Raw genomic sequence first — 508,568 nt, 5'->3', positions numbered from 1 at the left:
TTTCGTTAACCCGTGATATGAATAGGTCGATAGGGCCTGTTACTTGTGCTACCTCCTGTGCGTGTTTGGATTTAGGTTTTGAGGCACTTCTAGTTTTTGGCGGCATGCTTGTTTGTTGCTGGGTCGTCGATGAAAGAGGGATGGCCCGGTCCGGTCTCTATCGGGCACTAACGGGCAACAACGGGCCCGCCCTTGGCCCGGGCTTCGCCCCGGGCTGCGTCCCGCGCAGCGGGTGCCGCAAGAAGTTATAGCGCTTCGCTGGGGGCGGGGCACTGGAAGGGGGCGCGGCTCTCGCAGGAAGAGGACCAGCTGAGGATGGTGAATGCTGGTCCTCGCAGTCCTGGGGCCGGCGCCTCGTCCTCCTCTGCGGCCTCGCACTCCCGGTCGCGCAGCGGGGCTTCAGATGGAAAGCTGGGCTACTCCTGTAGCGGGAATCAACAGCTGGAGCAAAGAGAGAGTCCTTTGGCAGTGAGTCTTTCTCCACGAGTGGCACCCGCGCAGCGGGTGCCGCGAGAAGTTATAGCGCTTCGCTGGGGGCGGGGCACTGGAAGGGGGCGCGGCTCTCGCAGGAAGAGGACCAGCTGAGGATGGTGAATGCTGGTCCTCGCAGTCCTGGGGCCGGCGCCTCGTCCTCCTCTGCGGCCTCGCACTCCCGGTCGCGCAGCGGGGCTTCAGATGGAAAGCTGGGCTACTCCTGTAGCGGGAATCAACAGCTGGAGCAAAGAGAGAGTCCTTTGGCAGTGAGTCTTTCTCCACGAGTGGCACCCGCGCAGCGGGTGCCGCGAGAAGTTATAGCGCTTCGCTGGGGGCGGGGCACTGGAAGGGGGCGCGGCTCTCGCAGGAAGAGGACCAGCTGAGGATGGTGAATGCTGGTCCTCGCAGTCCTGGGGCCGGCGCCTCGTCCTCCTCTGCGGCCTCGCACTCCCGGTCGCGCAGCGGGGCTTCAGATGGAAAGCTGGGCTACTCCTGTAGCGGGAATCAACAGCTGGAGCAAAGAGAGAGTCCTTTGGCAGTGAGTCTTTCTCCACGAGTGGCACCCGCGCAGCGGGTGCCGCGAGAAGTTATAGCGCTTCGCTGGGGGCGGGGCACTGGAAGGGGGCGCGGCTCTCGCAGGAAGAGGACCAGCTGAGGATGGTGAATGCTGGTCCTCGCAGTCCTGGGGCCGGCGCCTCGTCCTCCTCTGCGGCCTCGCACTCCCGGTCGCGCAGCGGGGCTTCAGATGGAAAGCTGGGCTACTCCTGTAGCGGGAATCAACAGCTGGAGCAAAGAGAGAGTCCTTTGGCAGTGAGTCTTTCTCCACGAGTGGCACCCGCGCAGCGGGTGCCGCGAGAAGTTATAGCGCTTCGCTGGGGGCGGGGCACTGGAAGGGGGCGCGGCTCTCGCAGGAAGAGGACCAGCTGAGGATGGTGAATGCTGGTCCTCGCAGTCCTGGGGCCGGCGCCTCGTCCTCCTCTGCGGCCTCGCACTCCCGGTCGCGCAGCGGGGCTTCAGATGGAAAGCTGGGCTACTCCTGTAGCGGGAATCAACAGCTGGAGCAAAGAGAGAGTCCTTTGGCAGTGAGTCTTTCTCCACGAGTGGCACCCGCGCAGCGGGTGCCGCGAGAAGTTATAGCGCTTCGCTGGGGGCGGGGCACTGGAAGGGGGCGCGGCTCTCGCAGGAAGAGGACCAGCTGAGGATGGTGAATGCTGGTCCTCGCAGTCCTGGGGCCGGCGCCTCGTCCTCCTCTGCGGCCTCGCACTCCCGGTCGCGCAGCGGGGCTTCAGATGGAAAGCTGGGCTACTCCTGTAGCGGGAATCAACAGCTGGAGCAAAGAGAGAGTCCTTTGGCAGTGAGTCTTTCTCCACGAGTGGCACCCGCGCAGCGGGTGCCGCGAGAAGTTATAGCGCTTCGCTGGGGGCGGGGCACTGGAAGGGGGCGCGGCTCTCGCAGGAAGAGGACCAGCTGAGGATGGTGAATGCTGGTCCTCGCAGTCCTGGGGCCGGCGCCTCGTCCTCCTCTGCGGCCTCGCACTCCCGGTCGCGCAGCGGGGCTTCAGATGGAAAGCTGGGCTACTCCTGTAGCGGGAATCAACAGCTGGAGCAAAGAGAGAGTCCTTTGGCAGTGAGTCTTTCTCCACGAGTGGCACCCGCGCAGCGGGTGCCGCGAGAAGTTATAGCGCTTCGCTGGGGGCGGGGCACTGGAAGGGGGCGCGGCTCTCGCAGGAAGAGGACCAGCTGAGGATGGTGAATGCTGGTCCTCGCAGTCCTGGGGCCGGCGCCTCGTCCTCCTCTGCGGCCTCGCACTCCCGGTCGCGCAGCGGGGCTTCAGATGGAAAGCTGGGCTACTCCTGTAGCGGGAATCAACAGCTGGAGCAAAGAGAGAGTCCTTTGGCAGTGAGTCTTTCTCCATTGAGTCATCAAAGTGTGGGAACACACGCTATATGGAGTTCTCTGGCTGAAGAAGCGACCAAATCTTCAGTAGCCACAGCTAAAATAGCAGCAGTTACACGCCCTAAAACTTGCATTGATAATGTTATCTTGGGTGCTGTAAATGCATTTAAAATCAGCACCCCTTTACCTAGGGATTTTCCATCTAAATACTCATCACTAAAATGACCAGAAAGTTTTTTTTTTAACTATTCCTGGAGTTTGGCGATCACGCGATTCCCAACAGCAACCGCAGACAGGCTTTAATTGTTGCCACACAAGAAGGTGTAGTTTCAGCTCATTCAGGAGTGGCAGCCAGTATTTTGCTCTCACAGCAACGCTACTATTGGCACAGCTTATACCAACAGACAACAAAATATGTCATGTGTTGCGAAATCTGTCACCACAGACACATCTCTTCATTTCTAACAAGCGGTTTGGCTGTTTATCTTGATCATTGTGGTTCACTGATTTCACATTTATCTTGGTTGTAGTGGATTCTTGCTCTAGATTCCTCTGGGTTTGTTCACAGTGCTCGTCTGGCGCTTAAACTGTTATTAAAGACTTGCAAGCCTTCTTCGAGACATATGCATGCAGTGCTTTCCATTCAGACCAGGGTCTGGCTTTCGCCTCCAAGTCGTACTGAGATTCTATGATGTCTATGGGTGTACAGGTGTATTATTCTTCTCCACATTGACCAGAGGGCAATCTGTTGTAGAAAGAATGAACCGTGACTTCACCGTCGCCGATAATTTGACAGTACCTGTTTCCAACTGTCTTCTGCGATGGATGCTATTTATATGGCTCCACTGTTGGGAGTCCTTCGGAATTGTATTTTCAGGTCCTACTGCTGAGTCTCAGCCTCCAGCTTTCCAACTGAGTACCTTCGGGCAGGGGCGGCTGCTTTCTTAGGGTGTCGGGGTGACACCCTTCCCATTTTCTTCATCATTGTACTAGTCATTGTATTGCTCTCCTTAACACTAATTTTTAGACGTGCACTTTTAAAATTAGTATTAAAAATGGCAATACAATATCAGCTCCTGGCTGGTTGTTGCTCTATGACTCTTGCTTTAGCGAGGGCCAGGCAGCCACAAACGATTTACAAGGACATGCACTAGTGCGCGGCTTCATGTACGTCATTTTAGCAAGCTAAGGGCTTACATGCAACTAGCCCGGGCCTGCCGTTTTAAGTGTCTTCAGGGACCTTCCCTTGATGACGCACAAGTGTGTCACTTTTTTCCGGCATCCCTGGGCGCTTTGAGCTTAAGCCCTGTACAGCTCAGGCGCCGGCGGTATGCCAATCATGCTGCTTCTGTGACGTAACCTTCCTCACTGCGCATGATTGAGGTCTGTTGGAGCGTATGTTTTAAACTACTGAAGCTACTGCATCTGCAACTAGTTTACTGCTTGCTGACTTGTCTGATACCCTCAAATATGATTTCTTGGACTCTGTTGCACAACTCCTTAATTCAGAAACTAACCTCCTTGGCAACTTCAGTTCTTGATTATGCCACCTGTTCCCTATTTCAGAGTCTTAATTCATCACGTTGAATGTCTAGGTCTGAAGCAGACCAGCTGAAAACGAGGAAGTATTATCAACTAACACGGTCTGAGCACCAAGCCCTTAGAACGCGATGTGTGTCCTGCATATAGATAAACAGTTTTGCTCCCCCCAACAAATCTGCTGGCAGCGGTCATGGATAGTTTGCTCCAAGAAAAGCACATCCATTCCTGCCTACAGGTTCCCGTTTGATTACAGATTCTGGCATGTAGATGGTGGCGGGGATGGGAGCCCGTATCTTAAGGGGTCTGAGGCAGGTAGACTGTATCACAATCTTAAAGCACAGGTACTGCTAAAGGTGATGATCCCCCCCCCCTCAAAGGTGTGAATATGTCAGTAATTGTTGAAGTATGTTGAAAAGGTGCATGTTTTAACTGGTAGAGTACTATTGAAAGGGGCGCCGACTTCCAATCATAACATATAGTATTTTTTTAACACTCTGAAGTAGTGTAACAATGTAATGCATTAAAGTGAAATGCTTCTGCGTGTTAAATAAATACTGGATTTATTTAACATGCCAAAACAATTACTTTAAGTGCATTAGAGTGACATTTATTAGAAGTAATCGCTTCTAAACAAGTCATTTGTGCCCTGAACCACACTTTCAGGATGACATGCCAGTGAAGAACTAGAGAGATGATTGATCATTTTCATTTTATATGTGGCCCCGGTTGCGATCAGAGTTCGGACAACATTGTGGTTTATTAGAAACTGCTAAAACAGTTTTAGTACAGCTAGAAATATTTCTTTTAACTTCAAAGTTCTCTATCAATCACGGCTTCACCGCTCGATCGTAAGCAACTGGTATATTTCACTGTGCCTCTATCTTTTATTATCACATTTGATTTGATGTGATGATAAAGGGGGACAGTGAAATAAGGCAATTGCCTAGGATTACACAATGTAATGATAAAAGGGCACTGAGGCAGAGTCAAATAAAGCAATTGCCTAGAAAGACAATTAGGTTAAGCAAGGCAGCCGGGATTGATGTCATATTTCCTGGTTTACACAGTGCAATTCGGCCACAAGATGGATATTTTCAAATATATAACATTCATGACCCCTATCTCACAAATGACTATTCAGGTAATAAATGGAGAGACAAGTCAGTTATCATGTGCACCTTATATGTCACCTAGATTGTTATCAAACATGAAGCAACAGTATAGTCTCTAGTACAAGATCTACAAGAGAGATTTTTCAATAGTGCACATCTTGAACTGAAGTGTGTCAAAGTACTCTCAAATGTGATGATAAAGGACAAGGAGGCAGATGTAGAAATAAGTCAATTCTCTGGGATCACACAATTTGTACAAGTGGGAACAATGGGATTGGCCCAGGTTTCCCGATTTCACATTGAGGAATTCTGCCATTAGATGCGTTTCTTTGTCTTCTTCACGTTTCACCATAAAGGGGACGATCCCAAACACTCTTGCCTGGTGATCACACCCTTGGGTAGGTCAAATTAGATGTACAAACTAGAAATTGTATGTAATAGTTAATGAATTTTCCTTTAGAAATCATTGTAACAACATTTATTGTCAGTTTGTTATAAAAATCGTACTAGAAACTGAATCATTTTACACCAAGTTTTATACTTTATTGGGGTCTGAACACCGCTTGGAAATGTCCAGCTCATTCGCTAAGCTCACACGTCAAATATAATTAATTGGTCTACGCCTCACCACTTTCAAACTACACCAGCCACCACTGCGTGAGCACTTCTCTAACAAAACCGTGCTGCCTCGTTGGTTCTGCAATTGCGGTGTAAGTGCAGCCTCTGAGGAAGAGCTACGCACCTGACCTACAGGTGACGTCCTACAATGGGAGTTATTTTACAACCATCATAGGTTGAGGCAGCAGGGCTGTGGATATTACACCATTCCATGCATAGGGAGCACAATGTTTGACATTAAACAGTGAGGAACAGAAAGTGTTGCTGAATGTTTGTCTACAGTACACAGTCAGGATTTTACCACCTGCCACGCTGTGGCGCTGCTAACATTCCACTGTTTGAACACATCTTACTAAGGGGCAGGAATTAGCAGGACAGAGGAGAGAATGCTGGACGGCAGATGCGTAATCCCTCATTTATACAATTTGTTTATCTTTTTAATACATTTTGTCAAGGCATTTAGATGTGGAGCATCATACACTTACAATAGAATAATTGTTGTCAATGATTGTTATATTTGAACAAGAAAACTCAAACTCTGAAAGAAAAAGTATTACTTTCAAGATTTCAAAAACATCTTGATGTTTTTGAACATTCTAAATGTAGGAGTTTTTGATTTAGTCCTTGGAAAGGTCAAAGACATGTCATTCCTGGCTGCACTCCATATTTCTTAGATGAGGCAGCAGAACTGGCTGAAAAGGCTATCAGCGGGGCACTACCCAGGACCGGAGGGGCCTAGTCAGAGCAGTGTCATAGCACTAGAGTGCACTTTATACTGTGAAGTATTTTATTTGTCATGTTTCTAGTGGTACAACTTCCCACTCTAAACACTGACACTATTTGAAGTGAGAGTGACTCTGCACTTCAAAGAGTATTAGTGTTTATAGAGCGAGAAAGCAGATTGGTGCAGAAAATGTTTCTCACTCTGAAGCTACCGGCCTGCCACACGTGATGCACCTCTGAGAAGCATACACACAGAGCCAGCACTGGGTCTAGCTTCCATAACAAAAGAAATGTTTCTGACGCTAAGCCATGCTGGCACACAGTGTGTATATTGCTCAGAGGTGCGTGGCACTGGCAGGGCCTAGCTTCAGAAATATTTCTATCTACATGTGGTTATATGACAGCCCTTTATTAATGTAATAACTGCACTTTCACAGTTGCAGTATTACCTTTCTTGCTTCTCAAATTTGCTTGAAAATGCACAATTTACCCACTCTTTTTTCAAAATTTTCCTCAGGGGAGAACCCCCCCCGAGCCCTTCTTAAGTTCAGGCTTGCTCGCTCACCACGGTGCACTGACACAGAAAGTTTACACCCCACCACTTTCAAATGTCACCAGCCACCACTGCCTCCAGGTACTATATGGATCTATAGGATTTTTTCATCAGACAATTCTTTTGTTTTGCACCCACCTCAAGCACAGATTTGCATTTTTATTTCATGGTTAAAACGCACTTATCTAGTCCCACCTTGGATATATTTTGTTCAGTTCATGTGGATTGGATTTCAGACTGTTTTTTTCCTGTTAACTAATAGCCATTACCTCCCGGAAATTTCTGCTACAGAACTGATCAACTTTGTGTTGCCCCCCCCCCATTCTTCATCCCACAAACTGAAAAGAGACTGGTCCCTCGTTAACATTTTAGCTGTTCCAACGACTGATGGAAATGTTTCGGATAACGTTCTTTTCAACATAGTCCGCCCTAAGGAGATTCTGTAGATACCATATGTCTTCAAAGTTTCTATAGTTGGTGTAATAGTGCCTAAGGTTACATTTGGATGATTGGGATGTTGATACCATAAATTCTATACTTTCAGAACTTGAGTGCTTACTGTTTTCGAATCAGAGAACCTATACATCTCAATTCTGCCAACTAGTTCTGTCATCACTATGGACATCATTTTGTGCATAGAGCTGGTGGTCAGTGCCCACTTTTTAGGTTTCGCTGGGGAACGGAGCGTAAGCTCCGCCTCCAGAGAAATCTCTAGTCTTCAGTAAGGGACTCTTGGAATACGCCCTCTGTCCCATTGGCTAGCTCCATAAATGGAGGCTAGCCATTGGAACAGAGAGGCGTCTGTCATGGCTGGACCAGATTCGGGGGCGTTCCCGAGAATTTTTGGCTTTTGGCTACGTCATGCGACGTCAGCCAAAAGCCGGGAACGCCCCCGAATCTGGTCCGGCCGGGCCGTGCTTGCTGCTGTCCTGCCTTACTCTGTGTCCCTCCTCCCGCCGTCCCCCCTCCCCCCTCCTCGCTGTCCTGTGCACGTTTCCCGTTTTTCGACCACGGCCGCCGGAGGAAGCCCTGGTGAGTGCGTGTTAAATCTTGCCTTCCCACCCCCTCCTCCCCCTCCCCGTGTGTCCGTTCCGCCCCCTCCCCGTGTGAAAGGGATTTGTTTCTGGAGCTCGGCTCTGGTCCATTCCTGCCCCCCTCCCGCTTCCCGCCCCCCCCCTCCCGCTCGGAAGTGCGTGTGCAGTTGCTCATCTTGCCTTCCCGCCCCCTCCTCCCCCTCCCCGTGTGTCCGTTCCGCCCCCCTCCCCGTGTGAAAGGGATTTGTTTCTGGAGCTCGGCTCGGGTCCATTCCTGCCCCCCTCCCGCTTCCCGCCCCCCCCCTGTCCTGTGCCCGTTCCCGCCACCCTCCCTCCCTGTGCTCGTGGTGCTTGTTATATCCATGAAAGACGTGCCTGCAGTAGCTTCACTAGCGTCTTACTATCCAATTGTACGAGCTTCTGGGCTGATTGACGGCAACACACTGGGCCTTCGTGCTGTGACTCCCCCTCCTGGGACTTCTAAGGCAGAGAGATGCAGGTAAGTGCGAATCGATTCTTTTTATGTTTGGTGCATGCTTGTATATTTGAATTTTTGGGAAGGAGTGTTGTGAATGATGTGTGTGTGTGCACGTGTGTAAATGTATGGGTGTGAATGAGTGTATGTGTGCGTGTGTGTCCCGTCCACCCTCCTCTCTGCTAAAACCCTCCCTGGTCCCTGATCTAAATACTGGCTAGGGAGTGTAGTAGGGAAGACTGTTGCCCTAGGCTGTTGTAGAATCCTATTTGGACCTGAAAGCAAGCGGTGTGCTTGACACTTCAAGGCACTAGTCCATAGCTGCACGCCTTCGAGCGGAATTCAGGACGGCGCCTGTCTATTGGGATAGGAATTTACATGAATAATTCTGTCTCACTGACTCCGCCTCTCATCATTCACTACATGCCTGCTTACAAGCTGCAGCGACTCAGCCTCTCATCATTCATACACACCTGCTTACAAGCTGCAGCGACTCAGCCTCTCATCATTCACTACACACAACGCACAACTTGCACTACGCTCAGCGGTGCGTGTTTGCTGCTTTAATGAAGTTAGTAACGTATGATTTGTGTTGTGCGCACAACTGTTTATTTCACACATCGCTCCCCGCGCTAAAGTGTTGCTGGTTTCTTAGCGACACTTTTTTTGTTATTTGGTTTAGAATAATGCCAGCGGTGTAACTCCCACGCAGGTTTATCGATTTTATCATGATATTTGACATTTCTTTCCTCTGAATTGTTAATTGTGTTGTGTACTTTCTGTGCTGCTGTATGCGGACGTTTGGCCGGACAAACAGCACACTTGCCGTGTCTGTGTTGTCCTTATGCCTCTTGTGCGGCACGCGCTGATGCCCTTGCAACTTTGAATGAGAGCATATCTCTGGCACTTAACAGTAGGAAACGGGAAGTATGGTACAGGATGTGGCGTTGTGGCCCGAGCTATCGCCGCGGGAGCCAGGATCGAATTAGAGAGGGGGGGGGGGGGGGGGGGGGTGACCTTGTGTTATGTAACTTATGCTCTCCGATACCTGCGGGTCGAGCTCGCGCTATGTGCCTTCTCTGCTGCATGCCATCGCTGAACACTTGTTGCCCTCTCTGCCATTTCTGTTCACAAACTGCCCCCGTTCATACACTGCCTCTCTTCTGGGCCCCATCTGAAGACTTAATGCTGTCTCCACTCGCAACCACTTCTGCTCACACACTGCCCTCACAGCTCCCTGTCCCTTCTCCTCACACACTACCCCTTCTCCTGTGCTCCTTTTTGTCTCTGATCAATCACTGCCCTCGCAGCTTCTTGACCCTTTAGTTCACACACTGCCCTGCCCCTCGCTTCCTTAGCTCCAGGCTATATTTCAAAAACATTAAAACCAGCATGGCATTTAGATGTGGGAAAAGTATTTTCCATTCATAAATATCACACCATTATTCAGCTAGGGTGACAGATTTTCCAATGTTGTGAATATTAGTTATAGCCTAGGTTTGGATAATTTTAGCATGATCTACCTACCCCCCACAAATAGACGAATACTTGCAAACATGTAGGCTTGTATATTTTTAGATTTCTTCAGCATGTGGGCTTGCACACAGTGCATTAACACAGGGTTACTCTAGTGAGAGATACAGGTGACTTTCTTGGGTGAATGGAAGACGCTTGTCTCTAACAGAGGCGTAGGTGAAGCGCTTTTCCCTGGGGAACCATATTCTTTCTATGGAAAAAGAACAATTGTTACATTTACAATTTCACATGATATTCTCTTGTTTTCCACCTCCTGGAAAGTCTGCACGAGTGAGTTGTGCAGGTTTGAGCTTTAAAGAAATCTATGATGGATTTTATGGAGCGATTTACGGAATTTGTGGTGGGAGAAATAATCCACTAATTTGCCATATGGGTGAAAGCTGACCATTTTTCAAATCACTGACATGCAAAGCAAAATTACGGTATAAAAAATGCATAAATTGACTGCAAGTCAACCTTGAGAAGCAGGCAGAATTCAGGTGTTTTGGGCAGCTCATGTATTTTATTGTGGGTCTTCCTGGCAGCAGGATCATGGAGATTCACGCAAACAGCACATCTTTTACAAACTGCCCACAGAATAGGCACTTGTTTGCAGTCTCAGACCTTAATTTGTACCTATGGCAGGCATACAAATATCAGCACGGTGTGATCCGGAAAAAATGTCTGGCCTTAACCACTTTTCCTATTCTTTGTATAGTGTCAATAAATATTGCTGTGCTCCTGCCCTTGCTGTTCATGCTTTGCCTGTTACTGAAGCTCGTTGAAACATTTTCAGTATACTAAAGTCCAATGCCTGATGGGAATGAAATAATGTACTCCAGTGAAACTGATGGACAAGGTTTTAATTTAGTATTACATGTGGCTCAAGCAGTAACCAAATTGGTAATGGAGTGGACCATTTTGTAACATTTAAAAACAGAGCAACACAGTGATTGTATGGCACAGGTGACTACTTAAGGTATTGATTGCTGTACTTTTCAGTCCACATTTACAATGTTAAAAACACAAGTTCCGCAATACGAAATGCTGCTACATGAAAAGCCAGCACTGCCTGAAGGCAGGGAATCTCACAATAGGCCATGTGATAACTTTGTTAAAAGTATTAAAAACAAGTTTCAGTTTGTGACTTTAGGCCTTTATTCTTGAAAGCAATCAATTATCGAAGTGGGAAACAGGCATAGATTAAAATTCTAGTGTAAGTCTTGATAAAACATTACTTCCTAATGCACTGAGACCCTCTTGGGTTCTGACTAATGTTATATAGCGCATCCTGCAACTCCCACCGCTCATGTACTTACGCTGCAGAGAAGCAGCAACTGACCGACTCCGAGCAGAATACAGCAATCATTTTTTTTTTTTGTAAATATCTTTTTATTGCAGCAATGATAGATAAGTATACAGTACAATTTATGCCATTCCCCTTGATGCTCAGTGTGAGCTCCGCTCCCACTCCCCAGTATCACACAGCCATTCAGCTCGCACCCCGGAGGTCGAGCGGCAAAGTCGCAGGTACATAGGAAACTGCGCTGGAGCATTCTGTGCGTGGCTACAGCCAACAAGTGGATGGGAAACGGCAGCGCTGCTTTTCGGACCTAACACTCCCTCTCCCCTGTCCCAAGTCCAGTTGAAGCCAAGAGCTTCTGTGCAACTCCCGTGAACATACCCCCCTCCCCTTCCCCTAACCCCCCTCAACTTTTCCTACCCCGCCTTCCCCGTCCAGTATTCCCCCCCCCAACTCTCCCTGCCCCCTACCCAGCCCCCCCACCCCCCCAGGCGTGCCAGAGTATCACCTAATTGAACTCTCAACCTTGTCACCAAGATCAGACCCGAAGCATGGTACCAGGATTCGTCTGCAATCATCCGTAAATCATCTCGATGGAACGCAAGGGCAGTGCAATAGCCGAGCGGGTCTATGCCGCCCCCCCGTCAGGCGGGCGTCCCTCTGGAGCCGGGCTATGTACTGGGGATTCCTCCTCCTCCACGTCCAGGAGCGTGAGATCTAGGACCAGCCCCTCCCACGCCCTGGCTCTCTCCAGTGCCAAGTCATTGTCTATCCTGAGCGCAGCTCGCAGGCGAAGCTCACCCTCACATCTAGCCCATTTAAGCAGTTCAGCCTTCCAGCGCTCTACTACGGGGCCCCGGGACGCCTTCCACTGGGACGTAATGGCCCGCTTCGCCAGGAGAAGCCCCAAGTCCAGGAACTTGCTAGTGACTTTGTTCTTTGATGTGTGTGGGAACCAATGTAGTATGCAATGTGCCATGGTGAGTTGCAGGTCCCTCTCCGTCACCTCCCTCAGAACCTCCACCACCTCCCCCCAGAAGGGCCCCAGCTCGGGACAGGACCAGAACATGTGTCGGAAGTCTGCGGGATCCGCCGGGCAGCGCGGACAGGACGCTGGGTGAGCCGGGAAGTACTTATGTAATTTATCAGGGGTCAGATACACCCTATGTAGGACATAAAAGTGCACCAGCTGGAACCTTGCGTTGCGCGTGCCGTTCCGGGCCCCCTCCAGTATACCATTCCAGGCCTCTTCGGGGATCTCAGTCGCCAGGTCGGCCTCCCATTTCGTCTTCAGGGTCAGCAGCGGAGCGGTGGATTCCGAGACCATGCGTCGAGTCAGGCACGCGACCGCTTTGACCGTCCCTGCCATCATCACGACGTACTGACATCCCAGGGACAATGGTGGCTCCGAAATGCCCGCCCCCCAGTGTTTGCGGATCGCTGCCGTTAAAGCCGCATGAAGAAGGAAGTCCCCACCCGCCAGTTCGAAGCGGTCCTGCAGGAGGTCGAAGGGCAACATCACACCATTTTCGTACAGGTCACCTATGGATGACAGCCCCTGCTGGTCCCAGCCGCTCAGCCCGCGCCACGAGCCTCCGTGCGGAAGCGCCCCGCAGAGTCTAAGCGGGATCTCTGGTGCGTAAGGAACCGTAACACCGCATCTCCGGCGATATCTGTTCCAGCATTTCCGGGCCGTCGCAAACTCCTGGGTGAGGTGGAAATCCCCCATCGGAAGTCCCAGGACAATCCGGGACAACAGAATACAGCAATCATGTATGAAGTTTCGTTCCTTAGCAGTTCCCAAGCCTTTAATGTGCTTTCAACTGCTGCAAAGTGGAGCTAATCAGCTGAAATATTGATTGGGCCCCACAGAAGTTGGCGCCCATGTTCAGGGCATGCACACATTTATCTTTACACATGACCAGGTGACTCCGGGCCTTTATTGGGGTTACTTGAATGGGTGTATTTCTATGCAGTTCTTGTTTTGGGCTGCTGTATAACCACCATGTGTTTCTGTTCTGTATACTGCTGGAGTATGCTGTTCTGTTTGCGAGGGTTTACCTTCTCTGAGTGAGTTCTGATGTACATACTGTAGTTCTTCATACAGACTTCATCTTTGTAAACCGCTTGAACCCACTCTTATGTTTTAGCATTTGCGCTTTTGGCATAGCAAGCTGTTTGGTATACCTTATTTGCTGTTTTGTCGTTGATTTCTCCCTGCTCTGTGTCACTTTTTTCTTCTTTACACAGCAGACTGCTAAATGTCATCGTACGACGACATTGTAGATCTTGTGTGAATGGTAATAGATTTTACTGCATATTTGTGGCTTGGTGAGCACCAAGCTTCGGTGCTATGAGCATAAAAAAAATCATTACTAGAACACCATGGTTTGTAGTAGTATGAGTGGAGGAAGTGTTTGCGTTCATGCTTTTGTACATGTACGCACACGTTAGTGACGCCATGAGTTGTTGTGGTGCCAGGGTATGTACCTGTGGAGTTACATGTTCAGTCTGGGCATCCACTTTTTTGTTTTGACGTAGCAATTATATTTATTCCCCATGTTTACATGCTTTTTACTAAACTCATTTTCCGGCAAACCCAGCAAGCCTGTCTGTGAACACCCTCAATAAGACAGTGGTAGTACTCTTCGGAAAGGACTCTCCACTCTGTCCCCAGCCTGCTTATCTGAACTTGGACCCATCCCGTGCTGCTAGGCCAGGAACCTGGGAATCATTGTAGTCAACAAACCAATGTCCAGTCACCGGATTACCTCTTCCTACTTCCACAAGACTTCCCTCAACACCCGTATCCAAATCTTCAGATGCTTTCCTTCTACACCCAGGCACCCAACCAGATTACCATCCAGGCGCTCAACAGCAATCTAGTCTAAAGAAACACGCTGTATGTCAGATTCTCCACCCAGCTGACCAAACTGCTCCAGATCATTCAGAATGCAGCAGCCAGGCTCACTCAACCACACTCCACTCGCCTCAATGACCTCAGCTGGCTTTCCATGCACACTAGTGCACTGTTCAAATTACACACACATATAAAGCACTGCATAATCTAGACTCCTCTTACCTGAATAGCCACAGCAGCTTCCACACCGCCTCTAGACACATCTGCTCAGACAACCTTCTACTTGTTGCGGTCTCGCATCCGACGAGCTAGAATCGGCGGTCCGCCCTTCTGGTACCTGGCTCCTAAAGCCTGGAACAAACTCCCACCTTCATATTAGGGCTGCTAGCTCAGTCCTTGAATTCAGGAAGAAACTGAAAACATGAATCTTCACGTAGGCCCTGTTAGACCTGGCACCATTGGCCTGGGTCTTCCATCCATTTTTGTTGTTGCCCCATGTATTTTTGCTGGTATTAGATGCTTTGGGCACTGTGCCACTGCTATTCAGTGCCACAGTGAAAGTGCTCCCTATTGTAAGTTGATGTACTAATCGGTGGTTCCATGTTTGGCTATTTGGTTTACTTGTAAGACCCCAATCTAGTGCGCTGAGTGCCCAGGGTGTGTAAATCCAAATGCTGCTGGTGGGCTTGCAGCACTGGTTGTGTCACCCACGGAAGCAGCCTTGTAAAATGTGTCTAAGGTCTGCCATTGCAGAGCCTTCGTGCAGGCTGGTACTGTCATGCTGACTGGGCAAGTGCACCCACTTGCCAGTCCCTAAACCTTCCCTTTTCTTCATATCAGTCACCCATATGGTAGGCCCAAGGGCAGGGTGCATTGTAAGTATAAGGTAGGACAAGCCCTGATGTGTGTGGCATGTGTGTGTGGCTCTGTGTGTGTGGCTCGGTGTGTGTGGCTCTGGGTGTGTGTGTGTGGCTCTGGGTGTGTGTGTGTGGCTCTGGGTGTGTGTGTGTGTGGCTCTGGGTGTGTGTGTGGCTCTGGGTGTGTGTGTGTGTGGCTCTGGGTGGGTGTGTGTGTGTGGCCCTGGGTATGTGTGGCTCTGTGTGTGTGGCTCTGGGTGTGGCTCGGTGTGTGTGTGTGGCTCTGGGTGTGGCTCGGTGTGTGTGTGTGTGGCTCTGGGTGTGTGTGGCTCTGGGTGTGTGTGTGTGTGGCTCTGGGTGTGTGTGTGTGTGGCTCTGGGTGTGTGGCTCTGGGTGGGGGTGTGTGTGTGTGTGGCTCTGGGTGTGGGTGTGTGTGTGGCTCTGGGTGGGTATGTGTGGCTCTGTGTGTGTGTGTGTGTGTGTGTGGCTGGCTCTGGGTGTGGGTGTGTGTGTGTGTGTGTGTGTGTGTGTGGTAGTAATTGCTGTCTGCTGAGCTCGTCAGTAGGGTACAATAGGTTTCACATTTGCGACAGATTAAGCTAATGGCAATGTAAATGACAATGCCACTAATTTATCTGTTTTCAAAACCAACACATAAATACAAAATTTGTCATTTACAATGCCAATAGCTCTAACTTTTCCAAAGGCGAAACCATTGCATTGTAAATGCTTGTTATAATTACATACAATGGGAATATTGTCCAACTCCCCCATAAGCGAGTTTCAAAAGAAAAAGACAATTACACATATTTTACAGGATATACTTCAGATTCTGCATCATATTATTTAAAATTATTACCTACCCAACCCCAAAAGAAATATAAGCTCACCCAGACTAAGCTCATACATGCAGCTTTATCTGTCGATCAGTTGGCCCTAAAAGGCTATGATTTCTGGAAGGACATTGATTTAAAGTAGATCTAGGGAACTAAATCTTGGGAGATTCAGGGTACGGAAACATTGTTTCAAGTCTACTTAATTCCCACCCAAATGATTTTCCTGATCGAAATGATAAAGCAAACCACATATCTGAGACCGGCAAAAAGTAAAGAAATGAACACCCTGGGAACTCCCTCTATTGCTCGCTTTGAACATTGGCAGAGTTTTACAAATTATACGGAAGAACAGTTCAATAGCATAGTGTAGAATGGAACATTTAATTCCTCATTCTCAAGTCCTGACATGGTTGTGTGGCCAGTAGACACAAATGGTTGCCAGACTCCTTTTTTATTTAATTCCACACCTGGATTCAAATTAAACAGATCTGCTCCCCGATATGCTCAGTAAACACATTCCAGAATTAATATCACCTATTCAGTAGGAAGGTTATGTCAACCATGGTTGGAACATTTCACACTGTCTGCAGTGAAGCAACATCTTTCTCTCTTGATGGGAAGACATTTATTTATCAGATTTTCTTTTAGGCCCCAAATCCCCATGTTCTAAAAGATTTATATATGCTACATGTAATGAAATTTGAAAATCATCATAGATGGAAGGTGCGGCACGTTTGAGACAAACTGATCAAGATAATTTGGATAAAGTGTTTGCTGTTGTGGATTATAGTATTAATACGTTATCTCACATTTACAATTTAAACAACATGGTGTTGTCGGTTACTGATACTGTGCAAAGTGATATGTTAACACTATCATGGGCAAAGTCAGCTTCAATATTTTATGCAGTTTAGCTGAATGCTTCAAACACTTAAAAATGGGCGCATTCCATGGCATTACTTAAATCGGTCAGATTTAAGTTTGTCTTTTTATTGAACACAAACAATTGATGGCAATGAAAGATGCAACCTACAAAATTTAGAAAGATTAGAACTTCCATTCACTATAGCTGAAACTCTGTCAGATGTGTGGTTAATACATGGAGGTATTTCTCTGCCAACCTCAACATTTGAATTCACAGCTTGCATGAAACATTTCCCTGTAGGTAGATCTGAACCCCTTGGGAGCAGCTTTGAATTATGGTCACTTCCTTTTACAGATCGTTGTGAAGGTATCAACAGGGAAGTTTTTATTACTGGGGAAGAATGTGACAGTCAGACATTCACTTGTTTGTAAACATGTTAAAATCCAGGGCACGTGTAATATTTCAGCGCACAATTTGGCCTGTTATTTAAAAGGTATCCAAGGTCCTGCAATTCTCCCCATTATCACGGCACTCTCTAACAGGAGTTACTCAATGCTTAGCAATCAAGTTTGTTGCAGAACGCGAGCTGGAAACCCGTATATTTTATCAGTTTCCCAGTTAGTCACTTGTTGCAACAATGTCTTATTTCCCCTTCTGCATGGGATAGCAGATAGCTCGTTGTGGCTTTCTATTTCAAATTTGAAATCAGTCTTCAATAAGCTAAGCAAACTTAAAGCATTATTGTTCCATCAAGAAGTAGCTCTCACATCTGCTCGCGAAACCTTCTGATTGCAGGTGGCTAGAACTTCCAGTACAATACAGTCATTATTGAATACAAACCCATCCCTGCATTTTGGAGAATTAGTACATAAAATATTTAATGCCTCTAGTATGGTGGGTCTTGTACACTTCTTTAACATTATAGGCTCTGGCCTAGTTAGTTCACTCTAGATTCTCTTTGGAGTAATCCCAGCTTTTATCCACGCCATCTTTTCCAGTGTTTTCGGAGGATTCACATTGATGCAGTTCCTCATTTGCAGCACTCTCATCCTGTTACTGCTCTTCTGTAATGGATGCTCCTTTTGCAGCCCGTCTGGAACTATATCTACTCCAACACTACAGTGAGCGTATGCTTCTGATCTTTGGAATATTTCTACTGCAAGAACTCGTGTTAAACTGTCTCTGGTGCCCCACTGAATATTTGCCTGGTTTTGCAGACGCCTGCTGCCTTAGACATTGGACTGCTGAGGAGTCCCTTAGTGACCCATTTTTAGGGCTGTCCTCTAGGTTTGTGACTTCTAGACAATGTGAGGTTTGAGCCACTACTCTTCGAGGAACCATGTTCATTAACACATGAGTAACAGGAAATTGGCTCTACAAACACTGTTGCAAGTTGCCATGTGACTGTCTCAGCATCAGCGGAGACTGAGTATCATGTTTGTTCTTTGAAGCTTGTGACTTGGGCTGTTGACCAATCATCATATGCTGAATCAGACTCCTTTATGGAGTACTTGGCCTTTGGGTTGGCAAGTGGCACAATGGATTCCTCTGAAACACCAAGATTTGACTATTACTCTAAATTGTCATTGCAGCCATCTTCTTTAGAGTACCTTATTTTCAGACTATGATTTGGGTTTGTTTACCTTCCAATTAGTATTTTATTTCATGCCATTATCCGGATTAAAATGAGGGTGTTGGGCGTTTCCTGCACATCTCATTGTCACTTTCCCTATGCTAGCCTAGTTGTACACATTATAGGCAGAGTTTCTTTTGCACACATTACTACATCACGCTTGCCTTTGTGCCATGCTGTATTTTCACACAGCCTGAACTGCCAAGCCAGGCTCTACCTGGACCAGAAACAAGCATCTGAGGACCGGTTTCAGGGTTTCACCCCTCTTCAGCCAGGATAGCTTGATTCCAGTGGCACAGTGAGCCCAGGACCCACCATCTGGGCGTACCTGGTGCTCTTAGAGCGAGAAAGCAAAAGAGACACAGTTGATGGACGGAATGCAGAACAAATCAAAACATGGACCACCCCCCCGCCCCCCGAGTCAAGAGATCTGGGTTAAATCCATCAATCTTTTGCTCACCATGCCACCCCAGTTTAGACCTGGCCATATGTAAATCAGTCTAGACCCTGTGCCTCCTGGGAACAGTGCAGCCCGGTCCTAGGATGCTTGTTTCCAGTCCAGGGAGGACCTGGCTTGGCAGTTCGGGATGGACTGTACCCACGAGGCACAGGGTCAAGACTGTCGAAGTGGTGAGCCTTTATTTTGACTGAAGATAAAACTCCTAGCAATGTCTACAAAAGGGGCCAAAGTGCTGGGGATACTGCCTCGTGAGTGTGTGGAAAAACACATGAGTAAACAGTTTCTCTTCTTTCTTTAAAGTGCTCGAGGGCAAAGCCTGCCTTCTCACCAAAGAGTCAAACCTGTTGAAAGGCATATTCACGAATGACACCTGAACGTCACCGAAAACGTCAGTGGATCTCATCCACGCTAACCACTCTGTCGCGTCCAGTCCTGAGCGGATGACAAACTTGGCTGCATCCTGGCCATTCTTAAGGGTCTGAGCTATATTGGCTCTGAATTTTTCTGGCACTGCAGGTGCCATAAAGCGTGGCAGTATCATCCCAGCAAGCAGCATGTGTTGCCTGACCTAAAGGCAAGGTAAGAAGACGAAAACAATTCTCTTGCCAACAGCTTCATTCTCTGCAACCCGGTTTGACGGGATGCTTGTTTCCAGTACAGGGAGGACCTGGCTTGGCAGTTCCGGCTGGACTGTACCCATTAGGCACAGGGTCAAGACTGATTTGCATATGGCTGGGTTCAAACTGGAACGGCATGGTGAGCAAAAAAAACAGATGGATTTAGGCCCAGATCTCTTTACTGGGGTGAATGTATGACATTGTTCTGCATACTGTCCATTAACCGTTGGTTTTGCATTTTTCACCCCGAGTGGGAAGGGTATGCCCAGACATCGGTCCTGTGCTCTCCATGCCACAGCAATCAAGCTATCCTGGCTGAAGAGGGGTGAAACCCCGAAACCAGTCCTAGGATGCTTGTTTTCAGTCCAGGGAGGAACTGGCTTGGCAGTTCCGGCTGGACTGTACCCATGAGGCACACGGTCAAGACTGATTTGCATATGGCAGAGTTCAAACGAACGGCATGGTGAGCAAAAACAAAAACGATGGATTTAGGCCCAGATCTCTGTACTGGGGTGAATGTATGACATTGTTCTGCATTCTGCCCATCAACTGTTGTTTTTGCATTTAGGGTGAATGAAGGCTTACAAATCCCAACATGGAGCTGTGTGTCTCCCCATATCAAATATGTAGTCGATGCAAGGGTCGGCTTCCGGTATGGTTTGAACTATGAAAAATTAGGAGGAGACATACTTAAGAATTCAAGTTAAAAAGGGAGAAAAACACCAAAAAGCAAACCAAAACCAGAACCATTGGCTCAGAGACCCTGGTCTACAGAAGCGTGGAAAAACTATAGGAACAAATGTCAATGGTACCACTGATGCCTTGTGTGATAAGTTGACATCACTTTGTGTCCTCGAGGCCCAGCTTATGACCTTTTTGTTTAGCATCCCCTTATTGTCAGTGGCTGACTACTGCAGAAAAAGCACCCAGATCCGGTTTGACACCCAGAGAAAGTCTCACAAAATTTACCAATGATGCCAAGCATCTATCAACCCAACTCTGACTCAGTCCCTCCCCAAATTACAGACTAACAAAAGTAGAATCTGGTAGTTACAACCTGCTTTTTCCAATTATTCACAGTAGTAAATTGATACTTGTATAGCGCACTACTCACCCGCAAGGGTCTCAAGGCCCTTGTACGAATACCGCTGTGGAACCCATCCTGGTTTCCCTGTGCGGGGTCCACTCCTGGGCACCCCCAAGGTGGAGACCAGGCATCCTTAGCGTTGTGGGGGCCGTTGTGGAGATTAAGCAAGCTATTGCCCAGAGTTGCAGAGTGGGACTCCATGGTTGGAATAGGCACAGAGGCGGGAATTATCAGGTCCGTGGAATTTTTTGAGCCAAGACCCGCCGAGGCGGGGAATTGAACCCTGGTCCCAGGCTAGACCTCTGCATCAGGGTCTGCCGCTCTAATCATTGAGCCACACTTCTCCACACACTCAGGGATAGAAACATCCTGCTGCAGGCACCAATCCTTTAACAATATTTTGTGGGACACCATTATGCCAAAGTAGCAAACTAACCAGACTCTTTAGTCACAACTAACAGTTATAGCATCAGTTAGTTTGAGATACATCTAAAAGTGTCTAGTGGGGGGGATACAAGAGAACACACTGGCCAAAACAGATCAAGATTATAGCAAGTCCATAGTTAGAGCATGCACAATAATTTGCTCAGTAGTATTTTCACAGACCTTAATTTGCACAATTCTTAGCTCCTTATTCAAAGTACTCAGTTGTAAGACTCTGCTTTCAATCTGCACAATCCACTTGCCTCAACCAATTTAGAAACGTAACGGGCATCTTCAGACCACTTTTATCGTTACCCCTGTACTGGCTAATCTATCTTTTTGGCCTTCATACCATCTATCCCCTGCATGTGGTCTTCCCCCAGTCATTTTTGCTCCTCTTCACAATTATACATTTCTGTATCACCAATTTTCACTTTCACATCAAACGTACACAACCTAATTTCCTTTCCTACAAGCCAGTCACTAATCTTGTCCAAAACAGTTCTCTGTTAAACAAGACGTTGCTTAGTCTGCAGACCCTTCCAGTTCCATCTCTAATCAGGTTACTCTTTGCTAACCCATTCTAATAGTGCTCCCAGCCCATTTTAAAGCATGGTCAGCGCTTTCGAACAAGTCATTTTAATTTACGGTAGAATAAAATATATCCACTTGGATCAGTGACCTTTCACACGAGATCATTCTTTAATTTCATATTCCTGGTCCACTCAAAACAGAGATATTTGTCAAATTTTTAATAATTAAAAGCTAACAGCGCTATACATATAAACACATATTTACAAGTAAAACAATTTAAAGTGCCTCATTTTAAAGCAATACAATAGTTCAGAAATATACAGATGTCCAAAAAGGTTTAGTCTTTCAATTGTTGCACATATTTCATTGTACCACTGTGTGGAATTTCCTTCTATAATATAAAAACATAATTTAAGATATTGTCTACACGTTGGTGGTCCACGTAGAACTTAAGTTACTAAACAACGCCAAATTCATCAGGCCCGCAACTGTGATAGTGTCTAATACAGCAACTTTTTTTTAGTTCAAAACTGCTAAAGACTCTATGGTACAGAGGGGTGTAGTTGAATATCCAAGATTGTAACAAATATCTGTTTTCACATGATGAGCAGATCGAAGCCTGGTTAACACAGAACAAACATTCTGCGCACAGTCGATTTGGAAGTTTAAGGCAACGCCTCCTCTGACATTTTGATAATGCAAACACAACAAATTGAGCAACCATGCAAGTTATGCAGCAGCGTCAAAGCAAACCTGCAGACTCCAAGGTGAAGCATCTTGAAATGGCTGAGAAATACAATCAGCCCCAAAGGATCTTGGTATATTCTTGGATATTACCCTGGTATCCACAGCTCAAAGTGCCAGTTATTGTGCTCTAAGCGATGACAGGAGGGTGTGTTACTGAAACGCTCAACTTCACTTGCGCCTCTTAGAGAAAATGCTGGTGTTGTGTTATCCCAGTGGTTAATACTGTATTTGATTGATGGCCAGCTCTGTCAGTAATGCCAAGACCCGGGTGAGATGATCGCTACACAGGAACTGAAAGAGAGGACAAAATGTTAGGAGAAAGAATCATGCAGCCTTGGAAAGAAATGCTAAGTTAAGGCAGCTACTACTGTAGATGTAAAGACTTGCTAATCGCCATCGTTCATTGAATGGCATGCAAATAAGGGGGCACACAACGTTGACTTTTGTATTAAACACCAAGTATGCTGAACCTAAGACTTTAAATAAGTTAATTTGCCTGCAAGAAACATTATTTAACCTCCAGACTTGCACTGACCCGTATAACAAAAAGAAAAAAATGATTGTACCTTAACGAGTTTTTTACTCACTATTTTTATTGCATTTGTGTAAATCAAATTTCGGCGTTTTCAGCCAAGTTTAATGATGAATACAACCTTGTGTTTTTTAATTTGTCTCTTGCACTTTATGATTACACTAGAATCAAAATGAAGTATCATTGGTTGACTAAAAGCCCACAACGTCCCTTAGTTTCATCAAGGACCCTCTCCAATTTTTTTGTTCATAACTTTTTATTGAATCAAGGTATGACAATCAAGAAGAATAGCATACATAGATGAAAGCAAAATACTCATGAGGTGGGATAGACAAACACAGTAAGTACAAAATAGGATAGCATAATCACAGTTCTACAGTGTTCAGGACTTGTGTGACAGCAGCGTCCCTAGATTGCAGGGGCTCACATAACCCTCCTCTATAGTCATTCCAGCTCTCCCAGATCTGGGTCCATTTGGTGGGACACCCCCTGGCTTCAAATACGTTTTTTTCAGTGATCATGCACCAGTCCATGTCTTTGCCCCAATCAACAAGTCGTGGCGGGTCCCCTGCCCTCCCAATTAGCACAATATTCCACTTAACAACCATCAATTCCAAAGTTACCCAGATACGCTCCATGGAGTTCAGGTCTGTCAGGCCCCAGGAATTACGGATGGCCAGCTTAATATCTGCCCCAACATTTCTTCCATGCATCCCACCACATCCGCCCAGTATCGTTGAACAGACGGACAATCCCAGAGGTTATGGCTGAAAGTGCCCTCCTGCCCACAGTGCCTAGGGCAGCCACCCTCTGTACAATAGCCCATCTCAACCAGTAGCGGCCCAGACAAGTAGGATCTGTGCAGAAGCTTTAACTGCACTAATCTGAGTCTAGAGGAAATGGCCACCTCGAGGAGAGGCAGTCGCCGCTAGCCACTCCTAGTCATCAAGTCCTGCTACGTCATGGCCCCATTTTGCCCGCAGCCGGACTAGTGGGTCTGCAGTATTGTTAATCAATTTTTTTTGTAAATGGCCTTCTCGACCCTCTCCAATTTTAAGACTATGTTATAAAGTCACCTCCTCTGGGGTCATTAAATTTCTCAGAATTAGAAGGTATGGCCTGGGGACAGTCCGAGGGTGATTGTCCATATTATGGGGTGTTTCCGCTGCTTTTTCAGGAATGTTCCACTACTGGAAATGCACAAAACTGGTTCAAGCTTCCTCTAGCCTTTGCACTTAGATACTCAAGATGACAATTTTTCAGTTCTCGTGGCATTGAACCGCGCGAAGCGCGATCTTGCCAGAGACCTATTGTTAGGGATTCTGCTTTCCAGGAGAGGGGACAGGAGCTGGCCGCGCGCTCGGAATTGAGCGGGCCACGCGAACGCGCTCGCTATGGCCAGCTCCTGTCTCCTTTCCTGGAAAGCCGTACCACACAGCCACACCTCCCCCTGCACGCATGCGCACACACAGACACACACACGAGCGCAACTACACACACACACACACACAGACCTCCGCCGCACACACACAGACACACACACGAGCGCACCTACACGCACGCACAGAGACCCCCCCCCCACATACACACACACACACACACACACACACACCCACACACACCCCCCTCCCCCTACAACTAAGTACCTGTACCAGTTCTGAGGCTACAGCCCTTGGCCCAGGCTGTCGTTGCCTCCTCTGACGGCCACCTCCTGCAGTAAAGGGTTAAGTTCAGTCCCGCACACCGTCTCCAGACCTCCCTGCAGGTGCCCTCTCTTTGCCGGGACCCGGGAGCCGCTAGGGCGCCCGCCGCTTCTCGTTCACCCTGTCAAGTCTTCCCTTGCTGTGGTCACAGCCGACGCTCAAGAGGAATATACGACCCTTCCTTTTATTCTCAACTCATCTACCCAAGGTCTCCACTACCTCCACATGCTGTAGGATACTTTCACTTTCCTTCCTGTGTACAACGTGTTGACTCTGTAACACCGCCTCTTTCCTCTCCAATTGGCTACATAGCGCGAGCTCCTGCCCCTCTCGTCATCACTGGTGCCCTTGTCTGATTTGTTGAGTACTTTAAGGCCGCCCACTTCCTTTATCGCTCATTGGCTGGTCATGTCTTTCCCCTTTGATATTCCTGCCCTTTTATTGACTCCCTGTGAAGTCGGTCTCCTCCCTGACAGGTGGGTTTAGGGGTAAAATAGTTGCAGTGTATGCCTGCTGAAACAGGTATCCAGCTCTAGCTCTTGCTCACACGGCAACACTGCTGTCAATGCTAAATTTGCCACTGAGGAGGCGTCAGACAAGGTAATTGGAGCGTGGCTGTGCCAAACTCTAGCTCACTATTGAAACTCACACTTACCTGGCTACCATGTGGTGTTTTGGACTCCATGGGACTAAGCAACCCGGTGTTTGATGAGCCATCCCACAGTATTGTGACTGATCCGACCTCTTTTGTTGTTGTTTGTGTTGGGCCTCTTTTTTGTGTTTTTCGAAGACTGTTAACATTATCTTATGATAACGTTACTCATTGTTTGAGAAGTGCTGGTCATGTATTCAAGAGTTTTGACTTGGCCAACAGTCCTCTGCCAGGCACCTGCCCGAATGAGTTGGAGAACAACTGGCAATGCTGCCACTATCTATAGTATTTTTCCAGGGGGGGGGGGGGGGGGGGGGGGGGGTGGAGGGGGGCTACAATTTAGGTGTCTGTTGTGTCCAGTGATGCCCTGGTTCCTTACTGGTGATCTCCATTACCCTTTGTCAATTTCGTACTCAATCATAGTCATTGCTACTTGCATGTCAACATTGGGAAAGCATAAAGAGGGATATTTAAACAAAAATATTGGGGTAGGGGTGATTTATTTTCCGCATGCCCCGTGCGTGAGGTGCATCATCAGAGCTGTGTGAATAAGAACTGCGTCAGCCCGGTGCGCAAGGTGCATCATCAGAGCTGTGTGAATAATAACAGCTGTGAGCCCGTGCGTGAGGTGCATCATCAGAGCTGTGTGAATAACAACTGTGAGCCTGTGCGTGAGGTGCATCATCAGAGCTGTGTGAATAATAACTGCGTCAGCCCCGTGCGTGAGGTGCATCATCAGAGTTGTGTGAATAATAACAGCTGTGAGCAACAGCATACTCTTGCACACACTCTCACTGCTCCCCAATTCAAAGTTTGCTAAAAAATTTATGCAACGCACTGTCATACACAATGCCAATAACTAAAACTTTAATGCTGCGAGACCTATTGCATTGTAAATGCTTGGTTTTTTTTTTTGGAGTGATATGTGCACGAGCCATCGAACAAATCAGATGATGTTACTGGGAATCTTATTTGGAGTCATATTTACTCAGATTGCATGATAACTTAAGTAGAAAAGAATTTGCCAAAGGTTTGATGAGGATTTATTTTAGGAGGTACCTGAAGCGGTTTCAAATCATTAGACCGCAACTGTTTGTAAGCAACGAGCATGTACTCAATGGAGATGCAATCCATAAGATTCAGATGATTAAGTTAAAGCTTTACTACTTCTTCTATCCCCTATCCCCCATCCCCACTTAACAGAAGGACAGCATACAACAATTACTTTACAACGACCAATTCGCCTAATAGTGACATCTCTTCAGTGTGACTTTACCTTGCTGCACAAATTTAACACCTGGCACCCTGATTTTGGTTATGTAACTTTAGTTAAAACAAATACACCTGAAAAATGTGAAGGCATAAATCATATATGCAGATGCGCTTGGTAGAATAGGCTATTTCTTACCACTGTTAAGGTAGCAGAGGGATATCCTGATTAACCTCAGGCTTCGCCTCGCGTGAGTAAAGGCATCTTCCCAAGCCCAACAGCATCAAACAGCAGATTGCATTCTGTACAGTTATATATGTGTACACACACACACACACAACACACACACACACACAACACACACACACACACACACACACACTAGAGCCAAGTGCTGCATTTTACACTTTGCATTTATTTGGCACTTGGAAACACAGGGTCATGAAGGAAGATCGTGTGAAAAGGGTAACCCAGATGAATACAAAAACTAAAGCAATAATACTGATTAAATGGAATATGTTCGTTTTTAACTTGGGCAGCACCTGGAGGGGAAAAAAAGTAGTTTTCCCTACTTGTATACATAAAGTGTAGCCCTTTTAAATGTGCACGGACCAATTTCAAATGTTTATTTTTTCCGTTAAGTGGTTTAATAATTATTGTTGTGGGCCCATTGTATGCACAATCATGAGCTTAATAGGCACAGAGCGTGACCTGGGTTCTGTGAGTTCTGCATCATTCCTGTGTACGGCTGGGTGTTTTGCATAAATTGGTTTAACTGCGAAGGCCCGACACTGATGTTACAAAGGGAAGACCTCCGGTTAAACACCAAGACCAAAGTGTGTAGTCATTAGTAGTATTGCATTTATCCGATGCAGTAATCGTGGTATTATAATCTCTGCAGAGTCGGCATGGACAATGGTAATTAAATGATAGACACATTTTAAAGGACAGCTGTTTCAGAGTTCTTTCATGTCCATGCATCACGTGCCATGTTCTAACATCATACAAGGGGAGCTCAAAATGGCGCCCAGTTTGTGTGAAGGCGGCCAGTGCCTGGGCGAAACGAATTACATTGGCTTAAGTATTAGAATAAACTGTGGTTTAAAGATCTGGTTCCCTGTGCTGTGTCAGAGCCGGTTTTACCCATGAACAGGTCGTTGAAGTGTGAACATCCTCAATTTGTCCTTCTGCAGGAAGGCGCAGAGGGGAGGCGTGGAAGATCTAAAACAGGGCAAAGTCCTCAGATCTTCTTTAGCCCTAGCAAATAGTGGGCATAACATCCATTTCAGTTTTCTCAGGGCTTGACCCTCTCCATGGCTGCTTTTTTCAAAAGAGCTTTGTCTTGCTGTAGCAAAATGGAACTCCAAAAGCCACTCTGATGTAATTTGGAATAGGCATTTTAACAGAAAGGAATGGCAGGGGGTAGCTTCTTTGGACTAAACGCAAAACCCACCTTTTGGATATTATTGTTTGCTACTGGTGAAGAAAAGGAGTGAACCAGCCTCCCTATTGTCATTAAGCCACTAAGGGTAAACTTAAGCGACTAGGAGGCTGCTGCCATAGGGGCTGGGAACAGGAAAGTTTGTTGCACATGTTTGTCAGAGAAATGCCTGATAAATTTCCTATGCGGAAAGGGCTGGCAATTCACTTGTCGAGGTGGTGAGCCTTGATTTTGACTGAAGATGAAACTCCTAGCAATGTCTACAAAAGGGGCCCAAGTGCTGGGGATACTGCCGTGTGTGTGGAAAAGTGCTCGAGGGCAGAGCCTGCCTTCTCACCAAAGAGTCAAACCTGTTGAAAGGCATATTCACGAATGACACCTGAACGTCACCGAAAACCGCAGTGAATCTCATCCAAGCTAACGCTAACCACTGCCATGTCCAGTCCTGAGCGGATGACAAACTTGGCTGCATCCTGGCCATTCTGAATGGTCTGTGCTACATTGGCTCTGAATTCTTCTGGCACTGCAGGTGCCATAATGCGTGGCAGTATCATCCCAGCAAGCAGCAGGTGTTGACTGACCTAAAGGCAAGGCAAGAAGACAAAAACAATACTCTTGCCAACATATCTTCATTCTCTGCAACTGCCGGTTTGATGGGATTACGGAGAAGGAAATGTTAACCGCTAGTGGAGTCCTGTTCTCTCCAGAGTAGGATGCTGCATGAGAAAGACAATGTCACCAGGGGCTGACCTATAAAGATGTGCCACTTCTGTTTACTGGTGCACAAAAGCAGGGATTGAACAAGTGCCCATGAGTGTCAGTTAGAGCCTTGTTAAGTGGCAATGGAGGTTCTGGCGAGGATCGTCGGATTGGAGAACCTTTATAAAGGATGTTAGTCTTTACTTTGACTGAAAGCAGGAGTGAATTTGGGCTTCGCTGCCCTTCTAATCAGCATGGTGAAGGAGGCAGGCTATTCCGTTGAAGGACCTAGAAAGCTGGAGGTAGGGGGCCATACAACTAACCACGTCAGGGGAGGTATCTGGCACACAGGTCCCTTGTAGGTCCATATAAAATTGTTATTGTCACATTGTGGGGAATATACATCTCCACCATCAACAGCTGGTTGCCTCTGGTCAGATTCCTATCCAAAGAATTGATGACGTTTTGGAAGACAGCATCTAGGCAAAGGCAGGGTCTTGTCAGAGTTTGAATGAATGGAGTTCAGGCACTGAACTCATGTGTGGTGGAGTTAGAGACAGATTTGGCTCAGTTGGACAGAGCTCCGGCCTCAACATCCTCCGTTGGTGTGGGTGCTAAGTACAGCGTAGCAAGTCTGGTGTAAATCATGTTGTCTATGTAGAATTACCACTGGAGTCCGAACTGAACCCGAAGCAGTTTTGGGAGGCACAGCCAGCCCAGAGGAAAGACTCGCCAGCAGTAATGTAAATGTAAATGTAAATGTGTGTGTTTCGATTTATATAGCGCACTTTAACCCAGGGGCCTCAAGGCGCTTGCTTAGGGAACCAGTCCTGGTATTCCCCTGTGAGATACCCCGGCCGGGTATCCACAAGGTGAAAGCCAGGCATCCCGCCGCGAGGGGCCGTAGTGGAGATTAAGCAAGCTATTGCCCAGAGTCGCAGAGTGTGACCCCGTGAGTCAAGTAGGCACCAGAGCGAGAATTGTCGACTACGTGGAATTTTTGAGCCCGAGACCCGCCGAGGCGGGGAATGGAACCCTGGTCCACGGCCGACCTCAGCTTCTGGGTCTGCCGCCTCTAACCACTGAGCCACGCTTCTCCAGTAATCCAGAGGGAGCCAGTAGAGTGTTGAAAACCCAACCTTGTAGATGCCTTGCAGTGAATCACAAAACAACATGGAGTGGGCAATTTTAGATCGAGGCGGTCTACCATTTTCAGTAATGAACGCTTCTTCTCCAGAAGACTGGAAAACATAAAACAAGCATTGGCAAAACCAATGAGTGACATTGACCTCTACCCTTCTGGCAATTATTATGTTTTGTAAAGGCTTTAGCTAAACTTTATTTGGCTATATACCAGGCCCTCAACGTAAAAACCAAAACAAAAAACAAATGCACACTATTATAGTACTCCCTGGCACTGAAGGGTGTTTTGAGGTGTTCCTTGTGAAACAAATGCATGTGATAACTTGGAGCGAAGTCATGCAATGGCTGAAACAGGCAGATACATTGCCACTTAATGCTTGCTGGAGTGGGTGGAAGACTAATGTAAAATCTAAAGGTCTTTGCTAACACAGGTCTGAGAAGGTCAGTCTGGCATGGACCTAGAGCCTCTTGCCTTTAAGAAAGAAAGGAATAGGGCAGGCAAGAATGAAGGTAAGGCATAAAAGGAAACCAGGCATAAGGAAAAGAAAAGCAAAAAGGAAAGAAGGACAGCAAGCAAAAGAAAGAAGGAAAACAAAAAGCAAAGAAATATGAGAATGGAGGAAAGGGAAAAATTATGAAAAGCAAGAATGAAAAGAGAAAGTAAGAAAAGGGATAGAGGGAGCAGAAAGGACAGAAAGGAGTGAAAAAAGTAAATCGTGGATAACGTAATACTGAAAAGTTTCAAACAGACACAATATGGTACGTTGTGATATAGCAGCAGTGAGAAAAGCCAAACACTCCAGAATTAGCAGGAGATGGGATCCGATAAAGATGGAATACGCTTCAGAAGCGTCCTGCTACCAAAGGCTCTAGGCACAAATGCCACACAAAGTATAAAGCAAAAACAAAAACACTGCACTGAAAGGAACTAGCTTGTGTGCAGACGTGCTCCTTGTGGAAGAGCAAAATGCAGTCACTCAAAGTGAGGTTAACTACCATCTTCTCATAGATCTTTTCTTTGCTTCAAGATGTACTTCGTCCACACATTATAGATCCCTCTCCCTGCCTAGATAATTTCCTTTTTGATCCTATACTTCCTCATAAATTTTCTATTGATTTTACAGCTGCTTTTATTTATAAACCGCTTTCTGTACAAGACTCAGAGGGGGCGAAAACCAAACATGAACTTGATTGGGAGCAGGACCTTCAGACCCCTTTCCAAATCTCTTCATGAAATATTATATGGCACAAGATACGTTATACTTCTCGTTCAACCAGCACCACTCAGACCATGTTTTTCTTTTATAATAGATTGTTTCTAACGCCTATTTTTATTAAAAATGAAACTCTTACCCAACAACAATTGTTGGTTATGCGATTTCCACAACGGGGATTTTCTCCACAAGTTTTTTCATGTGAAAAACTCTACTTTTTTGGCATCTTGGGAGGCATAAAATGTATGTTATTCTTAGTCTCACCACCCTTTCACATATTAAACTTTTTAACTGGTAGCTGCTCAGACATATGGTCAGGCAACATATCATGGGTAGGTTAGTGGATCTTCTCGTGGCGGTTGCCTTTCAGGTGATTACTTCCAATTAGAAAATGGCATGGTGGAACTTGATTTGCCATAATCATAGATTAAATACTTCATACTCTTCCTCATTAGACCAAGGGAGATTTGATCTGGCTTCCCTTGACTTCACATCTGTTTCTCTTTTTTTATGTCTCGCATAGCGTTGCAGCACATGCGCTGCTCGCCCGGCGAGTTTTATTGTTAATGGGGACTTTCAGAAGCGGGCTTGAAGCCCCGCCACTCATTTCCATTGGCTGGCGTCACCATTCATGCTAACCGGTGGCCTGGCATTGGGAATGAACTTTATGGGTCTCCCCATGGCTTTTTGTTCCAGCCCACCCGGACTAGCTCGTCTGCTTTTCTTCTGTCGTAAAGCTTTTTCTTATCTTTATGGGGCCATGTGTTTCTAATTAGAAACACATGGCCCCATAAAGACAAGAGATGGATGCTTGTTAAGACTGGTCATTCGCTACCTCAGCAAAAACACAAAAGTATTTACGAGCAAACCTGAAAACAGATGAGGCAAGTTTCTGTCCTGAAGAGATAACCGCGGGCCTCTGATTCCTTGCAGGGCTAGCCCGCAGCAGATGTCACCATGAAAGCCTGGGTTCGTGGAGGAAGCAGGGTGTTAAAACTTGAATTCCCTGTCTGCCAGCAGAGGGTGTCGGTGTGAGGAAGCTCTCCCCGGCATGGAGCCAGTCAGCTTGACTGGCACTGAGGGTCTGCTCGTTCGTGTTCCAGGTTGGCTTCCTTCCCACGGATGCTGCAGTTCGAGTGGACCCAGATGAGTCTGCTGCTGGGCGGTTCTCGCAGTATAACTCGCTGGCTGCTGTAGAGGTGGTCATGGATGCTTGAAGTCGCAGATTTCCCACTCGCCAGTCTCAAGGTGAAGCTTGGTAGAATCTACGGACTTTCGATGTTTTTGTGGGATTTGTACAGGTGGCGTGCCAGCTTCTCTCACTAGTATGAATCTATGGAGATTCTAAAGAACGAGGCTTCAAAGTCCTTGTGCCCGTCTAGTGAAGGGTGAAATCGGCAGAGCACTGTCTCTTCGGCCAGTGAATAAAAAGGTGCTATCTATAAACAATATTCCATTAAAATGTTCAGCAAAGGAGACTTTTTGGGGGATTTTTTCTGCATTTTCCTCCAGGAAGTAAAATAATATTCCCAACAGATGAACTTATCCACCAAGACCTGTGGCATCCCCTTAGTCGTTCGCCCTTCTCAGGCAGATTTACATCCTCACTCTTGTTTATAGTGTAGAAATTCCAAAAATCAGCGAAAGCGAGCACTGTATGAGAAACTGAATTAGAACCAGCTAAAGCAAAGCTCTAGTCCGTGTTGTAAGAGTCTACTCTGGCTAATAAAACTGCTTCTTTATATACAGTGTTTACTGCCCGGGCCACCACTGTACCGCAAAATAAATTTACAAGCGGCGTACAAAAACTAATTTATTTTATGAAAATTGTACAATTATATTTAAAACAAAAATAGGGCTGTTGAATAATTCAGAACAGGATAGTTACTTCGTTTCATGAATTCAAAATTGTCAAAGCACATTCCATAAAACTTCCTGTCCTGCCATCAGTTTTATTACACGCTTGGATAACTAGACAGTATATTTGGAGGGAGGATGAGCACTATTCGGTGTTATGGATCAATAATACTCAAAGGGTTTCTGAGGACACGATATGACAAGGTCAATTATTGTACATGTCTCCAGGACCTCAAAACAGCTTTGCTCGACAATAATGCAGGCCATAATCAGCACTTTTATATTACATATTATAGGCACAGTTAACTTATAAAGTAGCTGTAGATAACTTTTATCGAGGGGGGAAAGGTCTACTAAAATCGGTAGGTTAATAACCCAACTTATTTGTTTTCTTGTATTGAAAAATAGAAAAATGGTAAATTAGGTTTTATCAAATGCTGGGACATTAGCAAAGACGCGTTGACTTGTGAAGCGCTTCTCTGTAGTTTTGGCAGGTTGTGTAGCAACTCTCTGCATTGTTGCGCTAACAAAGAGGGGTTTTCACAGAGAGAATGTTGATTAAAGCACTATTTAAATGCATTGTAATGCTTATTGACTAACTAGCTGGCAAGATGGGAGTCGGACCCAAGGAACCTGAGGGCAGTACGCCGAATTAAAATAAAACATGAATTTATCCGATGGATATGATGCAACATTGTTCAATTGTATAGTGTTATCGATGTGAAATATGGGTTTTGGAACGCTTGAGTGTGCGTGGGCACATGTTTTTAAATTGTTTGTGTATTCTTATGGTACGGAACTATCGCCTGAAGGTGCAGGAAGCACTTTGTGTCGAAAACCTGCTGATTCCATGAATATCGACATATTACTACAAAGGAAAGAAGAATAAAATATAGACTGCTTGGGTATAGAAGCAGGGTCAAATGTGTGGCAATCAGTCAGAATTGGCAAAATGTAGGTGCCCCCAACCCAGAGACCTCTGCTGAAAGCACAAGCTAATTAAGTGTCGTTATAATGCATTTTCCAGAGAACCTATTTAGTGAATGCTTCCACAAGTTTCTCACAGGGATCTGTTTTGCATTATTGGACCTCTATGCTCCTGGCTTGGGGGTGCGCAGAGCCTGGAAGGCTCGTGGATTTTGCCTTGAAGCGCGGTGCAAGATATCGCTGTGACGTATGGAGCCACTGAATATCCGTTTAAAGGCAGACTGCAGGCTCCAGACCACGCACACAGCTTTCATTTTCCTGGTATCAATCCATCATTGTGAAGAGAGTTAAGTTGTTCTGTGTGCTTCCTCAGCGCCCACGTTGTACCGACGCCCCCACAGAATACCCCACCACTACATATTACAGAAACACATCTGCCCCCTTTCAGCAACAGAAAGGGGACGGCACGGGGTCAGACCGCATACAAAAGCAGACAAGCCTCCTGAACAAAAACACACAATAATAGACCTTATTAAGCTGTCATCAGTAGGGAAGTATTGGCTAACAGATCCCCGCCTTTAGTGGCCTTGGGAAAAATGGTTTTGGAAAACTAAATAAACAAGCATTTGCAATGCTATAGGTCTCGCAGTCACGAGAGTTAAAGCTAGTGGCATTGTAGATAACAATGCCTTTTATTGGTTTTTAAAAAGAAAACAAAAATAAAAGGCATTGTTATTTGCAATGTCAATAGCTCAAACTCGCGTCAATGTGAGACCTATTGCATTGCAAATGCTTGTTCTACAAATGTAAAAGATGTTGAAGTTACCAAACCTCCTTTAATTCAATTATTCTGGCTTCCCCAATTCGCTTCTTAACTGATTTATCCTCCAATGTAGTTCACTGTACACTTCTTGCTTTCACATTTACATACCATCTAGTATCTTCCTTATGTAGCCATATTTTATTTAAATTATCTTCTCCCTCCCCCTTTCTTTTCAATAAAATATTTTTTTAATAAAATGCTATCTATATTACAGTGCAACATTGTCTTTTTTGTTTCCATTGAAATGTGCTATATTCTAGAACATTGTATTAATTTGTTGTGTATATTTTAACTTTATCATTATGGTAATTGATTTCCTTAGGACAGGTCTCAGTAATAACGCTTCTTCACATGCTACCTTTCCTTCAGGTTATTTTTTAGTAAAGCATTTTTAAACTTGCCAGTGGCTTAAGTAGGCTGTTACACTGCCCAAAACTATAGGCTGTAGTAGGCAGAAGCAAAATGGGAATGATACCAATAGATGAAGAGCAATGGCTGAAATGCCCTATATGTACGTAGATAATACATATTTTAGTAAAATCAAAAGGTTTTATCAAACGACATACCTAAAAAGATTGAATATCAAAATCATAGAAATATCTGAACTCACTGTACCAGAACCTCCCCCCTTTTCCCCCATCACACCACAACCCACCAAAAGGGTATAGCAACAGTTTTGAAAGTGCCTGTGGTTAATGCACCTGCTAGATCTACAGGCAACATGCAGGCTGCGAGCTCGAGATGCGGCAGGGCGGGAACAAAGTTTCATCCAACCAGTGTTGATAAATTAAACATGACAAACTAGTGACGAGCGGCAACATATGATATTTAACGGTCTGACACCACACAGCCCACCTGTGTAAGATAATAAAGCTAGTTTTAAAAAGTAAGCGTTGTTTTTGCAGCAACAGATGTACAGAGTGCATAATTTAACAACTCTCTGGACGATTCTAAGGCATACAAAACAAAAAATTAGCCACAACACAAACCTAAAATATCCCAGACTGAGAAGGCCCACATCTTCCCATCTTTAATAAAATGGGGGGGGGGGAAAAGGGAGGGGAAAAATGTTCCTCCTAAACGTGGAGACCTGGCATGTCTGAGATGCAGCATGATATTAAGTTTACGACAGGCTCACTTCTTTAGGTTGAGCCTAGCGGGAGCGCCCATGCACTGCTCGCTCTAGTAGAGTATGGGAGAGAAGCAGCACCCACTCTCCTCCCATTTTTCTCATTGGCTTGTGTCATTGTCTTTTGTAAATGCGGCCTTCGGATTAGTTAATAGGCCTGTAAGTCCCTCCGTAGTACGTCCTGCCTGTCATTTGAAACCTCCCATGGCTACTGGCCCCTTTACTTCGGTTGTTACACAGGACCCGTTTTTAGTCTGTAAGAACTATTTATTTTGAGTTTCTCTTACTGCAGGCTGGACACACGCTGCTTCAGCTGAAACCGCTTGTATTTTTTAAGCAGCACCACCAAGACCTCCAGCACCACCAAGACCTCCAGCATCACCGATACCACCACCAACATAACCAATACCACCACTAACACCACCATAGCGTCTCTCACTCGCTAGTAATAGCAGGGGCACTGTACGAGGACAGAGCGGCAGCCGAGTCCATCCCTTCCTCCCTCCATGCCTGCCATAAAGCACAGCCCGACCTGCACCAGGAGGTGAAGCCAGGGCCCTATTTCAGCTGGAGTGTTTTTTTATTAGGCCAAAGTCAGCAAGGATATTACGCAATACCACACTGCACACTCAAATCATGGAGGGCAGGAAAAAAAGTCCACTCCCTTCGTTTCTTCCTCCTGAGCCGCAACACTGTAATCATAGAGTGAAAGCTGTTGAAGTGCTTTGTTAGTGTTTATAGCTCGGATCCTATGTAAATCTCACTTCACAATTTGTGTCTGCACTTTTATCTATACTACTATTATAAAGAGAGCCCCAAAACCTTTTAGACGGGTAAGCTCAAGAAGTACAGCACCAATCCCAATACAGCATTGGAAAGGGCAGTTGCAGCGGCTATACATCTGCCCACCATATACATTACGAAGGTAAAAGAACCTTAGGGGTAAAGTAGTCTCTTGTGGGCGTCGGCGTTGTCCGAGGGGCCTGGCCAAAAAAATAAAAATAAATGGGCGAGGCATTCACGTGGCGTGGCATTCACGGGGCACGCCATTCACGCAGCATTACTACTAACCTTCACAGTACTCGCTTTTGGGCCTAACCGTTCTTACAGGGGCGTCGCCAAACCCCAATGTGCATCGCATATACGGAGCTTCGCATTTAGAACAATGTGCGCCCCATTCACGGAGCTTCGCATTCAGGCGGCATTTCACACACTTAATGATTTCAATGTAGTCTGGGGCTCAGGCGGGGCCTCAAGGCAGTCAGCCTACCAGCGGGGAGCAGCATTCACGGAGCTTCGCATTCAGGCTCCATTTGCCACAAGCGGACAAACAAATTGCACAGAAATTACCTACTTCACAAGACAGGTAATAGACGATGTGCAAGATCAATGTTAAACAACGCATACAAATCCCTTATGGATGCATAACTATTGTGCCATTTTAGCCATTTAAACGTCAGCATTACCCACTTTTAAACACTGCTATATTTCATCCCCGGACAACGTCGGGACGGGCTGCTAGTATTACATATTTTAGGCACAGTTAACTTGTAAAGTAACTTTAGATAACTTTGCGTCTGTCATTTACAACACTTACACAGCTTTTTCACTGCACTATTTATCACTACTTTGAAGACGTCGCAGGCCGTTCTCCTCCTCCGATATTTACAATCTAACAAGCAGTCAAGAAGGTCCTTTACTGCAATGCAATAGGTCTAGCATTTGCGAGTTTAAACTATTAGTATTGTAAACTACATGCCTTTTATTTAGGTTTTAAACCCCAAAATAAACGAGCATTTGCAATCCAATAGGTCTCGCATTATTAAAGTTTGAACTATTGTCATTGCTCAATAATGCAACACCAATAGCTCAAACGTTAATAATGCGAGAGCTATTGCACTATAAATGCTCAGAGTGGACAAACAAATAGCGAGCAAGATGGCGGGAGAGAGTGAAAAAGCAATGTAGGAAGAGAGAAAAGAGACGTGGGATAGGAAAAGTGAAAGTGATGAAAAGGCCAAAGTAAACAGAGAGCCCCTATTAAACAGAACACACAGATAGATAAAACATTGGGTAGATGTTTACAAGCCACATTATCTTGAGAAGTATAATATCTGCAGTATTATGGAGCACGAAAACTGTAGAGATCACGAATGTGACAGAAAAGAGAAGGTTCATGTGCACTTGGAGGCAAGATTGTTTATCTTTGGAAGGGGAGGAGAGATCAGCCTGGAGTGAGATAAGAAATACAGGAGGGGTCTCCAAGGTTTATAAAGCGTCAACCAAACAAAATGAGCAAGCAGCACCACAGAGGAGCCAGCCATACAAGGAAAATATGTTTCAAAAGTACATCACATTTACAGACGGAGTACAAAGAGTTTACTGAAGGAACTTGCATTTGTCTCCTTGTCACAGAGATAGGTGTTGTAAAGACTGGCAAACGATGGCCTAGGAAATCTACCTACCCTATCTGGTAAATAAGCGCGGATGATGGGGAGGGTGGGGAGAGGGGTGTCAGCAGCATGGTGAAGTGGCAAGTGGGTGGGGAAATAAGCAACACTGGCAACACGTAAACATATATAAAAGTACCTGAACTGCTATGACCTAAACTCCCATAACTGCAGTATTTCAGGTTAGACCCCCGACTGATAAGGAGACAACCCGTCAGCGGCAAAATTCCCAGACAGCACAAAGGCAGGTGGTTGACGAACGATAAACGCGGGCTGTGAATAGGCACAGGTGGAAGCAGAGTAACTGATAGAGCCCCGCCCTCTCCCTCATTACGGAGAAAAATCGAAGAGGGGGGAGGGGGTCTGCACTGGAGTTGCCACCAAGACTTGCGGACTGCGGTTCCTACCCAGGAAATGAGGGAAACGAGAATGACTCACTGCATGGAGGCCTGGAGAGTGGTCTACGCAGCAAGAGGCTGCCCCCAAAAGTTGGACCGAATATGGGGAAGGTGAAGACAACACTCAGGATTGACATACCTTTTTTAAAAACATAACATTTTTTAAAAACTATTGCTGAGCTTTTACTTGCATTTTGCTCGCTACTTCCTGGTCCACCACAGCTTCTGTGCTGATTGTTGTGGAGGGAGGTTGAAGCGACACCACTTCCTGGTTCCTGGCTGTTCCATCCTGGCCAGCCATCTTGGGGAGGTTGACGGGCTAGTCTCCACCCTCACCTAATCTAGAAGACCTCTCCCTACCTAGCGCAGCAGTGACGCGCAGCGGTAGCGCCGTATACGCGCCGAAGAGGCGCCAAAGAGTAGCCAGTCTGCGCCAGTCAGCGGCACGGAAGCGGACGGGGCCGGACGGCTATTTTCTTTATCCTCTACCTGAGCTAGTGGCAATATGTGCCTTAGTATGCTCATGTATACCAGCCCCGAGCTTCGTTCTCTCCGCCCACCGTGTGGTCGTTGCCATCATGTATTCCCAGGAGGGCGGGCTCTGAAGAAAGGGTGTAACACATGTGGTTGGCGCCTTCCTGATCGGAAATCACTTACGCAGGTTAGCCCACCGATCCAGCATCAATGTTTACTACTGAATACCAGATCCTTACCTGGCCACGCTCTAGACATTTGGAATATGCTACAGGATTCAAAGGTATCCTGTTTATTCCTAACGGAAACTTGGTTGTCTGAATCTTCTTCCCCCGATTTGGCAAATGCCGTACCCTCCGCCTACAATATTTATAGAAAAGACAGGCCATCTGGTAGAGGTGGTGGAGTGGCTATCATAGTTAATAAGAACATAGCATGTCGCACGTTCCCTGTAGATAATATACAGGGCAGTGAAGCCCTTGGCTTCACTCTTCAGCTCTCATCTTCCCAGGCTTGTACTGGTATCCTTGTTTACAGACCACCAGGCTCGGTGGGGCCGTTTTTAGAAGAACTGCAGGCAGCCCTATCGACCCCATGCCTTAGGTCCAATCATTGCTTTCTATTAGGTGACTTAAATATTCATATGGACAACAGCTCAGATCCGGACACTCAAAAACTGTTAGATATTACTTCCGTGCTTGGCCTATCTCCTTATGTGGCAGGACCGTCTCATAATAAAGGCCACACGTTGGACCAGATCTTCTCTACTCTTCCTATCTGTGTTGACCCTCCCATGCCAGTTTTGTGGTCAGATCATTTTCTCATCACTTTTTCCATCCCTGTCATGGCTTCATCACGGTCCAAACCTGTTGGGTCGTTAAAGCATCTCTCTAAATCTTTCCATCTTCTTACTAGAGAGATGCTATCAAATGCTTTAACTAACTTCCCTTGCCCCACCTCTGACAATGTAGAGGATTACACTGCTCTCTTTCATAACTGGCTCACAGATCATCTAGAGAGCTTGGTTCCGTCCAAGAAACAAAATTCTGCCGATAAGAGAACATCTGCCCCTTGGTTTACCCCTCATTTAAAAAAAGCACGACAAGATCTTAAGAAAGCAGAAAGAGCATGGAGGCGATCTTATGATCATACTGAGAGGCTAAATTTCAAGACGCTGACTCGAGCCTACCATAAATCCATTTGGGAAGGTAAAAAATCCTATCTGGAATCTAGAATAAATGAAGCGGAGCATTCTTGCAAGGAAATTTTCAGGGTGGTAAAAGATTTCACTTCTCCTTCTGCTTATACTCCGACCCATGCTCACTCTGAAGCTTGGCTGAAGGAATTGGCTGTCTATTTTGTACAGAAAATTACCACTATTCAAGAATCTCTCCAGGCCACTTTTCAGCAGCATACGATGAGTCTGGGGTGTCCCTTGCCAGACCATGGTCCCTTCCTGTGTGATTTTCCCCCATTAGATCATGAGAGTTCTCTTGATATCTTGGCAAGTCTTAAATCCGGATCTCCACAGGATCCTTGCCCTGCCAAGTGTCTAGCAAATATGGCACCTGTTCTAAATGACCTGGTAAATCCCATCTTGAATCTGTCGCTCTCTTCCGGGGTAGTTCCCAAAGCTTGGAAGAGCGCCATGATCCTGCCACTCATTAAAAAACCAGCGCTCGACCCTTCAGTCCATGCGAATTATAGACCCATCTCCCTACTCCCTGGTCTGGCGAAAGTGACTGAGAGGTTTGTTCACAGATCTATTCCTAATTTCATCGAGGAAAAGGGTCTGTTGCATAGCACTCAATCTGGCTTCCGTGCAAATTTCAGCACGGAGACCGCGCTCCTTGAAGTCACAGATGCCATCAGGGAGGAGTTGGATGTTGGAAAAAAAGTGGTACTGATTATGCTAGACCTGTCGGCGGCTTTCGACACCGTTCCCCACGCACTTCTTCTTTCCAGACTCTGGGACTTTGGTCTGCGGGGAACGGTGTGGAATTGGCTTAAATCCTTCTTAGCCGACCGCCGGCAGACAATCTGGGCGCCTCCCTACTCCGCCGAAATGTCACCGCTTGAAGTGGGGGTTCCTCAAGGTTCCATCCTGAGCCCCCTCCTTTTTAACATCTTTATGGCCCCCTTGGCGGTGACGGCGGAGTCTTTCGGCGCCCGGATTGTCACCTATGCTGATGACACCCAGCTCCTCTTTGTAAGCAACAAGGATGGCCTGTTTGACGGTGCCCAGGTCAAGGGCTGTTTGAGCGCTGTTTTTGAGTGGTTTGGACGTCATGGGCTGAAGTGCAACTCCGACAAGTCGGAGTTGCTCTTCTTTGGCTGTACCTCTGAGCCTGATTGTAAACCCTGGTGGCCGCAAGATATGTTTCCTCCCACTAGTTCGTCTTTGAAAGCCAAACATTTGGGAGTTATGATTGACAACGAGCTATCTTTCAGGCCGCATATTTCATCTCTTACTGGGAAATGTTTCGGCATCCTTCGGATGCTTCGTAAATTCCTCCCTCTAGTCTCTATCCAGCACAGAAAAATCATTGTCCAGGCACTGATTGGCTCTAGGCTGGATTATGCTAATGTTTTGTTTCTGGGACTTCCCAAATATCTGGTCAGGCGTCTGCAAATCGCCCAGAATTCTGCAGCCCGGGCCATCTTTGGTCTTCCAAGAAAAGCCAGAGCCACTGATCTTCTCTCAACACTACACTGGCTTCCAATTGCTAAAAGGATTCCGTTTAAAACTTTGACCATGACTTTCAAGGCCCTACATGGCATAGGCCCCAAATATATTTCCAAACGATTGTCCTGGTATAATCCCCCAGATCTTCGTCCCTATCAAAAATTAGTGTTCCCATTATCAAGCGTGCTAGAGCAGGAGGACGGTCTTTTCGCTACTTAGCTCCTCATGCTTGGAATGACCTCCCAATCTCTTTGAGACAGACCTCGAGCCTTCTGTCCTTCCGAAAGGCCCTTAAGACATGGCTTTTCCCTTAATTTGATGCTGCTTCCTGTGTCTGCACGTCCTCTCAGTGTTATGTTCTCCCTTCTTCGGTTGGGTTTCCTTCGATAAAGCGCCGGGATACTCCGTGGAGTGGCCGTGCACTCTAGAAGTATAAAAATAACATAACATAACATAGGACAGTGGAGAATGACCGAATAACTCTCCGGCGAGAGATGGAATCCGTACTGCAGACCCGGTCCCCAGAAATCTGTGGAGGCAACACCCTCTTGTCAGTGGCTGGATCATATGTGGCCCGGAGGGGATGAGATTTGGGTAGGCAGCTGCCACTACTGGAACTTGTCCTCTGGGAGGAAGCATACAAAGATGGATGGGTTGATGGTCACATCCTTGTGGCATTTAGTTTGAATTTTTTTGCAAAAATGTAAAGTAAAACAAAAAACACATTAACGATACACACTGCTTGTAAGCAACTTGCTGCGTACAGTGTAGAGCAGGCTTCTCCAAACTGTAGCTCATGATTGCTGGTAGCTCTCCAGCTACCTGCAAGTAACTCCTGTGTGCAGTTTAGCCTAAGTCAGAAACTTTGGCTGGCTGAATGAATACATTGGACACCAAAATTCAAAAGTATGTAATTGAGACTAATATGTATGTATCTTGGAGAAAAATGTTTAATTTTCCAAAACTAATATTTGACTGATAAATCAGGTAGAATTGTGGGACAAGTATTAGTTTTATTAACCTAATGCCAGAAGCCTTGCAGCTATAGTCACAATGTATTAGCCTCATGTTAAACTCAGTAGTACCCATGTAAAGGCATGCCAAATTATTGTTTACATTACTGCAAGTAACACTGCCCGGTGGACAGGAGGTGTTCACTGCTGACAATGTGTAATGTGGCCACTAAGTAATATTGTCTGATTGGTCACTATCACAATATCATTAAACACAACTAGTTCTTATTAAAGAAGAGGTTGCAGGACCCCTCAGATACAGAAGTTCCAGCTCTGCGACCTCATACTATCTGTATGGAAGGATACTGCTCTCCACTACACATCACTGCGAGGGCAAGCATAATAACAGGATCCCAAAAGCTGCGCTCTACCCCATACAATGCAACATGAGTGCAAAACCTTTTTACATGTCTGGCGTCTCTTACGCTTGTATGTGTGGAATTGCAGGCATGCGGTCTATGCCATTAAAATAATGAGTGACCATGTAGTAGACACAGTATGCACAGGGTGGGAGGGAGCTGGGGGGGGGGGGGGGTTCAAGGGGCGCATTTCGGCAGAGCCCAGGAGGAGAGTGGCGTCCACCCAGCCTCGGGGGATATGGCGCTGGCTGGGTAAGGGTGTTCTTGCAAAATACGGGGGTAATGTGTTAAGTCACACGGCACTGGAAAGGGGGAAATAAGGTTGGGTGCAGGGGCAAGAATTGTGAAGGGAGACTGTTTTTTCGGATGGCTGGAGGCTCACTTTGGGAGGGTGCCGGTTATAAAGGGGGAATCGGGAGCACATGCGTTATTAAAGAAGGCAATAGTGGGGAAAGATTGGGATCGCAGGGGGAGGCGACGGGCCGGTGGCGATTACTATGGGGGTTAAGGACACATGGGGTGGGTGGGCGGTCTGACTGAGGAGGGGGTAATTGCAGTAAGAAAGGCGGGGAGTCCCGGGGGTTGTTGACGCAGGTGGGGTAGCCTTCAAGGGGGTAGGGCAGGGAGTGTAAAGTGAGGCTGGCACACGTGTGATGCAGCTCGGGGAAATGCTAGTCTGCGGGTGAGGTGAAAGTGCCAGACTCTGCACTACAAAGTGTGCAGGAGGCCTTCTTCAGCAAACTACAAGCATGCTTCACTCGTAAAGTGCGTCTGTGGCCTCCGTGCACCGCCATGGGTGCAAACTTTGTGCAGGGTGATGGGTGGACACGTTATGTAGAGGTGATGTGTGTGCCCTCGCACGGACTTTGTATGCAACAATTTGCACAAAAGTGCTGACGGAGTCCTTTATTAAAAGTGCTGGATGTGCTCTTTGTGCAAGGTGTAAGCCCTTTGTAAAAAAGTGCTGGATGTGGTTGTGCTGCCTTTGTGCAACAGGTTGGAGGCGAACGTTGTGCAGGGGGCTGCTTAAGCCCTTTGTGCAGGGTGCCAATTGAGCCCCTTGGTTTGCGGTTCGAGGCCCAGACAGTGTCCTCTGCCTTTCGGTTGTCTGAGGCCAGTGGGATCAGGGGCAGTGCGGTGTCGGCCGCGGTGCCTGCGGGTGCTCTGGGTGGGCAGAATAGGGTGCGTTAGGGTGGGCTATGCTGGTCGGGCATGGCCATGCGTGAGTGCTGGGAGATGGCTGTTTGGGCGATACGGATAGATGCGCCTTCCTGAAGGCTGCTTCGAGAGCCGGCTCCTGCAGGTTGCTTCCCCATGAAATGGATCCAAAGAAAAAAAACAGACTCTTGCGAATGGTGCACGCGCCACTGCGAGCCACGGCCTATTGGTGTCTATTACGCGCACCAAGCTCGTAATAGACACCAATGGGCCATGGGAGGAGCAATGCGCCCACCTCAGGCCAATTGCGTGCAGTCTTAGAATAAGACGCACGCAAATGCCAATGGGAGAGCTGAAAAGGAAACGCACACGCACGAGCTTGTGCAATTTCTAGGTCAGCTCAGATGCCCTGTTTTTCACTTACAAAATGTCTTGCGCTGCGCAGTGCACCGCTAAGCGCCAGCCCTAATAAAAGGCAGTTCTTTGCAATGCCAATAGCACAAACTCGCATGAATGTGAGACCTAATGCATTGCAAATGTTGGTTTTCCTCAAGGGCACTTACCCACAGCCGAATTAAGTCCGACTTGAATAGAACCCCCTTTACTCTGGACATCTATATTGTAGTTTTATTCAATGGGTTGCTGGCCGAGCACACAGAAGGCACTTTCCCTCTCCACCTCAGCCCTGTTTCAGAGGACAACAGCGGTGCCCTCCCTGTACGTCTTCTATCACCAAGCCGAATTCTCAGGCAGTTGCAGTCCTACTGAGAGCTAAACAGCAGCAGAGACAAATGTCAGCGTTATCAGAATGGCAAACGTCACCACCACCAACAAGCAGGTAGCCGCTTCAACATCACTAGCTAGTGGGTATTCTAGGTGCTCCACTTGCTACTGCAGCCTCCCGGACCTCTCCGCAGATGGAGCTTAGCACCTTCCTCATGCTCTCAGCTTCTTCCCACAGTATGGAATGACCATACATCTGAAGGAGGAGTGGGTACTCGGTTGGCCCTGAGCCAGCCACGGGACTGCCAATGAAGGGAACGGATGTATGAGCAAACATGGTCAAACTTTAATAGCGAACAGGACAACAGCAAAACTGGGCATCCACCAGTTGTTGCGTACTATATTGGAAAATAAATTGTGTGCATGGTTGCGGCTAGACAGAGGACAGTGACTTCATGAGAGAATCAAAGTAAAAAGATTAAGCTTTTCTCAAGATGGATGTGAGCTCAGCGTGGAACACAAAAACGTCCTTTAAGAAGGGAGAGTAAAAGGGAGAGGAAGAATAATACTACAATGTTTGTATATTTTTTATATAGCACTACATAGAGCATTCCTGCATCTTTAAGTCTTGTAAATATTGTGTTACGATTACCCATTTCATGGTACTCAATTTACAGAACTTGTAAGAAGAGAAAAGCAATTCAGTCTTGCTGTATTTCAAAAACTCAAGACTTCCATATCTCCCCAGTTCTCAAAGGCGAACGTATTGCCTACAGATCTAGGGGGAAAGTAAAAGAGCGAGAATAATTGCTTCCCGGGAGTCGAGATCTGTGTAATAATTAACGTTCACATTGCCATATCTGCTGAGAATGGCTGAAGGTTTCTAACTCCCGGTATTTAGAAGAAACAACCGCCTGTGACTGAGGACACTGGATACAAAACGTTAATTACACAGATCCCAACTCCCGGGAAGCAATTTGCTGGCTATCCCCAGATAATGAACAATTCCTTTGATGCTATTATCGTTTATCCTCGTCATCCATTTGCCTCATAACTGGAGTATGAAGAAACTTCATAGACATCTTTTATTTTCATGTCCAGCAAGTTCATTCCTATACTACCCCCAGTGCCAATAAACTGTAGATAACGGACAGGAACAGATCTAGTGACTCCTAGATATCACCCCCATCCGTTGACAGCTACAACATATATGTTCTTCGCTTTCATCTACCTGCATTTGAAGATATCAAGAAACCCTAAATATCCACTGACCCGTCACATCCTAGCCAAGATTTAGGTTTGAGTTCGCACAAATTTTTAGCAATAGACGGTAACCTGAAGAAGGTTCAAGAGCCGAAACGCGCGTTGTGACATCTACCGCTTTGCCTTCAACATTTTGTTCAGTCTCATGTCTATTGGTTATGTATATTTTTTTTAGTATGTTTTTAACTGACTTTTGTTATATTGAAAAACAACTATAAGAAAAGAAAACAGAAGAGAAAAACACAAAAAGAATATAAAATATGTAAATCTCAAAAGAATTGATAAATATATATAATATATACCAATAAAATCAAATGAGAATATTTCATTGTTTGAGATTATCTATATATAGTTGGACTTTCCATTCTCAATCTCATTTGTAAGCTATATCAACCACGATCTCTACAGAAACATTTTGATTTTGTCACATCCTTAACTCGGATGATCAGATTTAACCAGAAATAAGGGAGAGTATACTTCGGAATGATAAAGAGCTTAGGACCTCAGAGTTGGACTTATTCTGGGTGAAAATTACTGCGTTCCGCGAAAGGGAGAGTAAGAGAGGAAGAGCAAGCGAGAGACAACTGTGACTGAGTATATTTAGTAGTTTACAAAAAAAGGAATATTGATCCGAAAACAGTTTCTGAATGGGGTCCCAGGGGGATCACGGCACGAGCCGGTGTCCCCCTGGGGAATTTCACGCGGTTGAACAGTCCACACAGCGCGTGAGGGCTCTAGTGCAAGTGATGGGCGGGGCTTATTAGCGTTCGGTATAGCGGGCAGCGGTTGAGGGAAACTGCGATTTCAGTGAGGAGATAGGAAGGCGTTTTTCTGACACAAGCCTTTCAATTTCTTCCTCATTTTCTGTCAGGTTTTGTAGGATTTCTTCATGATGGCAGAGTCTGTGGCTGTTAGAGGCGCTTCGCATGATCTATGATGCGGGTCGTGAGGACTTACTGCAGCCTGGTGTTGCAACAGTTTTAGCCGCGGAAGGGAGACGCCCGAAGCGGATGGCAGCCCAAGGAGTTTCAGAGGTGGTGGCAGCTTGTTTACCTACGAAGAGCCGGTCACAAGTGACTGACGGTCGTGCTGAGGTGGTGCCATTGACGCTGCAACATAGTTGTGTGGCGGTTCGAAGCGGAGGCAGCAGGTCACAGGCTACCAGATGTCACTAGCTCCCTGAGAGGAATTCAGGTCAGTTGGGGGCGGCATCTTCTCACCACGTGGGACGTGCTAGGAGGAGAGTCCAGGGCAGGGGTGGTACTGCCTATAGAAGCTCACTGCAGTACGTTCCCTGTCAAACAGGGGGATGTGGGGCAGCGGGGGGGGGGGGTTATGACAATGGGGTGAATGTCCATTTGGTTTCGTTGGCATCTCCGTCAGCAGCTAAGAGCACACACCAGTGGCAAGGTGGTCATAAACATTTCTAATTTTGAAGGAATGTCTTCCATCAGTATTGCGTCTCCTGTGTCTTTTGAGGGACGCTCTGCTGTTTTGGTTGATTATTCCAGTGACAGTGGTGATGACAGTGATGGGGTGCAAATTTGTCAGATGGAATGCACAATAGCCTGAACAATAACGTTGCTCAGGTGCTGGGTACTGCAGGGGAGGGTGCTGTTCGTGAGATGTTGTTGGCTCCGGTCCCTAGAGGCCCGCCTGGGGAGAATGTCAACTTATACTTACAAGACAATATGAACACCTCATCTTTTGATTCAACAGAGTCAGATTTTGAGGAGGTTCAGGATTTGGATGACGTTGACTTACTGTCTCAATATATACCCTGCATCACGTTCTGAACCTGCTGGTTATTCTTCAGGATTTTAAACTATTTTTCCGGGATCTCGTTCTCCTTCTTTCTCAGATTTCTTTGGCCTCTGCATTAGGACCGCGTCGAGGGCAATGGGTTTGGGTGGATCATGTCACTCCTTATTCTGCAACTGGCAGGGCCACGCAGGTTTGGGATGGTGGCAAGTTGGTAGAGGCTTCGGGCACGAGCGGCTGGAAGTATTCATCATACAAGGTCCCACAGATGGTGGTTGACATTTTCAAGTACAAGGCTGCGAAGCAGGGTGCAGCTGTTGGTAAGGGTGTTGCTACACAGAGCGGATTTTGCTGTGACCAATTGGGATTGTTATGATGGCGGGGAGGGAGACGGGGAAATGCAGAGTGGTAGTAATACGGATTTGGTCATACCTGATGACTATGCTGGTCATGGTTTGGTGGCTGAAAATATACATGAAGGTTTTCTGTTTGATAATATGTTGTTGGATTCAAGAGCTATAGGTCAAGAACAAGTGGCGTCAAAAAAGGGGTCGTGGTCAACTGTTGTTGCTAGTATTTTACAGAGGTCACGAGCGGACAAGACAGCAGAGCAGGAACGGCTACAAGGGCAGCAACGGCGAGAAGATCCAAAAGGAGTTCCAGAAGCAGGCTACTCAATTGACATCAGGTAGGTCTCAGTGGTGGTCTTTGTGACTTCAACAGGTAAACCCAGTGTACGTTCATTGGGGGTGGGCGATGACTCAGTGAAGGGAGCAGGGGAAGACGGTGGGAAAATCTGCAGAACTGGGGAGAGTGGGTACAGGTGCTGTGGAATCGAATAAGGCGACACTCACTGATAAACAGGTTTTGGTTGGGTCAGAATCCTCATCTGGGCAAGATTCAGGTGCCATTCACCCCATACATAACAAACTACCATGCATGGGTTTGGCCATGCCCCTGGGAACGCATTTGGCTGGGAAAACTAAGAGAATCTGGGACCATGAATTTGTGGATGTCTACAATCTCCTTCAGAGGGATATTCAAGCAAAGGAGGGGTCCAAAGAGGAGGAGTGGGAACTTTCAAGGCGTCCCAGGGTTCCCAAAAATATAGAGAATTGGACGGCGGCATTTTTAATCTATGCAAGCGTATATTGTGAGAAAAATCAGGACAGGGCTGTGGCCATGTTTAAATACATGGACATTATACGCAAAGCACAATTACATTTCGGGCGTTCACATGGCTCAGCTATGATGAAGAGTTCAGGGCTAGACTAAGTCTTTTTCATAAGCCTTCGGCGGAAGTTGATCAGGAACTGTGGCTACAGTGGAGGTCCTCGACTCGACCGCCCGCGACGACTCATACTGCAAGCGGGCTTTCAATTACTTATCTCCCTTTCTGCCTCGCCCCGCCCAATTTGGGGTGGGCGAGCTGGGTAGAGGACAACTGCCAGCTACGGGAGCCTCCTGGAACTTTAATCGAGGTTGCTGCATCAGACAATTTTGCAGGTTTAAGCACGAATGTTCGCAGTGCGGGGGAAACATGCCATCATACAGTGTTTTGCCAACCAAAGGTTTGGGGATCAAGGAAAATCACCAAGAGGTAAGGGAGCATTTCCACAGTTTATTCCAAAGGGCTCATACGCCAATTAAGCTATCGGTCATGACACTGGTTGGAAGGGTATCCTGACGCGGAATCCGCTTCAAAACTCTGTTGGGGCTTTAAAGAGGGTTTTAAGATAGGTTACCAGGGTCGACGTTACAATAGATGGTCTGACAATTTAAAATCGGCTAAGGACTTGCCTCAACTGGTTCAGAGAAAATTGGGTTTGGAGATACAGGAGGGCAGGATAGCAGGCCCCTTTAAGCACTGTCCTTTGAAGACTTTGATGATATTTCTGTTAGGTTTGGTTCCCCAAAAATTGGCAGGTGAATTTAGACTAATTCATCATTTATCTGTTAATGACTTCATTTCCCCGACAGACTCTAATGTGTCATATACATCTGTCGATGAAGCACTGAGGATGGTACGCATAGCTGGGAGCGGTGCGGAACTTGCTAAATGGGATATCCAGTCAGCGTTTAGTTTACTGCCCATTCACCCGTCGGACTTTGAGCTGTTGGGCATGTTTTTCAATGATTATTTTTACATAGATAAGAGTCCTCCCAATGGGTTGTTTAGTGCCATGTGCACTTTTTGTAAATGTTAAATACTTTTCTTCAGTGGTGTTTTTTCAGAAAAAAGTGGTCACAAACCGGTATGTCACTATTTAGATGATTGCTTGTTCATTCATTTTTCAGGATTTAGCTGAGGAGTTCGGAGTTCTGTTGGCTCCAGGGAAAACTGAGGGTCCAGGTACCAAACTTACATTCTTAGGTATTGAAATTGACACAGAACTTATGATGGCTAGGTTGCCAGCGTCTAAGTTGAGTGAGATTAGGTCCTTTTATTGGAGATCATTGGCAAGGAAAAAATTCAGCTCAGGCAGGTTCAGAGTTTATTGGGCTACGGATTTCGCTTGCGGCGTGGTTGGTGCTGGCAGGACCTTTTGTAGGTGTTTGGGGATGGCGATGTCTGGGGTATTTCTTCCTCATCACAGGATTAGGCTCACCAAGCAGATGAAGGAGGACTTGCTAATTTGGCTGCAATTTTTGAAGGATTTTAATGGAGTCTCCTTATATTTTGTGGAGGATGATACCATCTGGCATTTTCAAATCTTTTCAGACGCTTCTGGAGCACACGGTTTTGGCATTTTTTTGGGAGGGTCGTTGGTGTGCAGAAAAATAGCCTCCACATTGGCTACAACAGGGCCGAAGTATAGCCTTTCTTGAATTGTTTACCCTCACAGTGGCTGTTATAGGTTTGAGGGGGGGGGGAGGGGTTTAAGGACAGGAGTGTTCTTTTTCATATTGACAATATGGCTGCTGTGGAGCTAATTAACAAGCAAAAGGCAAAAAGATGTGCGTGTATTACACCTGTTGCGGTTTTTCATGCTGTCGGTTCTGATTAAAGGGAGTGACACATTCCAGGTGTTAATAACTCAATTGCTGATGCTCGGTCTCGATTCAATTGGCAGAAATTTTGCATTTTGGCACTGGGGGCGGACGGCTGCAAAACTTCGATCCCGAAAGACATCTGGGCGCTGGGGGAATGAGATTAGTTGATCATGTGGAAAAATCTATAGCCCCTTCTATTAGACGCAGTTATCGTCAGGCCTGGATGGAGTTTTTAAGTTATGTTAAGTTACACAAAACTGATCTTTCTACAGAGGGTACCAAAAATGTCATGTTACGGTTTATTTTGAATTTGGTCAATTTTGGTTTTATCTCATACAACAATCTCTGGAAAATTGGCTGGCATTTCTTTTTATAGTCAGTTGTGGTGGGGACAGGAGTTTACGGGGGATGCTTTATTAAGTAGGGTCTGGGGCGCGAACGTTCTTTTTCTTCCGAGATAGATAGAATATCTATCTATCGATATCTATCTATCTATCGATATCTATCTATCTATCGATATCTATCTATCTATCGATATCTATCTATCTATCGATATCTATCTATCTATCGATATCTATCTATCTATCGATATCTATCTATCTATCGATATCTATCTATCTATCGATATCTATCTATCTATCGAGGTCTACAGATAGAGGTCTACAGATAGAGGTCTACAGATAGAGGTCTACAGATAGAGGTCTACAGATAGAGGTCTACAGATAGAGGTCTACAGATAGAGGTCTACAGATAGAGGTCTACAGATAGAGGTCTACAGATAGAGGTCTACAGATAGAGGTCTACAGATAGAGGTCTACAGATAGAGGTCTACAGATAGAGGTCTACAGATAGAGGTCTACAGATAGAGGTCTACAGATAGAGGTCTACAGATAGAGGTCTACAGATAGAGGTCTACAGATAGAGGTCTACAGATAGAGGTCTACAGATAGAGGTCTACAGATAGAGGTCTACAGATAGAGGTCTACAGATAGAGGTCTACAGATAGAGGTCTACAGATAGAGGTCTACAGATAGAGGTCTACAGATAGAGGTCTACAGATAGAGGTCTACAGATAGAGGTCTACAGATAGAGGTCTACAGATAGAGGTCTACAGATAGATGTCTATATGGCTACCCCGGATTTTCAACTTTTGCTAGACCAAATATTCATGCTAGAACTCTGTAAACTTTACCCCTGCTAACTTGTAGCAAGTGCATGCACGTCTTCTTTAAACATGGTCAAACTGGCATATAATTAATTCTTATATTTAACTTCCATATAAGTCACTAGTATATGGTATAAAGAGCACCCAGGGCCTGTAAGCTAAATGTCCTTAGTGGACTGCAGCACCTATTCAGCTGTCCACTAGTGTATGTGCAAAGCAGGGCTTGTGACTTTCCAGTGTAGCCTGACTGTAGCAGTGTAAAAACTGCAATTTGACCGGTCAAAATAAACCCTTTGGGCATGTCAAAACCACCCTTTTAAATATCAATAAGCATTCATTCCTATTTGGCCATGTCACTCACAAGGCATAGTACATGTTAAAGACATGAAGAAATGTAATGGTAACATGTTATTACAGTACTAGCACCTAAAAGCTTTTCTCCACTGTGACAAGTCTAACTTACCTACGTAGAAAACAAGAGTGCAAATTTTACATCCCAATACTGTATCTCGAGTACGGGTCTAGTTAGAATAATAATTAAATGACTATTTAATAGTTAAACAAATATCAATGGTGAAGTTGGAAGTTTAATAAATAAAGTAACTTTTAGAAAGTTAACTTTTCCCTGCCTTTAGTTCCTGAAGGCCAAATTTGCATTTGCCTTCCCACTTCAGTCAGTCAGTAATAAGCAATTGAATAGGTGTGAAAAAAGGTGTGAAGTGACTCACAGGAGCAAACAATAGGATGACCTTAACAAGGAGAGATGACTTCTCTGAACCTCACAGAATATGCAGGGAGCATCCTTTTTGACATTACAGTATAAAGTCCAGCTTGAATGTCAAATACTGTTTTACAGTTCTGCTGGTTTCACATACAACACTGGGGCACACTTGAAAAAGAGAAACAGGATGCCTACGCAATTCTTGCATATCCAATGTATGGTTGCTGAATGACCTGCTTTGTACCACCGCCTTGAGTATCTGGGTTTGTGGGTACAGTGACCACCTCAAACTGGATTTTAGTTTTAGATGTGGGAGGACACAAGGATTACCCAAAGTGCGTAGCCTAAGCCCATAGAACGTTTAGTTGGTCAGGGTATGCATAAGAGTGAGTGCCACCAACTAGCTAGTGCCAGATATACATATGTTATCTCCAAGAACCCACTTCAGAACAATCCTGGACGTAAGAAAGCTCAGAACAGGACTGAACCTGTTGTGTTCAATCGAGGAAGATACCTGGAGGACTGGACTGGCCCCCTCTTGTACCCAGGACAAAGAACTGGACTCCAAGAGTCATAAGGCTGACCTCCTGTTAAAGCCACAGACACACAACAAGCCAAGAGAGGCCTTTTACTGCAATATCCAGTTGATGAGTGGCAACTGGATGTGGCCCTGCTGCAGCCTCTGTCTGATACCCTGTAAGTCTCCAAGTGTTTCCCCTGAGGTCCTGGTGGCTTTAGAAGTGTACTCCTATGGTGGATTAGGACTTAAAGGACAAAATTAAGACGGTCAAATCTTTGACCAGCACAAACTGGTCGGTGTTATTCGACCAGCACTTCATCACGGTTAGCGCCTAGGTCAAGGTCTATGGCGACCACTGACTATCATTAGCACTCGAGCATTGTGGCACTATTCCTGCTTAAAAGAAATTATGTCTCCAGGTTTTGAATGGCTGTCATTTTGTTTACTGAATTTTACTCTATTTTTCCAATTCGGTTTCAGATTTTTATTGTTTTGCATTTTGACTTTATTACTTTACACATTGTCCCAAGTTAAGCCCGACTGCTCTATGTTCTATGCCATAGCTATCAAAGGGGGAGAGCGTCTGTTAACATTGTAACTTTGAGGTTTCACTCCAACAAGGTTGGTATTACTCCGAGGTTTGTAGCAATCCAGCCCAAATGACAATTCAAGTTCTTACAATAGGTAGATTAGGTTCCTCTGATACATCGGAATATATATGAAAGAAAATATCCTTTTTTTCGCTAAGCTGTCACCATCACCAAGGACGTCCTGCAAGCTGCCATTTGCTGTACAGCATAATAAAACATCAACTCTATCTGCACTTATGCTAACAGAGGTTGCTAACATCAGTGCCTCACTGCCTGCATATAGCCTCAACTAATAATATATATATTCACTGAAAAAACCATAGGTTATAGACCATATATAGTTAGGGATTAGCATTTACACAACCTTAATTTACTCACACAAAACCATTGAAATTTGCATATATAGTTAGTTGCACTAACTATATATCGCGCACCCGCAATCCACTGCTGCTGATGATGTCACATATTACATCATTCATGACATGGTCAGTGACATCACTGATGACATACCAATTGACATCACTGATGACATCACTGATGACATCACTGATGACATCACTGATGACATCACTGATGACATCATCTAGTGTCTGTTTTTGTAAAGTTTAAATATGTTTTACATATTGAAGAATGAGTGGATGTATGGAAGACAGTGTGTGTGTGACTGGCTGGGAGGGGTGTGACTCTGCGCATATCAATGTGTACTTGTATCAGTGATTGTATAAGAGAGTAAGTATGTGTTAGTATATGTGTGAAAAAGTATGGTGTTCTGTGTTTAACTGTATAGATGAGGAAATCGAAGTGTGATTGATTCTTACAGGACTGACTAGGTGTGTGAGTAACTCCATGGATGAGTGGCAGTGTGTGAGTGTCTGCATAGGTGTATGAGTGCATATGATAGTGTTGTAATAATGAGTGACTGTATGTATGAGTGATTGTATGGGTGAATGAGTGAATGTGTGTGTAGACGTAGGAATCAGTGAGTGCGTATGTAGCAACTGGTATTGGTGTGTCATGAGGTCATCAGTGATGTCATTTGAGATGTCATCAGTGATGTCATTTGAGATGTCATCAGTGATGTCACTGACCATGTAATGAATGATGTAATATGTGACATCAGCAGTGGATTGCGGGTGCGCGATATATAGTTAGTGCAACTAACTATATATGCGAATTTCAATGGTTTTGTGTGAGTAAATTAAGGTTTTGTAAATGCTAATCCCCAACTGTATATGGTCTATAACCTATGGTTTTTTCAGTGAATTTTCAAGGTTTTGTAAATGCTAATTCCTAACTATATATGGTCTATAACCTATGGTTTTTCAGTGAATTTCATTTTTAATTATTGCATATATCAAAAACTGTTAAGTGTATTATTCTTTTAAATGAAAAATATATTTTATATGTTTGTAATATAATTTTTTGATGCATGTGCCAAACCCTAACCTCTTAATAGTGCACTGTGGTTGAATTGATTTTGGGACTATGACTGGGGTTGGTCTGGAAATGCTTTTAAAGGACACCTTTCATCAATTGATGACACTTTTTCCCCAAACTGCCTTGGTATATTCCAATATATGCCAATGACAGAAATGGAAGTGGTCCAACCAATTTTTTTCCACAATTTGAGAAAGCACGGAAACATGTGAATAAATCTGTTTCTGCTTACATGAGAGAATTTACAATGGGTTTAATATACAACAATAACTTGCGTTACAACATGCAAGACATCTACAGAGGAGATGGTGTGCACTTCTCCGATGAGGGGAATAGAATATTCCTCCTGAATTTAAAACTGTGCATTGGAACCTACTTGTAAGTACCTTAATTAGCCACAGAACCCAATAGCTCTTTTCATTGCTTCCCTACCTCTGATCATTCAAAAATTTATCTTTTTCTAACTTTTTTTTTATTCACCAAAGTATGCTCCCCGGTTCGCTTACCGGTGCGCGTACCGGGCGCATCCCATGCGATTTATTTTTATTTTTTGCCTATATCAGCGTCCTAAGCCCCCCTCAGAAAACCTAGAGGGTCAGGAAGTGTCTACCGTGCCCCCTTCTACCCATTCCGAACATTATTTGTCCTCCATCTTGTGTCTCAATTCTACCGATACACAAAATGGAGGACTCCCGTAACGCTGCCGGTTCGCGTACCGGGGCGCGCACCGGTGAGCGCTCGCTAAAAAAAGGTGGGAAAGTAATTTACAGAAAAACCACTAGAGACTTTCATCAAATATAGAATAGGCCCTACTACATAACAGTCCCTACCATTTACCCAAATTTGATGGAATTCCATTGAGAGAATTATGCTGTAGGCCTGACTAAATATTCTGAGGTAAATAACCTAACCAAACACACTTATGAAGTGTTAGAATTGATAACCAATTAAAATGCTACTTTCATTATCTTCTATTATTTCATGACATTTGATTGGTTATGTACCTGAATATATATATAAAGAAAGAGAGAAACACAGCCATTTTGACTACTACTTCCTGAAGTACATTTCAAGTGCATTTCAACTGACAACTTAAACTTCTTTTTGAAAGGTAAGATGTTATTTTAAAAACTGAAGTATGTTGTGCACTTTAAGTTAATTAGGAAAACATTTTCTGAAAGTTATATACTATCCCTCTGTAATAGTTATAGATTGAGATAGACTTCTCTGTTATAGTTATGGATGGAGTAAGGCTTGTCTTGCATAATTATGAATTTACTTAGGCTTCATCACATACACTTTTTTATATTTTTACTTCCACTCTGATACCATACACTGCCCAAAGATAAAATCACTGTTAAAAAAACCAAACTACCTGTCTGAACTTAAACCCAACAGTGCCCTATCTCTACTGACATATTTTTTTAAATTCAAATTGCAGCACAAAAATGGAAGGAGAGCAAAAAAATACCATCAAAATTGTTCTGGAAAGCAACAAAGATACAGATATTGAACCCAATGACTCAGAATTCATGTATGAACCAAGGGACTTTGAACTTCTTCAATGTGTAGAATCAGTAGATTTCCTGATTGAAAATGAGGACATTTCTGACAATCAAATATTAGAAGTTCTTTTCAATTTTGAAAACGAATCTGAGAAATAAATTTATATTTAATAATAATTCAAAAATTGTTTGACATTATTCATTTTTATATGTATTTTTTAAACTAGTACCAAATAGATTATAATGTAAAGTCAGACTTTAAATATACTGTGCAACTTTTTTGTGTAACATACTAAGTTTGCTCATAGTTACTTCCTTTCTCCCACTATTTTATCTCCAATGTGTACTAAACATCTCTTTATCATCTCCTGCCTCCATGTTGTTTCTGCTTTCCTGACAGACTATGCTATGAATTCCATATACCACAATAACTTCTGAAACAACATGCAAGATATCTACAAAGGAAACAGTGTATTTTTATTGTTAAACTCTGCATTGGTACCTACATGTTGGTACTTAAATAAAATAAAAAAAAAAAGATCAATATACATACATTATTTGAACATTCTTTCATTCTATTTTCCCTATATTACGCTCCCCGGACCGCTTCCCGGTGCGCGTACCGAGCGCTCCCCCCGCAAAAAAACGATAATAAAACTTATTTTTTTTTGCCCCGCGGGGCCCTTTTAAAGCCCCCTCATCAAACCTAGGGGTCAGGGAGGATGTACTCTGCCCCCTTATGCTCATTTCCCCCTTTTTTTTGCCACCTCTTGTGCCTCGATCCTACCGAGACACCAGATGGCGGCCGCTCTGGACTGTTTAGAATGTTCAGTCACCAGGGAGTCAATCCGCTTCTCCTCGCGAAGTTCCGTTACGCGCCAGGTACGCGAACCAGGACGCTAACCGGGACGCTGTCACAGATATATCCGTTTTTTTAAACTGTAATTTCTCAAAATCCACTGGAGCACATATATTAAGACATAGCAAAGGCACGTCGGGCAAACCATATCTACAATTTTGCAAAGTTTCGTGTAAATCCATTCAGCCGTTCGAGTTAAAGCTGATTCCAACCGCCCTATGGAAAAATGAATGGGAAAAACGCGTTTTGGGACACCCGTAACGAAACCCCCCCAAATTTTCAGGGGCTGCCCAGAAACAAAATGTGCAATTTTCCTGAAAATTTCAGCCAATTCCGTCCACAAACACCAAAGTTATTCGACATAGAATTTTCAGAAATCCCATAGGAAAAAAATCCTAACTATATATACCTACTGGCGATCGCCAGTAAACCTCCAAGCTTTCAGAAGCGCGACTCCACAAGGGATTGGGTTCAACAGAGCCTTTATTTAGGAAGCAATTATATGGCCGATTTACTTCAAGTCCCTGGTGTGTTTCGGTGCCGCAGGCATTTTAATCATAGGGCGGGGCAAGTCGGAAGTACGGTGTTAGGCTGCCACATTTATTACCCTTAAGCACCCGCTCTCTGGTGAACAGCATGCTGGGAGTGGAAGTCCCGATTCTTCCCCTCTGGAAGCTATATTATATATATATATATATATATATATATATATATATATATATATATATATATATATATATATATATATATATATATATATTTACACACATCTCCTACTGGCGGTCGCCAGTAGGTATATATAGTTAGGACCTAGTTTCCATAGGAAATCCGCAACATTCTATTGGGAATAACTTTGGCGCCGGTTGATCAATCTATGTGAATTTCTCAAAGAAGATGGCGCATTACGCTCCGCTCCTTCCCTGAAAGTTTCGGGGGGATTCGTGAAGCGGGGGCCGAGAATAAAGGGGGGTCCCAAAATGTGTTTTCCCCATGCAATTTTCTATAGGACCTTTAGACATGGCTACAGCCCAAACGGCTGAACGGAATTATAAGAAATTGGGCAAAATGGTAGTCTGATTCGCAGATCACGCTTTTGCTTAAATGGTGTAAATCCCTCCAGTAGTTGCTGAGAAAATTCAAGTTGAAATCAATTATATATCTATAAGCGCGCACAGTGCGAGCACCGTGCGCGCACCGTGCGAGCACCCCGCGATTTTTCAAAAAAAAAATATTTTTAGGGGCCTTGGGGGTCCTTGTGGGACCCCCTGAGCAGGCCTAGAGGGTCAGGGTGCTTCTACCCTGCCCCCTTTTTGAGTTCTACACATTTGTTTTCCTGCTTTCCTGTGCCTTAGTCTACTGAGGCACAAGATGGCTGCCAACTGTTTCTGTTTTGGAGTGTTGATAGACAGTAGCAGCCAATCAGCATGCCTTCCAGAGAAAGTTGCATGCTCATTGGCTGTCAACACTACAAACCAGGAAGTGTTGGCATCCATCTTGTGCTAGGGAGACCGAGGCACAAAAGAAGCAGAGCTCACAGCCCACACAGCCCTCACAGCCCCCACAGCTCCCACAGCCCCCACAGCTCCCACAGCTCCCACAGCCCCCACAGCTCCCACAGCTCTGGCAAAGATACCAGCAGAGAACAAGCACTGGCAAAGACAATAACGGCAGCAAACAAACACTGGCAAAGACAATAACGGCAGGAAAAAAAAAAGGCAAAGACAATAACGTCAGCAAAAAAAAAAACACGGACAAAGGCAATACCAGCAGCGAACCAACACTGGCAAAGATAATACAATAAGGGGGGCAGGGGCACAAAAAACGGCACAATCAGGGGACAGAAGGCAAGAAAAAAACGGCACAATTAGTGGGCAGAAGGCAACAAATACGGCACAATCAGGGAGCAGAAGGCCCGACAAACGGCACAATCAGTGGGCAGAAGGCAAGAAAAAACTGCACAATTAGTGGGCAGAAGGCAACAAATACGGCACAATCAGGGAGCAGAAGGCAAAAAATACAGCACAATTAGGGTGCAGAAGGCAAGAAATATGGCACAATCAGGGTGCATGAGGCAGGAAATACGGCATAATCAGGGGGGCAGAAGCCAAGAAATATGGCACAATCAGGGGGGCAGAAGGCAAGAAATACGGCCCAATCAGAGAGCATCTTGCTCCGGTCCAAAAATCGGATCCCTAGGGCTGCTCAGGTGGTCCCACAAGGATATTAACATATTTAAACGTTATCCGCTAATAGAATTTGCATTTTCAAAACCTTGCAAATTCACTGAAAAAACCATAGGTTTCAGGCCATATTCAGGTAGGAATTGGCATTTAAAAAACCTTTGAAATTCACTGAAAAAACCATAGGTTTTAGGCCTTATATAGTTAGGAATTAGCATTTAAAAAACCTTGAAAATTCACTGAAAAAACCATAGGTTTCAGGCCCTATATAGTTAGGAATTAACATATAAAAAACCACTGAAATTGCTCCTATATAGTTAGTTGAACTAACTATATATTTCGCGCATTCGCAATCCATTGCTGATGATGTCACATATTACATCATTCATGACATGGTCAGTGACATCACTGATGACATCACTGATGACATCTCAAATGACATCACTGATGACATCATTCAGTGTCTGTGTGTTTTTGTAAAGTTTAAATATGTTTTACATATTGAAGAATGAGTGGATGTATAAGAGTATGGATGAAGGATTTGATTGTATAAGTGAGTAAGTATGTGTTAGTATATCTGTGAAAATGTAAGCTGTTCTGTGTTTAACTGTATAGATGAAGAAATCAAAGTGTGATTGATTCTTTACAGGACTGACTAGGTGTGTGAGCAACTCAATGGATGAGTGGCAGTGTGTGAGTGTCTGCATAAGTGTATGAGTGCATATGATAGTGTTGTAATAATGAGTGACTGTATGTACGAGTGATTGTATGGCTGAATGAGTTAATGTGTGTAGACGTAGGAATCAGTGAGTGCGTATGTAGTAACTGGTATTCGTGTGTCAATGGTTTCAAAAATGATATTCTGTATTTAACACTAGGTGTAACAGAGGTTATATTAGAGTGTAAGGAGGAGCATTGTATTATCACATGAAGTATATCATCAGTGGTGTGATCATTGATGTCAAATTAGATGTCATCAGTGATGTCATCAGTGATGTCATTTGAGATGTCATCAGTGATGTCACTGACCATGTCATGAATGATGTAATATGTGACATCATCAGCAGTGGATTGCGAATGCGCAAAATATATAGTTAGTTCAACTAACTATATAGGAGCAATTTCAGTGGTTTTTAGGTCTCGCCTGTCGATGCGCATGCGCATCGAGCAAGGCGAGAGTATTGCGAGTTATCCACTCTTTATCTACACTGCAAGGAATCGTGGCGATTCCTTGCAGTGCCCGTGACTTTTAAGGTCAATGCGCATGCGCACTAAGCTTATGCGCATGCGCATTGACCTTAAAAGTCACGGGCGCGTGCATGTCCGTCTTTGTTTACCCGCTCCGCCCCCTCCCGCCGTGTCGCCTTGCCTACTCTCTTCCACAGCCTCCCCCAGCTCCGCCCCCTCACTACTTGATTGCACGGCCGCTAGGCCGTGCCTCCCCTACTCTCCTCCCCCCTCCTCCTCTCCTCCCTTGTTGACTTTCCTGTATGAGAAACCGAGCCGCAGTCTCCACGCCTATGTCTTGTGCTTTTCAACTTCCTGTTCTCATTGTTATCGCACAATGAGGCACCCTGAGCCGTGAGCACCGCTTCTACATCAGAACCCTTACACGCTGCTCCAAACTCCCCTCTCCGCCCCCTCCCCCGTTCCGCCCCCTCCCCTTCCCGCCGTGTCGCATTTCTCCTCCCCCCTCCCCTCTCTTCCCTCCGGCTTGTTTGTTGATTTGACCCGCTCCGCCCCCTCCCCTTCCCGCCGTGTCGCATTTCTCCTCCCCCCCTCCCCTCTCTTCCCTCCGGCTTCTTTTTTTTGTTTATTTTAGCCGCCGTGTCTCCGATCCTTTCGCTTGTTTTTTTTTAGATAGACAAAGAGCAGCGTATTATCTCTGGCCTCACTTCCTAGCGTCCGTGTGTGCTCACTGTTCAGCTCTGGTATACGGGGGCCCGAGCAGCGGCCCGCACCACGTCCTCTGCTGTGCTCTGTTAGTAAGGGGATCCTCCCCAAAGTGTGTACTCGCTGCCTCTGCCCCTCCCCAAGTGTCGAGGCTGCTGAGTCCAGTCCAAAGGCGCCACGATTTCTCTCCGGCCTGTAAGCTCCCTCATGCAACTCAGGTGAGCCATGACCTTCGGTCATCTAGCCCGGTGGCCTCACATGCTGCCATTCGCTCCAAGATAGCAGAACGGGGATTAGACAGAGGCGGAGGTGCAACACAATAGGACTGCACTGCACCAGGCTACCATCCTGGGAGAGCCAGCCTGAAGCAGGACGTCGCCGCCAGTGCGCTCCTTCGTTGGATATGGCCACCGCTGGGTCTGCTCAGGCTGTTTTGCCGCTGCATAGAGTTTTCTCGCCAGATGCCAGCAGTCAGTCCCTCACCCCCAACCCCTCAACCCCAACCCCTCACCATCACTCACCCTCACTCACCCTCACTCACCCTCACCCTCACCCACACTCACCCTCACCCTCACCCACCCTCACTCACCCTCACTCACCCTCACCCTCACTCACCCTCACTCACCCTCAACCCTCACTCACTCACCCTCAACCACACACTCACTCACCCTCAACCACACACTCACTCACCCTCAACCACACCCACACTCACCCACACTCACCCACACTCACCCACACTCACCCTCACTCACCCACACTCACCCTCACCCTCACTCACCCACACTCACCCACACTCACTCACCCACACTCACCCACACTCACCCACACTCACCCACACTCACCCACACTCACCCACACTCACCCACACTCACCCACACTCACCCACACTCACCCACACTCACCCACACTCACCCACACTCACCCACACTCACCCACACTCACCCACACTCACCCACACTCACCCTCACTCACCCTCACTCACCCTCACTCACCCTCACTCACCCTCACTCACCCTCACTCACCCTCACTCACCCTCACTCACCCTCACTCACCCTCACTCACTCACCCTCACTCACCCTCACTCACTCACCCTCACTCACCCACACTCACCCACACTCACCCACACTCACCCACACTCACCCACACTCACCCACACTCACCCACACTCACCCACACTCACCCACACTCACCCACACTCACCCACTCACCCACTCACCCACACTCACCCACACTCACCCTCACTCACCCTCACTCACACTCACCCACACTCATCCACACTCACCCACACTCATCCACACTCATCCACACTCACCCACACTCACCCCCAACCCCTCACTCACTCACCCTCAACCCCTCACTCACTCACCCTCAACCCCTCACTCACTCACCCTCAACCCCTCACTCACTCACCCTCAACCCCTCACTCACTCACCCTCAACCCCTCACTCACTCACCCTCAACCCCTCACTCACTCACCCTCAACCCCTCACTCACTCACCCTCAACCCCTCACTCACTCACCCTCAACCCTCACTCACCCTCAACCCCTCACTCACTCACCCTCAACCCCTCACTCACTCACCCTCAACCACACACTCACTCACCCACACTCACCCACACTCACCCACACTCACCCACACTCACCCACACTCACCCACACTCACCCACACTCACTCACCCTCACTCACCCTCACTCACCCTCACTCACTCACCCACACTCACCCACACTCACCCACACTCACCCACACTCACCCACACTCACCCACACTCACCCACACTCACCCACACTCACCCACACTCACCCACACTCACCCACACTCACCCACACTCACCCACACTCACCCACACTCACCCACACTCACCCACACTCACCCACACTCACCCACACTCACCCACACTCACCCACACTCACCCCCAACCCCTCACTCACTCACCCTCAACCCCTCACTCACTCACCCTCAACCCCTCACTCACTCACCCTCAACCCCTCACTCACTCACCCTCAACCCCTCACTCACTCACCCTCAACCCCTCACTCACTCACCCTCAACCCCTCACTCACTCACCCTCAACCCCTCACTCACTCACCCTCAACCCCTCACTCACTCACCCTCAACCCCTCACTCACTCACCCACTCACCCTCACCCCCTCACCCTCACTCACCCTCACCCACCCTCAACCCCTCACCCTCACTCTCACCCACCCACCCTCACCCACCCTCACCCACACTCACCCACACTCACCCACCCACACTCACCCTCAACCCCTCACTCACTCACCCTCAACCCCTCACTCACTCACCCTCAACCCCTCACTCAATCACCCTCACTCACCCTCAACCCCTCACTCAATCACCCTCACTCACCCTCAACCCCTCACTCAATCACCCTCACTCACCCTCAACCCCTCACCCTCACTCACCCTCAACCTCACCCTCACCCTCACCCTCACTCTCACTCACCCTCAACCCCTCACTCACCCTCACTCTCACTCACCCTCAACCCCTCACTCACCCTCACTCTCACTCACCCTCAACCCCTCACTCACCCTCACTCTCACTCACCCTCACTCACCCTCAACCCCTCACCCTCACTCACCCTCAACCCCTCACCTCACTCACCCTCAACCCCTCACCTCACTCACCCTCAACCCCTCACTCACCCTCACCCTCACTCACCCTCAACCCCTCACCCTCACACAGTGCAATAGGTCTCGGAGCATTTGAGTTAGAGCTTTTAGAAATGTTTATGGCTTTTTTTTTTAATTCTTTAGCATTGGCTACAGGAAACAAAAATGCTAAAGATTTACAAAAAAACCCATAAACAATTCTAAAAGCACTAACTCTAATGCTGCGAGACCTATTGCATTTCCAATGCTTGTTTATATGTTAATTCCCAACTATATAGGGCCTGAAACCTATGATTTTTTCAGTGAATATATATATATATATATATATATATATATATATATCTTTTGAGTTATTAAACATTGCTTCCCATCCTCCACAATACAAGTGGAATTTTAGACTCTACTCACCCGTCATCTGGCATTGAGACTGTCGACAATTTACGATGAGCAAATTGTTAATGATTGTGGACTTACAGACCTAATGAGGACTGCTATCTCTTTGTTCCTTCAGTTTGTTAGCTCCAGGAGATGCATGTGTGTATTTGATTATGTAGTTGTTGTATATTGGAATGTGGCTAATTGAGAAGTTCACAGTGGGCTATCAATATTTTACAATGTATTGCCAGGGCACCTGGGAATGCATGGGCTGGCCACTGAAGACCTGGAATTAATAATGTAATGTGATAATTCTGAAGTCAATGTCAAGCAAAGCTGTTGTGCTTAACAACAAGAGTGGTGGTGGGTATTGGACTGCAAAGGCCCACACTCTGGTAAAGTATTGTTCTTAAGACACTAGAGTTAGGAAAAAACAAATGTTTATGGTTGAATTTTTTTTAATCAAACAGGTCTATTCTATTTATTTGCTGGAAATCATAAAAAATGTGGGTTACCTCTGCCTCTACAGAAGATTAAAATTGTTTTTATGTCCAAGTCCCTTGGTATGGTTTCCCTGAGGCAAGCATACTGAAACTATGTGATTAACAATGCCTTCACCAAAAAGGTCTACTTATAACCTACCTTCCAACCAGCATGCTTACCTTAACGTTTCCATCACAGTGAACTGAAGCCACAGAAGTGGAGATTTTCACCAACTGTGTGGCAGACAGATGGATCTTGAAGTGTCGGAAGAAATGTGAATACAAACAGTTCAAGAACAATTGCACCTCCTCCTCTGTGACCTCATCCCGATTCTTATGAATATCGTCCCACAAGGCTCGAGCATCTTCTGGATGTATTGCATAGGAAATGTCAAGGCTTTGCGGATGGATAGGCACAGAAAACAAGAGTTCCGTTGGGGCTAGATGACTGTGCACGTCATAGCCCGTCCACATGGCAGCCATCCACGAGAGGTCCCGTGAGCTGATGGCCAAGTCACTAATGCAGCAGTCAAAGGTCTTCTGGAACCAGCTACCAACTAAAGCAGTGAAAGTCTCAGTGCCGTTCACCAAAAATAAAGGAAGGCATGTAAAAGGTTCTGGTAAAAAGTCCAACACTTCTTCATCCCCAAAAGTACAACAGAACCAGCCTGTCCATACCACTTTATCTTCGGAGTTTGAAGCTGCAAACGGTGGCTTTGACATTAGCTTTAAAAAAGTATAAGAATGCAGAAGTTAATGAACGCTGAAAATAGGATGCAATAAACCTGGTGTCTTTACAACATTTGTTTCCCCCATACACCCAGGAATGCAAACGTTTGCAGAGTATGAGCAACTCACTTGAAAGAGAGATCAAACACATTGCTAAGGACAGAAAGGCACTTACAGAAGCTGGCAACCGAATAGGAGCCAACTAGAAATCTATGCTTGGCCGACCCATTATTTTAAATATAATGTCATGGAACTGGAGACTGCAGTGATTGCTCCCTGAAAGCTTAAAACAGATCATTTCTAGTAGATGCCCACTAAAACTAAATGTTTCCATAAAGCAGAACGTCAAACAAAGCCAAGATGCAGGCACAACCGTAACTAAAGGTCAGTTGTAGGACAAGATATCAGACACTGAAACACTCTCAACCCACTGACAGACGGGATAACCAACTTGTTCTTCATAACAATCCCCAAAACTAAGTAGCACATCTTAAATTATATATTTACCATAGGATAGAGTAATTGGCAAGGACACATGGAGACCTATAGGTTGCATTACTTAGACACCAAAGACCACAATCATAGTTAGGACTCCCTTCCATATCCCATTACTCCCCCTTTTACCAAGGTTCTTAACATTTTAGTTTTTGAAAAATGCTATCAGCATTTTCGCATGGTATCCAGACATTTTTACATTTGTCATTTCAACTGTCATATATACTGTCTCTGAACTTCTGATACATCCTTATTTCTATATCGCAGCATTATTTTCCTTTGAGCTCTCGTTATGAATATATATATATATATATATATATATATATATATATATATATATATATATATATATATATATATCACATGCTGTTTGTTCAGTTCTAAACAAGGATTCATGATGCCAAAATCTCAACCACAGGTACCCAGAAACGCTTGACCTTACTGAAACCATTGCTTGTAACTCAGTCCTGTTAGAGTGTGATCGTTACTCAGGCCAGAGTCCTTACTCAACTGAATGGATCAACTAACAATATCCAGGTGGCTGCAAGACACAGCATTTGGCAATATACAAGACAAAAGGTATCAGCTGCATCACCAAAGCCAGACACAGCTACATCCTGAATTATTGCATCAACGCTCATGAGTAGAATCCATTAAAAAAGGTTTCATACTCACAAGATCAAATTAAATTATTGTAGAAGTGGTTGGAGCACAGGAAGACTGCTATAAATTAAATGTGATTTAAGCTACCATGCATTGGGAAGCAGGATTTTAGTTAAAGGCCTGGTTTGGGGGGACTGAAATTAAAAATGAGGAAAAGAAAGAACTTGTATATCTAAACTGCAGCACCCTCTGATGCAATCTGCAAAAAGATGTGCCTTTGAAGCAGTTAGTAGTAAACACATGACCTCAGCCCCCTTCCCCCTGTGGAAAGGAAACACTTGCTCTATAGCACCATTAACTGCTACCACAAGTACCTGCACCAACTCAAGACACAATCCGATCACCTCTCGGTTCAAAGGGGTTTTTGTGTCCAACCTGGTCTCCTTTTAAGGGATTTGTTAGAGACAAAGACACCTGGCGTTTAGACCCAGGAAACAGTTAATGAATAGCTCCCATCTTCCCTTTTCAGGTAAGCTCGTCATTTTCCAACCAGACATACCTCACACTATAAAGACTAAATAAATACATCTCAATCTTAGCCATGTGTCCTTAGACAGCCCATCACCAAAGCAATTCTCCCAATCATGCCACTCAACACTATACTTTAACACACTTAACACTAAAATGCACCCAGACAAACAGCAGATAAAGAGGCTCTGCTTAAGTACAAGAATCTGAATACTCTCCTCTCAAACATATCACCAGATTGCCCCCAATATTTTGAAGAAATAATCCCAGATGGATACACAATATTCTACACATCTCACGTGTGGCTCAGATATGATTCACAGAAGCAAGAAGTGTTACCATCATCACAAAATCCTTAACCAGCATCAAAAGTCTATACATCTACCTACAACTTCAACCTTCACACTTCATCTTAAGCATTTTATACAAGTGATCAAGTTTTAACCAATACTCGTTGAATGATCTCATTTTGCAGTTCTCCCTCTCGATGTTGGCAATGCACTGCAGATGGGACAGCACAGTCCTAAACATAAGGGTTCCAGAGAAGACACCCTGCCAATCAGGATATGTACATTGGGAAACTGAACTGCCAGTCACATTGGCCTGTACTGCACTGAACTAACGCCATTTGGCTGACCTATGCCCCTATCGCTTGTTGCACCAGACTAAAGGGTTTGGGTTGCGTTTTCATTTTTATTTTGTCCTTGAGACACGTAGGCCCAAACCACTGCAGCACAAAACCTTTGGCTGCCAGATTATAGTACCACATTATGGAGCAGTGAAGGACACCGTCTGCAATTAAGGTAATATTTGTGTCCATATGTTAAAGCTGTTCGAACTTGTATTTATGGTCCATTCATAAAAAGCCTTCATTATTAGGGTGCGTACTCTAAGTAAATGTTATAAGTTCAGACTTTACTACTGACAGTGGTGCCAGTATGAAAAGGAGTACACGTTTGCAAAGTTTAACAATATGAGGCTATGTATAATGGTTATGGGACCATGCCCATGTGTGTTAACTCAAGACTGTGGTCTATGGTGTAGTGGTTGGTGGGCACAGGTAGTAATTAACCTTGAGAGGTGGTGTTCCACAGGGTGATTGGGTTTGAAGTTTAGGATACATGGCAGTTTACACGTTACTGTTGGCTGTAAAGCCATAATGCAGAAGGGTGTGTTGTGCTACAAGGTGATGGTAGTAGTCTGATCCAGTGTGGGTGTATGATGAATATCAGATCAGGCTTTAAGAAGTCTAGGCACTGATAAGTATTGACTTGGCAAAGCACTTAGTGGCTTATGAAAAGGCAAATTACAAATGTTAAGGAGGTACAATAGAAAAAGCTAGGAGATGAAATGAGATGGTGCTACCTGGATTTCAAACTATGGTGTTCAGTTTAGGTCATTAGGCATGATTAAACTAAACCGATTGGTGTCTGCTAATAAACTCAAGAATGTAATACCAAAGAAAAAACAAACATTTAGACTAAAGGGACCATTTAAGTCATGTAGGACCAAGCAAATGATTAGACGGGAAATAGACAGATGGCACATTCAAATGGTGTTTGGCATGTAGCGCAAAAGATGAAATGTAAAAATGTTGACTTTGTTTCATTTTGTTGCTATCAGTATTATAGTCTGCCAGAAAAGAAAATTATAAAGTAAAAAAAAAAAAAAACACACAGTAAATCGGGCATATACGAATCTCAAGTATATGCGGGCAAGGAGAGTTACATCAAGCTATACATTGCTATAATCTTCACATACTGCAGTAGAGCTCTTAATAGCAGTCGACACCCAAAGCGGTTATATTTTTTACATCAGTACTCAGCTTTACCTGGATTAGAATAGCACCCGGGTCACGTTCTCTGCCTTTGAGACCCAAGAGGGTAGACAGAGCCACCTTCACAACGAGATCCAAGCCCATCTGCACAGCCATCCCTTTCTGCTTTTCTGCTGCAATGAAGACAGAAAGCTGCCGGGAATAGTCCTTGAGACGTGCGTGAGAGAAACAGTACATTGGAGTCACACTATACAACTTCCACTGTTTCCGCAGGAGTGGTGCTATTTTTTGTGGATCGGGGCTTTCCTAGGTGGGAAGAAAAGAAAACAATATGTTTTGACTTCAGCAGCAAGAGTACATTTAATATGGGTTAACAAAGCAACCTGTAGCAGAAATCAGGTACATGTTTTAGTTCTCATTTTCTCCCTCCAGCAAAGAGGATACTTTTGGAAGGGTACTTCACGGTCAGTCTTCTATTTATCCTAGCTGAGTTAGACAAATCTTAATTTATTTACCACAACAATTTAGTTTCGGGTGGCAATGTAGGCCGTGTCTGAGCTTCTCATAAGTGAATGTCGATCAGTGCAGAAAGAATGCATAAATAACTAACAATACAATCACTAAAAAAGCCAACCGTTTTGTTACGTCATATAGCAAAAACTAAGTTTAGGAATTAAGAACAATGGTTAGAGCAAAGAAAGCAGCAATACAAGAAAACAAACAAAAATCACTCACTATGGCTGAAGCTGCAAGTAGGATGGAGTGGATAAAAAACAGATTTGGTAACTGCATGTTACTCAAAAAGCGGTTCGTTAAAAAAAAAAAAGGAGCCAATAGGAAGCAGCAGGTCAGGGACACCAATGATTCAAACAGGGCTTCTTGGGTCCACCAGTGTTTCATTTGACTTTAGCAGTGCATCAATGGTGAGGGGTGTGTGTGAGGTGTCTGGTGTGTGTGTGCAAGGTCTGTGGTTTCTCTCAAAATGAGCAAGATTGTTAAGTAAGTGCTGTTTCTGTAGGTTTAATGTTTGGTAGCCATTAATAAATCCAAAATAATACTGGTGGAAACTGGGACATTGAGTTTGCACTGTCGGCCCCAACTCAGAGGAAGAAAGAAGTGGGTTTTTTGTATAGGAAGCTGATTGAGGCAGAGGAAATTCGAGCTCCACCATTACATCAAGTATGGAGACTTTCCATCTTAGAGGCACCCTCAGCCGATCTATATAATTTCTCCCTTCAATATTTATAGATTTGTTAAATCAGCTCCCCTTAAAAAGAATCACTTATGTTATAAACAGGCTTTATTACACTCCCCCCCCCCCCCCCCCCCAAAAAAAGCAAAATTTGTCAACCCACCCCCTGTATGCCCCAGATGTGACACGCCAGAGGCCGATGATATCCATGTTTTTTATGAGTGTCCTAGGATTGGCTCTTTTTGGGCCACCATTGAGAAGACATTGGAGAGTATCTTCAAGATGAAACATAGTTTTAATGTTGCAAGGGTCTTCTTTGGTCTGGACATTGATCTCTTAAATGGGCTAAGGGATACACAGGTGGCGTTATTTTTCACGCTTATTCTAATTGCACGTAGGGAAATTTGTAAAGTCTGAAAGCATGTCACCCCCACCTACACGAAAAATTGCTTCAATCTGTACTAAGAATAGCACGCTTAGAAACCAGCACAGCACACAATAGGAATAGCGCAGTATGGCAACCTTTGATGGAATGGGCCAAGGAAATGAGGCTGGTAAGAAACCCGGAAATTGTCCAATGATTACACCTGGCCCCGGAATAAAGGGGTAGCCGGATCGGCCCTGGGTACAGCAAGAACTTCAACCCGGGGCGCCCAGGATGGATAGCGGGTTGCGAGTGTTCATTTGTACGTGCCAAGATGAGATGAGGACAAAAATAAATAAATAAATCCAAAGTAATGTGGCCATTTAAGTGCCACGGTGCAACGTTTTTTAGAAAGACACAGCCCACTCCAGTCAAGGATTCTGGCAATAGCAAGTTGCATAAAACTGGAATGAATGCTTGGGGGAAATTTACAGTGCCATCTAAAGATTCAGCAACAAATGTGTTAATTTAATTAGTGAAAGACTAAAAGGGAGAAGCCAAACAAACACAGAAAAAGGACACGAGTGTAAACAAGGGAGTTAAAAGATACACTGGTGAACCCAATGATCACAAAGAAAACAGAAAAGACAGTATGTGCAGCAGCAGCACAAACTCAAAAATTACACACCAGTAATTCAGAGGAATAGTTGAAGGCTACAACTGGCAGTCGAGAACCAACAAAGACAACAGGGTAGAAGGTTACACTGGAGTGTATCAGGTGGGGACATCAGTGCCACCTCCATGGACTGGAGTGCATGCAGCCTAGTGGCTTTCAACACCAAGAACCTCTGAATAAATTGCTGCACAAAAGATTTCTATCAAGTGTTGGTTGGCCGGGTGCACTGCTGCCTCTGCATTTTATGAAATGACCTATTAAACTGTATACAAATAATTCTTAGGATAATTAAGGGAAAACGCATTGGCAAACCCAATATATCTTGCCTAAATTAGATTTATTGGCTTTGCTAATGATTTTTGCTTTGTTGCAAATGCCTAAAAGTAATGTAAAAAAGCTGTATGACAGCCAGCGTTGTCCACGTTATAGCGCTTTCCCCCTAGTTATGCAGAGTAGAAGTTAGCGCTACTTAATAATACGGCTAAAAAAACGGGGAAAAAACAAAAAACACACATTGACGAAGCCCATTGATCTCGCAACGGCTGAAGTGTTGGTGTTATAGAATGGAGAATGCCCTTGCCAAGGTGTTGGTGTGTACAGATTTAGAAGCATTTTAGGACCATATCCGTTGAATGAAACATAAGTTTTAGGTAGTCGCAAATTCCAACAGGTTACAGCTTTTATTACACGGATGCTTTAGGCTGTGGGTTACTTTGGGTGCAATGCTTACAAAAGAACAAAAAAAAGCACTCCTGACCGATTGTCTAGTAGTAAAATATAGAAACAATATGTATTCAGTGGGTTGCCTAGAGCTTTTAGACCCTGTGGCACTGCACCTGCTTTACTGTTCAAATCATGACCTTAGTGCCTGCAAGGTAAATGCACTTCTGACTTTGTTTAGTAGTAAAATATAGCAATGATCAGTATTCATTGAGTTTCCTAGACCGTTTGGCCCCTGTACCATTCAAATCTGGACCCTAGTTCCAGCAAGTACAAAAGAATAAATAGTTTATATTCAGTAACGTATTTGTTCGGAAAAAAGCACAGTTGCAGATGGAATACGTAATTGTTGTGCAGCCAAACATAAAACACAGAAGCTTTCATAAACAGTGCCTTCAAACTTACCTGCTGGGGTGTGGAATTTAATACAAATATCTACTTGTCCATGGGGAAGGTTGATTCATAAATCTACTAGTCCTGTAACAAAATCCACTTGCCCCATTGATGCCATATAGTGCGACGAAAAATGATGGCAGCAATCTCATTATAGGAGTGCTCTGATAGAGCCTCTTTGATTATGCCTGGGCTCCTACCATAGTAGTGTTTGAATACTTGCAACCCCCTATGTTGCCACTTTTCCGCAGATCTACATACTGGGGCTGAAGGTGGTGGTAAGCAATAGTTCCAGGGTTAGAATGCCCTGTTGAGTCTGTGCAACCCTACTAACTTGCATGTTGTAAGGGTTTCTCACCTTACAAAGCAGTTTGTGGCAGTCATTTTTTTCCAAGTGATCTTCCCAGGCTGCCCTCTATTTATTTATTTATTTTTATTTTTAAAGTTTTATATAGCGCGAACAAGATCTTTGCAGATATCAGAGCGCTTTACAGAAACAGTAGGTAGGATAAACAAGACTCTTGAATCAATATGAGATTCCGTAGACAGTGAGTTGCAAAAATAGGGTATCAATCATACAAGAGTATACAGAGTAATAACAATCAAGAAACAATAATAATATGGAAGCAGTACAATGTCTAAACGGATAAGATTATAGCACCCCAGAGGGTGAGTAAACACAATGTTGAAAGCAGAGTAGTAGTCAGTAGTGGGTGCGTTGCAGGTTATTGAGGCACTCAAGTCCTAGTGTACAACCCAATAAACAAGTTGAAAATCAATAGTATAGCATCTGTGCAACGAATTAGATCCAGAAGCAGACAAACAATGGACTAACATAGATAAGTATTCAGACAGCTGATAGTGTAAGAGCCAAATACTGTCATTGTTCCAGTATCAATAGTGTTCAGGTGTATTTAGCCATAAGGATGGCCTTCACCTCTTTCTTGAAGAGAATAGTGGACGGGATAAGCCTGGTTTCTGGCGGGAGTGCATTCCAGATCCTAGGTGCCATTCCAGAGAAGGAGTGTTTGTATGTTTTTTCCTTCCGGAATCTCCGTGGTTTCAGGAGGAGAGTGTTTGTGCTTCTGTTGGATCTTGAGCCTCCTGATATGGTCAGCTTGTGAGAGAGGTAGTTGGGTGCCTTGTGGTGTACGGCCGAGTGTGTCATACAGGCAATTTTCAACTGAATTCTGGCTTCAATAGGCAGCCAGTTCAGGGCTTTTAAGTCAGGGGATATATGCAAATGTTTTCTTGAGCCAGTGATGAGTCTCGCGGCCGCGTTCAGGGAGGCTCTTAGGGGAGCCGTTGTTGTCAGGGGGAGCCCGCTGAGAGCCACAATTCCGTAGTCTATGCGAGGAATGACTAAGGCTTGTACCACAGTTTGGAAGTCCTTGGGTGGTAGGAAGGGTTTGAGTTCTCAGAGTGTTGATTTGGAAGTTGGCTCCTTTAGTTGCTATGCTAATATGCTGCTGCATGTCGAGATTGCAGTCCAGTGTGATGCCAAGGGATTTCGCTGAGTCCACGATGGTGGGCTGGACATTGAGTGCGGTTAGATGATTGAGCCAGGTTTGGGTGATGGCCTTTTTCGCAGGAGGAGAGATCAGAAGGAACTCAGTTTTCAGGGCATTTAGTTTGAGGTGATTGTCGGCCAGCCAAGCTTGGGTGTTTCTTAGTGTGGCATTCAACAGTTTGATGTCTTCAGGGGATTGAAGCTTGAGGTAGAGCTGAGTGTCATCGGTGTACATATGGAAATGTACCTTAGAAGATTGAAGCAGGGTGGTGAGTGGTTCCATGACGAGGTTGAACAATGTGGGGGATAGGGAGGAACCTTGCGGGACGCCCAGTGTTACTGGCACAGGCGAGGACAGTGCGTTGTTGCTCTTGAACCTCTGAGACCGGTTGTGCAGAAAGGACGTGAACCATTTGAGAACCGTCCCAGATATGCCCATTCTGGTATTTAGGAGCTCCAGTAGATTCTCGTGTTTGACCGTATCAAATGCTGAAGAGAGGTCAAGAAGGATGAGGAGGCAAGACTCATTGTGATCAAGGATTTGGAGGGCATCGTCCATTATGTGTGTCATGGCCTTTTCCGTGCTATGCTTTGCTCTGAATCCGGATTGGGGAGAGTTGAGGAGGTCAAACTGCTCAATGTGTTTTGTCAGTTGGAGTTGTACGCATTTTTTTAACAGTTTTGCTAGAGTGGTGATAGGACGATAGTTGTTTATGTCGGCCGGGTCAGCTGTGGGTTTCTTGAGTATAGGCGTGACTTGCCCAATCTTGAGGGAGTCTGGGATGAGCCCTTGTTGCAGAGAACAGTTGATGATTTTAGTCCAGAGTGGGAGGAACAGGGGGGTGAGGACTTTAACAGCATTGGCAGGTAGGGGGTCTGTGTGATGATTGGCGGGTTTCAAGGTGACCAGCAGCTTGTGAATTGATTCTTCGGAATAGGTGTCGAAGGACGTCCATGAAGCGTTGTTTTTAGCATGAGTGTTAGTTATGCATATGGAGCCGGAGAATCGACTTACATCATTGATGAGATCGCTTCTTATAATGTTGTTCTTTTGCTTGAAGAAAGCAGAGAAGTCTTCGCAACTTGGGATAGCCTTTGTTAAGTTGTTGGGTTGTGGAGGTTGCGTTTTGGTTGGGTTTTGACTAACTCGAACAGTTTTTTTGGACGGTTTTTAGCTTGATCCAGCTGTTGGCTAAAGAATACTAATTTCGTGCGTTTGATTTTTCTGAAGTAAGCGTTTCTCTTACTCTTAAGCGTTCTAAGGTTCAGTGCTGAGGGGTCCGATCTCCACGAGCGCATCACACGTCTGTCTTCATTGAGTCTGCCATCGTACCATGGGTTCGAGTTCTTGGTGGAGACTCTTCAGTTGCAAGGGTGCGGCTTCATTGATTATTGTAGACATGGAGTCTAGGTAGAGGTTGGTCAATGAATGCACATCAGAGACGTCCGTCGGGGGAAGAAGGAGACTGCCTGTGTGGGCAGGCAAGGACTTTGGGTTGAGGTTCTTCAGGTCCCTCTTCCAAATCTTGGTTTTGGCAGGTTGCGCCGGGTTAAGTTTGACCTTTTCGTTGATGAAGAAGGCGATGATGTGGTGGTCTGACCAGTCACATGGTTCGATTGCGACTAGTTGGGTAGAGTCTTCTTTGGCGATAAGGTCAATGATAGAGCCTTTTTCATGTGTCGGTCCTTTGCAGATTTGGGTGAGGTCAAGCGCGTCGAGGAAAGTCTTAAGGCTCTTCACCACAGTGTCTTTCTGGTCATTCCAGTGGAGGTTGAAGTCTCCCAAGTAAATTTGATTGAGCTGTCGACCGGCGTTGGTGGATATCGTGTCCATTAGTTGTTGGGAGAAGGTGAAGTTGTCACCGGGTGGGTGGTAGATAACATGAAGGGAGCACACAGGTTTGCCCTCACTAGTAATATCAAGACAGATGAGTTCGCAGGAGGAGAGGGAGGGGGAGGGGCCTTCAGTGACAGCTAGGTTGCTCCTGTAGATGCATGCGATTCCCCCGCCCGTCTTGCCATTCCTGTCGAGTCTAATAATGAGATAGTTGGGGGGGGGGGGACTAGTATGTCCATTATAGGTGTGGATGCTTCAGTTAGCCACGTTTCAGTCAGAATGGCTAGATCAATGCCCCTTGATAAGATGAGCTCCGCGATGCCAGAGCAGTGTCTCCGGGCCGATCTGCAGTTGAGCAGGATACACTTTAGTCTAGGGGTGAGGAGGGTGGGAGAATGTTCTAAGGAGAGGGGGATATTTTTGAGATTACAGGGGACAGAACTTCTGTCGCTCAGTGTGGGTGGCCTGAGGGGATTTGTGAGAATCGTGGGTATGGGGAGGTGTGTTGTGGGTGAGCGTTTTGTGGGACCTGGGCCATAAGAGCAGAGTAGATTGTGTAAGTCTCGGCCCGAGAGGGTGTTTAGGGTGCGACGGGGACGGCCGGTGGCCTTGCGATCAGGGATAGAGGGCCAGCGCGGGGCGAGAAGGGTGGAACGGTTTGAGGGGCGAATGGAGTCCTTGTTGGGCGGTGAAGTGTAGGGTAGTGGGTGCCTGGGGTGTGTGAGAAGAAGTTCTTTGATGGTGTGGAGCTCTTCCTTGACTTGTAGGAGGGTGGAGATGATCATGTCCAGTGTTGGATTGGGGATGGAATTGGAAGTGAGAGCAGTGGGTGAGTGTTTGAGTCAGGTAATGGCGTGGGAACTGTATCGAATGGGACGGGATGTGCGCGCGATGGAGCAGGGCTCTGCGGTCCGAGTAGGTGGGGTAGCGTTCGAAGGATGAGAGAGTTTGTGAACCGGGGGCGGGGATGAGGACAGGGGGCGGTTGATAGCGTGGGTGATGGCGCTTGTGGAAGGCGGTGTAGGTGAGTCGAGGGATGAATGTAGGCTGGAGAAGGAAGGAGTGACAATAGGGGGGTGAGGGCTAAGAATGGGAGGGGATAAAGGATAAGGGGTTAGGTTGAGGGAGGTGGTGTGTTCCGTGAGTCTGGCCGATGGGGTGGGGTAGTGGGGAGTGAGAGTGGGGGGAGAAGAGAGGGTGAGGGTTGGTCATGTTGCGGGCGCGGGAGGTATGTTCAAGGTGGTGGAGGTGGGTTCTGCGCGACTTGTGTGAGGTGTGGGGTGGGGAGTAAGGAGGGTGGGGTATTGGGGATGTGTGCAGGGGGGTGATAATCGCCAATGCATGAGGGGTGAGGGGAGGTGAGATCAGATGGGTGATTGATTACAGCAGCATCTGCGACGTTCGCAGAGGTTGTGTGGTGGGGATAACGGGAGTGAGCGAAGGGGGGTGATCTTCGCTAGTGCATGGGGGAATTTGGGAAATATGAACGGGTGGTATGGAATGGGAAGTATGATCAGGAGGGTGACTGATTACCGCGGATTGGGGAGGGGAGAGCTGTGAGATGTTCCTCAGCTGTGATGGGGTGCGGCTGGTGTATATGGGGGAGAGGTCTAGGTCTGTGATTGAGAGGTGTGGGGCAGCTACAGTAGGTCGGTGGGTGACTAAGGTGCAGGGGGTAGAGGGGGGGGGGGAGATCTATGTCTGTGATTAAGAAGTGTGGGGTAGCTACAGAAGGTGGGTGGGTAATTAAGGTGCTGGGGGTAGAGGAGAGGTGCGTGTCGTTTTGGGGCTGAGCTATGTTAGCTGGGGTGTGATTGGAGGCTGTGCGGTTAGGGATGAGAGGACTGGGGGTGCTGTGAGTGGGGGACCGTGGATTGGAGAGGTGCTGTTTGAAGGTGGGGAACATGTTGTCTAGTAGTTCCAGGTTCCTGTCTGTGGATTGAATTAGGACAGTCCCGTTATTGTAGATAGGGATGGTGGTTCTGCCTGGGAAGAGTTGAGATGGTGTGATGGAGAGTGTTAAGCCATGAGCGGATTTCCTGGTAGTGGAGACGGTGAGTAAGGTGCAGAACACTTTTCTCCATTGGACTCTTCGTGTGGTGTGGAAGATGATGTCAATATTCATGGATCCATTCACCGGTGAGAAATAGGTGTCGACAAAGGGGGTTTCAGGGTGGGTCCTAAGGAAGTTATGTTTAAAGCGCTTAGCGGCTTTTTTGTTGGGTAATGGTGGGTAGATGATTTTATATGTGTGTTTGCCGATGAGATCCATGTTGGGTAGAGGTAGGCGTAGGAGGGTGTACAATAATGATAACAGGAGCAAAAAACAAGTGCAAACAACAAATTACATGTACCGATAGTGACAATGGTGAGCAGACTGAGTATATGAGGTAGCAGTCAGAATCAAGAATGACATTAGTGAGCAATCAAAATATATGAGGTAGCAATCGGTACGACCCAAGAGAAAGTGAACTGGGTGCAGGTTACACAAGTGTATAAAATACAAGTAAAAATATAATAGTGATATACGAGGTAGCATTTACATTAGTGAGCAATCAAAGTACATGAGGTAGCAATCGGTGCGTCAAAGAGAAAGTGAACTGGGTGCAGGTTATAAGGTGTACAAGCTACAAGTAAAAATATAATATAGATAAAACATTGTCTAAACATTAACAGAGGCAAAAACATTGTCTCTAACACAAGAGGTAGTGGATACACATAGGTATGAGCCCAAATAAAGAGGTAGCAGACTGTGTGTTACACGGGAAAGTGAACAGAGCGCCAGTTACAGAAATGTCTAACATACCGGTAAAGGTATAATACTGCAAAAATGTCAAAAAAGACAGGTAGAGGTATAATACTGCAGGAGAGAACAGACATTCTGTCAATAGTGAACATAATACAAGTAAAAATATAGTGTTGCCATACAAGAAGGTAGACACTCTATCAAGGAAGTGGTGTAAACACATGGGTGTAAACCCAAGCTAGCCACCCGAGAGAGAGACTGGGCAAAGATGGCCGCCCCATATGGGGATAAGAGACAGTAGTCCTCTTTTTATTTTTGTAGCTTTGTGAGCAGGGAGGGCAGTTTCATTTTCAAGCTAGCCCAGTTCCTGAGTTGCTGTGAGGGAGTCTTATCTTGAAGGGGCCTCGTGGGCATCTGAAGGCACAGGAGGTGATTTATTGCCTTTCTTTTTAGAACCCCGCCATTTTGAACAAAGGGTTTTGCAAAAGTACAAGCGATGATCAAAAGAAATACCTTTTTTTTGTCGAGGAGCCTGTGAGTTAGATCTCGCGGGTCCTCTGCGAGAAATTGTGAACCACTTGTTTCAGCATCGGGAATGGGAGGGGAGGGAAGGAAGGGAGGTGTGGGTCCACTGCCGCCCGGGACCTCCGCGGGGTTTGCAGGTTTCCTGGTGAATTAACCAGCGTCCCCGAGCCCCTCAACAGCCCTCAAGACCGTAGGAATCCTCTGATGTGGGGCGGGGGGTAATTGTGACTGTAGGAACCGGAGAGCTGCTCCCAAGGTCCCGGCGGCAGCCGGTGGGGGGACCGCAGGGGGTCACATCCACAGAGGAGGTATCCCCGCTCTTGCCTGCAGGGCGCTCTGAGCCCTAGTGCTGCAACCCCTTCCGTCACACCTGACGGCGCTATGTGTTTCCCTCTGGTCTCGCTGTTAGTCTAGGGACTCCACTCCGGTGGTTCCCTGGGCAGAGTCTCCACCCTCCCTCTCACCTCCAGCTTCCGAGGGTCCGATGTAGAGAGGGACAGGCTCAGCCGAGTGAACCTCACCGCGGACCTGCAGCAGGATTCCGGACTACACCGCTGTGCCGGTGGGGGTGCCTCCAGGCGTGCCAGGCGCCTCAGACTGCCAAAGCCTCCATCTCCGACGCCGCTTTCACAGCCTTTGAGTAGAGTAATACCTTATATACATCATTACACAAATGGCAGTGCTTAGGAAGACCTACTCAGCAGTCCCTTCCTTACAACAAGCATTTGCAATGCAATAGGTCTCGCATTAGGAAAGTTTGAGCTATTGGTATTGTAAATGACACATTTTTTATTTATGTGTTGGTTTTGAAAATAGCGAAATTAATAGCTTTGTCATTTACAATGCCAATAGTTTTAACTTCCGCAAATGTGACACCTATAGCATTTTTTAATGCAATATTTGTTGTATTTACGTGACTTAGATGTATTGATATTACAAATAAAAATGGCTTTTAATTTTTAAAATAATTAATACTTTAATAAAAATTATTAAAATGTATAATGGCAATAGCCTTTCTAAATAACTTTTGTGAAGATTATGTTCATTGTATTTTGTTGTGACGAAAATCTAAGAATAGAAGTGAAATATTAACATCTTTTTGTGACATTTGTAATAAAGCTTGAAACATTGAGAGAACATATTTGAACCAGTTGTTGAATGGTTGCACAGATTGATGCTGTGGTGGCGCTGAGTGATGTTGTGGTGGCGACAAGTGATGCTGTGGCGTTCAGTGATGCTATGGTAGCGCATAGTGATGTTGTGGTGCCCCTGAGTGATGCTGTGGTGATGTGATAGATAGAGTGAGGGAGATAGATAGAGGGACGGTGATCGATAGAGGGAGGGCAATAGATAAAGTGAGGGAGATAGAGTGAGTGCATTTATGTTGCATTCAGTGGAGTGTAAGTATGAGGTGTTTAATTATATGGCACGGAGTGGTATTATGTGGAGTGTATTTACGTTGCATTGAGAAGAGTAATTATGTGGCGTGTAATTATGTGGCACTGAGTGGTATTTGGAGTGTATGTTGCATTGAGTGCAGTGTAATTATTTAGCATATAATTATATGGCACTGAGTGGTATTGTTTGGAGTGTATGCTTCATTGGGTCCAGTGTAATTATGTAGCATATAATTCTGTGGTATTGTGTGGAGTGTGTGTTGCATTCAGTAGAGTGTAATTATGTGGTGTGTAATTATCTGGCACCGAGTGGTATTTGGAGTGTATGTTGCATTGAGTGCTGTGTAATTATGTTGCATATAATTATGTAAAAAACACAGTTGATGGACAGAATACAGAACAATGTCTTACATTCACCCCAGTACAAAGATCTGGGCCTAAATCCATCGTTTTTTTGCACTCCACACCATCCTAGGTCAGACAATTGCCATATGCAAATCAGCCTTGACCCTGTGCCTCATGGGAACAGTCCAGCCCGAACTACCAAGCCATGTCTTTCCTAGACCGGAATCAAGCATCCAAGGACCGGTTTCTGGCTATCAGCCTTCTTCAGCCTGGATAGCTTGACTCCAGTGATGTGGAGTGCCTGGGACTCACGTCTGACCATACCCAGCCCACTCGGGGTGAAAATTGCAAACGATGGATTTAGGCCCTGATCTTTGTACTGGGGTGAATGTAAGACATTGTTCTGCATTCTGTCCATCAACTGTGTTTTTTGCAATTTTCACTCTACGAGACCTAAAAATCGTTATGGAATGTTTAATAAGAGCCTTGCCTCTATCCTACTCATTTCAGTGTCTGAATCTGCACTCTGCAGCCACAAGAACGGAGACAACAGTCTTCCAAAGGCTGGGGAAGCCGTCCTCATCCTCCACAAGGGGCTTTCAAAGAAGGATCCCACTGGCTTCAGTACTCTGAGACAGACAGACTGACAACATATTGCACAGACAATAATGCTGAGACAGTCTCAGCAACATAGATAAAAGTCACAATCTCAAAACAAGGTAAGCTGCCATCACTGTCAGGACAGGGACAGTAGTCCTCTGCCTTTTAAGAGTGCCTGTTTGGTGTACCATCCAGGTCACAGGACCCCATTCAAGGACAAGTCTCAGGCTCTGGGGTTGCAGCTAGAGCATGAAATTGGGCTAAACTTCAAGCTAGACGATACACCTACACTCTGGCACTCAAGGAAGAGGAACAGGTCTATAAACCAAGAAAAGAATATTCTCATCCCAACAGTATGCCAGAATACTCTGCCTCCCAATTGATTTGGCATTTAAATGATGCTAGTAATTCTAAAGGCAACTCTAAAGATCCAACATCTCGGATCCCAAGCGGCTTCAGACAAATTAAAACAAACCCTCACAGACCTCTTTAAAGGAGGACTAGAATAAGAATACGATAGGCTGAGATTTGTCATTGTAAAACTGCTGAACTAATAAGGTTTTCAGAACAGGATGAATTTCTCCTCTAAGTATATCTATAATATATATATCAATCAATATCAAAGCTCGCTCTCCACTCGACATCAGAGCACTCTTCGGCGGGTGCGGCCAGCGGTAGTGGAAACCCGGTAACATAACGCTCAAATTTTGCTGCACTTCAGCAAAAATAAGCAGCACTCACACGGGGGAAAAGTCTTGGCAAAACTTCTTTAATGCGCTGTGAACAGATGCGTTTCGGTGTCAAGCCTTCGTCAGTGTTAGTAACATACGGAAATGAGGGCATTGATAACGTTTTTTTGTCACAGGCTAAATAATAAACAACACTGAAAACGGACATTGTAACTTCGCAGAATTCTACCAAGAACTATTTGGCCCGCTAGTATGTTTAAGCTATATTCTAGCAAAATAAACATTACGGGCTCTGCTGAGTTACTTGTTGAAGCCGTGAACCTGCACCGATCCCTACTTACTTATCAGTAGAGAATATCACCCACCCCCCATGATAGTTATCCTGTACAGTTCACATCTACTTAAAACCCATCAAGAACTTCGTACGATAGAGGATAGGGTAGTACATGCATTAATCCCAAGTCTAAACCCTGGTAAGTGGGGTGGCAGTGTATCACGACGTGTATCGGCAATTGTCCCTATTCAGACAAGATAGCAGTGTGAAGACAGAGCCAAGCCCAAGTTACACAACCTCACGGCATTTCATTATCGCATTGCAAGGTATATACCTTACTATCCAATACTAAACAGCCTATTCTAGAACCCATATATTTACAGTTCACTACAATCAATTCATAACCGAAAACAATTTTTCAAATTTTAGATTTTCAAAGTTACAAAATTTAAAATTCATATAAATTTTCTAAATCAGAGAACAGTACTTCATAAACACACACCATGTGCTCTACGCCAGATATACAGTACATACATGTGCATTGTCAGCCGTCTACACAGTCCTATGTAGACCAGGACGTAAAGATGTATCTCTATACATGTGTGTGCAAGTGTACGGAGCTAGCTGAAGTGTCCAAATATTGGCAAATCCGATTTCACCCTCTGCTTGCCTAAATGGACTGCTATTTCTTCCCCGCTGTTCATTCCTCTGGGAGATTTCGACATAAGGTCAATGATGTACCTACATTCTAGGCGACGCAATTTTCGTAGCCTATCACCCCCTCTGATATTAATGGGGACAAAATCCAGTCCAAAATATTGAAGTTTGCTCCTGTCTTTTTGGTGACATTCGGCAAAATGTCTTGCGACAAGGTATGCAGGGTCAGCTTTGTCTATGGCTCGAAGATGTTCCAAGATCCTACTTTTGAGCAGATGTATGGTGCTCCCCACGTAACGTAGCCCACATGGGCAGCCCAAACAGACAGGAAATTGGGTGCTACATTTAATGAATTTATCAATTGTTTTGGTCTTTCCTGTGTCCAGCAGATTATACGACAGAACCCGTTTACTTCCTACGCAGGCTTTACATCTGCTGCAGCGAAAGAAGTCCTTCATTTCTCTCAGAGTCCCTGTTCTGGGTGTAACTTTCTCCAGATGACTTCTGACTAACATATCTCGAAGAGATCTAGCCTTACTGAATGTGACTAATGGGAATGCTGGTTTATCCTCCCTAATGGTTGCATCTGTTTTTAAGATATGCCAGTTCTTCCGTAACATTTTCTTAAGATTATATCTGTATAATATATATTACAAGAGTCTCACCTCCAGCTGGCTGTGTTGTGGGATTCTCCTTTTTGAGGGACCCTTATGGAAGGGAGTGTTTCTACGAGCCGAGGTGAAGCCTCGATGGGGAAAGCCAGTGTTTGCAAAGTGGACTTCACGACGGGCGGTGGTTGTGCCTGCAGCGGTGGAATCCCCAACATCAGGAGTTTGCATAACCTGTGGACAAAAAAGAAAGTAACCACAATTTAAGTTAAAGTGGACAAAAAAAATTACAAGTTACCAGAGAACACGGTGCATACATCAACACATATCTAGCGATATGGTTTATTTTAATACACTGGGATGGACACGCTTAATTAAGTCAAACCTTCCTAAACACCAAGGAGCCACATTTCTTCAATTATAGCACAAAGTACAGCTTCCTACACTTGATCATTTCTTATTTCACCCCTCAATACTTCACCATTCGAGCTTATGCTGGCCTTTCATATTCACTATTACAAGGATTCCTTTAATTTCCCTATTTGGATTGTTAATCTTTGCAAAAACCTGTTTATCTCCATTTCAGCGTACAAATACAATTACATATGTTCTCTGTCAGAACTCTGTTCAGAGGGCTATGGGGCAAGCAGGAGTTACTGGGCCCAACCATGTGAGTGGAGGCGTTTACTCCTGATGTTCCAGGCAGATCTACTATGGATCGTGAGCAACTGGGCCAAGTACCCCGCCAGCACTTGACTCTTGGTGGTAGCACTGGTAGAGCTGTCCAAGGTTTCTTGGGGGCATAGGTAGACACAGGGGAGTGAACACACGCTCACAACTCAAAATACGAGTAGCAGCAGCTATAAATAATTAGCCAATCAAATACTTGTTTTTATGGAAAAAGGAGTATTTATATACGACCACAAAGTAAAAGATGACATTCACAAACAACAAGCCCAATCCCCGTTGGACAGAGCTCCTGTGTTTAATAGGCCCGTCACCGAGTCCCATTTCACTCAAGCTAGTGGTAGTGGCTATTATCCATTCACTTTAGGAGACATTCAGGTTAAGCCCCACTAGGAGTCAGATTTTCAGCAGACCCACTCAGACTCTATATTTAAAGTCAGAAGTGTTCCAGCGCTGAAGGGATATCTGGCAAACTAGTTCCCCTAGGGACCGAAAAGCAATCTTACCTGCAGCAGCATGGTTGGAGCATGTGACGGGGGTGGGGGGGGGGGGGGGACGAGGGAGACGGGGGGTGTGTGCGAGGGAGACGGGGGGGGGTGCGAGGGAGACGGGGGGGTGCGAGGGAGACGGGGGGGTGCGAGGGAGACGGGGGGGTGCGAGGGAGACGGGGGGGGGTGCGAGGGAGACGGGGGGGGTGCGAGGGAGACGGGGGGGTGCGAGGGAGACGGGGGGTGCGAGGGAGACGGGGGGGGGTGCGAGGGAGACGGGGGGGGGGTGCGAGGGAGACGGGGGGGGGTGCGAGGGAGACGGGGGGGGGGTGCGAGGGAGACGGGGGGGGGTGCGAGGGAGACGGGGGGGGGTGCGAGGGAGACGGGGGGGGGTGCGAGGGAGACGGGGGGGGGTGCGAGGGAGACGGGGGGGGGTGCGAGGGAGACGGGGGGGGGTGCGAGGGAGACGGGGGGGTGCGAGGGAGACAGGGGGGGTGCGAGGGAGACGGGGGGGGGTGCGAGGGAGACGGGGGGGGTGCGAGGGAGACGGGGGGGGGTGCGAGGGAGACGGGGGGGGGTGCGAGGGAGACGGGGGGTGCGAGGGAGACGGGGGGGTGCGAGGGAGACGGGGGGGTGCGAGGGAGACGGGGGGGTGCGAGGGAGACGGGGGGGAGACGGGGGGGGTGCGAGGGAGACGGGGGGGTGCGAGGGAGACGGGGGGGTGCGAGGGAGACGGGGGGGTGCGAGGGAGACGGGGGGTGCGAGGGAGACGGGGGGTGCGAGGGAGACGGGGGGTGCGAGGGAGACGGGGGGTGCGAGGGAGACGGGGGTGCGAGGGAGACGGGGGGTGCGAGGGAGACGGGGGGTGCGAGGGAGACGGGGGTGCGAGGGAGACGGGGGTGCGAGGGAGACGGGGGTGCGAGGGAGACGGGGGTGCGAGGGAGACGGGGGTGCGAGGGAGACGGGGGTGCGAGGGAGACGGGGGTGCGAGGGAGACGGGGGTGCGAGGGAGACGGGGGTGCGAGGGAGACGGGGGTGCGAGGGAGACGGGGGTGCGAGGGAGACGGGGGTGCGAGGGTGAGGGACAGGCATTGGACAGTGAGGGACACAAGCACGGAGCACTGAGAGGAGCAGGCACGGGACAGTGAAGGACACTGGTTTGGGGCAGTGTGGGTCATGCTCTTTTAGTACTGAGACCCACTCATGGTGCATTTGGAAACATACTCGCACTCACAAGAACTGCCAGTGAGCACATCCTTTAGCAACTGAAAATGATTTACATCTCATTAGTTTCTATTTCTTCGGGCTCACACAGTCACAAAATAGGTCCCTTAATTCTTAAGCACCTACGAGCTCAAGGCAAATCACTGAACTAAGTCGTTTTGGTAGAAAATTAGAAATACTAAATATTAGGTGTAGAAGTTCTATCTTGCAGTTTTTACTGCTGACTCATAATTTCTTTTGAACTTCAGACAACCCCAATTTGATTGGACAGCAAGGCCCTAGTTACTTTTCAAGCAGAGGACAGGCTAATGTACCACCATTTTGGGTCTTTCTTAAACTCTTTGACGCAATTTATGCAGCAGAGATCCACATTGATCCAGATGAGAATGGCACAGGGGTTTGGGAGCTAAGCAAGCTGGAATCAATCTCGGATCGGCCTTCCAGATGGATCGATGAGGGGAGAACAGTTTCTAAGATTTCAAACCCGTACAAAGAACATTGGCGCTTCTTTTCCTTTAATTTGACAAGAAACAATAAGAATAGGCAATAACACGCATTGGCAAAGTTAGTAGGGTTCACCTTTAGCTTTGCAAACGTATTAGCTTTTCCAATGCCTTTGTTTGACAATGCCATTCAGCAACAGGAATACCAAAAAATGGTTATTGCTGATGCTGAACAGGGTTTGCAAATTTGAAAAAGTGCAATGGTGCACATGCGCACGTGTCACCAAGCATGCATGCCTCCTGTTGGTCGGGCGAGCCCAGCATTATCAACCATGTGTCTTGATAAAGTAGCCACTTTGTTTTTTGTTTACTATTCCAAAATGGCACACTTATTTTGAAACCGTGAACATGAAAAAACATGGAAAAAAAGCATTTTTGCTAGAAAGGTGCAGTCCACCAAAAGACTGCTGGGTCCAAAAAATGAGACAGCGAAAGATGAGCAACAGTGGAATGGATGTAATGAGAGACGGGATCAGTAGGGGGCAGTAACAGAGGAGCTTCAATGGTGAAATGTAAAATATTTTTTAAAAAATTAAAACAAGTTTAAATGCAGTTAAAGGGTGCAATTTTTAAAAATGTGTGCGTTTTTGTTGGGGAAAGACAGGCTTATTTTTAGGACCTGCAATACAAACAGAGGGCATACACAATTTGAACTGGGGTGCAGTGTAGGGCACCGGTTGAAGCTGAGCAGAGGAAAGGCAGCGCTGGGAGGGGGGGCTGGGTAACCATGCCAGAATTCAGATTCACAAGCAAATGGTCCTGTTTATGACCTGCGAAGCGCGTGAAGTGGCTGGTGGCAAATGGAATCAAAGCAACGGAGTTGCTTTGATGATCTTGTTTGTCTTGCTTTGTGGGAGGGGTAGGGGGAGCGAAGTCCTGTGCACACGCCTGGCTCACACGAACTGTACGCGATCCGCAGTGGGTAGACTTTTTAGGTCTCCTTACTATAAATCTCACCTACCATCCCTCCGGGATGGAATAGACGAGACCTAAAAACAAGCATTTACAACGCAACGGTCTCTGCTTTGCCAAAGTTAGAGCTATTGGCATTGTAAATGACAATTTTTGTTTATCTGTTGTTCTTTCACTTAAAGGCAATGGCGATCTCAGTTTGTGTGTGGATCTTCGCAGTCTGAATAAAAAGATCTGGACAGACAGACATCCATTGCCAAAAATTCATGAACATATTTCCACACTTTCGGGTGCTTGTGTTTTTTCCACTTTAGATCTCGCAAGCGCTTATCATCAAGTTGTATTGCATGATGAGTAAGAATTTAACAGCTTTCATAACACATGTTATGTATCATTATTTGCGTATGCTATTTGGTCTTGCTAGTGCTGCATCCGTTTTTCAAAGGCTAATGAAAGAAATGCTTGAAGGTTGTAGAGGAGCAATTGCTTTTCAGGATGATATTTTAGTTTATGGGAAAGATGTTCTGGAACATGATAATTAGAAAGCGGTTTTGAATAATATACACTCTAAAGGTTTAACACTCAGGTTTTCTAAATGTAAATTCAGACAAGACAGAGTTGAATATTTGGGGCATGAAATATCTAATGAAGGTATTAAACCTAAATTTGATCACATATCTAGCATTTCCAAAGCCCCGGCTCCTACTAATAAAGAACAGTTATTTTCTTTTTTAGGTTTAACAGAATATTTCAGCAAATTTGTTCAGAATTATGCATCCAAAGTATCTTCATTGCGATTATTGCTTTAAAAAAAATGCAAAATTTGTGTAGGAGGATGAACAAAAACAATTTGATGGGTTGAAATAAGAAATTTGTTCTGTTCCATTTTTTAAACCATTTACCGTAGCTGTAGATGTTAGTAATACAGGTTTAGGTGCTGTCCTGGCGAGGAAAACATTGTATCTTATGCATCTAGAACTTTACGAGGTGCTGATTATAACTATTCTACGATTGCTTGCTTGTACATGGGTTGGCAACATTTTCGGCAATTTTTGTGGGGCACGAAGTTTCTACTTAGAACAGATCATAAACCCTTAGTGAACATGTTAGCTGCAGGTGGTGGTAGGGTGTGGACTGCTCGTTTGGCCAGATTAGCAGCTAAACTACAAGAATATCAGTGTAGTGTAGAGTACATTCCTGGATGATCAAATGTACATGCAGATTGCATGTCCAGGTTATCTTTATCTCAGCCACAAGATGAATCTGATTTTATTGAAGAATGTGATGTAGCCTATACTATGCAAGATATAAATGGGTGGGATGCTGAAGTTATTTCGGAAGAAGCATGGGTGAAAGTTATGTCTGAAGATAAAACTTTATGTGTTGTGGAGAACTACTTAAAGAGTGGTTGGCCAGAGGAAAGGAAATTAACAGGTGATATTAGTTCATTTTTCAAAATCAAGGACAAACTTATGTGTTCACATAAAATCATTACCAGAGGAGATAAAATTGTTCCTCTGTGCAAGGTCAGGGAGAATCATTAGGATTGCTCATGAAGGTCACATGGGTATGTGTACTACTAAAAGGCGTTTACGTGAATTTTATTGATGGCCTTGTATTGATAGTATGGTTGATAAGATGGGTCAGGGAATGTGTGCCGTGTTTAAATAGTGATAAATCGGTTAAACCATTATCAGCGGATGATTCTCCTATTGAATATTCGCAGGGTCCATGGAGAAAATTACTAATGGATATAATTGGACCTTTAAGTCTCTCATTCTAAGGAAGTATATGGTTTGGTTTTAATAGACTATTTCTCGAAATGGCCTGAAATTAAAATTGTGGAAAAAATTAATTTGGTTCAGGTGATAGATTTTCTTAATAATGTGTTTAGCCGCGAGGGTTTACCTTCTGAAATAATTTAAGACAATGGCACGCAATTCATTAGTAGAGAAATGTAATTGTTTTTTAAAGAACAAGGCATTACTCACAAGAGAGTCTCTAATTATAATCCCCAGGACAATGGTCAAGTTGAGCACTTTAACAGGGTTATTAAAGAATCTATTCAATTAGCAGTGAATAGTGGTTATCTACCTTTATGCGATGTGCAAATCAGCCCAATATGGGATGGATTTTCTGCCAATTGAAAGCGAACATTTGGCCTACGGCCTTCATCTTTGGCCAGATAAGTTTGCTTTTGTGTTTGCAGAATTCTGTACAGGCCAACTGAAGGGACAGTCATACATTTCTGCTCCCTTTCATCAACATACCTGTAAACACAGGTAATTCTTCATGCTCTGCCGCAGTAAGCAATAAAAATATTGTGACGCCTTAAGTTGCAGAGAGAGCAAACAGAAGAGCTAGTGCAGTATCATGCACAATGAGACAAAGCTTTTTTTATTTATCACGGTAAGAACAGAGAGTAGTGCAAACAACAGGAAGTAAAGGATATTGTTTCAGCCTGCACCACAATCATGACAAGGTATGATGACGTACGTTAAGTGCACAGGGCGGGGCAGAAATTAAACAACCAGGCTAACAAGCACAATCGGTCTAGTCTAGTGAAACAACAAAGTGCTGCTCGAAGTCGCAGTGAGAGTTCCAAGGCGTGCTGAACCCTTTTTAACTTATCCCCGGACCTGCTGGGTGCATCGTTGGAGGCGCAGAACACTGAGTGGGACTTAGAGTCCCAGGAGTGCTTGCGGCGTCCTGAGGAGCCGCACCTGGAGACTCGTCCAGCCCCATTCCGCCTCTTGGGTGCCACGTCCTCTCCAATCCCCACAAGTGTAAGCCTCGCAACGCGTATCGCGGGACGCGCGCGGGCGAAGACCGTGCCAAGAGCGGGCCAGTTTTAGCCCGTTCGAGCACAGGAGAGACCGCACCGGGCCATCCATCTGAGCTCTATTAAGCGGGATAAATAATTTGAACTAAGCTGTCCTGTTGGTCTGCCTGTAACACAAGAACCCTCTACTATGGCCATGATGGAGACCTGGAGCAAAGCAACGGCGGTGTCTGTCATGACTAAAGGTACTTTGGATAAATATTTGGTCAAAACTAATTGTAAAGCAGGTAACGATATGTCCACCTTGGAAGCAAAGTCAATCACTGGCACTGATACTATAGGCCTCTCTACATCACCAACTTTAATTACTCCCTCCCAGGAATCACTGGAGGCTACTCATCTATCGCTACTGGATAGCATAGACCAAACCATTGAGTCTGTCCTTTTACAGCTCAGGTCTTCGTCACACTCCCAGCGTGACTCCCATCTTTCCGCCACAGAACTACCCTGAACCTATCACCTAAACCAGTTTCACCTACACGAACAGGGTCTGAATTGAACTTAAGACAAGCAAGGGGCATTGAAGAAGGAGCAGTTCCGAAACGGAAAATATCCAGACAATCTAAGGGGGTGAAAAGGGCAAGAACAGACAAAGCTAATCATTTAGTAGCAACTCCAGACTCAATGGAAGGATCCCCTCATTTAATTGACAATGTTTCTATGTCCCCACTATGTCATACACAAGTGTCGCCACCAGGGACAGGGGTCCCATTTGTCTTCGGCGAAAACTCAAGGGCTGATGGGTACCATTCCATATCACTTATTACTAATCTAATGGAGAGACTTTTAGAACCCCTGAATAGGAGACTTGATTGCATTGATAATCGGTTATTAGCAATTGAAACATTTATGGGGGATATGAAGGACGAATTAAAAGCCAAAGGGACTAGTTCCAGTGCATTAGATCCCCCAGCAAATCCAGTGGCCGCTCCAGCAATAGGACCTCCTACCGCACCCATATCAACAACTGCTCCCCCAGCCCATCCCCCCTCCTGTCCTATTCCTTCCACCTCTGTACCTATCACACTCCCAAGACAAACCCCCCCAGTACCACAAGTGCGGAAATCTAAATTGCCACCACCAACCTCCTCCCCAAGGCGAGGCAGAACACAGAGTAACGCAAATGTAACAAGTGTACAAAATGTTCAGCCCCCGACTAGTTCACATTCAGTTAACCTCCCCCCAGAAGCTGCTGTTCATACTGCAATTCTGGCTGGAGTCCCAGAACTTACCACCAACATGACGGAACCATTTGATTCCCTTAGAAATAAGGTGATTAGTTGGCTGAACATCCATAGACCATTGCCACCAAATTTGAGGGGGGATATCTTAATGGTCAGGCGGGTTTCAAGGGTGGGGCATGCCAGAAAGGAGATCAAGGGGGATTGCATCTTGGTCACTTTTAAGAGCTCCCAGATCGTCCAACATATCACCAATTCGCTAGGGGGCTCGGGAACTACTAGTATCCAACTGCTACCACTTTCCTTTTTCTACCCGCCAAGAAATAACAACAATGGTCATTGGGGGGGTGATGAAGGTTGGACTAGGGTGGGTTTTGCTATTGATGGGACAAGGGAGCAGGTATCTCTGCGATCATGTTCGCAGATGATACCTTCCTGCTCGCAAAGACACCCATGGGTATACAGAAAGTCCTGGATGCCTTTGTTGCCTTCTGCTATGACAGGGGCCTGGAAATAAATAAAACCAAAACAAAGTATACGATTTTTAACCCACCGAGAACGTCTCGCCCTAACCCTATCATAGAAGGTGTCCGTTTGGAGAGAGTCTCAACATTCGAATACCTGGGCCTAACTCTGAATGAGGATATGACATGGGTACACCACCAGACCTAATCCCAACTAAAGCGGTCTCAAAAAATAGGCGGGATTTTTAAACTTCTCAAACAAACCACCTTTAAACCTGTATCTCCTCCTCTTGAAATTTTTAAGTTGCAAGCACGGGGTGCAGTGATCTACGGGGGTGAGTTATGGGGACATTGCTGCCACCCAGACATTATTACCACTGAAAACAAGTTTATCAGGCAGCTGGCATCTCTACCACCCGGCACGCCCCTTCTCCCCACTAGATTAGATTTGGGACTCAGATCAATAAAGGAGGAACTAGGTCTAAAACCTCTTACCTTTTGGAGACGACTTTGGGCGACGCCCGAATTGGCCAGTTACAGGAATGAATTGACTGAACTCTTACAACTACCAAACATCTGGAATATCCCATGGCTAAAATATATTAGGCAAGAGTTCGATAGATTGGGGTATCCCCAAGTTTGGAAGAACCCTGCAGAAGTGTGTAGTGGGCTACCCCGGCGGGAATTGGTGAAAACATATCAAAACAATTTGTCTGATCACCAATCTAACCCCAAAATAGGGTCACAGACTATGTCATTCCTTGAGCAAAAGGAGAACTATAAATTTGAGCCTATCTTGGACATAATCAGCCCGAGCGCTCACAGGAAGCTATACCTCCAATGGAGATATGACTCCCTACCGCTCAGAGGTCTAACAGCACGTTGGTACCATGACGCCCCTGCAAACTGTCCACTGTGCGATGCCGAACTAGAGTCGGACGTACACATGGTCTTCTTCTGCCCCTCCTATAGGACCCCTAGGAAGAAGTGGATTATTCCCATTTGCAAAAATCTGGGCATTAGACAGAACCACCAATCATATCGGATATTAAAAACTGATTTGTCGCCATGTATTGTGTTTGGGGTCACGAAATTTTTGGCTTCAATGTGGAACATCAGGAGGAAATGTCTGGAACAATGAACTACTTTGAGTGGTGTAACCTGGTAGGGGGCAATGAGTTCCTGTTGTATTAAAGGGATAGCTAAAGGGATACGCCCATCCCATGATGTTTAGTAATGTGTGTTATACTTTCTCCTATTTTAAATTTCTCATAGTAATTGATGTTTTAACATTCTTAACTCCATGCACGCTAGCGGAATTCCGCTCCTGCGCTGAGTTTTTGTAAATCGCACTTTACGTGACGAGCTGGGCTCGTCATCAGCGTGCGAGGAGGCTACGCCATGACGAGCCCAGCTCGTCATCAGCGTGGAAGGGGTTAAAGTTGTATTTTATTGTGTATCTTTTATGACAGTCATATGTCGAAATAAAGATTTAAATGAAATGAAACAACAAACTGACATCAGAGGACAAAAGACACGAGAGGGACTTCATGAGAATTTTTAACTGTTGCGTTTGCAATTAACACACCTACAGTAAGTACAGCTCTTTTATTCCACTTCCAGTTTACTCTCCAACAGGGCACATAGTTGTTCTTTATCTGCATATCAATGTACTCTCTATTAAGCCTCTGATGCATCCTGTGTATTCTGCAATGCATTTTCTTCTAGAGCTCTGCTCCTTGCTGATCAGCCAGCCTGTAATGCCATTTAGAATGTTGAGAGTGTTTGTGCTTGGATGAGAACAGTTGAGTGGGCTGAGGAGCAGCGATGCTGCTCCTGGTTGGGCTCACTTAACATCTTATCTGGGACTGACTATAATTGAGTCTCAATAAACCTCTTCTTATAACTTTTACTACTGGATTACTTGGCCACATGCACTTCACTTCGTTTACAACAGGGAGAGATGCCAGTCTAGGTTTTAAAACTAATCGTATGTGCTCTACATTGGACTGCTCCTGTCTTAGTGTACACCTTCCTTTCTCAGGCGCAGCTCTGCAGATTTTGGGTGAAGATCAGGACTGACTTAGAAAGTGAGAGTACTCTTCCTCTCGAATTAAAGTTATGATACTCAGTGCCTGCACATTTAGAGAACCATTCAAAAGTGGGACAGGGACAAAAATTGAAGGGTAGAGTAAGAAAGAGCCTTAGTATTCGAATGCACCGACGGCTGAATGCGGAATTAAAAACATGCTCCTCTTCAAGTAAGTAGTGCTTATAGGGAGATAACTACACTAAAGATGTGTCAACGGTTCCAAGTCATGAGAGTGCCAATCGTACAGGGCCGAATTTTCATTGAACTTCGTTAAGTATTACAGGGTTTTTATGTGCATACGGTTAAGTGAAACAACACGTCCAAGTAAGCTTTGTATAACAGTCTTAAAACTACTTTAGTGAAACTATTGCCAGGGTAAATTGCTCAGCCATAAAAGATGCAACACAGAAACGGTCTCTCACCTCTGCTGGGCCAGAGCCGCTCCGCCTTCGCCGCCGCCGGCCAGCACCGGACATCTTTAGATACCACCGGCTCGGCGGCTCTTGGGCGCCAACGGGAGCGCGACGCCCTCTGAACTCAGCTCAATACAACGATTTGAACCCAATCTCCCCTAGACACTAGACCGCGCGCGTTGGACCAATGGTGGACTGTTTAGGCAAAAGGATTTCAAGCATCCTATTGCAAGCCAGGACTGGTGCGGAAGCTCCGCCCTCCTTCTCCGATTGGACTTCGAAGCACTCACTCTTCTAAAGCAGCACTTCAGACAACGTTTGTAGCTTTTTTGACCCTAAGCACGCCCAAGATCGAGTGTCACGCTGAGAACACTTTATCGGAAGTCTTTTCTAGCAGGCTTGAGGAATTGAGTTGATTCAAAATTGTCGAACATTTTTAACAATTTAATTGTAGTTTTAGTGCATATATAGTTCTACACGTTCATAAAATAGCTTGCACACTTTTCTTTCAGAAAATAAATACATAGATCGTTCCGTGAATTTCTTAAAGGTCTACATATAATTTCACTTCTAATAGATGCACATTCCTTCTTCTAATTGCCACTTTCTTTAATATGCTGGGGGCGGGGCTTAAGAAAGAAGCTACAATGTATGGCTTCTGTTTTGGATTGAAGGATTGGTGCATCGACTTTCTCGTTCTGCAGTGGATTGTTTCTGTCTTAGCGTGCAACATTCTCAGGTGTGCAGCTGTCTGAGAAGGGAAGAGGTGAGGCGAAGCATGAAATGGAATACTTTTATGTCGAGGGGCTGGAAGGGGATACTGTGAGAGGTAGTAGCACGACCATATGCTGCATGTGTGTATAGAAAACGTAGTTTCTGGATGTGTAATGTTTTTAAGTGTCTATTTTGTGCATGTTATCCCTCTTTTCGGTGCAATTCAGGAAGTCAGTACATTTCCCCTTTTATGTGTTAGTCTCCTTGTTCGTTGTTAAAGATGTTGCCATTAATTGGTCTGTGCGCAGTTATCCCTATGTTTCTCTCACGTTAGATAGCACTGTATGGATCCCATGAGCATGCTACCCCTTGGTTGAAAAGCGGCTGCGTAACGTCCATGCAATGAAGCTACCTGATGACACACATTTACTCTTTTTATTAGAAATATTGTAAGGGAGCTACTCGCTAAGCTTTGAAGTGTGTTCTTTTAAAAGGCAATTATTAAAGTGCTTCCTGATAACACCCGTTTATTCTTTTTGAGATGTACTGTAAAGGAGCTATCAGCTAAGCTGTGAAGTGTGTGCTTTTATAAGACAGTTCTAAAAATAAATAAACCTGCACTACATACAGTCTGGGTATTTCCAAAATCTATATTTTGGAAGTACTTTTTTTTAACTTAAACCTTTTTGTGCATTTAGTAACAGCCTGTCTTATACTGTGTGCAATGCAAGTTTGAAATAATGACTTTTATGTTCACAGGGCTTTCGGTTTCAGTCTTGGACCTTGTATCACTAAACATACACAGGTCACTGTTCAACCAGGATTCAATTCTGTGGCTCTTTGGTGTTGTGCATTAACTAATAGAGGTTTCATAATGTACAATAGTGCTTTTCCCACTGATTAACATAACTTGCATGTCATTTACATTTAAGCTGTGGCTATGATATATGTAGTTACTTGGAGGTGAAAAAAAGAAAAAAGGTACAGAATATTCTTTTCAGCCATTCCTTGGACCACACCTCCACCCATCCCACCCCGTTATGCTAAGCATCACAGTTCCCATTGTTTATTTAAATGCTCTTCGATCACTGGTATGCACCCAGAGGGTCTTAACTGTGGCGTTCTCTCCAGCCAGGGAGCATGTAACTGAAATATGCTGCATGTGGAGATCTGCAATATGCTTCTTTATTCTCCAACATATAACCACACACTGCGTCACAACTTTTAGAACCACACCTTAACAACTCACAGCAGATTACATAATTCCTGTTTAGAGTCCATCCAAAACTGCAAGGGTCCTAGCACACATAATCTAAAGACCCTACATCTCCCCCTTTGTTAAATAAAAAGGCGAGACAGCATTAGAATCAAATTCCGCAATGTGTCATTGAGGCTCTTGTTCTGGCTGGCCAGGTCGGGTGGTATGAGGGTAGGTGAGGGGTACCTAGATCTGGCACCAATGGCATTGGATCATATGCTTGATCCGCACTAGTAGGTGGGGTCACCTCACTCGTGATATCGGGAGCTGACGAACCTTGAGACTCTGTATGAAAGGATCGCCTACTTGCGTTCAAACTTTAAGTGCAATCCATATCAACACCATGTTTCACTCAGCAATCTGTAATGTCAAGTATATGATGTGTTACCAACAAATGCCCTTGTTGTTAATGTACATCTTCATCATATATGTCACGATGCACCATCTATCACCAAACCATAGTACTGTAAATGTAAATGTAAGGTCCATTTATACCGCGCTAGCAATCGCTCCAGGGAGCATCTCGGCGCCATTAAAGGGTCAACCAGGTGAAAAAAGTTGCCTTACTGCTTAAGGAGACTGAGACCGGAGTCATACTAGTGCTCTGGCCATTGAGTCTGGAAGGTTGTAAATCCAGGTTTTCAGTTGTTTACGGAAATCAGATTCCTTGTCCAGGGCTCTTAATGGGGTGGGGAGCGCATTCCATGCCTTGGCACCCAATACCGCTAAGGATTTACCCCCGCGGGTCTTGAGTCTGAAACCTGGAATGGTCAAGAGATTAGCATTTGAAGACCGTAGTGTGCGGTTTGGACAGTATTTGACAAATTTTTTTCTCGGGTACATTGGGCCTGAATTATGCACCGCGCGAAAGGTGATTGTCAATACTTTGTGGAGGACCCTTTTGGTTATCGGCAGCCAGTGTAGTACATTGAGGGCTTTAGTTGCTGAAGATTTTCTTGGCCATTTCAGAACAAGCCTTGCCGCCGCATGCTGTACCATCTGGAGTTTATGGGTAACCACCTTATTGGTACCAGCATACAGGCTGTTGCAGTAGTCAATGCGGGATGTGACTAATGCAATCGTGACAGTTTTCCTAGCTTCGAGGGGCAGTAGGTCAAAGAACTTTCTGAGCATTTTTATTACCCCGAAGCAGGTGCCTGCCACTTTTGCCGCCTGATGTTTGAAAGATAAGTCGGCGTCAAACTGTACCCCAAGGTTACGAGCCGAGGAGGTAGTGTGAGGTGGTATTTCAGCATTCTCGGGCCACCACAGTCTGGGGATGAATTCGTTATTTGGGCCTATGGGCATGATCTCAGTCTTGCCTGTGTTACATTTTAAGTGGTTTTTCCGCATCCACTCAAAGGTGGCCGTCAGGCAACACTTAAGTTTTTCTTCCCAGACCTGGTTTTCTTTGTCCATGACCAGGATCAGTTGAGTATCGTCGGCATATGCTATTACATCTATGCCGTAGGACGATATCAGCTGTATCAGGGGTGCAGTATAGACATTAAACAATGTCGGGCTCAGACTAGAACCTTGAGGTACTCCCGTTGCCAGTGGCTTCTCACTGGAACGATAATCCCCCAAGGTCACCACTTGTCGCCTGTCACTAAGAAAGTTTCTTATCCACTCTAAGGCAATACCTTTGTTGCCAGATGTTATTAGCCGGTCTATTAAGATAGCATGTGAGACCGTGTCGAAGGCCGCCGACAGATCTAATAGTATCAGGACGGCCTTCTTGCCTTGGTCTAAAGCTGAGCGGATGGTTTCAGTGGTGAACAGGAGAGCCGATTCGGTGGAATGCTGAGTCCTAAAGCCAGCTTGATTAGGGTGCCATGCCTCATTCTCTTCCAAGAAGTGTGTCAGCTGTTTGTTCACTGTGGACTCAGTGATTTTGCACAATGCTGGGAGTAGTGAAATCGGACGTAGATTAGATAGTGTGGTGGGGTCGGGGAGTTGTTTTTTTTGTAGGGGTTTTACAGCTGCCAATTTCCACTCAGGGGGGACGTAAGCAGTGGACAGAGAGTTGTTGACGATAGTGTTTATGTCCGAGTTAACAATATCAGCAATAAGATGAAGGAGTCCTATAGGGCATGGGTCGAACGGTGATCCTGACTTAGTAGCTAGGATAGCCCGTTTTGACTCCTCCAGGCTGATTGTACGGAAAGCCGTAAGCTGAGGGACTTCCTGCCTAATATTTTCGTCCTCATGAATGTGTTCGAGGGTGGGAACCTCAAAGTCCTTCGTCAGACCCTTAACCTTTCCCTCAAAGAAGTCTGCGATGGAATCACAAAGTGATTGTGAAGGAGGGATGTCCTGCAAGAGACATTTAGGTTTACTGAAGTCTTTAACGATATTAAAGATTGTTTTCTGTTTACTATTAGCTGTTGCTATAGCTGATGTATAGTACTTTGTTTTGGCTTGTTTGATTAGTGCGTGGTATGCTTTCTTGGTCTTTTTATATTTACAGCGTTCTGTGCTTAGGTAGTTTTTCCGCCAGCTACGTTCGGCCCGTCTAAGTTCACCCTGTTTATTTTTGAGCTCTAGATCAAACCAGGGGGCGGATCTCTTTTTATTTCCGGGTTTACGCTTACGTCTACCCTGTCCAGTCATGTTTTTTAGTTCCGTCATCCATTCCCTAAAGGTGTTTAAATTTGGGGGTCCTATTGACTTGGGTTTGCACTCTGTGGCTGTAGATATTAATTCGGGGTGCTTCATGGTGGCTTTCTAATCCTCTTGTGTGGGCTGATTATTTTTACCAATATGCTTATTGTTGGCATTTGATTCTGGTATGATTGAGAAAGATATCAGTACGTGGTCAGTCCATGTTTGGGGTTTCAGCAGACCTATTGATAAGGTATCTGAGTTGGTGGCAATACAATCGATCGTGTGTCCCGCCTCATGGGTGGCTGGGGTATCACATATTTTAAGGCCCAGCACTTCCATGGTTTCCCTAAAGGAGGCAGTGGATGCCTCAGTTATGGACTCCAGATGAATGTTCACATCCCCCAGCAGGGTAAAGTTTGAGTATCTGAGTATCAATGGACTTAACGCTTCTCCCAGGCTTCCCAAAAAGTCAGTACTAGTGCCGGGATATATTTTTGAATATTGTTATGCAGTCTTCAATACCAAATATATATATACGTCAAATAAACCTAGCATAGCAGTTATAACAAGTATGTCAAAGGGGTCCCGTTCTTCCTGTTTTGTTCACCTGGCTGACCTTCCTGATTGCGAAGAGGGTGTTGGAGAGACCTTTCACGGCCCCCGCTTCGCGAGCGCCGTTCACCGGACATCGGGGCTGATTCCTTTGACTTTGCTGAATCTGTGGGACTGCGAGGCCCAGCAGGCCATTTGCTACACACCTGCTGCCTCTTCCCACATTTGACCCGCCCCCCACCTGCCTCCTTATCTTTCCTGCACGGCTCCCGCTCCTCGGGTCCCGTTCTTCCTGTTTTGTTCACCTGGCTGACCTTCCTGATTGCGAAGAGGGTGTTGGAGAGACCTTTCACGGCCCCCGCTTCGCGGGCGCCGTTCACCGGACATCGGGGCTGATTCCTTTGACTTTGCTGAATCTGTGGGACTGCGAGGCCCAGCAGGCCACTTGCTACACACCTGCTGCCTCTTCCCACATTTGACACGCCCCCGCCTGCCTCCTTATCTTTCCTGCACGGCTCCCGCTCCTCGGGTCCCGTTCTTCCTGTTTTGTTCACCTGGCTGATCTTCCTGATTGCGAAGAGGGTGTTGGAGAGACCTTTCACGGCCCCCGCTTTGCGGGCGCCGTTCACCGGACATCGGGGCTGATTCCTTTGACTTTGCTGAATCTGTGGGACTGCGAGGCCCAGCAGGCCACTTGCTACACACCTGCTACCTCTTCCCACATTTGACACGCCCCGCCTGCCTCCTTATCTTTCCTGCACGGCTCCCGCTCCTCGGGTCCCGTTCTTCCTGTTTTGTTCACCTGGCTGACCTTCCTGATTGCGAAGAGGGTGTTGGAGAGACCTTTCACAGCCCCCGCTTCGCGAGCGCCGTTCACCGGACATCGGGGCTGATTCCTTTGACTTTGCTGAATCTGTGGGACTGCGAGGCCCAGCAGGCCACTTGCTACACACCTGCTGCCTCTTCCCACATTTGACACGCCCCCGCCTGCCTCCTTATCTTTCCTGCACGGTTCCCGCTCCTCGGGTCCCGTTCTTCCTGTTTTGTTCACCTGGCTGACCTTCCTGATTGCGAATAGGGTGTTGGAGAGACCTTTCGCCGTTCACCGGACATCGGGGCTGATTCTTTTGACTTTGCTGAATCTGTGGGACTGCGAGGCCCAGCAGGCCACTTGCTACACACCTGCTGCCTCTTCCCACATTTGACACGCCCCCGCCTGCCTCCTTATCTTTCCTGCACGGCTCCCGCTCCTCGGGTCCCGTTCTTCCTGTTTTGTTCACCTGGCTGACCTTCCTGATTGCGAATAGGGTGTTGGAGAGACCTTTCGCCGTTCACCGGACATCGGGGCTGATTCTTTTGACTTTGCTGAATCTGTGGGACTGCGAGGCCCAGCAGGCCACTTGCTACACACCTGCTGCCTCTTCCCACATTTGACACGCCCCCGCCTGCCTCCTTATCTTTCCTGCACGGCTCCCGCTCCTCGGGTCCCGTTCTTCCTGTTTTGTTCATCTGGCTGACCTTCCTGATTGCGAAGAGGGTGTTGGAGAGACCTTTCACGGCCCCCGCTTCGCGGGCGCCGTTCATCGGACATCGGGGCTGATTCCTTTGACTTTGCTGAATCTGTGGGACTGCGAGGCCCAGCAGGCCACTTGCTACACACCTGCTGCCTCTTCCCACATTTGACACGCCCCCGCCTGCCTCCTTATCTTTCCTGCACGGCTCCCACTCCTCGGGTCCCGTTCTTCCTGTTTTGTTCACCTGGCTGGCCTTCCTGATTGCGAAGAGGGTGTTGGAGAGACCTTTCACAGCCCCCGCTTCGCGAGCGCCGTTCACCGGACATCGGGGCTGATTCCTTTGACTTTGCTGAATCTGTGGGACTGCGAGGCCCAGCAGGCCACTTGCTACACACCTGCTGCCTCTTCCCACATTTGACACGCCCCCGCCTGCCTCCTTATCTTTCCTGCACGGCTCCCACTCCTCGGGTCCCGTTCTTCCTGTTTTGTTCACCTGGCTGGCCTTCCTGATTGCGAAGAGGGTGTTGGAGAGACCTTTCACAGCCCCCGCTTCGCGAGCGCCGTTCACCGGACATCGGGGCTGATTCCTTTGACTTTGCTGAATCTGTGGGACTGCGAGGCCCAGCAGGCCACTTGCTACACACCTGCTGCCTCTTCCCACATTTGACACGCCCCCGCCTGCCTCCTTATAATTCCATCATCATCATCTTCCCGCGACGCGGGATTGCGCGCGGGCTAAGCCCGGGCAAAGGGCGGGCCCTCTGAGGCCCTCGTAGGCCAGAGTAGGCTGGGCTGGGCCAACTCTCTTTCGCCTACTTTGTACTGGATTTTTGGTCCTTGATACAGGTATCGGATATGGCATCACCGGCTATGGAGGGAACTACTGTGAAGGCGGTGGGAGCCAGAAATGGGACTTTGGACAATTATTTTTCTCGGGCACCGGTTGATGGGGATAAGGAAACCTCTCTGGCGGAGCGCAGGGCTGAGCGCCGCCGCTCTATTGAGAACTTGAAAAATAGGCCCTTTACCAATATTATTCCTCATCCTGTCACCCAAGAGGGAGGCTCTTTTAACATTAGTGAGGAGCTATTATCCCAGGAAGGCGTCCCTCTTTTACTGCGGGATTGTATTCCCAACCCCTGTTTACCTACTGATCAGGTTCCTAGTGTCACCCCCCTCCCCAGTCTCAGCTGTACGGCTGTTGACCTAACTACTCAGACCCCCCCAGCAGTTAAGCCAAGGAAAATAAAGCTGAAGCAAGTAGTTGTGGCAGAGATGCATGGCCTACCTCCAAACAAGCGAAGAAGGAAGTTGAGGTGAGGGCAGGGTAAAACCAAAATCCCCCACTCCGATTTCGGGTAAGCCTCTAAGCCCCCTCCCATCCCTGATGGGATAATAGTGGATGTGCATAAAGCTCCTCCTGTTAAGGGTACTAACATCACTGACCATGTCAATGCCCCCGGGGATATTCCATCTAATGCATCACCCCCCGTTACCTCTATAGGGAACCTGGAATTTTTACTTAGGTCACTGCTCCTGCCCATCCGTGAGAGCATAAAGAAAGTAGAGATTAGACTCACTATCTTGGAGGCAGCCATAAGTAATATAAAAACCTCGGCTATTATCCAAGGTAGACCCTCTGAGTCTAACCCCCCTCCCAATCCCCCTCCTAACTTTCAAACACTTCCAGCTAACTTAGGACCTCCCTTGGTGACTACTGCTGCTCCCCTTCCGCAACCTCTTATGGCCAACTTAGCCCCGACACAATATAGCAAACCTAACATCCCATCTTTGCAACCAGTAGGCCCAGTTCCCCCCATGACAACCTCCAATGGGGCTATATCCAATGACAGTATTGCTCCCCCACCCCCTGAGAAGCCTGCCCCCAGACCACATAGACCCGATCTGCCCCCTGAGGCTAACCGCTTCATGGTAGTTATGGCTGGTGTCCCCCTCTTGAAGCGGGCGAAGGTGAGAACTTTCACTCACATACAAGTAAAGTCATTAAATGGTTGAACTGGAATAGACCCCTCCCGGCCTATTTTAACAATGACATTATCATGGTGAGAAGGGTACCCTGGCTGGGTAAAACTAGAAAATCTATAACTGGGGATTGTATTATGGTGAGCTTTCGAGATCCTAGGACTGTTCTACACATATGTGCTGGGTCTAATAGATCACTCGACTCCACCATTCAGACTCTGTCAGTGTCTTTTTTCTTCCCCCCTACGCATATGCACCATGACCAAGTCCAAGGTAATTGGACTAGGGTTGAACGGAGGGGTAGATATCGTGGGTATGTAGCAAGACCGGTTTTTCGACCCCCGGAGACACCCTTCTATGATTATAACCGATTTAACTGTCTTAACGAACTGGATGGTGCTGACTGACTGCCCCCAGCCTTAGATTCCACCCCTTTCATTCCCGGCAATGGTCTAGTTGTAACATCAGGCACCAGTTCTTCTTTCATTCCCACCCCTGTAATGCCTCCTATTATTGTCCCGGTGTACTTACCCTTTCAGGGAATAGGAACCATCAATAATAATCTAGTTGCAGATATGGGCCAATGCTCAGTAGCCGTAACATCTTCCATCTCCACACTGGTGCACATACCCTCGCAGGGAGCTAAATCACCTGTCCCTGCCGTTTCTCCTGCTACGATGGTTCCCCTAGTTGCCAACAAGCCCTCAATTTCCAATGTACCCGCGACTATTAAACCTTCCCCCTGTTTCCCTTGTTTTAAATTTGCTAGTTGGAATGTTGCAGGTTGGAGTCGGCAAACGTCGTCCTTAGGATGGAGTGAAATCCTTTCTGATTTTGACGTTTTATGTTACAAGAGACTTGGGTAACCACTGATATTGACCTTGATGGATTTGTGTCATATAACAACCCGGCACAAAGGTCTAATATGGGTAGGGCTAAAGGGGGGTTAGTAATTTTACTTTCTGTAAATTTCCCAGTTTGTATGAAATCACACCAGTCTGTGGGTCACCATTCTCAAATTTTAATCTTAGAACATGTAAGGGGCCATGTAATTATGCTGATTAACCACTACAACAACTTGTTTGATGCTTCTAATACTACTGTTGTGGAGGAGTTGGGTTCAGCCGTGAGTAACATCCGAAAGGGCATTCACAAACCTATGGATATCATCTGGGGAGGGGATTTTAATATTCGTACCTGTCCTTATTCATTTACCAGAATTTGTGGATACGATGGGGATAATGGGGAAAACCGGGCACACTTTATTCATTCACCCTATGGTGATTCCCTTAATTCTTTTATGTTAAATATGGACCTTATGATTCACCCCCCGGCTGCAGATGCTGATGGTAGGTAACTCTGTCCCAACCTTTGTAGGATTGAATTCGGCCTCTGTTATTGACCACTTATTGGTTTCTACACATCTTGTTCCTTTCTGTACGGTACCCATTGTTGCCGACCTTGGAAGTAGCGACCATAATGCTATTACCATGTCGATTTCTGTCTGGGGGTTACCAGCTAACTCACACCGTTTGATAATTGAAGATGTTACCCCCTGTAGACAGAAGGGTATCCGTATTAAGTGGTGTTTGGACAACTCCGAGAAGTTGCAGCTTAAAATCATAGAAGCTGGGTTTGCTGCAATATATAAATGTTTGGATCCAGAGGCTCCCCGTGAGTGCATTATAGTCGATTTTGTGGAGTTAGGCACAGTTATAAAAAGATGTTTTACTATCACCAAAGCCCAAATCAAGAAGGAAAATGTGGGTTGGTTTGATAGCATGTGCACCAAATCTCTGCGGGAACTTAAGCTGGCACTCGCTAAACAACCTAGAGACAGGGAGGATATTATATCCCTTAGATTGGCATACAAAAACAATCTTATACGCAGGAAACGATAGCTAAGGGAACAAGCTTGGGATGCCCTTAATCAAGCATCCATATTGCATGATAGTAGGCTCTTTTGGTCCACGGTTAATAGTCCCTTTCTCGTAAAAGAAGACTTCCCCATATTGTCAGCCCAGGTTAGTGAAGCGAACTGGGTTGCACAGTTTTCTGGAATTTTTAACCCGACTAGGGAGGATTGCGCCAGTTTTTCAACCCCAATGTTTGAAACAAAGTTACCCTTGGACATCACACTACAAGAGTTTGTTACTGCTATTAGTCAGAGTAAAGGGGGAAAGGCACCGGGACCTGACGGGGTCCCGGTTGACCTGTATAAATCCAACCCGACACTTTGGAGCCCACTCCTAACACAGGTGTTTAACGCCTCAGTCCTGGAGAGTACACCACCTACCTGGTGCAAATCCATAATTCTACCCATCTACAAGAAAGGAGATAGAGGAGAGGCCAAGAACTACCGCCCTATCTCCCTTCTGGATTCCTCCCTTAAGTTTATGAGTAGGGTTCTCCTGATGCGGTTGGAGGAATGGGCGGAGGAAAACAAAATTCTGGCCGAGTCCCAATACGGTTTCCGCAAAGGCCTGGGGACAACAGAGCACTGCATCAATCTTGACCTCCTCATTGGAAAGTATACGAAAGCGAAACAGGGCTCTCTATTTCTCTGTTTCGCTGATCTTTCGAGTGCCTTTGACTTAGTGGACCATAATTTGTTATGGTCCACTTTATTGGGTATGGGAGCTCCCCCAGCAATTATATACTTCCTGGCCAGACTCTACAATAAGTTATCGGCTCAGATCCGTTATGGCCAGGCAGGTGAATGCACTGGGAAAATTAAGGTTAAGTCAGGCATAAGACAAGGCTGTGTGCTGGCCCCTCTGCTTTTTTCCCTTTTTATAAATTCTATCGAGTCTGAATTGAAGAGGGTACAGGCTGACTCTCCGCAGGTTGGTGGCCACCCTGTGCCAGTCCTGCTATATGCCGACGACATGGTTTTACTCTCGCGTACTCCGAATGGGCTCCAAAAATTAATAAACTATATTTATGATTTCATTAAGGAGAGAAAACTGAAAATTAACAACTCCAAGACTTACATTATGGCCTGTGGTAAACGGATGAAACTTTTAAAGTGGTTCCATTTTAATAATCATAAAATCGAGGTGGCAGACAGATTTTGTTACCTTGGAGTAACTTTTAATAACAAAGGGACTTGGGCACCTGAGATTTTAAACGTGAATGCTAGGATGGCCAATAGCTCCTCCGGAGTTTTTCGCTTTGCATCTAAGCTAGGTAGTCGCCGCATACCAGACATGTTAAATATCTATAGGCACAGATGTGTATCTATTGCTCTATATGGTTCTGGTATATGAGGCTATTGACAGCAGAGGGAACTACAAGTCACCGAGAATCGGTTCCTTAAAAGACTCCTTTGTTTACCCTCCTCGGCATCCAATGAATTGTGCCATAGCGAGGTGGGCATGAACCATCTAACAGACCTAATGGGAATGAGACCTTTAATGGTCTGGAGGTCAATATGGGTCAAAGATGACACTGAATTCACCAGGCAGATTATTCTAGATTGTCTTAATTCGGACAACGCCCGCAAGATTCCCTGGCTAAACTACGTTTCATCTTCCTATAGTGATATTTTTAACCTAGACATTGTTAATGACCCCAATAGTGCTGTTACTGTACCAAAAAAGGAACTCAAAGATGTCTTTATTGGGACCAAATCTAACTTGCGCAGGGCGAAATGCAGCTCTATGTCAACTCATGTATTTTATTATTCTAATATGTTGGAAGACAGGGGCATGCCTATGTACCTTAAATCTATTACCAAGCAATCGCATCAGTTTGTTCTCACGAGGTTGAGACTTGGTATTGTACATAATCTAGTGGCCTTTCCAGTGATGAAAACACATAGCCAATCCCCCTGCCCCTGTGATGGTCTATCCAGGCAAAGCACTTTGCACTTTATGCTTATTTGCCCTCTTTATATGCACCTTTGTCGTTATTATCTCAGACCTGTTTTTAGAAAATACTCAGTGTATACTACAGCCCAAGCATTGAAACTGTTATTTGCACTTGATTCCATAGATATCTGTTTTTTTACTGCTACCTTTTTACTCAAAGCTGTTTCACATAGGAAAAGTCTGGTGTTTTAATATCTTTTAAGTCCCAATATTGATGAGTTGTTGTCTCCACTGAAATGTTTGTACCCTGTGTTTTATTTATTGTATGCTTTTGTGATTGTTTTTAATAATCGAATAAAGCTTTGAAATTGAAAAAATTGATTGAAGTATGTCAAAGTGCGCCATCTATTGCATAGCAGTAGTACTCAATTAGCAAAGCACCCACACTAGTTAAATAAAATGACCTGGAAATATGTGTACAAATATACTAAGGGGCAAACCGAACGTAAAACGCTGGCTAAATAAGCCCGATACCTCGGCACTGCAAGCAGTATAACTATAAAAATCATACCTTTAGCGAACCAAATAGCAGGGGTGTGGAATGTAATAAAATATCTACTTGTTCATGAGACAGGTAGCTTCATAAATCTACTTGTCCTGCACAAAATCCACTTGTCCCTTTGGTGCCATCATGTAGTGCACTGTCAAAAATTGGCAGCACTCATTATATAAGAGCTCGGATAATGGCCTCTCTGGTTATGTCAGGCTCATAGTATAGAAGGATTTGAATACTAGTGATTTCCTTATTTTGCCACTTTTCTGCAGATCTACCCATTTAGCCCTTCATTCACCCACTGATATCTAGCATTTCACCTTTACTTTGGCTTCCACGCATTCTTTCATCAGCCTTTCACCATTCTGTTTGTCAATTCATCCATCTGCCCATCCATATCCAAATCTACCCATCCATCCCCAAACATATCCGTCCATCTCTGCCATCTGTTCATCCTTTCGCTCACCCATTCTTCCACTCATCCATCCTTTTACTTACTGATCCACCCACCCTGCAACCCATCTATCTTTTCACCCTTTCCTTCATCAACACATCCATCGTCCATCCACCATTCTATCATCCATCCTTTCACTCATTCATCCATATAGGAAGCCACACTTACACTCATGCTCCCTCATCTATCTACCCTTTCACCCACACATCCATCCTTTCAATCACTCACCCCTACACGTTAATTATGGGCCTTTGTCTGCCGAGCTGCAGACAGAAGAGGCTCATCAAGAGCTCCACCCCCACTGTATCTGCAAAAGCGAGCGGTTCACGACTCCCTTGGGGCCCAACCTATCCTTCCAGCTCCAAATCTATCATTCAAGCTCATCCATCCCTCCTTCCTTCCATTCATACAGCCATCCTTCCTTTCGCTTATCCATCCATCCACGTTCAGCCCCTCTATCCACCCTTTCACTCATATCCATCCACTCTTTCACTCATCCCTCCCTCCCTCCATCCAGCCATCCTTTTGCTCTTCCATCTTTCACCCCTCCATCCTCCTTTCCACTCCTATCCATCAACCTTTTCACTCATCCCTCCATCCATCCTTTTGCTCTTCTGTCTTTTACCCCATCCGTCCTCCTTTTTACTCATATCCATCATCCCTTTCACTCATCCCTCCATCTACCGTTTCACTCAACTATCCACCCATCAATCTATCCATCCTTCCACCCATCAATCTATCCATCCGTCCACCCAGCCATCCATCCATCCAGCCATCCACCCACTCAGTCAGCCATCCACCCACTCCATCAGCCATTCATCCACTCTTTCTCTCAACCATCAAACTACTCTTTCACTCATCCATCAATCTACCCTTTTTTTTCAATTTTTTTTTGATTCAAAGCATTAAACAGTGGGCATAGAAAAATCAACACATGCTTACCGAAATAGTGGGTCATCGTGGAATCAAATTCACTGGCACTTCAGGTATACAATACATTCATAACAATTTGATAGCCCTCCCCCTCCTCGATACGCCCTCCCTCCCCCATCACTCAGAATCGCTGTCACTGCCTAATTGCGGTGGCTCACATATGAAACCCCTGTACTCATTCCATGCCCCCCAGATTTTAGCCCACTTTTTCGGACATTTTCTATTCAGATACACTGCTCTTTCAGCCACCATCGCAGAGTCCAGATCAGAGCACCACTCCCTAAGCGCCAGCACCTGTGCCGTCCCCCAGAACCTGGCTATATTCCTTTTAGCGCACATGATACTCAGCGTGGCCCAGTCTTGCATGGAGTGAGTAAGATCGTTTGGATCCCAAATATTCAATAAGCCACATCTCGGCCCTGGGGCCAGCGACTCTTTAACCACCTGCGGTACAGTCCGCATAACCTTCACCCAGTAATCGGCAATCCGTGGGCAGTCCCATATGGTATGAAAGAGCGTACCCTCCTCCCCGCACCCTCGGAGACAATACTGATGTGTGGCTTTCTTCATCTTCTAAAGGGAGACCCTAGTGTAATAAACACAATGTAAAATGTTTAACGGTACCAATCTGAGCCGAGCTGGAATAGCCACTTCCCGCGGCGAGGAGAGCACCGTCTTCCAGTCCGACTCATCGAACTCACCCGCCTCAGCAGTCCACGCGGTCCGCAATTTCAGGGTGGGGTCAGGCAGGTTATTAACAAGCTTACGATATACGAAGGAAGTAGCCTTTTTGGGCATAAGTTCCGTTAAGAGCCTATCTTCCAATGGGGTACATTCCGGCAGCTCCTCACCAGGCTGGAATAGTGCAATCTACCCTTTTATTCAAGCATCCATCCTTTAACTCATCCATCCACTTTCACCCCATCTATTCTCTCACCATTTCACTCATCCATCAATTCTTTCACTCATCCATCCTTGCATCCATCCTTTCACGGATCCATCCACTTTTACCCCATCCATCAAATCATTCACCATTGCACTCATGCATTCATCCATTCTTTAACTCATCCATTCCTAAATACATCCTTTCACTCATTCATCCATGTATATATCCATCCACCATTTCATGTTAATTATGAACCTTTGTCTGGACCTGCAGAAAGAAGAGGCCCATTAGGAACTCCACAGCTGCTGTAGCTGCTACAGCGGCGTGTTAAGATACCCTGGTGCACGCAAAAAGTGAGATGAGAGGCACAGTGCACGGAGAGAAATGAGGGTGCACCTGAGGATTGCATCAATTCCCCATGGGCAAACGTATTAACCTTAATGTAAGCCGTGGATGCGGTAAAATATGAGAGGCCAAGGGGAGTGGGTCAGGACAGGCAGAGTGGGGTGGGGTTAGCAAATACAGGCACTGGGTGAAACATAAGGTGTACTGGCAAAGCAAAGTGTAAAGGAGGGTTTTGCAGGGGCTGCATGAGAAGGGAAAGCATGAGCTTTACTGTGGGCCCCCGGAGGGTGAGGAGGGATCTTGGGGCCGATTTGAGGCTCAATGGTGAAGCACAGAATAAAAGGCAGGAGGGTCACAAGGTTAAAGTCCGAGTAGGAGCCATGAGGCCCTTAAGGCAGCCTCTTACATTCCAGTGATGTCTGTGTTCTGGAGCTGCGTCTTGTGAGAAAATGAAAGGACCAGGGGAGGGCCTGGAAGCCACACAAGAGCCTCGGGGAGAAAGCAAAAAGACTCTTACCTGACCGTGCTGTGGGTGTTTTATATGGAGCTGCAACTTTGAGCTCTGCTCCACCATGTTGTTGTTCTGCTCTGGGGAAATTAAAGTGCAGGCCCCAGCTTTTGCATTGACCCTTTCACTGCCAATAAACTGCTCAGAGCTCCTTGTTAACTGGCTGTGATCAAAAGAGTTGAACAGGTGTGTATTGGATTACCGTAAGACTGTCTACTTGTCCTTGGGACAAGTTAGAAATTAAAACCTCTTGCCCTTGTAAGAAATCTAGATGTCTCGGGCCTCGGGAGATAGGAATTCCCCACCCCTGAAATAGGCTTTACCAAAAGACACACTCGTACAACGTACCAATAGGTAGAGTCCTCCTGTCATCTACAGAACTCCCGGCGCCATCTTCCACTTCCAATTTCTAGTTAACCGGGACCGGAATTAAGGTTACTCGTAAGTGGCTGCCATCTTGCAGTGTATAAACATCGAGTAAAGACAATCTTACTTCCCAGTTAACTAGAAATTGGGAGTGGAAGATGCTACTATTTCATTCGTTTCAGCCCTGATGTAGTCCTGTTGTAATATAACGGACGAAACACGAGTTGGCTTGAAGCTGTTGTTGACCAATAATATGTACAGATGAAATACTTAAGGAACAAGCGAACATATGTCTGAATAAAAGACATTTGAGATTCACATACAATACTATACGTGTCATTGAACTGCGGAGTGCTTGGAGCATATTCTGTAATTTATTTAAGAAGAAGATTTTTGGTCTTCTTACGTTTTGAGGCGGATTAGATGGCTCTCCCTCCTCCTGAAGCACCAAACACATACATTTGTATTGTTTATGGACAACTGTTGACCCAATTGGAGTGTGCGCCATTTACCCAGCCACTGGTTCTAAATTATTGTGTTCGATGTTTATGCTTACTTTTCATGATCGATGCTGATCAATTGCATGTTATTCCTGCTTCTTTATCAGCAGCTTGTCGATCGTCGCTGCGATTTGCGTTTTCTCTAAACTAAATGTCTCTCTCAACATGCTTCTTCTGAAAGAGTCTGAGAGAAAACAGTCTTTTGGCCATACACACAGGTTCTGGCAGGCTATTCGAATGTGCTCCTCTGGAGGCAGACCTCCCCCAGGATTTTGCGGCTTTGTCTGGCAAATTGTGCAGCCAAAAGAAGCAAAATTTACAGCCCAGTACCTCAAGATTTGCAGTATTTATGTGGTGGGCCAAAAATGTGTATTCCACAAAGATACCGAAAGCCTTTGCTCTGTCACTGCCGGAGACTGTGCTGTGTCACAGTCTGTAACGTTGCAGGGCCTCCATCAGCACCGCACCGGGAACTGCAGGATGTCTTATGCCAAAGAGAGTAGATTAAAATATGGTACCTTTTGGCATCAGACAACCTGTGCATGCCGAACAGCAGGGGTGGTGGGGAGGTGAGGGGTTATTGGGAGATGAGCGGGTCGAGGGAGAGAAGTGCAGTGGAGGGTAGAAGAGCCTTTCAAGGGACTGCAGCGTGCACAGGGGGCAGACAAACGTGTGAGGCAGACTGCAGGCTAATCGCACATGAGGGGGCTCTGTGCATTTCAAAGACAGGCGACAGAGGAATTTATCACCTCTGCTGCCTTCTGCTTTCCCTCTCTTTACTGGCTCAGCTGCAGCACAGAGCCAGTAAGGAGAGGGTGAACGCCAACGTTTTTTGAAAAACCTATTTTGCAAGCACCTTTATGTAAATATGCAGTGTTTTTTTTACAAAAGTGCTGATTTTGCATTTTTTTTCCTGCAAAGTGCGAAATCCTCGCAGGGGGTGTAGGGCCTTCAACTTCTTCGATGACCAAGTATGGGTTGTAGCGTAGCTTTGACTTCACATACGCCACCTGCAGAATGCTTTGCATCGACTCTCACATGGCACTCACAGGCCGTTTGCTGTACCGTTACAAACTGTCAAGGAGAGCAGCTTTATTTCTTTTGGGCATGTATCCCATCCTTGTTCGCCAGTTGTAGCTTTCTCTTCATCCCGGTAGCATGCAAATGAAATGTGCCGCACACGGAGACCTGCAATATGTGTGTTTATTCTCCAAAATATAACCACACACTGCACACATTGCATCATAACTTTTATAACCACACCTAACACCTCCCCAGCAGATTACATCATTCCTGTTTGGTTGTATGATGGAGTCACACATGGCTAAACCTCGCTTGCCACTACCATGCAGCCCAAACCATAAATTCATCTTAACCACGCATTCCTTTACCACGCATGCTTTTTCCATGCAATTTCATTGCAAAGGCAGGTATGGTAGGGGGTATGCATGGTTAGCTTTGCCACTACTCCAACCAGCATTGAAAACGACCCCTTTACCTGCCCTAAAACCCTGCCTAATAAGATGCACTAACCCGAACCCAACCCCCATGGTGTCCCTAAAACTACTCCAAACCCTTCCACTGTCCCCTTCGTAAACCCCCCACCCCCTTCTCCCCCCCCCCCAACCCAGCCGTTAAAACTACCCCAACCCGGATCTACTCCCTGAGCTTAAAAAACCTGCCCCATTCCCAGAAGTAACCCTACCCTCCTCCCTCCGAAAGTGACACTCCCTCTCCCCTCAAAAGCGACCCCCAGACCCTGCCCCAGCCCCACTTACCTGTACGCATCCGGAGCTTCCTGTTCCATCGCTTTTCCCCAAGTCCCCGCCCATCCTGAACACTAGTGCATCTGCCTTAACCGCAGATATGCGTGGTTAAGGCGATATGTTACTCAATCAACTGCTCGTGCTTGAAATCCCTGTGGGAAACAGAAAGCAAGCTTTCGAGTGTATAACCCCACTTTCTGATACAAGCCTGGTGAAAGGTCAAATGTGTCAGGTTAACTTCTTCAAACTTCGTGCAAAACTTTAGATTTGGCATAACGAAACAAGCGCAGCTTGTCTGTCTTAAATCCCCTCAGCAAGTACAGAACATCTTTCATATTCAGAGGAATCAGGAACCCAACATAAGGACGTCCCAATTAAAGTATAGTATTGTATCTAATTGGCTTGCACGGTGCTCTGAACTATTTTATGACAATGCTAATAACTTCATCAGTACCTCTAAATTTCACTCCTGGTTTGAAATGTGGCAGGTATAAGGGGGGAAATTGAGAACCAGACACGGTCCACCATTGTGTATTCTTTTGCAGTGCTTTGTATGCAGGCGACATGGGCTGTACTGCCTGTACACCTTAATGGTGGTAAAATATTGCATCTGGCAGCTACCCCATCTCCCTGTAGTCACCTTGGGGAGGGGGGGGGGGCATGACGATACGAATTTCCACCACAGTTAACGTTAAACCCTTCCTTTACAAAGCTGATCCATAATTTTACCAGGTACCTGGCCTTGACTTTGTGGACAGCCAATAGTTCAGCATTGTGAATTTCTACAATAACATTCCAAAAGCTGATAGAGGTTATGTTTTGTGAAAGCTGGATTTTGACCTGGACTCCTTTAAACCAAAAGGAGGCTATGAGTTTTTTTTGGGGGGGTGGGGCAATATTATTAATCATCTGATGATGAAATTTAATGTGAGCTTTGCTAATGAGCACAGCAATATGAAAAATGTTTCCCCTTATACTTTGGTGGGTATGGGTGAGGTCTCGAGTATAGATTTTATACTACTATCTGCCAACTTAACCTGTATGGTAGGGGACCATCCGTCACACAATCTAGCTATGAGTGAACATCTTCCCCCAAAGTATAATTTTAGCTATTTCTAACTGGCACATAGTGATTTTGTCCAACAAGATGAGTTACCAAAATAACAAGCATTTACAATGCAATAGGTCTCGCAGCATTAAAGTTTGAGTTATTGGCATTGTGTATGACAATGCCAATAGTTATAACTTTTGCAAATGTAACGCAATATGTGTTGTACTTACGTGACTTAGATTTATTGATATTACCAATAATAATGGCTGTTAATATTTTTAATAATTAATACTTAAATAAAAGTTATTGCAATTGAGTCGGTGGAAAGGTGAAGTGGGGCGTGTCCCCGAGTGATGTTGTGATGTAAATGACAATGCCTTAACATTGTCTTCACTGGAGTTTAATCCAGTGTGCCTTCACACATAAGAGGCAGTATTTGTTTCTTCAGTAATGAACCATTACCTCAGAAGCTACTGCGGTTTCTGTGCACACCTTAGGGACAGGGAGCTCGAACCAGGGCGTACTGCAGCTTACGCAACTCCTGACAATGGCCCAGACACCCCTCCCACTGCACTTCCTCATTCCCCTGCAGCCACGAACTTCTCTGCCAATTGGGGGACACCAGAGTCGCCGTTCTTTGGCTTTCTGTTTTCAAAGTAGTCAGACAGACTGTCATCACAAGTCCTGGTGCACTATCGCCAGCTCTGCCCGGCCCGCTCCTTTTGTACTCTGCCAGGTCACTCCCGGGATATTAGTGCCCGCTCTGACCGCACTGTGCCGGTCCGGGCTTACCTTACCTTACGTCAGAATCCACAGTTCAAAGAACTCTCTCCGTGTCCCCAAGTAGCCCGGCTCACTGTCTTGACAACTTGCACCCACTAACCCGGCGTCACGGCGTGTTTGAAACATTTCCCAGAGCAACCGGCTCATGCTAGGGAGCAACTGCTGCCTTTATCCACGTGATGCAAGTGCACTGGCTAAAACGAAACCAGTGGTGGCGGGGCAGGCCACAGCAAAGCAACTTCCACGCACAGCAGATAGCCCAAGGGAACACAAACCCAAAACACACAGCATTATTTTCAAATCTCAGTGTCGGAGGGGTGGTCGCTAAGCCTCACCTAGCAGTCTCTGGGCAGCTGAGACCTCGGGTGGCTGCGGTCTCCTCTCTGGGCTCCGGCAGAGGTCGGCTTCTTGTTTTGGCCTCCTCCGCCCCAGGCTGGAGGCGGGCTCCGAGTTGCTGGCGGGTGTGGTGAAGCAGCTGTCATCCTGCGGGTGACCCCAGCCCTCGTGGTCCGCTATTTGCTGGTCCGCCCGCTCTGGAGTCTGTTGTTCGTCCTCTTCCCCGGGCGGGCTCTGCACGGGGGCGGGGCCTGGTGGCGGAGTCCCGCCCTACACGGACTCCGAGGAAAGCCGGTCCTAAAGCTACTGCCGCTGCGGGCCCTGACGATGAGAGAACCCTAAACCGCAACTCCCCCCGCTCCGCTCCCCACCCCGCAGATAATTAGAACAAGCACGGAACTGTACCACAGAGGAGCCGGCACGCGCACCAGAGGAGCGGGGGCAAGGGAGCGAGAAGACACGCTGAGATGAGGTAGGAGATGTGTGTGTGTAAGCGCCGGGGGTTCTGTGTGTGCGTGTGTGTATGCTCGGCGGGGGGGGGGGGGTGTTTCTGTATGTGTGTGTATGCGCGGCGGGGGGGGTTGGGCTGTATGTGTGTTTTGCATATGTTGTGAAGAGCCTGCCGGAATCGGAGCGCGTGTTCATGCGCGCGACCTGATCCGATTCCGGCAGGCTGCGTGCGCGTAACAGTCTCTTGTCCCCTTTGGGTAGTCCTTGAAAGCAAAAGGGACTGAAACGATTACAATAGACTCGCTCTGCGGCAGCAGAGGCTTTCGCCCCTGCAATCGCAGGCGCGAGACCTGAAAATGGTACTCGGATCAGATGGGAGTTTGTTAATGCTGAGACGTTTTTGTTTCCGCTGGTTAAAGGAAATCGCACCTCATTCAATATCTTTTATTTTTTTTGTAAATGTTTTTTATTGAAGTTTTGTTCATAACATAGGCTTTAGCCTGTACCCTGTTTCAAGGAACAATCATAGAGACTGGATAGGAAACAAATAAAACAAAAAGAAAGACTAAAAATACAAAGCAGAAAGACTCCCAACGTAGCAGCCCCGCATCTGCAGTAATGATATACATATTAGCATTCCTCCCCTTACATACCTGGCCCACCCCTCTTATTAAACTCCATGATATTCTAGCGAGTTGCACATTCCCATTTGTGGACAGCAGATAGCTTACACATGGTGCCCAAAAGTCTCTTGGTCTCAATGACGATGGCAATTTCTCTGCATATGTCTCCAGCTTAACTTTACAATACACTAACTCTTATAGCCAATCCACATGTCTTGGTGTCCTCTTCCCTCCCCAGCATATGGACATCCTACGCTTGGCCAACAATAAGGATACAGTCACTAGTTTGTGTGTGGTGTGTGGAATGGCCTTAATAAGGCCCAGAAGGCATACAGTGGGAGAGCATTGTATTCATATCTCCACCATTTTGGATACGGCCTGTGTTACCTGTGTCCAGTAATGTGCTAATGGGCCACAATTCCACACTAAATGTTGAAAGCCTGCTTCCGCTGCCCCACACCACACACATGCCGATTCTGACCGCTGCCCAAATTTGAGGAGTTGTAGAGGGGAATAGTATGCCTGTTGCATACACTTAAAATGGATTGTTTTGAGATTACCATGAGATACCTCATTCGATACCTGTTTAGATGCAGAGGCCGAGGTGGTTGACATAAAGAGTGCATTAATTACTCTATCTGATGCATTGAAAGCAGCATTATGTAGGTCAACTACATGTTTAGAGAAGAGGATGGTTCGATGCAACATGCTCCAGATCCCAAAAATAACTAATGATCTCTCTAAACAAAAAACCTAGGTCAGCCCCTGAAGTTGCACACTGTAGGAAGCCTATAAGAAGACAATTGCACACTTAAATTCAAGGCTTGGGAAGATTTACAGGAAGCCAGGATCAAGAATGTTTAGAAAGTCTTTTGGAGTGTTAGAAACCAATCATATTTTAAAGAACCTGAAGAACCTATGATTCGAGTAGCCATACCTGGTCATGACTGGGCCTCGTTCTTTGTATCTATTTTATTAGGGATGGATAGGGAGGTGAGAGGAAGTCATCCTGTGCAGCAAATGTACACGTCTTCCCCAAGTGCTACCCCTCCTTGGAAGAAGTGACGGAGGCTATACGATACAGTCCTAAGAGGGGAAGGCCCCAGGCCCGATGGGGTCCCCTTAGATCTACTCAAGAGTAATCTTGATTTATGGGCTCCAATGTTAACTAACGTTTTAGGGCTGTAAGCCTCTGTGATAAAATTGCATCTTGGTCCTACTTGTTGATTGCCTCCATCTTTAAGAAAGGGAATATAGAGGATCCTATCTGTTACCACCCAATCTTTCTCTTGGACTCTACGATAAAGGTCTTATGCAATATCTTAGTCTCCAGCTTTCAGGATTGGGCTAAGGAGACAGGCACATTTTTGGACATTCAGTGTGGGTTCAGGAGAGGAATGGGGACCGAGGACCAATGTCTCAACCTCTATATCTTGTTGGAGAAGTACACAGTTGCAAAGCAAGTATCCCTGTTCTAGTGTTTTTATGTGTTTGTCCAACGCCTTTGATTGTGTATCCCACACCAAATTGTGGGATATAATGGAAGATCTGGGCGCTGGCAGACCAATTATTAACGCCATAAGGGAAATCCATAGTGATTCCAAAGTTTTAGTTAGGTTTGTGTTAGGGGGTGAATGTTTTGAGACGTTTGGAGTAAGGCAAGTGTGTGTCCTTGCGCTTTTCCTCTTCCCTCTTTATATCAATCATCTGGAGATAGAGTTGTTGTTCAAGCTACATGCTAACCCACTACAACACACGAACAACTTCAGCTATCTAGGGGTAACCTTTAACTGTAGAGGCTTGTGGATTCCTCAGCTGGAAGTTAGAAACAATCCGCTAACGAGGAGTATTAATGCCTTTTTAGGTCTTGCCTAGGCAGTGCTTTTGCTGTTTTTTCGAGACATGCTGTATCTAGGATATGGGCTTGAGAAAACACTGATCTTTTTAATTGATTCCTGTTCTTTAAAAATGCTGGCTTTTCATTGGTGAATGTACTTGGTGGTCCTTTCTTTTGGAATTTTGTATCCTCCCACAAGGACTGGCCCTTTTTACATGTGTACTTACTGTTCAGGTTATTTATACTTGGAGAGAATTTTTTTTTTTTAGTTGGCCTGCCTCTTTGCTCCTTAACTGTTCTGTTTACTGGTGCAGTGAAACTTCTGTTGGTTCAGTTGCTTGCTATCCCTTTATCTCCCCTGTCCCCCCCACAACACTGCTTTGGTTGTTTCATATCTCTTAGTCTTCCTGTGCATCCACCTAACCACTCCCACAACACTGCTGGCAGATTCAACCACTGCTCCGAGGCCACTGCTGTTTTGCTCCTGTTTTTTGTTACTTTACCAACACTTTTATTTATATAGCGCACCTAGCCATGGGCTCTGGGAAATTAAACAATCGTCCCATATCACAGCATGTTGAGCCTAAAAAGCAGTCTCAAACCGAGATACCAGCCAACCAGTCGGCAGCTCTCGCCACTACCCCATATCCTTTGCTTAGCCATGTTACAGGGTGACAAGAGGTCCCTTGGGACCTCTTTTGGCCACATATAGTACTGCCCCCTGTAACTTGGCTAGGAAAAAAGCATTGGCACCTACAATGACAATGACTCCAACAAATGCGAGACCTATTGCATTTCCACTGCTTGTTCTCCTTTGCAGCCAAACATTGGAAACAGACTGATTGCACATATGTTGATCATCTACTGGGCAAAATGTACCAACATGGCATTTTATGGGGCAGGGATATGGAGTGTACAGACGGCCCCATCTCTACAGGCAACTGAAAACAAATTAGTTTGCTGTTTATTATCTCTCCCACTGAGTACTTCCACCTTTATTTATCATGCAGAGTTGGGGTTATCATGTCTTGAGGGCACTCTAAGGACAAGCCCAATAATGTTATGGCATAGGGCCTGGACCAATGAGGCTATATCATCGAATAGAATGATAATTGAGGATTTCTTGTCATTGACCCAAGGATTAGAGATTCCCTGGTTGAGGGGAATTAGGGACACAGACATGGCCTTGGGCAGGCAGGATTTGTTTGAATATCCATCTACTTCCCTAATCTCTGTGGGTAAAAAGTCGATCAGGGTTACGTGGTACACCTATTGGGAAGATAAGAGGTGGGTAAAGGCAATTGAGTCCTCCACTGTTATTTATATATGCAGCTAAATCCACTCTGAGATATCCAGCCATTTTTGTTATTAGACGCACAGCACTATCAGATCTTTACTCTATGTAGGTTCTGGCTGATACTATTTCATAGGTTAGCCACTTTTCATCAGTGCAATGACTGAACACATAATCTTTTACGCTGTCCATACAATCAGAAATCAGCACAGAGTACTCTACACATAACGTGTTTTTTACTTTTTTTCTAATTGAAGATCCCGCACCATCAAGCCCCTCTTGATAAAACATTCCCTGCTTCATTGCACAGAAGCTCTGCACATTTTGCAATCCTTAGCCTCGGATTAAATTGTGTTGACTGTGTATACGGCTGGTGATTAAGGCTAGAAGATTTCTTAGGTGAGCTCCTAAGTTGGATGGATGCCATTCTAGGTTGTGCACTTAGTGATCTTTGTCTTTAAGAAATTTTAAATATGCTAATGGGAGGGGGGTTTAAACTGCTTATATTCTGATTTGCCTGTTTTAAATGTACTGTGGATCTTATTTGGTATTTGCTGGTATAATATCATATGATTAGGCATGCCAATGTAAAAGCAAGTTGTTGTAGCATGTTTTTATTATGAACTTGTGATTTACAGTGTATGTATTATTATACTTTTATGGTTCATATTTGTTATGACCGATTAAAGTTTATTGTACTGAACTGGCCTGCCCAAAACCACATGTGAAACCAATCAACAGTTCTGACTTTTTAGCCAACTGCACATTGCGGTCTATTGGCTCATGAATAAAACACATTGTGATGCCCAGCTGCAGTATAGCTGAGCCATTGCAAAATTGTTGATGGACCATTATATGCAGCCATAGCGTATACAGCCTCGTAATCTACTTTCTTACCACAGATTCCATCAACTCACAGAATGCTGACACCAGACTCAGAAACGGCCTTTGGAATCCAAATACTCCAGTAGAAACAAAAATTGGACTCCCAGTCAACCAAAGCCATGTCCAAGCTCCACCTGTTCCCAGCCTCTTCTCATTGTGTTTGCAAACAGCTCTTTAAAGCACTTAAGGATCACCGAATATTCATCTGCTTTTTATTATAAGCCATGTACATTTCTCTAAATTTAGATCCTAGTCATCGTGATTTTTTCTGTGGGGAAAATTTACAGGTTGGTTTGAACAAGTACATGAATGAAATACTTTGGGTGTGTGGGACCATTTCTTCACACTAGTTGACACACACAGTAGACTTGCCTGTTGCGCAATGGAAATATTTGGTAGGATGAACTTGTTTTTTAAGGACACGGGTAACACTTCTCTATAGTGCTGCTGGAGGTTTAATGTAACATATTGCAATTCTTAGCAGGGCTACATATTTTAAGTCTGAATAGTTAGGTATTTCTCATCACGCCTGCTATGCCTTTTATAGGACTGTTCCTGCCCTTCACAATTCTTCCGGACACCTTCGGTGAGACAGTTCCAGCTCTTCCTATTAGAAATGCCATGTTATAATGGGACAGTTTAGGTATGGCTAAGGAGGACTGCTGGACATTTACAGGCTGTTACCAACACCCTCAACAGGACTACTGTAATTTGAATCTGGCAATACTGTTGCATTTCCAAAGGGAAGCTTTACATGTAATGGGACATTACCTGAGCTTCCCAGCATGGCTGATATGCCTATTAAACTGAGAGTGTCTGAACGTATCAACAGGAATTCCTGCTGGTAGCACAGGTGGGCCTGCAGCTAGGAGCTGTAAAGAGAAGCCGAGATAATGATTTGCTCTCAAATTTGAAGTCTGGATAGTTCATGATCCTGCTTTCACAAAGCAGAACTTGGGCAAAATCAACACATTTAAGCACAGCCCCTGGAAACATGTGCCTTATTGCACTGGGAAATGGAGTAGCACAAAGTCTGTAGTGCAAAATGCTATTGTTACTGTATTTATATAGCACTTAATATCCCTGACAAGGCATTGAAGCACATAACGGTGGGTAGCATGCTACCTTAGAACCCAGAGTTAGTGGTTACCCCAGTGTTCATTTTTTTTTATTGTTGTGAGGATTGTGGTGTATTGTATGGTAGTGCAACCTTACTGTGTAATACACTTGCAAAACTGTCTTGGGCCCAGTCAGGCTCGCTTGTAAAAACCTTAAGCTCAACCCTGGGTAGCTGTGGCATCCCTCAGCAAGGCTTCAATAAAGGAACTAGTGTAAAGCATTTAGAAGTATCAGCCAAAGAAATAAAGTCACACAATACAAAAGAAATCGGACACCAATTTATAAACATTGATTATATTATGAATTTTTAGACACCAAGGTGAGTAAAATCCACCAGAGGGTTCCGGAGATATAGATTTTTAAGTGAAATGAAAACTCTGCTTTTTAGTCCAAAGTACAAACATACATTGGTAACAGTAAAGTTTAGAAACTTTATTGAAAAGTTTGAAAGAATTGTATTTGGCTACTCCGGACCGAGTAGATCAACCATTTCCGACAGAGAGAGGATCGGGGGGGGGGCAATAAGCAGTATTTGGACAGTTACCTGCTCACCTAAGCAGTCTGAAGTCCAGTTCCACTTTTTACATCAAGACTGCTGTAGACTTCAATAGAGTGGTCCTGAAGCTGGAGATATAGGATGCTGAAAGAGGCTCTGGGTGCTTTGCGGTTGAGGGGGTTTCCTTGTGGTTATTCCTCGGCCCATGGATAAGGTGGGTGACTTTGACCACAGGGATCAGTGTCCCTCAAAGTCCTCTTTGAGCCAGTAGAAGGCCAGCTGCGGCTGGGCCACCGATCTCTGCACACAGCTGGTCCCGGGTAAAATTTATTTTCCTTAAAAGTGACATTAAATTCGATTTAAGCATCAAGTCGGGTTTTAGCGCCATGAAACCGTGTGGTGTACATGCGCTTAAGTGATTTTAACATAAAATAACAATGCCATGAATAATTTGGTACTTTGATGTACCCATTTTTGAAGTCTTATTTAGAAGTTAATAATGGGCTTGCTGTTGCGGAGTGAAAGTTGCTGACACGCGGGACACTTTTCATCTTGGCGCCAACAGGGAATGCACGCTTGAATTGTTGCGGGTTCCTTTTACCGGGGAGAATCTGAGTACTACACATTAAATCCACATTGCCCGACACGGGAGTTTAGAATCATATAATATACAGGGACTCCCCATCCCCGGGGATTGCTTAACTACAACGTAATTTTCTAAACCATATATGATCGATTGATACCGCGTGTTAAGATCCATAGCACTGCACATTTATGACTATACTATAACTATTAATTTGAGAAGATATCTCGCTGGACGAATATCTTTTTTGAGTGGAAAGGAGGCTGAGTACCCCTTACTATAATCCTAACGATTTTTAATGATTGAGAACTATTGGGAAACTGTCATTACAACTGTCCTGTTGAAGGTGGTCTAATTTCTCATTCACCACCGAAACGCGTCGATGCACAAGGAGTAATACTGGGTCAAGAAATTGAGGAAAATTCTGTATCATTGTTTGAATTTAGTCCTCAACCTGTACCTCCTTTTTTATTGGAATGTTTGACTGATTTATTTTATAGAAGTCTTGTCCTGTATGTTTCCCATTTTTTAACAAAATATAGTGTATATGAATAAACTGTCTAGATTTACTTTTACTATAGTGTTTTCACTGGCTTTTAATATTGTTTGCATTGCTTCCTTGTTGTTCATCTGTTCTGATATGGTGTATTTTTATATGTTTTGTGTGTAAGAACTAGTCGTTCTATGTTAATTCGCTCAAAGGGAATTACATTTTGACTTATTTAGAAGTTAGCCTGACTGTGTTAGCCAGTGGGGCTACTAACTTTTCCACAACAACAATTACAATTTGTACGTTTTGCTGTTTGGACATATTAAGAGTATTTGTCCTACTTAATAATACTTTCTGCATTAGTGCTCTATTTGTCTTCCTTAAGGGAAACCTATATATATTGTTAAGGGAGGTGGGGTCTTTTCCGTTTGTTTAAATGGCAAAGTCAAACCAGCAGTTTTAAAATTTCTCTTCCAGGCTGCAGTGTGAGGCTGGGAGCCATTTAGTAACTTGTCACACGCAGGATGGCACAATCCGTGCTGTAGCCCCGGGTAAACGCTGCCTTACATGCCCTGGGTATCGTTGGTACCATGTACTAGGAACAGGAACTTATAAGTAAGTCAGCTTATGCAAAATGAGGGTAGCCAATTCAACATACACTTTGCAGTGCGTTAGAATACCCCACTGAGGTCTGGTTGGCAGACCTCAGTGCACTCTCAGAGTGGAAAAACCAGCAGCATCAGTCCAAATCTTTTGGGGGGAGCATGCAAAAAGTGGCATTTACTTACAATTGGTCGTTATTTGGATTAGTTTTGTGCTCTCAATTGTGGTATATTAAATGAATAGGAGTTGAGTGTGTAAGTTCATGCAATCTGTTGATGGGACAAATAGGCTAGAGGAGAGCATTTATTTTTGGGTTGCAGGGATTTGGCTTCGAAGAAGCAGAGGTTGTGATCTATGAAATACGGTGTAGGCAATTTGCAGCAATATAATAATGAGTAAAAAGGCAGACAGGTATGTGACTTAGAGTAGGCTGTCCTCAGAGAGAGGAGACCTTCTAAGGAGGGTAAAGAGAAGGGCATACAATGGAAAGAAGGAGAGACCTCCATCTTTTAATGTTAAATTCAGGTCAAATATTCCTACAGTGTTTTGGTAACATAGCGGGAGGAGGCGTTTTTTGAACCGGCATGCAATTTAACAATCTAAAACTATAAGGAAACATTATTTGCGTGCGACATAACGTAGTGTAACTTTTGTCTAGCACTACTACCACTATATGAGTCTATTTAAATTCATATCCACACAAATAGTATGCTACTCAGTTGTGTAAAAACTGTGTAGCTAAATGCCTGCCCTGCAACGAAAACTGCAATGTAAATTCACACAAAGCAGGCCATTGGCTGAAGTTGTCACACATGGTTGCACATTCTCTAACCAAACAGTAACTGCCTACCCAACCATTTTTATGCAAGGCCGAAGTCTCAAAATAAATATAGTACAAAATAAATCTTTTGAGCTGAAAATGTAATGTGCAAGCCTGCAATTTATTCCGACTGCTTTTATTTATTCTTACAAAAGCATTTCATATTCTCATTTAGAAAATTATCATATAGATATACAATTTTATGCATGATACATTCCTAAGATATATCCCCGCCGTGAAAGCACCCTCTCCCTCACTTTTGCAAAAGGGTTACTTTAAAAATGCTAGAGGCATACTACATTCACTAGTCTACACGTTCATGCCATCAGTCGCACCTCATTTGCAGCCAACAAATCACCGCACATAAAAACAATATGGGGACTGGAAAAACCTGGGCATTATAAATTGACCACAATAGTTGTTATGGCAACAGTTTTTCACAAATACATCTCTTACGTAATCAATACTTTATTTTAAAGCAGGGATGTGGAATTCCTATAGCCCAACGCCCTGGACATATTGTTTGGGGTCAAGGGCAACAAGTTTTCAGGGGTATTTTGTCCTTGGGACAAGTAGGCCCAACCTACTACAGCACAAACGCTTTGGCTGTCAGGTTACAGTACCACATTATGGATCAGGGAAAGGTATTGCCTGCAGTTGAGGTAATATTTGTGTCCATGTGTTAATGCTGTTCAAACTTGTATTCATGGCTCTTTAATACAAAGCTTTCATTATTAGGGTGAGCACTCCAAGTAAATGTTGTAAGCTCAGACTGCACTACTGACAGTGGTTCTAGTGTAAAAATGTGTATAACCGTTTTCAATATTTAGCAATATGAGGCTATGTATAATGCACCCATAATGCTCTCTGATTAGGTGCAAATATTTGCATAAGCTTAATGATTCTTTGCTTTAAAAATAAAATGTTCACAAAACAAATGCAACAACATTTCGCTAAACTGTCAAACCGTAGGTTCCATTTCTTTGCAGCATCATTTAGTAAAGTGTGTTGATGTATGCTAGTATTACCACAAAATATTCATAATGGAAAAGTAGTTTAATCAGTTTTAATAAAATTATGGGAAACAAAAATAATCGAGCATTGGTAAAGCCATTAGGTCTGAAATTGTTGGTCAGCTTTTTGGTTTTGTTAATGCGTGACTTGTTTTGGCATGGATTTTGTCAAACCTTATTGGTATGGGAGCTGCCGGGCCCGCACCATTATAACAAACATTGGTAAAAGCAAAAATTATTTTGGTCTCAAAAACCACAGATTACCACAGTAGTTCCTGGCACTGAACAAATCTACTGTGGCGATATGCTCCTTGGGAAAGAACAGACCTAATGGCTTTACCAATGCTTGTTTATTTTTGTTTCCCATAATTGTATTAAAACTGGTGAAACTGATTTTCCATTATGAATATTTTGTGGTAATACTAGCATACATCAACACACTTTACTAAATGATGCTGCAAAGAAATGGAACCTACGGTTTGACAGTTTAGCGAAATGTTGTTGCATTTGTTTTGTGAACCTTTGATTTTTAAAGCAAAGAATCATTAAGCTTCTGTAAATATTTGCACCTAATCAGAGAGCATTCATATTGCTAAATATTGAAAACGGTTATACACATTTTTACACTAGAACCACTGTCAGTAGTGCAGTCTGAGCTTACAACATTTACTTGGAGTGCTCACCCTAATAATGAAAGCTTTGTATTATTGAGCCATGAATACAAGTTTGAACAGCATTAACACATGGACACAAATATTACCTCAACTGCAGGCAATACCTTTCCCTGATCCATAATGTGGAACTGTAACCTGACAGCCAAAGCGTTTGTGCTGTAGGAGGTTGGGCCTACTTGTCCCAAGGACAAAATACCCCTGAAAACGTGTTGCCCTTGACCCCAAACAATTTGTCCAGGGCGTCGGGCTATAGGAATTCCACATCCCTGTTTTAAAAGTGGCATTTCTAAAATAGCCATGTAAACTCCAACTACACTAGTAAGCAGGATTTAGCACTACCATTCTAAACATACCAAACATGGCAACACTATGTTATATTATGTTATGTTAAGGAGAGATTTATATAGCGCTCAGCTACTCCGTGGAGTGTCCCGACGCTTAAAACCCTCGGCAGTACAAGAGACTGGGAGCAAAAGAGTACCTACTGAACAAAGAGTAGAGTTTTGAGATCCTTCCTTAAAGCTAAAAGATTCCCATTGGTCCTGAGAGACAGAGGCAAGGCGTTCCATAACTGAGGAGCCAGGCGCTTGAAAAAGCGTCCGCCGCACCGGGTACGCCGAATCGCTGGTACAGCAGCCAAGGCCAGAGTGGAAGACCTAAGTGCTCTAGATGGCTGGTAAAACATCATCCTTTTCCGGATGTACTCGGCACCTGTGCCACTACTACTTTCAGATCAGGAATTACCACTTAAAAATATGAAAGGGAATTCCCATGCTAGCCTATGAGATGAGTAGGCCTCACAGCAGTGAAAAACAAAATAGGCTGTTTGTCACTACCAGGACATGCCACACAATAAAGGCACATGTCCTACCTTTTACTTACACAGCACCCTGCCTGTAGGGCTACCGAGGACCTACCATAGGGGTGACCTGTGTGTAATAAAAGGGGATTAAAGGCCTTGGCAAGTAGTTTTAAATGCCAAGTCAAAGTGGCAGTAAACTGCCCACGCAGGCCCCGCAGTGGCAGGCATGAGATAGGTTTGAAGTGCTACTTCTGTTGGTGGCACACACCCTGCTGCAGGCAGGCTAGTAGCATTTAATTTACAGGCCAATCATACCATGTTTTAGAGGAGAGAGCACATGCACTTCAGCACTGGGCAGCAGTGGTAAAGTGCCCCAGAGTCCTAAAGCCAACAAGAAGGAGGTTAGAAAAATAGGCAGAGGAAGGCAAAAAGTTTGGGGATAACCCTGCAAAAAGGGCCAGGTTCAACAAAGTGTGACAACCTTCAATTCAGGAATTAATTATTATAACTGTTATTAAACACTGGCACACCACCATCCACAGCAAATTCTTGACATTAATGCAGTGCTATTGAGAGAAGTAATGGGACTGCCTGTGAAACTGGAGACAAAATCAATTATTCTTGTGATTATCAAGTAAATAGATGGGTCGAGATACTCCAGCACATTGATTGCAATAGTTACATTAATAGATGTGATATTTCTCATTACTGGAGATCAGATAAACTTTCCTCTTTTCACAAATGGTTTGGAGGATTAGACTATTACGCCGAAGTTGAACGAGGGGATGGCCGAAAGTAGGATAATTTGGGGAGCGTTGGTGGCAGTACTTCAAGGGAGTACTACCAAGTTTTTGATTGTTGTTGAATTTTGAATTTACTTGTAGCTCCACATTGGGAGGTTTTCACGTAAAAAGTCTTGATGTAACTTCTGTAATGCCATATATGTTACCAAAGCAATAAAAAAGAAAAATAAACACTGCACAGTCTTTTTAAATTTGGCTGATACACTCAGTAAAAAAGTTCTTGTGTGTAAATGAGTGCACAACATTAAAGATCCTATTGTGCTCACAGAAACTCCAGCAAAAATGGCAACCATAACCACCTAGCTGGGGCTTCCTTCAATTATTTGTCATTTCAAATGCAATAACTACAATATTTACTATTTTCTGCAACTGCAAAGACTTTTGAAAGCAAGACCACCATACCCACTGCGATTTATTGGATGTTATGTATTTAGTCCTGTGTTCTTCTGAATTAATCTACATTGGGTGAGCTACATAAAAAGTGAAACTATAGCACATCAAAAGACGAGCATGAAGAACCACCTGGCTAATGTCACTTTAGTATAGCACAACATGGACAAGCACACCTCAGATGACCATCAATGGCATGTCATTGCACAGATAAATATCTAATTTAAGAGAGGTAACCTCTGTATACATCGTGACCATAATGCTTAGGTATAAGATAAAATCTTGAGCATTCACATTACCGTATGACCTAATTTAATCTTAAAACTGCTCGCAACAGAGGTGCCCCTGTTTAATGAAACTGTATCTTGTTGCTCATTGTTACAACGACTTAGTTGTTGCATAATTGTGATTCTTTTTTATACACTCAGGGATGTGACCCAACTCCCTGCAGCACAAACCCTTTATCTGCCAGTTTACAGTACCACATTATGGATCAGGGAAGGGCATTGTCTGCAGTTAAGGTAATATTTGCGTCCAAATGTCAGTGTTGTTCGAATTTGTATTTATAGGTCATTAATACAAAGCCTTTCTTATTGGAGTGAGCACTCTAAGGAAATGCTGTAAGCTTGGATTGCACAGTTTAACAATATGAGGCTACATACAGTGCTCCTAGGATGCTCTCTAATTAGATGCAAATATCTACAGAAGCTGGAAGACGAGATCGATGAGCCTTTGATTTCAAAATAAAATGTTCACAAAATTTTTTTTTGCCATACTACTGTGAAATTGTAGGTTATGTTCCTTTTGAAGTACCATTTTTTAAAATGGGTTGATGCATACTAGTATTTCCCAAAAATATTCATAAGGGAAAATCAGTGCAACCAGTTTCAAAAAGATTATGGGAACATGAAATTAAATAAGCATTGGCAAAGCCAAAAGGTCTGCTATTGGTGGGCAACCTTTTGGTTTTGTCAATGAATGTCTTGTTTTGATATGGCTTTTGTAACACTTTTTGGGAGCTGCCAGGACTTCCCTATTATAACAAACATTAGCATAAAGCAGTAGTATTTTTGGTCTTAAAAAGCACACATTGCCTCAGTAGTCCCTGGCACTGAACGAAATTACTTTGTGTGCCTATATGCTCATTGTGAAAGAGCGAATACAGTCTATAGATGGATAAAGAGAGAGAATTTTAATAAAAACAAAAGGTCTTTGTTAACTTTAGACAAACTAGAGGCCCAATTCTTAACGAAAGTCACAAAATTACACCCATGGTATGTCGTTTTAGTGTAGATGTACAGCTTTTATGAATTCAGTAGAATTTACAGAAGTAGGCCAGGAAATAGTTCTCCTAGAAAATATTTGTGAACTGCTTTTTAGTACAAGCAAATCTACAGGTATAGATTTGCTCATGCAAGAATCTGTTGAGCGTTTACAAGTTCACTTTCCCTGCAACCACTTTTTTTCCCAACCCTGGAAGACGTTTTGCTTCTACCATTGTCTGGAGTAATTTTTCAACCTTTCTCAGTATAGGAAAAGATTAGAAAAGAGTTGTGGAAAACCCCTAAAACATGCATTTATTATTTTTGCACACACTCAAAATGGCATTCCAACCCTGGAATTATTGCTTAACGCTATCTCCTCCACAGTATGTAGATCTGCAGAAATGTGTCAAAAAAAGAAATTGCTATAATTCCACCCCTCCTATAGTATGAGCCTTGGCATAATCAGAAAAGCTAATATCAGAGCTTTTATATAATAAGATTGCTGACATTTCTCGCTGCACTACGTGGCACCAAGGGACAAGTGGATTTGTTTTACAGGATAAGTAGATTTATGAAGAAACCTGTCCCATGGACAAGTAGATATTTGATTAAATTCCACACCCCTGGACACTGTAAACTACTATGGTAAACAGACAAAAATACTTATTCCTAAACAAATGTACTCCACAAAGGCCTTCTTCCCATACAGACAGTACGTGACATCACAGCTGACTGGTATTTAACGATCTTTTCCTTGTTTTCTATCTTGTTCATCCAATGTATATTAGTCACAATTCCATACAATTTTAGTTCAGTGGCTATATTCGCTTCCCTTGTCTTAAGATAGCACATTAATTTTTTGCCCGTCTTTCAGCACCCCAGGGGTTGTCACATTTATCTCTTGGAGTGTCTATCTTGGCTAAGGCAGTGATCCTTTATCTTGCCTTCAGAGCTTTATTTCAACCCATTGTGCATCCATTGTCCTACAGAAAGCGGTGGCTGCCACTCTCTCCCTTAAGTGCTGTTGCAATCAAGGCCCAATTTGATTGGAAACACAAGCAGTTTGTTGCTCACATTTGTCTATAGTGAGTAGTTAATCTTAACTTCTGTGCCCCTTCTTGTAAGTTGTTTTATAGATTGGAGTTGTAACATTGTCTGCTTTTATTTGCCACTTAACATGGCATGAGAATCACTACCACCTATGCACAATTTTGTATTACCCAATATTCAAACAGACCTGTTAATTTCCCTAGAGATTCTAAAACTTCCTCTGCACATTTTGAATAATATAAAGTTAAGGCACATCTGATAAATGCCTTGCAGGTAACTATAGAATATTCTAGCGCACACATATAGTTCATGTCACTTGCTGTTTATTGTTCAGAGTAATAGGAATACTATTTTCCAAGTGCTGAGTGATTCTTTTGCCGCTATTCACCACCACAGCTTGGCACTTCATTCACAAAATGTTGTTGAGTCATTTTCCTAATGTTGGTCCCTCTTGTTTCAGGCATTCTGTACCTGTTCCCAATATACAATCAACTTGAGGCCAGAGGTGAGCAATGATATTCATGTCTCCTGACTTGACTAGATGAGAAAAAACTTTACAGTGAGAACATTAATTATTAGTTGTGGTGGATGATAGATGTGAGAAATTGGATTGTTGGTTGAGGGGGATGTGAGCCCTTCTCAAGCAACAGAAACAATCCTTTTCACGGTGAATCCCAAAAGCCTCTAAATTAACTTGTGCTTAACCCACTGGTAGCTTGCCACAAAAGCAGTCAGCCTTAACTTAGAGGCAATATGTAAAGCATTTATGAAGCACTCGAACAGTAATGAAGGGAAAGCACTTCAAAACAAAAACCCCACACCAATTTGAAAGATAGAGTAAAATTTAATACATTATTCTACGCCAAACAAATAAAAATCCAATAAGTAGAATCGAAGATATGCAATTTCAAGGATATAAGGTCAGTATAGCGCCTTAAAGCACAAAGCACCACTCAGGGTTATCTGGTCGTGCAAGACTGGGTGACAGTCACAAATTCAGGCCGGCCATAATGGAGCGCAGGCCGGATACAGGGATCAGGTTAGTACAGCTAAAAATGTTACCTTCTCAAAGTCTGCCACAAAGAGTCTAGGAGGTGGAGGAGGCTGCAGGGAGAGCATCATGGAGGTTTATTGCTGTAGTACAAAGATCCTGTCAAGCGCTGTGGATTGTTGTTGCTCGAGCTTCGCGTTGGCGGTCACTGCGGGCTGTCCTGCTGTAGTGCGAAGTGCAGATCTCTCATTGCCCGTTGTCAGTGGTGGTCGCTGTAGAATCGGGTTCACTGGAGCTTCTATTTGGCAAGTGGCAAGATCTTGGCTCGAACAGACCATTTGCGGTCGCAAAGATCCCAAAGTTCCGGATTTCTCCTTTTCTTCTAGGGACGGTTCAACTGATCCCACCCCACGGGTTCATGACCTTGGAGGCACCTCTTGGGGATCGGGAACTCAATCCAGCAGAGGCCAGCAGGGCTTAGGCAAGTCTAGTTGCAGGCCCAGTGCAGCAGGTTAGCTTGGCAGTTGCACAGAGGTTTCTTTGTGCTTGTTGTGTCTCAGTAGCTCAGAACAGGAGGCCAGCTAACTAGCCCTTGGAATCACCTCGATAGCATTGGATGAAGGGAGCAAGTCCAGTCTTTTCAGACCGCAGGGAAATACAAAAACAGCATGACATCCTTCTTCTACAGTATCCACAGGTCCCATCCTACAAGATACTGTGCCAAAACATTTGTACCAAACTCCTCGATTACCCACGTCTTCTCCAGTAAGACAATGTCCACCTAATTTATAGTATAGAGCCTTTCTGAATTCAGGAGTTTAGAATGGACACAAGCAATGTTCCACAACATAATTCTCAGCCCTTTTCAACCAGGCCTCCCTGTCTACAAATAGAACTCTAAGCCAGCGGAAGACATATAAAAGCCCCTCTTTGGGGACCCACCCTGCTCCACCTGCCCTAAAAGACCTTTAAGCTCACACCCACCATGTGAATGTGTTCACTGTTCTAAAAAAAGCTCGCGGGGTGGAAAGTCAATCTAGCTCCTCCAGAGAATTGAGTGCTTCAAATGAATTCCTCTCCTCTACAGTGTAGGTTGAATTCACAGGCCTCTTAATGTTCAGTAGTATTCCTGTGCCTCACAGAAGGAACCTCCAGCCTGTAAAATCAGCCTAAATGTAATACCTGTATACGGCTTGGTGATTGAAACTGTTCATTAAAAAACTTCAATATTGAGCTGGCAGTGTGGGGTGACAAAAAAGTATTACGAAGTCCCAACTCACTTCCTTCGCTTTTGGACCAACCCAGGCGGACCTTCTGACCATTATAACCTCCCTTGAGAAATTATGCAGCCAGCCCATACCTGACCCAAGCCAAGGGGTTACTTTATTTTTCAGTGTCTTATAGTCTTCTCTTTTGGGTATGGGGGCGTTTTAGGTTTGGTAAATTCTTCAAAATTACCACATAAGGCGTACACTCTGGTGTAAGTTGGGGAAAAATGACCAGTGTCCGCAGAACGATTTCTTACCTCAGGACCTCTACCCCCCATGATTTGCATGTGAAATTGGCATCCTTACTTCCTGGGCAGTATGATGCCTGTTCCTAGTTGGAATTGCTGAACTCCAGGGGGGAAGAAGGGGTATATAGACTCAGACTGACGAGGCCAAGAAGTAATCAATACAGGCCCTGCACAAGAAACCCCCAATAGTGTAACCTCCAGCAACTGGGCAGACAAAACTGATCTCAACTTGGATATTTCCTTCTCAATCTTCCCCAAACGATCTAAAATGAGGTCAAGCTAATTGTTCAAGAACTCCAGTACCTTATTACAAATGACATCCATTATATCCTTAGTTTTGTCTCTTTCTTCCATATTTAGCCCCAGACAAATTAGGGAAGATGACAAACACGGCCTCTTAGAAATTACCCATCAGTTCTCTTTCTTGTTTCTACTTTGCTCCTGGTTTTGGCTTCCCGGCGAAGTTCATGTAATGACCCCTTCAGTGTTACATTTGACAGGGGTTGCATTGGGGTCCTAGATGAAATAGCTGTTGGCCCTGCCTCCCTAGTTTGTTTAACCAGATTGGGACTTAGGCCTGTGATAGTGGCGTCCTCGTGGCCCGTGAGTCACATGGCAGTGAAGAGGGCATAGAAGAGAGCGATAAGTGACGCTCAGCTAGTGCAATCTCCATGTTGACAACATGAACTGCTCTATGTAAGAAGCCGCCTAGGTTTGTTCTGGGAGTTCTCGGGGGTGGGTGGGAAGGGATTTGTGGGTTTATTTGGGACCTCCACCTCTTACGCTTCGGCATTTGAGGAAGTGAAATGTAATGGGGCCACAAAGTTCCGATAAGAGCAGAGGGCAAACCAAATGTAGAAAAGACAATAACCACCCTGCCTCCGGCCTACCTTCGCCCGGGCAATGCCATTGGGCAAGGAGAGACTTAATGAAGGCGCTTGACCGGCGCAATGAATGTGCTCCCTGCCTCCTCCTGCGGCTTGTAGTCCCACAGTTCTGCCACAGCCAACACCAAAGTAATGTGCAATTAGCGCTTCACGCAGCACGGGCCATGGAGAGGCTTAATGGATGCGCCCGACCGGTGCGATGAACATACTCCCCCACTTCCTCCTGGGGGCTTGTAGTCCCACATTTCTGTCGTGGCACACACCAAAGCCCTGCTATGAGCTATCTGGGGAGGAAGGATGTGTGGCCTCCCTCCGCCAAGCCTTTGTCTATGACTCTTGGGAGTGATCACACTGACTGGCAGGAGGTCAGAATCTTGTCTTGGTGGCAGCAGGTGTAAGAAAGCATGGGCTGTTCAGCCAGAACAGAGTAAAGCTGGGGGCAACCAGGGGGTAACCTCTAAGGTGCCCTCTAGGGGCTTGCCATGTCACCCAGGGCTTGGGAATCGTGGCAAGGCGGAGAAGGCACATTGTCTGATACCAAGCATGACTTATTTTAGTACCGTGACGGAGCTTCCAATCTTGAGGTTGCCCGGTTGACAGCTAATGTTATCCTATGGACCGCTAACATATATTGTGGTTTTCAGTGGAGAACACCACCCTAGAGACATATAGACTTGCACTTACTTGTCACCAACCTTAAATATAATGGACCCTACCTCTGGAGTGAGGAAGTGAAGAACCGGGTTTTAGAACCCAGCAGCGCCAGGGAAAACGCTCGAAGTCTACGGATTCCCCTGCCTCGGCAAACGGAGACACGGGACACTTCTCGATGACGTCAAAGACCAAAGTTTATTGACTGCAACCAGGAACAGAGATCTGCGAAGCACAACACGGGTGGTTCGCTAGAGACTGCACAATTTCAATGAGCGGAGCATGGTCTTTTATGCCAAAAATCACATTCCAAAGTAGCATCGATTACACACAAACTGTCCAATAAGATCGTGACATTTCAAAAGTAGCGCATGACGACAATCCCACTCTCCGTTGTCCAGCCCACCAGAAATGACAAAGCACATTCCAATATCCTGTCGGATCAGGCCGGACAAACTCATCATAAAACCTTAACCCAAATCAGTGATTATGTTGTAAAGGAAGGAGCAGAAACAGATGAGAAGTGAGATAGAAGGGTGGGTGCAGTGTACTGTAAATTCGGCAATGTCCTGCTCTTTGATCTTTATCCGACCAGCTGCTTAACAAGGAACTGGCTCAGCGAGGTCAGCCTCGGGCAAGGGAGTTAGTTCGGCCAGGTCACTCAGAAGTCAGCTAAGGTGTACGTGTCCCAAGGACTCGCTCGGCCGCAGTCATCGGCCTATGTGAGGGCAACCACACAAAATGGCTGCCGTCCACAAAATGGAACCCGAGGGTTCAAACGAAATCCCTGAATACGTAGTGTTCTCATTGATCGATTAAGACGAAAACACTCGTACACACCGCACTCGTGATTTGCGGTCCGCTGACACCAAAATCGTCTATTTCCGACTACCTTTATCGAACGGGTTAGGAACCACCGAACCTCAGACCCTCAAACTATGGAACTACAGACCCTCCTTTTGCCCTTACATAGGCAATAAACCCAAACCCATGTCAATCTGAATCTAGGTCTATCTTCATCAGATCATCGATATGTTACTGTAGCATCATCCTAGTACTTAGTACCGCTCTCTGGACAGGTCTCCTCGCACACGAAGTAGCACAAAGGCCACAAATAGCAGGAGCACACTGTACACAGAGACAGAACAGGAAAAGGATAGCTAAGACCATCCCAATGACCATCAGAATCTTCCATCCCCACGTGGATATCAATCCCCAAAACCATACCATCAACGACCAATCTCCGTTGTCTATATGTACAGAATCGGAGATCTTATGTTACTTGGAAATGGCCTGGACGACTGACGGAGCGTTGTCTGGAATGAAAACGCAGCAGCTCGATTGAATCGGTTTACATACTCCACCTCGGTCTGCAAGTAAGACGTCAAGAGCAACTCTATTCTGAAGTGTCATAAGTCTATCCGACTGGAGCTCAGCAGTCAAGTTACTAAGGGCACCGGCAGTTTCGACTATGGTGGACTCAACCACTCTCGTCAACTGACGAATGTTCCTGCTGTTAGCCATCGGTCCCCAGAACGGCAGAAAACCCTTAAAGAAATCTCCCAACTCTTGCCCTGCGGTATCTTCCTGACTGAAGACACCTCTAGCAACTCTCATCTTATGGTAATCTGCCGCAGCTGTAAAAATGGGAGGCAACAGGAAAGAAACAAAACATGTGCCCGAAAAGTCAGGGGGCAACCATGTATACGCTTTGTCGTAACAAACAAAATACGTACCCTTAGCGGCTAGAAACGCTGGAAGTCTGAGCCGTGAATACATAAGTGTCAGTGCAGACACTCTTCCCTAGCTGAGCTTTCGGATTCTTGCCATTACCCTGCAGACAATAGCGACCCTGATGGGGCACTATCCAAATCGGTGGAGAACTTTTCGCTCGCTGGTTAACACTCAGACTAACTCCATATCCAGTAACGTCCCAACCACAATATGGTTGTTTCTCATCTTTCGGAATAGTCTCAACTGCATTAGTCCCTTTAACCATGTAGACTATGCCTCTAGCTAAAGCACTATTCTTCGGATTGTCTTTCGGTGAACGTAGGGGATAGACACTATGGGCATAGATGAACATCATTCTATATGCCCAAATAGAACCATTAAGGCTGAAAGGCAAAACCAAGTACGGAATACCTTTACCAGTCGTATGGGGCATTAGGCCACAAATCCAACAATTTGTTGTGTTCATAACTAACTGGTGTTGATGCAAAAGTTGAATAAAGGATTTATTGGCAAATGCCAATCTTCTAACTACTTCATGTTCGGGCAGAGGGTGAAAAGAATGAGAAGAAATAGTGGGTGGAGGTGTAGGTTGCACAGTGGGAATAAACGTCAATTTAAAAGAGAATGTCACATAACCAATTAAAAATATCATTAAACTCAGTAGCATAAATAAGCACAATATTAAAAATCTTTTTCGTGTCATCAGTTTGTGTATCTTACTCTTAAAACTTATTGTCTCTACAGGTCTCTCCAACTCGAAGAAATCCATCCTCACTAAATATGTTGCTCGCGGTGGTAGGGTGTTCTATGCTAAGGAATGCCTCTGTCAACGAGCCACACCAAACGTATACTGACTGTCAGTGTACACATTCACTCGTTTTCCTTTTGCCAACACACATGCTCTCGTTAATGCAATCAACTCTGCTGCTTGCGCTGAATTATGTGGGATACGTGCAGCTTCAACAATCGTATGCAAAGTCGTACAGCATATGCCGCAGTCGTATCACCATTCGGCAGCTTAAAGCACGAACCATCAACCCACAAAGTACCATCACACTCTGGAAGAGGAGTATCCCTAAGGTCTATCCACCCTTTTGTTTCTTCCTCAGTTCTAAGGAAACAATCATGTTGTTCTTCAACATTATCTATCTCAGCTGAAATCGGCAACAACGTGGCTGGATTCAACATGTTGCATCTCTTAATGTGCACATGACTCGCTAACAAGGTCAATTCGTAACCCGACAACTGAGCACTAGTTAAATGCTGTGTCTTGGTACGATTCAACAAGGTATCCACTGCATGTGGAACCATCACAATCAATGTATTGTCCATAACCAAACCAGCAGACTGTCGAATCGAAACAGCCGCTGCTGCTGTAGCTCTCAAACAACTCGGCAACGCTCTAGCTACCGGATCTAAGGTCGACGAAAAATAAGCACATGGACGTTGCTTATCGCCGAACTGTTGAGTCAAAACTGATAATGCACATCCCTCTCTCTCATGGACATACAATGTGAAAGGCTTACTGTAGTCAGGGGTACCCAACACAGGAGCCGAACACCACGCATTGCGTAATTCTGAAAAGTTCTTCTGACATTAGTCAGTCCAAGGAATAGGATTTGGAGTATCCTTAACAGTAAGAGCTATCCAAGGTTTTGCTAACAAGGAAAAATTAGGGATCCACTGTCTACAGTACGACGTAATACCCAAAAACGCACGTACTTCTCTCTGTGTCGTAGGCACGTTCATTTTCGCAATAGCTTGAATTCTTTCTGGGGTCAGTTTCCTTCCCTCCTTCGATAAGAGGTGACCTAAGTAGGTTACTTCTTGTCGACAATATTGCAATTTGGAGAGAGAAACTTTGTGATGAAAATAAGACACGTGGCATAATAGCAACAAGGTAGCCTCTCTACAAATCTCTTCATTGTCAGCAGCAACTAGCAAGTCGTCAACATATTGAATAAGGGCAGCACCATCTGGTAAAACCAACAAATCAAGTTGTGTTTTCAAAGCTTGGCTATAGATCGATGGACTCCCGCAATAGCCTTGAGGAGCGCGCTTAAAGCGGAAACTTCGTCCTCCTAAAGAGAATCCAAAGATATCTCTACTCTCCACGGCAATCGGGATGCTGAAGAAAGCATTCTTCAAGTCAATCACCGAAAATCATGTGGCTGTAGCCGGGATCAAAGTCAACAAAGTGGTGATATCGGGTACAACAGGAAATTGCGGAACAACGATCTTGTTCACCTTGCGAAGATCGATCACAAACCTATATACAGGAGGCTGTGAAGAATCAGTTCCCTTCAGAACAGGCAAAACGGGAATATTGCACACATTACCTCTTGTTTCCTCAATCACACCCTTTTCGATCAGATCGTAAATGATCGCCAAAAGTGCTCGTTCACCATCACTCGAGATACGGTACTGTGGAATACGCGGTAACTTAGCATTCGCCTTCAGTGTTACAACATATGGCGGAATGTCCAAGAGGCCAACATCGTTCGGACCAGTAGCCCAAAGCGAATCGGGTAGGGAAGACAATTCAGGTGGAAGTCCATCTTTAGATATATACATCGGAGAGATCACTCTCTCTCCCAATGTAAGATGTACTCCTAACGGAGAACAATACAGCATTGCATACAATCTCTTCAACAAATCCAATCCCAACAAGTTCTCACCACAACCTGTAGTCAAAATGAGGGGTGCTTCAATTCTACGAGGTCCAACAGAAAGAGGCAACGGAGTAGAAATCGGATTTGTAACCGGGGCGCCAGAAAAACGTACAGAAACATTCTCGAAGCCAGACAAAGGTGCGCCAGGGAGTTTAGAGTGCATGATAGAACTCTTCGCAGCACCAGTATCCAACAGAAAAGGCTCTGACACACCTGATGCAATCACTTCAACATAGGGTCCACTCTGATCTACTGGAACTGAAACAACTCCCTCTCTTTGTCTATGGCTGTCCTAGCAATCATTACCGTCCACTTCCTCACCTTCGACGTAGTAATCGTCCGTATAGTACTGAGCTGTCCTACCAGACGAACCATTCTGCTAATCAAAACTATTCAGAGAATTCTGTGGAGGCAAAGAACGCCCATTCTGTCCACGACCTCTACCTCTAGGCGCTTGTTGAGCACCTCGACCTCTCACACCAGAAGCACCGTTTGTGCGCTGTAACAAAACAGGGCAACTACTCTTAAAATGGCCCTCTTCTCTACAATAAGCACACTGATTAGGCCCATACGGAAAACGTTGTTGAGAAGACTCGTTCCTTGGCGAGTTTCTCGAATATTGCTGATTCTGCTGATGATCGCGTTGATTAGTACGGGGTGGATAAGCTTGTTGTAGAAGAACTTTAGTCTTCAATTCCTTAGTCTTCTTATCCACTTTCTCTTCATCATCTTTGTGCCTATTTTCATAGTACTGGGCCGTAGCTAAAATCTGCGCTGACGTGGAAACAGCCCAAGCACTCTCAGAATCTTTCAACTTACTACACAACTCGGGAAGCAAATTATGTACGAATTTGTCGACGAACAATCTCTGGCCACCCTCAGTAGCCATGTCCTGACCACTATGGTCTACAAAAGTCTCTTCAAACCGCGTGAAAAACTCAGACATAGTCTCATCTTTCTTCTGCTTGCACGCAGACAACTTGTCCCAATTGACACGCACTTCAGGCATTAGAGTCTTCATATAAGCAATAATCCTATCAGGAAGTTCAGTAATCAAATCCTCAGGCTTAGCGCCACCTACTTGTCTATTATCGGCATCTCTAAGGTGTGCCCATGTGTCACCTAATTCATGTGCATGATCTGTGTGACGAATCTTACCCCAAATAGGCTGTGGAACAACATTCCCAAACAACATATCTATATCTGCCTAATTCATAACACACGAACCCACAGTCTGAGTCAGCTCTTTATAATATCCCGTTGGATTTTTGCACAGATCAGGCAAAGTCTGCTTAAGCACTAAGACTTCAGCACGAGCAACATTTCCATCAGTAGGTCTCCAAACTGGAGGAACCTCACGCATCGGATACTGACGCGCTGCTCTCCTAACTGTTGAATCAGGCTCAAACAGTCGCTCAGAAGGAGTGTCACTACGAAATGACAATAAAGTCGCAACTGCTTTCTGAATCTCATGAGGACCCACAATGGTCCCTTTCGCAAATTCGGAACGTATTCGGTACAACTCAGAAGGAGGTTGACCTACTTCGTCAATCCACTGTTCATGAAGGAACACGCACATCATCTCAAAGACATACCGTTGCTTTGGTGCTTCCCATTGATGGAAAACATCCATAATACCCTCAAGATCATACTGTGTAACATACGTAACCCATTTACGCGCCATGTGATCCAAAACTGTACGTTCATTAGCATCAGCCAACTGACTACGTGATTGTCTACGCTCGACAACAGGAGAGGTACCCAATGATCCCAACAAAGGAGAAAAGAAACTAGAAACTGCAGCAGTCATTCTCTGTCTAGCAGAAGGAGAAGGTGACAGAATAAGAGAAGACGGAACAATGTTAGAAGAATCCAAAGTCGGAACAGAAGGAGTATTATAGATAGGCGTAGGATTAGCAGACGAAGGGGGAGGCAAAGTTGGCTGAGGAGGCTGCGCCAAAGGAATAGTAGCCAACGGAAGAGGAGCTGGCTGTGGAGGAATCGCAGGTGGCAAAGCAACCGGAGGTTGCGCAACTACAACTGGTGGCGGTGGTGCCGTAGCATTCTGTGCATAAGGGGGTGGCAAACTCAATAGATGCGACATTAAAGGATCTTTCGCAAGATTTCTTCTCTTCCTGCTCTTTAGGTGGCAAAGCTGGGTAGCACTTATCTACCGTTAACTTCCTAACCCTAAGCATCTGTTCGCTCTCTTGCTCTTCCTCATTATCCCTAAACGCTATAGCGGCTTGCACCATTGACAAACCTCGTTCTCGTTTATTCTTCTTCGCTAATTTAATTTCTTTCTGTTTGGCTTCTTTACGCCATATGCGGAAAGAGTCAAACATTGCCGGCGGCCGGGCTTTCTTTTTGAGCAGTTTAACTTCGCGATTGTCTAAAATCTCAGTTTCAAAGCTACCATAACGGGGCCACTGTAGGACACAGTCTTTCCTCGTATATTTTACCCAGATGTCATTATAACCGATGGGGCCCACACCATGCTTTACATAGAGCTCATAGGTCGGAGTTCCAATCGGAGGAACCGGACACAAATCCTCCAACCAGGAATCCCTAGAACAACCACAACCAAATATCTTTCCAGGTCTGCTGAGACCAGGCATCTTCGCTCACTAGCCTAGCTTCAAACTTCAAGGGAAATCTCAAAAACGATAGTCTCGCGAATACACGAGTCCCTTGGCTTTGGGGCCTGCAGGTACCAAATCAAAGCGATCCTCGAAGGGATACAAAACAAACTAAGGACTGGGAGACGCTCCACTCATACTTAACTGAAATGTCGATGGCGTCCCCAGAAGACCCGTCTATCGTCTCGCTCTACAAATCGTCTATGGCTCCAAGACAGGGCGACAGTCAGGGCAGCAGTCCTTCGTAGCCGTCGGAAGGCGGGGAACCTCCCAGCAAAGACTTTCGGACCACGACGACATACAGGGGTCGATGGAGTGGCAGGCCTTCCTCCAGAACTTCCACACAAAGCTCTCCACGATCTTCGGGCTTGGACGGTACCGCTGAAGTCGCCCCACGTTGGGTGCCAACTGAAGAACTGGGTTTTAGAACCCAGCAGCGCCAGGGAAAACGCTTGAAGTCTTCGGATTCCCCTGCCTCGGCAAACAGAGACACGGGACACTTCTCGATGACGTCAAAGACCAAAGTTTATTGGCTGCAACCAAGATTAGAGATCTACGAAGCACACCACGGGTGGTTCGCTAGAGACTGCACAATTTCAATGAGCGGAGCATGGTCTTTTATGCCAAAAATCACATTCCAAAGTAGCATCGATTACACACAAACTGTCCAATAAGATCGTGACATTTCAAAAGTAGCGCATGACGACAATCCCACTCTCCGTTGTCCAGCCCACCAGAAATGACAAAGCACATTCCAATATCCTGTCGGATCAGGCAGGACAAACCCATCATAAAACCTTAACCCAAATCCGTGATTATGTCGTAAAGGAAGGAGCAGAAACAGATGAGAAGTGAGATAGAAGGGTGGGTGCAGTGTACTGTAAATTCGGCAATGTCCTGCTCTTTGATCTCTATCTGACCAGCTGCTTAACAAGGAACTGGCTCAGCGAGGTCAGTCTCGGGCAAGGGAGTTAGTTCGGCCAGGTCATTCAGAAGTCAGCTAAGGTGTACGTGTCCCAAGGACTCGCTCGGCCGCAGTCATCGGCCTATGTGAGGGCAACCACACAAAATGGCTGCCGTCCACAAAATGGAACCCGAGGGTTCAAACGAAATCCCTGAATACGTAGTGTTCTCATTGATCGATTAAGACGAAAACACTCGTACACACCGCACTCGTGATTTGCGGTCCGCTGACACCAAAATCGTCTATTTCCGACGACCTTTATCGAACGGGTTCGGAACCACCGAACCTCAGACCCTCAAACTACGGAACTAAAGAAGCCTTCTTTAGGAGTGATATATATATATATATATATCTAGGTGACTGTGCCGCACATGGTGAGGGCACAATAGAGTTCAAGCAGTTTGCGCTGCTCCTGCAGTCTGGCCGTCAGTAGGTTGCATGTGTCGCTCAGTGTGGCACAATCTCATGCTGCAGACCAGGGGATCCCTATACCACCAATGCCCTTGGTACCATGTACTAGGGATGTATAATAAGAGGGTAAAGCTTTTGCCAATTTTGTCCCAAGTCTAACATAACAGTTTTAGGAGAGAGCACAAGCACTGCGATCTGGCCAGCAGACTCCAGTACACTCTCAGAGTCATAACCATCAGCATTAGGAGCAAAAAGTGGGGGTGACAATACAAAAAGTGTCCCTTTCCTACAAATACCGAAACTGCAGGGGCTACAGCTACTTAGCAACAGTGAAGACATAGCATGTTGAATGAAACAGCAGCAAGTACTCCAGCTCAGGTATAAAATGCCTTATTTATTTTAAATCAATTATCACAAATCATCTGCCTAAAAAACATTGACTAAGTGTGAATTGTGCAAAGCTACAAAAAGTATCACCTGCCACATTTTGGTCGGCCCTAGACCTTTGTCAAAGGAACATTACAGTGGCCATTTTGTTTGATTCTTATATTTACATATATTCTCTACTTGCCCGTACTACTGTGCTACAATCTTATGGCAGACCCAGACTTCAGTAAATTCATTTATTGTTTGTCTTTATTACTATAATGCTCAGAACATACCATATATTTTATCTCAGTATGGCTCTCCAAGTAAAGCGAGAATCTTTTGCTCTGCCACACGCGTTGGACAGGTAGTACCTTTGCCACAGGAGCGCTCCCCCAAATGTTGTTACCCTCAGTCCAGGAGAAAACACAAGATATCTCAGTCAACAGGTAGTAACAATAGACGTCCCAGGGGGCTGAATGGTCTTCTGGGCGAGAGAACTGATAGGCTATGAAACAAATTCGAGTCTTTGAGCACCCCACTTCAAGATACCATAACAATAACGTCTAAGAATAAAGTAGTACACAGCCCAGTCCAAATGGTTAGAGAAACTATTGCATAAGCACAGTACCTTAAGGTAAGGTCAGCAACACCCAGAGAGATCTGGTTAACAAAACGCAAGTGAGTTGGCCCTGCCCTGCCTCTTCCTGGCAATGACTGGCCCGCCCTTGACCCGCTGTGCTGTCGGCGCTCATCCCGTGCATCGGGAGTTGATTGGCGCTCCTCTTGGGCCAGAAGAATCCTAGGACTCGGAGTCCCTCAAGCAGGCAGGCAGGCAATCAGACGCGTAAAGCATTCCAACCCTGTCCGCTGCAGAATTATACTGTCTCAAATAGTTATGCTTGGGCTGTATGTTATCACATGGATGGTAAATACACAACTCTTTGTTTAAACTGCAAGGTTGTACTTTTCAGTTGCTCGAACATTGCTCCTATTACCTCAACCAAGTTGTATATGTGGCCAGCATTTATTGCCCCATGACAACTGCAGGATAAAACCTCTGTAAAAGCCTTGGAAAAGTCTGTAAATTATCTCCCGGTATATGTGCCTAGCAGGAGAGCTTCACTTTAGGACAGTACCGACTTCCTAAAACAGAGAGAACATTTGCCCATGATGTGTCTCGTGGGTATAGACAACCCAAGAGACCAAAGCTGCTTTTTTTTTAATAAAATCTGTTTATTAGCATAGTGTTTAGAGCAGTAACATGCATACATTTTCATATATACGAGCTCAGTATTAATCCCGGTGGTACCTGCATGCGTTTGCTCAGAGCATATATAGAAACATAGTGAATTCGATTTTTCATTTTGTCGATGAACCAGAGCAAACTAACAAACCCCGTTCATACCCGATCCCACCCTCCACCCCTAGGAAATCCCACCCGACACTCTCTCAACAGGCACATAATTGAAATATCGACAAGTGGGTCATCCCCAATGCAGTGATGCGTAGTGTAAGTTGAACACACAGGTAGGGTGGGGTAGCGTGATCGATGGGTCGGGGTCACCCGTGTCCCATCGCAGTGCACCTTAGGTAGTGTTTGTGCATGGGAGAGTGAATCGGGGCATAGTGTTACCCCAAGTGGCTATTCACTTGTATCTCCTTCATCCTCGTCATTGCCAGCCTCAAATACCCCTAACGTGTCAAACCATTCCAGTGAGATCGGTGTTTTTCGGAGGTCCCTACTTTCCTCTCTCTGTAGTGCTTCACCCTCAGCCTTACCCCAACGCACCACCTCCGCCCGCCACAGGTCAGGGTTGGGCGGTTTAGATGATTTCCATCTCATCGTAAGGAGATTTTCTCCATAGTTAGAGAATTTATATCTCCACGGTCTAACATCTCTGAGGAGAGGACCTCTGACTCCTGGGCCTCTGATCTTGCTAGTTTTTTTACGAGCAAGATCCAACTTATACAGGATTCTTTTCCATCGGCTGTACCCGCGGGGCTGATTAATTTTGAGGTCAACCGATCGCCCCCGGCTTCGCCAGGCTTGACGCTGAGCGTGTTTCCACCTATATCTGCGCCCGCCTCTTTAGCACTTATGGGCAACTTGAAATCGGGCTCGCCCTTGGACCCGTGCCCTGCTAAAATTCTGGCGAAATTGGCCGAGGTGATTAATCCGTTGGCTAACCCGCTACTGAATCTCTCGCTGAGCCAGGGAGTGGTTCCGCAGGCTTGGAAGCAGGCAATGGTCATCCCGCTGCTCAAGAAGCCTGGTCTGGATCCAAAGGCCCCAGTCAACTACCGGCCTATCTCTCTGCTGCCGGCTCTCACGAAAATTGTAGAAAAGCACGTGCAGACGGTGCTGTCCAATTTTCTAGAGATGAATGAGATTCTGCATGCCACCCAGTCGGACTTCCGCCCAAATCTCAGCACGGAGACTGCGCTCCTCGAGGTCTCAGAAACCATTAAAAGGGTTCTGGATACTGGGGGCAAAGCCATGCTGGTGATGCTGGATTTGTCGGCGGCTTTTGACACCGTCCCCCATGATGGCCTTCTCACAAGACTTTGTGAGATTGGACTACGGGGGACGGTGCTCAGCTGGTTTTCCTCCTTTCTAGCCGGCCGCCGGCAAACGGTCTGGGCCTCGCCAGATTCCGCCGTGATGCCGCCTCTGGGAGTCAGGGTCCCTCAGGGTTCTATCTTGAGCCCGACCCTCTTTAATATCTTCATGACTCCTTTGGCGGCGTTGGCGGAGTCATTTGGGGCCCGGATCGTATCCTATGCAGACGACACCCAGCTCCTCTTCTCGTGCAAGAGAGGAGGAGACTTTGATGGGGAGAGTATCCGGGATTGCCTTGGGGCTGTGTTCCAATGGTTTCAACTGAACAGCCCCAAGTGCAATTCCGATAAGTCCGAGGTACTCTTCTTTGGGTGTGACACGGAGCCAGACTGGCAGGCTTGGTGGCCAACTAATATGTTCCCCCCTACTTGTTCATCCCAAATGGCTAAGAACTTGGGGGTCAAGATGGACAAGGGGTTGACTATGAAGTCCCAGATCCTGGGGGTGTCGGGCATCTGCTTCGGCCTCCTTAGGATGCTGCGGAGGTTTCTTCCCCTCTTATCGGAGGAGCACAGGAAGCTGACTGTGCAGGCCCTGATAGGCTCTAGGCTAGATTATTCAAACGTTCTGTACCTGGGCCTGCCAGAGTATCTGTTACAGCGGCTCCAAGTTGTGCAGAATGCTGCGGCGAGAGTGATTTTTGGCTTGAACAGACGTGCTAGCGCAGCGGGCTTGCTGCAGACCCTGCATTGGCTCCCAATCCGCAAGCGGATCGCCTTTAAGGCTTTGACCTTGACATACAAGGCCCTCCATGCGACGGGAGCTAAGTACCTCCAAAAGAGACTTGCCTTCTACCGTCCGGCTCGTTCTCTGAGGTCTGAATCTCTGTTTTTGGCGACTGTCCCACGAGTAAAGAGAGCGCGCCTGGGAGGTCGCTCCTTTGGACTTCTGGCGCCACAGCTGTGGAACTCTCTGCCCCTTGTACTTCGGGGAGCCACCAGCTTACTTGCTTTTAGAAAGGGCCTCAAAACCTGGTTGTTTACCAAGTAGGCCTTTTTACTTGTTGTGTTCTTTCTGTCTGTGATACTTTCTCTTTTAATGTGTTATGTTAGTATACTGCAGCCCTCCTTTTCCAAAAGCGCCGGGACACTCTTTTTGAGTAGCCGTGCGCTCTACAAAAGCCACTATAACATAACATAACAAATTATAACATCGTGATGGCACGCTTCGCCAGCAACAGGGCCAGATCTGAGAAGCGCGTCGCCACGGTTCTGGTGCGTGTTGATGGCCCCAGCCCTAGAAGTGTATGTTCCAGTGTAGGTGATCGGGGAAGAGTACCAGCCTTCTCGAGTGAGTCATGGACAGTGGTCCAGAAATACCCTAGTTTAGGGCATTGCCACAGCATATGTACCAGTGATGCGTCGTCTGCATCGCATCGGGGGCAGTTGCTCTTGGATGCAGGGAACATCACATGGAGGCGGTGCGGAGTCAGGTAGGCTCTATGTAGTAACATCAGTTGGATGAACTTGTATTTGGGGTTCCTAGCTACCTTTCTGGGGAACTGAAGTATGCGCTCCCATTCCTTGTCTCGCAGTGGCCTTCCAACATCTACTTCACATGCCGCCCGCAGTGGTGACAGTGTAAGTGCCCTCCCCGTTTTGATGCTAGCTGTGAGCCACCTGGTCAGATGGCCGCCCGTTCCCATGAGGTAGAGCATTGTGACAAGAGGGTTCGTAACAGGCTCCCGCCCGTCAGGCGACCATTTGCGTGCGATATAATGGCGGAGTCCAGCGTGCAGAAGAAAGGAGCCGCTCGGGACGCCCTGCGTGGTTCTGAAGTCTTCGAAAGATAATAGGTGCCTCTCCGAAAACAGGTCACCCACGTGTGTCACACCTGCGTCATGCCAGGGCTCCAACAAGGGCGCCGTGAGTGCCCGAGCCTAGTGGTTTGCCCAACAGTGGAACCGTGGGGGCATAAGGTGTCCCGGGGGACGTGTACTTTAATGCCTTCCGCCAGTATGTTACCGCCAGCTTGAGAAGTGGCGGGGCGTTTCTAGGTAGATCCGAGCCAGGTAGGAGCAAGATGTGCACTCTCCCCTTAGCATGGTCGTCCTTTGAAACATTAATCTCATGAAGATTGCGGTCCGCCACCCAGTAAGCTAGCCACTGCAGCTGACATGCATAATTATAAGCTCTGAAGTCCGGTAAGCCCATGCCTCCGGAGTTGGAGGGGAGCTGCAGTTTGGCCAGACCTATGCGCCTGCGGCCATGTCCCCACACAAGTTCGGTGAGTAGTGAGTCGAGAGTCTTAAATGTCGCCTCTGGGATCTGGAATGGCAGATTGGTGAAGTAGTAGATGAGACGGGAGAGCATCACCATCTTGGATATTGCCACCCTGCCGGGTATTGAGAGCGGCAACATTAGCCAGAACTGAATTTGTGACTTCAGCGTTCTGATGGCCCTCCCCAGGTTGCCGTCTATCATCATGCCCGCCTCTCTGTATATCTGTATCCCAAGGTATCGGAAGGTGGTTTCCGCCATCTGAAATTCATGAGGGGCAAAAGGCAGGGGGGCCGACCCGCCTGCGGCTGCAAAGGTGAACCCATAGGACTTAGACTCGCTGATGGTGAGGCCAGAGATCTCTCTAAAATCCTCAAAAACCTGAGAAACTGGGCTCAAGTCGCCCCTCAAATCACGGAGATATAATATAATATCATCCGCGTACGCAGATACAATGTGTTCCGTACCATGCCGTTGTATGCCATAGCGGGGGGCCATCGACCTAAGCCTACAGAGCAATGGTTCGAGGGCAAGGACGAAGAGGAGAGGGGAGAGCGGGCAGCCCTGCCTGGTGCCTCTTGCTATAGCTATGGGACCTGAGATTTGATTGGAGGTGCGCACCCTGGCCGTGGGGATGGTGTATAGCAATCTGACCCAAGCGAGAAATTCGGGCGGTATCCCGAAGTTTAACAGGGTGGCGAACATATAGTCCCATCTTAAGGAATCAAAAGCTTGTTTTAAGTCCAGAGATATGCATCCTTCGGAGCCCGTGTCCACATTGTCTCCGAGCATGAGCTGGGCTAAGCGCCTAAGGTTCATGGCCGTATTACGGCCCGTTACAAAACCACATTGATCCGGGTGGACCAGCTGAGGCACATACTGCACGAGCCTCGACGCCAGCACCTTGCTCAATATTTTAGAATCCGTTTTGAGAAGGGACAGGGGTCTGTAATCGGCCATCTGCAGACCTTCTTTGGCCGGTTTCAAGAGGGACGTGATCAGTGCTTGCACGGATGATTGCGGTAGAGAGGTTGTACGTAGGGCTTCCAGATAAACAGTGTGTAACCGTGGGGCCAGGAGGTCTATATATATTGCGTAGAATTCAGCTGGTAGGCCATCCGTAGCGGGGGCCTTACCCTTCGGAAGGGCTCGTATCGCCTGTCTAATTTCCGCCACTGAAATAGTACGCTTCAAGTCTTTGTTCTGGTTGGCAGAAAGTTGTGGGAGATCCAGACCCTCCATGAAGGCCGCAAGTGCGGGTTCTGATAAGGGCTGTGGGGGACCGTACAGCATGGTGTAATAGTCCTTAAATGCCGTATTAATCCCTATTTGGGTGGTAGCCGAGCGGCCCGATTGGTCCAAGACCCTCAAAATGGGGTGGCTGATCGGGGAGTCCCGTAGGAGGCGGGCTAGTAGGGGACCGGCTCGGTCTGCCTGCGTATGCTGCCTGTTCTTGTATTCCCTATAGTCTATAAGCCGCAGTTCTTCCAGTAGCTCCGCGTGCCTAATGTGTGCCTCCTGGAGTGGTGTAAAGGGAGCATTGGTGCCCGCTGCTTCATTCTCTAGGGACGCGAGCAAGCCCTCCACCTCTTTCAGTTGGCTGATCACCTCCCGCTTCCTTCCCACCCTAGTAGTCATAGTAGTCCCCCTAAGACAGACTTTGAAAGTGTCCCATTCTATCTGCCGGGAGCTGGCCGTGTTCGCATTCGTGGAGAAGTAGGTGTCTATAGTGTCTGACAGGGAGGACCGGAAGACCGAATCCTCGAGGAGATCAGGAGACAGTCGCCAAGTCGGAATGGGAGCCAGCCTCCTACCCCACTGCCATGTAATCTCCACGGGGCTATGGTCCGATAGAATTTTTCCCATGTGCTGGGTCTGGACAATCATTGCTGTAAGGGAACGGGAGCAGAAAACATGGTCAATTCTGGTGTGAAGCTGGTGGGGAGGGGAGAAAAAAGTGTATTCCCTTTCCAGAGGGTGTATGCTGCGCCACACATCTGCCAAATCCCAGCCCTCAGCCCAACTCGTAAGCGCATCTGCCTGTTTCCTGCTCTCGGTAGCCTGTAAGGGGGGGTGTGATCTATCTAGCATAACATCAAGTACAGCATTGAAATCACCCCCGATGATCCAGCGATGATCAGCCCAATCTGCAAGTACCCCGTTGACAGTTAACAAAAATTCCGCTGATTTGCGTTAGGTGAGTACACACACCCAATGACAACCGCCTCCCCATCCAACAGTCCCCGTACAAATACATAGCGACCCTCCTGATCAATCCGCTGCTCCAGCATCTAGAAGGGAAGAGAGCCACAGAGCCAAATCGCCGCCCCCCTTGAGAATGCAGAATATGAGGTAGCAAAGAGCTGCCCTCTCCATTTCTTGCGCAATTTCACCGCTTCAGCAGCGTTCAAATGTGTCTCTTGCAAGCAAGCAATCTGTGTCCCCCTGCGGTTGAGTTGTGCAAGGATTCTATGGCGTTTGTCCACTGATCCCATGCCACGTACGTTCCAGGTGCACAATTGGTAATTGTTAAGAGGTCCCATTACCATCTGTGTGGTGCGGCAATGTGAAACGACTGGGTGACCCCACATGTCCTGCTGTGCTAAAAAGTGAGTGTCTCGCAAACATGTAACCCCTGAACAAAAAGGTCCCTGAGCCAACGTACCCAGGAGCCAAACCATGGTGCCCAACGTGGGCACAAGTCAGTCAAGTTCGTGTGCATACCGGGGGTGGTAGGCCTCCGCCGATTGTCACTGAACGGTCTGCGTGGGCATGATAGCCCACAATACAATGGGCCCCTACACATACAACCCACCATATGTGAAGGAGGGGATTAGTCATACGTTACCACCCGGAGAGGATCAATCGTGTCGTGGTTCAGAACTCCTCTGCCATCTGGGCCGTGATCTTCGGGAAGAGCTGCAAGCTGTCAACTGAACCAGACACCTCAGTGTGGGTGTCGGTGGTGACGGTGAGTCTGTCTCCGGTTGCTCCTGCGTCGTGGGCGGCCAGTGCCTCCTCTGTTAGACGTTGTTGCGGGGATGATGACGAGTGGTCCGCCGCCTGGCGTCCAGGGGGATGCGTCGTCGCTGATGCTCCGTGGGATGAATGATGGCCGGGGCTGTGAGTGTTGTTCCGTCGGCCTGGCGAGCCCCTGTGGGTGTCACTGTGGTGGTCTGCGAATGGGTCCTGTGATGCCGGTGGGGTCAGAGTGACCTCCATCCATTCTGCCGCTTCCTCAGGCGAGTCGAAAAAATGTGACCTGTTGTTATGTAGGATTTTGAGCCGAGCAGGGAACAAAAGTGCATATTTCATGTTCCTGTCCCGCAATTTGCGTTTCACCCCCATAAAGTTGGACATGGCCCGCTGCACAGTAGGTGTGAAATCAGGGTATACCGATATATTCTTATCCTCGAAGCGTATTGGCGCTTCCTCCCTGGCCGCTCGCAGGACAGTGTAAGTAAGTAAGTAAGAATAAGCTTTATTCGATTTGCATAAAATCATAAAAGCACAGCAAATACATGTAAAAACCTCACACTTAATAGGAGCTTACATATTAAATTTAACATTTAAAAGAGCTGCAGTCATAATCAAATCTTAAAAATCATCCAAAACCATAGGGTTTGAATTGCAATTAGTACTAACGGCACAAAATACATAGAAAGACCCAGACAGAAGTGTTTTACAGCATGGTTTTCCGCAACAGCATAACAGATCTTAAAAAACGAGATACCGCAAAAATCACATGCTCGTCTTCCAATTTTAACAATCTTAAGAAAGCAGGCCTGCAATTTCTTACTCCCCAGCGTTTTAACAAAGGTTTCAGATATAGTTTTCTGGGGGTGGAATAAAAGGAACAAAAGAACATTAAATGCAAGTTAGATTGAAGTGCGGTGTTATCACACGGACATATCAAAGTCAATGTAGACCAGTTATTCATCTCCGGTACAGAAACCATACGAAAGAAAATACCAAGACGTAAACGGGTCAGAAGCATTCTATAATAAGGGCTGGGGTCCACTTTTAAATACTTTTGCATGCCTTCAATAGGGGTGACTTCTTGGAAATTTAGGATAGTTTGTTTATTTTTTTCAGTGTTCCATCTCAAAGTTTCCAGATGGGTGGTCAGTGTTTTCTTGAGAACTGATCTAGGTACGCCCTCCATGCTCCTGGGATTTACATAATAATCCAGGAGGCCTATGTCACTAAGTACAGATCTTACGTACGACAACCACCGGAACTTTGCGACCCCATCAAGGGCCAAGCAGTCCTCCAGGAGGTCCCTATTAAAACTGGCCTCTCTAGTTGTCCATACCTTGTGCCATAAGAGAATTGGGGCCATCTTGATTGTGTCGCCCAGGTGTTTGACTCCCGCCTCTATGTGTGTCATAAATGAGGATGTTGTCTTTGGGACACCCAGAAGGTAGCTGATGAACTGGTTCTCACAGCTTTGCAAGGATTGGTCCTTCTCAATGCCCCAAAGACCCGCCCCGTAAGTGGCTGTGGACACGCACTTCGCCTGATATATTTGAACCAGTTCTTTGGCTGGTTTACCACCCACTCTGTTTGAAAAGGCGCGTAGAGCACCTATGGTGTGGATAAATGCCAGCTTTCTTGCTTCGATCGCCTGTTTCCAGCGACATTTCCTGTCAAACATTATACCAAGGTAGCAGAACTTCTCTACAGTGGCTAAGTTCTGTTTGTTCAGGAGCACTTTACAAGGCACCTTACTGCGCTTGTTAGTGCATGGCATAGTGAAGGTCTTCTGGATATTTACTTTAAGCCCTCTATCCTGCATAAAACCTGCAAATTTAGACACCACCCTCTGCAGTCCCACTTGGGTACGGGACATTATAGCCGCATCGTCGGCATACAGAAGGATCGGGACCGGTAAACCTTTCACAATAGGGTAGTCGTTTTGAAAAAGAGAAAGATAATGGCCCACTGAGTTGATATAGTAAGTGAATAGCCTAGGGGCTAGGATACACCCTTGCCTGACTCCTCGTGACAAGGCGAATTTGTCAGTGCATTCGCCTTGCTTGCCAAATCTAACTCTTGCCCCGCAGTTATGATATAGTTCTCTAATAAAAGTGATTAGGCGTGCATCAATACCCATATCGGCCAGTGTTGACCATAAGAGAGGATGGTCCACGCAATCAAAAGCCGAACTCAAATCAACAAAGGTAATAAAAAGTGATCCGCCTCTAGCCTGCGTGTATTTAGCACAGAGAAGGGCAAGGTTTAGACACTGCTCAGCAGTCCCTATACCCTTCCTAAATCCATATTGGAGGTGCGAGACTACATTATGTTCCTCCTCCCATTCTTGGAGTCTCTTTAAGATAATCCTCCCTGCTAATTTCATAAGGCCATCTAATAAAGATATTGGCCTATAGCAGGTTGGATCATCACGCCTGCCCTTTTTGAAGATGGGGACCACTATTGCGTCCGACCAGCTATCTATGAACCCCTGTTGGTTGCCCTTGTTCAGCACATTTGTGAGCAAGGGGGCCCAAAAATCTGGTTCAGCCTTGTACACATCCACCGGGGTACAGTCTGGCCCAGGGGCTTTGCCTGATGCACTGTCCCTAATTGCATCATACATCTCCCCCACCGTGAATATTATGTCAATAGGGAATGCAGAAACAAGGGGATTGGTCTTTCTCCTACTGTCTGTAATTTGTGGGACAGTTGGTACGTGGCCTATTGAAGTGATGGTTTCAGCTGGCTTTGTGTCCGTATACAGCTGCTTAAAGTGTGTCAACCATCTATCACCTGTTATTGCCAGATCAATTTTATTACCATTATTAATTGGCTGGTACAGGGACTTAACAAGCCTCCAGAACTTGGTGGGGTTTTTCTGGGCTGAAGCTTCTCTTAGTGTCTCCCACGCTTGCTTTTTTAGGGCCAGGGTTCTTTCTTTTAATGCACATTTATATGCTTTCCTAGCACTACGAATTATGTCGGGGTCCCTTGGTTTGAGGGCTAAAGCTTTTTTGAGAGATTTTAATGCTTTTGTGCACTTCCCATCAAACCACCCTTCTCTTGGTGGATGGTTGTTATTCGCTGCCCGGGTCAGCAAGTTTTTTATCCGCTGTTGGATGTTGCCGAAGGCGGTCATAACAGAAGAAGAATCCGCCTGTTCCTCTAGACAGAGGTTAACATCGTTTGCGGAATCGGAGAGTAGTTTTTCCAAGAATGCAGCGGGAACAATCCTCTCCCATTTCACAGCGTAGCCATTAGTTTTGGATAGGTCTACACTATAGGGATATCTGGAAAGGGTGGGGTTCTTGGAATTACGTTCCTTTGTTTTTACACCAATAGAAAGGGGGTAATGGTCACTGAATACATCCTTGCCAACCGCGCACGAGGTCAGAATTCCAGAGTTGGCAGTAGAAATTAATATAAAGTCAATAATTGAATTACAGTCTCTACCAAAAAAAGTTGGCTCAAACTGCATGGGTGAGGGACAGAACAGGTTGGCAAAACAAAGATTAAATTTAAGGACAAAAGTGTTTAACAACATCCCCCTCTTTGTATGCACAAAATGAGTTGGGTTTTCCTCGCCAGCATCCGCGATACCACACAGGGGGGATTCGGACTGTGGACAGATAGTACAGTTGAAATCCCCTACCCACATAATTGTTACCCCCTCGAGGTGATCCACAATGTGTGACAACAGACGAGATATATTTGACATAGTGGTCTCCAATTCAATATCAACCATATTATTATAAAAGTTCAGCAGTACTATGTTCTCTAATGAGCCCCACTTAAGGAGTAAAATTTGGAAGTGGGTATTAGAGAGGAATTTATGGATCTTAACCTTCGCTACTGTTGAAACATAGACACAGAGCCCCCCCTTATTGTGGCCCTGGGCTGATGGTATGGCAGGGGAATGAAAAGTTTGGTACCCCAGTAAATGCACTTCCTCACAGCACCAGGTCTCTTGAAGACATAAGATGTCATACATGTGGATAACATTCAACCAGGCTTTGTTGGAAGCCTTTCTGGCTAGACCCGCCACATTCCATGAGATGAGTGAGCTGGAGGCACTGGCATTGCTGTTGTCTCCAGAGGAACTGCCTAGATTCACACAAGGTAAGTCAAGTTGTTGTATTCTGGTAATAGAAGTATATGAAGGGTTCAAGGGATTAGAAATGGGTCCTTTATCCACGGACTGTTGAGACTGTGAGTGATCAGGTGACCGTAGATCATTCAGTGTGTCCGTACCCACTTCTATTCTGCCACTGTTGCTCTTAAGAGGGCTGAATGACGTGGAATGGATGGGAGTGCGATGGCTAGGCCACAAGCCATCCGGAGATTTCTCTGCGATAAGTGGTTTATGGAGTCATTCAATGTCATCTAATTCTGATAATGGGTGGTAAAAATTGGACAAAGGTATATTCCAGAATTCTTTTGGATTGCAATGGCGTGGATCGCCCCAATAGAAGTTGGAGTTATGAGCTTTCCTTAGTGGCAATGGTACCTGACTGGGTTGCTGCCAGAAATCATTGGTGTTTTCAAATAAATTCTGATCTCTTAATGCCTTTGCATAGGCTAGACTATCTCGGCCAGAAGGTCTATTTGGCAAGGGGGCAAAAGGATTCGGATGATAGGGAAAAGGAGTGTTATGGCCCTTGTGCAGGTTGTGAAGTGTGGGGGTATTGAAACCACCGGGGGTTTTTGGACGACCATAGCTATCAGGGTGGTGAGGTCTAGGCTGGGATGGCGGTTTCCTCAGCATAGCCTCGGGGTAGAAATAGCTTAGGTTATGAGTTGAAATTCCCCCCTCCCCCATTCCAGGGTACCAATCACTAATATAGGTTACCAATCTGTGATCCTTGAAGTTTAATAGGATCACGTCACCTTCAATGTCCTTGGGTCTAGTACCTACCCAATGGCATCGCCTGGCCGAGACGATATCGCCATTAAGGTGAGGCGGGAGTGGTCTGTTCCTCCTCAGCCAATAGATGACCTTATTTTTTAGGTTGGCCTGATGTTCACGCTTGCCTTCTGGCGGGGGCAACACTCCTGTAAGGGCTATAACATAATTTAAGCATTCTGGGGGCAAATCTACAATGTTCTATGTTCTTTTAATTGAGTGGTGTAGCACGGTGGGTGGGGGTTTTAAATTAGTCCTATTGTTGGGACGCGTACTGTGGGGCATTCTAGGAGAGTTGGGTTTCTCCACAGTCGAAGGTTTTTCTGAAGCAGTTGTTTTACTATTACTTTTATTAATATTTTTAGCGTGTGATGTAGAGTTCTGGGCCGGTTTTCGTGGCCCTGGTATTGGAGGTGCGATTACCTTGGGTGTACCAGACACTGTCTTTGGTGTTTTAGGTGTTTTAGATTCTTTAGAAGGCTGTGGTGGGACTCTAAGGGCATTCAAGTTCAAAGAAGATGGCTCTGAATGCCCTTGTAGAAGTTTTTCCACGTTCTCCCCTAATCTTTTGATCCTTTCGGTAAGGGGAAGGATCAATGCCTTAATAAGGCAGTCGATGTCATCCAGTAGACCCGCGTAACTGGGTACCGAGATGGAGCTGGAAGTAATCTCTTTCGCGGGGGGGTCTACAGCCCCAGCCTTATTTGAAATAGTAAATATGGAAGGTGACGGTTGATTAGGGGGAACGGCTCTCTTTTTAATTGTCAGCTTCTTTCTACGCTTCCTAGGAGGGGAGCCAAGGGAGAATTTACTGGCGGGGGTTTTAGAGCTTTTAGTAGTGTCCCTGGGTGATGACAATGGATGTTGGCCCACGGTAGTGCACTTAGTGTGGTGGTCAGATGTGCTTGGTGTGAACACGGGAGATGGAATGTCTGGATCATAGAGAGGGGCTGGGTCTACAACGGGGGTACATAGATCTATTGACTGAGTGTCAAGTGCCTGAAAATGGATGGAATCCGAAATAATGATGATATCGTTCTGTACAGTCGGTTTAGACTGAAAAATGAGAGGAATGTCATCTATGGGAGGTGAAATATTGACTTGGTCTACTGATGAGATAAACTCCATAGGAGTTGAACTGGCTGTTGATGTTGCGTCCAAGAGTGTTGAAGATTTTGATTTCAGCCTGTCAATGGAAAGACGTCGACTCGCCCTTTTTTCAGCCAAGATGAGCTCCCGGTCTGCGTCAGACTTGATTTTGGCAAAGAATTTGTCCAAAGGGCCTAGCAGAGAGGACCCTTGTGCGACCGGCGCCTGCGTTGCCTCAGAGGAAGACATCACTATAGGCAGTAAGGCGTTTAGAAGGGCAAGTAGGCAAGATGTAACAATGATAACTTACAGGGACAAGTAAATTGCCGGGTACATCTAAGAGAATGGGCCCAGCCCGGCCTCGTTTGGCCCCGGACGGCCACAGACGGCCCCGCCCTTGTCCCGGGCTTCTCCCGGCGCTCCCCGCGCGCTCCCGCGCTGCGGGGATGGTACTTCCTCTTTATAGCTGTGCTGGATTGAGTTCACCGAGGGGGTGGTGCCGGCAGGGAGAGCAGCCCAGCTGGGAACGGGCGCGCGGGGACTCCTGGTCCGTGGAGTCCTCTGCTCTGCGCTCGCAGCCCTGCCGGTCCTGTCGGTTGTAGTGAGGCCCCTTTGGTGTATCCTGTCACCTGTCAGCTGCTCTGAGCCTCGATGCGGGACCCGCGGAGCGGGTCCGGCAAGACGTGGGAGCTGCAGCAAGCAGTTGCGATGGTGCTTACAATGGGGTCAGCGTAGGAAAGTGCAATCCACCTTTGCTCTGTTCCGGCAGTGTTTTTAAGGATTGGATTGTGAAGGCGGGGGCGGTGCCGGCAGGGAGAGCAGCCCAGCTGGGAACGGGCGCGTGGGGACTCCTGGTCCGTGGAGTCCTCCGCTCTGCGCTCGCAGCCCTGCCGGTCCTGTCGGTTGTAGTGCGGCCCCTTTGGTGTATCCTGTCACCTGTCAGCTGCTCTGAGCCTCGATGCGGGACCCGCGGAGCGGGTCCGGCAAGACGTGGGAGCTGCAGCAAGCAGTTGCGATGGTGCTTACAATGGGGTCAGCGTAGGAAAGTGCAATCCACCTTTGCTCTGTTCCGGCAGTGTTTTTAAGGATTGGATTGTGAAGGCGGGGGCGGTGCCGGCAGGGAGAGCAGCCCAGCTGGGAACGGGCGCGCGGGGACTCCTGGTCCGTGGAGTCCTCCGCTCTGCGCTCGCAGCCCTGCCGGTCCTGTCGGTTGTAGTGAGGCCCCTTTGGTGTATCCTGTCACCTGTCAGCTGCTCTGAGCCTCGATGCGGGACCCGCGGAGCGGGTCCGGCAAGACGTGGGAGCTGCAGCAAGCAGTTGCGATGGTGCTTACAATGGGGTCAGCGTAGGAAAGTGCAATCCACCTTTGCTCTGTTCCGGCAGTGTTTTTAAGGATTGGATTGTGAAGGCGGGGGCGGTGCCGGCAGGGAGAGCAGCCCAGCTGGGAACGGGCGCGCGGGGACTCCTGGTCCGTGGAGTCCTGCGCTCGCAGCCCTGCCGGTCCTGTCGGTTGTAGTGAGGCCCCTTTGGTGTATCCTGTCACCTGTCAGCTGCTCTGAGCCTCGATGCGGGACCCGCGGAGCGGGTCCGGCAAGACGTGGGAGCTGCAGCAAGCAGTTGCGATGGTGCTTACAATGGGGTCAGCGTAGGAAAGTGCAATCCACCTTTGCTCTGTTCCGGCAGTGTTTTTAAGGATTGGATTGTGAAGGCGGGGGCGGTGCCGGCAGGGAGAGCAGCCCAGCTGGGAACGGGCGCGCGGGGACTCCTGGTCCGTGGAGTCCTCCGCTCTGCGCTCGCAGCCCTGCCGGTCCTGTCGGTTGTAGTGAGGCCCCTTTGGTGTATCCTGTCACCTGTCAGCTGCTCTGAGCCTCGATGCGGGACCCGCGGAGCGGGTCCGGCAAGACGTGGGAGCTGCAGCAAGCAGTTGCGATGGTGCTTACAATGGGGTCAGCGTAGGAAAGTGCAATCGCTCGCAGGACAGTGTCTCGGTCCCTGAAGTGGAGGAGACGGGCGATCAGGGGGTGCCCCTGGTTGTGGGGGCCGCGATGGCATCCTGTGGGCCCGTTCCACACTGTAGAGGGCGGTGAGGTCTCTCTGGCCCACCAGCTTCCTTAGCCAATCCTCCACAAACTGCGTGGGGTCCCTCCCCTCGCTTCTTTCCGGAATGCCCAGGATGCGGACGTTGTTGCGGCGGGCACGTCCTTCAGCATCGTCCACTCTACCCCATAGTTGCTTTAGTTGCTTCTCTACGTTTTCCAATTTCGTGGAGTGTTCCGTCTGCTGCGGGATTAGGTCATCTAGCGCTATTTTCTGCTCTGCCACCCGATCCGCCAACTTGTTATGGTCAGCCTTCAGTAGGGACAGGCCAGTCGCCATGTTGTCTATGCGCGATTCTAGCGCTTCGCGCGTATTTCATTCAGGATCAGATCTAGCTTGGCGTCTTGCGATCCCTTACCGGTCGGCGGGATGATGTCCATGCTGGAGGAGGCCAGCGGGTCGTCAGAGCCCGTGGGCTGCACGTCCGTCTGAGCGCCCTGGTCCTGAGGCTTGCCCCTGTGTCTGCCCATGGATCTCATTAGCAGGGTGGCGCTGTGGTGGATGCAGCAGACCGCCGCAGTCCCCCTGAGTGTCCGGCAGTGGTTATGGAAGGACCACTATGTACTGGGTAGAGGCGGATGTAGCGAAGACCCCAGGGCTGGCGGGGACAGCGTAGGCTACCTAGGCGAGGTGTCAACGTAGGGTGGGTCGGTGCGCCTCCGGCGTCGCCACAGGCAGGTATGACCCCAGGTCCGTTGAGGCGGTGGGGGGGGAGAGGTGGTGGGGTCCAGGCCACTGCAGAGTGAGCTTGTCGTAGCTGCCGGGAGCGCGGCAAAGGTCGGGGCTGTAGCACTGTAATAAGGCGCCAAAGCGCGTGGCGCACTTCCCCTTTTCAGACCCCTGTACCTGAGGTCCGCGTGTCTTCAATGCGTGCCACTCTGTGCTGCGTGTCCGTTTCAGGTCCTCCGGCTGGTGGCTTGGGGGCATGCGAGGCGAGACTGCCAGGGCCTGAGGGTCTCTACCAAGCCCCGATGTGAGGGCAAGATGGCGCCAGGATATTAGCAAGGTCGGGCCGATCCGCGTTGTGATGCTGGCAGCCTGTGCAGGGCGAAGCCGGTCTCGCGGCGTTGGCAGTGGATTGAGCGTGTCGCCCGCTCTTCAGTCCTTGTCCCTGCGGCGGAATGCCGGAGTCCTGCTAGCTTCGTGGGTGGGCGGGGGGAAGGCCCGGGAGTGCTCCCGCGTCCGAAGGGGCCTCGCAGTAGGGCGGCCGGCCTGTGGCGAAGCGATCAAGTGGGGGCAGCGTAGCCTCAGTCAGGGTGGGGCACCATACCGCACGTTGTAGTTCCGGCTTGCAATACAGGAGATGTCCAAACCCGGGTCCCGACTGGACCGCGAAGGAGGCTGGGGGTAGGCTGGCCAGGCCAATCACTTTAGGCCGGGGCTTCACTTCGACCCGCAGGCCGCAACAGGCTCCGTCGCCGGAACTCGCCAAAGGAGTGGTCCGAGAGGGGCTATACCGCACCGCCTCACGCCGCTCGCCCCCGGAGACAACCTGTGGAGGGATCAGGTGGGTTGCAGGCAGGGGAGTGCAGGATAATCAGCTTGTATTCAGGGCTTAGGACGGAGCTGGAGAACTACACGTCCACCATTGACGGCTCCAGGCCACGCCCCCCGAGACCAAAGCTGCTTGACACAGTGTGAGACCTTTTAGCAGAATGTGCCACCTTGATCCTGGTACTTCTTGGGGAGTGCCGAGTCTCTCTGCCTCTTAGGCTATTCTAGCAGTAAATGCCACCTAGAATGTGTTACCACAAGGGAGAGAAGATAACCCCTGCTATAGAGATGCTACATTCCTGCATGAAGTGCCCTACAGTCTGTGAAACAAATGAAAGCAGAGAGACCCTGCAATACAGAAGACATTGCAATTAGAAATACCCCTTAAATCTGGTGCCCTGAAAACGAGAGCAGCAGCCCCTGATAAAGAAAGGTGATAATCCAGAGGCGGTGTTGTACATATTTGGATGGATAGGTGAATAAGATCAGCTGAAGACCGAATACATTTCCCTAACAAGCGCCCCTTTGGATATGTGACAGCAAGGATGGAAAGACATGGTTGTCACAAAGAAACCTTTCTACTAATCCAAGCATTCCACGATTCTGACATCCATTTGGACACTGGGCTGTAGCAGGTCATTTCTGATATGGATGTGTAACGCGTGTTCCCTCATTTAAAGACTGTGTTTCGACTTAACCTTTCTTAAGAAAATACACTGCCAATCCCAACCTCTGGTTCCGGACCAGATGTCCTATTGCTCTGATCAGCGATCACACTCTGCAACTCTGGGCATTAGCTTGCCTCATCTTCACTAACGGCCCCACCAGACTGCCGGGGATGCCTGGTCTCACCCTGGAGATACCCATTAAGGGACCATCTCTCAGGGGAGCCAGGAAGGGTTTCGCAGCGGTCGAAGCGCCTTGGGACCCTCCGGGTAAGTAGTGCGCTATATAAATGCCTATACATACATACATTTGTCTCATTGAAATGTTAAAGAAAATACTCAATTGCTAAGCCCAGTCTGATACTTAATTTTTACCTTTTTGCAGATTTGACAGCAGCTGACATTTGTGTTTTAGGGTGAAGCCTCTGTATCTTTCTATCTCAAAAATATGAAAATCTAAACTTTAAACCCAGAGAGAGCCCGGGATTCTAAAACCATTTTGATTCCTTGGGTAGACAACTTGTCTTTGTTCAGGTGATCAGGGCCAAGTCTCTGCCAGTCTTGCTGAGATGGCTCAGTAGGATGGGACGGGGTAAACTTAATAGATCCTGCAAATCGCAGATTTGAACCAGCCATCATTCAACCTTCTGATAACGATGCAATAAAAGATGCAAAATAACAACCCTTATTAACGAAGTACCAAGTCAAAATCAAGTTTGTTCTGTGTGCTGTGGCAATTCATATTACGAATGAGAGGGATTGAGATGGCACTGGTCTTCGTATGGTCTTCGTATACCACTTTACTGATATTCTTAATCTTCAAGTAACTCTTGGCTCCTTTTTCTCTCAAATCTTGCACATATGTTTTTTTCCTCTCAGTCATATTTTGTTTACCCATTCCTTTACAGTAATCTTCAAATGTAATCTCCTAAACCCTCTGCCTCCTTCCCATTTCTCCCCCTCACTTTCCTGTGACATTTAGCTACTGTTTTCTTCTTTTATTCCATGTTTTCTTTCCTCTGTGCACCATATTGTGCCTGGATTGAGCATGGTTCGTTATTTATTAGACTATTTGCCTTCATTAGTTGTTTGTTGGTTCTTTGTAAGGGGTATCACAACCCTAATTGTTGTTATGTTATACAGCACCCTGACACCGTTTTGAGTGAGTTGTGGTTTGCAAAAACGAGAAATAAATGAATAGATATTGGCACAAAGACATGGAAGAATCATTGAGAGTAGCTGGAAAGTATTATTCAGAATAGAGCATTCTGGCTGTATAGACAATGAAGATTGCAAAAAGTCACTTTGGGTAACTGGTTTTTGAAAGTTCTACAACTTGGAGGTCTTTTATAGCTTAGCAAGGATGGTAAGTTTGGTTGGCCTTCCATCCAGTATATATATCACTGACCTGCTCTAGAATACAGCTCGCAAACACTTTTATAAAGAAAATTACTTAGAAGAATAACCATTTTTTAATGCAAGGTTTTTTTGTTTTGTTTTGTAGGTATATGCCTGGATCCAGCGCGATTCCAACTTTTCAATTTGAAATATCTGAGTTGAAGGCAAAAGCAGCCCAAATACTGCGTGAGAACTGAGGCTGTTTGGACCTGACCTTGCTAACATGCCATGCAAAATGCTTTTTCAACATGGCTTCCGGCTCATTAACCGAACTTTAGCCAGAACCCCAATAGTGGTTGTCTCGAAGAAAGTAGTACAGGCACAGCAGAGGAGCCTATTTTGCAGTACAAGACGGTTGCGGGACCGGGGCACAACAGGTAAGAAATGGGCCACCACCAACCCATAGAATATCTTTGTCTTGAGTTCTTTGGTCAGACTGGGGCTTCCAGGTCAAAAGATGTGTTGACCTGTTCAAAAAAGAATTAATGATGATGGGAAGGAAGCCGCAACTCTCACCTTTTTTTCTCTCAATTAATTTTGACAGTACCAGATTATATCTGATACAACAACTGTATTTGTTCTTAATAGTGTATTAATGTGTCAATTAAAAATGAGTCCTGCAAAGTCACAAAGGTGTGCATAGAATAATGTCATTTACAATTGCATAAGAATGCAGGGTTCTGGTTTGTGTGGAAGCAAGGAAAAAGTATTGGATGTGTTTCAAAGAAGGTAATAAGACTGAGAGGATCAAACATGAATGGGTTGCAGTTGTGAATGGAGCAGTCAAACCAGCAAAGGGGAATGCAGCTTTGATGTAGGTTTGAGAGTCGACTAATATATGGGTTATTGAATTTCTAATCTTAGTATGACTTGGACTGGGATGTACAAGGGGATTGTTTGATTGGGCTAGGTGGCAGTGTACCTAGCTACTCACTTTGACATAAAGCTCGCATCAAAAATACACGTGTGCGCTAATTTTAAGTTGATCAAATACCCTGCATACTACAGTCTATATATTTGGCACCGTCTGCTATTCAAAGCACTGTTTTGAAAACTGCTGTGCTGTTGTTATAAATTAAGTCCACCCATTCCAAGAATAGTACCATAATGGAGCCTGTAGCTGCATCATTGAAAAGAGAGGGGAACTGGCTCATGGTGGATCTGTCATGAGTATGGTTAGATAAATGGTGAATAAGTCCTGTTTGAAGCAACCTTTAGTGGACATGTGCACTGTACACAAACTTGCATGTTATATTATTGCCACTTCTGAAAAAATGAATCTGCCACCATATTAGGAAATGTTGAGCAAACAATATGCCCCAGCATCATTGTACTTCTGCTGTAATATAAATTCCCGAAGTCAATTAGCTACTGCTTAAAGCTGAAAAATCAACATGTCCCCATATTGATGCGACACTGCTGAAAACTGGGGGACAAATTTATGAGGCCAGTTGCATTACACTTGCACCATGGAATATGGTGCATGCGCAACACAACTAATAATTGAGATTTATGAAGCCATGCTAGGCCACTTGCTGCATTGCATTACTCTGCCCCGGGAAAGCATTCCACGGGTGTTGCCTGGGTGTTCCCATGCAACTCCCATGGATTTTGACACATGTTCAAATTTGCCAGTACTGATAAACCTGGACATGCGCCTCCGTGCTACACCTTCCCAGGGGAGGCATAATGTGGAAAAAGATCTTTATTTCACCTCGCAACTTGCTCTTTCTATGTATGCTCAATTCTGCAGGACTCCTAGAAAGAGGAATATGCCTCTCATGGTTGTTTTTGTGCAGGAAGGTGCCCCTTTTTTCTAAATACAATCCTGCATGCAGCACAGGCACCTTTGCACCATGTACCAACTTCAAAGTGAAATGTGGTATAAATATTGGGGCCAATCAACAAGAGGGGTGCCCATTTTTCGCTTCCTTTTCTGTTTGACCAGTGCCCTTTTTTTGAAGACTTCTTTCCTGAGTGAGTTGGTGCCGATCAACCTATATTTTCATCTTGTACTTTCGAGAACCGTCTGTGACATAACCTCATCGGCATTCATTGATCGATCCGATGTCCATTATGGTAGCTTGGTTCTGATGGCTCTCCCAAATAACAAGGTGGCAGGATTCTCACCAATTGTGGAGTGAGGAATTGATCGATAGGCACGAAGGGCTTGACACATGGCTTAGTTGAAATAGATTCCCTCTATTGATTCTTGCTGAATTACCTTCTTGAGCGTGGCCATGAATCTTTCAACAACACCATTGACTTGGGGCCACAGAGGCGTACTCTTTTGATGTTTGACATTGAGTCGAACGAGAAACTCCTTAAAGTCTTTACTATTGAAAGGTAGGCCGTGGTCAGATTTCAGAGTAGTGGGATGGCCCATGCTGCAAATATGTTCTCAAGTTGATCAATGACTTTATCATGGGTCTTCGTTGACAGGTCTTCCACCAAAGGAAAACGTAAAGATTCATCAATGACTAACATGAGATGAGGTCGATTTCCTAGAGGCCCACAAAAATCACCTGCAACTCTCTCCTTGGCATGCGTAGTCAGATCAGCCATTATCAATGGATGCTGCGTCTCCTTGGGGAATAAACAATTACAAAGGTGGCACTTTTTTTGCTCTTTCAGAACTCGTTCATCTAGGCAGTGGAAGCACACTCAATCTCTTAGGGCTCTTTTGGTGGCTACAATCATTGCCGCAATGTCCTTCATGGGGCAGTTCAATGATTTCCTGTCTCAGGCTCACAGGTATGAATGTTCTCGAGCCTCTCAGTATGATACGTTCTCGGGTGATGGATAGCTCATCTTGTACATTTTTTGAAATTCAAAATCATCAGCAAAAGTTTGAACACTTTTCTTCCATGGGTGCATTGTAATTATGTCTTTGAAGATGAGCAAATCTTTATTTACGTTTGTCACAGCAACAATTTGTTCAATGGTTAGAGCTGCTGGCATGTTTGACCTCACAATGAAGTTGAGATACTCTTCAGACGCTTTTGACTTTTAACTTTGCTGATGTAGTAGCACTTCTGAAAAGTAGTCGACTGCTTTTCGATCTTCCCCTGGCTTGTATACAATCAAATAGTCCTACTCTTAAAGTCGCAATCCCTTCCTCTCGAAATGAGGGGACATCTTGGCTTTTGGATTGCCGAGGATATTGAGTAGCGCCTGGTAGTCTGTGATGATAGTGAAACATTTCCCATATAAAAACACATGGAAAAGGTTTGCAGGCCATTCTACAACCAGACCCTCCTTCTCCGGCTGAGAGTAGGCACATTCTGTTTCAGACAGACTTCTACTGGCATAGGCTGGAATTTATCTCTGGACATTCGGATGGCCATTATTTGAGCAAGGATTGCCCCCAGCCCCAACGAGCTCACATTTACTGCGATCTCGGTATGTAGCTTGGGGTCAAAGTAGTCCATTTTAGTTGCATTCTCAACAGCATGTTTTATGTCTTTGAAATGTTGGTCGCTTTCCTGAGACCACTGGAATGGAACATTTTGCTTTAAGTATCTCAATGGGGTACTCACTGTGTCAAAGTTACAATTTCATCTTGAGTCATAACTGTCTATGCCAAGAAGAATTGAAACAGGTTTGCATCCTGTGGGGGGGGGAGAGGGGGCTAGCAGATGACAATGCATGCACTTAGTCCGGGTAAGGAGTCATTCAGCCATCAGATAATATGTGCCCAAAGAATTTGAGTTTAGTTTTGTGAAACTCATCCTTTGCTGCATTCAGAGTGAGACCTGCATCAGCAAGTAATTTTAACACTTTTGTAAGGGCCTTGTCATGCTCTTTTTGTGTTGTCCCAAATACCAGTATGTCATCACAGTAATTGAGAGCATGTGTGACAGGTTGTATTAGTTGGCGGAGGACATGCTGGAATATATCAGCAGCCGAAGGTACTGTAAAACTCAACCTTCTGTATCTGAACAAACCAAGATAAGTCGAAAAAGTAGTAATAATAACTACAGTTATCTTCCAACTTGAGTTGATGGTATCCTTTGTTCAGGTCAAGACGGCAGAAGACTTTGCCCCTGTTTAGCTGCATGTTCATGTCCATGATGTGAGGAACAGGATGTCTTTCTCTCTTGATTGCTTTGTTGGCCTGGCACACATCAACGCAAAATTAGCATTACACCACCATCCTTTTTTGGCACCACAGCTATAGGCGAAACCTACGACATAGGACGGGTAAAGCATTCAATGATACAATGCTTCTTGTTCTTTCTCAACAGCTTCTTGTAAGTGGAAAGCGATTCTGCGGTGCTGTTGTGCTACAGGGCAAATGTCCCCATTAATATGAAGTTGCATTTACAATGTCTTAAGCCTTCCCAGGCCATGAACAATGACGGGAACAGGTTCAGACTGAGCACGGATGTTGCTGTTGAGAGATATCAGTCCCATGTCAGCAGCAATGGCAAAGCTAAGTATTCATGCACTTCATGAAGTTCCCTAAAGTGCATTCATCGGGGCTTGCACTGACCTTGTTTTATGTCTCATGGTTACTATAAAGGACCCTTGACTCTGTAACGGTATGGACACAGCATGTGTGTAAACCTTTGAGTTTTGACGCGTTGGGGCATGGCAAAGAAGATAAGCTTTGACATTTATATTCTGGCATGATATTAATCGACACACCACTGTCTATAATGGAGGTCATGGGCAACCTATTTAACCTTAAATGTAATTTTAGGACCATGTCCAAATTAAACATTTTGGTCCGTTTGGTGCTTCTCATTTGACTCTTGATCTTGTTTGCAACTAACTAATCCTACATGTGCACGTCATTCTTTAGTAGATATCATCAACACACATCCATCTTCTTCATTGGCGCTGGATAGTGTTGTTGAAAAACCTTTCTGTGATGAATTTGACAATGATCAATTTTGTTTCGTTTCTACTTGTCGTAACTGATGTTGCCATTTGGGCTTGTGGGCATGGCGAGAATGCTTCTGGAACCTTCTGGTGCCCGTTTTCTCTTCTAGCTGTGACGCATTTAGTTTCTCTTTAGTTTTGTGGACCATTACGAAAAGGTTTTCTTCTCTGCAGTCCTTGCATGTCTGTCCCATAGTTAGACATTTACCTTCATGGGGAAATTAAAACCCTCATCGAAAGCATATCTTTTCTTTCTTTAAAGACATCAACTTATGTGCATCTATTCTGTGTTTATGCTTAATTTTCATGATCAGCGCTGATTCATTTCATGCTGTTCCTGCTTCCATATCAGCATCTTGTCAATCTGCTCTTTCTTCTGCCCTTGCAGCCATTACTCTAAATTGACTGTCTGTCAACTTGGTCTTCCGAACGTGTTTTAGAGACAATTGACAGTAACTCTGAGGCGCATGGTCTTTTTCATCATTGAAATCACAGAACTTGCAGTGTTCGATAAGTGCATCAAGTCTCCTAACAAACTCCTCCATAGTTTCATCAGCCTGTTGTCGTGCTTGTTTGAAGATGTGCTTTACGTAATCATCAATCGGTGTCGGATCAAACTTGGCTTCCAATGCTTTTTTATCTTTTGGTATGAGATTGCATACTTTTGTGAGTCTTTCTTTAGTGTTTCTTTCACTTCATCACTTGTAAGTTATTTTTTTTATATTTAATAATTTTCAGATTTTCTGTTTCTTTTCCTTGCATCCCATCTAGTACCCATAGTCTGTTTTTTTCACGGTGTCAAGCGGAGGTGGTGGCTTCAGGAATGTAGCTGCATTCTACCTTGCGCTTCCTTTCTCTGCCAATTAGAGCAGAGGGCATTCTTCGCACACAGCAGGACTAGCAACCTCTTCACACAACAGCCCTTTGTTTGAGCCTGGTCATCTCACCCCACTTTGAGGTTGTATGGTGCTTTAATTGCTTGTGCCGCTAAGTAAATTTCTGCTCTTGTACCTGGTTGTCTCTGCCATTAGCGTATGCTTAGTATAGATGATGGCTCTGTGTTATGGCTTGGTGCAGTATCTCTTCCTTCAGCCTTACCAACAGGCAGGCTTTTTTAATGTACCCCTCGTCAGGGCCTTCAACTTCTTTGATGACTGTGTAGTGGCTGGGGCCGAGCTGCGAGTCCTTATATGCCAACTTCAGGTTACTGTACATCGATTTGGGGTACCCGTGGCATGCACCTGCAGTTTCCTGTACCTTTGCACACACTCGGGGAGAGCAGTCTTGATTCTTCGGGGCACTGAACCCCTACTCGTTGCCAGATGTAGCGTCCTCCCCAGCCCAGGAGCATGCAAATGAAATACACCGCACATGGAGCTCTGCAGTACACATCTTTATTCTTGAACATACAATCACACGCTGCATGCTTTGCGCCATAACTTTTATAACCACACCTTAACACCTCCCAACAGATTACGTAATTCCTATTTAGAGTCCACCCAGAATCTCATAATCTTAAATCACTACAGATTGCACCAGGTTACATAGGGAATCAAGGTGCCATAGCTGAAAGTAAGTGGGAATGTGCTCCAGAACATGATCCACTATTGGAGGAAGTTGTACATTTTGTCAAGATAGGTTGGCATAAATAAAATAATCTTCAGGGTAGTGCACAGCTTTTGTTAAGGTGTCTGATGAGCTGACATTGGAGGATAGATTGTTGATGCTGTCTGACCAGCAGGTTTCTCGTGTCAAATTTATGTCAGCCATTGTCCATTATGGCCATTTGTGTTGCATTGTGACCAAGCACTAGATATGTGCTACTTTTTGATATCCAGGAATGAACAGAGATCTTGAAGATGTGTTTAAAAGTTGTGTGATCTGGCTGGACATGATTACAAAAAATGTATGTTTTGTCCCCCCTACACTTGAGTTACCCTCTGGTCCTTGGGTTAAGTTAGCAATACATTTGATAGGGCCTCTAAACTTGTTATTGTCATAACATCGATATATAGTAGTTTTATTTGACTGCTATTGTAAGTGGCTGAATGTCAAATTTATATCAGATCTTAACACCTTGAATGTGATTGAATTTCTTAGGAATGTATTTGCTAGGGAAGGCTTCTCAGAATACTTGGTGTCCGACAGTAGCATTCAATTTGTGAATAAATAAATGAAGTGTTTTCTTGGTTCTGTAAGTGTCAAGCATTTAAGGCGTTCACTTGATCATCCCCAAACCAATGGTTTAGTTGAACCGTTGAATCGTGAGGTGGGCGAGTTATGCAATGGCCACTTGTTAACAAAGGTGATGTGTTGAGAGAAGTTAAAACCATGTTATGGTTCTATTGGACTACACCACACAATACAACAGGTGTGTCCCCTTTCCAACTTTCTGGGAAAGAAAACCAGGGTTTGAATTGTGCCCAGTTTGGATGAGGTAGTTAATGGATCATGGTGGTGGTGTATCAAAACTGTATTATTTGGTGAGGAGAAATGTTGATACGGCTCCGGCCAATCAAATGAAACTTTGACAAGAGGAAGAGTAGCAAAGTAAAAAATGTAACATTGGTGATTTTGTGCATGTCAGTAGGACTGGTTGCATCGTTAAGGAGTTTTCTAAATTTGGGCATCCGGTTGTGATTGACAGAGTTTGTAGAAATACTGTCAAAACTAATTGTTACTGGTGGAACATGGAGAGTTAGGTTAAGGTGGAAGAATCTTATAGCAAGCAGATGGATGAGGGTGTGCATTTGGGTGCCACAGCGGAGTTCACTGTAACTTTTTTTGGGCGGGGTGAGAAATGGTACATGTATTGGCTTGTGGCAGTCTGAGCGTGTGCTGGTAGAATGTGAGTGAGATGCAGGTCCTCCCTTCCATCTGGAAGTTGAGTGGCTGAGAGAATGTTTGGATTTAAAAGTTAGCCATTGGAACTCACCTGGACGAGGGCTGACTTGGTGGTTTGCGTACATTTCTGTTCAAATAATTAACTGTTGAGGTCTTCAAGAAGTTGGCTGTCATTTTCTTTGTGGATCAAATCACATTTCTGATAATGTAGCATAGCTGTCTCAAACAGAGTTTTATCATGAAAATGTAAGTACTCATAACTTTTGACGACAGAGATTGGTTATTTAAGTAACGCCTCAAGGTCTATTTAAGGCTGTACAGAGAGACTTATTTTTAGATGTGATTTGTGCTTTAATATAGCAATGCAGTTATTACGGTGTTCTCAAGCTGAAGGGAATTGGTCTGAATGGACGAGAGGAGTCTGAAGGTATATGGCATCACAAGTATGATTATTGAAAAGCTACTTTAAGATATTAACAGAATAGTGAAAGAAGAACTATAACATGATGAGAAAGAATGATGATAAATGAAGGAGAGTGGTAAATGTTAAATTAAAAAGTGAGCTAAGAATGAATATCTTATATCTCTATATGTGATGTGAATCATGCACAATTTATCTTTTCTTAAAGGAGGCTTGCAATACCACTGAACCATATTCAATATGACACTGGCTGATTGTTTGTTCACTGTTCAGTATTTTTAATTTTCACAGATTTAAACAGCTTTGTCAGCCGCACACACACTTGCGGTGAGCTGCGTTCAGCACATGTGGGCCAGGAAGTGACTCTCTGTGGATGGCTTCAGTATGAGAGGTTAGTAATCTCTGCTACCAAAGAGTTTCGGATGCAAGTCCAACAGAATCCTTTCCTGCTACAGCCTGGCTTCCAACATTACAGTTATTTTAAAAAATCATTCTCCATACGTCAGTCAGATTTTGAGACTGTAGCATATTTTGTCCTCGGGTAAGGTTGATATATATATGATTGTGGTATCATGGTTTGTCTATCTGCGGTGCATTTCTCTCCTCTGAGCAGGTAGTCTGATGTATGACTTCCAATGCCTTTTGTGCTTTTCAGACTGTTGCTTTGGTTTCGAAATGCAGTGTCATGCCTTTTTGGATTTTGTCAGCTTTCTGCTTCCTCTGGTTTGCACTGGCTGTGGCTAGAGTGTTGTATGGAAACCTAATATTAAAGGTCTTTCAGCATTTAACCATGTGTTCAGAGTGTTGAAACTTGTATTGTGCTACACCGCGGTCTGAATAGGCATGTCTTGGTTGGACGAGTGGCACTATAAGTTTAGAAGAGGTGCACATTCAGTTTTATTTTGCAAGAGAATGTTTTGCCACAGCTCTGGACATCAGCAATAAGTGTGTTTCCTAAACTCAGAAGCTTTCGCTGTCTTTTGATGTACTGTGTTTCCTGCGGTGTGAAGTAGAACATATTGATCATAGTGTTATCAGTACCTGTAGATCTATTTCTTTAGTGGCTCTCTGAATTCAGTGTATCTTTTAATTTTTCTAAATTCTCAGGTTATGTGGACACCAATTGTCTAAAGGATCTCTGCGATTAATGTACAGTACAGAGTCTACACCCATTTTTCATTGTCCATGTTGGTGTCTGGTATACATTTGTTGTTGAGAATGCAAATTTTGCATTTTTTTATCTCCTTCAACTTATTTTGCTGGTTCATGTGACTTTTATTTTTTGTTTGCCTTTTCTTCCCAGACAGGGTCTATTTGTGGTGCTGCGCGATTTTCATGGACTTACACAGATACTCATACCGCAGGACGAGGTAAGGGATCATCATCTGGTTATTTTTTGTTTGCCTTTTCTTCCCAGACAGGGTCTATTTGTGGTGCTGCGCGATTTTCATGGACTCACACAGATACTCATACCGCAGGACGAGGTAAGGGATCATGGTTTATAGTGGCACCTGGAGACGTGTCCTACTGGGTACATTCTCCCTTGATTAAAATCTGAATAAAGATTTAAGTGAAAATATGTTATACACAAAATAAGCTGATTCACTTTTACTGTCACACGCTTAAAAAGAACAAAGACTTGGCAGCAGGGCATTCAAAAGTAATGTACAGACATGATCCAATGCTGTGAGAAGCTTCAATTTTCTACCTGAAGTCCTCCTCCTATTGAGACTGCAGCATGGCCTGCAACCCTCAAAAAATGTATGCAATAAAGAAGGTGGCATATGCAGTAGAAAACACCACTCTTCATGCCGCTTTGCATGCTTTAACATACTGCAGTGTGGGGCTGCCCATGTTCTTCAGACTCCTATGGGTGGTAGGCTGCTAAAGGACCCAGTGGCAAGGTCCAGTGGTATATCCTGTTCAGCCCTGCTGGTTAAGTTCTATTCCCTGCGTTTGTTATTTTGATCATTAGTATGTTGATTTATGTTTCTCCAAGATCCCCTCAGAGTGGAGATGGGGGTGGGGAGTGGGAGTCTATGAGAGAGGAACAAAGGAGACAAGATAATGGCGATGATTTAGAGTTGGGCAGACAATGGAGAATATTTAGAAAGTTCCTAATTCGAAGGTGAAATGCACACTCAAATTTTTCCTCTGTGCTATCCTTGCGGTGGAGAAAGTTTCAACTGTGTTTCTCCTGAAGATTATTTACCAGTTACTAGTCACTTACATACTTTCAATCATTCCATTTTAATCTAGATGTAGCATTTCCACCAACTGTCAGAGCATTTTCCATTCACTGCCAGCTGTAAATTTGGTCTTATGTGTTTTCTGTCATACATGTAAGAGTCTTCTACCTACTGATTCTAATGCTTTCTAAAGAGTCCAGCAAACTCCGTTCTCTTCGTGCTGAATTTGGGATCATCCGCTCCATCACATACCCCTCGAAAGGCTTGTTGGAATATTTTCTTTTTCTGAAGTAGGTAAAGCAAAGGATTTGCTATGATCCCCTTATACCATGGTGTGTGGTTAAATTCAAGGTCATGGTGTTCTTCATTCTGTGTGTTCCCAAGGCTGAGCTTTCTTTTCTTTCATTTGCAGTCCAGTTCTTACTTGAAGAAGCTCCTGATGGCGGCGCCATTGGAGTCTGTGGTGCAAGTGAGAGGGACAGTCATTGCAAGGCCTCAGGAACAGGCAAACCCGGTGAGATCTGAGCACCATTCATACTTTGAATGACGAGAAGGCCTGTAGCTGGGACTGGAAAGAAATTGCATCTACCTCCAACATATACATGCAGGCAGTACACACCCCTCTCTTGATTTGTGGCCTTCATACTTTCTGTTAAATTCTCTAACTTTCCATTATGTTCGCAGTTTTATCCCTCTCTCACACACCATCTTCACTTTTACCCGTTTCCTGATTCATCTTTCAGTTGTCTGTTTCTTGTCCATTATCCTACTATGTTTCCCACAACGTATCTTAACTCACAAGACAAGCAACCCTCTGTAAATGGCTCTCATCTCTCCTAAACTTTTTTTCAGAAAATGTCCACGGGTGATATAGAGGTTCAGCTTACACATGCCGAGATTCTCAACTCCTGCAAGAAGTTGCCATTTGAAATCAAGGACTTTACAAAGGTGGGCGATGTCCTGTGGCGATGAAGGTCTCTGGGGGAGTGCAAGTCCATTTAGGGTGCAGATCCTGTTGGAGGGGGCAGGTCCCATGGGAACCCCCGTCTCTAATGTCCTTTGGTTGGAAACATCAGTGCTGGGAATCTGTTGCAACTACAATCGGGATATGATTTGCGACTCTGGGCCAGACAGTAAGGTAGTTAAGCTGGTTAATATACCTTCTATTATGATGTGCTTATTTTTTTCGGCAATGTCATGCCTTAAATAGCTATTTCTCTTCTCTACTTTTTTCATCACAGGCAGCTTATGCTATAATGACTATAATGATCAGGTTTCAAGCAATGTTGGCTGTGGCCGAAACAGTGTGCAGTAAAATGCCTACATTTACTCTGTATGTCCTCCTTAAGGAACATCCGTGGGGTGCACAGTTCTTGTCTGTGTGCGACTGTAGGAAGTTTGGTCCCATACTGCAGGGGACTCTGGCCTTGATTTAAAAGATGATGAGTCAAGAGGGAAGAATGGAGGCTCAAGAATTGTCCATGGTACAGGCCACCTTTTCAGCAAGAGGGGAAGCGAAGTACCCCGTTCAACGGCCCTTCTCCTTAGACTTTGCTCTCATGAACCAAACCCAACAAGTGTTTCTGAATTTTGAGTGATCGATAACACTGGGTCAAACTGCCGCTTTCCACCGGCATACTGAAGTCTAGTTCCTGAAGTCATTGAATCCATAAAGTCAAAGGCCTTTAGATTACCAAACCTTGTGCTGATCCAGAATCACCATCTAGTTGAATTTCCCTCCCAGTCGTCATGCCCAAATTCATGTTCATTTGACCTGGACACCAATTTCATTGTGAATTGCTGCTTACCTCTCACTTACCAACTGCGTGAAACTATTGGATAAAATATCTGTTTAGTAGTTTCTTATCTAGGTGGGCTAATATCAATACAACAGTGACAACCTGCATTTTACATCAGTCACACAAAAGGTGATAGGAAGAATGTTTACCGAAAGTCTAACTACTGGCACTCTCTCAAAGTAGCATTCCAAGCCCTCGTTTTTCTCTCACTGTGCCACTTTAGACAAAAGCCCACATCATGCAAATCAGTACTTTGTGTAACTGAAGCTGCATTTTACACATTTGGCACAAGCGTAACCATTCCTGATGTAAGTTTAGGAAAAAAATATACTTTTATACTGTTGTAGAGTGTGGCTGAGCTGCTGAATTCTGTTGACCTCCTAAAGTCCGTTGCACATTACTTGACCACAGTGTCCATACAGCAATTGGATTGTTAGAAGATTTTGAGACTTCAAACAGGTTTCTTACCGCAGTGTCATTCACATACCTTTTGATAGAATGAATCTGTTTCATCCTCACATGGATGAGTTACTCCAGCAGTACAAAACGGGCACAGTCATGGTTAAATGGCTTTGTTCCATTCAAGTGGTACGGACCAGACTCCAGTCCTCCTTGGCGTCCTCCAAGGCTTTTCAGACGTCCAAAGGAAGGACCATTTTCTTCCCAACCCTCTAATCGGAGCTTTCTCTTACTCTACCTCAACCTCCTAAGCCAATAGATGACTCTTCAGGGGAAACTATGCAAGTGCCCTAGTCATCAACAAAGACTAAGAAGTGTTCATCACTTACTTGATGTTGTTCTAGCATGAATGACACATGTTTGGTGAAGTCTACCTATATTTTGGAATCCATTTACAGTGCAAAGTACACAAATGGGTAATAATAATAGGCCTGACCTTTCAGCTTGCAAAACAAACTGTCAAAAGTCCCGTGGCCAGGGCATTTGATTTGTAACAGATGTGCTATTCAGACGCAGGTTTAGCATCCCATTCCAAGTCACCGTGGACACTATGTTGCTGTTCTGAGCTTACCTTCCACAAACTATTGGAATCTGGGACTTTATCACACCTGGTACACTTGATGTAAGCCAAGCCTTCATCTCCCAGAATCTTTAGGTTGTTCAAAAAAAGCCCAACATAGTAACCTTTTTATCATGATGCCTGGCTTAGCATATCTCATTTGCTTTTGGATTGATTATTTGCTTTACGCGGCCGGCCCATTAAAGGGTTGTAGACGACATGCTGTGTTCATGAAAAGTATTCTTCTACTGTTTTCTCACTAATAAAAAAATATTTACATCGGAAAAAAGCCCAACATAAAAAATCTGGTGCCTCCATAAAAAAAGAATCCCTGTGCAAAATGTTTGTAAGTAAGCTCCAGCAGCACTGGAGGTTGTGCTCTAATTTTGGGATAGTAGGCGCAGGGTTTAAATATTGTTGACCCTTTCCTGCTCATTGTGTGTCTCGTTCTGTGTTCCTCAGAAAACAGAGTCACTAAGGATGAAGTACCGCTATCTGGACCTGCGCAGCCAGCAGCTGCAGTACAATCTTCGTTTGAGGTCTCGGATGGTGATGAGGATGCGAGAGTACCTCTGCAATCTGCATGGTGAGACAAACCTGTGTGCCTTTAGTTTTGCCTGTATGACAGTTTGTTATTCTCTCCAGTCCCACCTTTTCTTTGGGCAGTTAAGGACCTATTCAAATTATCTCTGTGTCCCTCTTCCCTGTATGTCTGCACTTATGAGGTGGAAGCTACCTTCCTGGAGGATGTTCCATGCAGTGTATACCTTTATGTTTTTTCATTTTGCCCCACACCCATATGTGGTGTGTATCACTTACCTTTGCTTACCATTAAATCTATTTTTTTCCTGTCTTCTCACATTGAGTTCTATATTCTATGTCACACTAGCTGCAGGACCCTGTTGGTTCGGGGGGGTCATTTTGAGCAAGGGTTCTAGTGGATTCTTGCTGGCTTTTCTCTGCTCAAGCCAGAGCCAGCTATAGGCCTCTGGAAATCTCAGAGTGAAGCTGTAGGGGCTCTTCAGCAACAAGTCTTTCCTCATTAATGATAGCGTCCATGGGCAGGTAGGCCCAAAGTGTGAGACACCAGAAATGCTTGTGACATTTCTGTAGAAAAGACAGTGAGCCCAGGTGTAGATGGTGAGTACTTTATTGGGATACTCAAGTTCATGTCCAACCAGCAGTAACTGCTGGCTCACAGAATGTTACCCAATAAGGTCTATAGAGCGTTCCTTATCCCAAGAGCATTCTACCATGGGCACACTTATTTTATTTATTTATTTATTTTCGGTTCTTGTATAGCGCAGGAATTCGATCTCCGAGGAGATATCTTCGCGCTTTGTTTTTCCGAAAGCAGGGCAAGAACAGGATATCTGTATGGCATTGCTAGAGTTACTGAGTAGAGAATAGATACGTCTTCAGACATTTCCTAAATACGGAGAGGTTGGAATTTAGTCTAAGAGTGAGGGGTAGTGAATTCCAGAGAGTGGGGCCCTTGTATGAAAGGGCTCGGCCTCCCTGTCTTTCTCTTTTGATCCTGGGGATCTGGAGCAAAGCTTGGTTTTCTGATCGTAGGGTTCTTCCAGGTTGGTAAGGTTTGAAGATTTCAGTCAAATATCTAGGGCCAGTTCCAATCCAAACAAGCATTTGTGGATGGTACAACATATCTTGAATTGTACTCTCTGGCGAATGGGAAGCCAGTGTAGCTTGTTTAGTAAGGGACGAGAGGAAGTTCTGGCAGGGGCACTGAGAATCAGCCTAGCAGCTGTATTTTGGGCTACCTGTAGCCTCCCCAGCTGTTCCTCATTAGCAGATATAAGTAATCCATAGCAGTAATCCAATCTGCTAATTACTAGGGTCTGCACTAATGTTTTCCGGTGATGATCTGCTAAATAGGGGAAAACCCTTCTAAGTAGGCCAATCACTCTCATACAAGTTCCTGTGACCTGTATGGCGTGGTCTTTAAGCACCAAAGATTGGTCAAGCTTGACACCCAGATTTTTTACGCTTTCCTTTGGGCATGGAGCTGTACCTAGTTCCGGGGGCCACCACTCAGGTGACCAAAGGAGTGGGGCATTTCCAAAGAGCATGACCTCCGTCTTACCCACATTGCATTGTTGGCAATTGGAGGTCATCCATCCGGCTATCGCTCTCATTCCAGCAGCGAAAGAATGTTTTACTGCAGGGGTCATATTTTGGAATGGGAATAATAGCTGGGTGTCATCAGCGTAGGATATTGGTGTGAACCCATGTTCCCTTACAATATTCGCCAGGGGGCCACATACACATTAAATAATGTGGGGCTTAGGCACGAGCCCTGTGGAACCCCCTTAGTGAGCTCCCTAGAGATGGAATAATGGGAGCCCAGGCGAACATTTTGGGAGCGGTTGGAAATGAAACTTTTTAGCCATGATAGGGCCATTCCATCCACTCCTATCCCCTCCAGACGACTGATCAGGGTGTCATGAGACACCGCGTCGAAAGCAGCAGACAAATCTAATAGCACCAGAATCATAGAGCCTCCCCTATCCTCCTGTGCCATCCGGATGGTATTGGTCACGGAGAGGAGAGCTGATTCTGTGCTATGATTTGGCCTGAACCCAGATTGAGAGGGGTCCAGGCCGTCCGCTACCTCGATGAATTTAGAGAGATGAGAGTTGACATGTCTCTCAGTCATCTTACTCAGGTGGGGTAGGAGGGATATAGGGCGTAAGTTGTTAAGGTCCGACCATGGTAACGCAGTGTTTTTGCGGATTGGGTTCACTACTGCCTTTTTCCAGTCTTTAGGAATCTTTCCTTCTTTAAGAGAAAGGTTAATCAGTGTTTTAAGGCTCGGGGCTAATATGCTACCCAAGGGAGCTATCATTTTAGCAGGTAGTAGGTCTGTGTGTGAGCCTGATTTAATTAGGTTAAGTAGAGTGTTTACTTCAGTAAGACTGATCTCTGGGATCGTAGTCAGAGTGAGTCTACTTATTCCACTTTTAATTGACTCAGGGCTAGAGATGTTGATAGTATCCCTATTATTTGATGCCTTAGTGATTTTTTCGTAAATTAAATCAATTTTATTCTCAAAAAATACAGAGACCTCATTACATAGATTTTGACTACAATCGTCTGGGCTTTCACAAGCTGTGGGTTTAACAAAGGATTGTAAGATTTTAAAGAGTTCCCTAGTAGAATTTCCTGCCTCTGTTATTTGTAAATCAAGTTTATGCCTCCGGGCTTTTTTTATATTTTTAAAATAGTTAGATTGAGCCTCCAGGTAAAGTGTTTTGCTAATAGGAGTATGTTTTTTCCTCCATTTTTTCTCCAGACTCCTACATTTTTGTTTCTCAACTCTTAATTCTTCTGTATACCATGTTTCTGTTTTTGTTTTAGCACATTGCTTGTGCAATTCTAACGGTGCAAGTAAATCAATAGCTTCCAGGAGTGCTTTATTGAACTTGGCTAAGCCTTGTTCGATGTTATCCTCTTCAGAGAGAGTGGATTCTTTCCATATTTTCTGTAGTTCTTCTGGAGTTATTTTATGCCATTTTCGTTTCCATATAGCAGGAAGGGGTTTTTGGGGCAGTGGATGAGGGCCAAGTAATTTAAAAGTTAACATATAGTGGTCTGACCAACTAATAATAATGGGAGGACAACATATTATTTTGGGGCAGTCGGTTAAAATTAAGTCCAATGTGTGGCCGTCCAAGTGGGTTGGGCCATTATTCTGAGTTTTAAGTCCCAAACTAGATAGATCACCAAGCAAAGATATAGTGTCAGGGTTGTTTGGTACATCTATATGAATATTAAAATCTCCAAGGAGAATGAAATCCTCATTGGCTCTAAGATACGGGGCTAATAGTTCCATGAGAGTTAGAGAGAAATCAGAACATGAACCAGGGGGACGATATACTAATACTCCTTTCCACTGTGATTTAGGGGAGAAAGAAAATCTAAAAATCATTATTTCCATCTGAGCATTACTACGTTGGTCAAGTACTGAGACCTTTAGGTTCTCTTTATAAACAACAGCCACACCTCCTCCAATTTTAGTCAGGCGATCTAGGTGTAGAATCTTATATCCAGCTGGGATCCCTAGCATTATTGCGGGGATGGTGTGGGGTTTTAACCATGTCTCTGTAAGAAAACAGATGTCTGGCATGTCTGTATTGATAAGATCCCATAGTTGTTGATAGTGTTTAGGTAAAGAACGTACGTTCAATAGAAAACACTTAAATCCTGGAGGTCCTTTTCCAACAACATCTTTAACATTGGGTGCGTTGGCTACTCCTAGCAAGGAGGGCTTGATAGGTAGGCGTGGCTAAATAGCCCTGAAGACGGTGACGACTAGAGCGCTGACCTCCGCTCTAGCGGAAGTGGAAGTTCGTATGCCTGGCTCTTACCTGTCCGCCCTCCGCTCTACGCAATAATTGCCGAGTCGGACCGGGGTGGGCAGGCTACAATATCGAGCCCAGACAATGCGGGGGAGAGTGTTTAGGAAATTACGGCAATTTATAATTATAATTGTGGATTATTAAAATCAATCCTAAAACAATTTAAAAATCGGTCGCAAATGATTAAAAGATGCCAAAGTTTCGTTTTCCTTCCTAGCTCCTCGCAGCCCTCGCAGTCAGGACAGACAAACAGTCTAGGAACTCTACCTTCGTGTCAACAGCGGGTCGGGGAGACACTGCCACCGCCTCCCAACCTTAAGTAACATGCCAACACTTCTCCATCTCTACAATCATTATTTAATTTACACTATGCAAAGTTCAAACGCAAACCGCAACAAACAGGTAGACTATTACAATGGAAAACAAGAATTTGGAAACTACTTCGTGACCTTGAGAAGAATTCATATACCACCACCACCCAAGCTCCTTAAGTTTCCTAATACATGAAAAACTCTTTTGAATAAGAATTTGTTTTGGACAGATTTCTTTTCTCACGCAGGCTGTACATTGTCCAAGTCACTAACCATCACATCATCAGCCTGATCCAGTCTTTCACTCACACCTTCTTTCATATAACTTGGAACCACAGACATTTTATTCTTGCTCCACACTTACTGAAGTCTAATATCATTACATCCCCTTTTACCTAAAAGTCAAAAAGTGGGGGAACCTGCAAAAATGTATTTCCTCACACCTTTCTTGTCCCATTGCTTACAAACCCCGGATTAAGCTCTGTTCCTGATCAAGGGCTAATGTTATTGTATAATATTTCAGTGAATGCTGAGTAAAGGAGATGTTCTATTTCTTTCAAAAGGGGGCAGGTTCAAAGCAAACAAAAAACAATGACTGAAGTACTTTTAGGAACTCATCCAACACAAACTTAAAAACGGTGCTGTCGTTTGGAAGGGACACCCCTGGTGAAGCCTATGCCATAGTGTTAATATTTTCACTGGGCATAAGCCTATTCTATAACCGTAAATAATCTTCTCTCCTAACTTTACTTCTTGCATTCCATTGCTGGTCAGGTTCTCCTTGATTGGCTCTATTAGGCTCTCAGAGCAAGAGCTCAGTTTGGGTGGGTGAGATTGTGGGGTGTTGCATGAGAAAAGAACCTTCACAAAGCTTAGTGCTGGGACACACGAATATTTATTCTCCTCCTGCGCACCCTCCCAACACCCCACCTTTTTAAGAAGGATAGAGTTAATTCCAAAAAACATGTTTTAGGAGTTTAGAAGTTTGGGTAGAACTGCTGCATTGGGTAGTCTAATGCCTGTGTTCTGTGTGTATTTGTTATGTGTATTTTAAAGGAGTTGGAGGCCTGGGAATTATAGGCTAGAGGCAGATTAGGATTTATCTGTAAATATTGTCTTTGTCAAAGGAACAAGTAGGATGGTTAGCAGAAGGGTGGCTGGTGACTGAGATGCTCAAGCAAGTCACAGTGAAACAAATAGAGATGTGGACTGGGCAGCTGTGTGAGTGCCCGAGAATGTGAGGGAATTAAGGACTGTGAATCAGTACTTGGAACGCTTTGGGACACAGGGTGGCAATTACCAAGTGGTCTTTTCAAGACCAGGCAAGGATAGTCGAGATCCCAGATAGTTTCAAGAAAGGTTGGCAAAAGTGGTGGGGAATAAACATGTAAGATTTTACTGCAGTAATGTCTGACACATCCTTTTTCGTATTTGGGATGCTAGAACTAGGAGAAGGTTAAGAGGTGAAGAAAATGGTAGCCAAGCTAAGAAATATGTTGATGATGTGGCAGGCAGGAGTTGTGTATCTCTCTGCACACGGTCTACTTGGGAGCTTCCTGACCACTTTGAGTTTTGGAATCTCCTCCTTCCAAGTCATGTACATGTCCAAGAACACTAACTTGCAAGTATCCGAGCAGGGTTTACAGCTCAGTTCAATGCGCCAAAAACATTGTTTTGACAAATAGGCAAAGCTTGCTAAGTACAGACAATGTTGCACAAGATGGCGTAGCACTGAGAAAATAATTGAACCCTGACCTCTAATGTGGCAAGCAGTGGTCTAAGGAAGTAATTCAGGCCATATGATTCAATGAGTTTGTCTTGCGTACAGTAGTGTGGGGGATCACATTTTGTGGTGTTAAAGGGGTAAAAAGGTGAATAAGGTGCAATTGAAAACACGATTGATCTGGTAGATACGAAGAAGATAGTTGTGGTGTTTTAAGTGGATTGATCGACAGGTGAGGAAAAAGATACCTTAGAGATTTATGGCCATTCCCAAAATGATTGCATATATCAATGAGTGAGAAAGCAGGCATTAGAATAGGTATTAATCCTTTATTATACATTGGTTGACAGAACAGGATTCTGCAATAATCTGCAACAGCCTTACTGCTTTATAAAAAATAAGTCTTTGACCTTAAAAAGAATGCGGGTAACGGTGGGGGCCCCTTGCTCTCACTCTGTGTCTCACTCTTGGGCAGTTTAAGGCTATTTTCCAGGGGTAGGCTCTCCTCGAGTTTCACTTCAGACCTAAATAACTGATTTTCAAGACTTTTTTGCCTTACGAATGCCCTATAATACTCCAGCATATGCGCTATTTACATTTTTCTCTGTTCCTCAGTTTTCCTTAAAACTCCTAAGGAATCTCTCTCCCTCTTTTAGTGTCATCCGTCTCAAGAGCGTATCGGTATCTACACACTTTCTAAATCACAAATCAATCCTCTATTTCTCATTGAGTCACTACATCAAAGCACTATGACTTTAGATGTTAGAGATCCCCTGCAGACCAATTTCCATTTTCTTTTTAATTACTTTGGTGCTGTATGGTAGCTAAAAGATGTGGTGTCCCACTCACAGAAATGTGTCCAAGAATAATTTGATCTCTCCCCATTAATCTTTATGGTATTTGTTTTCCGTGCTATGGATATATTTTCCCAGGTGCTAACTTACTTCAACTGATCTGATGCTTCTGCTTTGCCCTCTGAACTAAATTATATTTCTACTTATTTGACCATTACGTGCTCAAATAAATAATTCCGGAACATAACCTTAAATACCATCTATTTTAGGTGAAAACCTTATTTTGTTTGTTAAAATGTTTAAAAGGCAACTGAAAATTCTTGGGTCAAAGACTCCATTCGGACAATTCTACTTAGATTTCTTTTTGTCTTGCACATGTCATTCGGTTTATACTAGCGCTTCAACCTATACTCCCTACTAACTCACATGCAAGAAACTCTTTTTAAGGGTCTGTGTATCCCAGTATTGCACCAACTCCAGACATTGTTTTGACGAAAAAGCATATTTAACTTTAAACAAATATTCGCCCTTTGAGGTACCCATTTTCTGTGCATTTTAAAAAGAAGATTAGCATTGCTGTGACCTCCTATTCTGACTCTATCCAGCTGTAGCGAGGGTACTGCTGTGAACCAGTTGTCCACTGCACCCTCATATCTCACCATCTGTTCTCCAACTAAATAAGGGAAATACTCCGATAATTCTCTATATCTCAATTGTGGAATTCTGGCAGCTCACCTGAGGCATTCATTTCCTGTAGGTCTTTCTCCCAACTAGTAACAGTTCTACTGAAGAAGAGACATTGGTTTAGTTGAAACCCATTTGCGGTCTTGGGACCCTGAGATGTCTCCTGGATAAGTTTACCAGATGCCACAGGTGACTACCAAAATATGAGTTGCACCAGGGCTATCTGTCCACAAGCTCCTATCAGGGTTAACTGCATCAAATGGCAGCCTTGGCCTCTGACCTTCTCGGATCAATTCCCAACTCCAGCTTCTTCTGAATGAAAAACAGAACTATTTAGGAGAATTATGTTTGAGGGACACACATCGATAAATGATGAGCTACTCCAAAAAAAATTACAAAAGAGTACCGCTGAGAAGGAAAATGGGAAGAGATGCTAGGTGGCAAAAAGACTCCAAGAAAGCAATAAGAACATAGGAACTTGAATGGCTCCGGCTGCTCAGAGAAACCGCACCTATAGGTGAAAAAATAAAAAGAGCAGTGTAGCGACAAAACAAAGGCCAGTGAAGAACTAAAACATAAAGGAAAACCAAAGCACACCAAATAACAGAAAATAAACAAGCATTTGCAATACAGTAGGTCTTGCATTTATGTTTGAGCCATTGGCATTGTAAATGACAATGTCTTTTTTATTCATGTGTTGTTTTCAAAATAGATAAATAAAAAGCTTTTTAATTTACAATGCCAATAGCTTAAACTCTCGCAAATGCGAGACCTATTGCATTGCAAATGTTTTTTTTTGTCAACACGCCCCATGCGCTCTTTCACTGTAATGGCAGCCACACCCCTTTCTTTAGACGCGCTTGTGTAAAGAAAGGTGCCTGGCCACCACTAAAGTAAAATCGCGGTATGAGGCGCTTTTATTAAAAAAAAAAATGTGTTCGTCAGTTGGCCCAATAAAAATGTAAAAGCAGGTCCGTGCAAAAACCGTAGCGTGCGTCTGGAGGCAAAGAGGGCGCCCATCGAGGAAAGCACGTTGTGCTTGCAATAAAGGAAAATCATTATAGAAAATAGTGCTCAAAGACTGTAGATAAAACAGACCGTGTAACAGCAGGAGGTTACAAATGCAGACAAGACGGTACTAAGGAGGGACTACTAAGCCTATTGATGAAAGAAAAGCAACCATTTAGAAACTACAGTATCATAAGCCAATTGAAAGGATGAGCGGAAAATGGCCGGTGCTTCAAGTCCATACCTGAATACAGCATGCCTCGCAGAGCAGCCCATAGGCTGCCCAGGATCAATGTAAAAAGGAGAATAAATATGCAACATGTTAAACGTGGAGGGCAAAAAAAATAAACTTGCAGGAAAGCAGCAAACATAAACATACAAATGTAAAAGTTAACAATGACGCGAGTGAAAAAAAGACTGAATGGATAAACAATAAAGATTAGAAGACGGAAGGAATTTATATGATAAAAAAATGAACTAGGGCACATAGAATATGGATGAGCTAAGCAGAACAATTCTAAACAGACTAGATAAGGGGCAAACCAGATAAAAGACGAAATAAAGAACAGGATCCTAGTTTTTTTTTCTGCAGGCCTCATGTTCAAAGAGTATGCTTCGAGTTGAGATATTAAGGAGAAGAAGAAGTGGGACTGAGACCTCTTTTAAATTGAATTCTCACATTGTCTTTCTCTGTAGGATTTGTGGATGTGGAAACGCCTACCCTCTTCAAGAGAACACCTGGTGTAAGTACAGCCATCTTAAGGAATAGCTTTGTGCCATACCTCCAGCATGTCCAACCAGCGACACAGGCTCCTTGTTAGTAGAGGGGACAGTGACTGTGGCAAATATTTAAAATCACAAATTCTTGCCGTCCCTTCACAGTGATGGGAGTACATTATTTGCCATTGCTGTGGAAGAAGTATGTTAAACCAGTAGTACTGCACATGGGTTCCTTGTGACCAGTATCCAACATGCTTGTGGAAAAGCAGTAAAAAGTCAACTCCTTGGAGAGCTGAAGAAAGAATGAAATGGCGTGCCAATTCGTCCACTGTGACTGATACCAGCTGCATCGATTCCCACAGGTGTAGTTTCCCCACGGTGGTTAAGGAGGGTGCAGTGATGCCCATATATGGGTGTTTTTTGCTGGGATTGTGTGAAGAAAGTATATTAATACCAACAGGTGTGTTTTCCTGGGTTGAATTGCACTTGAATGGTTAGAGAATAGTGATTTTATAGCGATTTTGAGAGGTTGCATTTATTCGCACATCTGACAGGTGTGTCGTTTTTCTGTGGAATGTGCATTGGCCATCAGTGGTGGTGTTTTTTTCCTGTGCTTGACTCTGTTATTTTCACTACTTCTTGTTTCCTCGCTCTCTTTTTTTTCAGTCATCGTATGTTTTTTTTAATTCTTTTTCCCTTTTCCGCGGCCTTGCAATCTGTGTATTTCCTTTAGCTCCTTCAATGCATTTATGCCCCAACCACCAACATTTTTTCCTGCTACTTCTTTTCAGACATTTTTTCTGTATGTTTTTGTTACAGGGTGCAAAGGAATTCCTGGTGCCGACCCGGGAGCCGGGAAAGTTTTATTCACTGCCACAAAGTCCTCAGCAGTTTAAGCAGCTTCTCATGGTGGGAGGACTGGATAGGTGAGCACTAATTCCTAATGGTTTCTCTTCAAGCAGGCCTTCCTTTCTGTCATGTGGTCCAATACACCAGACGTGCATAAGCTGTTTTCCTGCTGGCGTATTTGATGTTTGTCAGTCATTTAACACCCAAGCTCTGTAGGTCAAACCTCAACATTGTAGCAAAATTATTTTCTGTTTCCGAACTAGTGAAAAGTAGAACATTTATCAGGCCCCTCTGTTCCATACTAAAAGGTTTGCTTGTTTTGCCGATATTGACTGCCCGAGCATAAAACGCACCAGAATTCTCCCCCCAATAGCAAAAAAATTAAGAATATTTGAGAATGTAACCCTAAGTAAAGTATTACGACAATAATATGTTTTTTCATATAAACACTGCCTGGATATCCATCTATGGAGGTTATGTTTGAAGATATCTGAAAGAGTTTTGGGACTCCATGCTCCCTCTCCCATAATGTGGCACATGGAGAAGGCCAGATGGGCATTCTCCTCTCATCCACCTGCTCAACACTCGCGATTTTAGGTTTCATACTTGGTAGCAAATTAGGAACGCCTTTGTTGTTTTTGTCGTCATACGAAGTGGCTATCTCCATACCTAGTAAAATTACTAATGGAGCTATTTTGCATTAATGTAGTCAGAAGGGTAAAGTGCTTCCTGTCCAAAGCCTAGCTCCCATCCCTGAAGAGTACGCCAAGACGCTGTCTCTAAATCATCGGGCATGGTGAGGCGGAGGTTCTCTTGCTTGTTTTCAGATTTGGATTTTTATTGTCCCCATAAAGGTTTCCATTAAAATTAGTCTACGGAACTGCCTTGTGCCCCACATGCTGCGCATTAACATGGAGAAACCAGGCCTTGCATGTAGTCAAGAACTTTTAAGGAACCCCACTATTTGCCCTTGAAAAACGTAAATTCCTTCCCAGCGATACATCTGACTGCTAGAAGGTGTTTGACTTTTATCCATGTGTGTGCATCCAAGAAATTCCACTGTCCCTCTTAAGGCATTGTGTGCGTTGATGCTGCCCTTGGAATTCAAGTGTGCTACCGCAGTCCCAAAGTAGATGACTTCCCAGTTGATTTAGGACTAGTCCAAGTCTGGTGAACATTGGGGCTCATGTGAACCAGTACTATCTACAAATGAATACTCTATAACAGGCACGGTGTTGTTTGTAGGATGTTGGTACTGATACATTGTCTGCAGTATGCTTCTGTGTTCATATCTAGTTTGTTTTGCTACTTTGAGTCTGTCTGTCTCCTAGCAGTGCTCATAGATGCCACCATTCCACAAGGTTGGCCATGTTAGACAGGGAAATAACGTGCAGATTGTGCTACTAAGAGACAAGCATTCTTGAATTTAATGAATTCCGTTGTAATAGAGCTCAAAATAAGACAATATTCCTACTAGTTGCAAGGAAACATGTAAAGTGTGTTGCAGTAGTGCCTTCGTTTTTCATGACCATCAACAAGCTCTGTTTGTCCCTTTCCTTCACTCATGTCGTTGTACATTACAGTGTGTCCCACAACAAGCATTCAGGATCCTCGATGCCTGAGTTGATTTGGGTAATTTTCATCAGAAGTCCCTATGCGGCAGTTTGTGAAAGCATAAATTCGATACTCAATGCACTTTTATTAGTTTATTAAACCTGCATAGGCTGGCATTTGGAAATTAATTATCCTTTCTTGATTGTGATCTTATGATTTGAGTCCAACCTATCACATGGCAAAAATAAAATTAGCATTATAAATCAAAGAGGTTTGAGTTCCCTTCTCCACCGAAGCACAAGCAGATGTGTTCAATTTTACGGTGGAATACGGAGTTTTGAAAGTTGCTGCTGAGATTGTATCTTGAGACAGGCCAAAGGGTTGCAGCAGTCTTATCTTACAGAGGGTCATTGGTGTGCTCTACCTCAATCCAGTCTTGGTGAAATGCATTCAGGTCCCCTCACAAACTGCTTTGTCTTTCCCAGGTGATTCCCAGTCTGCATTGACAGTAAACCATCCCTCTTTGGGAATCTTTTGTCGAACGCCTAAATACAGATCATAATTTGGCTATCAATGTTATCCTCCATCTCCCTTTTAGCGGTTTTCTGTAGCTCATCATACACACGAAAGACAACCATGCCTGCTTGATGTAGCCACAGTGGTTGAAGAGGTATTTTGAAAGTTGTGCTAAATTTCTTTTAGAGGTATTATTTTAGCATGAGTCCAACAAATAGGGTGTATAAAATTCCTTAATTTTGCAAAGGTCCACATTGGAGGATGTGCACAATTCCTTTGTTTCCTCCTGCACAAGTGAAACAAAGGTCATCCTGAGGAAGCCATCTTATCCATAACCCTCTTTATCTCGGAATTTTGGAATGAGACAGATTTATGAAAACAGAGGCTGCTGTGCTAGTTTGAATTTTGTGTAAAGTTCATTGCTTGTTGTTTTCCTGCAGGTACTTTCAGGTTGCCCGCTGCTATCGTGATGAGGGTTCCAGACCAAACCGGCAGCCTGAATTCACGCAGGTAATTGCAAACTGTTCTGCCCTTTTTTCAAGCATACCAGTGATGAGGGTGAGCAGTGGTTAAGTGGAGAGGGCAAAGATGGCATCTTATCCTTCAGGTGGTAGCACTTTGTTTTCTGCTATGGTCATCCAGGTATGTCTGCCACCAGGGAAAGCACGCCTCTCTTATATTTTTCAGTTCCCCTCTCTGCTACCTGCTCAGTTCTTCTCATGCTCTCAATGTTCCCTCACCTGGGGCGGCTCCTCTTCTTTCATAACACATAGTGTTCCTCTTTTTTCCTTCCAACAGCTCTCCTCCTTCTCTTACTGGCACTACTGTTCTGCCACTCATCTGCATCCTCTTTATCCCCTCACCGCCTGAGCCACTTCCTACTTTCTCTCCCATTTGCTCCTCCTTCCCTTCACGTCCAATCACTCATATTTCTACCACTGCCTTTGCAGTCCCACCTATGACCCACATAACTGTGTATTTCTCATTTGCCATCTGTTATTTTTGCTGCTTTTCTTCTTGCTGCTCCCCGTTGCTTTCTATTCCTGTAACTCCTGATGTAAGTCTTTTGTCTTATTTCTACCATGCCTGATTCTCTTCATTTGCCTTCTCCTTGTTCTTGTTTGACTCCTCTTCCGCTCCCTTCTCTTGTTTCTGGTGCTTGAATTCCTGCTTGTGTTGCTCCCCTTTCAGCAGGACTCGTTGTTGCTTCGCTTTCCGTTGCTTCACTTTTCTTCCTATGTTCCAGTGCTTCTGTAAGACGTTTTACAGCCAAAAACCTCCAAATCCCGATAAGAGAAACTTCCTAGATTGGTTTGTGTTCAAATTAAGACTTCTAAATGTGGAGCTATGTTAGTATTGTTAAACTAGTATTTGTATTTTATTTTCCCTTTCATAGCACTCTGGGTCCCTACTACTGAATTAGACTTCTGCAAATTCCCTTGCCTACATTGGTTTAATTTTGTGCTAAGAACTGAAAAACGTAGGAAAATCCTGTCTGGCACCTCATCCCATTCCTGTGTTTATTTTTACACTCAAACCTTTACCATGGGTGTACATTAATATCTTCAAAATTAAAATGATTTAACATTTTAGTCATGCGAATTTATGAAATCTGTTGCAGACAATTTACCTTAAGCTCCTCTGATGCTCTCTCTCCTGCACCTATTATAAATCGGGCTTCCGGTTTCATGGTATTTATTTTGTTTGACATTTCCATCTGTATTTATCCATATTTTGGGGGCATTCTGAAAAAATGAAGATGAAACTAGTATTATTCCACATTTATGTAACCAATAAGTGCGTATGCATGCTGGATTGCCGGATAGGTTACAATGGTATGGCCACCCACAGATGATAAATCAATGCACTTATATGAAAACATGAACATTTTAGTATCCAGGGTATGCAAATCTATTGCTGTTTAACCTTCTTTACTAAAATTCCATGTTTTTAACCACTTACCTGTCAATCTGCACAGCAATTGGCCTGGCAATCATGACTGACAGCATTTAGAATTACTCAAAAAAGAATACAATTTCCATTTTTATCCACGTTTAAAAAGAAATACAGACAGGAAAATAAATTATTTTCTCTCTGTATATATCTGTAAAAATCAGTAAAAACAGAAAAGTGGGAACCTTAATTCTAAACAAAAAGACATGCGCCCAAATTGCCAATTGGGTCGTGTGGTTAATGGAAGAGCAAGCACACAAGCATTTTTCTCAGACTTTTAACTTCTTTGCCACACAACTGGATCCTAACTTAAAAATACATTTCCATTCCCAGTGTGCTTCTCTTCGTGACTGGAATGTCCAATTGCAACCATTCTATTGAACCCTCCTATTAAAAACATTAAAATGGTATAATCACAATTCTAACAAAATAGTAAATTCAATAAGCATATTCCTTTTGATGATCTAGCTTTCCTCCTAAAGTCAATCTAACTTTTCATGAATAGTGTCCTTAATGAGGGTGAGGGAACACTCAGAAAAAAAACAAGTTTCTGTGTGTTCAGTTGGTATGTTCCGTTCTGTGAGTCACACAAGTCTTATTTACAGCCTGCTCCTCACTCATCACATGATGTTGATGTGTTTCAATCTCCGTTCGTGGGATCTGAGTTAGGGAGGACTTTATGAGGATTCATTGAATTAGAGTAGAGGGACCCAGTACATTTTAGGCTTATGTGCTATCTAACAGGGAGAACATGTGTCTTTAAAATAGTTTCTTCTTGCGAGGGGAAACATTTTTAAGAGACATCATGAAGTTTTGTTATGCATGTAAAAAATCCATTTATATGAAATTCATCTAAAGGTTAATTATTAATTTTGGGCAATCAAAAAGTGTGTTAATCCCATTCTTGTACCCTTGATTTAAGCATTTATTCACAAGTGAGTACAAAATATAGCACAGATAATTCTCCAAATAACACTTAAAATACATAACTACTCCGTCTCCTCTGTTTTTTATCCCCAGCTCCATGCACAAATCTAAGTATTCTTTGGCTCCTCATGTGCCCTGCTTTTCCTTCCTGGCCACCACATTGCAGAGCACCACTCAACTGCTTGCTGAAATAATGAGATTTAATGCTATAATTCATGTTCAGAGTGGGCCACGTGACAAACAAAGGTTGGCATTATGTGTGACAGGTCATTTTGGCAGTGGTGGACGTGCCTTTTTTGTCCCTCATTCTTGAATAGTTTCCTTATGGCCACATTTCGACCCTATACAGAAAGATGTCTAAAAACCTCCTAGTTGGTTCTGGCTGACAATCTTTGAAAGTGACTATTGTTTGTTTCATTTTTGCCTGTTCCTTTTTTAAGGTGGACATCGAGATGTCATTTGTGGATCAGGCCGGGATACAGAGGCTGATAGAGGGGTTGCTACAATACTCATGGCCTGAGGAGAAAGATGCATTGCCAACACAATTCCCTTCTATGACTTATGCTGAAGCCATGGCCACCTATGGCACTGACAAGCCAGACACGCGCTTTGGAATGAAGGTTTGTCCCCTGATTGCCTTTTAATATAACCCAATAGCTCCAACGTGGTCTCCAGCTTTCCTTTTTTAGATTAGTATTTTTATGTGTAGATATTACCCTATTAGCATATGATGAGCAAACTCTGTTTTGTCTTTTTCCATGCATAGTCAATACCTGTTTTAAAGGGAAGACGAGGTAAAGGTCAGAAAGGGCTCTAGTGTTCATGAACTTATGTGGGCCACTCCTATGCTCTGACTCCTCTGCGCCTTCTTTAGTTGGCATTGGAATCATCTGCAGTTTCCCTGCAGTGCCCTAAGACACCATCCTGCTCTATACTCAGAAGTTACCTAATATTGTTCACCAATATTATGGCAAAGTGGCGCAATACCCTGACCAAATTGCTAAAATTACAGGAACAAAAAAACATTCCATACGGCACAAGGATGCTGTTAACACCCTCTCTGAATCTAAGAGCTATACTGAATATAACATGCTATAAAAATGGCACAATACTTACACAAGCAGACAACAAAGACCTAGAATTATTTGATGAATACTTCACCTCTTTAAAAGAGTGTGTTCTAAACAGCCTTCCCTCAAAAACCCATCAATACCATATTCCACAAGCTGTTCCCCTACCCAGGAGTGTCTTAAAACTCCAGCAAAACACTAACTCGCAAGCTGTTATCTCACGCATGAGTCAACCTGATAAGGTAGAATCTGGCATTGTTAAGGAGCTCCAGCAGCCGAAACAAAAATCTAGAATCCCTAAAGCTAGGAACATCAGCCCACAACACAAAAAAGCAACATTGCTCCCCATCTCCAATAGCTCCCTTTCTCCTAGCCCCATCTCCAATAGCCTACTGGCTCCATCCCCAGTCCTAGCCTCAACAACAGGCCTTTCCTTTTTCTAACAAAATATAGTCGGGCAGAGTCAGCGACCACTACCCAGGACAACCAGAGATATAAACATATTTTTGATACTAACAATCTCAAGATACCCCTAACAAATAGGATACTATCTACAGTTAGGTCAGAAAGTAGCCACAATCATCATAAGTTAGACTTATCCAACACTCCATTACACATACCTGCAGGCTCACCCCAACAATTGCTCATCTATCCTCCCTCATGACTGGAGCTAGACACCCTCAGTTCCCAATCGAACAAGACATACAGGGCCTTGCAACTCGCTATCAGAGATATGAAGAACGTTCTACACCTCCCAGAACAATATCTCTCAAAAATAGACCTTTTTTAGAAATCATTATACACACCACACAGCACACTAAACCCTACACCAATGTCCTAGACAAACAGACTATAGCGATCTTGCAATCAACTTAAATACCTCAAAGATATTGTTACAAATCCTACTGCTATCCTATGAGTCATCGCCCAATCTTCCCCATAAAGTAGACGAACAAAAAAATTCAATTTGTCCCAATCAATGCAAATAGAACCTCACAGATGAACCACAGAAAACCAAACCTCAATAACCTGAAAAAAGTATCTTTAATCCCAGAGAAGCAAGACTCAATAAGGGACATCCCACATTAAACTATCTCATGCCTACTACTAAACTGCTGCTCCGCAAAGAAACTTGCCGCAGACATAGCCGACCATATCTTAAACCAGGAAATCGACGTAACCACCCTAACAGAATCATCGCTCTCGGAATCATCTTCCCCTTGCCTTGATCTATTAGTTCCACTGAACTACAACATTGTGAGACTTGACAGCATACACAAAACTGGAGGAAGCATCGCCTGTATACAAAGATCAGACTTCGCTATCATGAAAGTACACTTGGACCCCATTGAATCATGTGACTGCCTCGGGCTATCCTTAAGATCCACAGATAACCAACTATGCAAAATACACATGTTTTACCCTCCCCCAGGCAAAAACACCATATCCATAGACCAGCTGACAGAAATCATTACTGCAAACTCTGATCCTTACTCCAACGATACTTTTTTAGGGGACTACAGTCTTCACTGGGAAGACCACAATGATAGCCAGGTCAATTTTCTCAGCGTCTTCATTGAAGATCAATCCTTGGTTCAAGCATGCAATCTACCTACTCATATGAAAGGCTCTACAATAGATTGGATCATCTCCAAAGAAAAAGCAGTGGGTACAATAGCAATCATCCCTTGTGACTGGTCAGACCATCACATTATTACCTTCCGAATACCATAGATAAAAAGGAAAACTTCATCACAATCAATCAAACCCAGACAATGGGTTTGTGACACCAAAGGTCTCAACATGGAGAATCTTGTAGCACGTTGTGAGAAAACTGCAACCTCCCACCTACATGGCAGCCGTCTGCAAATTCACGGAACACTACAACACGACGATGACGAAAACAATTGATGACATAGCCCCATTAAAACTCAAAAGAATGCCAATCAAAGACAATAACCCTTGGTTTAACGGATCCTTCAACGAAGAAAGATGGACTCTCAGACTAACAGAACAGAAATGGAGACAACATCCATCCTCCACCCACCTAAAACTAATAAGACAGGCCAGAAATGCCTACAATAAAAGTATTCTAAAATCAAAAAAAGATTTCGGAAGAGAATGCATAATGCAAAACACAGACCGAGGTAACTCTTCGAACTATTAAAAGATCAATCTAACAAATTCTCAATCTTCTTTACAGCCAAAGCCAATTCCCTGGAGATTGAGCTCAAGAATGCCACAGAGACCCCCTCGATTCAAAAGAACACTCCAACTATGCTTCAGTATCAACCAGTACAGGCACTGCCCAAAAATAATGCTCTTCTGGTCAGACTTCAAGTATTATGACCACAAAGATATTGCCAAAACCCTTTTGACAATAAAACCAAATAACCATTTCAATTACGCACTTCCCCCCAAAATGCTGGTTGACGGTCAACCACTGGCTCATCCCCTCGTGGACCAAGATTATGAATGCTTCACTATTGCAAGGTTCATTACCAGACTGCCTAAAAGCTGGACAAGTTACTCCTATCATGAAAAAAACCTACGGAGAACCCCTCAGACCCTAATAACTTTCGACTGGTAACAAACATTCCCATACCAGCCAAAGTCCTGGAAAAAATTTGTTCAACAACAACTGAGCAAACACATTTCTAAATCCAGACTTCTGAACGACTGCCAATCGGGGTTCAGACCAAATCACAGTACCGAAACAGCAATTCTTCACATAGTGGATGACTCTCTTCTTGCCCTAGACCGCAATGAAACTTGTCTCCTAGTACTACTCGACCTCTCATCCGCATTTGACATGGTAAACCATGTCAACATTCTAGACCGGCTGGTGGAAAGGATGAGATTCCGGGCGCAGTCCTAAAATGGTTTAGATCCTTCCTAAAGGAAAGATTGCAAAGATTCAAGTTGAATCAGCATCAACGCTTAATCTTATTGGAGTACCACAATTCTAAACACTATCCCCATCTCTATTCAATCTCTATGTAGAACCTCTAACAGAAATTTTACAGCAGGCAAACGTCTCCTTTCACATGTATGCAGATGACACACAGCTATATATCAAGATTACTTCGTTGGAAGAGATCAACAAGATGAACCTGGTATTGAAGAGGACTGTTCATTGGCTAACTAACAATCACTTCAAGCTTAACCCACATTAAATATAATTCCTTCTGATTTTACCCCAGAAAAGCTCAGCGAGGATAATGGAATGGACCAAGTTGATCACTGCGCTAAACTGTACTCCAAAGATAGTGGACTCAACCAAGTCTCTTGGAATCACGCTAGATAATAACCTGAACATGCAATCCCATATTAGCATGATGGCCAAAACTGCCCGCTTCCATCTGAGCTATCTTAGAAAATGTTAACCTTTCATTTCTACATCAGACCTCAAAACGGCAGTCCAAGCATTGGTCATCTCGCGAATTGAGTACGGATGCACAACTGTATCAGGATTAAGATTTCAACAGCTCCACTAAAGGCCTGTCTCAATTCGACCACAAGACTCATAACAAGCTCCAAAACGTTTGACCACATCACCCCACATCTGAAAGTGCTTAACTGGCTTCCTTATGAAGCAATAATCTAGAACTCACTCTCGTCCACTGCAGTTTTCAAAAAAGAAGCGAAGACTTTTCTTATGAGCAAGTTCCTACCATAAATATCAAAAGTCCAGACACCATTATGATACCTTCAAGAGCACAGACTATGTAACACAGATAGATCTCTAGTAATCGTTAGGACATGTATGTATGTTGTAGTAAGCACAAATGGCCCAATCTGATTATTTACGCTTGTTACTGTTGCTTAAAGTTCGTACCAAACCTGCCATCATGTCCGCGCTATATAAAACAAGGAATAAAATAATATAAGTACCACCTCCCAGCAGATGATAGTTTTTATAAAATTCGTAAATGCAATATAGAGAAGCAGTTGTATTCCACATGCCACAGTTGATAGAACTACACTGGTGGGTTGGTGTTTGGCCAAACAGATCCGCCATGTGGATTGTTCATCCCATTAAAAATGTTTTATGCTCCGTTTTATGTGAGGGATTGAAGTTTGAGTAAGTTGAATCAACATACAAATGTGCCCCATGAGAGGTACATAAAAAGTGAAATAAGTGGCCATTGAAAAATGGATCTCACCTGTGTAAACCCACCACTCCATTGAAGCGTTCGACTCCTTCCGCAAGGTTGTACTTTGCTATATTAGTTTAACTCTGAACGTGGGGCCTTGGACTATCTTTTACCCAGATTTTGTTTTTCACAAGTTATCCAATGTAGCTCTTTTTCCAGTCTCCTGTTCTATTTTTTCATGGTGAGAATTTCTGAGAGCTCATTTTACCCCACCTGTCGCCACCACTCCATTATTCTATCACTGCTGTTTTCTTCGGATGTCACCGCTAGCTGCACGCATGTTCTGTCTCCAGCAAGAAGAGTTGACCCATTTCTACTACAGCAGAACCTGAGAGGACTTAGCAGCAATCAGCCAGACGCCAAGGAGGTAGGCAGGAACTGTGTCATTAAAAGAAGACTAGAGGTCTGGCAGTTGATGCCAGTCCGAAAGGCCACCTGATGATACAACTTCGATAAGAAAGGACTGGCAGGTTTTCTTCATAAATGCAATGCACTCATTTTGTAATAGTATCCATTTTGAATTTGTCGTTTTAGTGGTTCATGACATCATTTTCACAGAACAAGTTTAATCTATAGTGCATAATAACCACTGGTATGCTTTGTGGTTTGTAATGTGCACTTTAGTTCCCACTCGATTTCAACTCAATATCAAGTGGCAGTATGACATAATACCATCAGCCTTTCCAGGCTCTTCAGCCAACAGTATATTGTTTTGTTTCTAGTTTTGCTTTAAACAATGTCATTATAGGCTCAAAACCCCAGCATGCTAAGTGTTTTGCCAGACTGCAAAGGTATCTAATCCATTAAAAAAAACTGATTGTTAAATGTAAAACCAAAGGTAAACCCTTCTTACATATTTTGTCATGGTTCAGTCTCTCATTCACGTTGTTTATTAAAACACACATTGGCAATGCACATTGTCTTTTTTGTAGTGGAACACAGCACAACAAAGGTACAACATGGGCATCAGCAGTACATTGTTCCATAGCACAAAGAATAAGCAAAAGACAGACGGCAGTAGCAGGAGGAACACAACCGTGTTCTCTCACACATACAGACACAGGTTGTAGGGAAACAGGTTTTTGTGCAGGTTTTTTCCACCACTTTTTGCCCCATTTGGACTATTAGCTGCTGTTTTTTGACTTTAAGAGTGTAGTGAGGCCTGCTAACCAGACAGTAGTGTTCTGACCCATTACAAAAGGTATGTTTACTCTGATATACCCAGTTGGCAAGGTCTAACCCACCGATAAGTCCCTAGTATATGCTATCCAGAGTACCAAGGGCATGTAAGGCGGAGTGTTCATTCAGGCACTGTTTGTTCCACCTTGCATGTTAAAGAGACAAAATGGAACTCAGTCTCCCACTGCAGACTGAAAGGGCAGTGTGTGACACTGCCAGTTCGATTTGCCATTACATCTAATAGCTAGAGAAGAGGAGACCCAGTAACTGTTTCAAACTTTTCAAACGTTTGCAACGTTTTTGTCGATGAATGCTGGTTTGCGGTTGCACATAAAAGAATTTATTTTTCTAAAATCTGTATTCCCGTAACCCTTTGGTTAATTTTGATGAGCAAGGACTCTAAAAATTCATACAAATATGTTCTAGTTTTATAAATTGTTGTCTTGCCTTTTCCTTGTTGTGTGACTTTCTTATTCCGTTATTTGGTACTGTTAAATGCTTTATCTTAATTTGCCTAGCCTTACTGCTTGCAGCCACAGCTACACAGGCTTGTGCTAAGGTAGAGTAAATGATACCGACTGGACCCAAAACAGTATCTGTGAGTGTACTCTACGATAAGGCCCCACGGCCATATCAGATAGTACACCCAGATCGTCATACAGGTGCAATACAGGTTGCTCTAAAGAAGGAGTGAGGAGTTAATGGACCGTTGTGCACTCACTATAAACCGATTTAACCATACAAGAAGTACAGCACTCCTAGAACAGACAAACCAATTATGAAATTACCACACATTTATGTACTCCGGTTGATTGATGAGCCCTCATCTATGTGGTGTGTTGTCCTTCATCCATGAGCTTCTCATAGCACTGGGGATCATCCAAGACTACTACCGATCACTGGTTTACTACTCTTTACTGGTTGTACAAACTTCTACTTCTAGGTTCCTTAGTTTGGACGACTTTATGTCCCTTACGTCAACATTTATGTTCTCCCTTTGGTAAACTGTTAGACCTAAATTAAAATTGTATGTGGGTAAGCTAAAATGTTTTTATTGGTGTCTCCCTACCACAGAATTAAAAATGGGAGGGTCCAGCATCAGACCCTGCTTCTTTTTTCCTCTGATATGATTTGGCACTCCAGAATCGCTTCTGCAGAGTCAGACGCCTTCCTCATCACTATAGATCTCAATATCTTACTTAAATATAGTGAAACAGACCCTAGTTTCATACACAAGATAGAGCAACATCACTGGGAACATCGTTCTTCATAGAGCAGGTACACCTTAGATAGACATGGTGTAAGTGCCCCTCCTTCAGTTGTCTTGGAAAGCTAGCACAGCAGCAGTACAAGCTTTCATCAACACAGGTCACATTCAATTCGGGCAGCACTAGTACAAACTTTTCTTCGCCCAAAAAGTTACAGAAACTTCCCTCTTTCACAGAGATTCAGCATGGCAGACTTTACCAGCTTTCATCTTTCACAAAAGTTGTGCAGTTAATCCATGAGTGAAATGTAGGTTACAGGCAGGTCTTTGTAGCAGGTGTGTGAGTCACTAAGAGGGATAAATAGGTGGGTGACCAAGTGATTACATGAGTACTGAAACTTAGGTGATATTCTCTATCTGCATTCAGACAATTTTGCTGGTGTCACTCGGAGACCTGTTGTCACTGCTGTACCTCCTGTTGTCATATCCTACAGACTTGCGATTGTCACTTTCTGTAGATCTAAGTAACTGCTGGCATTCACATGCACATTTTTCAGTGAACGTTAGATCACAAAGGTTGGACCCTTGCCATATCAAAATAGAGACCTTCCCTATTTATGGTGTTTAAAGACAAAATGGCAAAAAACAAAAGAATATGCCTCTAGGTTGCTCATTAGATTTTCCATTGCCCTTTTTATCTCCATATACCCCTTCTCTAGATTAGAAATCCCTCTTTCTCTCTGTGGCCAGTTTCCTCCTCTATCCATTCTCTCCCATCCTCCCTTTTCTATTTCCCTCCTTCTCTGATGTTCATATTTCGATTTACATTTCCCTCTTTTCAGTCTCTTCTTGCTTTCACCTTGATTTGTATTTTCACCATGTTCTGTTACCCCAAACTCACTCACTCTTTACTCAGACCTTCCTCTCTCATGCCCTCTTTTATCCAAACTTAAGTGCTCATTCCAAATGCCCTCTTAGTTCCCTTGCTGCCAGTGACAGCTGTAATAGCTCCAATGGAATAATAAGACCCTTGGGAACACAGTGAATCTCTACTTTCAACTGGAGATTTCAACTGCTAAAACCAGCCAAGATCTCTACGTAAAAGTATAAAAGGAAGTGTGGAATTACCAAGGGAGTCAGATTAGGAAGGAACATTTTTCCCCTAGTAGTTTCTCATCTCGTACTGGACACTTAGGGCTCAACTTGTAATGGATAGTATTGACCCAACCCTTAGTATTGGTAACTCCTGGTGGTGGCAAAATATGGCCCATTTACTAGGACATTCAAACTGACCTTCTTAATTTAATGCACATACTCAGCCTCTGCCTAATTTACCCTCCAATAGTCGGGCACATAGGTGCCATCCTCTTTAAAAAATGTTTTTATTGCGCACTCAGCAGGCGCTGTGCAGTCCCAGGCATGCTTTTGCACATGTTAAACTTTCTGAGGGCTGTCACTACGCTGCCTTATGTTTACAAAACTTCAGTTACAAGTGGTTTTTGCATTCATATGCTTCAACCTATTTGCAAAGGTGATTTACTGGAGGCTGTTAGGCAGCCTTCACACAGACAGCACAACTGTGGTTAATGCAGTTTCACTGGCAACATTTGTTTTTCCCTGTGGATATAATGTGGTCAAGGGGGTAGTAGCACAGGCTGTGATGCACTCGGTAGCTAGACACAGCTCTGTTTACAAGGGTGCAGTCATGCTAATTCTTGTTAGGTTGCGCAGTTGCACTTCCAAAAATACAGTACCACAATCTGCTATCAACTGGCACTCAACTGAACCTCACCCATCATAGACACAGCATTTTATTGACACAGGTATAAGGTCCATGAGGCAGTTTTTTTGACTGCCATTCTTCCAAGAACTATCAGCTGCAAATACAGGCACTCAGGTCACCAATAGAGAGACTGCGTAAAACATGGGTTTCGAAATAGTCTTGCTAGTGAAGCGACTGCTAGTGGGCAGATTGCAGTCTTTGTCATGCCAATAAAGTATATATATATATATATATATGTGTATATATATATGTGTATATATATATGTGTATATATATATGTGTGTATATATATATATATATATATATATATATATATATATATATATATATATATATATATATATATATATATATATATATTTTTTTTTGTTTTTTTTTAAAGCCATGGTTGATTTTTTTCAACGATGCAAACAAATAGCAACTGGAACCTAGTCAGAGGCCATATTCCACATCATCACAGATAAGGTAAGGTCATACAGTATGATCATTGTATCATCACATAAATGATTTGCCCGACCTATGCATTAACAGAACTTTCCAAACTATAACTGTGCATTTAAAAGCCATTTTTTTACCTTTCTTATTTTTAATAACAAATTGTATTGATTTTATTTAAATACCTTACAAAAGGCAAATGTGACCAGAAGCAATACAGCATAGCGAAGAATTGTCAAGGTACATAAATTATTCATTTAACTTCAAAACACACCCCTTCGCAGAGCCAAGAAAAAGGAAAACATTATCATTGTCCAATACTAGTATTGTACCATTCCAATTGAGCAGGAGGAGTGATTGCATACAACGCAGATTGTTTGACTTTTCTGCCTACATGTGTGGCCCAACAGACAGGCAGCAGGGTCCAAATCCACAGGGTTCTGCACTACAGTCCTCACTCGGGCAAGCACTCTCACCCAGTATTTGTTTACCTCTGGGCAATCATAGGTCAGATGCAAAAAAGAGGCTGCGGGTCCGCAGCACCTATCACTGGAGGCCGACTTTCTTGGGTTCATTTTGTGTAGTAGTACTGGTGCAATATATGTGCGGTGAAGAACTATGAAAGTGTATAAGTTCAAAACTTGCATTGCTTGACACAGTATTCACCAAAGCACACATCCTCCTCCCACGCTGGGATCAGAACTCGCCTAGAATTTGCTGTCATGGCGTTGTACAAGTAGGAGACCAAATGGTGGCCCCCACCCAACAGACCTCTAAACATAATTGAAGTGACTGGGCCACTGGAAACCTAGGCCATATATCCCGTACTATAGCTGCAATGTTAGCATGCTGCAAAAATTGGCCTGGCCCTGTATCAAAGCCTTCTTGTGCAGCCTCGAAAGCTATACATTTTTTATTAGGAAACAAATCGCCCAATATCTCACAACCTCCAGGCCGACAGGTTCACAAAAGCTTTGTTGAGGCCGGTAGATTCCAAAAAGCATACACCGAGCAAAGGGGCCCTGCCCAAAACCGCCCTGACGGTTAGTGCCCACCCGCGAGTCAGTGTGCTTGACAAGAAATGATATATATACTATACTTTGATCCACACCATCAGGCGTTGAGGTAGGGAAAAGTGCCTTCCCGTGTCCCCTAAAAGTAGTTTCTCCCAAGTGCCCTCCTCTACTAACCAGTGTGTTGCATGTTGAATTTGGGAGGCCAAGTAATATTTCTCTAAGCTGAGAACTGCCAATCCTCCTTCTTCCAATCTTTGAAATGTGGGTTCTGGCTACCCTACTGTGTCCCGCAGGGCAGATTGGCGAGGTCAGGAGGGAATGTAACTTAGGAAAGACCACTCTGGGTAGAATGTCAAATTAGTACTGGATAATGTATGGGCAACGGGGTAAAAACATCAGCTTTGCGACTTCCAGTCAATCTATGAGGGAGAGCGCTGTAGGGAATTTCAAAACTGCACTGTTAAGTAAAAGCCTGGAGTTGCCCTCCCTATATTATACTGCATACTTACTGCGGCATATGGGCCACAATCATTCCCAGGTACCGGAAGGTGTCCGATTCCCAGCGGAGATGCATAAGATGCAAGTTGTCTGGCTCACAAATAGCCAGAGATCCCAGAGGAAAAACTAGTGACTTTCCATAGTTCAGTTTAAAACCGGACAGTTCCCCAAATGCGGTAAAGTAAGACAACAGGAGGAGAAGAGATCGTAGAGGAGATGAGAGATAAAAGAGAGAATAGTCAGAATATAGGGACACCAAGCGAGTAACTTGTCCCACCTTTATCACCCATTCTGCCATATTCTGACGGATCTAAACTGCAAGGGGCTCCAATGTGATCTCAAAGAGGAGGGGTGACAGCAGACAGACCTGACGATTGCACCTGTTTACCTCCCACAAGCCAGAGCACAGCCTACCCACACACACTCTGGCTGTGGGTCACATATACAGGAGGCGTACCCAGGAACAAATGTGTGCTCCGCACCCCATAGCCGCCAACACCTGCATAAGGTAGTTCCATTTAACTGTGCCAAAAGCTTTGGCTATGTCTATGTAGACTAGTGCTAATTCCTCATCCCTATCTTCCACCTCATGCAAGACGTGCATCAGGCACCGCAGATTCATGGCAGTAATAAGACCGGGTATGAAACTGCACTAATCCTCATGGACTAAGCGAGTAATAACCGGTCGCAATCGAAGGAAAGGGCTTTTCAGAGTACTTTAGTGTCATATTAATCATTATGAGCGGTCTGTAGACAGAAGGATCTCATGGATACTAACCGGGCTTCAGCAGCCTTGAAATGCAGCTATCACTCATCATCAAAAGTCTTTATTTCGGTTTTACAGTACCATAAAAGAAGTAAGCACACGAATCTTATATGACAATAAACAGGATAAAAGGTACTATAGAATGCTCCCCATACAGACTCTTGGAAATTTAGGAAAAACTAATAAATGGCAAAAAACTTGACACAAAAATATGAATACATAAAAGGTACAAAGCTAGACGAATTTCAGTATTTAAATGATTTATCCTATCAAAACAGAGCTAAAGTGCTAATGCCTATGTAACTTTTGTTTTTATCTTACATTTGCAAATATGCAACCCAGGGCAGCATCCAAATAGCGAGCAGCAAAGTCTTCCATCTGCGGGAGCGGTAAAGAGGCCAGGAAGGCTCAGACACATGCCCGTGCAGACGAGGTCAAGTCTTAATGCACCTGCTCTAAAGGCGTCCACTTTACCCCCATGTATAAACCTCAGGGCCCTAAGGAGACCAAAGGTGTGGAACAGGCATCTCCTAACCGGTCCTGGAGGGCCGGATCCATTCCAGATTTTTTGGATATCCCCATTGAGATGCATGTAGTAATTTAAAAAATCTGGCATTGATCCGGCCCTCCAGGACCGGTTTGGAGACCCCTGGCACTGTGGAATGACGGGGCGGGATATCTCCCTTGGAAAAATCCATGCAAGGAGGCACCCAGATCTGTCTGCCTCCCTATGGAGAAGTTGCTTATATGATTTAAGAGTATACTTCTTGAGCCTATCCTAACAATCTGAGTCCAGTCGTTAAACTCCCAATTCCTCCTGCCACCCATGCTCACCTGCCGGAGGTAGACACTAAACGTGCACCAGTTCCTCTCTCTGGAGGAGCGCTGCTTGAAGAGTTCGATGCACCCCACATGAGAGGCCAAAACCACTTCTCTGTTATGACTTCATAGCCTCCCATTCGGTCGCCCGCAAATGAGTCATGAACCCATTTAGTTCAAAGAATTCCATCAGTACACCTACCAGAATTTCCCTCCTGCCCCGATACTGGTATCGTAGCGCTATACTGGCTAACTGCTCTTCACCTTTGAAAACAATTGCGCTTTTGCTCACACTGTTCCTGCAATAATTATATGTGCCTGAATGTAATTGTATTGTAGCGCTTTACTATTGAGCTGCGCTTTCATTGTTACTCGATTGTGCATTGCTGCCTTACCTGCGTGATTAATTTGTGCCTGATTGCCTAATTTGTGCCTTTGCATAGCGATTATTGGGGTCACTGTATAGTCCTGTTTGGCTGTTGGCTCGCTGCCATTTTGTTGTTGATTGTGCCTCCCAGCCCGGCCCTCCACCCCGCTCCCGCCTCCAACCTGCCCCTCCCTCGCCCCAACCCCCTCCACTATCCACTTATGACAGATGCTTTTGCGCGCAGCGGTCGCGCCCCATGCGTGCCGAAAGTGCGCCAAAGGTAAGCCCGTCTACGCCCGGACCGCGCCCAGCACCATACCCCCTTGCCCCCGCAAACTCCTCTCCACCCGCATAACGTACGACGCTGCATCCCTCTCTGCTCTTAACCCCGGCCGACTCCCAAACTGCTACCAAGCCGCCCCAGGACACACCCATGGACCCTTTACCTGCCACTCATGCAAGTTCGACAGCATCAGGACCCGCACCAAATCCACAAACTCCAAACAGAGATCCGACACTAACCACCTGAAGTGCATCCTGCTCAACACCCGTTCGGTCCACAGACACGCCATTGACCGATGGAACCTTCTCGACACTACATCGCCAGATGTCGCCTTCCTTACAGAAACCTGGATGAACGCCTCATCAGCTCCCGACATCGCCATAGCCATCCCGGGCGGCTACAAGATCATCCGAAAAGACCGCACCAACCAAACAGGAGATGGCATCGCCATCGTCCATAAGAACACCATCCGCATCTCGACCAGCTCAGACGATAACCTCACCACCGCCGAACACCTTCACTTCCAGATCCACCCCGATCCCAAAACCACACTCAGAGGCACCCTCATCTACAGGCCACCAGGACCCCGCACACAATTCAGCGAAGACATCACCGACTTCATCAGCCCACACGCCCTCTCCTCCGACGACTACATTCTACTGGGAGACCTCAACTTCCACCTGGAAAAGAAAAACGACAGCAACACCACCACCCTTCGGGACAATCTGGCCAACCTCGGACTCGAACAACTTGTTGACACCCCCACCCACCATGCCGGGCATACGCTCGACCCAATCTTGACCTCCAGCAAGCACATCTCCTTCAACCACACCACAGCTCTCCACTGGACGGACCACAGCTGCATTCACTTCAACTACAAAAAGACTACGACCCACAACCACCCACACCCAATTCCCCGAAGAAGCTGGAACAAAATCGCGACCGACCAACTCTTCAGATCGCTTCACCAAAACCCTCCTGCCAAATCATCGGACCCAAACCAAGCAGCCACCAACCTCACACAATGAATCACCCACAGCGCCGACGAACTAGCACCCCTGAAAAATCATCAAATCAAACAAGGTAGCAAAAATGCCCCCTGGTTCAACGATGACCTTAAGAAATCCAAGAAGTTCTGTCGCACCCTCGAGAAAGCCTGGAGAATAAACCCAACCACTGACAACATGGCCACCCTCGAACGCCACCCGCAAACACCACCAACTAATCCGATCCACCAAGAAATCAGCATTCAAGGATCGACTTGACAACAACGCCCACAACAGCAAGGAACTATTCAACATCGTCAAAGTTTTACCAACCCTAACGCCGGCACCAACGACATCACTCCCTCCTAAGACCTCTGCGACTCCCTAGCCTCATTCTTCCACAACAAAATCGCCGACATACATAACAGCTTTGAAAACCAGTCCGGAGACCAGTCCACTCTACCCACCTCCGAACCAAAACCACCCTCCAACTACCTTTGCGCCTGGGACCCTATCACCACTGAAGACACCATCCGCCTGATGAACTCCATCCACTCAGGATCGCCAACTGACCCATGCCCCCACCACATCTTCAACAAAGCAGACTCCATTATCGCACTCCATCTCCGAGACGTCATCAACTGCTCCCTCAAGGCCGCCACCTTCCCGGAAAGCTGGAAACATGCCGAACTCAGCGCCCTTCTGAAGAAACCCACAGCAGACCCCACTGAACTTAAGAACTACCGCCCCATCTCGCTCCTCCCATTCCCTGCCAAAGTCATTGAGAAAGCCGTCAACAGCCAGCTCGCCGCCTTCCTCGAATCCAACAAATCCCTCGACCCTTCACAGTCCGGCTTCCGAGCCAAACATAGCACCGAGACCGCCCTCAATGCAGCAACAGACGACATTCGAACTCTACTGGACAACGGAGAAACAGTTGCCCTCATCCTACTTGACCTCTCCGCAGCCTTCGACACAGTCTGTCATAGCACCCTCATACAACGCCTCAACAACATCGGTATATAGGGAAAAGCATTGGACAGGATCATCTCGTTCCTCGCCGGAAGAACCCAGAGAGTCTGCCTCCCCCCTTTCAGATCAGAGGCCTCCGAAGTCATCTGCGGCGTACCACAAGGATCATCACTCAGTCCCCCCCTCTTCAACGTATACATTAGTCCCCTCGCATCCATCGTGCGCCAACACAACCTCAACATCATCTCCTACGCAGACGACACCCAGCTGATCCTCTCCCTCACCAAAGACCCAAAAACCGCCAAAACCAACTTACACGAAGGAAAATAAAGAAGTTGCCAAATGGATGAAGAACAGCCGTTTAAAACTGAACTCGGAAAAAACGGAGGTCCTCATCTTAGGTTCATCTCCCTCTGCTTGGGACGATTCATGGTGGCCACCGGCCCTGGGAACAGCACCCATACCTACGGACCACGCACGTAACCTGGGTTTCATCCTAGACTCCTCCCTCTCGATGACCAGACAAGTCAACGCTGTCTCATCATCATGCTTCAACATCCTACGCATGCTCAAAAAAATCTTCCATTGGATCCCCACCGAAACAAGAAAAACGGTCACCCACGCACTGGTCACAAGCCGACTGGATTACGGAAACACCCTTTACGCCGAAACCACAGCCAAACTACAGAAGAAACTCCAATGCATCGAAAACGCCTCAGCCAGACTCATACTAGACATCCCCCGCCAAGCTCACATTTCCGGTCACCTGAAGGACCTCCACTGGCTCCCCGTCAACAAGAGAATAACATTCCGTCTCCTCACCCACGCACACAAAGCCCTCTACGACCTAGGACCCGAATGCCTCAACACGCGCCTGTCCTTCTACACCCCCACCTGCCAACTACGATCGTCCAATCAAGCCCTCGCCGCAATTCCGCGCATCCATAGATCCACCATGGGGGGAAGATCCTTCTCCTACCTAGCAGCCAAAACCTGGAATTCTCTCCCCACCCACCTCCGCCTTACACAGAACCACATCTCCTTCAGAAAGCAACTAAAAACTTGGATATTCGATAAGTAAAGTACACCCCCTCCTCAAGCGCCTTGAGACCCTCTGGGTGAGTAGTGCGCTATACAAATTTTGAACTTGAACTTCCTTTGTGATCTTTCAGGAGATAACCTCCATGTCATTGGCGTCTGCCCAACCCAACCTCCCCCATTCAGTTTCGCAGCAACCAGGGACATGATCAGTTACATAGTGGGAAAGATTTGACACAGCAAGAATACTGCGGCCCAGTTAGGCAGTCACTAGGATACGGTGGAGTCTGCTATAAGTACCCTGCGTCGGTAAATAACAAATATAGTCTTTAGATAAGGGGTGGAGAGCTCTCCAGAAATTGCAAAATCCCAAGTGCTCAGTGATGTCCTACAGCACGGTGATCGTTTTAGGTTTGGTATGCTGTTGCAGTAGGTGCCTATTAAGGGCACTATCTGCCACACAATTGAAGTCCCCCGCCCAGTGTACCCTTCAGTTGAAAGCCAGTGAAATAATTTCCCATACCTTCGGGTAGAAGGTTTTGTCGTCTATATTGGGCCATATGAGTTAACCAAAACCATCTCCTCCAAGGCCACTATGGCTCAACAAGGGCCTCCGCATTAGGTCGCCGGGGCACTAGCAGTATCTCATGGGGACCCTGTGGTGAGGTGCAGCAGGAAGACTTTCTTCGTAGACATCAGGCAGCGCAGGCCCATGTGCTCGTCCCCCAGAAGGTCAGCATCAAGGCCCAGATTGGGCTGCAGGGATGGGTCACATGGCTGTCGTCAGTGGCTCTCCTGGAGGGGAGCACCAAACCCACACTGAGCTTCCCTCCCCCTCATGCGACCCCCTCATGAACCCCACAGAGGATCTCCTTTGGAAGTCCTCCGGCTGGGAGAAAAACCAGGGCAGGACGGGCTGCAGCTCACGTCACTAGGCCGGTCATCAGAAACGGGGGAGCAGGACTGCAGGCTATCCCCGCAACTGATCAGGTTGGTGTGGCGGGGCAGCAGCACTTAGCGGTGTCCACTTAGGGTGTGCAGGGCACAGGATAATGGGGAACTTCAAAAGCAGGGAGATTGAGCTTCCTAAGGGCCATACGTTGCACTGTTGAAAAGATAGCAGTGTCTGCTAATGGGTAGCTCGTTGTGTAATAAGGTCAGTGTTGTAATGGAAGTATGCCCCTAGTATATAGATAATCCAGTAGACAGTAGAGCAGGTTACAAGAAAGGTATAGTAAGACACCGTTACAAAATAGTTCCAAGAGCGCAGTACCAAAGTGTGTCACCAGGTGGCGTCGATAGGCAAGCAACACCCTTTTTAGGTTTCGCCTGGCGTCCACTGCGCAGCAGTGTCGCGCAGGCGAAATCTTTTGTTCTTCAGTACGGGGCTTTCAGGGGTGTGGAATTTATTAAAATATCTACTTGTCCACGGGGCAGGTTGCTTCATAAATCTACTTGTCCTGTAACAAAATCCACTTGTCCCTTTGGTGCCATGTTGGGCGGCGACAAATTATGGCAGCAATCTCATTATATAAGAGCTCTTATATAGCCTCTCAGATTATGCCAGGGCTCATACCATAGTAGTGTTTGAATACTAGCAATCCCTTTATGTTGCTACGTTTCCGCAGATCTACATACTGGGACTGAAAGCAGTGGTAAACAATAGTTCCAGGGTTGGAATGTCCTTTTGTTTCTGTGCAAACCTACTAATTTGCATGTTTTAAGGGTTTTCAACAACTCTTCTCTAATCTTTTACAATACTGAGAAATGTTGGAAATTTACTCCTGACAATGGCAGATGTAAACCTTCTGCCAGAGTTGGGAAAATAGTGGTTGGAGGGAAAATAAATTTGCAAACACTCAGGTGTTCGCATGAGCAAATCTACACATGCATATTTGCTCATGCTAAAATGCAGTTCACAGATATTTTCTAGGAGTACTATTTCTTGCCCTACTGCTGTAAATTCTTGTGAATTCACGAAAGCCATATAGCTGCCCTTAATGCAAGGACATATACCAAGGGTGCACTTTTGAGACTTTCTTTAATAATTGGGCCCCTAATTTGGTCCAGCGTTAACCATGACCTTTTGTGTTTATTAAAATTCTCACTCTGTATCTGCTGGCTTCACTGTGAGTGACAGCATTCTGCTCTTTCACAAGGAGCATATCAGCACACAAAGTAGTTTTTGTTCAGTGACAGTAACTAATGTGGCAGTGTGTGCTTTTTTGAGACCAAAAACAATTTTTGCTTTTGCCAATGTTTGTTATATTGGTGATGGTCCGGCAGCGCTCACAACAATAAGGTTTTACAAAAAGCACGCCAAAACAAGTCACGCATTGCTAAAACTAAAAAGCCGACTACCATGTCAGACCTACTGGCTTTGCCAATGCTTGTTTGTTTTTGTTTCCCAAAATCTTATTGAAACTGGTTACACTGATTTTCTAATATGAATATTTCGCGGAAATACTAGCATGCATCAACACATTTTACAAAATATTGCTGAAAAGAAATGGTAACTGAAACTTTACAGTAGTTAAGCAAAAACATATATTTTCTACTTCCATTTTTTAGGAACATTTTATATTGAAAGCAAAGAATCATTAATCTTGCTTTCAAGCCTCTGCAAATATTTGCATCTAATCAGAGAGCATTCTGGGAGCATTATGCACAGCCTCATATTGCTAAACTTTTAAACCGTGAGTCCTCATTTTTATGCTGGAACCACTGTCAGTAGTGCAGTCAGAACTTACATTTACTGAGAGCGCTCAGCCTAATAATAAAGGCTCTCAATTAATGAACCATAAATACAAGTTTGAACAGCATTAACATATGCACACAAATATTAACTTAACTGCAGGCAGTGCCCTTCCCTGATCCTTAATGTGGTACTGCAAACTGGCAGCCAAAGGGTTTGCGCTGCAAGGGGTTGGGCCTGCTTGTCCCAAGGACAAAATGCACATTAAAACTTGTTGCCCTTGACACCAAACAATATGTCCTGGGCGTCGGGCTATAGGAATTCCACATCCTTGGCTTTAACCCGCCTCGATCTTCCATTGGCTAGCTCCATAAATGGAGGCTAGCCATTGGAAGAGAGATGTGCCAGTAAATGTTGGAGCAGATTCGTGGGCGTTCCGGTGATATTTTCCTAGCTCCGCCCCTTTTAGAACATCATGCGGCGGTGGGCAGTGTTTTTTTGTTTTTTTTTTAAAGGTTTGTTTTGGTCATTTCTCCGAAGATGGCGCCCGGGCAGTAGCTTCGTATTTGAACAGCTACCGACCCTTGTTCTAATATGGCTACAGAACCGGGTACACAAGGCAGTTTCACTGCGCAGATGCAACGGCAAGCCACAGGCTGGTGGGCTGTATCAAGAGGGGGTGATTGTGATCCAGCATGGGGGACGTGGCATAGCCGCCAAAGCTGTCCACAACAGGAGAAGAAGCAGGGTCGGGAGGCGGTCACTGAGGCGTCCAGAACGCCGTGTTCGGACCAGCAGTTAGAAGGACGAACACAGACCATCCTTGCGTTGAAGCACAGACAGGCGACCATATCAAGTATGTCTTAAGTACCCTGTTCAGCGAAATGCGCGTGCGCAGTTCAGAGAGCACTTCATGAAGCCCCCCCTCCCACTGTCCGTGTGCCCGTTCCCGCCCCCCCATCCGCTGTCCGTGTGCCCGTTCCCGCCCCCCTCCCGCTGTCCATGTGCCCGTTCCCGCCCCCCCTCCCGCTGTCCGTGTGCCCGTTCCCGCCCCCCTCCCGCTGTCCGTGTCTCCTGGATGTGCAATGGATTGCATGCACACACATGCCATTGACGACTCTGAGCGAGCATGCACCAGCTCCTTTTCCTCCCACACGTCACGTCCCCTTACACCCACGTGACCCCACCCTCCCCTTGCAGGTTTCCATTTAACATGGAACCGTTGATTAGTAAGAGTGTGACGCTTTACTAGTCTCGCTACCGGACACATCCCGGACCCTTGAAACACTACCTTGCAGGGCCTGATCGGATTTCTTCCCCGTCCTGCAGACATCCGCATCCCTGCTGCCGATTAGAACCTTCTCCTAGGTAAGCTTACGATGCCCCAGCCAGTACTTTCCCGTGTGCTTCTGCCATACGCGCTGGTAGTTACCCCGGCCGTTTGTCATCCCTACTCCCAGATTGCAGTCCCACTTCGCATCAGCTGCCTCCTTTGATGTGGACTGGATCGAATCATTCGCCGCCCAGCCACCTCGGATTTACTCGCTATAGGTAATCTCTTGGCTGAGATTTACCTACCTTTTCACGCTGTGTTCCCCTGCCCTACCCCTATTCCTTTCACCACAGGTCCAGACTCATGGTTTCCTGCTCCCGCCCTCCCCGCACGGACTTTTCTGCCCCAGTGTCAGCAGGTACCCAATTGCTGTCCCAGGACACCCTGGTTTAATTTGTTTTTCCTTCTTGGCTCTATCTCTATTCATTATCCCTCCCGACTCCTCCTCATTCTATAGAGCACTTTTCAAGAATTTTTGTAACCATCGTCCATTTGCGAGAGATTAAGCTATTGGCATTGTAAATGACAATGCCATTAATTTATCTGTTTTTAAAACCAACACATAAATAAAAAATGTGTCATTTACAATGCCAATAGCTCTAACTTTTACAAAGGCGAAACCGTTGCATTGTAAATGCTTGTTTAGGTCGAAGCCTGCGTTGCAGCGCATGCGCTGCTGCAGACAAGAGTTCTTGTAATCAAGAAGGGGCATGAAACCACACCCCTTCTGCCATTGGCCGGCCTCGCGAAATGGAGGCCTGCCATTGGACAATGCCCCTGTCCGGATGATTTGTACGGCTGTGATCCCTCCTTTTCAGGACTCCGTGACCTGACTTCTGGTGTCGCAAACCGATTTCCAGAAACGTTGCTATGGCAACCACGAGGCCGGTCACGGAGTCCTGGAGGGGAGGGATTCAGTAGCTGTTTCCGCCCCCTTTTTTTGGGAGGGGATGCGTGTGGTTTTCGTCATTGTTGCCTCGTTCTCCTTGCTGGAAGGAGGCATTGCAGTGGACCCTCCTTGTGTTTCCGTGTCACACGTTGTGCTTCCTCCCCTGTGTCCGGAGCACACTGTCTTTTGGGGATGGCACTTTCTTCTTGAGTGGGTAAGGCTTGCCTAACATGGGGTGAGAGTTCTTATTCAGGGATGTACTTTTTGAGCAGGTTCGTTTTGTTTGACTCGCGTGGGGCCGCAGCTGTCGGTGCCTCTAAGTGCCATTTATGCTGAGCGGGGAGGTGGCAGACAGATTGTTTGTTTGTTAAACTCGCTGCTTCTCTGCGTGGTGCAATTTGAATCTTTAGTAGCAGCCCCTAAGGGTCAGTCTGTGCAAAGGTGAGGGGTGTTCGTATTCTGTGAACCTACAGGAGTGAGAAGGGGGCAGGTTAAGGCCGGGTGAAGACACGGCCGGTTATCGAGTCAGGGGCATGGAAGTGCCCCTTTAACTTAGAGGTTCGGGAACCCACCCTGACTGCAGGCAGCTTTGGGGACATGAACCTACATGCACAGTACTATCTCACGTCAGACCTGTGTTCCGATCTGCTGTTTTGGTGTTTCCTTGGCTTTCAATGCGTGATTCCACCCAAGGCAAAAGAAAACTTGAATTTAAGGTCACGTTTTAGAAATGCCGTTCACAATCAAAGCCTCTGCCTGTCCTTTGGTTCGGCAGAGTGTGGCGGGCCTGCATTAGTTGTCCAGAAGTCTCCGAGCTTCATCATTCCGGACTTGGGAGAACCTGCACCTCAAGGCTTCCCCCTCCCAAGAACTTGTGCCTTCTTGCACAATGCGAGATATGCAGCCCTCCTTTTCACCAGGAAAAGAAAAAAGTTATCTACACGGAGCGAAAACATCTAGATGGAAAACAAGGCACTACGGAAACTGGCTGATGTAGAAGCAGCTAATGGCGTCTTTGTAACGCGGAGTCGATTGCAAGCATGCTTCGGTTTAATTGTATGAGGAGCTCTAGGGGGCCGCAGCCCACCTCCCAGAACGCTCACTGTGAGGGTCCCCACATTGGCGCCCGCGTGTCTTTTTTGCAGTGACGAAACTTCCTTGCCGATTGGACCCATCAGAAGAGGTTGGGGGCACAATCTGGGTTTTCAGAAAATGTTCTAATGCTTATTTCTACAAAAGTTAAAGGGTTCCAGAGTGATGCTTCCTGCACCGAGACAGGCAGCACTCCCCATGTGCATGGGGGGAGGAGGGGGGGGGGGGTATTGGACAATATAAGATCTGTAGATGAGCCCTTAGCACATGGGATTTCTACCCAGTACGGCGAGGCGCCACTGTGAAGACTAAAGTGGGCGCTTCGTTCGTCTCTAGGCGCATTCAGAGTTACAGACGGGTGTACCCCCAGGTAAGACATGGCCCTCTCCCTGTGTAGCTCCGTTCGTAACTCTTGGCGGCCTGCAGACAGCAGTAACAGATGTCACAGCCCACAGAACCACGTGGCACAACTAGCGAGGCCTTACTTTTGTCAGGTTGAACTCTAGCAGCTCAGTTCTTCCCGCCCAAACCTCACCTGCTAGCAGCAGAATTTATTTCACAGGGCAGCGGGCGGGCTTTCCCCTTTGACCCAGGCAGTATTTTATTTCAGCCTTTTCTTTAGTGCGTGTACTTGCTATTCTGCAGCGAGGTGTCCTTGCACCTTCGAGCGTGGCAGGCAGCCTGCTGACATGCTGTAAATCACCAGTAACAACATGGCAAGTGCGCTGCACTCCCTCGTTGGCCCTTTGTGTGAAGCCGGGGGAGGGGGCAGGAACGCTTTGTGTCTTAGGCAGAAGTTGCATCCTTTCTACTCTGACGCAACAACAGCACAGCTGCCCAGAGCCTCTTTCTTGCTGCAGCTTCCCATGACAAAGCATGGTTCAGTTCAGTGACTTTTAAACGTTGATCAGGTGAAGCCTTCTGTGGTTTGTTTGATTTAGTACTACGGTGTAGCAGGCAGCCTGCTGCACACTTCTTACTGCTGATTAACAGCACTTTAGTGGAATCGTGACTTCATGCTGATTCACAGCAGTGTGTGAGTGCAGTGGCAGAGTGGGATCTGACGCGCAGTGTGAGTGACCCGTGGCAGCCGCCTGCTGCGAGCGTGGCTGAACACTGGGGTATTCATCACTCTGCGAACGCGACTGACACTCGTGGGAACTTAACACCAGATCGCTATGACGAGCACTAATGAACGTCTCAATGGACAACTGTAAACAACACGAGGAAAAGCTGTATCTGTCTTCACGCTCTCAGATCAGACGCGATCCCATTCACTCCGGCACATGCTTTTACCTCTTAGTTACTTCTTAGTTGATAGCCCGGTTTTAAAATGTGATGTTTTTCTCAGGTATCAACAAAACTATTTTCAATAGAAGGGTATCAGAGTACAAGACTTGATTTTCTTCCCCACCATAATATTATCACTTTTTTATGTCATCGGGATTCTTCCTTATTTAGTAGTTAGGTCTCGCGACCTATCAATGCGCATGCGCATTGAGCAGAGCGAGAATTCAAGTGCTCAAAATACTCGTGAAACCAAGGGCTTTTTGGTGCGGTTTTTTTCGAGTTCATGTGAATCACGTGACCAAACAAGCACGCGCATCAGCCTCCCTCCCTCCCTCCTAATTGCATTTTTTCACGGCCGCCACCACATCAAAGGGCTTCTCCCAGCTTGTGCTCTGCGGCTTCTCCTCCCCTAATTATTCATGGCTGGCCGGTGGCCGGCCGTACTTTCAGTTTCCCGGCCGCCCTTTGTGTGTGTCTCATTTTTAAAACATGCATTCCTAGGAGACTGTTCTGCGTCAATACATATTTGATTAAATTGTGTGTATTGTTGCTACAAACGCAGTCGCTTTCACTTTCACATGCTGCGCTTGTTTACATTTCTGTTGCTTTCCTCCCACCCCCCACCCGCTGTTCATGTTCACAATGCTCCCACCCACCTCCCTTCATTCTCCGTATTCCCTTTCTGTGTTTCTCCTTTTACAAAGACGCATTCGTAGGAGACTGCCCCGTGTGTAGATGTTTAAAGCTAGGCTGTCATTATTCCCCTACTAAGGCAAACTTTTATAAGCAGGAACGTAACGTTATATGTTATATGGATAGATACACTGCGGCATCGCGTTCTGCTGTAGTTTTCTGTGGGAAATCAAATGTGCACTACCCTTCCTGTTGCCTCTGCTCTGCCCAAGTATATTTCACGGACAAGCTTGCACTGCTGATGTTCCGGATGTACTTGTGCTATCTGCGTATATGACCCTCGTGTGCACCTCGTCTACCCCTCCCGAGACATGCTCCCCACCCAAGTGTGTGTTCCCCTCCCATGCACGTGTCGCGCTCACATGCACCCCTTCTACCCCTCCCATGCGCGTGTTCCTCCTCACCTGCGTGTGTTCCCCCTCCTTATTCCTTTTCCGTGCCCATTTTCCCACTCCCCATGCACCCCGTCTATTAATTCGAAAAACATTTAAAAAAAGACCAATAACTGCTGCCCAAGCCATTCGTTTAGCTTTAGGGTCCTAAAATAGTCGGAAATGTCACACATGCAGGAGTGCACTTGTGCTCTTCATGACTGGCACAAGTGAACTATTGACATATTTCACGTGCAGGGAAAACATCAATCTACGATCCGTTGGCCACACAGAAGGAACACAGGCACTCTGCCCCCTTTGCGTGTGTAACACCAGCCTTTTTATTCATTTGACTATCCAAGTGGCCCCAAGTTTATTTTAGAGCAGAGCTCGCTCCCATTAACCGCCTTCCTTCTGATACCAAGTACCCCATTTTTAAAGTATTATTTTCAGATACCTTGTGACTGGACTTTCAGGAAAATATATGTATCTGCCTAGCACCGTCTTACCGGTTGATGCATATTGTTTCATCAGTTATGAATGGCCATTCAATGGAAAATGCAGGATCGAGGGGATACTGTGAATACTCTCTAATATTTTTTGTCGTCCGGGTTCCGCTGCTTGTTTTATTTTCTCAGTATGCAGCACACATCGTTCTGGCATTCGTTTCTTTCCAGGTTGTGCATCTGAACTGGCTGTCCAAGAACATATTAGTCAGGTGATCACCCCACTTATAGCACTTAATGGACATTTTGAATAGCCACACGGTGTTCCATCACTTTTACAAGAGCACCGGATTACATTTCACCAGGTCAAATTCACTTTTTCAGATACAGGCAGGTCTTAAGTTACATTTTGCATGGGAATCATTCTTTCTGTTAAAGTGCAAAATGTTCAGCGCAACATACACTCCAAATACCACTCAGTGCCACATAGTTACACGCCACATAATTACACTGCACTCAATGCAACATACACTCCAAATACCACTCAGTGCCACATAATTACACGGCACATAATTACACTCTACTGAATGCAACACACACTCCACACAATACCACATAATTATATGCTACATAATTACATACACTCAATGCAACATACACTCCAAACAATACCACTCAGTGCCTCATAATTATATGCTACATAATTACACTGCGCTCAACGCAACATACACTCCAAATACCACTCAGTGCCACATAATTACACTGCACTCAATGCAACATACACTCCAAATACCACTCCGTGCCCCATAAGTATATGCTACATATTTACATATGCTACATATTTACACTGCGCTCAACGCAACATACACTCCAAATACCACTCAGTGCCACATAATTACATGCCACATAATTACACTGCACTCAATGCAACATACACTCCAAATACCACTCAGTGCCAATTAGTTACATGCCACATAATTACACTCTATCACATCACCACAGCATCACTCAGCACCACCAAGGGGCACCACCACATCACTCAGCGCCACCACAGCATCTGTGCAACCATTCAACAACAACTGGTTCAAATATGTTCTCTCAATGTTTCAAGCTTTATTACAAATGTCACATAAAGATGTTAATATTTCACTTCTGTTCTTGGATTTTCGTCGCAATAAAATACACTGAACATAATCTTCACAAAAGTTATTTACAAAAGTTTAATCTATTGCCATTATAAATTACAATAACTTTTATTAATTAAAAAAATTAAAATCAATGGTTATTCGTGATATCAATACATCCAAGTCACGTAAATACAACACATATTGCATTACAAATGCTATAGGTGTCACATTTGCGAAAGTTAAAAGTATTGTCTTTGTAAATGACAAAGCTATTAATTTCGCTATTTTCAAAACCAACACATAAATAAAAAATGTGTCATTTACAATACCAATAGCTCAAACTTTCCTAATGCGAGACCTATTGGCAACGCCAGTGCTTGTTTTTCTGAAGCGTCCAATCCCAAAGGTATTTTAGGGTGGGAATGAGCCAGTGGATCGAGAGTCATGCTGGTTCAAGTCACATGAGAACCTCTCAGCACAGACTGAAGACCTTGTTGCAGAGGCCTAAAAGGAGTTTAGTTCATTCACGGAGTTCCACCAGGTCGAAAGATTTGTCCTTCTGTGATTGGTTTCTTGAGTGAATGGCAAAAGCGTTCAAGCAGAGAGAAAAGTAGTTAGCGAGGCAAGTACCTTCATTCCCAACATATTATAGACTGTAGTTAGTCACTTGACTGAAAATGTTTCATCTGCTGGATGACCGCGTAGTTGGTTTTAAAGTTGGATGCACTTCTATTTGCGGGTAGTCTGTAGAGTGGACTAGGCCAGCCGATGTGCTGAAGACCTGTACTCACAAGGGCTTTGGATGTGATGGTATACACCATACTCCACTGTAGACATCATAGTAAAGATGTGGTAATTCTCCAAGGTGGGTTAGTACCACAGGCCTGGTGCAGTTCAGAGCTGGCTTTGCGAGGCCTTCAGATGTGAAGGACTTAGCATGTTTAAGCAATCATATGAGGGAGATACTTGTAAACAGCTTTGTATCCACATTTGAACATTTGGGTTGGAATGTATATAAAAAAAGACCTCACACCTGCCAGAATTCATTGCACATTATTAATACAACCAGTTTTAATGACTAGTGAGTGCCCTCTAAATAGACTGTGGGCCTGATTAAAAAACTACACCTAGTAATATGTTTTGTAGTACAACAGTAGTACTACAAAACGTACTACAAAGTGCTATCCACAAACTTTCTTTTTGTAATAACTTCTACTTTTCTAGTAAGTCCTTACCTCCATTTATTATATGGGAGGGTGTTGCAGTACCGGGGGTTGGCCATGTGTAGTGTTTGATTTAATACAAAAGTGAATGTTGCTACATTAGTGTAGTTTGTGAATACCGCACAGCAGTAAATTTAATTGAACATGTAAATTATTGTTGTGAATCATGTGTTTGAAAAATAGTTAAGTCAAATGTTGGGGGCCAAGGATCTTTTTATATGTTGTCATGTGAAGGTAGCACCACCTATATGCCATTGTGTACGACTACTCATGGGACACTTACCTGACAACTGGCAATGCTTCACAGACTCTTAACTAATACAAAAAATTATCGGGCATGACCGAACTTAGTGAGTTCTTTTATTGTGTACTGCATGAAAACAGATCTCCTGCTAAGGATGGATATCATTTAGTACTCACAGCAACAAAGGTATTCATTTTCCCCAAAAACATTCACAAGGGCAATTTTATTTTAATAAATCAAAAGACTAGATGAATATAACAAGCACTGGCGGATGTATGACGTTACAACGCATGCATTTACATCGCATGCCTTTACAACGCAATTATTACAACGCAGTCCATTACAACGCATAGTGCTTTGGGGCGCTGGATAGTGAATAGTTTAATTTACTATTCCAACTCCAGTCCCCGTGGACACTAGGGAAGGTTATTGGATAGTACATTAACCTATTCCTTATCCTAGAGCGCCCCCAAGAGCAATGCGTTGTAATAGTTTGCGTTGTAATGGTTGCGTTGTAAAGGCTCTGCGATGTAAAAGTTGCGTTGTAAGTGTTGTTCACCAGCACTGGCGTTGCCAATAGGTATCGCAGTAGGAAAGTTGGAGCTATTACAATTGCAAATAACAATGCCTTTTATTTTTGTTTTCATTTTAAAAACATAAAGGGCTTTGTCATTTACAAAACTAATAGCTCCAACTTTCCTACTGCGAGACCTATTGTGCACTGCACAGTGTGGGTGAAAGTGGCACTGCGTGGGTGTGAGTGGCTTTGAGTGAGTGGCGTTGCGTGGGTGAGTGGCGTTGCGTGGGTGAGTGGCGTTGCATGTGTGAGTGTTGTTGCATGGGTGAGTTGCGTGGGTGAGTTGCGTGGGTGAGTGGCGTTGCGTGGGTGAGTGGCGTTGCGTGGGTGAGTGGCGTTGCGTGTGTGAGTTGCGTTGCGTGTGTGAGTGGCATTGCATGGGTGAGTGTGGCGTTGCATGTGTGAGAGTGGGCTTGCGTGGGTGTGAGTGGCGTTGTGTGTCTGAAAGTGGTGCTGTGTGGGTAAAAGTGGCACTGCGTGGGTGTGAGTGGATTTGCGTGAGTGAGTGGCGTTGCATGTGTGAGTGGCGTTGCATGTGTGAGTGGCGTTGCGTGTGCGAGTGGCGTTGCGTGTGCGAGTGGCGTTGCGTGTGCGAGTGGCGTTGCGTGTGTGAGTGGCATTGCGTGTGTGAGTGGCGTTGCGTGGGTGAGTGGCGTTGCGTGGGTGAGTGGCGTTGCGTGGGTGAGTGGCGTTGCGTGTGTGAGTGGTGTTGCTTTGAGTGAGTGGTGTTGCTTTGAGTGAGTAGCGTTGCATGTGTAAGTGGCGTTGCATGTGTGAGTGGCGTTGCATGTGTGAGTGGCGTTGCGTGGGTGAGTGGGGTTGCGTGGGTGAGTGGGGTTGCGTGTGTGAGTGGCGTTGCGTGTGTGAGTGGCGTTGCGTGTGTGAGTGGCGTTGCGTGGGTGAGTGGCGTTGCGTGAGTTGCGTTGCGTGTGTGAGTGGTGTTGCTTTGAGTGAGTGGCGTTGCGTGGGTGAGTGGCGTTGCATGTGTGAGTGTTGTTGTGTGGGTGAGTGGCGTTGCGTGGGTGAGTGGCGTTGCGTGGATGAGTGGCGTTGCGTGGATGAGTGGCGTTGCGTGGATGAGTGGCGTTGCGTGGGTGAGTGTGGCGTTGCGTGGGTGAGTGTGGCGTTGCGTGGGTGAGTGTGGCGTTGCGTGGGTGTGAGTGGCGTTGCGTGGGTGTGAGTGGCGTTGCGTGTCTGAAAGTGGTGCTATGTGGGTGAAAGTGGCACTGCGTGGGTGTGAGTGGCTTTGCGTGAGTGAGTGAGTGGCGTTGCTTTGGTGAGTGGCGTTGCATGTGTGAGTGGTGTTGCGTGGGTGAGTGGCGTTGCATGTGTGAGTGGCGTTGCGTGGAAGAGTGGCGTTGCGTGGAAGAGTGGCGTTGCGTGGATGAGTGGCATTGCGTGGATGAGTGGCGTTGCGTGGATGAGTGGCGTTGCGTGGATGAGTGGCGTTGCGTGGGTGAGTGGCGTTGCTTGGGTGAGTGGCGTTGCATGGGTGAGTGGCGTTGCGTGGGTGAGTGGTGTTGCGTGTGTGTGGTGTTGCGTGTGTGTGCATCAGCTAAGCCAACCAAACGTAAATATTCTGCGTGCAGTGGAGCGCGAAGGGCAGCACGAAGAGCAGCACAAGTCTCTAATGTAAAATAAATACGCTGTGAGTAGTGAAGCGTGAAGGAGACCTCGAGCCTTCAAACTGAAAGGGAAAAGGCGCGAGGATCAAAAAGCGACGAATATCTCATGCTGGAAACACATTATATGAAATGCTGCTGCTGCTAATTAAATATAAAAAGTGTTTACGGAGTCACGGCTGCGAAGAATATCTCAGGCTGGAAACACATTATATGAAATGCTGCTGCTGCTAATTAAATATAAATAAAAAGTGTTTAGGGAGTCACGGCTGCCGAGAGTAACAAGGCAGTGCTGGGAGGGGGGCTGCACACCAACTGAAGTGCTCTGGTTGCACGGCCTGCGGCCGTGTGAAGTGATAAGCCTTTGAAGTATGTCACGGCGCCTGAGGGGAGAGCAGAGAGAAGAGAAGGCGACATGCTGTGACGGAGGTGTGAGAGGTCTGGCAGGGAGCAGATGGCCTGGCCGTGAAGCAGGGGGCGGGGCAGCGCTGGGGAAGCCTGTGGGAGGGTGATTGATGCATTTGATGTGGGGAGGGAGGAGAGCCTTTTGCGAGCCTTGTGCTGCAGAAATGCTGCCTGGTGCACCTTTTGTTACTACATGTAGAATGTTTCAGGGGCTTATTTCGATCCCGTCCTCATGCTATTACTAGGTGTTTAGTGTACAACTCCACCGGCGAGGGAGTGCTTTCTTTGCAGTGCATTGCTATTAGTAGGAGCATCACATTTTTGGCAAGAAACTCTTCGGCTTCTTATCCTTTTACACCCAACACACAGCCTATTTGAAGTAGAGTCTAAAGCATTTTAAATGCACTAAAGATTTATCAAGTCCCACTCTTAAAAAACATCTTTTTGTTGTGTATAAAATAGAAGACAAAAGATCCAGCACTATTTAATTTAAAAATGAGATCTGACTAGCAATACAGTGGGCATAGATTTCTTCATCAAACTCTAAGTAGATATTATGTTTATTTTCCTGTCCTAGCATTTAATTGATAAAAAGGGCTCTATGAGATGAGGTAGTTGTCAGAATTATTATGGCGTCAACAAAACCTTTCGGTATGGTTTTTAATGTGTTTCATGATCTCTAAATATTTCACTAATGCGATATTGTTACATTGTTGTTGATAGTAAGGTATTGTTACGTTCCTCACTCGTGTTCATGCTAGTATACATTTCTGAGCCACTAAAGAAAATAATTTTCTCAGTGATGCATTCGAAATTTGGACTTCTTCGTTTTTATTAGTTCATTGGTTTGCTGTCCGTTTTTAGTTATGTAAGGCTTCGTTTTGCCCGTGCTGTTGCATTAAATGCTCACAAAACCTTCAATTATTTTCAGTTAGCGTCATTGTGATATTTCTAGGTCTTTCAAGAGACTGCAGTCTTTGGGGAGGCGTGAAGCCTTTGCTGCCGTGAAAGATATTTTATTTTTCAGCCCCTTGTGCTGGAGAAATGCTGCAGATGCGCGTGTCTGGCAGGGAACAGATGGCCTGGCCGTGAAGCAGGGGGCGGGGCAGCGCTGGGGAAGCCTGTGGGAGGGTGATTGACATAGAAAGTCATGTATAGTGACAGAGAGAGCGAGACAAGGACAGTAAGACAGGGACAGGCATAGATAGGTATGCAAGCATAGACAGGGATAGACAGAGACAGAGTGAGACAAGGGCAGCGAGACAGGCTATACAGATAAGCGAACAGAGACAGTGAGAGGTGGACATATAGACAGAGACAAAGCAACAGAGACAGTGAAAGACAGACAGACTTGAGGAGGAACATGGCAAGAGACAGATAAACATACAACGTCATAGAAACCACGAGACTGAGGTGGAAGCGTTTTAAATAAAATAGGTGAGGTGATGGGAAAAGGCAAAAGGAGGAGTGCTGCTACGGGCTGGGGAGGGGGAGGAGAAATGAAAGGAAAGGCTGTGTTTGCGGGGAGAGAGAGGGGAGGTGCTGGTGTGGGAGGAGTGCTGCTACGGCAAGGCTGTGTTTGCGGGGAGAGAGATGGGAGGTGCTGGTGTGGGAGGGGGGAGGTGCTGGTGTGGGAGGAGTGCTGCTACGGCAAGGCTGTGTTTGCGGGGAGAGAGAGGGGAGGTGCTGGTGTGGGAGGGGGGAGTTGCTGGTGTGGGAGGAGTGCTGCTAGGGGAGGAGAAGCCCTGGCCGTGAATGCGCGTGCATGTTTGCTCACGTGATTCACGTGAACTGCAAGAAAACCGCGGGGCTGAAAGCCCTTGGTTTGAACAGGATTTTCCCGACATGAATTCTCGCTCCGCTCAATGCGCTCGCGCGCATTGATAGGTCGCGAGACCTAAAAAACAGCAATTCACTTAAGAATTTCAGCATATTTCTTGCCGCTAAGTGTAGTGAACTGCACTTGCAGTTTAACTGATACAAGCAAAAGTGAACAGAGGTAGAATAACCAAAAATAAACTGATATGTTGTCAGTTGCCTGTTTCTACTTTGAATACAGAGGAAGCCATAGCAGATGACTGCTTAACTGCACAATTAATAATAAATACTAACTTAAACAACTTCGTATTGAAAATGATAGTATCTTAGCGCTGTGAAGTAAATGTGAGTTCAGGATAAATTGCTTAAATTATTTTTTTTAGATATGTCGTGAAAGAAATGCGATTATTGTTGTAAAAGATAAACTTACTGTTGCGAAACCAATGTGACAGTGATATCAACATGAGGAACTTTAGTCTGTCTGTCACATATTCTCCCTATACAAAACATAAACTTACAACAAAGCATATTGTGTGCTGTGTCCTGAAAGTTGCACAGGTGGTAGACGCCTCACCCACTTAGCATGGCCTCTTTTATTATAGCGTTAACCCATCTAACACCAGCGCGCAGCCTGTGTTTTGTTTGACACCCTGCCAGGAATTGAAATGTGCACACTTATAAAGTCCCTGACTGGAGTTTAAATCTTCAGTTGCTTCACTCTAGTCTCTTATGCTAAGGAAATGTCAAGAGCCTCCTGAGTTACTTGCAGAGGCTCAAGGTAAATAGGAAACAAGGCTCTCCTGGGCAGCTTCTGGTTTACGGTGTTAAAAATGAGCAGTTGGAGATGGGTAGTGGGGCTGCAGGGTCGCAGTCTGTCAATTTCACTCTACTGATTTCCCATACAATACTCTTTGAATCCTTATACTAGGCACATTGTTCTTGCTGATAGATTTGATCATGAAAGAAACCTGCATAGACATGGAAGAAGTACTGCAACTGTAACTTACCATGGTAGCTATTACATCCCAAGAGTAAACCGATGTTTACGAAGCCAAAAGACCTGACTTTTCATGTTTATGATTAATCAGAAGTGTTTAATACCAGTGGTGCCACCTATATAATTTCAGAGTCACTGACATCAAAGATCATGGGTACTCTTATCATGCAAAAGGTGGAGAACTTCTGAAACATGTAGAGTCGTCATGTACTCAGTGACACATATGCTGATCATCACATGGTCCGGTACGGTCTACACGTAGGTGGCACTTCTTTGATTAACCTGGTAGCGCCATTATATCTACATGTATAACCTCATATGCCCAAATACTGCAACAGATGTCACGTGCAGCCTCATGCTTAGGCAGGTTCATGATTTGGCATATATAGCATCTATGAAATGCTCTGATATCATTTGTCGGTGCTGCCGTCATGTGTGTTGATACAGGCTTCCACCGCTCACTTCCAGTGGCCCTCCCTTGGTGTCCTCCAAGGCTCAGCACACCACAACAACTGCCAACAGGTTCTGGTTGCTAAATGAATAAAACACCTACTTCCGTCCCCCCCCCCATGCCACCGCTGCAGTCTTAATCAATGTACTAATTGTGAATAAAGCTCAGTGCTGCACAGCCTCTTTTCGCTGTTACACATTTATAAACTTTGTCACCCATTTCCCTTGGCAAACTCTTATTTTCCTCCTCCAGGTTGTTATTTCTCAGCCAAAGGTAGAACTTACTTCAGACAACTGACTCTGGTCTTCAAAGTTGATCATACTATTTCCACTACATACCTATTCTAAACCTACTGCATTCATACTTGCTGTCTACTTTTGGCTAGTTAAAACTTGTCTCCCCTAAGCCACCATAACCAGAATTCAGTCACTCAGCTTGCAAGGACCCTGTAATGGGATACAGTCCAAGTGGCCTGTGATTTATATCATCACTTTTGTTGTTCAAAAAAAGCACTCCACATACATTTTATCAAACGTGATCTTCAGGATGTCTGACCGTTTCCTCCATGCGCTTAGACTGTCGGCCAAGTCCCTAGATCTGCCTTCACCCACTCAGAAACGTGTTTAACGTAGACGACTGTATCTTGAGAGCTTAGTAAATGCATGTACTATCTTTCCTATAAATCAGTCATCCACCAGTTTTAGCCTCTCTGGTATGCATGTGCAGCATTTCTTGTAGACATTCTCCTACTTTTCAATAGATCTAAACTAAAATGCCCGCTCTACCTGGCTTGTCTTGCTCTAAGTGCAGCAAAATATGTCCAGCCACGGCCATAGAGCGTATAACACACATTAACATATATATTGTTAGTAGGCGTCTCTTTGACAGCTGCACTTTTAAAAACACTCATCCAATGAACTGGCATTAACACTTAATGACATTTCATGAGAAATAAATATATTTTCATCTTGCACTAGTTTCCAAGTAAAAGGTCAAATTGGTAAACAGCACCCATCAAGGAAATATCATAATCAGTCTTTTTTGTCTTGAGTGAATCTGAAGATAGTTTTCATAAAAAACAGGTCCGGACTTTAGTGATGATCGTATTAAATTCTTTATTAGTTGATCCAAAACAGATAAAATCGAAAATGTACATGTGATTTCTCTTTTAGCCTAAAGGAGAAATCACATGTACATTCACTCAAGACAAAAAAGACTGATTATGATATCTCCTTGATGGGTGCTGATTCCATATTCAATTCAATTCGAACAGATAGGGTTGTGTTCTCCCGGTTTACCCAAGCACCATCACAAGAACAACTAGCCACGTATGTTAACAGGTGCAGATTTCTGTTGCCTCAACCCTTTTGCGTAATTTTTCTCAAATTGGTAACCACTCTTTTGCAATCTGTAATTGATTTTTGTTTCTGAGTGATGAACTATTTTTGATGTCGGGATTTTTGTTTTTCATTTCAAAAGTTTCATTGGGTTTTTCAAGGAAGGAAAACACACACTTAGTACGTACAATGCGAGCATCCTGTACAAAATATTGTGGCATTCTTAAACATTGGTTTATGGTGTAGACGGGTATGCTGCAATCATGTTCAAAGCATTGTTTTTTGCAACCATAAAGGAAGAGTCAAGAGGGGGGGGGGCTTAGCGCGGAAAACAGAGGGGTATGAAAGCTAGGGGGTAAGGAGCAAACTGAGCGTCTTATGAGCCAGACTGGTGTATAGCGAGCTTTGTAATGTACATTTTAGAGAGTCCCCTCAAGCAGATTTCTTAATGAAGAAAGTAAGCTAAAGATATGTAAAGGTTAGAGGGTGAGAAATTTAGAATTGTTCTGTATCTGTGAATTGGCGAGGTTTATGATTATGGTGATTTTGCTTTTTGAATGTATGGGTCCAATTTGTTCCATAGTTTATGAAGAAATTGGCAATTAAAGTTATTAAGCAATGAATTGTCCGTGCTTCTTGCGAAACAGACCCATGCCCACCAAGAATGGTGGTATAAATTCTGGAATAATTTCCACTTGCATAGTATATTTTTGTATCCCCATCTGTAAGAGTAGGTCTAGAAGGCATGTAGCTTTAGAGTTTCGTACTGGAGTGTGTGTAAGGCACCATGGGACTAAAATCTCTGCATAATATTCGAGGGGAAGCTCAGTATCAAATATTTCATCTATTAAGATTTTTATTTCGTATCAGAATGTTCCCAGTATTTTACATTGAAATAGGATAGGATCATAAGAGCCTCCAGCTTTGTGGCAGTTCCAACCTTGTATCAGAGTCAATAAGGCCCGTCCGAAATCGCTTTTAGGTGTCCAGAATGCGTTATGTAGTGTCCAGAGTTTGCATTTGGATAGAATGGGATATATTTTGTTATTGAGTCAGGGACTTTGCAATGCATGTCTGTGAAAGAAAAGGTTCCAACCTAAGACGTGTTTTTTAGGAAGGCATTGAATATTCTTTTCCAGGCAATATTTATTTTGCTGAATCCTTTCACTATGTTGGGGGTTTATGGATATTGTTATTTTGCTAACTACCCCGTATGGATATTTGCTATAAAGTATGCAAATATCTCTAATGACCAAAGTGATCATTCACTTACAAAAAAATCTCAGAGTTTATGAGGAAATGCTATCATTCCTGGTGCTTGGGTCTTTCACCAGAAGGCACTCAGTTTGTTGTAGTTTCAGTGAAGATATAAAAGCGTGTTAGACAAGAAGGAGTCAAGCTGAAAGTTTGGCTCTGACCTGGTCTTTAGGATTGGCTCTTCAAAGAAAGCCAGACTGGCACCATAAAACAAAACAAGCATTTGCAAAGCAATAGGTCTCGCATTATTAAAGTTTGAGCTATTGGCATTGCTAAATAATGCAACGCCAATAGCTCAAACTTTAATAATGCGAGACCTATTGCATTGGAAATGCTTGTCTAAGACGGTGTTTCCAATAACTAATACACGGTAATGTATCATTGTCAGGGCCGCTGGAATTATGTAACAGGGGGAGACCAAATCATACAGCAAGATTGACTAAGGGGAAAGGCAAATTATGCAGTACAATTTGTGACATAAATACTGTATTATTTAATCTTTTTTTACACTTAAGACGGACTCTGCAAAGGTTCCACCTCATTAGTAACAGTTTAACACTCAAATACAGCATAAGGAAATTGAAAAGTGACGAGTTGACTTTTTGCGAAGGACCTTTCCCTGCCCTGCAACTCTTGCTATATTTTTTTTTTTTTTTATCAGGTTGACTTAGAAACACATTTTTTGGGTAAAATCGGAAATTATGCTGCATGATGGATTATGTAGCAAATGAAGCAAATACATAATTATGTGGAAAGCACTGCGATCGCTAAATCGCCTTAGGCCATTGGCAGTTTCAGCACTTCCCCCTAGGCTCACAAAATTCCAGCTTGGAGAGATACAGCCATTGTTCTTGTGGTTATCACACAAAACTATAACACGGAAACTTCTAAATACCCCTCTGACCTTGCTAAATCGCCACAAAGACGACCTGCAATATTCATAAAACCCAGGTGTAATTTACCAATGCTAACTGTATAGAAGCATGGTCTATATTTTCTTTAATTAATAAATTACTACTATAAAAATTGGAAGTATAAACCATTGTTCTAATTTTGAAACTAATGTAATGCTTTTAAGTTACCTGTATTTCTGTGCCTCTCAGAAATAACCATATTTCCAGTCTTCTACTCATGAGCAGAAGCTGGGCATAGAATCATTCCCAAATATCCTGTTACAAGTTATTTTGGAGTTAGTGTTCTAACTCTGGTCTTCATATATTTGGGGAAAGTGTATTTTCGGCTGTCATTGTTTTAGTCCTAGCAAGCAGCCAGAGAATCATATTGGTATGCATGCATTCAGGACTATCGTAGATGGTAGGACATTGAAAGACTGGTCGCTTCAACATACAGGAAACTGGCACACTGGGTGTAATTTGTGTTCAGTCCTCTGGGATAATAGACTTTTAGTAACCGGGTCCTCCTTGCAGATGGAGTTGGGTGAAGAGATGCTCTGTCATAGAGTGGAAAGTTCTTGATGAATGTCCCATCTCAACTGGCGATAGTGTGTGGCATTTGGAATATGTGGAGAATAGCCCACCTTCTGTACAGACAATGTAAGATGGGGCAGTTGTGGAAGCATCAGGAAGTGTAGGTGGTATATAACACAAAAATCTGAAGAGGGGTCTGGGATTGGGCAAAACAAAAGCAGGTCTGTTCTTCTTCCATCACTCCTTGCACAAACAAAACATAGGGGAGTACTCTAGGATCCCCATATTCATGCGGAAAAGTTAGTACATTTGTGATTGTTCTTAAGTCTGTCTTCTATATTGTTTTGTTAATCCTCCCCAGTGGATGCCTGCTCCCATTGACCCTCTACTTTGACTTCTCCGCTAGATCGTGGATGTTACTGACTTCTTTAGGACGTCTGAGGCGGAGTTCGTGCAGAGGGCTCTGGAGCAGCCTGGGGGCTCTGTCAAAGCCATCTGTATCTCAGAAGGAGCGGTGAGTGCTTCTGCTGTAGGTTAGGACTGATATGAATGCAAAGTGCTTTAGTACCTGGAGCACTGTGGTGAAGATTGGCAGTTGTGTATGATAGGTCTGTTCTGCTCAAATACTTTTTCTATGTTTTGCACTCATTATAACAGTATTTGCCGTTTCTGATGGATACTTCTAACCATAGATTCCTCACCAGCAGATTATTCTCCAGGCGCTCAACTAGGGCGCTCAACTAGATCTGGACACTTTCTCAGCAGTACTCCAGCGGCTCCACGTTGACTTCATTCCACCACAGTAGTGACGGAGTAGAGCTGCAAATAAGCACCACCCCTGCACAGAAGTGTCGTTTCCTTTCTTTCTGCACCTTCGAACGCAGATCAGGAGCTTCAATTTCTTTTCTTAGTTGATAGATTCCTTCGAAATTCTTTACCAGTCTGCATGGGAATGATGTTCCTGCTGAAGACTACGGGGTTCAGACCTAGCATTGAATGTTGGAAGCAGATGTAAGTGACGTATCCATGCGCAATCTGCCTCTGGTGTTTGGGTTCAGGGCACGACTCCAAGACTTGCGAAGACTGTGCCGGCATGCACCCAAAGGAGATCCTGGGCGGTGAAGTGATCTGAAGTTGTATGGCTCTGAACACCAAATGAATCCGGCTCCAAGTTGAGAATGGAGACTCGTTTGCACACTTCAGGCCACTCCTGTGACAGGTCCTCTTCGCTGTTGAAGTCCTACGATAAGTCAAATTCCAACAAGACTGTCAAGAAGTCAAAACCGAACTCTACCCTGTCATGCCACTCTCTGTCCAAAGAGAAGTCTGGAGGATGTAAAGGTTCCAGCCAGTCGCGCTCCTGAACACCAGTCATGCCGCAATACCACAGCTCGTCCCATTGCTCCCTGAGTTTCGTGGGCTGTTGACAATGCTGCAACAGTTCAAGGCCTTCAAAGACGGCATGCTGCGTCTGTTTGGTACTATACCAGTTCCCAGTGGCACGCCTTCAGGCCCAAGGATCTGCAGGGGGCTCAGTCGGGTTACTGGCAGTGGATCAGATCTCTGTCCCGTCTGAGTCCCTAGCACCAACCTCTGGTTCGGCACCAACTTCAGTTCTGACTTGCACTTTGTTTTCAAGATCCATGCTGGTTCTTTCTACACAGACACAGCGCTGGAAGTTGAGCCCTTTGCAAACTCCGGTGTCTTACCAAGAGCAGGATTCAGTTTGACTCCATCAAGGTCGCGCCTTGACTCCACTTCAGCACACCCAGCTCCAGTACTTTCTGATTCATGCAAAGCTCTAACTCTTCCGCAAGGCCTTCCTCTGAGGCTTCATCACCTTTTTGTTTCAGATTCTGGTCAGCCTCACAAAGATGATGGAGATTATTTACCCCCATATTGTGATGTGATGGTATTTACATAGATTAACCCTCACTCCCTTCAAGAAGGCCTGACTCACACCCTCGTGGGTACTTGGGCAAAGCCCTGCTTTTGCCCACCAGTAAAGAGGCAGGTGGCTAGGCGCCATAGACCAAGCCAGGCTACTCAGGCTTTCTTACACACCACCTGACGCCTGGGAGTATGATGGTCCAAGCTATCTCCAGTAAGGTTAACCCTAATGTATTCCCTACGACCCCTCCGGACAGGAAAGCAAAAAAGATTGAGGCATTCAGAAAACAGGCGTTCTCCTCCTTCAGCTTGGTATTGCAAACAGTCAACGTGGTCTGCCTATTAGGTTGTTATACACACGCACTTTCGAACATAGCTAGCAAAATCTTGCCGGTGGTCTCTGTGGATCTTCGTCCTCCCTGGCTCAAACGATTAAGGCCAATCAGGGTGAAGCAAAGTATGTCTTCAGGGCTGACCTGGATAAAACTGACTTCGTGGGGCATGCAATGAGCACTAATGTGGTGCTCCACTATCACAGGTGAATGTGATCCACTGGATTTTCTGGGCCTGCAGGTTACCTTCATGGATATGTCTTTTAATTGAGCCAAAAAGGCTGATTCTTCCCTAGAGCGCTTTAAAGAAATGGAACCTTCTAGAAATAGAGACCTACCTAACCCTGCACAACTGTTTTCTTAGTAGTTCTGACGCTTTTCTGACTATTCCAGGGGCCTGCTGTATAGGCACAGCCAAGTTCCACTGCAGGGCTGAGGGTGGGGAGCAGGCAAACACTTCAGCCTCCAAGCCTCTTTATCTTATCCTTAGCGGAACATAGCCCCCCTTGTGGGAGGCAGGATTAGACATTTTCTTTCAGACCATTGCATCTGATAAATTGTTCCTCCAGATCTTGCAACACAGCTATGCTCTCGCATTCTTTTCCGACCCAGCTAAACTTCCACAACAGAGTGGCTTTTAAAGGAGCACCTCTCCATCTTGCAGCAAAAGGGGCAGGCCTTGTTAGCCAAATGGGACATCTATAGGGTTCCTGACCTGGACATGAGCACAGGTTGGTACCACTGTTACTTCCTCTGCCAAAGAAGGACAGAGGCCTTCGTCCTTATTTAGATCTTTGCCCTCTGAATGCCTTTCTCTGGAAGAACACTCTCTTGACATCTCCGGGGTTCTTGATCAACGTGCCTAAGTCACACCTTACTCCTTTGCAGAGGCTTCCATTCGTCTGAGCCATTCTGAATACGGTGCAGTTTTGAGCCTTCCCACCTGCTCAACGAGTCTAGGACATTTGGGCTATGATCCTGTTGTTTTAGCCCCAATTCTGGATCTATGTCAGAGTGGCTTTGAGGCTTGTTGGCCTTGTGTATCCGGCTTGTCTCGTGTTACAGGTTGGATCTGTGGGCTACACAGTGGCCTGTTAAGCCTCAATGGGCCCAGCACCAAGGAAACCTGCTTAATTTCATCCTGGTTTTGGAGGGGACCACACAAGACCTATGGTGGTGGCTGCTTGACTTCAACCTGACCAGCAGCAGACCCCTTTTCCTTCCCCGCCTAGAGCTGATGGTGGCGGCAGGTGTGTCACTACTTGGTTGGGGCGATCACTGGCAGAAAGCCGGCTCCACTTAAATCTGTTGAAGCTATAGGCTATCTGCTTGGTGTTAAAGTCCTTTCTACCATCCATCAAGTGATGTCTGGTGCAGGTTCTCGCAGACAATGCTACCCCCATGTAGTATTGCAACAAGCAGGGTGGAGTGGGATCCTGGGTCCTGGCAACACCTAGCGGATGGTGAATGGTGGTTACATCTCGAGCTGGCACAAGATGTCTTTCGACAGTGGGGAGAACCCAAGCTGGATCTTTCCGCTACTGTCAAACATGCAGTGTTTTGACTTTATCGCATTAAAGTTCACAAAGAACACCATCTCTTGAAGACTCTTTTAGGCTAGATTGGAGCACGTGCCTCCTGTATGCCTTTTTGCCATTCCCTCTCCGGCCCCAAGCTCTGAAGAGGATTAGGAATGACCAGGTCTAAGTCATCCCAGTGGCGCTGGATATAGCTAGGACAGTTTGGTAACCAGAATGTCTGGCCTTGAGCATTGGCACTATGATCTGGGTACTGCTGCAGTAGAATCTTCTGTTGCAGCAGCTGGGCATGGTTCTGTTCCTGCAACTGCTCAATCTACATCTCCATGCGTGGAGATTGAACAGCAGCAGTTCACTGCAATTGATCAGCAACTTGAAGTTGTGATGTCATCCTCTCGTCAAGGCATTGTTCTACAAAGTCCGTCTATGCTGGAACACATTTATGGCCTACTGTGCAGTCTGCAGCACAGAGCCTTTGTAAGCTAGACTGTTGTATATTTAACTATTTGTTTTCTCTAAGGCCCAGCAAGGCCAAGCAGTGGGCAATATTAAAGTCTATCTGTCTTCCAATTCAGCCTCTTTACATTTAACGGGCCAACTGTCCTTGTTTAAATCACCTGTTGGGACACGTTTTAATGAAGGTTTGAATCTTTACCTCCCAAACCATTTTTATGCCACAATGGGCTCTTAATTCGGTCTTTGCTGCTCACTGTGCCTTCTGACTGTCAAAACTGCCTTTTTCATTACGATCACTTTAGCTTATTGTGTGAGTGAACTGCAGGCTCTCTCTGTGCAGCCACCCTATAGTATCTTTTTCCCAGACAAGCTTGTGTTAAGGACCAGCCCAGCCTACTTTCCAAAGGTCGTGACTCCTTTTCAGATCGGTCAATTCATCACTCTCCCAACATTCATTGCTCTGCCTCATTCCGAAAAAGAGTAGTGACTTAATAATTTGGCCCCAAAAGAGACTTCAGTTTCTATATTGAATGTACCAAGGAACATCAGGTAGACAATCACCTCTTTGGGGAGCTCTCGGGGACACAAAAAGGTAATGTCATGCAGAAAAGAACTTTGTAACAGTGGATACTTATGTATTAAGACCTACTATGCACCACTGGTCCAGATGCTGCCCCCAGAAGAACTGAGGTATCATTCCACCAGAGTTAAGCCTGTTCCCACTATGTTGTCACGCGGAGTGCCTGTTCTGGATATCCGAGAATTGAAAGTGGGCAACCCGGTATACCCTTGAGGGTTTGGGCAAAAGTATGATAGGGTGAAGATACCTTCAAGGGATTTTAGTAAAACAAGAATTTTAGAATCACTAAAGGAATGAAATCGTGTGGGCTTAGTGATTTGAGCCCACTGGTGCTGGTTATGCAACAACAGAGATTTACATATATTCAAAACTGTCACTTATGAGTGATTAGAAAAAGAAGAGAGCAAAAAGGGATTGAAAGACGGGTGTATATTTAAAAAAAAGTATTTAATCTTTTGTCAAATCAAGTTAAAATGTTGGGTACAAGATGAAAAACAATGACGTAGAAGGGAAAATACATTAATCAACACAGCCCTTGCTACATCAATTACTCAAGCTTTTAGGGCAAAACAAAGTCAACACAGAGCTGCAGGGTGCCACCTAGCGGTGTGTGTGAGCACTGCTGTTAAAGTTTCAAGATTCAGTCCGGTGCCAGGAGAATAGTCTACAGGTGAGGGGTCTGTAGTTAGATATTAGTTAGCATATCCACTAGAAAGACTGCTATAAAAGTTAAGTAACTTCTTCATTGCAGTCGTATAAATAAAAGGTGTAGCTATCAGGGGTGTAAAGCTGCAAAGGGTTTTCTCCACAACCTTCATGAAGTTCTATATACTTGAAAGAAATTAATCTGCAGTGGCTGGTTTTGTGGGATACAGTTTCAAGAAGAAAATAATCTGCAGTGGCTGGACTTGTGGGATACAAAAACACTTTCAACGGAAAACATTTGCACAAAAAAGCAGAAAAAATCTCCTCTAAAACTCTTGTTGCATTCATTTTCTCTTACAGTTGAACGTTTTGTGACTGTAACAAACCTTGCATATTCACTGACAAAATTATAATTTCATACACCCCTGGCAACTATTGCCATGCACAGTGTCGAGCAAAAGGACCAGTGCGTAAAATATACCTTTCTAATCACATGCTTCTCCATCTGAGTTTTGGTGTGATTAAGCCGAAAGGCTTCATTTGAGAGACACATTTTTGTTGAGTTCAGCTATTATATGTTACTATATTCTGCTCAAAATATCAACCTACAAAAATATTGCATCCAAATAGTAACTATTACTGTATCACCTAGACAAATTCTAGATTTACAATGATTTACTCTGCATCTACTTATCGTACAATTTGGCGGTAGTTGGTCTAGTAGATACAATTTTTTAGGTCTTGCCTACGCAGCGCACAATCGCTATGTAGGAGATGACCTCTTGAAATCACTCAGGACTTCTTTTTGGGAAACTCGTGCATGTACTGCACTGTTCCCAATGAGCCCTCGTGCATGTGTGGCGTTTACCTTGCGGGAGCAAGGTAAACTCTGTACATGGACTGAGCCCACGGGCAGCCAATGGCGTTCACTGGTGGAAACTCACAGAAATTTGAAAAGATGCACCCCTCCCCCACTGCCAGACTCATCCGACCCTACCGTGGCTCCCAGTGTATGGTCAAAGCCTTTCTCTTCCCAAAATCTTTCCTGGGTAGGAATTTGTAATTGTTTGCTGTTTTCTTCAGCGCACGAGTTAATCATGTGTGTTTCACAGCTGCTGCCTAGAAACGTAACATGTACCTTAAAGTTTCTATCTCTTTGTTTTGCAGCGTATCAAACATAAAACAGCATTATTGCACAATGCCTCAAACACCCTCTCTGATTTAGGTTACGCAGCCGATCTGTCTATTAAACTGTGTACCTCTGCTGACTGGTGGTAGGACATTTTTGCTAGAATTTTCTTGTCGCTCATATAAATAACATAAGATAAGTAATACTAAAAGACCAGATTGCAGAGGCGTGCATTATAAGTACGTAAATGAATAAAATAAAAAGAAATCACATTTCTGGAAGTGAGGACTATGCAGGGACGATGCCAGCTTTAATTGGGGGCTGGGACTGTGCTGTCTTCCATGACACAAGTCAGAGCAGCAAGACACGCGCGGCTGACAGGGGAGACCGCAGGGGCGGCAGCCGGGATCCAAACTCATATGAAAGCAGGGACCCTCTTTTGTGCTCTCTCTGTGTTGCCCCATGTGTCTTCCAGGCTGCAGTTATTCACAGAAGAGGCCGGCTCCTCATCGCCGGCTGCTAGTGTCTCTGCTGCCATGTCACAAGGAGCAGAGATGGAGGGTTTAGGGGGCAGTGCGGCAGGGCCCCGATCACTTAAGCCATGTCACCGTCAACAGGCCTGCACCTCCCACACTGGCCCCACTGTCAGCTCACTTTGTGTAAAGGGCTGTGGCCCAGGAGGCGTGGAGGGGCTGCTGCTAATTAGCCATGTGCATTATTCAAAAATGTAGATACCTCAAAACAGAGAACGCCATTTAATCCAAATGCATCAACATCAGCTGGGTCCATGCATTCAGTAACAGATTGCTTGCAGCAGTGGCGTTTCCCCTTTTACCACTGTCACACAGTGCTGCTGACTTGCTACAGGCCGTCATTTTTGGCATTTCTGTTGAGTAGTGTGTGCTGCAGTCGTTTGAGATGCTAATCCAGGCAGCCTCAAAGTAGGGGTACATGGCATAAGCCTGCTATTTCTTTCTCGGGTGGACATAGACTCCCTGGGTATTTCTGACAACTACATTGCCCCTTTTAGAACTTACACCAGTCTAATTAGTATACAGATGTATTTATTTATTTATAGATTTGTACAGCGCATAGCTGCCCCAGCAACGGGGCGTCCCAGCGCTATCCAAGAGACAGATACCAAAAGCCACTTTAACAAACCCGAACAGTTACGCTGGAAAGAGCCAGGTCTTTAAAGCTTTCCGGGAGGGAGAAAGGGCAGGGTGTGCTAATAAGGATTCGTATAAGAACAAACATTGGCATAGCCAATAGGTCTAGCTTTTGGGACCTTATAAGTATTTAGTTATGCAGTACAATATCCTTGGTGCAACTGCATCAACTGTTGCATGGCTAAACACTTATAAGGTCCCAAAGGCGAGACCTATTGGCCATGCCAATGCTTGTTTTTGTCTTGGATGCAATCTGGCCCATGCGATATAGTGAGCCTCTGGTCTCTAAATAAAAACAAAGAGTTTCTCTGTCCACATGGAAAGACTTCTCAGTTGACTAGTCATGCGGATAGTGTCTGGTTGTGACAGGCACTCCACCACTTCTCCTGCTAGGCTGCTAAGATGGGGCCCTTATTCTTCCTTAATTTCTTTGTTGTGGTGATTGTCTACCAGTTTTCATGAATTCCACTTAGACCAAGAAATGGCAATCTCTCATTGCTTTCTCTGTGTGTGTCATAAAATAGCCCTCCATGCCCTGATGTGAATCCTTTTGTTTTGTTTTCTTCTATAGAAACACCTGAAGAGCAAGGATATGGAGACTCTGGGAGAACTGGCCAAGAGCGAATGCAATCAGGTATAGTGGAGACCCTGCCACTCTATGGTGGGAATCTTTTTCTCTCGTCAGAGTTCATTCGGCCTGCCAGTTAATCGTCTCTAATGCTGCATGGAATGAACACCCATCGGAGCCCACATCCATTAGCACCTTAAACCTGTCTGGGAGACCTGGGGCCAAGCCAGAGTTTCAAGATTGCCACTCACTGTGTAATTGAGTTGTCAACTTTTATTTATTTTATGTTAATTAAATGGCTATCCTGAATATCCAGCTTTCCAGTGGACACTCATGCCTTAAATGCTCTCAGTGACTGGTCTCTCTACAATGGGGTTTGTCCTTAAAGGCTTAAATGAGTGATTGGAAAGAAATGTTACCACATGACTCAAAGTTAGTGTGGCCATGTTCCTAGTTTTGGGTTTCTGGGAACTGTAGGTTTGGTGCATCTGAATTGAATTCATCGGACTAAAGATCGAGATTACAGTCAATCAATCATATCATTTGTAAAGCGTACTACTCACCCGTGAGAGTCTCTAGGCGCTGGGGGGGGGGGGGGGACGGGGGGGGGAATGCTGCTACTGCTCGAAAAGCCAGGCCTTGAGGAGTTTTCTGAAGGTAAGCAGGTCTTGGGTCTGCCGTAGAGGGATGGGGAGGATGTTCCAGGTCTTTGCGGCGAGGTGGGAGAACGATCTGGCGCCTGAGGTCGCTCTTCGGAAGCGGGGGACTGTAGCGAGGGCGAGGTCGGCGGAGCGGAGCTGGCGGGTGTTGGTGTAAAAGCTGAGTCGTCTGTTGAGGTACGTTGGTCCTGTGTTGTGGAGTGCCTTGTGTGCGTGGGTGAGGAGCTTGAAGGTTATCCTCTTGTTGACCGGGAGCCAGTGCAGGTTTCTCAGGTGGGGTGTGATGTGGCTGCGGCGAGGGATGTTGAGGATCAGGCATGCAGAGGCGTTGTGGATGCGTTGGAGCCGTCTCATGAGTTTGGCCGAGGCTCCTGCGTAGAGGGCGTTTCCATAGTCCAACCTACTGCTGACAAGGGCCTGGGTGACTGTTCTTCTCGTTTCAGTGGGGATCCACTTGTTGATCCTGCGATGCATGCGGATGGTGTTGAAGTAGAAGGAGGAGACGGTGTTGACCTGTTTAGTCATGGAGAGGGTGGAGTCGAGGATGACCCCTAGGTTACGTGCGTGGTCGGTGGGTGTTGGAGCGGTTCCCAATGCGGTCGGCCACCAGGAGTCGTCCCAGGCCGAAGGGTTGGAGCCGAGGATGAGGACCTCCGTCTTGTCCGAGTTCAGCTTCAGTCGGCTGTTCCCCATCCATTCAGCAACGGCCTTCATTCCTTCGTGAAGGTTGGTTTTGGCGGTGTGGGTGTCCTTGGTGAGGGAGAGTATCAGCTGGGTGTCATCGGCGTAGGAGAGGATGTTGAGGTCATGCCGATGGGCAACGTGGGCGAGCGGTGCCATGTAGATGTTAAACAGAGTTGGGCTGAGGGATGAGCCCTGGGGTACACTGCAGATGATCTCGGTGGCTTTGGAGCGGAAGGGGGAAGGCGGACGCTCTGTGTTCTGCCGGAGAGGAAGGAGGTGGTCCAGTCCAGGGCCTTCTCTTGGATCCCAGCGTTGTGGAGGCGTGTTCGTAGTGTGTGGTGACAGACCGTGTCGAAGGCGGCTGACCGGTCTAGGTGGATGAGGGCCGCTGTTTTTCCGTTGTCCAGCAGGGACTTGATGTCATCGGTGGCGGCCATGAGGGCAGTCTCGGTGCGGCGGTTGCTGCGGAAATCTGACTGGGAAGGGTCCAGGATGTTGTTCTCCTCGATGTAGCGGGTCAGTTGTTCGTTGACGGTCTCGATGACCTTTGCCGGGAAAGGGAGCAGGGAGATGGGCCGGACGTTCTTGAGGTCCTTGGGGTCCGCCTTGGCTTTCTTGAGTAAGGCGTTGATCTCGGCGTGCTTCCAGCTCTCTGGGAAGGTTGCTGTCTCGAAGGAGGTGTTGATGACTTTCCGGAGATGGGGTGCGATGGATGTGCTGTCTTTGTTGAAGTGGTGTGGGCATGGATCTGATGGAGATCCGGAGTGGATGGTGTTCATGATTTTGATGGTGTCATCGTCGTTGATGTTGGTCCAGTAGACAAGGCGGTTGGTGCGGATGGTGGTCGTGGGGGCGGAGGTCTCAGTGGTTGTCGGGCGGTCATGGCGTTGAAACTGTCGTGGATGTCTGGGATCTTGCGGTGGAAGAAGGTGGCCAGCGAGTCGCACAAGTCTTGCGCGGGTGGGACGTCGTTGGTGTTGGAGCTGGGGTTGAAGAGTTCCTTCACGATGTTGAAGAGCTCTTTTCTGTTGTGCGCGTTGTTGTCTAGGCGGTCTTTGAAGGAGGCCCTTTTGGCGGATCTGATGAGGTGATGGTGTCTGCGGGTGGCATTCTTGTGGGCGGCGTGGCTGTCCGGTGTTCGTTCACGGAGCCAGATCTTCTCCAGCTTTCTGCAGGTTTGCTTGGAGGCCCGGAGGTCTTCAGTGAACCAGCTGGCTTTCTTGTTGGTATGATTGTTGGAGGGTTTCTTGATCGGGGTGAGGGTGTAGGCGCAGTCGTTGATCCACTGTCTGAGGTTGCGGGCGGCGGTGCCGGGGTCGGTATGGTCGGCGGGTGGGCTCTGGCCGAGGGTGGTGGTTAGCTGGTCTTCGGTGACTTTGCTCCAGCAGCGGTGAGGCATCTGTTGGGTGTGGTGGTGCGTGGTGGGTTTCTTGAAGGTGAAGTGGATGCAGCGGTGGTCGGTCCAGTGGAGTTCGGTGGTGTGGTTTAAGGAGACGTGGGGGCTTGCGGAGAAGATGGGGTCAAGCGTGTGACCGGCGGAGTGGATGGGTGTTATGACGAGTTGTCTGAGTCCGAGGTTGGCTAGGTTGTCGATCAGGGTGGTGGAGTTGGTGTCGTCATTGTTCTCGAGGTGGAAGTTCAGGTCCCCGAGGAGGATGTAGTCCGTGGAGGCGAGGGCGTATGTGCTGATGAAGTCGGCGATGGAGTCGCTGAACTGTGGTCGGGGTCCGGGCGGTCTGTAGATGAGGGTTCCTCTGTGGGAGGTGTTGGGGTCGGTGTGGATCTGGAAGTGCAGGTGTTCGGCTGTGCTGAGGGTGTCGTTGGTGTTGGTTGAGACTCTGAGAGTGTTCCTGTGGACGATGGCGATTCCTCCTCCCGCTCTGTTGGTGCGGTCTTTGCGGGTGAACTTGTAGCCTTCCGGGACGGCTATGGCTATGTCAGGTGCCGAGGCGGGGTTCAGCCAGGTCTATGTCAGGAAGGCGACGTCTGGGGAGGTTGAGTCGAGTAGGTCCCAGAGTTCAACTGCATGTTTTCGGGCGGAGCGGGTGTTGAGAAGGATGATTCTGAGGTGGTTGGGTTCTTTCCTGGTCGGTAGCGTGGTGGGGCGGATCCTTGTGAAGCTGCAGTTCCGGCAGGTGAAAGCTCCGTGGGTGCGCTTCGGGCGGCCAGGAAGCAGATGTGTGATCGTCCGGTGTTGAGTGCGTGGAGGGTTCTGGCATCATAGCGGTGTCGGGCATCGTGGGGTTCGTGGTGTCTAGGGGTCCTGGCGCTTGGAGCGGTCCAGGCACGGACGGGCGCAGACGGGCTTGCCTTAGGTGTGCCAGCACGTAGCGGCTTCCATATGAGGGGATGTGGGAGGGAGGAGCAGCTGGGAGGCGGGAGCGGGTGGCGAATGGGATTGCAGGTGGGCAGATCCACAGGGACGCAGCGGTGGGAAAAATGGGCGGGCCGCAGAAGAACTGGGCACAGGAAGGAAAAACAAGTTTAGGCAAGAAAACAAGTACAGGTACAGAGGAATGAAAACAAGTCTGGGCAAGAAAGCAAGTTAGGCACAGGGGAATAAAAAAAAGTCTGGGCAAGAAAGCAAGTCCAGGCACAGGGGAATAAAAACAAGTCTGGGCAAGAAAGCAAGTACAGGCACAGGGGAATAAAAACAAGTCTGGGCAAGAAAGCAAGAATCTGGGCAATAAGAGGAAATGCCATGGCTGAAAATTAATTTTAGTGGGTAGTTAGGAAGTACTTCTGGGATTTCCATCCACTTTGTCTTGATGCAAAGCAGGGATCGTGGGATCAAGAATGGTGACCTGATCTGGTATAGGGGACAATTGCGCTGCTTATAGCAATGCAGGGGACCGTGGAGAAGTTTGAGGCGGACACGGTGTGTGGCCAGGTGCTTTCACATCTTTGTAATATTTCTGTCTGTGCAGGATGTGTCCTGGGTAATCCTGAGGCCAGATGGCAGCTGGAAGGCTCGACTGGTCAAGCTGTGGACCGAAGAACAGAAAGTCCAACTCAGTCAGTTGACGGGCTCCAAAGCCGGTGACATCCTCCTTGTAGCTGCCGGGGAGCATGAGGCCACGGTAAACAAGATGCACCCCCTTTCTGTAAGAAAGAAGGGCTGTCTTTTACCCAACATAATGTCCCGGTCACCTGCAAACTTTTCACACAGATTTTATACGGTCTTCATCTTAAACTCCTTCATACGAATACAAATATGTTTCAAAATGTCTGTTATTCCTAAAAATACCTTATGTACACAGTGCTTCTAATTATATTGTTATAATGCTTTAATATGTGCAGAGCATGTCAAGACTAGTATGGGAAACCTTTAGGAGTGCTAGAGCCAATCTTTTGGAACAACTGAGTAAGCGCATTAAATGATGCACAGTATGTTTGAAATTAGTGGTTCATAATGTGGAGGTCAAACCGAGGTTATGACAGCCTGTGGCGCTGCACCTAAACAATCACTGTGCTAGCTGCCTGCAGAGCACACCTAATAAAAGCCTGGCAGGATCTCCTCTCTCAGCACATCACCCTCTTGTGACAATCTGTGGTGCTGTATTTTTGTAAGCGCTCTGCAGTGTTCTATGGCACAGCCCCACCTGGTAACAGCCTATGGTATTGTATGCTTCCAACATCAGTGCTGTCCCTAGCAAATCCCTGCCGATGGTGCTGCACCTTTGCTGTCTCTGGCTTCAAGTCTCCATCTACTAAGTCCCTGTGGCCATCTGTCCTGTATTTTGAATATTTTGAAAAGTATGAATTTAAAAGAAAATCAACTTAGTCTATTTGCTTGTACATCTTCTGTTTTTCCCCCGCGCAATTTACTGATTCTCTTCCCATCTCTCATTCTCTTTCTCTCGCTCTGATTCTTTCTACCCCCTCAGTGCTCTGTTTTAGGAAAAATGCGCCTGGAGTTTGCCAGTCTTTTGGAATCCCGTGGATTTGTCCTGCGTGACCCGTCTTTGTACCACTTCCTCTGGGTGGTGGATTTCCCACTCTTCCTCCCTAAAGAAGATCAGACTGATGGGCTGGAATCTGCCCACCACCCTTTCACTGCGCCCCATCCATGTGACTGCGCTCTCCTTTACTCTGACCCCAGGAAGGTACCTAAAAATACAATTTGCCTTTTTTGCTTGTTCTCAAAATTATAGTTTGCATATGACCTAATCTTTGCAGTTTTACATTCAGAAATTTGAATATATTTACATATGTAAACAATTAAACGTTGCAGAAAAATTAACATAATTAGAAAAGCCAGAGTCCTAGGAAGTAAGTGTGTGTATAGATATATGTGTGTGTATATATATATATATATATATATATATATATTCACTTAAAAAACCATAGGTTTCAGGCCTTATATAGTTAGGAATTAGCATTTAAAAAACCATTGAAATTGCTCCTATATAGTTAGTTGTACTAACTATATTTCGCCCGCCCGCAATCCACTGCTGATGATTTCACATATTACATCATTCATGACATGGTCAGTGACATCACTGATGACATCACTGATGACATCACTGATGACATCATCCAGTGACTGTGTGTTTCTGTAAGGTTTAAATATGTTTTACATATTGAAGAATGAGTGGATGTATAAGTGTCTGGATGAAGGATTTAGTAGGTGCGTGACTGACTGTATGAGTGAGTGATTAAATGTGTCTTACTAAATGCATGGGTTAGTGACTAAACTGTCTGAATGTATGCATCAGTATGTCTGTTGTTGTGTAAGCTGCTGCATGTGTTGATCAGTAGCTATATGAGTGGCTATATGGGTTATTGATTGGTTGCCCAAATATTTGAATGGGAGACTGAGTGTGTGTGTGGGTGGCTGGGAGGTGTGTGACTCTGTGCATAGATGTGTGAGCAGTTGATTCACTAGGTGTATGAGTTCAAGAGTGCATGTGGAAACAGCTATATGGGCGGTTGACTGTGTGCATGGGTGTGTTGGTGAGTGAATGGATATCTCAGTGCTACATGTGCAAGTAAGTACATATGTAAAACACAGTGCATGTGAGAGTTGGCATATATAAATGACTATACAAGAGAGCCAGTGAATGTGCGAGTGGCTATATGGATCACTGTGTACTTGTATCAATGATTGTATAAGAGAGTAAGTATGTGTTAGTATATGTTTGAATAAGTAAGGTGTTGTGTGTATAACTGTATAGTTGAGGAAATGGAAGTGTGATTGATTCTTTGCATGACTGACTAGGTGTGTGAGTAACTCCATGGATGAGTGGCAGTGTGTGAGTGTCTGTATATGTGTATGAGTGCATATGATAGTGTTGTATTGATGAGTGACTGTATGTATGAGTGATTCTATGGGTGAATGATTGAATGTGTGTGTAGACCTAGGAATCAGTGAGTGCGTATGTAGTAACTGGTATTGGTGTGTCAATGGTTTCAAGAATGGTAGTCTATTTAACACTGGGGGTATCAAAGGTTATATTAGAGTGTGAGGAGGTGCATCGTATTATCACATGAATGATATCAGTGATGTCAAATGAGATGTCATCAGTGATGTCATCAGTGATGTCATTTGAGATGTCATCAGTGATGTCATCAGTGATGTCACTGACCATGTCATGAATGATGTAATATGTGACATCATCAGCAGTGGATTGCGGGTGCGCGAAATATAGTTAGTACAACTAACGATATAGGAGCAATTTCAATGGTTTTTAAATGCTAATTCCTAACTATATAAGGCCTGAAACCTATGGTTTTTTAAGTGAATTTGCAAAGTTTTTAAAATGCTAATTCCGAACTATATAAGGCCTGAAACCTATGGTTTTTTAAGTGAATTTGCAAGGTTTTTTAAATACTAATTTCTAACTATATAAGTCCTGAAACCTATGGTTTTTTAAGTGAATTTGCAAGGTTTTTTAAATGCTAATTTCTAACTATATAAGGCTTGAAACCTACGGTTTTTTCAGTGAATTTGCAAGGTTTTTTAAATGCTAATTCCTAACTATATCAGGCGTGAAACCTATATTTTTTTCAATAAATTTCAAAGGTTTTGTAAATGCTAATTCTATTAGCGGAAAACGTTAATATATGTTATTATCCTTCTGGGACCACCTGAGCAGCCATCTTGTTTCTCAGGAGAAGTGAGGCACGAGAGCACAAAACAAGAGTGGAAAACGCGAAAAGGGGGCAGGGTTGAGACCCCCTGACCCCCGAGCCCTTCTCAGGGGGTCACAGAAGGACCACCAGGTGCAAAAAAAATATATATATTTTTTAAATCGCGGGGTACGCGCACGGTACGCGTACCCTGCGATTTTTGTTTTTAATTATTTGTTTGCTCTGTGGGGTCCTTTTGGGACCCCCTGAGAAGGGGGTCCCAAACTGTCCAAACCACTTCCTGGTTTGGAATGTTGACAGTCGACTGCCAGCCAATCAGAAACTTACTCGCGCACGTAAGGGTACGGGCACGTACGCGTACGGTGCGCGTACGGTGAGCGCATATAGATATATAATTTGATCAAATTCAATTTTCTCAACAACTACTGGAGGGATTTTCACCAAATATAGAAAAGGCACTACTGCATACCTGTCCCTACCATTTTGCCTAGTTTGGTGTAATTCCGTTCAGCCGTTCGGGCTGTAGCCGTGTCTAAAGGTCCCATAGAAAATGCCATTTGAAAAATGTCAAATTCAATTTTCTCAAGAACTACTGGAGAGATTTTCACCAAACATAGCAAAGGCACATCTGCATAGCAGGCCCTACCATTTTGCCAAGTTTGGTGTAATTCCATTCATCCGTTCGGGCTGTAGCCGTGTCTAAAGGTCCCTATAGAAATTAACATGGGGAAAACACGTTTTGGGACCCTCCTTTCGGCCCCCCCTTGACGAATCCCCCGAAACTTGCAGGGAAAGAGCGGAGCGGAGCTGGCCAAAATTCTGGAAAATTACACACAGATTCCTCAATCTGCGCCAAAGTTATTCCCAATAGAATGTTGAGCGCATATAGATATATAATTTGCTCAAATTAATTTTCTTAACAACTACTGTAGGGATTTACACCAAACATACAAAAGGCACTGCTGCATACCAGTCCCTACCATTTTGCCAAATCTGGTATAATTCCGTTCAGCCGTTCGCGCTGTAGCCTTGTCAGAATGTCCCTATGGAAATTAACATGGGGAAAACACGTTTTGGGATCCCCCTTTTTTCTCGGCCCCCGCTTGACGAATCCCCCCGAAACTTTCAGGGAAGGAGCGGAGCGCAGCGAGGCAAATTTAAGGAAAATTACAGGCAGATCCCTCAATAGGCGCCAAAGTTATTCCCAATAGAATGTTCGGAATTTCCTATGGTAACTAGGTCCTAACTATATATACCTACTGGCGACCGACCGCCAGTAGGTAATATATATATCAATTTTGTTGCTGACAAAAACAAAAGTTAAAGTGACGTTATAGTTAGATGAATTTCTCAGTGACAATATTAACGTTTTAAACATTTTAAAAAAACACAGAAATTCACCAGTTACAGTTTGCAGCACTAACTGTAACTTGCACCCCCACAATGCACTCCTTATGACCTCACATTGACATTACTCATGACCTATTTTACAACGTCATTTATGACATCACTGATAATATCTCAAATTACTTCCTTGATGTATTGATGATAACTTTTTTGCAGGTATGTTAATTTTTTAGCTACTACCTAGGTAATACCTCAGCATTTCCTAATATTGTCTAAAATATATGGAAAGATATAATTATAGTACCCTTGCTATTACCACTTAAATTAAGTGGTAATGGGTGCGGAAAACATATTAATCCTAATACTTACCTATATTTAAGGTTAGAACATTGACAAAGTTGCCTTTATACAATATGGCTGCCTGCAATTTTGGTAAAGAGTCACTACCTCGAAACTACCGCACTGACGGGTAGCATTTAAAACGTAGTCATATAAATAAGAGTAAAAATACTCTTTGTATTTGGAACCACAAAAAGGATCATCTGCACACCATAATCTTCGATCCTGACAAATTACATGGGAATCCGACTGACCTTTTTTGCCCTACGTTAAATATAAAATGTCTATGTAAAATGCATCGGAGTGCACATGCGTTTTGGGACCCCGCTTTTTTCTTCGCACCCCCTTGACCTAACACCGCAAAACTTTCAATCCTCTACCAATGTAACAGGTGCAAAAGGTCTGCATGAAGAATTCCAAATTGTGTAAGTTTAAAATGGCATTTGCAAAGCAGCTATGATTCAATGCTTTATTTAACATGAAATGTAAAAAAGTATTTCCTCAATTTCCATGATGGTAGTAATGTGACATACTGGTGGGAGGGTGTATGCATAGAGAAAAAAACTTTAAAAGGTACGCTGGCGCGGTGCTTTGTGTGTGATCAAGAGCACTTGATGCTTGAAACGCATCACTGCTGAGAGGTTGATAATAATAAAATCTGCCTAACCTGAGTAAGCTGTACAAAAGGGGGTGGTGATGGACGGAGCATCTGAATCAATCAAACACTCACACCCAGTCAAAAGATCTGGGTTTAATCCATCACCGTTCTTTAGCCGACTCTGCCACCCCAATTCAGACATGGCTATATGCAAATCAGTCTGACCCTGTGCCTCATGGGAACAGTCCACCCCGAACTGCCAAGCCATGTCTTCCCTGGACCGGAAACAAGCTTCCGAGGACCGTTTTCTGGCATTCCAGCCGTCTTCAGTCCGGCTTGCTTGAATCCAGTGGCAAAGTGAGCAAGGGACTCACGTCTGAGCATACCCTGCCACACTTATGGCTGCCAATTTTTGCATATAGCCATTGTCTGACCTAGGGTGGTGTGGAGTGCAAACAAACAATGGATTTAGGCCCAGATCTTTGTACTGGGGTGAATGTAAGACATTGTTCTGCATTTTGTCCATCAACTGTGTTTTTTGCAATTTTCACCCCGAGTGGGCTGGGTATGCTCAGACGTGAGTCCCAGGCTCTCCACATCACTGGAGGCAAGCTATCCAGGCTGAAGAAGGCTGATAGCCAGAAACCGGTCCTTGGATGCTTGATTCCGGTCTAGGAAAGACATGGCTTGGTAGTTCGGGCTGGACTGACTTTGCTGGAAGAAATAGCAAAAATCAATAAAGAACTGGATAAAGTCACTCAGGTGGAGCAGAAGGAGCTAATTACAAAGACACGCAAAGAAATAAGTGAGAGGTTGCGCAAACATGAAGAAAGGATTAAAGCGCGAAAGGTTCATAAATTCGCACGCGATCAAAAAGACTATGAACTCTGGCAAATCTATACTTTCGCACGTAAATTTGACCATGCTAAAAAACTGCGAGTTACAGCTACCAAGACAAGCATAACGCAACAGAAAGTTCAGAACAACCAAGGGCACACAGTGTCAGAGTCTGATCCAGACACTCTATCGATGTCCAGTATGTCCAGCACATCAGGTTCTGAGACAAATACGGCGGAAGGCTTCAGCACAAACAAAATATTTGATTTAGGCGCAGAAATCTATTTTTTAGTCGAGGATCGTCTTCAAACTCTCCGCCCCAGAACGCGGAACAATCAAACAGGAAAAGGCGCAATGCAAAGCGGAGAGCAAGGAGGAAATGCCGCAAAGCAGCCGCAGCAATATCAAAAAAAGAAACCCTGGTTCAGCAAGAAGAAGCAAAAATCGACTGTACAGTCACTAATTTGTCCAACGAAACCCTAACAGCTGCTGAGGAACAACTATTAGCGTTGGCGCTTAATTTTTGCCCAGAAAGCACATTTAATTACACCACCACTAGGGCGGACATTTTCTGCTTCATTAGAAAACTGAAATTAAAAGGTTTTTGCATCCAAGGAAACCAATAATGCTGAAGATGTAAAAACTATTACAAGTACATAAAATTAACATGAATCTCCTTTGGCTGCCACGAAAGATGCCAAATTATTACTAACTTTAACTGATTTGGGCAAACAAAATAAACAACAGAAAATATTACCAAAAAAAATGAAAATTTTACACAACCAGAAGCAATGGAAATTCCTAATACTCAAAATGAGCTGCATGACATAGGCATCAAACAAAGGGGAGCGGGTGAAAGTCCATTTAAGACCAAAAGTACATTTGTTCCGATGATGCCCAAAGACGCGGTAGACATTTTTCACGAATGTGTAGTGGATGAATTAAAACAATTGAACTGGAAAGTGAAGAGAAATAAGTATGAGCAGACACATAATGAAAAGCAATATACCAGATTAATCGACAAACTCAGCAAGAATAATGAGATTGTAATAAATAAATCCGACAAGGGGGGCAATATTATTCTCTGGCAGAAAAAGGACTACATAGTGGAGGCCATGAGACAATAAGAATGTGGATTGCTATGTGAAAACCAACGGTCTGGAATATAAAAAGGTCAAGGATGATTTGCGAAAACGTTTGATGTCTTATAAAAGGGAAGGGTTGATAACATCAACGGAATTTGGCTTTCTACATAATGATAACCCTGTGTTGCCAAGTTTGTATCTAATACCCAAGATACATAAGATGAAACATCCGGTACCTGGCAGACCGATTATCTTGGCAATCGACAGCATGAGCGAGAATATCTCCAGATATATTGACTTCTTTTTACAGGTTCATGTGAAAAATCTAACCAGCTACGTTAAGGACACTGAAAAATTAAACTCTATTGAATGGCAAGAGGACTGGTGTATGTTAATACTTGATATAAAATCGTTATACACCTGTATAGAAAATGATAAAGGTATAAAAGCCATAGAGCATTATTTAGGTCACAGATCCTGTGAATATTACAGTCACAACAAAATGTTAATTCAATTGGTGGATTGGTGTCTGCATAACAATTTCTTTATGTTTGGCAGGGACATTTGGAGGCAGATTAGAGGGGTGGCGATGGGATCCTGCTTCTCCCCCTGCTACGCATGTTTACATGTGGGCTGGTGGGAGAAGAGGGATCTCATCGTCACTCCAGGTTTTAATCATGTGCGGCATTTGATGAGATTCATTGATGACGTTTTTTGCGTATGGGAAGGGGATGAAATCAGTGCTGTCAAGTTTGTCGAGTCACTTAATAAGAACAAGTGTAACCTCTTCTTTACATCCAATGTCAGTAAAAACAAATCTGAATTCCTTGATGTCCAGGTAGCAGTAACAGATTGCACAGTCACAACATCTTTATTCCGCAAACAAACTACTGGCAATAGCATTTTGCATGCCAGCAATGGGCATCCTCGACACGTTATTTCGAGTATCCCATATGGAGAACTTTTACACCTTAAAATAATCTGCAGCACTCCAGAAATCTTAGAAAAATTTGCGCAAGAAATGGTAGGGCGTTTAAAAGCAAGAGGGTACAAGGAAAACACTCTAACCAATGCTCTTGCAAAAGCTCAGAAACGAAACAGGGAGTCACTGTTCTCAACATCTAAGATTGTTGAGCCAGATAATAATGTAACACCACGCTTGATTTTATCATACAGCAAACAGGAAAGGAAGATAAAATCAATCATTAAGAAAAATTGGCCAATAGTACTGACAGATGGCATTCTAGGTAGTAAGTTACCTGATATTCCAACGATAACATATAGAAGAGCATTGAGTATGCGTAATAAACTAGTTAAAGCCAACCCAGAACTAGGAAGTGGCAGTACCTGGTTAACACTAAAAAATGTTTTTTTTAAATGTTCTACCTGTCGAGCATGTAAATTCGGAATAAACACAACACATTTCAACTCCCCTTTCTCCAAAGAGTCAATTGCTATCCAAGGGAATTTTAATTGTCGGACTGAGTATGCTGTGTATGGCCTGGAGTGCACCTGCGGCTTACGTTATGTGGGAAGCACAAAGCTGCAGGTGCACGTCAGGCTATTGCAGCATTTCAGGGCAATTGTCAATAATGACAACGCCTACCCTGTGGCACGTCATTTTAAATCTACACACTGTAATGACTTAGCCTGCTTATCATATTATGTGATAGATGCAGTAGCTCCACTAAGAAGAGGAAGCAAAAGGGACAAAATGCTGAGGAGAAAGGAGACGAGATATATTGTTGAATTGGATAGCAAGTATCCCAATGGATTAAATACAACAGAGGATCTGCATAATTATTTATGATCTGCGTTCCTCTGTCCAAATTATATGTCCCGGACATCTCCATTTTGAACTGATGTACCTATTTCTAGCAGCTCGTGATGGCATGAATTTTTGAATTATGATTTAAACAATGAGTAGCTTGTAACTTGATCGTTTGCTAAAAGTAATCATGAAATGTTATTATTTTTTCACTTCCCGACTATTTCCTAAGGTGTGTAGCACACACTATTACTTTTTAAGGGTCACTAGTACATTTTTGTAAATACACTTTCTTACACGTACATTAGTTTATGGAATTCCTTTTGTAGATTTTATTGTACACAAGGTTGTCTCATCATAGAAAACAACACAGGGTGTTTTCAATATAGCACTTATCACTATAAAACCACATAATAAATAGGACTTAGAGGAGCAAATCAAACAAGCATTTACATTTCTCAATATTGATTATATGATAGACAAAGGTTTGTTATTAAACATGGTGTCAAATGGTGAATAATAAGATTAGCCAAAGAAAAGGTGCTATTGGTGAGTTGTATTGAAGAATATTTTACTACCATTTTAAATATTTATATTGTAAATAGATATTGTAAATAGATATTTATGAAGATTTATAGATATTAGTGGCACTTAGCACTTTGGTTAAGTTGAGGCAAATTAATTGGAGCATTCAACATGTGCACTGTTTACACCATGAGCAATATTTATGTCACAGACCGGTTGCTATGCGTAGAAATTGTTATATTGTCCTGTTGAATAATATATGTAGGTAACATCAATGTATTCATACAGTTGAAAATTATTTTTATATTGAGTATACATTTTATAAATTCAAAATGGCATTTGCAATGCAGCTATGATTCAATGCTTTATTTAACATGAAATGTAAAAAAGTATTTCCTCAATTTCCATGATGGTGGTCATGTGACACACTGGTGGGAGGGTGTATGCACAGACAAAAAAAACTTTAAAAGGTACTCTGGCGAGGTGCTTTCTGTGTGATCAAGAGCACTTGATACTTGAAACGCGTCACCGCTGAGAGGTTGATAATAATAAAATCTGCCTAACCTGAGTAAGCTGTTGGGTCCATCTCTTCATTTCGCAGCGAGGGAGGTTGTGAACACTGTTGTGTGTGTGTATATATATATATATATATATCACCAAAGAACATCTTCTCGCTCATGAAAGGATGGAAGGGACACAGCGGAGCAAGGTTGGCAGCTTTATTCACTGATGTGGCATGACGCGTTTCGGAAGTAACATCTACCTTTATCAAATGCCCAGCGTTAAAGATGTTTGTTCGGACTGCTTCGATGCTTTTAAACAGTCCAACCCCGCCTTCATTGGAAGTACACACACCTAGCCCTCGTGTGCTCTCTCATATCCACTGCAGCTAGGGTTGGAAAACTGCAATTACCACAATGCAGCGCGGTGTTTGGCTGGGGCGGGAGATGAGAGTGGCCTGGATTTTCATGTGTACTGAGACTTGGAGGCCAATTGTGAGCATAGGTCAAGTGTGACGGGCAACCCTGATGTAGAACAAACTGCCTTGCTTGCCCCTACTTCCAGCCGCACTTTTCCACTTCGGACACAACCAGAGGTGTATGTATATGTATATATATGTATATATATGTGTATATATATATATATATATGTATATATATGTATATATATATATATTACCTACTGGCGATAGCCAGTAGGTATATATAGTTAGGATTATTTCTCTATGGAACTTTTGAAAATTCTACGTCTAATAACTTTGGCGTTTGTGGACGGAATCGGCTGAAATTTTCAGGAAAATGGCACATTTTGTTTCTGAGCAGCCCCTGAAAATTTGGGGGGGGTTCGTCAAGGGGGGGCCGAGAAAAAAGGGGGGTCCCAAAACGTGTTTTTCCCATGTTAATTTCCATAGGGCGTTTGGCCTCACTTTTAGCTCGAACGGCTGAATGGATTTGCACGAAACTTGGCAAAATTGTAGGGACTGTTAGCCCGATGTGCCTTTGCTGGGTCTCAATATATGTGCTCCAGTGGATTTTGAGAAATTAACGTTTTAAAAAATGTATATATCTGTGACAGCGTCCCAGATGACGCTCCAGATCGCGTACTTTTCGCGTCACGGAGCTTTGCGAAGCGATGCTGATTGGCTCTCCGGTGTCTGTCAACATTCTAAACAGTCCGGAGCGGCCGCCATCTTGTCTCTCGGTAGGATCGAGAGACAAGAAGAGGTGAAAAACGAAGGGGGAATTTAATGAAAGGGGGCAAGGTAGACCCCTCTTGACCCCCTAGGAATGATGTTGGGGTTATTAAAGGGTCCCGTGGGGAAAATAAAAAAATTTGATTTTTCACGGTAGAAGCGCTTCTCGGTTCGCGAACCGGGTCGCAAACTGGTAGCGAAACGTGAATTCGCCATTTTGTGTTTTGATTTTATTGAATTACTAGGTATAAGGGGGTACGGGAGACGTATCCTGACCCCTTTTGTTTTCTGAGGGTGGCTGAGGAGGCTCATATATGTTGATACATGTCTTCCAGCGGCTGTGCGTGAGCGTTTTTTTTTTGTTGCGTGACGTCTGTTAACGTTCGATTCGATGGAAATCAGGAACTGTTGACCGCCATTTTGTCACTGCGAGTAAATATTTTGTTTTAAATAATTGTTATAAATTAATCCTTATTGATAAACATTGTCTGCGCCATCTTGTCTTTTTTGCAATGCCACACTTTTGTTGAGCACGGCAGCCATTTTAGATGCCTTGACCAGACCCACTCTCTGCACGCCGCTGATCCTCAGCATGGCTCCCCACCCTCGCAAGCATCTCCCCCACGCACTGGTCACCCCCGCTCTCTCTCTCATGCATGGGCCAGAAACCTCCTCCCATGTGCGCTGCTCTTCCCTGAGAATCACACCCTGTGCCCGCCCGACACCACCCTTTCACCCTATTCACTACCGCACCCTCTGACACTCCTCTTCCTTTGTGTCCGATTGTTCAGGCCGGTCCCAGGCTATCACCTAGCCCTGCAGATGTAGTTAATGGCCCCAGCTGTAGAGAATCACCCCTCTTCAAAGGAGTTACAGTAGATCAAGGTCCCCACCCGATGAGATCCGTCACACCACACGCGTTCCTACTATCTGATAACCATCCTGTATTGTGCTTGGGGAGGGGATTCTCACTGTGAGGGTGTGTGGGACCGAGCCTGAAGCGGAAGATTCCAGGGATGCCTCTTTGTACATCAAAGTTTTTACAATTATGTGTCACATTATAAATATATAGCACTCCAACAAAGTAGGATTATAACACTTTAATAACTTTTAAATATATAGAACGCAACAAAAACAGTAAATGCATTTAAACATTTTTTTGAAAAAAGAAGCAACAATGGTCAGTAGCTGTGTTTTGTGCGAATAGTCCCAAGGCAGCACAACGTGCTGAGTTCTGGACGGCACCCAGGTGATGTTACCTGGGTGCCACACTGGTTTTTGGTATCCTACAATGCAGCTCCGAAAAACGGCGTGGGGCGTCCCGAGGGGTGCGCGGGGAGGCCTCGTCAGTAGCGGTCTGTTGTGCGAATAGTCCCAAGGCAGCAGAACGCGCGGATGGCACCCAGGTGATGTCCAGTAAGTTGTCGCACTGGTTTTGGCATCCTACAATGCTGCTCCGAAAAATGGCGTGGGGCGCCCCCGTGGGGAAGGCGTGAACGGGTCTCCCCAGGTGGAGGCTCGTCGGCTGTACTGGGGCGCCCCTTTACCGTTTCAGTTGCCATTCCGCCCGCTTTTGCTACACTGTGCCTCTTCCGCCATTCAGCTGTTTATCGCCCGCTCTTGCGGATACAGCGTCTCGCTCACCATGTAGTTGAGTTGCGCCCACTCTTGCGGTGCAGCGATAGGCGGCTGCCACAGGACTCTTAAAATGGCGGACGGCTCTTCGGATTTGGGCCTGGTCCACTAAAATGGCCCTGGGACACCTTGGAACTCGGACGTCCCCTGAGCCTTGAAGATTTTACAAAAGTCTTGGGGGCTCCCGACTCCTGCAGGCTTCCGGTGGGGAGCGGCTGCCATGATTGCTCGCGGAATGACCACGACGGAGCCACGAGATGGTGGTGCTCTCAGGCTGACGCCAGCTTCAGTCTGAAACATCTAGAAACAAGGTGGGGCTTTCATCGTTTGGGAAAAAAAAATGTTTTAATCCAATGATAAGTGTTATTTTTAGGTCATATGATCAAGCCTTCCATCATTAGGAAACCAAAAGTAAAATGAACCAATGAAAAGTTTTATAAAGAAGTCACATGACCTGTTATGCTTACGTTACGCGCTGCTATAAAAAGCGTAGAAAATCCGTTGGCACGTGAGGCGGCGTCGGTAGCGGACCGATGTGCGAATAGGCCGAAGGCAGCACAACGCGCCGAGATCCGGATGGCACCGAGGTGGTGTCCAGCAAGTTGCACTGGTGTGGCCAACCTGCAATGCTGCGCCGAAAGTCTGCGTGGGGTGCCTGGGGGGGGGGAGGTGGCGCAAACTGGCCTCTCTCGCCTCCCCAGGTGGAGGCACCTGATGTGCAGTGCGGCGCCCCTTATCTTTTCACTCGCCGTCCAGCAGAGTTGCGCCCGCACTTGCTGCTACAGTAGGCCGAAGGCAGCACAACGCGCCAAGATCCGGATGGCACCGAGGTGGTGTCCAGCAAGTTGCCGCACTGGTGTGGCCATCCTACAATGCTGCGCCGAAAGTCGGCGTGGGGCGCCCCGTTGGCCTGTGAGGTCGCGTCAGTCAGTGGGGGCTGTTTGAGAAAGCAATGTGATGCTGTGCGTCGCCCCCAAGATGGAGGCTCCTCGGCTGCAGTGGGGCGCCCCTTGGTGTTTCACTCGCTATCCAGCTGAGTTGCGTCCGCACTTGCGGCTACAGTAGGCCGAAGGAAGCACAACGCGCCGAGATCTGGATGGCACCGAGGTGGTGTCTAGCAAGTTGCCGCACTGGTGTGGCCATCCTACAATGCTGCGCCGAAAGTCCCATGGTCCGGCGGAACTTTTTTCCTTTTCCTTTCTGCATCTTGTCCCACAATCCGTTTGACCTTTAGACACGACCAGGTCCCTGAATGTGTGCAGGGGGACGCTATTGATTGAATCAAAATGGCGGCTTCACACAAAGCTGACTCAAGCGTTGCTAGTGATGCTATACAGACAAAAAATGGTTTTCAGTTTGTACATTCTTCAGGATTTTTCCATCCAAGTCTGCTTGAGAGTTTGTAGAACAATGGCTTTAGATCTTGCCCTCCCCTCTTTTGACTGTTGGTCTTGTTGCCTATCTCTTCTGTTGTCATTTAACTGAACCTTTTTTGACTGCCGAAAGTGGTTCTGGTCCGACCGCTGGTTGGTGGAGACATTTTGACTATATCCTGGACCTGCCCGGCCTCGCCCAAAATGGCGCCGGTATAAATGGGACTCGTAACTTCTTGTTGTGTACTGGTTGCACAACCTTGATATCACGAGATACGTATGCAGTTTTGAAGCACATGGCGGCGGGAATGAGAATTGATTGAATATTTCGACATCCCTATTGATATTAAGTTCTGATGTGTTATTGATTACTGTACTATTGAAAGTTCGAATTAACGTCACCCATGGTACTTGCCCGCAAATGTATATCTAGATAATTTTATTGTAAGTGGCCCGGTCGTATTTTAATTACAAAATGTACGTTCACCGATTCCGCAACTGTTAGACACCTTAGTTCTTGCAACCTAATGGCCCGCTCGTTGCGTTCCTCTACAGTGTAAATGTCTCCTCATCATATACGATTCCAGTTTGCTCCGTGGCCGGCCCACGTGGTTATAGGCCCGTATTTGTATACTGACATTTTCACAATAAAGGTTTTTAAAACAAAACATGGTAGTAGTATTTACATTGGTAAAGTTTTTAATTTTAGTCACTGTTTTCGAATCAGTAAAAGGCAAGTGAAATAAAGCAGTCCAATTACATGACGGATAAAAGGTATAATACGCAGGAACGCAGTAAAGATAAATGGTCAAGGGCTGTTGTGTTTTTTACTCCTGCAACATAAAGTGATCGATAAGAATCTGATATTCAGGCGTATCGGCGACTAAGACAGCAGGCCGAGCATCTTTTGCTCAACGGCTCCGTCATGGGACGAAGAAACGCCCTTTTTCTAGAAAAAGGAATATATTTTACTTGCAGGACAGTTGAAAATTTTCCGGGAAAATACATTAGCCTGGAACATTATAATATATATGTTTAAGAAAAAATAATGTTCGAAAGCAATAAAAAGCGTAATTTTTAGGTCATATGACCAAGCCTTTCATCATTAGAATAACAAAAGTAAAATGAACCAATGAAAAGTTTTATTAACAAGTCACATGACCTGTTATGCTTACGTTACGCGCTGCGCGCCACGCCCCAGATCCCTTCCGGGAAGCTGCGCTTCGCGCACTGGAGTACTTCCGGGTGCGCTAACGCGGCGTGTCCTATAACGCATTACGCGACAACGTAGGTCCAGAATATAGTCAAAATGTCTCCACCAACCAGCGGTCGGAACACAACCCCTTTCAGCAGTCTAAAAAGTTCTGTTAAATGACAACAGAAGGGACAGGCAACAAGAACCATCAGTCAAAGAGGGGAGGGCAAGTTCTTCCCTACCGGGTCACGTTGGGGCGCTACCGGAACTGATCGAATTGGTAGTCTACAGTGTTTCTGGATGTTTCAGACTGAAGCTGGCGTTAGCATGAGAGCACCACCATCTCGTATCTCAGTCGTGGCCATTCCACGAGCAATCATGGCAGCCGCTCCCCACCAGAAGCCTGCGGGAGTCGGGGGCCCCCAAGACTTTTGTAGAATCTTCAAGGCTCAGTGGACGCTTTCGAGAATGGGGCCCAAGCCCTAGCAGACAAGCGTCCGAGTTCCAAGGTGTCCCATGGCCATTTTAGTGGACCACGCCCAAATCTGAAGAGGCGGCCGCCATTTTGAGAGTCCTGTGGCAGCCGCCTATAGTTGCATCGCAAGAGCGGGAGCAACTCAACTACATGGTGAGCGAGACGCTGTAGTCGCAAGAGCGGGCGGTTAACAGCTGAATGGCGGAAGAGGCACAGTGTAGCAAAAGCGGGCGGAATGGCAACTGAAACGGTAAAGGGGCGCCCCACTACAGCGTGTCTTCAGGTCAAACGGATTGTGGGATAAGGTCCAGAATGGAAGAGTCATCAAAAGGCAAAAAGTTCCGCCGGACCCTGGGAGCCGGCCGCCTATGTCGGGGGCGATCTTAGGCCACGCCAGGGCAACACGACTTGGGGAGGGGGCAGAAGTCAAGCGCACCCTCCCAGTCCGCGCCACCACACCGTATGTTGAAAATCTGAAGCCATCGTTCTACAAACTCTCAACCAGCCTTGGATGAAAAATCTTGAAGAATGTACAAACTGAAAACCAGTTTTTGTTTGCATAGCATCAGCAGCAACGCTTGCTATCAGAGTGCATGAGTTTCATGCTCGATCGATTGAGCTAGCCGGATCAGGCAACAAAAAGTATAAAATAGTTATGTAAATAGTTATTTAATAAAATGTTTTACCCTGTTACTTTGCTGGTGTGTTGTATATATTTATAATATTTGCATAGAGTTTATCGTTATTTTGGGCGGGGTGGGTGGCGGAGCCGAGCTGTCTTGCAGCCATCATGGTGTGGAGCTCAGTTCATCTCACTAGTTTCGTATTTCTCATGAAGGGTTGTTCCTAATGTTTCTATTTTAGCGAGGTCAAAAAGAGATCCCATTAGTGGCCTACTGATTTTGCTCGATTATTTTTTTTTTTTTACACGATTTTTCACTATCTGCAAAGACTAAACAGAGTATTGCGGCTTTGTGCTTGTTAGTAAATAGAGAATGAACCAAAGAGAATAAATTCTAAAATAGTAAATGCTTGGATAACAATCAATCAAATGGAGAGACAAGCAGGCACGACGGATTACAACGGGGGCAAAGGCCTGCGTTAACTACCCTTCACTATCTGCGAAGAGAGAGTACTTCTAAGAGAAAAGAGGGGGGGGGGGCACGTTTAAAGCACATCAGCGTGCATAAACACGAAAATGTTTTTACCTATCACGTACTTGACATTTGACAGCTTTTGATATTTGTTATTAAAAACCATTGAAATTCAATGAAAAAACCATAGGTTTTAGCCCATATATAGTTAGGGATTAGCATTTACAAAACCTTATTTTACTCGCATAAAACCATTGAAATTCGCATATATAGTTAGTTGCGCTAACTATATATCGCGCACCCGCAATCCACTGCTGATGATGTCACATATTACATCATTCATGACATGGTCAGTGACATCACTGATGACATCTCAAATGACATCACTTATGACATCACTGATGACATCTCAAATGACATCACTGATGACATCAATGATGACATCTTAAATGACATCACTGATGACATCACTGATGACATCTCATTTGACATTACTGATCACATCACTGATGACATCATTCATGTGATTATACGATGAACCTCTTCAGACTCTGATATAACCTTAGATACACTCAGTGTAAACAGACACTCACAGACTGTCCCTCATCCATGGAGTTACTCACACACCTAGTCAGTCATGCAAAGAATCAATCACACCTCCATTTCCTCAACTATACAGTTATACACATCTTACTTATTCAAACATATACTAACACATATTTACTCCCTTATACAATCCCTGATACAAGTTCACAATGATCCATACAGCCACTCACACATTCACTGGCTCTTATGCACAGTTATTTATATATGTCAACTCTCACATGTACTGTGTTTTACATATGTACTTACTTTGACATGTAGCACTGAGATATCCATTCACTCACCAATACACACAGTCAACCGCCCATACAGCTGTTTCCACATGCACTTTTGAACCCATACATCTAGTGAATCAACTGCTCACACATCTATGCACAGAGTCATACACCTCCTAGCCTCCCCCACACACACTCAGTCTCCCATACAAATACTTGGGCAACCAATCAATAACCCATATAGCTACTCATATAGCTACTGATCAACACATGCAGCAGTTTACAGAACAACAGACATAATGATGCACAAATTAAGACAGTTTAGTCACTAACCCATGCACTCAGTGAGACACATTTAATCACTCACTCATACAGTCAGTCATGCACCTACTAAATCCTTCATCCAGACACTTATACATCCACTCATTCTTCAATATGTAAGACATATTTTAACTTTACAGAAACATACAGTCACTGGATGTTGTCATCAGTGATGTCATTTGAGATGTCATCAGTGATGTCATCAGTGATGTCACTGACCATGTCATGAATGATGTAATATGTGACATGATCAGCAGTGGATTGCGGGTGCGCGATATATAGTTAGTGCAACTAACTATATATGCGAATTTCAATGGTTTTGTGTGAGTAAAATAAGGTTTTGTAAATGCTAATTCCTAACTATATATGGTCTATAACCTATGGTTTTTTCAGTGAATTTTCAAGGTTTTGAAAATGCTAATTCCTAACTATATATGGTCTATAACCTATGTTTTTTTCAGTGAATTTCAATGGTTTTTTAATAGCAAATATCAAAAGCTGTAAAATGTATTCTTCTTTTAAAGGAAAAATATATTTTATATGTATTTAATATAATTTGTTTATGTATATACATTTTTTGAGGGAACAAATTTATCAACTATCATGCTGAAGAAGAGTGTGGGGGAAAAAAAACAAAGAGGAGGACAAAGAGGAAACAACAATCAGTTCAAAAATACAATTGCTTTAAACCATGAAGTGCTTTTCCACACATTTACATTTAAATAACTCATATTAGAACATACAAAATATCTACCGAGACGGTGTACATTGAATTTTAGACTCTTCATTGGTACCTACATGTTGGTACTTACATCACCCACACAACAGCTCTATTCAGAGCTACCCTACCTCAAAACACTCTAAAATATTATTTTACTCTTTCCCTTGGTTTTCCCCTTGTTACGCTTTCCGGAACGCTACCCGGTGCGCGGACCGGGCGCTAACCGTGCGAAAATTTGAAAAAAAAAGGGTTTTTTTTTTTTACATACATGGGCCTCCTCAGCCACCCTCAGAAAACCTAGGGGGTCAGGATATGTCTCCCGTGCCCCCTATACCCATTCCCAACATTGTATATCCTCCATCTTGTAACTAAATTCGTCCGAAACACAAGATGGCGGACTCCTGTTATGCTACCGGTGAGCTACCCGGTTCGCGTACCGGGTAGCGCTTCCACCGCGAAAAATCGAAAAAAAATGTATTTTATTGTTTTTGCCCTGCGGGGCCCTTTAATAGCCCCCACATCAATCCTAGGGGGTCAGGAGGGGTCTACCTTGCCCCTTTCATTCATTTCCCCCTTCGTTTATTTCCACCTCTTGACTCTCGATCCTACCGAGAGACAAGATGGCGGCCGCTCCGGACTGTTTAGAATGTTGAGTCACCGGAGAGCTAATCCGCTTCTCCTCGCGAAGTTCCGTTACGCGTCTGGTACGCGAACCGGGACGCTGTCACAGATATATATATTTTTTTGAAAGTTAATTTCTCAAAATCCACTGGAGCACATATCTTGAGACCTAGCAAAGGCACATCGGGCAAACAGTCCCTACAATTTTGCCAAGTTTCATAGAAATCCATTCAGCCGTTCGAGCTAAAAGTGAGTCTAACCGCCCTATGGAAAACTCAATGTTAAAAACACGTTTTGGGACCCCCCTTTTTTCTCGGCCCCCGCTTGACGAAACCCCCCCCAAACTTTCAGGGGACGCTCAAAAACAAAATGTGCCATTTTCCTGAAAATTTCAGCCAATTCCGTCCATCAACGCCAAAGTTATTCAACATAGAATTTTCAGAAATCCCTGTTCAAAAAAATCCTAACTATATATACCTACTGGCGACCGCCAGTAGGTAATATATATAACATTTCTATGGCAAAATGAAACCTCTCATTTTGTTCCTTTGCAAATTAAATGTTTTAAGTGTTAACACTTTATTCCAATCAAGATGACTTCAGGTGTGCCATACTTTTGTCATAAGTAAGACTGTTAGCGCTCTAGTTGTTCTTTAGAACACTCTGGGACATTCTGTCACTGGGCTATAGTTGGGCTACATCTGGCTGATATTTGGGCTACATTTGTTTTTTTTTGTCTCTGGTGGCCATCTTTGGGCTACATTGGGCTACATTTGGGCTCTAACATATATATAGCCCAATGTAGCCCAATATATATTTTTTAAAGTTAATTTTCGTAAAAACCACTGGAGCATATATCTTGAGACATAGCAAAGGCACATCGGGCTACCAGTCCCTACAATTTTGCCAAGTTTTGTGGAAATCCATTCAGCCGTTCGAGCTAAAAGTGAGTCCAACCGCCCTATGGAAAACTCAATGTTAAAAACACGTTTTGGGACCCCCCTTTTTTCTCGGCCCCGCTTGACGAAACCCCCCCAAACTTTCAGGGGACGCTCAGAAACAAAATGTGCCATTTTCCTGAAATTTTCAGCCGATTCCGTCCATCAACGCCAAAGTTATTCAACATAGAATTTTCAGAAATCCCTATTCAAAAAAATCCTAACTATATATACCTACTGGCGACCGCCAGTAGGTAATATATATATATATATATATATATATTTTGCATCAGCTTCTTCTCCCTACGATTCCCGCAGACGAAGACACGGCACAGCAACAGGTAGCTTCTCACTTATTTTATTTACACACCATGTGCAAAGCAAAAGTGCATCAAAAAATGGACGGTCTATGCGTTTCGGCTCCTTGCCTTCAACTGGACCATAGAGTCCCTAGGTCTAGACCTGATTTAAATATAGTGCTATGTGTAAGTACCCTCTTCCCTTTCCATGGTCGTCTAGACCTTCAAGCCTGCACAGTACATTTTTGGCCAGCTCATGCTCGTGGCCATTTTATGTTTTTCAATTATCGTGAAGTACTCATTTTAAACAAACCATTATGTTATGTTAAATTTTATTTCTATAGCGCACGGCTACTCAATAAGAGTGTCCCGGCGCTTTATTTAGGCAGCTCAATGTGAAAAACATAACACCATAAAAACAGAGACAAACAGGGGAAAGAAAGACATCCTAAAGGTTAAAAAGCCAGGTCTTGAGGCTCTTCCTAAACAGGAGCAGATTGGGTATGCGCCGCAAGGCCAGAGGCAAGGTGTTCCACAACTGAGGGGCCCTTAAACTAAAGGAGCGACCCCCGGTACGGGCCTTCCTCACTCGGGGGACCACGGCCAAAAACAGAGATTCCGACCGCAGAGATCGAACCGGGCGATAAAAGACGAGCCTGCGCTGTAAGTACCTTGCTCCAGACCCAAAAAGCGCTTTGTGAGCCAGGGTCAACGCTTTAAACATAATCCGCTTCCCGATGGGCAGCCAATGAAGCGACTGCACCAACCCGGATGCTCTCGCTCGCCTATGGAGGCCGAAGATGGCGCGAGCCGCAGAGTTCTGCACAACCTGTAGCCGCTGAACAAGATAGTCTGGATTACCCAAATAGAGGACGTTGGCATAGTCCAATCTGGAGCCAATTAAGGCTTGCACAGTGATCTTTCTATGCTCTTCTGTGAGCAAAAGTAGGAACTTCCAGAGCATCTTAAGAATGCCAAAGCAAGTGCCCGTCAAACCAAGAATATGTGATCTCAGCGTCAGATTATTATCAATCTTAACTCCCAGATTTTTTGCCACCTGGGATGCCTGAGCAGGGGGACACATATCCATTGGCCACCAGGCCCGCCAGCCAGGGTCCAAAGAACAGCACCTCCGATTTGTTGGAATTAGCTTTGAGGCTGTTCCGCTGAAACCAGTTGAAGACCATCCCTAAGCAACCCCGAATGCTCTCTCCATCAAAAGCCTGATCTTTCCTTCATGTGAAGAGCAGTTGAGTGTCATCAGCGTAGGACACGATCTGGGCCCCAAAGGACTCCACCAGTGCCGCCAGAGGGGTCATAAAGATGTTAAAAAGAGTCAGGCTCAACACAGAACCCTGCGGAACTCCGACTCCCAAAGGCGGCATCTTAGCGGAGCTCGGGGAGGCCGAGACCGTTTGTCGGCGGCCCTCAAGAAAAGATGTAAACCAGTTGAACACCGTCCCCCTCAGACCGATGTCATAAAGTCTGGCGAGGAGCGCCTCATGGGGAACGGTGTCAAAGGCCGCCGACAGATCAAGCATGACAAGCATGGCCTTGCCTCCTGAATCCAGTGTCTCCCTGATGACCTCTGACACCTCCAGGAGTGCCGTCTCCGTACTTAAATTAGGGCGGAAACCGGATTGCGAGGGGTGCAGCAGGTCATTCAATTCTAGAAAACTAGAAAGAACGCCATGCACATGCTTCTCTGTGACTTTAGCCAGCGCCGGGAGGAGGGAAATCGGCCTGTAGTTGGCCAGAACCTCTGCGTCTAACCCAGGCTTCTTGAGGAGGGGAATCACCATTGCCCTTTTCCAGGACCGCGGGACCCTCCCCTCACTCAGAGACCGGTTCAGGAGAGGGTTGACCAATGGGTTGACCACAGCCGCCATCCTGGCCAAAAATTTGGCCGGACAGGGGTCTAATGGCGAGCCCGATTTAAGATTGGCCAGAAGTACAAGGGAAGCATCGGTGGAGACAGAGGGAAACTCCGCCAGAACAGCATCCCGAGTGGTCAACGGAACTAGTCCGGCCACCATGCTGGAAAACACTTCAGCAGACCTCTCTGTAAAGGAGTCCTGGATTGATTTAATCTTGTCCGTGAAGAACTTGGCAAGATCACAGACCCACGACTCGGGTGACGCTATTTGAGGCAAGTTGGATCTGGGGGCCGTGAACTCCCTCACCACAGTAAAGATCTCTTTGCATGAATTAGAGGCAGCCTCTATCCTCCTGGCCAGATAGTCCTTTTTCTCACGGAGAATGTCGCGATGGTAGGCTTTGACCGCTGTCCTGTAAGCAAGTCTGGCCTCCACGTCATACTGGAGGCGCCACGCCCTCTCAGCCACCTTACACTGGCTACGAGTGGCACGCAGTGCCTCCGTGAACCACGGCGTAGAAACCTGCTTAGCCGTGGCCCGAGGGGCCATTGCGGGGGCTAGGTCATTCAGCCTCTCCAGCAGCCACACCTGCATGGCCTCTACGTCCTGCTCTAAGTCACCTGAGAGGGGGCACGGATGGTCCACCGAAGCCCGAGCTAACAGCTCGGGAGTCACTCTGTGCAGTGCCTTCGAGGCCGAACCATACTGTCTAGGGGCGCTGCTGGGTAATTGCTCACTCCCCAGTACGGAGAACCTGGCCAGCCTGTGGTCGGTCCAAACCAAAATAAAGTATTTACAATGATATGATTGTCTAATCATGATACTCATTTTCCCACCCTTTACTACATACAGTGTAAATCATACAGTAGAGTTTTTAAATTTAAACTCGTTGCATTTTCACTCTTCCCAGTAAAGTAACATTCTTTTAACAGGGATAGTTGATCTCTAACTCATTGTTTTCAATGTTTAGCCAAATCACATTTTCATAGGTACATGTGCAACATTCCAAATTATAACCGATATTAAGATCTTCTATTTACAATTATGTACATATTCAATTAATTTTGGATTGTATGGCCAATTATGCTTGATTTCGGGGATGTGTATAAACATGATATCTGTAAAGTACTATATCAAACAGTTCCATATCCCTTAATTCCTCCTACGCACTCTATTGTGTTGTTTTTTACCTTCCCTGATTATATCCTGTATTTAGAAGCAGTGGGATTAATTAAACTAAGGTTTGGTTTCCGGTATGTGCTGTATCCAGTATCCTACACATCTTTTTTACATAAATCATCATATACATTATGTATATTGATCATCAAAACTCTCTAATGAAGAATTCAATCCCATAGTTCATATTACATCAATTTCTATCTACAGATGTACATGTAGTTCGGCATCCAGATTGTGCCCAAACGGCACCTCAGTTCCCATATTTAATATCATCCTTGATTCAAGTCGTCTTAGTTGTACAGTTTGATCACAGCCTCTTTCCGAGATTTTACTCAACTTGATCCCTGAGTATTTTAATAGGGCGGGATTGTTCTGATGATATTTGGCAAAGTGTGTGGCCATCGGGTAGCATGGGTCCTTGTTCTTAATGGCCCTCAAGTGTTGAAGTATTCTTAGTTTCAGTTTGTTTATAGTGCTCCCGATATAAAACTTGCCACAGGGACATTGTAGTCTATAGACAACACACTTTGAATCACATGTAATGTGGTCTTGAATTTTTTCTGTTTTGCCGTTTTGCAATTTATAGTCTTTGATGTTTATTCCGTGCTCACAGGCCTTGCACTTATAGCATCTCCAAAAACCTGGTGTAGTTAGCTACGTCTGTTTGCTCCCTTCCCGTAGTTCCAAATGACTTTGTGTCAAGATGTCCATTAGGGAAGAAGTCTTTCGATATGTGATACTTGGATGTACCGTCAAGGTCTTTTTTAAGGTGTCATCCAGAAGTAGAACTTGCCAATGTTTTTGAAGGGCTTTTTTCATATTGGTACTCTGATTGTTGAAGTCCATAATGAGTCTAGTTACTTCATTCCCTTGGTTAGTATCAGGCTCCAAGGTGTTATTAGGCCTTTTGTTTTTTGGAATCAGTAGATCATTTCTGTTCTTCAGATGCATCCTGGTTCTGGCAGAGGATATTACTTCCTCAGGGTATCCCCTTTCTAGAAACCTTGTGCTCATTTTATTTATTTCTTCTACTAGATCTTCCTGTTCGGAGCAGTTTCTTTTAGCTCGTAGCATTTGGCCATATGGAATGCTCCATTTCAATCTCGCAGGATGTCCACTATTTGCATGTAGGATGCTATTACATGCAGTCGGTTTCCTGTGGATTTTGGAACACAATTTATTGTCTTTCACTGATATTTCCACATCTAGTAAGATCAGGGACTGAGAGCTAATTGTTGAGGTGAAGTGTAAGTTGTAATCATTATTTTCTAGAGATCCAATAAAGGTTTTTAGTGAGTTCTCATTTCCTTCCCATATGACGAACAAGTCGTCTATGAAACGACACCAAAGTCTTATTTTAGGCCCCTCCGGGTTCTCTTGGTCTTTCCTCACTACCTCGCTCTCCCATGCTCCCATCAGAAGATTTGCATAGGTGGGTGCAAATGATGTCCCCATTGCAGTCCCCTGTTTTTGGAGGTATACCCCCCCCCAAAAACAGAAAAACATTATGGGTCAGGCAGTAAAGGAGCATATCCAGTAACATTGTCGTATGTTCTAGTAGGTTCACGGAGCGTGTTTCCAGTGCTTTCCTGACCACCCTTACGCCATCCTCGTGGCGAATTGAGGTGTAGAGCGATGCAACATCAATGGTTGCCATTAAATAGGTTGATCTCCATTCACTTGTAGAGATTTTGTGTAAGAAGTCCATTGTATCCCTCAGAAAGGAAGGTAAGGCTGTTACATAGTTCATAAGAAAAATTTCTATGAATCTTGATGTGGATTCCAATAGTGATCCTATCGAACTCACAATCGGTCTCCCTGGGGGGCATTCAAGTGACTTGTGAACTTTTGGTAAAAAGTATATGGTTGCCATGATTGGATTGTCAGTTTTTAGGTAGCAATACTCCTCGAAGTCAAGTAGACTCCTTTCTTTCCAGCCCAAAAACATGGAGTGATACTCGCTGGTCCATTCTTCCATGGGATTTTTCGTTAATTTCTCATAGTGTTCTTGAATCTTTAATTGCCTATTTGCTTCCTCGTTGTAGCTGGAAACGTTTTGTACAACGAGATTGCCACCTTTATCAGATGATTTGATAATTATCGATGTATCATTTTTCAATTCAGCCATGGCTTTATACTCCTCAGGTGAGAGATTTTGTTTTTTCTTCCCTTTTCTTGCTGATTTGTCAGCAATCTTTGTTATTTCTTCAACCATCAGTTCTTGAAATAAATCCACTTTATTGCCTGGTGGAAGTTGCGGACGAAATTTCGAGTTTCTTTTCAATCCGCTATTGCCTCCAAAATTCGTTGCTATTCCAAGAGTGATACAGAAGTTGATTTCCATTTCTGGAGATATTGTGTTATCTTCCTGACTTGTTGAGGGGGTTTCCTTAATTGATGCAAGAGTTATCATTGCTGGTAGGTCTTTCTGCACGACAGTAGATGTTGTTTTATTTATTTTCGGGACATATGATTTTCTATGCTCCTTTCCTGCAAAATATTTTTTCAATTTTACTTTTCGCCAGAATTTGTAAAGGTCAATGCGTGCATTAGGTATATTCATGGTTTTTGTTGGACAATATGAAAGGCCTCTATTTAAAAGTCTTAATTGTGTATCCGTCAATTGCTTATTCGATAAGTTTATTACTATATTGTTGGATATTAACATCTTCTTTTTCATAGCTACTTTTGCCTTCCTTTGCCTCACTTTGCTTTTACTTCTTTTTCCACCCCGTCTGGTTTTTGGTTTGTTGGGGGTTTCTTCGGTGGACGTTGTTCCCTTCCCCACGCATTGGATCTGCCTCTTCCTCTTTGTCGCGTCACCATATGTGCTAGCTGTATTTCCCCCCGAAAATCCAGTGGTGTGCTGGTGGATTCTCCTTCAACAGAGCTCACCTCTGAGCTGTCGACCTCCTCCATTTGTTCAGTAACTCTGTCCATGTTTTTATCCATTGCCACATGGCTTCTCAGGGTGTCATATTTGCGTGCGAATGTATAAATCCGCCCATTCATATAATCCAACCTGTCTCTGGTGAATTTGTTGGCCTTTCGTTTCTCCTCCTCCATTTCATGTTTTTCCACCTTTTTTTCCATGTTCTCAATGATTTCTTTATTTTCTTCCGATGTGGGGATATCTGCGAGTTCCGATTCTAATGCCGTTATTATGCTCGTGATCTTCTCTAGTTTCCTTTCGGCATGGATGATTAAGGTTCTCATTAATTTGAAGGAGCATTCATTTGTGTCTGTTTGCCATAGTTTGATTAAATCCACGTCCAAGTCGTTTAAGGTTGGCATTATAAGGATCCTCAATCCTCGCGGGATTCTCTTATATTCAATGTACTTTTCTAAGGTTGTTTTTTCCCACCACTTATTTATTTCTTGGATTCGCTGTATTTGCAGTTCTCTAACTATGTTCACAATTGTTCTCTCTTTTGTTTTTTTCTCCTCCATCCCCTTTGGCTTCAGCAGTCGTTGTGGGGGGATTATCATCGTTCAGTAGCTCGCTCGCCCTTAATTGGCGATTCCTGGATTTATCTGCCATTTTTTGACTGTGCAGGGTTAACTTATTTAACTTCTTATTGATGCACTGTTTCTATTGCCAGGTGTGTGTTCTGTTGTAATTTTCTCAGGATGATCAGCTCCCTCATAACACAGTTCGCCGACCCCCAAAGTGTCTGTTGCTCCTATTGAACACCCTGTGTTCATTCAGTTCCAGATATGCTGCACGGCCCCTTTAAGGGATGTTTGTTTTTACCGATGATGTAATCTCTCGGCTCCCCCTCCGGGTGACTTTCTAATGTTCTCCCGCTTTCCGCGGGTTTTGCCGGGTTGTAGATTTTGAGGTGAGCGTTTTTGTAATAAAGAGGATTCAATCCTCCAACGTGTATCTTTACGCTGCACCCCGGCTACCATTCCCGAAGGCTGGGTCGCCGACGAGAGGCTGTCTCCTCACCCCACCCGAACGCCGCCTCCGCTGCGCTACAGAGCAGAGCGAAACTGACACACCCCCCTGCCGGTTCACTCACCCTCGAGTCCTTCGCCTTCTCAATCTTCCCGCAACCTTCTTTTCACTGCGAATCTTCTGCAGCGCTTGTGTCACGGAGCTCCTGGCTTGCAGCAGAGGCGTCGGTCGTCTTTCCTCTAACTCGGGCTCACTGGATTTACAATTTCTTTTCTCGACCGCTTCACCTCTTCCTGGAGTGCCTGTGTTGCGCGTTCCAGTGCACACGCCAAATTTTGCATCAGCTTCTTCTCCCCACGATTCCCACAGACGAAGACACGGCACAGCAACAGGTAGCTTCTCACTTATTTTATTTACACACCATGTGCAAATCAAAAGTGCATCAAAAAATGGACGGTCTACGCGTTTCGGCTCCTTGCCTTCAACTGGACCATAGAGTCCCTAGGTCTAGACCTGATTTAAATATAGTGCTATGTGTAAGTACCCTCTTCCCTTTCCATGGTCAACTAGACCTTCAACCCTGCACAGTGCATTTTTGGCCAGCTCATGCTCGTGGCCTTTTTATGTTTTTCAATTATCGTGAAGTACTCATTTTAAACAAACCGTTCCAAACCAAAATAAAGTATTTACAATGATATGATTGTCTAATCATGATACTCCTTTTCCCACCCTTTACTATATACAGTGTAAATCATACAGTAGAGTTTTTAAATTTAAACTCATTGCATTTTCACTCTTCCCAGTAAAGTAACATTCTTTTATCAGGGATAGTTGATTTCTAACTCATTGTTTCCAATCTTTCCAATGTTTAGCCAAATAAAATTTTCATAGGTACATGTGCAACATTCCAAATTATAACCGATATTAAGATCTTCTATTTACAATTATCTACATATTCAATTAATTTTGGATTGTATGGCCAATTATGCTTGATTTCGGGGATGTGTATAAACATGTTATCTGTAAAGTACTATATCAAACAGTTCCATATCCCTTAATTCCTCCTACGCACTCTATTGTGTTGTTTTTTACCTTCCCTGATTATATCCTGTATTTAGAAGCAGTGGGATTAATTAAACTAAGGTTTGGTTTCCGGTATGTGCTGTATCCAGTATCCTACACATCTTTTTTTACATAAATCATTATACACATTATGTATATTGATCATCAAAACTCTCTAATGAAAAATTCAATCCCATAGTTCATACTACATCAATTTCTATCTACAGATGTACATGTAACCACGCTGGTCTCCGAGACCACAGCTTCAAAGTACAAACAATGCACCAGCACTCACAGGAACGTAGCCCACATCTTATTTTATTTGGGATCAGCAATACACGACAAAACGCGTTTCGGCTGCCGCCTTTGTCAATAGTGTCCGGCGCCGCCATGAGGCAGGTTTAAGTAATGCTATTACATAAGCATAAACAAAGGACACCCGACTTGCTTTCAGTCAAGGTGTCCACCATTGCTCAGTGGGTCATTTCTTCATTCATTGTTATTTTTTGTAGCACATCGCATCAAAATCATAGCCCTGGATTTTTCTGCATGAGGAATTCCAAATATATATATATATATATATATATATATATATATATATATATATATGTGTGTGTGTATATGTATATATATTTGATAAAATATTATATTCGACTGTGCCATTGAACGCTAGGTGGAAACAAATATCTGTATTGATTTTTTTTATTGGCCACTCTAGCTTGCATAATACTCTAGCAAGCCTGATGGTAGTAAATATTAATATAGTTATGGAAGACACTCCAAAATTGCCTCCACGATCTATAAATAAACTTGGCCACACCATTTAGTACTGAATGGTGTTCAGTGGATCTGTGATTTATCAAAGAATTTCTTGCACGTCTAATATAGAGCAGTTAGGTACGTCTCCCGTTGGACCATGAGAGTTGCATGTAGAGTACAGAGACATGGAGGAGAAGCCTTTAAAGTGACCGTCAAGTGGCGCGAACAGTATCCTCTATTCTAAATTTCAGACAACAGAATTCTGAGCTACATAGGGTGTGATACAGCCTGCATGAGCTTTCCTTCAAAACCGACCATAGCCATGGACCTTAAACAGGCAGTGAGTAATGTAATTTTGTTATCTGTTTCCTTTAGTTCATTTTGCTAGTTTGAAAGAACTCTGTCGTCATTTGCCCAAACTTTCTGAGATGAGGAAGTCCAAGCAGAAAGGAAATCTTACTTGGGTGACTGCAGACGTGTTTGCTGCTCTATCTAGATTGAGAATTTCCAGGAGTACGGAATTGGAAGGCGGAGCTTTGGTATTGTTCAGAGTTCATCCAAAATATCTTAGCATGACTTCCACTAGCTCCTCTATTCTTTAAGTGCCTATGTCAGCACTGATCGAGATCGTCTAATTGCTCTCAGTTATTTTACGATTCAGAAAAGGGGGTGGTGATGGACAGATTATCTGAATTAAACAGAACACTCATACCCAGTCAACAGATCAGGGCTTGATCCATCACAGTTTTTTAGCTCACTGCACCATCCCAGCTCAGAACCTGGCTACATGCAAATTAGTCTGTCCCTGGCCCAGTGCATCATGGGAACAGGGCAGACCAAACTACCAAGCCAATTCTTATACTGGGAAGGAAACAAGCTTCCGGGGACCGGTTTCTGGCATTACAGCCGTCTTCGGCCCGGCTTGCTTGAATCCTGATGGTGCAATGAGCAAGGGACTCACATCTGAGTATACCCTTCCACGCTTATGGTGGACAAAACGATTCAGAAAAGGGGGTGGTGATGGACAGAGTATCTGAATTAAACAGAACACTCATACCCAGTCAACAGACCCCCTTTTCTCAATTATTTTAGTCAGAGATTAGTATTAGTTGTTGTAAATAAGATTACGTTGATACAGGTACGCCTCTGAATATTAACCAGTGCCAATAGGGTTCGATAAACTTCAAAGTGTGAAAGACTCAAATGGTCACTCGACTTGCCTGTGGATTGGTTCTGTTTGTTTACTGTGGCCCCAAGTGCTGACACAGGTGTTTTTTTCTCTCTTTTCATTGAAAGTGTACCTCACAGTAACATCAGCCCATTTACAGGCTGCCCCTACAGACACGAATGAAGGCAAATGCCATGCAAAGGGTTAAATTAGCTTGTTGCTACTGCAATTAAAGCTGTGTGTTTCTCTTCTTTCCTTCTCCACAAAAAGGATGGTCCTCGTAGTGTGGGAGTAGCCTTGGATCTGCTCAAAGCGGACTGTTTTGTACATCAGGCTTGATGTAGGTTACACATTGGAAGTGAATTACATACAACATCTACCAATATAATTTCAGTATGAATTGTTGTTTTTTCATTTACAAAGATAGAGAGGTAGAATCTTTTGGAAAGCAGCGCATACTTAATAGTGATCATATTGACTTAAGGAGTGCACATCACAATGATCCCTTGGTGTATAGTAACTGGTTATTTTTACTCAACTTAGTGGTGCTCATTTTATCAAACTCTGAAAGATGAAAGACTGAGGTGGCGTTTCAAACCTGTGGTGTGCAGGTTCCCTACAGACCTGCTGCACTTGATCAACTGACTAAGTTACATTAACACCATATGTGGAACCCTCCCCTTATTTATTGGACAGGCATTCTTTTTCACTTGATTGTTTGGAGTATCATCCTTGCATTCAGCTGACTTTGTTTTTTGTGGGGTGCTGAACATCCGGTAGTAGCAGCTTCTTTTTTTAACAACAAAATGTTATTGTTAACAGCCAAGATATGCCTTAACAGTAGAATACACATAGTAATCATAATGATGTCGAAATTTTGTAGCCAAATGTATAGAAGAGAATAATATACATAACAATATATTACGGTAATAATTAACTGAGATGTTATCAAAATAGGTGGGCTCGCACACCACTCACTCATCAGCGGGATCGCCACTAAGGATCATGGTAAGTGTAGTTACCTTTTCTCAAACGCCGTATCTTCTATGAAATTTTCAAATATCTTCATCTTTGCCATCCCTGGACACGTGTTTCGGGGTATTTACCCCTCCTCAGCAGGGATTAGGCCATCTTCTGGGGTTGCTGATGGCTGCCAAATATCACCAGGTATAGTACCAATACAGAGGCGCGCAGGTGCAGTGTCCCGTGCTCGTCAGCCAAGAACAGGATATCAAAATAGGTGGGCTCGCACACCACTCACTCATCAGCGGGATCGCCCCTAAGGATCATGCTAAGTGTAGTTACCTTTTCTCAAACGCCGTATCTTCTATGACATTTTCAAATATCTTCATCATCCCTGGACACGTGTTTCGGGGTATTTACCCCTCGCCAGCAGGGATTAGGCCATCTTCTGTGGTTGCTGATGGCTGACAAATATCACCAGGTATAGTACCAATACAGAGGCGTGCAGGTGCAGAGTCCTGTGCTCGTCAGCCAAGAACAGGATATCAAAATAGGTGGGCTCGCACACCGCTCACTCATCAACGGGATCGCCCCTAAGGATCATGGTAAGTGTAGTTACCTTTTCTCAAAGGCCGTATCTTCTATGAAATTTTCAAATATCTTCATCTTCGCCATCCCTGGACACGTGTTTTGGGGTATTTACCCCTCGTCAGCAGGGATTAGGCCATCTTCTGGGGTTGCTGATGGCTGCCAAATATCACCAGGTATAGTACCAATACAGAGACGCGCAGGTGCAGAGTCCCGTGCTCGTCAGCCAAGAACAGGATATCAAAATAGGTGGGCTCGCACACCGCTCACTCATCAGCGGGATCGCCCCTAAGGATCATTGTTGGACGTGGCCCTTAGGGCAGGTTCACCCCTAGACTTTTTGCTTGTAATGGTGACCTGGTGATGGTGATTTTGGGGTTCTGCGCACTTTCACTGTGTCCCAGTGGAAAGTGCGTGCGCACTCTGAGTGCATGTGATGAGATAGGCCTGCCCTCCCATAGGAATGCATGGGGAATGTATGTGTCCCTGGTAGTTCCTGATGCGTGGGGTGTACAGGTTCGAATCTGATATGTGCGAACTCGTGAGAGTGAATGCTTCGCAATGGTGTATATGGCATGAGTGTGTCTTGTGCGGAAATGCCACTTCTAGGACTTAGAAAAGGGGATGGTGATGAACAGAGTCTCTGAGTTAAACAGACCACTCTTACCCAGTCCAAAGATCAGGGCTTGATCCATCACCGTTATTTATCTCACTGCCCCATCCCAGCTCAGAACCTGGCTATATGCAAATCAGTCTGTCCCTGGCCCAGTACATCATGGGAACAGGGCAGACTAAACTACCAAGCCAATTCTTCACCAGAAAGGAGACAAGCTACCGGGGACCGGTTTCTGGCATTTCAGCCTTCTTCGGCCCGGCTTGCTTGAATCCTGATGGAGCAGTGAGAAAGGGACTCATGTCTGAGTATACCCTGCCACACCTATAGTGGCCAAAAACGATTTAGAAAAGGGGATGGTGATGAACAGAGTCTCTGAGTTAAACAGACCACTCTTACCCAGTCCAAAGATCAGGGCTTGATCCATCACCGTTATTTATCTCACTGCCCCATCCCAGCTCAGAACCTGGCTATATGCAAATCAGTCTGTCCCTGGCCCTTCTAGGACTTGGCATATTAATGTAAAATATGCCTGGCGTGTGATTGGCTGGAGCTGGCTGGTGAGCCGGGCTCCAGGAAGGCTGGATGGGTCTGCCCGGTGGTGAGTGTGAGATTAGCAGGTTGATGGCTGGGGAAGGCTGCACCTGGTCCCTGATGGGCCTGGACTTTCCCCACACAATGCTGGCTCCGCCCCCTGTGGTGCGACTGATGACCCTAGCCCTGCCAGTGAATGAAATGGGTGGTTGAGCTATCATGAGTGCTCCAAAACCAGCTGCGACTGGTTTCTCCCCCACCCTGCACCCTTAGGCAAAGGAATGTGGTGTATAAAAATGGGGCTGTGTCCCCACAGAAGTTGTTCACTTCCTGGATCCTGAGGGGGCTGCTGCTGCTGTCGCTGGGCCAGAGGACCGCCACTTGGAGTGTCTCCCTGCCTGGAGACCCAGTGTGCTGGCTCTGGGCCCAGCCTTGCCCCCCCTACATTCCACCAGGAACTTTCCTTGTGACCCTGCCCTGCTGAGGGCACCTGGAAGCGCTGGGATTATTGCTAGCGCTAGGAGCGCTGTGGATTTCCCTCCGAGCGCCTGGGAGCGCTTCCCTAGATTTGCGGCGCTAGATTTGCCCCCTAGCGCTGAGAGCCCGCTCTATTTCCTGCAAGCGCCTCGGGCGCTTTATTGTTCAGAGCCGGTGCCCACCCGGCATTTGCCCCGATCGCTACTTCATTTGCGAGTGCCCACCTCGCTTATTTGGAATTTATTTGTCCCCTGGCAGGTGCCCACCCTGCCCGGGACATTGCCGCTGTTTTCTGCCCAGGATCGAGTGCCCACCTCGACTTCGTGCCTGGGAGAATCACCGCCGCAGCCCAGGATGGTTTGTAACGTTGCCGGGCCGCTGCCTAGTGCGACCCGGAAGTGCCCGCCTCCATATCCCCGGGCCGCGCTGCGATTGGGTCTTGCAGCCACGACCCGGAAGTGCCCGCCTCACTGCCCGACAGAGGAGCTCCAGCCCCAGGGAGAAGGGCGCCTGCCTTCACGGGGCTCCCGGGACCTAGGGAGAGCCCCGGAGTGCCGCCAGGAGTCAGAGGCAGAGAGCTCTGCAGCCGCCGACGAGACGCGGTGAGTGTTTCCCGGGAGGAGGGGGGCGTTGGGGCACATTGCCGGTGCCCGCCCGCCCCTCCAGTGCGAGGCCTCTGTGAGTCCGAGTCCCCCAGGGAGAGACTCCGCCGGCCCCCGAGTCCACGAGGGACTCCAGCTAAAGGGGCGTCTGCCCAGTTCAGAGCCCAGTGGGGCTGAAGTGCTGAGCTCCAAGTGCCCCATGTGTTGAGGAGCCGAGAGAGGCTCAAGGCGACCCCTGTTTGGTTCCAGAGTTCCCCGAGAGGAACTCCACCACCCGTATCAGTGATTAGGAGCTCCAAGGCTCCTCGGCCCCATTGTTGTTGCGAGCCCAGAGGAGGCTCGAGGGGGCACCTTTTGCTTCTAGATCCCTGAGAAGGCTCTCAGGGCATTTCTTTGAGTCAGAGCCCCCCGAGAGGGACACCAACGTTCCACCTTGTGTTTTGAGCCCAGAGAGGCTCTGGGGCCATTCTTTGTTCTGGGGCACAGAGCCTGCGAGGCTCCAGCGTTGGCCCCAGTATTATCTGCACAGCTGCCCAGCACTTCGTGGGCAGCTGCCACGTTTAGGCCCTGACATTGGGACACAGGGACTGCCACAGGTGGTGGCAAATGTGGATTTTGCGCTATTGTGTTGCTGTTTCTTGCACCTCTGATTGTATGTTATGCTTCATGTGCTTTACCTTTACACCTCTGAATGGGTAGTTTATTCATCATGTGTGTTGCTTTTACACCTCTGAATGTATGTTATGCATCATGTGTTTTCCTTCCTTAGACCCCTACAGGTATAGCGATACTTAGGTGGTTTCCTTCTTGCTAGTACAGGTGGTACTAGCGAGGCCCAGGTTCCTTGTGTGATCTCCTAGGATAGTGAGGATTGCATAGGTGGTGCTCACCTGGTACCAGTAGTGACTGGTTGTGTGCTATATGTTATTTTTGTGCTACAGTTTTAATTCTATGTGCTAAAAGTGCTAAGTCCTAAAAGTGCATACCCCTGACAGTGGTCCATGTGGCCCTGTCTTTTGTACATATAATTCCCCTTGTAAATTCTGCCCGTGCCCCTGGCACAATGTAAAGTATGTGTTTTATCTAATGTATGTTTATTGTAATACAAAGGCTATTTTTTATATAACCTTGTGTGGAGTTTCCTTTGTGGTGGGCCTTGGGTGGTGTTGCTGGGGTGCGTGCGCAAATACTTAACTCATATCGCCTCCAAGTTTAGCCTTGCTGCTCGCGCCACGTTACCTAGAGGGTGAGCAGGGGTTATCTTGGCGTGTAACTCCCTTGCCCTGACTTAGGAATGGTGGTCTCTTACTGACTTTGGCGCAAGCCCTGGCCAGCCAGGGATCCCATTTCTAACAATCATGGTAAGTGTAGTTACCTTTTCTCAAACGCCGTATCTTCTATGAAATTTTCAAATATCTTCATCTTCGCCATCCCTGGACACGTGTTTCGGGGTATTTACCCCTCGTCAGCAGGGATTAGGCCATCTTCTGGGGTTGCTGATGGCTACCAAATATCACCAGGTATAGTACCAATACTGAGGCGTGCAGGTGAAGAGTCCCGTGCTCGTCAGCCAAGAACAGGATATCAAAATAGGTGGGCTCGCACACCGCTCACTCATCAGCGGGATCGCCCCTAAGGATCATGGTAAGTGTAGTTACCTTTTCTCAAACGCCGTATCTTCTATGAAATTTTCAAATATCTTCATCTTCGCCATCCCTGGACACGTGTTTTGGGGTATTTACCCCTCGTCAGCAGGGATTAGGCCATCTTCTGGGGTTGCTGATGGCTGCCAAATATCACCAGGTATAGTACCAATACAGAGGCGCGCAGGTGCAGAGTCCCGTGCTCGTCAGCCAAGAACAGGATATACAGTTACCATGGTCCTTAGGGGCGATCCCGCTGGTGTATTAGCAGTGTGCGACCCCATTTTGGTGAATGTTTATGCTCCTTGGAGCTTTGAGCTGACGAGCTCGGGACCCCGCACCTGCGCGCCTTTGTGTGGTACTATACCTGGTAATATTTGGCAGCACGCAGCAACCCCAGAAGATAAGAAGATGGCCTAATCCCTGCTGATGAGAGGTAAATACCCCGAAACACGTGTACAGGGATGGCGAAGATTTGAAGATACGCGAGAATTCGAAAGAAGATGCATCGCAGAGAACAGACCTACAGTTACCATGGTCCTGAGGGGCGATCCCGCTGGCGTATTAGCAGTGTGCGACCCCATTTTGGTGAATGTTTATGCTCCTTGGAGCTTTGAGCTGACGAGCTCGGGACCCCGCACCTGCGCGCCTTTGTGTGGTACTATCCTGGTAATATTTGGCAGCACGCAGCAACCCCAGAAGATAAGAAGATGGCCTAATCCCTGCTGATGAGGGGTAAATACCCCGAAACACTTGTACAGGGATGGCGAAGATTTGAAGATACGCGGGAATTCGAAAGAAGATGCATCGCAGAGAACAGTACTACAGTTACCATGGTCCTTAGGGGCGATCCCGCTGGTGTATTAGCAGTGTGCGACCCCATTTTGGTGAATGTTTATGCTCCTTGGAGCTTTGAGCTGACGAGCTCGGGACCCCGCACCTGCGCGCCTTTGTGTGGTACTATACCTGGTAATATTTGGAAGCACGCAGCAACTCCAGAAGATAAGAAGATGGCCTAATCCCTGCTGATGAGGGGTAAATACCCCGAAACACGTGTACAGGGATGGCGAAGATTTGAAGATACGCGAGAATTCAAAAGAAGATGCATCGCAGAGAACAGTACTACAGTTACCATGGTCCTGAGGGGCGATCCCGCTGGTGTATTAGCAGTGTGCGACCCCATTTTGGTTAAGTGAGATGTTATATGCCCATTATGTGATACAAAGCATGTAAAGTCAGCCCCGAAGTGAAAAAACCCTGTCACAGACTTCGCATATCCCCTCAGTGAGTAGCAGCTTCTAAGCACTGTAGTATAAAGAAAGGTTCCTATGAGATCACCAGGAACAGGGAGCACTGTAGGGAAGGTCAGAAAGGGATTGAGGCAAAAATAACATGGTCAGGATAGTTTTGAAGGAGGTCAGTTGATGATTTATTCCCAGAATTAAAACGTTTTTTAAGTGGTTGTTCTTTTAGACAATTTCAAATCTGTGGTTACCATGGTTTGACTTTGGTACATTAGCAAGTGTGGTTACTTGTTCTAATAGGTCACAATATTTGAAATTAGTGGATCCTGTATCATTTGTATTTTGGCCAGGTTTTCCAATATGCACACTTGAGTAATACCTTAATTTCTAGTCTGATTTCTATTGGTAGCTGGCGGAAATGCACAGTGGTGTGTTTTCACTTCTTGACTTCAGAAGAGAGCATCTTAGTTTTGAAGGAGTTGTGGTTTGTCTATATATTTGTTGGGGTTCATTAGAATGGCATTGTATGTGGCTGATGTTGACATTTTGATGGCCTCAACTACATATCTTTTCAGAAGTACGTAAGTGTATAACTTCTTTGGCTTTGTTTACTTGAAAGTCACTAGTTTTGATAGCTTGGTAAACTTTAGGACTAAATGAGAACTCTGTGACCAATGGGATCCTGATTTATATCTGAATTTTTTAGGTGGCCTGGCCCTTCGTGCCCCACGCGTTCAGCAGCGAGACCCACTGCATCCAAGCTGTCTGGTTCGCTCTCGAAAGCCTGTAGGGCCCCATGTTGGATCTGGAGCAGAACCACTGGCGAGACCAAGGCCTTCCTTGGCACCTGCTCCAATGTTAATGCCCCACGGCGACACCTTCTCCATCCCCATCATCATTCCTGCCTCCAAAATGGAGACGGACAGGTGTCTTCCAGGTCCGACTGGTACCATGCTCTTTGAATCGTAGCCAGTGCCTTTGACAGGCCTGGAGAGGGAGACGAATGGTAGGAGTCTGACGACCCTTAAGGATACCAGCTTGTCCTAGATGAGTATGAGGACAACTACTAGGAGAAACTGGCGGAGGCAAGTACGTTATACACCACACCCGACACTGGCTTGGTCTCTCCTCTTACCGTGGCTTCGGAGGAAGGAGCCTCTTTTGCTATGGTGGTGTGTAGGGCGGCTTAGGTCTTGGACCTCCAGCTACCCTTAGTTGCAGTCAAAAAGAAAGTCTTGACAAAGATGCTCCAGCTGGGAGTCGCCCCTCCCAAGCCTTTACACACCATTAATGAAGCTCTTACTGACTTTTTACTCTGGGTCTGTGCATAGGTTTTGTTTGTATAAGCTTTATTCGAGACAATTCTCATAAAAGCACATAAAATCAAAGCAGTTATACAATAATACATTATTACAAAGTAAAAAGTCATTAAACATGGAGTACAGCTCATACAACATTTGCATATAAAAACCATATTGGTAAATAATATTACATTGATCATTATTGAAAGGAATGCCTGGTTACCTGCTTCCCCCCAGGGACCGTCGTCTAATTGCCCATGCCCAACCCAGATATTTAGCTACCCCTATGACTATCGAATCCTGAGTTGTTGTACGTAGGATTCTTAGAGCCACTGCGCTGTCTCGTGTCCCCAAGTTTTTACATACCGGCGAGAGCCATTTTCTCCTCGGGTTTGCATAAGCGTGGCATACGAAAAGAAAATGGCCTATGCTCTCCTCGGCATTTCCGCATGCCGGACATAAGTTATTGGTGGGTCTATGCCAGCCAGATGTCAGTTTCTTGAGGGGGATAGATCCTGATCTTAACTGAAATACAAGTTTCCTGTCCATTGGTACCGTGATGTTGTCCCAGTATTTTTCCAGGGCAGGAAGAAATTTTATCTCCAGGAAGCGACCAGACATAGAGTCGGCCCTGGTGTCATTCAGCATCTTACCACCAACCCAATCCCAGTATTGTTCTTTAAGGGCTTCTTTGCTAGGGAAGATTTCTCCCTCAGGGTTATTCCAAAGATTTGAAAACCCTAAGTTTACTAACATGGACTTCAGATGTTTTAGCCATTTCATCTTATGGAAGGTATCTTCCTTGATTATCCATTGAAAACCCTCCGCATATTGTCTTATTTCTGGAGTCGTCCAGAGGCGTCTCCAGTAAAGAACTGGGTGCAAACGGGCTCTATCTACAATGGTACGTCTACCTAACTCCAAAAACAGTGGGGTTAGGGGGGTACTCTGTGGGAGTCCTGTTATCCCTCGCATGAACTTGTTCTCTGAAGTCTGGAGAGCCGCTAGACTATCCCAGGCCCATAGCTCCGCGCCATATAGTGTGGCACCCAAAACCTTCGCATCATACACTATTAATGCGGGTTTTATAGGTTCTGTTTTGGATTTGCGGTGTTCCTCCCTTAAAGCACCAGAAAACTGCTGGTGCTTTAAGACCACTTTATCCACATGATGCGTCCAGCCAATACCCTCTGCGATCTGTACGCCCAGGTACGTAAATTCCGTAACAATGTCTAACCTACTGCTGTTTAAGGTTACCTTGGGGTAATTCCTGCGTCCGGGGGAAAAAGCCATTAGTTTTGTTTTTCCCACATTTACCTCTAGCCCATGCTCTGTGCAAAAAGCATCAAAAATGTTTAATGCACGTTGCAGCCCCATGGGGGTCTTAGACAAGATAAGAGTGTCGTCAGCGAACATCAGGATCGGAACCCTGGTGTCCGCTAACGATGGGGCATCAACACTAGCCCTCAACATCCTCTCGACGATTCCGTTAATAAATAACGAGAAAAGTAAAGGGGCCATGGAACAGCCTTGTCGAACACCCCTTTCCACTGGGAAGTCCTCTGTTGTCTCCCCACTTCCACCCCACTGGACTCTAGCGAAGTTGGATTTGTGCAGTCGCATAATTAATGTTAGCAGATCCGCAGGAATCCCCAACTTTTGCAAAACCAACCATAACTTAAACCGGGGGACTAGGTCGAACGCCGCCCGCAGGTCGACGAACGCGACGTACAGGCAGCCCCTTCCCAGTACAACGGTCTTCCACCGTAATATGGTGAAGCGGAAGACCTGGTCGATGGTACTGGTTGCTCGCCTGAATCCCGCTTGGTATGGAGAAAGGGCGTTGTTGTCTTCAACCCAGTCCATAAGCTGGTTTGTTACCATTCTCCCAACTACTTTCTGTATGGTGGCTATTAAGCTTATGGGCCTGTAGTTTGCAGGCAGTGAACGATCTCCCTTCTTGTGGATGGGGATAATGGTTGCGCCTTTCCAGAGGTCTGGGACCACTTCCCCCTTGGCTAGGGCATTCGCTACAAGGAGGGTATATCTCGCCCATCTGGTCATATCGTGTTTAAAAATATCAGGTGGAATGCCGTCTGGACCTGGCGCCCTCCCACATTTCGCGGAACCAATGGCAATTTCCGCTTCTCTAAGGGAGAACAAATCGTCGGTTGCATAAACCGGTGTTATACTATCAGCTGCCACAGGATGGTTAACTTCCGCGTACTGAGGTCTGAAGTAATCAACCCAAGCTTCCTCTGCTACATTGTTGTCTGGCTTCGCAGGACCGGCTCCACTACCCCACTTGATGATTTTCCAGAATGCCCTGGAGTCTTTACTATCAGAGGCCTCTTTTAGTTCGGCCCAGTGCCCTTCATCCCAATTCTTTTTTGCACGATGGATGGCCATCTTGTACAGTTCCCTATTCTTTATCACAGCGGCGCGGTCCCTATTCCTTATGGCTTGTCCCAGGGCTAATCGTGCTAATCTACAATGACTATCAAACCACCTTCCCACTTCTTTAGATTTCTTCCCTTTCCTTTTTTTAATGAAGAAGCATGGTCTCAGGAGGGAGAATAACTTATTGTGGATTTCGGTGATACCACTATCCCCTGGAACCACTGGAACTGCTATTTCCATCGCGGAAATTGCACAATCAACAGCATTATTGATATAAGTCATAGTGGCCTCGTTTGCCAGTACCTTGGGCCATTTTAACCTGCGTTCATCATTACTCATAACAGGGGTTTCATCGTATATCACTAGAGGGTTACCCGCACCAGTATTCCACCACCTATGAGTCACACAGAGGGGGTTGTGGTCACTTTCAACCCGGGGCCTAACTTTCATATCAACAACCCCTTTCCACAGTTGAAGACTGCACAAAATGTAGTCAATTCGGCTCCTATTGATGCCATTGTCAAAAGTGTAGCTGCCCTCCTTGTCCCCAGGTGTCCTCCCGTTCAGTGCTCTTAAACCATGTTCCATACAAATTCCATTCAGTAATAAGATCTCTTTTGTCCATCTCTTTACAGGTTTTAGGCATAGAGGTGGTACTCCCCAGAGATTGTCCTCTTCGCTTTCCAAGAGGTCATTTGTACAGTCCAGAGGTTCAAAAGTCCTGTTGAGGTCCCCTACAATTATCGTTGCACTTTCCTGGGACTTGGTCTCAATGGCAGTAGACAACAGCTCAATGGTGGGTAAATTGGTTACATTGCTACCTCTCACGTAGACATTATACAAATCTATTAGTTGACCCTTTGCTACGGAGATTCTTAATAATTGCAAATCACAATTTCCCAGGTCCAACATTTTGATATTGCCCTGCAGGTCCTGTCTAACCCAAACAGTTAAGCCTCCCTTGGGCCGCCCTCTTCCCCCTTTTGACGCTGGTATACAATAGTTCAAATAACCAAGACAGAAAAGGGGATCACAAGCCCAGGTTTCTTGGAAGCAGCAGATGTCATACCCACTTATAAAGTCCACCCAGGATTGGGAATCCAATTTACTTGCCAGCCCAGCAACATTCCAAGATAAAAGCGTACCAATGCTAGCTTCTGGCCCATCTCGAGTGTTAGTCAATGGAAACACTTGGGCTAACATAGGGCTTTCAGTAGAATTAGTCTGCCTATCTGGGTCATCTATTGGATCGACTGTCGTGTTGGCTGTAGCTGGGTGTGTTATCTTGGCATTTGTATTTAGGGTTCCCAGTCTAAAACCACCTTCTTCAACCAAACCCCCCGTCTCGATGTTATTGACCAATAAGTTTGTAACAATTGTATTACCATGAACATCACATTGCCCTTTTGGCTCGTTAGTATTCCCTCCTATACTGTCAGTACTGGTTTGTCAATATCCCCATCCCGGCTCCTGCCATCCTACATGAGAGTTGTAATATGTGTAAGTGGTATGGTTATGACCAACAGGAGGAGGTGGTAAGGGATTGACTGGCCATGATACTGTAGGGGGAATAAGGGGTTCATTGAGTAAACTAGTCGTTACACTAGTGGGTCGGGGGTAAAAAAAGGTAAGGTCTACAATTCCGATACCTCCCTTGTTTGTTCCCCATCCCTGCCTTGTTATCCATCCCGCCACCCTTGGGTCTTGAAAATTACCCACTATGCAATCCCCACCCAAGGTTTTCGATGTATATCCCATCCAATCTATTCTCCTTACCCCTATGATTAGCCCGTCAATGTCACCAGGCAGAGGACGATTTTCCTTTAGCCAGTGCATGATCTTGTTTTTGAGCATCTGGAAAGTTTCTCTCTGTCCTGGGGGTAATGGTGGTACATTTATAAGAACTGCTACATAGGGAAAGGAGTCTGGGGTGAGATTAATTGGTGGTTTTCTGTGGGATGGCTTTGCCACGGGCGGTGGGATAGGTTTGGGAACTTGGGGGACATATTGGGTGACAGGCTTCGGCGCCTGTTGTTTGTTATTTATTTGGGACGGTACTGAGGTTTTACCTACCAACAGACCTGCATTAGCCCTATTCCCTCCCACCGGAATATTCTGAGCTTTCTGCGTGCTGTTAATTACAGTTGCGGTTGTTGGTACTATTCCCGCTTGGTGGCGCACTGTAGCCTCAACACTCGTTGCGATTGGTGGATTTTGTGTCGGGGGGGGATTGTGGGCTGTGTAGGGTGTATTATGGTCGACTGAGGTAAGTCAGGGCCAACGTTTGCTCTCTCAGTTCTGTCTGAGGATTTTATAATGGCTTTAGCTGTAGGTTTACTCTGTTTGGGAGGTAAAGGAGAGCTATTTCGGGGGTTTCTTCCCTTGTCCTGAATAACAGGGTTGTTTAGGACCTGAGAGTTTGTGCTTACTTCCACCCTATTTGCTTTAATCAGTGATTTTGTGGAATAAAAATTGTCTAAGGTAATCTGTTCAAAATGGTTTAGCCTATCTACAAGCTTGGCAATTCTATCCTCAATAGGTGTGAGTAGTGATCTAAACAATTTTTCCAGTTCAGGGAGAACGTTTACAAGTGATTGCACCTTATCTTTACATGGTACAGTGGAGTCGGTACAAAGATTATCATCTCCGTCCTGGCTGTTCAAGGAGACAAGATTAGTAGTAGGTGTAACACTTTCTGTACTTTGAGTTTCGTTAGTAACTACCTCTCCTGTGTTCACGAGTTTATGTAACTTCCTGAGTTTTTGAGGGGGTTTGACCACCCTTTTACATTTTCTTACAGATGCTGGTCGTTTCCGTTTGGACCCGATTTTGGGTTGGGCCAATGTAACCTGAGCACCAGAGTCAGTAGACGGTGCTGGTAGGATTTTGCCACCACAAGGATTATTTAGTTCCGTCACAACATCCTTGTTTGGTTTTTGGGCCTGAACCTCAAAATGGTCGTTTGCAACTGGCAGGTTCACTGATGACAGAGGAGTTACCAGGGTGGGGTAAGCTAGATTTGAAAACTTATCCATTGAATTCTTAAGTATTTCGATTGACAGCCTACGCTCTGCGCGCTTCTCTGCCAAGGTCAACTCTTTGTCTATTACCAGTGAACGATTAAAGAAAAATTTATCTAAGGGGCCAATTGCCAGTGGACCAGACTCTACAGGAGGAGTTATTTGATGGCTATTTACAGAGTTTGTTAATGTGGACGTTGCCATGTTAAACACTTAACAAATCCAACTTTTCTAAGCCACTTACTGGAGGTGATACTATATGTCACTGGTAAGGGGGGTGGCCCAGCCCGGCCTCCTTCGGCCCCGGACGGCCACAGACGGTCCCGCCCTTGTCCCGGGCTTCTCCCGGTCGCTCCCGCTCGCTCCCGCGAAGCGGTAATACTGCGCTCCTGAAGACTCTACAGCTATGTCTTCATTGGGTGATAGGCGGGGGGGCGTGGCCAGCGGGGAGAGCAGCCCAGGTGTTGCTGATTGGGCGCGCAGGGGCTCCTGGACACTGGAGTCCCCTGCCTGTGCTCGCAGCCCCGCTGGTTCACTCGCCTGTCCCCGCGCTCCTCCTGGATACCTCGGTGCAGCCTCCCAAAAAGCGACGCGCTGCGGGACCCGCGAAGCGGGTCCGGCGAGTCGTAGGTTCAGTGGTGGCAAAGGGTCAGCTAGGCAGCAAGTCCGCCGCGCTCCTCAAGCGTCCTGGTGCAGGCAATCCGTTCAAAAGGGTCCCACAGGCTCGAAGGTAAAGTCTGCTTTTACCTCCGTTGGCGGGGGGGCGTGGCCAGCGGGGAGAGCAGCCCAGGTGTTGCTGATTGGGCGCGCAGGGGCTCCTGGACACTGGAGTCCCCTGCCTGTGCTCGCAGCCCCGCTGGTTCACTCGCCTGTCCCCGCGCTCCTCCTGGATACCTCGGTGCAGCCTCCCAAAAAGCGACGCGCTGCGGGACCCGCGAAGCGGGTCCGGCGAGTCGTAGGTTCAGTGGTGGCAAAGGGTCAGCTAGGCAGCAAGTCCGCTGCGCTCCTCAAGCGTCCTGGTGCAGGCAATCCGTTCAAAAGGGTCTGTGCATAGGACAATTGCCCGCCACCATTGCCCTGCTCCTGTGGACCCCAGTTTCCTTACCCAGCACCCCACACCAGAGAGCTTGTTCCACTAGATAGGGAATCCAAGAGGCTAAATACCTTTGGCAAGAAAATGGTTTCTTCCCCCAGCCTTTCACTGCAGTCAGTGATTATTGCATACCTTTTGTGCCGATATTCTCATACAATCTGGGATTCGGTCGTGCAAGTGCTGCTTATGGTCTCGGAGGAGGCCCGAGTCATACTCTCCCAAGCTCTTGCTGACAGGAGAGACACTGCAAAGTTCACCATACAATGTGGACTGGACACAACTATCTCGCTGGGTAGAGAGATTTCATGGTCGGTGGCCCAGTAGCACCATTGCTGGCTATAAAGCACTGGCTTTCCAAGGGATGTCCAAGCCTCATTTATGGACATGCCCTTTGATGGCTCTCGTCTTTTTGGACATAAGGCGGACTCAGCGTTGGAGCACTTTAAGAACAGGAAAAGGGAGGCTCTGCACCTCTGGACATGGTTGGAACAATATGACATTTCCCTGGTAGTTCAAAACCTCTCTGAACGCCAGGGTGGACTAACTCAGCTGAAGATTCCTAGGGGATAACAAATGGCATCCCCATCCGGAGGTGGTACAAGTTCCCTTTCAGGAGAAGTGTGAGCCTTGGTTCTATCTACTCACCACTGCTGAGAATGTGAAATGTCAGCATATTTACATGCTCTAGTTTTCAAGGCAACTCTCATTTGGAGACCCTCTTTGTCTCGAGTGGAGCTCCAGCCTTCTGGAATCCTTTCTGCCTATACTACTCCTGCCCAGAGTTCTCAACAAGGTCAGGAACGACCGGACCCAAGTTATTCTTTTGACTCCAGATTGGGCACAGAGTGTCTGGTATTCTGAGCTGTTGAGCATGTGCAGCGGCCCCTAGACCTGGCTGCCTTTTCGAGAAAAACTTCTGTTGCAGCAACAGGTAAGGGTTCTGCACCAGACCATGCACTCCCTTCACTTTTATGTGCGGAGCTCTAGTTGCAACAGTTGACAACTTTCAACCATCTTCCTGAAGTCTGTTGTAAGTAGTTACTATGTTTATTTTTGGTTGTATTTTATGGGAGTTGTGACTGGCACATGGTTTTACTAGAGTGTTTTTATTAGATATTTTCATATGTGGCTTATTCGTAAAAAATGGAAAATTACATTATTTACTGTTTACATCACTTGCCTACCTCTTTGTGGATCTCTTTTTCTCCTCTTTTTTAACGCTTTTCCCACTTTTCCTCCAGGTTCGTGGACAGCATTATGACCTGGTGTTGAACGGCAGTGAGATAGGAGGTGGCTCCATTCGGATCCACAACGCTGAACTACAGCGCCATGTACTAGAGAACATACTAAAGGTAGGTGCATGTTCGAGCAGTACCCTACCACTAGGAGCACCCGATGAGCCATCATAATATTACATACCACTCTGCCATTTGTATGCTACCTTGGTTATTGGGATGCACCGAGATGCTAAAAAGACATCCTGCATTTCTTGCTGAGGTCATGTGGACTGTTATTTATATATTTTTATTTTTTGGCAAACTTCGTGCCAGGTTCTTCTCAAGCTCTTTAAACTTTGTTGTTTATTGTATTTGTAAAGTATGTCAGGGAGCTGGGAGCCTCCTCAGAGAATTTTGAGTTGGAGGACATGACGATTGCAGTCACAAGGATCGTTCATGAGATAATGCAGAATTGGCCTGCTCCAGTGTGGATGCAAAACTCCAAGTAGCCACTCTAGATTTCATGATATAGCTGTAAATTGACTACATAGTACATCTTACCTTAGGCATCTGACCACTCTGTAGTGTGATGGGTAATCTTGAAGGGTGTAGGACCGAGCTTAGTTTTATTCGTAGGGTTAAGGGAAAAGGTGCATCTTCAGGCCTAGAACTTCAAGAAATGCTCTTGGACTTTTAAGAGTTCAGACAGGTTGTTCACCAGTGATTTTTGCACTTGAAGTAATTTGCCTCTAAATCATTTGTTTCTATAAAGCCAGAAGGCGAGAACGTTGTGCTTGGATGATCCTAGACTTCTAACCTAAGATATTTCTTTGAAAGGAAGCCTCAAGTACGGTATGATGTCGTCACGGCATCTCACGCAGTGTAGGATTTGGGTACCCTCAGTTTGGAACATTTTTGGTTTGATGAGACCCGATTATGAGAGTGCAACATAGGTGGCATTGCAGTAGTTCACCATGAGGAGATCACAAAGAGAACCAATGCATTTTTGTGATAAACCGTCAGCAGAGGTAGGATTTGATGCAACTGCTGCGAGTTGTGTATGTGAATAACCCAAGAAGAGTGACTGACATTTGCTGCTTTGCAGATGAACCCCCTCACTCTGGGCTCAAATCATGAGTCAAGTTATTGATGTGTTTTTATATGAGTTGTTTCTTGTCCCTCAGGAAGATGTTTCCTTGCTCACTCATCTGCTGGAGGCATTGGAATCTGGCGCGCCCCCTCATGGAGGAATTGCTTTAGGTAGGTGACGTCAATCGCTTTTTTTCTACAGCCAATAGAAAAGCTCCAGTTCATTCCACTCACCAAGTCACTGTGGCATCACTGGCATAGATGTCATTTGGGGGTTGCCAAGGTTTACAGCTGTGGCACCTGCTTCCCCCTTGTGTTCTTTGACTTTACGGGCCCTGGCTTCAGTGGTGACACAGGCAATGCCAAGAACGGAAGGTAAACAGTGCCCTGCTGTGCGCTGTTTACTTTCTGCAGCTCTCATTGTGACCTGGGATATTAAACGGATACATTCAGCAGTGTAACGTACACCCTCCTGAATAAAATTTAAAAAATGTAATAAAAATGCAAATGTTTAAACAAGACGTTAGAAATTTTTAACACATTGGAAAAATGATGGGTTTCAATGAAGTGATAATCTTTTACAAGTATTGATAATCAAAATAAATTAATAATGCTAAGGAATAATTTTAGAACAGTACTTTACAATGCAAACCCCTTCCAGGCTGATGACGAGCTGGGCTCGTCATGGTGTAGCCTCCTCGCACGCTGATGACGAGCCCAGCTCGTCATGTAACACTGGTATTTGCGTTTTTTCAGCACAGGAGGGGAAAACCATTAGCAGCCATGAGGTTAACAATCCACAACCCAGCTACCTTCTCCTATCACTTGTTGACTGTTGCTTGCCTTTGACCCCTTGACTGCTCTCCACTGCCTTTTGGCTTGGTTCACGCTATAGAAGTCCCACATACAGATATACATACATACAAACACGAGTGCAAGTCAGTAGAATACTTATTTTTCAGTATGTGGTCTACGTGAAGTAATACTTGTGAACAAAAGCACAATTGTTTTTCATATTGTTTTGTTAATCTTACTGTAATTTAGCAGTACATTTTATACTTGGGTTTTACATTACGCAAAGCATTAAATCATGCTAGTCTATGTTGCAAATAATTTGACTTTCTGGTGTTTTTGAGTTTTTGTATCACTATATTCTCTTCTTCCAACAAGCACATACATTTTCACACAGCAAAAGAGAAATGTTTAATTTCTTATCATGTCATGAGGTGCACCCTTTTTAAAATGTAGGTGGTATATAAAATTGACATTAATTTGTGTTAGTAACTTTTGTGCTAATATGCAATTGTGAGTTTAAGAGGCCCTTAACTACAGCAATGTTATGAGAATTAAGGTCATGTGGCATCACTTCTTTGGAGGATTCATTGTCAAAGATCATGTGATGTCACTTCCTCTGATGTCATTGGGTCAAAGGGTGTTTGTGATGTCTACCCCGGCTATTTGGGTGAGTCAATCACCATGGTCGCTGGCAGCATGTTGGGCTTGTATTAGCCAGCAGTCTGTAAATAGTTGAAAAGTAATGGTCCTTATCTTCTGTGGGCCAAGCAACTATTGTCTCAACGGCTGCTGTTTAAATAAAAAAGAGTGTTTTTATATATCTGATAACACCCATTCTAGATTTTGCCAAAATAATGATCTGTTTAGCATGCTTTAAATTAATGTTATGTTATATGGTAGGTGGAGTCCCAGTTTGACATTAGCCTGTCCATTCCCCTAGCTAAATAGCACCTTTGGTGCAAAACTTGCATAATTTGCACATTGATTATACTAGTTTTAATCTTGACACTCTCTGCACTTTATGTTGATACGTTTATTGTGGTCCAGCAAACTTGGTATGAAGGACCGCTGTTTTAGCGAAATAGTGGTTTTATTTAATCTCTAAATCTTCATATGGACTGTATGTTTTAATCCAGATTTATGGTTTTTATTGACTAACAAACAAATTACAACAAATTGGTATCACCATACAACAAAAGAGCTGATTGTTAATATCTATCTGTATATCAAATTGTTCTCATATGTAATGTTAATGTTTGAGCCTCAAATACCATTCTTCATGTTCGGCTGTAAAAATTAGACACGAGATCCGGTTCCCCCATTCTAATCGAGACCTAAAACGCCATGTATTGTGCACCTCTCCAGTTACATATTCTCTGCTAATGGATTTTCAGTGAGTCAATATTCAAACCATGGCTGGGTGCTGGTCCCCTTCAAGTCTTACTAGATATCTGGGGGGTTCCAAACACTCCACAATGAATAGGAACTCGTCTGAGACTTGCATTCAAAACAAAAGTAGCAAGACAAATGTTGGCAGTGCAAATCTTTTTGACTTTTGTCTAGTGAAAATGCTCTCTCTTCAGAGCAAGCTTCACCTGCACACAGCAGATGGCACATAGGAATCCGCAGAGGAAGCGTCCCTTGCACAAGTAGGACATGGACTGAGGCAGTGTAAGCTTCCCTAATGCACACACAGATCATGTAACATGAGCACCAGAAGTGCAGTCTTCCCTTGTACACCAAAGAGCTACAGCATAGGCATCATCATTTCAAGCTTCCTGCGCATAGTAGGGAAAGGTACTGCATGCCACCATCTGTGCAGGCGTTCCCTCTTACATATGAGTGGTACAGCAGAGGCAACAGCAATGCAATCATCCCTCAAACAGGGCATACATTACAGCAAGCTTCCTTCACATTCAAGGCACAGCCTGAACAGAAGGCTATCTTCATATGATCCATACGTACTGCACTTTCAGCAGCAGTGCAGTGAAGAGCAGCTCCTATTGGCAGTCACCTGAGTATGTCCTGGCCCAAGATGGAGACTGGAGGAGGGGCGTCATCCAAGCAGGAGCAGCAGTCATGAGTGGTCAGCTTAGATGCTAAGCATTCATACAGTGCTCTGTGTTAGCGACACTTCATGGGGGATGGCTATGGTGAAGAACCTGCTTTGTTTGGGAGTGGTTGAAGTTTCAGCTGCCTGTACTTTGGGTATTTGTACATTTGAGATCGCTCTCCAAGGTAGAAATGCTGTGATGAGTGGGCATTGCACCTCAACGGGCCCCCTGGACCTGGGCTGGGGCTGCAAGAGAGGGGCATCCTCTGAAGCCTTAGAAATCAGACGCAGGGATAATTGCACACAAGGGCTGTCTTGCAGTAGAGGTCCAGGGTAGGGACTGACTCCCATCGAAGAGCTGCAGGGCTGAGGAGGAGCCTGCAGTTATGGAAAACAATCTCCTCTCTAGAATGCTGCCTCTGACCTGGGGCTCCTCGTTGAGTCCCACACTTTTGAATGTCTATATGGGACCACTAGCACGGATAGCGGAAGAGTTTGATGTCTCTATGACATCCTACGCTGATGACACCCAGTTGGTGATTTCCCTAGATCACCGGTTCCAACGGGGACTCCAATAGTTTAGCTCCCTGTATGGAAAGGGTCGTGGACTGAATGACAAACAGCTGTCTAAAACTGAACGTGGGTAAAACAGAGTTGATGGTCCTCTGGAACAAGGCAGTCACCAGGCCTTTGATCAGCTGGCCCAACTGCCTAGGTAGCCCTCCTACTCCGAAGGTATCTATCAAAAAAATCTTGGTTTCTGGCTCGACAAGGATCTAACAATGGCAATCCAAGCCAAGAAACTAGTAAGCACATGTTTCGGACTGCTCAGAATGCGCTGCAAAATTCTGGAGCGTATTCCCATGCAATTCAGAAAGACAGTAGTCCATTCCCTGGTCACGTCACGTTTGGACTACTAGGGGCACCAAAATACGTTATTAACAGACTTCAATTTGTCCAGAACGCGGCAGCAAGGCTGCTGTGTAAGGTCTCAATCCAGGAAGCATCTCGAAGCACTTCACTGGCTCCCGATGTAGGCCAGAATTAAGTTCAAGGCACTCTGCTTGACACACAGAGCTCTACACAGTAAGGGCCCGAGTAAAGTCAGAAACCTGTTGACCCAGATGTCTCAAACAGGAGCCTTCGATCCGGCTCTGAACGGCTGATAAAATCTACGAGAATCAGGAGAGCCAGATGGGGAGGTAGATCCTTCACCCACCTAGCACCCAAGTTGTGAAACTCACGGTCACACGAATCTAGACTCCTGGAAAAAGAAGCAGCATTCCAGAAGTCAATTAAAAACTGGTTGTTCAATCAGTATTATTAACCTACCTACAGCCTTTTTTCAGTATTGGTCTCTTAGCGCTGGGAAGCCTTCCTGTAGCTATGCGCTCTATAAATCAGTTAAATAAAATATAAATCACTTAAAATAAATTGGTGCCCATGACATTGGTACCTCCTGTATGGCTATCAGTGGCGGATTGTGTCATCTCTTGTGCTGGGTATGCAAGATACACTGATCCAAAATTTAGAAGCAGACATTTACCTTAAAGGGATGAATACACTACCACCACACCAATGGATGCTTCACCATTGATCCATTGCACCAGACAATACAAGGGTACGAGAGAGATCCAGCTTCTTCCTGTTGAGTACTTAACTTCATGAATGAAACCTTCCAATAGTTTTCCTCTCGTACTGCAAAACACATCTGTGCCAAGCGTAAAATGGTTTAATAGCCACCCTATTTTAGTAAACAAAAAGCTCTATTTTTCCTAATTTTTTCATTCTGTTTTTTATTGGTTTATTGGGAGAATGAAGGCCAACCTCACCTTGGATCAGTAAAATAAGCAGTTAAACACACTTGTATACAGCATCTGACTTCCCTTATGCCTCTGTGCATGTTCACTACCTCATTTATTACTGTATGTGATTGGCCTTACCACACCTCTGTGCACACTACAACATCCTGTTGTAGAACCCCTTTCCACAATGTACGCACACACTAGTCAAGTTTTTTAGGGTGTAAAATGAGCAGGTAGAATGCAGTTCTGCAAATACAGCCGATATTAAATCATTGGGGGTCTAACGTAACCGTAGTGAGTGAAGTAAAACATTGTCTTCATCAAAATCAATCTGTTGGTCTGTCTGCATTCATTCTGATCTATGTGTGTGGCCAGGAAAGAAAGAAATTGTAGCAGTAAAAGAAAAGCAGCCATAAACCAAAATATACCATACTATTAGAGAATTCCAAAATTAGAACACAGTACCTGGGGTAACCCAATACCTCTTTTTTTTTCTCCTCATAATATCTCTAATCTTTAATAATAGGCACCTCCTGGATTGGAGCAACCCATGTGCCCGGCAGATTGACCATTCTTCTTCTAGCAATAGAGAATTACTGGGCTACCTCAGGTACGACTTGCTTCCTAAGCCTACTGCTATGAGAAGATGAAATCATTGGACAGCTTAATTTACCAAGGGGTTCAGAAAATCCCAGCAGCCACCCCCCACAATTCTATTATTTTCACACCTGTCCATCTTTTCAAAAAAGGCCACAGCATTTTTCCAAGCCTGCCAAGAGGGAGCAGAGATTTGGGTCCATAATTTACAGATTTCCCTTCTTGCAATCAAGATTAGGTAGAATATCAAATTGCTTTGTTTTGCATGCAGGAGCAGGCTCTTTAGGTCTTGCTGTTTTATCCTAAACATGATCAAGGCTGTACTTGCGTCCACCTCGGTACCCAATGCGTTGGAGATAGTCTTACCCACAGCTAGCCAGAATTCTTCTAGTATCAGACAAAAAAAAATAGAAAACATATGCATATCGTCTGCAACATTTCTTCTGCGCCACTTACATTTGGAGTCGCCAATTCCCCTTATTTTTTGCCAACCTTTTCGGGGTCCAGTAAACTCTGTAAAGGGTATAAAAGTGATTCTTCCTTAATGAAGCAGATTTAATTACCATGTAAAGTGTAGATAGAGACACTTGCCATAACCTTTCCATCTCTGCATCCGGCAAGTATCCATCCCAAGCGAAAGAGGGTGCTCTCAATTTTTCATTGGCCGCTGTGAGTAAGTGTTGGTACCATAATGCAACTTCCTTCTTCTTGGCCCATGGATCTTGGAGGTCAATTTCCTTTTGATTAGATTACATGTTCGTCCAGTCCGGAGTGTTTAGCCATGAGTTCACTTGGAATATTTTAAGTCTAGAGATTTTTCCTTTTGTCTTATGATTCCAATACTCCCATGTCAGGTTCTATCCCCCATCTAGCAGCGGTCCCCAGCTACTTATTCCGCTCCTTCTGAGGAGATCCATAAGGGGATCAAGCATAAATTTCGGGATACCTGGGGAATCCATTATGGGTGACAGCTTACTATGATATGCAATACCTAAGTGGGATCTGACCTCAAACCAAATTCTGTCAGCTGCTTGTAGGCATTTTAATCTGACCTTCTTGAAGTATTTAGGGGCCCCAAGTTTAAATAGAAAGCCTTTCTTAGATAATCCACAAAGCATGACTCTGTACATTCTCCCCACTAAGGGCTCATCAGGGCTAGATAGTAGCATTCTGTTATTTGTAAATGGAAGGCCAGCAATATAGCTGAATATCTGGGAGCGTCTGCCCCCCTGCTCCCCCTTCCCCCTCAACTTCCTCCAGGAAAGACGCACAACCTTACTGGCCCTGACAAAAGATTTAATTTTCCCCTGTAAAGCTAAAATACTTTTAAATCAAATTTTTGGGGATATTATCGAACAGGAAGGTGACTTTTGGTAGAATGGGCATTTTTACCAAATTAACTCACCCTTTAATAGACATTGGGAGATTCTGCCATCTCTTTAACAATTTCCAAACTTCTTGGCTGGTTTTCTCAAATTTCAATGCAATACGTTTCTCTATGTCCCTGGTTATATTTATCTCCTGGTATCTAATTTCTGTAGCAATCTCTAATTCCCCCTTCATTTTGATTACAGATCATTAATTACATTTTTTTCTTGTTGATTTCATACCCTGAATAAAATGTCAAACCTTCTTGCCTCCGCCACAAGTTGTGGCAAGGCAGACTGGACATCTGCGTTGAAGAACATTAAATCATCCGTATATAACACAATCACCTCTTTGAGAAGTGCAATCCAATATCAGACTTTACAATGCGGTTATTTACTTCACATGCCTTTGCCCCGCGGGCATTACAATACATTGACCTTCACCACATGTTGTACCATGCAGGAATTTACAATGCTACATATGTATATACAGAAACAGTGTTTTTGCAGCATACATTTTTTCTGGATTCACATGTTGTGCATTATACCGCCATCTAGTAGTCTGGTCTGGAACTCTCCTCTGGTATATTAGTCTTTCTTCTTGTTCCTCTGTTTTTTAGGTCTCACCTACCAATGAGTACTCAAGCATGTAGAGCGTTTGCCTTGCGGGAGCGAGCAGGAGCGCCATCTGTTTGCTATTATCGCGCCTGCCGCTGCTCGCTCCCGCAAGTCAAACGCTCTGCAGGCACGAGGACTGTTTCACTTTCGCAGCCGCGGGGCCGTGCTTGTCATTTAGCCTTAGTTTTTATTTGCCAACATTTGGAGCACCTGGAAATTTGCCAGAGAACAGTAATAGTTGCTGTCTAGAAGTACACAAGATTAACTGTATACACAACAGCCAGCAGCTTAAAAACTGAGCACTTGAAAGGGCTACCAGTGTGGTTAGAGTAGTCCGAATTATTTGGTTTGGCTGCCATCTTTGCTGGCGCACGCTCCTCTGGCCTGTGTATCATTCCTCTGCACCGGCTTTTCTAAGTAAACGTGTTGGGCTCCGAGTCTGGGTCCCTTCCAGGCCCTCGACACACAGTCTCCGTCTCTTGTCCGGTGTTTAGGGTCGGTACTAGCCTTTCCAGGGTGCAGGACTTGACTGACAGCTGGTGCGCCCCATCATCCCGATTGGCAATGTGTGCAAGTACGAGCACCCTGGATGAACGGGAGAACAACCGGGCCCCTCACCCAATTGACAGTTTGCTAGCCTAGACCACTAGCCTCTCCCCTCAACCACGTGGAGAGGCTGACAGCGGGACGTGTGCCCGAACCCGGGTCCTGTGGGTGAGTTCAGTCTCCCTGTCTCGTGACCTTCAGGGTGATGTCAGCTGCTCGCGCTGCCTTCCTCTTTCTTCTGGTCCACTAACACATTCTCCACTCCTCGGAATGTGGCCTTTCCTAGACTGCCCGCCGACATCTGCCGCCTCGCAGTCCCATTTCTCAATGCAGGGTCCTGTCGGTCGAAGTGAACTTGGACATGTTCTTCGTGTCTTGAGTTTTTTATTTTTTATTTTATATGCCCTGGTGTCTGGAGACTCTCCGCCCCCTCCTCTGCACCTAAAGAGGAAGAGGCTGGGGAAGTTAGTAGCCGCCTAAGGCCGAAAGAGTGCCATCCGACATGGCGCGGCGAAAGAGGGGGAGTGCCCCTGCTCATACCAGCTGACTTGCAGTCTGCTGTGTGCATGGTGTTAGCTCAGAGGTCAGAGGCGCTATGAGAGACCCCGCCATCACTTCGCTGTTTATCAGACAGAAGAAAGGTAAGCCAGCCCGAGGGACGCAAGTGAAGCTGAGAATGTACTCCAAGCGTTAGGATAGCTTGGGTAGCTGAGCCCCTCCCGCGGAGATCTTTGTTTAATTTGCGGCCCCAGTCCTCGCCAACCTTTAAACTTAAGGGTATAATCACAAATTACAAGGGCAACTTCAACTGATAGGTACTCATTTTATCAAAGAGTCTAGGTTAATTGTGACTCAACAAGTGAACAAATCGTTGTATCCAAATGAAGTCAAGATTTGGTCAAAACTAGCGGAGGTGGACTTTTCAGTGGCTACAGCTGGCTGAATGAGACAGTTTCCAAACGTGGATTGCTTTGTTCTTCCTGATCCTGCTCGGATCAGTGTAGGACTGTCCTATAGCCATTGAAACACGCACATGAACAAGGAGAAAGCGTCACACATATCCATGCATTAACATGCTGCCGGGGCACTAGGGACCGACTGCATTTGTTTGGAGCAATATTTTGCAGCTTGAATATAAACCACTAGTAATCTGTCGGAAGGGAGGATTGCATAATCATAATGTTGGAAAGATGGCTCCCTGTGAACATCAGTGTGCCTGTGCTGCAACTGGTTAATTCAGCCATTCATCTTTCTAGGGTCAAACACAGTAACATGCAGCACGCTGCTTCCGATTTTCTACAGCAGTGTTTTATTTAGCAGTTCAGATTACTTAAGGTCCCAAAGGCGAGACCTATTGGCTATGCTAATGCTTGTTTTTGTTGGACGTCAACTGTCCCCCCCATTTGTTGCCGAGTCCAGCCTCTCCTGACGCCTTTTCCCAGATGTCTCCATGTGTGGTCGCCGTCTTCCAATTCTTTTTTCCCCCGTTGGGTGTGGAAGCATTGCCGATAGTTCTCCAATCGCAGAAAGAAGAGGGTTATACAAAAGGTTTGTCTAAGGCTGCCCGAAGTTCCAGTGAGGAACAGTTGATACTGTGATCCGATTTGTCGAGGCTTCCACGCTGTGGAGAAGTAAGGGAATTAAAGAATAAAGGTCGAAGGAAGACCAGCGAATGCATGGCCAGGCGGCCCCCTATTCTGACTTGAACACACCTTTTTGCTTCTGTCTGGAGTAACACAAGTTTGCCCAGAAGGACAATCATCATGTGTGCAACCTTTGCCTACCAAGAGACCACAGCACCGACAACTGCAAGGCCTGCGTGTAATTGAAACCAAAGACCTTAAGAGCAAGGGAGAAACAAAGGCAAGCACACTATGCCATGCAGGGGCAGAAAGAAACGCTGTCACTGAGAGACCTGGGATTGCAAAGCGAGGAGGAGAATAACGTCACTGAAGCAGCCAACGGCAAAGGCTCAGACGTTGAAAAGGGGGTCACCAACTTCAAGTGAGAACACACAAAAAACAAAGATAAACAGCCACAGGTAACTGTGAGGATCTGGGTGTACTATATGATATGGCTGTGGGGTCTTATCACAGAGTACACTCACAGATGCCTTCTTAGATCCATTCAGTATCGTTTACTCAACCTTAGCTCAGTCTTGGGTAGCTGTGGCAGTGAGCAGTAAGCCTTGGCAAAGGAACTTTATGTGAAGCATTTAACAGCACAAAACAACAAAATAAGAAAATGACACACCAATAAAAAGATAAAACAACAATTTATTTTAAAAAAATAGAGTGTATTTTTATGAATTTTTAGAGACCTTGTTCAGCAACATCCACTGAAGGGTTCCGGAGATAAAGATTTGAGAACTTGTTTTCACTTTTAAATGCAACCACAAATAAGTATTGGCAACATAAAGTTTGCAAACGTTTTAAAAGTTTGGAAACGTTTTAAAAGTTTGTGTGAGTACTTTAGCCCTACTTGGGTGACCAAATCCAGCAGGTTAAGGGGGCTGGAAAGGATACTTTGGACAGTTACCTGCAAGTTCCAAACTTAGCAGGACAGCCATCATAGAAGTCAATGGAGTGGTCCTGATGCTGAGGGATGCAGGCAGAGATGCTCAAAAGGATGCTGTGGTGTGATCAGCAGGGCTGTCTCTGGGTTTGTTCCTCGATCTACTGGTGATGTAGGGCGTCTTTGACCACTGAGATCGGGGTCCCTCGAAGTCCTGTACATTGCAGTAGTCGGACAGTCAAAGCTGCACTACTGATTACGCTGCACCGCAGTTAGATGTAAACTCTTTGGTGGAGGCTGGTGTCCCTTGAGTACGACAAATCTGTACTTGAACACCACTCCCGGGTCTGCCAGACTATGTGCTGGTTTTGGCTATTCTGGACCAGGGTCAGGAGCAGCATGCACAGTCCCAGTTTCACTAGCCCACAAGTGCAGAAGGTGCAGTCCTCCCAATGGTGTAATCTTTCTTTGTACGGTTCAAGGGCAGCAGGGAAGTCCTTCTTCAGTCCTCTCTTCTTCTTGAATGTGAACTGAGGGGCAGGATGCCAGGGATTCCCTTCTTATCTCAGGAAAGTGCCCCAAGGGGACCATGATGTTGCTAGCCAATTGGCTACCACGTCCCCTCGTCTCTAGTGACGAAGTTCCTGTGATGGGTTGCATCTGGTTATCTCAGAATGCCCCATTCTTACCCTCTTCAAGAAGGCAAGACCCTTCCTCGGTTGTCAAGAGCAGGGTAGCTCACCCTAGATGTGTGGCTACCAGTGGGCTACATGCCTGTTGTGCCTGTCATCACGGTTGGCAAAACTGAGACGACAGGCTGGTTGGCAAAATGGCCGCTGACCCATTACGCGCATGCGCGAAGAATAACGCAGGCGCGTGAATAGAGGAGGACGCTCTTAAGCCCTCCTCTAAGCTTCAACAACGCTTCGAGTTTGGTTCCTGATTCTTCCTATTGCTTCCGGGTCACGGTGGTGGCGTTTCGGAAGTCGTTAGGGAGTCCAGCATTTTGCCGCGTTTGGTGCGGTATCTATGGCTTCACAGGATCCCGCATTATTCAGATCCCTCTCCTGTGGTAGCGTAAGTGATGCATCGTCTTGATTGTAACGTCGGGGTTCTGGCGTTTTTGGTACCCTTGTTTTCCCGAAAATTTCAGTTACAGATGTATGCCCAAGTATTTCCAGATATGTAGGGAAATATTACTTTTTATTTACTTGGCCTTCCCTGTTGTTTATTGAGGTCATATGTTGGTAATACATAGGTATCTCTCGACGGGCATTGAGATATAGTTTTGCTCTGCATATTAAAGAGAGCTACATTACTGTGGCAGTACAGTGCTGTAGTGCACTTTCATTTTTGGGGTTATTTTTATGTGCATCAGACCAAGTACAAAGGTGAGAATAAAAACATTAAGAGACTAGTTTATGTGTTTTCTATGTCATCCCTACATCTTGACATTTAGTTTAACATTATACAGATAAGTCCGGTAAGCCATTTTGAATTCTGCTGTGTATTTTCCTCGTACTCAAAGGAACCTGAAGAAAAGGTACATAACCAAGAAATACAGCACACCTGTTTAGTGTCTTATATCTAGAATGTGATATTAAATGTTATGTTACTTTCTCTCTAAGAAAGCTGATGCCTGCCTGCTGGACGTATATCAGCCCCCTGATCCTATACTGCCTTCCTGACGACTTATCAAGAAGACCCTCTCTTCCCTACTTTCCTTGTTTTGTTTTCCCTTCTTCCCCTTGGGTACCACTACTTGTTAACCAGTTCACCTTCTGGCATTTGGTGGTGTTCTGGGGAAGTTGCGGACCTGCCTTCAATTCTGTGGCACTCCTGAGGCAACATAAGGTGAGAGCACGACAATGCCCACAGGAAAGCCGGTTTGGACACAGGTTTTCATCCCTCTGCTAAGGAATGTTGTCACAAGCGCCCTTTCAAAGGCGGCTTCACCTTTGAAGCCTGCCTTTTAGACTAACACCCTGAGTGGCTATCTTGGGAGAGGAGGCGACACCTCCCTCTACGGCAACTGCCTTTGTTCCCAGGAGTCGTTTACACATCTCCCCAGGTGGTGAGAAACCTGTCTGTGTGTCAGTGCCATTTGTCAGGTCATTGTACTAGCTGGAGTACAGAGTGGCAACTTACTAAAAGCTGCTTAAATTCAATAGTGGCTTTAAATTTGGCCTGGGCATCAGGTCGGATTTAATGTCCCAAATAATTTGATACATTACTTGACGCTGTTAGGTGCTCTCATTCAGGTACCATTGGGGAGCCAACCGTTTAAACCTGTGTTAGCCAATGGGACTCCTATCCTTTACACAGCAAAACGACAATTTGGAAATGTTGCTACTAAGACATATAGAAATGTGACTTTGTAGTTCAAACAGTATTAAATTCCCATAATGCACTGAAAGTGATATCATATTCATCAGAAATGCAGTGTATAATTGTTTTGACTTTAATTAAAAGCAATCTTGCACAAATGCATTGAATAGAAAAGCTTCATGTATTGCAGTGTTATGAGCACTACTAGGCTTTATTTGATGTATACACTACATTTCTGATGGAATGTGATATGACTTTCAGTGCATTATGGGAATTGAATTCTGTTTGAACTACAAAGTCACTTGGGAGCCTGGTCTTTACAGATGTAGTCACCATCCGTTCGCATTGGCATGGGACGCAATCTTATCGGACTTCAGCGCGGCCCTGAAGAGACACCCGGAGACACTAGCGGACACACCTTAGAGCGATGTGGAGCAGACAGCAGAACAGCCTACACATAATTAGGTCCGAGAGGATGCATTGACAAGGAACCTGGGCATTGAAAGACATAGAATTTTAAAATGTCATACCATATGAACAAAGTTGGGCGGCTGGAACAATTCTAAGACATGTAGCGATATTAAACAGGGTACTTAAGGATATGCACACAACAAACAATGGGAGGAGGGTCTAAGGGCGAGTTTACCCACCAACCAGGTACATGCCCCGGAACACAATATTATCACAACAAGTAGTACCTGGGGGTCAAAAATTAGTTAGTCAAACAGAGTGGATCACAACACCAATACTACGCAAAAAACACCAGTGAGAACGTCGTGCATGCTAGTAAATGCAGGCCAAGTCAAGGCTCAGGAGCATATGGAGAAATAGTTCCCATCAGAAGCCACACTGTACCGCCCTCTTTCTCATCATTTGGGTTCTCCTTACCCAGGAGACAAAACGGCCGGTCAGATGTTACCGTGACCGATAGATGTGGTAAGTGGGTGGTATGTTATGTACAAAGATTAAAGTGGCTACTGAAAAAAGCAGTGTTGAGGTGGTAGGAGTGAAAAAGTGAGGGAATTAGATAAAATTAGGTGAATCGGGTGGACAAACAAAATTTATTAGTGTCTCCCAATCCCTAAGGTTAAAAAGCAAGTGCAAGTGCGGGTTTTAAATAATAACCGTACTTGATAGTGGTCGACATGTTTCTGCATTACATAGAACAGAGTTTCAAATGCATTCTTCAGGACCTTTTTATAAGAACACTGCTACTTGTAGTAATGAAAAATTTAAGAAAAATATCACCTGAACTTCCAGGTACATACTCAACCGTATACTGTTAATGCGTAGCATCGCACGGTATTGGATCCACACAGAGAGACAAACAAACAAATAAAGAACATGAAGATGTCATATTCCCATGGTTTATCAATACAACCATACTGTAATGAGTACACATTCACATGTATTAGGACAAACTTTCCAATATGCAGACTCACCCATATGTGATGGTTGAGAGGCTTCACCCCACCTGGCTGCAGCGCAGGTATGAGGAGCACCGCTCTAAAAACAATTCACAAGTAATTTTTAGAGCTGGAAATTAAAAGGAGTTCACATGGAGGCAGATTACTTAATTATTCCTTCAGAATCTACGTGGGTATTATGCGAGTCACCCCGCCTGTACTGTACCCCATCGGTCCGACTAGGACGCGGAACATGGTCCGTTGATCATGTTTTAGATGTATAGCCAAACTAAGATGGAAGCAATGGCATCAGTAATGAAAAGCGGAATCGATTTGAAGGCTGCGCATTTCAGCGCGCTAGTCCGCTGATCGTGATTTAAATATATAGCCAAACTCGGGTAGAAGCATAGCCATCAGTAATGGAAGCGGGATCGCTTTCAAGGCAGCGCGTTTGTTTTGTCAAGTTTCAGCGCGCTTGTGTATATCAAACTGCCAGCGTGCGCGTTAGGAAGCGAGCGCTCGCTTACCTGTCAGTCGGTGTCTCCTGGCAGTCATCCGTACTGTCTGGGGGGGCACCGGCGCTCCTAAGAGGGAACTGTTTTGTACCTTCGCGTTCAGCACGGCAGGGTAGAAGTCACGTGATGTGATTCGGTCACGTGATGCCGGGCATGCTGGGACATGTAGTCCCAAACGGATATTAACGAACGATGTACTGCCAACACGGCACATTAATCTATGGGCAGGTTACGCATACAAGTGAGGGCAGTATATTAGACAAAGGAACGTGTAGTTCCAGGCATATTGTCAATCAGATAATGCCTGCAATGGCAAAAACCATTGGTGGTATTACAGGGGTACTGAGAGGTGGGTCAGAGAAACTAGCGAAAACCCATGCAATTAGTGTCTTATCTGCCAGGTAAGGGTTCATAGTATCAGTCATATGGCATATAGTGAAATTGATTAGAGGGACATCCAAGGTATTGGCTCATTGAGTCCCTCTTTGTCGCTGTTCAAGCGGTAAACCCACTTTTGTTCAATTTTGAACAAGAAACGGCTGATGTCAGTACAAGAATCAGGGATCTGTGGTTGTTCCAGGACTGTCCAACAAAAGTCATCAGGACCATGTCCCTTCTCCAAAAAATGTGCGGTGAGGCGGGTGGCCTGTTTTCGGCATCGCACTGTACTTTTATGTTCTTGTATCCGTGTCCTAATCTTCCGGGTCGTCATGCCAACATATCGTAGTGGGCAAGGGCACGTTATCAGATATATGAGATTACTGCTGTTGCAGTTTGTAAATCTGTTTTGTGTCCAAGGGCGGTTGGTCCCTATGTCGACCACAGTGGATTTGCAGGCTTGGGGACAAACAGTGCAAGCCCCACAAGGGTGATGTCCGACGACAGGAGGTAAATCCCACAGCGTGCCCACTTGTCTTGGTTCTTTATTGCGTGGGCGTGTGCAGGCCACCCGCCTCACCGCACATTTTTTGGAGAAGGGACATGGTCCTGATGACTTTTGTTGGACAGTCCTGGAACAACCACAGATCCCTGATTCTTGTACTGACATCAGCCGTTTCTTGTTCAAAATTGAACAAAAGTGGGTTTACCGCTTGAACAGCGACAAAGAGGGACTCAATGAGCCAATACCTTGGATGTCCCTCTAATCAATTTCACTATATGCCATATGACTGATACTATGAACCCTTACCTGGCAGATAAGCCACTAATTGCATGGGTTTTCGCTAGTTTCTCTGACCCACCTCTCAGTACCCCTGTAATACCACCAATGGTTTTTGCCATTGCAGGCATTATCTGATTGACAATATGCCTGGAACTACACGTTCCTTTGTCTAATATACTGCCCTCACTTGTATGCGTAACCTGCCCATAGATTAATGTGCCGTGTTGGCAGTACATCGTTCGTTAATATCCGTTTGGGACTACATGTCCCAGCATGCCCGGCATCACGTGACCGAATCACATCACGTGACTTCTACCCTGCCGTGCTGAACGCGAAGGTACAAAACAGTTCCCTCTTAGGAGCGCCGGTGCCCCCCCAGACAGTACGGATGACTGCCAGGAGACACCGACGGACAGGTAAGCGAGCGCTCGCTTCCTAACGCGCACGCTGGCAGTTTGATATACAGAAGCGCGCTGAAACTTGACAAAACAAACGCGCTGCCTTGAAAGCGATCCCGCTTCCATTACTGATGGCTATGCTTCTACCCGAGTTTGGCTATATATTTAAATCACGATCAGCGGACTAGCGCGCTGAAATGCGCAGCCTTCAAATCGATTCCGCTTTTCATTACTGATGCCATTGCTTCCATCTTAGTTTGGCTATACATCTAAAACATGATCAACGGACCATGTTCCGCGTCCTAGTCGGACCGATGGGGTACAGTACAGGCGGGGTGACTCGCATAATACCCACGTAGATTCTGAAGGAATAATTAAGTAATCTGCCTCCATGTGAACTCCTTTTAATGTCCAGCTCTAAAAATTACTTGTGAATTGTTTTTAGAGCGGTGCTCCTCATACCTGCGCTGCAGCCAGGTGGGGTGAAGCCTCTCAACCATCACATATGGGTGAGTCTGCATATTGGAAAGTTTGTCCTAATACATGTGAATGTGTACTCATTACAGTATGGTTGTATTGATAAACCATGGGAATATGACATCTTCATGTTCTTTATTTGTTTGTTTGTCTCTCTGTGTGGATCCAATACCGTGCGATGCTACGCATTAACAGTATATGGTTGAGTATGTACCTGGAAGTTCAGGTGATATTTTTCTTAAATTTTTCATTACTACAAGTAGCAGTGTTCTTATAAAAAGGTCCTGAAGAATGCATTTGAAACTCTGTTCTATGTAATGCAGAAACATGTCGACCACTATCAAGTACGGTTATTATTTAAAACCCGCACTTGCACTTGCTTTTTAACCTTAGGGATTGGGAGACACTAATAAATTTTGTTTGTCCACCCGATTCACCTAATTTTATCTAATTCCCTCACTTTTTCACTCCTACCACCTCAACACTGCTTTTTTCAGTAGCCACTTTAATCTTTGTACATAACATACCACCCACTTACCACATCTATCGGTCACGGTAACATCTGACCGGCCGTTTTGTCTCCTGGGTAAGGAGAACCCAAATGATGAGAAAGAGGGCGGTACAGTGTGGCTTCTGATGGGAACTATTTCTCCATATGCTCCTGAGCCTTAACTTGGCCTGCATTTACTAGCATGCACGACGTTCTCACTGGTGCTTTTTGCGTAGTATTGGTGTTGTGATCCACTCTGTTTGACTAACTAATTTTTGACCCCCAGGTACTACTTGTTGTGATAATACTTAAGGATATGTACAAGCACAATACTGATGATCCAAGTGGGTAAATGTTATGTTATGTCACAGTTATGTTGATTATAGTTAAGTTCTGAACGCCAAGACATTACGCCAGCCGATTTGCACACTGGACCTGAAATGTAACATAATTGGCTGCGATGTAACATTTTGCAACTGCATTGATTTGTATAGCCTTACTATGTCAGTTATGCTGTACTGCAGATATATCCGATATTATGAAAAGCTTATTAACTATAGTAAAAACAAATTTGAAAAAAAAGATGCAGTCACCACAACATGCAAACTGATTAACCTGTGATCAAGGCTCCTTGTTGAGCCAAAGCGCCTCCGGAAAGATGATGTGCTGCCATCAGCATTTCGAAATAAAACACTTGGTGTGTCTCAGAAACTGGACTTAGATGTCTTTTCTTGTTCATTGACCGGTTGCTCCATACTTGTATTGCCAATGCCGTCTTGCAGGGTCGGGGGCTCCCAAGTGTTTGAAATATATATATCTTGCATTTTACCTACTGGCTGTCATAGAAAGAGCAGTTTTTCATTTGCCAAAAAGGTTTGCATAGCTTGACGAATCCTCACACAATTTTCAAAACTAGCATGACTCTCACTCCATTTGCTGTCTTCAAAGTTTCATGGTGATCTGTCAAGTGGTGGCCGAGAAAAAGGGGGGGTCCCAAAACTTTTTTTCCCCATGTTAATTCCCGTAGAGATTTTAGACACAACTATAGCCCGAACTGCTGAACGGAAGTACATAAAATTTGGCAGAAAGGTAGCCGTTGATCCAGAAAGCGACCTTTTTGTAAATTGGCGTAAATCCTTTCAGTAGTTTTAGAAATATTAAGGAAAATCCCAATGTGTATATATACACACACACACACGCAAGCACACACACACACACACACACACACACACACACACACACACACACACATCCTCTGTGGATGCGACAGTCCTAGTGCTCAAATCTGATCGGCTGCCTACACATCAAACCGGGAAGTGTTGGTAGCCCTCTAGGGACTCTGCTTGAGCCTAGTCCCAACAAAAAATGTTTTTAAAAAAAGAGAGAAGGGGGCAGGGTAAGAAAACTAGTCTCATCCACCTCAGCTTCTTCCTGGAAAGTTTTGGGGTGATCTTTCAAGCGGAACTGAGAAAATGGAGGGATTCCAAAACACGTTTTTCCCATTCCGTTTATCAAAGGAACTTTAGACACCTACAGCCAAAACGGCTGAATTTAATTACACCAAATATTGCAAAAAACTACATCTTGATCCAGAAAGTATGCTTTTTGAATTTGGTGCTATTCCATTCAGTAGTTTTTACGAAATTAAGGCTCAATATGTATTTATATTTTACCTGGGATTCACAAGCTCAAGCTGGCATTGTGATTGGCTGACCGTAACCTGAGAGAATAGTTTGGGCTGCCATCATAGGACTCGGGGCTCAGTCACAGAGTTCTACCGAATAAATTAAAATATGATATAAGGGGCTGGGTAGGGAGCACCTTTACCCCTTGTGCCATGTGGGGGATGCCTGCAGGGTGTTGCATGCAGGACCAGGCCACAGGCCATGCCCTGCAACAAGCCATGCCACACATGGCAATAGACATCTTATTTTATGTTAAAATAAACCGAAATTCACTGAAAAAAGCCAAAGGTTAAAGTGAAGTTACAGTTCAAAATTGTAATAATATCTTGGTGTCCATTTAAAAACTTAGAAATTCACTGGGGAAAAACAAACCAAAGGTTAAAGGGATGTTCTAGTTAGGTGAAATGTCAGTTAAAACATAACGTTTTAAACTAACAAAACCACTGAAATTTACCAGTTGTAGCTATCTCAAGTAACTGTAACTTGTGCCCTAAAGTAACTATACCTTGCATCCTTGCCATGCACTGCTTGTACCCTCACATATTCATGCATGACCTGTTCAATGACTGCATTGATAACACCCTAATGACATCTGAAATTACATCTTTCATAACAACACTGTGCATGGTGAAGGTGCAAATTATAATTGCTTTAAGGCACAAGGAATATTTACTTGAGATAACTATAACTGGTTAATTTCAGTGCTTCTTTTAGTTTAAAACGAAATGTTTTTGCTTGCATTTGCACGTAAATTTCACATTCCATTTGAAGGAAGCTGGCTCTGTATGTACTTTACCAAAGTAAGGTATAGTGTGCCCAGAGTGTAAGTAGTCTCCAGAGGTATATTAGAGGCTAAATTAGGTAAGTACTAACAACTCTCTTTGTGGTAGTGTGGGCGAGCAGTTAGGCTTTTCCAGAGGTTTTTTTAAGCATTTATTGTATTCACTCAATCAAGACTGATGGCACACACTCAGAGACTGAATCCAGACCAATTAGGTAAGTATAAAAAAGGTAAACTTATGTTTTATTTTTGGAAACCAAGCATGACTTTGTACAGGTAAGTAAAATATATTCTTAAATGCGCGACTTCACAAGGAAATTCAGTGGTGGTTGAATTTGTAATTGTTACAGGTTGGCAGTATTGGTTCAACACACAGTTTAGTTATCATGCCTGGGGATCTCTCACAATACAGGTAAGTAAGACTCAAAGATTTGCTTTGTAGTTACTTTTTCTCCATACAAACATCAGTTCAACACTTAAAAAATGTTTATGGCAAAAAACACATAACCATTTTTCTCCCATAGGGACCAGTGTTATATATTTATATATATTCACTGAAAAAACCATAGGTTTCACACATGTTATAGTTAGCTGGACATTTCACTCATACAAAACCATTGAAATTCCCCCGCTATAGTTAGTTCAGCTAACTATAACCCGCGCGCCCGCAATGCCCTGCTGATGATGTCACGTATTACATCACTCATGACATGGTCAGTGACATCACTAATGATATCACTCATGACATCTCAAATGACATCACTGATGACATCATCTAGTGAATGTGTGTCTTTCTGAAAGATAAATATTTTGTATATATGTATATCTAAAGGTCGATGGAAAAATAAATGGGTAAATTAGTGTCTAAATTGAGTTTTTTTTGTAAAATTGATTGTATAACTGACTTATTAAGTGTATCTTAGTGAATACATGTATTAACGAGTAATGTTTAAATATTTAAATATCTGTATCAGTGTCTCACTTTGTGTATAAGTGGCTGCATGGGTTGGTGAGTAGCTACATGAGTGTGTGTATGGGTTATTAGTTTATTTTTTGAGTATCAGTATGAGGGTCTGTATGTTTCGGTGGGGGATGTTACTTAGCGTATAGATGTATGAATGAGTGACTCACTGTATGTGTTTTGAAGACAGCATGTGTGCAGGACTGTATGGGTGGATGAGTGTGTGTATGGGTGTGTTAGTGAGTGAATGACTGTCTCAATAGTGTCTTTATGAGTAACTACATAGGTTTTAAACTAGTATATGTGAGTATTGATGTATATAAGTGAGTATATGTGAGAGTGAGAGTTTGGAAGAGTTCCTGTATAAATAATGTGTTTCTAGAAGTGATTGTGTAGGAGTAAGTATGTGTACGTTTCTGTAGAAGTAAGTGTAGTGGTGTGTGCATAGCTGTATATGCAAGTAAATGGATGTTTGATCGTTTATTTGCATGTGTGAGTATGTGTGTAAGTAAATCTATGGATGAGTATCGGTGTGTAACAGGGTGTATAGGTGTATGAGTACATATGATGAGTGAGTACATGTATGAGTGACTGTATAGAACTGTTGGTGAGCGAGTGGATGTTTATGTATATGTTGGAATTACTGAATAGGTTGTTGTAATTTTTTTTTAAAATGTTAGTTTCTATTTTTGAATGTGTGTATCAAAGGTTATATTAGGATGAGAGGAGGTCTGCCACTCTTTCACAAGGATGATGTCATCAGTGATGTCATTTGAGATGTCATGAGTGATGTCACTGAGCATGTCATGAGTGATGTAATATGTGACGTCATCAGCAGTGCATTGCGGGCGCGCGAGTTATAGTTAGCTGAACTAACTATAACGGGGGAATTTCAATGGTTTTGTATGAGTGAAATGTCCAGCTAACTATAACATGTGTGAAACCTATGTTTTTTTCAGTGAATTTCTAAGGTTTTTTAAATGCTAATTCCTAACTATAACGCGGCTAAAACCTATGGTTTTTTCAGTGAATTTCAAAGGTTTTATACTGATTTACTACATTGTTTTGAAGTATTTATTTTTAGATTTTTAATTTTTTTAATTACATTACATATTTTTAATATAAATTGAAAAAAAATGTTTTTAAAAATATTGAAATTGTAATATTTTTATTTGATATTTTTTTTTATTTAGACATATTTTATATAGCAGGCAATGATATCCTATGGAAGGAAATTCAAGTTGCTGGTAAGTACGGTTAAAATTACTTTTCAGGAACAGTAGTGAGCTTCAAAGATGCAGCACTGAGGACTCTCCAGATAACAGGTGAGTAAATCAAAATTCGTAGTTCGGCTGATTTTAGAGGAATTTTTTAAAGTTCCAAAACTCCACACTTAGAAGAATTTCCAAGTGCAACCAGTCAATGTTCGCCTATGGAAGGACATTCAAGTTACTGTAAGTATGGTTATGATTACTTTTCAGGATCAGTAGTGGGCTGAAAGATGCAGCACTGAGGTCTCTCCTGATAACAGGTGAGTAAATCAGAATTCGGAGTTCGGCTGATTTTAGAGGAATTAAGTTCCAAAACTCCACACTTAGAAGAATTTCCAAGTGAAACCAGTCAATGTTAGCCTATGGAAGGAAATTCAAGTTACTGTAACTACGATTAGAATTACTTTTCAGGATCGATAGTGGGCTGAAAGATGCAGCACTGAGGTCTCTCCTGATAACAGGTGAGTAAATCGGAATTCGTAGTTCGGGTGATTTTAAAGGGATTTTCTTAAAGTTCCAAAACTCCACACTTAGAAGAATTTCCAAGTGCAACCAGTCAATGTTAGCCTATGGAAGGAAATTCAAGTTATTATAAGTATGGTTAGGATAACTTTTCAGGATCAGTAGTGGGCTGAAAGATGCAGCACTGAGGTCTCTCCTGATAACAGGTGAGTAAATCGGAATTTGTACTACATTCAGTAAGCAACACAGAGCTGCGTATCAGAGAGATGTAAAAAGGGACACAGCATGCACCACCTCTCTGCAAGAACCCCCAGGATAGAGCGGCATGGATTCGAAAATTTAGCAGCACAAATTTGGAAATTTAGCGGCACAAATATGGAAATTTAGAGGCATATTTGCGGCACTTTATTTTACTCATAATCATTCATTTTCAGCCTGAAATCGCGAAATCCTTGGATTACCGGCTAAAACAAAACATAAATAATAATCGAAGTCTTGAAATGAGGCCCTTGGACTAGGCGCTCTGGTGGGCAAGAAAGAGGTGAGATCTGCTCGTTTGGGGAAGCAATCCTTAATCCATCCTCTTGAAACTAGTACCATGGGAGACAAACACAGGGATAGACTAAGGAACATGCAGACGGCCGCTGGACACTGATGATCGCCAGTGTTCCCTCGAACCCGCGCGCCTGAGCGCTCGCACACACCAGTGCCCCCGAGCTCGCAGTGCTGTGTGTGTGGCGCGCACACACATCCCTGAGACCATTAGCGCCGCCACTGCAGCGTGAAAAACGGGCATTTACATACTTTCAGAGGAAGAGGAATTTAGCAAGTGCTCCCTCCCACGGAGCGAGCACTTGCTAAATTTCTTTTGTTTTCTAGAGTGCGACTGTGGGGCTCATTGTTTGCTTTTGTTTAAGTATTTGTGTTAATGGCAGAGTCTTTCAGAAGCTGCGATTAACATGAATGCTTCAAAGAAAAGCAAGCAATGTGCCTCACAGTCACAGTCTAGAAAACGAAAGAAATGCAGCACCAAACCCAGCGTGTGCTTTTAGAATCACCTAAACACACGCTGTGTTTCTAGACTTGCTGTATTTCTTCTCTCAATTGAGCTGAGTTGCCAGGTGATTGTGCGTTTTTTTTTAAAGTGTTCATGTTAATGGCAGCTAATGAAGGGCGCTGCCATTAACATGAAAACATTAAGAAAGGCGCTCTACACGCCTTTCTTATTCTGAAGTCGTTTTAACCCAACTGTTGGATACAATGTTTTCCGCTTCTTCATATGCAGCAATGAAGACTGTTCCGAATGGCAGATGACCATTCCGAATGCCAAACAACATCTAGGAAATATATATTACCGACTTTTTTTGATCTGTATTTTTAATTGTGGTGTTGCTTTTCTATTGAAACGCTGCTGCTGCGAACATAGGCTATTGCACATTTTGGTTTCACTGAACTCTTTATTAGTTTAATATAGCGTTTCTTCACCCAAGTGGTGTCCAAGCAATTAGCCTGCTTACACAATGATCTCAATCCAAGTCACTGGAAAATAACATTTGAACATATATTCACAATTTTAGTGATGAGGGGAAATGGGTCTAGTTCTAGGTCGCCCCATTCATCAGTGAGTGATCTTGTGCATTATAAATGAGGGCAGTTCAAAAGAACGGTTATCTGCCTTAAGCGGTATGTGCAGCTGGGAATTGTCTTCGTTGTTAACCCTTGTGCTTTAAAAACGTTATAAACAGCAACATTTGCTTTTGCTGTTCGTAAGGGCCACCAAGCCTAAATCACTAGAACCATCACATTATATATTCCATTCTTCCATTGCAGATAATTCAGTAATAATGCACACGGCGACGGGGGCCCTTTGCATTTGGCGCTGTTAAGAAACCAGAAGCATTCTTAATTGCAGATAATTTTATGACTAGCACCGTTGCTGTGGAATTGTACCCCGTGCAGGCTCGAGAGACAGGGGCGGAGCGAAGGCTGGCATCTTGGTCAATGGCTCCAAGTTTACTGGCTAGTCCCAAATCGGCTTATCAACTGGTATCTCGTGAAAGGGCATCATGGAGCAGTCTTTGAAAGCTGGGAAATCTAACACATGCAGGGGAGTCATCGAGCTTTGGGAGGGCGAAAGGCTAAGGAATGCAAAACATAGCCTAATTAATGCAGATCTGCAGTGCTGCTTCCCCAGCATAATAAAAGCCTAGTTCCAAGATAGAAGTTTACTGCATCTGTGCTTTATTCTTAGTGGTAATGAGAACCTAACCATTCTCCCAAGTGCACAGTTATACAGGCTGAGTAATGACATCTGATTTGTGTTTTCATGCCAGCACTCTGAGCATTTAAGTGTGCATGTATTGTAAGCCTTGCAAAAATACCTATTTATTCAACACTGACAACTACAGCAGACATTCACGCATAAACACCCTTCTCACAACAAACTCACAAAGATACAGCAAAGCTTCTACTCTGACTGCAGAATAAGGTGTGCTTGGTTGAGTGCAAGCTGAATGTCACAGTCACACCTCTCGCATTACACTCACAGGCATGTCTCTCACCCTGCAATCCCACAGGCTCATCTCTGACCCTGCACTCAACCAGGCACAATGCCCACCAGGCATCCACACAGGAACAATGCTCCCCCTGCACCACACAGGCATTCACACAAGCAAAATGTTCACTCTGCACTCATACAGGCACAATGCTCACCCATGCATTCACACAGGCACAATGCTCACGCCACACTTACACTCCACATATTACCACTTAACACCACGTAATTCAACTCCACCTAATTACACCATATTCAATACCGCATAAACACACCCCAGATAATACACTCTATGCCACATAACAATCCACATTAATAGACTCCACACCAAGCCACATAATTCTACCCAACAACATTTCACTCAATGCCACCCTGTTCAATGCCACACTATTCAACTTCACACAAATCAATTCCACACAATTCCGCAACACACCACATATATCCAAAACACAACATAAAATGCAACATTATACCACAAAACTCAACAGCACAATGCAAAATTAAACTCCACTACATAACACCCAACAACAAAAAATACAATTCCACACTGTATGACACAATCACATAATCCCACTCCACATAATTCTAATATACTCAAACACAAAATTCCTATCCAATTCCTATCCTGCACATCCGTGATACCACCACCAATACCGCCAGCAATCGAGTGGGAAACCTTTCCATGAGTCACAATTTCCACTTGACAAAACTCCATCTCTCTCTAGGACATTAATCACCGGAGTTATCATGACATTTTTATTGTTGCCTAAAGGAGGTAGCAAGTGCTTTTATAAACATAATATACTTGCAAGCATGTCACCCCATTCGAAGTCAGCTCCCGGTGCGATCGCATCTCCCTAGACCCACCTTGCTCAAGGGTCCTGTGACCTCAGTGACTGTCGCGCTAGGGTGTGCTGCTTCATAGGCCTGCCCGTAGTGAACTTCAGTATGAATTGTGGTTGACAGGCCTTTAAGGTTAACCCACATTTGCCAACGTTAGGGTCCACGTGCTGGTGCTAAGACACCAGGGCTTCTAAGTTCTAGCAAGGGAATGTGCTCCCTCATGAGAGTGGTCAAGTAGACTAGTCATGAAGGCTGAACCTGGTTCCCAGTTCCAAATTCGGCAGCTCTGACCATAGTGCCACATCATCTCCTCCACTGAACACCATACTGCCCCATTGAGAGAAATGTGTGCTGCCTTCAGCTACAACCCAATTGTGTCCCGGTATAAACTTCTGGATGTGACCTAAATAAATTACGCATTAGACAAAAGTAAAATGCTGCCTAAGAAAAAAAGTAACAAATAATGGACAAAGCAAAGACTCATAGGTAATGCAAGTTTAAGTAAAGCATGTGAAATGTAAGTAGGAATAACATGGTTACCTTAATGCTTTTACATTAATTATTCAGAAATCCGTGCATGCGTTTCCCAGTGGCACAGCAGAAGTGGACACTGCCCTTGTCTTCTCTGGGTAAGAAGGAAGAGACAGAGTCCTTTTCCTTCTCTACCCTCCCCGCCCCGAACTGCCATGAACGCCGAACCTGATCTGTGGGCCTTGGCTATTTCTGCCATCCTGTGACGCATGTTTAAAATAAAAAAGCAGGGGAACGAAACCTATCAAATTAAAGAAGTAGGGGCAGCTGTGCCCTGCCGATCCCACCCACTTTGACCACTGCATGTGTGGTGCTTTTAGGAAGCAAGTAGACTACTTCAAGGGTTAATAATCATCTTGCTACTAGAATGGCCAAGCTAGAGTGCATGAGGTGAATCAACATGGACAGTCACTAGAAAATGAAATGGAATAGGATGGACATAGTTTGTTTGGCAGTGAGGGGAGAAACCCCGGCAGAGCTGCAATTTCATTCTATTGCTTAAAGATGTTTAATTCCCTTCTCTGTGCAGCATGCAGAGTATTTTAATGAAACCTCTACTTTTTACTCTTGGGGTCCTGAATCATGTACACTTGGAATTAACAATCCCATTCCCTTTCCCTGAAAACCTAATTCTTGACCCCTGAAATGATGTGCTCTCAGCAGCAGCTACCGTGTGACAAAGCAGTAAGACTGCGGCGCGCCCATCCTTGTGGAGAAGGTGATAGCTGAGGTAAGGGTTGGGTAATGACCTGAATTTCCCAAAGTCCATTTTCCTAAAAAACAATTTGTCTTTTTGAGAGGTAAAGCAAGGGTTTATTGACGGTGAGACTAGTTAAACGACGATGATTCGAAAAGTGTGCCAAAGCAGATTATTTCCAAAACAAAGTGTTTTGAAGTATATAAGTTATTATTGCTTTAAACCCAGATCATACAAACAGAATGTCTGAAAATATGGATTATAAGCTGTTTTTTAAAAACGCCTCCTACCTTTACCGGTCGCACTTAAACACTTGTGTGCCGCTCTGACGACAATCAAGTCCCGGGATCAAGTGACAAGACCAATACTGTGCCTTCAGTTCATGAAAGTACACATGTTCAGAGTACACGGCAGGGGCTGAGAAGTTGACTGTTTTGTCAACAATCTTTGTCCAGGCTGATGCTGGGGCTTAGGAGGGAATGGGTCCAGTAGGCTGTAAACTATAACATCCTGCACAAGCGGCTCAGGGAATGTGTCTTCTCTGCTGGAGAGTGCGGGAAGGCAAAACCAAGCTACCACCCGCCGGTGTGTCCAATCTTCGAAGCATGTGTGTGCTTCTGGTCACCAAAAGGGTAGTGTGATTGTGGGAAAGCAGCAGACAAGACCCGCTCCAAGGATCACCCACGTGATGGCTGGTACCCCCAGAGTAGACTCACAGGAAGGCTGATTGGGGCACGGCTAATTGATCTGTTAAATTCTGGCCTGCCTGCTCAGCGCTGTTGATGAATATTCTAACTCTGACACATAGCATTTCAAATTTGAAGGAGCTGTTGTATGCTCATATATGTTAGACAATTTTAGCGTGCTGGTGCTGCCTTCTTAGCAATGTGCAGTATTGTCAGAGGGGCGCTAGAATACGTGACTAATGCATTTTAATACAGTGATGCGGACACTAGCATTAAAATGTGTTAATCGAAAGCTTGATGCAACCCTACCCTAACCCAGCCCTGAACTGCGAAAAGTAAAATTATTATAACTTTATTATAATTTTATTTTTCCTGCATTTTTTAAAGTTTTCATGTTAATTGCAGCACCCATCATGAGCTGAAATTAACATGAAAACTTGAACAAATGCAAACAATCACCCCACAGCTCAGCTCTATCAAGAAAAGTAATGCAGCAACATACCTGCCAAGTTTTCAAATTGCTATGTGGGACGGTTTCAAACAGGCCTTAACACCGTTCACGTTGATCTGTATGTGAGGAAATGCACTGTCTTTTCACTTTTTTAAGCAAAAGTTTGGAGTGATATTTGGCGCTGCACGCACATGCGCGGTCTGGTTACTGGCGCACATAGCCTTGGTTGCAGCGCACAAAGACCTTACACTAGCGCACACAGAGGAAAAATTATCGCCCCATAAACAGAAGGAATTGACCAGGCCGGGCAAGAGGATCAGAGGAGTTAGGACTAGGTTGCTGCACGAACCCTGTGCTGGATGGCGTTATGAGGTTGGATGGCGCTGGTCACCAAGTGCCGGACAAGTGGCACCTAGGAGACTCGTAGGCTGCAGAGACCAGAGCAGACATTGCGACGTCAAGGGAGCCGCTCTTAGTGGCATGCCCAGAGGAGGCATGCGCAGGTGGCGAAGTTGAAACGGGCGGCTCGGCGAGCGGCAGTCACTGGGACCATGACAGGCAATTATGGGGCACGCTGTGAGTGACGAGCCGGCAGCAGTGCTGCTCCTGAGACTCAACTCTGGAGATTTAACAGTGGAGAGTCCTGAAGGAACTGGCATGACCTATCCCTAAGCAAACGGCGATACAAACAGCCAGACACAGTGGAGTCGTTGTGTGGTACTTCCCAGGTGAGGCCTGAAAGGGCGCAGGCCATATGAGTGAGGGCTGCGAGGGGCAGCGCTTGAGAGACTGAGAAAGGAATAAAGTGCTCCGAGCGTGTTGGGGGGAGGGGGGGGGGAGGGGGGACAGGCCGGGCCTACTGTATCTGGCCCGAGAATATTACAGGGAGGCACTGGCCCACTGAAGTAACAGTGGTGATTGGCTCACACCCTTCCTATCCCTCCCCAGGATACTATTTGAATAAGGGGCGGGCAGCCCACTCTGCACAGAAGATAACTAACGGACACAGTTCAGGATCCAAACAGGGAGCTGGAGGTATTTCCAGTGACATCAGTCGGTAAGATGGGACAGCTTAAAGGCCAAGGAGTCCCTCAAATCAGAAAGATAGACCTGTGCAGAATTGGATGACTTTTTAAATCCTTGAGGGTCTGTGCAACGCAGCAAAGTGGCGCTTCCTGGAAGCACCTGGTGGACTACTTGGCCCCCATGGTCCCTCAGGTTTGAAGTTGAATTTTTTCCCCAACTTAAAACGCGCCACAGGGCGTGTTTGCACACATCACGTCAGGCCCCGTCCCCTCCCTTCACCACTGTGTAAACGCGCCCTGTCACCATTCTAAGTTGAAAGGTTAAGTCCCCTTCAATCCTTAAGGATCCATAGGGTCAAACTAGCCCACCAGGTACCTCCAGTAAGCATCACAGAGCTGCGTTGCAGAGAGGTGTAAAAAGGGGCATGGCCTCTCAACACCTGTCTGCAACGCAGCTCCCAGGCGCATACTGGAGATACCTGTTGGGTTATTTGGCACTCAGGGACCCTCAGTATTGAAAGAGAATTAATTCCCCAACTTAGAACGCACCACGGGGCGCGTTTGCACGCTGATAAAGGAAAGGGGCGTGCCCTGAGGTGACATGTCTGCAAACACGCCCTGTGGCACGTTTTAAGTTAGAGAATTAATTCCTCTTCATTCCTGAGGTCCTCTGTGGAACAACTAGCCCACCAGGTACCTCCCGTATGAGCCAGGGAGCTGTGTTGCAGAGAGGTGTTCAGAGGCCATGCCCCTTTTTACAGCACTCTGCAACGCAGCTCCGTGGCCCTTAGTGGAGCTACCTGGTGGGCTAGTTGGCCCCTAGGGGACCTCTGGATTGAAAAGGAATTAATTCCCCAACTTAAAACGCGCCACAGGGCGTGTTTGCACACACATCACCTCATGCCCCGCCCCCTACCTTCACCACTGTGCAAACGCGCCCCTTGGCGCGTTCTAAGTTGGGGGATTAAGTCCCCTTGAATACTGGGGGTCCCTGGGGTCCCTGGGGGTCAACTAGCCCACCAGGAACCTCCAGTATGCGCCAGAAGGCTGCGTTGCCGAGACGTGTAAAGAGGCCACGTCCCTTTTTACACCGCTCTGCAACGCAGCCCCCTGGTGCTTTTTCAGAGGGGGGACTAATTCCCCTTGGATACTGGGGGTCCCTGGGGGCCAACTAGCCCACCTGGAACCTCAACTATGCGCCAGGGGGCTGCTTTGCAGAGAGGTGTAATGAGGCCATGCCCCTTTTTACACCTCTCTGCAACGCAGCCCCTGGCACATACTGGAGGCTCCTGGTGGGCTAGTTGGCCCCCAGGGACCCCCAGTATAGAAGGGGAATTAGTTCCCCTCTGCAAACGCGCCAGGTGCACTGAGGGGGCGTGGCCTCCTCCCGATCCCGCTTTTTTTACATTGACTTTAAAGAAGGGGGGCTATGTAGCCCCCTTCTTTTTCAATTTTTTTGGCCCTGGGGACCCCATCCTCCAGGGCCTACCCCCAAGTTTAAAATTTTTTTTTTTAAATCAGGAAGGGGGCCATGTGGCCCCCCTCCCAAGGCCATAGTGTGCCCCGGGGACCCCATCCCCCGGGGCATGGGCCTTTTTTTAAATTTTATTTTTAATTAGGAGGGGGGCTGCTTTGCCCCCCTCCTGTGGCCACTTTTGGCCCCGGGGACCCATTCCCCGGGGCCGGCCATTATTTTTGGGGGGGGGGAGGGGCAGCGTGCCCCCCCTCCTGGGCCACTTCTGCCCGGGGACCCCATCCACCGGGGCCTTGCCCTCCTCGTTGGGGGCCGTGGGGGGGTCCCCAAGCCCTCCAAGATCCCAGGAGCAGGTATTGCTTTTCTGCATGGGAATCAGCTAACATGCTGCTCCCCATGCAGAAAAGCAATCCGCTTTGGTTTTTGAAAGAGAGAGCAGGTTTCCTACTCTCTCTTTCAAAAACCATAGCCAACAGCAGTGTCCCGGGGGTAGGCACCCCGGGACACTGCAGGAGCCGGCCCTGGGGGGTGGCGGTACCCCGGGCCATCAAGGGCTCAAGGAGCGGGGGCCGCACGTCCCCCTCCCACCAGTTAAAAGCCCCGGGGTGGTGGTCCCCGGGGCTGGTGGGGGTCGGTCACGGACCCCCCTATTTTAAATATGAGTGCCCCGGGGAGGTGGCGGTCCCCGGGGCGTGTGGGGTTTTTTTTTTTTAAAAGCCCCGGGGTGGTGGTCCCCGGGGCTCCGTGAGCCCCCCGCATACATAATATTAAAGCCCCAAGGGGTGGCGGTCTCCGGGGGGGGGGGGGGGGCCCTCCGGGCCCCCCATTAAAATAAACAAAAATGCCCTCGGGATTTGGCAATTATTTTTTTTTTTATCAGCAGGGTACGCATACCTACACGTATCCCGTGATTTTTTCAGCAAAAAAAAATTGGGGGGGGTCCTTGTGGGACCCCCTAAGCAGGCCTAGGGGGTCAGGGTGTGTAGCGGGAATTCCGTTCTCCAACAGAACTGTGCATAGAGACCTGGAACCTCGGTGAATTAGGATGGCCCAAAACTCACCTCAGTACCCAAAATCCCCTTACCGAGCTAGCTACAGTGTCTCATTGGTCATAACAAACTCCCAATGCTTGGACAGACCAGAACATGAACTTAGAATACCTCAGGTATCGTGGAACACATGAACACTCTTTCATTATATAATCATCACAAACCAGAACGTGGAGTAAAAGAGGACACGTGCATGTTTGAAATATTTATTTACTAATGCAAGGTTTTTCAAACGCAGTATCTTGTATAATACTAGCAAACATATTATAAGCAACAAAGTTATCAGCATAGTTATCAGTCCATAAAAGGCGAATGGTGACAGCATACTAATATGCTGAAATGAATAGAAATTAATAACGTCTAATTCACACCCTCCCTATTTAGCATAGTATTTTATATCTATGAAGGTCTCATTTGGGTTTTAGCAGGGAGGGCCCATACCTCAAAATCTCAGTGGCAGGAGGATCACATCATTTTCCACCAGCTCTCTGCATGCGAAGCATATCAAGTGTGTTTTTGTGCGTTCAGCACAACAATATAAAACTCGCCTAGAGCCAGATTTTGGCATCTGCATGTGTGTTATGTCTATAGGGGTGCGAAGATCAGACCTTACAACAACACTGGGTTAAGTTATCCGTGTAGCCTTCAGCACTCTCTGTGCAGACAGAGTGCAGAACAAAACTAATATCAGAGCAATAACATATTATTTCTCTAGTAAATCACGAAGCTCTTCTGGGTTGAAAGCTAAAACAACAATTATGTGTCGTGTGCAAAGGTGAAGCTAGAATGAAAACGGCGTGCAAACATTTAATAAACTCATGCTAACTTAACACAGTATGTAGAAAAGAAGTAGCTATATGACAGGTGTTTCTACCCTGCCTACTTTTTTCGCGTTTTTCACGTTTCTTTTTCTGTTTTCTTGTGCCTCGGTTCTACCGAAGCACAAGATGGCTGCCAACACTTCCTGGTTTGGAGTGTTGACAGCCAATTAACATTAAGCTCATGCTCGGGAAGGTAGCATACTGTACGCGTACCATACTTCGTCTATAGATATATCTATGATTTTACTTTTGATTTTCTGAGGAACTACTGAACGGATTTACACCATTTAACAAAAAGCGTAACCTGCGAACCAAACTCTACCCTTTTGCCAAATTTGGTGTAATTCCATTCAGCAGTTCGGGCTGTAGCCTCACTTAAAGGTCCTTATGGAAAATTGCATGGGGAAAACATGTTTTGGGACCCCCCTTTTTTCTCGCCCCGCTTCACGAATCACCCCGAAACTTTCAGGGAAGGAGCGGAGCAGGCCATTTTATTGGAGAATTTCGCGTGTATTCGTCAACCGGCGCAAAAGTTATTCCAAATAGAATGTTTCGGATTTCTTATGGAAACTAGGTCCTAACTATAACTACCTACTGGCGACCGCCAGTAGGATATATATATATATATATATATATATATATATATATATATATATATATATATATATATAGTGTGTGTGTGTATATATATAATGTGTGTGTGTGTGTATATATATATATATATATATATATATATATATAGTGGGGTGATTACCCCCTAGCCCCTCTTTTTCGGGGGTGTAACTCCCCAAACCCCCATTTTTGTAACTGCTAACATCCCTTTCCCATTACCCTTCCCTCAACCTGAACAGCCACTTCCCTCCCTTTACCTCTACCTATCCCATAAGTCTGAAACCCCTTACCCCCTTTACATATACCCTCCCCTGACTGCTAAAAACTCCATACCTCACTTTACCTCTACCTTCTTCTGAACCCTAGAAAACCCTTACCTCCCTTTACTTCTACCCCCCTGAAGCCCAAAATATCTTACCTCCCTTTACCTCTACCCACACCTGAACCATAAAAACATCATTATGCATCCATTAACTGTTATTTTCTTTTTTTTTTAAATTACATAATATTTGTCATAAAAAATGACATTATGAATGCTTACCTGTGTGGTAAAGTACTATGGGTAAAGAGTGCATACCAGTTAAATATTTTAACTAAGATGAAAGGTCATTGCTGATCATGGTCCCTATTTCTGGCGTCTGCTTTGTAATACTACATTTTCTGGTTTCAACATTTGTGTTCTGTAAATATTCCTGTCCATCGTTTTGTTTTGTTGAATATCTGCATCGAGGCCTTAGGACCTTGTACATTTGTGCTGACAGGGGGATGGCACTATATTATCCCCTTCCCTATTGCCTTCCTGATGGTTCTGGTATTCATACCGATAAACACTCCAAATAGCTTTCAATACACTTTGTGCTAGTACAAACCCAAAATGGTAGACAATGACATTGAGTTACTTTTTCATTGGGGATCACTCTGTGACAGACATCCAATCACGTAATCCTCTGACTTTTCTCTGGTTTTCTATTCCATTGCTCTGAAAGTTTTTAAGTTTACAGAATTGGAAATGCCTGGAGATGTGGATGTCAACCAAAAGAGAAACACTCTCTCTTTATGAGACTTCAATCTCTTACACAAAAAATCAAGGAATACGTCAGTTAAGAAAATAAAACAAATCTATATAAATGTAGTACCGAAATTGTTTACGGCAAACAATAGTGTAACTAACGTATCAGTTGCCACAAGTTGTCAGATTTTCTGAACTGCTGCTCTTGCATTCTATTAGGAAAGTCACAATTTTCAGATAACTACTTAATTCACATTTATGAAAAAAGCCAATCGCAAGGAGATAACATCAATTTGCAATCAAAAGTATGATATGCTGCAAATAGATACAGTCCTATTCGGATGCAAAAGTTGTTTTGTGACTTTTTGATCCATGACCCAGTCTTGTAATTCCAAAATTGGCATTAGCAATGCTATAGTGCCCATATGGAAAACTCTAAACAACAAGCATTGGCAATGTCAATAGGTCTGACTTTAAAGGAACGTTGCATAGTAATGTGAATCATTACTCGTATATAGCTGTTATACCTGCTTCTCAGCCAGTGTGACTGTGGTAGTGGAATGTTGGTGAGTGAGGTGGCGGTGGAATGTTGTTGAGTGAGAGAGTCAATTGGAAGATGGGCTGAGCAGCAGCAAGGCTGCTCCTGGTCAGCCTCTTGTTAACATCTTATCTAATAAATCAACTTGACTAATCTACATGGAACTGGACCTGCTTCCTTACACAACATTAGCATAGGAATTAATATGTATTTGTGTAGAAGGAAACAAACTGTAGAATAATATTGGTGTATGTTAAGGTTATGCGGTCAGGTAAAAGTTGCACTGTCAAGCCAGATATAAAAATCCATGCAGGTTTATGAATTTATTTTGTAGTCTTATGTAGCACCCTAATCACCCCCTAAAGGGTATCTCCGCGCTGCAGGAGTGCTATAGTGGGACAGGAAGAGGGGTTCAGATTTCCTTTTCCTGTCCGTTCTGCTGCCAGAGAAAAACAACATAAATTATGTAGTTATCTATAACCGTTTACAATATCATGTGGGTGCCCCTGAAACATCAAGCTCAGGCCTCTGGATAAATAAACATGATCACAGATGTGTGGAGGGCAAGCACATTTTTTTAATCACACAACTTCTGGCCAATCAAAACATGTACTCCTGGCTCTCAACATGTGGGTTGAGTCAAAGCCCTTCTCATTGTGATTCTCACATAATTGTCTGGCAATAACTCTGCTTTTAAGCCAGACCATAAAACCTAGAAGAAGCAGTAGAGGCCAAGACCAGATCACACCAATGAAAAATTGAAAGAAAAACTTACCAAAAAAGAGCTGCTAAGCTTGTACCAGGGTCACATCCAGTTCATTTTACTTTTAGACACTTATGAAAAACTGTTTGTCTGCATATAAAAGTACCGAAAGCTTGTTATCTCGCTACTGCCCATACCACCTCAACACCATCTGTTAGAACTGGCTATTTCTGGTAGGCTAAGTCTGACGCCAAAGCCAGGCAGAAACCATCATTCTAGTCAGGGCAAGGGAGTCACGCGCCAAGATAACCCCTGCTCACCCCCTGGTAGCTTGGCACGAGCAGTAAGGCTAAGCTCGAAGGCAATGTGTAAAGCATTTGCGCCAGCACACAACAGCGACAACATACTAGGCACACCACAAAAAGCAACTCCACACAAGGTTATTATAAAATAACTTTTGTATTGTAAAAACACATCAGATAGTATCACACAAAATACATGGTGCCAACTTGCACGGGCAATATTCACAAGGGATTATGTACAGGACAGGGCCACATGGGCCACTGTCAGAATCAGAAATAGCACTTTTAGAATAAAGAATAATAAAGAATAAAAATCATAGTAGCACAAATTAGCAACTATGGCACACAACCAGTAACCACTGGTAACAGGAACCAGGACCTCACTAGGACCACCTGTACCAAAAGAACAACCACCTAAGAATAAAATACATTTAGGGGTATACACAAGAACACATTACCCATGATGCATGAAACACATTCAGAGGAGTAGTAAAGGAAAAAAACATGATGCCTAAAAACATTCAGCGGTGTAAGGCAAGGGAAACACATGATGCATAAACCTACACATTCAGCGGTGTTCAGAACAGAGCATATGATGCAATAAAATACATTCAGAGGTGCAGCGCAAGAAGACACATGATGCCTAAATCATTCAGAGGTGCAGCGCAGGGAAAAGGAAGACACATGATGCCTAAAAACATTCAGAGGTGCCAGAGCAATACACTAGCGCACAAATCACACGATGCCTAAAAACATTCAGAGGTGCAGGAATAACACATGATGCAAGAAAACACATTCAGAGGTGCAATAACCATACAATTGCGTAAAACTTACAATAGGCAATTACCATCACATAGATAATCATATTGTGCCTAAATAAAATCACATACCAGCCCCCATCTAATAAAGGGACTAAAAGAGCCCTGTGTCCAGAATGTCAGGGCGCGCTGCCATGCAGCGCCAGTCAGGGGTGCGCCACTGGCCCAAAACCTAAATGTAGCAGGTGCCCTTTACTTGCTGGGCACCTGGGAAACACACAAGACCTAAACGTTGCAGCTGCCCACTAATTGCTGGGCAGCTGCGAGTCCACACTGCGACAGGGTCCTCACTGACCCTTAGGCCGGACTGCGCCAACTGTTGGAGCCACACAGGCTCTGGGCATATCACACATGCCCCATGGTGCAGAACGTTGGAGCCACACAGCCTCTGAAACACTCCTGTCCCCCAAGAGCCTCACTGGGCTCTAAACATCAGGTGGGCGGTGAGCCCCTCTGGACTCAAACAATAATGTGCCCCGTGTTAGACCCGACACCCTTGGCGTGGTTATTCCCCCATCTTTTTGCCTCTGACTCATGTATTTTTGATGCTGTGCTGGATTTCGTTTTTGCTGGTTTAGATGCTTTGGACACTCTGCCACTGCTGATCAGTGCCAGAGTGTAAGTGCTCCCTCTGTAAATTGTCATATTGATTGTGTATACCTGATTGGCATATTTGTATCACCATGAAGTCCCTAGTAAAGTGCACTGTGTGTGCCAGGGCTGGTGATGACAGATGCTACTAGATTGCGCCACGCCACCCACACAAGTAGCCCTAAAATGGTGTCTCAGGCCTGCCAGCGCAGGGCCTGTGTGCAGTCAGTGGACTGCCATGTCCGCCTGGCCAGTGTCCCCACTGGCTGGGCCTAACCCTTCCCTGTCTGTGCACATCAGTCACCCCTATGGAAGGCTCAAGGTACCCCCCTGGGCAGGATGCAGTGCATGGATAAGGTAGAGCATGTACTAGTGCAGGTAACATGCTCTGGTAGTGAGCAGCAGCCATTTTGTGTGCTCACTGCTGTAAGGCTATCTTGCTCCATAGAGTAACATGGGGGAGGCTGGACCCCTTGGATCCCAGCCTATCTTCCCATAGGAACAAGATGGAACATAAGTGATTGATATCCCTGAACTCAGAATTTAATAACACATCTTTTAGGAAAGGTTGTTTTTAAATTCTGTGTTTGAGAATAGTACTTTTAGAAAGTGGTTGTTCTCTTGTCTAACCTTTCTGTGTGCCTGGGACTGTTTGTGGATTGACTGTCTGCATTGAGGATGACAGGGGCTGCAGAGCCTCCAAGGGGTTATCTGAAGCCAGCCCGTGGATGAAAGGCAGCATCTGCTGCCAGGGAAGTGGGAGGAGATCGCATCTGATAGTGCAAGGCTGTGCCTGCCTGACCACCCTGCTGGCTCCCCCTCCTGATGGCCAACTGTCACCTCTGACCCTGATACTGACAGGCAGAAGGAAACCAGAAACACCCCAGTGCTCCAGCAACCCCAGAACTGGTTTAGACCGGGCTCAGGGCCCACTTGCACAAAGACTTCAAAAGACTTCAAAGACTTTTGGGGGTATAAGAGAAGGACCCCGGACAACAGATTTTTAGATTCTACAATCAAGAGGAACCTCTGCCAGAAGAAGGACTGCTGAAGGAGCTGATGGAAGATTGCCTTGCTGTGTGCTTTAAGGGCTGACCTATCCTGCTATCCAACTGAAGGAGAGGTAAGAAAGGGACTCTGCTGTGTGCTGTGACTCTGCCTGCTTGAAACTGCCAAAGACTTTGCTGTATGCTGTGTCTGCCAACTCGAATCTCCAAGGGCCTGAGAAGAGCTTGCTCCCTGTCTGCAACCCAGGAACATAAAGGTTGCCCAAGGACTACAAAACTCTGCTGTGCCCCCTGAAGCTGCTGTGCAGTGAAGAGATCGTGAAACACTGTGTTTGGGCTGTGTAGCGCACTGGCTGCTCTCTAATCTGAGTGAGGGCGCCGCGCTGAACCAGCCTGCCGTGTGGCCAAGATCGACGTGTTCATCGACACGTGTGGGGTGAAGATCTGAAGCTTGTGGGCCTCTCCAGCGCAAGGAGCGCTGAAAAACAATTGTGGGCCGTGTCACGTCGCTGCCCGGGGCCAGAAAACCTCTCCCCGAAGTGCCGTCCTGATCGGAGCTGCGGGGCCGAAGAACGAAGCCGCCGCGCTCCCATTGGTTGGAGGAGCCGAGCCCCCTCACCAACGCCGCGACGGGATAGGCCCGTGCGGCGCCGAGTCATCAGTGTTGGTGGGCCGTGATTGGCCGAAGGAGAGGAGCGTCATCGCTTGCCTGTCCCGGGAGCCGCACTGCCATTGGCTGAATCCCGGGTGCTGCTGGAGGCTCGCCCCATTTGCCGCGACAGGATTGGTCCCCGTCATCGGGACCTCTTCGAGTGCCGTCTGGTCACCGCCGGGACCGGGGAAGACTGACCTGACCTCGCCGAGGGAATCCAGAGCATCCCGCACCCTTGGCCAGCCGTCCCCCACCAGGTGAGCAGCACCACCTCTCCCGCCGCTCGTTGGATTGTTGAGAGCGGGCGGGAGAGGAAAGGGGACCGGCCGGGGCGGGGACGCGTGCTATCTGCACGGCGCGGTTCGCCTAAGGAGACAGGAAAAGCGAGGCTGTGCAGAGAAAAGAGTCCCTGGACCCCGCGGTGAGGCGCGTTGGCAGCGGTTGAGGCCCCTAATACAAACGGGCTAGTACACTTGGGGAACTACACTCTGGCATTGATTTTAATGCTCGTTTGTAGAGCTAAGATAAAGTGAATCAATTTCACTCGTTTTATTTTGATATTGAAAGACAAGAGACTTGAGACTGATCTAACAAGAAACTTCCTAATACGCTGAGTAACCATAATATTAAGTGCAACATTTACCTGAAGAAGAAATTAATGTATATTGTTGATTCTTACTGCCACAAAACTAGATAAAGATATATTTTTATAAATATACTTACCTGTGTGGTTTCAGTTTGTGGTGGATTGGGGATCATTGTTTGTGCTGAGTGCAATTATTATACACATTGCCTTGGGGGTAAGCCTGCCTGCTCGCGCCAAGCTACCTAGAGGGAGAGCGGAGGTTATCTCTGTGTGTATTCCTTCACCCTGACTAGAAGCAAGGGTGCCTACTTGGTCTAAGGTACTTACCTCTGCCAACTAGAGACCCCCAGATCTAACACCCCCCTAGAGCCTCCGTGGCTCTCAAAACAACTGGGGGAAGACACGGGCCACAGGGACCATTGACAGAACGTGGGGGCGGCCCACTGCCATCTGGGGCCGCCCGGAATGTACACCTGCTGTGGCGGAGCTCTCAAGCTCCTAAAATCATGCCCCAAAGGTTGGAGCGGCCCGCTGCCAAGTGGGGCCGCTCTTTGCCGTCACTGTGCCTTCAACAGGCACCCACAGTAGCCCACCAGGAGCCCCCCGCCCTTCGACTCACCGGGCTGTTCTTCTCCTGGCGGGGGCCACTCCAGGCAACGGCGCTTCCTCTGCAGGGCTTCACTCGAGCAGCGCGGAGGGGCAGGCTCTGGCATTGCGCCTCCCGCCCCCTCGCAGGGCGACAAGCTGCGTCCCTCCAGCACACGGGAGCCCCGACGACCAGCCGCCATGCTCCTCTTCTCTCGGGGCTCCCTCTCGGGCACGGGAGCCCCGCAGCAGCCGCCGCCATCATTCTTCCTCTTTCCCTGGGCCGGCAGCCAATCACAGCGCGGCCCGGGGAAACATCACCAAACAATCCCGGACCGGCCAGCCAATGGCAGCGCGGCCCACCGGGACAAGCCCCCAACAGGGGGCCAATCCTAGCGCAGCCCCTTCGGTGCTTCGTCCTGGGCAGCGGCGGTGATTCAGAATGCAGAAGCAGCAAATGCCGGGTGGGCACCGGCCTTAAAAATAAAGAGCTCCCAGCGCTCGGGAAGTCCTCGGTTTCGCTGGCAATGCCGGGTGGGCACCGGCCTCTGCAAACAAAGCACTTTTAAGCGCCAACGGGCAATCCACAGCGCTCCCAGCGCTAGCAAACAGACAGAGCGCTCCCAGGCGCTCAGGGGGAAACACAGCGCTTCCAGGCGCTAGAAATACGAATCAAGCGCTCCCACGCACCAGCAGGCAACAAAGAAGGTTCAAGTAAAAATAAAGCGCTCTCTGCAGGGAAATGCAGCTTCTCCATGCTGCCAAAGGTCCCAGGGATTCCAAGGGGCAAAGCAAAGTCCCCCCAATCAGCCCAGGCAGGGCAGAGGGGTCCCCCAGAAGTCCTCCAGGCATCCAGGAAAGTCTATCAGGTGTCCAGGGGCTGGGCAGGGCCCAGGGATTCCCCTGGGCCCAAGCAGCAGCACGCCCCTGGCAAGATTCAAGTCCAAAAAAACAAGAACAAATTGGAAGGGGGCACAGCCCCTTCTTATACAGAGAAAAGTCTTTGAAGTCTTTGTGCAGGCAGTGTGAGAACCAGCTAGAACTGGTTATGGGGAACTCTCTTCAGTGTCAGGGACAAAGGTGACAGTCGCCCAGCGGGAGGTGGAGCCAGCATTGTAGTCAGGCAGGCACAGCCCTAGTCACTCCCAGGTGCCATCTCCTCCCACTTCCCTGGCAGCAGATGCAGCCTTTCATCCACGGGCTGACTCAGACAACCTCCTGGGGCTCCCCAGCCCCTGTCACCCTCAACCCAGACAGTCAATCCACAAGCAGGCCCAGGCACTCCTGTACCAGGCTCACCAGCCAATCGCACGCCAGAAACAACTTACACAAATATGCCAACTTCTAAAAGTGGCACTTCTAGACTAGACACAGTCATGCCGCATATATCATTATGCAGCATTCAATCTCACGAGTTCGTACATATCAAACTCGACCCTGCACTCCCCACACATCAGGAACTACCATGGGCATACATATTCCCCATTCATTCTTATGGGAGGGCAGGTCACTCACCACACATACACAGAGAGCTCAAGCACTTTACACTGTACCACAGTGAAAAAGTGCGCAGAGGCCTAAAATCACCAACACCAGGTTCCAGAAACAGGCTAGGAAAAAGCAAAGTCTCGGAGTGAACCTGCCAAAAGGGCCGGGTCCAACACAACCCCCTTCCAGCCAAAACGCAAGGTAGACCAATCACTCCACTGATGGGCTTCCTTGCTTTGGGCGACAAAACACGGACACGGACCCGCACTGCAGGGACACCCTCCGGTTTTTCGCCACTCTGAACCCACATGGTTTCCTCCAAACAATAACTCTCTGGCACAACTAGGATACCCCACTGGTACTCCCTAGTCATCCACGGCAAAGACCAGGCCCTAGGCCATCCCAATATCACAGGTCCTAACCAATCCACAGAGCGGGGGTAGTAACCCCTGGCACACAATAGCCATTCTCCACTCTCTCTCTCAGTGTAGCTACAACTACCACTGATCCTTCAACCTAGGGACCATACCCTCAGGCTGACCAGAGGTCACGGGCAAGAATGCCCCACCCTACCTCTACGTCTGGGTTCCCGCACCCTCACAGGGAAGCGCTCACCAGAACACAATTCTCCTACCAGATCAGGACCTCACTCCATCACTGGTCTACCACCTGGAAACTATTCCACTTCTGAGGTACAAAGCACACAGCAAAGTGCCCTTTCAAGCAGGTGGGGGGACGCAGCACATAGCAAAGTCCCCTTTCCTCTACCTTAGTGGAAACAACAAACTGCAGGTGAGCCCCAGATCACACAGCAAGGGCAACCCCCTCAGTCTCTACAGCTGATCTTACTTTGGTAGAGATTCCTCTTGACCTGGAAGCCTCCTAATCTCCCAACCTAGGATCTAAACCCTCAGGTTGCACCAAGGTCAGAAGTACACCGTCCCTCTGAACCCCCTTCCAGAGTTCTTCAGCCTCCCACCTTGGAGCGGTACCCCTAGAAGCCAAAACCGGTCAGGACACTGAGCACAGATGCCCTTCCTCCAGGTCAGACTGAACCTGAACCTGGCCTCCCCCCTCCTCGAGGAACAACCTCCAGAGGCCCCAAAAAATGGTCAAGCACTCTAGACGGTCAAATGCTCAGCGAGCCAGGACTTCTGCACCCTCCACTTAGGAGCGGTACTGCCCAACACTAGGACCGCCGGAGTTCTGGTTACAGACACTCCCCGTCCTCTAGACACAGGATGATCCTCCTCAAATGACCTGTATGTACAGCCTAGGCCCCTGACCTGGCGCTCCCTTAGGGAACCCTCCAGGCCCTGAGATAGGGTTTCGGGACAACGTGGGACACACCGTTCCACACTCAGTCCGCCTCCACTGAGACAGTGCGTGAGCCCCTACACCCCTACCATCCTACTGGGACCTAGCTGGGCTACACATGAACCTCTTCCCCTTCACAGGATCATCAGATACACAAGCCACTCCTTTTAGAATCACTCCCTAATGCCTCTGCAAGACATCTAGCACACCGCCAGACATCCACCTTCTTGTCCAGGGCCTCTGCAGGACCTCCTGCACACCACCAGAGGTACACCTCACGTGCAAGCTCCTTAAAAAAAAAACACACCAACTCCTCCAGTTCAAGACACCACTCATCCACACACTCCCCCTCCAGACTGGTGAGACAGTTCCTCACTGCCTCTGACTCACATCCTGTAACCCTCTTACTGAGCACTAGGCACCATACTCTGGGAACTGTGAATGGGACTTCACACGCACTGGACACATTTAAGCTGCCACCACTGGATCCTACCATACTGTGGAATCCAGACACACACACTACACTCAGGCGATAACCACCCTCCGGAGCTAGTCATTTCTCCTCCACACTCCCTCTCTTCCATCTACCCACACAGGAACAGGAACAGGGATTGGGCACAGGACCCAGCAAGGGATTCCTAATCTATGGGAACCTCCCCCTCTACTGGCGACCCGCCCTGTCAATTTCTCTCATCTGCCACTAAACATAAAGCGCAGAAACACATTTGAAAATGACACTCTTGAGGAAAAACAAAAATCAAAAACAATAATCCCAAACATGTGACTATCTAAAAACTGAAGAGTTTTGTAATGTAGCCAGCTGTCGCTGTGGCACTGCGCAAACACAAGTCCAAATCCGCACCGCTGACCAACAATGTTAGAACTGGCTATTTCTGGTAGGCTAAGGCTGACGCCAAAGCCTGGCAAAAACCACCATTCTAGTCAGGGCAAGGGAGTCACACACCAAGATAACCCCTGCTCACCCCCTGGTAGCTTGGCACGAGCAGTAAGGCTAAACTCGGAGGCAATGTGTAAAGCATTTGCGCCAGCACACAACAGCAACAACATACTAGGCACACCACAAAAAGGAACTCCACACAAGATTATTATAAAATAACTTTTGTATTGTAAAAACACATCAGATAGTATCACACAAAATACATGGTGCCAACTGGCACGGGCAATATTCACAAGGGATTATGTACAGGACAGGGCCACATGGGCCACTGTCAGAATCAGAAATAGCACTTTTAGAATAAAGAATAATAAAGAATAAAAATCATAGTAGCACAAATTAGAAACTATTGCACACAGCCAGTAACCACTGGTAACAGGAACCAGGACCTCACTAGGACCACCTGTACTAAAAGAACAACCACCTAAGAATAAAATACATTTAGGGGTATAAACAAGAACACATTACCCATGATGCATGAAACACATTCAGAGGAGTAGTAAAGGAAAAACACATGATGCCTAAAAACATTCAGAGGTGTAAGACAAGGGAAACACATGATGCATAAACCTACACATTCAGCGGTGTTCAGAACAGAGCACATGATGCAATAAAATACATTCAGAGGTGCAGCGCAAGAAGACACATGATGCCTAAAACATTCAGAGGTGCAGCGCAGGGAAAAGGAAGACACATGATGCCTAAAAACATTCAGAGGTGCCAGAACAATACACTAGCGCAAAAATCACATGATGCCTAAAAACATTCAGAGGTGCATGAATAACACATGATGCAAGAAAACACACTCAGAGGTGCAATAACCATACACTTGCGTAAAACTTACATTAGGCAAAAGGGCCGGGTCCAACACCATCTATATCCCCAAGACCCATTTTTGATACCAGTTTACAGCTTAGGCAGTAGACTCATACTTTCGGGAGAATTTGGGGCTTGGTTAATCGTCCAAAAGTCTGCCTTATTCGGCTAGTAAAACAAATTCACTAGGAGGTGGAAATCTAAAGGTCTTGCAAGTACATTAACTATGCTGTAGCTAAACAATCCTTATTGTAGTTGTAAATGTATTTATATAGCGCTTACAAACCCTGACTAGGCATTGAAGCACTTTTTCGGCAAGTAGCCTTCTACTCCGGTACCCAAAATGAGTAGTTAGTAGGTCAGTAAAAAATATTACTGTTTTTAGGTCTTGCTGAGCCAACGCGCATGCGTTGCTCTGCGAGAGTTAAGTAAGTGCTTTCAAAAATGCTCCCAAAGTCTGCAGGCGGATAGGGTACAGTGCATGTTCGCCGGGCGCGCGCACCATTTGTCCGCTTGCAGCCTTAGGTAGGACTTTCGCGGCCGCTTTGATGTTCTCAGTGAGCCGCGCGGCCACTGAGAACATCAATATTTATATTAATGAAAAAACTAAATCGAGATTGGGTGGAATTGGCAAAACCCAGCATCCGCAACTTCGTGATGCTCAAAACCACACCATCTATGGAGCCATATTTATCATGGCCCATAACAAACCACGAGCGGTTTCTATTAACAAGGTTTAGACTGGACTATTTTCATCTACTTTTAGCTGTACCGAGGGGATCTCATTGAGGCCAAGTGTTACCTCCCTGCGGCTGCAACAATACGTCTCCGCAGGACCTGGTGCACTTTTTATTTATCTGTTCCCTCTATAATGCCCCCCGGAGGTTCTTTTTGAAGCCACTTTGAAAAAAACTGAAGTTTAAACAGGTCCGCCCCACCCTTTGCTATTTACAAATGTTAAAATCCGAAAGCACATTATACGTGATTGGATTCTTGAAATCTGCTCTAAAATTAGGACACTTTAGGGAGATCTGACAGCTATATATATCTTGTTATTATATCTGTAGCCTATTTATATCTTTTTATGTCTTTTTCAATGAAATGAATTTTACAAATCGTGTAATTATGACCATGGTGCTTTTTTTAAATGTGTCTTACATCTCTTGTGGTAATATTACTTTTATGGTCTTTTAGTATGTAAAACCGAATAAAGTATTTTGAATTGAATTGAACATCAAAGCGGCCGCGAAAGTGCTCACCATTTGCCACCCCTCCCTTATCCCACTTCCTGCAGTCATTCAGCATAACTTTGTCTTACCACCAGATGGATGTTTATTCTGAGTTAATAAAGGCATAGTACACTGCATAACGTATCTGAGCGCTTGGCCTTTCCTTCCTGCCTTGAAGTCTGTGCGCTTTTCAACTATTGAGTTCCTCTGCAGTTCCCACACTAATGAAAAAGTGAATAGTGTTTGAGAATTGCCTCCAGTTTGACAGGAAAAACATTGTGCGCTGAAGCAATCTCTGAACTGATCAAACATTCACATGAATGAAGAGCCTCGATATTAATATATTTTTGTATCTTTCGGACGTGTGCTGGGGACAATACACGCAGGTATAAGAAATCTGGCATCACTCGATTTCTCCGCTGATGTTTTTGAGACTGAATTCTTGGCAGTAATATAATTGTGATGCGTTTCGTGAAACATCACTTTCAATTATACATGAAGGCCGCGCTTCTCACCTGTCCTAATAGCACTGTTTTATTCGGTACTGTGTCTGAAGGGCTAACTACCGCAGCCGTTTCTGGACCTCCGCACCGTATTTTCATGGCATGGTAGCGAGGCGATTATTAATCGGCAAACATGTTAACAGTTGTGTTATGTGCTAGTTCTCTCTTGCTAAAGTTTCAATTTCTTGCCCCCATCAGTCTTCTTGGTGCTGCTCTCGTAGTACATCTTAAGTGTAATTCTACATAGTTAACAAAGTTTACACGTCAGCACCAGCTTTCTTTATTCAGTTTCCAATGAAACTGGCAGATGTTTAAAGACTGACGCCATCTAGCGTAATTTGCTAAAATTGCACTTTTAGCAAATTCACGCCCCGTGGACTTTTCAAAACTTCTGGTGATCGACTGGATGTGAAAGCTATTGGCTTTGTTAATGTCTTTTACCCATGCCAGTCAAGAGCACACAATTTAAGCAGGTAACCCGTGATTTATCCTTGCTTTCTGGGTTTCCGAGGCAGAACTGTAAATGTTCCAAACCAAATCCTTTTCCTCCCTGCCCACCCTCAGGAGTGATCTCAATGCGTGCAGCAAGCACCGGTATAATAAATAATTGCTAAATGCTGTAGTCATATGGGAAAATGTAACAGTCCTTGTTTAAAAGGGATCTCAAAAGTGCTACCCTGTCTTTGCTTGCTGGCTACAAGCATGAGTGCACGTGCGCGTGCCCGCGCGGCCATCTGCTTTTCCTGCATCCTTTGTTGTCATGGCGCCTCTCACACCTACCTCTCTCTATCCCCCACCACACAGCAGCCTCAGGCTCAAATTCCTGAATGCCTCACATCCAAGACTTAATTAAGGGATACACAGAGGGTGGTGTACTACAACGAAAGGCCAGATCACAAGTAAAAAGCCAAGCACTAAGAGGAGCCTGTACCGAAAGGCCAATGCCTTCCCATTCCACAAGAGAGCTTGCTGCCCTGGGATCTACAACTCGTGCCCCTGTCCACGGACAACAATACGAAGTCCTGGTCTCCATCCCGTCCCACACTGCGAAAACTAGCATGACGTGGGTGGTACTGGCACGTTGCCCAGGGGTATAAAACGCCCACTTTACATAGGAATCCCCCACTCCCCCTCTTTGACACACAACCACACACACACACAGCCACACACATACATACATACACACACACACAACCACAACCACACACACCCACACACACAACCACACACACACCCACCCACACACAACTGCACACACACACAACTGCACACACACAACCACACACACAACCACACACACAACCACACACACAACCACACACACAACTAGACACACACAACTAGACACACACAACCACACACACAACCACACACCCACACACCCAATCACACACAACCACACACACAACCAACCACACACACACCCAACCACACACACACCCAACCACACACCCAACCACACACACCCAACCACACACACACAACCACGCACACACAACCACGCACAACCACACAAAACACAACCACAACCACCACACACACACAACCACAAGCACCCACACAACCACACACACACACACCACAACCACACACACACCACAACCACACACACACACAACCACACACACACAACCACATACACACACAACCACACACACACACACAACCACACACACACAGCCACACATACAACCATACACACAACCCCACACTCTACCTTACACAGCCACAAACACAACACACACAAGCACACACACAGAACCACACACAACCACACACACACACACAATCACACACACAACCACAAACCCACAACCAAACACACAACCACACAACCACAACCACAACCACACACACAACCACACACACACAACCACACCGGCAGTGCACACTTTCACCAGGCACAGACACCATCAGTCGTCAGTGCACGTTTTCACCAGGCACAAACACCACCAGCCGTCAGTGCATGCTTCCACCAGGCACACACCACCAGCCGTCAGTGCACGCTTTCACCAGGCACACACACACCACCAGCCGTCAGTGCACGCTTTCACCAGGCACACACACACCACCAGCTGTCAGTGCATACTTTCACCAGGCACACACACACCACCAGCCGTCAGTGCACGCTTTCACCAGGCACACACACCACCAGCCATCAGTGCATGCTTCCACTAGGCACACACACCACCAGCCGGCAGTAAACACTTCCACCAGGCACACACACCATCAGCGCACACATCAATTGTTGAGCAATAAACAATTAACTATTGTACCAATCGCAGTATGGCGCACTTAACTTTTAAACATATTCATCTAAAGCGCAGCAAGCCACCATTGCTTCAAAAATAAATACACTTTTTTTGGCCTACAATTAATAGACTTTTGTTGCAATATTTAGCAATGCCAATGGCTCAAACTTAATTAATGCGAGACCTAGTGCATTGCAAATGGTTGTTTCTTGTGTATTGGTAGTGTTAGGTTTGTGCTCTTGATTTCATGCGTGTTTAGGAACGTTGGAGTAGGGATAGAATGATCGGGATGGGTATGAAAAATGGGAGCTTGGAGTAGGGATAGAATGACAGGAATGGATTTGACTTGTAAAGGGAAGTAGTAGGTTTTTTGTAAGTAGTGGTCATGTGTGCTTGTTAGTTGGGTGGAATGGCCAGAGGAGCGGTGAAAGTTTGAAAAGGAAGTTTGAGAGTTTATAGTAGTCAGAAAGGTTTGGGATAAGACAGAAGGGGGAAGGATGGAAGGGTATGTTTCTTAATAGTATAATGTAAGAACAATTGTTACTTACCTGTAAACAGGTGGTTCTCCAGTATTGGTGTCTTTCATAGATTCACATGCTTGAATATTCCCCGTCGTCGAAGTGGGAGTCCCACGGTAAATAAAATAGCAATAATGCTAAATATAAATATAGAAATATATATATACATAATACCAGAAAAGAAGGAAATACATAGAAAACCTCTAAAAACAAATCCTACATAGGAATGCATGGTAGAGAGAAAAAACCATTTGTAACACCTTAGTATCATTATGTTAGTCCAAACTGCGGCCAATCAGGCGCCAGCACCCTCTAGAACCTTCTCCTCAGAAGCTCAAGCCCTCATATTTTCTACCGCACGTCGTGTGAAGGGAGTCTCCCTGAGCTCTGCTCAGTTTTCAGAACTCTATCTTCTAGTTTTCCAGAAATTCTACAATGTCAAGTAAGAAGTCTTTATTCAGACCATGTTCTTCTTGTGGGAAGCTTCGTCTTTTTGAAAAGGACCCCCACCAGAAGTGTATTTATTGTTTATATCCGGATCATGAGGCTGGCAGCTGCAAGTTTTGTAGAACCTTTTCTACCAAAACTCTTATGGACAGGGAAGGCCGTCTTCTTCTTTGGCTGCAGCGTCTTAAGGACAAGGACTCTTTATTTCTATTTCTATATTTATATTTAGCATTATTGCTATTTTATTTACCGTGGGACTCCCACTTCGACGACGGGAATATTCAAGCATGTGAATCTATGAAAGGCACCCCTAATACTGGAGAAATTATATATCTATATCTATCTATCTATCTATCTATCTATCTATCTATCTATCTATCTATCTATCTATCTATATATATATATATGTATATTGGAGCGAGCAACATGGCTGCACGATAGTGCGGCCCTGTTGTCCACAATAATTATGTGCCGATCATCAGTGAAGATGGCACACATGAAACTGCCCAAATAGCAAAATCAAACGTCGGAATATCAGCGCTACAAGGAGCTGAAGCCGGATTGCGTTGTTGTGGGGTATATTGGTGCGAAATCTGGTTCAGCAGTGACGCTCTCCAGGTCTAGGAACAGAGACAAAATGGCAGCGCAGTACGTTGCCTGGACTGTTGCGGTGAAATGAACATTATCGCGGATGTGCCCAAGCAGTTTTTCCCGGGCGAGCGCTGTGCTCACTAGAATGACAGACACTCCGGCTGCAATAAACTGATTTGCGATGATAGCTGCTGGTGCCCATGCCACTGAGTCAGAAGGGTGAGCTCCGCACTCTAAGTCGCGGGCACAGGAGGAAAACAACGGTACAGTGCGGAGCCCAGATCCCTGAGACGGCGCGGGTCACACATTAATGGCATTGCTACAGAGACTCTGAGAACGGGTCATGACTAGGTCTGTCGCAGGCATGGCACTTCAGGTGCCTGACATGTGGAGACAACATCCGATTGAAGGCAAGTACTGCTGGTTGGGCAGCATTGAGAGTGGCGGCGCCAGCAGTACTTAACAATAAACTGAACAATAAACAATAAACTGAACAATTGCCAATACTGTTGTCCTTAATCAACACATTCCACACTCAAACATACACTATCACAGCCAAGAAAGAAGATCTATTTACATTGACAATTCAAAAATCCATATCTACAAAACCATAGAAAAAACTTTTGTTGCTGCTTGTGTTTTTAAATAATGATATGTATTTAGAGATCTTATGGCGTACAAATTAACGGTCTACGCGTTTCAAACTCCCAATGGGCGCCTCTAAGGAATATAATGTTTGCAGGAACTTTCTTTTGATCGTGCAGACTCACAGTTTTCCTTCCTGGTGTAGTCTTGGTCTCCGTCTAAATCACCGATGCATGGTCGCATGCTGCGTGCATCGGTGATTTAGACGGAGACCGAGACTACACCAGGAAGGAAAACTGTGAGTCTGCACGATCAAAAGAAAGTCCATGCATTCATTATATTCCTTAGAGGCGCCCATAAGGCGTGGGCTGAATTGTTTCACGTCGGGTTGATTTATGAGGCTCTTCATCAGTAAGAGCTGTGAGGTCCTGATGAGAACTCCCAACCAATTAGGTGTTCGAAACACGTAGGCCGTTAGTTTGTAAGCCATAAGATCTCTAAATACATATCATTATTTAAAAACACAAGCAGCAAAAAAAACGTTTTTTCTATGGTTTTATAGATATGGGTTTTTTGAATTGTCAATGTAAATAGATCTTCTTTCTTGGCTGTGATAATGTATGTTTGAGTGTGGAATGTGTTGATTGATTGGGAGTGACGATTGTTTTGCAATGTGTACAGTTTTATTCATTGTATAAATTGATTTTGTATGTTGATTGTAGGGATTTGAAAAATTGTACAAATGGTATAAATTAATTAACAAATGTACTTTAAGTGAAAAATAAAATAAGGATTTATTCAGACTGAATTAGAAGTCTAAGTCCCATGTTTGGTTTAATTCCAATGTGTTGTGACAATTAAGAAAGATTAAGGACAACAGTATTGGCAATTGTTCAGTTCAATGTTAGGTCAGTGGCTTGGCCTTACTGTTGGGAGCCCATGCCCAGTAGTGTTTTCTAACGCATAGAGAATAAAGCAGGGGATCCAGCCTGAGTGCCAGACAACGTCCCTGGTTCAGCCCACACGGAAACGGGCATAAAATACCTGATAGGAGCAAGTGAATCGGCAGGGGGGCCCAAGTAATAGAGGTCTGAGGGGGAGGAGCCAGTTGTCTGACCCCAAGATGGCCTCCAGTCATGAAACTCTTACAGTTCACGGGCCTACTACAACAAGTGAAGGTACAAAGCAATACATTAAAAGTGATGCAGACGCAACCTTAACTTGACCCCTCACGGAACCAAGCAAACCTTGGCACAGGGATAATATACATCAGATGTAGAGTCTGACTCCCTTGCCTGACCCCAATATGGCTGCCACAGTTTTCCCCCACCACCGACTCTGTACAGACCCGGAACACATCCCCCTTCTGCATAAAATGCAGCCCTAGCTCCTTCTCTGGTTTGTTTATACTCCCTCCCCCACCTCCTTTCTTTTACCTGTGGGGTCATGCTCTTCCACTACTTGACTCTGTTATTGTAGCCTATCTACCTATTCAAAACGGTTTTTCCTGAATGCTGAGACCTGAGCAACATGGCTGATGCCCGGTGGAGTTGCAAGACAGCTAATGAGGAGATTGGCCCTGGTTTACCCCTCGACCGTCACCTACCCAGCCAGACATTAGTCACAGTTCTTCCTCGTCTCCCTGCCATGGCTCCTTCCACCCCTCCTTTCCTACAATTTCTCTCAACCTAGTTGTTTATTTACTGTACCTTACTACGCCATTTTAACTGATGCAACTTGTAACGCAATGTTCCTCTGATATAGCGCTCTGATACCTTCAGGCCTAGCCAGCGCTATATAAACCTTTTTAGATGTACCTTGTAATGCAACGATCCTCTGTTTAAGCGCTCTGATACCTCCGGGTCTAGCCAGCGCTATATAAACTTCTCAAATCAAATAAACTCAAAACTGGTCTTCCTGAACGCTGAGACCTGAGCAATATGGCTGATGCCGTGGAACTGATCCGGAGGCAAGATGGCCGACGCTGGATTGCTGTGAGCAGTCGCACCTTTCCCCTCTCCAGCCTTAAAGACTAAGAAGCATGATATTTAGATGCTGAAACCCATGGATATCCTGAACTTTTTGAATGGCACCTGAATGGGCAGTATACGGCGATCCCGAGCTTCCCGGAGTGTTTTATCCAGGATCTGCAGTGAAACACATTCAAAACTACTACCGAGTTATTGCCTGGATTAAAAGAGGTGCTAGAAGCCTTATGAGTGTGTTTGGGCTCGGGCTCAAAAAGAAACTACTGGTGCAGCAGGCACAAGCACAAGCGATTAAAATGCCAACGAGAACGTCCAAACAAGAAAAGCAAGAAAGAGAGAAAGAAAAGAAGATGTCGGGCGGTGTGGCTGTGAACACGGAGGGTATGAGTAAACCCACACGCAATCCCGGCGCCATCCCAAAAACAGGAATTACTATCGGGGGGAAAAAGAAAATAGAGCAGAAAACTAAGTCAGCCCCTGACGAACAAACGAGTACAGCAATACTACGATCAGCAATCCCCAGCAAAGCGGGCAGAAACGAAGAGAAACAGAAAAGCAAAGAGACAATGATGCGGCAACCTACTGATGTCATCAGTGATGTCACTGACCATGTCATGAATGGTGTAATATGTGACATCATCAGCAGTGGATTGCGGGTGCGCGATATATAGTTAGTGCAACTAACTATATATGGAATTTCAATGGTTTTATGCGAGTAAAATAAGGTTTTGAAAAGGCTAATCCCTAACTATATATGGTCTATAACCAATGGTTTTTTCAGTGAATTTTCAAGGTTTTGTAAATGCAAATTCCTAACTATATATGGACTATAACCTATGGTTTTTTCTGTGAATTTCAATGGTTTTTTAATAGCAAATATCAAAAGCTTTAAAATGTCAAGTACGTGATAGGTAAAAACGTTTTCGTGTTTATGCACGCTGATGTGCTTTGAACGCTGCCCCCCCCTCCCCTCTTTACTCTTAGTACTACTCTCTCTTTGCAGATAGTGAAGGGTAGTTAACGCAGACCTTTACCCCCGTTGTAATCCGTCGTGTCTGCTTGTCTCTCCATTTGATTGATTGTTATCCAAGCATTTACTGTTTTAGAATTGGTTCTCTTTGGTTCATTCTCTATTTACAAACAAGCACAAAGTCGCAATACTCTGTTTAGTCTTTGCAGATAGTGAATAATCGTGTAAAAAAATAAAAGTAATCGAGCAAAATCAGTAGGCCACTAATTGGATCTCTTTGTGACCTCGCTAAAATAGAAACATTAAGAACAACCCTTCATAAGAAATACGAAAATAGTGAGATGAACTGAGCTCCACACCATGAGGGCTGCAAGACAGCTCGGCTCCGTCACCCACCCCGCCCAAAATAACGACAAACCCTATGCAAATATTAAAAATATATACAACACACCAGCAAAGTAACAGGGAAAAACATTTTATTAAATAACTATTTACATAACTATTTTATACTTTTTGTTGCCCGATCCGGCTAGCTCAATCGATCGAGCATGAAACTCATGCACTCTGATAGCAAGCGTTGCTACTGTTGCTATGCAGACCAAAACTGGTTTTCAGTTTGTACATTTTTCTAGATTTTTCCATCCGAGGTTGGTTGAGTTTGTAGAACGATGGCTTCAGATTTTCCACATACGGTGTGGTGTTGCGGACTGGGAGGGGGCGCTTCGCTCCTGCCCCCTCCCCAAGTAAGATTTTCATACGTGAAAGTACGTTAATGGTTTTGGTCCCTGAGTTGCTTCGATGTCACTGCCATTCTCAAATGGCATACGTTCTGGATGTTGGGTGCCATAGTTCAGAGTTCTGAGCAGCGCTTGTAACACTGTCTGAAGCTTATTTCCACCTACTGCAGCTTCACTATTCTCAAAGTAAGTGAGGGTCGTTTGTGGACCTGACTGCATTTGAAAACAATGTGATATGGTACCTCCCTAAACAGCTTGACGGAGGCCCCCGAGGGGCGGTGTGATGGCACGGACTCGGAGAAGACGCTTGGCTCCGACCCCCTCCCCAAGTCTTATAGCACTGGTGTAGCCTGAGATCGCCCCCGACATAGGCGGCCGGCTCCCGGGGTCCGGCGGAACTTTTTGCCTTTTGATGACTCTTCTATTCTGGACCTTGTCCCACAATCCGTTTGACCTGAAGACACGCTGTAGTGGGGCGCCCCTTTACCGTTTTAGTTGCCATTCCGCCCGCTTTTGCTACACTGTGCCTCTTCCGCCATTCAGCTGTTTACCGCCCGCTCTTGCGACTACAGCGTCTCGCTCACCATGTAGTTGAGTTGCTCCCGCTCTTGCGATGCAACGATAGGCGGCTGCCACAGGACTCTCAAAATGGCGGCCGGCTCTTCAGATTTGGGCGTGGTCCACTAAAATGGCCCTGGGACACCTTGGAACTCGGACGCTTCCCTGATAGGGCTTTGGTCCCATTCTCGAAAGCGTCCCCTCAGCCGTGAAGATTGTACAAAAGTCTTGGGGGCCCCCGACTCCCGCAGGCTTCTGGTGGGGAGCGGCTGCCATGTTTGCCCGTGGAATGGCCACGACGGAGCTACGAGATGGTGGTGCTCTCATGCTGACGCCAGCTTTAGTCTGAAACATCCACAAACACTGTAGACTACCAATTCGATCAGTTCCGGTAGCGCCCCAACATGACCCGGTAGAGAAGAACTTGCCCTCCCCTCTTTGACTGATGGTTCTTGTTGCCTGTCCCCTCTGTTGTCATTTAACAGAACTTTTTGGACTGCTGAAAGGGGTTGTGTTCCGAACGCTGGTTGGTGGAGACATTTTGACTATATTCTTGACCTACGTTGTCGCGTAATGCGTTATATGACACGTCGCGTTAGCGCACCCGGAAGTGATCCGGGGCGCGGCGCGCAGCGCGTAACGTAAGCATAACAGGTCATGTGACTTGTTAATAAAACTTTTCATTGGTTCATTTTACTTTTGTTATTTTAATGATGAAAAGCTTGGTCATATGACCTAAAAATTACGCTTTTTATTGGTTTCGAACATTATTTTTTTTTAAACATATATGTTGTAATGTTCCAGGCTAATGTACTTTCCCGGAAAATTTACAACTGTCCTGCAAGTAAAATATATTCCTTTTTCGAGAAAAAGGGCGTTTCTTCGTCCCATGACGGGCCGTTGAGTAAAAGAGGCTCGGGCTGCTGTGTTACTCGCCGATACGCCTGATTATCAGATTCTTATCGATCACTTTATGTTGCAGGAGTGGAAAACACAACTGCCCTTGACCATTTATTTTTACTGCGTTCCTACGTATTATACCTTTTATCCGTCATGTAATTGGACTGCTTTATTTCACTTGCCTTTTACTGATTCGAAAACAGTGACTAAAAGTAAAAACTTTACCAATGTAAATACTACTACCATGTTTTGTTTTAAAAACCTTTATTGTGAAAATGTCAGTATACAAATACGGGCCTATAACCACGTGGGCCGGCCACGGAGCAAACTGAAATCGTATATGATGAGGAGACATTTACACTGTAGAGGAACGTAACGAGCGGGCCATTAGGTTGCAAGAACTAAGGTGTCTAACAGTTGCGGAATCGGTGGACGTACATTTTGTAATTAAAATACGACAAAGCCACTTACAAAAAAATCATCTAGATATACATTTGCGGGCAAGTACCATGGGTGACGTTAATTCGAACTTTCAATAGTACAGTAATCAATAACACATCAGAACTTAATATCAATAGGGATGTCGAAATATTCAATCAATTCTCGTCCCCGCCCGCCATGAGCATCAAAACTGCATTCATATCTCGTGATATCAAGGTTGTTCAACCAGTACACAACAAGGAGTTACGAGTCCCATTTATACCGGCGCCATTTTGGGCGAGGCCGGGCAGGTCCAAGATATAGTCAAAATGTCTCCACCAACCATCGGCCAGACCAGAACCCCTTTCGGCCCTTTATGCTACAAGATGGTGTCTTCCATTCAGAAAATATTGTTGGCAGCATTTTGAAAGGAAAGATAAACAGCCGTTCTCCTAGTGAGTCTCACATTGTTACATTTAGGAAGAATGTTGAAGAGTAGTATGTTGAAAATCTGAAGCCATTGTTCTACAAACTCTCAATCAGCCTTGGATGGAAAAAAAAATCCTGAAGAATGTACAAACTGAAAACCAATTTTTGTCTGTATAGCATCAGCAGCAACGCTTGAGTCAGCTTTGTGTGAAGCTGCCATTTTGATTCAATCAATAACGTCCCCCTGCACACATTCAGGGACCTGGTCGTGTCTTCAGGTCAAACGGATTGTGGGACAAGATGCAGAATGGAAAAGGGAAAAAGTTCCGCCGGACCCCGGGAGCCGGCCGCCTATGTCATGGGCGATCTTTGGCCACACCAGGACAATAGTGAAGCTGCAGCAGGTGCAAATAAGCTTCAGACAGTGTTACAAACACTGCTCAGAACTCTCAACGATGGCACTCAACATCCAGGACTTGCCATCCGGATCTTGGCGCCTTGTGCTGGTTCCGACCTATTCACACATCGGTCCACTACTGACATCACCTCATAAGCCAACGGGGCACCCCACGCCGACTTTCAGCGCAGCATTGTAGGATGGCCACACCAGTGCGGCAACTTGCTGGACACAACCTCGGTGCCATCCGGATCTCGGCGCGTTCGAGTCACTGTACCGCAAGAGTGACCGGAACTCAGCTGGACACGCCGTCTTTCGGCGCAGCATTGTAGGATGGCCACACCAGTGCAGCAATTTGCTGGACACCACCTCGGGCAATAGTGAAGCTGCAGCAGGTGCAAATAAGCTTCAGATAGTCTTACAAGCACTGCTCAGAACTCTCAACTATGGCACTCAACATCCAGGACTTGCCATCCGGATCTTGGCGCCTTGTGCTGGTTCCGACCTATTCACACATCGGTCCACTACTGACATCACCTCATAAGCCAACGGGGCACCCCACGCCGACTTTCGGCGCAGCATTGTAGGATGGCCACACCAGTGCGGCAACTTGCTGGACACCACCTCGGTGCCATCCGGATCTCGGCGCGTTCGAGTCACTGTACCGCAAGTGACCGGAACTCAGCTGGACACGCCGTCTTTCGGCGCAGCATTGTAGGATGGCCACACCAGTGCGGCAACTTGCTGGACACCACCTCGTGCCATCCAGATCTCGGCGCGCTGTGATGCCTTCAGGCTACTGTAGCCGCAAGTGCGGACGCAACTCAGTTGGACGGCGAGTGAAAAGATAAGGGGCGCCGCACTGCAGCCGAGGAGCCTCCATCTTGGGGGAGACGCACAGCCCCCACTGACTGACGCGACCTTACAGGCCAACGGGGTGCCCCACGCCGACTTTCGGCGCAGCATTGTAGGATAGCCACACCAGTGCAGCAACTTGCTGGACAACAACTCGGTGCCATCCGGATCTCGGCGCGTTGTGCTGCCTTCGGCCTATTCGCACATCGGTCCGCTACTGACGCCGCCTCACGTGCCAACGGATTTTCTACGCTTTTTGTAGCCCTATGCCGCATAACAGGTCATGTGACTTGTTTATAAAACTTTTCATTGGTTCATTTTACTTTTGGTTTCCTAATGATGGAAGGCTTGGTCATATGACCTAAAAATAACACTTTTCATTGGTTTAGAACATTTTTTTTTCCCAAACGATGAAAGCCCCACCTTGTTTCTGGATGTTTCAGACTGAAGCTGGCGTCAGCATGAGAGCACCACCATCTCATGGCTCCGTCGTGGTCATTCCGCGAGCAATCATGGCAGCCGCTCCCAACCGGAAGCCTGCAGGAGTCGAGGTCCCAGGGCCATTTTAGTGGACCAGGCCCAAATCCGAAGAGCCGTCCGCCATTTTAAGAATCCAATGGCAGCCGCCTATCGCTGCACCGCAAGAGCGGGATGATAAACAGCTGAATGGCGGAAGAGGCACAGTGTAGCAAAAGCGGGCGGAATGGCAACTGAAACGGTAAAGGGGCGCCCCAGTACAGCAGACGAGCCTCCACCTGGGGACGCCCGTTCACGCCGCCTCCCCCACACCCCCCCCGGGGCGCCCCACGCCGTTTTTCGGAGCAGCATTGTAGGATACCAAAACCAGTGCGGCAAGTTACTGGACATCACCTGGGTGCCATCCACATCTCAGCGCGTTCTGCTGCCTTGGGACTATTCGCACAAAAGACCGCTACTGACGAGGCCTCCCCCCGCACCACCCGGGACGCCCCACGCTGTTTTTCTGAGCTGCATTGTAGGAAACCAAAAACCAGTGCGGCACCCAGGTAACATCACCTGGGTGCCGTCCAGAACTCAGCACGTTGTGCTGCCTTGGGACTATTCGCACAAAAGACAGCTACTGACCATTGTTGCTTCTTTTTGCCAAAAAAATGTTTAAATGTATTTACAGTTTTTGTTGCGTTCGATATATTTATAAAGTTAATAAAGTTTTATAATCCTACTTTGTTGGAGTACTATATATTTTTAAAAAATCGGGTGAATGGGGCCTTGAATCGGGTTATTCTCATGTGTGGGCTTTGGAAGTGTGCTGCTACAGGATCGGACATTTCAAACTCAAATGCACGTTCTTTTTCTTACCTTTCCGAAGCATGGAGCGCAATAGCAGGCAGAGAAAGTGTGATGCAAGTGTTGAACACTGCCTGGCCTGGCAAGTTGCTGGCAGTGCCCCCCCCCCCCGCCCGCTACTGAAAGAGGGCACACACACACCGCCGCCCCCCCGAGTACTTCACATATCTTTAAAAGACCATGCGCTTGTTAATGAGGCTTAAATGGTTTATCACCCCTTCTAGAGCCCCTGCATCGGCCCTCTGACGTTTCCTGGAAGAATTAGCACGTAACACAATACCAAGCACTGTCAGCTGAAACCCCCGAGGAATCGGGTTTTTGCTTGCCGGAATCGGGAGGCGGGAGACTAGCACTGAAATCGGTAGTCTCACGCCTGAATCGAGAGGGTTGGCATGTCTGGATTCTCTGCAGCTGGGGCCATAAACTACATCCGCAGGGCTAGGTGATAGCCTGGGACCGGCCTGGACAATCGGACACCGAGGAAGAGGAGTGTCAGAGGGTGCGGTAGTGAATAGGGTGAAAGGGAGGTGTCGGACGGGCACAGGGTGTGATTCTCAGGGAAGAGCAGCGCAGATGGGGGGAAGTTTATGGCCCATGCGTGAGAGAGAGAGCGGGGGAGATGCTTGCGAGGGTGGGGAACCGTGCTGAGGATCGGCGGCGTGCAGAGAGTGGGTCTGGTCAAGGCATCTAAAATGGCTGCCGTGCACGACAAAAGTGTGGCATTGGAAAAAAGGCAAGATGGCGCAGACAATGTTTATCAATAAGGATTCATTTATAACAAAATATTTTATCGCAGTGACAAATTGGCGGTCAACACTTCCTGATTTCCATCGAATCGAACGTTAACAGACGTCACGCAGCAAAAAAAAAAAAAAAACACGCACTGCCGCTGGAAGACATGTATCAACATATATGAGCCTCCTCAGCCACCCTCAGAAAACATAAGGGATCAGGATACGTCTCCCGCACCCCCTTATACCTAGTAATTTAATTAAAACGAAACACAAAATGGCGAATTCCCGTTTCGCTACCAGTTTGCGGCCCAGTTCGCGGCCCGAGAAGCGCTTCTACCGTGAAAAATCTTTTTTTTTTTATTTTCCCCACGGGACCCTTTAATAACCCCGATATCATTCCTAGGGGGTCAAGAGGGGTCTACCTTGCCCCCTTTCATTAAATTCCCCCTTCGTTTTTCACCTCTTCTTCTCTCTCGATCCTACCGAGAGATAAGATGGCGGCCGCTCCGGACTGTTTAGAATGTTGACAGACACCGGAGAGCCAATCAGCTTCGCATCGCAAAGTTCCGTTTCGCGAAAAGTAAGCGGACCGGAGCGCAGCCCGGAGCGCTGTTACAGATATATATCTTGTTTTGAACGTTAATTTCTCAAAATCCACTGGAGCACATATATTGAGACCTAGCAAAGGCACATCGGGCTAACAGTCCCTACAATTTTGCCAAGTTTCGTGCAAATCCATTCAGCCGTTCGAGCTAAAAGTGAGGCCAACCGCCCTATGGAAATTAACATGGGGAAAACGTGTTTTGGGACCCCCCTTTTTTCTCGGCCCCCCCTTGACGAAACCCCCCCAAATTTTCAAGGGCTGCTCAGAAACAAAATGTGCCATTTTCCTGAAAATTTCAGCCGATTCCGTCCACAAACGCCAAAGTTATTAGACATAGAATTTTCAAAAATCCCATAGGGAAAAAATCCTAACTATATATACCTACTGGCGACCGCCAGTAGGTAATATATATATATATATATATATATATATATATATATATACTCATATGTACGTTGAAGCGTATGATGTTTGTGGGTAGGGAATTCCATAGTTTGCCTGCTTGAACAGAGAAAGATCTTCCACTTATGTGTTTTTTTCTTGTATGTAGGACTTATGAGACGGGAGCCATTACTAAATGTTGGTTCCTTTGTTGAATGTATCATGACAATTCAGTGTTAAATATGCTAATAATTAACCCATACATCACCTGTATGCTGTTGAGTGATGATGCGCTATATAAACTATAATGCTGATGTTCACAGAATCATGTTCTCTCATAATTTGTGTTTTTTAGGGTTGGACCGATTAGTTTCCCTCATTGTGGGAGCATCAAGCATCCGTGATGTCATTGCTTTCCCAAAGTCCTTCCGGGGCCGCGACCTCATGAGCAATGCCCCTGATACTGTCTCAGCTGAGGACCTGAAGCCATATCATATCCAGGTCACATGGCCAGCAGACCATGAGGCAGACCCGTAAGCACCATGCTGTGATGACCGACAGGCAATTGGAGAAGGCCTCAAACGAGAGGTCATCAGATAGATGTTCTAAGCATGATCTGGACAGAGCAGGTACTTTCTCGCCTCATGGGAGATCACCTCAACAATTCTGTCCGCCACTCTTGGGACCACGATGCCAGCGCTCCGGTGATGGGTGTATCCGAGAGAGCTTCTGCCAGCGATTAAAGCTTAGTTGTATCTTTTGCCTGATGTGCAAATGTTCACGTTTTTGAGTTTAGTCATCAAAATGACGGGACACAGGTACTCTCTTCGCTGGCCCTCTACCTTTCTCACCTCATTGTGCATTTCTGGAGCGCAGTGATCAGCGCCTCTCTGCAGGTGATACTTGTATTTAAAAACTGAAAAGACATCCAGACTTTTTTGGTGTGGTTGAAATGTTGTATAAATGCAATATATTTCGATCTTGGCTAAGCAATCAGAACATGAAGCGAGGGACTAACCTAATGGTTAAATAAATACTTACTCCTTCCACAGAGTTTTATATTGGAATACTTTTTAATAAAGATTTTATTATAATAAATGTATTCGAAACAACCAACAGCTGCACGTTGACATTTTATTTTTCCATGCCTCTTTTATATTAGGTATTAAACATAATCGTAGAACGAAACCTTCAAATGGACTTCTTGTTTCAAACATATACAGAAATAAATGTTGTTTATATTGTATTTTTATACTGTTTTGTTGCTTACAACCTTGGCTATGAAGAGTAACTTATTTGGGAAGCCACAGACACATGCAGATCAGTATTACGTTTATGAAACAAGATAAGATATTTTGGTTAATGTTGTCTCCGTCCTAATTTTCCAAATTTGAATATGCAAGATGTAGATTTCGTTATTATAGAATGACTATAAATTAATGATGACCATTTGAATAGGATTCAGAAAAGGGGGTGGTGGTGATGAACAGAGTGTCTGAATTAAGCAGACCACTCTTACCCAGTCCAAAGATCAGGGCTTGATCCATCACCGTTTTTTAGCTCACTGCACCATCCCAGCTCAGAACCTGGCTACATACAATTTAGTCTGTTCCTGTCCCAGTGCATGATGGGAACAGGGCAAACCAAACTATCAAGCCAATTCTTATACTGGGAAGGAAACAAGCTTCCGGGGACCGGTTTCTGGCATTTCAGCCATCGTCGGCCCGGCTTGCTTGAATCCTGATGGTGCAATGAGCAAGGGACTCACATCTGAGTATACCCTTCCACGCTTATGGTGGACAAAATGATTCAGAAAAGGGGGTGGTGATGAACAGAGTGTCTGAATTAAGCAGACCACTCTTACCCAGTCCAAAGATCAGGGCTTGATCCATCACCGTTTTTCAGACACTCTGTTCATCACCACCCCCTTTTCTGAATCGTTTTTGGCCACTATAGGTGTGGCAGGGTATACTCAGACATGAGTCCCTTGCTCACTGCACCATCAGGATTCAAGCAAGCCGGGCCGACGACGGCTGAAATGCCAGAAACCGGTCCCCGGAAGCTTGTCTCCTTTCTGGTGAAGAATTGGCTTGGTAGTTTAGTCTGCCCTGTTCCCATGATGCACTGGGCCAGGGACAGACTGATTTGCATATAGCCAGGTTCTGAGCTGGGATGGTGCAGTGAGCTAAAGAACGGTGATGGATCAAGCCCTTATCTTTGGACTGGGTAAGAGTGGTCTGCTTAATTCAGACACTCTGTTCATCACCACCCCCTTTTCTGAATCATTTGAATAGGAAACATCCTAAACTGAATTGTATCTTGGCACTTTAAATAATTGATGTTCGTGCAACCCTACTTAGCCTCATAAAGAGGAAATAGAATATCAAACCTTCGTTCTGCAGATGACACACAGAAACTGCAGTTGGCGCTCCTGTTCAATGATTGGGTGGGTGCCACGGTGGCATGCCCCTGGTTCGTCTGGAGTCCGGTTGGTAAATTCTTGATTTAATAGCAGCTATTGAGACTCTATTACACCTTAGCAAAATATACCTAAGTTGTATCCAACCAGGGTAGAATCCATGCTAGATTTGAAGGGTACCTACATGAGATGAATTTTATGGCAAGGCAATGAGACATTATATGGTACTATCACTTTAACTGCTCGCTCAGAAGCAATCCGTATCATCAATAGGCTTTAAGATGTAATCCGAACAACATAGTGTTTTTGCTTGCCTGTACACTCCCGGCTATCACCGGTTAGCGGTCTAGCTTGATCGGCGCGAGGTCCCGCCCACCACACTTCAAAAGTGAGTGCGCAGAGCGGACAAGCGCAGCGGCGCGCGTGCGGCGCGTCTAAGTCGCGTCAAAGTCAAGGCCTGTCCTCGCCTGTCACCGCCTGGGAACCGACGCACGACGCCACGCTCGTCCGTCCCCCAGGTACCATAGCCAATACAATAAAATGATTACCTATTCGAGGGACCAGCTACTAGCTTTAAACACCAGCCCAACAAAACCCCCCCAAACAAACACACCTCCTGTACTAGCTTGCATTTATGGCAACGTGCGCTCCCTCCCAAAGCACGCCATACAAATCTGGGCAGTGCTCGATCAAGAGGTTCCCGATCTGTTCTTCATGACAGAGACATGGATTCAAGACCACTCCACCCCAGATATAGCCATAGCTTTACCTGAGGGCTATAAGATCATTAGACTGGATAGGAAATCCAAAAGAGGTGGTGGCACCGCCATCATATTTAAAGAGCACATAAAAATTACTATCATAGAGACTCATCTGGCGCCCTGGGGCGAATTTTTATTTTTTTCCTTGCTACTCAATAACGCGGAATCCTGGAAGGGTGCCTTGGTCTATAGACCTCCCACCACGAAAGCGAATTTCGCCACCCAAATGCTAGACATTCTCACACCCCACGTCCTTGCATGTAAAAATTCCTTGCTATTAGGAGACATAAACTACCACCTAGAATGTCAAACGGATCACCATACTGCTGAGTTGAGCAACAGTATACACGCATTAGACCTGAAAATACTAGAGACAGGCCCGACGCATATTGCGGGACACTGCCTCGATATCATCTGCTCTAACTCGCAACAATTATCCATTAATGATCTCATCCCTGTACTATGGACCGATCACTCACTTATAAAATTCTCTATTAAGCTAAATTCACAGAACCCCAGACCCCCTAAACAATCGAGTCTGACCAGATCATGGTCAAAAATACAGATAGATACTTTCCAGAGGCATTTTATTCCTCCCCCTGCCACCCAATCGGCGACTCAGATGGCAGTGGACTTAGACAAAGCCATTGTAAAAACCCTCGACATAATAGCCCCCAAACGCCCAACCAAACGCCCTACAAAAAGCAGTCCCTGGTTCACCCCAGAACTGAAGAGATTAAAAGTAGCTACTAGAGCTCTGGAAAGGCGTTGGAGAAAAACCAAAGACTCAGACGACAAAGCCAAATACAAAACTTCCCATCATGAATATATGGCGAATATTGCAACAGCAAAAAAAAACTATCTTGCCGACAAAATAGATCAAGCAGGGAGCTGCCAAAAAACACTATATAAAATAGTGAAAGACTTCACGAATCCCTTACCTTGCCAAGCAAACGCACTTGAATCCCAGGACTGGGCAAACCAGCTATCCGTATATTTTAAGGACAAAATAAATAATATATATATGACCTTCCCTAATTCCACCCCCAACACTGATGTTCCACATTCTCTGCACCCTTCATATATGGAGAATCCGACACCCACCATGCAACTACTAGAATTCAACCCCTTTACTACAGACATGGTAATAAAGAATCTAGGGAAGATTAAATCAGGATCCCCAAACGACTCAGCATCATCACAAATTCTAGCCAAAATAGGACCAGCTATAGCAACTGAACTTACCAATATTTTTAATACGTCTCTCACACAAAGTACTTTCCCTAGCAGCTGGAAGGAAGCAACGATCAGGCCCATCATCAAAAAAACCAATGCTGACCACACAACTCCTTCAAATTATCGCCCAATAGCCCTCCTCCCCCTGTTTGGCAAAATGATGGAGGCAACTATAAACTCCCAACTAATGAAACATCTAGAAGATAACAAGATACTAGACGCCACCCAATCAGGCTTTAGAGCCCACCACAGTACGGAAACGGCTCTACTCGAAATAGTGGATAATATCCGCCTTGCCATTGATTCAAAGAAATCAGCAATCCTGATTCTGTTGGATCTCTCTGCAGCGTTCGACACCATCTCCCACACAGTACTAATAGAGAGACTGGTGGGGGTTGGTGTCGGGGGCAAGGCGCTGGGCTGGCTACAAAGCTACCTGACAGACAGGAAATCTAGAGTCAAAACCGGTCCCTTCCTGTCTGATACTACAGATAACAACATTGGCGTCCCCCAGGGCTCAATTTTGAGCCCAACGTTATTCAACGTTTATATGTCCCCCCTAGCCAAGATAATCAGAGATCACGGCTTTCAAACAGTCTCATACGCTGACGACACACAGATCCTGGTCACCATGGGTCCCGACCCAGGCGACACCAAAATTAGATTTCAGTCCTGCATGGTGGCCATTAAAAAATGGATGACTGAGAACTTTTTGATGCTTAATGCAGAAAAGTCCGAAATAATGCTGTTCGGAAAGGCACATCAAATATGGGAACAGGACTGGTGGCCCATCGAACTTGGTCAATGCCCCCCACCCAAAAATACAGTCCGAAACCTAGGAATTTTAATGGATGACCAACTCACAATGCAACCACACGTTAACAAAGTGGTACATACCTGTATAGGCCTTATGAGAAGCCTTAGAAAAATATTCAAATGGCTTCCTTTAACTAGCAGAAGACCACTAATCCAAAGCTTAATAACCAGCCGGCTGGATTATGGCAATGCATTGTTTGCAGACATAAATGCTTCTAACATAGCCAAATTACAGACCATTCAGAACAGTGCGGCTAGGCTAGCATTGGACCTTCCACCAAGAACCCCGTCTGCCCCCTGTCTGAATCAACTACACTGGTTACCAGTCAACAGACGCATAAAATTTAAGGTCTGCTGCCTAGTCCACAAATCTCTAAACGGACAAGGACCAGCATATATCAGAGACAAACTGCACCGATACAGCCCAATGAGAAATCTTCGCTCCTCCAACCAACTACTGCTAAAGACGCCTAGAGTCCGCACAGTGAGGAACGGGGACAGATGCTTCTCAAAAATCGGTCCTTCTTTCTGGAACTCACTTCCCTTAGATCTGAGAGCAGAACCTAATCTGATTATTTTCCGTAAGAACCTAAAAACTCTGCTCTTTAAACCTTAGTCATCCACTTCCCATACACACTGGTTCTGTTCTGTTTTTATCCATCTGTCAGCGCTACGAGACCTAATGGGTGAACTATGCGCGATACAAAAACAAATACATATACAAATACAAAACATCACACCAACAGCACCCAGCTCCTCCTCTTTTGATTACTCCACCTGAGACGGATAAGTCCTGTTTTCCTTCCCTCCCCAGTCTCTTTGCCCACTTATTTGATAGCCTTTGTACATGTTAACCTTCTTTTGTTTCTATGATCTTGATAGATTCCTCTTGAACCTACATTAGGTGTCCCTATTTATTGATACAATATGCGTATCTTCCCATTGGGGTTGTGACTGAATACTCGGACGGCTTTGGGGGCCCTGTGGTAAATGATGTTTACAGTAACTAATCTACAATTTTATTGTGAAAGGCATCAGAAACCTTGTTATTATAAAACTCAAAATAATATAGGGCCAGAGGTATATAGACTTTCATTTTCGATTTCCTAATAGCGAATGTTTGCGATTCGCAATTAGAGAATTGCAAACAGCTAGGAGCAACAGGATGTTTACACTGTTTGCGATTCCCATTGGGTTGCAAGGGCCTGCCTCATTAATATTCATGAGAGAGTGAAGTATGGCATCCTAACCAGGCTGGTTTTAGAGCACAGCACTCAACGGAGTCTGCTCTCCTGCATACTACAGATACTATTCGTACAGCCTTAGACCAAGGGAAGAAGGCCGTCCTGATTCTATTAGACCTATCGGCGGCCTTCGATACGGTCTCGCATATCATCTTGATAGACCGTCTGAAATCCTTTGGCATCACTGGCGTGGTACTTGAATGGCTCAAGAACTTCCTGAATGGAAGGAGACAGGTAGTGACGCTAGGAGAATTTCAATCTGGGGAGAGAAGACTCACGACGGGAGTACCTCAGGGCTCTAGTCTTAGCCCGACATTGTTTAATGTCTACACCGCACCCCTAATCAGTTTGATTGCGTCGTTTGGCATAGAAGCTATAGCCTATGCCGACGACACGCAACTGATCCTGACCATGGATAAAGATAACCAGGTCTGGGAAGAGAAACTCAAAGGCTGCCTCACGGCGACCTTTGAATGGATGCGAACTAATCATTTGAAGTGTAACACCGGGAAGACGGAGATAATACCGATGGGCCCAAACAATGAATTCATACCCAGACTGTGGTGGCCTGAGAAAGCAGAAATACCACCCAATACCGCCATCCCGGCCCGCAATCTGGGAGTAACCTTTGATAGGAATTTGTCCTTTAAACAGCAGGCACTAAAAGTGGCAGGTACGTGCTTTGGTGTTATAAAGAGTCTGAGAAAGTTCTTCGACCTCCTTCCTTTGGAAGCCAGGAAAACAGTAGTGGTCGCATTGGTCACATCTCACCTTGATTACTGTAATGGACTGTATGCAGGCACCAATAAGGAGGTCATTCATAGGCTCCAAATGGTGCAGAATTCGGCGGCCAAACTCATATTAAAGTGGCCCAGAAGATCATCAGCGACAGAAGCCCTTAAGAATTTACATTGGCTACCTATCATTAAAAGAATTCTATTTAAAATATTGCTCATCACTTTCAGAGCGTTTCACAAACGAGGACCACTGTATCTGCGGAAAAAATTCACCAGATATCATCCAACCCGAACTCTCCGCTCGACCAATGCCAATCTTCTGGTAGCTCAATCTTTCAGGCTTAAGACCCGCGGAGGCAAGTCCCTCGCGGTGCTAGGTACAAAAGCCTGGAACACCCTCCCACCTTACATAAGAGCTCTGGATAGAGAAACTGAATTCAGGAAACAATTAAAAACCTGGATCTTCACCTTACCTGACACTACTGCCAGATCCCTAGTGTAAGAATTCTATCTGATCAGCCATACAAGTGGGCGCCAAGATGCTCCTTGGAGCGATAGTTGCGCGGTACAAATAACCCCTTACATTACATTACATTACAGACAGGTCACAATTTGCGAACCATTAGGAATGGCTGGCACTCATTGGGATTGTGGCCAGCTGGGGTCAGCAGACCACCATGTCTGTGACTGCTTTTCAAATTGAGCAGTTTTTTACATTTTGAAATACAGCCCTTTTTCCTTAAAGAAAAACAGGATGCATTTATAAAAGGAAAATAACGAGTTTCCTTTTCATTTTTTGAGAGTAGTTAGTGGTCATGGGACCACTGCCTGCTCTTTAAAAATGTTGGTGCCCACATTCACAAAAGTCCCCCTTCCCCATTACCAATGGGTTTCACCCAACTTGAAGATGGTGGTAACTGCAAATGTTTTGCGACCGCATTCCTGTTCGCAAAACATTTCCACATTCTAATGCGACTCGCTGTTAGGAAGGGACGCCCTTGGCACGCCCCTTCCTAATAGCGACTCGCAAACCCAATTTGCGATTCGTTAATAGCTTATTGAATCGCAAATAGGGCTTTCTACATTTAAAAATCCAAATCGGGGGGAGGAGCTACGACACCAACCAAGATGGCCGCATAGTCTCCCGGCTCCGCTGACCTCCGTCCTACGCTCTATTATCCTGTTGCTTATCCTGCTTACCTGCACCGGATCCGTTTGAGTGATCCGACCCGCATTCCATGGGTGCAATCCCGGAGTTTCTCCGCCGTTGTGGAACGGAGCTACGTCGAGTGTCGCATTGAGGCCTAATCCAGCAGGGAAGCCGGGGTCTCGAGTGCTGGTTCTGCCATATCCGAGTTGAATAACAACGGACTGCTGAATGTGGTTGGGTCCGGTCTCTGGAGCACTCGGACTTTTTTGATCGTTCCGCTACTATCAGCTGCCTGGTGCCCTACAGTAGGTGAGGTGATGAGTGACGCATGGTGCTGTGTGGGGGGTCCCTGACCGGGTGCTCGGCATTCACATCGCCGGTTCCCCCGGGTCGGTGCCTCGCTGCGTACTACTGCTCGCTAATCATCAGTCCCTCATGGCTTACTCCTGCTCCGCCTAATATTGCCCCAGAGAAGGCCCCTCTCCGTGGGGACCACCATGTTGGAGGATGAAAGGCATCTAGCGGAGCAGGCTCGAACTGGCCCGTCTCTGCGAACGGTGCTGGTGGCACTCATGGCACTTAAGGGGACTATTGAAGTCAAGACTTGCAGTTTGTTGTCTGCGATGGATGGACTCACAAGCCCGAGACCGGATCCTGACACGACACTCGCGACCCGGCAGCCAGCCCGCTTTTCAATAGACGTTTCGGAGACGTATCTTGACCCGGCGCTGGAAGCAGAGTTTGCCCCTATTGTATTGGATCTACCTGAATGTACTATGCCTGGCCACCCACTGGAACCATTGGAACCCCCGATTGTGTATCTCTTGGAACATTTACATGTCGTCCCCATTTTGGAACTTTCCACTTTCGATCTTTTGCTGTTTCGGACCGTGTCGACTCCCCTCCCCTGTCTGTCCTTCAAGATGGCGGATGGGGTAAAGCTTGGCTTCGAAGGCAGGGAGGGGCAACATTGGTACCAGCCGTCTGCATCGGGACCTGCCGTTCTTTTCTCATCTGTTTTGTAGACTTTTGCAGTACTTTGTGGGAAGGGCTTTCCTTAATTGACGACTTCAGTGAATTTGATCGACGGGGCCAGGGTTGAGATTTTTATCTAGGTCTCTCATTGTGGCACTATGTTTACCTGGATTGTTTTTATTGACCTAACGGAGTCCGGGGCGGGGCTGGCTATGACGGGGGAAGGAGACCGGGAGTCCGTAGAAATATGCCCTCCTCCGCTTTCCCTTATCGAGTGGGGTTCTTTGCCTTTTCTTCTCTTTCCCTTCCTTCTATATTTCGGGTTCTGGTTACTGGGCAACAGGCACGCTGCGAGGGGGGTGGCCGTAGTCATCAGCAGGGGTGCAGGGTGGGGGGTGGGGGGATGGGTGTTTTATTATTTTTGTTCTATGGCCTCTTTTTCCTTCTCTTCCCTTGTCTTTTCTTCTTTTTCCTTTTCCGGGTTAGTATAGTGGGTTCGGCTTTCTTACATCCTTGTTTCTACATCTGTACCTCGCCCCTTTTTTGAGGTTTTGGTGCTATGGGGCGGACGATAATGATGGCGTAGACGAACAATAATGTGCTAGCTTATCCTGAGGCCGTATGTCTTAACGCCGTTGACTTACATTATAGCGACATTATTTTGGACACGTTGTTCTTTCGCTCGCCCCCCTTTGTGATCTGAGACACTGTACGATACCTGATCCCTTCTACTTATTATTGTAAAATGAAAACCTCCTATCCTGTTCTCGAATTGAACTGCTTTTGCAACTGACGCGCTTTGTGGTTGGGGTTCTATGCTCCCCAGGGAGGCGGGTTCGAAGTTGGATAATAATAACGTACTGAAACGCTAGCGGCCAGCCCTGGGGGTTGTAGGCCCTTGTCTGTATCTGATTGCAAATGTTAAATAAAGGTTTAAAAAAAAAAATCCAAATCGGGCTGTTTGCTAGCTGAAAAAATCTTTGTACATCTGGCCCATAGAGTGCTGTTTGGGTCTAATAGTGAAGAGGGGTGTTCTAGGGCACTTGAGCCAGCCACTGAAGCACTATCGTCTGTTTTTCACAACTGAGGATGTCTCAAGATATCCTTCTCTGGAAATCCTTTGGGGCAGCTCTGGCTGTTTCGAGACTCGATTAGGGGCCTTGCTCGATCAGGTCTCTCCTAAAAGTCTTGTTAGTTGGCTCAAGGTTGCGCAGAATGCGGCGTACACTAAGTTGTTTTATGGGACGTGGATTTTATATAGTGCACGTCTGACAATTCTTGGTCCCTTAGAGGTTTTCCTGGCAGATGTTAATTTCTGCAGTTGTGGTTTGGTCTACAGTGACCATCCATGTGGCTGTCGGTGGTCAAAATGCATATATTGGATTTTGTGACCTCTCTTTTTACACTCCTTGCTGATCTTGGTTCATTATTTCTCTGTGTAGAGTTTATCGCCCCATCCTCTTTTTCCCTAACTAGCTTCCTTGCTATGCACAAAGTCGTTTCCTACTTTTCCAAAACCAGATCCTTTTGAACAGCGTCTGATTTCTTTATTTTTAATTTTTATTTTTTAGACATTGTATTGTATTGTAATTGCATTTATTTAGCGCTTACTACCCCTGACGTGGCGTCGAAGCGCTTTTTCGGGGAGTAGCGCGCAGCTCCGGGACCCATAGAGGATCAGTGTTGAATTAGTATAGTGAAACATGCAAGTACATTTTAAGTGGTGGATAGGTTAGTCAGTTATTTGGATTTGAAATGATTGCAGAAGGATAGAGGAGGAAAAAAGGTTTGTATTTATATACCGCTTGTTACCCCTGATGGGGTGTTGGAGCACACAATTCAGGAAGACCATAAAGGATTAGTGGTGTAGTGTAGTTCCTATATTCCCAATAGGCTCTGCGCATTGGAATAACATAAACAGCAGTGTAGACGTAGGACTGAGGTCATCCAGGTCTCTACTGACTATGTTACACTTAAGTAGTTTTGCCAGCTAGCTCAGAGGTCACTAGAAACTTTCTCGAATGTTCAGGAAAGGGTTAACCGTCCTGATTTAGACAAGAAGGGATTAGTTTCAGACAACCGCATAAACATGACAACTTTGCTCCCCCCGAATAAAGAGTGTATCTCCAGAGTCGTGTGAAAACAATAGACCACTATTTCACTCAGTCAGTCATGCATGCTTAGTTCCACCAGATTGCAGAGAAATAGAGAGACGGGCGTTTTCAATAAAAGGTGTTATTTTATTGAGCAGTCTTCTTTCTCATGCAAGAGAAATGAATTGCCACAATTGCAATTCTTATCATAAAGTAAAGTGCGTACAGAAAAAGTAGTATTATGAAATAATACTGTAAAAGCATTGATATGGTTTCTTAGCCATATGATACTTTAAAATGGATAAAATATATACATACATAAAAACATTGACTAACGAACTCAACTGGTGCTTCTAAGATACGCCTACCCCAGTGTACCTGACCTAAGCCTAATGCGTGGGAAGGAGTAAGTAAGTTGCAGTTTTAAGTTAAGTTTTACCAAGTATCGGAATCAAGAATTCTCTCTAAGGTTTCAATCAGCTCCGTACCTTGGTTATAGAATGAAGGAGGTCTTGTATCTCGCTTCTCAGGACTCGATCTCCCAGCAACCCGCAAGGGTGACTTGGGAACACCGGAGCTGGATTTTCTCGGCTGGAGAAAAAGACAGCGTCTCTCTCTGTGCGTCAAGGGGAGGGGAGGTTTCCGTCTGCTCTCATAACAGCTGGGCTCCCGGGCAAGTAGAACGTCGCTCTGCTCCCAACCACCGTGTGTTTGCTTAAGGCAACGTTGGTATATTTATACCTGAAAGGTGCCGGGTTTGACGTAAGGTTGGATATAAGACGTCACTAAGAACTAACAGTTCTTTCTGGACTCTAGGAGTTCTTGTGCAAATCAAAACAAGAGCAGGGGGTTTTCACAGGCTGCTTGAGGCTTGGTTTGTTTAAAGAATGCTTTGTGCTTTCTAGGAGTCTATGGGAGTCGCTTTGCCGTGTTTTGGACTGTATGGGCTATTACTAAATATGGATATGATTCTTATGCCTTTATAAGGATATTATTAATTATAACCACATAAGGGCATGAATCGGGAATATCGAATTAGGGTCCTAGATAGAATTACAATAACCACTCCACATATTAATGTCCATCATTACTAAATAATAAGCAATATAAACATATAACGATGCATGTGTGTTTTCCAACCTACCCCAAAATACATAATCGCATTTGAAATGGTGTATGGTTTATACACGAAAATGAGTATTGGTACTGTACGCTTTTCAAGCAGGGTTATCATTCAGTTAAATGCATATATTTATCAGCTGAATGAATTGCGAAAATTACACATGAAATGGCTCTGTTTACAGAAAAGAAGGTCGAGACCACTTCATCACATATTTATACGATATTGTACATGTGCTAGAGGCTGAGGTAAATATTGTCTCTAACGTCTCTAAAAATAGAAGCTCTGTTCTCTAAGAATAGTTCTACTTTAAGCAGAGTACCATGTGCCAGAAAAATGGTAAATATTTTTGAAGTGAAAGAAAAATAATTTTGCTTTCAGGAGAAGGGAGAAAAAAAAAATAGTCCCAAATGTTTTAGTAGCATTGTTTAACAAAACTGAAGGCCGAATTCAGAGTTCAGGGAACGCTGTGTGATCATTGTTTTTAAAGGTTGTTCTCGTTGTTAGGAGAGAACATCATATCAGACAGACTCACAAAAAATTGGTCTACAACATCACGTGAAAATTCGACCAAGTTCGAAAATGCTGTAACTGTGCAGTTTGGAGCGTGATTGCTATCATCGATGTTTGGATCAGCAATGCTCACAGAAGGTTGTACCTGTTTGGTGCTGCTTTCCTCTCGTACTTGACCGCCACCTACTCGTAATGGTGAAGTCTCAATGAATGCCGTCATCAGAATAGGAAGCCGCTGGGGACAACACGTTGTAAGAGTCGTTACAGGACAAAGCAAAGCGTTGATATCCATTGGTACTGCTGATGGTAGTGTAAGACAAACGTCCAACACGCATTCTTCTCCGCATAGCAGACATCGAAGCACAGGTAAGATGCAATCTTGCCAGATAGGTCTGAATGAAAAAAAACAGGTTGTACTCAGATCTCTTAGCCGGGCCAATCCGAGGACCTTAGTGATACGGTCTCTGTATCGTATTGCTAGGATTGTTTCTTCCATTGTTGCTGGAGTCTTGTCTGTGGATTGGCTTGCCATATCGGAGCAGAAGGAACAAAAATAAAATTCCTGCCACGAGTCCCAAGATTAAGGGTAAGCCGCCAAAGACAGAATAGACAAAATTTGGGAAGATGCCCAGAACTGTTTCAAAGGGTGCTAACAGTCCCGAAAAAACTGTCTTAAATACATGTGCGATGCCACTGGTATCAGACATGTTTAAGATTTGACTTAACATTTCTTCGAAATGCACGGGGCAATTTTTCGATAAAAGGGTATGTATCTCTGATGCCGTCCTTGCAACTTGCAGATCATACGTTTCTTTGGAAGACGTCAGAGGCACAGAAGTCTGTAAAAGAATAAACTTCATTCTGCCTAAAGTATCAATTTGAATAGAAGAGATATTCACATAAGGCCATATTGCCACCTCCATATCTGGATTGCTGTTTGGATACAATACTTGCATACAGCAAACCACCCTGGAAGTAACAGTAACGAGATAACATTCTCCTGGCACCATTCCACAACAGCTGTGGTCATTTATTAAAACGTAGCTTTGGTTGGAAAGCTGTCTTAAGAATGGCTCCATCTGTTTTGCAGGAGTGCCTTGCAGGTGACATGAAATGTTATTTGAAGACCCTTCGCAAGCTCCATGCAAGTTAATACCTTGACACAGAAGTGTACCGCCTAGTGATTTTTTACAATTATTGCGACTAAGGAATACCTCCTTTTTGCCTTCACTGTAATATTTGCGTGTGTAAGGTAAATCCCAGGTTGATTTGATGTAACCTTTACCCAACCTTTCATACTGGCCTGCTGGTATATATTTTTGGCAATATTTAAACTGGAAAGTTGTTATCGGAATTGTAATTGTTCCGTGTATTATCCATTCAATGACAGGTCTCTCTGACATTGTCAATGGTAATCTCTCAAGTTTTTCAATGCTCAGAATTGTATAATCTACTCCTTTTGGTGCCTAACTGATTTGTTTATCAGTAAGGTTAAAGATAGAAAATAATGATGTCACGTTGATTAGACGCCATGGCACGTAGCCTGAACGTAGGTTTTGCAACGTCCAGCCAAGCTGTACAACAGAACGCAATTGGGACTGACCATGTTGTAACATTACTAAGCCTTGCTCTGTTATATCAAAGGCAGATGACACAATACTGTCCAGTGAATATATTCTGGAAGACAGAGTCGTTAACCCATTGTCCACAACAGAAAGTGATTTTTCCAAATTTATATGATCAATTTCTCGTATTTTTTCTGCTGTCTCAATTTGCATTACTTTCCAAGCTTCGTTGTATGCAGCGTATATACCGGCTGCTATGAAACGTTTTTGACGCTGTTTGCGAGGTCCCATTATGAAATCTCGCAAGTCAGCACCTTCTTTAAGTAAAGTCAAGTGTTGCTTAATTTCAGCCAGTGTGGATTTCTGTAGCCACTCAAGGCATAATTTTCCTACACTGTATGTTGTAACTACCCCTGTATGTTGTCTCTGGGAGTATCTTGGGTCTGGCCTGGTCATTTTTAACCCCTATTTTTTGTTCAGGAATCTATCTTGACAGTTGTTTATGTGTGTGGGCCAGATCAACCATTTTTTCCAATTAGGATTTGTTCTGTTTTGGTGAAAAATATGGGATACGTCTATTTCCACATCTGTAGTGCTATTGCTATCAGTTATGGGCTTCGGAATAGACGGTTTGTTTAAATCTTTTATCTTAGCTAGGCCAAGACAAGTAGTTTGTTGAATGGTATCATTCAGGAACATAATTTGTTCTGGGATCATGCAGGCTCTGAATAATGATTCTAGACCTTGTACCTGCCAATCTTTTGTTCCCCAGATGGTTTTTGTTTCAATGTTATTTTCCAGATCTCAAAACCAAATGTAGACATTTTGTCATAACATTTTTCAGAATAAATCAATTTAGTATTTGTCAACATTGTTTTCATTCCTGTTTTGTTTAACATTTTAAAATAAAACGTTTCTGGATCACTATTGTTAAACCCTGAGAAGTATGGAAATTTCTCATAGAATGTCTTCGAGCTGCCTTTTGGCGAAGTTGGACAATGTTCCTATTGATTGTAATTAAAAAAAATTCTAGGTTGTGCAGATTTATGCAAATAGTGATGACCATAGTGATTGTAACAGTATAATTCCTCATAATTTGATGAACCCTGTAAATAATCATGTTCTGTAAATTTAGCTGACATTACTAAATCTGACATCATATTATATATATTTTCAAAGTCCCAATCATCAGAAAAAGAACTTGGCATCACAAAGTCACTTAGGGAAACCTTAAAGTGGTGTGGATACTTCAAGAGCTCAGTCGGGCCATAAATATCAGTCAGGTTTGTCCCATGCTATACCACCAGGTATTCGGTTGGCTGTGATGTTCACTGATGATAGTTCTCTTTTCTCGATGTGAGAGGATCTGTGAGACTTTAGGACCAAGTTGATGTTCTGGCTTGCTGTGTCCATTGTACTATATTTTCCATCAATGAATCTACCCAAGTATAAAACCATGATGAGCCAAAGCAGGAGAAAAAGTACACCTAACACAGTCCAAAATTCAATCCATGGTGAAATCAGATATGTTTCTTTTAGTTGGTGAAAAAGCTCGATTATTTTTTTCTTTGAATGTTTTTGTTGCTGACTTGTCTCCATGTTGACTTGGATCATCGGAAAAGTCATCAAAGTTGATAAAATAACCAGATGCTGTTCTGTCAATTGGTGGGATTGCTTCCGAATTTCCATTGATCTTTGCATTTTCTTTTGTTACATTTGTACATTCTGATGCTACATCGTTGTAGATTGGTGTATCATTATGAATTGTCGCAATTTGGGTTTCAAGAGGCACAAGTTCCATGGCTTTGTTGCATAGTCCCTTGTTATTTACTGCAGGTTTATCGAATGTGATTAGTCTCTCAGATTGAACCTCTTGGATTGTAGCAAAGTTTGGTCTTCTGCTATTTCTTGGTAGTCCATTGGGCCTGCTATTTATTATCGGCCACATGTTTGTGGTTTCACCAGATCGATGGAAACAATTCTGTTTTCCTTTTTACCAGCAAGTGGCGGTAGTACTACTGATCTTGTTCCGCTGACCGCTAAGACAGGTACTACTTTTCCGTAAGAAGGCCCTAATTCCATCTTTACCGCGATCTTTTCTCTGACCAGATCACCAATCTTCGGAATCCATACAGGTCTTGCTGAGACAGGTGGTTCTTCAGTGGTTGTTGGCTTAAACTTTGCTACTTAGACTCTTTCTTGTTTCATTCAAGTCCTGTAAAATAGCCAAACGATCTTTGATATCAAAGGTTTTTTCTTCTACCACTGAAATTTGACGATCCAGATCCTGGATTATCATTCTAGTACCAAACAATAGTTCATACGGACTGATACCTCCTAGAGAATTTCTTGGCATGTTATTAAGACTACTTTGGACACTTATTAAATGTTTGACCCACCCATCACCCGAACCTAATACCCTCGCCGTTATAGATTGCTTTATGTCACGTTTTTTTCTTTCCACTACCGCATTTCCCTCAGGATGGAAGGGAGAAGAGTACCGCAATGCGATGCCCATGCTGGTCATGGCCTCTTTATAAGCTCGAGAGCTAAACGCAGGACCCTGATCAGAATGAAGCATGCCAATTGCGTATGTGCCGATAAAGACTCGCAAATCTTTTATAACCGTTCTGGCGTCAGCCGAGCGCTGGTGGTCTACATTTTTAAGTTAATTTTGTGGGAACGCGTTTCTCCGGTTGGATTTTTGCGTTATAGATCGCCTGATGCTTTCTAATCAAGGTGTCCTGGCAATATTCTGGTCCGGTTCACAACTGCGATCTCTGTTGCAGTCTGGGCAATCCATTGCAAATTTGTAAATTTGCAAGCTCATCCCCGGCCACCAACATTCGAATTGTAATTCTATTAGAGATTTCAAGATCTGTTGGTGCCTCGGACCCAGTCCCATGTGTGCGTCTTCAATCAAGAAAACTCTCCGGTTCGTGTTTGGAATTACTCTATCCCCCACTCCAGGGATTTGAGCAAAAGGAACGGAGTTTGCATCAATTATGTATGTATTACTGAGTGGATAGTTGAGAGGTAATGCTGCAAAATCGCCTTTTAATGAGGCTTTTACTGCCAGCATGGTTTCTCCATCTATGTGTTTTTCTGAACGCTTTTTGTGGCTACGGAAGCCGGTTTAAACGCTTCCGCTGTGGCTGTGTTAGCCAATGAATTCCCTGCAACGTGAACGCCATCACGTTGATGACTCAGTGTATGTATCACGTCATCTTTGTAACTATTTTTGCTCCATGTCTGCATGTCACTGTTGTATGACTTGACGCAGTAATGCGAATCGCACACTATTAGTGTAGGGAATTCGGGATCAGCATTTTCAAGCACCATCTTTAAAGATCTTATTTCAGCTCGTTCAGCTGAACAGTTTCTGAGTGATTCAGTTTTGGTATTCATAGGTCTGAATTTACCAGAGCGCCAGCGACCTTTGACAATCGCGCACGCTGCATTGTAGGATTTTTTATCTACATCGTAGTGTTGTGCGAATCTATCCATATAGATTACGCAGGTATATTGTTCGAGAGGCAGAATTTCGATTGGTAGAGGATATTCTTGTTCAAATTCTAGATCATCTAGTTTTTTCAGTTTCGGGTCAAACTAGTATTTCACGTCTTCTGTAGCAAGAGAATTTTCCCATTGTATCCATTTTGGATCTAATGCCACTGTATTCAGATTGCGTGGACTTGTTAATGCCTCAAGGGCTGATTCTGCTGTATAAACAGTTATTCTCTTGCCTTGGGCTAGGGCTCTTTCTTTTGCTACAGCAGTTTGAACCGCACTCAGAATTTTTTCTGTAGAACTGAATTTCATTTCAGCTTGAGTGTACAAATGTGATTTGTAAGCTATAGGTACCGTTTCTCCCTCATTAGAGGTCAGGTATGTGAATCCGCATCTTCCTGCAATGACTCGGATTACAAGGTTGCGTATGTTGTCGCGAGTTTGTAATTTTGTTTTAGCTAACATGTCTGTTTGTAGTGATCTTAAAATTTCTGTGTGTTTCTGAGTCCAATTTATTGGTTTGAAATCAGGTTTTATTAATTCATAGAGAGGTTTAACCCTCTCTGCATAATTTAGAATGTATGTTCTTCCGAAATTCAGGAAACCTAGTATTGATTGTAAATTTTTCGGCGCTTTTGGTGCTTGGAGTACTGCACACTTCTCTAGGAAGTTGTCTGCCAGGCTTTTGCCTTCACTTGATAATTCATATCCTAAAAATAGGACTGTTAGATGGGCAATTCTTGACTTTTTAAAGTTGAATTTTTAACCCTCTGATGCGAACGGTAATGCCCCTTTAGAATTTGAATCAAAGAGGCGATTTCAATCAAATCTCAATAATCATGAGACTGATCTTGAAATAAACCCCAGATTGAAAAGTTATGGGTTTTATTTACCAATTGATCCTTCTTTATCTTTTGTTCTATGGCGCTGCTCGTATAGAGGAGTGAAGCCTTTCATAGAGCGATGTTTGAGTCGTATGCGTTCTTGTTACATGAGTATACTGTAAGTTAAGCGCGTCAGTAAAAATCGTTTCCCTGATCTGCTTCGAGATAGAACAGTACAAACGTAACAGTAGCAAGATACAGTTTTCCTTTTTTTAACCATTTATGGGGTAACCCTGCAGCAGCAGGGCTTTCAAAAATTGAGTGAAACACTTAACTGTAACTCTCCACGGAAATCTTTAGTAAAAGGCGACAGATTTATTCGGTCTGGAGAGAAACCAGAGTTTACGTCTTTCAAAGACTCACTATGGCCCCCAGAAACAGCTATCCACAGAATGTTAGGGTGATTTACTCTTCTAAGTCTATCATTGATAATCCTTCAAAATATAACCAACTCGTGAGAAACCTTGTAATCCGGTACATTGACAAAACACTTCTTGAGATAATCGAAACAAAAGCGGGTCGCACTAGTGACACGGACTTATGGGTATGCAAAGTTCCTTTTCGGTCACGTGACATAAAGGCTGTGACACTCGAGTCTCGCAGCTCAAGCCTTGGCGTCGGCTCCTTTCACTCTTCTCATTCTGAACGGTGCAGCGTTCGGAGCCTCGCGCAGGTTTGTGTGAGGCTCGGTGGCTCCCAAGAGGAGGACTTTTACATGTCCCCATCAACAAGGCATGCTGGCTGGCTCATTGATCTTCTTTCCGAGACAGTGAACGAGCCAGTGTCTTTTCAACTTGCAGCCTATAAGGCTGCATCAGCTGCTGTAAGAAAACAAGCATTGGCAGAGAGGCAAAATGCTGACTAACGGCTTTGCCAATGCTTTTCGGCAAAGTTGTATAGCATCGGCAAGATGCTGCTGTGCAACATGACCAAAAGAAAACAAAACAATAAAAGCAGCGATGATTTGGGCATAGTGTAAGTGTGCACGTGCATCATTGCGCATGCGCAATTGCAAAGTGAGGCAGGCACCATGGGGCATATTATCAAGGAACAGCGTTAAAATTATCGCTGCTTTAGCGGCAGGAAACTGCCGCTAAAGCAGCGATAATGGGCTTAATAATATACCCTTGAGAAATCCAATAGAAGCCCATGTTCTGATGTTAACATGGGCTTCTATTGGAATTCTCGATGGCATATTATCAAGCCCATAATCGTTGTCTTTAGCGGCAGTTTCCTGCCGCTAAAGCGGCAATAATTGTAAGGCTGTTCCTTGATAATATGGCCCCATATTTTTTTAATTCACTGAACCAAAAGGGACGGATTAACGGATTAATCGTTTTACCCAAGGACAGTGTTAGCGCTGCTACCAGATAATGAAATGCGAAAAGAACTTACAGGGGAATCATATATCTTATGTGCAAAATCACGTATTAAAAAGAAACCCAAACATTTCCACTTCATTCCTGTTGCAAGGTTCTTCACTGAACAAGAACCTGGGTAGTTTATAGAGTACTCGAAGAGCTTTTGTGATAATGAGGTAGTATGAATTTTTATGGTCAATTGTGTCCCCTATCGTAGACCCCAACAGCTCCATGTACGTGCTTCTAGTACATGTAAGTTCCCTCCACAACCAGCTATGAAGACGCAAATACATTTGCGTCCAACGTTAACATGTCCTCTTTCAGATCCACCATGAATGGGTCCGATATTCAGTTCCTAAGTGTGCCTTGCCAACGTCTTTACATGGTGCACTTTCACGTTTTTCTAGCTCTGGCGAGTTAGGCCTTGTTTTCTGCCATTCAAGCCTTTTTTCTGCCTTCCGCCTCTGGAAGCTGCAGCTTGGACCTGCATCTGTATCCATGACCTTTTACTTACTTCCTGCGCGGCTAGCGGTGCCTGGCTCGGCCTGCTTGCCTGCCAAGACTGTATTCAGCCTTCAAGTTATCTGCTCCGCTCCTCGAAAATACATTCCTGTCTAGTAGTTTAGGTAAACATCCTTCCCAGCTGCAGAGCAAAGGGCCCGGCCTTTCTGTCTCCATGCAAATAATTCATAGCTTCCATTACCATGGTAGGCCCATAGCCCCCTTGCTTTACACGTAGACACGTAGTCGCATATGCACGTACTAGCCGTCAGTATAGAATAGCCTCTGCCCGAGAGACCTTTTCTTCTAGATAATACAGTTCCTCAAACACAAGATATTAGATATGATTTGGGATTAGGTTGTTCTGACACCCCAGACTTCTGTCTCCACATGTAGGGCTAAATGTCAAGTCCCCTTCACCCTCCAGTTACACGTCAATCACACGTCATGCTGCTGCGCGCGCATCTCTGCCACATGTTTCTGGTGACTCTGCAGGATTCTTCTAGGGATCCACCCACATGTGACTCCTCTATTTGACGTTTCTAGCACACACCTCCGTGTACGCCCTCGTGCACGCCTTCTGTTACGCATGTGTGTTCTTATCTCTTTTCTCTCAGCTGTTACGCCTTCTGAACCCATCACCACTGTAATGCATTGACTATATATATGATGTACTGTTAATAAAGTATTGTAATTCCCTTCCTGAACCTTCGTGGTGATGGAACATGATACCTGGTTCGAACCAATTCCTTTTTAAGGAATAAAACCTTCATAAAACTCAGATGCCACGGACTCTGCCTCTTCTTTTTGACTGAGTTATTCTTATTGATCTTTACCGCATAAATTAAGTATAGGTAATTTAAATTTACCACATAATTGGCGCCCGAACAGGGACCCCTCCCCCACCTTACGCGCCGGCGGTGCGTTGCAGGCCCGGTCCCCTGCCACAGCGCTGACGGACAATTACGCGTACCCGCAGGATTTCCTGTATCTCCCTCAGGCCAACGGAGGTGACTGAGACTGCGATCGACACCCAGACGAGGCGGTGAGGAGTGCGGAGGATCCCGACCAGAGCCTAGCTGAGAGAGCAAAGTCCGAGGTATTCAGAGGCCCACCAGTTCCGAAGTTCCGAAGTGCTTACGTCACGAGTCGAGTCGGGTCCAGTCCAGTATCGAGTTTCCGAGGCCTTCTGTTCCGTGCTTCCCGGTGAGTACCGTTGCTGGGGACGCATCTAGACGGGTGCATTAGTTTGTGCCCGGTCAAGACGGGTTTGGGTACACAGACCCGGTCTGCACTGTTTAGCGGTGTATCTGTACTGTTTAGCAGTATATCGAGTATGCAGGTAGTTAGTTTATCCTAGTTATTATTGTTCGTTTTTTTTTAAATGTTTAAATGTGTTTTAATGTCGTGGTATGAGTGATTGTTTGATCTACATTATCGTGTTTACTGTCTTAGTTGTGTCCAAGTCCAAGTAAGTATCAAGTCCCAGAACAGGACGGCTGAAACATGCCGCTGTTTTCCAAACTGAAACAGATAGGAACTAGAAAAGGGATTCTAGAAGAAGCAGTGCCTGTCCCACCTAGGGACACTCCAGGGCATTTTATGTACCACAAGCATGGCTTAGATGCTATATTATATCTCGACTTGTGGGTAGACTATACCAAAGATTTAGCAGAGAATCAAAGATGGCCCGCTACAGGGACATGGGATGCCGATTGCATCATGAGAGTAGAAGAAGTGTTATGGAAAAAGAAAGCCAGACAGTCACAGAAGGACGCCATTGAACTATGGCGTAAAGAATCGCACAGACGCACAGAGAAAGCACTCAGAAAAGCAGATAAACATAGAGAGGATTCAGACAAAGTCCGAGAAAACGTATTAGTTGAGGAGGGGATACGAGTAAAAGCAGAACAAGTAGACCGACAACGAAACACTCTTATGAATGGTACGTATCCTCTGCTGGCCGAGGGTTTACCTAAGGCCACTCCGGAAATACCTAAGGATCTGCCCCCTCCATTGCTCCCGACTAAATTACATCACAAGACCACAAAAGACATATTCCTTTCTTCCTATTTAGACGACGTAGCTCCCGCATATACAAATCCACGTGTCCTTGCACCACCCGATGACGGCACCCCACCCCGAGATAATCTACAACCACTCCTTCTACACCCACTTCCGCAACAACAAACTCCTCCTCCCGTTCCACATCCTGCGCCTGTTCCCCCAGCCCTTCCTGCACCTCTTCTTCCTGGCATTCACTCACTAAATCCTTTTGGACCTGGCACCTCGGGAGGTGCGACAGGAGGTTTTCAAACGCCGCCACAAACACATCGATTGACTTATAGGGATTTAGCACAACAACGTACACCTCAAACAGCGAGTTACGACATACTTAAAGAGCCTCTTACAGACTGTAGATATGATCCAGTACCCGGTAAAGACGACAGAATGATGCTAGCATCAGTACGTCTACGACGAGTTGCAAACTATTTAATGTTACTACCGGGAATGATTGATCATCTAGACAAAATATATCATTTTGTCCAAACGGGGGAAGGTCCTGAAAGTATTGGCGAGGCCATGGCATACCAGAAAGTTGACACTCAAGGTATGATATTACGGTTCTTCATAAACTGCTTGATAAGAGACCAAGATAGGCCTGGTGTAGACAAGGAAGAAATGATTGCACTTAATAAATGGGGTCAGAATATAGCAGACGGAAAACATGATAAGCAGAGTTGTATAGAAAACATGTACCGAAGGATCCGAAAAGCAGTATTAAAAATACACGAAAGAAGACAGCCTGAAAGAGAAATAGATACAGACAAAAATGAATCCTCGGAGGATGAGGAACAACCAGAAACGACAACAGGAGTATTGCAATTACCAGCTAGAGAAACGATAGCATATGTAGGTAAGGGAAGACCTTTTAATAATTCAATACGTCCGGTACGTCCAGAAAGTAAGAGACTTTTTCAAGCTGCCATGTCGAATCCACAGACCCCTGAACATCTATTTCAGGCTACCGATAAAATACTTCAAGAACGAATGGGGTACCATGTACTCGATTCCATGGATGAACCAGAATTGGCCAGGTCAGCAGTACAATGGGCTGACAATTCTGATAAATATAGTGATGACGGCTTAGCGCAGACCTTTTTGAACCTTTCCCCTGACGAACAGAAATTAGCTGGAGTATATATGATTCAGCATCTTATTACATTGTTCAAAGGCCAACATTCTGATCCAGGTCCCCTAACTGATATTTTAATAGAGCTACTCTCGAATAGATGGAGAGGTCTAGGTACCGACTTAATTAAAGTAATTCTAGAACATCGACACAGGTATAATGCTTTTCTGAATACACAGTTTGTTCCAGCTCCATCTGTAGAAAGAAAAATGTATTACATAGACAGACAGAATCCCTTGCGAGAAGTGCATCCAGTCCAGAATGATGATAATACCTTTAGACGCGTGTTTGTGTACATGCCCATAACTAAAATGGAACTGTTAGAAATGAAGAAACTAGTGCCTAGTCATGACAAAGACCCAGCAGGTTTCCACCGTGAAATCAAAGACATGTTACTCATGGGTGATTATACCTATCCCGACATTATGAAAATATTGAAAGTATTATTGCCTGCCGGTATTTACGAGAAACTCAAAGAAAAGGATTGGGAGGTGGGAGAGCAAAAGATTGATTGGGCTGCATTAGAAAATGAAGAAAATACTCGAACCCCAGGCCTAGGGCTTGGGGACAAAACTAAAGCATTACCAGGATTGTTAGTACAAGTATTGCCACGTTTATTAGCTACTAAAAAGGAGGACTGGGATGCAATCTCAGCCTGTAAACAGAAACCCGATGAAGACACTAGTGATTTTTATTCCCGATTTGAGAAATGTTTTGGTATCAATAGTGGCCTGAAAGCAAGTAGCGAGTCATATCCACATCTTTTTGTAACCAAGTTGGTTGAGAATTCCCTGCCCCAAGTTAAGAATCGTGTACAGAAAGTCGAGAGCACATGGCAAGCAAATACGCCTTCACAAATGTTACAAATGTTACAGTATCACCAGAACAGAATCAGGGAAGAACATGAACACGAACAAAGACGTATGAAAGACACGAAAATGAAAATGTTAGTTGCTCAGTCAGTTCCAGCTGACGGTCAGAAAAAGGGCACGACACAGTCCAATAATTCAGCAGCTCCTGTTAAAGGGACATGCAACTATTGTAAACAGCCAGGCCACTATATAAACGATTGTGCAGTTTTGAAACATAATATACTTACTGGAAAAACTAAAGAGAGACCGCGTCCTCCTAGACAGGACCAGGTCCAACAACAAGTACCACAGAATATCCAGCCTATGCAAGCTTCACAACAGACAGTACAGACAGTAGCGGTACCACAGCCACAACCGATTGCCGCAACACAACATGCAACTCAGCAGATGTACCAGTATGCCCAAACTGATTATCCCGATTATCAGCGATACACATGAAACAGCCTAGAGAGGGAAGTTGGCTTGCCTCTTATTGAGGTTCCTGTAGATCAAGAGGGTCCTTATGTACACAGTCAAGTATTAGGGAAAGACAGAAAGTTTTTAATTGATACAGGGGCAAGCAGAACAACGATAAGTCACGACGAGGTTCCAGGGGCACCCGTCTCAGGCTCACAGAATGTTTCCCTTGGTTTTTCAGGCAAACCTATTATTAATGAAGTATCGCAACCACTTCCCCTTGCAGTTGGTCCATTGACACGTACTACAGATGTATTACTAACAAAGTCATGTCCAGAAAACTTGTTAGGTATCAAGACTCTTAAAGCTCTAGGAGCTGTTATTTGCTGTTCTCCGGAAGGAGTAAGATTGTTTTTACGTGACTTTAAAGGTCACTATGTGTTGAGAGATATTGATCCCAGATTACAGAATGTACCTGCACATTTATGAGCACAAGGCCCCACTGATGTAGGCTGTATGCACATTACACCATATCGAGTCACACTTAAACCAGGAGTTGTTTTACCACGAATTCGACAATACAAGTTACCCCCAGATGCTGTAGTGGCTTTACTGAAAATCATTGACGAGCTCATCGCACAAGGAGTGGTTGTAGAAACCGACTCGAATTTATGTAATTCTCCTATCATTCCAATTCTTAAACGCACTGATCAAAATGCACCACCAGTTTATCGATTAGTTATCGATTTGCGCGAATTGAATAAATGCATTGTACCGCAGTACCCTGTGGTCCCAGATATCTCATCTCTATTGACAGCTATTGATTCCGAGGCAACGTTCTTTACTGTAATTGATCTGAAGAACGCCTTCTTTAGTGTCCCTATTGATCCAGAAAGCCAATACCTTTTCGGATTCTGTTTAAATGGACGAAGCTTCAAATTTGCACGCGCACCTCAAGGATTCACAGAAAGCCCCAGCATCTATAGCCAAGCACTGAAAAGACAACTCAACAGTATTCACATGCCTGACAACACTGCCCTACTCCAGTATGTCGATGATCTATTGATCACCGCCCGAAGTGAACCTGAATGTGAACTAGCGTCCCTGACGGTTTTGCATTTCCTGGCTGACAAGGGGCACAAGGTGTCCCCTTCGAAGCTGCAATTCTGTGTTCAGCAAGTGGTGTACCTTGGGCACTTGCTGTCCAAATGGGGGAGACAGCTAACACCTGACCGCATCCAGTTAATTGCAAACATGTTACCACCCAGGACACAAAAGGAGGTGCGAGCTTTTATAGGCCTCACTTCTTACTGCAGACAATGGATCCCTCAGTATGCATTTCTAGCAAAGCCACTCATACAGTTGACAACACAGGAGGCAGCGTCTTCGACTGTCCTCCCTTGGACTCAGGAACATACACAAGCTTTTGACGACCTAAAGAAAGCCTTATGTCAAGCACCAGTTTTAGCGACACCATGTTACAGTAAGCCTTTTACACTTTTTGTCACAGAACGTGAAGGTACTGCATTGTCGGTACTCACGCAGGATCAAGCAGGTTCACACAAACCGTGTGCTTACTTTTCTAGTACATTGGATCCAGTAGCCCAGGCTCTGCCTGCGTGCTTGAAATCAGTAGCAGCAACAGCTCTAGCAATTAGACAAAGTGATTCCATAGTGTTAGGACATCAATTGACAGTACAAGTTCCACACTCCGTGGAAGTTCTTTTAAACCGAACACAGACTCAACACTTGACTATAGCACGACTGACAGGTTATGAATTGACATTGTTTCAGCCACACATAGAAATTAGACGTTGTAATACATTGAACCCTGCTACACTTCTGCCATTAACTGAAACAGACCCATTAGCACATGATTGCATTGAAGTCATTACCATCACGACGAAACCCAGACAAGACTTGACAGACACCGCATTACCAGATCCAGACCTGACACTCTATGTGGATGGTTCATGCATGAGAACAAGTACAGGAGAATTAGTGGCCGCATACGCAGTCACGACAGAAACTGAAGTCATAGAAACGAATTGTATTGACACCCTGTCAGCCCAAGCAGCAGAGCTCATCGCTCTGACACAAGCCTGTATTCAAGCCAAGAACAAGAGAGTTAACATATACACAGATTCCCATTATGCATTCGCAGTCGTACACGACTTCGGTGTCCTCTGGCGAGAGAGAGGTTTTTTGACTTCTCACGGAGCCAAAATTCAGCACGGTCCTCTCATTCAAGCTCTATTAGACGCAATACATCTGCCTACAGCTATATCCATCATTAAGTGCAAGGCACATACAAAGGTTACAGATACCATTTCCCAGGGAAATGACCTGGCAGACCGAACCGCAAAGCATACAGCTCAAAATCAGACTCACACCACTGACCTGACAAAGACAATAGTCGCGACACCGACACATTGCATGACAGTTAAGGATCCCGCCCTAGATGTAATTGACATACAGACACATGCTACACCAGACGAAATAAAGAAATGGACTGAACTAGGAGGGGTCCAGACAGAACAGGGATGGATGACGAAGGGAAAATCTACATGGTTTCTCCCCGACTCTATGGTTCAAGTTATCATTAACACAGTACACAGTCCAGCACATTTAGGAGAAAAAGCCATGTTAGACAGTATTCAACACCTCTGGTTCAATAAACATTTACGAGCAGCAGCCAAACAGAAAGTGCGTACTTGCATGATTTGTTGTCAGTTCAATCCAGGTAAAAGCATTCCCGTAGAGCAAGGTGGATTTCATCCTCCCGATCACCCTTTTGAAGTCCTCCAGATGGATTATATCCAGATGGAACGTTGTTGAGGATTCAAATATGTCCTCGTAGTTGTATGTGCACTCTCCCGTTGGACAGAAGCATATTCAGTCCCAGATTACACTGCTCCGACCACTGCCAAGCAGCTGGTTCGTGAATTCTTCCCCAGATATGGTTTGCCCCGCATCGTATACTCCGATAACGGTCAGCCATTCTCGTCCGAGCTTATGAAGCAGGTATCACTCCTGCTAGGTTATCAGTGGAAGTTCCACTGTGTCCGACATCCCGAGGCAGCAGGTCTCGTAGAGAGACACAATCAGACTCTGAAAATTCATCTTGCTAAAATCTGTAGAGAGAAAGGTGTCGACTGGATAGTAGCTTTGCCAGTTGCCCTTTTTTATATGAGGATGGTCGCACACTCCAGAACAGGGCTATCCCCGTACGAGGTGGTCTTTGGTAGGCCACCGAATATGTGGGGGACGCCTCTGCCTCGAAAAATTACCGATGTTGATTGTAATATGCTGACAGATTACCTTGCCTCCTTGATGTCTGCACTACAATCATGTCGTTCACAGGTCGCTGCAGCCTTTCCCGACAACACCGAGGTGAAACCGCATGAAGTTGTTCTGGGAGATCTCGTCTTCGTAAGAAATTTCGACAGGAGAAGTCCGCTGGAGCCCCGCTGGCAAGCACCAAAACTAGTACTTTTGACCACAAGGACAGCGATCAAAGTGGAGGGCCGCAAGGGCTGGCTCCACTCGAGTCATATCAAAAAGTTCCATGGACTGCCGCCAGTTTCAGACTCCCACCCCGGCCCTCCTCCACAGACTGACTCAAAACTCCCCCTGGTAGAGAAAACTTCTTCTCAAAATGATAAACTGAAATTGAGGTCTAGCAAGTCAGACAGTTTAATTGTTTAAGTCCTCCCCTAGGTGAATCGGTTAGACGAGTTTCTGACATGTATCCCCTAGACCCCAACAGAGAGAGAGATAGACAGAAACAGCTCAAGAAACGTGCATATTGTAAATCCTTGCGTAGTCACTGTATAGTGACACTTCTGATTATGTTTTTTCTGAGTCTTATGATTATTGCTGCAAGTGTACTGTTACATGTATATTATCCTATTTTCAAGCGTGCACATTCTTTCTTCAATGTTACTGCCGAGCACTCTTTCAGTGAATTACCTCCGCATGAGTTATCTTACAGACTTGCGCTGCGCAACAATACATTCATTAGTATGTTACACCATTCCCATCAGACCAGCAACGCTACAAATTGTTGGATATGTGGCCGACTCCCTCCCTATCAGAAATACAAGGGAGTTCTGCCCCTTTTCCCGTACCCGTTCACACACAATGGATCCTGTGGTGCATGGTTTAGTTTGATTAATTCCTTAAATTCAGATTCTGTAGTTTACCAGGGCAACTGGGTATGGGTAAACCTGAACACTGTTTTGCATAAAGTATGTTTCCCTGACAAGGAGGGTCTTCCCAAAAGGACAGGAACTGATCTAGAAAATGAAGTATATGGATTAGGTAACTTTACACTTAACCTCATGATTCTGAGTGTTGAATCCGAAACAGAACCAGTCTTGCCCGCTATGTCCGTATTACCAGTCAAAGGTGAATTATGTGTCAGAAAGAATGGTTCAGTACACCGGGGTCATAGTAAATGTACTACTGTGATCGAATTTAGTGATAAGGGCAAGTCTACATTTAAAGCCTCCCGTCATTCCTACTTCATTTGTGGTCATACCGCATATATACGCTTACCTCTAGACTGGGATGGCACCTGTTACATTGCATTCCTTCTGCCACCCGTTTTTCTAGCCCCTCCTGATTATCATAGGGACACCCATCTAGTACACAATAGACCACAGAGAGATCTCCCGATTGTCGACTACACTGAAACGGCATGGGAGCAATACACAGATTTCAATAAAGGTTTCTTTCCCTATTTAGGTGCTGTCTTTAATAGTAAACTGATACGCAAATTAACTAGAACCCTTGAAGCTGTAGTGAATGAAACTACTTCCGCCTTAGGCAACCTGACAGAGGAACAGTCTGCTATGAGACTTGTCGTTCTTCAAAATCGTCTTGTCCTTGACGTCATCCTGGCCGATAGGGGCGGAGCCTGTAGAGTCATCGGATCGAGCTGCTGTGTTTTCATTCCAGAAAACGCGCCATCAGTATATAGAGCCATTACCCGTCTTCACAAGATTGAAAGTCTGATACACCAGAATCCAGGCACCTGGACTTGGTCCGGTTGGTTCTGGACCACGTTGTCAGCCTGGGGATGGAAAGTCCTATCCTTCCTAGGTATAGCCCTTCTTATAGTATTCAGTTGTTGCCTATGTCTGCAATGTGGGCCAGCGATTTGTGGTTTGTGCGCCACATCATGTATTCCTCATTCAAGTTCACATTCAAAACGCCGTAAGAAGAAAGAAGAGCAAATGATGTTACACGAACAGATTGATAGATTAATGAGGATTGATATATCATGAAGGGTCCGTAGGGGACAAGGAGGGAATGAGGTAGTATGAATTTTTATGGTCAATTGTGTCCCCTATCGTAGACCCCAAAAGCTCCATGTACGTGCTTCTAGTACATGTAAGTTCCCTCCACAACCAGCTATGAAGACGCAAATACATTTGCGTCCAACGTTAACATGTCCTCTTTCAGATCCACCATGAATGGGTCCGATATTCAGTTCCTAAGTGTGCCTTGCCAACGTCTTTACATGGTGCACTTTCACGTTTTTCTAGCTCTGGCGAGTTAGGCCTTGTTTTCTGCCATTCAAGACTTTTTTCTGCCTTCCGCCTCTGGAAGCTGCAGCTTGGACCTGCATCTGTATCCATGACCTTTTACTTACTCCCTGCGCGGGAAGCGGTGCCTGGCTCGGCCTGCTTGCCTGCCAAGACTGTATTCAGCCTTCAAGTTATCTGCTCCGCTCCTCGAAAATACATTCCTGTCTAGTAGTTTAGGTAAACATCCTTCCCAGCTGCAGAGCAAAGGGCCCGGCCTTTCTGTCTCCATGCAAATAATTCATAGCTTCCGTTACCATGGTAGGCCCATGGCCCCCTTGCTTTACACGTAGACACGTAGTCGCATATGCACGTACTAGCCGTCAGTATAGAATAGCCTCTGCCCGAGAGACCTTTTCTTCTAGATAATACAGTTCCTCAAACACAAGATATTAGATATGATTTGGGATTAGGTTGTTCTGACACCCCAGACTTCTGTCTCCACATGTAGGGCTAAATGTCAAGTCCCCTTCACCCTCCAGTTACACGTCAATCACACGTCATGCTGCTGCGCGCGCATCTCTGCCACATGTTTCTGCTGACTCTGCAGGATTCTTCTAGGGATCCACCCACATGTGACACCTCTATTTGACGTTTCTAGCACACACCTCCGTGTACGCCCTCGTGCACGCCTTCTGTTACGCATGTGTGTTCTTATCTCTTTTCTCTCAGCTGTTACGCCTTCTGAACCCATCACCACTGTAATGCATTGACTATATATATGATGTACTGTTAATAAAGTATTGTAATTCCCTTCCTGAACCTTCGTGGTGATGGAACATGATACCTGGTTCGAACCAATTCCTTTTTAAGGAATAAAACCTTCATAAAACTCAGATGCCACGGACTCTGCCTCTTCTTTTTGACTGAGTTATTCTTATTGATCTTTACCGCATAAATTCAGTATAGGTAATTTAAATTTACCACAATCTAGTGCTAGGTTTGCTTCTAGCCATGCTCCTGGAGGCAAGGAAACATCACCTCAAGTCTACTGGAAAGCTGTGGTCTGCCTGACACCAGGGAGCCTGCCTGCTGAGATGGAAAAAGGAACAACTTCACCCACAAGAGCTGTGTACCCAGGGAAGCTAACCCCAGCCATGAGTCCCGAGAGCGGTGCTACCCAGAGAAATGGACTGCTGTGGGACTACCATTGGTTGATTTATGATTGTTTGAATTTGATTTAGTTAGCTCGTTGACTGCTCACAGTGACTTTACTGAACATATTGGGACATATTACCAACAAGTAGCGATATTTATCGCTAAATAGGCTTGGTGACAATTTTTTTATCGCTGAGCATCGCCAGAATTTATCGCTGAGATAGCATGCTATTAGCAACGTTTATCTCCAAAGCGGTACATTTTCCGGAGACAGCGGGGAAATACGTAAATATCGCTGAGAATACAGCGATATTCACGCCTTAGCGACAAAATGCTCTTAGCCATGTTATCCACCTCCCATTGGATAACATGGCTAAGAACCCACTTTTCTGAATCGTTTTTGGCCACTATAGGTGTGGCAGGGTATACTCAGACATGAGTCCCTTGCTCACTGCACCATCAGGATTCAAGCAAGCCGGGCCGACGACGGCTGAAATGCCAGAAACCGGTCCCCGGAAGCTTGTCTCCTTTCCGGTGAAGAATTGGCTTGGTAGTTTGGTCTGCCCTGTTCCCATAATGCACTGGGCCAGGGACAGACTAATTTGCATATAGCCAGGTTATGAGCTGGGATGGTACAGTGAGCTAAATAACGGTGATGGATCAAGCCCTGATCTTTGGACTGGGTAAGAGTGGTCTGTTTAATTCAGACACTCTGTTCATCACCACCCCCTTTTCTGAATCGTTTTTGGCCACTATAGGTGTGGCAGGGTATACTCAGACATGAGTCCCTTGCTCACTGCACCATCAGGATTCAAGCAAGCCGGGCCGACGACGGCTGAAATGCCAGAAACCGGTTCCCGGAAGCTTGTCTCCTTTCCGGTGAAGAATTGGCTTGGTAGTTTGGTCTGCCCTGTTCCCATGATGCACTGGGCCAGGGACAGACTTATTTGCATATAGCCAGGTTCTGAGCTGGGATGGTGCAGTGAGCTAAATAACGGTGATGGATCAAGCCCTGATCTTTTGACTGGGTAAGAGTGCTCTGTTTAATTCAGACACTCTGTTCATCACCACCCCCTTTTCTGAATCGTTTTTGGCCACTATAGGTGTGGCAGGGTATACTCAGACATGAGTCCCTTGCTCACTGCACCATCAGGCTTCAAGCAAGCCGGGCCGACGACGGCTGAAATGCCAGAAACCGGTCCCCGGAAGCTTGTCTCCTTTCCGGTGAAGAATTGGCTTGGTAGTTTGGTCTGCCCTGTTCCCATGATGCACTGGGCCAGGGACAGACTAATTTGCATATTGCCAGGTTCTGAGCTGGGATGGTGCAGTGAGCTGAATAACGGTGATGGATCAAGCCTTGATCTTTGGACTGGGTAAGAGTGGTCTGTTTAATTCAGACACTCTGTTCATCACCACCTCCTTTTCTGAATCGTTTTTGGCCACTATAGGTGTGGCAGGGTATACTCAGACATGAGTCCCTTGCTCACTGCACCTTCAGGATTCAAGCAAGCCGGGCCGACGACGGCTGAAATGCCAGAAACCGGTCCCCGGAAGCTTGTCTCCTTTCCGGTGAAGAATTGGCTTGGTAGTTTGGTCTGCCCTGTTCCCATGATGCACTGGGCCAGGGACAGACTAATTTGCATATAGCCAGGTTCTGAGCTGGGATGGTGCAGTGAGCTAAATAACGGTGATGGATCAAGCCCTGATCTTTGGACTGGGTAAGAGTGGTCTGTTTAATTCAGACACTCTGTTCATCACCACCCCCTTTTCTGAATCGTTAAGAACTGGTCTGAGCAGGCGTTAGTTTTTGGAGATATTCGCGCTTAGCGCGAATATTTCCAACACTACGCCTGTGTTGGTAATAGCCAATAGCGATGTTAGCGACTGCTGTCAGTCGCTAACAGGTTGGGAACGCCCACTTTGCATGTCATTAGCGATAAATATCGCTGACATGTAAAGCAGGCCCTAAACTTCTCGCTATCGCCTACAAGCTGTCGCTAACTGCTGTTAGCGACAGCTTGCTAATAGGGCAATAGAATTATCGCCTTTTAGCGGACGAAAACGGCCCATGGTTTGATGGAGTTAATCCGTAAGGTTCTAGGCAATTGGTCACCTCCTCCCTCCAACACAACCCACTAGCTTTAGCTAGCTGAATGCACTCTTTGATTGTCTTGTTGAATCTCTCAACCGTCCCGTTGTTCTCTGGGTGGTAGAGAGCACCGAACCTGTGCTTGATCCCATTGCACTCTAGGAATTCCTTTATTTCTCTAGAGCAGAGTTGCACTCCATTATCTATCAGGATAATGCTAGGCAACCCTTCACGGAGGAATACCTCCAGGAGAAACTCAATGACCGACTTGGTAGTTATTTCAGACACAAACTGCAGCTTAGGCCACTTAGAGTATGAGTTCATAAGTACCAGGATGTCCTGGGTACGGTTCTCTCCTGATAATGGCCCCACAATGTCTAAGGCTACATCTGCCCATGGGCCTTCTGCCAGAGGCCTGCAGTGCATGGGAGGTGTGTGTTGTTTGAGCACCTTGTCGCTGGTCGAGCAAGGTACACACTCCCTTATTCTCCTCTCTATCTCCATGTCCATATTTGGCCACCAATAGTCTAGGGGTAACATCTGCTTAGTTTTAGTGATGCCCAGGTGACCCTCATGGGCCAAATTAACCAATACTTCTCTCAAAATCCCTGGCGGAACTAATTTGGTACCACGAATAAGACAATTGTCCGCAACAGACAACTCCTCTCTGACCATCCAGAACGGTCGGAGAGACTCTTCCTTCTTGTCGCAGTCAGACCAACCCCCCTTGGTCTTGGCACATACTTCTTGAAGAAGCACATCACTTTCCAACTCCACTTTCCAGAGTTCTTCATCCACCATGCCTTGAGTAATAGCACACATGTTCTCATTCTCCATCACATTGTCCTCTTCACCTGGCCTGTTCTCTTCCTCAATTTCTTCAGGGGTTTCCCTTACCAACCGCGTGAGACAGTCGGCGGTTAAATTCCTCACCCTTGGTATGTACTCTACCCCAAAGGTGTATTCTTGTAAGCTCACTACCCACCTTCTTATCCTGCTCGAGGTGACATCTAAACCTTTCTTAGTAAAGACTTCTACAAGGGGTTTTTGGTCAGTCCTTATGTCAAACTTTGTTCCCCATACAAAATCTTAAAATTTGTTAGTGGCCCAATGCACCGCAAGTGTCTCTTTCTCGATAATCGAGTAGTTGTACTCTGCCCGACGTAGGGATCTGGATGCAAATGCTATAGTCTCTTTCCCCTTTTCACCTTCTTGAGTCAGGCCCGCACCCAAACCTTTAGTACTGGTGTCCTACGTCAGTAAGGTCCTCCTACCAGGAACAAAAGCTTTAAGATTCGGTGCCTCTGCCAATGCTTTCTTGGTGGCGTCAAATTCGTTTTGGCATGCCTCACTCCAGTCAAATGGTACTCCCTTTCTTAGGAGATTGCGAATCTGGTAGGTACGCCTAGCAAAGTTCTGCACAAACTTGCTATAAAACTCAATTATACCCATAAATGATTTGATTTGCTACTGGGAGGGGTTAGGTTGAGGATGGTGTTCTGCAACTCTGTTTTAGGAAGTATACCTTCTCCAGTTACCTTATGCCCCAAAAACTCTATCTCTGAGCACCCAATCCTAAATTTTTACTTCTTCACCGTTAGACCTAGCTCTAAGAATCTCTCTAGAACTTGCCTTAGCCTGGGTTCATGTTAGGTGTTGTTTTCTCCAACGATCAGAACATCATCCTGGTAGCATAAAATTCCAGGAATTCCTTTAAGGAGATTGTTCATGATCCTTTGAGAAAACAGCTGCAGCCGAGACAAGTCCAAAAGGCATTTGCTTAAAGCTGTAGGCCCCATGAGTATAAAAAAGGCCGTGAGATCTTGTGGCTCTGTGTGCATCCTGACCTGATAATAAGCTGACGTGAGGTCCAGGGTGGAAAAGACCTTTGCACCAGCAAGTCTGCTCATCATTTGGGATATGTTGGGGAGGGGAAACATGTCCACTATAACTACCTTGTTTAGAGCCCTTAGGTCTATGCATAGACGTACAGCCCCATCCCCTTTCCTTGCTGCTAAAATTAGTGCTTGCCACTCCGTGGCCTCCACAGGCTCAATTACTCCCAAACAACACAGTTTCTCCAATTCTTCTTTCACAGGTTCTTGTATGGAAATCAGCAGGTTTCTGACCTTGGCTGTTACTGGTTTAGCGTTCTCTTTTAGCTTGATCCTATGCACAAAGTTCTTAACCCCTTCCATGCTGGTGACGAACCCCAGCCGTCACGCTCTGCGGCGCTCGTGTGCTGATGACGGCTGGGGTTCGTCACGGCCCCGCCCTGTTCTTTTGTTTACCGCACAGCGGCGGAAACAGCCCAGCATGGAAGGGGTTAAGACAGCCTATCTAATCTAACAGGGGTGTGGAAATATTTCAAAAATCTACTTGGCCAGGTGACAAAATGTTACATAAATCTACTTGTCCTGGGAAGGTAACTGCTTGCCCCACCTACTCCATAAATCACTAAGGTAGGTCTGCACGGAGAGACCCTGCACTGCAATCAGTGCAACATACCGTGCAATATATATTTCAAGTGCAAGTCCAATTATACAGTGCATGGTCATGCACTCTTAAATGCAACTGTTGTTCTCGCTGGCTGTACAGCATCTGTGCAGATGGGTCAGTGTGCACTGCACCCATTTAGCAGATATTTTGCAAGTAACACATTTTCATATGTATAGAAATAGTACCTAAAGGCAGAGGGCAGACTGCATTTCTTGAAGTGTTTTTGGCACAGTCTAGACGGTGTCGAAATATGAACCTGTAGGACAGAAGGGTGTTCTCTATCATAGGGCCAACTGCTGTCCAGCTTCAAAAATCCTCAGATGTGATGCGCTGATATACGTGTGGATGGGAATAACTGCACTTCTTGGCAGAGCTTATGAACGGTCCATGGGGCAGAAAAATCACGTAGCAGATACACTATGATTCACTGAGGCAGTATCCACAAGTACAAATACACAAGAGGCAGGTGTGCTTCTTGTTGCTTACTTATTACAGAGCTGATCTGTAATAAAGATGAAAGATGGAGCAAACATGTCGAGAGATATACACTTGTGGTACGGATAAACGTGCTGATGAACTGTAGCGCCTTTTGGGATTACAGAGTGGAAAGCCAATGACTTAAGTTCACCCTGATTCTAGTTCTGAATAGCCAGGGTTAATTTCCAGGGTACATTTTGATTGCAGCTGGAGTGCACCAAATAGGAGGAGTATTTACTTAGAACGGTATTCTTTGTGGGAAATGAAGTCGAGATGAAATTACAGAAACCAGGATGTAATGCGGAAGGAGAGTTTACAATGGGCACTTTTTTTCAATTTATATAGCGTTAGCTTAACCCAAGGGCATTGGAGTTCATTATGTGAACACTAAAATATATCACAGCAGATCAGATTCATTTTTAGGTCGCTCTCCGAGCCAATGCATGCACTGTTGCTTGCGGACATTTTGTTTAAATTCAAGAGGCTTAGAGCCTGCCCATAAGTTACCATTTGTTTGTTTCATCATCACTCTCTTTTCCAGGCTTTTCATTGGTCAGCAAATGCTAGTTTCATTTCTCTTCATGTTTGGCCCTTCAATGGAGCATGGGCCAAGTGCTTCTTACGTTCGGCAGTCAGTGTCCATCCACTGGTCGCATGCTTCCAAAGGTACTTTTTTATAAGGTCGAGGACTCCGTCGCACTGCTATAAGCAGTGTGGGCGGAGCCCGAAGATTTAATGTTTCTTAGAGGGGGCTTGGAACCCGCCCCTCTTCTCCATTGGCTGGCCTAGTAAATGCTGGCCAGCCATTGGAGGAGAGGGGCGTCACTCAGTCCAAGCCCCGTCTTTTTTGGATTCGGGGGCGTTTTTTTAAGCTTCTTTCTTGTTTTCTTTCTCTCCTCTTCCCATTGGCTGGAATTTTACCTTCCAGCCAATGGGAAGAGGAGAGAACGAAAACCAGGCCCCCGAATCGGAAAATGACCGTGCTTTCTCCGAGGCATTTCTGCCTCGCCTCGGAGAAAAGTGGTCGTGCGCTTGACCCGCGAATGGACCCCTCCTATTCCTAGCAGGAACAAGCCCAGTATATATGTACTTTCGGCGGCGGCCCTTCACTATCCAAACACTGGTAAGCAAACGAAAATATTTTGGGTCTTTTTCCAGGTGGGATGTTTCTACATCTTTCTATTGTCAACGGTTCCGTCTGCTCAACTGCCGGCTCCAGCGTGTGTCGCAGCCGACAAGCTGCAGGTAAACCTTCGAGAAACGACAAGAGTAAGCGATTCGACAAAAGGGCTAAAACATGGTACTAAAAGGGTATCGGGTGGGTGTCATAAAACACGTGTTTTGACTCCAGCCGCTGGCACCTTTTCGGAATCGTACGGGAGTTAAAGAACGTTGACAGCCTAAGTACGCACTTTATTTTGCTGGCTTATATTTTGTGTGCGCTTTTCTGTGCTACGTATCCAGCTGGTACCGCGCTGGCCACATTTTAAGCAATCGTGCACCGTGACCGGAGCAGGGTCAGGCTTGTATTGGCGGCCGGCGGCCTTTGTGCCGCTCTAATAGCAGAAGCGCGAGGCACACTGGGTAATACCACTTTGTGGTATGTAGACGCTGATTCACTTGTGCGTTTCCTCTTTTGCACATAGTATCGAACCTGTCAGTATTACGGTGCTTTCTGGGAACCAGGAGTTCATCCCCCTCTTCCCCACCGCTTATAATTGTCCTTTACTCCCAAACTTATCCCATCCTTCTTATCTATGTGGCTTCATTACGGACGCTGGGTACTTCCCCAGTACCCAATTGTGTCTCTCGTGCAAGTCTCCCCTTGAAACTATACCTGCAGTAGGCATGGGGTATTAATGTACCCACTGCTTTTATAATATAGAGCTTTCTCACATACACTCGCTTGTGTGCTGAATAAAGATATGCCCGCATAATTTCTGTGTGCCTTGTTTACGCTAAGCACTCAGACGCGAATGGCGGTGCGGTCTTCAACTAAAGCGACGGTGTCATGGACACGAGTGACTAACTCGATGTTTCTATACCGGATGACACGATTGCCCTGGCCCAGTTCTGCTCACCTTGGGTTCCTTTATCCCTACCACCAGCCCAACCAGGCGTGGTGGCCTTTGAACTAGTACTGGATGCCCGTATGCCGAATCTTATATGTTGCAGTACGAAAATCTACTGGTAACCTACCTTTCCATTGTTCATTCGTACCTAGTAACATTTTCTGGATAGTTGCTTCGGCAGCCACTGCCGGGGTTTCTGCATGGTAAATCTAACTTGCCCAACCGACAACCATTGCCAAAAAAACAAGTGCATAGTATGAATGCCTAGTAATGGTGGTAGTGCATTACGGGTAAGTAGGGTTTGGCTACAAGTAGGAATGTGTCTCCAGCTTGTGAATAGATTGAGCTGTTCTTCAATAGCTCAGGTGTACTGGTCTTAAGACCATTGCAAAATAGTATAAAAACATTGTCTTGCTTGTTGGACTGTGCTCGGAGCCTTTGGAAGTACTGCTGTTTTAATTATGCCTATAAGCGATAAATCTCCGCTGTGCAGCGCTTTTGGTCATCGGTACAAAACGCATTTTTTAAACGTGTACGTTTGTTTTCAGTCTTTGCACCGTTTACTAACTACATCAGAGATGCATCTGTCTTTCTCCACTAGGTATATCACATTTGACTGGACAGAAACATTAAGAGTCAGTCCCACTTTAGAGTTATTTGTGTTTTTTTTTAGCTTCAGTTGCACACTTTGCCGTGTTCTACTGTTGGCACATTATTCTACTTCCTTCCCAAATATATGTGTGAATCGGGGTCGGGGGGGGGGGGAGAAACTTGCCTTGCCCACGGAATGTCTACATGGTGGGAAGAAGGCAAGCATACGTTGCAGGCCGCGTTCTCCTGCCTGGTTACCCATTTTTCATTTTAAAGGGCCAGCCCAGGCAAACTTTGTTGAAAGCGCACAAGTGTTTTTATTATGTGCACATTTTAAAAGGCGTGTTACCGTTTCCTTTATTTGAATTTCAATTCAATGTTTATTTTTGGCTTTAGTCTCGAAAATAAAATCCCACAGACACTTTAAAATCCCAAAGAGCTTTGACTTTTATTTTTAACTGATGTCCAGTTCTTAGAGTTGCTCTGTTTGTTTGTGTGTGTGTGTGTGTGTAGCTCTCTGTGTGTGTGTGTGTGTGTGTGTCTCTGTCTATGTGTGTGTGTGTGTGGCTCTGTCTGTCTGTGTGTGTGCGTGGCTCTGTGTGTGTGTGGCTCTGTGTGTATGTGTGTGGCTGTGTGTGTGTGTGTGTGTGTGTGTGTGTGTGTGGCAGTGTGTGTGTGTGTGGCTCTGTGTGTGGCTCTGTGTGGATAGCTTTTTTTGTAGGTGGCTCTATGTGTGGGTGGCTCTGTCTGTGTGAGGGTGGCTCTGTGTAGGTGGCTCTATGTGAATGACTGTGTGGGTGTCTCTGTGTGGGTGACTCTGTATGTGTGTGTGGGTGGCTTTGAGTGTGTGGCTCTGTGTGGGTGTAAATGCAATAGGTCATGCATATGCGAGCGATTAAGCTATTGGCATTGTAAATGACAATGCCATTTATTTAACGATTAAGCTATTGGCAATGTAAATGACAATGCCATTTATTTATGATGTAAAAAAAAAAAAATACAAAAAAAATATGTCATGAGCAATGCCAATAGCTCTACCTTTAATAATGCTGAGACCATTGCATTGTAAATGCTAGTTTAAAATGTAGCACTTGATAGGAGTACATTTGTTTGCAGGCTGTCTCCCTCCTCCCCAATCCCGTTCGACATTGTTGTTTGCCTGTCTCCCTCCCGCATTGTTGACCTCTTGTGCTTGCTTGCCCTGTCTCCCATGTGCATTGTTGCTTACCCTACTTACTCTGTACTGTTGTTGCGTGCCTGGTTCCCGTACCCCATCCCACATTGTTTCCACATCGTTATTGCTTACCCCTATTCCATCTCTCACTGAGTTTACATGAGCCATTCCCTCGGCCCCTCCCCCATTGTTGCTTGCTTTGTCCCCCTGCCACCTTCCTCCATCGTTGCTTGTCCCGTACCCCTACATCCTTAGCCCATTGTTGCTTGTCCCGTACCCCACCCTTCCCATTCTTTGTTGCTTGCCCAGTCTTTTTGACCCTCACCGCATTGTTGCTTGCCCTTTTCCACACCTCCTCCTGCCAGAAAACAAAAATCAATCAGACACAGCCAGCACTAGCCATATCATAGTGCTATTTTCCCTAAACATTGATAAAGACAATATGCCTCACCTACGCGAGATCTATTGGCTTAGTCAATGTTTTTTGCCATGTTGTACAGATGCGGGCTGCTGTGCAGCATGGTTTAAAATCAAATAAAAAAGCACTGTAAAGCAGCAAGCATTGAACGCGTCATCGGACTTTTATGTCTTACCTTCATCCATGCTGCACAGCTGTACCTGGCTACGAAAAAGCCTGGACAAAGACATTCGATCTTGCATGGGTACGACTTATTGCCTTTGCTAATGCTTGTTTTTTAGGGCACTTGTTGAACCACTTTTCGAGGATCATCGCAGGGTTGAGTCTGCAGGACTCAAACTTGATTTGCCCATTTTAAAGTAGGAAGCTAGGCCTTGGCATGATTTAAATATACTATATAAATATATATATATATCCACAGGAATCTCCTTGCTTCAAAGAAGTCGATCGAGCCACACCAACCAGGTACGTCAAAGATTATTTATTTTGCGGGCAAAAAGACGCGTTTCGAGCACACAGGCTCTTGGTCACATCAATATATATATATATACACACATACACATATATATTTTAATGCCCCTTTAGAATTTGAATCACAGAGGCGATTTCAATCAAATCTCAATAATCATGAGACTGATCTTGAAATAAACCCCAGATTGAAAAGTTATGGGTTTTATTTACCAATTGATCCTTCTTTATCTTTTGTTCTATAGCGCTGCTCGTATACAGCAGTGAAGCCTTTCATAGAGCGATGTTTGCGTTCTTGTTACATGAGTATACTGTAAGTTAAGCGCGTCAGTAAAAGTCGTTTCCCGATCTGCTTCGAGATTGAATCAATTGTAACAGTATGAAGATACAGTTTTACTTTTTTAACCATTAATGGGGTAACCCTGCAGCAGCAGGGCTTACAAAAATTGAGTGAAACTCTTTAATGTTCCTCTCCACGGAAATCTTTAGTAAAAGGCGAAAGATTTATTCGGTTTGAAGAGAAACCAGAGTATACGTCTTTCACAGACTCACTATGCCCCCCAATAACAGCTATCCACAGAATATTAGGGTGATTTACTCTTCTAAGTCTATCATTGATAATCCTTCAAAATATAACCAACTCGTGAGAAACCTTGTAATCCGGTACATTGACAAAACACTTCTCGAGATAATCGACACAAAAGCGGGTCGCACTAGTGACACGGATTTATGGGTATGTAAATTTAGTCTTCGGTCACGTGACATTAAAGGCTGTCACACTCGAGTCTCGCAGCTCAAGCCTTGGCGTCGGCTCCTTTCACTCTTCTCATTCTGAATGGTGCAGCGTTCGGAGCCTCGCGCAGGTTTGTGTGAGGCTCGGTGGCTCCCAAGAGGAGGACTTTTACATGTCACCATCAACAAGGCATGCTGGCTGGCTCATTGATCTTCTTTCCGAGACAGTGAACGAGCCAGTGTGTTTTCAACTTGCAGCCTATAAGGCTGCATCAGCTGCTGTAAGAAAACAAGCATTGGCAGAGAGGCAAAATGCTGACTAACGGCTTTGCCAATGCTTTTCGGCAAAGTTGTATATTATCGGCAAGATGCTGCTGTGCAACATGACCAAAAGAAAACAAAACAATAAAAGCAGCGATGATTTGGGCATAGTGTAAGTGCGCGCGTGCATCATTGCGCATGCGCAATTGCAAAGTGAGGCAGGCCCCATGGGGCATATTATCAAGGAACCGCGTTAAAATTATCGCTGCTTTAGCGGCAGGAAACTGCTGCTAAAGCGGCGATAATGGGCTTGATAATATACCCTTGAGAATTCCAATATAAGCCCATGTTCTGATGTTAACATGGGCTTCTATTGGAATTCTCGACGGCATATAATCAAGCCCATAATCGTTGTCTTTAGCGGCAGTTTCCTGCCGCTAAAGCGCCAATAATTGTAAGGCTGTTCCTTGATAATATGCCCCCATATCTTTTTTAATTCACTGAACCAAAAGGGACGGATTAACGGATTAATCGTTTTACCCAAGGACAGTGTTAGAGCTGCTACCAGATAATGAAATGCGAAAAGAACTTACAGGGGAATCATATATCTTATGTGCAAAATCACGTATTAAAAAGAAACCCAAACATTTCCACTTCATTCCTGTTGCAAGGTTCTTCACTGAACAAGAACCTGGGTAGTTTATAGAGTACTCGAAGAGCTTTTGTGATCTAGTGCTAGGTTTGCTTCTAGCCATGCTCCTGGAGGCAAGGAAACATCACCTCAAGTCTACTGGAGAGCTGTGGTCTGCCTGACACCAGGGAGCCTGCCTGCTGAGATGGGAAAAGGAACAACTTCACCCACAGGAGCTGTGTACCCAGGGAAGCTTAGCCCAGCCACGAGTCCGCAGAGATCGGTGCTACCCAGGGAAATGGACTGCTGTGGGACTACCATTGGTTGATTTATGATTGTTTGAATTTGATTTAGTTAGCTCGTTGACTGCTCACAGTGACTTTACTGAAAGAGTCCCAAGGGACCATTGGGACATATTACCAACAAGTAGCGATAATTATCGCTAAATAGGCTTAGCGACAATTTTTTTTATCGCTGAGCATCGCCAGAATTTATCTCTGAGATAGCATGCTATTAGCAACGTTTATCTCCAAAGCGGTACATTTTCCGGTGACAGCGGCGAAATACGTAAATATCGCTGAGAATACAGCGATATTCACGCCTTAGCGACAAAATGCTCTTAGCCATGTTATCCACCTCCCTTTGGATAACATGGCTAAGAACTGGTCTGAGCAGGCGTTAGTTTTTGAAGATATTCGCGCTTAGCGCGAATATTTCCAACACTACGCCTGTGTTGATAATAGGCGATAGCGATGTTAGCGACTGCTGTCAGTCGCTAACAGGTTGGGAACGCCCACTTTGCATGTCATTAGCGATAAATATCGCTCACATGCAAAGAAGGCCCCAAACTTCTCGCTATCGCCTACAAGCTGTCGCTAACTGCTGTTAGCGACAGCTTGCTAATAGGGCAATAGAATTATCGCCTTTTAGCGGACGAAAATGGCCCATGGTTTGATGGAGTTAATCCGTAAGCTTCTAGGCAATTGGTCATCTCCTCCCTCTAACACAACTCACTAGCTTTAGCTAGCTGAATGCACTCTTTGATTGTCTAGTTGAATCTCTCAACCGTCCCGTTGTTCTCTGGGTGGTAGAGAGCACCGAACCTGTGCTTGATCCCATTGCACTCTAGGAATTCCTTTATTTCTCTAGAGCAGAGTTGCACTCCATTTTCTATCAGGATAATGCTAGGCAACCCTTGCCAATGCTTTCTTGGTGGCGTCAAATTCGTTTTGGCATGCCTCACTCCAGTCAAATGGTACTCCCTTTCTTAAGAGATTGCGAATCTCGTAGGTACGCCTAGCAAAGTTCTGCACAAACTTGCTATAAAACTCAATCATACCCATAAATGATTTAATTTGCTACTGGGAGGGGTTAGGTTGAGGATGGTGTTCTGCAACTCTGTTTTAGGAAGTATACCTTCTCCAGTTACCTTATGCCCCAAAAACTCTATCTCTGAGCACCCAATCCTAAATTTTTCCTTCTTCACCGTTAGACCTAGCTCTAAGAATCTCTCTAGAACTTGCCTTAGCCTGGGTTCATGTTAGGTGTTGTTTTCTCCAAAGATCAGAACATCATCCTGGTAGCATAAAATTCCAGGAATTCCTTTAAGGAGATTGTTCATGATCCTTTGAGAAAACAGCTGCAGCCGAGACAAGTCCAAAAGGCATTTGCTTAAAGCTGTAGGCCCCATGAGTATAAAAAAGGCCGTGAGATCTTGTGGCTCTGTGTGCATCCGACCTGATAATAAGCTGACGTGAGGTCCAGGGTGGAAAAGACCTTTGCACTAGCAAGTCTGCTCATCATTTGGGATATGTTGGGGAGGGGAAACATGTCCACTATAACTACCTTGTTTAGAGCCCTTAGGTCTATGCAAAGACGTACAGCCCCATCCCCTTTCCTTGCTGCTAAAATGAGTGCTTGCCACTCCGTGGCCTCCACAGGCTCAATTACTCCCAAACAACACAGTTTCTCCAATTCTTCTTTCGCAGGTTCATGTATGGAAATCAGCAGGTTTCTGACCTTGGCTGTTACTGGTTTAGCGTTCTCTTTTAGCTTGATCCTATGCACAAAGTTCTTAAGACAGCCTATCTAAACAGGGGTGTGGAAATATTTCAAAAATCTACTTGGCCAGGGGACAAAATGTTACATAAATCTACTTGTCCTGGGAAGGTAACTGCTTGCCCCACCTACTCTATAAATCATACAAAAAATATGGTAGGTCTGCACGGAGAGGCCCTGCACTGCAATCAGTGCAACATACCGTGCAATATATGTTTCAAGTGCAAGTCCAATTATGCAGTGCATGGTCATGCACTCTTAAATGCAACTGTTGTTCTCGCTGGCTGTACAGCATGTGTGCAGATGGGTCAGTGTGCACTGCACCCATTTAGCAGATATTTTGCATGTAACACATTTTCATATGTAGAGAAATAGTACCTAAAGGCAGAGGGCAGACTGCATTTCTTGAAGTGTTTTTGGCACAGTCTAGACTGTGTCGAAATATGAACCTGTAGGACAGAAGGGTGTTCTCTATCATAGGGCCAACTGCTGTCCAGCTTCAAAAATCCTCAGATGTGATGCGCTGATATACGTGTGGATGGGAATAACTGCACTTCTTGGCAGAGCTTATGAACGGTTCATGGGGCAGCAAAATCACGTAGCAGATACACTATGATTCACTGAGGCAGTATCCACAAGTACAAATACACAAGAGGCAGGTGTGCTTCTTGTTGCTTACTTATTACAGAGCTGATCTGTAATAAAGGTGAAAGATGGAGCAAACATGTCGAGAGATATACACTTGTGGTACAGATAAACGTGCTGATGAATTGTAGCGCCTTTTGGGATTACAGAGTGGAAAGCCAATAACTTAAGTTCACCCTGTTTCTAGTTCTGAATAGCCAGGGTTAATTTCCAGGGTACATTTTGATTGCAGCTGGAGTGCACCAAATAGGAGGAGTATTTACTTAGAACGGTATTCTTTGTGGGAAATGAAGTCGAGATTAAATTACAGAAACCAGGATGTAATGCGGAAGGAGAGTTTACAATGGGCATTTTTTTTCAATTTATATAGCGTTAGCTTAACCCAAGGGCATTGGAGTTCATTATGTGAACACTAAAATATATCACAGCAGATCAGATTCATTTTTAGGTCGCTCTCCGAGACAATGCATGCACTGTTGCTTGCGGGACATTTTGTTTAAATTCAAGAGGCTTAGAGCCTGCCCATAAGTTACCATTTGTTTGTTTCGTCATCACTCTCTTTTCCAGGCTTTTCATTGGTCAGCAAATGCTAGTTTCATTTCTCTTCATGTTTGTCCCTTCAATGGAGCATGGGCCAAGTGCTTCTTACGTTCGGCAGTCAGTGTCCATCCACTGGTCGCATGCTTCCAAAGGTACTTTTTTATAAGGTCGAGGACTCCGTCGCACTGCTGTAAGCAGTGTGGGCGGAGCCCGAAGATTTAATGTTTCTTAGAGGGGGCTTGGAACCCGACCCTCTTCTCCATTGGCTGGCCTAGTAAATGCTGGCCAGCCATTGGAGGAGAGGGGCGTCACTCGGTCCAAGCCCCGTCTTTTTTGGATTCCGGGGCGTTTTTTTAAGCTTCTTTCTTGTTTTCTTTCTGTCCTCTTCCCATTGGCTGGAATTTTACCTTCCAGCCAATGGGAAGAGGAGAGAACGAAAACCAGGCCCCCGAATCGGAAAATGACCGTGCTTTCTCCGAGGCATTTCTGCCTCGCCTCGGAGAAAAGTGGTCGTGCGCTTGACCCGCGAATAGACCCCTCCTATTCCTAGCAGGAACAAGCCCAGTATATATTACTTTCGGCGGCGGCCCTTCACTATCCAAACACTGGTAAGCAAACTAAAATATTTTGGGTCTTTTTCCAGGTGGGATGTTTCTACATCTTTCTATTGTCAACGGTTCAGTCTGCTCAACTGCCGGCTCCAGCGTGTGTCTTCAGCCGACAAGCTGCAGGGAAACCTTCGAGAAACGACGAGAGTAAGCGATTCGACAAAAGGGCTAAACATGGTACTAAAATGGTATCGGGTGGGTGTCATAAAACACGTGTTTTGACTCCAGCCGCTGGCACCTTTTCGGAATCGTACGGGAGTTAAAGAACGTTGACAGCCTAAGTACGCACTTTATTTTGCTGGCTTATATTTTGTGTGCGCTTTTCTGTGCTACTTATCCAGCTGGTACCGCGCTGGTCACATTTTAAGCGATCGTGCACCGTGACCGGTGCAGGGTCAGGCTTGTAATGGCGGCCGGCGGCCTTTGTGCCGCTCTAATGGCAGAAGCGCGAGGCACACTCGGTAATACCACTTTGTGGTATGTAGACGCTGATTCACTTGTGCGTTTCCTCTTTTGCACATAGTATCGAACCTGTCAATATTACGGTGCTTTCTGGGAACCAGGAGTTCATCCCCCTCTTCCCCACCGCTTGTAATTGTCTTTTACTCCCAAACTTATCCCATCCTTCTTATCTATGTGGCTTCATTACGGACGCTGGGTACTTCCCCAGTACCCACCTGTGTCTCTGGTGCAAGTCTCCCCTTGAAACTATACCTGCAGTAGGCATGGGGTATTGATGTACCCACTGCTTTTATAATATAGAGCTTTCTCACATACACTCGCTCGTGTGCTGAATAAAGATATGCCCGCATAATTTCTGTGTGCCTTGTTTACACTAAGCACTCAGACGCGAATGGCGGTGCGGTCTTCAACTAAAGCGACGGTGTCATAGACACGAGTGACTAACTCGATGTTTCTATACCGGATGACACGATTGCCCTGGCCCAGTTCTGCTCACCTTGGGTTCCTTTATCCCTACCACCAGCCCAACCAGGCATGGTGGCCTTTGAACTAGTACTGGATGCCCATATGCCGAATCTTATATGTTGCAATACGAAAATCTACTGGTAACCTACCTTTCCATTGTTCATTCGTACCTAGTAACGTTTTCTGGATAGTTGCTTCGGCAGCCACTGCCGGCATTTCTGGATGGTAAATCTAACTTGCCCAACCGACAACCATTGCCAAAAAAACAAGTGCATAGTATGAATGCCTAGTAATGGTGGTAGTGCGTTACGGGTAAGTAGGGTTTGGCTACAAGTAGGAATGTGTCTCTAGCTTGTGAATACATTGAGCTGTTCTTCAATAGCTCAGGTGTACTGGTCTTAAGACCATTGCAAAATAGTATAGAAACATTGTCTTGCTTGTTGGACTGTGCTCGGAGCCTTTGGTAGTACTGCTGTTTTAATTATGCCTATAAGCGATAAATCTCCGCTGTGCAGCGCTTTTGGTCATCGGTACAAAACGCATTTTTTAAACGTGTACGTTTGTGTTCAGTCTTTGCACCGTTTACTAACTACATCAGGGATGCATCTGTCTTTCTCCACTAGGTATATCACATTTGACTGGACAGAAACATTAAGAGTCAGTCCCACTTTAGAGTTATTTGTGGGTTTTTTTAGCTTCAGTTGCACACTTTGCCGTGTTCTACTGTTGGCACATTATTCTACTTCCTTCCCAAATATATGTGTGAATCGAGTCGGGGGGGGGAGAAACTTGCCTTGCCCACGGAATGTCTACATGGTGGGAAGTATGCAAGCATACGTTGCAGGCCGCGTTCTCCTGCCTGGTTACCCATTTTTCATTTTAAAGGGCCAGCCCAGGCAAACTTTGTTGAAAGCGCACAAGTGTTTTTATTATGTGCACATTTTAAAAGGCGTGTTACCGTTTCCTTTATTTGAATTTCAATTCAATGTTTATTTTTGGTTTTAGTCTCGAAAATAAAATTCCACAGACACTTTAAAATCCCAAAGAGCTTTGACTTTTATACTTTTATTTTTAACTGATGTCCAGTTCTTAGAGTTGCTCTGTTTGTTTGTGTGTGTGTGTGTAGCTCTGTGTGTGTGTGTGTGTGTGTGTGTGTGTCTCTGTCTATGTGTGTGTGTGTGGCTCTGTCTGTCTGTGTGTGTGCGTGGCTCTGTGTGTGTGTGGCTCTGTGTGTATGTGTGTGGATGTGTGTGTGTGTGTGGCTGTGTGTGTGGCTCTGTGTGTGGCTCTGTGTGGATAGCTTTTTTTGTAGGTGGCTCTATGTGTGGGTGGCTCTGTCTGTGTGAGGGTGGCTCTGTGTAGGTGGCTCTATGTGAATGACTCTGTGTAGGTGTCTCTGTGTGGGTGACTCTGTATGTGTGTGTGGGTGGCTTTGAGTGTGTGGCTCTGTGTGGGTGTAAATGCAATAGGTCATGCATATGCGAGTGATTACGCTATTGCCATTGTAAATGACAATGCCATTTATTTAACGATTAAGCTATTGGCAATGTAAATGACAATGCCATTTATTTATGATGTTAAAAAAAAAATACAAAAAAAAATGTCATGAGCAATGCCAATAGCTCTACCTTTAATAATGCTGAGACCATTGCATTGTAAATGCTAGTTTAAAATGTAGCACTTGATAGGAGTACATTTGTTTGCAGGCTGTCTCCCTCCTCCCCAATCCCGTTCGACATTGTTGCTTGCCTGTCTCCCTCCTGTGTTGTTGACCTCTTGTGCTTGCTTGCCCTGTCTCCCATGTGCGTTGTTGCTTACCCTACTTACTCTGTACTGTTGTTGCGTGCCTGGTTCCCGTACCCCATCCCACATTGTTTCCACATCGTTATTGCTTACCCCTATTCCATCTCTCACTGAGTTTACATGAGCCATTCCCTCGGCCCCTCCCCCGTTGTTGCTTGCTTTGTCCCCCTGCCACCTTCCTCCATTGTTGCTTGTCCCGTACCCCTACATCCTTAGCCCATTGTTGCTTGTCCCGTACCCCACCCTTCCCATTCTTTGTTGCTTGCCCAGTCTTTTTGACCCTCACCGCATTGTTGCTTGCCCTTTTCCACACCTCCTCCTGCCAGAAAACAAAAATCAATCAGACACAGCCAGCACTAGCCATATCATAGTGCTATTTTCCCTAAACATTGATAAAGACAATATGCCTCACCTATGCGAGATCTATTGGCTTAGTCAATGTTTTTTGCCATGTTGTACAGATGCGGGCTGCTGTGCAGCATGGTTTAAAATCAAATAAAAAAGCACTGTAAAACAGCAAGCATTGAACGCGTCATCGGACTTTTATGTCTTACCTTCATCCATGCTGCACAGCTGTACCTGGCTACGAAAAAGCCTGGACAAAGACATTCGATCTTGCATGGGTACGACTTATTGCCTTTGCTAATGCTTGTTTTTTAGGGCACTTGTTGAGCCACTTTTCGAGGATCATCGCAGGGTTAAGTCTGCAGGACTCAAACTTGATTTGCCCATTTTAAAGTAGGAAGCTAGGCCTTGGCATGATTTAAATATACTATATAAATATATATATATATATCCACAGGAATCTCCTTGCTTCAAAGAAGTCGATCGAGCCACACCAACCAGGTACGTCAAAGATTATTTATTTTGCGGGCAAAAAGACGCGTTTCGAGCACACAGGCTCTTGGTCACATCAATATATATATATATATATATATATATATATATATATATATATATATATATACACACACATACACATATATATTTTAATGCCCCTTTAGAATTTGAATCACAGAGGCGATTTCAATCAAATCTCAATAATCATGAGACTGATCTTGAAATAAACCCCAGATTGAAAAGTTATGGGTTTTATTTACCAATTGATCCTTCTTTATCTTTTGTTCTATAGCGCTGCTCGTATACAGCAGTGAAGCCTTTCATAGAGCGATGTTTGCGTTCTTGTTACATGAGTATACTGTAAGTTCAGCGCGTCAGTAAAAGTCGTTTCCCGATCTGCTTCGAGATTGAATCAAATGTAACTGTATGAAGATACAGTTAAACTTTTTTACCCATTAATGGGGTAACCCTGCAGCAGCAGGGCTTTCAAAAATTGAGTGAAACTCTTAAATGTTCCTCTCCACGGAAATCTTTAGTAAAAGGCGAAAGATTTATTCGGTTTGAAGAGAAACCAGAGTATACGTCTTTTACAGGCTCACTATGCCCCCCAATAACAGCTATCCACAGAATGTTAGGGTGATTTACTCTTCTAAGTCTATCATTGATAATCCTTCAAAATATAACCAACTCGTGAGAAACCTTGTAATCCGGTACATTGACAAAACACTTCTCGAGATAATCGAAACAAAAGCGGGTCGCACTAGTGACACGGACTTATGGGTATGCAAATTTCGTTTTCGGTCACGTGACATAAAGGCTGTGACACTCGAGTCTCGCAGCTCAAGCCTTGGCGTCGGCTCCTTTCACTCTTCTCATTCTGAATGGTGCAGCGTTCGGAGCCTCGCGCAGGTTTGTGTGAGGCTCGGTGGCTCCCAAGAGGAGGACTTTTACATGTCACCATCAACAAGGCATGCTGGCTGGCTCATTGATCTTCTTTCCGAGACAGTGAACGAGCCAGTGTGTTTTCAACTTGCAGCCTATAAGGCTGCATCAGCAGCTGTAAGAAAACAAGCATTGGCAGAGAGGCAAAATGCTGACTAACGGCTTTGCCAATGCTTTTCGGCAAAGTTGTATATTATCGGCAAGATGCTGCTGTGCAACATGACCAAAAGAAAACAAAACAATAAAAGCAGCGATGATTTGGGCATAGTGTAAGTGCGCGTGTGCATCATTGCGCATGCGCAATTGCAAAGTGAGGCAGGCCCCATGGGGCATATTATCAAGGAACAGCGTTAAAATTATCGCTGCTTTAGCGGCAGGAAACTGCCGCTAAAGCGGCGATAATGGGCTTGATAATATACCCTTGAGAATTCCAATATAAGCCCATGTTCTGATGTTAACATGGGCTTCTATTGGAATTCTCGACGGCATATTATCAAGCCCATAATCGTTGTCTTTAGCGGCAGTTTCCTGCCGCTAAAGCGCCAATAATTGTAAGGCTGTTCCTTGATAATATGCCCCCATATTTTTTTAATTCACTGAACCAAAAGGGACGGATTAACGGATTAATCGTTTTACCCAAGGACAGTGTTAGCGCTGCTACCAGATAATGAAATGCGAAAAGAACTTACAGGGGAATCATATATCTTATGTGCAAAATCACGTATTAAAAAGAAACCCAAACATTTCCACTTCATTCCTGTTGCAAGGTTCTTCACTGAACAAGAACCTGGATAGTTTATAGAGTACTCGAAGAGCTTTTGTGATCTAGTGCTAGGTTTGCTTCTAGCCCTGCTCCTGGAGGCAAGGAAACATCACCTCAAGTCTACTGGAGAGCTGTGGTCTGCCTGACACCAGGGAGCCTGCCTGCTGAGATGGGAAAAGGAACAACTTCACCCACAGGAGCTGTGTACCCAGGGAAGCTTAGCCCAGCCACGAGTCCGCAGAGATCGGTGCTACCCAGAGAAATGGACTGCTGTGGGACTACCATTGGTTGATTTATGATTGTTTGAATTTGATTTAGTTAGCTCGTTGACTGCTCACAGTGACTTTACTGAAAGAGTCCCAAGGGACCATTGGGACATATTACCAACAAGTAGCGATATTTATCGCTAAATAGGCTTAGCGACAATTTTTTTATCGCTGAGCATCGCCAGAATTTATCTCTGAGATAGCATGCTATTAGCAACGTTTATCTCTAAAGCGATACATTTTCCGGTGACAGCGGCGAAATACGTAAATATCGCTGAGAATACAGCGATATTCACGCCTTAGCGACAAAATGCTCTTAGCCATGTTATCCACCTCCCATTGGATAACATGGCTAAGAACTGGTCTGAGCAGGCGTTAGTTTTTGGAGATATTCGCGCTTAGCGCGAATATTTCCAACACTACGCCTGTGTTGATAATAGGCGATAGCGATGTTAGCGAATGCTGTCAGTCGCTAACAGGTTGGGAACGCCCACTTTGCATGTCATTAGCGATAAATATCGCTCACATGCAAAGCAGGCCCCAAACTTCTCGCTATCGCCTACAAGCTGTCGCTAACTGCTGTTAGCGACAGCTTGCTAATAGGGCAATAGAATTATCGCCTTTTAGCGGACGAAAACGGCCCATGGTTTGATGGAGTTAATCCGTAAGCTTCTAGGCAATTGGTCATCTCCTCCCTCTAACACAACTCACTAGCTTTAGCTAGCTGAATGCACTCTTTGATTGTCTTGTTGAATCTCTCAACCGTCCCGTTGTTCTCTGGGTGGTAGAGACCACCGAACCTGTGCTTGATCCCATTGCACTCTAGGAATTCCTTTATTTCTCTAGAGCAGAGTTGCACTCCATTATCTATCAGGATAATGCTAGGCAACCCTTCACGGAGGAATACCTCCAGGAGAAACTCAGTGACCGACTTGGTAGTTATTTCAGACACAAACTGCAGCTTAGGCCACTTAGAGTATGAGTTCATAAGTACCAGGATGTACGGGGTACGGTTCTCTCCTGATAATGGCCCCACAATGTCTAAGGCTACATCTGCCCATGGGCCTTCTGCCAGAGGCCTGCAGTGCATGGGAGGTGTGTGTTGTTTGAGCACCTTGTCGCTGGTCGAGCAAGGTACACACTCCCTTATTCTCCTCTCTATCTCCATGTCCATATTTGGTCACCAATAGTCTAGGGGTAACCTCTGCTTAGTTTTAGTGATGCCCAGGTGACCCTCATGGGCCAAATTAACCAATACTTCTCTCAAAATCCCTGGCGGAACTAATTTGGTACCACGAAAAAGACAATTGTCCGCAATAGACAACTCCTCTCTGACCATCCAGAACAGTCGGAGAGACTCTTCCTTCTTGTCGCAGTCAGACCAACCCCCCCTTGGTCTTGGCACATACTTCTTGAAGAAGCACATCACTTTCCAACTCCACTTTCCAGAGTTCTTCATCCACCACCCCTTGAGTAATAGCACACATGTTCTCATTCTCCATCACATTGTCCCAGTGGCGTCACTAGGGTTGGTGTCACCCAGTGCGGTAACTCATGGTGTCACCCCCTCACGACTTACCCCTGGAGCCGGAAAACAATTCAGGGGGGGTAAGAGACCCGCGCTGGGATACACAAGGCGGCGTTTGCGGTTTGTGAGGGAGCAGGATTTGGGAAACACCGTCCCCGGAGAATGCAGAATTTAAAGGCAGGCAGCCTGATGCAGGCTCTATACTTAAGGTGCAAACAGCGAAATAAGGTGAGCTTCCCCGCTGGCCCGGCCGGTTTAACATGAGCTCCCACCCCGCGCCCGACGAGCCCCCGTACCCGAGCATGCACCTATTCAAACATAGTTATACGAAAGTACAAGTTACACAAGTGAAATAAACTATCTCTGTGAGAAAAGTAACACAGCTATCATCAAACCTCATAAAATACAGTTTGCGAATATACAGCATGACTCATTGTACACATACACGTTCTGACTTTCCAGCAGGGATTAACCAGAGCTTAGTGCGTGGCAGTCTGTTTTCATGTATTTCCACATTAAAGCCAGAAGTACTGGCTTTGCCAACGCTTGTTTTGTTTTAGGCAGGTGGAAGGTGTGCTTATGTGTATGCGTGAACATATATATGTACGTGTGTGACTTTCTTTTTAGGATGCAGGTTTGAAATAAAAATGTATGAAATATAGAATGTTATATGCGAGAATGATGTGAGTGGCATTCTGCATAGTATGCATGTATGAAATAAAGAATGCTATATGTGATGACGCGGTGTATGGGTGTGGCTGTCTGCACAGTCTGCAGACATGATAAAGAATCCTATGGTGATGATTCAGTGTGCTTTTGTGACATAGTATAGTCCCTCGTACACTGAAATCCAAGCACCCCATAGGAGGCAGTATGATAGGGCCAATAAATAGAATGAGGCGAGACAGAACTACTCCTTGGCTAGTGGTAGGCTTTGCACCGCTGCCCAATGTACATCTCCGCCCTCTCCCGACCGGCCACAGGGATCAGAGTAACAAGACTCTTAAGTTAGGCTTACTGGCTGGACGGAGTTTTTGCTCAATTCATCTCTGCCACTTCTAATTATTATTTTAATTTTATACAAACTTTCAGCGGGCACTTACAATCAACTAGCCAGGCAGTTTACTCCTGAGGCAAAGTGTCCCTGCATTATGAGTTACAACTGCTACTCCCATCCGGCTGAGCCTGTCAGTGACGGCAATGCGCCATCTTCGAGCCCTTAGAAAAAAACCAAGAAGCTGAAATCCAGGCCCTTCTGCAGAGCCGCGGACAGAGAATACAGACAGAAGACGCCCAACGGCGAAGTGAATTGAGTGCTCGTAAACAGCAGCTCGCGCAGGAAAGCGAGGGCCCCTACCCTCTTTTGGGCCCCAGCGCCAACTGTACAGCTGCACTGGCTGGACTATGGCAACTACGCCCCTGGCTCAGCTGGCACCTGGGGGGTCACATCCGACATAAACAGCGTGATTGGTCTTGTATGGCATAGGGATGGGAAGCCCCTCAATACTTTTATTTATGAAAAAAGCAGCTATATCTTGAAGCAATCAAAGATTCCAACACATCACCCTTTGCTTTAGCCGTACACCCTGTCACTCTAACACTGTAATAACATGAATTCTAGCCCCTCCCCCTCACCATTATCCTCCCCTTAAAGTTCAACATTTCCTTCCCTTTCCTTAATGCTAAACATTTCTAACAGGTACTTAATAAACAAATCTTTAACTATAGAGCTCTAGTGCCTTTCTTCACGGCCAGCCTGTAACAGCAACAAGCTGTATCCGTTCCTTCTCATTTTAAAAATTATTTTCCCGTTTCTCTCTGCTCCTACACCTTTCCAAGGACCTCCTAGACTTAACCTGACCTTTCTCTTTCCACTTACTCTCCATATCAACAATTAATCACAATAAACAACGAACCGTCACACGACCTTGATCCTAACCAGCCGTAGGTTTTAAGAATGCTAGTGTGTTACCAGTACCTGCCGGTTGCGACACGATCCACGGGAGGCAGCAGCTCAACTCATTGTCTATCTCGAGTCCCCCGCCGCTTCTGACGACCAGGGACCTCACTTCCTGTGTTCAGGCAGCAAAACGTGAGGTCACATCCGATTATAATCCCCCACGGCGCCAAAACCGAGCCACGGCATTAAATCTAGCCAGGGCAGTCCGACGCAGATTCTAACATTGTAGCACCTCACTGACTCTCAGAGCCAGAGAGATTTAACTGTTTATTAACTATCTGAGCCAGCTGCTGGCAAGTGGGCCTGCAGCGCCCGGGAGCAGCAGAGCTGGAACACAAGTCAGCACGAGTTTTTAAAATGCGTGACTGTCACACACCTGATGCATGATACTGGGTGGGACTGCACGGTGTCACCCCATCAAACGGTGTCACCCGGTGCGGTCCGCACCCCCCGCACCCCCCTAGTGACGCCACTGCATTGTCCTCTTCACCTGGCCTGTTCTCTTCCTCAATTTCTTCAAGGGTTTCCCTTACCAACCGCGTGAAACAGTTGGCGGTTAAATTCCTCATCCCTGGTATGTACTCTACCCCAAAGGTGTATTCTTGTAAGCTCACTACCCACCTTCTTATCCTGCTCGAGGTGACATCTAAACCTTTCTTAGTAAAGACTTCTACAAGGGGTTTTTGGTCAGTCCTTATGTCAAACTTTGTTCCCCATACAAAATCTTAAAATTTGTTAGTGGCCCAATGCACCGCAAGTGCCTCTTTCTCGATAATCGAGTAGTTGTACTCTGCCCGACGTAGGGATCTGGATGCAAACGCTATAGTCTCTTTCCCCTTTTCACCTTCCTGAGTCAGGCCCGCACCCAAACCTTTAGTACTGGTGTCCTACGTCAGTAAGGTCCTCCTACCAGGAACAAAAGCTTTAAGATTCGGTGCCTCTGCCAATGCTTTCTTGGTGGCGTCAAATTCGTTTTGGCATGCCTCACTCCAGTCAAATGGTACTCCCTTTCTTAGGAGATTGCGAATCTGGTAGGTACACCTAGCAAAGTTCTGCACAAACTTGCTATAAAACTCAATCATACCCATAAATGATTTGATTTGCTACTGGGAGGGGTTAGGTTGAGGATGGTGTTCTGCAACTCTGTTTTAGGAAGTATACCTTCTCCAGTTACCTTATGCCCCAAAAACTCTATCTCTGAGCACCCAATCCTAAATTTTTCCTTCTTCACCGTTAGACCTAGCTCTAAGAATCTCTCTAGAACTTGCCTTAGCCTGGGTTCATGTTAGGTGTTGTTTTCTCCAAAGATCAGAACATCATCCTGGTAGCATAAAATTCCAGGAATTCCTTTAAGGAGATTGTTTATGATCGTTTGAGAAAACAGCTGCAGCCGAGACAAGTCCAAAAGGCATTTGCTTAAAGCTGTAGGCCCCATGAGTATAAAAAAGGCCATGAGATCTTGTGGCTCTGTGTGCATCCTGACCTGATAATAAGCTGACATGAGGTCCAGGGTGGAAAAGACCTTTGCACCAGCAAGTCTGCTCATCATTTGGGATATGTTGGGGAGGGGAAACATGTCCACTATAACTACCTTGTTTAGAGCCCTTAGGTCTATGCATAGACGTACAGCCCCATCCCCTTTCCTTGCTGCTAAAATGAGTGCTTGCCACTCCGTGGCCTCCACAGGCTCAATTACTCCCAAACAACACCGTTTCTCCAATTCTTCTTTCACAGGTTCTTGTATGGAAATCAGCAGGTTTCTGACCTTGGCTGTTACTGGTTTAGCGTTCTCTTTTAGCTTGATCCTATGCACAAAGTTCTTAAGACAGCCTATCTAATCTAACAGGGGTGTGGAAATATTTCAAAAATCTACTTGGCCAGGGGACAAAATGTTACATAAATCTACTTGTCCTGGGAAGGTAACTGCTTGCCCCACCTACTCCATAAATCACTATGGTAGGTCTGCACGGAGAGACCCTGCACTGCAATCAGTGCAACATACCGTGCAATATATATTTCAAGTGCAAGTCCAATTATGCAGTGCATGGTCATGCACTCTTAAATGCAACTGTTGTTCTCGCTGGCTGTACAGCATGTGTGCAGATGGGTCAGTGTGCACTGCACCCATTTAGCAGATATTTTGCATGTAACACATTTTCATATGTAGAGAAATAGTACCTAAAGGCAGAGGGCAGACTGCATTTCTTGAAGTGTTTTTGGCACAGTCTAGACTGTGTCGAAATATGAACCTGTAGGACAGAAGGGTGTTCTCTATCATAGGGCCAACTGCTGTCCAGCTTCAAAAATCCTCAGATGTGATGTGCTGATATACGTGTGGATGGGAATAACTGCACTTCTTGGCAGAGCTTATGAACGGTTCATGGGGCAGCAAAATCACGTAGCAGATACACTATGATTCACTGAGGCAGTATCCACAAGTACAAATACACAAGAGGCAGGTGTGCTTCTTGTTGCTTACTTATTACAGAGCTGATCTGTAATAAAGGTGAAAGATGGAGCAAACATGTCGAGAGATATACACTTGTGGTACGGATAAACGTGCTGATGAATTGTAGCGCCTTTTGGGATTACAGAGTGGAAAGCCAATGACTTAAGTTCACCCTGATTCTAGTTCTGAATAGCCAGGGTTAATTTCCAGGGTACATTTTGATTGCAGCTGGAGTGCACCAAATAGGAGGAGTATTTACTTAGAACGGTATTCTTTGTGGGAAATGAAGTCGAGATTAAATTACAGAAACCAGGATGTAATGCGGAAGGAGAGTTTACAATGGGCACTTTTTTTCAATTTATATAGCGTTAGCTTAACCCAAGGGCATTGGAGTTCATTATGTGAACACTAAAATATATCACAGCAGATCAGATTCATTTTTAGGTCGCTCTCCGAGACAATGCATGCACTGTTGCTTGCGGGACATTTTGTTTAAATTCAAGAGGCTTAGAGCCTGCCCATAAGTTACCATTTGTTTGTTTCGTCATCACTCTCTTTTCCAGGCTTTTCATTGGTCAGCAAATGCTAGTTTCATTTCTCTTCATGTTTGTCCCTTCAATAGAGCATGGGCCAAGTGCTTCTTACGTTCGGCAGTCAGTGTCCATCCACTGGTCGCATGCTTCCAAAGGTACTTTTTTATAAGGTCGAGGACTCCGTCGCACTGCTGTAAGCAGTGTGGGCGGAGCCTGAAGATTTAATGTTTCTTAGAGGGGGCTTGGAACCCGACCCTCTTCTCAATTGGCTGGCCTAGTAAATGCTGGCCAGCCATTGGAGGAGAGGGGCGTCACTCGGTCCAAGCCCTGTCTTTTTTGGATTCGGGGGCGTTTTTTTAAGCTTCTTTCTTGTTTTCTTTCTCTCCTCTTCCCATTGGCTGGAATTTTACCTTCCAGCCAATGGGAAGAGGAGAGAACAAAAACCAGGCCCCCGAATCGGAAAATGACCGTGCTTTCTCCGAGGCATTTCTGCCTCGCCTCGGAGAAAAGTGGTCGTGCGCTTGACCCGCGAATAGACCCCTCCTATTCCTAGCAGGAACAAGCCCAGTATATATGTACTTTCGGCAGCGGCCCTTCACTATCCAAACACTGGTAAGCAAACGAAAATATTTTGGGTCTTTTTCCAGGTGGGATGTTTCTACATCTTTCTATTGTCAACGGTTCAGTCTGCTCAACTGCCGGCTCCAGCGTGTGTCGCAGCCGACAAGCTGCAGGGAAACCTTCGAGAAACGACGAGAGTAAGCGATTCGACAAAAGGGTTAAACATGGTACTAAAATGGTATCGGGTGGGTGTCATAAAACACGTGTTTTGACTCCAGCCGCTGGCACCTTTTCGGAATCGTACGGGAGTTAAAGAACGTTGACAGCCTAAGTACGCACTTTGTTTTGCTGGCTTATATTTTGTGTGCGCTTTTCTGTGCTACTTATCCAGCTGGTACCGCGCTGGTCACATTTTAAGCGATCGTGCACCGTGACCGGTGCAGGGTCAGGCTTGTAATGGCGGCCGGCGGCCTTTGTGCCGCTCTAATGGCAGAAGCGCGAGGCACACTCGGTAATACCCTTTTGTGGTATGTAGACGCTGATTCACTTGTGTGTTTCCTCTTTTGCACATAGTATCGAACCTGTCAATATTACGGTGCTTTCTGGGAACCAGGAGTTCATCCCCCTCTTCCCCACCGCTTGTAATTGTCTTTTACTCCCAAACTTATCCCATCCTTCTTATCTATGTGGCTTAATTACGGACGCTGGGTACTTCCCCAGTACCCATCTGTGTCTCTGGTGCAAGTCTCCCCTTGAAACTATACCTGCAGTAGGCATGGGGTATTGATGTACCCACTGCTTTTATAATATAGAGCTTTCTCACATACACTCGCTCGTGTGCTGAATAAAGATATGCCCGCATAATTTCTGTGTGCCTTGTTTACACTAAGCACTCAGACGCGAATGGCGGTGCGGTCTTCAACTAAAGCGACGGTGTCATAGACACGAGTGACTAACTCGATGTTTCTATACCGGATGACACAATTGCCCTGGCCCAGTTCTGCTCACCTTGGGTTCCTTTAACCCTACCACCAGCCCAACCAGGCATGGTGGCCTTTGAACTTGTACTGGATGCCCGTATGCCGAATCTTATATGTTGCAGGACGAAAATCTACTGGTAACCTACCTTTCCATTGTTCATTCGTACCTAGTAACGTTTTCTGGATAGTTGCTTCGGCAGCCACTGCCGGCGTTTCTGGATGGTAAATCTAACTTGACCAACCGACAACCATTGCCAAAAAAACAAGTGCATAGTATGAATGCCTAGTAATGGTGGTAGTGCGTTATGGGTAAGTAGGGTTTGGCTACAAGTAGGAATGTGTCTCCAGCTTGTGAATACATTGAGCTGTTCTTCAATAGCTCAGGTGTACTGGTCTTAAGACCATTGCAAAATAGTATAGAAACATTGTCTTGCTTGTTGGACTGTGCTCGGAGCCTTTGGTAGTACTGCTGTTTTAATTATGCCTATAAGCGATAAATCTCCGCTGTGCAGCGCTTTTGGTCATCGGTACAAAACGCATTTTTTAAACGTGTACGTTTGTTTTCAGTCTTTGCACCGTTTACTAACTACATCAGGGATGCATCTGTCTTTCTCCACTAGGTATATCACATTTGACTGGACAGAAACATTAAGAGTCAGTCCCACTTTAGAGTTATTTGTGTTTTTTTTTTAGCTTCAGTTGCACACTTTGCCGTGTTCTACTGTTGGCACATTATTCTACTTCCTTCCCAAATATATGTGTGAATCGGGGTCGGGGGGGGAAAAACTTGCCTTGCCCACGGAATGTCTACATGGCGGGAAGAATGCAAGCATACGTTGCAGGCCGCGTTCTCCTGCCTGGTTACCCATTTTTCATTTTAAAGGGCCAGCCCAGGCAAACTTTGTTGAAAGGGCACAAGTGTTTTTATTATGTGCACATTTTAAAAGGCGTGTTACCGTTTCCTTTATTTGAATTTCAATTCAATGTTTATTTTTGGTTTTAGTCTTGAAAATAAAATTCCACAGACACTTTAAAATCCCAAAGAGCTTTGACTTTTATTTTTAACTGATGTCCAGTTCTTATAGTTGCTCTGTTTGTTTGTGTGTGTGTGTGTGTAGCTCTGTGTGTGTGTGTGTGTGTGTGTGTCTCTGTCTATGTGTGTGTGTGTGTGGCTCTGTCTGTCTGTGTGTGTGCGTGGCTCTGTGTGTGTGTGGCTCTGTGTGTATGTGTGTGGCTCTGTGTGTGTGTGGCTGTGTGTGTGTGTGTGTGGCTGTGTGTGTGTGTGTGGCTCTGTGTGTGGCTCTGTGTGGATAGCTTTTTTGTAGGTGGCTCTATGTGTGGGTGGCTCTATCTGTGTGAGGGTGGCTCTGTGTAGGTGGCTCTATGTGAATGACTCTGTGTGGGTGTCACTGTGTGGGTGACTCTGTATGTGTGTGTGGGTGGCTTTGAGTGTGTGGCTCTGTGTGGGTGTAAATGCAATAGGTCATGCATATGCGAGTGATTAAGCTATTGGCATTGTAAATGACAATGCCATTTATTTAACGATTAAGCTATTGGCAATGTAAATGACAATGCCATTTATTTATGATGTAAAAAAAAAAATACAAAAAAATATGTCATGAGCAATGCCAATAGCTCTACCTTTAATAATGCTGAGACCATTGCATTGTAAATGCTAGTTTAAAATGTAGCACTTGATAGGAGTACATTTGTTTGCAGGCTGTCTCCCTCCTCCCCAATCCCGTTCGACATTGTTGTTTGCCTGTCTCCCTCCCGCATTGTTGACCTCTTGTGCTTGCTTGCCCTGTCTCCCATGTGCATTGTTGCTTACCCTACTTACTCTGTACTGTTGTTGCGTGCCTGGTTCCCGTACCCCATCCCACATTGTTTCCACATCGTTATTGCTTACCCCTATTCCATCTCTCACTGAGTTTACATGAGCCATTCCCTCGGCCCCTCCCCCATTGTTGCTTGCTTTGTCCCCCTGCCACCTTCCTCCATCGTTGCTTGTCCCGTACCCCTACATCCTTAGCCCATTGTTGCTTGTCCCGTACCCCACCCTTCCCATTCTTTGTTGCTTGCCCAGTCTTTTTGACCCTCACCGCATTGTTGCTTGCCCTTTTCCACACCTCCTCCTGCCGCCAGAAAACAAAAATCAATCAGACACAGCCAGCACTAGCCATATCATAGTGCTATTTTCCCTAAACATTGATAAAGACAATATGCCTCACCTATTCGAGATCTATTGGCTTAGTCAATGTTTTTTGCCATGTTGTACAGATGCGGGCTGCTGTGCAGCATGGTTTAAAATCAAATAAAAAAGCACTGTAAAGCAGCAAGCATTGAACGCGTCATCGGACTTTTATGTTTTACATTCATCCATGCTGCACAGCTGTACCTGGCTACGAAAAAGCCTGGACAAAGACATTCGATCTTGCATGGGTACGACTTATTGCCTTTGCTAATGCATGTTTTTTAGGGCACTTGTTGAGCCACTTTTCGAGGATCATCGCAGGGTTAAGTCTGCAGGACTCAAACTTGATTTGCCCATTTTAAAGTAGGAAGCTAGGCCTTGGCATGATTTAAATATACTATATAAATATATATATATATATATATATATATATATATATATCCACAGGAATCTCCTTGCTTCAAAGAAGACGATCGAGCCACACCAACCAGGTACGTCAAAGATTATTTATTTTGCGGGCAAAAAGACGCGTTTTGAGCACAAAGGCTCTTGGTCACATCAATATATATATATATATATATATATATATATATATATATATATATATATATATATATATATATATACACACACATACACATATATATTTTAATGCCCCTTTAGAATTTGAATCACAGAGGCGATTTTAATCAAATCTCAATAATCATGAGACTGATCTTGAAATAAACCCCAGATTGAAAAGTTATGGGTTTTATTTACCAATTGATCCTTCTTTATCTTTTGTTCTATAGCGCTGCTCGTATATAGGAGTGAAGCCTTTCATAGAGCGATGTTTGCGTTCTTGTTACATGAGTATACTGTAAGTTCAGACGATCGAGCCACACCAACCAGGTACGTCAAAGATTATTTATTTTGCGGGCAAAAAGACGCGTTTCGAGCACAAAGGCTCTTGGTCACATCAATATATATATATATATATATATATATATATATATACATATATATATATATATATATATATATATATACACACACATACACATATATATTTTAATGCCCCTTTAGAATTTGAATCACAGAGGCGATTTTAATCAAATCTCAATAATCATGAGACTGATCTTGAAATAAACCCCAGATTGAAAAGTTATGGGTTTTATTTACCAATTGATCCTTCTTTATCTTTTGTTCTATAGCGCTGCTCGTATATAGGAGTGAAGCCTTTCATAGAGCGATGTTTGCGTTCTTGTTACATGAGTATACTGTAAGTTCAGCGCATCAGTAAAAGTCGTTTTCCGATCTGCTTCGAGATTGAATCACTTGTAACTGTATGAAGATACAGTTTAACTTTTTAAAGCATTAATGGGGTAACCCTGCAGCAGCAGGGCTTTCAAAAATTGAGTGAAACTCTTAAATGCTCCTCTCCACGGAAATCTTTAGTAAAAGGCGAAAGATTTATTCGGTTTGAAGAGAAACCAGAGTATACGTCTTTCACAGACTCACTATGCCCCCCAATAACAGCTATCCACAGAATGTTAGGGTCATTTACTCTTCTAAGTCTATCATTGATAATCCTTCAAAATATAACCAACTCGTGAGAAACCTTGTAATCCGGTACATTGACAAAACACTTCTCGAGATAATCGAAACAAAAGCGGGTCGCACTAGTGACACGGACTTATGGGTATGCAAATTTCGTTTTCGGTCACGTGACATAAAGGCTGTGACACTCGAGTCTCGCAGCTCAAGCCTTGGCGTCGGCTCCTTTCACTCTTCTCATTCTGAACGGTGCAGCGTTCGGAGCCTCGCGCAGGTTTGTGTGAGGCTCGGTGGCTCCCAAGAGGAGGACTTTTACATGTCCCCATCAACAAGGCATGCTGGCTGGCTCATTGATCTTCTTTCCGAGACAGTGAACGAGCCAGTGTGTTTTCAACTTGCAGCCTATAAGGCTGCATCAGCTGCTGTAAGAAAACAAGCATTGGCAGAGAGGCAAAATGCTGACTAACGGCTTTGCCAATGCTTTTCGGCAAAGTTGTATATTATCGGCAAGATGCTGCTGTGCAACATGACCAAAAGAAAACAAAACAATAAAAGCAGCGATGATTTGGGCATAGTGTAAGTGTGCACGTGCATCATTGCGCATGCGCAATTGCAAAGTGAGGCAGGCACCATGGGGCATATTATCAAGGAACAGCGTTAAAATTATCGCTGCTTTAGCGGCAGGAAACTGCCGCTAAAGCGGCGATAATGGGCTTGATAATATACCCTTGAGAATTCCAATATAAGCCCATGTTCTGATGTTAACATGGGCTTCTATTGGAATTCTCGACGGCATATTATCAAGCCCATAATCGTTGTCTTTAGCGGCAGTTTCCTGCCGCTAAAGCGCCAATAATTGTAAGGCTGTTCCTTGATAATATGCCCCCATATCTTTTTTAATTCACTGAACCAAAAGGGACGGATTAACGGATTAATCGTTTTACCCAAGGACAGTGTTAGAGCTGCTACCAGATAATGAAATGCGAAAAGAACTTACAGGGGAATCATATATCTTATGTGCAAAATCACGTATTAAAAAGAAACCCAAACATTTCCACTTCATTCCTTTTGCAAGGTTCTTCACTGAACAAGAACCTGGGTAGTTTATAGAGTACTCGAAGAGCTTTTGTGATCTAGTGCTAGGTTTGCTTCTATATTATTAGAACAGAGCCACCCAATAATCCCACCGGGACTGGGTAATATAAACGTATTAGCTAAATGTCCAGGTAGGAATCATTTACAGTGTCAATTTAACATTGAGCAGTGTCATAACTATGATCACCGAATTAAGTGACCGTAGGGTTTCAGTAACAGCCAACATCGATTAATATCAAAAATATATTTATTCTTTTTTTAGTTTTCAGATATAAACTTTTTTATATATTGCAACTTGATCCAAAAATCAAAAGTCCGGCAACATTAGACCACCAAACACATATATCACAAATCATATGGTGGTATATGAACACCTTTACCACATAGTGTGGACACAATGAAGGACCACATGCACGTTATAAAATATGTAGCCTAATTCACAAATTATTATTTTACGTGAATTATACAATGTAATCGTGTAAAAGGTGTTAGGCGTCGACGTTTCGGTCCAAGTAGGCCAGAAAGATCCGGAGGACCATCTTCAGGACAAAAAGGTTGCACAGAGGTATCTAATACAAACATAACAACATCAAAAATAATAATCAGAGAAACCCTAGGGTACACGGAGATTATTTGTCAGCTCAAAATGAGAACAAAGTGCGAGTGCTCTACTGACAATACATTAAACTGAATGTAGCACACACCATTAAACAGCCACCAAGTGTGCATATAACACATGCAAAGTGACTACGAAAAAACCCCAAAACAGGACCAATTGACCAGTGCCTAAAAAGACCAGTGCCTAAAAAGACCTGTATAGCAAGTCCGAAAGGTGCAAAGCTTTCACCACCATGAGTATATACAACATATACCTGTGTACTACGGGGTGTTTTCAACAACCAAAAAACGCCTCACAGGTCGTTCTACAAACCAAAGAATAATTAGGTCAGTAACGCTAAGTCGGTGGACAGAACGCTATCAAGGTGTGCATGCATAAGCTGTCACTTACGTCTGGCAGCCGCCCACAATTCTGCAACACAAACGGAATACGTGTAAGAAATCTGGGTATGCCCTCTCTACTTTGACTATACCGATAACCAGCTGTAAACTTACTTCATAGTTCACAAGACGCCGGCTCAAAGGAGTCCGAGTGTCTTCTCCGTGACCAAAAGCGGAAGCGGGCTGTTTCCGCAATTGACGCATATAACATGCCGCGTCCTGACGTCAGTGCCACAGTAGACTTGGCGGCCATCTTGGAGTGTACTTGACCGCTTGTAGGTTGCTATACTATCGCTATGAAAGCCTACTTTGGTGAAAACGTCAATGTAACCAGTCTTACCTATTCTAAAAATACTTACATCACACCTTAATGAAAGCTTAAAATTGGGGCTTGCAAGTGTGATATAACAATAAGCAATACAACATTAAGACAACTATACACCATTAAATAAACAATAAACAAACATTAGAAATCTCAGGTCCAATAGATACAATAGATAACCACCACCTCAAAACCTCAAGAGACTACATAGAGACAGATATCCTACACTCTAAGAGGCAGAGGGGAGCTATTCACTCACATACAGCCGTATGTGGTATTCCAGATTTGAAAAGCCTTTATACTAGGGTAGCCAGTGAGTGCCATTCAATAAACGTATTTAACCCATTATCCACAGTATCACACAGCCAAATCTCTCAAAGAGAGAACAAACTGATTTGGCTGTGTGATACTGTGGATAATGGGTTAAATACGTTTATTGAATGGCACTCACTGGCTACCCTAGTATAAAGGCTTTTCAAATCTGGAATACCACATACGGCTGTATGTGAGTGAATAGCTCCCCTCTGCCTCTTAGAGTGTAGGATATCTGTCTCTATGTAGTCTCTTGAGGTTTTGAGGTGGTGGTTATCTATTGTATCTATTGGACCTGAGATTTCTAATGTTTGTTTATTGTTTATTTAATGGTGTATAGTTGTCTTAATGTTGTATTGCTTATTGTTATATCACACTTGCAAGCCCCAATTTTAAGCTTTCATTAAGGTGTGATGTAAGTATTTTTAGAATAGGTAAGACTGGTTACATTGACGTTTTCACCAAAGTAGGCTTTCATAGCGATAGTATAGCAACCTACAAGCGGTCAAGTACACTCCAAGATGGCCGCCAAGTCTACTGTGGCACTGACGTCAGGACGCGGCATGTTATATGCGTCAATTGCGGAAACAGCCCGCTTCCGCGTTTGGTCACGGAGAAGACACTCGGACTCCTTTGAGCCGGCGTCTTGTGAACTATGAAGTAAGTTTACAGCTGGTTATCGGTATAGTCAAAGTAGAGAGGGCATACCCAGATTTCTTACACGTATTCCGTTTGTGTTGCAGAATTGTGGGCGGCTGCCAGACGTAAGTGACAGCTTATGCATGCACACCTTGATAGCGTTCTGTCCACCGACTTAGCGTTACTGACCTAATTATTCTTTGGTTTGTAGAACGACCTGTGAGGCGTTTTTTGGTTGTTGAAAACACCCCGTAGTACACAGGTATATGTTGTATATACTCATGGTGGTGAAAGCTTTGCACCTTTCGGACTTGCTATACAGGTCTTTTTAGGCACTGGTCTTTTTAGGCACTGGTCAATTGGTCCTGTTTTGGGGTTTTTTCGTAGTCACTTTGCATGTGTTATATGCACACTTGGTGGCTGTTTAATGGTGTGTGCTACATTCAGTTTAATGTATTGTCAGTAGAGCACTCGCACTTTGTTCTCATTTTGAGCTGACAAATAATCTCCGTGTACCCTAGGGTTTCTCTGATTATTATTTTTGATGTTGTTATGTTTGTATTAGATACCTCTGTGCAACCTTTTTGTCCTGAAGATGGTCCTCCGGATCTTTCTGGCCTACTTGGACCGAAACGTCGACGCCTAACACCTTTTACACGATTACATTGTATAATTCACGTAAAATAATAATTTGTGAATTAGGCTGCATATTTTATAACGTGCATGTGGTCCTTCATTGTGTCCACACTATGTGGTAAAGGTGTTCATATACCACCATATGATTTGTGATATATGTGTTTGGTGGTCTAATGTTGCCGGACTTTTGATTTTTGGATCAAGTTGCAATATATAAAAAAGTTTATATCTGAAAACTAAAAAAAGAATAAATATATTTTTGATATTAATCGATGTTGGCTGTTACTGAAACCCTACGGTCACTTAATTCGGTGATCATAGTTATGACACTGCTCAATGTTAAATTGACACTGTAAATGATTCCTACCTGGACATTTAGCTAATAGGTTTGCTTCTAGCCATGCTCCTGGAGGCAAGGAAACATCACCTCAAGTCTACTGGAGAGCTGTGGTCTGCCTGACACCAGGGAGCCTGCCTGCTGAGATGGGAAAAGGAACAACTTCACCCACAGGAGCTGTGTACCCAGGGAAGCTTAGCCCAGCCAAGAGTCCGCAGAGATCGGTGCTACCCAGAGAAATGGACTGCTGTGGGACTACCATTGGTTGATTTATGATTGTTTGAATTTGATTTAGTTAGCTCGTTGACTGCTCACAGTGACTTTACTGAAAGAGTCCCAAGGGACCATTGGGACATATTACCAACAAGTAGCGATATTTATTTATCGCTGAGCATCGCCAGAATTTATCTCTGAGATAGCATGCTATTAGCAACGTTTATCTCCAAAGCGGTACATTTTCCGGTGACAGCGGCGAAATACGTAAATATAGCTGAGAATACAGCGATATTCACGCCTTAGCGACAAAATGCTCTTAGCCATGTTATCCACCTCCCATTGGATAACATGGCTAAGAACTGGTCTGAGCAGGCGTTAGTTTTTGGAGATATTTGCGCTTAGCGCGAATATTTCCAACACTACACCTGTGTTGATAATAGGCGATAGCGATGTTAGCGAATGCTGTCAGTCGCTAACAGGTTGGGAACGCCCACTTTGCATGTCATTAGCGATAAATATCGCTCACATGCAAAGCAGGCCCCAAACTTCTCGCTATCGCCTACAAGCTGTCGCTAACTGCTGTTAGCGACAGCTTGCTAATAGGGCAATAGAATTATCGCCTTTTAGCGGACGAAAACGGCCCATGGTTTGATGGAGTTAATCCGTAAGCTTTTAGGCAATTGGTCATCTCCTCCCTCTAACACAACTCACTAGCTTTAGCTAGCTGAATGCACTCTTTGATTGTCTTGTTGAATCTCTCAACCGTCCCGTTGTTCTCTGGGTTGTAGAGAGCACCGAACCTGTGCTTGATCCCATTGCACTCTAGGAATTCCTTTATTTCTCTAGAGCAGAGTTGCACTCCATTATCTATCAGGATAATGCTAGGCAACCCTTCACGGAGGAATACCTCCAGGAGAAACTCAATGACCGACTTGGTAGTTATTTCAGACACAAACTGCAGCTTAGGCCACTTAGAGTATGAGTTCATAAGTACCAGGATGTACGGGGTACGGTTCTCTCCTGATATTGGCCCCACAATGTCTAAGGCTACATCTGCCCATGGGCCTTCTGCCAGAGGCCTGCAGTGCATGGGAGGTGTGTGTTGTTTGAGCACCTTGTCGCTGGTCGAGCAAGGTACACACTCCCTTATTCTCCTCTCTATCTCCATGTCCATATTTGGTCACCAATAGTCTAGGGGTAACCTCTGCTTACTTTTAGTGATGCCCAGGTGACCCTCATGGGCCAAATTAACCAATACTTCTCTCAAAATCCCTGGCGGAACTAATTTGGTACCACGAAAAAGACAATTGTCCGCAATAGACAACTCCTCTCTGACCATCCAGAACAGTCGGAGAGACTCTTCCTTCTTGTCGCAGTCAGACCAACCCCCCTTGGTCTTGGCACATACTTCTTGAAGAAGCACATCACTTTCCAACTCCACTTTCCAGAGTTCTTCATCCACCACCCCTTGAGTAATAGCACACATGTTCTCATTCTCCATCACATTGTCCTCTTCACCTGGCCTGTTCTCTTCCTCAATTTCTTCAGGGGTTTCCCTTACCAACCGCGTGAGACAGTTGGAGGTTAAATTCCTCACCCCTGGTATGTACTCTACCCCAAAGGTGTATTCTTGTAAGCTCACTACCCACCTTCTTATCCTGCTCGAGGTGACATCTAAACCTTTCTTAGTAAAGACTTCTACAAGGGGTTTTTGGTCACTCCTTATGTCAAACTTTGTTCCCCATACAAAATCTTAAAATTTGTTAGTGGGCCAATGCACCGCAAGTGCCTCTTTCTCGATAATCGAGTAGTTGTACTCTGCCCGACGTAGGGATCTGGATGCAAACGCTATACTCTCTTTCCCCTTTTCACCTTCCTGAGTCAGGCCCGCACCCAAACCTTTAGTACTGGTGTCCTACGTCAGTAAGGTCCTCCTACCAGGAACAAAAGCTTTAAGATTCGGTGCCTCTGCCAATGCTTTCTTGGTGGCGTCAAATTCGTTTTGGCATGCCTCACTCCAGTCAAATGGTACTCCCTTTCTTAGGAGATTGCGAATCTGGTAGGTACGCCTAGCAAAGTTCTGCACAAACTTGCTATAAAACTCAATCATACCCATAAATGATTTGATTTGCTACTGGGAGGGGTTAGGTTGAGGATGGTGTTCTGCAACTCTGTTTTAGGAAGTATACCTTCTCCAGTTACCTTATACCCCCAAAACTCTATCTCTGAGCACCCAATCCTAACTTTTTCCTTCTTCACCGTTAGACCTAGCTCTAAGAATCTCTCTAGAACTTGCCTTAGCCTGGGTTCATGTTAGGTGTTGTTTTCTCCAAAGATCAGAACATCATCCTGGTAGCATAAAATTCCAGGAATTCCTTTAAGGAGATTGGTCATGATCCTTTGAGAAAACAGCTGCAGCCGAGACAAGTCCAAAAGGCATTTGCTTAAAGCTGTAGGCCCCATGAGTATAAAAAAGGCCGTGAGATCTTGTGGCTCTGTGTGCATCCTGACCTGATAATAAGCTGACGTGAGGTCCAGGGTGGAAAAGACCTTTGCACCAGCAAGTCTGCTCATCATTTGGGATATGTTGGGGAGGGAAACATGTCCACTATAACTACCTTGTTTAGAGCCCTTAGGTCTATGCAAAGACGTACAGCCCCATCCCCTTTCCTTGCTGCTAAAATGAGTGCTTGCCACTCCGTGGCCTCCACAGGCTCAATTACTCCCAAACAACACAGTTTCTCCAATTCTTCTTTCACAGGTTCTTGTATGGAAATCAGCAGGTTTCTGACCTTGGCTGTTACTGGTTTAGCGTTCTCTTTTAGCTTGATCCTATGCACAAAGTTCTTAAGACAGCCTATCTAATCTAACAGGGGTGTGGAAATATTTCAAAAATCTACTTGGCCAGGGGACAAAATGTTACATAAATCTACTTGTCCTGGGAAGGTAACTGCTTGCCCCACCTACTCCATAAATCACTATGGTAGGTCTGCACGGAGAGACCCTGCACTGCAATCAGTGCAACATACCGTGCAATATATATTTCAAGTGCAAGTCCAATTATGCAGTGCATGGTCATGCACTCTTAAATGCAACTGTTGTTCTCGCTGGCTGTACAGCATGTGTGCAGATGGGTCAGTGTGCACTGCACCCATTTAGCAGATATTTTGCATGTAACACATTTTCATATGTAGAGAAATAGTACCTAAAGGCAGAGGGCAGACTGCATTTCTTGAAGTGTTTTTGGCACAGTCTAGACTGTGTCGAAATATGAACCTGTAGGACAGAAGGGTGTTCTGTATCATAGGGCCAACTGCTGTCCAGCTTCAAAAATACTCAGATGTGATGCGCTGATATAAGTGTGGATGGGAATAACGGCACTTCTTGGCAGAGCTTATGAACGGTTCATGGGGCAGCAAAATCACGTAGCAGATACACTATGATTCACTGAGGCAGTATCCACAAGTACAAATACACAAGAGGCAGGTGTGCTTCTTGTTGCTTACTTATTACAGAGCTGATCTGTAATAAAGGTGAAAGATGGAGCAAACATGTCGAGAGATATACACTTGTGGTACGGATAAACGTGCTGATGAATTGTAGCGCCTTTTGGGATTACAGAGTGGAAAGCCAATAACTTAAGTTCACCCTGATTCTAGTTCTGAATAGCCAGGGTTAGTTTCCAGGGTACATTTTGATCGCAGCTGGAGTGCACCAAATAGGAGGAGTATTTACTTAGAACGGTATTCTTTGTGGGAAATGAAGTCGAGATTAAATTACAGAAACCAGGATGTAATGCGGAAGGAGAGTTTACAATGGGCACTTTTTTTCAATTTATATAGCGTTAGCTTAACCCAAGGGCATTGGAGTTCATTATGTGAACACTAAAATATATCACAGCAGATCAGATTCATTTTTAGGTCGCTCTCCGAGACAATGCATGCACTTTTGCTTGCGGGACATTTTGTTTAAATTCAAGAGGCTTAGAGCCTGCCCATAAGTTACCATTTGTTTGTTTCGTCATCACTCTCTTTTCCAGGCTTTTCATTGGTCAGCAAATGCTAGTTTCATTTCTCTTCATGTTTGTCCCTTCAATAGAGCATGGGCCAAGTGCTTCTTACGTTCGGCAGTCAGTGTCCATCCACTGGTCGCATGCTTCCAAAGGTACTTTTTTATAAGGTCGAGGACTCCGTCGCACTGCTGTAAGCAGTGTGGGCGGAGCCTGAAGATTTAATGTTTCTTAGAGGGGGCTTGGAACCCGACCCTCTTCTCAATTGGCTGGCCTAGTAAATGCTGGCCAGCCATTGGAGGAGAGGGGCGTCACTCGGTCCAAGCCCTGTCTTTTTTGGATTCGGGGGCGTTTTTTTAAGCTTCTTTCTTGTTTTCTTTCTCTCCTCTTCCCATTGGCTGGAATTTTACCTTCCAGCCAATGGGAAGAGGAGAGAACAAAAACCAGGCCCCCGAATCGGAAAATGACCGTGCTTTCTCCGAGGCATTTCTGCCTCGCCTCGGAGAAAAGTGGTCGTGCGCTTGACCCGCGAATAGACCCCTCCTATTCCTAGCAGGAACAAGCCCAGTATATATGTACTTTCGGCGGCGGCCCTTGACTATCCAAACACTGGTAAGCAAACGAAAATATTTTGGGTCTTTTTCCAGGTGGGATATTTCTACATCTTTCTATTGTCAACGGTTCAGTCTGCTCAACTGCCGGCTCCAGCGTGTGTCGCAACCGACAAGCTGCAGGGAAACCTTCGAGAAACGACGAGAGTAAGCGATTCGACAAAAGGGCTAAACATGGTACTAAAATGGTATCGGGTGGGTGTCATAAAACACGTGTTTTGACTTCAGCCGCTGGCACCTTTTCAGAATCGTACGGGAGTTAAAGAACGTTGACAGCCTAAGTACGCACTTTATTTTGCTGGCTTATATTTTGTGTGCGCTTTTCTGTGCTACTTATCCAGCTGGTACCGCGCTGGTCACATTTTAAGCGATCGTGCACCGTGACCGGTGCAGGGTCAGGCTTGTAATGGCGGCCGGCGGCCTTTATGCCGCTCTAATGGCAGAAGCGCGAGGCACACTCGGTGATACCACTTTGTGGTATGTAGACGCTGATTCACTTGTGCGTTTCCTCTTTTGCACATAGTATCGAACCTGTCAATATTACGGTGCTTTCTGGGAACCAGGAGTTCATCCCCCTCTTCCCCACCGCTTGTAATTGTCTTTTACTCCCAAACTTATCCCATCCTTCTTATCTATGTGGCTTCATTACGGACGCTGGGTACTTCCCCAGTACCCATCTGTGTCTCTGGTGCAAGTCTCCCCTTGAAACTATACCTGCAGTAGGCATGGGGTATTGATGTACCCACTGCTTTTATAATATAGAGCTTTCTCACATACACTCGCTCGTGTGCTGAATAAAGATATGCCCGCATAATTTCTGTGTGCCTTGTTTACACTAAGCACTCAGACGCGAATGGCGGTGCGGTCTTCAACTAAAGCGACGGTGTCATAGACACGAGTGACTAACTCGATGTTTCTATACCGGATGACACGATTGCCCTGGCCCAGTTCTGCTCACCTTGGGTTCCTTTATCCCTACCACCAGCCCAACCAGGCATGGTGGCCTTTGAACTAGTACTGGATGCCCGTATGCCGAATCTTATATGTTGCAGTACGAAAATCTACTGGTAACCTACCTTTCCATTGTTCATTCATACCTAGTAACATTTTCTGGATAGTTGCTTCGGCAGCCACTGCCGGCGTTTCTGGATGGTAAATCTAACTTGCCCAACCGACAACCATTGCCAAAAAACACAAGTGCATAGTATGAATGCCTAGTAATGGTGGTAGTGCGTTACGGGTAAGTAGGGTTTGGCTACAAGTAGGAATGTGTCTCCAGCTTGTGAATACATTGAGCTGTTCTTCAATAGCTCAGGTGTACTGGTCTTAAGACCATTGCAAAATAGTATAGAAACATTGTCTTGCTTGTTGGACTGTGCTCGGAGCCTTTGGTAGTACTGCTGTTTTAATTATGCCTATAAGCGATAAATCTCCGCTGTGCAGCACTTTTGGTCATCGGTACAAAACGCATTTTTTAAACGTGTACGTTTGTTTTCAGTCTTTGCACCGTTTACTAACTACATCAGGGATGCATCTGTCTTTCTCCACTAGGTATATCACATTTGACTGGACAGAAACATTAAGAGTCAGTCCAACTTTAGAGTTATTTGTGTTTTTTTTTAGCTTCAGTTGCACACTTTGCCGTGTTCTACTGTTGGCACATTATTCTACTTCCTTCCCAAATATATGTGTGAATCGGGGTCGGGGGGGGGGATAAACTTGCCTTGCCCACGGAATGTCTACATGGCGGGAAGAATGCAAGCATACGTTGCAGGCCGCGTTCTCCTGCCTGGTTACCCATTTTTCATTTTAAAGGGCCAGCCCAGGCAAACTTTGTTGAAAGCGCACAAGTGTTTTTATTATGTGCACATTTTAAAAGGCGTGTTACCGTTTCCTTTATTTGAATTTCAATGTAATGTTTATTTTTAGTTTTAGTCTCGAAAATAAAATTCCACAGACACTTTAAAATCCCAAAGAGCTTTGACTTTTATTTTTAACTGATGTCCAGTTCTTAGAGTTGCTCTGTTTGTGTGTGTGTGTGTGTGTGTGTGTAGCTCTGTGTGTGTGTGTGTGTGTCTCTGTCTATGTGTGTGTGTGTGTGTCTCTGTCTGTCTGTGTGTGTGCGTGGCTCTGTGTGTGTGTGGCTCTGTGTGTATGTGTGTGGCTCTGTGTGTGTGTGGCTGTGTGTGTGTGTGTGTGTGTGTGTGTGGCTGTGTGTGTGTGTGTGGCTCTGTGTGTGGCTCTGTGTGGATAGCTTTTTTTGTAGGTGGCTCTATGTGTGGGTGGCTCTGTCTGTGTGAGGGTGGCTCTGTGTAGGTGGCTCTATGTGAATGACTCTGTGTGGGTGTCACTGTGTGGGTGACTCTGTATGTGTGTGTGGGTGGCTTTGAGTGTGTGGCTCTGTGTGGGTGTAAATGCAATAGGTCATGCATATGCGAGTGATTAAGCTATTGGCATTGTAAATGACAATGCCATTTATTTAACGATTAAGCTATTGGCAATGTAAATGACAATGCCATTTATTTATGATGTAAAAAAAAAAAATACAAAAAAAATATGTCATGAGCAATGCCAATAGCTCTACCTTTAATAATGCTGAGACCATTGCATTGTAAATGCTAGTTTAAAATGTAGCACTTGATAGGAGTACATTTGTTTGCAGGCTGTCTCCCTCCTCCCCAATCCCGTTCGACATTGTTGCTTGCCTGTCTCCCTCCCGTGTTGTTGACCTCTTGTGCTTGCTTGCCCTGTCTCCCATGTGCATTGTTGCTTACCCTACTTACTCTGTACTGTTGTTGCGTGCCTGGTTCCAATACCCCATCCCACATTGTTTCCACATCGTTATTGATAAAGACAATATGCCTCACCTATGCGAGATCTATTGGCTTAGTCAATGTTTTTTGCCATGTTGTACAGATGCGGGCTGCTGTGCAGCATGGTTTAAAATCAAATAAAAAAGCACTGTAAAGCAGCAAGCATTGAACGCGTCATCGGACTTTTATGTTTTACATTCATCCATGCTGCACAGCTGTACCTGGCTACGAAAAAGCCTGGACAAAGACATTCGATCTTGCATGGGTACGATTTATTGCCTTTGCTAATGCTTGTTTTTTAGGGCACTTGTTGAGCCACTTTTCGAGGATGATCGCAGGGTTAAGTCTGCAGGACTCAAACTTGATTTGCCCATTTTAAAGTAGGAAGCTAGGCCTTGGCATGATTTAAATATACTATATAAATATATATATATATCCACAGGAATCTCCTTGCTTCAAAGAAGTCGATCGAGCCACACCAACCAGGTACGTCAAAGATTATTTATTTTGCGGGCAAAAAGACGTGTTTCGAGCACACAGGCTCTTGGTCACATCAATATATATATATATATATATATATATATATATATATATATATATATATATATATATATATATATATATATATATATATATATATATATATATATATATATATATATATATATATATATATATATATATATATATATATATATATATATATATATATATACACACACATACACATATATATTTTAATGCCCCTTTAGAATTTGAATCACAGAGGCGATTTCAATCAAATCTCAATAATCATGAGACTGATCTTGAAATAAACCCCAGATTGAAAAGTTATGGGTTTTATTTACCAATTGATCCTTCTTTATCTTTTGTTCTATAGCGCTGCTCGTATACAGCAGTGAAGCCTTTCATAGAGCGATGTTTGCGTTCTTGTTACATGAGTATACTGTAAGTTCAGCGCGTCAGTAAAAGTCGTTTCCCGATCTGCTTCGAGATTGATCAAATGTAACTGTATGAAGAAACAGTTTAACTTTTTTAACCATTAATGGGGTAACCCTGCAGCAACAGGGCTTTCAAAAATTGAGTGAAACTCTTAAATGTTCCTCTCCACGGAAATCTTTAGTAAAAGGCGAAAGATTTATTCGGTTTGAAGAGAAACCAGAGTATACGTCTTTCGCAGACTCACTATGCCCCCAATAACAGCTATCCACAGAATGTTAGGGTGATTTACTCTTCTAAGTCTATCATTGATAATCCTTCAAAATATAACCAACTCGTGAGAAACCTTGTAATCCGGTACATTGACAAAACACTTCTCGAGATAATCGACACAAAAGCGGGTCGCACTAGTGACACGGCATTATGGGTATGCAAATTTCGTTTTCGGTCACGTGACATAAAGGCTGTGACACTCGAGTCTCGCAGCTCAAGCCTTGGCGTCGGCTCCTTTCACTCTTCTCATTCTGAACGGTGCAGCGTTCGGAGCCTCGCGCAGGTTTGTGTGAGGCTCGGTGGCTCCCAAGAGGAGGACTTTTACATGTCCCCATCAACAAGGCATGCTGGCTGGCTCATTGATCTTCTTTCCGAGACAGTGAACGAGCCAGTGTCTTTTCAACTTGCAGCCTATAAGGCTGCATCAGCTGCTGTAAGAAAACAAGCATTGGCAGAGAGGCAAAATGCTGACTAACGGCTTTGCCAATGCTTTTCGGCAAAGTTGTATAGCATCGGCAAGATGCTGCTGTGCAACATGACCAAAAGAAAACAAAACAATAAAAGCAGCGATGATTTGGGCATAGTGTAAGTGTGCACGTGCATCATTGCGCATGCGCAATTGCAAAGTGAGGCAGGCACCATGGGGCATATTATCAAGGAACAGCGTTAAAATTATCGCTGCTTTAGCAGCATGAAACTGCTGCTAAAGCAGCGATAATGGGCTTGATAATATACCCTTGAGAATTCCAATATAAGCCCATGTTCTGATGTTAACATGGGCTTCTATTGGAATTCTCGACGGCATATAATCAAGCCCATAATCGTTGTCTTTAGCGGCAGTTTCCTGCAGCTAAAGCGCCAATAATTGTAAGGCTGTTCCTTGATAATATGCCCCCATATCTTTTTTAATTCACTGAACCAAAAGGGACGGATTAACGGATTAATCGTTTTACCCAAGGACAGTGTTAGAGCTGCTACCAGATAATGAAATGCGAAAAGAACTTACAGGGGAATCATATATCTTATGTGCAAAATCACGTATTAAAAAGAAACCCAAACATTTCCACTTCATTCCTGTTGCAAGGTTCTTCACTGAACAAGAACCTGGGTAGTTTATAGAGTACTCGAAGAGCTTTTGTGATCTAGTGCTAGGTTTGCTTCTAGCCATGCTCCTGGAGGCAAGGAAACATCACCTCAAGTCTACTGGAGAGCTGTGGTCTGCCTGACACCAGGGAGCCTGCCTGCTGAGATGGGAAAAGGAACAACTTCACCCACAGGAGCTGTGTACCCAGGGAAGCTTAGCCCAGCCACGAGTCCGCAGAGATCGGTGCTACCCAGAGAAATGGACTGCTGTGGGACTACCATTGGTTGATTTATGATTGTTTGAATTTGATTTAGTTAGCTCTTTGATTGCTCACAGTGACTTTACTGAAAGAGTCCCAAGGGACCATTGGGACATATTACCAACAAGTAGCGATAATTATCGCTAAATAGGCTTAGCGACAATTTTTTTATCGCTGAGCATTGCCAGAATTTATCTCTGAGATAGCATGCTATTAGCAACGTTTATCTCCAAAGCGGTACATTTTCCGGTGACAGCGGCGAAATACGTAAATATCGCTGAGAATACAGCGATATTCACGCCTTAGCCATAAAATGCTCTTAGCCATGTTATCCACCTCCCATTGGATAACATGGCTAAGAACTGGTCTGAGCAGGCGTTAGTTTCCAACACTACACCTGTGTTGATAATAGACGATAGCGATGTTAGCGACTGCTGTCAGTCGCTAACAGGTTGGGAACGCCCACTTTGCATGTCATTAGCGATAAATATCGCTCACATGCAAAGCAGGCCCCAAACTTCTCGCTATCGCCTACAAGCTGTCGCTAACTGCTGTTAGCGACAGCTTGCTAATAGGGCAATAGAAGTATCGCCTTTTAGCGGATGAAAATGGCCCATGGTTTGATGGAGTTAATCCGTAAGCTTCTAGGCAATTGGTCATATCCTCCCTCTAACACAACTCACTAGCTTTAGCTAGCTGAATGCACTCTTTGATTGTCTAGTTGAATCTCTCAACCGTCCCGTTGTTCTCTGGGTGGTAGAGAGCACCGAACCTGTGCTTGATCCCATTGCACTCTAGGAATTCCTTTATTTCTCTAGAGCAGAGTTGCACTCCATTATCTATCAGGATAATGCTAGGCAACCCTTCACGGAGGAATACCTCCAGGAGAAACTCAATGACCGACTTGGTAGTTATTTCAGGCACAAACTGCAGCTTAGGCCACTTAGAGTATGAGTTCATAAGTACCAGGATGTATGGGGTACGGTTCTCTCCTGATAATGGCCCCACAATGTCTAAGGCTACATCTGCCCATGGGCCTTCTGCCAGAGGCCTGCAGTGCATGGGAGGTGTGTGTTGTTTGAGCACCTTGTCGCTGGTCGAGCAAGGTACACACTCCCTTATTCTCCCCTCTATCTCCATGTCCATATTTGGTCACCAATAGTCTAGGGGTAACCTCTGCTTAGTTTTAGTGATGCCCAGGTGACCCTCATGTGCCAAATTAACCAATAATTCTCTCAAATTCCCTGGCGGAACTAATTTGGTACTACGAAAACGACAATTGTCCGCAACAGACAACTCCTCTCTGACCATCCAGAACGGTCGGAGAGACTCTTTCTTCTTGTCGCAGTCAGACCAACCCCCCTTGGTCTTGGCACATACTTCTTGAAGAAGCACATCACTTTCCAACTCCACTTTCCAGAGTTCTTCATTCACCACCCCTTGAGTAATACCACACATGTTCTCATTCTCCATCACATTGTCCTCTTCACCTGGCCTGTTCTCTTCCTCAATTTCTTCAGGGGTTTCCCTTACCAACCGCGTGAGACAGTTGGCGGTTAAGTTCCTCACCCCTGGTATGTACTCTACCCCAAAGGTGTATTCTTGTAAGCTCACTACCCACCTTCTTATCCTGCTGAGGTGACATCTAAACCTTTCTTAGTAAAGACTTCTACGAGGGGTTTTTGGTCAGTCCTTATGTCAAACTTTGTTCCCCATACAAAATCTTAAAATTTGTTAGTGGCCCAATGCACCGCAAGTACCTCTTTCTCGATAATCGAGTAGTTGTACTCTGCCCGACGTAGGGATCTGGATGCAAACGCTATAGTCTCTTTCCCCTTTTCACCTTCCTGAGTCAGGCCCGCACCCAAACCTTTTAGTGCTGGTGTCCTACGTCAGTAAGGTCCTCCTACCAGGAACAAAAGCTTTAAGATTCGGTGCCTCTGCCAATGCTTTCTTGGTGGCGTCAAATTCGTTTTGGCATGCCTCACTCCAGTCAAATGGTACTCCCTTTCTTAGGAGATTGTGAATCTGGTAGGTACGCCTAGCACAGTTCTGCACAAACTTGCTATAAAACTCAATCCTACCCATAAATGATTTGATTTGCTACTGGGAGGGGTTAGGTTGAGAATGGTGTTCTGCAACTCTGTTTTAGGAAGTATACCTTCTCCAGTTACCTTTTGCCCCAAAAACTCTATCTCTGAGCACCCAATCCTAAATTTTTCCTTCTTCACCATTAGACCTAGCTCTAAGAATCTCTCTAGAACTTGCCTTAGCCTGGGTTCATGTTAGGTGTTGTTTTCTCCAAAGATCAGAACATCATCCTGGTAGCATAAAATTCCAGGAATTCCTTTAAGGAGATTGTTCATGATCCTTTGAGAAAACAGCTGCAGCCGAGACAAGTCCAAAAGGCATTTGCTTCAAGCTGTAGGCCCCATGAGTATAAAAAAGGCCGTGAGATCTTGTGGCTCTGTGTGCATCCTGACTTGATAATAAGCTGACGTGAGGTCCAGGGTGGAAAAGACCTTTGCACCAGCAAGTCTGCTCATCATTTGGGATATGTTGGGGAGGGGAAACATGTCCACTATAACTACCTTGTTTAGAGCCCTTAGGTCTATGCAAAGACGTATAGCCCCATCCCCTTTCCTTGCTGCTAAAATGAGTGCTTGCCACTCCGTGGCCTCCACAGGCTCAATTACTCCCAAACAACACAGTTTCTCCAATTCTTCTTTCGCAGGTTCATGTATGGAAATCAGCAGGTTTCTGACCTTGGCTGTTACTGGTTTAGCGTTCTCTTTTAGCTTGATCCTATGCACAAAGTTTTTAAGACAGCCTATCTAAACAGGGGTGTGGAAATATTTCAAAAATCTACTTGGCCAGGGGACAAAATGTTACATAAATCTACTTGTCCTGGGAAGGTAACTGCTTGCCCCACCTACTCCATAAATCACTATGGTAGGTCTGCACGGAGAGACCCTGCACTGTAATCAGTGCAACATACCGTGCAATATATATTTCAAGTGCAAGTCCAATTATGCAGTGCATGGTCATGCACTCTTAAATGCAACTGTTGTTCTCGCTGGCTGTACAGCATGTGTGCAGATGGGTCAGTGTGCACTGCACCCATTTAGCAGATATTTTGCATGTAACACATTTTCATATGTAGAGAAATAGTACCTAAAGGCAGAGGGCAGACTGCATTTCTTGAAGTGTTTTTGGCACAGTCTAGACTGTGTCGAAATATGAACCTGTAGGACAGAAGGGTGTTCTCTATCATAGGGCCAACTGCTGTCCAGCTTCAAAAATCCTCAGATGTGATGCGCTGATATACGTGTGGATGGGAATAACTGCACTTCTTGGCAGAGCCTATGAACGGTTCATGGGGCAGCAAAATCACGTAGCAGATACACTATGATTCACTGAGGCAGTATCCACAAGTACAAATACACAAGAGGCAGGTGTGCTTCTTGTTGCTTACTTATTACAGAGCTGATCTGTAATAAAGGTGAAAGATGGAGCAAACATGTCGAGAGATATACACTTGTGGTACGGATAAACGTGCTGATGAATTGTAGCGCCTTTTGGGATTACAGAGTCGAAAGCCAATAACTTAAGTTCACCCTGATTCTAGTTCTGAATAGCCAGGGTTAATTTCCAGGGTACATTTTGATCGCAGCTGGAGTGCACCAAATAGGAGGAGTATTTACTTAGAACGGTATTCTTTGTGGGAAATGAAGTCGAGATTAAATTACAGAAACCAGGATGTAATGCGGAAGGAGAGTTTACAATGGGCACTTTTTTTCAATTTATATAGCGTTAGCTTAACCCAAGGGCATTGGAGTTCATTATGTGAACACTAAAATATATCACAGCAGATCAGATTCATTTTTAGGTCGCTCTCGGAGACAATGCATGCACTGTTGCTTGCGGGACATTTTGTTTAAATTCAAGAGGCTTAGAGCCTGCCCATAAGTTACCATTTGTTTGTTTCGTCATCACTCTCTTTTCCAGGCTTTTCATTGGTCAGCAAATGCTAGTTTCATTTCTCTTCATGTTTGTCCCTTCAATGGAGCATGGGCCAAGTGCTTCTTACGTTTGGCAGTCAGTGTCCATCCACTGGTCGCATGCTTCCAAAGGTACTTTTTTATAAGGTCGAGGACTCCGTCGCACTGCTGTAAGCAGTGTGGGCGGAGCCCGAAGATTTAATGTTTCTTAGAGGGGGCTTGGAACCCGACCCTCTTCTCCATTTGCTGGCCTAGTAAATGCTGGCCAGCCATTGGAGGAGAGGGGCATCACTCGGTCCAAGGCCCGTCTTTTTTGGATTCGGGGGCGTTTTTTTAAACTTCTTTCTTGTTTTCTTTCTCTCCTCTTCCCATTGGCTGGAATTTTACCTTCCAGCCAATGGGAAGAGGAGAGAACGAAAACCAGGCCCCCGAATCGGAAAATGACCGTGCTTTCTCCGAGGCATTTCTGCCTCGCCTCGGAGAAAAGTGGTCGTGCGCTTGACCCGCGAATAGACCCCTCCTATTCCTAGCAGGAACAAGCCCAGTATATATGTACTTTCGGCGGCGGCCCTTCACTATCCAAACACTGGTAAGCAAACGAAAATATTTTGGGTCTTTTTCCAGGTGGGATGTTTCTACATCTTTCTATTGTCAACGGTTCAGTCTGCTCAACTGCCGGCTCCAGCGTGTGTCGCAGCCGACAAGCTGCAGGGAAACCTTCGAGAAACGACGAGAGTAAGCGATTCGACAAAAGGGCTAAACATGGTACTAAAATGGTATCGGTGGGTGTCATAAAACACGTGTTTTGACTCCAGCCGCTGGCACCTTTTCGGAATCGTACGGGAGTTAAAGAACGTTGACAGCCTAAGTACGCACTTTGTTTTGCTGGCTTATATTTTGTGTGCGCTTTTCTGTGCTACTTCTCCAGCTGGTACCGCGTTGGTCACATTTTAAGCGATCGTGCACCGTGACCGGTGCAGGGTCAGGCTTGTAATGGCGGCCGGTGGCCTTTGTGCCGCTCTAATGGCAGAAGCACGAGGCACACTCGGTAATACCACTTTGTGGTATGTAGACGCTGATTCACTTGTGCGTTTCCTCTTTTGCACATAGTATCGAACCTGTCAATATTACGGTGCTTTCTGGGAACCAGGAGTTCATCCCCCTCTTCCCCACCGCTTGTAATTGTCTTTTACTCCCAAATTTATCCCATCCTTCTTATCTATGTGGCTTCATTACGGACGCTGGGTACTTCCCCAGTACCCATCTGTGTCTCTGGTGCAAGTCTCCCCTTGAAACTATACCTGCAGTAGGCATGGGGTATTGATGTACCCACTGCTTTTATAATATAGAGCTTTCTCACATACACTCGCTCGTGTGCTGAATAAAGATATGCCCGCATAATTTCTGTGTGCCTTGTTTACACTAAGCACTCAGACGCGAATGGCGGTGCGGTCTTCAACTAAAGCGACGGTGTCATAGACACGAGTGACTAACTCGATGTTTCTATACCGGATGACACGATTGCCCTGGCCCAGTTCTGCTCACCTTGTGTTCCTTTATCCCTACCACCAGCCCAACCAGGCATGGTGGCCTTTGAACTAGTACTGGATGCCCGTATGCCGAATCTTATATGTTGCAGTACGAAAATCTACTGGTAACCTACCTTTCCATTGTTCATTCGTACCTAGTAACGTTTTCTGGATAGTTGCTTCGGCAGCCACTGCCGGCGTTTCTGGATGGTAAATCTAACTTGCCCAACCGACAACCATTGCCAAAAAAACAAGTGCATAGTATGAATGCCTAGTAATGGTGGTAGTGCGTTACGGGTAAGTAGGGTTTGGCTACAAGTAGGAATGTGTCTCCAGCTTGTGAATACATTGAGCTGTTCTTCAATAGCTCAGGTGTACTGGTCTTAAGACCATTGCAAAATAGTATAGAAACATTTTATTGTCTTGCTTGTTGGACTGTGCTCGGAGCCTTTGGTAGTACTGCTGTTTTAATTATGCCTATAAGCGATAAATCTCCGCTGTGCAGCGCTTTTGGTCATCGGTACAAAACGCATTTTTTAAACGTGTACGTTTGTTTTCAGTCTTTGCACCGTTTACTAACTACATCAGGGATGCATCTGTCTTTCTCCACTAGGTATATCACATTTGACTGGAAAGAAACATTAAGAGTCAGTCCCACTTTAGAGTTATTTGTGTATTTTTTTAGCTTCAGTTGCACACTTTGCCGTGTTCTACTGTTGGCACATTATTCTACTTCCTTCCCAAATATATGTGTGAATCGGGGTCGGGGGGGAGAAACTTGCCTTGCCCACGGAATGTCTACATGGCGGGAAGAATGCAAGCATACGTTGCAGGCCGCGTTCTCCTGCCTGGTTACCCATTTTTCATTTTAAAGGGCCAGCCCAGGCAAACTTTGTTGAAAGCGCAAAGTGTTTTTATTACGTGCACATTTTAAAAGGCGTGTTACCGTTTCCTTTATTTGAATTTCAATTCAATGTTTATTTTTGGTTTTAGTCTCGAAAATAAAATTCCACAGACACTTTAAAATCCCAAAGAGCTTTGACTTTTATTTTTAACTGATGTCCAGTTCTTAGAGTTGCTCTGTTTGTTTGTGTGTGTGTGTGTGTAGCTCTGTGTGTGTGTGTGTGTGTGTGTGTGTGTCTCTGTCTATGTGTGTGTGTGTGTGGCTCTGTCTGTCTGTGTGTGTGCGTGGCTCTGTGTGTGTGTGGCTCTGTGTGTATGTGTGTGGCTCTGTGTGTGTGTGGCTGTGTGTGTGTGTGTGTGTGTGTGTGGCTGTGTGTGTGTGTGTGGCTCTGTGTGGATAGCTTTTTTTGTAGGTGGCTCTATGTGTGGGTGGCTCTGTCTGTGTGTGTGTGTGTGGCTCTGTCTATGTGTGTGTGTGTGGCTCTGTCTGTCTGTGTGTGTGCGTGGCTCTGTGTGTGTGTGGCTGTGTGTGTGTGTGTGTGTGTGTGTGTGTGGCTGTGTGTGTGTGGCTGTGTGTGTGTGTGGCTCTGTGTGTGGCTCTGTGTGGATAGCTTTTTTTGTAGGTGGCTCTATGTGTGGGTGGCTCTGTCTGTGTGAGGGTGGCTCTGTGTAGGTGGCTCTATGTGAATGACTCTGTGTGGGTGTCACTGTGTGGGTGACTGTATGTGTGTGTGGGTGGCTTTGAGTGTGTGGCTCTGTGTGGGTGTAAATGCAATAGGTCATGCATATGCGAGTGATTAAGCTATTGGCATTGTAAATGACAATGCCATTTATTTAACGATTAAGCTATTGGCAATGTAAATGACAATGCCATTTATTTATGATGTAAAAAAAAAATACACAAAAAATATGTCATGAGCAATGCCAATAGCTCTACCTTTAATAATGCTGAGACCATTGCATTGTAAATGCTAGTTTAAAATGTAGCACTTGATAGGGAGTACATTTGTTTGCAGGCTGTCTCCCTCCTCCCCAATCCCGTTCGACATTGTTGCTTGCCTGTCTCCCTCCCGTGTTGTTGACCTCTTGTGCTTGCTTGCCCTGTCTCCCATGTGCATTGTTGCTTACCCTACTTACTCTGTACTGTTGTTGCGTGCCTGGTTCCCGTACCCCATCCCACATTGTTTCCACATCGTTATTGCTTACCCCTATTCCATCTCTCACTGAGTTTACATGAGCCATTCCCTCGACCCTTCCCCCATTGTTGCTTGCTTTGTCCCCCTGCCACCTTCCTCCATCGTTGCTTGTCCCGTACCCCTACATCCTTAGCCCATTGTTGCTTGTCCCGTACCCCACCCTTCCCATTCTTTGTTGCTTGCCCAGTCTTTTTGACCCTCACCGCATTGTTGCTTGCCCTTTTCCACACCTCCTCCTGCCAGAAAACAAAAATCAATCAGACACAGCCAGCACTAGCCATATCATAGGGCTATTTTCCCTAAACATTGATAAAGACAATATGCCTCACCTATGTGAGATCTATTGGCTTAGTCAATGTTTTTTGCCATGTTGTACAGATGCGGGCTGCTGTGCAGCATGGTTTAAAATCAAATAAAAAAGCACTGTAAAGCAGCAAGATTTGAACGCGTCATCGGACTTTTATGTTTTACATTCATCCATGCTGCACAGCTGTACCTGGCTACGAAAAAGCCTGGACAAAGACATTCGATCTTGCATGGGTACGTCTTATTGCCTTTGCTAATGCTTGTTTTTTAGGGCACTTGTTGAGCCACTTTTCGAGGATCATCGCAGGGTTAAGTCTGCAGGACTCAAACTTGATTTGCCCATTTTAAAGTAGGAAGCTAGGCCTTGGCATGATTTAAATATACTATATAAATATATATATATATATATATATATATATATATATATATATATATATATATATATATATATATATATGAACGAAAATTCGTCACCAGCCAAGGCAGCCGCCTCAGCTCACCACTCCAACGCTGACGAAAGAACGGACCCAAAATTTAGTGCTTTAACCTTGGTGATTTATTTCAGCAAGCCTGCCGCCGCCATAACGCGTTTCGCCTTTACAGCTTGATCACATGGCCAGTTGCTAACAGCCAATGCCATACATTTAAAGTGCAAGTGCGCGCGCAATTCTTACAAAAGTTACAGCAACATAGAAAAAATACTACATTTCCAAGTGCTAACAAGTGTATGTCAAAATTATAAACATACTTTGTTAAAAGTACAAGTGGCTTAATATATAAAATATAAATATATATTTACACTTTAAAAACCACAAAAAGTATTTAGAATAACTGTATAAATACAATTAAATCATATCGTGAACATGGACCCACAGGATTTTAGCCATGGATTCATAAGAATTTGTTGTTCACTATTTTGCTCACTCCCCAAATGTACAAGGCACTCGGCAAAAGAAATGAAGCCCCAGTGGGCACAACCTTTTTTTTCCCGTAAGATAGCACTACAACATTACACATTGCATTCTGACATTGGCACAAAAATATAGTGTTAAGTGAATAAAATTTCCTAAAGTGCTCGTGCTTGTGCTCAACCAATATCTGAAAAGGAAATCAAAACTTTTTCTACAGAAACACATGTTGTGTTAAACCCATGGTTATTACACATAGGCTAATCCTCCTCCTATTTGAAAGAAGCTCTTAACACAGACCGTGAGGAGGCGTCAGATGGTAAAATACAGTAACAACAGTGTTATAATTTAAAACAACCAAGTACCAAGCGGCAAACTCTGCAAATCACAGTAAGTAAATGAATGAATCGTCCTGGGATAGTTATGGCGCGGAGATTTTACTATGTAATTACTTTTATCACTTCATAGACAAGTGTAAAGATCTTCCGTCGCATTAAGACCCTGTGGCTGCTTACTATCTAGTTCCAGGATGTAACGGGTTTCAAGCAGGCGTAGTTTCGCCTCTCGATCACCCCCTCTTTTCATGGGCCAAACTGCATCAATAACAAAGTAGGACAGATGCATAGGGTTGGAGTTATGCTGCTGCTCAAAGTGCCTTGCAACAGGGTAGGCCTGATCTTTGTTGGAGATAGCTCTGATGTGCTGAAGCACACGTTTGTGGACCGGCAGGCGGGTGCTCCCCACGTACCTGAGACCACATGTGCACTCCAGCACATAAACCGCATAATCTGTCCTACAAGTAAGGCGTTTAGTGATACTCCTCGGGGTACTGGAGAATGGGACAACATAGTTGGATTTGTTGATCCCATATTTGCATGCCTTACACTGTATGCATTTTTTGAACCCACCTCCCAAAGCCTTCCACGTTGAAGACATCTGTGGTTCTAAGGCATTCTGGACTAAGGCATTAGCCATAGATTTGGATTTCCTGAAGGTTAGGAGTGGCTTTTTCGATACCTTGTTCCCAATAACCGGATCCCCCAATATGAGGTTCCAGTTATCGCAAAATATCTTTCTTAGCGCTGAGTGCTGTCTGCTGTATGTCACAATCATGCGAGGACTGCTGACCCCTACCACCCCAGTTGTTTCTGACTCTCTATTCTTCGGGGTAAGGGCAGATTCCCGGGATATCTGTTGTGTCCTCTTCTGTGCGGACTCAACCAGAGATCTGGAGTATCCCCTTGCAAGGAATCTATTTTTACAAGCTTCCTGAGCTACAGTGCATTCCTCCTCGCTACTACAGATGCGTCTGATACGCAGCATTTCCCCGTAGGGAATGCTGCGTATCAAATGGCCAGGATGGTGGCTTGCTGCGTGCAAGATGGTGTTGCCAGCAGTTGGCTTTCTGTATAGTCTGGTTTGCATGCAATTTTCACTGACATATATTTCCATATCAAGAAAGCAGACTTTTTTCGCATCAATGCAAGATGTAAAATGCAGATTCAAATTATTCACATTCAGCCTTTCAACAAATTTCCTTGCTGATTCCTCCGTCTCTTTCCACACAAAAAAAGGTCATCAATATAACGTAAATAGGTGACCACATGCTGTTCCATGGTTTCTAGCAGATCTCCCGCCAGGACCTGTTCCTCCCATAGCCCCATGTGCAAACATGCGTAGCTCGGGGAGAAACAGGCCCCCATGGCGACACCCCTAATTTGATGGTAAATCTGATTATTGAACAGAAAGAAATTCTGCTCCAAACACATTTGGACCATGGATAACAGCATCCTATTGTGAACCCCATAATATATGGGGCGTTTGTTAAGGAAATGTTCTATTGCCTTCAGTCCATCTCGATGGGAAATTGAGGTGTATAATGAGGATACATCCAGAGTCATAAATATGAGGTCTGGGCCCCAAACCAAATGCTCAGTCTTACGAATAAAATCCGTCGAGTCCTGCACATATGAATTCAATCCTTTCACCCAATCCTGGAGAAAAAAGTCTATATATTTTGACACATTTTCCAAGGAGCTGTCTATTGCGGAGATTATGGGGCGCCCAGGGGGTGTAGTACAGTTTTTGTGGACTTTGGGGATTAAGTAAAACGAAGGAACCACAGGATGTTCTTTCCTCATGAAGCGGAACTCATCCTCCGTAATAATGCCTGCACTCCTCCACGCTTGGAGCTTGGCTGCCTGGTCTCCCCATGTTGCCTTCAGTGTTGGCCAGTTGCTCTTTCTATAGCATGCAAGGTCATTTAGCTGTTTTTCCGCCTCCTGCAAGTATAGATTCCGAGGCCACAAGACAACATTGCCCCCCTTGTCAGCTTGACGCACCAAAATGTTGTTGTCCGCAGTAAGTTTGTCCACCAGTTGTAAATAGCTCCAATTACGTTTATTCATGATATTTCGTTTGCTGTTGGTGGCAACATATAATTGTTTCAGTTCTTTGGTCACCAAGTCATGATAAACGTCTATATTATCATGGAGCATGATGGGCTGAAAAGTCGATTTAGGCTTGAAAGATGTCAAACCTGCTGCTGCATTTGTTCGCTCCATGTTGCAATTGCCTCCTTCATTGCCAGAGGATTCATTTTGTAGAGACCATATTAAATTCAAATCTTCTTGGTCCTCCACGGTCAACAAAGTCGGGCTGTTAATTTCTGCAGGATTTTGTTTCTTGGATTGAAGACAATGAAATTTGGTTAATTTAAGCTTGCGGATAAATCTGTAGGTATCCATGCGTGCATCCGCATAATTGAAATTGTTAGGCGGACAATATGACAGTCCCAAAGCAAGAACCGCTTCCTCCTGCTTGGTCAATTTCGTTGTTGTCAGATTGATCACTGAGCTGGTGTTTTCGATTGTGCCTGATTGCGTTGATGGGATCGGTTCCATCTGCCCTTCGGGGGTCCCTTTGCTTGTGCCTTTGCGGCTCCTACATTTTTTGCGGCGTTGGTTCCGCCGGTAGTTGCGCCTGGTGTGCGTTTTGTTCTCGATCGCAGAGTGTCCTTGCGATCCAGGCATAGGCAATCTACCTCTTCCGCAACGGTAAGCCTGGTAAACCCCAACGGCTGGTCCGTTCTGCCTTCATTCTCTGGTTCGCTCTCAATGTTGGAGCTCAATTCTGAGCTAGAAATGGAGTTGTCACGGGCGGCAGACACTCCACCCTGTGCCCCCTTGACTCTTGCTTTTACCCCATCGAACCGTCTGGCAAAAGTGAAGATTTGGCCATTAGCATAGTCCAATCGATCTCTCTCAAATTTATAGGCCTTCCTCTTTTTAATAATCTCCTCTTCCTTATTCAAACGGACCAGCATTTCATCACGCAATTTCTTAGTCTGATCGTTAACTCCCAGTCCAGCTATTTCCTCTTCCAATTTGTCAATTTCAACTTGCAATTTATCCCGGTCGCTTGAGGCGTATTTCACCAGGATTCGTAATAACTTCGCAGATGACTCTAAATTGGCTTCAGCCCATTCCTTAAGCATTAACGGGTCAGGGTTCTCATAACTGGGGGCTAGTGTTATTCTCAGCCCCCTAGGTACTCTGTTGACTTGCAAGTACCTTGAAAGAGACCTGTGCTCCCACCATTTCGATTGTTCCGATTTCATCAACTTCTCTAATTTTTTGAACAAGTCACGAATGGTGGGATTTCCTGTGTTTGCTTGCGTTGCCTGTGGGACTTGGCCAGACCCCCCAGCCGGGGAATCCAGAAACATTGTCTCCGCCGCCTCCTCCCGCTCACGCAACTTATTTGCGGACATTACGGCACTTTAGGCTGAGAGCTCAAATCGCTCCACCAAGGTTCGCTGTTCGGTGCTAATCCAGTGAGCAAGCACCGTCACACACGCACACTCCTTACCGGATCGTCCTTAATGAGACCGCTTTCGCCGATTCACCGTTGCAAAGCACCAGCCGGTGCTTCCTTCCTTCCTGCAGGTGTCAGCTACAAAGCAGTCCGATAATTCCAGGCGTCCGGGGGCAATGCGGCTTACTCCTCCAGGAGTTCGTAAAACCTCTTCCGGGTGACCAGTCAAGGGAATGCTTCCTGCCGCTTAGCCCAAAACCAACAAGGAGGGGTTCCGCTCGTACCGTGGAAGCCTCTACGGTAACACAAATGAACGAAAATTCGTCACCAGCCAAGGCAGCCGCCTCAGCTCACCACTTCTGTGATTCAAATTCTAAAGGGGCATTAAAATATATATGTGTATATATATATATATATATATATATATATATATATATATATATATATATATATATATATATATATATATATATATATATATATATATATCCACAGGAATCTCCTTGCTTCAAAGAAGTCGATCATGCCACACCAACCAGGTACGTCAAAGATTATTTATTTTGCGGGCAAAAAAACGCGTTTCGAGCACACAGGCTCTTGGTCACATCAATATATGTATATATATATATATATATATACACATATATATTTTAATGCCCCTTTAGAATTTGAATCACAGAGGCGATTTCAATCAAATCTCAATAATCATGAGACTGATCTTGAAATAAACCCCAGATTGAAAAGTTATGGGTTTTATTTACCAATTGATCCTTCTTTATCTTTTGTTCTATAGCGCTGCTCGTATATAGGAGTGAAGCCTTTCATAGAGCGATGTTTGCGTTCTTGTTACATGAGTATACTGTAAGTTCAGCGCGTAAGTAAAAGTCGTTTCCCCGATCTGCTTCGAGATTGAATCAAATGTAACTGTATGAAGATACAGTTTAACTTTTTTAACCATTAATGGGGTAACCCTGCAGCAGCAGGGCTTTCAAAAATTGAGTGAAACTCTTAAATGTTCCTCTCCACGGAAATCTTTAGTAAAAGGCGAAAGATTTATTCGGTTTGAAGAGAAACCAGAGTATACGTCTTTCACAGACTCACTATGCCCCCCAATAACAGCTATCCACAGAATGTTAGGGTGATTTACTCTTCTAAGTCTATCATTGATAATCCTTCAAAATATAACCAACTCGTGAGAAACCTTGTAATCCGGTACATTGACAAAACACTTCTCGAGATAATCGAAACAAAAGCGGGTCGCACTAGTGACACGGACTTATGGGTATGCAAATTTCGTTTTTGGTCACGTGACATAAAGGCTGTGACACTCGAGTCTCGCAGCTCAAGCCTTGGCGTCGGCTCCTTTCACTCTTCTCATTCTGAATGGTGCAGCGTTCGGAGCCTCGCGCAGGTTTGTGTGAGGCTCGGTGGCTCCCAAGAGGAGGACTTTTACATGTCACCATCAACAAGGCATGCTGGCTGGCTCATTGATCTTCTTTCCGAGACAGTGAACGAGCCATTGTGTTTTCAACTTGCAGCCTATAAGGCTGCATCAGCTGCTGTAAGAAAACGAATATATGATTTTTCCACGAAGACAAGTTCCACGCATGGCATTACCACGCGAACGTTAGTTCGCATGTGTCTTCACCACGCAGCATTTGACAACGCATGTTTTTACTCCGCAAAATTAACGTTACGAAACATCTCACATCTCATTTAAATTTACATAACGATGCTGATAGGCTACATGCAGTACGAAGGAAAAGATCGATGTTTTAAACAATTAAAAACAACAGATTCCCTTACATTTTATTTTTATTTTTTTCATAATGCGCTTAAATAATACCTTAATTAATAAAGTTTAGATTCTTATCTGACCCCTGTACGTCTTTCCCCATCAGCCCTTTCTTCCACCGACCACGGAAACAAGCGTCAAAACACGTCTATCAAAACTGTGAAAGGACTTCAATTATGACGTACACGTCTCCTTGTTGGTGAGGCTATTTCCTTATTTATTTATTGTTATCCGCTTGTTTTTTTTTGGTGGGGGAGACCCCCCCATCCCCCCTAGCCCCCCCCAACTGCCCCCCCCCCCCAAAGCCCACGCAGATCGTACAGGCAGAACGACACGAAGGAATACCACTCGCGTGGTAAAGACGGACGTTGAAGGCATACGCGTGGAAAAGACCTTTTCGTGGTGAGTGACGCGTGGTAAACGTTATGCGGGGTAATTCCTTCGTAGTAAATGATGTTTCCCTAAGAAAACAAGCATTGGCAGAGAGGCAAAATGCTGGCTAACGGCTTTGCCAGTGCTTTTCGGCAAAGTTGTATAGCATCGGCAAGATGCTGCTGTGCAACATGACCAAAAGAAAACAAAACAATAAAAGCAGCGATGATTTGGGCATAGTGTAAGTGCGCGTGTGCATCATTGCGCATGCGCAATTGCAAAGTGAGGCAGGCACCATGGGGCATATTATCAAGGAACAGCGTTAAAATTATCGCCGTTTTAGCGGCAGGAAACTGCCGCTAAAGCGGAGATAATGGGCTTGATAATATACCCTTGAGAATTCCAATAGAAGCCCATGTTCTGATGTTAACATGGGCTTCTATTGGAATTCTCGACGACATATTATCAAGCCCATAATCGTTGTCTTTAGTGGCAGTTTTTTGCCGCTAAAGCGGCAATAATTGTAAGGCTGTTCCTTGATAATATGCCCCCATATTTTTTTAATTCACTGAACCAAAAGGGACGGATTAACGGATTAATCATTTTACCCAAGGACAGTGTTAGCGCTGCTACCAGATAATGAAATGCGAAAAGAACTTACAGGGGAATCATATATCTTATGTGCAAAATCACGTATTAAAAAGAAACCCAAACATTTCCACTTCATTCCTGTTCCAAGGTTCTTCACTGAACAAGAACCTGGGTAGTTTATAGAGTACTCAAAGAGCTTTTGTGATCTAGTGCTAGGTTTGCTTCTAGCCATGCTCCTGGAGGCAAGGAAACATCACCTCAAGTCTACTGGAGAGCTGTGGTCTGCCTGACACCAGGGAGCCTGCCTGCTGAGATTGGAAAAGGAACAACTTCATCCACAGGAGCTGTGTACCCAGGGAAGCTAAGCCCAGCCACGAGTCCGGAGAGCGGTGCTACCCAGAGAAATGGACTACTGTGGGACTACCATTGGTTGATTTATGATTGTTTGAATTTGATTTAGTTAGCTCGTTGACTGCTCACAGTGACTTTACTGAAAGAGTCCCAAGGGACCATTGGGACATATTACCAACAAGTAGCGATGGATTGGTGTCACTACAACGCATGCTTTTACATCGCATGCCTTTACAACGCGGTTTTTACCACGCAGTCCATTACAACGCATAATGCTTTTAGGCGCTGGATAGTGAATTATTTAATTTACTATTCCAACTCCAGTCTCCGTGGATAGCAGGGAAGGTGTTGGATAGTAAATTAAATATATTCCCTATCCTAGAGCGCCCCCAGCGCAATGCGTTGTAATGGTATGTGTTGTAATGGTTGCGATGTAATGGTAGTGCGTTGTAAAAAATGCGTTGTAAGTGATGTTCCCCAGTAGCGATATTTATCGCTAAATAGGCTTAGCGACGATTTTTTTATCGCTGAGCATCGCCAGAATTTATCGCTGAGATAGCATGCTATTAGCAACGTTTATCTCCAAAGCGGTACATTTTCCGGCGACAGCGGCGAAATACGTAAATATCGCTGAGAATACAGCGATATTCACGCCCTAGCGACAAAATGCTCTTAGCCATGTTATCCACCTCCCATTGGATAACATGGCTAAGTAACTGGTCTGAGCAGGCATTAGTTTTTGGAGATATTCGCGCTTAGCGCGAATATTTCCAACGCTACGCCTGTGTTGATAATAGGCGATAGCGGTGTTAGCGACTGCTGTCAGTCGCTAACAGGTTGGGAAGGCCCACTTTGCATGTCATTAGCGATAAATATCGCTGACATGCAAAGCAGGCCCCAAACTTCTCGCTATCGCCTACAAGCTGTCGCTAACTGCTGTTAGCGACAGCTTGCTAATAGGGCAATAGAATTATCGCCTTTTAGCGGACGAAAACGGCCCATGGTTTGATGGAGTTAATCCATAAGCTTCTAGGCAATTGGTCACCTCCTCCCTCCAACACAACCCACTAGCTTTAGCTAGCTGAATGCACTCTTTGATTGTCTTGTTGAATTTCTCAACCGTCCCATTGTTCTCTGGGTGGTAGAGAGCACCGAACCTGTGCTTGATCCCATTGCACTCTAGGAATTCCTTTATTTCTCTAGAGCAGAGTTGCACTCCATTATCTATCAGGATAATGCTAGGCAACCCTTCACGGAGGAATACCTCCAGGAGAAACTCAATGACCGACTTGGTAGTTATTTCAGACACAAACTGCAGCTTAGGCCACTTAGAGTATGAGTTCATAAGTACCAGGATGTACGGGGTACGGTTCTCTCCTGATAATGGCCCCACAATGTCTAAGGCTACATCTGCCCATGGGCCTTCTGCCAGAGGCCTGCAGTGCATGGGAGGTGTGTGTTGTTTGAGCACCTTGTCGCTGGTCGAGCAAGGTACACACTCCCTTATTCTCCTCTCTATCTCCATGTCCATTTTTGGCCACCAATAGTCTAGGGGTAACCTCTGCTTAGTTTTTGTGATGCCCAGGTGACCTTCATGGGCCAAATTAACCAATACTTCTCTCAAAATCCCTGGCGGAACTAATTTGGTACCACGAAAAAGACAATTGTCCGCAACAGACAACTCCTCTCTGACCATCCAGAACGGTCGGAGAGACTCTTCCTTCTTGTCGCAGTCAGACCAACTCCCCTTGGTCTTGGCACATACTTCTTGAAGAAGCACATCACTTTCCAACTCCACTTTCCAGAGTTCTTCATCCACCACCCCTTGAGTAATAGCACACATGTTCTCATTCTCCATCACATTGTCCTCTTCACCTGGCCTGTTCTCTTCCTCAATTTCTTCAGGGGTTTCCCTTAGCAACCGCGTGAGACAGTCGGTGGTTAAATTCCTCACCCTTGGTAGGTACTCTACCCCAAAGGTGTATTCTTGTAAGCTCACTACCCACCTTCTTATCCTGCTCGAGGTGACATCTAAACCTTTCTTAGTAAAGACTTCTACAAGGGGTTTTTGGTCAGTCCTTATGTCAAACTTTGTTCCCCATACAAAATCTTAAAATTTGTTAGTGGCCCAATGCACCGCAAGTGCCTCTTTCTCGATAATCGAGTAGTTGTACTCTGCCCGACGTAGGGATCTGGATGCAAACGCTATAGTCTCTTTCCCCTTTTCACCTTCCTGAGTCAGGCCCGCACCCAAACCTTTAGTACTGGTGTCCTACGTCAGTAAGGTCCTCCTACCAGGAACAAAAGCTTTAAGATTGGGTGCCTCCGCCAATTCTTTCTTGGTGGCGTCAAATTCGTTTTGGCATGCCTCACTCCAGTCAAATGGTACTCCCTTTCTTAGGAGATTGCGAATCTGGTAGGTACGCCCAGCAAAGTTCTGCACAAACTTGCTATAAAACTCAATCATACCCATAAATGATTTGATATGCTACTGGGAGGGGTTAGGTTGAGGATGGTTTTCTGCAACTCTGTTTTAGGAAGTATACCTTCTCCAGTTACCTTATGCCCCAAAAACTCTATCTCTGAGCACCCAATCCTAAATTTTTCCTTCTTCACCGTTAGACCTAGCTCTAAGAATCCCTCTAGAACTTGCCTTAGCCTGGGTTCATGTTAGGTGTTGTTTTCTCCAAAGATCAGAACATCTTTGTGGTAGCATAAAATTCCAGGAATTCCTTTAAGGAGATTGTTCATGATACTTTGAGAAAAGAGCTGCAGCCGAGACAAGTCCAAAAGGCATTTGCTTAAAGCTGTAGGCCCCATGAGTATAAAAAAGGCCGTAAGATCTTGTGGCTCTGGGTGCATCCTGACCTGATAATAAGCTGACGTGAGGTCCAGGGTGGAAAAGACCTTAGCACCAGCAAGTCTGCTCATCATTTGAGATATGTTGGGGAGGAGAAACATGTCCACTATAACTACCTTGTTTAGAGCCCTTAGGTCTATGCATAGACGTATAGCCCCATCCCCTTTCCTTGCTGCTAAAATGAGTGCTAGCCACTCCGTGGCCTCATCAGGCTCAATTACTCCCAAACAACACAGTTTCTCCAATTCTTCTTTCACAGGTTCTTGTATGGAAATCAGCAGGTTTCTGACCTTGGCTGTTACTGGTTTAGCGTTCTTTTTTAGCTTGATCCTATGCACATAGTTCTTAAGACAGCCTATCTAATCTAACAGGGGTGTGGAAATATTTCAAAAATCTACTTGGCCAGGGGACAAAACGTTACATAAATCTACTTGTCCTGGGAAGGTAACTGCTTGCCCCACCTACTCCATAAATCACTATGGTAGGTCTGCACGGAGAGACCCTGCATTGCAATTAGTGCAACATACCGTGCAATATATATTTCAAGTGCAAGTCCAATTATGCAGTGCATGGTCATGCACTCTTAAATGCAACTGTTGTTCTCGCTGGCTGTACAGCATGTGTGCAGATGGGTCAGTGTGCACTGCACCCATTTAGCAGATATTTTGCATGTAACACATGTTCATATGTAGAGAAATAGTACCTAAAGGCAGAGGGCAGACTGCATTTCTTGAAGTGTTTTTGGCACAGTCTAGACTGTGTCGAAATATGAACCTGTAGGACAGAAGGGTGTTCTCTATTATAGGGCCAACTGCTGTCCAGCTTCAAAAATCCTCAGATGTGATGCGCTGATATACGTGTGGATGGGAATAACTGCACTTCTTGGCAGAGCTTATGAACGGTTCATGGGGCAGCAAAATCACGTAGCAGATACACTATGATTCACTGAGGCAGCATCCACAAGTACAAATACACAAGAGGCAGGTGTGCTTCTTGTTGCTTACTTATTACAGAGCTGATCTGTAATAAAGGTGAAAGATGGAGCAAACATGTCGAGAGATATACACTTGTGGTACGGATAAACGTGCTGATGAATTGTAGCGCCTTTTAGGATTACAGAGTGGAAAGCCAATGACTTAATTTCACCCTGATTCTAGTTCTGAATAGCCAGGGTTAATTTCGAGGGTACATTTTGATTGCAGCTGGTGTGCACCAAATAGGAGGAGTATTTACTTAGAACGGTATTCTTTGTGGGAAATGAAGTCGAGATGAAATTACAGAAACCAGGATGTAATGCGGAAGGAGTGTTTACAATGGGCACTTTTTTTCAATTTATATAGCGTTAGCTTAACCCAAGGGCATTGGAGTTCATTATGTGAACACTAAAATATATCACAGCAGATCAGATTCATTTTTAGGTCGCTCTCCGAGACAATGCATGCACTGTTGCTTGCGGGACATTTTGTTTAAATTCAAGAAGCTTAGAGCCTGCCCATAAGTTACCATTTGTTTGTTTCATCATCACTCTCTTTTCCAGGCTTTTCATTGGTCAGCAAATGCTAGTTTCATTTCTCTTCATGTTTGTCCCTTCAATGGAGCATGGGCCAAGTGCTTCTTACGTTCGGCAGCCAGTGTCCATCCACTGGTCGCATGCTTCCAAAGGTTCTTTTTTATAAGGTCGAGGACTCCGTCGCACTGCTGTAAGCAGTGTGGGCGGAGCCCGAAGATTTAATGTTTCTTAGAGGGGGCTTGGAACCCGACCCTCTTCTCCATTGGCTGGCCTAGTAAATGCTGGCCAGCCATTGGAGGAGAGGGGCGTCACTCGGTCCAAGCCCTGTCTTTTTTGGATTCGGGGGCGTTTTTTTAAGCTTCTTTCTTGTTTTCTTTCTCTCCTCTTCCCATTGGCTGGAATTTTACCTTCCAGCCAATGGGAAGAGGAGAGAACGAAAAGCAGGCCCCCGAATCGGAAAATGACCGTGCTTTCTCCGAGGCATTTCTGCCTCGCCTCGGCGAAAGTGGTCGTGCGCTTGACCCGCGAATAGACCCCTCCTATTCCTAGCAGGAACAAGCCCAGTATATATGTACTTTCGGCGGCGGCCCTTCACTATCCAAACACTGGTAAGCAAACGAAAATATTTTGGGTCTTTTTCCAGGTGGGATGTTTCTACATCTTTCTATTGTCAACGGTTCAGTCTGCTCAACTGCCGGCTCCAGCATGTGTCGCAGCCGACAAGCTGCAGGGAAACCTTCGAGAAACGACGAGAGTAAGCGATTCGACAAAAGGGTTAAACATGGTACTAAAATGGTATCGGGTGGGTGTCATAAAACACGTGTTTTGACTCCAGCCGCTGGCACCTTTTCGGAATCGTACGGGAGTTAAAGAACGTTGACAGCCTAAGTACGCACTTTGTTTTGCTGGCTTATATTTTGTGTGCGCTTTTCTGTGCTACTTATCCAGCTGGTACCGGGCTGGTCACATTTTAAGCGATCGTTCACCGTGACCGGTGCAGGGTCAGGCTTGTAATGGCGGCCGGCGGCCTTTGTGCCGCTCTAATGGCAGAAGCGCGAGGCACACTCGGTAATACCACTTTGTGGTATGTAGACGCTGATTCACTTGTGCGTTTCCTCTTTTGCACATAGTATCGAACCTGTCAATATTACGGTGCTTTCTGGGAACCAGGAGTTCATCCCCCTCTTCCCCACCGCTTGTAATTGTCTTTTACTCCCAAACTTATCCCATCCTTCTTATCTATGTGGCTTCATTACGGACGCTGGGTACTTCCCCAGTACCCATCTGTGTCTCTGGTGCAAGTCTCCCCTTGAAACTATACCTGCAGTAGGCATGGGGTATTGATGTACCCACTGCTTTTATAATATAGAGCTTTCTCACATACACTCGCTTGTGTGCTGAATAAAGATATGCCCGCATAATTTCTGTGTGCCTTGTTTACACTAAGCACTCAGACGCGAATGGCGGTGCGGTCTTCAACTAAAGCGACGGTGTCATAGACACGAGTGACTAACTCGATGTTTCTATACCGGATGACACAATTGCCCTGGCCCAGTTCTGCTCACCTTGGGTTCCTTTAACCCTACCACCAGCCCAACCAGGCATGGTGGCCTTTGAACTTGTACTGGATGCCCGTATGCCGAATCTTATATGTTGCAGTACGAAAATCTACTGGTAACCTACCTTTCCATTGTTCATTCGTACCTAGTAACGTTTTCTGGATAGTTGCTTCAGCAGCCACTGCCGGCGTTTCTGGATGGTAAATCTAACTTGCCCAACCGACAACCATTGCCAAAAAAACAAGTGCATAGTATGAATGCCTAGTAATGGTGGTAGTGCGTTACGGGTAAGTAGGGTTTGGCTACAAGTAGGAATGTGTCTCCAGCTTGTGAATACATTGAGCTGTTCTTCAATAGCTCAGGTGTACTGGTCTTAAGACCATTGCAAAATAGTATAGAAACATTGTCTTGCTTGTTGGACTGTGCTCGGAGCCTTTGGTAGTACTGCTGTTTTAATTATGCCTATAAGCGATAAATCTCCGCTGTGCAGCGCTTTTGGTCATCGGTACAAAACGCATTTTTTAAACGTGTACGTTTGTTTTCAGTCTTTGCACCGTTTACTAACTACATCAGGGATGCATCTGTCTTTCTCCACTAGGTATATCACATTTGACTGGACAGAAACATTAAGAGTCAGTCCCACTTTAGAGTTATTTGTGTTTTTTTTTAGCTTCAGTTGCACACTTTGCCGTGTTCTACTGTTGGCACATTATTCTACTTCCTTCCCAAATATATGTGTGAATCGGGGTCGGGGGGGGGGAAAACTTGACTTGCCCACGGAATGTCTACATGGCGGGAAGAATGCAAGCATACGTTGCAGGCCGCGTTCTCCTGCCTGGTCACCCATTTTTCATTTTAAAGGGCCAGCCCAGGCAAACTTTGTTGAAAGCGCACAAGTGTTTTTATTATGTGCACATTTTAAAAGGCGTGTTACCGTTTCCTTTATTTGAATTTCAATTCAATGTTTATTTTTGGTTTTAGTCTCGAAAATAAAATTCCACAGACACTTTAAAATCCCAAAGAGCTTTGACTTTTATTTTTAACTGATGTCCAGTTCTTATAGTTGCTCTGTTTGTTTGTGTGTGTGTGTGTGTGTGTAGCTCTGTGTGTGTGTGTGTGTGTGTGTGTGTCTCTGTCTATGTGTGTGTGTGTGGCTCTGTCTGTCTGTGTGTGTGCGTGGCTCTGTGTGTGTGTGGCTCTGTGTGTATGTGTGTGGCTCTGTGTGTGTGTGGCTGTGTGTGTGTGTGTGTGGCTCTGTGTATGGCTCTGTGTGGATAGCTTTTTTGTAGGTGGCTCTATGTGTGGGTGGCTCTATCTGTGTGAGGGTGGCTCTGTGTAGGTGGCTCTATGTGAATGACTCTGTGTGGGTGTCACTGTGTGGGTGACTCTGTATGTGTGTGTGGGTGGCTTTGAGTGTGTGGCTCTGTGTGGGTGTAAATGCAATAGGTCATGCATATGCGAGTGATTAAGCTATTGGCATTGTAAATGACAATGCCATTTATTTAACGATTAAGCTATTGGCAATGTAAATGACAATGCCATTTATTTATGATGTAAAAAAAAATACAAAAAAATATGTCATGAGCAATGCCAATAGCTCTACCTTTAATAATGCTGAGACCATTGCATTGTAAATGCTAGTTTAAAATGTAGCACTTGATAGGAGTACATTTGTTTGCAGGATGTCTCCCTCCTCCCCAATCCCGTTCGACATTGTTGTTTGCCTGTCTCCCTCCCGCATTGTTGACCTCTTGTGCTTGCTTGCCCTGTCTCCCATGTGCGTTGTTGCTTACCCTACTTACTCTGTACTGTTGTTGCGTGCCTGGTTCCCGTACCCCATCCCACATTGTTTCCACATCGTTATTGCTTACCCCTATTCCATCTCTCACTGAGTTTACATGATCCATTCCCTCGGCCCCTCCCCCATTGTTGCTTGCTTTGTCCCCCTGCCACCTTCCTCCATCGTTGCTTGTCCCGTACCCCTACATCCTTAGCCCATTGTTGCTTGTCCCGTACCCCACCCTTCCCATTCTTTGTTGCTTGCCCAGTCTTTTTGACCCTCACCGCATTGTTGCTTGCCCTTTTCCACACCTCCTCCTGCCAGAAAACAAAAATCAATCAGACACAGCCAGCACTAGCCATATCATAGTGCTATTTTCCCTAAACATTGATAAAGACAATATGCCTCACCTACGCGAGATCTATTGGCTTAGTCAATGTTTTTTGCCATGTTGTACAGATGCGGGCTGCTGTGCAGCATGGTTTAAAATCAAATAAAAAAGCACTGTAAAGCAGCAAGCATTGAACGCGTCATCGGACTTTTATGTTTTACATTCATCCATGCTGCACAGCTGTACCTGGCTACGAAAAAGCCTGGACAAAGACATTCGATCTTGCATGGGTACGACTTATTGCCTTTGCTAATGCTTGTTCTTTAGGGCACTTGTTGAGCCACTTTTCGAGGATCATCGCAGGGTTAAGTCTGCAGGACTCAAACTTGATTTGCCCATTTTAAAGTAGGAAGCTAGGCCTTGGCATGATTTAAATATACTATATAAATATATATATATATATATCCACAGGAATCTCCTTGCTTCAAAGAAGACGATCGAGCCACACCAACCAGGTACGTCAAAGATTATTTATTTTGCGGGCAAAAAGACGCGTTTCGAGCACACAGGCTCTTGGTCACATCAATATATATATATATATATATATATATATATATATATATATATATATATATATATATCTATATATATATATATATATATATATATATATATATCTATATATATATACACACACACACACACACATACACATATATATTTTAATGCCCCTTTAGAATTTGAATCACAGAGGCGATTTTAATCAAATCTCAATAATCATGAGACTGATCTTGAAATAAACCCCAGATTGAAAAGTTATGGGTTTTATTTACCAATTGATCCTTCTTTATCTTTTGTTCTATAGCGCTGCTTGTATACAGCAGTGAAGCCTTTCATAGAGCGATGTTGGCGTTCTTGTTACATGAGAATACTGTAAATTCAGCGCGTCAGTAAAAGTCGTTTCCCGATCTGCTTCGAGATTGAATCAATTGTAACTGTATGAAGATACAGTTTTACTTTTTTAACCATTAATGGGGTAACCCTGCAGCAGCAGGGCTTTCAAAAATTGAGTGAAACTCTTAAATGTTCCTCTCCACGGAAATTTTTAGTAAAAGGCGAAAGATTTATTCGGTTTGAAGAGAAACCAGAGTATACGTCTTTCGCAGACTCACTATGCCCCCCAATAACAGCTATCCACAGAATATTAGGGTGATTTACTCTTCTAAGTCTATCATTGATAATCCTTCAAAATATAACCAACTCGTGAGAAACCTTGTAATCCGGTACATTGACAAAACACTTCTCGAGATAATCGAAACAAAAGCGGGTCGCACTAGTGACACGGATTTATGGGTATGCAAATTTCGTTTTCGGTCACGTGACATAAAGGCTGTGACACTCGAGTCTCGCAGCTCAAGCCTTGGCGTCGGCTCCTTTCACTCTTCTCATTCTGAATGGTGCAGCGTTCGGAGCCTCGCGCAGGTTTGTGTGAGGCTCGGTGGCTCCCAAGAGGAGGACTTTTACATGTCACCATCAACAAGGCATGCTGGCTGGCTCATTGATCTTCTTTCCGAGACAGTGAACGAGCCAGTGTGTTTTCAACTTGCAGCCTATAAGGCTGCATCAGCTGCTGTAAGAAAACAAGCATTGGCAGAGAGGCAAAATGCTGACTAACGGCTTTGCCAATGCTTTTCGGCAAAGTTGTATATTATCGGCAAGATGCTGCTGTGCAACATGACCAAAAGAAAACAAAACAATAAAAGCAGCGATGATTTGGGCATAGTGTAAGTGCGCGCGTGCATCATTGCGCATGCGCAATTGCAAAGTGAGGCAGGCCCCATGGGGCATATTATCAAGGAACCGCGTTAAAATTATCGCTGCTTTAGCGGCAGGAAACTGCCGCTAAAGCGGCGATAATGGGCTTGATAATATACCCTTGAGAATTCCAATAGAAGCCCATGTTCTGATGTTAACATGGGCTTCTATTGGAATTCTCAACGGCATATTATCAAGCCCATAATCGTTGTCTTTAGCGGCAGTTTCCTGCCGCTAAAGCGCCAATAATTGTAAGGCTGTTCCTTGATAATATGCCCCCATATTTTTTTAATTCACTGAACCAAAAGGGACGGATTAACGGATTAATCGTTTTACCCAAGGACAGTGTTAGAGCTGCTACCAGATAATGAAATGCGAAAAGAACTTACAGGGGAATCATATATCTTATGTGCAAAATCACGTATTAAAAAGAAACCCAAACATTTCCACTTCATTCCTTTTGCAAGGTTCTTCACTGAACAAGAACCTGGGTAGTTTATAGAGTACTCGAAGAGCTTTTGTGATCTAGTGCTAGGTTTGCTTCTAGCCATGCTCCTGGAGGCAAGGAAACATCACCTCAAGTCTACTGGAGAGCTGTGGTCTGCCTGACACCAGGGAGCCTGCCTGCTGAGATGGGAAAAGGAACAACTTCACCCACAGGAGCTGTGTACCCAGGGAAGCTTAGCCCAGCCAAGAGTCCGCAGAGATCGGTGCTACCCAGAGAAATGGACTGCTGTGGGACTACCATTGGTTGATTTATGATTGTTTGAATTTGATTTAGTTAGCTCGTTGACTGCTCACAGTGACTTTACTGAAAGAGTCCCAAGGGACCATTGGGACATATTACCAACAAGTAGCGATATTTATTTATCGCTGAGCATCGATAGAATTTATCTCTGAGATAGCATGCTATTAGCAACGTTTATCTCCAAAGCGGTACATTTTCCGGTGACAGCGGCGAAATACGTAAATATCGCTGAGAATACAGCGATATTCACGCCTTAGCGACAAAATGCTCTTAGCCATGTTATCCACCTCCCATTGGATAACATGGCTAAGAACTGGTCTGAGCAGGCGTTAGTTTTTGGAGATATTCGCGCTTAGCGCGAATATTTCCAACACTACGCCTGTGTTGATAATAGGCGATAGCGATGTTAGCGAATGCTGTCAGTCGCTAACAGGTTGGGAACGCCCACTTTGCATGTCATTAGCGATAAATATCGCTCACATGCAAAGCAGGCCCCAAACTTCTCGCTATCGCCTACAAGCTGTCGCTAACTGCTGTTAGCGACAGCTTGCTAATAGGGCAATAGAATTATCGCCTTTTAGCGGACGAAAACGGCCCATGGTTTGATGGAGTTAATCCGTAAGCTTCTAGGCAATTGGTCATCTCCTCCCTCTAACACAACTCACTAGCTTTAGCTAGCTGAATGCACTCTTTGATTGTCTTGTTGAATCTCTCAACCGTCCCGTTGTTCTCTGGGTGGTAGAGAGCACCGAACCTGTGCTTGATCCCATTGCACTCTAGGAATTCCTTTATTTCTCTAGAGCAGAGTTGCACTCCATTATCTATCAGGATAATGCTAGGCAACCCTTCACGGAGGAATACCTCCAGGAGAAACTCAATGACCGACTTGGTAGTTATTTCAGACACAAACTGCAGCTTAGGCCACTTAGAGTATGAGTTCATAAGTACCAGGATGTACGGGGTACGGTTCTCTCCTGATATTGGCCCCACAATGTCTAAGGCTACATCTGCCCATGGGCCTTCTGCCAGAGGCCTGCAGTGCATGGGAGGTGTGTGTTGTTTGAGCACCTTGTCGCTGGTCGAGCAAGGTACACACTCCCTTATTCTCCTCTCTATCTCCATGTCCATATTTGGTCACCAATAGTCTAGGGGTAACCTCTGCTTAGTTTTAGTGATGCCCAGGTGACCCTCATGGGCCAAATTAACCAATACTTCTCTCAAAATCCCTGGCGGAACTAATTTGGTACCACGAAAAAGACAATTGTCCGCAATAGACAACTCCTCTCTGACCATCCAGAACAGTCGGAGAGACTCTTCCTTCTTGTCGCAGTCAGACCAACCCCCCTTGGTCTTGGCACATACTTCTTGAAGAAGCACATCACTTTTTAACTCCACTTTCCAGAGTTCTTCATCCACCACCCCTTGAGTAATAGCACACATGTTCTCATTCTCCATCACATTGTCCTCTTCACCTGGCCTGTTCTCTTCCTCAATTTCTTCAGGGGTTTCCCTTACCAACCGCGTGAGACAGTTGGCGGTTAAATTCCTCACCCCTGGTATGTACTCTACCCCAAAGGTGTATTCTTGTAAGCTCACTACCCACCTTCTTATCCTGCTCGAGGTGACATCTAAACCTTTCTTAGTAAAGACTTCTACAAGGGGTTTTTGGTCACTCCTTATGTCAAACTTTGTTCCCCATACAAAATCTTAAAATTTGTTAGTGGGCCAATGCACCGCAAGTGCCTCTTTCTCGATAATCGAGTAGTTGTACTCTGCCCGACGTAGGGATCTGGATGCAAACGCTATACTCTCTTTCCCCTTTTCACCTTCCTGAGTCAGGCCCGCACCCAAACCTTTAGTACTGGTGTCCTACGTCAGTAAGGTCCTCCTACCAGGAACAAAAGCTTTAAGATTCGGTGCCTCTGCCAATGCTTTCTTGGTGGCGTCAAATTCGTTTTGGCATGCCTCACTCCAGTCAAATGGTACTCCCTTTCTTAGGAGATTGCGAATCTGGTAGGTACGCCTAGCAAAGTTCTGCACAAACTTGCTATAAAACTCAATCATACCCATAAATGATTTGATTTGCTACTGGGAGGGGTTAGGTTGAGGATGGTGTTCTGCAACTCTGTTTTAGGAAGTATACCTTCTCCAGTTACCTTATGCCCCCAAAACTCTATCTCTGAGCACCCAATCCTAAATTTTTCCTTCTTCACCGTTAGACCTAGCTCTAAGAATCTCTCTAGAACTTGCCTTAGCCTGGGTTCATGTTAGGTGTTGTTTTCTCCAAAGATCAGAACATCATCCTGGTAGCATAAAATTCCAGGAATTCCTTTAAGGAGATTGGTCATGATCCTTTGAGAAAACAGCTGCAGCCGAGACAAGTCCAAAAGGCATTTGCTTAAAGCTGTAGGCCCCATGAGTATAAAAAAGGCCGTGAGATCTTGTGGCTCTGTGTGCATCCTGACCTGATAATAAGCTGACGTGAGGTCCAGGGTGGAAAAGACCTTTGCACCAGCAAGTCTGCTCATCATTTGGGATATGTTGGGGAGGGGAAACATGTCCACTATAACTACCTTGTTTAGAGCCCTTAGGTCTATGCAAAGACGTACAGCCCCATCCCCTTTCCTTGCTGCTAAAATGAGTGCTTGCCACTCCGTGGCCTCCACAGGCTCAATTACTCCCAAACAACACAGTTTCTCCAATTCTTCTTTCACAGGTTCTTGTATGGAAATCAGCAGGTTTCTGACCTTGGCTGTTACTGGTTTAGCGTTCTCTTTTAGCTTGATCCTATGCACAAAGTTCTTAAGACAGCCTATCTAATCTAACAGGGGTGTGGAAATATTTCAAAAATCTACTTGGCCAGGGGACAAAATGTTACATAAATCTACTTGTCCTGGGAAGGTAACTGCTTGCCCCACCTACTCCATAAATCACTATGGTAGGTCTGCACGGAGAGACCCTGCACTGCAATCAGTGCAACATACCGTGCAATATATATTTCAAGTGCAAGTCCAATTATGCAGTGCATGGTCATGCACTCTTAAATGCAACTGTTGTTCTCGCTGGCTGTACAGCATGTGTGCAGATGGGTCAGTGTGCACTGCACCCATTTAGCAGATATTTTGCATGTAACACATTTTCATATGTAGAGAAATAGTACCTAAAGGCAGAGGGCAGACTGCATTTCTTGAAGTGTTTTTGGCACAGTCTAGACTGTGTCGAAATATGAACCTGTAGGACAGAAGGGTGTTCTGTATCATAGGGCCAACTGTTGTCCAGCTTCAAAAATACTCAGATGTGATGCGCTGATATACGTGTGGATGGGAATAACGGCACTTCTTGGCAGAGCTTATGAACGGTTCATGGGGCAGCAAAATCACGTAGCAGATACACTATGATTCACTGAGGCAGTATCCACAAGTACAAATACACAAGAGGCAGGTGTGCTTCTTGTTGCTTACTTATTACAGAGCTGATCTGTAATAAAGGTGAAAGATGGAGCAAACATGTCGAGAGATATACACTTGTGGTACGGATAAACGTGCTGATGAATTGTAGCGCCTTTTGGGATTACAGAGTGGAAAGCCAATAACTTAAGTTCACCCTGATTCTAGTTCTGAATAGCCAGGGTTAGTTTCCAGGGTACATTTTGATCGCAGCTGGAGTGCACCAAATAGGAGGAGTATTTACTTAGAACGGTATTCTTTGTGGGAAATGAAGTCGAGATTAAATTACAGAAACCAGGATGTAATGCGGAAGGAGAGTTTACAATGGGCACTTTTTTTCAATTTATATAGCGTTAGCTTAACCCAAGGGCATTGGAGTTCATTATGTGAACACTAAAATATATCACAGCAGATCAGATTCATTTTTAGGTCGCTCTCCGTGACAATGCATGCACTTTTGCTTGCGGGACATTTTGTTTAAATTCAAGAGGCTTAGAGCCTGCCCATATGTTACCATTTGTTTGTTTCGTAATCACTCTCTTTTCCAGGCTTTTCATTGGTCAGCAAATGCTAGTTTCATTTCTCTTCATGTTTGTCCCTTCAATGGAGCATGGGCCAAGTGCTTCTTACGTTCGGTAGTCAGTGTCCATCCACTGGTCGCATGCTTCCAAAGGTACTTTTTTATAAGGTCGAGGACTCCGTCGCACTGCTGTAAGCAGTGTGGGCGGAGCCCGAAGATTTATTGTTTCTTAGAGGGGGCTTGGAACCCGACCCTCTTCTCCATTGGCTGGCCTAGTAAATGCTGGCCAGCCATTGGAGGAGAGGGGCGTCACTCGGTCCAAGCCCCGTCTTTTTTGGATTCGGGGGCGTTTTTTTAAGCTTCTTTCTTGTTTTCTTTCTCTCCTCTTCCCATTGGCTGGAATTTTAACTTCCAGCCAATGGGAAGAGGAGAGAACGAAAACCAGGCCCCCGAATCGGAAAATGATCGTGCTTTCTCCGAGGCATTTCTGCCTCGCCTCGGAGAAAAGTGGTTGTGCGCTTGACCCGCGAATAGACCCCTCCTATTCCTAGCAGGAACAAGCCCAGTATATATGTACTTTCGGCGGCGGTCCTTCACTATCCAAACACTGGTCAGACCCCCCAGGATATAGCGGCATGAATTGGCAAATTTAGCGGCACAAAAATGAAAATTTAGCGGCACAAAAATGAAAATTTAGCGGCATTTAGCGGCATTTTATTTGGGGTTTTTTTCGCCAACAAACACAGATATCTTACTGTTTGAGTTATTTGCCAACATGGAGCTATGTACATTCTGTTTATTTACAATTCAGCATGGGTTCTATTCTTTACCTTTCAAGTTTTCTGATAGCAAGGTCACAATATTTCACCCATCTGCAGAATTGCTGTACATCTTGACCCAGCACACACAATGCAGTCGCCTCATTAATAGTGTGTATCCACAATTTTAAGAAACAGGGCTTTAATAAACTAATTCTGAGCCCTAATAAGAGGAGACACAGTTTAAGAGGGAAGTATTCACAAGTATAGTTACAATTTAGAGCCGTATGAAAAGAAGCAATATCGAATAGCTGTAAAGAATTTTGCTCTGAACAGTTCCAGGATAGAATCTACACATGGGCTACTTAATTAAAAAAACATCTGGCGTAGTTAGTACTGCACGTAGTATGCCCTGTTTATCTCTGCCTAATTGAATTGTGGCACGTTTTCCGGGGGCACACACACAGCCGCACCCAAGCGGTTCACAGGTCATTCAAAGACCATTATTCATATTATGGCCCCTGCAGCGCCACTCTGCCTGTGCTTTGTTGTGGCTTCGCCCCTTCTAGGAGCCCCTGCAGCGCGACTCTGCCGAGGCAATCTTCCTTCCTTCAAACAAATATGTGTCCGGGCTGAAACTTTCACACAATGGCGAAATCAGAGTCGGCTCTGATGTGATGCCTTATTTCGTTTACTTTCCTGTGACCCTTATCCCTGGCAGTGCCTTCGTGTTGATTTATTTAGAATTTTGCCCAATGCTAATTTTCACAATACCAACATACCCGAAGCAAAGGTATTGCCGCTCCCGCTTCCGTGTGTGTTCCTGGGCTGGAGAAGAGTCGTCGTGCCTGCTCTCCTTCCTGCTCTCCGCTGACCTGCTGGTTGTGATTGGGCATTTAAGAAGCGGGAAACGGCGGATTTCGCGGCCGTTTATGTAAATATCGCGGCATTTGCAGGGATCTGCCGATTTCGCGATTTTTTTGCAAATCGCGAAATCGCGATAAGCTGGAGGGTCTGACTGGTAAGCAAACGAAAATATTTTGGGTCTTTTTCCAGGTGGGATGTTTCTACATCTTTCTATTGTCAACGGTTCAGTCTGCTCAACTGCCGGCTCCAGCGTGTGTCGCAACCGACAAGCTGCAGGGAAACCTTCGAGAAACGACGAGAGTAAGCGATTCGACAAAAGGGCTAAACATGGTACTAAAATGGTATCGGGTGGGTGTCATAAAACACGTGTTTTGACTCCAGCCGCTGGCACCTTTTCAGAATCGTACGGGAGTTAAAGAACGTTGACAGCCTAAGTACGCACTTTATTTTGCTGGCTTATATTTTGTGTGCGCTTTTCTGTGCTACTTATCCAGCTGGTACCGCGCTGGTCACATTTTAAGCGATCGTGCACCGTGACCGGTGCAGGGTCAGGCTTGTAATGGCGGCCGGCGGCCTTTGTGCCGCTCTAATGGCAGAAGTGCGAGGCACACTCGGTAATACCACTTTGTGGTATGTAGACGCTGATTCACTTGTGCGTTTCCTCTTTTGCACATAGTATTGAACCTGTCAATATTACGGTGCTTTCTGGGAACCAGGAGTTCATCCCCCTCTTCCCCACCGCTTGTAATTGTCTTTTACTCCCAAACTTATCCCATCCTTCTTATCTATGTGGCTTCATTACGGACGCTGGGTACTTCCCCAGTACCCATCTGTGTCTCTGGTGCAAGTCTCCCCTTGAAACTATACCTGCAGTAGGCATGGGGTATTGATGTACCCACTGCTTTTATAATATAGAGCTTTCTCACATACACTCGCTCGTCTGCTGAATAAAGATATGCCCGCATAATTTCTGTGTGCCTTGTTTACACTAAGCACTCAGACGCGAATGGCGGTGCAGTCTTCAACTAAAGCGACGGTGTCATAGACACGAGTGACTAACTCGATGTTTCTATACCGGATGACACGATTGCCCTGGCCCAGTTCTGCTCACCTTGGGTTCCTTTATCCCTACCACCAGCCCAACCAGGCATGGTGGCCTTTGAACTAGTACTGGATGCCCGTATGCCGAATCTTATATGTTGCAGTACGAAAATCTACTGGTAACCTACCTTTCCATTGTTCATTCATACCTAGTAACGTTTTCTGGATAGTTGCTTCGGCAGCCACTGCCGGCGTTTCTGGATGGTAAATCTAACTTGCCCAACCGACAACCATTGCCAAAAAAACAAGTGCATAGTATGAATGCCTAGTAATGGTGGGAGTGCGTTACGGGTAAGTAGGGTTTGGCTACAAGTAGGAATGTGTCTCCAGCTTGTGAATACATTGAGCTGTTCTTCAATAGCTCAGGTGTACTGGTCTTAAGACCATTGCAAAATAGTATAGAAACATTGTCTTGCTTGTTGGACTGTGCTCGGAGCCTTTGGTAGTACTGCTGTTTTAATTATGCCTATAAGCGATAAATCTCCGCTGTGTAGCGCTTTTGGTCATCGGTACAAAACGCATTTTTTAAACGTGTACGTTTGTTTTCAGTCTTTGCACCGTTTACTAACTACATCAGGGATGCATCTGTCTTTCTCCACTAGGTATATCACATTTGACTGGACAGAAACATTAAGAGTCAGTCCCACTTTAGAGTTATTTGTGTTTTTTTTTAGCTTCAGTTGCACACTTTGCCGTGTTCTACTGTTGGCACATTATTCTACTTCCTTCCCAAATATATGTGTGAATCGGGGTCGGGGGGGGGGGGGGGGGGAGAAACTTGCCTTGCCCACGGAATGTATACATGGCGGGAAGAATGCAAGCATACGTTGCAGGCCGCGTTCTCCTGCCTGGTTACCCATTTTTCATTTTAAAGGGCCAGCCCAGGCAAACTTTGTTGAAAGCGCACAAGTGTTTTTATTATGTGCACATTTTAAAAGGCGTGTTACCGTTTCCTTTATTTGAATTTCAATTCAATGTTTATTTTTGGTTTTAGTCTCGAAAATACAATTCCACAGACACTTTATAATCCCAAAGAGCTTTGACTTTTATTTTTAACTGATGTCCAGTTCTTAGAGTTGCTCTGTTTGTTTGTGTGTGTGTGTGTGTGTGTAGCTCTGTGTGTGTGTGTGTGTGTCTCTGTCTATGTGTGTGTGTGTGTGTGGCTCTGTCTGTCTGTGTGTGTGCGTGGCTCTGTGTGTGTGTGGCTCTGTGTGTATGTGTGTGGCTCTGTGTGTGTGTGGCTGTGTGTGTGTGTGTGGCTGTGTGTGTGTGTGTGGCTCTGTGTGTGGCTCTGTGTGGATAGCTTTTTTTGTAGGTGGCTCTATGTGTGGGTGGCTCTGTCTGTGTGAGGGTGGCTCTGTGTAGGTGGCTCTATGTGAATGACTCTGTGTGGGTGTCACTGTGTGGGTGACTCTGTATGTGTGTGTGGGTGGCTTTGAGTGTGTGGCTCTGTGTGGGTGTAAATGCAATAGGTCATGCATATGCGAGTGATTAAGCTATTGGCATTGTAAATGACAATGCCATTTATTTAACGATTAAGCTATTGGCAATGTAAATGACAATGCCATTTATTTATGATGTAAAAAAAAAAATACAAAAAAATATGTCATGAGCAATGCCAATAGCTCTACCTTTAATAATGCTGAGACCATTGCATTGTAAATGCTAGTTTAAAATGTAGCACTTGATAGGAGTACATTTGTTTGCAGGCTGTCTCCCTCCTCCCCAATCCCGTTCGACATTGTTGCTTGCCTGTCTCCCTCCCGTGTTGTTGACCTCTTGTGCTTGCTTACCCTGTCTCCCATGTGCATTGTTGCTTACCCTACTTACTCTGTACTGTTGTTGCGTGCCTGGTTCCAATACCCCATCCCACATTGTTTCCACATCGTTATTGATAAAGACAATATGCCTCACCTATGCGAGATCTATTGGCTTAGTCAATGTTTTTTGCCATGTTGTACAGATGCGGGCTGCTGTGCAGCATGGTTTAAAATCAAATAAAAAAGCACTGTAAAGCAGCAAGCATTGAACGCGTCATCGGACTTTTATGTTTTACATTCATCCATGCTGCACAGCTGTACCTGGCTACGAAAAAGCCTGGACAAAGACATTCGATCTTGCATGGGTACGACTTATTGCCTTTGCTAATGCTTGTTTTTTAGGGCACTTGTTGAGCCACTTTTCGAGGATCATCGCAGGGTTAAGTCTGCAGGACTCAAACTTGATTTGCCCATTTTAAAGTAGGAAGCTAGGCCTTGGCATGATTTAAATATACTATATAAATATATATATATATCCACAGGAATCTCCTTGCTTCAAAGAAGTCGATCGAGCCACACCAACCAGGTACGTCAAAGATTATTTATTTTGCGGGCAAAAAGACGCGTTTCGAGCACACAGGCTCTTGGTCACATCAATATATATATATATATATATATATATATATATATATACACACATACACATATATATATATATATATACACACATACACATATATATTTTAATGCCCCTTTAGAATTTGAATCACAGAGGCGATTTCAATCAAATCTCAATAATCATGAGACTGATCTTGAAATAAACCCCAGATTGAAAAGTTATGGGTTTTATTTACCAATTGATCCTTCTTTATCTTTTGTTCTATAGCGCTGCTCGTATACAGCAGTGAAGCCTTTCATAGAGCGATGTTTGCGTTCTTGTTACATGAGTATACTGTAAGTTCAGCGCGTCAGTAAAAGTCGTTTCCCGATCTGCTTCGAGATTGAATCAAATGTAACTGTATGGGGGCGTGGCCAAGATGGCGGGGTGAGCGGACGCTTCCTCCCGTAGCTCCTCCGGCCCAGCTCAGCCCGAGCCCCGATTCCTGCGCTTCTCTCCCCCCGCGGCTGCACTGCGGGTGAGAGAACTGTGCCGGAGTTCGTGGGGCACATTTTGAGACCACTTTGACTTCTGTGGCCCCGGGGGAAGTCCCCGAAAAGTTTATTCGGAGACCGCTCCGAGGAGTGGAGCCCGGGTCGCCCCGAGGTGAAGAGCCGGGAGGCGGAGCGTATTGCGGCGCTGTCCGCGCGCCTCGGCTGGGCCGAGTGCTGAAAAGCTGAAAGCCGGAGATCCCGGGGGAGCGGACTAGACGGACTCCGCGGAGTGTGGAGGCTTCCTGGCCGGTGCCCTGGTGGCAAGCACCATTGCTGGGCGACGAACCCCAGCCCTGCGCCGGCGATCTTCCCCCTACTCTGGGTTTCGAGGAGTGCTGACTTGCGAACTCCGCGCCTGGAGGCACTGGATGGCGGAGTTCGAGCAGTGCCCGAGCCGGGCAAATCAACTGGTGGTGAAGGGAGACATCGGTTTCGCACTTTCCGGACCCGTTGCTGTTTGAGGGTTGCCCACGGACTTGCTGGCCCGGGCTGCCTTCTTGGGTTCCACCCTCCCGCCATCTTGTCTTTGTGTAGCTGAGCCCAGTGGCCCTTGCCCGCGCCCTTCTCACACGGGAGCCTCGGCTCGTCCTGGTACCGACTCATCTGCTGCCCCCCCTGGGAGTACGAGGCTGGAGGCCTACACTTTGGACGTTGCTGCCTGCCCTGCTGGCCCGGGGGTCGTCTTGCCCAGGCCCGGGCCGCCATTTTGTCGCCTGTGATGCACTACCCTTGTCCCCGACGAGGGCCTCACATCTGGTGCCCGCGAGCGGTGGCGCTCGCCTACAGCAACTGACCCTAGGCTTCACCGGTGGGCCAAGATGACTGGGAGACGTGGCGCGGCACGAGGAGATCGCACTTTGCCGGAAATGCTCGGCAGGTCCCAGCAACTACGCGACAGGGCGCAGCCGTCCCCGGGGGCCTCCCGGGCATCAACAGACGCAACCGTGGGCGAGCCACCAGTCACGAGGTCCTTCATGGAGGACTTATTCAGCTCCCTCAAGGAGGAATTTCAAACTCTTAAGACCGAAGTGGCTGGAGAGGTCCGGGAGGTGCGCAGGGAAGTCGAAGGCCTAGGTGAGCGGGTCAATACTGTGGAGACGGCGGCCCAACGTCGCGATGAAGAGATAACTCATCTCCAGCAGGACGTCCTCCGCCTTCGGGAGCAATGTGTCGAGCTCCAGGCCCACTCGGAGGACCTCGAGAACAGGTCCAGGCGGAATAACATCCGGGTGCGAGGGGTTCCATCCGCGGATGAAGGTGCGGACCTAGTGGCCTATCTGCAGGACCTGTTCCGCGACATCTTGGAGGAAGGAGCGGATTTCCCGATCCGCATTGACAGAGCACACAGGGTGGGCCGCCAGCGCCAGTCATCGGCAACCCCGCCTGATATCCTGGCATTCCTGCCGGATTTCCCCCTAAAAGAGTGCATCATGACGGAGGCCCGCAGGAAGCAACCGCTGACCTTCCGAGAAAGACCTGTGACGCTCTATCAGGACCTGTCCGCCATCACACTGCAGAAGCGCAGGTCTTTCCGCATCGCTACGGACTTTCTGCGAGAGCATGAGACAGCCTATTCCTGGGGTCACCCCTTCCGTCTTATCTTTCGATGGAATGGGGTGCTGCATCAGCTGCGCTCTTTACAAGATGTCTGTGGAGTACTGGGCCTTACTGCTACGGAGGAGGAAGGGGCTACACCCGCATGGCGGCGCCCCGAACGGCGGGGCCGACGGAGATCGAGGAGGCGCCAATCGTCAGCGACGGCGAGTCGTCCAGACTCGCCCACCATCAGAGCAGACATGGAGGAGGCCCTGAGGACTGCGGCCAGGAACTTGCCTGAATCTACTGGTGTGGCCCTAACGGCCTAACTTTTCTCCGGGGGGAGAGACTCTTAGCTTTAACGATGCTGGGCTGGGGCTGGCGGTCGGGAACGGCGAGGGGGGAGGCGTGTGGCTGGACGTCCACTTGACTGTTTTCTGCAGACTCGCCCACCTGGGCTAGACTGAGACTATGGGGTGTTGTTTCCTGTTTTTTGTTTTGGTTGGTTGCTATGGGTTGGTTCTGGGGGGGTTTAACTGTTGGTTTGGTGTGGGGGGGGTCCCGTCCGAAGCTGTCCGACCATGTGCGATGCTGCCTCTGGCCTTCCCTGCGCCCCTGCCCCGCGCGCCCCCTCCGCTGATCCCTCGCTCGCTGCATAGCGCGTTGTTTCCCTGGAGGCGATGCCGCCCCTGAAAGTAGTGACCCTTAATGTTAAGGGTCTGAATAACCCCGTGAAGCGTAGGGCGATCCTTTCCCTGTTGGAGGGGTCGCAGGCGGATATCTGCCTCCTGCAGGAAACCCATTTACTTTCCAAAGATTGCCATAGGTTGCGCTCTGCCAAGTTCCCCACGCAACTCTTTTCCTCTGCTGCGACTAAGACTGCTGGGGTGGCCATTCTTCTAGCCAGCTCCTTCAGGGGGGAGGTGTTGCATAAACATGCTGAGCAGAAGGGGAGGCTTCTAGTGTATCGCATGCGTTTGGGAGGTGTTACCTTTACGGTTGGTTCGGTATACAGCCCAAATGACCACCAGGATCGCTTCCTGGAATCAGTGTTGGTGGACGTTACTGCCTCGCCCGATCGCCATATCATCTTGGGGGGAGACCTGAATATGGTCTTCGACTCCACCCTGGATAGGTCTGCCCAGCGCTTTCCGCAGACAGGGGAGCTTTCTAGGGCGGTACAGGACCAGATTGCGGAAATGGACCTGCATGACCTCTGGCGCGCCATGCACCCCACCGATAGGGACTACTCCTATTTCTCCCACGCGCACCGCACGTATTCACGGTTGGATTACCTCTTGGTGAGCGGACCGCTTCGTTCGGCCGCCACAGCGGCAGACATCGGGGTCTTGTCCCTGTCCGACCACGCACCGGTTTCCGGAATCTTTGCTTGGCCGGCGGCCCCCCCCTCTAGGGGGATGTGGCGGCTTCGGGACACGCTTCTCCATAAGAAATCGGTTGTGAAGCGAGTGGAGGAGGTCATCCAGGACTACCTGACCCACAATAACAACTCTGCCACGTCCCTGGCAACGCAGTGGGCGGCTTTGAAAGCGGTCGTCAGGGGGGAGTTTATCTCCATTTCCTCGGCGGAAAACAGGGAACGCCAACGCAAGAGGGAGGAACTGACGGCGCAGGTTAGGGAGCTTGAGCAGGTTCACCGCCGAACAGGGGCTCCTCGTGTCTGGAAGCAGCTGAAGGCGGCACGGAAACTCCTCTCTGCGTTGGATCTAGATCGGGCGGAGTATGCAGCGCTGCGCCTGAAGCATGCCTTTTACACCGGCGGAGACAGGTGCGGTAAGCTCCTGGCCCATAGGCTCAGGGCTGCGCAGCAACGCAATGTGGTGAAGGAGCTGGTGGGAGTGGATGGGATCCCGGTTTCCGGTGACGCGGAGGTGGCAGATTCCTTTCGTTCCTTTTACAAGGCGCTGTACGCTGCAGAGCCTTCCCCACCGGGAGAGGCTGAGGCCTATTTGGAATCCGTGACCCTCCCGGCCCTGGACCCCTCCCAGGCGGACCACCTAGAGAGGGACATTCACGTGGAGGAGGTCATCTCCGCGATTGCACGGCTAAAGCATGGTAAAGCCCCGGGCCCGGATGGCTATACGGCCTTGTTTTACAAGACCTTCTGTCCCACTGTCGCGCCTCTACTGGCTCGCTTGTTCAACTCCTTCTCCGAACCGGGAGCCATCCCACCGGACCTTCTCTCAGCGACTGTGTCGGTTATCCCCAAGCCGGGGAAGGACCGGACCCTGTGCGGCTCGTACCGGCCCATCTCGCTCCTAAATGTGGACCTCAAGCTTTACACCGGAATCTTGGCGGCCAGACTGGGTCTACACCTACCAGGTTTGGTGGAGGCGGACCAGGCCGGTTTTGTACCCGGTAGGCAGACGGTCGACAACACAAAGAGGGTGACGCACGTGCTGGAAAAGGCCTCACGTGTCCCGGGGGAGCGGATGCTGCTATCGGTCGACGCGGAGAAGGCCTTTGATAGGGTTCATTGGCCATATCTCGAGCTGGTCCTTGGGAAACTGGGGATCGGCGAGAAGTTCCGCACTATGGTCTTTAACTGCTATAGGAGATCATCAGCGTCAGTGCGTGTCAATGGACACAGCTCCAACAGCTTTGCCATTGAGCGCGGCACGAGACAGGGTTGCCCCCTCTCGCCGCTCCTCTTTGCCCTTTATATGGAGCCGTTTGCACAGAGGATTCGCGATAACCCGGACGCTATTGGGGTGAAGATGGGGCAATACACGCACACTGTCAGCTTATACGCGGACGATGTCTTGCTGACCCTGGATGACCCCAAGCGGTCGCTCCCTGCCTGGGTCCAGGAACTGAACGCTTTTGCCCGCGTGGCGGGCTTTAAAATGAATATGACTAAGTCGGCTGCACTGGATGTGTCGCTCTCTGCCGACACCAGGCGGGACCTTCAGAGTCTCTTTCCTCTGCAGGGGTCCTCCTCCACGGTGCCTTACCTGGGAATTTTGCTTGCTCCCTCCCTGCCTGCCATGGTCGCAGCTAACTATTCCTCTCTGGGCAAAAAGATCAAAGAGGAACTCGGCCGATGGAACAAGGGCCTACTCTCGTGGTTGGGCCGTATCGCGGCGGTGAAGATGACGATACTGCCTCAGATCCTGTATCTTTTCCGCGCTCTGCCTCTCCAGCCCCCCGTGGGTTGGATACGGCAGACGCAGGCCGACATCTCCCGCTTTGTGTGGCAGGGCCGTAAACCTCGGATGAAGCGGGTCCTCTCCATGCTTGCCCCGGAGGCGGGGGGTCTCGGAGTCCCGGACCTCCGGAAGTACTTTCAGGCGGCGCAGCTCCGGTATTTGGTGGAGTGGAGCCGGTGGGAATCGGACAAACACTGGCTCTTTCAAGACCAGGTAGTTGCAGGCCGTACCCTCCAGGAGGTCCCGTTCCTGCGGCGCACTCACCGCCCGCCTAATCTCTACGCCTCTTTTATCACCCGGGTCCCGCTAAGAGTGTGGGACGCGGTGTGTGAGCTGCGTGAGCTCACCACTTTTCCATCGCCGTTCACTCCCATTGCTGGCAATCCGGACTTTACCCCGGGTCTGGAGCCGGGAGCCTTTTCCCACTGGGTGAGCGCGGGTTGCAGGGCGCTTTTCCAGATCTACGGGCCGGAGGGCGTGCTCCCCTTCCAGCAGCTCCGACAGGAGTTTGGCCTGACGGAAGGGGACAGACTGCGTTACATGCAAGTCCGCCACTGGGCTCTTCAACCCCCAGTGCGTGACGTCGCTGCCCGTTCGATTACGCCCTACGAGCGATGGTTGGTAACCCGGACCTCGGACGCCAAGCTCATCACTGATTTGTATAAGTTTCTCCAACCCCCGCCGTTTCATTACCATAACCCAGGGAGGGAGCGCTGGCACAGGGAACTGGGCAGGACCCTGAGTCACAAGGAGTGGGACAGGATTGCGTATCGGGCGAGGCACTCTGCGTACCACACTGGGCTGACGGAAACCTTCACTAAAGTGTCCACCTATTGGTACTACACCCCGGAGCGGCTCTATGAGATGCGCAAAATCGGCGATAAAGGTTGCTGGCGCGGCTGCGGACAGGAGGGCACCCTCACGCACATTCTCTGGGAGTGCCCGGTGCTGTCGGCCTATTGGAAGGAAGTCTTAGATGAGGTGGATAGGCATTTTGAGATCGAGCTTCCGCGCTTCCCCGCGTATGTCTTGCTAGGCCTCCCCAATGACTTGATGTACCCGCTGAAATCCCGCAGGGGCAGGCAGATTGCGATTGCGCTAGGCTCCGCCGTTCAGAACATACTTGTACTCTGGCGCACCCCTACTGCCCCCTCTATCACTGGTTGGCTGCATAGGCTCTGGCAGGTACTGGGCATGGAGAAGATGTCGCTAACGGTGGCTGGGAATGTTGACCAGTTTGAGGAGCTCTGGCACCCCTTTTTGGCACTGCTGTCCACGGAATTTCACGAGCTCACGTGTCCACGGTATTTGCGCCTCCTTAGGCTGACGCCGCCGGCGGCTGCGGCGGAGTGAAAGTGCGGATCGGGGGCCGGGGGTTGGGGGCGGGAAGAGGGGTTATATGCTTCTAATGCTGACTTTCGGACGGGGATGTTGGGGTATTGTTTTCTTTCTTTTCCTCCTTTGCTTTTCTTTCTTCTTCTTTTCTGGGGTCGGGGGGTTGGTGGAACGGTATGCTTCTCCTTTACTGTGTTGCGGGGTGCTATTCGGGCTCGGCCTTGCCTAGGGAGTGGGGGTCTACAGGGGGGTCGTTCACAATGCCTTATTGCCTTATGTCTTTGCCTTGTTACCCTCTGGGGCTTCCTGCCTCCCTGCTTTTCTTCTGACTCGCTGCAACGTTCCGCTTCTTGTATTGTATGTTTGCTTGACCTCCTGCTCCCCTCCCCGTGTTTTTGTGCCTTAATAAAATACTTTAAACCAAATGTAACTGTATGAAGATACAGTTTAACTTTTTTAACCATTAATGGGGTAACCCTGCAGCAGCAGGGCTTTCTAAAATTGAGTGAAACTCTTAAATGTTCCTCTCCACGGAAATCTTTAGTAAAAGGCGAAAGATTTATTCGGTGTGAAGAGATACCAGAGTATACGTCTTTCACAGCCTCACTATGCCCCCCAATAACAGCTATCCACAGAATGTTAGGGTGATTTACTCTTCTAAGTCTATCATTGATAATCCTTCAAAATATAACCAACTCGTGCGAAACCTTGTAATCCGGTACATTGACAAAACACTTCTCGAGATAATCGAAACAAAAGCGGGTCGCACTAGTGACACGGACTTATGGGTATGCAAATTTCGTTTTCGGTCACGTGACATAAAGGCTGTGACACTCGAGTCTCGCAGCTCAAGCCTTGGCGTCGGCTCCTTTCACTCTTCTCATTCTGAACGGTGCAGCGTTCGGAGCCTCGCGCAGGTTTGTGTGAGGCTCGGTGGCTCCCAAGAGGAGGACTTTTACATGTCACCATCAACAAGGCATGCTGGCTGGCTCATTGATCTTCTTTCCGAGACAGTGAACGAGCCAGTGTGTTTTCAACTTGCAGCCTATAAGGCTGCATCAGCTGCTGTAAGAAAACAAGCATTGGCAGAGAGGCAAAATGCTGACTAACGGCTTTGCCAATGCTTTTCGGCAAAGTTGTATATTATCGGCAAGATGCTGCTGTGCAACATGACACAAAAGAAAACTAAATAATAAAAGCAGCGATGATTTGGGCATAGTGTAAGTGCGCGCGTGCATCATTGCGCATGCGCAATTGCAAAGTGAGGCAGGCACCATGGGGCATATTATCAAGGAACAGCGTTAAAATTATCGCTCCTTTAGCAGCATGAAACTGCTGCTAAAGCAGCGATAATGGGCTTGATAATATACCCTTGAGAATTCCAATATAAGCCCATGTTCTGATGTTAACATGGGCTTCTATTGGAATTCTCGACGGCATATTATCAAGCCCATAATCGTTGTCTTTAGCGGCAGTTTCCTGCCGCTAAAGCGCCAATAATTGTAAGGCTGTACCTTGATAATGTGCCCCCATATTTTTTTAATTCACTGAACCAAAAGCGACGGATTAACGGATTAATCATTTTACCCAAGGACAGTGTTAGCGCTGCTACCAGATAATGAAATGCGAAAAGAACTTACAGGGGAATCATATATCTTATGTGCAAAATCACGTATTAAAAAGAAACCCAAACATTTCCACTTCATTCCTGTTGCAAGGTTCTTCACTGAACAAGAACCTGGGTAGTTTATAGAGTACTCGAAGAGCTTTTGTGATCTAGTGCTAGGTTTGCTTCTAGCCATGCTCCTGGAGGCAAGGAAACATCACCTCAAGTCTACTGGAGAGCTGTGGTCTGCCTGACACCAGGGAGCCTGCCTGCTGAGATGGTAAAAGGAACAACTTCAGCCACAGGAGCTGTGTACCCAGGGAAGCTTAGCCCAGCCACGAGTCCGCAGAGATCGGTGCTACCCAGAGAAATGGACTGCTGTGGGACTACCATTGGTTGATTTATGATTGTTTGAATTTGATTTAGTTAGCTCGTTGACTGCTCACAGTGACTTTACTGAAAGAGTCCCAAGGGACCATTGGGACATATTACCAACAAGTAGCGATATTTATCGCTAAATAGGCTTAGCGACAATTTTTTTATCGCTGAGCATCGCCAGAATTTATCTCTGAGATAGCATGCTATTAGCAACGTTTATCTCCAAAGCGGTACATTTTCCGGTGAAAGCGGCGAAATACGTAAATATCGCTGAGAATACAGCGATATTCACGCCTTAGCGACAAAATGCTCTTAGCCATGTTATCCACCTCCCATTGGATAACATGGCTAAGAACTGGTCTGAGCAGGCGTTAGTTTTTGGAGATATTCGCGCTTAGCGCGAATATTTCCAACACTACGCCTGTGTTGATAATAGGCGATAGCGATGTTAGCGAATGCTGTCAGTCGCTAACAGGTTGGGAACGCCCACTTTGCATGTCATTAGCGATAAATATCGCTCACATGCAAAGCAGGCCCCAAACTTCTCGCTATCGCCTACAAGCTGTCGCTAACTGCTGTTATCGACAGCTTGCTAATAGGGCAATAGAATTATCGCCTTTTAGCGGACGAAAACGGCCCATGGTTTGATGGAGTTAATCCGTAAGCTTCTAGGCAATTGGTCATCTCCTCCCTCTAACACAACTCACTAGCTTTAGCTAGCTGAATGCACTCTTTGATTGTCTTGTTGAATCTCTCAACCGTCCCGTTGTTCTCTGGGTGGTAGAGAGCACCGAACCTGTGCTTGATCCCATTGCACTCTAGGAATTCCTTTATTTCTCTAGAGCAGAGTTGCACTCCATTATCTATCAGGATAATGCTAGGCAACCCTTCACGGAGGAATACCTCCAGGAGAAACTCAGTGACCGACTTGGTAGTTATTTCAGACACAAACTGCAGCTTAGGCCACTTAGAGTATGAGTTCATAAGTACCAGGATGTACGGGGTACGGTTCTCTCCTGATAATGGCCCCACAATGTCTAAGGCTACATCTGCCCATGGGCCTTCTGCCAGAGGCCTGCAGTGCATGGGAGGTGTGTGTTGTTTGAGCACCTTGTCGCTGGTCGAGCAAGGTACACACTCCCTTATTCTCCTCTCTATCTCCATGTCCATATTTGGTCACCAATAGTCTAGGGGTAACCTCTGCTTAGTTTTAGTGATGCCCAGGTGACCCTCATGGGCCAAATTAACCAATACTTCTCTCAAAATCCCTGGCGGAACTAATTTGGTACCACGAAAAAGACAATTGTCCGCAATAGACAACTCCTCTCTGACCATCCAGAACAGTCGGAGAGACTCTTCCTTCTTGTTGCAGTCAGACCAACCCCCCCTTGGTCTTGGCACATACTTCTTGAAGAAGCACATCACTTTCCAACTCCACTTTCCAGAGTTCTTCATCCACCACCCCTTGAGTAATAGCACACATGTTCTCATTCTCCATCACATTGTCCCAGTGGCGTCACTAGGGTTGGTGTCACCCAGTGCGGTAACTAATGGTGTCACCCCCTCACGACTTACCCCTGGAGCCGGAAAACAATTCAGGGGGGGTAAGAGACCCGCGCTGGGATACACAAGGCGGCGTTTGCGGTTTGTGAGGGAGCAGGATTTGGGAAACACCGTCCCCGGAGAATGCAGAATTTAAAGGCAGGCAGCCTGATGCAGGCTCTATACTTAAGGTGCAAACAGCGAAATAAGGTGAGCTTCCCCGCTGGCCCGGCCGGTTTAACATGAGCTCCCACCCCGCGCCCGACGAGCCCCCGTACCCGAGCATGCACCTATTCAAACATAGTTATACGAAAGTACAAGTTACACAAGTGAAATAAACTATCTCTGTGAGAAAAGTAACACAGCTATCATCAAACCTCATAAAATACAGTTTGCGAATATACAGCATGACTCATTGTACACATACACGTTCTGACTTTCCAGCAGGGATTAACCAGAGCTTAGTGCGTGGCAGTCTGTTTTCATGTATTTCCACATTAAAGCCAGAAGTACTGGCTTTGCCAACGCTTGTTTTGTTTTAGGCAGGTGGAAGGTGTGCTTATGTGTATGCGTGAACATATATATGTACGTGTGTGACTTTCTTTATAGGATGCAGGTTTGAAATAAAAATGTATGAAATATAGAATGTTATATGCGAGAATGATGTGAGTGGCATTCTGCATAGTATGCATGTATGAAATAAAGAATGCTATATGTGATGACGCGGTGTATGGGTGTGGCTGTCTGCACAGTCTGCAGACATGATAAAGAATCCTATGGGTGATGATTAAGTGTGCTTTTGTGACATAGTATAGTCCCTCGTACACTGAAATGCAAGCACCCCATAGGAGGCAGTATGATAGGGCCAATAAATAGCATGAGGCGAGACAGAACTACTCCTTGGCTAGTGGTAGGCTTTGCACCGCTGCCCAATGTACATCTCCGCCCTCTCCCGACCGGCCACAGGGATCAGAGTAACAAGACTCTTAATTTAGGCTTACTGGCTGGATGGAGTTTTTGCTCAATTCATCTCTGCCACTTCTAATTATTATTTTAATTTTATACAAACTTTCAGCGGGCACTCACAATCAACTAGCCAGGCAGTTTACTCCTGAGGCAAAGTGTCCCTGCATTATGAGTTACAACTGCTACTCCCATCCGGCTGAGCCTGTCAGTGACGGCAATGCGCCATCTTCGAGCCCTTAGAAAAAAACCAAGAAGCTGAAATCCAGGCCCTTCTGCAGAGCCACGGACAGAGAATACAGACAGAAGACGCCCAACGGCGAAGTGAATTGAGTGCTCGTAAACAGCAGCTCGCGCATGAAAGCGAGGGCCCCTACCCTCTTTTGGGCCCCAGCGCCAACTGTACAGCTGCACTGGCTGGACTATGGCAACTACGCCCCTGGCTCAGCTGGCACCTGGGGGGTCACATCCGACATAAACAGCGTGATTGGTCTTGTATGGCATAGGGATGGGAAGCCCCTCAATACTTTTATTTATGAAAAAAGCAGCTATATCTTGAACCAATCAAAGATTCCAACACATCACCTTTTGCTTTAGCCGTACACCCTGTCACTCTAACACTGTAATAACATGAATTCTAGCCCCTCCCCCTCACCATTATCCTCCCCTTAAAGTTCAACATTTCCTTCCCTTTCCTTAATGCTAAACATTTCTAACAGGTACTTAATAAACAAATCTTTAACTATAGAGCTCTAGTGCCTTTCTTCACGGCCAGCCTGTAACAGCACCAAGCTGTATCCGTTCCTTCTCATTTTAAAAATTATTTTCCCGTTTCTCTCTGCTCCTACACCTTTCCAAGGACCTCCTAGACTTAACCTGACCTTTCTCTTTCCACTTACTCTCCATATCAACAATTAATCACAATAAACAACGAACCGTCACACGACCTTGATCCTAACCAGCCGTAGGTTTTAAGAATGCTAGTGTGTTACCAGTACCTGCCGGTTGCGACACGATCCACGGGAGGCAGCAGCTCAACTCATTGTCTATCTCGAGTCCCCCGCCGCTTCTGACGACCAGGGACCTCACTTCCTGTGTTCAGGCAGCAAAACGTGAGGTCACATCCGATTATAATCCCCCACGGCGCCAAAACCGAGCCACGGCATTAAATCTAGCCAGGGCAGTCCGACGCAGATTCTAACATTGTAGCACCTCACTGACTCTGAGCCAGAGAGATTTAACTGTTTATTAACTATCTGAGCCAGCTGCTGGCAAGTGGGCCTGCAGCGCCCGGGAGCAGCAGAGCTGGAACACAAGTCAGCACGAGTTTTTAAAATGCGTGACTGTCACACACCTGATGCATGATACTGGGTGGGACTGCACGGTGTCACCCCATCAAACGGTGTCACCCGGTGCGGTCCGCACCCCCCGCACCCCCCTAGTGACGCCACTGCATTGTCCTCTTCACCTGGCCTGTTCTCTTCCGCAATTTCTTCAGGGGTTTCCCTTACCAACCGCGTGAAACAGTTGGCGGTTAAATTCCTCATCCCTGGTATGTACTCTACCCCAAAGGTGTATTCTTGTAAGCTCACTACCCACCTTCTTATCCTGCTCGAGGTGACATCTAAACCTTTCTTAGTAAAGACTTCTACAAGGGGTTTTTGGTCAGTCCTTATGTCAAACTTTGTTCCCCATATAAAATCTTAAAATTTGTTAGTGGCCCAATGCACCGCAAGTGCCTCTTTCTCGATAATCGAGTAGTTGTACTCTGCCCGACGTAGGGATCTGGATGCAAACGCTATAGTCTCTTTCCCCTTTTCACCTTCCTGAGTCAGGCCCGCACCCAAACCTTTAGTACTGGTGTCCTACGTCAGTAAGGTCCTCCTACCAGGAACAAAAGCTTTAAGATTCGGTGCCTCTGCCAATGCTTTCTTGGTGGCGTCAAATTCGTTTTGGCATGCCTCACTCCAGTCAAATGGTACTCCCTTTCTTAGGAGATTGCGAATCTGGTAGGTACGCCTAGCAAAGTTCTGCACAAACTTGCTATAAAACTCAATCATACCCATAAATGATTTGATTTGCTACTGGGAGGGGTTAGGTTGAGGATGGTGTTCTGCAACTCTTTTTTAGGAAGTATACCTTCTCCAGTTACCTTATGCCCCCAAAACTCTATCTCTGAGCACCCAATCCTAAATTTTTCCTTCTTCACCGTTAGACCTAGCTCTAAGAATCTCTCTAGAACTTGGCTTAGCCTGGGTTCATGTTAGGTGTTGTTTTCTCCAAAGATCAGAACATCATCCTGGTAGCATAAAATTCCAGGAATTCCTTTAAGGAGATTGGTCATGATCCTTTGAGAAAACAGCTGCAGCCGAGACAAGTCCAAAAGGCATTTGCTTAAAGCTGTAGGCCCCATGAGTATAAAAAAGGCCGTGAGATCTTGTGGCTCTGTGTGCATCCTGACCTGATAATAAGCTGACGTGAGGTCCAGGGTGGAAAAGACCTTTGCACCAGCAAGTCTGCTCATCATTTGGGATATGTTGGGGAGGGAAACATGTCCACTATAACTACCTTGTTTAGAGCCCTTAGGTCTATGCAAAGACGTACAGCCCCATCAACTTTCCTTGCTGCTAAAATGAGTGCTTGACACTCCGTGGCCTCCACAGGCTCAATTACTCCCAAACAACACAGTTTCTCCAATTCTTCTTTCACAGGTTCTTGTATGGAAATCAGCAGGTTTCTGACCTTGGCTGTTACTGGTTTAGCGTTCTCTTTTAGCTTGATCCTATGCACAAAGTTCTTAAGACAGCCTATCTAATCTAACAGGGGTGTGGAAATATTTCAAAAATCTACTTGGCCAGGGGACAAAATGTTACATAAATCTACTTGTCCTGGGAAGGTAACTGCTTGCCCCACCTACTCCATAAGTCACTATGGTAGGTCTGCACGGAGAGACCCTGCACTGCAATCAGTGCAACATACCGTGCAATATATATTTCAAGTGCAAGTCCAATTATGCAGTGCATGGTCATGCACTCTTAAATGCAACTGTTGTTCTCGCTGGCTGTACAGCATGTGTGCAGATGGGTCAGTGTGCACTGCACCCATTTAGCAGATATTTTGCATGTAACACATTTTCATATGTAGAGAAATAGTACCTAAAGGCAGAGGGCAGACTGCATTTCTTGAAGTGTTTTTGGCACAGTCTAGACTGTGTCGAAATATGAACCTGTAGGACAGAAGGGTGTTCTGTATCATAGGGCCAACTGCTGTCCAGCTTCAAAAATACTCAGATGTGATGCGCTGATATACGTGTGGATGGGAATAACGGCACTTCTTGGCAGAGCTTATGAACGGTTCATGGGGCAGCAAAATCACGTAGCAGATACACTATGATTCACTGAGGCAGTATCCACAAGTACAAATACACAAGAGGCAGGTGTGCTTCTTGTTGCTTACTTATTACAGAGCTGATCTGTAATAAAGGTGAAAGATGGAGCAAACATGTCGAGAGATATACACTTGTGGTACGGATAAACGTGCTGATGAATTGTAGCGCCTTTTGGGATTACAGAGTGGAAAGCCAATAACTTAAGTTCACCCTGATTCTAGTTCTGAATAGCCAGGGTTAGTTTCCAGGGTACATTTTGATCGCAGCTGGAGTGCACCAAATAGGAGGAGTATTTACTTAGAACGGTATTCTTTGTGGGAAATGAAGTCGAGATTAAATTACAGAAACCAGGATGTAATGCGGAAGGAGAGTTTACAATGGGCACTTTTTTTCAATTTATATAGCGTTAGCTTAACCCAAGGGCATTGGAGTTCATTATGTGAACACTAAAATATATCACAGCAGATCAGATTCTTTTTTAGGTCGCTCTCCGAGACAATGCATGCACTTTTGCTTGCGGGACATTTTGTTTAAATTCAAAAGGCTTAGAGCCTGCCCATAAGTTACCATTTGTTTGTTTCGTCATCACTCTCTTTTCCAGGCTTTTCATTGGTCAGCAAATGCTAGTTTCATTTCTCTTCATGTTTGTCCCTTCAATGGAGCATGGGCCAAGTGCTTCTTACGTTCGGCAGTCAGTGTCCATCCACTGGTCGCATGCTTCCAAAGGTACTTTTTTATAAGGTCGAGGACTCCGTCGCACTGCTGTAAGCAGTGTGGGCGGAGCCCGAAGATTTAATGTTTCTTAGAGGGGGCTTGGAACCCGACCCTCTTCTCCATTGGCTGGCCTAGTAAATGCTGGCCAGCCATTGGAGGAGAGGGGCGTCACTCGGTCCAAGCCCCGTCTTTTTTGGATTCGGGGGCGTTTTTTTAAGCTTCTTTCTTGTTTTCTTTCTCTCCTCTTCCCATTGGCTGGAATTTTAACTTCCAGCCAATGGAAAGAGGAGAGAACGAAAACCAGGCCCCCGAATCGGAAAATGATCGTGCTTTCTCCGAGGCATTTCTGTCTCGCCTCAGAGAAAAGTGGTTGTGCGCTTGACCCGCGAATAGACCCCTCCTATTCCTAGCAGGAACAAGCCCAGTATATATGTACTTTCGGCGGCGGCCCTTGACTATCCAAACACTGGTAAGCAAACGAAAATATTTTGGGTCTTTTTCCAGGTGGGATATTTCATCATCTTTCTATTGTCAACGGTTCAGTCTGCTCAATTGCCGGCTCCAGCGTGTGTCGCAACCGACAAGCTGCAGGGAAACCTTCGAGAAACGACGAGAGTAAGCGATTCGACAAAAGGGCTAAACATGGTACTAAAATGGTATCGGGTGGGTGTCATAAAACACGTGTTTTGACTCCAGCCGCTGGCACCTTTTCAGAATCGTACGGGAGTTAAAGAACGTTGACAGCCTAAGTACGCACTTTATTTTGCTGGCTTATATTTTGTGTGCGCTTTTCTGTGCTACTTATCCAGCTGGTACCGCGCTGGTCACATTTTAAGCGATCGTGCACCGTGACCGGTGCAGGGTCAGGCTTGTAATGGCGGCCGGCGGCCTTTGTGCCGCTCTAATGGCAGAAGCGCGAGGCACACTCGGTAATACCACTTTGTGGTATGTAGACGCTGATTCACTTGTGCGTTTCCTCTTTTGCACATAGTATCGAACCTGTCAATATTACGGTGCTTTCTGGGAACCAGGAGTTCATCCCCCTCTTCCCCACCGCTTGTAATTGTCTTTTACTCCCAAACTTATCCCATCCTTCTTATCTATGTGGCTTCATTACGGACGCTGGGTACTTCCCCAGTACCCATCTGTGTCTCTGGTGCAAGTCTCCCCTTGAAACTATACCTGCAGTAGGCATGGGGTATTGATGTACCCACTGCTTTTATAATATAGAGCTTTCTCACATACACTCGCTCGTGTGCTGAATAAAGATATGCCCGCATAATTTCTGTGTGCCTTGTTTACACTAAGCACTCAGACGCAAATGGCGGTGCGGTCTTCAACTAAAGCGACGGTGTCATAGACACGAGTGACTAACTCGATGTTTCTATACCGGATGACATGATTGCCCTGGCCCAGTTCTGCTCACCTTGGGTTCCTTTATCCCTACCACCAGCCCAACCAGGCATGGTGGCCTTTGAACTAGTACTGGATGCCCGTATGCCGAATCTTATATGTTGCAGTACGAAAATCTACTGGTAACCTACCTTTCCATTGTTCATTCATACCTAGTAACATTTTCTGGATAGTTGCTTCGGCAGCCACTGCCGGCGTTTCTGGATGGTAAATCTAACTTGCCCAACCGACAACCATTGCCAAAAAAACAAGTGCATAGTATGAATGCCTAGTAATGGTGGTAGTGCGTTACGGGTAAGTAGGGTTTGGCTACAAGTAGGAATGTGTCTCCAGCTTGTGAATACATTGAGCTGTTCTTCAATAGCTCAGGTGTACTGGTCTTAAGACCATTGCAAAATAGTATAGAAACATTGTCTTGCTTGTTGGACTGTGCTCGGAGCCTTTGTCAGTACTGCTGTTTTAATTATGCCTATAAGCGATAAATCTCCGCTGTGCAGCGCTTTTGGTCATCGGTACAAAACGCATTTTTTAAACGTGTACGTTTGTTTTCAGTCTTTGCACCGTTTACTAACTACATCAGGGATGCATCTGTCTTTCTCCACTAGGTATATCACATTTGACTGGACAGAAACATTAAGAGTCAGTCCAACTTTAGAGTTATTTGTGTTTTTTTTTAGCTTCAGTTGCACACTCTGCCGTGTTCTACTGTTGGCACATTATTCTACTTCCTTCCCAAATATATGTGTGAATCGGGGTCGGGGGGGGGGATAAACTTGCCTTGCCCACGGAATGTCTACATGGCGGGAAGAATGCAAGCATACGTTGCAGGCCGCGTTCTCCTGCCTGGTTACCCATTTTTCATTTTAAAGGGCCAGCCCAGGCAAACTTTGTTGAAAGCGCACAAGTGTTTTTATTATGTGCACATTTTAAAAGGCGTGTTACCGTTTCCTTTATTTGAATTTCAATTCAATGTTTATTTTTGGTTTTAGTCTCGAAAATAAAATTCCACAGACACTTTAAAATCCCAAAGAGCTTTGACTTTTATTTTTAACTGATGTCCAGTTCTTAGAGTTGCTCTGTTTGTGTGTGTGTGTGTGTGTGTGTGTGTAGCTCTGTGTGTGTGTGTGTGTGTGTCTCTGTCTATGTGTGTGTGTGTGTCTCTGTCTGTCTGTGTGTGTGCGTGGCTCTGTGTGTGTGTGGCTCTGTGTGTATGTGTGTGGCTCTGTGTGTGTGTGTGTGTGTGTGTGTGTGTGTGGCTGTGTGTGTGTGTGTGGCTCTGTGTGTGGCTCTGTGTGGATAGCTTTTTTTGTAGGTGGCTCTATGTGTGGGTGGCTCTGTCTGTGTGAGGGTGGCTCTGTGTAGGTGGCTCTATGTGAATGACTCTGTGTGGGTGTCACTGTGTGGGTGACTCTGTATGTGTGTGTGGGTGGCTTTGAGTGTGTGGCTCTGTGTGGGTGTAAATGCAATAGGTCATGCATATGCGAGTGATTAAGCTATTGGCATTGTAAATGACAATGCCATTTATTTAACGATTAAGCTATTGGCAATGTAAATGACAATGCCATTTATTTATGATGTAAAAAAAAAAAATACAAAAAAAATATGTCATGAGCAATGCCAATAGCTCTACCTTTAATAATGCTGAGACCATTGCATTGTAAATACTAGTTTAAAATGTAGCACTTGATAGGAGTACATTTGTTTGCAGGCTGTCTCCCTCCTCCCCAATCCCGTTCGACATTGTTGCTTGCCTGTCTCCCTCCCGTGTTGTTGACCTCTTGTGCTTGCTTGCCCTGTCTCCCATGTGCATTGTTGCTTACCCTACTTACTCTGTACTGTTGTTGCGTGCCTGGTTCCAATACCCCATCCCACATTGTTTCCACATCGTTATTGATAAAGACAATATGCCTCACCTATGCGAGATCTATTGGCTTAGTCAATGTTTTTTGCCATGTTGTACAGATGCGGGCTGCTGTGCAGCATGGTTTAAAATCAAATAAAAAAGCACTGTAAAGCAGCAAGCATTGAACGCGTCATCGCACTTTTATGTTTTACATTCATCCATGCTGCACAGCTGTACCTGGCTACGAAAAAGCCTGGACAAAGACATTCGATCTTGCATGGGTACGATTTATTGCCTTTGCTAATGCTTGTTTTTTAGGGCACTTGTTGAGCCACTTTTCGAGGATGATCGCAGGGTTAAGTCTGCAGGACTCAAACTTGATTTGCCCATTTTAAAGTAGGAAGCTAGGCCTTGGCATGATTTAAATATACTATATAAATATATATATATATCCACAGGAATCTCCTTGCTTCAAAGAAGTCGATCGAGCCACACCAACCAGGTACGTCAAAGATTATTTATTTTGCGGGCAAAAAGACGCGTTTCGAGCACACAGGCTCTTGGTCACATCAATATATATATATATATATATATATATATATATATATATATATATATATATATATATATATATATATATATATATATATATATATACACACACACATACACATATATATTTTAATGCCCCTTTAGAATTTGAATCACAGAGGCGATTTCAATCAAATCTCAATAATCATGAGACTGATCTTATAATAAACCCCAGATTGAAAAGTTATGGGTTTTATTTACCAATTGATCCTTCTTTATCTTTTGTTCTATAGCGCTGCTCGTATACAGCAGTGAAGCCTTTCATAGAGCGATGTTTGCGTTCTTGTTACATGAGTATACTGTAAGTTAAGCGCGTCAGTAAAAGTCGTTTCCCCGATCTGCTTCGAGATTGAATCAATTGTAACTGTATGAAAATACAGTTTAACTTTTTTAACCATTAATGGGGTAACCCTGCAGCAACAGGGCTTTCAAAAATTGAGTGATACTCTTAAATGTTCCTCTCCACGGAAATCTTTAGTAAAAGGCGAAAGATTTATTCGGTTTGAAGAGAAACCAGAGTATACGTCTTTCACAGACTCACTATGCCCCCCAATAACAGCTATCCACAGAATGTTAGGGTGATTTACTCTTTTAAGTCTATCATTGATAATCCTTCAAAATATAACCAACTCGTGAGAAACCTTGTAATCCGGTACATTGACAAAACACTTCTCGAGATAATCGAAACAAAAGCGGGTCGCACTAGTGACACGGACTTATGGGTATGCAAATTTCGTTTTCGGTCACGTGACATAAAGGCTGTGACACTCGAGTCTCGCAGCTCAAGCCTTGGCGTCGGCTCCTTTCACTCTTCTCATTCTGAACGGTGCAGCGTTCGGAGCCTCGCGCAGGTTTGTGTGAGGCTCGGTGGCTCCCAAGAGGAGGACTTTTACATGTCACCATCAACAAGGCATGCTGGCTGGCTCATTGATCTTCTTTCCGAGACAGTGAACGAGCCAGTGTGTTTTCAACTTGCAGCCTATAAGGCTGCATCAGCTGCTGTAAGAAAACAAGCATTGGCAGAGAGGCAAAATGCTGACTAACGGCTTTGCCAATGCTTTTCGGCAAAGTTGTATATTATCGGCAAGATGCTGCTGTGCAACATGACCAAAAGAAAACAAAACAATAAAAGCAGCGATGATTTGGGCATAGTGTAAGTGCGCGCGTGCATCATTGCGCATGCGCAATTGCAAAGTGAGGCAGGCCCCATGGGGCATATTATCAAGGAACAGCGTTAAAATTATCGCTGCTTTAGCAGCATGAAACTGCTGCTAAAGCAGCGATAATGGGCTTGATAATATACCCTTGAGAATTCCAATATAAGCCCATGTTCTGATGTTAACATGGGCTTCTATTGGAATTCTCGACGGCATATAATCAAGCCCATAATCGTTGTCTTTAGCGGCAGTTTCCTGCAGCTAAAGCGCCAATAATTGTAAGGCTGTTCCTTGATAATATGCCCCCATATCTTTTTTAATTCACTGAACCAAAAGGGACGGATTAACGGATTAATCGTTTTACCCAAGGACAGTGTTAGAGCTGCTACCAGATAATGAAATGCGAAAAGAACTTACAGGCGAATCATATATCTTATGTGCAAAATCACGTATTAAAAATAAACCCAAACATTTCCACTTCATTCCTGTTGCAAGGTTCTTCACTGAACAAGAACCTGGGTAGTTTATAGAGTACTCGAAGAGCTTTTGTGATCTAGTGCTAGGTTTGCTTCTAGCCATGCTCCTGGAGGCAAGGAAACATCACCTCAAGTCTACTGGAGAGCTGTGGTCTGCCTGACACCAGGGAGCCTGCCTGCTGAGATGGGAAAAGGAACAACTTCACCCACAGGAGCTGTGTACCCAGGGAAGCTTAGCCCAGCCACGAGTCCGCAGAGATCGGTGCTACCCAGAGAAATGGACTGCTGTGGGACTACCATTGGTTGATTTATGATTGTTTGAATTTGATTTAGTTAGCTCGTTGATTGCTCACAGTGACTTTACTGAAAGAGTCCCAAGGGACCATTGGGACATATTACCAACAAGTAGCGATAATTATCGCTAAATAGGCTTAGCGACAATTTTTTTATCGCTGAGCATCGCCAGAATTTATCTCTGAGATAGCATGCTATTAGCAACGTTTATTTCCAAAGCGGTACATTTTCCGGTGACAGCGGCGAAATACGTAAATATCGCTGAGAATACAGCGATATTCACGCCTTAGCGACAAAATGCTCTTAGCCATGTTATCCACCTCCCATTGGATAACATGGCTGTCTGAGCAGGCGTTAGTTTTTGGAGATATTCGCGCTTAGCGCGAATATTTCCAACACTACACCTGTGTTGATAATAGGCGATAGCGATGTTAGCGACTGCTGTCAGTCGCTAACAGGTTGGGAACGCCCACTTTGCATGTCATTAGCGATAAATATCGCTCACATGCAAAGCAGGCCCCAAACTTCTCGCTATCGCCTACAAGCTGTCGCTAACTGCTGTTAGCGACAGCTTGCTAATAGGGCAATAGAATTATCGCCTTTTAGCGGACGAAAATGGCCCATGGTTTGATGGAGTTAATCCGTAAGCTTCTAGGCAATTGGTCATATCCTCCCTCTAACACAACTCACTAGCTTTAGCTAGCTGAATGCACTCTTTGATTGTCTAGTTGAATCTCTCAACCGTCCTGTTGTTCTCTGGGTGGTAGAGAGCACCGAACCTGTGCTTGATCCCATTGCACTCTAGGAATTCCTTTATTTCTCTAGAGCAGAGTTGCACTCCATTATCTATCAGGATAATGCTAGGCAACCCTTCACGGAGGAATACCTCCAGGAGAAACTCAATGACCGACTTGGTAGTTATTTCAGGCACAAACTGCAGCTTAGGCCACTTAGAGTATGAGTTCATAAGTACCAGGATGTACGGGGTACGGTTCTCTCCTGATAATGGCCCCACAATGTCTAAGGCTACATCTGCCCATGGGCCTTCTGCCAGAGGCCTGCAGTGCATGGGAGGTGTGTGTTGTTTGAGCACCTTGTCGCTGGTCGAGCAAGGTACACACTCCCTTATTCTCCTCTCTATCTCCATGTCCATATTTGGTCACCAATAGTCTAGGGGTAACCTCTGCTTAGTTTTAGTGATGCCCAGGTGACCCTCATGTGCCAAATTAACCAATAATTCTCTCAAATTCCCTGGCGGAACTAATTTGGTACCACGAAAACGACAATTGTCCGCAACAGACAACTCCTCTCTGACCATCCAGAACGGTCGGAGAGACTCTTTCTTCTTGTCGCAGTCAGACCAACCCCCCTTGGTCTTGGCACATACTTCTTGAAGAAGCACATCACTTTCCAACTCCACTTTCCAGAGTTCTTCATCCACCACCCCTTGAGTAATAGCACACATGTTCTCATTCTCCATCACATTGTCCTCTTCACCTGGCCTGTTCTCTTCCTCAATTTCTTCAGGGGTTTCCCTTACCAACCGCGTGAGACAGTTGGCGGTTAAGTTCCTCACCCCTGGTATGTACTCTACCCCAAAGGTGTATTCTTGTAAGCTCACTACCCACCTTCTTATCCTGCTGAGGTGACATCTAAACCTTTCTTAGTAAAGACTTCTACAAGGGGTTTTTGGTCAGTCCTTATGTCAAACTTTGTTCCCCATACAAAATCTTAAAATTTGTTAGTGGCCCAATGCACCGCAAGTACCTCTTTCTCGATAATCGAGTAGTTGTACTCTGCCCGACGTAGGGATCTGGATGCAAACGCTATAGTCTCTTTCCCCTTTTCACCTTCCTGAGTCAGGCCCGCACCCAAACCTTTTAGTACTGGTGTCCTACGTCAGTAAGTTCCTCCTACCAGGAACAAAAGCTTTAAGATTCGGTGCCTCTGCCAATGCTTTCTTGGTGGCGTCAAATTCGTTTTGGCATGCCTCACTCCAGTCAAATGGTACTCCCTTTCTTAGGAGATTGTGAATCTGGTAGGTACGCCTAGCACAGTTCTGCACAAACTTGCTATAAAACTCAATCATACCCATAAATGATTTGATTTGCTACTGGGAGGGGTTAGGTTGAGAATGGTGTTCTGCAACTCTGTTTTAGGAAGTATACCTTCTCCAGTTACCTTATGCCCCAAAAACTCTATCTCTGAGCACCCAATCCTAAATTTTTCCTTCTTCACCATTAGACCTAGCTCTAAGAATCTCTCTAGAACTTGCCTTAGCCTGGGTTCATGTTAGGTGTTGTTTTCTCCAAAGATCAGAACATCTTTGTGGTAGCATACAATTCCAGGAATTCCTTTAAGGAGATTGTTCATGATACTTTGAGAAAAGAGCTGCAGCCGAGACAAGTCCAAAAGGCATTTGCTTAAAGCTGTAGGCCCCATGAGTATAAAAAAGGCCGTAAGATCTTGTGGCTCTGGGTGCATCCTGACCTGATAATAAGCTGACGTGAGGTCCAGGGTGGAAAAGACCTTTGCACCAGCAAGTCTGCTCATCATTTGAGATATGTTGGGGAGGAGAAACATGTCCACTATAACTACCTTGTTTAGAGCCCTTAGGTCTATGCATAGACGTATAGCCCCATCCCCTTTCCTTGCTGCTAAAATGAGTGCTAGCCACTCCGTGGCCTCCACAGGCTCAATTACTCCCAAACAACACAGTTTCTCCAATTCTTCTTTCACAGGTTCTTGTATGGAAATCAGCAGGTTTCTGACCTTGGCTGTTACTGGTTTAGCGTTCTTTTTTAGCTTGATCCTATGCACATAGTTCTTAAGACAGCCTATCTAATCTAACAGGGGTGTGGAAATATTTCAAAAATCTACTTGGCCAGGGGACAAAACGTTACATAAATCTACTTGTCCTGGGAAGGTAACTGCTTGCCCCACCTACTCCATAAATCACTATGGTAGATCTGCACGGAGAGACCCTGCATTGCAATCAGTGCAACATACCGTGCAATATATATTTCAAGTGCAAGTCCAATTATGCAGTGCATGGTCATGCACTCTTAAATGCAACTGTTGTTCTCGCTGGCTGTACAGCATGTGTGCAGATGGGTCAGTGTGCACTGCACCCATTTAGCAGATATTTTGCATGTAACACATGTTCATATGTAGAGAAATAGTACCTAAAGGCAAAGGGCAGACTGCATTTCTTGAAGTGTTTTTGGCACAGTCTAGACTGTGTCGAAATATGAACCTGTAGGACAGAAGGGTGTTGTCTATTATAGGGCCAACTGCTGTCCAGCTTCAAAAATCCTCAGATGTGATGCGCTGATATACGTGTGGATGGGAATAACTGCACTTCTTGGCAGAGCTTATGAACGGTTCATGGGGCAGCAAAATCACGTAGCAGATACACTATGATTCACTGAGGCAGTATCCACAAGTACAAGTACACAAGAGGCAGGTGTGCTTCTTGTTGCTTACTTATTACAGAGCTGATCTGTAATAAAGGTGAAAGATGGAGCAAACATGTCGAGAGATATACACTTGTGGTACGGATAAACGTGCTGATGAATTGTAGCGCCTTTTGGGATTACAGAGTGGAAAGCCAATGACTTAATTTCACCCTGATTCTAGTTCTGAATAGCCAGGGTTAATTTCGAGGGTACATTTTGATTGCAGCTGGTGTGCACCAAATAGGAGGAGTATTTACTTAGAACGGTATTCTTTGTGGGAAATGAAGTCGAGATGAAATTACAGAAACCAGGATGTAATGCGGAAGGAGAGTTTACAATGGGCACTTTTTTTCAATTTATATAGCGTTAGCTTAACCCAAGGGCATTGGAGTTCATTATGTGAACACTAAAATATATCACAGCAGATCAGATTCATTTATAGGTCGCTCTCCGAGACAATGCATGCACTGTTGCTTGCGGGACATTTTGTTTAAATTCAAGAAGCTTAGAGCCTGCCCATAAGTTACCATTTGTTTGTTTCATCATCACTCTCTTTTCCAGGCTTTTCATTGGTCAGCAAATGCTAGTTTCATTTCTCTTCATGTTTGTCCCTTCAATGGAGCATGGGCCAAGTGCTTCTTACGTTCGGCAGCCAGTGTCCATCCACTGGTCGCATGCTTCCAAAGGTTCTTTTTTATAAGGTCGAGGACTCCGTCGCACTGCTGTAAGCAGTGTGGGCGGAGCCCGAAGATTTAATGTTTCTTAGAGGGGGCTTGGAACCCGCCCCTCTTCTCCTTTGGCTGGCCTAGTAAATGCTGGCCAGCCATTGGAGGAGAGGGGCGTCACTCGGTCGAAGCCCCGTCTTATTTGGATTCGGGGGCGTTTTTTTAAGCTTCTTTCTTGTTTTCTTTCTCTCCTCTTCCCATTGGCTGGAATTTTACCTTCCAGCCAATGGGAAGAGGAGAGAACGAAAACCACGCCCTGAATCGGAAAATGACCATGCTTTCTCCGAGGCATTTCTGCCTCGCCTCGGAGAAAAGTGGTCGTGCGCTTGACCTGCGAATAGACCCCTCCTATTCCTAGCAGGAACAAGCCCAGTATATATGTACTTTTGGCGGCGGCCCTTCACTATCCAAACACTGGTAAGCAAACGAAAATATTTTGGGTCTTTTTCCAGGTGGGATGTTTCTACATCTTTCTATTGTCAATGGTTCCGTCTGCTCAACTGCCGGCTCCAGCGTGTGTCGCAGCCGACAAGCTGCAGGGAAACCTTCGAGAAACGACGAAAGTAAGCGTTTCGACAAAAGGGCTAAACATGGTACTAAAAGGGAATCGGGTGGGTGTCATAAAACACGTGTTTTGACTCCAGCCGCTGGCACCTTTTCGGAATCGTACGGGAGTTAAAGAACGTTGACAGCCTAAGTACGCACTTTATTTTGCTGGCTTATATTTTGTGTGCGCTTTTCTGTACTACTTATCCAGCTGGTACCGCGCTGGCCACATTTTAAGCGATCGTGCACCGTGACCGGTGCAGGGTCAGGCTTGTAATGGCGGCCGGTGGCCTTTGTGCCGCTCTAATGGCAGAAGCGCGAGGCACACTGGGTAATACAACTTTTTGGTATGTAGATGCTGATTCACTTGTGCGTTTCCTCTTTTGCACATAGTATCGAACCTGTCAGTATTACGGTGCTTTCTGGGAACCAGGAGTTCATCCCCCCTCTTCCCCACCGCTTGTAATTGTCTTTTACTCCCAAACTTATCCCATCCTTCTTATCTATGTGGCTTCATTACGGACGCCGGGTACTTCCCCAGTACCCATCTGTGTCTCTGGTGCAAGTCTCCCCTTGAAACTATACCTGCAGTAGGCATGGGGTATTGATGTACCCACTGCTTTTATAATATAGAACTTTCTCACATACACTCGCTCGTGTGCTGAATAAAGATATGCCCGCATAATTTCTGTGTGCCTTGTTTACGCTAAGCACTCAGACGCGAATGGCGGTGCGGTCTTCAACTAAAGCGACGGTGTCATGGACACGAGTGACTAACTCGATGTTTCTATACTAGATGACACGATTGCCCTGGCCCAGTTCTGCTCACCTTGGGTTCCTTTATCCCTACCACCAGCCCAACCAGGCGTGGTGGCCTTTGAACTAGTACTGGATGCCCGTATGCCGAATCTTACATGTTGCAGTACGAAAATCTACTGGTAACCTACCTTTCCATTGTTCATTCGTACCTAGTAACGTTTTCTGGATAGTTGCTTCGGCAGCCACTGCCGGCGCTTCTGCATGGTAAATCTAACTTGCCCAACCGACAACCATTGCCAAAAAAACAAGTGCATAGTATGAATGCCTAGTAATGGTGGTAGTGCGTTACGGGTAAGTAGGGTTTGGCTACAAGTAGGAATGTGTCTCCAGCTTGTGAATACATTGAGCTGTTCTTCAATAGCTCAGGTGTACTGGTCTTAAGACCATTGTAAAATAGTATAGAAACGTTGTCTTGCTTGTTAGACTGTGCTCGGAGCCTTTGGTAGTACTGCTGTTTTAATTATGCCTATAAGCGATAAATCTCCGCTGTGCAGCGCTTTTGGTCAACGGTACAAAACGCATTTTTTAAACGTGTACGTTTGTTTTCAGTCCTTGCACCGTTTACTAACTACATCAGGGATGCATCAACTGTCTTTCGCCACTAGGTATATCATATTTGACTGGACAGCAACATTAAGAGTCAGTCCCACTTTAGAGTTATTTGTGTTTTTTTTTAGCTTCAGTTGCACACTTTGCCGTGTTCTACTGTTGGCACATTATTCTACTTCCTTCCCAAATATATGTGTGAATCGGGGTCGGGGGGGGGAGAAACTTGCCTTGCCCACGGAATGTCTACATGGCGGGAAGAATGCAAGCATACGTTGCAGGCCGCGTTCTCCTGCCTGGTTACCCATTTTTCATTTTAAAGGGCCAGCCCAGGCAAACTTTGTTGAAAGCGCACAAGTGTTTTTATTATGTGCACATTTCAAAATGCGTGTTACCGTTTCCTTTATTTGAATTTCAATTCAATGTTTATTTTTGGTTTTAGTCTCGAAAATAAAATTCCACAGACACTTTAAAATCCCAAAGAGCTTTGACTTGTATTTTTAACTGATGTCCAGTTCTTAGAGTTGCTCTGTTTGTTTGTGTGTGTGTGTGTGTGTGTGTGTGTAGCTCTGTGTGTGTCTCTGTCTGTGTGTGTGTGTGTGTGTGTGTGGCTCTGTCTGTCTGTGTGTGTGCGTGGCTCTGTGTGTGTGTGGCTCTGTGTGTATGTGTGTGGCTCTGTGTGTGTGAGGCTGTGTGTGTGTGTGTGTGTGTGTGTGTGTGGCTCTGTGTGTATGTGTGTGGCTCTGTGTGTGTGAGGCTGTGTGTGTGTGTGTGTGTGTGTGTGTGTGTGTGTGGCTCTGTGTGGATAGCTTTTTTTGTAGGTGGCTCTATGTGTGGGTGGCTCTGTCTGTGTGAGGGTGGCTCTGTGTAGGTGGCTCTATGTGAATGACTCTGTGTGAGTGTCTCTGTGTGGGTGACTCTGTATGTGTGTGTGGGTGGCTTTGAGTGTGTGACTCTGTGTAGGTGTAAATGCAATAGGTCATGCATATGCGAGCGATTAAGCTATTGGCATTGTAAATGACAATGCCATTTATTTAACGATTAAGCTATTGGCAATGTAAGTGACAATGCCATTTATTTATGATGTAAAAAAAAAACCAAATACAAAAAATAATGTCATGAGCAATGCCATTAGCTCTACCTTTAATAATGCTGAGACCATTGCATTGTAAATGCTAGTTTAAAATGTAGCACTTGATAGGAGTACATTTGTTTGCAGGCTGTCTCCCTCCTCCCCAATCCCGTTCGACATTGTTGCTTGCCTGTCTCCCTCCCGCGTTGTTGACCTCTTGTGCTTGCTTGCCCTGTCTCCCATGTGCATTGTTGCTTACCCTGCTTACCCTGCACTGTTGTTGCGTGCCTGGTTCCCGTACCCCATCCCACATTGTTTCCACATCGTTATTGCTTACCCCTATTCCATCTCTCACTGAGTTTACATGAGCCATTCCCTCTGCCCCTCCCCCATTGTTGCTTGCTTTGTCCCCCTTCCACCTTCCTCCATCGTTGCTTGTCCCGTACCCCTACATCCTTAGCCCATTGTTGCTTGTCCCGTACCCCACCCTTCCCATTCTTTGTTGCTCGCCCAGTCTTTTTGACCCTCACCGCATTGTTGCTTGCCCTTTTCCACACCTCCTCCTGCCAGAAAACAAAAATCAATCAGACACAGCCAGCACTAGCCATATCATAGTGCTATTTTCCCTAAACATTGATAAAGACAATATGCCTCACCTATGCGAGATCTATTGGCTTAGTCAATGTTTTTTGCCATGTTGTACAGATGCGGGCTGCTGTGCAGCATGGTTTAAAATCAAATAAAAAAGCACTGTAAAGCAGCAAGCATTGAACGCGTCATCGCACTTTTATGTTTTACATTCATCCATGGTGCACAGCTGTACCTGGCTACGAAAAAGCCTGGACAAAGACATTCGATCTTGCATGGGTACGACTTATTGCCTTTGCTAATGCTTGTTTTTTGGGGCACTTGTTGAGCCACTTTTCGAGGATCATCGCAGGTTAAGTCTGCAGGACTCAAACTTGATTTGCCTGTTTTAAAGTAGGAAGCTAGGCCTTGGCATGATTTAAATATACGTTTTATATATATATATCAGAGACCCACATCGCGCCAGGAGAAACCAGCCTCACTGGGACTTTGGACTCTTGCAGTTTGTGTATTTTGCCAGCGTTTGCTGGACAGGCTGGGAATCCGCCACTGAAAACCAAGGAGGAGTGTGAGCAGTTTTGGGATTATCAATCCCATGCTGGGTAGGGCCCACTGTGGCTCGTCCCCTGCTTTACGGACTCTTAGGTCTATGTGGTTGCGGTGGTCAAGGGGGACCGGAGGAGGCACCCACTAGTTGGAAACTCCAAAGCAAGACGGACAATTTGTTTCCTAAAGACATCACGCTCCTCTCCTGCCAGCCCGCAATGACTTTCAATATTCCAGTCATTCCCCTGCACCGTGGTTCCAAACATCGATCCTGCTGCATTCTGGGACCTGCAGTTCCGCGCCACACTTGGAACTGCTCACAGGTGTGGGGACTTCAGCGGAAGGGCAGAGCTGACATGCACCAAAAAGCTTACTTGAGAGGAACTCACACACAGCGTGGTGCTTCATCTACGGGACGCTTTGGGGGCTGAGGAAGGCAGTACAGCTGCCGAAATGCATTCGCCAAGTTACCAATAAACAGGCGTCTCCTACCTGGTCCTCCTGGGGAATCTGTCTCTTCTTTTCTTGTGAAGAAGGTTGGTGTGCATATATATATATATATATATATATATATATATATATATATATATATATATATATATATATATATATATATATATATATATATATATCCACAGGAATCTCCTTGCTTCAAAGAAGACGATCGAGCCACACCAACCAGGTACGTCAAAGATTATTTATTTTGCGGGCAAAAAGACGCGTTTCGAGCACACAGGCTCTTGGTCACATCAATATATATATATACACACATACACATATATATTTTAATGCCCCTTTAGAATTTGAATCACAGAGGCGATTTCAATCAAATCTCAATAATCAGGAGACTAATCTTGAAATAAACCCCAGATTGAAAAGTTATGGGTTTTATTTACCAATTGATCCTTCTTTATCTTTTGTTCTATAGCGCTGCACGTATATAGGAGTGAAGCCTTTCATAGAGCGATGTTTGCGTTCTTGTTACATGAGTATACTGTAAGTTGAGCGTATCAGTAAAGTCGTTTCCCGATCTGCTTCGAGATAGAACAGTACAAATGTACCGTTTGGCTGTCTTGTTGGTTGCTGGTAGTTTGTGAAGAGGATCTATAGCGCCGGGACGCTCTTTGAGCAGCTGAGCGCTCTACAAAACACCCAGTAACATAACATAACATAACAAATGTAACAGTAGCAAGATACAGTTTTCCTTTTTTAACCATAAATGGGTAACCGCAGCAGCAGGGCTTTCAAAAATTGAGTGAAACTCTTAAATGTTCCTCTCCACGGAAAACTTTAGTAAAAGGCGAAAGATTTATTCGGTTTGAAGAGAAACCAGAGTATACGTCTTTCGCAGACTCACTATGCCCCCCAATAACAGCTATCCACAGAATATTAGGGTGATTTACTCTTCTAAGTCTATCATTGATAATCCTTCAAAATATAACCAACTCGTGAGAAACCTTGTAATCCGGTACATTGACAAAACACTTCTCGAGATAATCGAAACAAAAGCGGGTCGCACTAGTGACACGGACTTATGGGTATGCAAATTTCGTTTTCGGTCACGTGACATAAAGGCTGTGACACTCGAGTCTCGCAGCTCAAGCCTTGGCGTCGGCTCCTTTCACTCTTCTCATTCTGAATGGTGCAGCGTTCGGAGCCTCGCGCAGGTTTGTGTGAGGCTCGGTGGCTCCCAAGAGGAGGACTTTTACATGTCACCATCAACAAGGCATGCTGGCTGGCTCATTGATCTTCTTTCCGAGACAGTGAACGAGCCAGTGTGTTTTCAACTTGCAGCCTATAAGGCTGCATCAGCTGCTGTAAGAAAACAAGCATTGGCAGAGAGGCAAAATGCTGACTAACGGCTTTGCCAATGCTTTTCGGCAAAGTTGTATATTATCGGCAAGATGCTGCTGTGCAACATGACCAAAAGAAAACAAAACAATAAAAGCAGCGATGATTTGGGCATAGTGTAAGTGTGCACGTGCATCATTGCGCATGCGCAATTGCAAAGTGAGGCAGGCACCATGGGGCATATTATCAAGGAACAGCGTTAAAATTATCGCTGCTTTAGCGGCAGGAAACTGCCGCTAAAGCAGCGATAATGGGCTTAATAATATACCCTTGAGAAATCCAATAGAAGCCCATGTTCTGATGTTAACATGGGCTTCTATTGGAATTCTCAACGGCATATTATCAAGCCCATAATCGTTGTCTTTAGCGGCAGTTTCCTGCCGCTAAAGCGGCAATAATTGTAAGGCTGTTCCTTGATAATATGCCCCCATATTTTTTTAATTCACTGAACCAAAAGGGACGGATTAACGGATTAATCGTTTTACCCAAGGACAGTGTTAGCGCTGCTACCAGATAATGAAATGCGAAAAGAACTTACAGGGGAATCATATATCTTATGTGCAAAATCACGTATTAAAAAGAAACCCAAACATTTCCACTTCATTCCTGTTGCAAGGTTCTTCACTGAACAAGAACCTGGGTAGTTTATAGAGTACTCGAAGAGCTTTTGTGATCTAGTGCTAGGTTTGCTTCTAGCCATGCTCCTGGAGGCAAGGAAACATCACCTCAAGTGTACTGGAGAGCTGTGGTCTGCCTGACACCAGGGAGCCTGCCTGCTGAGATGGGAAAAGTAACAACTTCACCCACAGGAGCTGTGTACCCAGGAAAGCTAAGCCCAGCCACGAGTCCGGAGAGTGGTGCTACCCAGAGAAATGGACTGCTGTGGGACTACCATTGGTTGATTTATGATTGTTTGAATTTATTTAGTTAGCTCGTTGACTGCTCACAGTGACTTTACTGAAAGAGTCCCAAGGGACCATTGGGACATATTACCAACAAGTAGCGATATTTATCGCTAAATAGGCTTAGCAACGATTTTTTTATCGCTGAGCATCGCCAGAATTTATCGCTGAGATAGCATGCTATTAGCAACTTTATCTCCAAAGCGGTACATTTTCCGACGACAGCGGCGAAATACGTAAATATCGCTGAGAATACAGCGATATTCACGCCTTAGCGACAAAATGCTCTTAGCCATGTTATCCACCACCCATTGGATAACATGGCTAAGAACTGGTCTGAGCAGGCGTTTTTGGAGATATTGGTGCTTAGCGCGAATATTTCCAACGCTACGCCTGTGTTGATAATGGGCGATAGCGATGTTAGCGACTGCTGTCAGTCACTCACAGGTTGGGAAGGCCCACTTTGCATGTCATTAGCGATAAATATCGCTGACATGCAAAGCAGGCCCCAAACTTCTCGCTATCGCCTACAAGCTGTCGCTAACTGCTGTTAGCGACAGCTTGCTAATAGGGCAATAGAATTATCGCCTTTTAGCGGACGAAAATGGCCCATGGTTTGATGGACTTCATCCGTAAGCTTCTAGGCAATTGGTCACCTCCTCCCTCCAACACAACCCACTAGCTTTAGCTAGCTGAATGCACTCTTTGATTGTATTGTTGAATTTCTCAACAACCGTCCCGTTGTTCTCTGGGTGGTAGAGAGCACCGAACCTGTGCTTGATCCCATTGCACTCTAGGAATTCCTTTATTTCTCTAGAGCAGAGTTGCACTCCATTATCTATCAGGATAATGCTAGGCAACCCTTCACGGAGGAATACCTCCAGGAGAAACTCAATGACCGACTTGGTAGTTATTTCAGACACAAACTGCAGCTTAGGCCACTTAGAGTATGAGTTCATAAGTACCAGGATGTACGGGGTACGGTTCTCTCCTGATAATGGCCCCACAATGTCTAAGGCTACATCTGCCCATGGGCCTTCTGCCAGAGGCCTGCAGTGCATGGGAGGTGTGTGTTGTTTGAGCACCTTGTCGCTGGTCGAGCAAGGTACACACTCCCTTATTCTCCTCTCTATCTCCATGTCCATATTTGGCCACCAATAGTCTAAGGGTAACCTCTGCTTAGTTTTAGTGATGCCCAGGTGACCCTCATGGGCCAAATTAACCAATACTTCTCTCAAAATCCCTGGCGGAACTAATTTGGTACCATGAAAAAGACAATTGTCCGCAACAGACAACTCCTCTCTGACCATCCAGAACGGTCGGAGAGACTCTTCCTTCTTGTCGCAGTCAGACCAACCCCCCTTGGTCTTGGCACATACTTCTTGAAGAAGCACATCACTTTCCAACTTCACTTTCCAGAGTTCTTCATCCACCACCCCTTGAGTAATAGCACACATGTTCTCATTCTCCATCACATTGTCCTCTTCACCTGGCCTGTTCTCTTCCTCAATTTCTTCAGGGGTTTCCCTTACAAACCGCGTGAGACAGTCGGCGGTTAAATTCCTCACCCCTGGTATGTACTCTACCCCAAAGGTGTATTCTTGTAAGCTCACTACCCACCTTCTTATCCTGCTCGAGGTGACATCTAAACCTTTCTTAGTAAAGACTTCTACAAGGGGTTTTTGGTCAGTCCTTATGTCAAACTTTGTTCCCCATACAAAATCTTAAAATTTGTTAGTGGCCCAATGCACCGCAAGTGTCTCTTTCTCGATAATCGAGTAGTTGTACTCTGCCCAACGTAGGGATCTGGATGCAAACGCTATAGTCTCTTTCCCCTTTTCACCTTCCTGAGTCAGGCCCGCACCCAAACCTTTAGTACTGGTGTCCTATGTCAGTAAGGTCCTCCTACCAGGAACAAAAGCTTTAAGATTGGGTGCCTCCGCCAATGCTTTCTTGGTGGCGTCAAATTCGTTTTGGCATGCCTCACTCCAGTCAAATGGTACTCCCTTTCTTAGGAGATTGCGAATCTGGTAGGTACGTCTAGCAAAGTTCTGCACAAACTTGCTATAAAACTCAATCATACCCATAAATGATTTGATTTGCTACTGGAGGGGTTAGGTTGAGGATGGTGTTCTGCAACTCTGTTTTAGGAAGTATACCTTCTCCAGTTACCTTATGCCCCAAAAACTCTATCTCTGAGCACCCAATCCTAAATTTTTCCTTCTTCACTGTTAGACCTAGCTCTAAGAATCTCTCTAGAACTTGCCTTAGCCTGGGTTCATGTTAGGTGTTGTTTTCTCTAAAGATCAGAACATCATCCTGGTAGCATAAAATTCCAGGAATTCCTTTAAGGAGATTGTTCATGATCCTTTGAGAAAACAGCTGCAGCCGAGACAAGTCCAAAAGGCATTTGCTTAAAGCTGTAGGCCCCATGAGTATAAAAAAGGCCGTGAGATCTTGTGGCTCTGGGTGCATCCTGACCTGATAATAAGCTGACGTGAGGTCCAGGGTGGAAAAGACCTTTGCACCAGCAAGTCTGCTCATCATTTGGGATATGTTGGGGAGGGGAAACATGTCCACTACAACTACCTTGTTTAGAGCCCTTAGGTCTATGCATAGACGTACAGCCCCATCCCCTTTCCTTGCTGCTAAAATGAGTGCTTGCCACTCCGTGGCCTCCACAGGCTCAATTACTCCCAAACAACACAGTTTCTCCAATTCTTCTTTCACAGGTTCTTGTATGGAAATCAGCAGGTTTCTGACCTTGGCTGTTACTGGTTTAGCGTTCTCTTTTAGCTTGATCCTATGCACATAGTTCTTAAGACAGCCTATTTAAGAACACTCATTTGAACTCATCTTCAATTCTAACACCTATTTTGTCTACCTCTTGTACCAAAATGTGTGGGCTCTTGTTAGGATTGAGATGGATGCCCAGGTCTTTTTGTGCCTGCCAACCCAGTATTTTGTCCCCTTTATTAGATACATAAACCTTGGTTACTGCAATTCTGTCCTTATAGCCAACTGTGCCCCAAAAGAAACCTCTCAGGCATATGGGTTGACCTCCATAGCCACCCGGCCTGTCATCCATTCTTTGGAGTTTCATCTTGCCTTTACACTTTCTCAAAATCTTCTGCTGAAACAATGGTCATTTTAGAGCACGAGTCAAACATGGCTTTGACCTCTGTCACATCTATTGTTATGTAATCTTTCGGGTTACACACAGCCCCACTCTCAACATGCAGTACCATTTCCTCACAGACTTGTGTGTAGTCCTCTCTACTGTTTCTCCTGTAGGTAGTGTTGTTCTTGCAGCAGATTCTAAAATGACCTCTCCTTCCACACGTGTTGCAGGTGACTTTGAGCGCTGGGCATTCCCTACTGTTAGCCCAAAGGCCTGCTCTTCCGCACCTGTAGCAATTCCCTTTGGGATTCCAAACTCCTTTGTTTTACTTCTGATCATCTTTAGCTACTTTAACCACTAGCACACTTTCATTCTCATTATTGACTCTGTTCACCTTAGACTTCTCTTCACAATCTTGCTTTATTTCACTGACACACTTCATCATGTGTTCCACCTGTTTGGCAATGATTAACACCTCCTCCAAAGGTAGATCATCTTTCAGCCAGAGCTCTTCATGTATTCTTCCTATCTTGCACATCAATATTAACTGATATCTTATTCTTTCCTCGCAAGCCCCCCCCCCCAAATTTACAACTTGCGGCCAATTTCTTAACTCTGACACAAATTCTTCCACTGTCTCTCCTTCATTCTGTCCTCTTTTTCAAAAACTGTAACATTCCTTGATGGTGCTGATCTTAGGCAAGAAATGTATATCTAACTTTTTCAAACTTATCTCAAATTCATTCAGGCCCCTGGCATCATTTGCATTCAAATCAGGTAGGTGTTCTAAAATCTCTTGACCTTCAGCTCCTAAGTAGTGTAGTAGTAATGCCACCTTCCTTTCCAAACCTAGATTAGGCCCACAAACCACAGCATAATTCTGGAACACTTTTTTCCACTTGTTCAATTTCAGAGGGGGCTCCCCTGGTGTGCCCAAAAAGAATGGGGGTGGAGTAACATTCTGCATGTTTAGCATGAAAGTAGTACAGTCCCTAGTCACAAAATTGTCCAAGTGTCTCACCAACCCCCAGAAGAGAAATGTAACAAAGTAAAACTCTAACAGCCAGATTCATCAAGCGAAATGCGCTTGCAAAAGGGCCAGATTCTGAGAATCTGGCCCTTTGCGAGTGCAATTTTTGCATTTGGGATTCATCATCCCAAATGCAAAAATCTCTAATACAGAATTCGCAAATTTGCGAGGATTAGCATTTAAGGAATCTCTATTAGAGATTCCTTAAATGCTATTCATGAAACATTTAAAAATTGTGAATTCGCAATTTAGGAGCGCTATTTACCACGAAGTCAAACCTTGTGGTAAATAGCGAAAATTTAGAAAAATGCATTTTTCTAAGTTGCATGTTACACACACACATGTCCTTTGGACATGTGTGTGCGCAACACCAATGTAAATTACATTTCAGGGGTGCTACAGGGTGTCCTTTGGACACCCCTGGCACCCTTGAAATCGCATCCTTATTTGCGATTAGCAAATTGCTAAAGGCCCATAGGAATGGATGGGGAGTTATTCCTTATTTGCGATTAGCAATTAGCTAATCGCAAATAAGGAATCAGTGGGAATCGCAATTAATATTGCGATTCCTACATGAATACCATTTTGCGAGTCTCAAATAGCGATTCCTTATGATTCGCTATTTGAGCCTCGCAAAACGGCCCGTTCATGAATCAGGCTGTTATTCCTTATTTGCGATTAGCAATTTGCTAATCGCAAATAAGGAATGTGTAGGAATTGCAATTTATTTAGCGATTCCTACATGAATCCCGATTTGCAAGTCCTTTATAGCGATTCCTTAATAATCGCTATTAAGGACTCGCAAATCGGGACTTTGATGAATCTAGCTGTAAATCCTGAGATGACCACAGAACCCGTTAAAAATAGTAAGGTATAATTAAAGACTGTTCCACTAGATGGAGCTGTGCTCCTACAGTGTTAACAAAATGTAGGCAAAATCTACAGAATGCGATATCGGGGTACTAGATGTCTACTTTGTATACGTGTTTGGGCACAGCTTGAGCACAAAGACAGAGAGACCTGCCCATTTTCCCTGGTTCCTGATCACCATGCAATGGGAAAACGAATGTACGGTTGTCAATGTACACGATCCTCTCTTCCAGTGTACACACAAGGAAAGCGGACTCTTACACCACCCAAAAGTTTCTGTTACTTCGGACCAGACTGTATGGCGGGACACAGCAGCTCCTTGTTGTGTCCCTTCTTACAGAAGGCTATGAGGTGCTGTGCCAGTCAGCGTGACCGGGAGACAAGAGTGCTCCTCACCAGTTCCAGTCTAGGGCACGCCAAAACGCCCGAACACACACCTGCTGTGCCAGTCAGCGCGACCAGCAGTAGCTGCTCCTCACCAGTGCCTCATCAAATTGTCAGTGATAAGCTGTGCCAGTCAGCGCGACCGGCCCTACTATATCCCATTTGCTCCTTGATGCGGAGTGTCCTTGCGCCTGCTTTCCAGGTGGGAGACACGTCCGTTTCTCCAGTCAAGATGCACCTGAGCCTTCGCACCAAGGTTGTGAAACTTGAGTTCTTCTATCCCCTTCCAGAGAGGGGGGGCCCAGGGAGAGCCAGGCGCGAGCCGGTCTCTTCCTGGGCAGGTTCGCGCGAGGAGCATTGCCAGGTGGGGGCTGATTAGCAGAGGGGGTAAAAAGGGGAAGTCAGGCGGGCGGTTAGGAACTGCGTGGCGGGAGGCGTGAAGGGAGGTTGTTTTGCGCTCGTGTTCCCACCTTTGTCCTGAGTTATGGAGGAAGCTGCGGAGGTCAGGAGGGCTGTCCAAATCCTTTGTGCGGCGGGGCGCGAGGACTTGTTGATGCCGGGTGTCCCGGCGGAAGCTTGGGTCGGCATGGCCCGCCCCCCTCGCAAGGCTTCGGAGGGCGTCGCCAGGGCTGTGGAGGCGTGCCTATCGCCGGGCCCAGAGGACGAGGAAGACGGCGAGGCGGCCATGCCGGCAGACGGGCCTGGGCTTCTTTTGCCCGCCGTGGAAGCAGAACCCCCGCCGTGTGACCCGGGCGCCCTCCAGCAGGTATGTGCCTTACCGTTTTTCGATGCTGGTGCACGAGGGGCGCCCGGGGGGAGGCGGGGGCGTTCCATGGGCCGGCTGGCTCCGCGCACAGGCGGAATGGCACCTGGGAAGTCTGTGAAATTGCAGGGGGGCCCCAGGCCCAAGCGTGGGCGAAGTTTGGAGCAGAATGGGCGCTTGCACGCCCCGCTACCTGCTGCGGTGCCCCCCGCCTCTTCCCCCTCGGTGCCGCCTTTGGCAGATGGGGTCTCTCCATATTTATGGCTTAACGGGCAGTGTTATCTGCTCTCCCCTGCATTGCCGGGGCCTGTTCCTGCCCCCCTCCCTAATGTTGGCACTCCTCCCACGGTTGACGCCGATGCCAGGCACCCCCGTGCCACGCTGACGTCGCCCCCCCACCCTGAGGCCCTGCCCCCGGCCCCTGCTGTGGTGACGGTGGGTGCTGCTCATACCCCGCTGCCCCCCCCGGCTAAGGCTGCTTCAACTGGTGCCCTCGGCTCCCGGCCCCCCCCCCCACACGTCCTTGACCCCGGGTGGTAAGGGTTTGCTGCGCAAGGGGGCGCCCCCGGCTACTGGTCAGTCACTGTTCCCGGTCCCCAGGGGTCGTCCAGGTGGGCTTCTGGGTGGCCCTGAGGCTGGGTCGGTGGGTGTCACTGCTCTGGCGTCGGGGGGTGATTGCGGTTCCGCTGTGGGGGGCAATGTTTCTGGGGCTGTTTCTTTGTCTGGCTCGAGCGGCCGCAGTTTTCAATCTGCGCCATCGGCTGGGCGGCTGTTGGCTGTCTCTACGGGCCCGGGAACTGTCCACACGGCTGTTTCCAGTGGTGGGCTTACAGGGGGGCTGTCTGGAGCGGACGGCTCTTCTACAGCTTTCAGTGCACATAGCTTTCAAAACATCGACTGGCAATTTTATGATGGGGGTATTGGTGATGGGGCTATGCCCAGTGGTAGTGCTCAAGTTGAATTTTCTGATGAAGCTTTCGGTGGGAGTTTTCATGATGATGAGTTGGAAGAAGGGGAGTTGAGAGACAAGGATGTTGGGCTTTTGGCAGCACGGGCCCAGGGGGGTGGGTTGGGGCAACCCACTGTTTCTCGTGTTTTGCAGGAGTCTCGAGCGGACCATGCAGGTGTACGAGGGGCAGTGTGGTCTGGACCTTCTCAGAGGGATCGTGGGGCTGTCGCACAGCAGTCGGAGCAGTTACCGAGAGGTAAGGATGGGTGGTGGTCTGTGTGGCAACCTAGGGAGAGTCTCCCTGTTAAAAGTACAAGATCTATTGGTACGGGTGATGGGGTTGTGGTTGAGCGAGTCGCTCTGGCACCGAGGCTTGAGCGGCCTGTACTTTCGAATGTTTCTAATGTGCAAGTTGCAAATGAAGTTTCTACAGCGGGGGTGGGCGGGGTGGATGCCACACGTGTCACGGAGGATAGTATCCTACCGAAAAAGTTGCCTTATTCTGGGGTGGGAATGCCTTTGGGGTCTCATTTATCTGAAAAAACGAAGAATTTGATATGGTCTGGGGCATTTGTGGATGTTTTTCGGCTTCTCCATAGGGATGTTCAGGCAAAAGAAGGGTCAAAGGAGGAGGAATTAGAATTGGCTCGGAGGCCTCGTGTTCCGAAGTCCATAGAGAACTGGACTTCGGCCTTTCTTATTTATGCCAGCGTTTATTGTCAACGTCATCCTGAGAAAGCAATAGACATGTTTAAATATGCTGATGTTATACGCAAGGCTCACAGTTATTTTGGCGGCTTTGCTTGGTTGTCCTATGATGACGAATTCAGGGCGCGCATGAGCGCTTTCCCTGAGCGTTCGTGGGGTGAGGTTGATTCCGAGTTATGGTTGCAATGGATGGCATCGGCAAACCCCCCTGCTACGACTCACACAGCTAGCGGGCAGCCCGTGTATTATCGGCCCTTTTCAGCTCGCCCCGCTCAGTCTGGGGCGGGGGTTTGGGGCAGAGGTCAGTCAGCCGCCTCTGGCACATGCTGGCATTTTAACAGGGGTTCCTGTAACAGACCTGCTTGCAGGTACAAACACGAGTGTTCGCAGTGTGGAGGGAAGCATGCCCTCACCCAGTGTTTTCCCGGTCAGCGATTGGGTGAGCAAGGACGCGGTTCAGGGGGTAGGGGGCAGCAACAACAGTCTGTTTACAAGGGCCCCTACTCCTATTAGGCAGGAGGTTCTCGATCTCTGGCTGGTGGATTATCCAGATTTTGAGGCCGCTAAGATTTTGTCTTGGGGTTTCAAAATTGGGTTCAGGATTGGGTATCAGGGACCCAGGGTGGGCAGGTGGTCGGACAATTTGAAGTCTGCGAAGGAGAGTCCCCAGGTTGTGCGGAAGAAGCTGGATGCTGAGCTTGCGGCTGGTAGGATTGCTGGTCCTTTTGTGAATTGTCCTCTGCCTGACTTGATTGTATCGCCCCTGGGTGTGGTGCCTAAGAAGGCGGAAGGGGAGTTTCGTCTTATCCATCACCTGTCCTGGCCAGAGGGTTCATCAATTAATGACTTTATTGATCCAGCTGACTCAACTGTCAATTATGCTTCGGTGGACGATGCCTTACGGCTCGTGCGCACGGCTGGTGTTGGGGCTTTGCTGGCGAAGAGCGACATTCAGTCGGCTTTCCGGCTATTGCCCATTCACCCTTGGGATTTCAGTCTGTTGGGAATGCATTTTGATGGTAGTTTCTACGTGGATAGGGTGTTGCCCATGGGCTGTTCAGTGTCATGCTCCCTTTTTGAATCTTTCAGTACCTTCCTGCAGTGGCGATTCACTTTTGTTAGTGGCCATGTATTGGTCTGTCATTACCTTGATGATTTTCTTTTCATTGGGGAAGGTCGATCTGGGCAGTGTCAGTCGGCCTTGAACATCTTTCAGGATCTAGCGGAGGAATTGGGGGTTCCATTGGCGCCGGACAAGACAGAGGGTCCCTGTACGTCCCTGACTTTCTTGGGGATTGAAATTGATACTCTGTCTATGGTGGCGAGATTGCCTGTGGCTAAAGTGAAGGAAATGTCTGCTTTCATACATCTGGTGCTGGGGGAGCGGAAAGTTGTTTTGAAAACTGTTCAGAAGTTGTTGGGTTACCTCAATTTTGCTTGCCGTGTTGTTCGGGCGGGCAGGACATTCTGCAGACGTCTGGGTTTGTCCATGTCCGGAGCACGCCTTCCCCATCATAGGGTGCGCATTACCACCGCTGTGCGTGCCGATTTGACCGTCTGGCTTCGTTTCTTACGAGAGTTTAATGGCGTGTCCTTGTTTTTTGCGGATGAGGACATGGTATGGCAAGTACAGTTGTTCACTGATGCGTCAGGGGCTCACGGCTTCGGAATATTTTGGGAAGGTCGATGGTGCGCGGCCGGCTGGCCGGCACACTGGAAGGATCAGGGTCGCAGCATAGCGTTTCTGGAGCTCTTCCCGCTGCTGGTTGCTCTGCATCTATGGGGGGATGAGTTTCAGAATCGCTCAGTCTTGTTTCACGTGGACAATCTGGCAGTCGTGTACCTTGTCAATCACCAAAAGGCTCGTGATTTGCGGGTTTTGCGGCTCCTGCGCGCATTCATGCTGCGGTGTCTGCAATTAAATATTGTCTTTAAAGCACGGCATGTTCCTGGTACTTCTAATTGCATCGCTGATTCTTTGTCTCGCTTTCAGTGGTCCGAGTTCCGCAAGTTAGCTCCTGGGGCGGACCTGGAACCAACAGCGATCCCACAGTACGTATGGGACCTGGGGGATTGAGGGTTCACCACTTGGTAGAAAATTCAGTGGCTGAATCCACCAGGCGGGGTTATGTGAAAGCCTGGAATGAGTTTCTGCAGTTTGGTAAGGATTCGATGGGGCCGATTGGGGCGGGTTGGTCTGATGAACAATGCGTCTTGCAGTTTGTTTTACATCTGGCGGACAAAGGCTTATCGCCCACTACCATTTCTGGCAAATTGGCTGGGGTTTCTTTTTATGGGCAGCTTTGGTGGGGGAGGGATCCGGTTGGGGGGGTGTTGGTTCGTAAAGTGTTGAAAGGTTTGGCCAGGCTCCGGGCTGGTGGTCAGCAGCTCCGGCAGCCAGTGACTTTTGAGTTGCTCCAGTTGCTGTTGCCGGAATTGGAGGTGTGTTGTTATGATGCTTGGGAGTGTGCCAAATTTCGTTTGTGTTTTGTTTGGTTGTTCTTTGGGGCATTTCGGGCATCAGAGTTGCTGGGGTTGCGGGGCAGGGTAGGTATGACCAGCAATGAGGTGGTGTTGGAAAGTGACAGAGTGCGGCTGTGGCTGCGGGCATCAAAAACCGACCAGATGGGGAGGGGTAAGTGGGTGTTCCTTGGTAGGAGTGGTGTCTCTGCATGTTGCCCGGTTGGGGAATGGGAAGTGTTTGTGTCCTCTCCGCATTTTCTCCAGGGGTCCATATTCTGTCATGCGGATGGTAGTCCCATAGTTGCATCTCAATTGTTGGCTGTATTGCGCAAGGTTTTATTGCGCTTGGGGAAGGATCCTGTTCAATTTGGTACTCATTCTTTCCGAATTGGTGCGGCGACGGAGGCCGCTCGGTTGGGGTGGGACTGGTCCCAGATCCGACGCATTGGTCGTTGGCGTTCCAAGTGCTGTGAAAAGTATGTGAGGAAATAGTGCATTTTGGCTTGTCTAACATTTCTTTCTCTCCTAGGTCCCTGGCCATCAGTCGCCGGATGCAAACGAAGGGTGTGGATACTGGGGCACTCTTTTATTAAAAGAGCAGCTTTAGCCGCTGCCAGTCAGCTCTGTGGGAGATCACTTGGTCTGAGCAGTATGACACACGAAGTCTCCTGGCATGGAACAGGGGGAATGCGCTGGGGTGGGCTTTTTCCCGCCTTGGCTGCTTTGGTTTCACAGTGTTTGGGGGGCCCTCCGGATCTCCTGGTGCTACACTTGGGAGAGAATGACTTGGTTTCTCTCTCTGGGTTGACCTTGTTAAAATTAATGAAGCAGGACCTGGAAATCATCAGAACTACATGGGTGAGCACCATGCTTATATGGACTGAGTTTGTGCCTCGTTTGCAATGGCGTGGGGCGAGGAACCATTCTGCCCTGGAAAAGGCTAGAAGGAAAGTGAACAGGACAATGCGCCTTTTTTGTCAACATTGGGGTATCTACAGTTTGGACCATTATCATTTAAAAGTCTCTGAACATCATTTATTTTGTGAGGACGGTGTGCATCTCTCAGCTTTGGGCCTCTCTTTTTACCTCCTTGAACTCAGGGACTTGATTAGCAAGGTTCTTCAGGTACAGTTGTGGTGTGCTCCTTCCTTTCCTTTAGGTGGGGCAGGAAAACGCTAAAGGTTTTCCTGGGTGGCGGGTTTTTGTTAGTGGGGGTGGGCAGCCTGGAGCGGGTTGGCCATCCTGAAGGGTAGCGTTGGGTAGGCTAGGGGTAGTAGGCAGGAGTTTGTTCGGGGTTTTGGGATTTAGGTTTCGTAGGCTCACTGTAGAGTTGGATTATGTA

The 508,568-nt window shown here is 45.4% G+C and overlaps 3 protein-coding genes and 10 non-coding genes across 15 annotated transcripts; 2 read left to right on the top strand and 11 right to left on the bottom strand.

The window, feature by feature from the left end:
• Positions 1-21,561: 21,561 nt before the first annotated feature.
• CENPL (centromere protein L) lies at positions 21,562-94,866 on the bottom strand. Its single transcript, XM_086951539.1, has 5 exons — positions 94,608-94,866; positions 83,850-84,026; positions 69,314-69,565; positions 65,308-65,853; positions 21,562-22,454 (listed from the first exon to the last, which is right to left on the bottom strand). Exons 1-5 carry the CDS (start codon positions 94,659-94,661, stop codon positions 22,380-22,382), a joined length of 1,104 nt encoding a protein of 367 aa, XP_086807665.1. The 5' UTR covers positions 94,662-94,866; the 3' UTR covers positions 21,562-22,379.
• Positions 94,867-95,237: 371 nt separating this feature from the next.
• Positions 95,238-351,626, top strand: DARS2 (aspartyl-tRNA synthetase 2, mitochondrial). Of its 3 annotated transcripts, none has more exons than XM_086951536.1 (19): positions 95,273-95,364; positions 131,177-131,221; positions 163,121-163,391; positions 171,458-171,557; positions 172,470-172,536; positions 173,768-173,869; positions 174,208-174,303; positions 176,635-176,758; positions 185,768-185,814; positions 186,611-186,717; positions 189,151-189,220; positions 192,031-192,210; positions 229,867-229,974; positions 237,771-237,833; positions 242,038-242,190; positions 242,998-243,216; positions 288,551-288,661; positions 289,711-289,786; positions 350,736-351,626. In XM_086951536.1, the coding sequence occupies exons 3-19, from the start codon at positions 163,238-163,240 to the stop codon at positions 350,915-350,917; spliced, it is 1,959 nt and encodes a 652-aa protein (XP_086807662.1). In that variant the 5' UTR covers positions 95,273-95,364; positions 131,177-131,221; positions 163,121-163,237; the 3' UTR covers positions 350,918-351,626. The 3 variants fall into 3 exon arrangements, with proteins under 3 accessions (XP_086807663.1, XP_086807662.1, XP_086807664.1); XM_086951538.1 differs by having other exon boundaries at positions 95,282-95,364; positions 131,177-131,239; positions 163,074-163,391; XM_086951537.1 differs by lacking the exon at positions 131,177-131,221 and having other exon boundaries at positions 95,238-95,364.
• An 18,006-nt stretch (positions 351,627-369,632) lies between these two features.
• Positions 369,633-369,747, bottom strand: LOC147660694 (U5 spliceosomal RNA). Its single transcript, XR_015306208.1, has one exon. It is a non-coding gene; the product is annotated as a U5 spliceosomal RNA (small nuclear RNA).
• Positions 369,748-392,621: 22,874 nt separating this feature from the next.
• Positions 392,622-392,736, bottom strand: LOC147660693 (U5 spliceosomal RNA). Its single transcript, XR_015306212.1, has one exon. It is a non-coding gene; the product is annotated as a U5 spliceosomal RNA (small nuclear RNA).
• An 8,977-nt stretch (positions 392,737-401,713) lies between these two features.
• LOC147660692 (U5 spliceosomal RNA) lies at positions 401,714-401,828 on the bottom strand. The gene has a single exon (XR_015306211.1). It is a non-coding gene; the product is annotated as a U5 spliceosomal RNA (small nuclear RNA).
• Positions 401,829-414,790: 12,962 nt separating this feature from the next.
• On the bottom strand, positions 414,791-414,905 carry LOC147660691 (U5 spliceosomal RNA). The gene has a single exon (XR_015306204.1). It is a non-coding gene; the product is annotated as a U5 spliceosomal RNA (small nuclear RNA).
• Positions 414,906-428,001: 13,096 nt separating this feature from the next.
• On the bottom strand, positions 428,002-428,116 carry LOC147660690 (U5 spliceosomal RNA). The gene has a single exon (XR_015306209.1). It is a non-coding gene; the product is annotated as a U5 spliceosomal RNA (small nuclear RNA).
• A 15,014-nt stretch (positions 428,117-443,130) lies between these two features.
• Positions 443,131-443,245, bottom strand: LOC147660689 (U5 spliceosomal RNA). Its single transcript, XR_015306210.1, has one exon. It is a non-coding gene; the product is annotated as a U5 spliceosomal RNA (small nuclear RNA).
• An 11,105-nt stretch (positions 443,246-454,350) lies between these two features.
• LOC147660688 (U5 spliceosomal RNA) lies at positions 454,351-454,465 on the bottom strand. The gene has a single exon (XR_015306205.1). It is a non-coding gene; the product is annotated as a U5 spliceosomal RNA (small nuclear RNA).
• Positions 454,466-471,993: 17,528 nt separating this feature from the next.
• LOC147660687 (U5 spliceosomal RNA) lies at positions 471,994-472,108 on the bottom strand. Its single transcript, XR_015306206.1, has one exon. It is a non-coding gene; the product is annotated as a U5 spliceosomal RNA (small nuclear RNA).
• Positions 472,109-484,365: 12,257 nt separating this feature from the next.
• On the bottom strand, positions 484,366-484,480 carry LOC147660686 (U5 spliceosomal RNA). The gene has a single exon (XR_015306203.1). It is a non-coding gene; the product is annotated as a U5 spliceosomal RNA (small nuclear RNA).
• A 10,930-nt stretch (positions 484,481-495,410) lies between these two features.
• Positions 495,411-495,523, bottom strand: LOC147660685 (U5 spliceosomal RNA). The gene has a single exon (XR_015306207.1). It is a non-coding gene; the product is annotated as a U5 spliceosomal RNA (small nuclear RNA).
• Positions 495,524-504,040: 8,517 nt separating this feature from the next.
• LOC147660684 (uncharacterized) lies at positions 504,041-508,471 on the top strand. Its single transcript, XM_086951534.1, has 2 exons — positions 504,041-504,311; positions 507,756-508,471. Exons 1-2 carry the CDS (start codon positions 504,041-504,043, stop codon positions 508,403-508,405), a joined length of 921 nt encoding a protein of 306 aa, XP_086807660.1. The 3' UTR covers positions 508,406-508,471.
• The last annotated feature ends 97 nt before the right edge of the window (positions 508,472-508,568 follow it).

Source organism: Lissotriton vulgaris, unplaced genomic scaffold, assembly GCF_964263255.1.
Source record: "Lissotriton vulgaris unplaced genomic scaffold, aLisVul1.2 SCAFFOLD_763, whole genome shotgun sequence".
Lineage (NCBI taxonomy): Eukaryota > Metazoa > Chordata > Amphibia > Caudata > Salamandridae > Lissotriton > Lissotriton vulgaris.
The sequence above is the reverse complement of the archived record's forward strand: the minus strand, read 5'-3'. Positions and strand labels throughout refer to the sequence as shown.

Coding starts and splice junctions, on each gene's coding strand:
- DARS2 (XM_086951537.1), top strand. CDS start 163,238: ATGCCATGCAAAATGCTTTTTCAACATGGCTTCCGGCTCATTAACCGA. Junction 163,392..171,457: donor GCGGGACCGGGGCACAACAG/GTAAGAAATGGG, acceptor TAATTTTCACAG/ATTTAAACAGCTTTGTCAGC. Junction 242,191..242,997: donor CCGGGGAGCATGAGGCCACG/GTAAACAAGATG, acceptor CTACCCCCTCAG/TGCTCTGTTTTAGGAAAAAT.
- CENPL (XM_086951539.1), bottom strand. CDS start 94,661: ATGTCCGGTGCTGGCCGGCGGCGGCGAAGGCGGAGCGGCTCTGGCCCA. Junction 69,566..83,849: donor CACAACACAGCCAGCTGGAG/GTGAGACTCTTG, acceptor CTTCCCACCTAG/GAAAGCCCCGATCCACAAAA. Junction 65,854..69,313: donor CGGGTGCTATTCTAATCCAG/GTAAAGCTGAGT, acceptor ACTTTTTTAAAG/CTAATGTCAAAGCCACCGTT.
- LOC147660684 (XM_086951534.1), top strand. CDS start 504,041: ATGCCCAGTGGTAGTGCTCAAGTTGAATTTTCTGATGAAGCTTTCGGT. Junction 504,312..507,755: donor GTCGGAGCAGTTACCGAGAG/GTAAGGATGGGT, acceptor TTTCTCTCCTAG/GTCCCTGGCCATCAGTCGCC.